Genomic DNA, 576,716 nt, shown 5'->3' on the forward strand with positions numbered 1-576,716 from the left:
AGCCAGCTGGAGTTAATTAGGGGCTTACTAAACCTCTGGCGTTCGTGAGGGAGCAGACGGAGGGCGCGAGGAGAATGCTGGCATGCTGAAGATAATACTCGGGCCGCAGCGGTGAGCAGCTTTGACCCAGGCGGGTTCTCTTCGTTTACAGCAAAGCTGTCTCAAGAGCCGGGCTACGGCAGTGAACAGAGTGGGCTCAAGCAATAGCACAGCATCATCCCCTGAAGTCCGGGTGAGCTCACAGCTCACGAGTCACCCGGACATAAAGATAAGTGCCTTCCCATTTTCTCATGGTGTTGGGGCAGTGTTTCCGGAGCTATGTTTGTTAACATTTGAGTATGGATGAATACTAATCCTGCTGTTTGTTGCTTTTGTTGCTGTTGCTAGCCACGGGTCCATGTGTCTTGTTTCTTCATGCCAGGGAAATCCCTTGTTTGTGCCATGCAGCTTGTTGCTAATCACATGTCTGGCATTGGAGCCCATGTATGCTTCTTCTTTGTATCCTGCTAATTCATGTTTTATGTTATGTGAAATCAATGTTCCTTCAAGGGTATGCAAGTAGAGGATGCAGTTACTAGGATGTCTATGTAAGGGCTTAGGCAGGAGTTCTGAATGATTAGCTAGTATCAAGTGTGGAGGTCAGGACCAGGATTATAGGCTTTTCTGTAGGAATTGAGTCTGCTATAGGTATAGATATGTATGTTTTTTCTTCCCCACCCTACCTTTGTCTGTCCACCCCATTTCCCTAACTCCGTCTTCCCCCCATTGTGTGCCACGTGGTTACCTGTGTTATTACTATCAGGCGCCCGCGCCAACCACGGTGGGAGGGTGGATCTATTCGGCTTCTGTGGTTCGGGAGAGGGGGGTCGATAACCTTTCATCCATTTACAAGACTTGACAACATATTTCGAACAGACTGCAGTCAAAAGTGTGAAACCTTCATAAAGAAAGTAATTTTCTCAAACCTAACTTGACGACTTTCCATTCCAATCACATAAGTATATGGTTGGAAGGGAAAGGCAATGTATGTAAGGGAAGGTATGGTATCAAAGTAAGATGGACACAAGCAATCACAGTTCCAGGGTGGTTATTAAACTGTAAAAATGGGTGAGATAAACACCTAATCTAAACCTATATCTAAGATAGGAACAAGCTATGACCATCAAATAATGATAATACAGTCCTAGTGGAGTCTAGTCAAATAAACAGGGCCTATACTAAAAAAAAAACTATTGCCAATCCTTACTGCTATGCTACAAAATAGTGTTTTTAGCACAGGACAAGGCTGGACTCTTGAGCACAGCGTACTCCTGGGCTTCTCCAGCACGCGAGGTTACAGTTCCTTTTCTCAATATCAGGACCTTCTGTGTCCAAGTCTCTTTCATGCAAAGTCTCTTGCTTCAGAAGACCTGATGTTTCACAAACGAAAAAACAAAAGTTCCTTCCATTTATCTTCACGTCGGGCGATTACTCTTTCCCCTTGTATCCCCCTGAGCGGTGCTCTGACCCTTCTCTCAATGTGAGCCTCCATCTGTCGGCTCAGACCAACCACTCACTGTGGACATCCCTCTGTCGGGTAAACGTTTGTCACCACAATGTAGTTCACTTATCTTTTTCACAATGTGGGATTCACTTCCCTTAGCTTTTCACGTGATGACCCTCAGTCGGGTTAACTAACGCCTTTCAATCACAATCTCTTCATTTGTAGTATTCAAAAGTCTCAATGTCTTTTTAAACAACCACCTAGTTTAGTTAGGCCCCTCTCATCCGGGCTCAGACCTTCCTTCACCGGCCTCCTAAAGCACTTGCTAGTTCAAACAAAGAATTCCAAGGGGCGATCACGTCTCGCTGGGTCACTCTGTTAGTCTCTGGCAAGTGCATACTTCAAAATATCACAGTTTACACAGCGTCCCCCTCATCCGGGCTGAAACGCCAGTTTCACACTTCCCTTAGTCGGGTTCACTCTTTCATATTCCTCAAAGACAGACTTCTGCAATGTGCCAAGGACTTTCGATTGTACAAGGGGTTTGGCTTGACCTTAGTATGACCACCTCGACACCTCACGCCAGCCTCCCCTAGGGCCTCTTGAAACTTGTAGTTTCAACAACAACCGAAGACTTTCGACTGTATAAAGGGTGTGGCTTGACCCCGTATGAGCACTTTGATTTCTCAGTTCAACACATTCTCCTTGTTCAGACGCAGGGCATCAGTGAGAGTCGTTCGATTGAGCTCCCACGTGGCACCGGACCACACTAACTGATACCTTTTTTGCTTACAAAAGACCTTTGTGCTTTAGTCTTCTTTCTTCACACAATGTTGCTCTTCACAACCTTGAGCCCAGCACAGTCCGATCTATTATCAGCCCTTTCCGACTAACCGGCTGTGCCGAACTTTGTTGGCGTCTTCTGCCTCTGGAGACAAGGATGGTACCACAATGGCAACCACTTCTCCCAGCCCTGGTGATCAGTTTGGGAGGGTCCCATGTACTGCTGACATACTTTGCACCATTCGTAAGCTGTGATTCCCGGTCTTACGTTTCCCTTCTCGGAGGCTCTGCAGGTCTGGGTTGAAAAGGGCAAGGGTAATTCCCTCCTCATCGTCCTTTCAGGTCTCGCCGCTTTTCTATTTCATTTCAACTGCCATACTGGAATAGCTGCTTCCTCATGCATTTGGGCTTGCTCCCAGTGTGTTTTCGTACTCTGCCTTTTATCCCTATGGGGAAAGGGAAGGAAAGTGAGGTGTGTGTAATTCTCTGCAATTGCCTGACCCTTGTGTTGGGACATGTCAGGTATACGGCTCTGGTGTTAATCCGTCATCTTTCACACTAATCGGTATGTGAGAAAGTATTTGTGTCAAGAAAGGGGGGGTTTCAGTTTCTGGATATCCTACGGGGTAGGGTGAGGAAAGGGTGTCATAAGGAAGGGGGCACCGTGTCTCACCCTTTGGTCTCCCACTTCCACTCCACGAAGACCCCTCATGGAGGTGATCCTCCCGCACTCGTCCACCCCCCGGAACTGGATCCAATAGCAATGGCTGTGTCCTGGCCACCTGGATGACAGATCCCCGGGGACTAGTAAGTGAGACACTTTCAGGTTTCTCACAGCAATTAGAGTTTAGGAAAATAGGGTGAAATTGAAAAAGTGGATGGGGAAGAATGCAGATGGTGCCAAAAAAGCCCCCTCGCCCCCATTGAAGAAAAATGTGAAGTTTGGCTCTTTTTCACCGAGTTCTGAAAAAAGCTAATCCTCAGTTATGGTGTACAGCTATTCCAAACACTGAATTTAATGAAAAATAAACACAGCATAAGTTTACTCAGCTGGTAACCATCACATTGTGAATAGAGATACTTAATTCCATTAAGGATAAAACCCGCAAAACTCGACTAGGCATTTACAATAAAAACATAATAGAAAAAAAGCACAGAATCCACATTTGGAACCAATTGACTATCTTAGTAAACCAGACATGTTCTCTGGTTTTTGGAGAGCTACCACCGAGGATTCAGACTCGTTATTGCTAATGTAGACCCAACATGATGCCTAGGTATTGCATAGCCCACCCATATTGCAATGGACCTCAGTGAAGATATATTACCTTCCATTACAGCATTTGAAAATGACTCTCTAGCTCACAGCTTTGTACCCCCAAATCTAAAACAAACCTGGAGTACGCTTCTACAAAACAAAAACTACATTGTGTCCTCACCTGCTCCGTAGTTCCAGAGCCATCCCCACACTCCATTTCTGATCAAAACCTTGGCGAGAGTAGTAACATGAGACCCATGGTTGCCTATGGGACACACAGTCCAGGTGCTGGCCTATGGGAGTAACAGGGGCGCACTAGATGTGCATGAGGAGCTTTGTGGAATTTGGATAAACACCACTACTCTCCTCATATTGTACTTAATGTATCGGCAGTGTTTGGCACCGTCTACAGAGACTATGCTTTGTGGTCGGGGTGACTGAGGATTCTCTGACATGCTCCTTTCCGCCAAATGATTATCACTGTGTACGTAGATCAGGATTGATTGTTGAACCAACTGTGTTGCAGTGTGAGGTGCAGGGTGCTGCATGGGTCGGCTCTCTCCTCTTGTTTTATTTATTATTTACACAATATTATTCTATGGCTCTTTGCTCAGTCAAAGCCTGGGATATCACTGCTATGCGGTTTGCTCTCAGTTATTTTTTAAACAAACTGGGGATTTGATATCAACAACAGTAATGTAAATGTGTTTTTTTTTTATTTCTATAAAATGCTGTAGCCAAGGAAACTGGTTTAGCCTTAGAATTAATAAGGTACAGTTGACGATAATTAAGACCTGCAGCAATGCCATAAACAGGTCTAAACCAGATCCCTATTCTCACAACATAGTGTCCGGCCACTCCGATCTTGGCGTGGGTTACAATGTTGGGCATTATCTTCGAGTCTTAACCTTGACATGACTGCACAGGTAAACTCCTTGGGGGGTCACACCAGTTACTATATCTGACTTTTCCAAGAGGTCCACCCATATCTGGGAGACTCCCATCCAGGCATATTTGTGAGGGCGATTGTACGAGCCCAGTTAAACGATTGTAAGGCTCTCTATAAGGGTTCCAAAAGGAAGCTGACAGACTTCAGAATCAACAGAATAATGCTCCAAGACCAGTTACAAAAGCACCTCATCCTTCTCTGGACCACCTGCTACCCCATTCACTACCAATGCCACTAGCTCCTATCCAGGCCAGGATAAAATCGAAGCTAGGCACTTTGGCTCTTAGATGTGTCTATGGAAAATCGCCTAACTATTTAGCTAGATGGTTTAAGCTCCGTAAACCTTGCAGATCATAATCAGACTTCAATAGCCACTCCTAGTTTAAACCTGCCACAGTTGCTGGACAAACTGGAAAAATAGCACAACCACACCTTAATTCGTTTTTATGTTGAGCTATGAATGTAGGTCTCTTAGTATCTTGTTTTTTTCTCCATGGCTCCCTCTTAATTCTCCTCAGCTCTCTAATACCTAAGGGTCCTTACTGCTTTATAAGAGACTAGTTGATGCACCTGGCATCGCCCGTGCTTTCATTCCCTCCTACAGGTACCTGTGCAAAATTTGGTGCACATTGGTGAAACGGTGTGGAATTGTATAAGGAACAATGCTTTGCCAAGCCACAAACCCACAAAGAGATTTTGACTTTTGCTGAAATCTGGGGAAAGGGGTGGGGTGTCCAACTTTCATGTCACCAATAATGTCCGGAGGGTCCTAACAGCTGACTTTGCAGAATTTAGCGCAGATTGGTGAAACAGCGTGGAATTGTATAGGGAACATACCCAAAGCCACAAACCCGCCCACACATTTTCACTTTTTGCTGAATTCTGGGCAAAGGGGTGGGGTGTACAAATATTATGTAATGTCTGGAGGGTCCTAACAGGTGACTGTGAAAAATGTGGTGCAGATTAGTGAAACGGTGTGGAATTGTATAGGGAATATACGCGAAGCCACACACCCACAACCAAATGTTCACTATTGCTAAAATCCAGGGAAAGGGGTGGGGTGTCCAGATGTCATGTAGCCAGTATTGTCCGGAGGGTGCTAATAGGTGACTGCAAAAATTGGCGCAGATTAGTGAAAAGGTGTGGAATTGTATAGGGAACATACGCAAAGCTACAAACCTACAAACCCACAACCAAATGTTCACTTTCGCTGAAATCCAGGGAAAGAGGTGGGGTGATCAGATGTCATGTAGCCAGTAATGTCTGGTGGGTCCTAACATGTGACTGTGCAAAATTTGTTGCAGATTGGTGAAACTGTGTGGAATTGTATAGGGAACATACAGAAATCTCAAAACCACACTGAAATTTGCACTTTTGCTGAGATCCAGGAGAAGGGGTGGTGTTTCCAGATGTTATCTTGCCGGTAATGCCCAGAGGGTCCTAACAGGTGACTGTGCAAAATTTGGTGCAGATTGGTGAACCGGTGTGAAATTGTATAGGGAACGTACGCGAAGCCACAAACCTACACATTTTCACTTTTATATATACAGATATATACTATACACATATAGCAGAACATAACAGTGAAAATAACAAACAAAACACATTAAACATTATGAATAAATGTGACAACCATAGTATTACATACATTTTATTTTTACTTTAAAATGAATGCTGCTACATGCTCCTTTGGCTGCCTTCAATTTCAGTAAGCAGATTTATGTGCCAGTAAACTCACTTCTGCAGCGCTATGTTGAAGCATTCCGCCAGCTAATGCTCTTGTTGCTTTGTGAGTATACCATCAACTGAGCCTACATGTATGCCTTTCCTAAAGATAGGACTTCCACTCTGAGCACAGGCTTACTTACTGCCAGCAACAACTTTAGAGGTTAGTTGACAGGAATCTGAAAAAAGTACAAGAGAAAGACATAGGGGTTCATTTTCCGCAAAGTGGATATTGCATGGAGAGGACCGGCTCTAGTTGCACTTTCATGCAAAAGGTCCACTCTATGCAATTTGAATCTGTTCATGCCACGTAGCGGAAATGTAAAAGGTGAAACACTGCTGAAATCACTTTTCCACTTTAATTTTCCACGGCGTGTTTGGAAATGGTGGATTCCTCCAACATTGAACAATTCGTGAGGGAGGGGTGATCATTTACAAGGGATACTGGGTGCATAAGCAGGCATATTACATAGGAATCTATTGGTTTTACTCCAGCATGAAAATACATACTGGCACTAAACCATGTGTGTCGTTTTGAGGTGAAGCATGACAAACACAATTTGTTAGTTCATTGTCCCTCACTCTGCCTAACAACAAAATTAAAATCCCACAGATTGTTAAAGGTGTTAAAGCAGATGTAACACACATACACCTTCATTACTGATTCTTGGTACTTTAAGCATGTATTTTCACATGGATTTTGACACATTTGCAAAAAGCATTTATATGGGTGTAGCGTGCTGGAGGAAGGAGTCGGACAAAGGGATATTGTGACATGGATGCTTCTTTATTAAACAATAAGAAAAAAGGGCCTAACTCTCTAAATTCTAAGGGATATTCCCTACCTAAGGAAAACTCGGGTGCTCGTTCGTTAGGCTGGTAATCCAAATGAAAAGTCCTGTCCTTTGTCCAAAACTACCTAACTCTAGCACTACCACTACATACACAAACAACATAAAGAACATCAGGAGAATGACTCCCTTCTCCTGGCTAACCTTGGGGATTGTGTTTAAAAGTCTTGACTACGAGACCTGTTCCACAAAGATACAAAATACCATGAGTATGACTCCCTCCTCTTGGTCCAATAGCAAAGTGTCTTTGACGATATCTTTGACAACCTTTGCCCTAGTATCTGAATCAACAAAACTGTTTTGGGAGCCAAGAATAATGGCTCCCTTCTCCTGGATCATTTGACCCTTGATGGCAATGTTTCATCACTTGGCTTTTGGGGACAATGTTTCTTAACGATTCTTATTAAGCTTTGCACTTCTCTCCATGTATCTTCCAAAGGTAATTTAAATGTCCCTCAATCTACTTTCCGTGGTTCAATCACTTTTGGGTCCACTCTGTAAAAACCTCTGAGATGAGAGATTATTCCCAAGGTTTACTTTACTTCGCTTACTGTTACAATTAATATTGCGATGAGGGAGACTACTCTGAAGCCTTTGGTTATCTTTGCCAGTATTACTGGGATGAGGATGATCACTCCTGAGTCTTTGGTAGGCTTTGCAACAATTACTGAGATGAGGGAGATCACTCCTGAGGCATTGGTCAGCTTTGCAACAATTACTGAGACGAGGAACATCACTCCTGATGCTTTGATAATTTTTGCAATAATTATTGAGACGAGGGAGACCCCTCTTGATGCTTTGATCAGTTTTACAACAATTAGTGAGATGAGGGAGATCCCTCCCGATGCATTCATTGTTCTTCCCCAAGTCCCTAATGGGTCTACTGTGGATACTGTTACCTCTTTCTTCCTGGGACCACATTGCTGGTTCTTCCAGAGATGTTGGGGCCTCTCTTCTGCTTTGGCCATTCGCCGCCAGTCTTTCCTCGCTTTTCTTGGCCCTGTTTCAGTTATGCAGGGCCTACGGTTCACCAGTATCGATCTTGTTAAGGGACCAACCAGTCCACCTTGCTGAGGTCAGGCCACCGTTAGCTGGATCCTCTCTTCTGCTTTGGTTGGGCCTCGATCTAGTTCCAGAGGCTTCCTCCAACCTTCCTGCCACGTCCTCTCAACCAAGGACTTGCTTCTCTGTCTCGCATTTTTTGTTGCCTGGTTTGAACTTCCTGGGCAGGTGCGTCTTCACACTGGCTTCTCTCTGGTTTCCCTTGTTCCCTCGATTGCCTTTTGGCCAGTCCTTTGTCTGTCTTTATGTCTGGTAGCTGAGTCCTCCCTGCTTAGTATTAATGTGCCTTGTCTGTATCCATAATGTACTGATAGGCCTCCTGCGTGTCACCTCTTCCCAGTACTTTTGATATCAAATGAAGGAGTAGTTTGTGTGACTGCTGTATACTTCTTCTTGATAGCATTTCCATAAGACAATGAATTAGGTTTTAAAAGGGAGAAGTGCCACTATAACCTACAGTGGTACTATCAGCAGCTCTTCTTCCAGATCTTAAGGATGTCGTAGACTCAAAGGTAAGAAAGAGGGTTAGGGAGTTCCACCATAGAACAGGAGTCACCATTCCCATGAGGGGAGTCTCGCCCTGTGAGCTCCTCCTACCTTTTACCACCCTTAGGGGGATCATCGGGTAGCGGCCGCACATGCCTAGCCTCACATGGAAGGGCTCCCCATGGGGAGAAGTGACGTGATCCCATGATTCATCACAAGGATACAAATAAAAAGAATATTTTTGATTGCTCACTGGTTCTGATTTAGATAAATAATTGATTGGTTCATTTATCTCAGATATGTTTTTATTTTGAGTGCATTGACCAAAAATCAATGCTGCGTTGCTGTATATTATGCAGCAAAAATAACAGCACTCCACTACCCATTACAACCCTCCCGTCCCGCCCTGTGGGACATGTCTTGATGAATGCTGCTTACAGCACCATCTTTGTTAAGGTTGTAGTGTGTTCAACAGATGAAAAAACTGTACGTCCATAGCGTCTTCCTATAAGGGTCCTTCGGCTGACACTATGTCAGCCATTTGCTAAACAAAGTGCATGATCTTTGGGGCAGAGCTATCCATTTGAAGGCTCTTCCCTCTGCTATATGTCTCCACTCTACTTGAAATCCTGCACAGCACTGAAGAATCTCCTTTGATATTCAGGCTATCGAAGCTAGGCTCCACAAGCCCCTACACCCTCCCGCTATTGACCACGTCAGCAGCTGCTCTCTCTTTCTTCCCCCTTTCACCTGAGCACTTTAAAACATCTTTTATTTAGATATATCTCGGAACAGATTTTACTAACTATACTTAGGCAAACACGCGTAACTTGGCTGTCTCTGTTCTGGGTATTCATGAGCGAAAGACAGGGCCCTCACACAGGGGGAAACAAGTGAGGAGGGGTGGGTGTTTGTTCGGACCCCTGGATCCCCCTTTCTGTTCATCAGCCCATCTTATCCAACCAGAGTTCCATAACAGGTTATTTCATCAAGAGGCCCTATCATTGTCCCAGACCAGGAATGTAATCCATAGCCTGTAAACAAAAATCAGAATTTTGCTTCTCCTTCTACGTCACTTTGACATATGTCCATACTGCCTTTTGACTCAGGTGCTTGGTCCTCTGAGAATCTACCTGATCAATCTGTGAAACCAATGTCTGTATCATGTTTAAGGTCAGATCCTCCATTGCTAAATTTGACTATCAACCCAGAACTTGATACATCTCTTAGCAACGTTCAGCGGGATATACAGGAGTCCACGTGGTCAGAAGAGCAGCCACTTTGGTGCAGGTGCTGGCTTACATTACTGCAGATCTCAGAGCACTGCTTGTGTTTTGAAATTTCTCTATGCTTCTGAGTTTTACAGTACTCAAAATAAGTTGATAGGGGCAATCGTAGCAATAAAAGCACCCATAAAATATGCCAACTTTGCCACTGTAAATCACTTGTTTGATAATGTGCCCACAATATTTGCCTGCATTCCCAAATTAAAACACTTTGATATGTGAACACTTTATATGCTGGTAATCCACTTTAATTAAGTTTAATGACAGCCTCCACCCCCTGCAAAGCAAACATATAGAAGAATTCCAATTGAACCCTACACACAACCTACACACACACATACAGACACAAACACACACACACACACACGCACCATTACATTCAAACATGCAAACATTTTTTATTTAAAAATTAAACTTATCTTTGCACAGCGTCCTCTTCTGAATCTTCTCTCTATGCAGGGAAGCAGAATGCAGTGGACTCTCCATCTAAAAGTATGGCTCCTGCCCTCCTTTCATTAAAAAGCGAAAGTTAAAGGAGGGCTAGCCCTGTGAGGGGCAGTAGGGGTTGCACACGGCATGGAGACGAGGCCCAAGATGGGCGACCACCATTGCTTTCCCCCGTGCTCTGCGCAGGATTTATTTTATATTTTTTAGAACATGGTAGCTAATTCCAAGCTTGGTGACACAGGACAGATTGGCAGTAAATCTCTTACCGCCACTTTTTTTGGTGGTTACGGAATTAGCTCAATTTTTCCAGCACAGCCAAATTACAAATTGGTGCAGAATTACCAATGCCGGAATTACTGAGTGGCAATTCTGCCGATTTTTGGGGAATTACTTCTCAGTAATTCTGCCATTGGTAATTCCACCAATAGTTCTCAAGGTAGTCCATACATGGGAGCTAACATCGCCCTACCACCATGGGACCAAGTGGCGGTATTCGATTTTGTCAGTAATTCAGCGGATTTACCACCGAATTATCGCTAAATACGGAATGAGCCCCATCTCCTTTCATGTTCGCTTTCATAGATCAGTGCACACAACCCTTCTCTATATAGCCTAGTCCAGTATTCCGCAGGAAGCCTACAGCTTCCGGGTTGCAGGTATAGCAGCGCGTTCTGCTTAGTCCTGATGCCCTCCCATTCTTCTGTGCCTATTCAGCATTACGAGCAAAGTTTGCAGGTTACTGGAATAGTAGCAGTCGCTGCTTAATCCTGTTGCGCCTTGCATTCTTCTATGTATATTCGGCAGGACACTCAGCTTGCAGGTTACAGGTATAGCAGCACACTTTGCTTAGTCCTGTTGCTCTCTCATTCTTCCATACTTATTCGGCAGAATGTGCACAGTTTGCGGGTTACAGGTATGGCGGCATAGGATGTTGAAGGAGTGACCTGGGTGGCACGTGCTATCCCTGGAATCTAATTGCTCATCCCAGGTGCCACCCAATTATCCTAAACTATGGAATGTAAGACACTGTAATATTAGTAATATAACTTCACACACAGGAATTAAGACAGTAATGTTAGTAATTAAAGTAGATATGGGTAGTGGAGACAAATAGTAAATGAATGCTATTGAGGTGTGTGTGTATGTGCGCGTGCGTACTCGTACTTCATGCCACCCCTACACAAGTCAGTGCCTCACTTGGCATACCCCAGTCAAAAGAGTCTGGACATGCCACTGCATGGAAGCCCTCTCTTCTTGGCCCTGTCGACCTCCCATTCTTCCATGCTTATTTGGCAGGATGTGCACAGCTAGCAGGTTACAGGCTTAGCAGTCCCTGCTGCTTCATCCGGTTGCCCTCCCATGCTTTCATGCTTATTTGGTGAGATGTGCACAGCTGGTGGGTTACAGGCCTAGCAGCCCTCTCTTCCTCGTCGGGTTGCCCTCCCAATCTTCCGTGCTTGTTTGTTTGTTTTTATTACTTATATTGCGCACCAGACCCAGGGGTAACCGGGTGCATTTTATAAGACAACTTAAAGCTTAGTTACAGGAGCACATGGCAAAATAGAGAAACAAAAACAAGAAATATATAATAATATACAACAGAAATGTACAAAAATATACAATAGGCGAAAATGAGGATGCATGTATTTACAGTCCTGATCAGAAACTACTGGGGATTAAATAAGTCCAGGCAATGGGTGAACTATTGTTTGTCTGCATTTTTGATCCACGTTATGAGGTTATGTCGGAAGGTGAGGCAGGGTTGGTCAGTCTTCAAAGTGGATGGTAGGGAGTTCCAAAGTTGAGCTGCTTTCGCCTGAAAGCTACAGCCACCGACTCTAGTCAATTTAACTCTAGGTATGGATATGTTGTTGGAGTTGGCAGATCTGGTGAGTTTTGTAGGTTTTATTCTCGTGAATCTCGTAGAGAGGTAATGTGGTGCGGCGTTATTAAGGCATTTGTGGACCAGCGAGGCAACTTTTAGTTGGATTTTCTCCTGAGTAGAAAGCCAGTTATTGGCTCGTCTAAATTCGGTGATGTGGGCTCTCCTGGGAAAACCTAGCGCTGCTCTAAGCGCATTGTTCTGCAAGATTTGAATTCTTTTGACAACTTCCTTATTAGCCCCGATATAGAGTGAATTGCAGTAGTCCAGCTTTGATAAAACGAGCGCTCTCGCAGGTGTGATGCAGCTGTTGTTCGATAGGAAGGGTTTGCCTGCTCTTATCAATTCACAGGTGTAGGCAGTTGCAGAAGCCATCGCGTTGACCTGCTTATTGAAAGAGAGGGTGGAGTCCAGGTAGAAACCCAGAGTTTTAACCTCGTGGGCGGTTGTGTCAATAATAAAGGAGGAGTAGTTAGGGCCAGTTTTTTGTGGGTAGAGGGTGTGCCTAGGATGATGATTTCAGTTTTGTCATCATTCAGGCATAGTCCGTGAGTGGCCATCCATGCCTGGATGAGGAGATGCACTCTGTTCACCAAGGCCAAATCCTTGTCGTAATCACCGGTAAGAGGTAGGAGAATCTGAGTATCATCTGCGTAATTAGTGTAGGTGATACCAAGATGGTCCAGATCATCGAAAAGGGGCTTAGTGACGATGTTGTAGAGTGTGGGAGAGACACAAGATCAGTGGGGCACACCACATGTGATGGGGATGGAGTCTGCTGCCGCAGTGGTGGAGAAGACTCTCATAGTCCTATTATTGAGGAAGGATTGGATCCAATTTGTGACTTCTTCTGAGAAGTGCGCAGCCATATCCAAGTGCCTACAAAGGACCTTGTGGTCAACAAGGTCGAATGCAGCTGATAGGTCCAGGAGGAGGAGTAAGGCTGGTTTGCCTTGATCCCTTAGCTCATCAATTTGCGCCTTTAGGTCTAAGAGGGCAGTTTCGGTCCCGTGCTGGGGACGGAAGCCAGACTGCCGTACTCCTAGTAAATTGTTGGTTTCAAGGTGTTTCTGTATTTGAGAGTACGCTACTTTATCTATAATTTTTAAGAGGAATGGCCCAGTGGTGATTGGGCGGTAGTTCGTGGGTATGGCTGGGTCTAGCGTCTGTTTTTTAAGCAATGGGAGTACCCAAGATTCTTTTAGGTTACTGGGTATGGACTATGTTGCGAATGAGGCGTTAATGAGTTTTAATGAGGCATAGCAGCCCTCTCTTCCTTGTCCGGTTGTCCTCCCATTCATCCATGCTTATTTGGCAGGACATGCACAGGTGGGGTTTACAGGCCTAGGAGCCCTCTCTGCTTCATCCGTTTGCCTGCCCATTCTTCCATGCTTATTTGGCAGGATGTGCACAGCTGGCGGGTTACAGGCCTAGCAGCCCTCGTTGCTTTGTTCGGTTGCCCTCTCATTCTTCCATGCTTATTTGGTGGGATGTGCACAGCTGGTGGGTTACAGGCATAGCAGCCCTCTCTTCCTCGTCCGGTTGTCCTCCCATTCTTCCATGCTTATTTGGCAGGACGTGCACAGCTGGTGGGTTACAGGCTTAGCAGCCCTCTCCGCCTCGTCTGGATGCCCTCCCATTCTTCCATGCTTATTTGGCGGGACGTGCACAGCTGGCGGGTTACAGGCCTAGCAGCCCTCGCCGCTTCATCCGGTTGCCCTCCCATTCTTCCATGCTTATTTGGAGGGACATGCACAGATGGCGGGTTACAGGCCTAGCGGCCCTCTGTCTCCTCCGGATGCCCTCCCATTCTTCCATGCTTATTTGGCGGGACGTGCACAGCTGGTGGGTTACAGGCCTAGCAGCCCTTGCTGCTTCGTCCGGTTGCCCTCCCATTCTTCCATGCTTATTTGGCGGGACGTGCACAGCTGGCGGGTTACAGGCCTAGCAGCCCTCTCCGCCTCGTTCCGGATGCCCTCCCAGTCTTCAATGCTTATTTGGCAGGACGTGCACAGCTGGCGGGTTACAGGCCTAGCGGCCCTCTCCGTCTCCTCTGGATGACCTCCCATTCTTCCATGCTTATTTGGCGGGACGTGCACAGCTGGTGGGTTACAGGCCCAGCAGCCCTTGCTACTTCGTCCGGTTGCCCTCCCATTCTTCCATGCTTTCAGCGTCTTGGTTTCCATTTCTCTTCTCATACAGATACATATTGCATTTCTTTCTATTCATATATGAGCCTGGCTGTCATGTCAGGACAAAAAATGTGTCTTTACTACTGACAACTTCAACAGTCTGTGTGCATTTTGAGTTGTCTCAACAGAAACCCAAACATCATTGCTGACACAAGCATAATCCGGTCAATAGAACATCATCATGTTATGTTCTTAAAAAAGACACTTGAAACACTTGTGTATACAAATGCCATATCATATCAATCCTTTTCAATTCAGCTACCGCAAATGGGATCACATTAAAGCCTCCACTCACTCCCCTTTCTTCTCCTGTTTTATTTGGTACAGTATTTGAGATTTTGTTGTCAAATAGCTCTTGAGTATAATGCTAAAACCACACATTTCTCTTAGAAAGTGCTTCTCAGGAACCAACCCCTCCTTTTTCGATGAGGATACTTTTATTATTTTTAAAGACATATCTGTCATCTAACCATCTGGGTGCCATGGAAATCTGTGCAGTGTTGATATTTTTCCTGTCAAATGTCTCAGTTTGTCAATCTTAATATATCTTAATTCAACTGTGAAATTATTAGGTCCATTTCTATTGCGATAGGCCCTCCTCACTTAGATCTGAAATTAATCTTTACAGCTAATATCTGGAATTGTGCCCATTGTAAGATCCAATTAAAAGAAAGATTCACCCACGTGTTTAATTCGACCAATCGTCTTGACACACTCTGCACCACATAGAGATATATTCGAAGCAGAAATGGCTGTGATCCACTCCTATACCCCTCCGCCATCTTGTGATAACGTAATCTCACACGCAGTTTAGCTAAAGTCAAATGCCCAGGCGTCAGTAAACTGGAGCACACGCCCAACCATGTGAAGTATAATGCTACGGCCCCTGCTCATGACCTTAGCGGACGTCAGAGCACAACATACTCTCTACGTATTTACACAATCACGTGTCACCAAGGAAATGAGAGACACTTTAGCATGCAGGTAACATCAAAAAGCCTTTCTCTGTTCACTTTAGTATTCTCGTGTGTGTGTGTATATATGTGTTCGTAATACTTTTTTCTGCCATATCAAAATCTAAAGTTGTGTTAAATACCTACTACTTGGTTGAACATATACTGTACTAAAATTATTTTTCTTTCTTTCTCAAACCCACAAACCAACTATATTTTATAGAAAAGCATGTTTGCATTCGTAGACCTGTTTGTACCATTTTTAACAATGTAAGTATTTAACATTACCTTTTACATTTTTATCCCAATATGTCTCTGAAGATGTCTTTTTTGGCCCAATAATCCATAGCATGTTAGCCATTTTTCTCACCTATGCATTCACCTTTAATGCCAATCTCTTCAAAGGAATCTTTCTGGATGTATCCCAGTTCACCGTATATCTGGCAACTATACCAGGGTTTACTATTATGGTTCAGAGACAAGTAACTAAGTGTGAATCCTATGATGCCGAGAGAGGTGCCATCGTAAGCAGTGTCTTATGAGCACAATAATGCAGCTTTGTCTCTGTGAATATGGGTACAGCTGGAGACCATTGCTTTGTATACAAGCCTTTTCAGCCTTTGCACTATTTTGGAACACCCCATTTGATCCTACAAGGTCGCAGATCTCATTGTTTTCTTATCCACCAAACACTTTATTACCTCTCATAAGAGATCTAAGCATTTGATTAGCACAAGGTAATATATCATATCTTTCTTTCTATAGCACCAATGTCTGTGCATGTTGCAAAGATCACCTGCAAAGTATTCTTGCTAAAAATGTTTTACAAATGTTGTGTCAAATCAAAAGGATGGGGCCTGTACTGCAGATTGCAGGCAACAAGTGAAAAGAGAAACCTTAAATGGTTAATTAGACATTGTACTAGGCTAACTATTAATTGAACTTTAAAACCTGTCAAGCAATGCCAGGGGATAACACTGAGCTCAAGCCTATCATTACCCTGTAGAATGGTCGGGGTGCAGTTGCCATTATTGGAACAAGGAGCCCTTGGTTGCTTCAGGCAGGGAGTGGCAAAGGTGATACTGTAGAAAACATAAACACAGCCAACTGATGTGGGTCATTCCAGAAACCTAAATTCCTACATCCCATTTCAGTAGAGAAAACAACCACATTAGTTACTAACAATTATGCTAATCTCTAATGATGGTTCAACCTCTTGCCCAAAAGAAAGGGTCTTTCCACAGAGCTAAGATTAAACAAAATACTTATTTACCAAAGGTTTTTTTTCCCCTATGTAGTGATGCAACCTGTCTGACTCACCTGTGATCTTTGCTGAGAGAAAGGTCCTTCAAGAATTGAATGTAACATTTTGCTAATCCATCTGTCAAAGAAATAGAATAATGTGTGGGTCAGTAATGTTCATTTTGATTTTCTACTTCCTTTCTACTATACCATGCTTCTATGGTCTTGCATCTGTGAATGGGAAGTGTTTTTCTAACACATCCTGTTCATGAATATTTTGACATCTTCAAATCTAGTGATAACAAATACAATATTCTTTTTACTTCAGACATAGCTCTTTTCTGAAGGATTGCAAGTATATCAAGTTGGTGTATATTTTTAAAGTAGTTATTAAGAACATTGTGCATCAACCCTGACAACACCTTGGGCCTTAATAACATCCTGTAGCAGTGAGAATGTGGTTGGTTGTGCAGGAAAATACAGAAATCGTGCTTTGAATTAATTCCTGATCTGGAAATGCATGAATATATCTAGTGGGGTGTTACCTCCCCTTCCTTTAAAGGCTTCTAGGGTTAGAAAGGTTCTCTCTGGAAAGTATTCCACAAATGTATCTAAGCCTAGTTTAGTTACGAGACTGATATATACTTGTTCATGAGTTATTTCCATCCCGGCCACAAATATAGTTGGAAGAAGGGGGGAGTATAGGATATCTACTCCTCCTTTTGGCGCTATCCTTTTCCAGGCACCACATTTCCATGTGACTGTATTTATCTGCTTGACCTTGTATGTAGCCCCACTCATTATCTTTGTACGTAGTAACGCTTGTGCAGCCACCTCCATTTCTATCTGTGCATATGGTCTCGATTTACTTGCAGGGTACCAGAAAGCTAAAAAATCCGGGAGTGTGAGGCCTCCGCTGGCAGGAGATTGTGACATTTTATCCCACTTAATTCTTGCCTGCTTGCCCACCCAAAGAAGTCCCAGTATGATCCCCCTAAGGAGTGCGTAGAACTGCAATGAGAGACAGAGGGTAATATTCAAAAAGAGATATAGGAATCTTGGTAGGATTACCATTTTGATCAAAGCAATCCATCCCAGCAATGAGAGAGGGAGGCCTTGCCAGCTCTGTACTTGACCTTTAAGTGTATCGACCGCTCTGCCATAGTGTTTTAAATAGGATTCCTGCATGGGTGAAACACATGTTGGCACGACACATGTAATACAAGGAATGTTGTTGAGTGAAATAAATGTGATATCTATCTAACCTAAAAGGGATCACTTATATGTTTACTTAAAAAAGTGAAATCATCACAAAATATAAATTGTGGTGTGGAGCACATGAGACTTGATATAACAAGTTCAGCATTCAGCATTCTATTTTGTATTTTCCACTTCCCACCTGAACCAAAAGTCATCTTTGAAAAACCAACGTGATCCCGGTCAGAGGAAAAATCACAGATTTTTCATGTTTGATCCGCAGACCAGAGTGTTCTTCCAACAAGTTCACCTGTTATTTTACTGGGATCAGATTCACACATGGTTATTTTTATAAAACAGCATTACATCATCTACATAAAGTGAAATGATCATTTTATAGAATACAGCTGAATACCTCTTTGTATCTGTTGTCCCCTCAGCAAGGCTGCCAGAGGCTTTATAGCCAGGCCAAACATCAGTGGAGAAAGGCGGTATCCTTCCCTTGTCCACCTTCCCATTACCAGAGATTCCGACAACATTCCATTCACTGCAATCCTGGACATCGGAGAGTTGTCCATTACTGGAGTGAGTTACTGCCTGTCACGTGGGCAAACAGCTGCTCACCTTCTGCTCCAGTAAAACTTCCCTGCCCGAGCCCCCCTGTCATGTTACCCTTCATTTCACCAAACTAGTTTTTATTTGACACTTTCTCCACTGATTTATGCACTGCAGTAGTGAAAGTCATCAATCATGCAATAGAATGCTAGAACCCCTGTGCCTAATACAAGCTTCAAACATTGATTTAAGGGAGCTATTAATATCTTGTGATGATGAACCGGAAGGTCAGGGCTTTAAGTGGGATGGGGTTTGCCAGGGCGCAGCCCTTTCAATGTCCACAAAGTGTTCTCAAACCAGGGGCCCATGTAGAGGGCTAACTTCCCTGACAATATGTCCCCTAAGGCTGCATGCTCCAAGTCAATGAAAATATGTTGAATGACAATCCTGCTTTTGCTCAGTGAATGTCACTATCACACCTTGCTTATAATCATTATTAGTTTGATCCATTTGAAGTCAGTTTATATTTTTGTAACACTCTGAACGCAAAATATAATAAAGAGAGCACATTGTTTGCTTTTTAAAACAGATTATTCTATTGTTGTTTTACCATACAAATTACTGAATTAAATTAATTACTAGACAACAATGTTATGTTAATGGGATTTATATTACACATCGACCTTGAATTTCTTTCAAAATAACTGAGGGATTGGAACCCTCGTTGACATATTTTGAATGATTACATTTTTATATTTTAGTATTATTAATTTAGTCAATGTTTGGCTAATGATTTATTACACTACTAGTAGAAAGACCCGTGTACATGGGCTAATGTGCGTAAAGGAAGACATTTTCAGAGTGTAAATATATCATGTGGTGTATTTTGATGTCATTTATGTTAATAGAAAAAAAACATTTGTAAAGGATCTTGGTCCTTTTACGTGGAGGAGTAGTCAACTCAAACAAAATCTCACAGAATCGTTGAAAGTTCAACATAGTAGATATGGCCAATTTTATCTGCTCCTCATTGTCTTGGATTTCACTTAAAGATTTTGGACTCAAATATATAATGTTGAGGGATGTCAGAGTAATACAATTCACGTGCAGCATGATTCGAAGTAGACATGAGATCCTAAAATAAAGTAAATTGAAGTCAAATAAAGTTTACGTGCATGACAAATATTATTGATATAATTATACATACCAAGAAATATTACAATGAATAATTACACAATACATAAGTACATTGAAAAAGGAAAAGTAATTTCTTTTGTTAGAGAAATTGTGCTTCATCAAATGAATTTCTGTTTATATGTCTTAATTTATAAATGTATATATTCTCTAAGTTTATGCAACTTGAAGTATGCTGTTACAGTGGCATCCATGTCTTGGGCCTTTTCTGCAGCTAATTGTATGTTATCATTTTTGAAATACACATTTTGTTTGCCTGTAAGATGAACTTGAAGTTGTATTGTTGTATGCCTAAGGCAGCAGCTCCCTCTAGTGGAGATGACAGGTGAACTGGGCAGGACGGCTTCAGACAAACATACATCTGGCCTGTTATTATATAGTATTATATTTAACACACCTTTTAATGCCAGGTACAAAAACTTGATGGTATTAGTTAGGCCCCTCCTTTATTTACATGCCCCCGCCTCTTATAAAGGTTTCTCAGCTACTTGGGATTCTGAGGCCCTGCCAGACGCTGCATATGCTCTGCCCCAAAATATTGATTTGTGACTTTTAAAGGCCTCTCCTCTATTTCTTGTCCCTCTTAATGCACTGCAGCGGGTTAAGGAGTAGATCTAGGAATGGAGGTTGAAGCAGGCAGCAGACTGGAGCTAGGAAAGGGCCCTTACGGCAGACAGTGATTGATAGTAAGAATGATGGGTGCTTAATGCAGGTTTTGGCAGGAGATAGGAATGAAGGTGGAAATGTAGGCTGGGGGTAGGCAGGAATGCAACAACCTATGCTGCTCCATGCAAGAGGTAAGTTGCTACTAATGAAACCTGAAATTCATGCATCTTAAATACCCATCAAATGGAAATCTTTACAGTTAAAAAAAGTGCATGCCTAATTTTTCCAGGAGCCATCCTGGCTAGGTGCCATCATTCCCTTTTGCACATATGCCAAAGTCTAAATGCTCCACGGTATCAGCAGGCTGAGCCCCAACACAACAGAACATTTTATTTAACCTGAGCAGCCTACTTGCGAGACTGAAAGAACCTTCATTCCACACCTCTTAAAATGTTTTGTCTTCATGTTGGGTGAAATCTGTTGCTTGTGGCAATGCACATACTTCTTGCTGGGTGTGGACATTTATGCTGGGTGGTTGACCTCATTGAAGACTATTGGAGAGGTGGAGTTGTTGTGAGAGTGAGACTGAGCTGGAGGCAGGTGACACTATTCACATGTGTGAGAGGTACTTCTGAATCTGATGATGATCTGGCATCAAAGACTTACAGAGTCACTAAACACCTGGCAATGCATGGGTTCGAGTATAACTTCTCTATAGTAACTTTACTCTTGAGAAAAAGAATTCACATTATTTTGGTGTCACTCAAATGGGGACAAAATGTAGTTGCGAAATTTGCAGGCACTTCCATGCACACATTCCCAAAACACGCTGGTTGTTTCTTTGCATTCTGGGACATACGTTTTTTCCCCCATTATGAATCCTATGCACAGAGAAACAAGCAAAGGCAACAGTTCAGCAATATACCCTTAATGACTTTCATATCCAGACTCCTCATGAAGCACCTTCTCAGAGGCATTGTACAGGGGAAGCCCACCCGTGACGAGACAGAAATTACTAAAGGAGATAAAAGACAAAGCTGTAAGCCCTCTACAATGCAATCCATTTAGCTACCAACCATCTATAAAACTACAATTGCAGGAAGTAGCGCTCAAAACACCATTCATAACATGACAATCCACAACGAACCCAACCAACACACAGAACCACCTGGGTGAGGATCATGGCCCCAGGAAGAAGCTACTCAGTCTTTTCAACTCTGAAAGCCTCAACCAAGTCTCCAGGAAGCAAATGAAAACATCAACAAGCCTACCATCACGATAACCATCCTAAGATGGTGTGCAGTAGATGCCACCTGATGAACACATGATCCATCCCCAAACACTGTCCAATATATTTGACCTATTGTCTGAGGACCAAATTGATCTATTTCTTTTCACGTAAATCTTGATCTCTGATGAGCAATCACCAGCAATCCATGAAAGCAATCCAACAGGACACAAGATCAAATGCGCAAACAAAAGAGGTGGAGGAATACCCTTAGTCTACATAGTGGGAGATAGCTAGGGTTATTCTCCAATTAAGACCCTGAGAGTCCTCTATTCAGGTGGCCAGGTAGGGCCATCACTCTTGGATCCGAACCCTGGGGGTGGATGGGCAGGGGAGGATTACCTGGTTAGGCGAATCCAGGGTTGCCTTTGTGGGATTACCCTAGGCGAGACGCGGGTTCTGACAGGGTGATGGAAGAGGAGGAGTAAGACCCGGACGCCTTCATGTGATACATAGATTCTCATCACGCTAATCCAGGTTTCATTTTCCCTAATTCCAATCACATCATCCACAACCAAAGAGGGAGGAAATAAAGAGTCACTTGCCCAAGGTGGGGAAGGAAGAAAAAACAACTAAAACAAAGACAGAAGTCTGATATTAATATCCATTCATCCTCTACCAATCTTGATCAGAGGGAATACCATTAAGACTCATGTTGTTATAATCAACCATCAAGAATATAGAAGGGGGCAACCATGTCCGTGAAGGAAAGCCAGGCTAGAGGATTTCCCAAAGTCCATTGTCAATTTCCTGATAGAGTAGCAGGAAATAGATGTATCCTCCGAAACCCTTCCATCACCCCCATCGCATTTTCAACCAATACTGGGATGAAAAAGAGGCAAACGAGAGCAGTAAAGATTACCCATAGAAGCAAATGGGGAAATTAAGGGAAACTTACTATAGAAAGAACTCAAGTTTTCCCACTAATAGAGTCAGGCAGGGTACGGCATTTAATAATGACCATTCATACCTGACTCCACTTGACTGTTTGTTCAACTATAAAAGGTGTGCTTTTTCACAAGAGAGTGAGCGAGCTGGGGGTGCGGTCTGGACCAGAGGAGCCAAGGAACAGAGACTAACAGGAGCTGAGTGCTGGAGGAGAACGGCATGCCGATACGCTGGCCTGGTGTCTGTGAGGGGCTGCAGCGTGGCGAGCGAGCCATGTCTCCAAAGAGCCAGAGTGAGGCTGCCTGCATCCTGCTAGGCGGCGACCATGCAAATGCTTGTTCCTTTTGGACTTGTGCCGGCCCTAAGGCTGTCTGATGGGCAGTTGGTGAGGCCCTGACGTCAACCCTGTGTATCCTGAAGGGACGGCCAATCAACATGATGCTTCCCGGTGAGTTTCGTGAAAGCAGCATGAAAGAAACTCGGGAGCGTGTGTGTGACTGTAGAGGAGCAGGAGAAAGGCACCGAATATAAAGCGGCACGAAGCAGAAAAGCAAGCGACAGAAGGTAAAAAGGTTTTGAAGCTGAAAGTGATTGGAAAAGAGTGTGAAAGGCATTGAAGTGAAAAGCAGAAAGTGTATAAAGAAGCGCTGAGAGAGCTGAAAGAAAAGGTAAGGTGCAAATGAGCCCCGGGAGGGCAGAAAGGTGTGGGAAAAAGGTGCAAGTAACCCACTTCGGAAAGGAGGGTGGAAGTGAGCACCGAAAGGACAAGAGAAGTGTGCAAGAGGCACGGGAAGGAAAAGGAAAGTGACAGGGGCACTGAAAAGGTGAAAGCAAGCGAGAGGCAGTGCAAGTGTGCATGAGAAAGCAAGGAGGGTACACGTGTGTATAAGAAAGTAAGGAAGGTGCAAGTGTGCACAAGAACAAACGCAAAAGACAGAAAGGAGAACAAGAAGGGGTGCAGTAAGCACCTTAAGGTGAAAGGCTGAAGAAGGAAGAGCAAGGAATAAAGAGTGGGGTCACAGATTGGAGTGGTCACGCCTAGGAGGAGTAAAGAACCAGGCGGTTTCAGAAAAGTCTGTGATTGTGTCCCACAAGTGAAGAGTGTATGAAAGAACTGTGTTCAAAAAGGAAAGGTACATCCTAACAAGTTGAACTTGTAATTGAAACCAAAAAGGGGCCTAAGCTTGGGGAAGGGATCCCTGAGAGGCCTAAGGAAGAAAGCAAAATGCCTCATGACTAAACTGAATTTGTGGTGGCAACTGAAAGGGGCCTGAGCTTGGGGAAGAGAACCCTGACAGGCCTAACCAAGTTGGAGATGTATTGTTTTGTAGCATTGAAAGGATTAAAGCTCGGGGAAGGGAGCCCTGAGGAGTTTCAAAAGGACCTGTGCTATATTTCTTTTGTGGTGTTTGGAACTTGAATGTGTTGACACTTGGGAAAGGGAACCTTAAGGAACCCAAAGACATTGAAGGTATTTGAGAGTATTGCAAGGGCTTTGTGGAGAAGGTTTTATGAACATCCCTGTTTTGATTGGACTTATTTTTGTGAAACTGACCAGCCTACACCTGGAAAGAAGACCACCTGAAACCAACCTTAGTTTCCTATTTTCTGTTGAATCGCTATCTTTAGCAAGCAAAGGTTTAGACACGGATTAATTTTTACTTTGGACTTTAAGACTTCGACAGCCTTAGTAACATCTGTTAAGGGAACCGTCCCTTTAGTGTTAGTGCCTGTTAGACATTACACCAACCCAGGAACTTTAATAAATAAAGGTTTTGAAACTAACATCTTTGAGTCTGTGTCTCTCTTGATACCATGCCTGTCTCACAATAGACTCTATCAAAGTCTAAACACTCTCCATTGACAACATTCCAGATTGAGCGTCAGCCCCAATCAGTCTCTCACAACTCTTCTCTAAACTTCCTCCTCATCTACAGATCACCCTACTAGAGCCCCACTTTTGCAGACAAACCTGTGGATGCAGCCGCCAACCTAGCAGTGGACCAATCAACACCTCACAATACTAGTGGGTTCAACAACTGGCTCGAGATGATGACAGCCTGAACACAAAATCTCTCACTGCTAATCTCTCTCCACTACATCTTAATAAACTAGTGAAGGGAGCTACCCAAATAGCCAGCCACACATTCAACAGGATTTTCTGCAGTGAGAATATTGTCACAGTGTGCTTCCCTGTGGACCTCCAATTAGGAGATCACATATCCATTCCATTTGCAATCTTCACAGAAGCGTTGCCGCATGCAGAACTTTCCCTGGCCCTCCTGACGCTGTCCAGATACTGGGAAGAAGCTAAATACAACATGTTATCCAGAATACTGGAATTAAACAAGTCACCCACCACATTGGACCCACCAACAAACACCCGATGAATCTAGCTTTGAACAGGATCACATTAAAAAAACTGTTTAAGAACTCACAGAAGAAGATGTTTGCAAACGGATACTAACCAATAATACAGTGCATGAAGAAGGAGAACCAAAAACTGCATAAAATCTGAAAGAGGCATAACTTACAACCAGATAGTTTTGTCTACCATTGACAGCTATGTATCTACGGTTCTATGTGATTTTACCAAATTACATAACAGAGGGCCTGAACACGAGTTGGGCGGTAGCCCTTAAATGCGGCAGTAATGTTGTTACCACTGCATTTAAGGGTCTACCCAATCTCGAGTCTGGCGTGTTTACCACCAGCTCAGAGCTGGGGTAAACACGCCAGACAAATGCCAATTTTCAGCACAATTACCACCAGCGGTATTACAACATGGTAATACCGCTTGTGGTATTACCATGTTGTAATTACCATGGTTACAACATGGTAATTGCACAGAAATTCCCCTTTGGGTCCGGTGGACCCAATGGGGAATGGAGAGTAACAGTTAGCGCCCAACCTGTGATCTGGTAGTAATACCGCTGGACGGGTCGGGTGCTAACGCAAATAAAGTTGGGTGGTATCCAACTCAGGATACCAACTTGTGATGAGGCCCCAAAAATGATTTTACAACGAAACTTGTATAACGAAAAAATATCGAATGTTTTTTATTTTATTTGAGGTGTCCCCCAAACCCTTATTTTTCTATGCTTTTAAGCTCACCCCAAACCCCCACCCCGAACCCCCACCTGTTTTAACCCCTTACCCACTCTGTATATATTTTAGAAAAATAATCATAATTTTTTCGTTATCATTGTTTCGGTATTAAAGTAATTCTGTTTTTTATTGGTTGAAATCATTGGATACTGTATCTACATGCCAGAAATCATTTTAGCCAAGAAAGAGAAGTACTCCAGATGCATCAATGCAGCGTATCACAGACAAAAGAACATTTTCAAGATAATTAACGAATTTAAAATCCCAAGAGCCTGCAACTTAACCCCGATCCCAACCCAAGAACTATGGAACCAAATTGCTGTGCACTTCACTAAAAAGATACTACTAATCCAACAATACCTAGACATTAAGGAATCTACACTTTCCTACCGCCGAAGAGATATCACCTCAGATATCACCTCTGGAACCAATCTTGCTGACCACCTTCCACCGCTTCTCCCCATAAAACCTGCCCAGTACCATCGCCTCATGCAACCGTGCAGGCTCCCTGGAAAATATCTGCCCCTCCAACCTATTAGAAATCATCATGAAACAACTGGAATTTAGGACGTCATTTGTATCATTCCTCAATCACTCTATTGCCACTGGGATCGTTCCTCTACTATTTAAATCAGCCTACTTCAAACCACTCTCCAAAAAGCAGACAGCAGACCCAAATGACCCTGCAAATTAATGACCAATCTGAAACACTCCTTTCATTGGGACAATACGCAAATAAATTATATACAGGTAACTCCAAGACTTCATTGAAAAACATGAGCTGCTTCAAGAGGCAACGCATGGTTTTAGATCTGTGAGTGGCACAGAATCCCTCCCTTGTGCTCAATATGGGATATACAAAAGAATGGTGCGGATGGCAACTCTGCGAGCACTTTGATCCTCCTGGACATCTCAGCAGCTTTTGTTACCTTTATTTACAAGCTTCTTCTAAAAGGATTGGAAGACATTGGAATAAAAGGAACGGCTGTATGCTGTATTACCACCATCCTCACCAACAGAACGAAAACCACATTGTCGGCCCCATATCGATAGGAGCCACATGGCTCGGACTGTGGAGTACCCCAAGGTGCCACTCTGTCACCTCTCCTGGTCAACATCTAAATGACTCTCCTACTGGAACTCAGTCTCTCTGGCCTCACCTGCTACAACTATACATACAACACTCAAATGATCTACAATCTCTTAAATATTCAATGAATTTGCTGGACGTAAAATGAATTTTCACACATGTGGATGGATGGATGACAACAAATATACTGACACTCAGTCCTTCCAAAACAAAGTCATACTTTTTACTGCAGCCCCATCAAATACCTCTGCAGTTCTTTGGCCTTATGAGTTGGGCATATGCCCAGAACAATCATCCACATCAAAAACCTCTGAACAACAATGGACAGTAGCCTAATGCTAGATTCACAAGTGAGAGTACATGTTAGAAGCTGTTTCTTCCAACTTTGCATGCTTGGATGTATGCTACCATACCTTTCGTTCACTCACAGGACCATGGTCGCAATCACACGTGTACTAATAAGACTGGATTTTTATCTAGGTTAAAAATACTCATGGAAAATTTACAAAGAGCACAATATGTGCAGGTCAGACTACTCCTTCGTTTGAAAAGGTTTGAACACATCGTAACTGTTCTCTGAATACGGCAATGAATACCCATGAAAAAATGTATACTTTAAAGGCTTCTGCAGTGCCCACCAGGCTTACCATCGAAAGGGCCCAGTTTGCTTCACAAGGATTTTTCAAAGTTACACCCCCTCCAGGATTCTTAGATAAAGTAGCACCTCCCAAGTCCTTATCCTCGACTTCTAGAGAAAAAGACCATATTCTATTTCTGTGCATTGGCTACCAAACTTTGGAACACCATACCCAAAGCTCCTTTGCATGGGAATGAACCAGCAGGCATTCCGGAAACTCAAAACATGACTTTACATGTAAGACCCAGACGGACCCAGACTAACCCAACTGGAGTTGCCTGCTGCCAGACGTCAAAATTCATAAATATGCTTCACCGGGTATCTCCATTGAACCCCTCGATAAAGGAGTCTGATCTTCTGAGACTAAGCATCCATGCCACCACGTAAATGAAAAAAATCAGTAAACACAGACCATATTCCTCCTTCCCATCCACATCTCCCTCACTATTTACTAGCTGCTTTCACTCCACATTTTACACACCATCAGAGGTCCCAAAAGATCCAGCACACTATACGCAGGTTCCTCACTAGCCTTTTCATATCAACACCTCGCTCCACTCGACCCACATCCATGCATATCCTCTCAACCCTTACAGTTAACATGCCCAGGTTGCATCTCCCCACCTGAACATGGCAGAACCCATATTTAGCACAGATGTAAAGGGCGATTTCGACCTACACTTATCAACACCACAGTCTTTCTACACTTTGCTCACGCCGCTATCCCTACTAACCCTACCCGACCCACTCATTTTCTTTACAGAACCAAGCACAGCGAGGCACAATTATTGGCAGAGGGGCACCACATAAGATCACTTTAGCTTATCTTGCCTTACCTTTTGCCTGTTATTAAACTGGTCTTGAGGCCCAGGCTTCTGCCATATTTGCTGGCCTTGCTGCAGGCGTCTGTGAGAAATGAGGGAGGGCGTTTTAGTCAGATAGCAGGAGAGACAGAAGAGAAACCAGTGGTGTTGATATGTGCAGGTCAGACATACCAGTGACATGAGTGCCGTTGTGATTCAATGGGTTTGGCGGAGACACTTGGGGGTATGTTATATTATGGGAGAGCTGTAGATCTGATAGGCTACATGGCTTTGGGCCTGGATGCCCACTTTTGTGGGGGAGCATGATGGCGTAGAGGAGTATAGTGTAATCATAGCCTGATTAGCGTTGATATGTTAATGGCTAGGCCTGTGGCAGACAACTGGGAGGGCCTGTGTGTGTAGTGTAAGATGGTAAACGATCTTAGAGGGAAGCTGGTTAGTCAGGGGGAAGTGAGGAGTATGCCTTACAAGGAAAACCACCTGGTGCCCCCCCTGCACTCCAACTTCTGCCATCTTGCAGACAGATTATATTTCACTTTCTCACTTCGCCTCTGTCAATCTCACCAGGAGTGGAGGCAGTTCCATAACTTCGGGTTCAGAATGATGCTGAAACCTTGCAGGGGGTTCTTCATGATTACATGAGGATCAGGAAAGACAAACGGCAGAGTGTGGGTTCCTTGAAGAACCCCACACATCTGGTGGTGCCATCTGTTGGCCTAAATAGGGGCAGCGGATGCAGGTAGCTGAAATGAAGCCTACTGACAGTTAAAAAATCAGTGTTTGGGTGGGGGGTTAGGACTGGCAGACCAATCACGAATTGAAGTTAGCTGAATCTTTTAGTGTAGCCACTGTATTACACTTCTAGTAGCCGTTGTAGTGCATTTAACTGAATCATTTCTGAGTGTAACCAATGGCCCTCATTACAACACCGGCGCTAAAACATGGCGCTATTAGCACCATGGTTGCTGCAGGTATTGTAACGAGTCTGCCATGGTGAAATGGGGAAGTACCACCCCATTCCAAGGTTGGCGGGGCGGTACTTCCCCATTTCACCATGGCCCTTCCCCATTCCCATTTTTGCCCCATAGGGCATAATGGGAATGGGGAAAGGCGGTAATTACGGTACCGCAAATTGCGGTACCGTAATTATCACCAGGGTCCCTTTGCGGGTCCCTGCAATAACGGCTGGTTTCAGCCGCTGTTATGGGAATTGGGCGCTAAGGGGTTACTGGTACCGGTACCCTTACCAGTACCGGTAATCCCTTAGCGCCAAGGTCGTAATGACCCCCAATGTATAGTATTAGGCTGCATTTGATGCAACTAGCCCGACTAATAATTCTCCAATATCCTGCATGCTCACCTCCAACACAGAACAAACACATTTCTACCGCAGCAAAACCTAAAAACACCACAGACTGCATACACTACACACCACCCAACCAATAACTAAAGCAATCACATATTCACATATAAGCTGGTCAAGTTGCACAGCGAGTAGCGCGCTCACTTTGACATCCGTGCAGAGCTTGCTAACACAGGTTTGAATCCCGGCAGGGCCAAACTCAGCCTTTCATCCTTCCGAGGTCAATAAATGAGCACCATACACCATGGGTAATAATAAGCAGCCCTCAGATACCTGAGGGTTCGTAGCACTATATAAATGCCAAATTATTATTATATAAATCTGGACATACGCCAAATACCATATAGCACGCACCAACTGGAAACAAACCAACACACAGTGACTGTTTTTTCCGAACTGAAGCTACCAACAGCACATCAAAGCTCTCTTGCACTTTTCTCTTTCAGGCCCACTAACTAGGCCCTCTCAGCCCTTCTTCCTTTTCAGATCCGCCAGAGCCCCTCGAGGCCATGAAAATTGCAGCAGTGCGCGGAACAAGTCCCAATAACATAACATAGCAAACAATCTGAAACGTTGCTGTATCTCTGGTCCCTTGCTAGGAAATAATCTCTGCACAAGCTCCTTGGAAAGCTTTGTGCAACAGCTGACTAATGAAACCAACCAGAGGAAAGGCAATCCCGCAGTATGCATCTCATTTTATGGGCTGGCCTTCCAAAGACAGGGAAGGGCTGTGAGGGATTACCATAAAGAGGAGTCTGCTGGAGCTATAAAGATAACACCTCACTCATCAACAGCTATTTGCAATGCAAAAGGGAGAGGAAATAGGAGACAGAAGGACTTCCTTTCTGCAGAACGGTGGGGTTGACTGAGGTGTGCCCTAATGTTTACACTTCAGAATTTGGTAAGGTTTCTGGGATGGTTGTCAGAAAGTTATCTTTGACTACTTTTGAAGATAATTGCAAAAGCTATGAAAAGGCATATGTTTTGGCCACGTGGGATTTCTTTGGTTGCCTGGTCCTTTTCGGCCTTCTTGTGACACGTCAAGGGAAAAACAATTATGAGAAGCAGTGCGGCTGGCCCGTGGAGCTGCATTTTTGGGGTAATGTAGGGTTAACAATTTTTTTCTTGAAATAATTTGCTCTTGTATACAATGTGATATGACTTTTTGCACCCTTGTAACACGCCAGCCTTTCATGTTGTGGAGGCCGTATTGATTTTATAAAACATGATTTACAGATTTCCCTCATTGATGGTCACAATCGCCAATTTACATGTTTGATTTAACACAGCCTTTGGTTCAGCTGACTTTGTTTCATAGATTCTGTTTGGTTTGTGGCTTTTGGCAATGCGTGTTTCCTCTCAGACTCACACCAGGACATGTGCAAAGTCCTAGCTGGAAAAACTGTCTTGCAATTTTCTGAGCCTTGGTATTTTTCAACAACGTGACTGACCGAACTGGTTTGGTCCAGCTCACACATAGGAAATGTTGGACAGACAAGGGTCCTTGTTTCGGTGTGAGGGGTGGAATAGCTCTTCAGGGAAGCACATGGAAGGAATTGGTCAGGTGATGTCACCTGGATGTTCGCATCAACAACGGGCTCATGCATATGGAGGGTTATAATGTTTGTGCACGGGGTGGGAGGTTCCTCTTCACATGTAGGCCTGAGGTGTGATTCTCGAATGTTCTGAAAGTTTGGTTTAAATTGAATGCCTGACTAGTACCCTAGAAAGGTGGGAGACCTGGAGGGCAGATCAAGATTCATAGATAATTACCACCTTGGAGTAATGCGGCACAAGCTTTGGAGTCCATAAAACATTGCCGCCAGATAATTTCGTGCTTCCAGAAAGATGAAATCTGGTAGACGAAGCTGCTGCGGTCATTTTCAAGTAGGATGTGGTCTTTCTGTATTTAATAAAGCTGTCTCTGAAATGGCACTAACCAAACATCAATGGGTGAGCCTGGTTTCCCTATCAGTGGTCTCCAGTTTTGCCTTGCCTGCCTATGGCTGATCCATTCTGTCCACATATTTCTTGCCTTTCAAGACACCCGCAAAGCACCATCAAGTCACCTCTATCCTGGCACTCATATCCCACTACCTGGACGCTCACAAAGGTGCAGTTATTTACCTCTATCCTGACCTGCAGTCAACACTTGAATCCTATTTAACATAGACCCACAGATGTACAGCGATTCACCTCATTCTCACCTGACGCATTATCCATTTCTATCCCATTACCAGCAAACCCAGAGAGCTGAGGTAATTCACCTGTATACGGGCCTGCAGCGTGTGCTCCTATACCACTGCCAAGACGCTCACAGACCTCCAGCAGTTCACTTTTGGCCTGCCTTGAAGCTTGCAGTTCGATCCTGCTACCAAGACACCCAGGGAGCTCCATTCATTTTCCACTCTTCTGATCTGCACACCATAAGGCACAACTAACCCATAAATAAGACACCCAAAGAGCTCTGGTGATTCACCTCTATCCTGGCCTACAATGTGAACACTCTGTTAGGGAGAATTTTCATTTTTAGTGCTAAATTCCTCCCACCTTAGTGACCCCCAGCTCTTTCGCTGGACTTAGAACTTTTTAATTTTAACCATGGAGTCAGTGAGACCTTTTTCTCACTCTCTCATGTGTTCTTACCTGATTTGGATTTTGTGTTTTCACTGTTTTTGGCGTCTGACAAACTCCATAGGCATCTGCTTTTTGTATGGTGGCACATAGCACCTTCAGTGCGGTGTGAATGACAGTTCCCAAGAATAGCAAAGTGAAATTGACTTTGCTCATCTTTTCTCTTTGTAGGTCCAGCACACAACATCTTATGTGGAGTGATGGGTTACCTAGTAGCCCCATATCCTACATTCTCATGTAACATGCTTATGTTACCCTCACTACTTTAAATGGCTGCTGGCAGTGGTTTAATATTTCCTACCATTGTGCTTGTCTACCACAGGCTGAATCCTCAGCTGCAGTACAGCACCTGTGTGTGACCATTTTGTCAAAATGGCCCCTGTCTTCTTTTTTCACCATTTTATGTTTGTGAGCTCTTTCTTTGGTTTAACTTTGTGCATTGAGACAGGTTTGAGCCCTTTGTCTTACATTTGGCAGGCTTCAGCCCCGAAGCCCCCCCCCCGGCTCCAGTGTGTCTGGAAGGACAGGATGTGAGGGAGGGTCCCGAAACTCCCCTTTCCATTGTCTCTAGGAATGCCTGCATGCAACTAGTCCTTATGTCGTTTCTGGACAGCCATCCTGCTGTGTGATTGACAGCCTAGGCTGTGCATGAATGGAAGAACCCTGCTTAAAAGGCAAGGGTTTTGGGACTACAGGTAGAGTCGACCGCTGGGAGAAACACCCGACAAAGAAACCATGAACGAAGCTTGCTGCAACCTCCTGGACCTTTGAATTGCCCAGTGAAGCCCTGCTGCTGTGCTGAACTCCATTTTCACCTTGACAGAGAAGTTCCAGACGAAAGACTTCTCCCCTTGAGTTAGTGGGACCAACTAACCCTGAGACAAACCCCACTGGACCAACATCCCTGACTCGCTGTGCCTATTCATTGCTTCGGAGGCCCCCTGCCAGAGGTCGAGTGTCCGTAGTCGAGTGCAACATCTGTCGTGGAATGAATCCAGATAGAAGCTCCAGAATACTCCTAAGGGCCCTCCAGAGGCAGGACCTCCAGATGCAGAGTCCCATCACCAGAGTGTAGGACCGAGGGAGCAAAGAGAGTCCAACTGGTGTCCAAGATCCGCAACGTTGCTGTTTGCTAAGTGCTGAAACCGTGAAGTGCATCTGAACCGAAAAGAGACCGTAGCTGCCAAAGACTTCCCATGAACCACGACAGGAGCCCTCCAGACATCCTCCCTCTTGTCCCCACCACTGAAGCTCAGGAACAAGGGTCTGCACCGTTGTAGCAAAACAGAATCCAGCTGCACCACTCTTCTTCAAACCAGAGGTAATGTTTAGGTTTGGGGTATTTACCTAATTGCCTTTTAGCCATGCTCTTCTCAGTTGGGAATTGCATTGGCTTTCCTTTTAGAGTTGATTTCAACTCTCCTCTCACAGGCTTAACAGCTCGTGACCCTACAAGTGATTTTTCTAAAGACTCTCTAACTGTGTGCAAGACATTGATATAAGAAGTGCATCACACCCATACACTGTGTCCCAAATGACTTTGGCTGTCCTGGCTCCCTGAAGATTCTTCTAGTCCATTGATTTCGATACTGTTTACCCCTCATAGGTGGTAGCTTGTTGTATACTGTTACTGATGGGAAAGGCTTATCCAGATGTCATTGGAAGATTTAGTTGTCCTCACACATACTGTGAAACTGTCAAACCTTTTTCCTTCCCTAACCTTTCCTTTCTGCAACCTCAGAATCTGCAAAATATGCTATTGAGCTATATAAATGCCATTACTTTCCTTGTGATTGAAGTCACCTCAGGGTGTAGGGATTGCATATGAAGCATATCCAAAGATTATCCACTAACTTGTTTTGATTCTGGAGAGTAATTTTAAAGTATATATACATTGTTACACCAAATTGCCTTTTTAAAGAACGCTTATTTAAAAATGTATGTTAATTAAATAAATAACTATTTATAACTCAAACCTTGAGTGTAAGTGTTACTTGGCTATTTGTATTTACTAATTTCATTTGTACAGCTCTACAGCTTACATTTACCCCTCTTGAGATAGGCCTGGCTGCTCAGTCACACTGCCAACTTGTGTAGTACGGACCTATACCAAAAGGTGAGTTACCTGATACCAAGCAGATAAGTGTTGTGCAGTCGCACACAGTGCGACTGCACCAATTCTTACCTAACACACTCATCCTACTACCAAGACAGCCAGAGAGCCCCAGCGTTTCAGTCATGCCCTGACCTGCATTGTGCAGTCCCACCCCGCTACAAAGTCACCTGCAGAGTTCCAGTGATTCACCTCTTCCTTGACCTGTATAATGCACTCCCAATCGACTAACAAGTCCCTCAGACATCTGGAGATTCACCTCTATCCTGAGCTGCATAAGGCACTCTCATCCTACTAGCTAGACACCCAAAGACCCCCAGCAATTCAGCTTTATCCTGAAGTCTCTGAGAGCACCCATGGTGTAATGGGTCAGTTCCATGGAAGTGCAGGAGGCCACCAAAGTAGGATTGGGTCAGTGTTCATGGAAGTGTATGAAATTGTGTGAATACTGTGACAAAGCTACAGCGACAAAGCATGTAGTCCCCAGTGCACCTGAGAGTAGGTCTGACTGGACCAGTCTTTAACTATTCCCCAAAGCCCTGAGAGAGCAACTACTTAGAAACAACCAAGTATCAAAGAAACAGGGCATTCAGGAAAGCATCTCCCATGATGCACCAGGTTTAGAAATACCAAACCCTGAGCGGTTTCTGGAGTGTCTTTTAGGGATTTATGGAAAGATACACTATGGGGAAACACTAGCACACCCAGAGAGAACCCTTAGTCAATAAGTACATATCCTCGAAATAAACCAAACTCACTCATGCCAACCCCCTTTCCCACAATAGCAGCAGCGCTTGTGAAAGAGAATGGTTTTCCCCCTCAGCTGCAGTATTTAAGACGAGAAATGCTTCCTTCTCCCTTTCCAAAACAAAAACGATTTTTCATAGTTGGGGACTTTACTGGAGGTTTTCCTATACCTTAAAATGGCTTTTCAAACACCAGCAACCTGCAAAAAGAAACTTCTGTGCAAGGGGACACCCACGAAGCAAGGTGAGAGCAGAGCAGCAAACCAACACCAGCTCCTGCACTGGAGACCAACTGAAAGAAATTCCAAATAGCGTCAAGCCTTTTAAAGACTTCCTTCCCCTGGCTTGGAACAGGAAGCCAAATAACCAATCAAATCAAAGGTTGGCCTTAACCAGTGGCAAAATGATAAGGGTTGTAGAACTAAGGCTAAGAAATGCGGACAATGTTTTGGGCTGGCAGCCGAAGAGAGGAGTTTGCTGAGGAAGCGGAAGAGCATCAGGGCAGGAGAGCCTCTTCAGCCCAGAAAAGGGGTGTACTCCCATGAGAAAGATAAGAGCTCCCTGAAGGTTCAGAGTTGGGGAGGCGTGCTCTAGTGAGGGGGAGATGATACCCCATGAACCCGAGAAGAGGAGTCTGCCCCATGAGGAGAGGAGCCCTATGAATGGTAGAAGAGGGTATGCTCTAATGATGGAGAGAGGAGACCCTTGATACCTAAAAGAGGGGTCCACTCCAGTTAGGAGAAGAGGAACACCCATAACCCCAGAAGAAGGGTGTGTTTTAGTGAGGGGGAGAAGAGCCCCCCCACCCAAACCCTAAAAGAGCTCTACTCAATGACGGGGAGAAAAGGGTTGTGATCCAGTGAGGGGGCGGCTCCAGTAAGGGAGGTAAGAGCCATTGAGACCAAAAGAAAGAGACCCCTGACCTAAGAGAAGGAAGTGGTAAGATGTAGTAAGAGAAAGAGTGGCTTGTGTCCCAGAAGGGAGGATGGGGTAGAGAAGAGGAGAGCCCCAGGAATCTAGATTGGCGGCGTGCTACAGTGAAGAAATAGAGACTGGGCAGGGCACTATATCCCTGGGAGAGTGAGCAAGCCACTATATCCCTGGGAGAGTGAGCAGGGCACTATATCCCTGGGAGAGTGAGCAGGCCACTACATCCCTGGGCAAGTGAGCAAGGCACTATATCCCTGGGAGAGTGAGCAAGCCACTATATCCCTGGGCGAGTGAGCAATGCACTATATCCCTGGGAGAGTGAGCGAGGCACTATCCCTGGGAGAGTGAGTAAGTCACTATATCCCTGGGAGAGTGAGCGAGGCACTATCCCTGGGAGAGTGAGTAAGTCACTATATCCCTGGGTGTGGAAGACTAAGTAGGTCACCATATTCCTGAGTAAAAGAACAGGGGGGCAGATTCCTTTGGACCTAAAAGAGGGAAATAAATAACAGAGCAGAAGAGTGCTCAGGAGAAGGAGAGGACTTTTGGGACACTTGGCAAAGGGAGAAAGCCCTAAATCTCGAGAGAAGCAGAGAGGTCTTGTGGTCCCTAGAAGGCGTGATACGATTGAATGCAAAAGTGACCGAAACAAGAAAACATCTTGTCTGGAACTTTCTCGATGCATTTTTGTTTGCTGTCCTTCGTTTATAATCCTGAATTCAAGGACTACGTTCCCAAGAATGTTTATGTTGTAGCCATGCTGAACCAATTTCAATGCAAAAGTCTTTTGTTTTACTTTTGTTTAATAAAACCCTTTAAAGGTATTAAGATGTCCGTAGTTGTGTGTTCCCTCAGCAATGTCGGAGTACCTGGCCATGTGATGTCAGTGCTTTGAAAATGCCTATATAGTACCTTTCGATAGAGAAGCCAGAACTGCTGGCTTTGCCAATCCTTGCTTTTAACAGGGCTTCAGTGCAAGGAACAAATGTGAGGAAACCCATATTGCTTGTAAACAGAGTTGCCCAGGTTACACTTAGCTGAGTGATACTGGTAGGGACTCGATGGAGCTAGCTCAAAGAAATCTCATGAGGATATATTTTAGGGGGAAGAGGTGGGTACAAGGTGGGAATAGACATAGGAATTAAAATGGCCTTGGGCAGTCAAGGGATGGAAAAAACCCACATAACACCCACACGATGTGTGTCCCTCCTCACATCACATCTCTCTCTAGCTGTACTTCAATTCAATAATTTCAGCTTGTGCTATAGCATCGCCTAATAGCCTAAAATAAAAAAAGTACTTGATGACCATTTTCCCAAATGCCTGGGACATGTTAGCACATATGCTCATGTACTTAAGTCCTTTAAAGAAAAGACGAGTCATGTATGTTCTATTATAATATTTTCGTTTTCACATCCAGCTTCCATTGTCGTTTCTGTGCTAATGCCCAAGGCATTTTATAACCTAGGTCCAAACAGCACAGCTATCAGAGCATAAGTTAATACAGTGTGGCCACAATAGTACAGCAATTTCAGCAATGTAATAACCTGCATTGCGCTGCCTCAGGGAAGTAAAGAGCGAGAACTCTCCATTAATCTCCGATTTACTGACATTCCCCCTCTCTCCCTATGGACACTGCTCAAGCTCATGGCCTCTGCAGTGTTACATTGCACCTCACTCGCTGAATCTAGGCCTGGGGGAAGAGTGACAATGCGGTGTGGGGCCGGAACTGAGCATAACAGTATCCCAAGTCGGGGTTGAATGTGATGGCACGCCTGGCTACTCTTTCCATAGTGTGTATGCCCTTTGGGCCCCTGTACCTTTCCTTCCTGCACCCTCCCCCCACCGTTATCCCACTCTGCCCCACTCTCTTTCCTGACTCTCTTCCTGTATCTTTTGTGCTCCCCTGAACCAATGGTCTATCCCCACATTGTGGCCGCACTCTAATTGCTGTATTTATTTCAACTCCTGCTTCAGATGAGTGTTGAGAAGCAGACATACAGACACGTGCGTCACTTTCATTGGGTTGATAAAAATTCACATATACTAGATATTCTCAAAACATCACCTGCCTTCTCTCTGTACAGACTGTACTATTTGCCCTAACACTGAACTAATATATAAACATCCTATACCACCCTCACACTGGCTGAGGCATCTTCTGGTGCTCGGGGCTGTCGCAGGTGAATGGCTGCTGAGGAGAACCAGGATTCTTAAAGATTCATTGTCAGTAAGGATGGGGAAGGTTTCAGTGGTGGTACCTAAAGTATATCCCCAAATTGGCAGGAGCAACCGAAAGTAGAGAGGGAACCACAAATAATGAATGGGGCTCTGAGGTTCACCCCAGAGAGAACCTTTAAAATAATTTGTTGAAATTGTGCAAATTCAGCACAATCTTTTAAATAAATGGGGTAAAAAGCCAAACAATTTACAATTGTTTTTTCCAGGGTGACATTATCAATAGTACATAGGAGCATTTGAAATTACTAGGATGAAGCTGCAGTCACAATCTATGCCAGTATTAGCCATTGTAAATCACTTAATGAACATCTATCAATGCCTGTAATGGTCATTGTAAAACACTTCCATGAAGCTACCCCCACAATCTCTCTATGCTGGTCATGAAAGTGGTTTACAGTGACCATTACTAGCATAGATAACTGTGGGCGCAGCGTCATGCAAGTGATGTGTGTAACTCGCTTTCATAAAGCTGTTGCCACAATCTAGCTTTGCCAGTAATTGTCACCATAAATCACTCACATGAGGGTGTGGCCACAATCTATCGACAGCAGTAATTCTCACTGTAAATCACTCTGATGTGACTGCAGCCACAATTTAGCTATGCAAGTAATATTCACTGTAAATCACTCTCATGAGACTGTAAACACAATTTATCTACACCAGTAATTGGCATGTAAATCGTTTGAACGAGGCTATAGTCAAAACCTATCTATGCCAGTAATGTAGCTTTATATCATACCCATATTGCTGCAGCCTAAATCCATACCCTATGACATTGTCTATGGCAGTAATGGTCACTGTAAATCACTTGCATGAGGCTGCAGCCACAATCTTTGCCAGTCATGAAAAAGTTTTACAATTACCATTAGTGGCATACATAGATTGTGGCCACAGCTTCTTGAAAGTGATTTACTGCCTGCAAATGACTGTCATGCAGCTGCAGCCACAATTCATCAATGCTAGAAATAGTCACTGTAAATGATTTGCATGAGCCAGTGACCATAATCTATGTATGCCGGTAATGGTCACTGTAAATCACTGTCATGAAGTTGCAGTTAAAAGCTACCTATGCCAGTAATTGTCACTTGAAATCACTTTCATGATGCTGTGGCCAGAGTTTATGTCGGGCTGGTCAGGAAGGATCCCCATCATTATGAGGGATTCATGTTGTACGCACCATATTAATGATGGGGGGATGGCAGCAAACTGGGCGCAAATTTGCAAATCCATATGTACTGAGTGTAGTTAATTATGGATGGGATATGCTACTTTTATTCTTACAGTTGTTTAGAATGTATCGATATTAGGTCTTTGTGCAGGTAGAAAGATGTAATATTAAAACTGCAAATGCAACATGAACACAATCTACACAACAGGGTGCTTTGTAAAGAAACACGGTAGTTGGGACTCTTGGAAAATGCATGTTGACTTTTAAACTGACTTTCACAGGTTTTCAGACTGCAGAAAATTAGTAAATCAGTAATTTTAATCTCAGTGGTTAAGTGCTGCACATGAATTCGAAGTAGCTGGGACATTCATTGAAGAAATGAAGAATGAGCCATCTAGTAAGAAGGTCAGTTTACAAACAGGACAAAGTTTATGATTCAACAGTCTTGCAAGGGAACAGATGTTATCACACTCACTGTATTGAAGAAGACGCTAGAGGAGGTTGGTCATTTGTTTTGGCTGGTAATAAAAATGAGTCCCGAGGCAAGGATATCCAGCGGTTAATTGCTTTTACAGGTCATCAAAGATTTGGTTCTGGAATTTGGTTGCATAAATTAGTAGATTTTCAGAAGCGACAAGAGTCTGTGGTAGTTGAGATCGCAATCAGTAGTTCAAAGAAAATCCTGTATATTCAGCCCTTCCTCTATTTGCTAAAATATGTAATCGGACCATGTGCAGTCACACTTAAAGTTAAAAGCCTTAGGACAGTTATTGCTAATAATAAATTATGTTTTCAATACCAATGTTTAACCATGTACTGACATGACGGCCTACTGCGGACGAATCCTTAGAAGAGTTGTGTTCTGACTATGATCTGAAGAGGACTATCAAGATAAGACTGGCCAATAAAAATTGAAGAATTGGGAAAAGATGGTATTTGTTTGAAGATGTTTTTGTCCAATCTAGTTTTGGGGTGGATAGTAATAGAGTATCTGGGAGTATTTTAATTGCTGCAAAATGGTATATGAGACATCACCTGATGTGGTTGGTTGAGACTCGGGTTAGTTTGGTCCTGCAACACCATCTAACTGCTCCCTGGAACTTTGTAGAATAAACGTTCTTTATGTTCAACCGTGTGGTCACTTCTTAAGTGGTGGGCCTTTTTGGGTTGAGGTGATTAAAGGCCCATCGGCACATTTTCACCCTTTGCCAGTAATGGTTCCTGCAAGTCACCTGCATGAGGCTACAGACTTAATATTATTATTATTATTATTATTATTATTATTATTATTATTATTATTATTATCTTTGCCAATAAAGGTCACTGTAGATCACATTAATGAAGCTCAGCTCACGACAAATATCAACATGTATTACTGGCCTGGCCCCATGCCATGTAAGCAAATGCATGCATTGCATTAATGCTCACACTCATATCCAAATACCCATACACTCAATCTCAGCCAGACAAACATCCATAAACATAAACACACACACAGCCTCTGACACTAACATGCACAGGAATGCACACACAGACTCACTCTCACACACAACTCTTGCCTGTGCACTCACACTATATGCATTACACTCAAACTCACATGCATGTACAAATACACTATAAAACTACAAGACAAAACAAATGCAACTTCTGTGTTTTACGTATTATTCTCTTCTGGGTACGGTGTTCCTGGTAAGGGAGTGGGTGAGAGCAAATTCAACCAGCCCCAGCATGCCCCAGAAGGACTTGAGCACGTGTGCCTAGGAGCTGCCTGGGGTGAGGGGATGGGAGTGCAGGGACCAGACCCCTTACCCCTCTCCTGGCACAGCCACTGCACCCAAAACTCTCTAAGAATGTTTACAACCAACTCTGAATGCCTCATCGGCTCCTGACCCAGACCTCGTGATCTTCTTCATCATTTTCCAACTTTTTCCTCTGGGCCAACTGTGCCCCCACCTGCCCCATTGGCCCAGTTGGCTTTGAGAACTCCATCCCTCCCATATTTCCACCCACGGAAAGGCTGACCCTTTCTGACCTAGCTATTTTAACATTGAAAATTAAAAAACGATCACCCAGAAAATCTCTCACCAAATGCTGTTCTTTCTGTTTTATTTCCACCAGGCATTTGCAACCTGTTCCTTACAAATGCATCAACTAGGTCAATCATCTTATGCACTTAAATCTCTGTTCCCACTGCAGACAAATGCACATGTCTGGCCTGTATTGCTTCACAAAGCTCACCTGTGACACCGCCAGCTTTAAGTAGAAGTGGGCGATATTGCTGCCTGGGAAGCAGATTTCTTTCCCAGATTTGCCTTTTTGGCCAAATATCACTTTCCTATCCAACATGTCTGATTTGGGGCGTCTTTTTCTGAATGTTCATCCAATGGGGGAGCTGAACCTTTCCACAATCACCTATATGGCTGAAATGTAGGGCACAACAGCCCAAAAAAAGGAGGTTTGTGTGGGAAAACACCTATATGGTCAATTTCACAAACTCATTTGAAATTAGTGAAGTGGTTGATTTAGCCGAGAATTTTCCAATTTCCCCACGAGCACATTTCAATTGTTTCAACAACCACTACTTCCTGGTAGAGAAATCACAATCTCACCCAATAAGGTCAGATCTTCTTGTTCATCTTCTGCCACATGTTTTTTTATAGCACTCAGCTTGCATGCCCCGCTTGCATATCTTCTGCACAACTAGATTTACCACAGGACCACCATCCCTGACCAGGTGTCTTTAAGCATCTTCAAGTCTCCTTTTTTATTTCTTTGATTGGTTCCAAGTCCATTCCTTATAGTACCAGGTAGCTTACCACAGTTAACTCACTGCTAGTCAATATTCCATTGCTACTGCAACATTGGCCCTCTTGCCCCTGCACGTGCTGATTGCTGCAACCACTCTTTTGCTTCTGGATCTTTCCCCTTCTCCCGCAAGCACTCCCTTGTGCGCCCCCTAATGAAAAAACCTTCAGCAGACCCCACTTGTCCAGCCAACTACTGCCCCATGTCTATCACTCCCTTCCTCAGTAAACTCCTTGAGAAGCTGGACTTTCCCCAACTTACCAGCACACTGAACTTGTCCACGGCCATCAATCTGGATTCTGACCATCCAGAGGCATGGAAACCGCTCATCTGAACACCTGTGAGGAACTGCTTGCATCTCTTGATTCCAACTCTCCATCTGTCCTCATTCTACTTGATCTCGCCTACACTTTTGTTACAGTCAGCCACTCCATCCTCATCAAGTGGCTCCATGATAACCTGGGTATCTCGGAGTGGACACTGGACTGGCTAACCTGCTTCCTCCGTGATCGTCCATCCCAGGCATCTTTCTCCTCTCCTAGCACTCTTTCCACCTGTAGTGTCCCCCAGCGCTCCAAGCTCTTCTTCAAACTTCCCTCTGACCCTGACATGACCCTCGCCCAAAGAACCCTCTGGCAAACCCATTGGCCAGGTGGAGTCAGGACTCGGGCCTCTAGGGCCTGGCATCCTCTTCAAAAGCCCTCATGGGGCCAATCCGGGTGCCTATGGCGCCAGGCTCATACACCATGAAAAACAATGTGCTTGGGAACTACTTTATTGTATTGTCAGCCAACATGGAGTCATCCACATAGCTTGGTTCCTAAGAACCAAGCTCTGCGGTCTAGTGTTTTGGGTGTGGTAGCCTGGGACTTCTTTACCTGGACTATTTTGTTGGGGCTATTTAAACCACACCCGAGCAAGACAACACGCTTCGCGTTACTTTGCAGCTTGCAACGTGATGCTCACCGTGTCCAGCTATTCCCTCGAACCTCGGAGAAGCAGAACCTGCAAGGAAACAAAAGGAACATCATTAGCAGCAGCATCTTACCTGAGGCTTCATCTTTAAACACTCGCAGCTACTGAGAACAGCTTCCTCGAATCTGCACGCCTCCCGGACAGAACGACCTGAAAGAGGATGATAGAGGCAACATTAAAGAAAGCAGTAGAGACATTTACAAATTACGAACTGCTCAAAAGTCTTACATGGCTGGGCGCCTCTTGGCTGGCACTACTCCGGACATTCCACTCACGCTGAAGAACACAGCGACCTACAAGGAAGGAAAACACAGGTTAGCAAAGGCAAGACTTTGCAGCGCTGGGCATAGCGCTTACTTACCGCATCATAGCGTTCTTAATGCGCCATCATTTACCAGCGGGGCTCAACCAAGCAAGTTCGCCGCGCTGAAGCTCTGCATACCTAAGGGAGAAAAAAGAGACATTTTAAACAAAGAAAGGCATGCAGGATAGCAACAAAACTAAAGAACAGCAATAAAACCTACCTGAACAATATCAAACGTGCCGGCATCAGTGAAGTAACTGGACCGCACTCGCCCATGAAAGACAACGCGCCCCTGCAAAGAAGGCAGGACGGAGAGCACGCCTAATTCTACCACTAGGCAGAACCTTCCCCGCAGACCACATCAGGGGAAAGCTGAGAAGCATACCAGCGATTAACGCGGCTGGGTGGCGTCCCTGTGGATACCAGGTGAGTGTAACAGAACGCGAAGCCTACCATAACAAATCCACCGGGGCGCCATGGAGACATCAGAAATGGACCAATTGGCCCAATTACTAGGAGAGCTTCGTGCTGAGGTTCATTCTGCCCGACAAGAGACTAATGCCCTCCGGAGAGACCTAACAGTGTCCAAAGAACGCACTGAAGAGATTATTAGGCAATACTTGCAATCACAGGCAGGACAGATGCCTCTACCTGGAAGCAATCCAACGATGTAAAACCCCACCATACCACCCACTCCGGTACAGATCACGTTACCTGGAACAGTGCCCCTGGCACCACCAGAAAGGTTCTCAGGCAACCCACGGAAGTATGCGGCATTCATCAATCAGTGTCGCCTTCATTTTCTTTGTAGGCCTGGAGCATTTCCAAACGACCAAGCTCGGTAGCTTTTGTCTTATCATACCTGAGTGGTAGTGCAGCAGATTGGTCAGTGCCGTTGGTAACCCATGATGATCCTCTATTACATGACTTTGGGGGGTTCCAGAGAGAAATGGAAAAACCTTTTGCTCGCCATACCAGGAACAAGCAGTAGACAATTAACTCTTGTCCCTCCGACTGGGGAATCAGGTCTTGTTAATGTACATTGTTACCTTCAACAGACTGGTTGCCAAAGCTAGGTGGCCAGAAAACAAAGAACCACGTTATTCCATCGAGGCTTACGAGGCGAGTTAAAGGACGTCTTAGCCCAGGTGGTTGATCCACCCAGAGAGTGTGCAGAATTCATAAATCTGGTTGTGCAGGTAGACCACCGGTTGCAGGACTGAAAGGCAGACCGGTCTAAGACGGACCCTCGGACCGTGTATGTTCGACCAAGGGAAAACACACCGCGTGTACCTGAAAATGCTGTAGAACCCATGCAGATTGGAGGGATACGGCCTCCATTAACAAAACAAGAGCGGGACAAAAGAAGACAACCAGAGCTTTGTTTGTATTTTGGGAAACCAGGACATTTCCTGAAGGACTGTCCAGTAAAACCCCCAAGAAGAACAGTCGGGGCCACAGAGAAGGATGAAACTAAGGAATCGGAAAACTACCAAGCTCGACACACGTAGAGGTCAGTTTGTCGAGTGAGAAGAAAGAGTTGCTGACCTCGCACTTTGCAATACTAGTGATCTTAATTAACCACCAACAGTCGTCAAGAATGCATGCTGTTAAAGCATACATCGATAGCGGAGCAATTGGAAATTATATTGATCAAGAACTGGCAGCAGAGATGGGGCTTCCCTTGTGTTCTAAGCCAACTATGGACAATGTAACCTCCGTGGATGGGACAGAAATCACTTCCGGACCAGTACCCCAGTGCACAGCCAGGGTAACCTTGCTGTGCCAGGACGGACATCGGGAGTCTATTTCATTCGATCTCATCAAGGCACCTCAGTTCAGGCTAATACTAGGGATGCCATGGTTGGTTGCTCACAACCCTTTGATAGTCTGGCGCTGGCGGGCACGAAAATTAACCTTCCCCGGTGACTCCTCCCGTGCCTGCTATTACCAAGAGGAGAAATCTGACGTCTGTATCCCCATGACTCCCGGAGCGACAGTTTCAACCCTGGGAACAACTGATACCTTGCCAAGTGAATACCATGATTTCCAGGATGTTGTCCGAAAGGACCGAGCCAATACATTGCCGCCGCACAGGCCCTATGACTGTAAGATCGACCTTGTTACTGGTGCACAAATCCCTTGCGGCAGGATCTACGCTTTCACAGAACCAGAAAACCTTCATTTGAAATCCTATTTAGACCAGTACCTTGCAAACGGATTTATCCGTCCTTCGAAGTCCCCCGCAGCCAGTCCTTTGTTCTTCGTACTGAAAAAGGAAGGAGACTTGAGAACTTGTATTGACTACCGCGCATTGAACCTGATCACAGTGAAGAACTGCTACCCCTTGCCACTTATCCCTGAGATGCTAGACCAAGTTAAGATGCCCAGATGTATACCAAATTGGACCTTCGAGGAGCGTACCACCTGGTCCGAGTCAGAAAAGGAGATGAATGGAAAACCGCCTTCCGTACTAAGTACGGCTTGTTTGAATATCAAGTCATGCCCTTCGGGTTATGCAACGCTCCTGCTGCATTCCAGTATTTCATGAATGACGTCTTAAGGGAGTTAATTGATGTGTGTGCCTTAGTGTACATAGACAACATCTTAGTATACTCAGCCTCGGAATGAGATCATGTCAGGCACGTTCGTTCAGTCCTCACCAAGCTCTGTCAACATCGCTTGTTTGCAAAGCTTGAAAAATGCTTTTTTACATCACCAAAGTAGAATTTCTTGGTTTTATCCTTACTCCAGGAGGCATCAGAATGGACGTGAACAAGGTAGATGCCATTCTGAAATGGCCTTCACCGACGTCTCTGAAAGGGGTACAAAGCATGCTGGGCTTTGCGAACTTGTACCACCGGTTCATCTCAGACTTCTCTCAGGTTGTGCCCCCAATCACAGTACTATTTCGAAAAAATAATAAAAAGTTTGCTTGGAATGTAGAAGCAGAAGAAGCCTTTCAGGAACTTAAACAAAGGTTTACCTCCGCTCCAATCCTGCGACATCCTCGTCCAGACCTCCCTTATGTCATTGAAACTGATGCGTCCAGTCTCGCAATGGGGGCTGACCTTTCACAGAGAGACCCGGAAACCAGCCAGCTACATCCTGTGGCCTTCTGGTCGAAAAAGTTCTCACCTCCAGAGATTAATTATGCCATCACGGACAAGGAACTCCTGGCTATCAAATCCGCCTTTAAAGCCTGGAGGCACTGCCTTCTGGGGGCCAGACACACCATTACAGTCATCACAGACCACCGAAACCTGCAATATCTCAAAACAGCCAAGGCCCAGTCCTCGCGTCAATTACGGTGGGCCCTTTTCTTCACCGAATATGATTATGTAATCACATTTCGACCAGGAGTCAGAAACGGAAAGGCGGATGCCTTATCTCGCATGGGCATAGATGAAATAGTATATACAACTCCAGACCCAGCACCTATTATACCTGAAGACAAACTCTTGGGTATCACGACAGCCTTAACACAAGCAGAACTACGAAAAGAAATCCAGCGGACAATGAATCCTGATGCCTACCTCGCATGGCAAACTCAAGGAGAGCAATATACCATCAAGGACCATCTACCCTTTTTTAGGGATCGCCTATTTGTACCCAAGAAGGAATTACAACAGCATATTATTTCAAACTATCACGATTCACTGATCAAAGGGCATCCTGGGATCGTCAAAACCCTAGCTAAGGTGAAAGAGAACTTTTGGTGGCCTACCTGGCGTAAGGACATTATTCAGTATATTCAGTCCTGCAGTGTCTGCGCACAAAATAAATCACAGAAACAAAAACCATCTGGTCTCCTACAACCATTGGACATTCCTCCAGTTCCATGGCACACTCTTTCCCTTGACTTCATCACTGATCTACCTCCAAGCCAAGGGTTCAACACCATCCTTGTAGTTGTGGACTTATTCTCGAAGATGGCCCATTTTATTCCGGTTAAAGGCCCCCCATTGCAGCCACTTTAGCAAAAGTGTTCCTGAAGGGCGTGGTTAAGCTACATGGCTTTCCTTCGGTTCTGGTCTCTGATCGAGGCAGCCAGTTTGTTTCAAACTTCTGGAAAAAATGTTGTGCATTGGCGCAGATCGACGTTCGGCTATCTACCAGTCACCATCCCCAAACGGACGGCCAAACCGAGAGAACCAATCAGACACTCGAGCAATATTTACGGTGCATGCTGCACCACGAACAAAGGAATTGGAAAGACCTACTATGGATAGCCGAATATGCATATAACAATTCTTTGCATTCAAGCACAGGACGAACGCCCTTCTATACCCTTTATGGCAGACATCCACGTACCTCTGAACTAGACCCTCCAGCCAGCTTGGAAATGCCAGCGGTAAAGACTCTACACACAACCATTACTCAGGCTTTCAAAAGGGCAAAGGAATACCTTATTCATGCCAAAGAAAAACAAAAGAGATTCGCCGACCAACACCGGGAAAAGGCCCTGATTATCAAGTAGGAGACAAAGTTTGGTTAGCTGCTAAATTCATACCCATCAAGGGAACCCGGACCTTTCATCCCAGATTCTTAGGACCCTATACCATTAAGGCAATTATCAACCCAGCAGCGTGAAACTGGATTTATCACCTAATCTACACATCCACCCGGTATTCGATGTGTCCCTCCTGAAACCAATGCAACCCGGCACACGGATTGGGACACCACCTAAGCCCATACTTGTTGACGGAGAACCAGAATTCGAAGTCAAAGATATCTTGGACTCTAAATACTCTAGGACCAAGCTATATTATCTCGTCGATTGGAAAAGATTTGGACCACAAGATAGATCCTGGGAACACAGTGAGAATTCCATCGGAACTTCCCAACCAAACCTGGGGCAGACAGAAGGAACACCATGGGAGGGGCGTTAGGGGGGAGTGCTGTCACGACCCTCGCCCAAAACCCCCTCAGGCAAACCCAATGGCCAGGTGGAGTCAGGACTCGGGCCTCTAGGGCCTGCCATCCTCTCATGGGGCCAGTCCTGATGCCTATGGCGCCAGGCTCATACACCATGAAAAACAATGTGCTTGGGAACTACTTTATTGTATTGTCAGCCAACATGGAGGCATCCGCATAGGTTGGTTCCTAAGAATCAAGCTATGCGGTCTAGTGTTTTGGTTGTGGTAGCCTGGGACTACTTTACATAGACTATTTTGTTGGGCTATTTAAACCACACCCGAGCAAGACAACACGCTTCGCGTTACTTTGCAGCTTGCAACGTGACGCTCACCGTGTCCAGCTATTCCCTCGAACCTCAGAGAAGCAGCACCTGCAAGCAAACAAAAGGAACATCATTAGCAGCAGCATCTTACCTGCAGTCTTCATCTTTAAACACTCGCAGCTACTGAGAACAGCTTCCTCGAATCTGCACGCCTCCCGGACAGAACGACCTGAAAGAGGAAGATAGAGGCAACATTAAAGAAAGCAGTAGAGACATTTACAAATTACGAACTGCTCAAAAGGCTTACCTATCTGGGCACCTCTCGGCTGGCACCACTCCGGACATTCCACTCGCGCTGAAGAACACTGCGACCTACAAAGAAGGAAAACACAGGTTAGCAAAGGCAAGACTTCGCATTGCTGCGCATAGCCCTTACTTACCACATCATAGCGCTCTTAATGCGCCATCATTTACCAGCAGGGCTCAACCAAGCCAGTTCGCCGTGCTCAAGCTCTGCATACCTAAGGGAGAAAAAAGATACATTTTAAACAAAGAAAGCCATGCAGGATAGCAACAAAACTAAAGAACAGCAATAAAACCTACTTGAACAATATCAAACGTGCCGGCGTCAGTGAAGTAACCGGACCGCACTCGCCCATGAAAGACAACATGCCCCTGCAAAGAAGGCAGGACAGAGAGCACGTCTAATTCTACCACAAGGCAGAACCTTCCCCGCAGACCACATCAGGGCAAAGCTGAGAAGCATGCCAGCGAGTAACCCGGCTGGGTGGCCTCCCTGTGGATACCAGGTGAGCGTAACAGACCCTCCCTTACTTCCTCCATCATTCCTGGTTGCCTATCCGTCATCCAGTCCTGGTGTACTTCCAATGATCTCTGACTCATGCTAGCAAGACTGAGATCCTTCCTATTGGGACACCTGCTCCTTCTTTCTTCCCCTCACTCTGGTTATCCTCTATGGGCTCTCCCCCTCACCTTAATCTGAAGCCAGAAACCTTAGAGTCATCTTCAACTCCTCTCTTTCCTTCCTCCCTCACATTGAGGACCTTGCCAAGAAGGCAGCATTTCAACTCCACATCCTCAAAGGAATTCTCCTTTTCCTCACTTTCCCCCAGAAGCTCAATGTCTCCAGAGCTCTGGTTTTCTCCAGGCTAGACTACTGCAATAGCCTTTTCCTCAATCTACCCTCTTCTTCTCTATGACCCCTACAGCTAATTCGGAATAGGGCTGGGAGATTTATCCTCGGCCTCAAGCCCAGGTACCACATCCCTACAGCCCAAAAAACTCCCTATTGGCTCCTGGTTGCTGCAAGGATCAAATCCAAATCCCTCTGCATCATCCATAAGGCTGTCTGGGGCCAGGGACCACGCTATCTACAACTTTCCTGTACTAAATACTCTCCCTCCAGATCTCTACGTTCCTCCGGCACCAACTCTCTGTGTGTCAAGCGCTTCGCTAAACAGAGAGCTGGTGGCTGATCTCTTTCCTCATCAGGCTCCCTCCTTTGGAACAGCCTCCCACTTCCTCTTCATCTTGAGGCAGATCTCCTCAAATTCTGGAAGCTCCTCACGACTTTCCTTTTCACCTCCCCCTTCCTTTCCTCCCTCCTCTGCTAATCCCACAGTTGCTGAGATTGGTGACCAGGGCCCTTATGTGTATTGACAACCTTGGGCCCTGGCCTCCCATGCCCAATCATCTTCAGCCTCTGCCCATTCACAGCTCTTGCCTCGGCTCCCACTGGCCTTTGCCACCGTGGGCCTGCACTTATTTATTGGCAGCTGACCACTCCCTAGCACTTCCTCCACTTGACTCTTACAGCTGCTCATTCCTGAGCACTTCACTCTGGGCACAACTAGCACTCCCCCTCTTCCCTCTTCCCCTCTCCTCTCTCTACGTTCCGAATGCTCACAAGGCCTAGTTGGTCCACCTCTATCCTTCAATGTTTAATTGATTTTCATTCTCATGCTCCCTCCATGTTGCCCTGTGGGTGCTTTGAAACACAATTTACTTGCTGTATAAGTGCCTTAAAAATGCACAATAAATAAATAAATACTATTAAGCACCATTCCCTTCACATGATGAACGGCTGTGGGGAGGGGTGCCAGAGAAGAGGGTGGCACAGAGAACACAGAAGTTTACCATCAAGTGGACATGAAAAAGGAGGGAGTTGTGAGGCTCCCTGGAAAACTAAAAGGCATCACGAAGGTCCCCAGTGTGATCATCTGGGATGCAGAAAGGCCTGCAGGACAGGAAGTGGAGGGCACGCACACAAGAATCTGCACACACCCTGCACCACATAATTTTCTCCCTCATGGATTATTAACATGTTTGGCTTGACCATAATTGGAAATATTCTTCCCATTGCATATCCCACCCCTTCTGGACCATCTCATATCCCATTTCAAGTTCTTCTCATAAGACCTGTCCCTAAATGCATACAAGCCAACTTCACAATGGGGTTGCCTTTGATCCAGACCTATCTTGGCTTCCTGCATGCCTGAAAACAAAGAAAAACTGTTCACACCAAACACTTGAAAGCTATTACTTCTTGACCAGCAAATCCACTTCTTTTTTCTCTAAGGCCTGAGATAGCTTTGGTATCAACCAGGCCTCCACCTCCCCAGTCTCATAATTTCATCTACGGGAAAACAAACCAAAACCCTCAATTTAAGCTCTCATACAGAAGGGGTGTGTGCCAAGATATTTGACCTGTAATCCAAAGTGCTCTACACACTTCTTAAGAGACTCTTCAATGATGCTACCATCCTCATGCAACAGGAAATGATGGCTCTCTGCTCTCCTCAATTTCAGATTTTGCCCAATTTCCATGATCACTAGTTTAACCCGTTACCCACTCCCTTTCAGGTCTGTCTTGTAGAGCTTTAGTGATATTGCTCGCCCTGTCCCCTTCTTCTACCTGAAATTGCCTCCTCTGCGAACCTGAAAGCCCCAAAAAACAGCAATGCCAATGTAGCCTTTAAGGCAGAAGCAAATCCAACCCAACCCTCTGACCATCCTCTTCAACAGTTCTAATGAAATTGCTTTCCTTCTGTTGCGCCTAGCCCCTTGCTTCTGTCCCAGGCTTCCTGCATTCTCTTGCCCATTTCTTCCCTAGTGGGTTAAAAGGCCATGTCCATCCACTTAGCACTAATCATGCCAGCATCTAGCTAGCCTTCTACCAAGTAAGCCCCTTCATGAAGCACACAAAATTATTCCTTTTCCTTCTTCCAACCCCACTGCTTGGGCTCTTCCCTAGCCCCACCCTTAAATGATTCTACCCAAGCCTGTAAATTTGCTCTTCTTGTGAAGGTGGCAAGGAGCATTCAACAACCCATAGGGCAGCCATGCACTTAGCTTCTGCTAGTCAACCAGCACCACAATGAACAACCCATGGAACCTCAACACCACGAAGGAGAGAGAATGTTGGCAAATCAATTGTCAAATGCAAGCACTGCAAAACAAATGCCTTCAGGAATCACAACCCCCTAACATCCTTGTAGTCTACTTCTTCACAATGACAACCACACATGCATCTTATACAATGAATGTTATTTTCATATTCCTGAACTCCTGTCCCCACAGCACCAACATGACGAAAAACAGGAAAGAGTCCAAAAATGCATTGATGTGGCCGTTCTCAATCCACTCACCGGGTCACTCGGCCACAAACCAATTAGTACCCCAATACATGCCAAAACCTGAAGCCTCAGACACGCCGGAAAAAAATCTATATACCGCAATTCCTGCTCCTTTGAAAACCACATGGACACGCGATCACCTTTCCTCAAAAACAGTTTATAGTCATTCCATCAACAGCCAAATCATCTAATGTCATACCATCTAAAAAAAGCATTTTATGCATTTTTTTTTATGTCAGGTTCCCACCAACCTCCCTTTTTTTAACCTTTAAAACCCATTTTTCTTAAACTAAACCCTTTACCATCTAAAAAAATGCATTAGATGTTTTTTTTAGATGGTTTGGCTGTCGATGCTTTGGTTGTCGATGCAATTGAAAGGGGCCCCTAGGGGTCCCTAACGTCTATGTAAACAAGGCGAGTCACCACACACAATAGATACGCCAGACACGAGGTTGTATTCCCAAAGCTAGGGTTTATTGCAAAGCAAAAGTCTCAGTTGGCCAACTCGGTCTCACGCCCCGCAACGTGTATCTCTAGACCTCGAGGGATGCAAGAGGGAGAATTACATACATCAGTTACATACATACAAAATGCATATCAAACAATCAGCTATGACATGTTTAAGACCCCCCTTTATTGGGTTTCTTTGAACTTGGTGTGATGATGGACATTTTCGACAACTATGACACCTTCAAACATCTATTCTAGTAACAATTTGCAATTTGTGAGTGCAGAGGCATCTTTCAGTTGTTGAACAGAACACAGCGCTTCTGTTCTTGGAAGCGAGCTACATACTGGGGGGAAGAGTTGCATTCCAGACCTTGCTATCTATGAGGTGCTATTCGTGTCCTGGGAGCCGACACGCTCTAACGGGGCTCAGCAAAGGGGGGCCGTAAGAAGAGCATAATTCAAGCCTTTAGCTGCATTATTCTAACTTATTCTACCATGTAACGAGACTGGCTGGCAGCTGCAAAATGATTAAATGCCCTGCAGCTCTGCTTCAAGGCTACATTCGGGAGGGACCTCTTCCCTAGCCCCACCCTTAAACAATTCTACCCAAGCCTGTCAATTTGCTCTTCTTGTGAAGGTGCCAAGGAGCGTTCAACGACCCATAGTGCAGCCATGCACTTAGCTTCTGCTAGTCAACCAGCACCACAATGAACAACCCATGGAACCTCAACACCACGAAGGAGAGAGAATGTCGGCAAATCAATTGTCAAATGCAAGCACTGCAAAAGAAATGCCTTCAGGAATCACAACCCCCTAACATCCTTGTAGTCTACTTCTTCACAATGACAACCACACATATGTATCTTATACAATTAATGTTATTTTCATATTCCTGAACTCCTGTCCCCATAGCACCAACATGACGAAAAACAGGAAAGAGTCCAGAAATGCATTGATGTGGCCGTTCTCAATCCACTCACCGGGTCACTCGGCCGCAAACCAATTAGTATCCCAATACATGCCAAAACCTGAAGCCTCAGACACGCCGGAAAAAAATCTATATACCGCAATTCCTGCTCCTTTGAAAACCACATGGACACGCGATCACCTTTGCTCACAAACGGTTTATAGTCGTTGCATCGACAGCCAAATCATCTAATGTTATACCATCAAAAAAAAAGCATTTTATGCATTTTTTTATTAATGGCGGGTTCCTCCCAACCTCCCTTTTTTTAACCTTTAAAACCCATTTTTCTTAAACTAGACCCTTTACCATCTAAGAAAAATGCATTAGATACTTTCTTTTTAGATGGTTTGGCTGTCGATGGTTTGGTTGTCGATGCAATGACTGGATACACTTAAAAACCTACCCTAAACTCTCAGGACCTCCAGGATTTTTGCTGTTATCATAATATGGTAATGTGCCCTCACCACACCCCACATTACAAAGGTTATGTTCCTTGAAAACATCCTCTGTGGTGTAATCACATTGTATGTAAACTGCATATGTAGAGGAGGAGCCAAGTGCCCTTGCCGGAAGCCCCGCCCCCATTTTGCCTATATGTCGGAAACCAGAAGTTGCGATATGCGGAAAACCAATAATAGTACCTCTACCACAAAGAGTCCTTGAAACAAGGTATCCATTGAGAAAACCGTATATGATGTTCCCGCAAAGAAATTACAGTCTTCTGAAGGAAATTCCAGAAGAATTGTGAAAATTAATGAAACATAAGACTGGTGACATCACATAAAGGAGAAATAACACACCCAGAAGAGATGCCAATAAAGAGAGTACATAGAACTGATAGAATCTGATGGCGAAGTAAAGAATTGAGCAACATGTCATGAGCAAAATGAAGATTGCACATACAGAGAGCACTGAAGAAAAATTCAAAGCCATTTTATAATTGTACAGACACAGTAACCCAAGTAGACTAAGTAATCATACAGCTGGCTATACGTAGCTAATAGACTGCAGGCGGTGCCGCCAATATATATATGTGTGTATAAAATGTGGATGTTCCATGACATATTTTACCAAACTTGGACCCCGTGAATACAAGGGCTGAAAAGTGTGGCGCAGTTGAAGAAAACAGCTGATGGCAAAGAACGATTCGAGTAGGCTTGTCTGGCTCAGTGTCAAGGGTTGGGGCAGCCAAGAAACTGGTTATCTAGTCAAGGAGATACAATGAACGTGAGAAGCAAGACAGGCTCCTCTTGAGGTGTAAACACTAGAAGCACCAGGTTGTATTCATTTAAAAGTGTTAAATGTGAAGAAGGAGCTCAAAGCGTGGTCTCCTGTCACATGGTTGAGATGAAAATATACTTTGGGCAAGCTACACCGAGACTAGAAGATAAGGCCATGCTCACACTCCCTTTTATTCCCAGGCACAGTGATCCTTTGCAAGGCCGAGTTCAAAGGACTAATTGAATGGCAGAAAGTAGGAGCGATGATGGATGTTGGGCTAATTGGGTGGGGTGGTACAGTCAAGTCCAACCCTCCAGCACCTGGGATAACAGCTTGCCTGCTGCTAGCAAATGGAATATTCCTGAGGGATACAAGCATGCCAATTAATTGTAGAGGGCCACATAGCAAAGAACCATATAGTTTGAAAGCTATTGAAACGTTGTGTATTTTTATGACACAGAAGATGACTTGCACTAGCAGTGGGCATAGAGACCCAATCACCACCCATCCCTATTTAGAAAATATACTTAGATGGTCCCCATAGACCAATCACAACCCTAAGTCTTACTTTGCCACGTAGTGCAACGTCAATGATGTTGTGTTTTTGCTATAAAACTGTGTTTTGTCATGTGAATCATTGAGACCTATGCTGTGGGTTGTCCATTGGCACCTGTTGTACTCCCTGTTTTAGACAATTGCAATTAAAAACAGTTGTGTTTTGCCAACTTTCTGAGTCGGTCTGATTATTGGTGTGAGAGTAAGATCTGCATCCCCATCCATCCATAGAGGGCTGCCTCGTTTAAGAGGGCCTACAGGTTCACATATGTCCCAGCAAGTGCTGCATGTCTTGCAATTGCACTTTTTAATCCCAATCACTGAGGCTAACATAGCCCTCATCAGCTGCACCAATTTCTCCTGCCGCCCCAACACACCCTTGCCACTAAAAGGAGCCCAACCCCTAGGAATTTCTAACAGTTTTATGGCCCTTATGTCATTTCTGGTGCCAATGGCCTCTCATGATCCTCTGTCTATCAGCTACCTGAGGCATTCTCCTGCACCCCGTGAAAGCCCACCGACAAATCTTCATCGACTTAATGCAACTCATGAAGCAAACCCAATGTTGGCAAAAACACCCACTCCAGGGATTTTCTGAAAGTTTCAAACAGAATGCAGCCCATTGGCATCGCCTTGTCCACAAATATGTGCCCTCTTAACTACATACACAAAAGTTAAAAATCATCACTAAGCGCTGGCATCAAATGAAAGGTCAATTTGATACCACGCTCAGCCTTCTGCGCCCCTTGTCCCTCCCCCTTCACCAGTACCCGTATTATCATTGTTCAAGTAAACCACATTCTACTTGTTTGTGTACATGAAATCATTCACTGACTGCCACTTGACCACTCCTGCTTTAGACCTATCAAAAATAGGGGAGCTGAACAATGAATACACTTATAATCAATATTTATTGCACTCCTGGTGAGCAACCCAACCAATCATATGAGTGTTATCAAACCTTTACATGATATGAAGACATTATTTTTATAAAAACCAGGGGACAGAATAGATGTGCATGTAAAGGGTGAGTGCGGTGCCTAGTCAAAGTCACTAAGTGCCCAGAAATCGCATCACTTTCTATAATCAATATTTCTGTTAAAACATATAGAGACATTGTATCACATGACATAAAAACCTGCTATATTCAAGGTAATCACCCTCTACATCTAACGTCTAAGTGCCCGTATCAACCCCATATTATTATTTGGTGCTCTTCATCTGGACAGGAGTCCCCCTTGTTTTATCACAAGTTGTTCATTGACTCTCAGTGCAAATTTAGCAATTAATTGTATGGTTGTTTTCCCTTGTTTGCCCACAGAACATTATTCAATGCGGACATATTTCAATATTTCATGACTTCTGTGTTGATTTTTATCTTCATTCATCGATCACAGTTTGTATCTCTAAGGAATAGATCATATTTCTTTACTATAACACATTCTGCTATAACAGCGCCTTAAAATGCCCTTTCACCAAATACATTGCTTATTTAAAAATACCCTGCACTTAATGTTAGACACTCATTTATCATGTAGTCATCCTTCACATTTTCTTCTTATGGCCATTCCTTCATTTGTAGTTGCTATCTAGTACAGTACAGTACACTGATACCAGTCACCCACTTGATTGGTTACTCATGTTGCCAAATCACTCACCTGGCACATATATGATCTACTTACTCATCACACCCTTGTGTTCATTTTCATTTTAAGTGTAGCCCCTCCTGAGCCAGATTCTGTTCAGAGATCCGTCTATAAACTTTAGAAATATAAAAGTTAATGAACCTGACCAACAGGAAATCCTGCTTCTCCATTATTTGGGAGTAAATGCATAATGTACAGTATGCTTAAAACATTCACATTACACACAAAACTCCTAATCAGACATTCCATCAAAAACTGTAATTTAGAACATTCAACGAGTGAATGCTCTAGTGCCTCAATATTCCCCCAGCATTACAAAATCCACGAAGTTGCCACTCTCTGGGAAGATTTATTCTAGCTCCTAAAATTTCATTTGTTAGAAAGAAATTAAAAGGAATTCACTTGAATGCATTTCTTCAAATCTTATTTGGGGTTTTACTAGAGATTCTGGGGCCATCGATATTCTTTTTACTTCTTTATTTAGCTGAGTCAACACATTTTATTGGGAGGTTGGGTCTCGAGTGGCACACTAATCTATTTCCCATTAGACCTTTTAACACTCAAGGTATTTGATATGAAAAAATATTATTATTAAGTTCATTCATTTTTTTGTATTGTTTATAAGGATCTTCTTCTCTCTATACATCGAAATTATAGGGGGGGATCTAAGATCTTAATGTGTAGTAACGATAATAATAATAAGTTATTTATATAGCGCCTTAATCCAAAGTGCTTTATAGAGCACATATTTACATACAATATCACCCAACCGAAATTGGTACTCATTTATCGACCTCGGAAGATGAAAGGCTGAGTTGGCCTTGCCGGGATTCGAACATGCGACCTGCAGATCACGCTCAGATTGCAGCAACAAGCGCTCAACCCGCTGAGCTATCTTACCGGTATTGATATCTTCCAATTGATCAAAGCATGAAACAAAAGAATCCCCAAATCCTATCTAATCACAGCAAAAGGTGTACAGTTTGGTAAAGATAACACTCTCCGCCACAATAAACCTTTCAGTTTCGTCCAGCAAACCAGATTCATTAAATGTAAAAATATGGATCCATATATAAAACAAGGATCGACTTTTGCCTTAAAATACTTTGGCCCTGGAAGGAAGGAGAAACACCTATATTTATTGTTTGGCCCTTTCATTTGGGCCGCAAATTATATTATTCTTTAATGCAATCTTTCTAAGTTGCTCTGATATTAAATCTAAGCCTTTTCAGCACTTCAGTGACATGGGCCCTTCACGTTCTCCATAGGCACGTCAGACCATGATCAACATGGCCGCGGTGTGCTATAAGGTCTATAGTTGCCCTTGGCCAAATGCAGTATGACTTTAATGCTGCCTCATTGATCCTGATCAATTATGGTCACAGGTGGACCTTACATGGGTGTGGTAGGCCTTCAACAATAAAGCTGCTGTGCAGTGTTTACCAAATATGGCTGCATTAGGACATGACCACTACGCCAACATTGTGCCTTCAACAATATGGTTACATTTGGCTCCTTGCGTGCATGTGTGTAGAGTGGCAGAATGACAGGGAGCAAGAGAGATATATGACAGGTGCACACATCTACCTGGCTTCCTTTTTGTAGCATGGGGACTTTAAAGGAGGTGCAGGGCTTAGGTGGCGGTGGTTGGTCGGTGGGTGCCAGGGGAGAGGAATGAAGTTGAACATAATGCTCGGGGGGGGATCCGGTTGCATGGGATGTCACCATATCTAGAAAACATTGTTTCTGAAGCAATGTTAGTTTGCTTCTTTCCTGACCCACCATTGCAGACTTTTCAGAAATATTCTACGACTGGTGTTAGATTAATAAATAATATGCGTTCCACCATATGGAGAGAGGGATATTTAAGATAATCCTGAAAAGAGTCAAGATGGCCCAGATATTAGGGATCTGCACAACCATGCCCCATTCCAGTTTAATGGCAAGAACTGCAGCTCTCTGCCCACTCACCATGTTCCAAGTGGTACTGATGGGCAAGTTTGATGTTAGAAATGCCTAGTAGACTCTGTTTTCCAGATGGACCATCTGGTTGGAAAGACTGGAAATGTACTTTGTGCGGGTCAGGGAGACAGATGAGGATGCAAGGAAGAAGCTAAACAGGCTAAGAAGGTAGAAGATGTCAAGGTGGTACAGGATCACCCATCGTCAAGGATCATCGGCAGAGATACTTCACAGCACAGATAGGTGAAACCTTTGACCTTGATACTCAAGCAGTGTGAATATTGTGGTGGTACCCTGCCGCCCTCTAGCAATTGCCTCGCATGGGGTAAAACATGCAGTGGGAATACAAGGGTAGGGACCCGATTACGACCAACGTCAGTTATCTCAGTGAATCCACCAGATTATGAGTGGTGGTTTTTCATGGTTGACCCTCGTTTATGGAGTCCCATAGGGCCGCTTTGGTGTTTTGGCAGATTTACTGTGGGCTGCAAGTTGACCTGCAGTAAATCCTCCAATTTCTGGAGGTAAAATGGAGCACTCAGCTCCTGCCAACATCTGGAAGTTGTCCCTCTGCAATGCTGCCACACTCTGCATATGGCTGTGTGCTAAAGTGGCAATAAATCTGTTACTGTCACTTTATCTCCACTTTTTACTGCACTGCCATACTCAGAAGGACTACAGAATCTCATGACAACGAGCAGGTAAAGCAAAGGTGGCCAATGTCAACCTCTCCACAGAAGACTGGCCCATCACGTCCATTGATCTTCACATTTCTCATGAAAGACAATCTGCTGGAAAGCCAGAATTACCCCAAACTAGGGTAGTTGCAGCGTGAATCGTTTTATTCTGGCTGGAGGCCTTAGGGCCGTGCTTCTCAGGATCAGCGACAGGGGTTTGGAGTCTGTTACTGCAAGCATCGGGTGAGTGTCGATGTAGATATGAAAATGTTGGCAACCAGAGAGGACGGACAGAGCCTCAAATTCAGTATGGGAGTAGCGCTGCTTGGTGGCTGCGAGCGATCCGCTTGCATAGGCAATTGGTAGGCTGTCGTCATCCTCATACACCTGCACACGGACTGCCCGAAGCCTTTAGGGTGAGCGTCAATGACTAAGCCAGTCGAGGAGACGGATTAAAGAATGCCATGCTAGTGCTGTAAATTAAAGAGCTTTTTGTGTCATTAAAAACATTTCCTGCTCTCTCCCCATTCCAAGAAACTGTGCGTCTTGGTGAGATACTGGAGAGCTTGCGCTATGGAAGCCAGGTCAGACATGAAGTGCCCACAGAAAATGACCATTCCCAGATAACTTCAAAACGTTCGAGGGATTGTGCCGGCCTGATGCAACTTTGATAGCTGCAACCTTCTGAGAGTCAGTTAACAAAATGTACATTGAGCAAATCAACCAAAGAATAAATGTTTGCCTGGAGGCAAGCTCATTTTTTTAAATTCAGAGTCAGCCCATGGTCCTGGAGTTGTTGGAACAAATTGGCCAGTCTGTCTAAATGTCCACCCAGTGAAGCACAGTAGATACGAATGTCATCCCTTGCACTAAGCACCTGTGGAGGCCGGCCAACACACTGCAAGCAGTCTGCTGACAACCCTCAGCAGCGGAGGATAAGGATAGGCCCAAGCTCAGCCTCTTACACCTACAGAGGCCCACACGGGAGGGGAATGCTGGGATTCATCTCGACCTAGGGTGCAAGGGCACCTGAGTGAGGACTAATGAGTAGCACACTCTGGCATAATGACCTAGGGCCGCATGACAAGCATCGCAGTGTCGTAAAAACGTGGAAGTGACCCTCGGGGTGTGTGGGAAGGGGTCCCAAGGGAACATCTGGAGACGTAGAGTGAGCACCACAGTGGCGTGCTATCTAGTTGAGAAATGCACTTAGTCATGTGGTGATGCAACCAAGAAATGAACCTTTTGTACTAGGAGTGACTGATATAGTGATAATGTCATCGGCAACCTTGTCAGGAGCTTGGAGGGACCCCTTATCAGTAAATCACATATTTGTTCAATCCAAATTAAACTCATTGCAACAAGTCCAATGCATTTCTGGCTTATGTCCATCTTCAGGGAAACATTCTGCCTGCTTCTACCTGTATTTATTTATTTTGAATTTATTTATTTATTTGTATTGCGCCGGGAACCCTAGGGCATCAGGGCGCACAGAGACACAAGGAGACAAAACACACCAAAGACGGGACTATGCAACCGAGTGACCTGTATGATGGGGCCAGGATCATCAAATCAGGAAGGCGGAGAGATGTTACCTAATAAGAAGGGTTCTCAAAGAGGGACAAAAGGTTTTCATGTTTGTGTCCAGGCGTAAGGTGGTTGGCAGAGAGTTCCAAAACCCTGAAGCTTACATAGGAAAAGCTTTCCCCAAACCCTTGGTCCTTCTGACCTTATGGGTATTAATAGGTCCGGTGTTTGATGAGCGTGGGATATGTGTAGTCCCATGTAGGACAATACGAGACTTCAAATAGGTCGGAGCCTTGCCATAAAGGCATTTATGCACTAGAGAGGTTGTCTTAAAGAGGTTCGGTCATGGATGGGGAGCCAGTCTAGTGATTGCCTGGTGGTTGAGATGTGGTCTCGCCGTGGTATACCCTTAATAATGCGAACTGCATCAGTTTGGAGGCTCTGGAGTTGGTGCAAACATTTCTTACTTGCCCCAATCAGCAATGCGTTACAATACTCGAGGCAACTAAGAATGAATGCTAGTGCGATAGCTGCACAGTTGGACTCTGATGATGTTCTTCAAGAGTCTCAGATGGTAGTGACAATTTCTATAGATGTAACTTGCTTGTGTCTCAGCGCTAAGTGCGGAATCAAGAAAGACGCTGAGAGTTTTAACTTTTCAGGCCACAGTAATGGTACAATCCCTGATTGTACCGCAGGTGTACTCCTTACCAAGTTGGGCTCTAGCCTGCGAGCTTCCGAACAACAATAGTTCAGTTTTGACTTGGTTTGGCTTGTGTGTTAGAAGATAAAATCTAAAGGGTGTGATTCACTCATGTGATGTCAACAAACTTGTCAAGATCTCATGGTGTGAAGAAATGCTCACACGGTCGAATGATATCCTAGATGGAGGAGGGTTGAGCGCTGCCTGACTCTCTCATGACTATTTCATATAATGTCATTTGGATTGAACAAATGTATGATTTATTCATAAGGGGTCCAGGACATTATCTCCAAGGGGACCAGAGGGCCCACATGCCACCACCAGCTCTATGATGTAGGACCCGAGGTTGCAGTGGTGAAGATTCCTTGGTCACTCAAAAACACCTGGGTCAGGGGCAAGGTGTTCACATGTATGGTATAATACGTTCTCGCCCTTAGACAAGGAGCATTGGTGAAATGTATTAAATGGGTGGTGCAATCCGGGCCCTGAAGGGAGGATTCATTCTGTATCGCCGCCCAATAACATATGAGTTTAGACAAAGTCAATAGAGAATCCAAGCCCACGAGGGAAGCCGCTGCCAAGGGACCATTAGATGGGCAAGACCAGTCTATAGCACATTCACTTCTCTGCAAGAACAAAAAAACAAAATGGCAGACCAGTTTAACTAGCAGCGCCAACTAATACAGATGGACTAGGTAATATGTATAATGAACCTTAAGAATACAGAGAAGATGGGATATATAGTTCTCTATGCTGTTGTAATACATGTAACATGATTCATCATTACAATAAGAGTGCGCAAAGAATTAATCTAATATGGATCTTGCAAAAACTTATAGGTATTTTAACACAAGTCATTAACAGCGACATATGCTTTTTTTCTCTCTCTCTTTATGTGTTTTCTGTTAATCATTTTTGTCCCCTGTGGGTACCCTGTCTTTCCAAATGATCTTGCAATACGTCTATTGTAACATGAATGTGCAATTTTTGATTTTTTTGATTATGGAAGAACAATTTGAGTAATCCTGTGTAGATTTACCCGGCTCTGAAAAAGGAAATTAATATTTCTGAAATGCATTAGCCATAGGGTTTTCGTTTGCCTAAAAAGCAGCATATCACAAATTGGTGCTTTTTAACCAATGACAAGCATTTATCAATTCACAATTTAGTGGATTAAAGAAAATTACTTCAACATTATTCGAACTGTGTTTGCACTTACTTTTTTGACAGAATATAATACAAAACATTTAACCATTCGTGGTAATTACAGGTGTGTGGCCCACACCGATGGCTAATCAGCATAGGTCCTTTTTCTTCAGTCCATTACGAGAGCCCAGCACGGAGGCACTATTTGGTGGGCTGCACCCTACTAAGCAACTATAAACTATTAAGAAGTTTATACAAAAGAAATTTACAAAATTACAGAGTACATAGCTGTGCACCCTCTCCGTTCTCATATCACAGTAATTTCACTTCTGTGCAATTAACTGAGGAGTAGCACGCTGTAATGTCGTACGAAGATATCGAGAAACTAACTGAACTAAGAGCTACCACATTAGGCTTTTCAGCTGAAGAGGCAAATGAAATCCTAGGTCTCATAAAGGAGACTAACATCACCACCTAGGATACTGATCCAAACAAAAAAATCAAGCAGTTGTAATACATCATCAGAAAGACCATCAATCGAAAATTACATGCTATCACTCTAGGCCGCTATTACAAGGTGCAAAGAATACTACGGGGGTTAAGAATTGGACTAAAACCCACCCTATGCAAGGAAAGCAAAGAATTTGTCCAAAAGTGGGAACAAATACTGAACAAGTGCTCTCTTGACCTAATTTTATTGACCATCAAGGAACTCTCATCGAATTTGCTTGGTCTGGAGCAAGAAATTAAAGATCTTAGCACAGAGATAACAGAACTAACAAGTGAGGAAACATTCAAAGATATACTTACAGATATTAACAAGCTTGAAGGGTACAAAACAGATCTAGAAGCGAGGAAAATAAGAAAGTTCAGACCAGATACACTGGACTACTTGAGAGACGAAGTTTATACGTGGGCTGATAAATATCAAAATCAGCCACAACGACCAAGGAATCCCAACCCTAATTCAGATAATAGCAGTTCAGACATCCAGCAGAGACGGACATCACGCACAGCAACCACAATCAACAACAGAACCAGAGAGTGGAGCAGGTGGTACTGAATGACCAAGTACAAGTTGCAGAGTGCCGCATCCGGCTTCTTCTTTTTTAGACAGACACCCAAACGTAAGCCAAGGAGGAGGGGGAAGAGGAAAATGACCAGGAGTACAGACGAGATTCCAAGCTCGCACAACTTAGTGGTTAACATCTCAAATCGTATTCTGAGCCAACAAGAACAACGAGTACTACAGAAGGGTTTGAAATTTGTACCCAAGTTTGGCACTAATCTGTTTAATACCAAAGTTGAACTTCACAAACTAACAAGAAAATTGAAATTAAAAGTATTTTTCGCAGAAATGGAACATGAGTCTCCCAACTAAGAGACAACAGAACTAGTTGAGTTCAAACCAAAAAGCACTTTTACACCGCCCATCAATGTACCTGCCATAGATATCATTGAAAGAATGGTTATCTCTGATCTAAAGAAAATCAAATATGGAGCTCCCAAAAACAAAAATCTTAACAGAAAGGAAATGTCCATAATACGCAACCTTTACTCTGATGACAATATCACTATTAGACCAGCAGATAAAGGCGGGGCTTTGGTGATTCAAAACACTCACGATTATGAACAGGAATGCAGAAGACAATTGGACGACCATACAGTTTATGCAAAGATGGAACAAGATCCCACCAACGATATTCGTGAAAATTTAGAGATCCTCTTAACCAAAGCAGAAGAAGAAGGTATGATTAGCATTCCTACTTACACAGAAACCAACCACTCCACGTTTTTATCTTTTACCAAAAATACATAAAGGATTAACAAACCCACCGGGAAGACCAATCGTAGCTGCCACAGGAGGTATACTACAGCCACTTAGAACCTACATTGATTACTTTTTGAACCCCACCATACAGAAAACAGAAACTTACGTGAAAGACAGTACACATTTCCTCAACATACTCGAAAACATACAACTAACTGGGAATGACATTCTTTTCGCAATAGACGTGATAAGTCTTTATACCAGCATCCCTCATGATTTGGGGCAAGAAGCGGTGGAGTGGCTCTTGTTGCGTGAAGACAACATAGGAGCAGTCAAAGAATTCATAATGTCCTTGTTGATGTTTATTTCAACTAACTCGTACTTTAAATATAAGAATGAATACTACATATAAACGTCAGGCGCTGCCATGGGTGCTACGATGGCACCGTTTTACGCAAATTCCTTTATGTACCAATTTGAAATGTCACACATCCTACAAAAAACACAGTGGAAAGACAAAATAAAATTGTGGATCAGATACATCGACGATATTTTCTGCATATGGCAAGACACGAGAGAATCGTTAGACGAATTTCTTCAGTACATCAATAGCATAGACCATCGAATACAATTTACCTTCGAGATAGGGAATCCTGGAATTCATTATCTGGACATTCAAGTCAATGCACATAATCAACAGATAACAACATCATTATTCACCAAACCAACAGATAGGAACAATTTACTACATCGGATGAGTTTTCATCCACAAAACACACTACGGAATTTGCCCTATGGGCAAATGCTACGTCTTAAAAGGATAATCAGTGATCAAAGTGAATTTGAACAAGAGTTAATCAGAGTGAGCAAGAAACTTGAAGATCGTGGATACCATGAAGAGGATATTCTAACAGCAACAAAGAAGGTAGCAACAAAAACAAGAGCCAGCACCCTCATGCCAAAAAGCAAACCAGCAGCAACATCACTGCTATATGTTTCAAGATTCTCTACTCAGAGCACGCAAATTAAGAGATGCATAATTAAACATTGGCAAATACTGACGAAAGATGAAAGAACCAAAGATCTTTTTTCTGCTCCCCCAACATTTGCGTATCAGAGATCAAACAACCTGAGAGACTTACTTGTTAACACACGAGAAGACAAACCCAGAAAAAGCATTATGACAAAAAGAACCGGTACTTACCCGTGCCTAAACTGCGGGAATTGCAATAGCATAATAAAAGGAGGAATAGTGGTACATCCCTACACAGTAGAACAGATTACATTAAAATGCCAAGCAACCTGCAACACAGAAAATTGCGTATATTGTATACGTTGCCCTTGTGGCATATACTATGTTGGTGAAACAGGACGACAACTACGTATACGTATTAATGAACACAAATCTTGTATACGCAATAAAAACGCCAACTCAGCAGTGGCAAAACATTTCAACGAGAAAAAGCATAAGATCTCACAACTCAGATTCCAAGTGCTAGAACTAATCGACAACACCTCCAGAGATACAAAAAAGAAGAGACAGCAGACAGAAGCATACTGGATTGATCGACTAGAAGCATTATCACCGAGAGGAATTAATGATGAATTTGACCTTAATTGATTTCTTTAATTACTTTGCAAATTGCCCAGCATCATTTAACTGCATTATATATTGTCACTCAAAATTAATTAATTAAGTTTTTGCAAGCATTGTACCATGTATCCACATAGACTGGTATTTCATTATGTCAATCACGGGCTGTATGAGCGCTCGGTACCTAAGCATTCAATAGTGTACTACATATTTACATCTTCAAAAGTGATAGAGATTGGATTATTCAGTTGCTTACTCCTTTTTTTCTTTCATTATACATAGCATTAGCCTGGTAGACACAACATCTATGGGCATCATTAACTCGCACAGGTACCGACCAGCCAACCATGCAATATCATAACTTTATTGTGCACACTAAAGGCTCACACGCATTACACACATACCACGAAACACAATTACCGATAGTAATGCAGAATATTCTGTGCACATACTTTTTACAATAAGAAATTGCCTTCAAGCTATCAAGCATCCATCGGTCAAGTGATTAGCAGATCGCAGAGACAGAGCACAGTAATTCACATTAGGTACCATTGACATGCCCACACCAACATGGCCGACTTGCTCGACTGCGAGTGGCCATTTTGGTTATATATGTTGCCTAGACAACGGCTCACTTTTCTGAGACAGCCGAGACAGGCAGTAGCTCGGAAGGAAAGACACGGAAGGATTACATTTACTGATAGCAAAGCTCTTAAGGGAAGCACAAAGAAATAACAAGCAGCTATTTAACCAAGAGCAGCAGTGCTCTTTATCATTACGAACACGCCACAACACGCGTTCAACTTATTTTATTTCACCTTTTACAGCGTTAATTGAACGCAACCGACAACGCTGACCAGCGCGGTTATCGCCTGGAACACAGAAGCACTTACAGGTTAGTGCTCGCACACGCTAAAAGAAAGTATAGATAAGCACAATATTCGGTGAGAGTTGATAATGTTTAGTTTAACCAGCAGCACCAACTAATACCGATGGACTAGGTTATATGTATAATGAACCTTAAGAATATGGAGAAGATGGGATATATAGTTCTCTATGCTGTTGGAATACGTGTTACATGTTTCATCATTACATTAAGAGTGCGCAAAGAATTAATCTTATATGGATCTTGCAAAATCGTTTAGGTATTTTAACACAAGTCACTAACAGCGACGTATGCTTTTTTTCTCTCTCTCTTTATGTGTTTTCTGTTAATCATTTTTGTCCCGTGTGGGTACCCTGTCTTTCCAAATGATCTTGCAATACGTCTATTGTAACATGAATGTGCAATTTTTGATTTTTTTGGATTATGGAAGAACAATTTGAGTATTCCTGTGTAGATTTACCCGGCTCTGAAGAAGGAAATTAATATTTCTGAAATGCATTAGCCATAGGGTTTTCGTTTGCCTAAAAAACAGCATATCACAAATTGGTGCTTTTTAACCAATGACAAGCATTTATCAATTCACAATTTAGTGGATTAAAGAAAATTACTTCAACATTATTCGAACTGTGTTTGCACTTACTTTTTTGACAGAATATAATACAAAACATTTAACCATTCGTGGTAATTATAGGTGTGTGGCCCACACCGATGGCTAATCAGCCTAGGTCCTTTTTCTTCAGTCCATTACGAGAGCCCAGCACGGAGGCACTATTTAGTGGGCTGTACCCTACTAAGCAACTATAAACTATTAAGAAGTTTATACAAAAGAAATTTACAAAATTACAGAGTACATAGCTGTGCACCCTCTCCCTTCTCAAATCACAGTAATTTCACTTCCGTGCAATTAACTGAGGAGTAGCACGCTGTAATGTCGTATGAAGTTATCGAGAAACTAACTGAACTAAAAGCTACCACACTAGGCTTTTCAGCTGAAGAGGCAAATGCAATCCTAGGTCTCATAAAGGAGACTAACATCACCACCCAGGATACTGATCCAAACAAAAAAAATCAAGCAGTTGGAATACATCATCAGAAAGACCATCAATCGCAAATTACATGCTATCACTCTAGGCCGCTATTACAAGGCGCAAAGAATACTACGGGGGTTAAGAATCTGACTAAAACCCACCCAATGCAAGGAAAGCAAAGAATTTTTCCAAAAGTGGGAACAAATACTGAACAAGTGCTCTCTTGACCTAATTTTATTGACCATCAAGGAACTCTCATCGAATTTCCTTGGTCTGGAGCAAGAAATTAAAGATCTTAGCACAGAGATAACAGAACTAACAAGTGAGGAAACATTCAAAGATATACTTACAGATATTAACAAGCTTGAAGGGTACAAAACAGATCTAGAAGCGAGGAAAATAAGAAAGTTCAGACGAGATACACTGGACTACTTGAGAGACGAAGTTTATACGTGGGCTGATAAATATCAAAATCAGCCACAACGACCAAGGAATCCCAACCCTAATTCAGATAATAGCAGTTCAGACATCCAGCAGAGACGGACATCACGCACAGCAACCACAATCAACAACAGAACCAGAGAGTGGAGCAGGTGGTACTGAATGACCAAGTACAAGCAGCAGAGTGCCGCATCCGGCTTCTTCTTTTTTAGACAGTCACCCAAACGTAAGCCAAGGAGGAGGGGGAAGAGGAAAAGGACCAGGAGTACAGACGAGATTCCAAGCTCGCACAACTTAGTGGTTAACATCTCAAATCGTATTCTGAGCCAACAAGAACAACGAGTACTACAGAAGGGTTTGAAATTTGTACCCAAGTTTGGCACTAATCTGTTTAATACCAAAGTTGAACTTCACAAACTAACAAGAAAATTGAAATTAAAAGTATTTTTCGCAGAAATGGAACATGAGTCTCCCAACAAAGAGACAACAGAACTAGTTGAGTTCAAACCAAAAAGCACTTTTACACCGCCCATCAATGTACCTGCCATAGATATCATTGAAAGAATGGTTATCTCTGATCTAAAGAAAATCAAATATGGAGCTCCCAAAAACAAACATCTTAACAGAAATGAAATGTCCATAATACGCAACCTTTACTCTGATGACAATATCACTATTAGACCAGCAGATAAAGGCGGGGCTTTGGTGATTCAAAACACTCACGATTATGAACAGGAATGCAGAAGACAATTGGACGACCATACAGTTTATGCAAAGATGGAACAAGATCCCACCAACGATATTCGTGAAAATTTAGAGATCCTCTTAACCAAAGCAGAAGAAGAAGGTATGATTACAAGAAAGACCAAAGCATTCCTACTTACACAGAAACCAACCACTCCACGTTTTTATCTTTTACCAAAAATACATAAAGGATTAACAAACCCACCGGGAAGACCAATCGTAGCTGCCACAGGAGGTATACTACAGCCACTTAGAACCTACATTGATTACTTTTTGAACCCCATCATACAGAAAACAGAAACTTACGTGAAAGACAGTACACATTTCCTCAACATACTCGAAAACATACAACTAACTGGGAATGACATTCTTTTCACAATAGACGTGATAAGTCTTTATACCAGCATCCCTCATGATTTGGGGCAAGAAGCGGTGGAGTGGCTCTTGTTGCGTGAAGACAACATAGGAGCAGTCAAAGAATTCATAATGTCCTTGTTGATGTTCATTTCAACTAACTCGTACTTTAAATATAAGAATGAATACTACATATAAACGTCAGGCGCTGCCATGGGTGCTACGATGGCATCGTTTTACGCAAATTCCTTTATGTACCAATTTGAAATGTCACACATCCTACAAAAAACACAGTGGAAAGACAAAATAAAATTGTGGATCAGATACATTGACGATATTTTCTGCATATGGCAAGACACGAGAGAATCGTTAGACGAATTTCTTCAGTACATCAATAGCATAGACCATCGAATACAATTTACCTTCGAGATAGGGAATCCTGGAATTCATTATCTGGACATTCAAGTCAATGCACATAATCAACAGATAACAACATCATTATTCACCAAACCAACAGATAGGAACAATTTACTACATCGGATGAGTTTTCATCCACAAAACACACTACGGAATTTGCCCTATGGGCAAATGCTACGTCTTAAAAGGATAATCAGTGATCAAAGTGAATTTGAACAAGAGTTAATCAGCATGAGCAAGAAGCTTGAAGATCGTGGATACCATGAAGAGGATATACTAACAGCAACAGAGAAGGTAGCAACAAAAACAAGAGCCAGCACCCTCATGCCAAAAAGCAAACCAGCATCACCATCACTGGTATATGTATCAAGATTCTCTACTCAGAGCCCGCAAATTAAAAGATGCATAATTAAACATTGGCAAATACTGACGAAAGATGAAAGAACCAAAGATCTTTTTTCTGCTCCCCCAACATTTGCGTATCAGAGATCAAACAACCTGAGAGACTTACTTGTTAACACACGAGAAGACAAACCCAGAAAAAGCATCGTGACAAAAAGAACCGGTACTTACCCGTGCCTAAACTGCGGGAATTGCAATAGCATAATAAAAGGAGGAATAGTGGTACATCCCTACACAGGAGAACAGATTACATTAAAATGCCAAGCAACCTGCAACACAGAAAATTGCGTATATTGTATAAGTTGCCCTTGTGGCCTATACTATGTTGGTGAAACAGGACGACAACTACGTATATGTATTAATGAACACAAATCTTGTATACACAATAAAAACGCCAACTCAGCAGTGGCAAAACATTTCAACGAGAAAAAGCATAATATCTCACAACTAAGATTCCAAGTGCTAGAACTAATCGACAACACCTCCAGAGATACAAAAAAGAAGAGACAGCAGAGAGAAGCATACTGGATTGATTGACTAGAAGCATTATCACCGAGAGGAATTAATGGTGAATTCGACCTTAATTGATTTCTTTAATTACTTTGCAAATTGCCCAGCGTCATTTAACTGCATTATATATTGTCACTCCTAATCAATTAATTACGTTTTTGCAAGCATTGTACCATGTATCCACATAGATTGACTGGTATTTCATTATGTCAATCACGGGCCGTATGAGCGCTCCGTACCTAAGCATTCAATAGTGTACTACATATTTACATCTTCAAAAGTGATAGAGATTGGATTATTCAGTTGCTTACTCCTTTTTTTCTTTCATTATACATAGCATTAACCTGGTAGACACAACATCTATGGGCATCATTAACTCGCACAGGTACCGACCAGCCAACCATGCAATATCATAACTTTATTGTGCACACTAAAGGCTCACACGCATTACACACATACCTCGAAACACAATTACCGATAGTAATGCAGAATATTCTGTGCACATACTTTTTACAATAACAAATTGCCTTCAAGCTATCAAGCATCCATCGGTCAAGTGATTAGCAGATCGCAGAGACAGAGCACAGTAATTCACATTAGGTACCATTGACATGCCCACACCAACATGGCCGACTTGCTCGACTGCGATTGGCCATTTTGGTTATATACGTTGCCTAGACAACGGCTCACTTTTCTGAGACAGCCGAGACAGGCAGTAGCTCGGAAGGAAAGAAACGGAAGGATTACATTTACTGATAGCAAAGCTCTTAAGGTAAGCACAAAGAAATAACAAGCAGCTATTTAACCAAGAGCAGCAGTGCTCTTTATCATTACGAACACGCCACAACACGCGTTCAACTTATTTTATTTCACCTTTTACTGCGCTAATTGAACGCAACCGACAACGCTGACCAGCGCGGATATCGCCTGGGACACAGATGCACTTTCAGGTTAGTGCTCGCACACGCTAAAAGAAAGTATAGATAAGCACAATATTCGGTGAGAGTTGATAATGTTTAGTTTAACCAGCAGCACCAACTAATACGGATGGACTAGGTAATATGTATAATGAACCTTAAGAATATAGAGAAGATGGGATATATAGCTCTCTATGCTGTTGTAATACGTGTAACATGTTTCATCATTACATTAAGAGTGCGCAAAGAATTAATCTAATATGGATCTTGCAAAAACTTATAGGTATTTTAACACAAGTCACTAACAGCGACATATGCTTTTTTCTCTCTCTCTTTATGTGTTTTCTGTTAATCGTTTTTTTCCCCTGTGGGTACCCTGTCTTTCCAAATAATCTTGCAATACGTCTATTGTAACATGAATGTGCAATATTTGATTTTTTTGATTATGGAAGAACAATTTGAGTAATCCTGTGTAGATTTACCCGGCTCTGAAGAAGGAAATTAATATTTCCGAAATGCATTAGCCATAGGGTTTTCGTTTGCCTAAAAAACAGCATATCACAAATTGGTGCTTTTTAACCAATAACAAGCATTTATCAATTCACAATTTAGTGGATTAAAGAAAATTACTTCAACATCAATCGAACTGTGTTTGCACTTACTTTTTTGACAGAATATAATACAAAACATTTAACCATTCGCGGTAATTACAGGTGTGTGGCCCACACTGATGGCTAATCAGCCTAGGTCCTTTTTCTTCAGTCCATTACGAGAGCCCAGCACGGAGGCACTATTTAGTGGGCTGCACCCTACTAAGCAACTATAAACTATTAAGAAGTGTATACAAAAGAAATTACAAAATTACAGAGTACATAGCTGTGCACCCTCTCCCTTCTCAAATCACAGCTTCATAAAGCCATGGTTCAGAGGATGCACGAGCCACCAGGGAGCGATGAGGTGGAAGGGCTGATGGTTGAGGCACAAGTAAATCAGATGACAAAGGCATGTGTCTATGACATTAGCATACTTGATACAGGCGTCCAATGATGACTGGTGCATGCAGCCGGTCAAATAGATCTTTTATTCAGGTAGATAGAGCTTCCATCCCAGCAAAGGCATAGAACTAATGAAGCCATGAGAATCCTGCAGGGTCTGTGTAAAGTGAAGGGGAAGTATCTGTATCAAGTTAGGGCCTTACTGTGCAGTTCTCCCATTCAGCCGTGCTTGACACACTCATTAGAAAGGTCATAAGCTTAGCTGACCCAGGCTAAAAGGAGTGGCAAAAACAAAAGCCCGCCTGTCAGAGAAGGTCTGGTCTCCTGGTCTGGATATGATAAAAGGGTGTGTGTGGTGCCAGGCAAAAGGCCCTCCAAATAGACCACAAACAACAGAAGCCCCTGAGAGAACCAAGACTGCATGGCAGGCCATTTTTATGGACTTTGGGACAATTCTAGGAACCCAACACTTTATGTTAGTAATGGACGAATTCCCTGGATATCCAGAGGTAGACTTCATACCATCCACAGTGGAAGAAGTGGTGATTGTGCCTCGGGAAGAGTTACTGGTAGCTCATGCAGTCCCTGAGCTACTGTGCTCAGACAGCAGCCCGCCACTTCAAAGTGCAGAGTTCAAAGTGTTTATGCTGTGCCAGCAAGTAATGCACAAACCCAGTACACCGAGATGGCCATGCACAAATGATTATGTGGGGTGGTTCACGAGGACATTTAACAACATATTCTGGATTGCATATCAAGGGAGAACTGAGAGACAGTTGGTGGGATTTTGAGCCACTCCTCACGCCAAGACAGACGTAAGGCATGCAGAGGTACTCACGAGCAGGCAGATGAGGAGATTTTACCAGCTTGCCTACTGTGGTCCACTCCTGGTATTGATAAGGAGGCAGTGCGCTGCAAGAAAAGGGTTGTAAACACATTGCGAAGCACAAGAAGGATGGCTGTCAAAAAAGGAGCGCGCGCTGGTGAGGAATAACCAGGCACAGCACCAGCAACATCTGCCTTCGGGTCCATATCCAGAGACCATTGTGGGGAGAAAAGGGTCAATGACCCCAGCAAGTCACAACCCAAGTCATGTCACTAGGAACCCTAGCTTCTTTAGAGAGCTCAGGAACAATGAACGGTGGCCTTTCAAGAGGGGCTTGAACCAGAAAATGTAGACATGCATAGCATGGAGAGTGACAGATAAACAGGAGAAAATGGAAGCCCCAGACCAGTTGACCCAGAGATATGGTACACTAGAAGAGTGACAAGAAAGATCGCAGGTACCTAAGAAAGATGGTGCAGGGTGAGGATGTAGTACTATATGATTGACCGTGAGAAAACTGCACAAGGCGATTTCCCAAAATTATTTTGGGAATGGATGTGATAACTTGGTCGGCAAGTTCATGTTGTGTGAAGTAAGCTGGTACCTGCGTAATGTGGGAGCAGTAACCATAATCCATGTCTGTGACTCCTCCCCGGTGAACCGGAATGGCTGCCAATGGCCAGTTGTGAGGGCTGGCCTCTACGGAATATTTGCAGGTGACGACGGAGAAAAAACAGAAAATGGAGGAGGCACCCCGATAACTCGGGCAGTGTTCTCCTCCTCCCTTCGCCCTGGATAAGGGGGAGGGCGCCAGTCAGAAACAGTGGCAAAGAGTCAAAAAGCCCACAAAGGGCAGACAAAAGAAAGGGGCGGGGGAAGCCCTTTTATAACCGGCGGGTGTCCTACGGCAGTAAGCATCCAGCTCCAGCAGAAGGACACCCGCCACGAAACAAGGAGGGCTTTTCGTTTTCCACCCACCCACCCTACAAGTTGGACAGAGGTTGGACGAGGCTTGGTCGTTGACGTCGCAGGACGGCGAGGCACTGTGGCAGTGTTTGGGTGACCAATCACAAGAGACAGACTCTGAATGAGCCATGAGAAAGCCGGAAGGGTCTTCGCTCTTCTCGGACCAACGTCTCTTGGGAGCCTAAGCGGCAGGGGCGTCTGGTGCTAACAATAAGGGCTCAGCTTCCCCCAAAGTAACGGCGCTCTCCCCGCCCACGAACACCTGCAAGGGCAGGCGGGGCTCAGATAGAAGGGTTGGGAGAGTTGTGCCTACTGTGGACTTTGTGCAAGAAAAGGGGGAAGCAGGTTGTTGGACACGGAGCAGGCGGCGCACCTTCAGAACTATTTTCACTAATGTGTGCAGTGGTTTTTTATGATGTGAAAATAAATCTGCGGACAATTTTTGCCAAAATGAAGACCAGTCTCATTCTGCACCTTACTAAGGGGAGATGAAAGGAACAGAAGAATTAGCAAGTGTAATGTTTATTGGTACAAATGGACAAATGCACAAGTTATGCAGGTGATGACGGGGAAAAACCAGAAAATGGAGGAGGCAGCCCGATAACTCGGGCAGGGTCCTCCTCCTCCCTCCCCCTGGGTAAGGGTGAGAGCGCCATTCAGAAAGAGCGGCAAAGCGTTGAAAAGCCTATGAAGGGCAGACAAAAGAAAGGGGCGGGGGAAGCCCTTTTATAACCGGCGGGTGTCCTACGGCAGGAAGCATCCAGCTCCAGCAGAAGCACGCCTGCCACGAAACAAGGAAGACTTTTCGTTTTCCACCCACCCACTTTACAAGTTGAACAGAGGTTGGACGAGGCCTGTTCGTTGACGTTGCAGGACGGCGAGGCAGTGTGGCGGTGTTTGGGCAACCAATCACAAGAGACAAACTCCGAATGAGCCATGAGAAAGCCGGAATGGTCTTCGCTCTTCTCGGACCAGCGCCTCTTTGGAGCCTAAGCGGCAGGGGCATCTGGTGGTAACAATAAGGGCTCAGCTTCCTCCAAAGTAACTGCGCTCTCCCCGCCCATGAACACCTGCAAGGGCAGGTGGGGCTCAGACACGAAGGGTTGGGAGAGTTGGGCCTACTGTGGACTTTGAGCAAGAAAAGGGGGAAGCAGGTTGTTGGACACGGAGCAGGTGCTGCACCTTCAGAACTATTGTCACTAATGTGTGCAGTGGTTTTTTATGATGTTGTGAAAATAAATCTGCGGGCAATTTTTGCCAAAATGAGGACCAGTCTCATTCTGCACCTTACTAAGGGAGATGAAAGGAAAGGAAGAATGAACAAGTATAATGTTTATTGGTACAAATGGACAAATGCACTAGTTATGGGCTCTGCAGCTTTTCGTCAGCACGCTTGGGTGTGGAGCCAGGCTTATTGGAGCCGTCATGCAGCAGAGAGCCAAGCTGGGTGGCGAGCTCGACTCAGTGACACGGGCTGGCTCATGGCTGCTTGGTCAAGTTTGGTTGAGAGCTGGGCTCAGACGAACAGCTGGTGACGCTGGGCTAGGTTGCGAGGTCTGCATGATTGAATGCAGTGACAGATTTAAGGCAAAGGCCCGGAATGACAAAGATCACAGAGGTGGAACCTAGAGTGGGTAGAGGTGCACAATGATTAATTTTATGGACTAATCCAAAAAAAAAATTGTGTTTTTTTTAAAAAATGTTTTCTGTGTTTAGGAGTCTGACTCTGGCTGGAGACGGCAAGGCCTCCTTACCAGGTTTCGCTGTCAATGGTGGTGATATTGAATGATCAAGTCTAAAGCTAATATTCAAATTTATAGGCTTCATGTCAATGGGCAATAGCATGGGAAATGGGAAGGGACATTACAGCAGGTTATATCACAGGATAATTCCTTCTACAGATACATTTGAACTGTCATTGAACATCACCGATTTAAAGGAGTGCACCTTTTAATCTCAAAACCTACCAGAGGTTACCTATTTTCTTTGTGGGTACTGCTTATGGCACTTGACAGACCACTTAACTCCAACCCACCACCTCCATATCACCCCCAGATCCACAGGGCCCTGCTGCAAGGTAGTCAATGGAAATGAAGAGGAAATAAGGGCAGGATAGTGTGAGAGAATGTAGAGATAGGGCAGGTGACATGGACACTGATGGGAAGGAGAGTTGGTGAGTGAAGGAGGGCAGAAGCATGAGGGAGAGATTGAGAGTTAGGGAAGACATGATTTAAGGTGAATGAAGCGGGGGTTTAGGAGTGTAAGGAGATTGGAGAATGAAGGAGGTCTAAAGAGTCAGGGAGAAATGAAGAGTGAGGGAAGGCAGGATTAAGGGTTCCATGTGTTAAAATCGCGGCAAAAATGGCAGTTTACCCACAGAATCATGGCAAAAAGGCAGTGGTTTTGCTGCCGCAATCCATGTAAAGGATGCTGGGGACACCCCCGCAAACCCCAGACCCATTATACCATTTAAGGGAGCGGGGGACACCCCTGCAACCACTGCTCCCCTTAAATGGGATAATGAGATACACCTTTACCGGGTCAAACCACAGCATTTTTGCCCTGTTTTTTGTAAAGGCAAAATTTTTCACGCAAATGTATTACTGCATACCGGATAAAGGGAGAGAAGGAAGATAAGTGGGAGTAATGGGGAGTGGAGGGGCAGCAATGCAAAGGCAAAAGATGGGTGACGAGGGAAAAATTGAGTGAAGGAAAAAAGGGAAGTTTGTGAATTGCAGCAAAATGAGAAAGAGAGCAGGATATTTATGAAAAAAAATGATTACGGGAATGAGGGAAACACAGGGGCTGACATAGTGGGCAAAAAGAGCATCAGTGGAGAGTAAAAGAAAAGGAAAGAGTGGGATAGTAGAGAGGAATTTGCTAGTAAGCAAAACAGGGGGGCGAAAAGAATGATGTATGGGAGAAAAGGGAAGCAAGAGGGGAAGGAGTGAAAGGTGAGCTTATTTGTGATGCAAGGTGGGCAGGTGCTTGCCCTCGCTCTCCACCTACACGCAGTCACAGGTGCAATAGATAAATGAAGAGGGAAACTATTAAAATGCATCCACTTAGTGAGATTGTATTGAAATGATCCAAAAAAGATCCCCATTGGTGACGAAAATGCACTTTGTGTGAGCTCTCCTTGTTCACCTTTATTTATTTTTTACATTTATAAAGCACACAAAGCAGCCCTCGGGCATCGTGGCACTTTTACAAGCAAGGCTTACTTAGGTACCGGAGACAGAAGGAAATGCAGCCTGGAAAGACAGCCTGTCTGTGGTTCGTGGTAACAATGAACCTAGTTTCTGACAGGTAGTTGTTAAACGTGCAATGTTACAATTGGTGGGGGGGGCCTACGGTTCAAAGGTTACAGGGGAACCAGATACAACTAATACCTTCATGGACACAGATATCTGGGTGTACCTAGGGGTGTAGTGTGGACTAGTTAAAGAGCCTTGTTTTGAGGGCTTTGCGGAAGGACATATGAGAGGTCTCATTCCTTAGGGTATTTGGGAGGGCATTCCATTGTTTTGGAGCTATGAATGGGAAGCTGGAGCCACCAGCTTTGGCCCTTTTGATGGTGGGGGTGTTCAGTTGGTTGGAGTAGTTTGATCGTTTAGGTCTGGAAGAACTGGCTCTGACTACTTTCTCTTAAAGATAAGAGGGGGCTGTGAGAGAGAGGCACTTGTGGGCTATGGCTAGGGTCTTGAATATGATGCGTTCTTTGATGGGGAGCCAGTGTTCAGAGCGCTTAGCATGCGAGATATGCTCTATTCTTGGGAATGTTGAGGGCACCTCTGAGCACATTATTTTGAATAATTTGAAGTCTGTTGAGATTGTTGGCTGAGGTGCCAGTTGCAGTAGACAGGTAGGGTATAACTGCATTGTTCAATTTCGTTGTGAATGAGGACGAGGAGGCAATGGTGCTTACTTGGCGTGTCATGGAGAGTGTGGAATCGAGGTACACCCCCAGAGTCTTTACTTAGGGAGAGACAGTGATTAGTGTGTTGCCAATGGTGAAGGCGCTGTATTGTTTATTAAGTTTAAAGGTTTCATTGGGGCCGAATAGGAGGATTTCAGTTTTGTCCCCATTGAGGCAGAGCCCTTTGGCTGCCATCCAGGCTTGGATGGTCGCATAAGTCTTGTGCAATGTCTTGGCATCTTTTTCATATGAGCCAGAGAGTGGGAGGAGGACCTGAATGTTGTCGAAGAGAGGTTTGGTAAATATGTTGTACAGGGTGTGCAAAGTGAAGGAACCCTGTGGGACTCCACAGTGAATGGTGGTGTGTGCCATGCACACCTGATCTGAGAAGACCTTCATGGCTCTCCCTTCAAGAAACAAGGTGATCCGGTTAGTGGCTTCATATGTGAATTGGGCTGAATTCGTGAGATGTATTTATTTATTTATTTAATAATATTTGTATAGCGCTCATCAGCCCTTAGGCATCGTGGCGCAGTTACAGTTAGCATGACTGGTTACAATGGGTATAATAGTTACAGAGATGTACAGATGCATACATGTGTAAATCCAGTCTGGTGTTATACATACTTAGTTACAATGTGGTACAGGGTAAGCATGGAGGCAGCAGGGAGTGGGATGGAGTGTCAGTTGAAGAGAGTGGTTTTGAGGTTTTTGCGGAAGGTGATGAGAGAGGTGTCTGTAGAGGGTCTTATGTTCTACAAGATCAAAAGCTGCAGATAAATCAAGAAGGAGGTGAAGATCTGGTTTGCCTTCGTCCATTTTTTTACCTAGTTGTTTTTTTAGGTCCAGTAAAGCTGATTCCGTTCCATGGTCCAGGCAGAAAACTGATTGCCTCTTTCCTACGATGCCATTGATTTCAAGGAATTGCTGGATTTGGGTATATACAGCTTTGTCGAGAATTTTTAGGCAGAAAATGATACTGTGGTGATTGCCCAGTAATTGTTTTGGGAGGAGGGGTCTAGAGATGTTTTTTTCGAGAGAGGACACAAGCAGCCCTCTTTAAGGCATGTTGGGACAATGCCAGAAGCGAAGGAGGAATCTATGAATGCTGTCAGGAATGGTGCTAGGGTGTCTACGCAGTCTTTGATTATATTGGCAGGACAGATATCACCTTTGCAGTTGGAGGATTTAATGTGTTTAAGGAGGGCCAGGACTTTGGTTTGTGAGATTTCTCTGAAGGAGAAGAATGTCTTATCCTAGGAGTGGGTATTTCTTGTGGGTGAGATGGGCGGGTCAGTGCTGGTCAAGGCATTATGGTGGGAGCGGATTTTGCTCTGAAGGAGGTCTATTTTATTGAGCATAGCTGCTCGAATGCTTGAGCACCAGGATTAATCTTTAACTATGCCTTGGGTTCTGGGGGCAGGGGTAGCTAGTTTCCTGAATATGGCAAAAAAAAATTGGATTCTGATTTGGCATTCGGTACTCTCGTTTTGTAGGAGGGGGATTTGGCTGGGATAATGGATTTTTTTTATTGGGTAGACAGTTTTTTGAATTTTTCTTTAGTGGAGTCTTGAGAATTGGTTTGCCATTTGGTGTGCGGGATACACTTAAGGGTGCGTAGTTCCTGAAGTTCCGTTGTGAACAAAGAGTTCTAGAGGAGCTATGGAGTCAACTGCTTTTTTGAGTGTGAGGTTGTACAATTCTGCTAGAATCAGAGGGTGATTGGAGAAAGGGGGCTTGAAGGCTGGATCCTCGAGAAGAGGCAGGAGGTTGTCTTTGGTTAATTTACGGGCTCTCCACGCTAGTGCTGGTGGTGAGGGAGTAGAATGTTTGGTGGCTTTGGAGGAGGTAGGGATGGAGAAATGAATGAGGTGGTGGTCGGTCCGAGGGCATGCAGTGTTGGAGCTGATGGTGGCGGAGCAGTTATGGTCCGCGACCCAGTCGAGGATGCGTCCTTTAGACTGAGTAGGGTTAGTTACTCGTTGCAGGAATCCCATGTCATGAAGTGCCTTGGCGAGTGATTTGGCTTGCTTGTCTTCGGGGTCATTAAGGTCATTAAGGCCAAGGTTTAGGTCACCCAGTAAGATGGTTTTGGTGATGGTTTTTAGGTTCTCACCTAGTAAATGGAGTAGGTTTTCCTGAAAGTCTGGGTACGGACCTGGGGATCTGTAGACAATGTGGATGGCAATTGTGCAATTGCGGGAGAGGGAGAGTTTAACTGCAATGGAATCTGAGTTGCTTTCCAGTGGGGAGTTTAATTGTCTGAGAGACAAAGATTCTTTGACTATGAGCACTACACCAACCCCTTTCATATGCAGTCTGTCCTGCTGATGCATGGAGTAGCCTGGTGGAAGTGCTAGGGAGATAGCAGGTCCTGCTGCTTTGTGAAGCCATGTTTCTGTATTGGTGAGGAGGTCCAGGTTGAGGTTAGTGAGTAAGTCACGGATCTCTGAAGCGTGGGCTGTGAGCGAGCGTGTGTTTATGAGGGCACATTGGAGTGGGATGGGGTGAATACTTGAATTGGTGTTGAGTGTGCCTAGGGGTGACTTGAGTCGAGTGATGTTGGTTGCTGGTAGAATAATGGGGACTGTGTGGTCGGTGGGGTGGTGTGAGGGTGACTTGGATATAGCGTGATTTTTATCAAAGGCTAGAGTGGGCACAGAGGGGTATATTTGTTTATTCCTCTTGGGGGGTGTAGGGAGACTGAGGTTAGATGTTGGAGCGTGTTTAGGGGAGAACCCATGAACATGTGGGCTGAGGAGCGTGAGGAGCGCCAGCCTAGTATTTGGTTTCTATGATCTGTTGGCCTCGGGCGCATTTGGTATTGGTGAGGTTCAGTGCGACACCTCAGCATAGTAAGCCTATGGGCTAAGTATTCAGGGGGGCTAGCCTTGGGATACAAATTCTGAGTGTGCAGATTTTTGGGGGGCTGGAGAAGGAAGGTAGAAAGGAAGTGGGGGTGATGTCATATAAGTTTGGAAGTTTCAGGGCCAGGTCACGATTGTTGGTGCGTGGAGCGCTAGTGCTGAGTGGCATTGAGCTGTGGATAGGCGCAGGCAAATGGGGCTGCCTTTTGTTGTGCACCCTGGCAGCTGGTGTGCTTTGACTGGGAGGATCACCAGTGGAATACCAGGAAGGTTGGCTTGTAAGGGGAGAGGAGAGATTAGTTTAGGATTGGGAGTAACGTTAAAGAGCTATGGTGAAGTGGGACAGTGCGTTACTGGCAAACTAATGCGCAGGGGTAGAACAGTGTTGGGTCAGTCTGTGTGTACGTATCACACTAGGGGACGTGTGGGTGCCTAGGCGGGTCAACTGCCTTAGATCGTGAGATGCCTTTGTTCAGCAACAGCTGCGGTAGAGCAGAGGGCAGGTGGGAAGAACGTAGTTCAACACTTGTGACTAGGCACTAGTCGCTGGTTTGCAATGGCATGGGTTTGCTCCTAGTGTTGATCAAGAATAATGGCAGTGTTCCAACGCTAGTTGGAAAGAGTTTGGCAGTGGTTGTTCCTTGCTAGTGGGGGGCTAGGTGGGGGTTACAAGCAAGTAAAAGTCGAACAGGCAGTGGCTAGGATGGTCACGTTCAGAGGCGTACTACCGAAGCAGGGTCATTCGTACTATGATATTGATGAAGAAAAGAGAGGCTTTTGTACCGAAGTGAATGGCAATAGCCTAGTTGTGTCATAAAACAAGAATAAAGCATAATAAATATACAACTTCAGAAGGCAGATAATGCATCACCACGCCCAGATGAGCAGAGAATGGTTGAACAGCTGCAAAAAACCTTGGGATTACTTTTACCAAATAACACAGAGTGTGTAAGCGATAGTTATGCATGGACACTCACTGTGGAGAACAATCTGGTAGTCGAAAGGAGGAATTGTTCTCGATGCTCCTCTACAACTTTTTGAAGCCGATGGCCTTACACTGTGCTTTAGGGCTGTTGCAGAGCCATAAGAGTCGTTGTGCACGAACTGCATGGACATTCATAGGCAGGGGGCCTTCAAGCATGAGCCTTACAGCAAAGGGTCCTTATACCGAGTTGGCAGCTGCACAAGCCCAGATGAAAGCCAATGTCGGGGAATGGGGCTGGGCATGTCTGTACGGTGGCCAACCATCCTGCAATTTGCGGCACTGTCCAGATTTTATGGGCTGTGTCCTGTGTCTCACACACAGCTAACTCAGGACAGGAATCAGCCCTGGCGTTGCCCTCTGAAGCAGGATCAGCTGTTCAACGTCTTCCCAGCTCACACTTTTCATGTAACATTTAAAGGTGCATGGAAGCACAGCATCTTTCCCACTACTCCCCCAGAACCCCTAGGTTCAGCTTTGTGTTAATCTAGCATTTCACTAAACAGATTAGAGATTGATGACTCAGACACAGGGGTGCCTGGGCAAGGACTGTCGTCTCTTGGTGGATGATAATAAATGCAAGGGGGTATAATGTTTCATGCTGTATGAAATATCAGCTCGAGGAAATTACCTTATATTGCATTCTCTTTCACTGGTAATAGGTTTTTAGGTCCACATACCTTTGCAGGCAAATGCTGCAATTTTGCATTCAGGGTGGCGATCATATAGCTATACATGTTTATTTTCTATTCATTTATTTATTTGTACACAGGAGGAACACTACTCTTTTGGTCCCAAAAGAACACACAATAGATAAGAAATCAGATTTGACAGGAAGCGGTGAGCTTCTTACAATGGGGTGCGTTTGAGGGACATTTACTCCCCTCCACTTTGTGGAGGGGAGTAAATGTAACAGTAACTGAGGACAATACATTACTGGACATACATAGATTAAGGACAACCAACATTGGACAGACATTTTTAAGTGCAGACCGGCGGTATGGATAGCTGTGCTCGTGATGTGACCATTATAGGTGAAGGGCTACAGTGTAGGCAGAGGAAGTGAGGGACCGAGGCAGGTTAGAGGCGATGGAAAATGTTATCTAGCAGGCAGATAAGAGGTAGGTTAGGAGAGAACTAGGACGCAAGGAGGTAGGCTTTTAGTTTGGTTTGAACAAATCTGTGTGGGCTGTATCTTAAATGTCTGGAGGAAGTGAATTCCATGCAAGTTGAGCAAGAAGAGAGAAAGGGAGGTGAAGCAAGAGGAAGCACGGGGAGATGAGGAGTCACAAGGGTAGACGAGGAGGCAGAGCAGAGATTACAAGAAGGCTTGTAGAGTTGGATAGAGAAGGAAAGATGCAGTGGTGCCTTACTGTGGATAGATTTGTGATCAAGGAGAAGAAATTTCAATCAGGCCCTGTTTTACATTGTCAACCATCCAGCCTTGTGATGGTACAGGGAAGTAGGTGTCAAGGGAAAGAGTTCAAAAAGAGTCCTAGTAGCAAAAGGAATGATCTTGTCAAGAGTACAGGACACATACTTGGGGAGACCAAAGAGGATGTTATTTGCCTAAACCTCCCATGGAACCTACTAACGTCCCCAGGCTCTGCCAATTGTGTACATAGACTATGAAACAGCTGTATGTAATGTGCTATGTAAAGATATGCTACACACTATGTAACCCTGTGCAGCATTATCACTCTCCATGAAACACATTTTGCATAACTAAGTACATCTATGTGCAAATGTAACTAAGCCGATTCCATGTAACCGCGCCATGATGCCTCTGGGCTGTTTTGTGTGCTTTATAAATGCAAATAAATAAATGTAGTCACCGTAGTCCAGTTTAGAGAAGACAAGAGTGGTTAAGAGATGCTTGGTGGTGTTGAAAGGAGGGAGGTGCCTGATTTTCCAAATATTTAGGACGTTTAGGCGAGCTGCTGCTTCCGTTTTGGAGACAAAAGTAGAGATGGTGCGAGAAGGGTCATAGATGACGCCAAGGTTTCTAGATGAAGAAGAGTAGGGGAGAGTGTCAGGTGGCAACTGGATAAGAAGAGGAAGAGATGAGAGAGAACATTTGGCAGGGAAGAATAGCACCTCTGTTTTGGTATAGTTTAACATCAGAGAGTGTAAAGCCATCCAATATTTAATGGCAGAGAGACTGTTAGAAATTTTGATAGAGAGATTAGAGAAGTTCAGGAAAAGAGAAGAAGATTTGTATGTGGTCCGCAGAGAGTTGGTCCAAGAGTCCAAAGGAGGAGATTAGTGCCCTAAGATCAGAGGTGTAGATTACAAAGAGAAGAGGACCCAGGACAGAGCTTTGTGGAAAACCATCAGTTAGAGGAGTGAGTTCAGAGGTAATGTGACTCCAGGAGACAGAGAATTGGCGAGGTGCAAATAGGATGTAATCTAGACAAGGGCTTGATCGCAAATCCGAAGAAGAAAGAGAGTATTGAGGAGATCAGAGTGATCAACAGTGTCAACGGTAGCAGACAGGTCAAGGAGAATTTGGATAGAGGATAGGTTGGAGTGCTTAGCAGAGGCTATTAAGTTGTACACATTCATAAAAGTAGTCTCTGTGGAGTGACAGGCTTGTAGGGGTCTCGAAGGTTGTGGGTGTCTAAGAAATTGGTAAGACAGTTTAACACAACCCTTAGAGCACTTTAGAGTGGTGCGGACGGAGAGGCACAGGGTGAAAGTTAGCCGGTAGATTCATGTCAGCCCCTACATTTTTTAGGAGTGGAATGACCGTGGCTGTTTTGAAAACAGAGAGAAAGCAAGCAGTTCTAAGGACAGCTTGAAGAGTTTTGAGATTAGAGGCCACTGAAGGGGCCTTAGGCTTGACTAGCTGAGAAACAAGAGGGTCTGATGTGGCACTGTGCCTTCATCAGTAGAGATAGCACTTCATCAATATTAGTGTGACTAAAGTGGGAGATAGGGGCAGTGCATGATGTGAGAGTAGGCAGAGTGTAAAATGCAGGATGAGGGAGTGTGGGTGATGTCAAGAGAGGGTCTCTAATTTTGGGAATTTCTGCAGCGCAGTATTCAGCTGGGTCATTAGCTGTGAGAGTGGAGTTCATAGTCATAGATTTACCAGGAGAGAGGAGTGAGGAGTGAGTTAAGAGGGCCCTCTAGCCATAGAGGAAAATTAGTGTGAGAGTCAATGATGGTTAGGTGAAATTCCCTGTTTTCTCTATCAAGAGTAGACGTGGGAGAGTTCAGGGCAGAGAGGTAGAGTTGCAGGTCCTCATGCGAGTTGTTACGCCTTCATTTGCGCAGCAGCCAACGCATGTCTGTACAGAGAGAGTGTATGAATGGGGTGACCCATGGTTGAGGATGTTGAGACTAAGGGGTGAAAGTAAGCAGTGTGTAAGGAATTCCACACCTGGGCTTTCTTTTGACATTTTTTATTAAATGGAATGATGGTAGGCCAACCTCAGGAAAATGTGTGGGGCAAATTCACACACATTTTCCAATGCTCACACCATGACAAACACATAGACCCGTGTACTCTTGGTGGACACAGCCTATAGGCACAGTCTTCCCAGCCATATTTAGTTGGAATGTGACAGCCAGGAGTACACTATGTCATCTCCAGGAAGGGGGGGGACCAAACTTCCACGTGCCATATCCAGTCTGATTAACTAACAAAGGCTCCGCTCCATGGATCTGCCCTGCTCTTTCGTTAGGCCCTGCAGTTAGTGGAAGCAATTTATAGACCAACAGAGGGTACCTCAAACATTCCCACATGGGGCCTGGTTGCAGAGGCTAACAACTGAGACAGGAACCCCAAAAACCTTTCATGTGTTATTGTGTCAACCTGAAGCCAGTTCAATATCTATGAGAGTGAGCTGTCATGTCTGGGACTGCATGTTTACAGTAAGCCACCCCACTGCAGGGACACCATTTATAAGGTATGAGAATGTGGTTTGCAGGAGCCAGAGAGTTTAGTCTTGCTTCAGTTTCAAGGGAGACCTACTGCTTTAACAGGGACCACATAGTGTGGACCATTAACCAGATAGACTCATTGATCAACAACAGACAGGAAGATGGCTAGGGCTTGGTAGGTATCACAATTGAGTGTGGCCAGGGATCTTTCAGCTAAGAGAAGGTTTCTGCCATTTTAATTCTGGGGCACACCTTGTTCCTGTTTTCACCCCTTTACCTTCCCTGTAGCAAAGCACTCTGGTTATGACTTCATGAGATTGTTGGTAGGGACCCCAAGATTGGTTAATTAAGGTAGGCTTAGCCTACACCAATCACTGTAGCACACTTGGCTTTAAAAGAGGGCCAAGCTCCTCTTTTGGCAGATCATCTGATGACTTCACCAGAAGTACCAAAGAAGAATTCAAACTTGGACCCTGGCTGAAGGTGCAGTCTGCCTTACATCTTCTGCCAGTGAGGGAAGGTCAGGATATCCAAGGAGGGAAGCAAGATCCCTCCTTAAACATCTACCACGGAACAGAGGGAGATGCAGAATCCAGAGGACCTTCCAGCCACTCCAGAACTGGTACCTAGCCAGAGGCAGCACACAGCCTGCCCTGCTAGGCTAAGCAGCAAACTTCCTGGCTTAGTAGTGCCAGACGGCCTCTGAACCTAAAACCAAGGACAAGGCATCTGCCTGCAACACACTCCTCAGCTTTACCCATCCATCTTAAAGGACGACATGAGCCCATTGAAGAACCTGGGAGGAGTGCCTCGACGAGCATCTGCTGATGTCCACCTTAAAGGACTTTTTTGAGCCAGTCAGAACCACCAATCAGCACTGAGACAACGATTCCTGACCCTGAGCTGCCGTATAGGCCAGCCTGCAGCCGCTGGTCCAGCTTAGCTCACCGAACGTCTTGCCGCCTGATACCCGCAGCTGTCTCCCATCCTGAACTCTGTCACAGAAGCCTGAAAAGCATCCTGAAACCGATTTGACCCTGCCAAGCACCAAAAACATCTACAGCACAAGGTACATTGTGGTTCTGTCCCTCTGGTCCTTCCAAGAAGGCCCCTAGAGACATATAAAGACCCATTGCTCACTTTGTGCTGAAGTCAAGAAACCTAAAACTGTTGTGGTTATTAACAATACCGACTACCTTCCTGTCAGTTTAAAGAGTGCATCCCTTTTGTTTCTTTGAAACTGTCTGTCTTCTGCAGTCATTTACAGGGTGGGTTGTATTTCGTAGTGTTGTTAGAATGTGTGTTGTTATTAAAGGAATAGTGTGCAAAACTATTATTGTCCCAAAAAATGGGCAATAATGAAAAACATGCATAATTTTAATGAAAGTTCCTATGTAAACTTTTGAGCAAACGAGGCTCAAAACGTTTACATGGGAGCATCCATTTTGCCATTTCAGGCAGCCTCCTCAGCTCATGTTAAGCTCTGCCCTGGCGGCACAAAACAAGCAGCAAAAGCCCCCTACTGGGAGCTTTTGCTTACTGCAGCCAGAGCAGAGCTTGGAAGGCTGCCTTCACTTTCATTTTACGTTTTTGGTGCTCCCCAAGCCCAGGGAAGCACAGAAAACATAAAATGAACGGCAAAAAGCTAAGGTGTGGCAATTATAAATACAATGTTGTTACATTTGTGATTGCTGTGGTTGGAAAACCATGGCAATCACAAATACAACAATGTTGAATTTCTTACTGCGGCGGCTTTCACTTTGAGTCTCCTGTGCTCCCCTGGGTCAGGAGAGTACAGAAGACTTCAAGCAAAAGCCGCTGCAATCAGAATTACAACGTTGTTGTATTTGTAAATGCTGCGGTTTTCTTTCTACGAATACCGCAGCATTTAGAAATACAACAACGTTGTATTTCTGACTGCGGCGGCTTTCGCTTTGAGTCTCCTGGGCTCCCCCGGGTTGTGGAAGTCCAGGAGACTCAAAGTGAAAGCCGCTGCAGTCAGAAATACAACGTCGTTTTATTTCTAAATGCTGCGGTTTTCTTTCTACGTTTCTCGGGCTCCAGGGAACGTAGAAAGAAAACTGCAGCATTTTTAAATACAACAAAATTGTATTTAGGTTTGCTGTGGCTTCAGCTTTGAGTCTCCTGGGCTCCCCCCACCCGGGGGAGTCCAGGAGACTTAAAGTGAAAGCCGCCGCAGTCAGAAATCCAACTTTGTTGTATTTCTAAATACTGCGGTTTTCTTTCTATGTTTCTCGGGCTCCGGGAAGCGTAGAAAGAAAACCCCAGCATTTTTAAATACAACAACGTTGTATTTAGGTTTGCTGTGGATTCAGCTTTGAGTCTCCTGGGCTCTCCGACCCCCAGACTCAACGCTAAAGCCACAGCAAACATAAATACAAAGTTATAAATTCTGTGGTTTTCTTACTAAGTTAGAAAGAAAACGGCAGAATTTATGTTGCAGTGCTTTTAAAAAAGAAGGAAATTTAAAGCACTTACAAGCAACAGTTTGTGTTAATCTCTGCTCTCCAGCAATAATGAAGCAAAAACCACCTGCTGGTAGCTTTTGTTTATTACAGCTGGCTAGCTTTTGCTTCATTAGTGCCGCAAGGGCAGAAATTAAAACAAGCACAGGAGGCTCATCCATTTCACAACATGGATGCTCCTAGTGCTTTAAATCTGTGACTTTGAGCCTCATTTGCTCAAAGGTTTACATGGGACCTTTCTTAATTAATATTTTTTATATATATTTTTGATGATGGCCCATCTTTTGAGCCAATAAAATGTTTGATGGCACTATTCCTTTAATGAAGTAGATATTTGTAATACACCCTTGACAGGACACTCCTTTTATCATTGGGTAATAATTGGATTTTCCCTATGTTGCAGCTAACCAATGATCCAGGTCCTTTGAGAGATAAACCTGCCATTCCATTCACGTTACCAAAATTGGACAAGGAGGTTTATAATGTGCTTGTCATTCTTATCTGTTTGGATCCGTTCTGGTGTATTAGAGGTGCAGGGTTTTGATTGATGGTTTAGAAACTGATATTCACCCCTGGATCACTGGTACGCGGAAGTTGATCTGTCACTCAGTGGGAGGTGAGTGTCTTTTGCTTCGGCTATTTCTATAACAATGTATATAATGTCAAGGCGGTTTCTTATGTGATTTGTGTAATTTTTAAGGCATTGCTAGAAAGGGAATTATTTAATTTTTGGAAACCCAAACCTTGAAAAAATACTTATGTGACCTATCAATGGGAATATATATAGTTAAGTGCTTAAATCACAACTTGGGCCCAAATACTAATTTCACCACTTTAACGAAATGTTTGATCCTGGGCAAATAATTTCATCTCACTGTGCCAGATCTGTTTACATTGGGTGTCCCTAGAAGGGATTCAGTTTGCAACGTTTGCTGTGAGGAAAAACCTTTGTGGTTTACTGTTCAGTTGTTGCATATTAATAATAGTGACTTTTCATATATCACACAACACGCTATTCTCTTGGCTTACATGTGAATTAATTAATTTTAAGTCTTTCCGAGTGGTTCCCTAGTGTATTGAAGACTGTTGTCACTGTCTGTAATGTTATTTTCTTTGATGTTGCTTCTGATCATGTCAGTCCATATTATGCAAATTAGGGCTCTCCATATCTTTTGCTGGACAGGCCGGGTAGGTCCAGTAGACATATCGAACATTTCAGTGCCTTGTATGCCTAACAGTACCACAGTGCTGTGTATGTGTTCAAGAGCCTCTGGGAGTGGGGGGACCCAAGCAGCTGCCCCTACTTTAGCAGTCTTCACAGCAACATATTTCTTTCTTTCACGGCATTAAATGTGCACTGGGCCTTCCATGCATGTTACAGGCTGTCCTTTCCTGGCAGCTGTCACCTTTACTGAAGACTTTAAATGTGTGTTGTGTTGCAGGTTACAGACTACCTTTGATAACATCGAGCCTTGTTCTCAACTCTTTACCTTTTACTCTGGTTTTATCTGCATTAGCACCTTTCTGCCAGAGCAATTACTAACTTTTCAGTGTCCTTTAGTGTTTCGAGCTGTAGCCCTCACCCGAATAGTTTGGGCTATGTTGACTCGACCAGGCGGACCTGCTGATCTACAGAACCGTGGCCAGACAGAACAGGACAAAGACATTAAACCGTGCCTGGGTTTCTCTGTAAACAAAGGCCCTGCAATTACTATTGCAAAGCATTTAATTGTTATCACCTGCATTAATATACATACTTTTTAGGCAATTGAAATCTGATGTGGGGTTCCTACTTGCAAGCCAGGGGAGTGATTGGAATAGGGGAGGGCAGAAGACAGCTAATTCTCACAGCAGTTCTTAAATATGTGGTTTCAGACGTGAAGGAGAGAGTTAAATGCTTGTAACATTGAAGCTGCACTAGAATAGGCTCATTAAGTTGGAGGCCCCCCACACAACTAAGTTTCAGCCTCCCTCACAGTCTCTGAAGTTAATGCCTCTTCCAACATTTGAAGGTTTAGCTCCCCACCCCCTGAAGTTTGAGCTTAGGTGCACTCCTGAGAGTGTGTGTTGTTGTGGCTGATTTAAATAGATTGGGAGGGTCGGGCTAGGACACCTGAGAGTCCAATCGCCCTTTGTCCATCATCCGAGTGCAAAGCACGCCTCTGATTGAATGTTGGCTGTGGCAGGGGTTTAGTGAGACACATTTTTGTGAGCTGCCTCAGCCATCAGGGGTCAGTAGTCTGTTCTATGAGGGTGCTCTCACTTTTGGCCATGATTGGTTAAGGGCTACATATGTGGGTTACGTGGCCTAGGTCCATGGTCGGCAGAACTGTTCTGCTTGAAAATGCACACTGATGGGGCCACCTAAGCTAAGACTTCTCTTTTATTGTAGTGGTGGGTCTGTGTTAATGCATACACACCAGAAAAGGGTAGCGTCTCCTTTAAATCTTTTCCCCTGTTCTAGCCACTCCCCACTCAGCATGCTTGCATGAGGTGTGGGAGGTGGAGTGAGCAGCACTAAGGGCACCAGGGATAGAGGCGCAAGAGGCCGCCTCTCTGAGCATACTCAATGGCTCTAAGAAACTTTCCTTTGGGTCCAGTCTACTTAATTAAAGTAATATTCACGCCACAGTGGCCACGAGCAGATGTGATTAGGTGAGAGCCCATGAGCCACATACAAGACCCAAAGTGAGCGTGCACCGCTAGAAAACTATATAAGAGCATTCAAAGGAAAATCAGCACGGCACAGTAAGTAGTGCTTTAAATGGGCCGGTCTTAACTGGTGCTCGGTACCTGCACTACTTATTTTTTAGCATTAAATACCTGCACTTCTCAACGCCTGAAAGAGAGTACTGGTACTCAACTGTGTTGCTGAGTGAAAATGAAAGCTTTTCATTTAACTCTATCAATTTAAAGGACTAAGGTTCTGCTGCCTTTGCTGGGGAAAGAAGTGCCCTCTCCTCCTCTCTCAAAATTCCCCCAGATGTGATGGAACGTTTTCGACTGAAAACTCGCCCACAGCTCCAATTATCTACCCAATTGCTTTTTGGGCAATGAAAGCGAGGGATAATAAACCCCCCCCCCCTTCTAAAGCTAACTTTTCAGCTATGCTATCTGCGAGTTTGATATGCAAAAAAGAAAGTCACATTTAATATATTCAAACTTTCTTAACAAAATACTATCCTATCCATAGGAAAATACCGGAAGTTTGTGTGAAAGATTCTCAGATGCGCTGCTTTACCAAAGTGTGTGCCCCTTAGCACATAATTTAATCTCACTGCGCGCAAACAACATGGTGTGTGTAAAAGGGACCAGTGCCCAAGGTGCGGTGCGGAAACGGCCGGCATCGAAAGTGCTTCACCAGAACGTCCGGCTTCGTACCGTGTACATGCACTTCTTTTGGCTCAGCCGGTGTTCCAAGCGACCCTGGGTGCATCAACCATAGCAGGAGTCCAGTAGAAGGGCAGCTTCACAGTGCACCTAGAAGCTCACTGCCGTCATGGCAAGGCACCCAGCAGACAACCAGCCCCTCTAATCAATGAGTATGATTGGGAAAGATCCTAAAAATGATAACACAGCGCATGCGAGAAGCAGCATTACAAAGGAAAATGGAGCACGGAGAACATGCCAGAAGCAGAATCGCCATTTTCCAAATACACACGAAGTAAGAAAAGAATCCGAGAGAGAGAAAGAGAAGTACACAGGCCCAGGCAGGAGAGACCACAGACACGAAAGTACAAAAAAGCCAGCTTTTGATGTAGAATTCGCATGCAAGTCGAGGCACGACAAGCGCAAACTGTCAGAAAATAGGACACTTTGTCAAAGTGTGCAGAAACCGCACTGTAAAAAAGAAGCAGGGAACAAACGCAGCCGCAATGAGCATGCTGATGACAGTGACACCTCGCCTCCACTTTCTACTTTTCCCAAATTTAGAATGCAAGCGAAAAATCTACATGTACCAGAAGTCAAGCAGGACTGGGTGAGCTTCTCGTGCATGTCTTGTGGACACATGCAGCTCTGTCCAATCCTACACAATCCACCTTACCTCTCACACACATAGGCTCCACCAGCAGGAAATCCAGGAATTAATCCCAAACATGCAGGCAGGGATAGGACATGTGCACACCACATACTTGCTCACACATGTAGGATCACAGCACATAGAGTCGTTGGGGGGTCATAATATGTTTGCCGGTATCCTGACAATTATTCCGGCGCGATACCGGAAAACTGAACTATTGTTACCGGTGCCTGATATCCCAGTATTACTAGGATATTCCAGGTGCCGGCAATGGCGGTCCTTCCCCTTTCCATGGAGTCCAATAGGACTCGATGGAGGGGAATGCCGGTATTACTGGCACTGGTATTACTGGTGCCGGTAATACCGACAGTATTTTCCCAGTGGGGGCCTGATTTTTCTCCAGTTTCTGATACTGGGTAAAAGTGCCGGTAACGGATTTATCACCACTTTTACCGCACCACAAAACATGCAATAACCGCCATTGTATGTAAATGACAACATGCCCCAGAGAAGTAATTTGGAGAATAAATACATCATCTCACCCATGCATATCCATGGAGGACAAGTACAGCGATGAAGAGGGGATGCTGGCTCCCAAAAAAATGCCGCATATCACACGCCAGCAAAGGTCCTACTGGCACGTTCATCGAAGCCAACACTGCACCACCCACAACAGCAGGCAACAAGAAAATCAAATAATCAGCTGTCACTACTGTAGTCGAAAGAAGGAAAGGGAAGGAGTAGCCGCCCACCCAGCCAGAGCAACCTGCCCAGCCAGAGCAACCTGCCCAGCCAGAGCAACCTGCCCAGCCAGAGCAACCTGCCCAGCCAGAACAACCTTCCCAGCCAGAGCAACCTTCCCAGCCAGAGCAACCTGCTCAGCCAGAGTAAGCGGCCCAGCCAGAGCAACCTGCTCAGCCAGAGCAACCTGCTCAGCCAGAAGAACCTGCCCAGCCAGAAGAACCTGCCCAGCTAGAGCAACCTGCCCAGCCAGAGCAACCTGTTCAGCCAGAACAACCTTCCCAGCCAGAGCAACCTACCCAGCCAAAGCAACCTTCCATTGCATCTTGAACCTGCCTGTACTGCCTTTAATTGCAGAGTTTTGTACCTAGCTGCCCCCCTCTCTGACTACCTACACTGCCATTGTTTGTTGCACCATATTACCTGTACTGCCTTTGATTGCTGTGTTTTGCACCTAGCTGCACCCCACTGCCATTGTGTGCTGCACTTTGCACCTGCCTGTACTGCCTTTGATTGCTGAGTTTTACACCTAGCTGAACCCCACTGCCATTGTGTGCTGCACTTTGCATCTGCCTGTACTGCCTCTGATGGCTGAGTTTTGCACCTAGCTGCACCCCATTGCCATTGTGTGCTGCACTTTGCACCTGCCTGTACTGCCTTTAATTGCTTAGTTTTGCACCTAGCTGCCCCCCTCTCTGACTACCTACACTGCCATTGTTTGTTGCACCATATTGCCTGCACTGCCTTTGATTGCTGAGTTTTGCACCTAGCTGCAGCTCATTGCCATTGTGTGCTGCATTTTTCACCTGCCTGTACTGCCTTTGATTGCTGAGTTTTGCACCTAGCTGCACCCCTCTTGACTGCTGCCCTAGCATCCAGCTACATTGCCCTCACCATGCGTCACCCTCAAGCAACCAGTCCACCAGCCGCACCCGCCCCTTCCCCTCCAACATTCCCCCCACCTACTTTCTACCCTCCTGCTTCACCAAAAGCAACATCACAGCCACCGATCCTCCACCCACCATAACATCATACACTAGACCCACTAACATCAGGAACCAACTCCTGGGACTCCGCTCCAGACACCCGAGCATTACCCACCAAGCACCACCCAACCCTCCCATTACCGCAGAAACGGCCACCCTCACGGCCAAACCATCCTTACCCACATCAGTCTTGACACAACCCAACCCTGCCTCACCGGCACCACACAACATCACCCCCTCATCATCCCAGACCCCTCACAACCTACAGTGTGCCCTTATTAACGCTAGATCCATCCCTGCTCATGCCACTGAAATTCATAAACTCCTCATCAACCTGGACCTCGACATCCTAGCCATCACGGAGACCTGGCTTCATAGCTCCGCAGGGCCAGCCCTCAACCTTGCCATCCTACAAGGCTACTCCATCATCAGGCAAGACCGCCTCTCCTCAGTAGGAGGTGGGGTAGCACTGATCCTGAAAGAACACCTAGAGGCCAGACAAACCACATCCAATCTGGGTGATAGCACAGATTCCCTTGCTATAAACATTGCCCTCTCCCCCAACTCCACCATCACCATCAACCTCGTCTACCGCCCACCTGGCCCACTATTGGAGTTCCATGAGAACCTCCTACATCACCTAACAGAAAACCTAAAACTCAACTCCAAAAGCATCCTTTTAGGCGACCTCAACCTAGGCTACAACGACAAAAAGGATAAGCCAGCCAAATCTCTCTCATTAGCCCTAAAAGAACTAGGCTTTGACCAAAAGATAACCTCACCCACCCATAACAAAGGTCGCATCCTTGATTGGGTAGCCGACCACAACTGCCACATAGACATAAGCTCCATCACCCCGACTCCTTGGTCAGACCACCACATCATTCACTTCCTCATCCCAACCGCATCTAAATCTAAAAAGCCTAACCCCATCCCCCCAGCACTGGCAAGATGCGCAAGAAATCACCACAGACAAGATCACACCACACCTCAGCACCCTCACAACTGACCTTAAGTCCTCCGACCAGTCATTGTTAGCAGATATCTATAAGAGCACCATAAGCACTGCCATAGACACCATTGCCCCACTACAGAACAAAAAAGCCAAAACAGTTAAACACTCAAACACCTGGTTCTCCCCTGAACTTAAACAACTCCGCTCTCAGAAAAGAAAAGCACTGAACAACTGGCAGAAATCACCCTCCCCAGCCACCCTATCCTCCTACAAATTAATCACCTCTCAATACCAAAAAGCCATAATCATAGCCAAGTCAGCTTCCTACAATGAAAGAATTGCTAATGCAAGCTCCGAATCCAAAGAACATTTTGCCATTTTCAAAGAACTTACCACACCAGCTACCAAATCACAAGATATTGTTAAAGACCAAACATGGTGTAACTCCAAACAATCCGCCCTATTGAACAAAATCCAACTACTACAAGCTAAAATCAAGGAGCACCACAAACACCTATCACAGCACCACCAAACAACCACCAGATCTGACCACCTGCACACCCCCAGCCCAGTGCCCCCGTCCGACAAAGCCCCCATAACCCTTTTCAATTTCAGGGAAGTAACAGAACAGGAAGTCATTGAGATAATGAACAAGATTAAACCATCCAACTGCAAAGGAGACCCCTGACCAGGCAGTCTCATTAAAGACTGCACCAAAACACTTGCCCCCTTTCTCAAATCCTTCATTAACGCTTCCTTCAATGCCAACACAGTTCCAGACAGTCTAAAAGAAGCTTGGGTATTGTCATGATGCCTACCCCCGGGGACCCAGACCAAGTCCAGCAACCCCGGAAGCAGGCATCAAGTTATCCCAAGCAAGCCCAACAACCCCTGCTAGGGGCTATTTGGGTCCAGTCCTGGCGCCTATGGCGCAAGGCTCATAGATTAAAACTTACCTGATGCAGACCATGCTGCAAGAGCTCCAAGCCAAAAGAGGCTTGGAAGGGACTACTTTATTTAGGGACTATTTTTTACTCGGGCGGGGCTGGGGAGGAATACTTACCTGGGACTACTTTGGAAGCTATTTAAACCACGCCCGAAGAGCAGCACACGCTTCGCGTTATTCTGCATCCAGCAGCGAACGCTCACCGTGCCTGCAAGTCTGCATCCAGCCTTCTGCCACACCCACCTCGAGTTTGGAGCTCCTAGAAAAAGAGAGAAAGAAGGAGAAAAGGTTAGAACAAGAGCAATACCTTTGATCCTTACCTGAATTCCCGATCCATCGCGCCTTCAAGCTGGAAGAAAGAAGCTATATCTGCGCGTCGCCTCGCCTGCTGCAGCGCCGCGCTGAACTCACCGGCCTTTGCAGCATCTTCACATTCCACTGCATCCTCCTGCATGTTCCAGCCGCACTCCGGCACCTAAGGAGAAGACAAGAACAGCAAGGTGAGCCAAGGGAATACACAGAGGAATATTAGTTACCCCCCCATAGACTTACCTGATTTTACCACCGGGGGTACTATTCCTCTTCATGGGTCGGCGCAGCTTCCACTGCATCTTCGCTGAACCCCGGCCCCTAAGGGGAAACAAAAGGACAGCAAGGTGAAACAAAGGGACTAATAAGGGGAACCCTCCTCACCACAATAGACTTACCTGATTTTACTGCCGGAGGTATTATTCCCCAAGACTACATACTTTCTCTCAGCGCCTGAATAAGGGAGAAAGCAACAGGCTACATATTGACATTATTTTATCGAACTGTGTTGGAAAATACAAATCCTTACCAGAATGCTACCGGTTGCCACGAGGAACTCTTCATTAGGGTCAAGCTGCAACCTGCAAGGAATCGGACAAGAGTGAAAGTCAGGCATTTGAACTCTTACGAACTTTATACTTACGGCATCTTGCTGGGAATCTCGGAGTCAATATTGTTCTGGAACTCACCAATTCCTTCGAGCCAGTGAAGCAACTGGTTATCAACGCGCCCCTGCGCTCAATGCAGGATGGAGAGCTCATATTTTCAAACCATCAGGTGAGACTATAAGAGGGGACATCAAAGGTGATCTGTTGGGAGAACAGCGGGGGTGGGGGGATTTATGCTCAACTCCACGGATGGTTAATTCCCTTTCTCCATTTTCAGAAGAATATTCCTACGGGCCAAGCAAACGAAGCTAGGTGGGCTAGTCCAGTCCGTCATCTCGGCCCTACGCGTCACGTTGGTGGAGACCGCAGCTGTCCAGTTCCGATCGACGCCTTTGTGGGAGAAAGGTGAGCGTAACAGGTATGCCCCCACCTAAAAAAACCTACTCTTGACCCAGAAGTTGCTAATAACTATAGGCTCATCACCACCGTGCCTTTCCTGCTCAAGATCCTGGATAAAGTTGCCTACACGCAAATCTACGAATATCTTGAAACCAACCATATCCTAGGTAAAAGACAGTCAGGATTCCGACCAGGTCACGGGACAGAGTCAGCTCTACTTGACTTAAAAATACAACTTGGGGACATCATGGAAAAAGGCAAAGTGGCACTCCTTCTCCTACTGGACCTGTCCGCCGCCTTTGACCTTTTCAACCATGATATTCTAGGCATGCACCTAAAAAATGAAGCACATTTCTCCCCAGAAGCTATCGCTTGGGTGGCCTCGTTTCTAAATGGGAGACTCATGAAGGTCTTATCAGACACTGCCTCTGCAACTCCCACCATCATCCATTGCGGCGTCTCTCAGGACTCCTGCACCGCCCCTACACTCTACAACATATTTACCCTTCCACTCTTCAATGACCTCGACTGTCGCAACATAGCGTACACCAACTACGCGGACGACACGCAGGTACTACTCCCACTAACCGGGACCTATGATGAAGATGTGATAGCCCTAACCAAAATCTACACAGTCATCCAAACCTGAATGGCTGCCAATGGCCTCTGCTTAAATGGGGATCCTCATAGTAGGGACCAGCGAAACTCTCAACAAACTCCCTCCACAATATAAATCCTTTAACATCGATAACTCCATCATCACAGTCTCCAAGACTGTCAAAACCGTAGGTGTTCACCTAGATGCCTCACTATCCATGTCCCGCCAGGTCAATGCCATTGCTTCCTCCTCAGCGCTCACCACCAAGGTGATCAACGCAGTCAAACCCTTCCTCCCCACCAAAAAATGCCTATCCATTGCCAGAGCCACAATAGGTACCAAATTGGACTACTGTAATGCCCTCTCCCTAGGCACCTCTGTCAAAAATATAAAAAAAACTCCATATCACGCAAAATAATGCCCTCAGGGCTGCGCTGATCATTCCTAAAAGGGAACACATCTCTCAAGCCAGGAAAGATGCCCATTGGCTACCGGTAAAAGAACGCATAATTTTTAAAGCCATGGCCATCACACATAGGTGCCTTACATCAGATGCCCCACCCTATCTCTCCGAAAGAATCACACTCAACACCCCCAACAGACCCACCAGAGCACACCTCGCCAACCAGATCTACGTCCCCACGTTCAAAAGAACCAGAGATGGAGGGTCTAGCTTCCAACACCTTGCACCCAAAAACTGGAATGCCCTGCCAACCTCACTAAGGAATGAAGAATCTTACACCACCTTTCGCAAAAACCTAAAAACCATTCTATTCCGCTAATATTTTCAAACCAACATGCACAGTTATGCTTGCACTGTAACCAAAGCAAAGTATAACCTTTCGGACCCTCTGTCTCTTAACACCTGTCATTGTACGACTGCTACCGAATGCTACATCCTACTTATGTTAAGCTCAAGCCTTCTGTAACAGCGCCACGATGCATCAGGGCAGCTCTGTGCGCTTTATAAATGAAAATAAAAAAAACCTTCTCAGCCAGAACAACCTTCCCAGCCAGTGCAACCTGCCCAGCCAGAGCAACCTGCTCAGCCAGAACAACCTGCCCAGCCAGAGCTCCCTGACCTGCCAGAACAACCTGCTCAGCCAATGAAGTCTGCCCAGCCAGATCAACCTGCCCAGCCACAACAACCTGCCCAGCAAATGCAGTCTGCCTGGACACCAATGACATGAAATGAGGCTGTGGAAGTGAACAAGTATGTGTCCTGGCTCGTTCATATCTCCTCATGTGTCTCACTGAATCCCATGTGTGTGGACAGAGTCAACCTACACACAACACCTATGCATGTAGGCAAGAAGACCAAAGCGGCCCAGGTGTGTGGTCCTCAGATGATCACAACCTATCCCATAACTATTAATTTATCACTTCTGCACATTGGTCCACAAATCCCACGTCAGTCCACATGCCATCGGTTATGGGCCAGGGGATCATCAACGCCTCGGGGAGATGGAGACACAGGTTCAGTCCCCGTGATGCAATGCCTGAATGTGCTGTGGGACATAAGGAAGGCATTATAGCTGCATGGGGAAAGGTTGGGTTACCAAGCGTCCTTTCTGAGAGGGAAAATGGATGGCCTTCTGACATAGCACTCCAAAGCCAGCAAATGAGGGAGAGCACAGAGGCAACTTAGTAGGGCTTCCACCTGCTCTCTAGCATTTAGAGCGGACAGAGCAGGGCCTGCAGCAACTCCATCCTGAGGTGTCAAAGAACACCACACCATCAACCTCTACGAACACCACAGATGAATCTGACCGTGTCAGCCCTCCACATCACTCTCCACAGTGTACACAATCACCAGCCCACAGCTCACACGAGAAGGGGAAAACATGCCAATAACTGCTTACAGGTGACAGTATTATCACATTCATACAGGTTTAGTGTGTGATGGGGTGGGGGGGATTTTGTGCTCGGGTTGACCTGTGGGGAAGAGGGAGGTGTATGTGTTTGGGTTGAATTGTGGGGGAGGGGGAAGTACGTGTGTTGGGGGTGACTGCTGGTGACCTAGGAGGCGTGTGTGTTGGGATTGACATGTGAGATGGGAGTGGTGGAAAACAAACCACATGTAAGTCTGCCATTTACAACTAAGGGTGCGATGTATGTGTCAGAATATACATGTGCCAGTGCACATTGAATCAATTTTATGAATAAAGATTATTATGCTGGTGATGCAGTCACAAGCAGTTCTTGTTTAGTGTACACGCATTAATGTACATCTTTCAAGATGATGTGAGGGGTATACAATGATAGTCTTCTTCGGTGCTTGCACTATCTTTGGTACACACTGGGACACTCACACACATACATTTACCAGTTGCTGCCTCGCCATGACTATGTGCCCAACCTTATGTGGTGCGTACATCAGGGCTCTGATGGTTCTCTGGAGGCAATGGAACCTTTGGTTTGAGGAGTTCAAAGGTCCGCTCGGTTATGATCCATACGAGAATGGGGTCTGCATTGTTCCGCCTCGCCTCTGGCCGATGAGACTTTCTTTAGGGTGTCAAGCGCCATGGCAGGAGGGGATATCTGGTATCACCTGCATGGTAGTAAGTTGTTAATGTGTTCAACAAACAACCTTATATTCCCTGAAGAAACATCTTGGGTGAATCTACCAGACCCGGAGGCCATCTTACTAACAATTTCAAAACTTAAATCATCCAGAGCATCCGGCCCAGATGGGCTAACCAACATAGACCTGAAACAGCACCCATTGGAATGGTCCCTTCTTATAACCAAAATCTCTGAGCAATGCCAAATTACAAAACAAATCACGAAAACATGGACTGAAGCGGTGATAGTCCCAATTTTCAAAAAAGGAAATAGAGACAACCCGGCCAATTATCGCCTAATAGCTTTGCTAGACATCATGGGCAAAATGTTCACAACTCTCCTCCTAGCTAGATTCCAAAAATGGGCAAGAACATCTGCATGTTCAGATACACTGCAAACAGGTTTTTTGAAAAACGCTAGTACCAGCGTAAACATCATGATTCTGAACATTATAAAAGACAACATCAAGAACGGCGCGCCAAGAGTATCTCTTGCATTTATAGACTTGTCACAAGCATTTGACAAAATTAGCCAACAAAAATAGTGGACCAAATTAACCAACTGGAAATGCCCTGTGGAAATTCTAGAGCCGGTGATCGCACTCCACACCGATACCAAAATTCGAGTCCGACTTAACCAGCAGGGTATTTTGTCTGACCAGATTAACTCAGAACGTGGAGTGAAACAAGGCTGTCCACTTGCTCTGGCCCTCTTCATTGCCTTTTTGGGAGATTTCCAATATACTCAACAATCAATTAGATCGTTTCCACCGAAAGTCAGCGACAAACTAATAGCAAGAATCCTCTATGCTGACGATCTGATCCTTATGGATCAAACGCAAATTGGCCTCCAGCGGCAACTATCAAATTTGGCCAAGTACACAAGTGACAACGATCTCGAGATCAATATAGCAAAAACCAAAATCTTGATCATGGAAAAAAACCGCTCCAAAACCAGGGTAAAAGGCCACTGGTCCCTTAACAACATAGAGATCGAGGTAGTGATGGATATAAAGTATTTGGGAATTATGATGTATTCAACAAGGACCGAGAAGGCGACACATTGGGCTTTGTGGAACAAAATGAAAACACTGACCACTCAAACGAGATTAGTAGACCAGAAATATGGGAAATTCTCCCTTTTACCAGCTATTCAATTCTACAAATCAAAAGTGGTGTCCGCACTGATCTACAGAATGGACGCTGCTTTAAATTTGCAGGAAACAATCTGGCCCAAAATCAAGGGCTACCTTTGGAAATCTATCTTGGGCCTTCCTAAATCAACGTCTATAGCAGCCATCAGACGAGATCTAGGCCTTTTATCACTAGCCGCTTCGGTAGAGCAAAGTCAAATGCAATTGCTCAGAAAAATTATAAGGCCTGAGAGCCTGCCGATATACAAGATAATCCAGGTGGAACTTCAGCAAGGCCGCTGCATAGCTTTGAACGCCTGGGAACAGAACCTCAAGATGAAGCTGAAAGATCTGGCCTGTACCCAAGAAGGTTTGCTTCAAAACCCTGAAAAGGTCAAATAAAAAATTGGCCGCAAAGACTGGATCAAAACTTGTGAAACGGCAACAGCAAACAGATTACTGGGGTATCTTCCTCCAACAACAAACAAGCTGAAATTACCTCTGAATTGCTGCATAAAATTTCCAAACAAGAAATCTCAAAAACTTGTTATGAGAATTCAGCTAAACCTAATCCTGACTCAAGAAATTCAGGCCAATCATTCCCAAACAATTTCGAGCACCTGCAGACTATGCGCCAACGACGTAATGGTGTAATCCATAAGACATTTATTGCTGAGCTGTCTTAAAACAGCATATCTACGTGAAGCCTTTTTGCTGCCTCTTTTTGGAGACTCCACACTCAGAGATGAGGAGACGTGGTGGTGCCGCTTGATCGCAGGTGAAAAAACAAGATGGTCAACTGCAACAGTCAAGAAGTTAGAAGCAGCACTGAAAATTACTATAGAGACTCAAAGAAAACTTATAAGTTTTAAATAAGTCTAGATCTGTTCTGTAGTAACTGAAAACTCCTGGACCACTATTTTCTTTACTTTTACTCTGATCTCAACAACTGCAACATCTACGGCCGAAATAATTGTATCCTCTATACTGTGAAGCTATCCTTGTAAAAATCATTTTTTTTGATTATGAACAAGTGAATAAAAAAATAAAAAATGTGTTAATTAGTCCTATGTTATAGACCTGACACATGTATGGTCGTGTGTGGGTGGAGTGTATAGTTGCTGGAGCTAGGGAGTGATCTTGTGTCTCTACTCTAGCACGTCTTTCCATCCTCCACAATAGGTGCTCCCTGTGCTTAAACCCCCCCACATACAAGCAATCCCTGTACTTCACCCACTCTCTGTCGTTATCCTACCACCCCCTCAACATGCACTCCCAGTGCTTAACACCCCTGTCCTAACAGGTACTCTCTGTGCTTACTCCCCACAAACAAGCATTCGCTTGTTCCGCCTACTTAACACGTCTGTTGACTCCTGTATTTGGCTACTTATGTTGGCAGGGTACTGTTGCGCAGCTGCCATGTAATCAAGAGTGGAACCAGTGAACCTTGCACAGCACTGAGTGATGGTCATATCTGTGCCCCAGGTCATCTGGACATTCCTGAGCTGATGTTGTTTACGATTTCTCTAGACCTACTCTGTCGCTTGGGGGACACAAATGGCACACATGTGCAGTCCAGGGCCCATATGATATAAGGGAATTGTGTAAGGTGTCCTTTCATTGCATGTATCGCTTCAGGGGCTGTGGGTTGTGCTATGTGTCCTGCTGCATGGCTTGATAGGGCGCTCAACACCTGGGTTTGGCTTTGCCTGTGTGTTAGGATGTGTCAGTTGCCAGGAGGTGGAGGACAACCACCTGCAACAATAGAGGGGGGTTGACTGTGTGTATCCTCAGTTCGTTTTCAAGCTCCACTTCAATGAGCTCTAGTACCTAAATGATGGGGGTCTGGCCCAACGATGTGCTCTCAGGATGTGTGAGTCTGTTAGGCTCCATGTGGACAATCTGACTCTGCGTATGGGTGGCCTGCACACATCTATTCTTCCCTGTGTGGCCCTCTGTCTCCTGATTGCTTTGTTCCTCCTGCCCTCAAAATAGCATGTATAGCCCCCAAAGGCATCTGATTCTCCAGCCTGCATGGTGGTGTGTGTTGTGTGAGATTTGTGGGGGCCTTTTGAGGTGAATGACATCCACCAGTGTTTGTTTTCTCACACCTGACAGCCATTACGACCTTCTTTTTTGCAGGTGGTAACATTTGAGGTGTTTCATGTGTTATTTTACCCGGGATCTGAAGTTAGAATCATTCTGTATTCACTATATCTGGTATTTCAGACTCTGCGCAGCCAGTATTTTCTACATGCACTGTGCCACCATTACTGCATGCATTACAGCTAAACACTTCCCATGTGGCGCTATCACATGCAGTATGCAACTCAGAAAATGCGTGGAGCAGTAATTCTAAAATACCAGATGTTTTACCATTCCCGCCAAACTCATAATCAGGCCATAAGACTTTTCATCTTTGAGCTAACAAAGATTCAAATGCGACAGTGCCATGGTTTGCGCAGTTCATGGCCAGAGTCGTATGTAACTTAACATCATCCAACTCGATAGTTAGCAAATGTTTGATCCAGTTTTTCTGCCCGAAAAGTTTGAAATGTATCCCTCTTAATTAAATTTGAATGCTCCTCATCTCTACAAGTTTGTTTGTCTTCATATCTGCCACATAGCCACTGCACAACAGTGGCATTAACTTCTCTATCCACCTACATTTTTCTGACTGTCCTTGTGGGTCTACCTCCTCCGATCTAGATTATCTTCAATGGCTTTCTTTTGATTCTTGTCTAATATTCTATATTCTTTGTATTCTTTTCATACGTCTTTTTAGTTTGACTCATTTCTTCTCTCATCTCCCCTTGCAGCCCTGTTTGCACCCTTAGATCCCTTTCTCAGTTATTTCTCACAATTCCAAGACCAGCTTGGGCCCAGTCTCTTTTGCAATCTTTTCCTCTTCTAAGTACTGGAGTCGGCTTGCAATATCTAATAGGTCTTTACTGTCTTTCTCTCTCTTCTTGTATATTGTACATTTATTGAATTTATACCATTTCACTGTGTTTGGCACTTTGGCGAAAGTTCAGCATAAACAAACATAAAAAATAATTCTATTTAAAATGCAGACATTGGGGGGCGTGGCTTAGCGCTGTTGAGGATGGCCGCCTGACCTGTGCGCTCCCGCAAGAGATTTTCACTTCGTTCTACATTTTCAAGTCTGCGTTGCCAAAATACATCATGCTTTCCTTACGTGCTTTCATCCAGGGGAGTTGCTAGGTCTGGAAAAGACCCGGGGCTAAGCTGATGTCAGAACTGTTGGGACTGGGGGCTAGCTAGTCTTTTGGCTGTAGCTCCTGAGATTCTATCCGGGGCTACAACCAAAAGATCAGGGGCTATAGCCCCCTTAGCCCCCCCCTAGCAACGCCCCTGCTTTCATCCCTGGTGGTCGACGGCATAACTTTTGAGACCGCTGTATTTGTGTCTGAGGCGTTTGATGATGAGGGTGGGCGGGGCCTGAAGTCGCGCTGCCCCCGATTGTTACGCCGACGTTCCTGTCAGCTTTACGGGCCAGTTTGTCTAAGGAGGCGCACCGAACACTTGGGAAACACTTTTTCACATAACACGGACCTAACATTCCAATAATGTTTGAAAGCCTCTATTTGTTCTAAAACCAACGTACTTTCAATTCTTTTTTCATGCAATTCATGAACTATTATTAGTAAGCCAAAAAGTTGAATTACTAACTTGTAAATTAATTTGAGTAGCCGCTCTTAAGCCTATTTTTACAGAGTTTCACCAGCTATTTTTTCCCACAGCTTTGACATGTAACTTGCCAGCTCTGAAATTCATAAACCATTTCTGGCCATAGTAAAGGCTGGTATAATTGTTCCCTTACTGCACATTTATTAAAGCAAGATACTTTATATAAGCTACATTTCTATTAAAGATATACCAATATACTAACTTATACATTAAGTTAAAAGTGGACTTTGTATTTGTATTTGTATTTTATTGATTTATAAAGCGCTTTACGACAAAGCGTTGTACAAAGAACAACATGATACATAAAAACATGAACGATAAACTGTGGAAGCATAACAATATGAATCAATCAAACAACAAAACAATGGAAAGAGCAATTAACTGAAAGGGGAGGGGGGAAAGGGAGAAGGGACAGGTTGGGGGTGGAGTGGAGGGGGAGGAGGGCAAGAGGGGGAAAGGGAGGGAGGAAAAGGGGGTAGAGGAGGGGAGGGAGAGAGTCAGGGAAAGAGAGAAGAAGGGGGAAGTAGAAGGGGGTAGGGGATTCAAGGAGGAGGATGGAGAAGAAGAGATTTCAGGGAAGTGCGGAATGAAGGGAAGGTGGGGGAAGAACGGATGGCAAGAGGAAGGGAGTTCCAGTGTAAAGGAGCTAAAAGCTGGAAGGAGCGAAAACGGGAGGAGGCACAGGGAGAAGGAGGTGAAGTGAGAAGGAAATGGTCAGCTGATCGGAGGGAACGGGAGGGAGAGTAGAAGGAGAGAAGGGAGGAGAGATGGGCGGGGGCAAGACCATGAAGAGATTTGAAGACAAGACAGAGAAATTGAAATTTAAGTTGTGAGTGAAAAGGAAGCCAGCCAAGGTAGGAGAGAGAGGAAGAGATGGAATCACAGGAGGTAAGGAGACAAAGGGTGCGTACAGCAGAGTGGTAGATAGATTTAAGAGGGGCAAGGTGAGAATTAGGGAGTCCAAAGAGTAAGGAAGAGCAGTAGAAGAGGCGGGAGAAGATAAGGGAGGAGATTAAGAGTTTAGTAGCGTGGAAAGTGAGAGAGGGGCGGATTTTGCAAATATTGAAGAGGTGGAAGCGACAGGAGCGAGAAGTGAGGGAGATGTGTTGGGAGAAGGAAAGAGAGGAGTCGAAGAGAACGCCTAGGTTGCGAGCCTGAGAAGAGATAGGGAGATTGGAGGGAGGGAAGTGAATGAAAGGGGGAGGAGAAGAAGGGGGAAGAGAGTTAAAGGGAAAGAATAAGACTTCTGTTTTGTCCGTGTTAGGAGAGAGAAATCGGGAAGATATCCAGTTCTTGATGGCAGTGAGGCAGGATGAGAGCTGTAGGTGGAGGTCAGTTGAGAAGGAGAGGAAGAGTTGAGTTTGTGTGTACAAGTATTCACATTTGTGGCTTTACACTAACGTCTTCAATATGGCATTGGAAAAAGGTCAAGCTAAATATACACCCATATCTCTTGCCAACAAGAGACAGAAAAGTGAATCGCGGATGCCTAAATACGATTCTCCTGAAACAATCATGCAGGCCCTCCTTATGGAAATAAAAGCTCTCAAACCATTTATGGAAGCAAATAATGCTAAATTAGAGCAAATTGATGATACATGGTCTGCTTTTGAAGCAAAAATAACAGAAGTCAAACAAAGATGCCGAAGATGTCACGAGCAGAGTACGGGTGCTTGAAAACACTGTTAAATCCCTATAGAAGCATACCAAAAATGTGGAGAATCACAATAGAAGGGACGATATACATATTGTGGGATTGCCAGAAGGTATTGAAGGGGACAACCCAATTCTGTTCCTAAACACCATGCTCACCAAGATCCTAGATCCACTGACATCAGTTCAACTGAATATTCAAAGAGCTCACTGAATAGGACCAACTAACCCAAAGAAGTCTTCTAACTACGTTTCGAATAATCCTTCTAGAGCCAACATATTTGCATTGCTTGACTATACGCATGTGCTTCTTATTTTGGGAAAAGCTAAATCAATAAAGCAACTTGCTTGGAATGGCAAAAAGATTTTCATCACCCAGGATGTATCTAATGCTACAGCAGTCAGAAGAAAAGAATTACGTGCCCTCAGGCCGGCCCTGAAACAGCTCAATGTGCGATATGGCATAATACACCCTGATATCCTTGAAGATACTCTCAATAGTCACACCTCTGCCTTTCAAGATCCAACTGAATTAAGGCACTTTATCTAAAGCCAGAGGAGAGAAGAGATGGATATGTCAAGACCACCTACTTCATCTTCATCACTTATGCTTTACTCAAATATGACAAATCATCACTTTAATGTTTCCTCAACGGAGTGGGGTGCGAGCGTAGTTGTCTCCTCGGAGGCCCCCCTATATCCGTTTTTCCTTTCTGTGCAACATGGTTTGGTGTGGCCATTTCCTCGTAGCCACAATCATTTTTGACGCTCTTCTTCTTAGATTTATATCATCCTTGTTGATTTTGTTTGTCTTCCCACTTCCCGTATGTTTCCTTTCCTCTGTGTCCTTGTTAATTGTGCTAATAACGTCAACCTCTTATTCTAGAAGGTTATCCAACTATCACTCACATATATGTAAATTGTGCAACCTGTATACTATCTTATTGTAATTTATCACATTCAATGTAACATCGTGGAATGTTAAAGGGTTACACAACCCTGTTAAGAGACAGAAAATATTGTTCCACTTAATAGAACCGGACCATCCATCGCTTACATCCAGGAATCTCATCTGTCTAATGCTGAGGTGCTTAAACTTAAACACCATTGGGTAGACCAAGTCTTCTCAAGTGCAGCTAGGTAAAAAGAATTGTGTTATCACTCTAATTAACACAAAATCTAAATGTCAAGTGTTGGCCAATTAATCTGATGACGTAGGCAGATGGGTAATGGTGAAACTATTAGTTGACTCCATTGAATATACCATTCTTAACATCTATGGACTTACATCACCAGACCCCTACTTTTGGGTGCAGCTCAAAAATCACATTTCCCTCCCTAATCCTAATAATCTAATTGTTTGTGGTAATTGCAATGATATTATGGACCCCTTTTTTAGATAGAAAATCTAGTGTATGCTTTAAACATACTAAGGGCCTCATTACGAGTTGGGCGGTAAGGGGCTAACGGTGCCGGTAAAGGTGCCAGTGCCATTAACCCCTTACCGCTGCATTACGAGGTCCTTTAGCGGGTCCCGCTAAGGGCGGCTGATTTTACCAGGCGCCCTTAGTGGGAGCCGCTAAAGGACCAGCATGCTAACAACGGGCCCGTTATTAACGGGCCCATTGTTAACATGTTCCCCATTCCCATTGAGCCCTATGGGGGCTCGAATGGGAATACGGATGGGTTCCCTGAATGGGGAAATACCGGGTCCTCCAAGGTTGGAATGGCCCGGTAATTCCCCATTCAAGGAACCCGGACCCGGTATACAGTAAGGGGGTAGCCATGGCGCTAATGGCACCATGGCTACCTCCAACCTCGTAATGACCCCCTAAGTCTCATATGCAATTCACCAAATGTATTTTAGAGGTAGGCCTTATAGACACCTGGCGTATTACTCATATTTCCGAATCTGAATTCACGTTCTTCTCCAGCCCTCACAAAACTCTGTCTATTTTAGACTATATTTTTTTATCTAAACCCCTAACAAGTTGCCTACTACATGCCAAAATTGACTGTATTGCGTTATCGGATCATGCACCTGTTCATATTCAATTTTCTTCTCCGCAAAACATTAGAAAATCTAACAGATGGAGATTTAATTCAGCCCTCCTCAAAGACGAATCGTTCACCCTCTTCATAACCCAACAACATGACTATTATTTTTCTGAAAACATGAACCAAGACACCTCTGTTACCAAAAACTGGGAAAAAAGTGGTACAGTGGTACTCAGGGAACACATTGAGCCTCATTACACGGATGGCGGTAAGGATTAACCGGTACCGGTAAAATACTGGTACCGGTAAATCCTTACTGCCTTACTACGAGGTCCCTTTGCGGGTTGGGGGATTTAATGCCTGCTTTTTGCAGGCGTTAAAAACCAACCCACAAAGGGACCCAGGGAGCTAATTACGGTACCGCTATTTGCGGTACCGTAATTAGCGCCTTCCCCATTCCCATTATGCCCTATGGGGGAAAAATGGGAATGGGGAAGGGCAATGGTGGAAGTGGGAATTACCGGCCCGCCAACCTTGGAATGGGGTGGTAATTCCCCTTTCCGCCAAGGCGGTGCGTATTTTACCGGCATGAACCATGGCGCTAATAGCGCCATGGTTCTCTGCCATCCGTGTAATGAGGCCCATTATCTCCTTTACTGTGAAAAAGATAAAAATACTTAAACAGGAGTCTGAAAATATTCTGAAAAAACTCAAAACCATAGAATCTCAATACTCACGTACAAACTCTGAAGTAATCTTAAAAAGCATTATTATTGTCAGGATACAATACAATTGTAACACAATATTCCTTTGATAACCTTCTAAAATCCAAAGCAAAAATCTTCCAACTCTCTAATAGGTCGAGTAAGTCCCTAGCTTCATACCTAAAACTTAAAAAAGGGAAAGCTTCAATTGCAGTCATTAAAGATTGCTCAGGCAATAGAACGATCTTGTATAAAGAAATAATTAAAGTCTTCTCTAACTTCTATCATAAATTATATACCTCCAAATCCTCTCCTAACAATGAACATATCCAGAGATTTCTTCAAGATACCCCTTACAGTACATATCCATTAGTTAACCTATAGCCAATCAATGCCCCCATCTCCCTAAGCAGAATTCACAAAGCCATCAAGGACCTTAAAAAAGGTAAAGCACCTGCACCTGATGGCTTGTCCTGTGATTTTTATGCACATTTTAAGGCTATTCTAATTCGCAAACATAATTACTCAATTCAGCCGAGACAGAGAGGCGCAGGGATCATTTGTAGAAGCCATGCTCATAGTCTTTCCCAAACTCGGCAAAGATCCTGAGCTACCTCAGAGCTATAGACCCATCTCCCTTATCAATACAGATTGTAACATTTTTGCAGAAATATTAGCCAATAGACTTCTCCTTGTGCTGCCTAACCTGGTAAAACAAGGACAAGTAGGTGATATTAAGGGTAGACTATATTCCTTCAACTTAAGACTGGTTCTGAATACCTTAGACTTTATACATGGGTCCAAAGATCCATACACAGCTGTTGCCCTCTATGCAGAGAAAGCGTTTGGTTGGGTCGAATGGAACTACATGTTCGAAGCCCTCAAATGTTTTGAGTCCCCATTTTTACAAATGCTTAATGTTCTCTACTCTAATCTGTTGACTTGCATTTTCATTAATGGACAAATATCCCCATACTTCCCCTTATTTAGAGGCACACACCAAAGGTGTCCTCTATCCCCACTTCTGTTTATCTTGCCTCTCAAACCCTTCATGGAAAGAATAAAACAAAACAATGATAAAAAAGGTATTCAGTGTGATGACATACAAATTAAATTAGCGCATATGCTGATGAATTTTCTCTCAGATTATGCACTGAATACTGACAAGTCAGAGATTCTACCTCTTAATGTACATTGTACCAAACCCCAAATACATAACAGTACGAAATGGTGCCCTAATGGCATTAAATATCTTGGTATACACATTTCTTCCTCTGCCAAAGATATAATCAAACTCAACACTACCTCCCTACTCTCTTGAATGAATGAACTCACTAATTCTTGGTCCCCGCTTTACCTGCCATGGTGGGGTGGATTAGAATCTATTAAAATGATGATCTCTCCAATAATTCTCTATCTCCTATACATGCTACCAATCCATCTTCCCTCCTTTCGCTTTAAATCCATTGACACTTGTTTGGCCAAATTTCATTGGAGGAAGAGGAAACACAGACTATCTCTCTGCAACTTTAAAAAACCACATCTGCTGGCTGGAGAGGTAGGGTTTCCTGACTTTAAAAGATATCATATGGCTTTTGTTTTAAAGCAAGTACAGTTATGGTTTACCCATGAACATTTTAACAATGTACCCCAGTGGTATTGTCTAGAGAGAGCAATGGTATCTCCCCTAACCCTTGCTGATTGCTATCTCATCAAAACAAAAAACAGATTTATTAAATGTACAAGTATTATGTTATCCACCCATTACCTAAGAACTTATCTGTTTCCTCTAAATCCAAAGCCCTTCAATTATATCTCACTGTATATTTGGTTTAACCCTTAGAAGAAGTCAATTTTTTGGAGACCATGGGCCTCATTACGACCCTGGCGGAACGGGTTAATGGGTGCCGCAAAAGGATGCGGACCCGTTAAACCCGTTTCGCCACATTATGAGGTCCCCTCGCAGGACCCGGTAAGCACGCCTGGTAAAACCAGGCGTGCTTACCGGGTCCGCGAGGGGAAGAGGGAGCAAACAACGGGCCAACTCGTAATCGGCCCGTTGTTTGCTCCCTCTTCCATTCCCATTCAGCCCTATGGGGGCTGAAATGGGAATGGGGAAGGTCCGGGTCCTTGGAGGGAGGAATTACCGGGCCTTCCGAACTGGGAATGGCCTGGTAATTCCTCATTCTGGGAACCCGGAGCCGAGGTCATAATGAGGCCCCATGACTCTCTAGGTATCATTTATATAGATTAACTGTTTGTTGAAGGTACCCCTGCTAATTTTAATGAACCTGTTGATAAATTCAATATTCCTTTCTCATTCCTACAACAATTCCTGAATATCATTGATGCTATTATGGAAAATGATGACTCCCTCATCTGAAAAACACTGCTCCTGATGTTGACAGGCTACAATCTCTCCACAAACAGAACATGTCCGCTTCTTTATACTATAAAACTCTTTGCATAGCTCCTCTATGCAAACTTTGTCTGATTGTTACTTACAATGGCAGCATGACTGTGTATTAATGAATAGTCAACTGGAATGGCCCAATTTAAGGAACATATATCCAAAGTCACCACATAGGCAAGTCTTCTACAAACCACATTCTTTTTCCATCATAGAATTTGTATTACTCCTTCATTTCTTTTCAAATGTGGTATATTGCAAAACGACAATTATTGGAGCTGCCTTAAACCCTCAGGCTCTTTCAAACATATGGTACTTGAGTGTATATTCGTCTGATCCTTTTGGTTCAACATATGGAAAACCCTCAAAAATATCTTCAACATACCAATTGACTTTGGTCCTCAAGTTCTATTTGCAGGCAGTGTCATTTTAAAAGATATAATTGATCAAAATTAGAGCTTCTTGTTTGACTTATTTATTATGATTGCTATTAAGACTATTTCATCCAAATGGAAAAATCTAGATGAACCTCATTACAAGATGTGGTGGAATGCTATATGTATTAGTCATAGACTAGAGAGGTGCAATGTTTCTACTCCATCTTTATTACTAAAACATGAACTAAAATTGAAACCTTTAGTTGAATTTCTAGCACGTTCATCTTTGGTTTCATTGTTATTTATTAAGTACAAATTGCGCACTCCTTCCCATTCCCCCCCCTTCTTAAACTCATTCTCCCTCACATGCATGTCCTGTCCTTGTCTTGTTACCGTTCTTAAGTGTTTGCGTACTTCCCTCTCCTTAACACCCAAAACTGAGATCTTCACGATTAATGAGTATGTATCCATGCTAGGCTTTCGTGTACCTTAATAGCTAAGGTCTTTGATTAATCCCTTATGTTATAATGTTTACAAGACTTTATTAAGATATTTGTATGCCTTGTACGAGTGGATATAAATAAAACCTTTGAACATAAAAAAAGAAATGCAGACATGAAATGATGTTACCAATTGCAAATTGCGCCAAAAGTGAGTTTTCAGAGACAAGCCTAATCCAGGGAAGTGTGTGATGCTGCACATTGCTGTGTAATATTTATCTAGTGATTCTTGTAAAGCTGCAAAAGGGACAGTGGAAAGGTGAGCACCAAGCATAGGTTGAATCCAATGGCATCATCTCACTGGGTCCACATGTGTGCACTCTGTGCAGTAACAGTTCATGCAGAGCAGTGGCATGCATTTTTAAATTATCTGAGCTACCAAATGTTTCAGATCCTAGAAAATATATTGCTGTTTATTAGAGTTCAAAGCTCCTCATTTCTAGTTTTTTTCATATCTGCCACACATGCACTGAGGAACACTATCATTTCTTACACCATGCCTGAATAGCAGTGGGATAGTGTACATATTTTCCTGCACATTCCAGGCAAGCGACAGTTTCTTCCCCAGACTCAAGGCACAATGAGGCAGAGGCATTGACAGGGAAGTGCCTGACCGGGCAGGGCCTAACCAAAATCTGTAAATGACCACACAGCATCTTACAATGCACCTGAGGAGCAGTGTGATCTCCCACACAGTCTCTGAAGGGAATTAGGTTCTCTCTCACTGCCCCTAAGAAGCTATGGGGTTTAGCACATATCCCTTGTGAAGTACTGGGGTTTCCCAGACCAGGGGCCTGATCACGAGTTTGGTGGTAACCCTAAAATGCAGTGGTAACGGTGTTATTGCTGCAATTAAGGGTACGCCCAATTTCGAGTCTGGCATGTTAACCCCCAGCTCAAAGCTGGGGAAAACATGCCAATTTTCAGTGCAATTACCGCAAGCAGTATTACCGCGCAGTAATTGCGCTACAAATTCCCCATTGGGTCCAATGGATCCAATGGGGAATGGGGAGTAAAAGTTAGCGGCCATCCCGTGATCCAGCGGTAATAACACTGAACGGGTGGGCGCTAACTCAAACAAAGTTGGCGGTATCCCAGCCAGGATACTGCCCAACTCGTGATCAGTCCCCAGGTCAGAAGAGTAACTGGATTTGTGAAGTATGTGTAGATTGTGGTGCTGCATAGGTATGATAATTTTTAGTTCAGAGTTTAAGAGGTGTATGCAGAAGGGTGAGTTTTTAGTACGGTTTGTTAGATTTTCTAACACCCTCTGTTCTCACTAAATGTGATTAATATCCCTTCTCCTGTCGCTCATTCTAGAGTGTGGCAATTACCACCCCCACAGGTTTCTCCAGGGGTAGTGTGTTCCCTGTGCCACATGGTCAGTTTGTGGGCTGCCTGGTTTCCCGGTCTAGCCCTATTCTTTTGTGTGTGATGTGTTCCACACCCTCAGTGATTCGATTAAGTGGGACACATCACACTCCCATGTTTCCATTGTTGGCCCTCTATCAGTGGCCCGATCAAGTAGGGACACCTCTCCCTCCCCTGTTTCCACCTTTGGCCCTCTATCAGGATGGATACACTTCAGCTCATAAACCACCCTTCCCATTCAGACACCTCTCTTCTCATCTACCTTCTACTCTGGTCCCGGCTACTCTCCACTCCTCTTCAGTTGTTTGTTTGTTTCATGGTGCGTGGGTGTTGTTCAGTCATTTCCACAATTTTAGATGGTCCTTCATAGTTCGTATTTCTCTGGGAAGAGAGTTCTATAGTTTTACGGCTAAGCAAGAGAATGCTGATCCACCAAGTTTTTTCCTTGTGGATGGTTTTGGTTCTAAGCGAATGCTGTCGCTGGATCCAAGTGTTTTAGTTGGCTTGTAGATGGTAATTTTCTTTTGGATGAATTGCGCTCCTTGGCCATGGATTGCTCTGTGTGTTATAAAAATTGTTTTGAAAGTGATTTGTTTTTTTGCCTGGGAGCCAATGTAGCATTCATGGCACTGGCGTGATATGGTCCCTGTGATGAATCGACTTCCGTGGCACCAGTGGTCCAGGGATGAATATCGGTTTCTAAACCATCAATCAGCCCCACACCTCTAGTACACCAGAAGGGATAAAAACAGATTGGAAACACAAGTAAATTATAAACCTCCTTGTCCAATTTTGGTAACCTGGATGGAACGGTAGGCTTATCTCTCCAAGGTCGTGGATCGTTGGTTAGTTGCAACACAGCGAAAATACAATTATTACCCAATGTGAAGACTGTCTACTCAAGTTTGTAAACAAATATACTTTATTGTTATTAGAACAGACAGTTCTAGCACAATGCAAAATAAAACCCACCCTGTAAAGGAGCACAGAGGACAGACAGTTTCAAGAAGAAAATGGGATGCACTCTGGATACTGACAGGAGGGTAGTTGGTAAAGTAATCAATAGTAATGTTCAAGGATACTTGGTCTCAGCAAAAAGGGATCAAAGGGTCATAAAATGTCACTAGGGGCCTTCGGAGAAGGACAAGGGGGACACAACCAGACTGTACATTGTGCTTGTAGAAGGTCTTGGTGCTCGACAGGGTCGAGTCAGTTTCAGGGAACTTTGCAGCACTTACGACAGAGTTCCAGACAGGAGACAGTTGTGGGTATCAGACGGAAGGCAGTTTGGTGTGTGAGGCTGAATGGATGGGTACAAACTGGCCTACACAGAAGCTAGGGGGTCAGGAATTGTTGTCTCAGTGCTGGTCGGTGGGACTGAAACACTGGTCGAGGCATCTCGGACGATGTTAGCGACTGCAGCATTACAACAGTCAGTGGTGCAGTCGGTTGCAGTTCGAGGGGCTCAACTGTCTCAAAAATGTCCTTTCAGTTGGACGCTGGTTGATGCTTGTTGATGCACTCCTCATAGCTTCTTTGCTGGGCTCGTGATGTCCATTAAGGGGGACGGTCCAAAGCTGAGGAGAGTGTTGAAGGCAACCGCCTTGTCCTTTGTTTGGTTCAGAGATTCTCTTGCACTTCCCACCTAGGAAGCTTGCTTGCAGAGCCTAGCAGGGCATGCTGTGTGCTGGCTGGGGGCCAGTTCTGGAGCTGCTAGAGGGTCCTCTGGATTCAGTATCTCCCTCTGTTCCCTAGGAGATGTTTAAGGGAGGGATCTTACTTCCCTCTTCGAAATCCTGGACTTCCTTCACTGGCGGAAGCTATGAGGCAACTATACCCTCTGCCAGGGTCCAAATGAGTCTTGTTACTCCCTGCAAAGTCTTCAGATGATCTGCTAAGAGAGGGGCTCAGCCCTCTTTTAAAGCCAAGTGGACCCCAGTGATTTGTGCAGGCTGAGTCTACCTTAATGAACCAATCCTGGGTCCCACCAAAAATCTTCTGTTATGTTTGAGGACTGCCCACAGTGCTTTGCAGCAGGAAAGGTAAAGGGGTGAAAACATGCTCTACTAGGTCCCACCCATCTTCCTGTCCATTGTGGATCAAAGGGTCTCTCTGGTTAATTGAGCTCTCTGTGGTTGCTGATCAAAGTGCAAGTGTCCCTTGAAGTTGTGGTGAGAACAGATGTTCTGTCTCCATCAAATCACATCCTTCTACCCTCTGAAAGGGAGTCTCCCTGCAGGGGTTGCCTACTGTAAACAGTTGTCTCAGACATGACAGTTCACTGGCCTTGATACTAAGGGGCGGAGCTGACTTCAGGTTGACACAGATGCATATCAAAATGGTGTTGGGTTTCCTGTCTCCTTTGTGTGCTCTGCGACCCAGCCTCAATGAACTCTCATCAGTATGGGCCACCACCAACAGGGTGAACAAAGGATAGGGCAGATCCATGGAGCCTTTGTCCGTTTATGAGGCTGGCCATGGCAGGAGGAAGGTTTTGCCTTCCCCCTTCTTGAAATGATTTGATGTACATGTGGCTGTCACATTCCAGCTGAACAAGACAGGAGGACTGTGCCTGTAGGCTGTGTCCACCCAGAGTACAAGTGACTATGTGTTTGTGGTGCGGCAAGCATAAGGAAATGTTTGTGGATTAGCCCTACTCATTTTGTGGAGGTTGATCTCCCAACACTCCATTTTATTACAACATTTCAAAAAAAGCCCAGGCGAGCGAACACTCGTCGTGCGGTTGGTCGAATTCCTCACAGTCCCTTCGGGAGAGTTTGAGGAGAAGTCTGGCATCTGCATTCTGTATTTGTTGTAGTTTCCTCAGTAAGTAGTCGGGCATTCTGAGGTATACGCTGTTGGTGTAGTCTATCCTGCACAACAACTTTATTAGGAAACTGGTTTCCCCTACCTTGGTATTTAACACTAAGCTGTATATATCTGTGTTTAAATGTTGTACGTGATAATCATACCAGCATTGGCTGTAGAATGGAACTTTTTTCATTGGGCGCGTGTCAGCACGATTATCTGACACAGGATTAGACCTGCAATAGTTTTAGGACCTAACAAGTTTGCAGGTTTCTATTTAATTATTTGAAAAGATACATGTTCTATGGCCTGAGTACATACTTTGTTTGACTTGTGTTACAGAAGATGTTAGAGGAGCCCCCCCTTTTTGACACTAAGAGTGGTGCATGCTTTGGGGTACTCACACCAACCTCTTGATGCAGGTCAGTGAGCTATGGTAATATTTTGTGAAATAATGAATATGGGACAACCAAAAAATGTATTGAATATAAAACAAATATATTGTATTTCTGTCACCCATTTTGAGTGAAGTAGTTGCCACTCCAATCAATCAATTAGTTATTTCTAGAACGCGCTTTCGCCAAAGGCATCATGGCGCTTACACGGAGAGAATGAAAAAACAGAGAAACCAGAAAAGAGAGGGAGCCCCCTAAATGAAAAGAAAGGTCTTGAGTTCCCTCCTGCAAGATACAAAATCATCATTATTTCTTAAATGTGCGGGCAGAGAATTCCATATCTTGGATCCAGCCACGGAGAAGGCTCTTCCACCCAGCGGCTCTCTTTTATACTTCAGCACACACAGAAGAGAGATATTCATGGATCTTAAAGTTTGACAAAGATTATAACTATGGAGTTTTTCTTGAATGGCTAGGCATCCTTTGCCATTTTGGGCACGATGAATCATGCACAATGACTTGAAATTGACCCTTGCCTCTATAGGCAACCAATGTAATGATTGCCACGCCCTGGTTACTCCTCTTCCAAAAGGAACATGTTTCGACAGGCGCACTGCTGTTTTTTTCAGCACTTGCATGCGGTGGAGGAGATAGGATCAACTAATGCTTTCCAGGAAATAGATGAATGGCTTGTCAATATGTTTTGTGCCTGGCATATCCTGCACCAGTAGTTCAGGTCAGCACACATCATACCAGTTATTATGTCAATGAAAATGGCCAATGTGGCCATATAGAGTGCATTTTTACCCTTTTTTGTTTGTATTTATTTTTATTGTTATAGAAAGTATGATCCATGGGGTGACAACTGATTCAGGTCTTTGATAAAGTGATTTGTTCATCCTGATGAAGGCCCAATAATCGATTAGGTGAGCGCGTGGGAGATGATGCATCACGGGAAAGGGGCCGAAACAATTATTGGCCAGTAGACGACTCTCTTGTTTGAGTTTTTGTGTTTCTCACTTGAATTTAGTTAAACTGACAATTTGAAAAAATTGACTGATCTGTATTGTAAATAAACATTTTGGTAGAGGCTGCATGTGTACCCGAATTACTGAGGTATTATCACGGATCAATAATGTCTGTTCATATCTGTGACAAATTCTGATCAAGTCACTTAGTACTAACCCCGAGTCACAATATGTGTCCTTTTATATGGTTTGTGTATGAATTCTAATGAATGAAATGAAATAATTGTTTATATATTCACTCATGTGTTTTTTGCTTACAATTGGGTAAACTATAGAACAGGTTTTTGTGTTTACAAATTAGTGTTAAATGCCGAGGTAGGGGTAACCAGTTTCCTAATATAGTGGTTGTATCCTATGTCTCTTCCCAGTTTGATGCTGGTCCCTTGTAAACAAAAGTATGGGAAGTACTCATGTTAATAAACCTGTAGTCTGTATTGAACGTGATGAGGGAGATGATGGCAAGTATTTTGTGCATGAAGGAGAGGAATGGTAGAATCTTTTTGCTCGTGTGTAGACGGAAGAAGCATTAGTTAATGCATTTTATTTGGGGTTCTAGAGTTAACTCGTTGTCCATTAGGATTCCAAGGTTTTGACAACTTTGGATGGTGCGGGTGGCGTTTACAGTTCAGTATGCCATGGGATGTACTGGTTGTTTCCTTGGTTGCCGAGTGTAATCATGATCTCCATCTTGTTCAGGTTGATTTTGAGGTTATTAGTGTTCATCCATTGGTAGAGTTCTTTGAGACAGTCTATTAGTGAATGTTCTCCTCTTCTTTATCGCTGATTTTGTAGATGATTTGGGTATCATCTGCATAGTTGTAGCATGTGAAGCCACGTCTTTTGATGAGGCTGATTAGTGGCGTCCTGTAGATTGTGAAGAGTAGCAGGGATAATGATGAGCCTTGTGGTACTCCACAGGTGGTGTACCACTGTGCAGATTTGAATAGTTTTATCCATACTGTCTCTGTTCTTTCAGACAAGTAAGATTTAATACAGAGAAGCGCTGTGTCAGTGATCCCTATTTCTTTCAGTCTCATGAGGAGGATGTTATGGTTCACTGTGTCGAATGTTCTAAAGAGGTCAAGTAGTATCAGTGCTGAGTTCACGTTGGAGTCTGCGTTGGTTTTTGGGTCGTCCCATATAGAGTAGTGCCGTCTCCATTCCTCTCATGGGTCTGAAGCCTACATGTCACATCACAGAAGAGCAACATGGTGAGTCACAAAGGCACTGAGGAGCAACAGGATCATGCACTCAGGCACTGAAGAATAGCAGGATCAAGCATGCAGGAACTGAGGAGCAGCAGGATCATGCGTGCAGGCACTGAGGAGCAGCAGACTCAAGCATACAGGTACTGAGGAGCAGCAGTGTCAAGTACACAGGCACTGAGAAGCAACATGATCATGCACACCGTAACTAAAGCATGCATATAGGTACTGAGGAGCAGTGGGATCAGGTACGCAGGCACTGAGGAGTGGCAGAATCATGAACATAGGCACTGAGGGTGGCAAGATCTTTCATATCACTTCAAAGGAGCAGCAGATTCTTTCCCCGGCATCTGAGGAGAATCACTATGTCCTGAACAGCACCAACGAAGCAGTATGATATCTCACACAGCCCTTGAAGAGCAGTAGGATCTCAAACACATTTCCTGAAGAGCATAAAATCTCTGACTATATCAAATTGATATTTGTGGGTCGCCTTACCTGCAGCTGAGTACAGCCACCTGCATACGTTAACAAAAATACATTGGTCTGATAAAGTTGAAAGTTTTATAAGGCAAACGGTAGTGGATAAATGGTAACATCTTTTTGCTGGGGCACAAGCAGGTGCAGGTTTGCATCCCATGAGTGCACATTTATCACACAATCAAAACATAATATGAAGAATTAATTTAGTGGTAAAAGGGTTTGGAGATGATGTGGGGCAGTGGCTGGGGAGAGGTCTGGATGAGGGGCAGAGATGCCGAAGCACCTCACAAAAAAATAGGTAAACGGGAAAGGGCTCAGATGGCTGGTGGGATGTGGGTGGGGCACTGTCAGTTCTCGCCCTTGTTTCAGCCACCTAATTGGCTGAGCGCCTTTCCCCGAATGCGAATGTGAAATTAATAAATATGTGGATTTCGTAAGGCTAAAGAGAGTGAGATGTTTAGGATTGCAGGGTTGGGCAAAGGATGAACTTTGTTTATATATTAGTTTGATGGTCCTCTGCTTAAATGCTGCAGAAATTCCTGCCTGTGTGGAGGCTCGCAAAGGGTCGGACAGGGACAAGTAATAGGCCCGGACACCCAAAACAAACCCCTCACCTCAAAAAAAGTGGGCCACCCCTTGCCTCAAAAAAAGTGGCCATCAAACCATCATTCATGAATCGCGTCAATTCACGACTTTACAGAAAATGCTACTTATGGAGGGTTCATGTGTCCGTTGCTTGTTATGTTTTGTGTAAACACTTGAGAAAGTGATAACATTCCTTTTGTTCTTTTTTTAAAAAACAACATTATCACATAGCTTAATACTTATTTTGCAGAACCAGACTTAAGGCATGTCTACTCGTTGCCACCAGTAATGAAAATAGAGTTGCATTTAATAAGCAGTACAGCCAAATGAAAGTACCTTGCCTGTTGTATTTATGCTCAAATATTGCATTACAACACAACTCATAAAATTACATAAATTTGCATACAGCTCTGTGACAGGGTCCACAGCTCCGAAGCGCAGGAGTGGCAATAACCAACCACCCCCACTGTGCTTTTGGGACCTGCAAGTCGATGCTTATACAGGGCTCTGCATCCCCAGCATGCAAGGAGGGTTAGCGTGATGACAGTTGGATAGGATAAGGGGGGAAGTAAGGAATCCGGAATGAGGTTTAGGGAGAGGTTATGGATAGGTTGGGGATGTTAGGGTAAGGTTTTGACCACTGCGCACACTTCCAGCGAGCTGTTACACAGCACTCATACAAACATATGTCCCTGATTCTCACTCTACACACACATATAATATCACTCTTGCACTATACAAAGGCACAGCAGCATAATAAACACACATGAGGTAGTGCAGCACTTAGCTCATGTTAGTTGTTGCCCAGAATGTCTCTTGCTGTTGTCTCCTGAGATTTCGTTGTGCCAGGATGTGTCATAGTAGCTATTCAAATGCTGCAAGAGAGAGAGTGCTACAATTAGTGCACATATCAAACACTGCCGTATGTGAGCTGCTGTTCACGTTCATGTACACATGCAGGAGATTTAGCAAGGCCGCACAAATCTACTAAAGATGCACAGTAGGGGCTGCATGTGGCTCTGGTAAGGTGGTAACGTGTTAGTTAGGGCAGCATCTGTGAGAGAACACCCATTTTGGCTTTGCCCAAGAAACACAAAGTCAGTATTATAATTGTACATACACACCCAATCTGGTTTGTCCAATGAGACCAAGGACAGTCATGCCAGCTTGGCAGTACCAGCTGTGGGAGCACACTTGTGCTGACCTTGCACAGTAATGCCAGTCATCTGTAAGAATGCACACATTATGACTTTGCAGAATAAACACAAGGCAAGTAATCCCTGTCTTTCAGTGTTACCCATTGGAAGCACATACTTGAATTAGCTTTGCCCTAATAAATGCTTTATTCCCTGTGAAACACGTTTCCATGACCATGTCCGAAGACAAGGTTCCCTCCCCTGCAATGCACATGGCAAAAAGGGGGCTCTTTTGCCCCATGGAAAACTTCACACTCGCGACACACACCTCTGCTCATTTACAGAGACACAGTCACTCACACAATTTCACCCTGTTAAAATAAACTCTCTCACACACACATTCATACAAACATGCACGCACAAATCCATGTAGTCCTATTTTCCATTCGAATATTTGTAAAATAGAATGGAAAGAGTTCAGGTTTAGCAAAATTCTCATATTCAGAAGATGAGTAACACGTGCATCACAGAGGAAATAAATTGTTTTCAAACAAGGTCAAATCCGAGCTACGAAACCAAAGGGAATGTTTCAACCAATCATTGCTCGTGCCCATTACCCGCCTTCCCTTCCCACTCTTAGATACTTTCATGTAAGAATTGGAATAGTTATTTAACCTCCACCTGCACCGTTTTTGATTGACGTTTTCTTCTTCCTTTCACAAAGCCCCCGGGGCTTCAGCAGTGAGACAGCATTACTTTAAAACAGTGGGCCTCATTACGAGTCCGGCGGTAACCGCGGCGGTAAAACCACCTGGTTACCGCCGGACTTGTATTACCATTCTGCCTCCATGACTCCCGGAATTACCAGGGCATTACAGCCCCAGTGTCCCGGGAGTCACGGAGGAGGAATGGTGTAAATCCCCATTCCCATTGAGTCCCGTAGGACTCAATGGGAATGGGGAAGTGGAAACACCAGCACCATCTCGTGACGGACCGTCTTCATTTCCAACGCGCATGCGTGGCCAGAACGAGGCTCGCGCATGCGCACATCCGTCGAAGACATAACATCCCTTTTTTTCTTTAAACAAAATAGTGCAATAACTTACATTTAAACTATACTCAGAAAATAGCATTAACATTTTTAACAGTGGATCATTGGCCTGGAACAGTCACCTGTTCATTCTCCAGAGTCTAGGACGTAGTCCTTGAGTCGAACAGGTATAGTGCGGCCTTGACACGCAGGGTACCTCCTTTCCACATGCGGGATGGGTGGTGGGGTCCCGACTGCCGGCGTCTGATCCAAGGGTGGGTCATCTTCAGGTACTTCATCATCATCCTCTGGTCGTGCAGGTGCTGCTGGGTCGACATTACGGGGACGGTTGTCAATTTTTTTGAAAAAAGATTGTTTGAGGGTGATAGTTCCTCTTGCATTCGCCGCGGTAATCATGGAACCCTTAACATGGGTGACGGCCCACGGTTGTGGTTCGTAGGGCAATGACAGTTTTCCTTCTGGCCTGCGGTTGGATACCAGCACCGAGTCTCCTACCACTATCTCCTTGTCTTGCATTCTTCTCCTTTCAGTCTCCTTAGCGTTGTGTGCTTCTCGATCTTCCCTCACTCTGTCATTGGGCCTCAGTACACGGTAGGAGGTAAGGGTTTACCGGTACCGGTAAGGGCACCGGTACCGGTAAACCCTTAATGCCTTACTACGAGTTCCCTTTGCGGCACCCGACCTTAACGGCTGGTTTTACCAGCCGTTAAAGTAGGGTGCCGCAAAGGGACCTTAGTGCTAATTACGGTACCGCAATTTGCAGTACCGTAATTAGCGCCTTCCCCATTCCCATTGAGCCCTATGGGGGCAAAAATGGGAATGGGGAAGTGCCTTGGTGAATGGGGAATTACTGCCCCCGCTCACCTTGGAATAGGGCGGTAATTCCACCATCCACCAAGGCGGACACGGTAAAATACCAGCGGCAACCATGGCGCTAATAGCGCCATCGTTACCGCCTACCGAGTAATGAGGCCCATTGTCTATAACGTCCGGCTCACGCCCTTCCACTTCAGGGAGGAGCGCTCTCAGTCAGCGCCCAAACAGAGCCTCTGCTGGAGCCACTCCGGTGGACTGGTGGGGTGTAGTTCGGTACTCTCTAAGAAACTCGAAAAGAGTCCTCTTTAGTTCCCCTCCACTGTTCGCCGCTATGCGGAATACCTTGTTGAGCGTCCTCAGGAGCCTTTCGGCCTCTCCATTTGCCCGGGGCCAGAGTGGCGACACTTTCCGGTGCCGTATTCCCTTTTCTCTCAGATATTGAGCAAATAGGTTCCCAGTGAAGGATGGCCCGTTGTCCGAGCAGAAGATTTCACGGAGGCCATGCGTGACGAACATTTTTTCTAAGGCCAGGATGGTCGTTGGCTGTTGAGTCCACAAGTTCTACCTCTGGGTACCTCGACCACTGGTCCACTACCACTACAAAGTACATACCCCTTCCGGTGGATCCAAAATCTGCGTGGACTGTACCCCATGGCTTCTCACTCCGTTCCATTGATTTAATCGGCGGTGCCCTTTCTAGGGGGCTCGCTGCTTGGCACGACAAACATCCTTTCACATGTAACTCAACAAGGCCCTCCAGATCAGGGAACCATACTTTTGGTCGCAGCCTTGCCTTTGTCTTTGCCACGCCCTGATGTGCGGTATGTGCCAGCTCCAGGACTTGAGGCCTCAGCGACTGAGGTACTACAATTTGCCGCCCTCTTAACAGCAAACCATCCTCCGAGATGGAGAGTTCATCACGAACCTTCCATAACGCCTGAAGGTCCCTCTGGACTCTGTTTTCTCTCCTTGTATTGTTTTGCAGGATGCCTCTCCACTCCCCGCTCCGAATTGCAGTTCGGATAATCTTGAACACCTCGTCGTTCGCCGACTCTTGTGCCACTACAATTCTGTCCAACGCCACCGGCATGGCACACTCCACAATATTGTGGATAAAATCTTGGCATTCTACTACTTCTCCCTGGCCATGTTCCCTTTTCTCGTTGGGGTGGTGGGACAAATAGTCTGCAGGATTGTTTGTTCCTGGCCGGTACACTAACTTGACCCCATATTCAATGAGGGCGAGCATCCACCGCTCAATTCTGGGAGGTGGTTTAGACGACACGCCCGCAAGGATTGGAAGAAGTGACTTGTGATCCGTTATGACAGTTACGGGTTTCCCAAGAATATACAACCCAAAATGCCTGCAGCCCACAGGATGGCCAGGGCTTCCCTCTCAATCTGTGAGTAGCGTCTTTCAGTTTCTGTGAGAGCTTTGCTTGCATATGCGATGGGTAACATTTCGCCTCTCGCATCTTCTTGCATTAGGACAGCTCCTAGGCCCACGGGACTTGTATCCACGTTGATCTCAGATTGGGATGAGGGGTCAAAGTACGCCACTATGTCCTGATCGGACAGCGCCTTCTTGATGGAATTGAACGCTTCTTGTTCTCTTGTGCCCCAGACCCAGGCAGCGTCATTTTTCGTGAGGGCCCGCAATAATTAACCATTCCCAGAAAGCTGCGGACTTCTGTCGGCGACTGGGGGCTTGCGGCCTCGCGGATGTCTCTGACTTTCTCCGGATCCGGGGATACACCGTTCTCGTGAAACACAAACCCAAAGAACCCAATGCGATCCTTAAAGAATTCGCATTTTTCACGATGCAAGGTGAGTCCAAGGTCTTTGAGTCTCTGCAAGGTTGCCTCTAGACGCTTCATGTGCTCGGCATGTGATGTGGCGAAAACCAGAATATCGTCACAGAATATTGATTACTCCCCTTAGACCCGCCAGAGCGCCCCTGATGGCATTCTGAAAGACCTCTGCGGCGGAGGATATCCCAAAGCTGAGGCGTTTGAATTAGTACAGACCCTCGTGCGTGGTAAAGGTGGTAATGTACCTCGAGTCTGCATGCAGTTCTAGTTGGTGATACCCTGCCCTTACATCCAGTTTGGAGAATATCCTGGCCCCCTGCAGTTCGCTGATGATGTCATCTATAGTGGGGTTCAGGTGGCGTTCACGCTTAATGGCTGCATTGGGCAGCGCATGTCCACACAGATGCGTACCTTGCCCGGTTGTTTAGGTTTGGGCGCCACCACGATTGGCGAGACCCAAGGAGTCGGCCCCTCCACCCTTTCAACAATGTCCATACTGATTAGTGCTTTGAGCTCGTCTTCAACCTGGGACCTAAGGTGAAACGGGATTCGTCGGTGCTTCAGCGCCGTAGGGCGGATCGTCTCATCTATGTGTAGTCGCACTGGCTGCGCTTTCAGTCGGCCAGTCCCCAGAAAGGTACTCTCAAACCTCTCCAGAAGTGACTCAACGTCCCTTTGGTGGACCGCAAGTGCAAAGTGAATCAGATCCAATGCTTCCGAGGCCGCACAACTCAACAGTGACCGTGGGCTGACATCAGTGACGAAAAACCTTGCTTTTATCACCTTGTCTCCTCGGGCTATAGGAGCTACAAACACCCCTTTGATGGGTAGGGGATCATCACCACCAAATGTGTACATTTTTGTTCTTGATTTGTCCAACGGAGGGGGACCTGGTATGGCCTCATAATGTTCAGTGGCCAGCACGCACACCAAGGCCCCTGTGTCTATTAGTACCTGTGTAGGGACCCCTTGAATGTCTACAACGCACGTTGGTTGTCTGCGTTTCTTGGTCCCGGTGGCCAAGTTTGAGATGAAAAAGACTTCTTTGTCTTCCTCCTCCTCTTCTGCGATATTAAGTCTTTGGACATCCTGTTTGACGGCAGCGACACTGCGTTGTCTCCTAAACCCGCCGCTCAGCCTAGCAGGCCCTCTCTGCGTGGCAACCAGGGCAGCAGCTCTGCACATCCTGGCATAGTGTCCTGGCGTGTTGCATCTTCCGCAGACTCTCGTCTTAGCTGGACAGTCTTCCGAATGCGGCAAGTCATACCCACAATACTGGCAAATGGCGGGGCTACCTTGCGGTGTTGTTGATTCCTGCCTCTTCTGGCTCCACCTCGGCTTCGTCTGGGGTTGTTTCCCGACAGCAAAAGCGTCCTCATGCTTGCCTGGGCGTGTGGCCGAATCCATCTTAGCTCCTCTACTTTCGGCGAGTTTGTACACCCTTCCACTGTCCAGAATCTGCACCAGCGACATGCCAGGCTCCCTCAGGACCTGCCTCTTCAGCTTGCCTGAACTGCAACCCTGAATCAGTTGATGGCGGATCATTAACTCCGCATCCGTCCATCTGCACGTGGTGGCTAGCTGTCTCAAACGTGCACAAAACTGATCTAATGACTCATCCTCATGCTGCTTCTCCCCGCACATGACAAACCTGTCAAAGTCAACGTTGGATAAGGGGATGAAATGATCCTTCAGCGCGGTTTTGACAGCATCATAGTTCACTACGGGTAAGGAGAGAGATTCGTAAATGCGCAGTACCTCTATGCCCGCTGAGTATAGCAGTGTGGCCACTTTGGCATCATCGTCCGTCTCCCCAGTGGCAGTGAAAAACATATCAAGTTTCTTGATCCATAGAAGCCATCCCGGACCCAGTTTTGACGGTGGACCTGAGGTGTCAAATTCTTGCATTGGATGTAGGGATCCATGCTGCCTTCTCACCACTCTCGCCGCCGCCGGAGTGTCTCCATCGCTGTCCGTCATGTTCACAGGTCGCACAGGCACCTCAGTCCGTGTTAGAGGCTGCAAACCTGGCTGCACTCAGATTTGATGTACCTGACCTCTTGGGCAAAGTTGCAGGTTTACTCCTCTCCCACAACCTGTTAGCTCAGGTAAAAGTGCAATCCTCCCTCGTGAGGAAAATTGCAGGGTGTCCAAAAATTAATGGGTTGTTTACCTCAGTGTTTAGGCAGCGCACGAGCACCCTCGCGGGCCACAACCGCCCTCAACATCAAAAACAAAATGGCCACCATCACTTGTGTGAGATTCGTAATGCACGTGAAGAAGAAATACCCATAAGGACACATTTACACGTGCTGAGCGTTTCTCTCCCTGTGTCCTGCCTCGTCGCCAATGTGATGGGGCTTCCCGTGCCTCGGGCCGCCATGTACTGGCATCCGCGCGCATGCATGCAATAAGACTCATACACACACGTTCATACATTCCAGGGTCCCGGCGGCATCTGCCACATGGACCGTCTTTATTTCCAACGCGCATGCGTGGCCAGAACGAGGCTCGCGCATGAGGCTCACGCATGCGCACATCCATCGAAGACATAACAGTAGTGAGGCCCAGTGATTGATTTCTTAAATACGCTGTGCCCACCACTACACTGTGTGACTTCATTTGTCAGCTTTGCAGCGAGAAAACGTATGAAAGTATGCGACGCACGTTTTCATGCAAACTGATCGATGCAGTCACTGAGCTGCTACTTTGAGATCTTGAAACCGCGTTCACAGGTACTATATTATTTCACACAGTGAAATGTACGCGCGTACGGACACAACCGCTTATCCTTGTAGAATGCACACACGAGCGCACTGATGCCAGGTTAACACACAAACACATGCACACTGGCCATGTGCTGAGATGCATACAAGCACACACGTGCCACAGTCATATGCTGTCTGCTATCCAAGTGCAAGCACAGACTTCAACATTCACCACAGGCTGACAAATCCACAATCACACCCCGGCACACACAAGCACCAAACACATTATTCCTATTTCAACAAGCTCACACAAAACCGCGGTCAGGTGTCAACATGTGAAACTGAAAATCACACGTATGTCTATATGTAATAAGTATGTATATGCGCCCCCATCGAAAGGTAACATGCTAACACAGGCGCACATGCACATCATCTAGTTGCAACTCAAGAAGTAAATAGACATGCAGGTACTATTCAACAGTTAAGACCTTAGCACGTGCACAAATGCACGCCAAGCATGCATTAGCATGCACACCAATCACACATTTACATGTAAATACTGCACACGTGTGCCTCAAACAGATAGCCATAATTAAATAAGTGCATATATGAGCCCAAACAAAATATTAAACTGTTAACACCTCCTTACCCCAACTCAAAACCTGACGAGTAAACACGGGTACTCATGTACATCGTTCAATGGCTCAGGTGTAAAGAAGCACACATATGCACCTCGTGGACAGACAACCCTTTGCCACAATCAGTGTGTACTACTGCTTACACTGTCTACCAGTTTAGCACAGCCAAATCAAAATGTGCAAAGTTTATCTGTCTGCATCTCAGTTAAATACATTGTAGTGGGACAATAGTTTTATATCTAGTGTTTGATGTTTCATTTTAGTTTCTTCTGTTATCCCATTCTCATAGCCTGCTCATGGGCTCCTTTTGCCGACACAGACCGAGCAGCATTAAAATATCGAATGGTATCCCGTTGGATGCAAAAGCGTGTGTAATAAAAAATCTCACTCTTTACCTGGGTTGAATTGCCCGGCATTAGTGACTAAGCGTGCCCATACAGTAACATCGCCCTTTGGGAAGGGCTCACAATAACACAAGTGGCATGAGCGAACACTGATGACCCCCAATGAAGCTGCGTGGGTGCCCTGCATCTTGCAAGAGCTATACACGTGTGAATTGAAATATGTCTGTGCCGGGGTGCTTCTTATAACTACAAACATTAGGCCCATAGATGTTCATAGACAGGAGCTCTTTACTTCCACCCACTCTCATGCATATTAAAAACAAATAGTCGCAGACGTGTCTTTAAGAAAGCAAAAAAAAATGATTTGAAGTAAACTTCAAGTGCATAGAAGAAAAACAGCAGGTATTTAAATATATTAGACTTACTTTCTCAACTTCGTCGTTCTTGAGGCTGCTCCTCTCGTCTGTACTCCTGCTGCACGTGCGGATGGCTCAGCGTGGCTCGGCTCCTCCCGTCCATGAGCCACTCACTGGCTGACCCCCATCACCTGGCTCCGGTCCGGCTGCATGCATCCAGGCAATGTTCACAGGCCCGTGCCCCACCCACTGCCTAATGCACACATTACATTTCTATGGCTTTTCACAGCCAATGACATTGTATGGTGTCTCTGACTGACAGACAGACACAGTGAAAAAAGAAAAGCAACTGCACTGTTTGCGGAAAGATTCTTCTGGCTGCGCCATCCCTCAAAACAAACGCCTAAGATATCCGCGCAAAGGCCACGGCTCTGTGCAGAGAGTAACAAAGACATTTTTGCTGCCCCTGCACCTGCGAATTGCACGCCATAACGAAAACACTCCAACACGTGTTGTGGAAATAAAAAAATATACATTTTGGTGCTGAGTCTTTCGTTAATTGCCTGTATGGCTGAATGCCTCAGCCAGGCTGTCTGCATGCCAGACGGGGCAAGCAGCCGCGACTGTCAAACAGGCCCAGGTGTGGTACCAGCCCAGCCCCCAGGGCCTCGCCCTCCCTCCAAGCCGATGGGCCAGTCCGACCCTGGATAGTTAGTGGGTGGTGGTAGGATGTGGATGTTTTCATCCTATGCAATTAAGATGTTAGGGACATTATTAATTTGCAACCTAAAGGGCCAATAGTGCAACCAATCTACCCCTTTCCTCTTACCTCAGGATGTCCCAACCCTCTCCTCTTCTCAGTCCTCCTGCACTCATCCGGAATACAGACTCATAAAAGGAACAGCATAGAGCAAGCGAGAAACCACACTTGAGGCTGCGGAAGGGCCTGAACACACAGAAACAAAGGCAGTATGATCCAACAAGACAGGTCTACCACGACAATGCCTTCCCTGTTTATGAGGTGGGCAGAATTTGTTGGAGAGTGTGAAGAGGCTATGAGGCTCTCACGGTGACGGTGAAGAGGTTCGGACTGGGCCTAAATGTGATAGGGCAATGCTTGAAGGCCTGGACTTAGTTCATTCGGTCATTGGTAGTTTTAGTCAATTCAACTCGGCCATTGTGATTAAAAATTCACTGTTTCATCATGCATTACCCTAAAAAGTACAAACCTATGTTCCGTTAAAACAGCTTGACGTTAAAAGCCACGACTAGCCTGATATAAATGATAACTCCGGTTCCTCAAACCATCCTACTTGCGTAGACACTTACTGGTACTGTGATGATTTTAGTACTCAAACACCAAAGTCTACCTCTTCTTGATGTGGCAGCATAGGTTACATCTGGCCCCAACCTGTAAGAGCACTTCATGAGACTATACCACATCACAATATACCTGAAACGCTCACCTGATTCCCGTAGAGGCGCCGGTCTTGACTGGGCGTATACCGTATCTGCAAAGGTGATGTGTAACACACGGCTGGCTCTTTGGGCTGGACCTCTGTGCACTGTATGTCTGACTTGAAGGGTAAGATGTCTGCAGATAGAAAATATGGGATTAAGGAACTGGGTTATTGAATGTCTCTCTCTTCTTCCCTTTCTCTTCTCCCAAAGGTTAACGCTCTCACCTTAGGTAAGTGAACGCCGTGCTCTCCATCTGCCTCGGGGCAGGGTGCTGTAACCAGTTTCTTCACTGGATAAGGGGAGCAGGCCTCTTGACTTCAGAGGACTGCTGTCCGTCGTTTACTGCACGAACGGTAAGTTTCGAGTAATTCTAATGTCTTTAAAGTCTTTAGTAATGATGTTTCTTGTTTTGCAGGGTTCCGGCGATGGCGGATGACGGGCTGAAATGAGTTGAAGATGGAGCCCGTGTGATGAATAGAAGCACCTGGAAGCACGTAAGTAAGCGCTTGTTGCCTGCTTCACGATGCGCTCTAACTGTCTTTTTATTTTGCAGGTACAAGTTCGGAGCGGCTGCAGGGTGCCGGAATACCCACTGGGTTAGATGTGGAAAGGAGTAATGGCACGTGAGTATTAAAGTTCCCCAATGTCTTTAAACGCACCTTGTTTTGTCTTTCAGATGCGGGATGCAGCGCCGAAGGCCTCCGGAGCGTGCGAAGAGTTGGTAAGCCTTTGTCTTTCAGATGCCGGAATGCAGTGTGAAGACCTCCGGAGCGCACGAAGAGTAGGTAAGCCTTTGTCTTTCAGATGCCGGAATGCAGCGCGAGGCGTTGGTGACAGCCGATGGACCAGGTAAGTGAAGAGCTGTCACTGAAGACCGTAATGCTAACCTGTTCTTTCTTGTCTTTATAGGTGTTGCTGAAGACTGGATTCAGGATGGTAAGCCTTTTTCCTTAGGCCCAGGATCAGATGCAGAAGACACGATGAGCGTTCTGCTGCAGAGGATGCAGAATAACGCAAAGCAAGATTCATCCATCGGGTGTGGTTTAAATAGCCTCCTGTAGTGCTTAGGTGTCTCCTTCCACAGCCATGCCTAGGTAAGAAAAGAGTTCCTGCTTTCCAGAAGAGTTCCAGTGTTCTGAACCTAGGGAGTGGCTCCTGCCCCACCCAACAGGAAAAGTAGTTCCAAACAGAAGAGGATCAGAGGCTCAACTGGCAGGCAAGTAAGCAGCATGGTCTGCTGCAGGTAAGTCCACCCAAGCATAATGAGCCCGGCGCTTCCAGCGCTGGGACTGGGCATATTTATGAGCCTGGTGCCACTGACGCCAGGACTGGGTCCAAAAGGTCCCAATTGGGACTGGTTGGCACTCGGAACCTGGGTTATGGATCTGCTTCCAAGGGAGTTGGGAAAACCCTGACCTTTTGGAAGCAGAGATCATGACAATACCCTGGGTGCGCCTCAACTTAAGTAACACACCGGGACACCAAATCGTTAATATAGTCAAATAATGAATTATCCGAAATTAACAATTTGTGAACCAATTATGTTCATATCTCTTAATCCTTCTTAGATACATTTTGTGCAAAATTGATACATCCACACAATACCCAAGATAAATGCCAACACGTGTTTCACTTCGAGGTCACAATTAGTCTTCTGTGGCCTTTAGTGAGCTATTTCCAGGCTATATCAAACCTTTTGACTAATACATTTGTTAATCCTAATCTTGATGCAAAAAACTAGGTTCACTTGTTCCATAAGAATAAACATTCTCTCCTTAGTTTCCCGTCTCAAATACGATAGTGTTCTTTGCTTCTGTATTCCATCTCACAGTTTCCTCCATGCCACGATAAGCACATGGAATCAGAGTTGTGAACTCAGAATGGCCACCACTTCTAAACCGCACAAGGAAACTCCCAATGAGTCCCAATGTGTTTCAATGGTCAATGACTCAGCAGAGCTGGAACTTTCCGCTGCTCACTCCTCTGAAACAAATCGGAACAATCAAGTCTCCAGGTCCCCATCTTTGCCTTGTGTCTTGCTTGTTTGACAGCTCATGTGGAACTCTTGTGTTGGGAGCCATTATTCCTGATACCTACTTGGAGAGGAAGTGTCAAGTATCGTCCCCACTCCAGTTGCCCCCCTCCCATTACCTAATGAGTTCATACCAAAGTATGTGACGTATGAAGAACAGTTCAATTAGCAAAGAGCAGCATATGGGCTCTGCCCAGTACCTGTCAGCATAACAGCACTTGCTAATATATCGACACCTAAGAAAACGTGGACAGCAAGGTATCCATTAAAAAAGCCATATCTACATTCTAAACAGTATGACGGTTGTTTGAATAAAATACCTGAAGAAGCAAAGAAGATAATGAAGGAAGATGAATGGTGACGTCATAAGAAAATGGATTGACGGACATATAGAAGATATAATGACCTGAGAATACTAATAAAAGACGAAATATAGAGAAGATACCATGGATAAGTGACATCTTGATCCTAAGGTGAAGAAATTGATGTCAAGATGAAGAAACTTTTGCCACATACATGATGAAAATAATTAGTTAGTTTAAACGTGTACAAATGCAAGAAACTACAAGAGGCAAAGAAATCGTGAAGCTTGCTTATGCTTTATAGTTGATAGATTGCGGCAAGCACCAACGTTTACAGATATATACCTCAAAGAGCACTTTATGTATAGATGAAAGTCCACTACGCATATTAGCAGAATGAACAAAGGTTACAAAGGCCACAGTTGGAGTGTGTCGCAGCAAGAAAATCGAGAAACAAGACAGAATAAAACTCAGCAAAAGGATGACCATGCCAAGAAGCCAAGGTTTTATCTGACTGGAATAGGGCAACATTGGATACAATTAAGGAGAGAAGAGAACAGAGGATCCTGTTCAGAAAGGTCAAGATGAGCCACAGACGTCAGAAGATTGGTAGAATTAAATCAAATATATGAAAAGACACGGAGAAAAGCTGATTTCACGGTGTCTAGTCACGTGACAAAGGCAGGCTGGGAGGGTGAAAGTATCACACCTACGCATGGATTCCCACCATGCCCATACTCCTTGAAAGTTCTCAGAGTATAGAACAGACACAAGACCAAACTACAAAGCAGTAATTGACACATGACCACTGAGGTGATGATTGATTGTAGCATAATTCGTGGGAAGCTGGAGTGCAGACAAGCTTCTCTGCACCTGGATGTTCTGTCTGCGTGTTGCTTGACGTAGGTGGAAATGTATGAGTGGGGTTGATGCCACCCCAATATTAGTGGACCATGTAATCTAGGGTCCTATAGTGAGTAGAGCCAATGGGATGTCATACTTTTAGTGATGTTCATAGTGGCCATTTTGAAGGGTGGGCTTAGTTGCCACACCTGACATTTATTATCCAATCCCCTCTACCCGTAACCATATACAGATATAGTACCTATGTTCAGTTACCTTCCTATAACCAATCATGTTGCATGTTAGGTTTTTAAGATTGCCACGTAGAATGACGTTCGTATGTGCGCAGGTTGTACGTCATCAATGACGTGTTTTTGATATAAATATTGTGTGTTGTCTAAAAGTAAAGTGAGAGCGAGAGTGAGAAGATCGAGCGGTTGCTGATGTTCGCTGCCCTCCCCGTTTTATGAACTTGTCATTAAACGGACTCCCTTTGCCAAACTACTGAGTTGTCTTAATTATTTGATCCATGAGTATGAATCTGCATCCCATCTATCTCGAGGGTACTGATACTCCTCTTAAAGGGCTGTTTGGAGATCATCCAGTTCACTTGGTAGCAGAGGATGGTTAGATTAGATAAAGATACCCATCGACCGTCGACATAAGTAACTTCGGGTCCTCAGCAATATCGCATGTCTTTTGCCATCCGGCTGATTGAACGAGAAGCTGCCCATAGATAGTGGATAGATTTATTAAAAAACCCTGCAGGTTAGGTGTGACGGGTCCCTTGCTTTCTCCCAAAATCCCCTCCCACTTCTACGAGTAGTAGATCGGAAAAGCGGCACGGAGAGGTGGTAACAAAGGCGGTGATCCCGAGTGTCCATAGATGAAAGACATGCGAACGGTGAGTAAAAAAGACTGAATGTTTTGGCAAAGCATGTATGGATAGAAAACAGGTAAAGGGAAGGTAATGGAGGGAGGCGGGATAAAATATGACATCAGAATAAGAGTGTAAAAAATAATATATATAAGGGGAAATACCATTGACTCGAGTGTGGCCGAGCAATATAAAGAGTTATTGTTAGTTTGGCCACGATAAGAGTATACGCCCAGTGCCTAGATTACAAATAATGCTAGCAGAAGCCCTTATCTAAAGTCCTGTTAATAGGATGATGTAGGAGACCGGTTTGTTTAAAGGCAAATCCGAAAGAGATAGGCTTAAATTCCATGTCAGAATAAACTTAGGGGTAAGATGCGCCTGAGAGAGCAGACGGCATAAGATGTATGTGGCTGGCCAGAGTTTGTCTGTTTGTATTATGTGTTTAAGAAAACTTGTGACGTCATAGACGAAAACTGTTTTTGTAAACAAAGAGCATGAAAATTGCACAATTGTAGACGGATTTTATTGCATGACATGGATTGATGGTTGTTTTTTAGCCAGATTAAAGTAAAACATATTATTGAAATAACAGGATTGGAGCTTGCAACGACTGGTGCATGCTCGTATTGATGATTGTGGACACGCAATTGTAACAAAGTATAAAGTAATAAAATAAGCAAGTGTTATATGAACAAGGGGTAAACGAGTTAAGCATGGAAGGTATCACTCAGTTAGTACACATGTGTAAACAGTTGCCTAAACACGCACCTAAGCTTAAAAAGTACAGTGCAGAATGGGTTAAAGGGACCGCAGACAAAATGTTTATGCCGTGGCCCCAAGGTGGATCGCTATCTAAAATGGTCCTACAGCCCATGACGACATATTTGCGTGCTATATACACTGGTAAAAAGTTAGACAAGCGCCTGGCTAGTTTAGAACTTTGGAAGATGTACCAGGAAGAAAGAGAGGAGGAGCCGCTGTTAGATTGGATACTGAATATATGCAAAGAGGGGAGTAAAGAGCCTTCTGTGCCACCCACCCCATCTGAAATAAAAAACAAAGCTAGTAAAGACGAAGGATTGTACCCACTAAGAGAACTTAAAGCAGCAACTGGATATAGCAACCCATCATATGAGTCACCTATGCAAAGTAGTGACGAAAGCCCACAGCAAGACAAGGAAAGAACTATTACCTCCAAAGTCCCAAGGGACAAGGAGATACACGAAAAGGAAAAAGGTGATCAAACATAAGCAAGTACATCTCTAGGTAAAGGAAGAGAAGTAAAGTGATGGAAAGGAGATAAGGATAGAACTGATAAGATGGCATTCACACAGAACAAATAGATGGGAGGTCAGATTTTATTAAAACTCAATGGTAAAGGCATTGAGGACATAAGACAAAAGGGAGAACGAGACGAACAAGAAAGAAGGGATAAGGAAAAAGCAGGACGATTGAGGGATGAAGGAGCGAGAAAAAAGGATAGGCAGAAACGAGAGCAGGTATATCATGTTGAACAAGCTAGAAAATAGGAAAAGGCGGAAGAACAAAGAAAACGTGATAATAAGCAAAGAACAGCTGATGATCAGGAAAGAATAGAACAAAGGAGAATATAAGAAGAGCAAAAGATACAGGAGAAGAGAATAAAGAGACGGAAAGATGAGGAAATCCGAAGGGCAAATGAACGAAGAGATACTTGGAAAAAAGAGGAAGACAGGGTCAGAGACGAAGCGAGAAAACGTAGAGAATTTGATGACAATATGGAACGCAAGTGAAGACAGAGAACACGTGATCTCGAATATCTGGAAAGGGAGGTTAGAAAACCTGATCCAGTGGTAGAATAGGAAGACATAGAAGAATTATTTCCCGGGTACGATTCAGTACCAGGCACGTAAAGAGTAAATCTAGAAGATGACTTCGACACCAGAAGTGTCGGAGAGACAATCAATAGAATATATGATGAGATGGGACTAGAAAAGGTATCCCAAGGAAAACAAAAGGATGAGTGCCTTGAAAGCACTCAGTTGTATGGCACTGAGGACGCTTCAGACAGCAGCAGACATAGAGAGCTGTCGCTAGATCGGTTAACACTAAATAAAAATGAGGAAGATGAGAGAAGCTGCAAGAGTTGGGCACAGGCAATATCAGATGAAGACAGGGAAGCCTGTGAAAGAGAAGAAAGAGACACAGAGTGAGGTCACCAGAGATGCCTCTCTTTGATCGCCATACTTGGTGATAGAGCTGATGATTTCTGGACCCGTGCAGGTTACCCTGGTGTGACTACAGTTAATACTACACATGACGGAGTGCCATTTAATAATTGCAGAACCGCAGTATGAAAAGCGCTTCGAGTGCTTTACCTGTACACTTCTGACATGGGGGCTATAATGACGCGTAAGATGAAAGAGGGAGATGATCCGTTGCTTTACATTCAGACATTTCAAGACACTTGGGTGCTTGAAACGCAGGAATCTTGGGGGAAATCTATACCCGTGTTTTATCATATCGTATGCCAAGGGCTGCCAGAACAGGTGCAGAAGCAGCTCAAGAAATTGATAGGAATTGAGGCTAAGCCATGGTCTGAAATACAACTGACCATTGTGCATTATTGCAGGCTGCTGCAAGAGAAAAATCCCAAGAAGAATGATGCCAGAAAAGGTGAAGAAACTAAATTAGTGCAGAAACAATTGTTGAAATATGCCATTGAAGGAGCAATGTTAACTAGCACAGATGGATACAATGCGCATCAGGTTAATAACCAAAGACAGTTCGATCAAAGTAATAATGGGTTCAGCCCAAGAGGAAGAGGCAACCGAGGAAGGGGATAGCAAAATAATCAGGGGGGCTTTCAGTATATGCAAGGCAGAAATCAGAATATGCAAAATGGGCAAATGATCAGACCACCGCCCAAGTGTTGAATGTGTGGGATGACAGGGCATCTAGTGCGTATCTGCAGAAGTCAAGGGATGGTGCAAAATGACCAATTTACAAGAGGGGGATGATGAATCCACCTGCGTTCTCGCAGCAGGGTGGAGACAGATTTGCGCAGAATCAAATTTTACAGCAGTAAGTGCCAAGAGTGCAACAAAGCTTGCAGCCACGACAGACTGTGACCAATTTCCCACAAGGGCAGTCTCAACAGTCTCCGATGCAACTTTTACAGACCACTGGCACAGGATATGTATTGAACTCTAGAGCAGGAAATGCCACGGGTGATGGAGGAAATCCATTTACAAACTGTGGGACGAAATTGTACATGGACTAGGACAGCTCACTGGGAGACCTGATGTGTTCCATCCTATCAGTGACACCAAACCCTCACAAGGAACCAAGGGTAGATGTCACTATAGGGGATAAAGAATATACGTTCCTACTGGACACGGGTGCAACACGCTCAACGCCATGAATACCCAAGGTTTTACAAGATCCACAAACCGCGTTCCTTTCACAAAAGAACTTCCAGTTTCTATAGGAGAATGTGACATGAAAGTGCCACTATTATATTCGAGACAAACGCCTGTCAATATATTGGGACGAGATTTGATGACAAAGCTGAATATCACAATCTTGTTCACTGAGGAAGGCATAGTGTGTTCAACTCCAGGATGCATTATCTAAACTTGTGCGAAATGATCAGAGCATACGCAGGACGAGTGGCTATGAGAGCTACTCCATTAGAACCTGAGATATTCGCAAATGGAGTGTGCATATTAATGTCATGGCTACCAGGCCTTGCAGACAGAACAATAAGAACACCAGATGAGTTTCTGTTCAGACCAAGAATATCTATGCATGAGGAAAAGGGACAAGTGTTTCCCTTGACAATACATGCAGCCATAGTGCGAGGGGAGATGGCTTTGCTTGATGGTTGTGATGATGAAGACAGACAATGGTGCGCAATAATCGCCATTGGAGAAGGTTACAGATTCACTGACGTCACTGATGACGATCTGTTTGAAGAACAAATAGGTGAGGATGAGATGACATTTGAGGTTAATCTCATTTATTGGGTAAAAATAATTAAAAGAGAGGTGCCCCAAAGAATGATGCTGGCACAAAAACGTCCTGAATATTTTGATGATGACATGGCAAAGGTGCCTGTCTCAGTAGGGACTACAGGCCCTTATGACGTAGGCCTATTAAAGGCAGTTGGAGAAGTGAAGATTAAATTGAAACCAGGAGCAATTTTACCAAAAGAATGACAGTATCCCATACCCACGGAATCAGATGAAGGGATTTTCAAGACAATTTCAGCCAAGATGGAGCAGGGCATCTTAGTGACATCAGAGTCACTATGTAATACATCAGTGTACCCTATAAGAAATCTAAGGGGGGGTCTTGGTGTTTAATACAAGGTTGATAAACTAGATAGTGGAGGCCGAGTTCCCTTTAGTCCCTAACCCGTCTACGATTCTAAGTAACATACCTGTTGAGGCACGTTATTTCACGGTGATTGACTTAAAAAATGCATTTTTCTCAATCCATTTTCATAAAGCCTCACAAGATTTGACATCTTTTATGTTCAGACAAGTTCGTCTGAAAAGCACAAGGCTGCCTCAAGGTTATTGTGAGTCTCCGATTTTCAATAGAATCTGGCAGATGGATTTAAGCAACATTGCATTAGAGAGTATTGTTTTGCAATACGTGGATGACATCCTAGTTTGAGGAAGGAACAGAGGAAGAGTGCAGACGCAATTCCATTCAGTATTGACTATACTTGCTGAAAAAGGATATAAAGTTGACAAGGAGAAGTTACAGTATTGTCAACAAGAGGTGTTGTACATAGGCCAATTGATTTCACATAAGGGAAAAAAGATTACTCCTGCAAGAGCTGAAGCTATTTTGAGAACAGCTAAGCCACACACGGTAAAACAAATGCAAAGTTTCTAGGATTATGTAATTATGTCAGGACATGTGTCTTTAACTACAGCTCTTATACCAGGCCCCTATTACAAGCTTTAAAGAAAGCACAGGCAACAAAAGAAAAAATCATGTGAACTAAGGCCAGGCAGGAAGGGTTTGAGGAACTAAAAAAGGCCATTTGCATGGCATCAGTTTTAGGGATTCCTAATTATGCAGAGGAATTCTATCTGTTTTCACACATGGATGGTAATGTTATGACAGCAGTCCTTACACAGAAAAATATGTTGGGGTACAAGCCCCTGGCATACTACAGTGGAATATTAGACCCAGTAATGAGAGTTAATTTTCCGTGCAAACAAAGTTTGGCTGCCACCGCGTTTGCCATAGAGAAAGCTACAACCATTGTAATGGGATGCCCAATGATATTATTCGTTGAACACACATTGTTTGCCATTTTAGAGAAACCAAAAAGTACATTGACATCACAAGAGCTTCTGCTTATGAAGTGGTCATATCAAATGCAGCGATTAAAATAGTCTGATGCAGAATAGTGAACCCAGCTATGTTTATAGCAGAGCTAGTTACTGAAGGAGAGCCAATACATGATTGCGCGAACTATGAAGAATTCTATGATGGGATCCCAGAGTAAAAGAAAATGCATTGGCAGATGGAGAAATTGTCTTCATTGACGGTTCTTCAAGGATTGCTGAAAATGATGGACAAAGATGTACTGGTGCCACTGTGGTAAAGCACACAGCAAATGGGGAATTTCGAGTACTTATTAGTGCCTCTCATTATTCAGCACAGGCTGCAGAATTATTGCTGTTCATACTCACGCTTGAGAATCATGCACTCTGCCTATGTGACGTCCACAGTGCACGCAGGCTTAGCGTGCTGGAAAAGGAGGGGCTACCTCCGAGCGGACAGCACGCAAGTGCAGCACACAGCTTTATTGAACAGGCTCATTAAGGCACTACAACTCCCAGTGGGCATAGCAGTCGTGAAAATTCGCAGCCCACATGAAAGGGTCAGATTTCATCTTGCGTGGAAATCAAGCAGCAGATACTGAAGCCAAGCGTGTGGGAACTGAAGATGAAATAATGATGGATGTGGGAATGCCTGAAGTGCATGAGAACATGATTGTTCTAAGGAGTGAGCTGGAAGGCTACAGTAACATGTCAAATACTCAGTTAATGGAGCTCCAAGGGGAGGCACCACATGAAGAAAAGAATCTTTGGAAGCGAAGAGGGTGTTCTTTAAACCCCCCTGAAGCTTTATGGTGACAGGACAGCACTTGTAAACCAGTAATGCATATAGCCCTATTGAAAATAGCACTGGAACAGTTAAACTATCCAGCACATATAACAAGAGAGAATCTAGCATCAGCCAAATGCCGAAGACTGGTTTGTAACAAGCCTAGCAGAGCATGTTGGATTTTTTTGATAAATTGAATAATCTGTCTGACTTTTGCTGCTGTGCATGCACTACGTGTGATCAGAGGATTCATCCCAAGGCCTAATGGTCCTTTTCAGAACTTGCACATCAACTATGTGGATATGATTCAAGTATGTAATGGGTACAGCTATCTAATTGTTGTGGTGTGTCCATTCTCTAGATGGATAGAAGCAGGTTCATGTACACACCCAGACTCTACCTGTGCAGCCAAATTCTTGGCAAGGAGGTGTTTCCCAGATGGGGAGTTTGTGAAGTAATAAGGTCAGATAACGGTCCTCATTTTGTTAACGCAGTATTTGAACAGATCAGCTTGTTGCTTGGTATAAAGCACAAGTTTTCATCGGCGTATCATCCGCAAGGGAATGGAATATGCGAGAAGCTCAACGGCTTGTTAAAGGAAAGGATAGCCAAGATGAAGCTTACTCTGAAAAAAGGATTGCTGCACTGCCTTCCACTGGCATTGTATGCACTCAGATACCAGCCTGATTCTGACAACCATCTTACGCCACATCAAATTGAGACGGGTAGAAGAATGTGGACGCTGTTAATGACTCGAACTAAAGCTAGATGTGATGCTCAGCCAACAGGAGAAGTGCTAGGATTAGAAATGCAAAACTACCTTAACTGTATGACTTCCAGTTTTTCTGTAATTTCAGGACAGCTGCAGCGATGACAAGGAGGGTGTAGGGCAGTACAGAACACAGAAAGAGATACTACAGCTTACAAGGTTCCGGAGTTACAGATATCTCAACTATACCCTGGAGCTACCATCTTAGTTCGGAATCACACAAGGAAAAGGTGGGACGAGCCAAGGTTCCACTGACCCTTCATTGTAGAGGATATTACGCCATCTGCCGTCAAGTTACAGGGAAGAAGAGCTTGGATCTTCATTGGTGATGTCAAGCCATATATCAAAGAAACCCCTCTGCCCACACTCCAACCTAGAGAACCTACAGACAATGGGGAATAACCACAGCACATGCAGACATGATCCATGACGAGGAAGAAGGACGCATGACCAGTCAAGTGAAAAAGCGAGGAAACCTTTGTCACAAGGTTGTGGCCCAGTTATAAGACATTTCCTTTGAGCAAAACATCAAAAAGGATATAAATATGAACACTCTGTGCATCCTAGTTGCAGAGTAGAAGAAGAATTGCATTTATTGAGCCACAAATAGTTTGTTGACTTTGGACTGAGGCATACTGAAGCCTTGATAAGAAAAGCTATGCCAAATTTTGATTGAGGATATATAAATTGATAAAGAATAAAATATCCTGAGTCCTTCCACACAGAGTCTTTGTTTGGACTAATTTATGGTGTCACACAATAGTGACCTCACTAGGCACATACTGACTTATTTCGAAATGGTATTGAGGTCCTAGCCATCAGTGGTGGGGAGACTTACAAGCATAACATAATTTCTTCAAGATCCTGATAACGAGAAAATAATAAGAAGACTGTTCACAGCGAGGACAAGACACATGTTCCTATCACCAGAGAATCATAGATAGGCAAATGCAGTATTTTTTTGTTTAATTGAAGACTTTCCAGACCTTGTTGGGAGACATGCCAATGTTGATGTGCTTACATTCATCCAAGATCCAGCTAACTCAAACTTGCTTCTGCATAGCATAATAATTCAGGTTGCACCTGCTTCTCATCAAAATCACAGAACTGTGTAGAGACTTGCATTCGAGGGACAGATCGTGGAAGTATTGATATAAAATACACTTTTGCTGACAGGGAAGCAACATGTCATCTGGAGTGAAGCAGATTCGAGGTATAGACTGGGAACTAGTCTCTATGGAGCACGTATTATAGAATTGCTGAGGTCATCGTTCATTGTTAGAACATTACATTATAAACTGAACTGTTTCCAGCGACAAGAGACAGTCCATTATCCAGAATTAGAAGACAACTGGTCCAGAACTATTGATCCGTAAAAGCAGAGACAACAGAATACAAGAAAAAGTGATGATAATGAAAATGTATTAAAGAACCAGTTTTTGCTTCCTTAGATGATCGAGATGGGGAGCCAGAGCGGCAGCATTGTTCTCCCTCAGGAGGTGAGACATTCATATTGCCCAAGAAACAAATGCTGTAAAATGACCTACCGATGCATTATTTATGCATGCATTATATTCATGATCGTATTACTGTCATTAACGATCAGAACTATGTTTTTCATAGGTGCACAAAGTGTTGTTCCTGTGCACCCACTTGAGAATGCACGCTTGATACCCACAAGAGCGCCCAGACCTTATTTAGTCATTCCTGTTCCAAGAAATAATGACAGAGTGACTGAGCTTGAAATGGATGTGGTAAGCAATGACACACATCCAACACTTGGTTTAGCAAATGAGTTGAAACACTGGAGACAGGGTCGGCAAAGTAAACTAGACGAAGGATTGATGAAAGTTACACCGGCACAAATAATCCATGCAGATACAAGTCCCACAAGACAATCACGCGGAGAGATTATAGCAGAATCAATATGGCCATTTATAAACAGAGTCAGAAAGAGGCAGAGGGATGAAGAAAGACTTACTGAACATTCTTCTACTCAGAGAACCCAGACGGAAGTGCCTGAGAATCCGCCAGACAGAAGAAGTTATACCGATGTGTTCAGAGATGTGGTTATAGCAAACTAGAAAAAGACCTTGAGAATTAAAAGAAGCACACACGATGACAATAACAAACTAAATGATTACCTGGATAGCACAGCACATTTGGGAAACAACATATGGTACCAACATATGAAGCAAGTTGGAATACAAACTTCGGATGAGGAATGCTTCGTATGTGCACTTTTGCCCTACAGCATGGGAAAGTCATAAATCTTTGTAGCTATCGAAATAGATGTTCAGACAGCACACTGTCTGTCACATATAGCAATGTGCAAAACCAGAGGTCAGTTCATGGGAAGCGATGCTTCTCTTAAATGGGCAACTGAAAAGACAGATCCAGATGAAGATGATTATGTCCAAGACATAAAGACAAGAAACAATGCCAAAACAAAAAATATTGTGATCAGATATGAAAAACCTGCAATAAAAGGAGCAGAGACCAGAAGAGAAGTGAACAAAAAATGGATGAAGAATGGATGGATGTAAGCCATTATGACCTAAGCTTGCTAAATTACTAACATGGGTCGATGACAGAGGAGGGCCCTTGCAGATAATACCATTGGAGAGCCCAAAATTCTGTTTTAGAAATAAAGGTACAAGAGAAATGGAAGAAAATCGCAATTGTAGTTGAGTCTTTGACGTCCCAGGAATGGTGCATGGTACTGCAGTAATCCTGGATCACTATTGGGTGTGTGGATCCCAGGCATACATGAGATTCCCAAAAAGTTGGGGAGGTATATGTATATTGGTGAATGTCCGTGTTCCAGCGTTGGTGATTCCAAAAAGTGATGTGAACACTGACTGTTTCCTGAAAGCAGATGCTCACCTAAGAAAGAAGAGATCTCTGGGGCTTATGAGGAGAACATAAAGAGAAAATTATTTATCTGCAAAATCCATAGAGGCTTTCGATGCTATTCCATACGAACATAGACTGTTCAGTCAGACTTCTTCAGTATTCACCTTGATGCCAAGAATTCAGGTTGGAGCAAATAGTAAATGGTTGTAGATAACCAGATGGAAGTTACTATAGACCATCAACACAACCATAAAAGGATTCAATGCAATTAGAGAAGAGTTAAGAGAAATCAGACTGACACTCCAGAACAGATATGTCTTAGACATGATCACACCTATGGATGGATGAGTTTGTGCAAAAATCAGAGAATCATGCTGCACATTAATACCTTCACACGATGACGAGAATGGAACCTTAAAAGAGGCCATAGACATGCTGAAGAAACTACAGAATCAGATGATAGATGAAGCTGAGGAAGTTGATGATGACAGTTGGTTTGGAGCACTATTTTCATGGATTCCACAATGGATGGCAGATGCATTCAAGTTCTTAGGAGTCCTGTTGGTGATGATATTACTTGGATTCTGTGTGATCAAATTAATAATCTCTCAATCCCAGAAGACTGCAAAGAAAGCCATAGGGATGAAGATCATGATTGATATTGAGTCGGGATGGAAGACCAAAGACCTAACTGACGAAGAAATAAGAGACTTTGTGAAGACCAGCATTTATGCACCAGAAGGAACCAAGTTCCCGTATCCAAGAAATCATAGAAAATATGTGGGAAGATGGATCTATTGCAGTCCAAGTGGAGAATGCCAACTAATGACACGGAATAAGGATGAGCATGTGAGAATAGCAAGATGCTTGAAAGGAGTCATAAAGATATGAACCCCAAGGAAGCATCTCTTCAGATCAAAATGTCTGGATCCAGAAGATGAAATAAAAGTGAAGGATGAAGACAAAGTGGATGCAAAGAAAGAAGTGAGAGTAGTCGATGAGTGGCCCAGAGGGGAGAGTGAAGAGGAAGTGTCAAGTATCATCCCCACTTCAGTGGCCCCCTCCCATTACCTATTGAGTTCACACCAAAGTATGTGATGTATGAAGAACAGTTGAATCAGCAAAGAGCAGCATATGGGCTCTGCCCAGTACCTGTCAGCATAACAGCACATGCTAATATATTGACACCTAAGAAAACCTGGACAGTAAGGTACCCATTAAAATAACCATATCTACATTCTAAACAGTATGATGGTTGTTTGAATAAAATACCTGAAGAAGCAAAGAAGATAGTGAAGGAAGATGAATTGTGACATCATAAGAAATCAGACTGACACACATATAGAAGATATAATAACCTGAGAATACTGATAAAACACTAAATATAGAGAAGATACCAAGTGACATCTTGAGCCTAAGGTGAAGAAATTGATGTCTAGATGAAGAAACGTATGCCACATACATGATGAAAATATTAATTAGTTTAAACGTGTACAGATGCAAGTAACTACAAGAGGCAAAGAAATTGTGAAGCTTGCTATGCTTTATAGTTGATAGATAGCGGCAAGCGCCAACGTTTATAAATATATACCTCAAAGTGCACTTTATGTATAGATGAAAGTCCACTACGCATATAAGCAGAATGAACAAAGGTTACAAAAGGCCACAGTTGGAGTGTGTCGCAGCAAGAAAATCGAGAATCAGGACAGAATAAAACTCAGCAAAAGGATGACCATGCCAAGAAGCTAAGGTCTTATCTGACTTGAATAGGCCGACATTGGATACATTTGAGGAGAGAAGAGAACAGAGGATCCTATTCAGAAAGGTCAAGATGAGCCACAGTCGTCAGAAGACTGGTAGAATTAAATCAAATATACGAAAAGACACAGAGAAAAGCAGATTTCACAGTGTCTAGTCACGTGACAAAGGCAGGCTGGGAGGGTGAAACTATCACACCTACGCATGGATTTCCACCATGCCCAGACTCCTTGAAAGTTCTTAGAGTACAGAACAGACACAAGGCCAAACTACAAAGCAGTAATTGACACATGACCACTGAGGTGATGATTGATTGTAGCATAATTGGTGGGAAGCTGGAGTGCAGACGAGCTTCTCTGCACCTGTATGTTCTTTCTGCGTGCTGCTAGACATAGGTGGAAAAATATGAGTGGGGTTGATGCCAACCCAATCATAGTGGACCATGTAATCTAGGGTCCTATAGTGAGTAAAGTCAATGGGACGCCGTCCTTTTAGTGAAGTTCATAGTGGCCATTTTGAAGAGAGGGCTTAGTTGCCCCACCTGACATTTATTATCCAATCCCCTCTCCCCATTACCATATACAGATATAGTACCTATGTTAAGTTACCTTCCTATAACCAATCACGTTGCATGTCAAGTTTTTAAGATTGCCACGTAGAATGAAGTTAGTACGTGCGCAGGTTGTACGTCAGCAATGATGAGTTTTTGATATAAATATTGTGTTTTTTCGAAAAGTAAAGTGAGATCGAGAGTGAGAAGATCGAGCGGTTGCTGATGTTCGTTGTACTCCCCGTTTTATGAACTTGTCATTAAACAGACTCCCTTTGCCAAACTATTGAGTTGTCTTAATTATTTGATCCATGAGTATGAATCTGCATCCCCATCTATCTCGAGGGTACTGATACTCCTCTTAAAGGGCTGTTTGGAGATCATCCAGTTCATGCTGCTCTCATACACTTAACAGTGAGTTGTTTTGCAGATTTCCTGACACCCAGAAGAGGAGGAGGATGCCCCCCACACCCACCAATTTGGCCAGATTCTGCTCTTGAGGTGCATCTTGCATGTGTGGATGTTTCACATTTTTGACTTTACGTTATAATAAAATATTATGACTCTGTTACCTTTGTTTGAATATACATCCTTGTAGTTCGAGTCTCAGTGTTTTTTAGCTATCTTTCCAGTCATATATTTTGTTTGTATCAAAAATGTATTTTTATTGCATCCAGGGCTTGGGACTTGATACATCGTTCCTGAAACCCCCTGTACCTGTCCATGGTATGTTCCCACAGCCCTCAAAATCTTACCCATGCTCTGGTTTGGTCTGCCTATCCTGTCCCTTCGGCAGGAGCCTGTTGCAGCGTCGCCCTGTGGTTTCCAGACACTGTTGGGGCATCCTGGTTATGCATCAGTTGTGCTCTGAGCAGGACCTTGCGCCGGTGCTTTGCTGCTAGGTTCTTTGGCTCCGCGTCCTGTCCTAACATGGGCCCAGACATAATTGCTGTTGTGGGGGAATTCGAAGAGGCAAATGCGTACCCTGCTACACCTGAGCCCACCTCGTGCTGTGAAAAAGCAGCTATAGCTCCAAAATCTGAAAACAAGAGAGGAGTGAGGGAGAATAGCTCTGACACCACTGTGACGGCTGAACGGGAGACCTCCAGCCCTGGTAACTGTAAGAAGAAGAAAGTGTGCTATGGCTGCCCTTCTGCTGCAGTGCCCAGCAGAGAAAGAAAGGTTCTCGGTATCGCTTCGGGCCCGGTAACTTCCTTCCCTGCACTGGGTGAAGGATGTTGGGTAGAGCTCAGCGCCTGCCTGCCCTACGACTCCAAAGTTAACTCCTGGCCAAACTAACTTCTGACCGGCATTCCTGGTGTCAGTAATCATTGTTTGGGTCTGCAGTCATTTTTGTGAGCACATTTAATCTCGAATAACCTAGTTTGATTGTGAACATGTTTCATTTGCTGCGGTTCGTCATTGCCCATTGTATCACCGCTTGTACCAACGTCCTTTGCTCCCAGTCCAGCTCTGCCCTCCCCTCCAGGCGCCCACTATGGCCACCTGCGCACAGTAGCAAGCCCATCCGCACTATTCATTTGAACGGAAGAGCATTTATCAGGGTACCCCTTTTCATTCAGTGCTAATTTCATGGAAACACTTGCTAGCAAGACCCCAGGCTAGTCCAGACCCTCGCCAATTAGGGCTCTTCATGCTATATACGCCCTTTGTATGAACGTATGTTACACTTGCACCGTCTTCCCCAAAGCTATTGAAGAGCAGTTGGGTCTCGCCCACACTAGTCCAGGAGGAACCGCAGAGTGACGCACCTCACTGGGTAGGCCACCCCCCAAAGAAACGCATCTTACAACATTGAATTACACCCTCTGGGTGCAAGCAGCGTTTTGCGGGAAAAGCCATGGGCTGGAAGGAGGGACTTTTTTAAATGCATTCTACGGCTGCATCCGCCAGGCGATAGCTCAAACTTTAAACGCTGTCTTCAGATGAAAGACCAGCCGGCACTTTGCAATCTAAACACGGCCCTTCATCCTTCCGAGATTGATATATTTCATGACAGTGACATTTATTTTTACAGCGCTTCGAAGCAGGAATCCGGCGCGAAGTTCTATGTAAGAAGTGAACCCTTTTAATCTTAGCAGCCAGTTGTGCTGCACCGCGCACTGCATTCGGGGAAATCCGGGGCAGGGTCTGTGTGCCGCATTTGGCGCTTGTGAAGGCCGTCTTTAGTCCCACTTTTAAAGCACCTTGGCCTGGATGCGTCACACGTTGATAGCTTTTCGGCGCTTGTCGCTTATTCCTCAAGGGTTTCGGCTGGGGATTAGGTTGTCGGAGACTGAAGGGAGAAGACAATTTCCCGCCCCCGCCAGACACATTGCTCCACGCTACCCCCACCACCTCCATGCAAATTGGAGAAAATTAATCTTTGCCTGCGCCGATCGTTGCACTGAGTCGCAAGCTGGAGGGAGAGATAAAAACCGAAGAGAGGAGGGCGGGAGGATTCTGGGATAGGCCCCAAAAGCGTCGGGCCCCCAAGTGCATTCCCTCTTTCCGATAAAAGGCCGACCGACTTCATGAATAATTCAGAAATCATCTCCTGTCCGCTCTGCTCAACCGCACGGCATGTTTTCAAGGATACAGGGCCTGCTTATCTGGCGCCCGAGCTAAGGGTCCTAATATGTGTCTGCTGGAGGCAGGAGATCTGCCCACGACTTGCCTGCGTGAGCTGCCCCTCTATGCATGTGCGCGCGGTGGGGAGATGATAGATTCCCCACCAGACATTCACGCATGATCTGCATCACTTTCAGATTAAGGTGTGTCACCCTAATATCTTTGCTGATAGGGGACAGGTGTGTCATCAGGAATGCCGACCACCCTGCCAGGTGCCGCAAGTGCGAAATACTCCTACTCTGAGGGATACAGGGCTCGTGCTCTTTCCGGGGTTACGTGATGTGCTGTTTACTGCAGGGTTGCCGAGAGACCGGGATACCCCTCCCGTATGAAATGCCATCTGCATAGGAGTCTCTATACTCTAAATGGGACTTTTTTTTGTTTTGTTGGGTGCTGTCTGTGAGGAATTCGACCATTCTCACGGTGGGTTGGCACTCGCCTGGGCTCTTTTTGAAATTTGAAATTAAATCGAATGATGGTAGATCAACCGCCAGAAAATGTGTGGGGCTAATCCGCACACATTTTCTTATGCCCACAGCATGACATATAGATAGACCTGTGTACTGTCTGTGGACACAGCTTCTAGGCGCCACCCCCCCTGTCATATTTAGTAGGAATATGACAGCAAAGAGTACATCACGGCATCTCAGAAGGGGAGGGGAAAAACCTTCCTTCTGCCATGGAAAGCTTTATTAACTAGCAAATGCTCCATGGATCCACCTTTTCCCTTTGTTAGCTGCATACTAATCAGAGTTAATTCAAACAGGCCCACAAACAAAAGACAGGAAATTCCCAACAACCTTTGATATGTGCTGTGTCAACCTGAAGCCAACTCCCGCCTCTCAGTAGCAGTCAAGGCTACGTCTCAGGAGTAGTGGGGGTGATCTGAGGTCTTGGATGAGCGCACACAGCAGGACAATAAGAATTACTCTTAGACAGTAGTATATCAAAAATATACAAAGTATTAGGCCCAAAACAAACACAAGTGAATAATGAAGAAAACAGTAATACTACTACTTAAACACACACTAGGTAAAATATATGTAGTCACTTTTCGGTCAATGCATTAAACTGCGGATTCCCACCAAAACCTGTGAGGCGGGAAAGCAAACAAACTTTATCACAATGCCAACTCCAGAAAAGCCCTATGAAGATTGAAGCCTTGTGCTCAATGTTATGTTTGTGCATAAAAACACTTGTCGATGTGTAAAGCTCACACAAGACAAACTTCATTGGGAAGGAAAAGTTAGAAGAGGACACTGGGGTGTGAAGAATTCGGTCGGAGGCGGATCTGCTACATAGAACAAAGTTGTTCCCAACTTTTGGATGATTATAGGAAGCGATAGCCACCCAAGCCAAGGCAACGACCACAAGGGATCCTTTGTGTGTAAAAACGGTATAGATGAACTAGGGGCCACCGATAAGTGGTATGATTACTCACCACCCTTAGCTCACGCCTAGTTCAAACTTGGCAGGTTTGAAGAAGGTTACCTGGACTATGAAATCCCCTCCTTGGTTTTGCTCCGAAGTGCACAGGTGGTGCGGGTGTGCGTCCAATTTAGATCTGGAGCTGGATCTCTCATCACAAATGCAGGACAAAGAAAGCACTAATACAGCTGGTCTCAGAACACTTGAAGAAAGGTGGAAAGTTGCCAGCAGCGACCGCCACTGTCGCACAGTGACGCCGAAGCACCCAAGTCTCACAGACTGACACACGCTTCTCTCTCATGGCCCAAAGCAGTAGGGTCGCTGAGATTTGTCAAACAGAGGCTTTGCCATGAGAACTAGGGTTGTACCAAAGCTCGAGCAGAAACTCGATGTAGCAACGCTCCAGCATGGGCACCATGGTACAAGCAGCTGGTCAGTCCACTGGAGGGCCCAGGGACATTTCTGAGAAGGCTTTTTTTGCAGGGTACCAAGGAGGCGTTGAGAGTGATTGGTCTCACCACTCCAAAAGGTTGAAGCACCTTTGCAGGTCTTTGGATATTGAGCGTGACAGCGGGCTCTTGGTGTCAAACCTTCTCTTCGCAGTTCCGGGCAGTCCTTGGATCTGCTTCGCTTCTCAGGATGCTTGACTCCGTGTATACTCAGACCCCCTCATCTTATCCTAAAAGTCCAGGGCAGGCTCGCACACCAGGCTGGCCAATGAGGAGATCTGCCCACTCTTGCCCACCAACAGTAGTCCAAACAGGGACGACTTTGACTCTCACGTACACAGGAACATCAGACATTCTGACACCAGTAGTCTGGATTGGGACCAGATAGACCCAGCTCAGTTCCTGGGCACCCACGCATGTGATATGTATTAGCCCCTGAAAACCTCTGTCTTCCGAGGGAGAATGCATGCCCAAATAAGGACTCCCCAGGTCACAAAGAGCAAGGGGAAGGCCAACTGACAAAACGGCCAAAGGAGAAGACAAAAGACCTCGTGGCATGGCCATAACGGACACTAGCCACAGTCATGAGCCACACGCGGTAAGCATAGTATGGCTCGGTAAAAGTTAATAAAAAGAAATTAAAACATTTCTGCTGCCACCATTCTACTCCTAGGCACATTGTCCAGAAAATCCTTAAGGGATGTCTAGGGCCCGAAAACGCAAGGACCCCAGTGTGCGGTATTGTAATGTTACAGTTGCCAAAAGTGATACAAAGTCATAAGACTAAGGGAAACAATGTTTACTAATACTGACTGTCGGAAGGACAAGTCAGTTTCCCCAGAACGATGAGTGAAAGCCCAGTGGCGTGCAGCTGAAGTCAGGACAGGAGGCTGAAACAAAAGCAAAAAGTTGAGGGGGTCCACAAATATAGGGGTAAACCAGCAGTAAGTGAAATTTTAAATAAAACTTGTCCCGCCCACACTAAGGACAGGGGGACTTAATCCACCCCTGGATGAGTCTCATGTTCAGGTCGGTTAAACATTCTGGACAACCCATCAGCATTGCTATTTTGGACACCTGGCCTATGCTCAATAGTGAAGTCAAAGCCTTGGAGGCTAATGGACCACCTGAGCAACTTAGAATTCTCTCCCTTCATTTTCATCAGCCACTTTAAGGGTGTATTGTCAGTCTGTACAGTGAAATGGGTCCCATATAGGTAGGGCCTCAGCTTCCTTAGGGCCCACACAATAGAAAAATATTATTCTTCTACAGTAGACCACCTGAGCTCTTAGTCCTTAATCTGGTAACTGATTAATCCAATAGGGTGTTCCCCACCTTTCTCATCTAGATGTGATGGAACTGCACCTATCCCAGGGTCAGCGGCATCTGTCTGCACAATAAAAGATTTCAGATAGTCAGGAGCCTGGAGAACAGGGGCCCAAGGAGTCCTTTAAGCCTTGAAATACCTTCTCACGCTCCTCAGACCATTAGACCATTAGACCATTAGTGGATTAGTGAGGGCAGTCAGGGGGGCATCTATGGTACCATAGTCTGCCATAGAGTTCCTGTAATACCCAGTGAAGCCCAGGAAATCTCTCACTTGGGTTTGGATTGTGGGGGTAGACCAGTCTTGTACTGCTTGTACTTTACTGGGAGACTGTTTTTTTACCTCTACCAACCTCATGCCCAAGGTGGACCACTGAACCCTGACCAATCTGACACAATCTGACACTTTCAGGCCTTAATGGTCAGGTAGGCCTTCTGAAGAGCCTGCAACACAATCCCAAGGTGCTTTACATGTTCCTCCCAAGTAGGGCTGAAGACAGCCATATCATCCAGATTTGCAATGCAGAATTCATCTAGCCCATTCAGAACATGGTTATGTGACAGGTGCATTGTTCAAACCAAATGGCATTACCCTGAACCGGTAAAGCCCTTCTGGAGTTGAAAATGCTGTTTTCTACTTGGCACTTTCTGACAGGGATATTTGCCAATACCCTGCAGTGAGATCATAGGTGCTCATGTACTTTGCAGCACCTAGCTTGTCTACCAATTTGTGTGTTCTTAGTAGGGGGTGAGCATCTGTATTGGTGACAGTATTCAGAGCCCTGTAATCCACACATAACCTCAACCCAGAGGTGCCTGCCTTTGGCACCAGAACCACAGGACTGGACCATGGACCACTGGAGGGTTCAATAACCGCAAGATCCATCATCTTGTTGAGCTCAGACTTGACGTGGAACTAACTTTGTCTGACATCCTATAGCTCCTTCTTTTGGTAGGCACACTATCTCCAGTATTAATGTCATGTTTGCACAAAGGTGTCAAACCCGGAGTGAGTGAACACAAGGTGGGGAATTATTGCCCCAGCAAAGTTCTCACCTCACCTTGCTGCTTAGGAGACAGCTGAGACGCCAATTTGACACCCTCAATGGAGCCACCTGAAGGACTGCCCCTTCCTCTCTGTCTGATGCCAAGAGCAGAGCAGCCATTTACACCTTGGGGATGAATGCCTTGAGTCTATGTACATGGAACACTTTTGGGTCTTCACCAAGCCTTCCAAGGTCCACTAAATAGTTCACATCACCAAGTTGCTCCACAACTTTTTAAGGGCCTGACCACTTATCTTGTAGTGCCCTAGGCCTTATGGGTTTCATGATCATGACTTACTGACCAGGGGGAAAGTGTACATGTGAAGACTTATGGTCATGCCAATGTTTGACCAAGGACCAGCCTTCATTTTGTCACTGGCCTGAGCGATCAGTAAGGCCACTGACTTTCTCAAACCCAGCACATAGTCCACCACATTTGTAGTGATTGCAGGAGTGGGCAGTTCCCATCCTTTCTTTATTATATCTAGGGGTCCCCTGACCGGGTGTCCAAAGAGAAGTTCAAAGGCACTAAAACCAACCCCTCGCTGAGGGACCTCTGCGTAGGCAAAGAGGAAGCATTGTAAAAGGAGATCCCACTTTCTCCTCTCTGGCTCCTCAAGAGCACACATCATGCGTTTGAGAGTTTGTTTGTTTGTTTGTTTATTTATAATGCGCACCGGACCCATGGGTAAGAGGGCGCATCAATAAGAAGGTGCAAAGCTTACAAGGTTACAGAATGGTTGCAATCAAGTACAATATACAATATATTTACAGCACAAAGGTAAGTTACAACATGTTACAAATGGATAAGACAAAAGTTAGGTTGTCACAATAAAGCAGCAAATGTACAAGTTTGAGCCAGATTGGTTTCTTTGGACGCTGGTCAAAGAGGGAATCAGCGGGGGCCCTTGGTGCATACTATAATGGATGTTAGTAGTCAGTTGAATTGAGCCACTTAATGTTATTCTTTCTGAGGTGTGTATAGGGTTAGTCTGCTCTAAACTCGTGGGGTAGTGAGTTCCAAATTGTGGCCGCTTGTACAGGAAAACTGTTGCCGCCAATTTTGGAGAGCTTAAATCTGGGTACCAGAAGGCAGTTGGTATTGTTAAGTCTTGTCGGTCTATTGGCGGTTCTTCTGGTTAGTCTGTCTGTAAGGTAGGTTGAGGCCGCATCATTTAGTCCTTCATAGGTAAGGGAGACCATTTTTAGTAATATTTTGTTATGTGTCAGCAGCCAGTTATACTGACGTCTGATTGATGAAATGTGTACTCTTTTATTTAGGCCTAATGCAGCTCTTAAGGCATTATTTTGAAGGATTTGAAGTCTTTGGATGATGGCTTTGTTGGCACCACTGTAGAGGCTGTTGCAGTAGTCTAACTTGGAGAGTATTAGTGCTCTCGCCAGGATCATGCAGCTATCGTGGGAAAGGAATGGCTTACCAGCTCTGATAAGCTTCCAAGTATAAGCTGTGGAAGAGGCCACGGATTTTACTTGTTTGTCGAAGGACACCGTTGAGTCAAGGTAGAAGCCCAAGGTTTTTACCTCTTTTATGACTCTGATGGTGTTGTTATCGGTGATGAATGAGGAATATTCTTGACTTAGTTTATTGATATTAGTATGAATACCCAAGATTATCAATTCAGTCTTATCATCGTGCAAGCATAGACCGTGGGTGGCCATCCATGCCTGGATGATTAAACCTCTCAGCTAAGCCATTTGTTTGTGGATGATAAACCGATGAAAATGTATCGGAGACCCCCCACTCCTTCCACATGGCTTGCTGGCTTGCATGCACTTGGACATGCATTTGCTGCCTCTGTCAGACACAACTTTTTTAGGGAAGCCAACCCTAGTGGATATGTTAATGTTATAGGATATTTGTTCCGTGCACTATCACGACCGGAGTGGTACCCTGGCGCTCTGGCGGCTCTGAAAAGAGAAGGGGGTGGTGAGTTAGTGGGAATAAGCTAGAAAAGTGCACGAGAGCAGTGATGTGCTGCTGGCAGCCTCAGCCTGGTGGTTCCGTTGGCTATGCCAACTAATGCCTTAGCAACTGACCAGACAGTTACTGTCTTCAGTGGGATTGCCTCTGGATAACTCGTGGCATGGTCAACTAACACCAGAGTAAACTTGCTGCCATAGGATGTTGGAGAGTCAACAGGACCAACAATGTCAATCCCTTCCCTCTCAAATTGTATACCCACTACAGGGAGTGGTACCAATGGAGCCTGAATTCTTGTCCCACTTTTACCAGAGAGTTGGCAAGTCACACAATTCCTACAGTGACCGTCTACCTGGACCCCCATCTTGGGCCATTAGAAGTACATGGACAACTTCTCCTTAGTCTTCTTGATACTAAGCTGACGTGCAAGGGGGACCTCATGTGCCAACTACAGGAGAAATGGGCTCACTTGAAGGGGGACCACCAACCTGCTATGGTCTCCTTCAGTGGACTCTGTGGGCTTACTATACAGTAGCATACCTTCCCAATAAATGTTATGTTTCAAAGGAGGCTCACCCTCAAGCTGGGAACAGACTTGTCTCCTACGACCTTCCAAAGATGGGCACTCACGTTGGTCCCTACTGAATTCTTCCCTTCCAGGACCACCTTCTGCAAGTAAACTATGCAACTCAGGATGGTCATGGGGTCAAATACTTCAGGTAGCTCCTCTTCCTCATCAGGTTCAGGAGCTTGGCCAACTGCTTCAACCTCAGTGGTAGGTGAGCCAAGGGGAATATTCTCTCTCCCTCTCTTTTGCTTTTTGACGCCTTTTGCCTTGGGTTTCCCCTTTGGCTGAGCTTTGGACTTGGCCAGGGCAGCCTTTGTTTGAGACCTAGTACTGGGTTTCTCTGCTGTATTGTCAAGGGCTTGATAACTTGGGTGTTGCTTAACAGGTCTCTGCGGTGACAAGCCTTTCCTTTCTTCTTGGAGGCACTGGGCTGTGAGTTGTCCAGGGTGAACCAGGGTCAATGCAGGCAGGGGACTCAGCCCCCTTCCGTCCCAAGCTGATATATAGACTTGGGCAGGGTCGGGGACCGGTCACCCCACACCACGGGCTATACTCACTTCCCTGAGTTAATATGGTGTAAGGCCAGTGGGACCATGAGAGCTCCACTGGACCAGGAGTGAAAGTAGATGTTCAGTAGTCTGTCAAAGGAGCCACCCTCTGACAGTAATCTCATAAGGATCAACCTTCCCAGTTGATCAGATAGTACAGATGCCTCCTACGGAAACGTGAGTCACAGATGCAACGAGCCACATACTCAGAAGAACCATCGACGTCCACTGGGGCAGGCCAGACAGGTAGGCATCCTTAGGGATCAGGCACAAATGGTTTCATCAATGACACATGAAACACAGGATGTATGCGCCATGCAGCAGGTAAAAATGCTTGTATGCCACTTAGAAGACAACCAGACCTGCTATCCTTTCTGGAACGGAGGTTCCAGGTGACAGTGGGGGTCATTACGAGTGAGGCGGTAAGCCGTCAAGCCCTTACCGCCTTATTACGAGTCTGCTCGCGGGAAACCGCTAAGGCTGCCTGGTTTTACCAGGCGCCCTTAGCCGGTCTCGCGAGCAGACCAGGGTGCTAACAACGGGCCTGTCATTAATGGGCACGTTCTTAGCACCCTCCCCATTCCCATTAAGCCCTATGGGGGCTCGAATGGGGATGTGTTCCTTGAATGAGGAATTACCGGGTCCTCCAAGGTCGGAATGGCCCGGTAATTCCTCATTCAAGGAACCCAGACCCGGTAACCGGTAAGGGGGTAGCCATGCCTCTAATAGCGGCATGGTTACCTCCTAATTTGTAATGACCCCCAGTGTCTATCCGCTTGTTGTTTGACACGGTTCCTGGTGTCCTATAGAATAGAGTCCGTAAGTAGGTGCATCTGCTGAACATGTCACACCATGACATTCGTCGAGGCTACAGGGCTATCCATGATATATTCAATTGTGGACAGTCAGGGATGTTGGCCGTAGGTGATAAGAAAAGGCTGTTTTTGGATAGAGGAATGCCAAGAATTGTTATAGCCAAATTCTGCCATATCCAAACAGGAAGACTAGTTATCCTGTGTGGTGATAGCGTAGCAACAAAGGCATTGTTCAAGTGTCTGGTTAGTTCTCTCGGACTGGCCGTTGGTTTGGGGATGATAACCAAAACTTAGTCCCCTTTGTATTTTCAGATGTTTACAGAGCTGTGACCAGAAACGAGCAATGAACTGTGATCCACGGTCTGATATGATCTTGGATGGTAGACTGTATATGCGATAAAACCTGTGTGGCTCTAGGCAACCCTGTCATAGGTACAAAGTGGGCCAGTTTAGAGAAGCAATCAACAACCACCATTAACCAGGTGTGTTTATCAGACTCCACGAGATCCACAATGAAGTCTACAGCAATGGTATGCCAGGGTCTGGGTGGTTTCTCAATGGGTTGAAGCAGACCGACCACTCTCTGGTGAGAGGTTTCCGACTGGGCACACACAGGACAGAGTTTCACATAGGATGCAATCTGTTTGTTCAATCCGGGCCACCAAAACGTATGGAAGACCAAATCCAAAGTGGTCTTTAAACCTCTGTGTGCAGCCTGGGGTGCATTGTGACACCCAAAAAGGATCTGTTTCTGTAGTTCAGGAGTAGGTATATACAACCGCTTAGAGTATAATACTAAGTCCTTAGTGAGCACGTCTTGCTGGTCCAAAAGACCAGGTACTGCAGGATTCTAGCAGAATGGACGTGATCGAATAAGGTTAGAATGATGCCCACTAAATGTTTCTGATGCTGAATGGTTGCAGGGTATTCTTCCAGAACGGCTTTCAGGTCAAAAGATCTGCCTAACGCATCAGCACGTATGTAGCTGGATATCTGCGTAAGGACTAAGTCATATTGCGATAAAAAGAAGACCCACCAGGCCTGTCAGCTATTACAGCATGGCAGGGATTGCAGATGTTGGAGATTACAATGGTCTGCCCATTCGCTAACAGTGTGCCGTGCTCTCTGAATGTGATGCCTCCTTTGTGCAAAGGCTCCTTTCATGACCAAGAGTTTCTTTTCGATCACTGAATAGTTAACTTCACTAGGAGATAACTTGCGAGAGAGTTATGCAATGGGGTGCTCCACCAAGGTTTGGAGATCAGTCTGTAACAGCACTGCCACAGTGGCACTATCCGAAGCATCAGCTTCGATGAAAAACAGAATCATCAAAATGGCAGAGAAAAGATGCAGGCATGAAGGCCCTCTTTTGCTCTGAAAGGTCAACTCAGCTGGTGGACCTGTGAGCAACTAAAGGGAGTCTCACCCGTTAGTTCTCGGGATTTGTCATCCAGGTGGCCAGGACATGACCATTGCATTTGCATCCAATTCCTGGGGGTGGACCAGTGTGGGTGGATCACCTGGGTGAGGGGTCTTCAGGGAGTGGGGGTGAGGCTGTGGAAACAGAAAATTTATATGAGGCCGGGAAGCCCAAAAGGAAACACACCAACACAGGTTACAAAGAACATACAAAGCGCTTTATTCAAAGGTACAACAATTACCAAAAGTCAATTGACATACGGATAGCTATTCGGCCCTCAGAGTAACAGAACGAACTATCAACGGTAGTTCGCCGTGTTAGTGTGAGAGACCGTACATTGGGATACTCTGTTTTTTATACTTTTTATCCAGCTCTGGCCAACCCCCTCGCGGGTTAACCATTCTCAGAACCAGGCCTAGGGTTCGTTGCCAGGTCAGTCCCATAATGTATGCATTTGATCAGTTCCGCTGATACAGTTGTTCATTTACACATAGGTCAGGGATAGGACAAGGTCTCAGTTCGCGACCCTAACAATTGGCCTGCGGGCATATTACTTATTCATGTGTGCGGAGGTCACAACGGCCAGAATCCCACTCGAAATGTCATTCGGCCTCCATTTTGTTGTTCAGGGTGACTTCCACACTACGAGAGAACCTAAAATGGCGGCTAACTCCAAGATGGCGATTTACACAATACATTAAGGTCAAGACCTTGCCGCGGAATCTATTTACACAATGTTTTTAGACAACTTGGCGTAGGCCAACATACATTCAAACAATGCGATAGGAGGTACAATATTATTTCGATTTCCACAGACCCTCCTTTTGGCCTATGCCAAGTGCTAAACATCATCCCTAATACTTTCGAAAATAACTCCATGTATTATCATCCATAGATTCCGCATCATTGTCTGTAATGTCTATAGCTTTAAGGTCGTTCATAAGAACCTCTTGTAACATGAATTCTTTAGATGCTGTATCTGGGGTATATATTGTATGCCCTATTGCGCTCACTGCTTGAGCACAACACCCCCCTATCATTCCACACATACTTGGGAGGCATTGAAAACAGCAACAAAGGAATAACAGAATCCCTAAAATAACCAGAATAACGGAAAGCACCCTCCAACCCCAAGATCGCAAAGAATCCCAAAACCAAGTTCTAAGGTTCCAGTCTCCTACAGGGATATGGACTTCAGAACTGAGAGTATGCAAGTTCTGAATTGCTTTAAAAATTGTTGGTGAGGAGTCTGGTACGAAAACACAACAAGCGGACCCCACTAATTTGCATACTCCACCTCGTTCTGCCAAAATGACATCTAATGCCATCCGATTTTGAAGTGCTACCAATCTTATTGCCTTTTGCTCTAAGGTCATATTGTAGAGTATGTCCGTGGTCCGGTTGATCGTTCTCTCCAGTACCCTTGCTAATCCCCTAATGTTTTCTGAATTTGCTATCTGTCCCCAAAAGGGCACAACCGATTTACCTATGTCTCCCAATACTTGCCCAGGGGTATCTCCGTTGTTGTCTCGCCGTGGGCGAGCCTTAGAAACCTCCAATGTACTAGCTACAAATACCCCGGGTAACAATATTCCTAAATAACAAGTTCCCTGCCAATCCTTGGGTAACCAGGGAAATGCTAAACTACCACAAACAAAATAAACAGGCCCCCCTACATACAGAGGCCTGTTTTCCCCAGTCAAATTTATAATGTTTTTACAAGCCTCAAAATCTCCCATTGGCCTAGTGCCATTTCTCTGTACACAGAAGGGAACTGAGTCAGGACTATGATTTACAGAATAAGAAGGAGGTACAGCGTCCTTATTGCCTATCAGAGCCATTTTAAAGGAGATCAGAGTTTGAAAAGGAAGAGATAGTTTGTCAGACGGCCTAATAGAAGCGACGTTAGGTTTACTTCTATTTGCGAAAAGCGAGCATCCCAGGGGAGTTAATTCACGTTTCTCGAAATCATTTAAATTAGTTCCATCAAAGTTCCCTGAGATGCTATCATTCCATCGGCCAAAGAATAGTGCTCTAAGAGAGGCATAGCAAGCAGTCGTTAAAGGTAGAGGATGTATATACCATCCCAGTCCCTTGTTCCCGTGTTGCGGTAAGTGCGTACAAATCCAACAATTACTCTTATTAAAAATGGCATGAGTAGCATTCATTACTATCATCAGAGTGTTATTATGATACTTCTGTCTATGTTGGGAGTCTCTAGGGGACAGAGTGTGAAGGTGTACAGAGGGAGTCAAAACAGTTGGTACGATCTTGGTCGGTAAAGGTTTCAAAGGATAAATTTCTTCGAAATACCAAAGTCCTACAGCAGCAGTTGCAAAAGTAACAATAATCGTTATCAAAACACAACAGTACGTTTTCGGGGCCCAGGCACATTGTTCATTGTTCGGTTTGGTCACCCCCTTATTTACAAGTTCAGTACGGGGAGCAGCGGTGAAGGTGGCAGGCATCGTAGTTTCTCGATCGACGGCCCCAATGTTCGTTGCTGGCGACACTACGGTCGCGTGATTTCTTAGTCCTTCCCAACCCTAGCCAGCAGAATCCCTTTTTTTTGTTCAACAAAACTTTCTCATAACAAGACAATTTTCCCAATCACTTCCTTTTTCTTCCAGATGCACGAAACTCGTGCCGTAGTTCTATTTCCTTGGTCGAAGGTTGTACCTGATGGTACCCAAAATTGTCTGGTCCGGAAATAAGGTATCGTCACTTCCTGAGGGAAGCGATGTGTCGGTGGCGACGGAAGTCGCAGAGCTCGAAACAGTGTTTTCCGGAAGTGATTTTTCAAGAGAGTGCGGAGACGAAATGGACTGTTCCCCAAGCTCCTCAGGCTCAGAGAACTTCTCCGATGCACTCACAGCGCTGTTTGCTACTCCAAGATCAGAGACTGTAGCATCAGCGAGGGGTTCTGCTTCTTCTGTAGCGTGTGGCGTCGGGTGAGGAAGTTTCTTGACGTGCGTCGCGTGAATCCAGTTCTTCTTTCCAGCCACCTGCACTGCTGTCCTGGTGACCAATAATACCTGATGGGGTCCCCGCCAGCGAGGCGCGAGACAGGAAGACCTCTCGTAGGCCTTCACGAGGACCCAACTTCCAGGCTGTATATCGTGTCCTGGGCCCGTGAACCGTACAGGTAAAGCATCATGCACCTGGTGGTAGATGAAATACAGGTTTTTAGTTAACTGGTTACAGTAGTCTACAAGCAATACATTTTCCACCTCCCTCAGGGCTTTAGGTTTTGGGAGACCCCAAATGTTAGCAGGTCTCCCCATTACTACTTCAAATGGAGAAAGCCCAGTTCTAGTCTGAGGTGTGGTACGCATAGCTAATAACACAATGGGCAAAGCATCTGGCCATTTTAGTTTGGTATCAGCACATGTTTTTGCAAGCTTATTCTTTAAAATACCGTTGTGTCTTTCTACCAACCCAGCACTTTGAGGATGCCTAGCTGAATGAAATCGTTTCTCAATACATAGGGCTGCACATATTTGCAAAATTACTGCTGCGATAAAGTGCGGACCATTATCCGACCAGATTATCCTCGGGAGCCCAAATCGAGGAAAGAATTCCTTTACCATAATCTTTGCAGTGGTCATGGCGGTAGCATCTTTGACGGGGAAAGCCTCAACCCATTTACTGAAGGCACAAATAATTACAAGAACATATTTTAGATTATTACATCGCTCCATTTCAATAAAATCAAAGTGTATAATCTCAAAGGGGACAGAAGGGGGCCCAAAACTTCCCCTTGGAGTCACTGTCTCCTTACCCACATTGTGCTGCAGGCAGATCATACAGTTCTGGACATGCCTCTTTGCAGTGTCCAGAATCTTGTCATTCACCCAAACCTGTTCTAACATTCTCGTGATCTGCTGGGCACACACATGCGTAGGACCGTGTGCCATCGTAACCATTGCCAATATATAAGAATCTGGAAGCAACCATTTCCCTTCGGATGTATCCACCCAACACCCTTCATCATCCAGTTTCCCCATTCCTTCAGCCCACTTTTTAGATTCTTCCATTGTGGCATCAGTCTGAATATCTCGCACAGACCCAATACCTTCATCCATTATGCAAACATCTCTCATTTCCCTCGAAGCATACATGTCCGTGCTAAGGTCTGTGGCCGTTTGTCTGGCTATCAAATCCGCAAAAGCGTTCCCTTTGCCCACATCATCTATGACCTTGCGATGTGCTGCACATTTCATGATCGCTAACTGTTTAGGGAGTGAGAGTGCCGAAAGTAGTTGCACTATCAAGGGGCCATGCTGGATCTTGGTCCCATGTGAGGTCAGGAACCCTTTTTCCGACCAAAGCTTTCCGAAGTTGTGAGCCACCCCAAATGTGTACTGGCTATCAGTATATATATTGACTCTTCGCCCTTAGGAAAGTTCACAAGCTCGGGTCAACGCTATAATCTCTGCGGCCTGCGCGGAGTTATGCGAAATTCTCTTAGTTTCGACAACTTTGCTCAATGTAGTAACTGCATAAGCACCTGTAGATGTACCATTCGAAAGTTTGAAGCAGGAGCCATCGCAAAACAACTCCCCTTCTGCATTCTCCAAAGGAGTATCTGTGAGATCTATCCTGCCCTTTGTTTCTTGTTCAGTGGTATACAGGCAGTCATGAAATTCTTCGTCACCGCAAACAGTGTTTTGCGGGAAAGGTAAGAGTTCAGCCGGATTAAGAACACAACACCTCTTAATTTGAATATGAGGGGCAAACAGAATTAGTTCATACCTTGTTAAACGTGCTGAGGTGAGGTGTTGCGTTTGAGTTTTGTTCAATAGAATATCAACAGAGTGAGGTACCATCAAAATCAAATCATGGCCTAGGACCATTCCCTCACTCTGTTTTACAGACGCGGCAGCAGCAGCGACAGCGCGCAAACATCTTGTCAAAGCGCATGCGACAGGATCAAGGGCGGAGGAGTAGTAGCCGCACGGCCTATTCTTCCCTCCGTGTTCCTGTGTTAACACAGCCAAAGCACATCCATCACATTCATGCACAAACAACACAAAGGCCTTGTCATAATTTGGAGTACACAGAACCGGTGCCGAACATAGCGCGGTTTTGAGAAGTTCAAATGATCGTTGATGTTCCGATTCCCATGGCAGTGGCAGAGAAATGCCCTTCTTCGTCAAAGCCAACATCGGTTTTACCACTAGTGCGAAATTCGGGATCCACAACCTACAGTAGGAAGCCATACCTATCAGGGCTCTGACTTCCTTCTGTGTATTTGGAACAGACATGCCAGAAATGTGTTTTATTCTTTCAGGTGTCAATCTTCTCCCCTCCTTTGACAGGAGGTAGCCTAGATAGGCAACCTCCTGACAACAATATTGAAATTTTCTAAGCAAAGCTTTGTGACCATTTTTAGCTAGATGAACGAGCAGCAGTACAGTGCCTTCTTTACAGGCACTCTCAGAGTCTGCAGCCAAAAGCAAATCATCAACATATTGAAGCAGCGTGCAAGTAGGTGGCATTTCAAGGGTGTCGAGCTGCTCTTTCAAGGCTCTACTATAAATACTGGGACTTTCAGTATACCCTTGAGGTGCCCTTGTAAATGTAAATGAGCGTCCCCCCAAGGTGAACGCAAACAGATATCTGCTTTCTTTATGTATAGGGATACTAAAGAAGGCGTTTTTCAGATCCACAACGCTGAAGTGCGTAGCCGTAGCAGGGATCATTGTTAATATCGTCGTCACATCAGGCACAATTGAAAATTGTGGGGCGACCACTCGGTTAATAGCACGAAGATCAATTATAAACCGATACAGAATTGCATTGTCGCCTTTCTTATATACAGGTAAGATCGGACTGTTACACAAACTACCTGTAATCTCCTCGATCATCCCACGATTTACAAAATCGGAGACAATGCATTTCAAAGCACGTTCGCCTTCGACTGATATTTTATACTGCGGGATGCGTGGCAGTTTCACCCCATGTTTCAGAACTATTTTAACGGGCTCAATCTGTAACACTCCAACATCGTTGTCGTCCACCGCCCACAAACATTCCGGGACAATGCTGAACTCGGGAGGTAAAGGTCGAAAAGAACTGAGAGTTAGGAAGTTGCTGAGGTGAAACCGTTAGCCGTACTCCATCCGAAGAACAATGAATCACTGCGTTCAATTTCTTTAACAAATTCAACCCCAGCAAATTCTCTCCACAGTTCGAAGTGAGAAGAAAAGGACAATGGTCCGTAAAGGGACCCAAAGAAACGGATACCGGCGTAGAAACCGGACAAACAGTTGGTATACCAGAAAACCCTACGGAAACATTTGTTTGCCCTGACAGTGGGATGTTTGGGACCCGAGAATGATCAATGGAGCACTTCTGTGCTCCAGTGTCAATCAAAAACTGGTGTTTCCTATTCCCTACTAATAATTCAACGTAGGGGCCTTTTTGATTAACGGGAATAGGCGAAGGTTCCAAACCCTGCTTCGGGCAATCCTAATAAAACAGAGCCTCATCAGAAGGAAGCTCTTCAGAAAGGTAGGCAGCAGAAGGGTGATCAAATATGTTTCTCGAGTCCATACTCGAGGTCTGATTTTCCCGTGAAAAAGGTTGCTGAGAATCTTGTAAAAGCTGACCTCTATCAGGGCCCCCTGCTCCAGGGCGGCCCCTAGGTCATCTACCCATACCCCCAAACGCACTGCTTGACCTCTGGCAAAGGACAGGGCACTGTGCTCGCCAATGACCTTCCTGGCGGCAATAAGCACAATGATTAATATTCACAGGACTCAGAGGAGCATTTCCTTTTGGAACGTACTGACTGTCTGTGTCGTACCTCCTCTGGGGTTTCTAACAATTTGCTGCAATAATACTTTGGTTTTCAAATCTCCCTTTCTCTTTTCAATTTTCTCCTTCTCATTATTAACACGGTTCTCATAATACTGAGCCATGTGCAAAACCTCAGATTGAGATTTTGCCTGCCAAGCGCTCTCAGAGGACATAATTTGTGACTGGATGTCGGGTAACAATCCACGTACAAATTTGTCCACAAACAATCTTTTTCCCGACTCTGTACCTAAATCATGTCCACTGAAGTCAGAAAATACCTGCTCGAATCTATTAAAAAATTTGGTGGTGCCTTCAGTTTTCCCTTGGACACAGGCCGTAAGCTTGTCCCAAATAATCCTTTTTTCTGGAATTATAGTTTTTAGTTTAGCGACAATCCTATCAGGTAAAGTAAGTATTACCTGTGGTGGTTTCTCACCAGCTGGTCTTTCTCCATCAATTCTAATCATATTTGCCCACGTATCTCCCAACCCCGGCACATCATCTATTGTCCGAACCTGTTTCCATACATCTACAGGTAGGAGTACAGGGAATAACAAGTCAATGTCACTCAAGGTGAACACAGAGGACTGTAAAACGGACTCTATTTCTTTATAAAACCCCGTCGGGTTTTTCCTGATATCGGGAACTGATTGTCTAATTGTGTTCACTTCCTGTCGTGAAAACGGGATGTGAACAAATTGTGATACATAATGTGCAGGGATATCCACAGCGGGGGCACCAGTCCCAGCGTTGGCGGGGATCTCAACTTTTGGGACAAAGGTCGGAGGAACCTCTCTCATAGGCAACTGAGATATAGGTACCTCCGGCCGCTTACTAAGCAATAGAGCCAGGTCGAGCGCTAAGGCAGCTGTAGAAGTGTCGGGCGAAAAAGCCCTTTTACAAATCCCCAATAATTCTATGGGGCAACTAACCCTCTTTCTTACACATTCCTCTTGCAGGTGCTGTACCATCACCTGAATTACCTTTCTTTGCATTTCTACTGTATACTGACTATACGTGTCATACACTTCGTCTGGCGGTATCGATGAATCCGAGATCCATCGAACCGCATCTTTGGTACAAATTCGTACTTCCTCAGGTGCCGCTCTACGGCACGGAAGGAACCGTTTCTGTACATATATTCTATCGTCCTCATCATCCTCATCTCGTGATTTTTCAAAGTCTTTCCTGAACTCAAACAATCTTTCAACATGTCCATATACTTTCTGCTCTGTGTCCCTCGAAAGTGTCAAAGCATTCAGATCTCTCACCCCTTGTGGAAGATCCGAATTTTGTAATCTACCCCACATCACACACAAATGAGTCCCCAAACCTTCGATAAAAACATTTTTCTCGGAAAACTATTCAAATTAGATAATGTAGAAAAAACATTAGCTTGATCACCTTTCTCCATGCAAAGTTTAGCCCATGCAAACAATTCCTGTTTCCTATCTGCAGAAACAGTACTACGAGTCACAATCTTTGATCCTGCACCTGGATCGACTTCAATCAATACGGGGCCACTCGGGAGCAGAGGTATAGGTAAATTTAACAAAGGTGCAACTATCGGTGCAGAGGGAAGGGGCGGTGCGATAGGCGGGGGAACAACAACCAAGGGACTAGGAACAATAGGTTGCATAGGGGGAACAGGAGTAACAACAGGAGCGACAACAGGAACGGGCAGAGCGCCCAAAACAGGGGCATACGGAGGTGGCGCTGAGGCATCGGGCCTGCGTTCATTTAATAACTTCTCAATAAATTCCTCAGAATCATGGAAATCTTTAGAGGGGTACATTTTCTGGATCCCGAGTGAAAAGGCTCTATCCATATTTTTAACTGATTCTGACCGCTTTTCTTTATCATATAATAATGCTTTTTCAGCGTTTGTTTTATGACGACGTGCATGTTTGTCCCTACTTTTAAGCTGCTGTAATGCTTCTTCCTTCCAATTCTGTAATACATCAAAGGCTGCTGGTCTAGCCTTTTTCTTTAACAAGATCGATTCTAAGTATTCAATACGGGGGATCTCAAAACTACCGTTGATTGGCCACTGAAATTCGGAGGCATGTCTGGTCTGTCTGTGCCAAATATCATTAAATACTATACTTCCAATGCCATACTTACAGAACATGGTACACGCCGGCGACCCCTCCTGTGGTGCCGGGCGGCTAAATTCCAAGGATTGTCGATCGCTGCGGAACAGAGCCCTAAAACAGCTAGACAATTTCCCAGGCATTTCACAAAAAATTGGTGTTACCTGGTTCAATAATTGTGTCTGCAGATACAATATGCCAAATTCAAATTGTCAGGGTTAAATTAAGAGCCCGGTCACGACTGCACCTGACCAAACCTAAGGAGGACCGTACGGTTTACCAAAGAACTTACCTAAAGAATTTTACCTTGTGTTTGGTGGTTTCGGCAAATCTGCCCGCCTCAAAATTGGACTCTCGTCAAGATGCCGTGTCAGACCACACGACTATCGTCCAAGGATCGGATCGTGCAGCGCTGCCGAGGTATCGCGTCTCGATCGGTCGGGCCCGCAGAATCACACCGTCCGATCCCGGTTCGATAGTCTGCGTCAACCTTCAATGATCCGGCATCAATCTTGAGGGTCCCTATTCGGGCGCCAACTGTGGAAACAGAAAAATTGATATGAGGCCGGGAAGCCCAAAAGGAAACACACCAACACAGGTTACAAAGAACATACAAAGCGCTTTATTCAAAGGTACAACAATTACCAAAAGTCAATTGACATACGGATAGCTATTCGGCCCTCAGAGTAACAGAACGAACTATCAACGGTAGTTCGCCGTGTTAGTGTGAGAGACCGTAAATTGGGATACTCGGGTTTTTATACTTTTTATCCAGCTCTGGCCAACCCCCTCGCGGGTTAACCATTCTCAGAACCAGGTCGTTGCCAGGTCAGTCCCATAATGTATGCATTTGATCAGTTCCGCTGATACAGTTGTTCCTTTACACATAGGTCAGGGATAGGACAAGGTCTCAGTTCGCGACCTTAACAAGTGGTCTGCGGGCATATTACTTATTCATGTGTGCGGAGGTCACAACGGCCAGAATCCCACTCGAAATGTCATTCGGCCTCTATTTTGTTGTTCAGCGTGACTTCCACACTACGAGAGAACCTAAAATGGCGGCTAAATCCAAGATGGCGATTTACACAATACATTAAGGTCAAGACCTTGCCGCGGAATCTATTTACACAATGTTTTTAGACAACTTGGCGTAGGCCAACATACATTCAAACAATGCGATAGGAGGTACAATATTATTTCGATTTCCACAAGGCAGCTGCTGGTGAAACGCAGTATTCCTCCCTATTTGGTTTATCTGACCCATCCAAAATTTAGGATTCTCTGAGGACCCAAATCCCCCGCCCCCTTTTTGCACAACACTGGGCCGAGGAAGTGGGTGACTGAGAGTAACAACGTTAACTTCCACACATCATACTGGTTATGTTCCGCTAATCGGGTCAGGCGAAGTCAGGCACTTGAGTTTAAATGTATACACCTGATGTCAATTAGCTCTCCTCACACAAATAAAAGGCAGAACCTAGAGACACACTCTTAGCAAGGCTGAACACTAGTACGAGCAGGGCTTCTGGGACAAAAGCAAACCTACTGGAGCAGAGCGATGGACCCAGAGACGAGAACAGCGAGTCGAGAACCCTTAGAGTTCCCTACTGGAGGTCATTGTCTCCGACAGGCCACGAAAGACAAGTGGAAAAGGCCAGATCCTACAAGCAAAGTGTTGTGTTTCAAGGACGCAAGCGACCCTCCCAGGTGAACGGCAGCTTTGGGGAGGTGAGGCCAAGCCTGTGGCACTAACCTTCATTCCTGAATGGGAAAGCTCAAAACCACGAAAGAGGCACACAGTCAGTGAATTGGCAAGCGACCTGAGAGACTGCTGTGTGTTAAAATTTGAAATAGCAACAGTACATCTCAAGTGAAGGCTGCACGTGTGTGGATGAGCCATGAGGAAAGGCAGACCTGTGAATGAACTTTGAAGTAAGAACAGCTGTGAGATCAGCAATACTAAGTAAGTGGTCCGGCGAAAAGAAGTAGCTCACTCGAAAATCTCAGTGAAAGGTACATTGTTTAAAGCGATAAAGTGAATGAACAGCAAGAATGAAGTAAACAAGATTAATTCCTAGAGAAGGATAAAGTGAAAGTTAAATAATGAACCTTAAGTCGAAGTGGTCCTGTGGTGGTCTGCCAAGAAAACCAGACACATTAGAAAGTCTTTGACATCCGAAAGTGGACCGAGCCCAACAGAGGGAGACTCAAAGTATAATAAGCTTGGAGAAGGGAGCCCTGTGCAAGTTTGTGTTGAACTTTATCGTGAGAGGTCTGAGCCCAACAGAAGGGGACCTACATGAACTATGTGGTGAAAGGTCTGAGCCCGGCAGAGGGGGACCTTTGTGAACTTTTTGTTTAAACATTATTTTGGAAGTCATGAAAAGGGACTTTAACGTGGAAGTCCATGCGGGCTGTGATCCATATTTTGGAACTGATTATTGTGTTGAAGTCAGAGGGCCTCATTAAGATCCAGGCAGCCACGTAATGAATGGTAGCAGTCCAGGATGCTAACAATGGGCCTGTCATTAACATCTTAGTTATAGGGCAAAGTAGACGTTTCTCGAGCCCCAATAACTTCAATAAAAGTTTTACAAACTGTACCCATTGTGGCAGTGTCATACTTGTGATGCCATGCCTTCCCTGCACACCCCACTAGAAGGGTTGGTTGATACGTAATACCAGGGTTATGTCCAAGGATAACTGAGCAAAGTCAGCGATGTACTCCCAATAGTAGTTTGCAAACCCCAGGAAGCCTTGTGCCGCCTTTCGGGTGTTGGGGCTTCGCCATTCCTTTATGGCCTGGACCTTGTTTTCATCCATCTGAATACCCAGGTTGCTAATGGTATGACCCAAGAAGTCAATTTTCTGTTGGCGGAACATCCATTTGGTGGGTTTGGCGTGCAGATGATTAGACTCCAGGTGCTGTTAAACCTGTGACACATGTTCCTGATGTGATTCGAGAGTGAGGGACAAGATTAAGGGTTCGCCAAGGTATGCCCACATGGTTAATCCGATAAGATCTGAGAAGACGGTATCCATGAATCTTTGGAAGACCGACGGCGCATTGCAGAGGCCGGAGGGCATCACTCTGTATTCAAAATGGCCGTCAGAAATCCTGAACACAGTCTTCCATTCGCCCCCTCTCTTTATTTGGACCAGGTGGAAGGCACCACACAAATCTAATTTTGTGAAGTAGCAGACACTGTTTAGGGATTCCAGAATGTCACATATAAGAGGCAGGGGATATCGGTCCTTCACTGTGATGCTGTTCAGCTCCCGATAATCTACACAAGGCCTCTTTTTTTAGGCACAAAGAATAATGGTGCACCTGCAGGAGACAGCTGGCACGATATACCCTTTTGTAGACACTCCTTCGGGTATTGCTGGAGTTCCTGCTGTTCACATGGTGACAAAGAGTATATTTTACCATGAGAAATTGCCTTATTCGGTAGAAGGGTTATGGCGCAGTCGGAAGGATGATGTGGTGGGAGAGGTATGTTTTCTGGTTCAGCAAACACTTTCTTGTACCCCGAGTACACAGAAGGGACTCTCTGAGTAGTACAGCTGTTGGGCGTGGCATTGGTGGAAGCTGTCAACGTTGAAGCCATGTGTGTTCCTTCCATCCTCTTCAAACAACATCAGTTTGTGCACATTTCAGAACTGAATATTAGGGTATGAGTGGCCCAGTTGATGAACAGATTGTGGTATGTTAACCACGGAAGACCAAGTACCAGCGGGTATGATGCTATCTTTAGGGTGTCAAAAGCGATCCATTCTTGGTGTTTATTGGTCCTTAGGCCAACAAACACTGGGGGTCATTACGTTCATAAGGGCCACTGCTGCAAGACATCATTTCTCCACTAAAGGAATGTCATATAAGGTTGCGAATGCCTGGCTGATGTAATTTCAGATGCCCCAGAATCCAACAATGCCATGGTAGTAATTATTTGTTGTGTCTTTGTATTAAACAGCTGAAGTTCCAGGACTAAAGCACAAAAAGTTGGCATTAGCCCTTGGTTGGTTGGGGGAAAGAGATGAGGAGTAGGACAAGCTTGCTGTAGCCTTCCCTTCAGACAGAAAGACTACTAGTTTCCGCCACATTGGGCAGTCAGACCAGACAGGATCCCAATAAATGGACGGAACCACAACAGTACAAACATAGGTGATTTATTCTTCTTCTTTTCTTTTCTTCCTCAGTCATAGAAACCCGTACCGCCCCCAACTGCACTGGTTCGACTTGTGGTTCATCTGAAACCATTGGAGGCTGAGGCGGAACATGTAGTGTTGCTGCATTCATCTTCTTTCTCCTCTCCTTTCAGTAAGGCGATGATCGATGTGGGGGACCAGTACAAACAAGGCATTAAGATCCTGAGGTTCCCCATAATGCACAAGTTCATCTTTTAATTCCTCCCGTAATCCACGTTTAAACAGAGTTTGTTGTCTTACAATGGGCCATTGCGCATCTGCGGCCAGTTGACAAACGCGTCCAATGTACATTAGCAAGTCCTGCTAACCCTGTTTGATCTCCATGAGCTGATTCTGGGTTTTGGTAATGTGGTTGGGGGATTGGAACATCTCCAGGAATACCTTTTGATAATCTTGAAAGTTGTTTAACATGGGGCTGTTTGTAGTCACATAAGGAGCTGTCAAGCCAATGCGTTACTCACCAAGTTGCTCAGGATGTATCCTATCCTAGCTTTATCATGCACAAAAGGAGCCGGGTGAAACAGGAACTGTATCTTGCAGTGATTTACGAATGTGGTCAATTTCCTTGGGTCCCCATTGAAATGTATGGTTGTAGAATGGGCCACTGTGTTTTCAGAGGTGGTTGCTGCAACATCGTGTACAATTGCTGTTCGGAGGGTGCTGTTTTCTTGTTTCAAAGAAGCAACTTCCAAGTGCAGGGCCTGCAGTTCTTCCCGCAAGTCTTGCAACGCCTCCATGTCCTATTTGGATTTATGGTGTCTTAATCTGTCTAGGGTGTGATCACGTGGGCGCTGCTTACCGGGTCTCTGCAGTGACAAGCCTTTTCCTTTCTTCTTGGAGGCACCGGAATGCTAGTCATCCGGGGTGAACCAGGGTCAATGCGGCAGGAGACTCAGCCCCCTTCTGTCTGAAACTGATGTATGGACTTGGGCAGGTTGGGGGACCGGTTCCCTAACACCACGGGCTATACTGACTTCCCAGAATTAAGGTAGTGTAAAGGCAGTGGAACCACAAGGGCTCCACTGGACCGGGAGTGATAGTAGATGTTCAGTAGTCTGTCAAAGGAGCGACCCTCTGACAGTAATCTCATACCGATTGTTGAGAAAACAAGATACAGGAGCAAAGAAATCAGAGGCAAAATTTCAACTTAGAAGTAACAGGCAAGCTAAGACTGGAAATGAAGCTTATAGGCAAGCAAAAGAACTGAGAAGAAGAGCCAGCAGGCAGGCAAAAGGGCAGAGAAGAAAGAGCCAATTGGCAGATATTGGGGGTTGAACGAGTAGCCAGATAGACCATGGAGAGCAGGGCAATGAGCCAGAACCACAGGATTATTAAGACACACTGAGGAGGAGACACGCCCGTCTTTTATACTGCGTGCAGTGATCTTCTGGCATCAGTCGTCTCCTAGGATAGGGTCACATGATCCTAGTTTAGAAGGCTGCATCAGGATGTAAGATTAACACACCCCGACCCCGGAAGCATCCTGTGGATCACAGCATCCTCACAGAACTTGCCACTGGCGCCTCCCTGCACATGCAGGCATCTCAGGACTCTCAAATGCTGACACACCCGCCCGCACCACCGGGGAAACAATTTCCAGGAGCTAGCAGGTATGTGGTGTGGGCGGCACAAAAGGTGAGAAGCATTGCGCGTAACATACATCTTCCAAAAGACCAAAGTCTCTGAGATCATTTCCCAGCAGTACTCTCCCAGGTACTTGCCTCTGAACACTTACAGGTATCCTGACTACTGAACCATTCACAGCAAGAGTTACATGCATAACTGGAAACTTGGGCTGGGGACCATCAGCCAGTTTAGTGGGCATCAGAGGGGCTCTGGCCAGCTCCTCTGAATTTACCAAAGTGGAATCCACTACAGTTCTGCTGGCCCTAGTGTCCCTGATGGCAGGGGTTTCTATACAGTCTACCAGGACACTATCCTTGAAATAATGCTTGGTATTGTCATGGATGGAGGCATATGCCTCATATACCCTAGGTTCCCAGGATCCCAGGGAAACTAAGACTACTGCTGATCGTATCCCACGGGGGAAGGAGTCCAAAGAGAAGGATGACTCTGTGATTATTTCTTCCTCCTCATGGTGGAAGGCCAGATTCACAGGGTGAACCCCCAAGGTTTTGACCATACATCTGGGGTCCCCCTTCAACTGGTAATTTGCTCCACAAGCCACACAATATTCACTGAGTCTTGGCGCATAGGGAAGCTTAGTATAACCAGAGTTGTGATTGGGATGTTTAGTCCCACTACCCTGTACATGGTCATGTGACTTACCCTTTTTAAACATGTTATGGCTCTGTTGGGATGACAATTTTCCGGGATCCACCATCTTTCTCTTTCTGCTTCTTCCCATCTTCCTTTCCAGAAGCAGGGTTGTCCTTATGAGACATCCTGTTGGATACCCATAAATCTGCTACAGTGGCTAACTTCATAGGATCTATCTCCTTAGAGTCAGCCAGATGCTGCTTAAGCTCAGGGGAACATTAGGCAAAAGTATGTTGCAGCATGACTAAATGGATCATGCTTTCAAAAGAGGTAACTTTATAACCTTCCATCCAACCAGTCAAGTTCTTTAAAGATTCAGTTACATATGTGACCCAAGTACTACCTTCTCTTTTCTTGTACTCCCTGAATCTTTTCTTCCTGTACTCCCTGAATCTTTTCAAGTATTGGGCAGGCGTCTTCCTAAACTTTAAGATCATGGTTTACTTCAGTTTTGCAAAGTCCTTTCTCTCAGTCTTTGACACTTCCACAGTGGTACTACAGCCAGAGTGGGGCAGTCTACTGAGCAACCATGCAATGTTACCAGCATCTACTACTTCTTGCACTTCACAGGCATACCAAAAAGCAGTCAGCCATTTCATCTCATCATACAAACTCAGCAGATCTTTAGGAAACCTAGGACGTGAGGAGGAGCCAGAACCATTTCCAGATACCCGCGAAGAGCTGTTGACATATTGAAGCTTGGCAAGCTACAACTGATGTTCCCCATCTTTTTGTTTTTCTAATTTCTCCATCTCAAGCTTAGTTATGTTAGATTCAAGTTATTTATCTCTTAGCCTAAGCTTCTGTTTCTTGAGATTTTACAGAGCCTCAGAGGAAATACAGGACACTTGGGATTGGGCATCATCACCCTCCTCCTCTCTATGATTGGCAGGCACATCATGACTGTTACTGGGAGAAGCCCCCGCACTTTCTGTACTATCATAGGAGGCAAGAGGTACAGTCATACTTTCTTGCCAATCAATAATATTTTGGATTAGCCCAGCTGTTGTGCTAGAGGCAGTGATGCCTCTTTCTGCACATAGCTTTCTTAATGTTTCTGATTTAGAAGCACTCAAAGTAATAGCACTGACTGATTCAATTTTATATATTAAGTGGGTTACAACTAGTGGTTAACAAAAAGTTACTGTGTTACTATGTAAATGTAATCCAGTGCCACACCACTGTGCAACACGCAAGTACTTCAGTGGCTACCCAATCAAGGGCCAAAGAGATTGCCAGATTGAACACTCTAAGAGCCTCAGGGCCTAGAGTGCTTCCAGAGGGCTTGTTGGAAAGACCAGCGTGGTCGGTAGCCCCCAGTCCAGGTCCACAAACTGTTGAGTCTCCTACGCCTGTGGGAGAGGGGTCAGTAGCCACTGGGGACCCTACTTTGGTAGCAGGGGACTCAGCAACTTCAGAGTTGCCTGGCGCACAGCAGGAATCTGAAGTGGAGGACCAGGAGGCCGCAGATCTGAAGGGCTTGCCCAAGCTGGATGAGTTTGCATCAGCTGGGGTCCCAGATCAGACTGACTTCTTCACAGCCCAGAAATAGTCTCCCACTCTGGCTGGTCTGCGGAAGCAGGTGGCGGAGCAGGCTAAGGGCAAGGCCCCTGCACTGTTCAACGTGTATTTGGAGGATGGACTATGTACGGTAAGCCAAAGACTCTGAGGGCCAGTGCAACAGATGTTTGGTGATTCCCCAGTGCCCAGTGCCACAGAAAGATCCTTTTGGATTTGGCTCACCAGATTACTTAGCGGGTCACTCGGGAGTGAATGAGACATTGGACCGGTAGTCTGCACGCTTTTACTAGGCGCAGTTCGGCGTAAAGATTAAGTAATTTATCCCGTTTTGCCTGATTTATCAAGCTTCTGGAAAGTCAGGTGGGGCCACAAAGGCCCCCGTTATTCCCCTAAACATGGTTGGGCGGCCTTTCGAGAGAATAGGCATGGAAATTGTGGGTTCTTTGGATCCTCATACCAGCTCCGTGAACAGATACATCTTGTCAGTGGTAGACCACATCACAAGGTACCCTGAGGCTGTCCCTCTGAGGAGCATCAAAGCACCTGTGGTTACTATGTCTCTGATTGGGATATTCTCCCATGTTGGATTCCCTACGGAAGTCATTTCTGACAGGGGATCAGATTTCATATCAGCATATATGAAGGCTAAGTGCGAAGAGTGTATAGTCACCTACTGGTTCTCTACATACTTCCACCCACAAACAAATGGGCTTGTTGAGCTATTGAACAAGACCCTGAAAGGCATGATAGGTGGCTTGGAAGAGCACCTGAGGAGAAAATGAGATATTCTCCTGCCATGCCTTTTGTTCGCCACAGGGAGGTGCTACAGAACGGAATAGGGTTTAGCCCCTTTGAGCTTCTGTTTGCACACCCTGTACAAGGTCTCCCCAGTCTAGTGAAAGAGTGATGGGAGAGAAAACCCTCATCCCCTACACAAGATTTGGTGGACTATGTACTTGGCCTTTGGTCTAGGATGGCAAAGTACATGGAACATTCAACAAGAAACCTAAAGGCCAGTAAGGAGATAATGAAGCACTGGCATGCCCAGAAGGCCACAGTGACAGTCTATTCTCCAGGCCAGTGGGTGTGGATTATGGAGCCTGCCAAACCCAGTGCCCTTCAAGACAAGTGCACTGGGTCTTACTGTGTGCTGGAAAATGTCAGTGTGGTGAAATATCTCATTGACATGACAGGACCTAAACAGACTTGCAGGGTCTTTCACATCAACTGGCAAAAACTCCATTATAGCTGGGATGACTCGGTCATGACATTAATGACTGACGGAGAGACTGAGGAGGAGACTGATCCCTTCCCAGACCTCCTGCACAATGAAGCCACAGATGGGTCAGTTGAAGGTGTGAACCATGCAACTGACCTGCCAGAACAGCAACTGACAGATAGTTGCCGTTTGCTGGGACAGTTTGCCAGTCTGTTTTCACTGACTCCAGGTCGCACAGATAGGTGCACCCATGATGTGGACACTGGAGACAGTAAGCTGGTGAAGAGTAAGAATTACCTGAGGTCCGATAAGGTCAGGGACACCATCAAGGAGGAAGTTTCCAAGAAGATGTTCCTAGGAGTGATAGAGCCAAACCACTGCCCCTGGGCTAGCCCAGTGTTATTGGTCCCTAAAAAGACCAGTGGTGGGAAGACTGAAGTTTGCTTTTGTGTGGACTACAGGGGTTCAATTCTGTCACAAAGACAGATGCTCACCCCAATCCTCAGGCAGATGAGCTCATTGACATGCTTGGTGCTGCCAAGTACATGAGTACCTTTGACCCCATGGCATGGTATTGGTATGTTGGCTTGACAGATGGAGCGAGAGAGAGGTCAGCATTCTCAACCCCAGAAGGACATTATCAGTTCACCGTGAGCCCATTGGATTGAAGAATGCCTCTGCCACTTTTGAGCAGATTGTTAACCAGGATTTGTCTGGTCTGGAAAACCTCAGAGTCGCCTATATAGACAATATTGCTGTCTTCAGCCGCACCTGGGAGGACCACTTATCCCACCTGAAACAAGTGCTTCAGGCATTGCAGAATGCAGGTTTATCAAGGCCAAGAAGTGCCAGATAGCACAGGGCACTGGACAGTGGAGGTAAGAAACAAACGCAGGTGAGAGCCTTTCTAGGTCTCGTTGCCATGCCCCTGAATGATGTAACTTCTAAGAAGATGCCGAAGAAGGTATCTTGGACGCAAGCCTGTCAAACCTCTTTTCAAGATTTAAAGCATGGATTGTGCAGGGCTTCAGTTCTGAAAGTGCCAGACTATCGTCAGGAGTTCATTATCCAAACAGGCGCCTTTGATTTTGAGATTGGAGCAGTGTTATCACAGCTGAACTCAAGGAGTAGAGCAACTTGTTGTCTACATTAGCAGGCAATTGAGAAAAAGGGAAAGGAACAGGACCGTTAGTCAAAAAGAGGCTTATGCAGTCACATAGGCCATAAAGAAGCCAAAACCCCACATCTTGGGTCACACTTTATGATCTGGACAGACCACTGGCCTCTTGGATGGTTAGTGGCCATGCAAGGGGAGAACCCTAAGCTTCTGCATTGGGCCATAGCCCTACAGGGATTAGATATGGAGATCAAGCACATGCAAGTATCCCTGCATGGAACTGCAGATGGCCTCAGTCGGTACTTTAGCCTTGATGACGTACCAGACCCTCAGTAGGATGGTGGTTCACAGGTTGAGGCTAGGGGGCATATGAGAATTTCGACCAACCTCACAGTGGGTGTGCGCTTGCATGGGCTTTTTAAAACATTTTTATGAACTGGAATGATGATAGATCCACTGCCGGAATATGTGTGGGGCTAATCTGCACCCATTTTCCTTTGCTCATCACACGACATACACATAGACCCTTATACTCTGGATAGACACAGCCTGCAGGCGCCGTACCCCCTGTCATATTTAGTTGGAATATGACAGCCAAGAATACATCAAGGCATCTCAAAAGGGGGAGGGCAAAACCTTCCTTCTGCCATGGCCAGCCTAATTAACTAACCAAGGCTTAATGGATCTGCCCTTTCCCTTTTTAGCTGCTGGTGGTAGACTCGCATACTAATCAGAGTTAATTCAAACAGGCCCACGGGAGGTCTGGTCACAGGACTAAAAAAGAACAGGAAATCCTCAACAACCTTTGATATGCACTGTGTCAACCTGAAGCCAGCTCCCGCCTCTTAGTATCAAGGGCAGTGACCCTTCATGTCTGGGACTATGTATTTAGAGTAGTCATCCCCGCTGGGGGACCCCATTCAGAAGGTACGAGTATGTGGTTTGGTGGCAACCAAAAGTCTGGTGTCGCCACAGCTTCACGGGAGACCTGCCGCTTTAATCAGGAACCACCCACAGAGATCTCAATTAACCAGAGAGACTCTTTGATCCACAACAGATAGGAAGGCGGTGGGACTTAACATTACATGTTTTCACCACTTTACCTTTCCTGTTGCAAAACACTCTGGTTATGACCTCACGCATAGAGGAGATTTTTGGTGGGGACCCATGATTGGGTTATTAAGGGAGGCTTAAACACCAATCACTGGGCCCAGTTGGCTTTAAAATAGGGTCCAGTCTCTCTTTTGGTAGATCATCTGAAGGCAACACCAGAAGCAGGAAAGAAGAACTCAGTATTGGACCCTGGCTGAAAGTAGAGTGTCCCTTATATCTGCCGCCAGTGAAGGAAGGCCAGGACATCCAAGAAGGAAGCAAGATCCCCCCTAAAAATCTCCCAGGCAATAGAGGGAGATACTGAATCCAGAGGACTGTCCAGCAGCTCCAGAACCGGTACCCAGCCAGCACACAGCGTGCCCTGCTGGGCTCTGCAGCAAACTTCCTAGGTGGGAAGTGCCAGAGAGTCTCTGAACCAAACCAAGGACAAGGCTGTTGCCTGCAACTCTCTCCTTAGCTTTGGGCTGTCTTCCTTAAAGGATGACACATGCTCAGTGAAGAAGCTAGGAGGAGTACATCGACAAGCATCAACCAGCATCCGCCTTAAAGGACATTTTCGATGCCAGTCAAGCCCTTCGAGCTGCAAGCAAATGTTCTGTTGACTGTTGGCACGCTGCAGTCACTAACGTCATCCGAGATGCGTCACCCAGTGCTTTAGACTACCAACCAGCACTGAGGCAATGATTCCTGACCCGAGCTGCCATCTAGGGCAGCCTGCAGCCATCCATCCAGCCATTCACTGAACTTCCTGCCGCCTGATACCCGTAGCTGTCTCCCATCTTGAACTCTGTCACAGAAGCTGCAAAGCACCCTGAAACCGACCCTACACTGACAAGCACCAAGAACTTGTACAAGCACAAGGTATATTGTGGTTCTGTCCCTCTGGTCCTTCTCGGAAGACCCCTAGTGACATTTTACGACCTATTGCTCCCTTTGTGCTGAAACCAAGTATCCTTGAACAATTGCGATTAATTACTTTGCAGACTACCCTCCTTGTCAGTCTCCAGAGTGCATCCCTTTTCCTTCTTGAAACTGTCTGTCCTCTGCATTCATTTACAGGGTGGGTTGTATTTTGTAGTGTGCTAGAATTGTCTGTTGAATAATAATAAAGTGGATATTTTTGTACAACCTTGAGTGGACAGTCCCTTTTATCATCGGGTAATAATTGTATTTTCGCTGTGTTGCAACTAACCAACGATCCACAAAGTTGTGGAGATAAGCCTGGCATTCTGTCTGTTACCAAAATTGGACAAGGAGGTTTAGAATTTGCTTGGGCTTCCAATTTGTTTGGATCCCTTCTGGTGTACTAGAGGTGTGTGGCTGATTGATGATTTAGAAACCAATATTCATTCCTGGACCACTGGTGCCCCAGAATTTGATTTGTCACACTGTCACCCCCCACTCCCCTCCAGACAACCAGAAGTTGGTGCCACTGGTTTACTGCCTTCCAAGGTTTTAAAATCCTAAAGTGGGAGATTTCCCTAAGCAGTCCCCGCACTGGGGGGTGCAGTGTGCAATGTAAAGTAATATGGCATTTCTATAGCGCTTATTCCATTGGTATGGCCCCAAAGCATTGTGGGTGTATGCCCTTGGGGGACCGAAGTCCGTGGTATAGGAGATTCATCAGAGGAGTTTAGAATGTGTGTGTGCATTTTAGATAATGCGAAGGTGGTAGGGGTGGGCAGGTACCTGCAAGCGACTGATGTCTAGCTGGCCTGTGTATGGGTGCTGTGAGGTTGTTGGGAGGGTATGTAAGTCCATGAGACAAATAATGTGTCCAGCTAGACCACATTTTTACTGTGGGACTTAGCTGCATTCCAATGGCAGAGGTGTTGTGCAATGTGTCTTCCAGTACCGTATGAATGCAGATGAGTGCGGATAGGTGGCCAGGCTTACGGCTATCTTCCATTGACATGGAGTGTGATACGGACCTGTGAGTCCTGGATGTTTTTTTGCTTCGTGGCCGTGGCACAGATCCTCTCCTGTGGTCTGCCGGAGTCCTTTCTCTGTGTCGCTCAGTACATTCTTTTGAGGGACTCATTGATGTCAGCCTATCTGACAGAGGTGCTGGTGTTGTTTCCTTCTGGTTTTATTCTGTGTGTTTTCCCCTCTTTTCTCTGGGCATTCTGTAATCCTGCTAATGTGTTTGAGATTTTTTGGGTTAGGAGCTGTTCAAGTGGGTGTTTGGTTGAGGTGGGGCATTAGGCAGAGAGATTTTGGTCTTGTTTTGGTGGACAGACCTTTTTCCGTGGAACATATAGGTGTGTTAACGCTTGGTTTGTGTCTGTTCTCAGATGTTGTGCTTGGATATTGTTCTACTTCATTTGCTCTCTTTTGGTTGATCCTTATGCATCAGTCTTTCCTGGTGTGTGGTATTTTGTAATGGAACATGTGCTGGAGCGGCTGTATCCCAGGGGAAGGACTATCACAGGGCCAGGCTTTTCCTGGAGAGGGGGGGTATGTTGGGGGTCCGGGAGTTCTAGGGGCTAGCCATGGCTGTCACTGAATAAGTCTTGGCCATTGAGGACCAGCCCTCGCTGCATCAGACTAACCTTGACTTTCGGGGGCTAGCCCTGGTGGTAGGTGTCTCATTGATATGGTTGGGGACTAGGTGTGGGTGGTTAGTTGTATCGGGCTCACAGTAGTGTGGACCGCCCTGCGGCGGTCTCTGTTTTGGTCTTTCCTTGGGGGTTCCCAATGACAAAGCCCTTCCTTCTTTCCTTCCTTCCTTCCTTTTGGTGACATGTGGTGTCCTTTGTTAGTTCTTTCCCTGTGGTCTCCTGTATGTTTATCTCCCTTGGTGGGTTCTTATAGGTTTGCACTTGCATCCGGTTCAAATGTGGTTGAACCCTCCCTGCAGTGACCAGTGGCGTACGTGGTTATTTCTTCCCTTGTTGGTCCTGTCTGCCTGTCTCTCCTTATAGGGTCCTGCAGTTTTTTTGTTTGTTTTGTGTCCGGTTGACGGAGGTGGTGGCCTTCCTATGGTTGCTGGATTCTTGATAGCTACTAGGTGTTAACAATCTTACCCTCGAGTTGTTCTGTGGAAGGAAACGCTTTGGGAGGGAATGCACTTCAATGCAGTGAAGCACCCCATTGCTAGAGTCAGTGGTACTTTACTGTAGTCAGATTTAAGGGGTTGGTGTGAAGTTCACATGGGTTCAGCAGTGGCTATACTCTAATGATATGGTATGACACGCTATTTATAAAGCGCTTAACACCCAGAGGTTTCTAAGCGCGGACCCAGGGCTCGAACCTGTGGTGCTCCTGTCGTCTTGCTTCCAAGTCGAGCACGTTGCCCCTGAGCTATCCTCCCGAGAGCCAATGTTTCTCTTGGCTTTGGCCTAGGCTGTATTGTAATAGCTAGTCTAGATGCTGTGGCAGCTGTGCTGTGAATTCACATGGATACAGCAGTAGCTATACTCTGATAGTTCTCTTAACTTCAGCAGTGGCTATATGGTAGAATTCAGATGAATTCTACAGTGGTTCAACTGTAACGGTTCTCCCAGGTTCAACCGTGGCTATGCTCTGGTAATTCCCCTAGATTCAACAGTGGCTACACTCTAATAATTCGTCCAGGTTCAACAGTGGCTATTTTGTGGACTCACATGGGTTCACTAGCGGCTATATTCTGAGAATTCACCCGGATTCAATGCTGGCTGCACTCCAATATTTCCCCTAGATTCGCCCAGTCTATGTTGTAAAAGTACACCTAGATTCAGCAGTTGATCTAAATGTTGGGAAATACCCAGTGTGCTGCGCTGCTAGCAGGTATTAGATAGGGTGGACACGAGCCACACTAGAGACTGGTGGGCGTGTTTCCCTTACACAGCTCTTGAATACAACAAATGCACGAACACAAAGTCTCTCTGGGCACCTCATTCAAGAAATCAAAGATTCAAGTACTTATAGTTTTCAATGTATTGTGACTATATTAAAGATAATGATAATCCTGCAGTGGAAAAACAAAGAGCAATTTACAACATTCAGTATATTCTGAGTACATTCCACACAGTGTTAGTGAAACGAAAAGACATCCAAGGAGCACATAGATTCAGCCAACATTTGGCAAATACTCAGTGCATTACATAAAGCGTTAATTAAACTAGTTCAAAGCAAACTGAAAATCCAAGGAGCACATGTATTCAGCCATTTAGCATATTTGTAGTGAATTACACAAGGTATTAGTGAAACTGGTTTAAGGCAAACAAAAATTCAAGGAGCACATATATTCAGACAACACGTGTTTCGAACTAAGTTCTTCCTCAGGGCTGTTACTGTCATGGACATTTTCTAAACCACAAATAAATCATCGTACAAATACATAATATGCATGTACAGATATTGTCATTAGTATGTATACAATTGTCTTAGACTGCCATTTCCTAGTCTCTGTTAGCATGCAGATTGATTTCCTCATTTCTTGTTAATGAATAATCATGTTAAACAAAGTTGGTGGAGTTGTGCAGTGCAGAAAGGCAGGTATTGATATATTTCTGCATCACCATCATATTTTAGGTTTTTCGGTTATGACTAGAGTGTGTGCAGAGGGATACGTTCTTAGCACTTGAAATTAGTATGTTATACATAATCCGAACACCCATAGTGTAAGTTAAATATCATGTGTTATTAAAGGTGGCCCACTTCATAATATGAGCACCCGTAGTGAGAGTTAAGTATGAATTTTGTCAAGTATTGTCTGTGAAGGCTTTTTCATACCTCTAACAACAGTGGTCTCTTGTATCCTGTGGTCATGAAATACACGATATAGGTATTAATGCCAGCGCTTGAAATAGGCCAAGGGCAAATAGAGCATTTTGTATTGATGAAAGATATAATTGTTAGTCACTTACTCAATTTCAATTGGCAGTAATGAAGTCTAGTCGGTATGTGCAGGCTGCCAACGCGAAAAGGTAACAGACCAGCTTGATAACTGGACTGGACCTATGAACAACATGGTGTGTCCATTAGTGCAGTGCATAAGGATGCTAGTTTTTGGCATCAAGGATTACAAAATAGTATCATAATATTTACTCTCCCAACTCATGGAGAGAGGGCTGCTAAATTCTCCTGTATTGACACATTCGCCTGTATTCACATATGGGTGCCACACATGAGTTCAAACCGTGGCTATATTGTAAACAGTCACCTAGATTTGACACTAGCTATGCTCTGATATTTCACCTGGTTTCAACAGTGATTATATTGTAAGATTTACACAAGTTCACCAGTGTATGTGTTGTGCAAATTCATCTAGATTTGACAATGACCTTGCTCAAATAATTCCCCTAGATTCAACAATGGTAGCCATTTCAGATTATAGTGGAATTCAACAAATTGGCCAACTGTGGGGGGGAGAAGGTGCAGCAAGGTTCCACACATTGGCTAACTAAAGAGCACAGTCAAATACAAGGCAGTGTTAGGAGCAGGTGGTAGTAATGTAGAAGTGGCAGGGTTTTAGCAGAGCACAGTAGTGGCTGTGCTCCCCAACCGTTCTAAATATACTTTTTATAAGATAAGATATAGCTGGTAAAAGAGCCCAGCAACGCCAACTCAGCCTTTCATCCTGCTGAGGTTGATGAATGAGTACCAACTTGAGTTGGGTGATATTGTAGGTAAATATGTTCTATGTAAAGTGTAATGGTGGCGTGGAAAGGCCCAGTCCTGAGCAGACCAGGTAGGCCGGGAAATCCCACACCCAAAAACAGAATAGTGAAAGTAAATGACAAAGGCCTGTTTTATTGACAATCCATATAAAACGGGGACAGCAATGAACATAAGAAAATTCCCCAAGTTCAAAGCAGTTCCACAAAACTCTCGGGGTTCCCTGCCCCAAGTTCAAGACAGTTCAGCAAGTCTCGGGGTTCCCTTCCCCAAGGTTAAGATAGGTGGTTCAAAGTTCAAAACACAACAGTTCACAAAGGATTGGGATCTTCCCCAACCTTCTTACCATGGGTAATCTTCCCTGGTTCACCAACTCACGTCTGTTACAACACAAGTCTTTCCATGTATACTTTCATGGGCCTCATTACGAGGTTGGCGGTAAGGGGTTAACGGTGCCGGTAAGGATGCTGGTGCCGTTAACCCCTTACCGCTGCATTGCGAGGTCCCTTAGCGGGAGCCGCTAAAGGACCAGGGAGCTAACAATGGGCCAGTTATTAAGGGGCCCATTGTTAGCTCCCTCCCCATTCCCATTGGGCCCTATGGGGGCTCGAATGGGAATGGGGATGGGTTCCCTGAATGGGGAAATACCTGGTCCTCCAAGGTTGGAATGACCCGGTAAGTCCCCATTCAGGAACCCGGACCCGGTATGCGGTATGGAGGTAGCCATGGTGCTAGTAGCACCATGGCTACCTCCATACCCGTAATGAGGCCATTGACTTGGTCCTTTTAATGGTAACACTCTTGACTCCTTTCTTTTGCTTTTTCATGTAGGGCACTCGGTCTAGGCGTAGTTGTCAGACCACACGGTCACGCACCAATAACCCTTTTGCATCTGTTTTACCAACAATTGTCCACTGCTTTCCTTTGACAATGACAAGTATTTCTTGAATCAGGATTATTTTCTTCCGACAATGTATCAAGGCTAGCTTGGCCACCATTCACTTGGTTCACTTGATCACACTTTTGACCATCATACATAACTTTATTCAGCCGTCGTGCTATCAAAGTACATCCTACCACAGCACTACACTTAAAACTCATAATACAATACAGCACATTACAGCTGGAGAAGTGACAGAGGAGAAACAATGGGATACATCCATCCCGATTGAAGGTACCAAGTACTCCATACTCCCAGCCACTGTTGCCCCGGTTAGAGTTGACCCGGGGTATGTGATTCGCACCAGTTAGGGGAATGCTGATTGCAATGCTTCAAAACAGGTTGTCGAGACCTGGGCGTGGGTACAGGCTGATTGAGATCCCAGATTTAGCTGCCCAGCCGATCCACCCACTTCTTCGCAGGAGCCCCTTGGCCACTCTCCAGTCCCGGAAGTCCAATTTAACAGTGTCACGGGGATCTCTGGATTTGCTTGGGATTCTGCCACATCCCACGATGACTTATTCACTGCCAATTTGGGTACCCCATGCAGGAATACTGTAGCACATTTGGGCTCCCCTCTACTACAATGGCCAGACATGCTCTCTCTGGGCCGTAGACTGCGTACGCCGAGAACCCCCTTGTTTGGACATTGTATGGTGTTAGGGACCCGGGCCATCCTTGAGGAAAACGTTGTCTTAGCTTTGGGTGCCTTACTAGGCTCACAGTTCTTGATATTCTTTTCGTGAAGGGCATTGGCTGCATATGTTCTTCCAGCTACCAGGTTATTATGCACTGCATTCCCATCCGGGTTTGCAGGGCCCATATGATCCAGTACGATAGGGCACTTCAAGAGAGGCTTAATAGGCAGGTAGCTACACCCCCTGTCGACACCACGGGTGCTGCAGGACTCCCCCTCCCCCTGCTGCCTCCCCCCTCTCTCCCCTGAGACTCCAGCAGGGCTAGGAGCAGTATTTTAATGCCTGCTAACTCTGCAAGCACTTGATTTCACTTGCACCCCTGGTTACATAGGCATCCTTGGTGAGTAAATTAGTGTGCCTGTCGTTGTCATGTCTGATTGCACCGATGCCAAAAGCTCACTCCAGACTTTACTGGATATGATATGATATGATCGTTTATTTATATAGCGCCTATACACAATGTGTTTCAAAGCGCTTCAAGGCAAGGGAGGGAATAAGGGACAATACAATGACATTCTTACAGGCCATGAACAGTAAGGATGTGAAATTAACTAACGTACTTGGCCTGATGACATTTCAGATACTGCAAGAGCTAAGACATAGCTAAGGAAGGGAGGGGGAGTGGGAATGAAATCGAGACAGACAGGCGACTATCGTACTAGGCCTGAAGACATTTCTGGTAGAGCCGGAGAAAAACAAAAGGCGAGGCAAAGGGGTGCAGAAAGGGAGGGGAGGAACAAAACAAGCGACTATCGTACTAGGCCTGACAACATTTCAGATAGTGCTGGACGGAGGGGTGGAGGGGCAGTAAGGGGAGCTAGGAGGAGACAGACGAGGTTGCTATCATACTGGGTCCAGTGACAGTTCTGATAGATAGAGTAAGTGCATAGAAGAAAGTGAGGGGAGGAGATAGGAAACGGGAGAAGGGAGAGGAGGAGAGAACAGAGAGTAAGCAGTCAAAAAGAGTTGAGAATTAAGAGGGAGAGCGAATACAATTGCAGAAATCAGTAGTAACACATACTGTTGCAAGCCAGGATACAAGCTGAATATAGGAACAGCATGATTCAGGGCCACCATGAGTAAAAGATGCAAAGGAAGTCCAGCATGAGAGTTGAGAAAGGGTGCCACACTGAATCAATGAAGTCCAAAAAAGTCAAATCCAGCATTGGCCACAACACGGTGATGGTGAAACCAGAATGCATCAGGACAAACTCCTGCAGAAGTAGGCTGAAGGAGCCAGGGGAGCCAAGAGTGGGTTTCGCTGCAAGAACCGCGTTACACAACATGTACGTTGTGACTGAAGAAAACGAAAGAAGCAGGAAATGGCATATCAGATCATTGTGGGAGAATATATCTTGTGAAAAGATGGGAACTAGACTGGGACACCCAAGGGTGGGGCTATGTGGTGAAGCACATTTAGCGGTGGCTGCCGGAAGAGCAACCTCTTGTCCCGTAGATGTTAGTAGCTTCCCCAGACCGGACAGTGGAAGGTCAAGTGACAAATGTTGATAGGCATAATGGGGGCCAAGATTAGATCGGGGCAATCAAAGCATCTGGGGTAACAACGAGGCTTGGGGCGAAAAAGTGACTCAGATCAGCCATTCCATTGCCTTGTCCCTTGCCTTTGTCGTAGGCAGAGACCGTGTTTGTGAAACTCGTTCCGATGGCAGACGCACTTCCATTGATGGCAGGGTCTTTTTTGGTCCTAGCCTTACAATGTGCTCCAAGGCGGGTATCAGATGGGCCCCCCATTGTGCTGAGCATAACTCTTTGGTGGGATCCTTCTAGTATAGGTGGTGTTAGTGGTGCTCCTCCCTGGGGGGTGTGGCTATCCTCCACGAAGTTGAGGGACCCCCCACGTTGTGAGACAAAATTGCTCTGGTGGACCCCCAAACTTAGAGTCAGTGGTAATGGCCTTTAGTGTCCCCCCTGGCTGTTGCTTTCTCCTCACAACCAAAAGTTTACGCTGTGACTTTAGTGTTAACTGATCCTGTTTGTCGTGGATGGCAGGGCAGAAAAGGAGCAGAGGGAAGAGGGATGCCGGTGGGAGCTGCATGGGCAAAGTCAAGATGCAAAGATGGGTCTTCAGGCCTCTTGCACCCCCTTTGCGCAGAACACCAGTGGCGCAGAATACCGCACCCTTAGCCCGCCACGGGCTTCACCACTGCAGGGATACTTCTGCCATCTATAACTCCTGGGGGCGTGGCCAAACCATGGTGTGGACTGCGGAACCTGGGAAATGGCGCTGAACACCACACTTTTACCCCGCCACGGGTTTCACTGCGCCAGAGATGCTGCTTTCCTTTGCTTTTTCATGTAGGGCACTCGGGCTAGGCGTAGTTGTCAGACCACACGGTCACGCAACTGATAACCCCTTTCCATCTGTTTTACCAACAATTGTCCACTGCTTTCCTTTGACAATGATGAGTATTTCTTGTATCAGGATTATTTTCTTCCAACAATGTATCAACGCTAGGTTGGCCACAATTTACTTGATCACACTTTTGCTACTTCTTTGGCTCTTGCCTATACAGGTTTCCTCTTAACTTGTAGTTCCTTGACCACTTGGCTTGTGTCAAGACGTATTTCTCTTCTCAAACCCTTCTTGGGATTGTACTTGCTTTGCCAACACTTGTATTTCATTCAATAAATTCTGTGGCATTTGCCACCTACACAACATTGCTTTTATTCCATTCAAAACATGTTCATTATTTGCTTTGTCTCTGTGCAGCATTCAGAAATGCTTATTCAATCATGCTCCTTATTTACTTTAATTCTGTATGGTATTCATTAATGTTTTCAGTACAATCGGTATTCAAAACTCATCCGTTTCACCCTTGAAATCACTTTCAGTTCATTTCAAGATTATAAGCACTTGCTTCAATATTCAAAAGTGCTTATGGCAGTTTCGACAACGTGCGATGTTCGGGAAAGGTTTATTGCCAGTGTTTTCAGAGCGCCCAGGTATGAATGTTCCTATCTGCACTCATTGGCTTCAGGCGGCAGCTCCTGTCGGTTTCGTTTCTTTCCTCACTTTGCCTTTCCAGCTTCCACGGTCTCAGCTCTTCTTGTGTGGAGGTCAGGGAGAGTGTCACTCGATCTGCCGGAGGTCCGCGATGACCGCAGTACTTTGGCGCACCACAGCTCCTTCTTGCACCCGACACTGAGGGTGCATAGGACTTCCCAAACTTCTCTGGGCCTGCCTCCTCTGGTCCTTTCCTGACACGGCTTTCCGCGCTTTCGTCTCCTGCTCCTGTATCTCTGGACTGCCAGCTTCCAGCCGGCTTCACGCTACAGCCAGCTGTGCGACTGTCTTCGTTGTGAACAGAACACCTTTTGTATATCTAAGTGACCATAGTGCAATTGCCTGACCAAAATTAAAGGGACATGCCTCGATTTCCCATCTGAACTCCTCCATAGCCCTCTTCTTCGTCTCAGTACCAAAGTGTTGTTTGGGGAGAGTTACATAAAAGTAATTATTCACAACTCTGTGTTGTCTTCTCCTCACTTTGGTATTTGGCTGAGATTTATCTGAGTTAACAGTGTGAGGCTGACAATAAACTATAAAGGTTGTGGGAAACAAGGGTTCATTTTGATAAGGGAATGGGGAATACCAGTTCTCACCTATGGTTACCCTCTCCCCAATCCTCAAGGACCCTTCACCCAAGTGATCCTCCCTTTCTTATCCACCCCCAGGGATACGATTCAAAAGCAATGGCCTTTCCCTGGCCACCTGAGAAGAAGATCCAGGGTGAGAGAGTGTGAGGATCCACTCAGTCTCTTCACAATCCCCAGAGGGTCTCCGGGACTGCATGTGGATCCTCAGAGGGACTCTGGGACTGCCACTCAGAAATAAATGTTCAAACCTTTGAGCGCTATTGATCAAAGCTATGGATATGGGTCAGTTGGACCCGAATGCATTGCTCATGGCAAACTCAAAAAGGCATAATAGTATTATTTGGATGAGCTTACAGATGCCGAAGTGAACTCAACTCTTTTTGCCACTAGTTGCCATTACAAACCGGTTATTAAAAATATCCCGAAAGGAGAATACATCAGGGCCAGGTGTAACTGTGCGAACACATCGTCTTTTGAATCTGAATGTGAATTACTCTCAAACAGATTTCTTGCAACAGGGTACCCACAAAAGGCAATCAAGAACACGAGACTAAAAGCAAGAAAAATGAACAGACAAGCAACTCTGACCATCAAAATTAAACCAATTAAACAGGAAGACACAGTTCAATTTATCAACACTTTTTGTGAAAATACTAAAATGATCAGAAAAATACTCACAAGGAACTGGTATGTCCTTAAGTTGGATCCTCACATCGACAAAAACATTGGAGACACACCAACTTTGATTTTCAAAAAAACTAAAACTCTAAAAATGAGTATCAGTCCATCACAACTACCAGAGTTTGATGAAAAAATAAGAACACATTGGCTCCAACACCAAGCAACAGGCTTCAGACAATGCAGCTTTTGTACTATGTGTAAGCATGCTCTACCAGAGACTACCACATTTACAGACAAAAATGGGATTAAGGCAGCAATTAAACAACAAATTAACTGTCGCTCAAAATATGCTGTCTACGCTATACAATGTACATGCCAACTTATTTATATTGGGAGCTCAATACGGGAACTAAGAACACGTATAAGAGAACACCTTGCATCAATAAGCAGTCAAGACAGCAACCTGCCCCTCTCACAACACTGGCAAACGATGCATCAAATGGACAATAAAAAAAAAACATTAAATTCATTGGTCTACAAAAAATCCAGAGGAATAAAAGAGGGGGCAATCAGGAATTATACCTCAGAAGAGATGAAGCAAGACTAATTTGGCAATATAGATCTGTAGAATTTGGCTTGAATTCTGATAATGAAATGGTACATTTTCTGTAAATGTACTTGTTGACTTGTTGACTCTCATTTTATCTGGTACTGTTTGCATTGGTACTCTCATGCATACATGTTTTGATATAAACTCTCTCCCCTCTTTATCTATATTTAGGAGTACATTAGTACATATCTAAGAGGCTGCTTAATATGCTGACGTTTTTCGTTGAGCTAGAAAACAAACTTTAATTTATTAATACTTGTGACACACACCTAACTCGAATTTTCCTGGCCAACTCTCTCTCCTCTTCGTTTTCTTTTTCATTTTCCTTTCTTTTCTTTTTTTTGTTCTAATGCTCCAAATTCAAACTACATTAACCACAATGCAATACATGTAGTATCATCTTCTGCTATCCAAAAGACCTGGAGATGTAAACTTAATTGTAAGTACATGTGCTCACTTAATTAGCAATACGTACTACTGCAAGATATTCTCTTAATATGATAATATCAAATTTATAATTCTGCTCAAGTAAATGTTATGCCTTGCTCGTCCTGCTGTAAGTTTCCATCTTTAAATGGTCTTCTTTCTTACTCAAACAAACGGCCGCATACTTTTTATTGCCCAAAACATGGCCGCCATGAAAAACACGGACGAAGGACTATTTGTGCATCTCACTTACGGGCTCGCACATTGAACACGGACTACTTGGCACATGGAGGATGTATTATAGGACCCTTTCCTTCACCTACCCGTACACGGGGGGGTTCTGCTTGTCCTGACCCCACTGTTAAGAAAATACGTGCTGCGCAACATGCACGCATGCTTTTTCCATTGCATTTTCTGTTTAGAACATTTGACTGTGTTCGGATGACACGATCTGCAAGATTCAGCCAAATATGAGCAAACGTACACACGTGTCTGCATCTGTTTATATTTTAAAGGTTCAATCCGGTAGAGAAATTTTTTTTCCGTACGATTTGGCACATATTTAAACTTAAGCTTCACCATTGAATACCTTTGAATTTTTCTGTAAGGTAGACAATACTACCTCTCTGATGTTTTTTGAGGTTAATCATATTAAATGATACCTTGCTGATAAAATTATCAATATGTATCTAATTCGCTCAAGCAAGGCATTATTACACCCTCATGTCTATTATGGCTACCCATCTGCTTTCCCAGTACGAAATGGGTGTCCAATTTTTGACCACTTAATTAAAGGGAACCACATCTAGTCCCTCGTAATGATACTTATGTGCCTTTGATCCTCCTAGCCAAACAAGTAACACTAATTGGGTTTGTTTTTTAATTTCCACGCAGGTGGGATTAAACCATGACTTGCCTCCTTCTATTGCATTATGCTGTTATTTACGCAAGTGAGCAAAGGTAAGACCCCGCATCATGCTTATGCCACTACCAATTTACCTATCCATTCTGTTTTACCTATACCTAATTTCTTTTACACTAATCTCATCTCACACTAATTCATTACCCGCAGTCCTCCCTCCAACTTTTCCACCAAAATATATACTGTCATCTCCACTTGGAACTAACCACCCACTGGGCTCCATGTCAACTCACTTTTTTCAAAATGTTTATGGCACAATAATTGCACATAATACTAAGATGATAGTTATACATAGAAATTGTCTATCAAGAATGACCAAGTATGTGTTTTAAACATATATTTTTTCTGTTCTCTTTTGTTTTATGTTTGCTTCTCACCTATGTGACATGCATCTCTAGCCTGGATTTGAAAAAGGCAATATAAATTTGCCGAAACACGTGTTATCCTAAAGGCTACAATGTTTAAAATCAGCAATCCATGAAGGCTAAAATGTTTACATTTCTCAAATAAAAAGAAAAACAATTAAAATCTTATTCTAAGAGGATGTCATTTCTTTGTCCTGTGGTGCATCGACATCTGTAAACTCATCCAAATAATACTATTATTAACAAACGGAGTAGAGGGTCTCTATGTCTCCGTAGCAGCTTACATCGACGCAACGACTCCACAAAATTCAAATATCTAATAACTCTTAATATCAACTCAAAATTGGTCATGAGGTGTTGCTTGGTGTCAACAAAAAAGTCCCTCACCAGTAACCTACTTGATTCATTGACATCATATACTACGCAGACCCGCTAAAAAACTTGAACACATATGGCAGAGTATTTGGAAAACCGCGAACAAGAAGCCAATAATTTATTTTCCCCACGGGGCAGCAATACACATGCATTCGCCTCATCTACACCCAAACGGGAAGATTTGAGGTACAAATTTATTAAACTGGAAAGAGCATCTTGCCGGGAAATTGACAAGCATTGGGAGATAATCTCAATCAAGAATTACCTGTCCAAGGATCAGATACCCACAGGATTACGCATCTTGATCTTTCCAGTTTTTAATAAAGATGAAGATATGGATTTAGCAGACAATTGGGAAAGTAATCTAAATCATTGTTCCAAACAAATGATACAAATCCTCACTGAACACGCTGAAAGGGAACATAAAAGAGCAACAGACCAAATTGAACTTTTCAAAAAAGAAATCAAGGAAGCAAAAGCACTTGAAGTCACCAAGGAGAAACATTTTCTTAAAATGTATGAAGTCCTAAAGGAATATCAGGATGATATTAAACTTAGAAAACTGCGCAAATACTATAGGGACCATCAGGACTACAATGAGGACCGAGTATATACTTTCCAGGAAAAATACAGTAAATTTACAAAACCAGTATCCAAAGAGACAACTCCCAATACATCGCCAGCTAGTACTGAAGCCAAAGAAGAACACGAGGCTAATACAGAAACTACACAAGGAACTACTAAGAAAACGGGACATGGGTTGTTGAACCAAATTAGACGCTATAAGAAAGGCAACAGGAACATACCCCAGAAACAGGTATGTTTTCAGCTACCCAAAGCACCAGACACTTCACAACTCCCTGTCGGAAAAGAGGGAGAAGAGGAACTGGAGGACTCAGAAAATCCAGACAATCTAGACGCTTATCGACGCCTAACCAGAGCTGCAGTGAGAGAGGCGGCCAAGAAATCGGAATAGACAATTTGGTCATGAACCTATCCGACCACAATCTTACTCCAGACGAAAGAAGCCTTCTCAAGAGAGGTTTGTCCTTCGCCCCGACCTCCTTCTGTGAACCATTCAAGCTACACATTGATTTATTCAAATGTGTTCACAAGTTGAAGTTAAAAAAATTCTTTGCCACTCAAGTACAAAAAAGAAAAACACCAACTGAAAGACCAGACAACAGTGATGTAACTATAGAAGAATTGGGCAACATCCATCTTTTGAGATCCATTGGAGAACCAGCCGATTACCCGATACATGAAACTATGTATGAGCTACGGATCCAGTCTGCAAACCTAACTTCCAAAGAACTTAAATCTAAATCAAAATGTTCACCTCAATTGGCACTGGACAATATGATTGATGCTTTCCACAAAGCAGTTTCCCATGATCTATGCCAATCCTTTCAGAAATCTGGTCAACAAAAATGGAAATAGCGCATAAATATCTCACAAACCAGGAAAGAACCGCTCTATTGAACCTTCAGACAAACAGAAAACTTTTGATTAAGGAAGCAGAAAAGGGGGGAAATATTATCATCATGAATCGATCTGACTATATACAAATGGCCGAGAACCACCTTGCAACCCCAAATTGCTACGAGAAACTTACATGTAGCCCCACACCAAGAATCATACAAGAAATCAAGAACCTAATAGATATATGGCACTGTCAAGGTTTAATCAATGATGATAAAAAACAGCACTTATCCATACCTAAACCCACCATACCGACCATCTACTTTCTTCCAAAGGTACATAAACCCTTTCTTAAGATTCTCAAGGGTAGACCAATTGTAAGCGGTATTGGATGGGCCACTGAACCTATTGCTGAGTATATTGATCACATACTTAAACCAAAGGTCTATCAGGTGAAAGCATACCTAAAAGATACAACCTCAATTATAAAGATTCTGGCGGAAATACAGTGGAATGAAAACTATTTGTTGGCCACCTGGGATGTCAAAGCCCTTTATAAATCAATCGGACACAACCTAGCACTGCAAAAAATGGACTACATTTTCAAGGACAAATCTGCATCACATTTCAGCTACATTTGCATGTTAAAGGAAATGCTATTAACTACGCTGGAAAATAATATCTTCATCATTGACAATAACTTTTTCAAACAAACATGTGGTGTTGCAATGGGCATCAAATTTGCACCGGCCCTTGCTAATCTCGTAATGGGAATGTTCGAAGATCTGTTTATTTATCAACTAACAGCCTTCACAAATCATGTAATTAAATGGACTCGTTATATAGACGCCATATTTCTAATATGGTATGGAACCAAAACTGACCTTGATACCTTTTTGGAACAAGTCAACAATAACACCTTTGGTTTACAATTCTCTAGAATGTCATGTGACTCAGAAATAAACTTCCTAGACCTCATCATTCTTGTCTCAGGAGATAAATTAATAACCAAAACCTACAGAAAACAAACTGAAGTGAACTCAACTCTTTTTGCCACTAGTTGCCTTTACAAACCGGTTATTGCATCTGAATGTGAATTACTCTTCAACAGATTTCTTGCCAGAGGGTACCCACAAAAGGCTATCAAGAATGCGAAACTAAAAGCAAGAAAAATGAACAGACAAGCAACCCTGACCCCCAAAATTAAACCAATTAAACAGGAAGACACAGTTCAATTTATCCCCACTTTTTGTGAAAATGCTAAAATTATCAGAAAAATACTCAAAAGGAACTGGTATCTCCTTAATTCAGATCCTCACATCCCCAAAAACATTAGAGACACACCAACTTTGATTTTCAAAAAAGCTAAAACTCCAAAAATGAGTATCAGTCCATCACTACTACCAGAGTTTGATGAAAAAATAACAACAAATTGGCTCCAACAACAAGCAACAGGCTTCAGAAAATGCGGCTTTTGGACTATGTGTAAGCATGCTCTACCAGAGACTACCACATTTACAGACAAAAATGGGATTAAGACAGCAATTAAACAACAAATTAACTGCCGCTCAAAATATGGTGTCTACTCTATACAATGTACATGTCAACTTATTTATATTGGCACCACAATATGGGAACTAAGAACACGTAAAAGAGAACACCTTTCATCAATAAGCAGTCAAGACAGCAACCTGCCCCTCTCATAACACTGGCAAACGATGCATGAAATGGACAATAAAAAAGAAATTAAATGTATTGGTCTACAAAGAATCCAGAGGAACAAAAGAGGTGGCAATCAGGAATTATACCTCAGAAGAGATGAAGCAAGACTAATTTGGCAATATAGATCTGTAGAATTTGGCTTGAATTCTGATAATGAAATGGTTCCTTTTCTCTAAATGTACTTGTTGACTTTTATTTTATCTGGTACTGTTTGCACTGGTACTCTCATGCATGCATGTTTTTGATGTAAACTCTCTCCCCTTTTTATCTATATTTAGGAGTACATTAGTACATATCTAAGAGGCTGCTTAATATGCTGACATTTTTCGTTGAGATAGAAAACAAACTTTAATTTATTAATACTTGTGACACACACCTAACTCACATTTTCCTGGCCAACTCTTTCTCCTCTTCGTTTTCTTTTTCATTTTCCTTTCTTTTCTTTTTTCTTGTGCTAATGCTCCAAATTCAAACTATATTAACCACAATGCAATACATGTAGTATCATCTTCTGCTATCCAAAAGACCTGGAGATGTAAACTTAATTATAAGTACATGTGCTCACTTAATTAAGCAATACGTACTACTGCAAGATATTCCTTTAATATGATAATATCACATTTATAATTCTGCTCAAGTAAAGGTTATGCCTTGCTCGTACTGAATGTAAGTTTTCATCTTTGAATGGTCTTCTTTCTTACTCAAACGAACGGCTGCATACTTTTTATTGCCCAAAACATGGCCGCCATGAAAAACACAAAGGAAGGACTTATTTGTGTATCTCACTTACAGGCCGACACATTGAACACGGACTACTTGGCACATGGAGGACGTATTCACATGAGGTAGACCTTTCCTTCACCTACCCGTACACGGGGGGTCCTTCTTGTCCTGACCCCACCGTTATGAAAACACGTGCTGCGCAACGTGCGTGCAAGCTTTTTCCATTGCATTTTCTGTTTAGAACCTTTTACTGTGTTCAGGCGACACGATCCGCAAGATTCAGCCAAATACGTGTCTGCATCTGTTTATATTTTAAAGGTTCAATCCGGTAGAGACGATATTTTTTCATACGATTTGGCACATATTTGAACTTAAGCTTCACCATTGAATACCTTTGAATTTTTCTGTAAGGAAGACAATACTACCTCTCTGATGTTTTTTGCGGTTAATCATATTAAATGATACCTTGCTGATAAAATTATCAATACGTATCTAATTTTCTCAAGCAAGGCATTATTACACTGTCATGTCTATTATGGCTACCCATCTGCTTTCCCAATACGAAACGGGTGTTCAATTTTTGAGCACTTAATTAAAGGGAACCACATCTAGTACCTCGTAATGATACTTATGTGCCTTTGATCCTCCTAGCCAAACAAGTAACACAAATTGGGTTTGTTTTTTAATTTCCACACAGGTGGGATTAAACCCATGACTTGCCTCCTTCTATTGCATTATGCTGTTATTCACGCAAGTGACCAAAGGTAAGACCCCACATCATGCTTATGCCACTACTATATTTACCTATCCATTCAACCTGTTTTACCTATACCTAATATCTTTAACACTAATCTCATCTCACACTAATTCATTACCCGCAGTCCTCCCTCCAACTTTTCCACCAAAATATATGCTGTCATCTCCACTTGGAACTAACCACCCACTGGGCTCCATGTCAACTCACTTTTTTCACCATGTTTATGGCACAATAATTGCACATAATACTAAGATGATAGCTATACATAGACATTGTCTATCAAGAATGACCAAGTATGTGTTTTAGACATATATTTTTTCTTTTCTCTTTTGTTTTATGTTTGCTTCTCACCTATGTGACATGCATCTCTAGCCTGGATTTGAAAAAGGAAATATAAATTTGCCGAAACACGTGTCATCCTAAAGGCTACAATGTTTGAAATCTGCAATCCATGAAGGCTAAAATGTTTAAATTTCACAAATAAAAAGAAAAGCAATTAAAATCTTATTCTAAGAGGATGTCATTTCTTTGTCCTGCGGCGCATCGACATCTGTAAGCTCATCCAAATAATCTTATTATTAACAAACGGAGTAGAGGGTCTCTATGTCTCTGTAGCAGATTACATCGACGCAACGACTCCTCAAAATTCAAATATCTAATAACTCTTAATATCAACTCAAATTGGTCATGAGGTATTGCTTGGTGTCAACAAAAAAAGTCCCTCACCAGTAACCTTCAAAAAGGCATAACATTGGGACACTATCAACTGAATTCTGGAGAGGGTGAAGTGCAGCAGGAAAATATGGCTCATGTCTCCAGACTGGGCTGTGAGGACGACATAAAACAACATTTTGACCTGCGTTTACTGGACCGCGGACCACATGCATAGGAGAGGTCTGGCCAACAATGCTGAGTGTTGAGGATGTAACCATGCATTAGGCGCTCTCCCTCGCATGCTGCGGGCTGTTATAAGATACACGAACTCTGGGAGAAGGTCTTGCACACGATGAATCAGGTACTAGGTCGTGGAATACCTGCCATTTTCCTTATTCTTATATATACAAGGTGCAGTGGTAAAAGTGGAGGAAATAAAACGAGTGATAGTCTGGCTGCCTCTGTAAAGGAGGCAATGGGATGGTGGGTGTTGTTGGGGGAGGTGCAGAAGAGACAGAGGGTGGGGCGTGGCCTCTGGTTGGCAATCTTCACTGGCTTTTAGTGAATTGGGTGGACTGGACAATGCCTGGAATAATACAAAAGTGGCATTACATTCATCTCCAACAGGAATATCTGCACATTATATATTAATACAAATAAATATTTGTTCCAACTCTTCATGTAAATTAAACAAGATATTATTTGACATAAGAATCACCTTAGGATATGTTTATTAGTGTTACATTTGAGTCATCCTGTGTGTACACAAAAAACACACACTTACAAACATAGTTGAAACATATGATCAGGTGTAGACCCTACAGCCTTGTGAGGACTCCAACAATTCCCTCAACTCTCCCTGTATGTATAATGCGCTCTCGGTGTCATGGCAACATTCCTACAGGACACGCATGATGAAAATGTATGTCTCAATTTGTTTGTTCTACCCCCACCTGGGGGGGTTCCCATCTGCTCCTATTCATCCTTTAACCATAAAGAGGCACAGCTCCTCTTAAGCCATATTTTAAGATATCTGTGTTTTTTCTCTGGTCGCTCTGCTTTCAGCAACAGCTGGCAGGGCTTGAGGAAACGTGCACCTGGCAACCTTGCTCACGCCAACACAAAGTGAGGGAGAGGGGGAGATGCAAAGAGAAAGAGAGCTACAGGGAGACAGAGCTACAGGGAGAAAGAGAGTTACAGGGAGAAAGAGAGAGAGCACACCGGCCGTGTACTGCTAGTTATGGTGATAAAATATAGGAAGACTGAACACGTGACTCATAGTACAGCTGGTAATGAGAGAGCAATCAAACAATCATTCCGATCTGGGAGGAAGCCGTCTTTCTTGTGTGTCCCCTGATACTGGTCGGTATCACTGCATTTATGCATTGCCAACATTGCAGTTCCGGTCACGTGCTAATAACTGAACGAGTATCTTGTCTCCTGCAACACTGCATCCTACAGTCTTACTGTACATTCAGAAAAGCGAAGACACTACGGGGGCAACCTGAGGTGCTTCCTGCCCCTGCTGGTAAGGAGCAGAGCAGAGGCAGTGCCCCTTCTGCCCTGGTCAGAGGGATTTGGCACCTGTGTACCTGCTGCATATGTTTGATCGTGACTCTCAACCTGCAGGTGGACTTGCGGGTGGGCTCTCCACAAAAACTCTCTGACTCTCAGTTCGTTCGATGATTAAGGCAGGTCTGTTTACAAATATATGAAGCCCTTTTTTTACCATCTAGCTTTTCAATTTGCACATCTTATTTCAATGCAAGATTTGTCCTTCTCTCTTTTCCTAGTCGCCCCTTCGTCAGTGGATTAACCTTCTCGTCTGCCCGGCTGGCTTCTCCCAGCCATGTCTTCTGTTTCCCATTTGGACTTTCTTATAACTTCCATTATTCCCTTACTTTCCTTCCCAGTCGCACCTGCTCACTTTTCTTTTCTCTTTTCCCGTCAACGTAACAACCCATCTGCCATCGTTTAACCCTTTAAACTCTACCTTTCTTTTTTTGTCTTTTTTTTTTAACATAATTTGTTTGTATGTTTTAACATGTGTACAACGCTATTAATGGAACACTGCTGAATCTCTGCAGTAAAAGAAAGGTAGGAAAGCAAAGAGCTTGGCCGCATTGACAAACATTATCCAAGGTTTGAAGAGAATATAGGAAGAGTAGACGTGTTACATTACACTGTGGCAATTGCAACGCATTCATTATTCCATCCCTTCCTATATTAATTAAAAACATCAACAGTCATGGATTTAGCCATCGTTAAAACTGATAAGTGATTAAAGTATAATCTAAAGTAGAATATAACTTTAAATATAACATCCACCAACAGTAGTCAAGTCTAGTACGTTGTGGCAATGTTATACTGGCTAAAGCATTCCAGTACACATCCTGCTTAAATGCATTTCTAGACGAAGATTCTCAAATACATGAATCCCAAGAGACATGTGAGACAGAAAATTAAAGTAATTTATCCAGACTTTACCTCTGCAAATATTTGTACATCCTCCAAGAGGTCCTCTCAGACATGAGTGTAAGTTTAGGGGGGACAAGGGTGTTTGTCCCCCCAACTTTTGTGGCTCACCATTTTGTCCCACGCATTGGGCAGGGGCCTCTTTCATTTAGATATCATGTCCCCCAGGCCTCAAACTTTTCAGCAAAGTTACTCCACTGGCCCCAGACACCATTAAGTGTGGATATATTATATCAGAGGCTGCAGGTACAAATTCTCAAGAGGCTATATTTGCAATATTGTCCAACCGTTGTTGATATGTGAGGCAATTACTGAGTCTACAGAGTCTCAAAATACATAGTTTGGCAGTGGACAACGATATTGCAACCCTCCTTTTCCAGTGTGAGTGCATACTAGGTTTGTTTGACTCATTATGGAGAATAACCACCCATGGTTCTCTTCTTTACCTCCCGTGACCATATCGGTTGTAGATCAAAGGATCGACAGTAAAAGGGTCGAGAGGTCAAAAGATCGACCCCAAAGGGTCGACAGGTCAAAGGATCGAATTTTATATTTTTATTTTTTCACATTTTTTTTTTTTTGAGTGGGTTCACCCCCAACCACACTTTTTTTTGCTAAAAACCACTTTTTTTCCCTAAATGAAAACCCAAAAAAATATATATAATAAAAAAAAAAAATCAATCCTTTGACCTGTCGACACTTTGGTGTCGATCCTTCGACCTGTCGACCCTTTGGATTCGATCCTTTGACTAGACACCACCATATCAATACGGTCTAGAATTTTGGACGCAAAAGTTGGCAAGAGTGAGCATGACCGCAAGATATGTATGGTGTCTGTTTTCCGGTTATTACGTCCCCAGCATCTGTCCGTAGGTCTAGGACCTGCTTTGTGTAACATCATTGGTGACCAAAATCAACCCTGCAATATTTTGAATTATGCACATTTTGCTAATACATTACCAGTGCACTTGTAGAATGGAGGAGTACTTTATTCCACTTAAAATCAGATCGAACATAGTCAAAGTCCTTCTCCCACATGTTGTGAAAATGATGGCATGCCCCTGCACACTCACACCAGAAAGAATACAACCCGCTAGGGAAGAAGGCCCAAGTTGTACTTGCAAAGGTAACAAGTGATAATTTCCACAAACAGAAAAAATATCAACAAAGGACGCTGCGCGAGTACGCTCTGAGATCTGGGGGCACGTGTAGTACCTTATAACTACAGACAGTGGCCTCATCACAACTGACCCGGTATGGAAACAACGGTGGCGGTAAACCCGCCGTCACCGTTGTTTCCATGCCGGGTGATCACAACTCCTGCAGGCGGAGGTGTCAAACCCGCCAGGTGTGACCTGGCGGGTTTAACACCGCCCGCCTGCAGGCTGTGATGCCCCGGTAATTCCGGGAATCATGGAGGCGGAATGGCACTACAAGTCTGGTGGTAACCAGGCGGTTTTACAGCCTGGTTACCGCCGGACTCGTAATGAGGCCCTGTGTCACTCATTACGTCATTCTATACAGTACAATTCTACCATCCCATGTGGATGGGGATAGGGTATGCTCCATATGGGAAGCCAGGCCATTGGTCCATCTTCATCTGTCCATCTCCCTCCACCTGGGTGCTGCTGGGCTCGTCATCCGTGGTGAGGTTGGTCTAACAATTAATTGGTTACTCTGTTATGCAATGTTGCCATATCATTCTTGCAAACACCCGGAAGATAGTGGGTATTGTTTCACTTCTGGTAGTACCCCACATGGTTTTAGTGTAATGCGCACTGGGGCCACTCCCTGCAGGAGCCCTATGTCATGGGGGTTAGTCGTCCACAGTCTCTGGGGCACCTGCTCTAAGTCTGTGTCAAGAAACGGGGGTGGGGCTGTAAGGGTCATTATGGAACACTGGACCTTCCTATACTGCACAAGTATAAACACTTGTGTACATGCGCGATACAAATAAAATATCATATCAATATCATATCATATCCCACAAAGGATATATATTTCCAGCACAATTTCTCCATCCCCTGGTTTGTCCTCAAACAATTCTGCAACTGTGAACTCCTTCAGAGATATCTTAGGGTCAATGCATAGTACTGTGTGCCACACGCACCCATGTTGGTCAGTCCGTAGCACTACAATCATTTTTGCTGAGACCACCAATCCTTGTAAATCTAGGGACAATATTGTACCTGCTGCCAATGCAGGCTACCCAACAGGGCAAACAATGAAATCTGAGGGCACTCGCCAACAACCTATTCCAATTTGAGGCACCGCATCCACAAACACAGTTGTTCCATACACAAAGATGTCTGTGTGAATGGGAATTCCCCGGACCACCACCTCATCCCTGTTGTAGCACACACTATGCCAATGTCAGTGAAAGAAATCGTCATGTTAAGCTTGCTTAATAGGTCTCTGCCCAACAAGTTAACTGGCAAACGTTTGGACTATAGTAGGGGGGCCTGCACCACCTTCCCCCCTATTTTGATGTCAATCTCTTTAATGTATGGAACCATGGAGACAGTCCCAGAGAAGCCCTGTGTGTCAAGAGTTTTGCCCGAGAGCGGGAAATCCCCCTCACTGATGTATGATTTTGTGGCACCTGAGTCAACCATAAAAATGAAGTGTTTGTTTTCTATCTCTGCGCCCACCAAGGGTTCCTAATCAGAGTGAACTGTCATAGATAGGACTGGTCATGCATGCGCTCCCTTTGGGCTGTCCTACTCTGGATAGGTGTTGACCCCCGGGAAGGTGAATGGGTTGGTACCCATCACCCTTACCCCCCATATGGTACAATGGTGCCATTCGAGACCTTGTTTGGTGTGTGCATATTGCTGCTTCCTTGCTGGGGCATAGGCTGTTGAGGATGCTGTTGCTGTTGGTGCTGTATCTGCGGTGCTTGCGTATATGCTTGTGTATAGCCTAGGGGATAGAGGTCATCCTCTGTGTTGGCATTTGTGGAGCGCTCTGGGGTGGTGGATGGTAAGTGTTGTACATGTTATATCAGCCCTTTGTCTGCTTCCGCATTACCGTGAGAGGTGTTGCTACTTCCGGCAATTCCAACACTGGGACGGACCGGTGCACACTACCCTTGGCCCCATTCCTCCAAAGCCCCCTCAACTTCTCCTAAACCCACCGCTTCCTTGCTGCTGACCTCCTTGTTACCACTTCCGGGTGGGGTACTGCTGTCTCCCTCCCTACTGCCCATGTCCTTCTTCTGACCACTTTGCGGCCAGCAAGGGCTGCCCGCCCACTCTCTTTCTTTCGATAAGCACATCCTTTATTGCCGTACTGTCCACTCTGAACAAAAAGTCTCCTGCTCTCCATTCCTCTAATCCCTTCTACTTTGTTTCACTCTGCACTGCCCTCAATCGCTCTTGCTCTGCTGATTCAGCACCTCTTCTAGTTCCTTTTGTCCTGCACAGTCCTGCGGCGGGCGGTTGCTGCAACAGGTGTGTATGAGAGTGGAGGGACAGTTGCATGCCTGGATACATAGGTCGGGTTGCTATATCCTGTCACCAGGAGTGCTGCTATTGCGTATAACCCCTTGTGTTCAGTTCCGGTCCACTTTCGCCTGCGTGCCATGCCCCTCCCTTATTGGTCTCTTCTACGTCATCAATTATCTTCCATAAGTCTGGAATTTCTCTTCTACAGCTGTTTACCCATATATTTTGCTGATAGGAATATTGTCATATGCTCCAGAATTTCCTTATTATGGGTGCCCTATTCTTGCCAAGAGTTAGACATCCCCCCTCGTATTTCGGACAGCCATTGTTTGTGATACTTCTCAATCTTTTCCGGTACAAGGACAGGGCCTTGTACATATAGTCTAAAGGTGTTTCCCCTCCCATTTCAGCGGGACATGCACTCTAAAGCTTCTATGCACATCTAATTGTGCGCTGCGCATGCTGTAAAAAGTCACAGGCAAAAGAACAAACTGTCGTTTCCTCCTCCCCGTCAGCCCATGTTACTTTCTCTTCCCTCCCCTCCCCTTCAAATACACCCGCTCTTACACCTCACTCACTCGACACACACCACTATTTACAAAATGCCCCTCCTTAGGCCTCCACCCTACACAATAAAAACATAAACACAATAAACTAAAATAATAAGCTAAAACAACAACCACTACTGTTCTCGAGCCCACTAATTATGCAGGGCTCCTATGTAATCCCTTTTTCCTCCATTACACAATATAAGTTGTATCACCTTCTACCCTCACTCGGGGAGGCTCCTTAACACTCCTTGCCATAATATTCTCCTTAAAAATTCAATGAAAATAAAAACCCACACACAATAATAAGAAGAAAACCCACACAGAGCACGACCACACTTCACCAATACTTAGTACTCCACTTGCTCACAACTTTCCATACTTTCCCATTTACCCTTCCCCACTTGTTACTATTTGCATGAGTATACTCACATGCGCATGTTCTCCCAAACACCTCCATCATGGGGTTCCAACACTGGCTCGCACTCGCACCGGAGCCGCGTCCCGCTTCAAGGAGCAGACAGGAATTCTGCAAAAACGGCTCCTGTAAACCACTCGATATTAAATGTTTTGGGGAGTAGTCACTGTAGGTGGGTGCGCCCACTCCAGAGAAGCTGCCTGGAAGTCTCTGCAGCCACAGGGGGCACTGAGATCATGTTGAGTCCACCAGATGAAGGCACACCCCTATACGCTCACACCAGAAAAAATACAACCTGCTAGGGAAGAAGGCCAAAGATGCGCTTGCATCGGTAACAAGTGTTTATTTCCACAAACAGAAAAAATATCAGCAAAGGACTCTGCGGCACGAGAACGCTCTGAGATATGGGAGCACGTGTGGTACCTTATAACTACAGATGGTGTCACTCATTATGTCATTCTATACAGTACAATTCTACCATCCCAATTGGATGGGCACTATACATATAGGGTCTACTCCATATGGGATACCAGGCCATTGGTCCATCTTCATCTGTCCATCTCTGTCCACATGCTGCTGGGCTGGTCATCCGTGGTGAGGATGGTCTAACAATTAATTGGCTACTCTGTTATGCAATGTTGCCTTATCATTCTTGCAAACACCTGGAAGATATATCCATGGGCTGTAAAATAACTCACATGCTTCACTCATTCCTACGCAGCTCAGCAACTGCCAAGGTCCTCCACCTTAGTTTTGGGCTATACTTTAGTTGCTACCCTGCACCTCGCTGCACAAATCAGTGGACCATTTCCGAAAACTCAATAGCCTTGCCTTCTGATCTTAGTGATCGATTGAGGGATGTAAATGTTTTATGGTTGGTGGTCTGGGTTTGATTGGTGCTGTAGCATGCAGGGGTCTCAGGATGAAAGCATTGCAAAGCTGTGTTGCTCATGTTGGGATTGTTGGGGGCAGGAGGCCTGGCTATATGTCTCACCGGATGGTACTGCCAAGAGACGGGCTGCTCCCTTCTCGTGACCTTGCGGGGCACATTCTTTCCTGTGTACGCGTGTCACGCCTTGGGGGAGATGGCGGGTTTGGAATCGCTGGCGCGGCGGTCCGCCATTGAATGTTCCTTCACGTCTCCCCGTACGACCTGTGCGGGTCTAGTTCTTTTGCTTCGCGCACGTAAACGGTAGCACTTATTCTGCTGCTTATAGTTCACGCACGCGTTGCAACATTTCCTTGGTTTCGCCTGTGTTGCCAGCGCTTGTGTGCTTTCTTCCGTGCGGTTCTCCGCTTCCTCCTGGTCCTTTTCCTCTGTATTTCTCCACTTTGGGTTCTGCTTATTCCTGCTGCCCGTCCGCTCCTTTCTTTCCTTCCCTGCCCCTCCTCGCTCTGTTTTTTCCTTTTGTTCCATTTCGGACTTCTCATCCGTTTCCTTGCTGCCCTTTTGCTCTTCGAGTTTCCTCCTCCTGGCTCTTTCCTTTCCCTCCTCTTACTTTCTCTTTTGGCCCGCCTGTGTACCGGACCCCTGCCTGCATTTGGACTGCCTCTGCTATTCGTATTGCATCTTCTGCTCACCTGTGTATCGAACCCCTGTTTTTCCTTTGGACTGCCTCTGCCATGTGAACTGCATCTTTTTGCTTACCTGTGTACCGGACCCTTGTTTGCCTCTGGACTACCTCTGTCGTTCGAACTGCATCATTTTGCTCACCTGTGTACTGAATCCTTGCTAGCCTCTGGATTGCCTTCTATCACGTCTTGCATCTTCCTGCCTTTCCGTGGACCTAAGAACGCTCTGCTCCAGCCTGTGGAATTCTCATAGGGGTTTTTTATGCCATTGGCTTTTTCACCTCTTTGACGGTCACGGAGGATCGTCCACCGCCCCACCTATACGGTGGCACTGTGGGAGTTGAGACGGAGTCCTCCTTTGAGGAAGAGGACATAGCAGACCCTTGTGACAGCGCGGGCCTGTAATTCTTTGGAATAATTGAGGATTTCATGGGCTGTGTGGGACGGGCCGGGCGAGGATGTTGTTTGCGCTCATGCGAGGGACCCAATATTGAAGCACCTAACACTAGTTGCCGTGCTTGGGCCTACATTCTAGGATGGCTGCCATTTGTCTAAGATGGGGTTTGCATTTGTGTATAGCTCCTAATACATGCATCACAGTGATCGTTCACCCCCCTTTGTGTGCCCCCTCCTTCCCCCTGCTCCCCGAATGTGTCTTCTGTCATTTGTGCCTTATTTGGTATCGCCTAAGGGTGTGGGAAGACTTTGCGTCCTCCCCAACAACTGCAAATTGTTTACCTCCTTTCCACAAAGCTAAATATCTTGGTATCAGTAAGGACACGCCACCCAATTTAGGGCCTGTTTCACAGAAGCATTTTATAATGGGGCAATCCCATAGGAAAACGCTCTGTGAATCAGGCCCTTAGTCAAGTTCATCGTTTTCTCTATACATTCTTGAAATTGTAAGTCTTACCAATGTTGTGAATCAGCTATTAGCACCTGACAGGGGGAGTCAAGGGGCCTCCCAGCCAATCACAAAGCTTGGAATGATATTATATGATATAATAGTTTATTTCTATAGCGCCTATACACAATGTGTTTCAAAGCGCTTCAAGGCAAGGGAAGGAACAAGGGAGAATACAATGACATACTTACAGGCCATGAACAGTAAGTATGTGAAATTAACTATCGTACTCGGCCTGACGACATTTCAGATAGGGCAAGTGCTAATACATAGATAAGGAAGGGAGCGGGAGTGTGGGAAGGAAATGGAAACAGACAGGCGACTACCGTACGAGGCCTGACAACATTTCTGGTAGAGTCGGAGGAAAACAAAAGGTGAGGGAGAGGAGTGCAGAAAGGGAGGGGAGGAACACAACAAGTGACTATCGTACTAGGCCTGACAAAGTTTCAGATAGTGCTGGAGGGAGGGGGGGACAGCAAGGGGGTGGGGAGCGACAGACGAGGTTGCTATCATACTAAGTCCAGGGACAATTCTGATAGAGTAAGTGCATAGAAGAAAGTAAGGGAGGAGGGGAGGAGATAGGAAATCAGAGAGGGGAGGGGAGGAGAGAACAGAGAGTAAGCAGTCAAAAAAGAGAGGAGAAGCAAGAGGGGAGCACAAATACAATTGCCGAAGTCAGTAGTAACACATAATGTTGCAAGCCAGGATACAAGATGAAGATGAAAACAGTATGATTCAGGGCCACCATGAGTACAAGATGCAAAGGAAGTCCAGCATGAGAGTTGAGAAAGGGTGACGCACCGTGAATTTCAATGAAGTCCATAAAAGTAAAATACAGCATTGGCCACAAGATGGTCATGGTGAAACCAGAATGTATCAGGACAGACTCCTGTGTGCAGGAAGGGGGTGGGGGCACAAGGGAACAACACGGGGGACCAGAGAGGGTGGGGAAGGCCTGTGGGGACAGAGGTTGTAAACACATGTTGGTGCATGCTTACCTGCTGTCTTAGCAGGGGGTCGGACCCTGGATCCTCCTGGTCCGAACAAGTCCAAACAGGAATTGCCCTTTTCTTTGATTGCCCTTCACTTTGGACACCCAAGCGAGAGACGCCCTTGATCCAAGAGTTAAGAGCAGGAAGGAAGAGGTAGGGCTAAGAATGTGGGTGGTGCTTAGGCCAGGTGACCTAGATCCACTTACACCTGCTCCCCAGCTGCAAAGGAAAAGAGGCTGGAGGGCTCCTTAAGTAGGGAAAAGAGCGGCAAGCAGGAAGGCACCAGGTGGGCGGGGCTTGCTAAGTGGTGAAAAGGAGCTGCAACCAGGAAGGCACCAGGTGGGCGGGGCTTAGGCCAGGTGGCCTAGATCCACTTACACCTGCACCGCAGCTGCAAAGGAATGCAGGCTATATCTCGTGGTACTGCTGGCGCTCTGAGCCTCCTCAGCAGCAGGAGGCCTCCGTCTTCCCAGTGGGCAAAAGATAAGCCTTCCCAAACCCCCATCCACACACACCCAATCTCTATTTGCTTGGGCCTGTAACTCTGGCTAGGGCCATTACCTGATTGGCAATGCCCTCCCACGTCAACGTATATTGCTTAAGTTTGAACCTTTGCTCCAAAGTTTCAAATAGAATCATCTCATTGTTCTGCCAAACATCTTGTGTCTTATTTATATCACTGTTGGCCCATATCTGCCATCTAAATATATTCCCAGCTATTTTCAGATTCCTGTTATCACATATAGGGTTTTTTGATGGAATGAAGGGTCCTTACATTACAGTTTGTGCAGTCTGATCCACCTCTTAAGTGAGGAGGTTAGCATTGGATGTATTTGCAACAATATTTCCATAGGAAAGCTACTCAACTGTGGATGGATTAAGCATATATTTTTCAAGTAACAGCAAGTCTGGACCCTGGTCAAAATTCAAGAATATGTTCATCATAGAAGTAATTCAGATATCAGGGACCACAAAATGGAGCTTCAAACACCATGCGAGGGAACTTGAGTATACTCTATGAATGTTTTCTCTTGCATTAGAATTACCCCATATAAATTCTATGAATAACTTTGTATGTTTTTGAGGAATGCCAGACTTGGCCAGAGAGATGTTAAAAATAAATATGATTGAATTTATGGAAGACCAACATTCTAAAAATTCTGCCTCACCCCACAAAAAGAAGTTCATTTTTTCCATCTATGCAGGTCCATGAATATCAACTCCCACAGTGGATTTATATTGTTGGAGAACATATCAGTAAGAATTGTTAGTAAAATTCACAGATAGCCGTATATATCATCTGGTGTTGTGAATGTAGATATAGGAAGGGCCATGTGCTTAAGCCAATTGTTTTAATATCCAGAACATCGAGAAAAGTATTCTATTGTTCCCACTACTGCTTTTTGAGATTGTAGAGATGGTTTGCATTTAGACAAAGTTAGCCTTTAATCATCTGCATACAGTATGATCTATTGTATGCCAATTGGCATTTGTATGCCCACAATTTCTATATTATTACAGGTTGCAATAGATAGTGGTGCAAATGGCAATAAACATAATAACATGGATAGAGGACAACCCTATCTTGCCCGTCATCGTATATGAAAGAGGTTAGACATGTACCCATGCAAATCACTCTGGAAGATGGGGTAAGATAAAAAAGGCATATCTTATTTATGAAAGGATCACATTTAGACACCATTTTAAATAAATATATACATTCAATCTTGTCAAATGATTTATCAGCATCTAGGGTTAAGGCAATTTTAGGAGTGGTCGATGATTTCTCCTTCAAACGTATATGCAGTAGTTTCTGTATATTATCCCTTGGTGAGCTCTCCCCCAAGTATCTCTCAGATTATACACTTGCTTCTCTCAAAGGCACCACTTACATGGACAATGTTGCCATGTCCCCTTATCAAACAGTTCATCCGCCCAGCGTTCAAAGTGCTTCTCGTCATCATGAATGCATCTCTAAATGAGGGTTCATTCTAAGTCCCCAGTCAGCCTGGAGGACCTGGATAACTACAGGCCCATTACAGGCCTCTTTTACGCAGAGAAAGAGTAGCCAGAAAACTTTAGACTCAATAACAAAAACAGTCAAAGTGAAAGGTAAAACCCAGGTTCATTAATGCACAAAATAAAGCGGGGACAGCATACAATCCACAGGGTCGCAGCTATCAGGGCTTTCATACAAAACAACATGTTTTACATAAAAAGCACATCAGAGTGGCAACATCTTAACACAAAACCTATTGTATGAGTAAGGGCACTGGTTAGTGGAATTGACTAGTGCACTTTCTATATGGGTTACACTTCTAATTGGAGAATGCTTAACTGATGGCTCCTCCTAGGACCACCTCCAAATTGATAACAGCAAAAATACATCATTATTACAATAGTTTATTGGTTGAAGCAATATGTAATGGGCGGGTTGTCATCAAGAGTTTCAATTATTTGGCTTTAACCTGACCAACCTTGGACAACTGACAGTTCATCAAGATATGAGCCAAATGGAAGTGAGGGGAGAGAGGTCCACAGTCTGACTGTATTCAATTCAAGAAAACACTGTCCCTCATCTTCTATGCAATGAGCCAAGGTGATCGCCTTTGTAGTTAACCTTGTGCGATGTATTGTGTCTGGGAATATGTGTAAAGAGTGTGGCAGGTACCCTATCTGTGTTTCTTGCTAGTGAATAGACAGTGTTCTTCGATTATAGGTCACGTGTGAGAGGACCGCAATTGGATTTTAATTCACCCTGCACTTATGAAGGTTTTAGCTATTAGTACCGGGCGAGGGCGCAATCAGAATGAAAGAGCCATTCTAATTGGCCCTCTCCGAGTCATTACCAGGCCGGGAATCCCTCTGTCGGGATTCCACTGCCTTTGTCCCCGGGCCATCCCCCGCTCCGAGCCTCCCCACGGCTGAGAGGCTGCCTTCGCCCCGGGGCCCTCCCTCCTCCCACCTCCCTGCAGTCCCTGCCCTCCCTACCCCACTTACCTTCTATCCTTTGGTCCCCGGCGGGGGATGATAGAAGCCTCCAGCTGTGTGGAGGCTTCTATCATCCCCCCATCCCCTGCCGGGGACCCAGGTAGGTTTTTTTTTTCTTCCCTTGCCCTCCCTTCCGCCCTCCCAACCGCACTTACCTTCTTTTTTTTTCGGCAGCAGACGCGCTGGAAACGCTTCTATTTCCAGTGCGTCTGCTCCCGATGCCTGCCATGGAAAGGGGAAACGGACCCCGTTTTCCCTTTCCATGGCGGCCATTTTCTTTGATGCAGTTTTTGCGGGCCGGGGTACTAATAGCTATATGCCCCTCGCGGCGGGGGCATTACCGACTCTGATAATGCCCCGGGGCCTTCGTTAAAGCCCTCGCTTTGCTCGGGCCTATAACTACGGGCCTGAGTCGGTAATGCCCCCGCCGCTCGGGGCATATTGCTTAGATATTAAATCAAATATGATGGTCTCCTCTGCCTCTAGGGACTTTCTTGAGCTTATTCTTCATCGGGTCTTCTGACTTATAATTACCCTGCACCTGGCTCACAATGGTCGGTTGCACTTCTCCAGCTCCTACTGCTGCACAATCATTCTGGTGTTGGGGTGGGGGTGGGGGCTGTGGATCCGGATGCAGTGATTGCAGTGACTAGTGTCTGGGAGAAAAGTCTGTCGTCAGAGGATGCAATCTGGTAACCTCTTACAAAATCTGGGATGGTTGGACGGCCAGTATACTATAGAGTATACTGAACAAGGGACTACCCAGACCATCCCTCAGGTAGGCTACTTAGATGAACTCAGGAAAGCGCACTCTACTTCGAGGCTTTCCTATGTGGCCACATTTTGTGAGCCTGGGAAAGTTCTTTTATTTCCCGGTAGCTTAATTCTTTGTTCTTCTGTGTCGTTACAAAATTGGAAATGCTTAGACGCATACATGAACACAAGCTATAAGTACTATATAAAATTAATTAAAACTGAACCTTTGTGACATCCTGGGACTACCCAATGACAATTTAATATGCGTGTTCTTTTCTACACAAAACGGTTGTCACTCTGTGTACGTGGGGCGCCCAATTACCACAGCATCTTTTACATGATAGACATCCTCGCTGCTGGCATTCGGATTGTAGTGGAATGCACAGTTATAAACTGCTAACAACGGAAGAAAAATGATTTAGAAAGCAGAGTTGCAAGGAAATGGAAAAGGTAGGCCATGTTGCGTCTCCTGCGGCACAGGGATTATACACAGAAAGCAGGACACAGAGACAATGTGCATTCTCTACCCAACTTACATCTCCCCCTTGAGTGTGGGAGTCTGTCCCGGGTGCCTGTCTAGTGGGCAGTTACATAACCTGCCAGTCCCTGTGCACGCATGCTAGCATCCCTGCACTCAAAAGGGCCTGGGAGAGAACACATTTCTGTGGCAGACCTCCAAAGTACACCCCTTCCAACGGTTAACTCATTGTTATGTTTTAGTCTATGGGACAGAGGAACCACAGTGTCGGTCTTTTCGCAGTCTGAGGCATGCTCTGGAATTCCTTGTTTCACCTTAAAAGGGGTCGGGGAGACTGGAACTGGTTTAATGAGTTCTTTCAGCATGTTTCTGCTTCCCAAAGCAAGTGCCCTGCCACTGAAATGTTTTTTGGTTTCCACCCATGACTCCGCTTATGGCAAATCAACTTCCAGGGTACCAGTGGTCCAGGGATCTGAACATATTAGAATAAAAACACATTTTAAACCACCTTGTCCAATTTAGGTAACGTGGACGGAACGACAGGCTTATCTCCGGAAGATTGTGGATCAGTGGTTAGTTGCAACACAGCAAAAATACAATTATTACCCAATGATAAAAGGGACTGTCCAGGCAAGGTCGTATAAAAAAGTAGGACGACAGACAGTTCTAGCAACACTACGAAATATAACCCACCCTGTAAAGGAATACAGAGGACAAACAGTTTCAAAGAAGGAAAAAGGATGCACTCTGGATACTGACAAGGAGGGTAGTCAGTATGGTTAATAGCCACAATAGTTTAAGGTTACTTGGCTTCAGCACAAAGGGAGTAATGGTTCTAAAAATGTCTCTCAGAGCCTTCTGGGAAGGGCCAGGGTGGCAGAAACACAATGTACTTTGTGCTGCAGGTGTTCTTGCTGCTCGCCTGGGTCGAGTCAGCTTCAGAGCATTTTGCAGGTTTCTGTGACATAGTTTGAGATGGGAGTCAGTTGCGGGTATAAGGCGGCAAAACGGTTCAGCAAGCGAAGCTGGACGAACGGCTGCTGGCTGGCCTACATGGAATCGTCTTAGTGCTGGTCGGTGGTTCTGAAGCACTGGTCGTAACGTCTCAGATGTCTTTAAGTGACTGCGGCTTTGATAACAGTCAGTGTTGCAGTCGGTTGCAGCTCAAGGAACTCGACTGGCTTGAAAGTGTCCTTTAAGGCGGATGTCAGTAGATACGTGTTGATGCACTTCTTCACTGGGCTTGTGTCGCCTTTTAAGGTGGACGGCCCAAAGCTGGGGAGTGTGTTGCAGGCAGCTGCCTTGTCCTTGGTTTCGGGTTCAGAGACTCTCTGGCACTTCCCACCTTAGAAGCTTGCTGCAGAGACTAGCAGGGCACGTTGTGTGCTGGCTGGGTACTGGTTCTGGAGCTGCTGGAGGGGCCTCTGGATTTGGTATCTCCCTATGTTGCCTGAGAGATGGTCAAGGGAGGGATTGTGCTTCCCTCTTGGAGGTCTTGGCCTTCCTTCACTGGCGAAAGATATAAGGCAGACTGTACCTTTAGCCAGGGTCCAATGATGAGTTCTTCCTTCTGTTTCTGATGAAGCCTTCAGATTATCAACCCTCTTTTAAAGCCAAATGGACCACAGGGATTGGTGTAGGCTACGCCTACCTTAATCAACCAATCATGGGACCCCACCAACAATCTCCTGTATGTGTGAGGTCATAACCAGAGTGCTTTGCAACAGAAAAGATAAAGGGGTGAAAATATGTAATAACAAGCCCCACCCATCTTCCTGTCTGTTGTGGATGAAAGAGTCCCTCTCGTTAATGGAGCTCTCTGTGGTTCCTGATTAAAGTGGCAAGTCTCCCTTGAAGCTACGGAGAGACCAGAATTTCTGGCTTCATCAAACCTTAATCAAACGTTCTGCAGGGATGACTACTGTAAACACGCAGTCCCAGACTTGACATTTCACTGTCAATCGATACTGAGGGCGGGAGCCGGCATTAGGTTGACACAGTTGCATATGAAAGGTTGTTGAGGTTTCCTATCTCCTTTGTTAGCATCTGAAGCCAGGTCCCATGTGGGCATGTTTGAATTACTTTTGATTAGTATGCAAATTGCTGCCACCACCTACAGGGCCGAACAAAAGGGCAGGGTGGATCCATGGAGCCTTTGTTAGTCAATTAGGTTGGCCATGGCAGGGGGAAGGTTTGGTCCTTCCCATTCTGGAGATGCATTGTGTACTCCTATGTGCCCACCCAGAGTACACAGGTCTATGCATATGTTGTGCAGTCAGCATAGCAAAAGTTGTACAAAATGTGTGCATGTTAGCCCCACACATTTTTCGGAGGTTGATCTATCATCATTCAATTTCATTTAAATGTTCAAAAAAGCCCTGGGAAAACATACCCACCGTGATGGTAGTTGAATTCCTCACACCCCTCTGATTTTTTTTGAAGAAGGAGCTGTTTCATGTCTCAGACCATTGAGTGTTTTCAGCTGTAAACATGGCACCTTTGGCGCAAGTGCCTGTCATTGGCCCGCTTCCAAAAAACATGTTGGATTTCCAATGGGGATGATGGTTCTGGACTAATACCTGGTCTTTGAGGTGGAAGCCTTTTCTCTTTGCTCGTCTCTGTGTGCTTACCAGAACATTGTTGCATCTCCTTCTGTGTTGCACCTGGTCGTCATCATTGGCTTGTGGCGATCATTGTGTGATTTGGAAAACTAGATGCTGAGCTTCTCAAATGTTCTCTGAATTCACTGCTTTGGAATGACGACGCATTGTCAGCCTTACGTGCTGTTCCAAAGTTACCATTTGCTATTGTTTTATTGAGCTTAGGGCGGAATCCTTGGGCATTCTGGGTGTTGATGGTCTTCATTTCCAGGTAACTGTAATGCTCTTCGACTGCCATGAGGAGATGGTTGTCTGGGAGTTACCAGTTGGGTTATGACACTCAGACCACATAAATTGGCTATGTTTAGGAAACGCTGCACTTCAGACAGCATCTGAGGAATGGCTTCAGTCTTGATAGCTGTGACTTTTTTGGGTCTGCCATGACACTGCCTTATATGATCACATACCTAACGCTTTCCAACCTGACTTCGTACCTTCTAAAGTTGCTGTGCGTGGAGAAGATTCTAAACTTCTAAATCTAAATGTTTAGCCGCTTGGCAGCTCAAGGGCACCTTTCTGCCTGACAACACCCCAAATACTCTCTGGCATGTGGATTAGCGTCGATATTGCAGCATCAGCCTGAAAACCACTCATAAAGGAATGGGTGTAGGACAGCCAAAAGGAAAGGTTTTGACATTAGTAGGTGACCGGAGCATTAGTGGAGATAACATTGAGAACTTGTGATCTGGAAAAATGGTAACGAATGCTCCGGTATCGATGCTCGATCGATGCTCGCTACCACCCACATACTATCGGTGGTGATGCAACACCTCGGGCGGTTCATCTGCATTCAGGGGAGGGAACTTCAATGGCGTGGGCCGATATTTGCATATGCAAATTGTCCATGGACTCATAGGCCTCTTTGGTGTGTCTCTGAAGATCCAATCAGTCATATCTGGGGATTCTTGCAGGTGGAGGTGAGCTGCTTAGTCATTGTCACCTGTGATGGGCCACACCAGTGAATCCTCCTCACACGTGGCTCAGAAATACTTCCCTTGTGCCTCCAAACACATAGACCATCTCTCCCCCAACCGAGGGCACTCACGGAGAAATATGTGGGCGATGTTTGACTTTCTGTTGAGGTGGGCTGGGAGCAGCAGGGGCTAAGTCAGATATTGCACACGGGGCCCACCCTCCTGTCACCAGCTGTTGTGTCCCCAATTGCAATGGCAAGCTGACACAGAAAGGAGGGCCCATCGCCAGTTATAGTGTCCCCTTTAACTCCCAGTACTCCCACAATCCACGCCCTGTGCAACATCCATCACGCACGAGGAACATACTGAAAGCGTGCACAGAGGGTGGCGTGACACCAAGGGTGACGGAACTGCCTCTGGCAGCTCCACTCCTGTGTTTAATAGATCATCGTGTGCTTGCTTCCTTTGTAATTAAATTACCTGCTGTTTAAAGCTATCTCGAGTGGCAATTCATTTATAAGTAACCATCCTCTTCACAGTGGCGACGAGTAGGCCGGGGCTGATGACGCGGTGTGCCTGATCAGACTTGGATCAAGCGCACAAACGAACGGCAAGCGCGCACGGTTACTCCATCCTGACCAACATGCCACAGCAGGTGACAGCTCCACCTACATTCCTGCCACGTCGCACTATACCAACGATCCTCTGGCAGCAATGGACAAGCCAGATCCTAAGCGAACGTGGAAGTCCAAGGGTTTCGGCAAGAAAACAGCCCTACTGATCAACACGCTGGGTGTGGAGGACCAAAGAATATCCAGGACGTCACAGACAAGAGACTGCCCAGTTAGAGCAAAGACGTGCGCGAATTACCAGAAGATAGGCCACTTCACACGAGAATGGAAGCATGCAACAAGCAAAAGCCTAGAAAGCGACAGCAGCAGCAGCAGCAACAGCTCGCCAACAAATCTCCACCAAACAGGCGGGAAAACGTAACGCATCAGTCCCAGGACAAGCTGTTCCATGGAGTGTTAGGCAGAAACCTGTGCTGTTCCCTTCGGGACCACTGCAAACAGTTTAAGACTACAGTTGTTAGCAGTAAACCCAGTTGGTAGCAGTCTGTACCCCCCAGATTTACCTGGTAGCTGTGGCTGAGCAGCCAGACTTCTCTCAAGAAGAGTTAGGTAGTATGTAGAGTATACACATTAGGTACCAAAATACAGTAGCACAAGCAAACACTGACCAGAGCTTTGGCATAAAAGTATATAATTATTTATTTAAAAAACACACTTGTAAAAATACACTGGCACTAAGATGTCAAGCAAGTTCAAACACAGTCACTAGAAATATATACACCTCCCTGATTAATTATTCGACAAGTCTTAGGAAAAGAACACCACTTATTATCAACAAAAAAGGGGGAGAAAAGGCAGAAATAGGAAAACACACAATACCAACACTTTTAAAGAACCACAGCAAGTCAAGAAAGGCAGGGTCTACTGTAGAGCAAAAAGTTCATAGGCCAGGCCCACTCTTGGAGAGAGCAAGGCGGAATGTGCCCAAGATCACACAGTTGAAGTACACTTTAAAAGTCTTTGCAGATAGTTCAAAAAGGAGTTAGATCAGTTCAGAAAAGTTAGTTAACAGGTCCGAGGTCACCCGAGGATAGAGAGTCAAGGATTTACGGGACACCTTGGACCGTCTGTTGCAAGGGGGACCAGGTGGGACACAGTACCTGAAATGGTGAGAAAGCTCCAGCGGGGGCAGTTGTTCCTGGCAGCGGGTGCAAGTCGGTGCTTCGTCCACGGGAAGAGAAGATCTCGACATGGAGGAAAGCTGGAGGTCGTTGCAATGCCAGGGAAGAAACCAGCCACGGAGTTTCCCGGTTAAAAGGTACTACCCTTTTATTTGCGGTAGTGGTGAAGCGTGGCTATCCAGCCGCCGGGGTGCTGGGCACAGGCGATTCGACCATGGAACGATCCAGGAAGGTGAAAAAAGGGCAAACTGGTTAACCCCACCAGCTCAAAGGAAGAAGACTCTCCTGGAAGAAGATCTTCTCTGTCGTTGGGAAGTGGTGAGTTCGGTTCAGCAGGGCTCCACCGGTGGTGTCGTTGTTGCAGGTCGGCTCAGCTTCTCCCTCTTCGGATTCTTTAGATCCTGTGGCGACTTCTGAAGTTCCAGTCCCCAAAGCCCTGCTTTTATGCAGAAAACCCCCATTCATCAGTCCTAGCTGTCACTCAAACATGCTAAGTGGTGAGCCGGGCGGCTCACCACTGGGCCAATCACACAAGAGTGTGACTTGAGTTGCCGAGGTAACTCATCCAGGGTGCCTATTCCCCCCTCCCACACATCCTGTAGACCCAGACAGAGTGGCGCCACTTTTGGAGGCTTCTGTGCAGAAGCCTGCCAAAAGTGGAGCAAAGGGCTCGACTTGGGTTGGAGTTACAGAGGTGAACACAAACGTCATTTTAAAACCGAGTCCTGGCAAAAAGACCCAACCGGGGAATAAATATTAAATAAATAACCCGGCGGTATCTTTAACATTGCACCAAAAAAGTGGTGCGTTTAAAATGAATGGGAAAATCACATAGGAAATATTCTGGTGGAATATTTTGCATGGTAACCACTGCCACCAGCCAGAAACTCGACAAGGGGGGACTGGACAGTGCCCCCTTGGAAAACAGACCCAGGGGCAATCTAATTACCCCTACCAGTACTTCCACAATATGATGGTTTGTACTGGTTCTGTTCACAATTTGAGACTAGTAAAGCCAATGATGACTTTACATGCCCTGGGAGACAGAGTCTATGTTTGGGGGTCACTATGACACCCCTGTGTTACTGCACTGAGGGTGCTGTGTAACACACTTACCAAAAACACATGTAGCCCTACGGAGTAAAAGACCCCATAGCCCATAAAACACATTACAAAGTCAAAGGACATTCTCAAATCATGCCTAAGAGTGGGAGAAAAAGAGTCACTCTTAGCAGGAGAAAAAAATGAAACCCCAAAAATCCAGCAAAGCTGCTGGGGGACGCACTAGGTTTGGGAAATTAGCCTTAACAGAGAATTCTCCCTAACATGAATGCAGAGGGAAAGGCAATGGCAGTGACGGCTGACGCAGGCTCTGACCATCCCGAAGACGCACATCAACCCCAGAGTATACGGAGACAGGACAGGATGGCTACTGGTGTATATAAGGTGTACACTCCCATTCAAAAGCAGGCCAACAGCGTACTAAGCGTAGGTGACAGTCAACAAGTTCTGTGCCACATTAAGCCAAACTCGACATCAAATTAGAACCAATGCACCCAAATAAGTAATGTCAATTTAGGGATCTATGTGAAAAAAAAGCTTTACACCACATATATATGCGGGGGAGACCCCCGCAATCCCCCCATATTAATATTATATCCTATACCCCCCATATATGTATGTGGTGTAAGGGGGTGTCCAAAAAAAAAAAGTCAGCATTTTCGGTCTTCGTAATTGTGAGGGCGACATTTTGGTACAATTCCCAATTGAGTAGTGCAGCCTAGAGGACATCCTGAAACAGCTTCCTAAGGATTGCAAGACAATAATAAGCATGGGGAGGGGGTAGTTGCACAAGATAAGACTGAGGGCGGAATTCATCCAGGCAAAACAGAAGGTGAGACCAGTTCCAGAAACAGCCAAAGAGGTGCAGGAACGATTGCCTGCTGGGCTCACGAAAGACAACGTCATCAGAGAGGCTCTGGGGCTAGTTGCAAAGCTCTGGCTTAGGAGCACTTTTTCATGTCTCAAATTAGCCTGTAAGCAGGAAATAAGCCAAGGGTACTTGCGAGCCGATTGAATTCCCTCCCTATTTTTAGACAAGCTACTCAGTGTCAGGGTCGGACTGGGGGCATAACAGTGTCTCGGGCACCAATGATAAAGTGGCCCACAGTTCCAAATGGCAAGTCATTCCTTTTGTTACAGACTGAGTAGTACCCAAGGGGAAGGTTTTTGATTAAATGTGATGAAAATTATCCATTTTAAAGACTATTTATTCAGTCACACTGGTCAAATCTACTAGCCGCACGGTGAAGTAACTTAGCAAATTGGCCCACAGGAGTCATAAAAGTGGCCCACTTTGACCAACAAAAACCTGCCCACACTAGTATTTTGTGCTTTTGGTTCGGTATTGCCCTGTTGCCCTACAGGCTAGTCCGAGCCTGCTCAGTGGCCCCTTAGGCCACCAAAGAGAGGAGGGGACATTGTTCCTTTTAAGTGTGAGTTTGTGTAATCGGGCACCATGAGTAGGGTCTCGGCCGTGCTGTAACTCTCAACATTCTGTTTACCTCCCAGTTGGCTGCATTAAAGGAAGCAAAACCTGAATGGAAATAATATACATTTCAAAGCTGCTTATACCATTTACACGATGCCTAGAAATGTATTTATTCTAATGGCCTGCAGAGTTAATCTCTTTCATGCGTAATAGCAGGCTGAATGCTGGTGTCTAACAATGACTACAAGCAATGGGCGTTGTCGCTGAGGGCCCCTTTGGTGTGTATGGTATGGTATTGTTTATTTATATACCGCCTATACATAGGCAAGTGTTTCAAAGCGCTCAAGGAGGGTGGGAACATGGGGAAAATACAACAGTCGCTCAGAGCCCTTGAAATTCTGAGATGAAAATAATCTGCCCAGGCAGAGTAAGTGCGTAAAATACATTTAACAGCTTGAGATACAGCAAATAGCTGCAGCTTTTACCAGTACAATTAAGGGGTGTGGACAGGGAGAACAGACACACGATCTTCATGCACGGTGCGTGTGGATCGTGCAAGTGCACAGAAGGTACCAGCGAGGGGGAGGATAAGTGCACCCGGCCGGCTGAGACTGGGGTATGTGCAGACAGAGCCACTCTCTAGGTTATTTCTCAAGTGCAGTGAGTGTGGGTAGGGTGTAAGGGCCCTGAGGCAAGTGCGAAAGAGGACTGGCAGGGTGCCGGGGACCAGTGAGACTCTTTAAGGAGGAATGCAAAATCACATGAGCTAACATCTGGAATGTGCAGATCATCAGCTGTGGGTGCTACATATTTTTTTAAAGTAAGAATGAATGATCAGGGAGTGATTTTAGGTGAGAAAAGTCCAGCTCAGCAGTTCCCGTCAAAGCAGATTACTATTTTGTGGCAGAGAAGAAAACATATTATACAGTCCATTGCTGGCGTTTTTGCTAGGGGCAGAATGCCCCGAATCCTCTGAAGGGATCTGAAATTGCTTTGCTGTGACGTGACGTCGTCTGATGCCATTTCCTGTGGAGATGCACGTTCTGTATGAACACTAATACCACCGTTATGTGTGTCCTGTCTTCAACTAATGGTTACTGCCAGCCATGGGATTGACTCTGTCCCAACCCCACTGGATATTCAGAAGCCTGCCGAGAAATCTCCGGGTCGCCCCGCCAGCTGTTCCGCCTCAGAGATACCAGCTAAGAATCCAGCATCACATTACAAGAAAAATATCCCGCGTTAGAGAAATTAGATATGGGAGTCAAACAGCCCATGTGTGCTTCACATCTCGGTGCCCCTTGTTTCTTTTAACAAACGGATTATGAACGTTCCACTTTCTCGCTTCAAACGATGTCTTTCCACCTATAAAAGACAACGAGAGGTTAATAAATCTTTGACTTGAACCGGAAATATCTTCCACTGAGCTGCTGTCAAAGGTGAGAGGTGGGGGATCAGTTTACATCAATCGATAAATGGCTTCGTCTTCCAAATGCATGTATTGATCAATACATGTCGAGATTCCCTCATCCGGCATAAAACTGAAAACCAAGAACAGTGCCTTCATGGGGCCACATCTGGAGTATTGCGGCCTGTTCTGCGGGCCACATCTGCAAGGTAATGTCAAATTGTCGAGTATTATGGCCTTTAAAGGGAATATCAGATAGACTACCGTGTCCAGATCTGGAGAAATACTCTGCCTTTTTCTGGAGTATTATGACTTCCATTCAGGGTGACATCTGGACCAGCGTGCCCAGTTATGAGGAACCCATCTGGAGTATTCTGTCCAGTTCTGTGGGCAGCTTCCAGCATGTCAGATCTGTAGATCGCATCTGGGGTATTAATATACATTCTGGAGCCGTAGGTCTTCCAATGAGGGCCACATGTGGATTATTGCAACAAGTTCCAGAGTCCACATCTGGAGCTTTGTGTCCAGGTGTCGAATATTATGTCCTTTCATGGGAACATTACCTGGAATAATGTGCCTTATACCGGAGGCTAAGTGTGGACTTTTGTGCCCAGTTCAGAATAGCCCACTTAAAATACTGTTTACTAGTCTAGAGCATTATGAACTCTATACAGGGACATGGCTGGACTATTGTGCCCTGTCTGGAAGACCACAAATGGAATAGTATTCCCAATTCTCTGGGTCACTTCCGGAATATTGCGTCCAGCTCTGGAGGCCACATCTAGGGTATTGGTCGCATTTCGGTAAGTCACATCTAGAGTAGTATTATTAATTCTGGAGCATTTTGTCCTCCCCTGAGGGCCATATGAGGACTATTGCAACACATTCCAGGGGCCACATCAGCAGTATTTAGCCTATTTCTGGGGGCAATATCTGTTCTACTGGGTCTACATTTGGAAGCCAGTTTCCTGACGTGTAATGCCACATTGCCATCAGAGGAGAGACTCGAGTTGGGGATGCTGACTGGACACGCCGATTCCTGTAGGGTCTAAACTCTGCATCTTGCAAAGGAGGCTCATTGGCCAAACACTACAACATAACACTGGGAGCCAAGGAGGGCCATTGGGTCACACTTCATCACGGAAAGGACAGCGAGGGCCTAGAACATGGTCCTGGTAGTAAGGCCTGAATGCATATCAGCACCCGCCTCTGCTCCAGGTAAGGGGTAAAGAATGTTTCCCTCCAAGAGTGCCCCTCCCTCGGGGACTCACCTCACCGAATTGCTGCTGCAATTAGCTCCATGCCGGGCACGGCGTCAGGGAAGGAGCCCGAGCCGAGGCGCCTGGCAATACCACCCGTTTGTCCCATTTGTCCATTATGGTAGAAATCTTGTTTTCAGCCCTCGAAACATTCACTGATTGGTTCATCGCTGCTGCAGCGGGCGCCTCGGGCACTATAGACCTAAGGACTTCCCAGCGCGAGATGTAACTATTTGCCAGGCCTCTGGTTAGCCGCTTCAATCAGCAGCTGAAGGGACGCAGCAACGTGCACTTTCAAATACTAACGATGCCGGTCCGCCCAGGAGACACAAGTGTCATGTGAAGCCTGCAGTCTGTAAACCAGCCTCTGGCGCCCTGGACTCCTGACAGCTAAGGGAAGGTGGGCGAGCAAAGGCGGTCTCCGTGATGGCACCACTGCTGCCCTTCTCAGGCTAAAGGTCCCCAACACTTGCAGCGCCACATTAAGAGGGAACTTTCTTCTTTATTAATCAGTGAATGTTTGGTTGACTAAAGAGGTTACGGAGAGGGAAAGTTTATAACCGTACTTTTGTCTTTGTTATAACCGACAAAGTTTTTGTGCATCGATGATTGAATGTACCGAATGACAAATGAGATAATAATGAAAATGTGTACTATAGTGTATCTTTTTTTTAAAGTTTGTAATAAACTAATACAATAATAATAATAATAACCAGCTTACCTTTCATTTGTGTAAATATTCCATTTGCCTCAATCAAACTGACTCCTCTTTCTGTGTATAGTAAAGGGGCTTTTATATATTGTTGGGTTCTAAGTTTGAACTACTTGACTAGTGCATTGAACCAAGGCACGTGAGTAGGGCTTTAAGTGGGCCGGAGCTAGCTGGGCGCAGAGCCCTGGCAGACTCTGAAAATTGTGTTTGAGCTGGTGGCCTTCTGGGGCCTCTGAAGTCCCCTGCTAACCCCAGCCCACCAGGCTGGTAGTAGGCAAGTTTCTTTTGGTAGAGTCTGAAGCTCTCGCGTGTATGCTAGAGCCTCAGGCTTAAGAAAAAAAGCCTTTCCGTGTCCTTGCATCACCAACGTCCCTGCATCTCCAATGAAAGGGGTGTCTGGTGAGGGGGTAGGTGACCCCATCAAAAGGCAAGTCTTTTTTTGTAACAAAGCGAGAACTTCAGACTTTACAACAAAAAAAATCCTGGCTTTTCTTTGCGTCAGCCCCCTGCAAGGCAACTCTTTCATTAGAGATGCAGAGGAACATCACCCCAGGTGAGAGGTTGATGATCCCTGTATCTCCAGTGAAAGGGGTGCTTGGCAGGGGGTCATCGCCGCAATTAAGAACACTTACCTGACCTGAATGGTGCCTGTTAGGCTACGGCCCTTGCCCTTTTGTGGGTACCTGGAAACAAACACAGGGCATGTACTTGTTCATGACTATGGCTTCAAGCAGACCAATAAGAAGATAGATTTACAGCCACTTAGAGGTTAACAGGCTGCATTTTATTTCACCAAAGTTTTATGGCAACTAATTCTGGGGACCCCACTTGAGTACTACATCTTCAAGCAAGTTTACTTGAGCATGAACCCATAAGCTCCTTCCGACCCACCAGTAGCCTGTTGGCCTACCAGATGTCTGAGTTGAATTGGGTGAATTGCTAAATCAATTGTCAGAACGGAAAGTCAAAGGGCCAAGCCTAGGATCTGCCTTCAATCGGATGAGCAATCAAAGAGACCAGCAAACTGTAAACACTTTCTGGCTGGCCTACTGGATGAGAGAGGACCCCTCACCCACCCTGCAGGATGGACAACGTAGTTCATACAGCAAGTTCATAAATGGCTCATGGTCATCGCCATTTAACATTGTGAAGATCCCCATCAACCATGCTAGCAAAGTCCAAAATGTGACAATTAGATCACAAAATTAGCACAGCAGATGAACCGATACTGAGAACAATGGATGCTCAAAACTATCCCAAATGCCAATGTCCCAACACCAAAAATCCAGGAAACATGGGGTGGGAGAGTGTGCGATCATCAGACGGTGCAGCGAGAAAAGGGGGAAAAGTGCTAGGGAACCCCCTTTTTAAATGTTAGGCACTGGAACTAAGGTAAGTTCCCATTTCAATATCCTCCTCCCCTGAGATTGCACTCTCGAACTCCCATTGCTGTCACCAACCCCACAGAAATGTCCTTTGCTGGTCCCAGAAAATTCCATATTCACCCAGCTGCCAGCTTGGACTGTCAAATGAGAAAGTATATTGTGCCTCCCATTGCAACGAATATTGGCCTACGCCAAGCTGCTTGTAAGTCACTTGCGAAAAGTCCCTGTTGCAAGGTCCTGACCTTAAAATCAATGTAAGCCACCATTTTTGGTCAATCCGCCATTTTAGGTTCACTTTGTAAAGTCACCCTGTGAGTTAAAATGGTGGACGATGTCATTCCAAAATACAACATGGCTGTCTTGACCTCTGCATGTAGCTAATATGTAACTTGCCTGCAGGCCACTTGTTGAGGTCGTGAAACTGAGACCTTGTCCTTTGTTGACCTGTGTGTAAAGGATTACTTGTACAATGAAACTAATCCACGAGCATATGTTGAGAACAATGTATTCAAATACTGAACGTAGAACACTTGTTTAACTACATTGTATAATGTTTGAGAAGACCTGCATGGGAAATCCCAGAATACACAGTTGCCGTGTAGGCTTGTTGATATATGTATTAAAAGCAAACCAGTTACATGTGGATATGCGAACTCGGCATGAACCCTAGATCAGTAATGTATTAGAAGAATATTAACCCGAAGTAGGGTTGGACATCATGTTCGCAAATAGTATAAAAGAGCAATGAATTCTAATATACAGCATCTCTCACTGAACACACTGAACCACGCTAGAGTTTGTTGTGTTGCACTGAGGGCCGATAGCTATCTGATTTTGTTCTGTTCTTTGTAACTGAATTCAGTATAAATGAAAGTACTTTGTATGTTCCTTTGTAACCCGTGTCCGGTGTATTTCCCTTTAGGCTACTCAGCCTCGATATTGCGCCCGAATAGGGACCCTCTAGATTGATGTCGGATTATCGAAGGTTGACCCTTGCTATCGACCGGGATCAGACGGTGTGACAATAAGAGGCACCACTGAACGAGACGCGACACCTCAGCAGCTGAGCAAGACCCGATCCCTGGACGATTAGCTTGTGGTCCGAGAACAGCATCTTGACGAGGGTCCACTTATCGAGGCGGGCAGATATGCTGAAATCACCATACACAAGGTAAGATTAGTTAGGTAAAATTCTTTGAAATCCGATCGGACCTCCTTAGGCTTGATCAGGTGAGTCGTGACCCGACTCTTAATATAATCCTGATAATTTGATTTTGGCGTATTGTATCTGCAGACACAATTATTGACCAGGTAACACCAATAATTTGATATGCCTGGGAAATTGTCTACCTGCTTCAGGGCGTTGTTCCGCAGCGATAGACAATCTTTGGAATTTAGCCGTCCCGCACCACAGGAGGGGTCGCTGGCGTGCACTATGTATTGTAAGCATGGCATTGGAAGTATAGTATTTAATGATATTTGGCACAGACAAACCAGACATGCCTCCGAACTTCAGTGGCCAATCAATGGTAGTATTGAAATCCCTCGCATTGAGTATTTAGAGTCAATTCTATTAAAGAAAAATGCTAGACCTGCAGCATTCAATGTTTTGCAGAATTGGAAAAAAGAAGCGTTACAGCAACTTAAAAGTAGAGAAAAACATGCGCGCCGTCATAAGACGAACACCGAAAAAGCATTATTGTATGACCAAGATAAACATTCTGAATCGACTAGGAATATGGATAGGGCTTTCTCACTTGGAATTCAGAAAATCTATCCTTCTAAAGACCTCCATGCTTCCGACGAATTCATAGACAAATTGTTAAATGAACGAATGCCTGGTGCCTCTGCGCCACCTCTGTATGTTCCTCTTCCTGCTGCTTTGCCTCTTCCTCCTGCTATTCCTGCTCTACCTTCTGTTGTTCCCGTTGTTCCTGCTCCTCCTAATGTTCTTCTTCCTCCAGCTCCTCCACCTCTTCTTATCGCACCTGTAACAGTACCTCCATTGAATTTGCCTGCTCCCTCTCTTCCAAGTGGTCCTGAGCCGCTTGTAGTTGATCGAGGTGCAGAGTCGAAGGTTGTCACTCGCAATACTGTACCACCAGAGAAGAAACGTGAGTTGATTGCATGGGCTAAGCATTGTACAGAGAGGGATGATCAAGCTAATGTTTTTGCCACACTTTATAATATGGATAATATTCCTGAGAAAAATGTTTTTATTGAAGGTTTAGGGATTCAGTTATGTGTAATGTGGGGAAAATTAAATAATACAGATCTCCCGCAAGGGTTAAGGGATTTAAATACTTTAGCGTTTTTCTAGAGACACTGTGGAGAAAGTAAATGAGCATGTCAAGAGGTTATTTGGGTATAGAAAGGAGTTGGAAAGGTTACAGAATGAGGAGGACGAGGGGGAAAGTATGTATGTACAGAAACGGTTCCTTCCTTGTTGAGAATCGATATCTGAGGAAACACGTATTTGTATGAAGGACGCGCTTAGATGGATTTCAGATATGTCGATAACTCCATTTGAAGTATATGACACATATACTCAGTATACGACAGAAATGCAGAGGAAAGTGATACAGGTAATGATAGAGTACCTACAGGATGATTGTATAAAAAGAAAGATTAGTTGTCCCACCGAGTTATTGAGTATTTATAAGAGAGCTTTTTCACTTGACACTTCTTCGACTGCTTTAGCGCTCGACTTAGCTCTGTTGCTTAGTAAGCGTTCGGAGTCACCTACTTCTCAGTTGCCTATGAGAGAGTTTCCTCCGACATTTGTCCCGAAGGTTGAGGTGGCGGCCGATGTTGCACAGGGTATAGTTGCTGTGAACATTCCTGCACATTATGTATCGCAGTTTGTTCACGTCCCGTTCTCGAGACAGGAAGTGAATACTATTAGACAATCTATTCCCGATATTAAGACAAATCCGACAGGATTCTATAAAGAAATAGAGTCCGTCTTGCAGTCCTCAGTATTCACCTTAGGCAATATTGATTTATTATTTCCTGTACTCCTGCCCATAAATTTGTGGAAAGAAGTTAGAACTATAGACGACGTGCCAGGGTTGGGAGATACATGGGCGAATATAACTAGACTCGATGGAGAAAGGCCAGCTAGTGAAAGACCGCCTCAGGTGATACTAACCTTGCCTGATAGAATCATTGCAAAATTGAAAACCATAATTAATGAGAAAATAATTATTTGGGACAAACTTACGGCCTGTGTCCAAGGGAAGTCTGAGGGTGCTACCGAGTTCTTTAATCGGTTCGAACAGGTATTCTGAGATTTCAGCGGACAAGACTTAGGCATATAGTCTGGGAAAAGGTTATTTGTGGACAAATTTGTGCGTGGATTGCTGCCTGGCATCCATTCACAAATTATGTCTTCTGAGAGCGCTTGGCAGGCGAAGTCCCAATCAGAAGTACTGCATATGGCTCAGTACTACGAGAATCGTGTCAATAATGAAAAAGATAGAGTTGAAAAAACGAAAAGGTGATTTAAAGACTAAAGTGCTATTACAGCAAATTGTAAGAGGCCCAAGAGGGGGTAGTTCGCAGGTTAGAAGTCAGTATGTCCCGCAAGGGAATGTGCCCTTGAGTCCTGTGAACATTAACCAGTGTGCCTATTGTCGACAAGAGGGTCATTGGCGTGCACAATGCCCCGTCGTTCGACAGAGGTCGAACAACACATTTGGGAATATGGGTAGACGATCCAGAGGTCGCCAGGGTGTAGGGGGCCCTTGTAGAGGTCAGTTTGCACAGGATCCTCAGCAACCTTTTTTGCAGGATAATCAGACTTCGAGTGTGGATACTAGGAACATATTTGATCATCCTTCTGCTGCATATTTATCTGAAGATTTTCCTTTTGATGACATTCTGTTTCGATAGGATTGCCCGAATCAGGGTTTGGAACCTACACCTATTCCCGTCAATCAGAAAGGTCCCTACGTTGAAATGGTGGTGGGAAATAGGAAACATCAGTTTTTGATAGATACTGGAGCACAGAAGTGTTCCATTGATCATTCACAGGTTCCAAACATTCCACTGTCAGGGCAAACCAATGTTTCTGTAGGGTTTTCTGGCACACTAGTTGTTTGTCCAGTTTCTTCACCGGTACCTATTTCTTTGGGTCCCTTTACGGACCACTGCCCATTTCTGTTGACTTCCAATTGTGGAGAGAATTTGCTGGGGTTGAACCTGTTAAAAGAATTAAATGCAGTAATTTATTGTTCTTCTGATGGAGTGCGCTTGACGATTTCACCACAGCAATTTTTTGTCTCGCAAATCTTGACTAGTCATTTGCCGCCAGAATTCATTAATGTACCAGAGAGCTTATGGGCTGTTGACGACAATGATGTCAGTGTTTTACAGATTGAGCCTGTTAAGATAGTTTTGAAACATGGAATTGAGCTGCCACGCATTCCCCAGTATAGGATTTCAGTTGAGGGTGAGCGAGCTTTGAAATGCATTGTTTCTGATTTTGTGCATCGCGGGGTGATTGAGGAAATTTCAGGAAGTTTGTGCAATAGTCCGATTTTACCCATGTACAAGAAAGGCAATAATGCAATTTCATTCCGTTTCATAATTGAGTTGCGTGCCATTAATAAAGTCATCGCTCTGCAATTTCCAATTGTACCTGATGTGACGACAATATTAACCATGATTCCAGCTACAGCTACTTACTTTAGTGTTGTGGATCTAAAGAATGCTTTCTTTAGTGTTCCTATACACAAGGATAGTAGATACCTGTTCGCGTTCACCTTAGGGGGACGCTCGTTCACATTTACTCGTGCACCTCAAGGGTACACAGAGAGTCCTAGAATCTATAGTAGGGCTTTGAAAGAACAGCTTGATACCCTTCAATTGCCCTCTACTTGTACATTGCTTCAATATGTTGATGACTTGCTTTAAGCTGCTGACTCTGAGAGCGCCTGTAAGGAGGGCACTGTGTTGTTGCTTATTCATCTAGCTAAGCATGGTTACAAAGCTTCGCTTAAAAAGTTTCAATATTGTTGCCAGGAGGTCGCCTATTTAGGCTATCTCCTGTCAAAGGAGGGAAGAAGATTGACACCTGAACGTATAAAACACATTTCTGGCATGTCTGTCCCAAATACACAGAAGGAAGTTAGAGCCTTGATAGGTATGTATACGTACGTACGACAGTATGTATGTTCCGTGTCGTAGATCGGCATCTGAGGAAGTACGAATTTGTACCAAAGATGCGATTCGATGGATCTCGGATTCATCAACACCGCCGGATGAAGTATATGACACGTATAGTCAGTATACAGTAGAAATGCAGAGGAAGGTGATTCAGGTTATGGTACAGTACCTGCAGGATGAATGTGTAAGGAAGAAGGTTAGTTGTCCTATAGAGTTATTGGGTATTTGTAAGAGGGCTTTTTCGCCCGACACTTCTTCAGCTGCCTTAGCGCTCGACCTGGCTCTGTTGCTTAGTAAGCGGTCAGAGTTACCTATATCTCAGTTGCCTATGAGAGAGGTTCCTCCGACATTTGTCCCAAAGGTTGAGATTCCTGCTAACACTGGGACTGGTGCACCCGCTGTGGACATCCCTGCACATTATGTATCACAATTTGTTCACGTCCCGTTTTCACGACAGGAAGTGAACACTATTAGACAATCAATTCCCGATATTAGGAAAAATCCGACAGGATTCTACAAAGAGATAGAGTCCGTTTTGCAGTCCTCTGTGTTCACCTCAAGCGATATTGACTTGCTATTCCCTGTACTCCTGCCCATAGATTTATGGAAGCAGGTTCGAACAATAGACGATGTGCCAGGGTTGGGAGATACGTGGGCTACCATGACTAGGTTTGATGGGGAAAGACCTGCTGGTGAGAAACCACCTCAGGTAATACTTACTTTGCCTGATAGAATTGTCGCAAAATTGAAAACCATAATTCCTGAGAAAAGAATTATTTGGGACAAGCTTACGGCCTGTGTTCAAGGAAAAACTGAAGGTGCCACCGAGTTCTTTAATAGATTCAAACAGGTATTCTCTGACTTCAGTGGATAGGACTTGGGCAAAGAGTCTGGGAAAAGGTTGTTTGTGGACAAATTTGTACGTGGATTGTTGCCCGACATCCAGTCACAGATTATGTCCTCTGAGAGCGCTTGGCAGGCAAAATCCCAATGTGAAGTTTTGCACATAGCTCAGTATTATGAGAACCGTGTTAATAATGAAAAAGAGAAAATAGAGAAGAGGAAAGGAGATTTGAAGACTAAAGTATTGTTACAACAAATTGTTAGAAATCCCAGAGTTGGTACTTCACAGTCCAGAGGTCAGTATGTCCCAAAAGGAAACACTCCTTTGGGTCCTGTGAATGTTAATCAATGTGCCTATTGCCGCCAGGAAGGTCATTGGCGAGCACAGTGCCCCGTCCTTCGACAAAGGTCAAACAATGCATTTGGGAGTATGGGTAGACGACCTAGAGGTCGCCCCGGAGCCGGGGGCCCTGATAGAGGTCAGTTCTCGCAAGATCCTCAGCAACCTTTTTCACGGGAAAATCAGACTTCTAGTGTGGACACGAGAAACATATTTGATCACCCTTCTGCTGCCTACCTTTCTGAAGAGCTTCCTTCCGACGACATTTTATTTCGTTTGGACTGCCCGAAGCAGGGTTTGGAACCTTCACCTATTCCCGTTACTCAGAAAGGTCCCTACGTTGAATTGTTAGTGGGGAATAGGAAACATCAGATTTTGATAGACACTGGAGCACAGAAGTGCTCCATTGATCATTCCCGGGTTCCAAACATTCCACTGTCAGGGCAAACAAATGTTTCTGTAGGGTTTTCTGGCATACCAATTGCTTGCCCGGTTTCTTCGCCGGTGTCTGTTTCTTTGGGTCCCTTCACAGACCATTGTCCCTTCCTCTTGACTTCGAACTGGAGAGAATTTGCTGGGGTTAAATTTGTTGAAGAAACTGAATGCAGTAATTCATTGTTCCTCTGACGGAGTGCGACTGACGGTTTCACCACAGCAACGTCCCAATTCTCAGTTTTTGACTCGACCATTGCCTGCTGAGTTTTGCGTTGTTCCAGAATGTTTGTGGGCGGTTGATGACAATGATGTCGGGGTGCTACAGATCGAACCCGTTAAAATAGTTTTCAAACAGGGAGTTAAACTACCACGCATTCCGCAATATAAAATATCAGTTGAGGGCGAGCGTGCTTTGAAGTGCATTGTCTCCGATTTTGTGCATCGAGGAGTGATTGAAGAGATTGCAGGTAGTTTGTGTAACAGCCCGATTTTGCCTGTATACAAGAAAGGCGACAATGCAATCCTGTACCGTTTCATAATTTATCTACTTGCTATTAACAAAGTTGTCGCCCCAAAATTTCCAATTGTGCCTGATGTAACAACGATACTAACAATGATCCCTGCTACAGCTACGCACTTTAGTGTTGTAGATCTAAAAAATGCTTTCTTTAGTATTCCTATACACAAGGAGAGTAGATATTTGTTCGCGTTCACCTTGGGGGGACGTTCGTTCACATTTACTCGTGCACCTAAAGGGTATACTGAAAGTCCAAGCATTTACAGTAGGGCTTTGAAAGAGCAGCTTGATACCCTTGAATTGCCACCTACTTGTACACTGCTTCAGTATGTCGATGACTTACTTTTAGCTGCAGATTCTGAAAGTGCTTGTAAACAAGGCACTGTATTGTTGCTTATTCATCTGGCTGAAAACGGTCATAAAGCTTTGCTCAAAAAATTTCAATATTGTTGTCAGGAGGTCACCTATTTAGGCTACCTCCTGTCAATGGAGGGGAGAAGATTGACACCTGAAAGAATAAAACACATTTCTGGCATGTCTGTTCCAAATACACAGAAGGAAGTCAGAGCCTTAATAGGTATGGCTTCTTACTGTAGGTTGTGGATCCCGAACTTCTCACTAGTGATAAAACCGATGTTGGCTTTGACAAAGAAGGGCATTTCTTTGCCGCTGCCATGGAAATCGGAACATCAACGATCATTTGAGCTTCTCAAAACTGCGTTATGCTCTGCACCGGTTCTGGGTACTCCAAATTATGACAAGGCCTTTGTGTTGTTTGTGCATGAATGTGATGGATGTGCTTTGGCTGTGTTAACACAGGAACACGGAGGGAAGAATAGGCCATGCGGCTACTACTCTTCCGCCCTTGATCCTGTCGCATGCGCTTTGCCAAGATGTTTGCGAGCTGACGCTGCTGCTGCTGCGTCTGTAAAACAGAGTGAGGGAATGGTCCTAGTCCATGATTTAATTTTGATGGTACCTCACTCTGTAGATGTCCTATTGAATAAAACCCAAACGCAACACCTCACCTCTGCACGGCTGACATGGTATGAATTAATTCTGTTTGCCCCTCACATTCAAATTAAGAGGTGTTGTGTTCTTAATCCGGCTGAACTCCTAACTTTCCCGCAAAATACTGTTTGCGGGGACGAAGAATTACATGACTGCCTGCATATTACTGAACAGGAAACAAAGGGCAGGATAGACCTTATAGATACTCCTTTGGGCAATGCGGAAGGGGAGCTGTTTTGTGATGGCTCCTACTTCAAACTCCCCGATGGTACATCTACAGCTGCCTACGCAGTTACTACATTGAGTACGGTTGTTGAAACTAAGAGAATTCCGCATAACTCCGCGCAGGCCGCAGAGATTATAGCGTTGACCCGAGCTTGTGAACTCTCTGAAGGGCATACAGTAAACATATATACTGATAGCCAGTACGCCTTTGGGGTGGCTCACAACTTTGGGATTCAGCATGGTCCCCTGATAGTGCAATTGCTCTCGGCACTCTCGCTCCCTAGTCAGTTAGCGATCATGAAATGTGCAGCACATCGTAAGGTCATAGACGATGTGGGAAAGGGGAACGCTTTTGCTGACCAGATAACCAGATAGCCAGGCAAACGGCCACAGACCTTAGCGCAGACATGTATTCTCTAAGGGAAACAAAAAATGCCTACGTAATGGATGAGGGTATCGGGTCTTCTTGTGATTATTTGTGCCTTTAGTAAATGGATTGAGGCTTTCCCTGTTAAGGATGCTACTGCCATGACCACTGCAAAGAATATGGTACAGGAATTCTTTCCACGATTTGGGCTACCTAGGGTAATTTGGTCGGACAACGGTCCCCATTTCGTTGCAGCAGTAATTTTGCAGATATGCACAGCGTTACACATTGAAAAACTGTTTCACTCGGCTAGACATCCTCAAAGTGCTGGGTTGGTAGAGAGACATAAAGGTATCCTAAAGAATAAGCTTACAAAAACATGTGCCGGCACCAAACTGAATGGCCAGATGCCTTAACTATTGTATTGTTAGCCATGCGTACCACACCTCAAACCGAGACTGGGCTCTCTCCATTTGAGGTAGTGATGGGGAGACCTGCTAACATTTGGGGCCTTCCGAAGCCCAAAACCCTGAGGGAGGTCGAAAATGTATTGCTTGTAGACTATTGTAACCAGTTGACTAAAAATCAGGTCCAATCAGCTTTACCTGTACGGTTTACGGGCCCAGGACACAACATTCAGCCTGGAAGTTGGGTCTTAGTGAAGGCCTACGAAAGGTCTTCCTGTTTCGCGCCTCGCTGGCGGGGACCCTATCAGGTGTTGTTGGTCACCCAGACAGCGGTGCGGGTGGCTGGAAAGAAGCATTGGATCCACGCGACGCATGTCAAGAAACTTCCTCACCCGACGCCACACGTTACAGAAGAAGCAGAACCCCTCGCTGATGCTACAATCTCTGATCCTGGAGTAGCAAACAGCGCTGTGAGTGTGTCGGAGAGTTTCTCTGAGCCCGTGGAGCTCGGGGAACAGTCCATTTTGTCTCCGCACTCTTTGAAAAGGTCACCTCCGGAAAACACTGTTTCAAGTTCTGCGACTTCCGTCGCCTCCGATACGTTGCTTCCCTGAGGAAGTGATGTTACTTAATTTCCGGATCAAACAGTACCGGGTACCACCAGGTACGACCTTCGACGAAGAAAATAGAACTACGGTACAGGTTTTGCCTGTGCATCTGGGAAGAAAAACTTATTGAGAGTTTTTCTCTTGCAAAAGGAAGTTTTTAAAAAAAAAAGGAAAAAAGGGATTCTGCTGGCTAGGTTTGGGGAAGGATTAAGAAGTCGCGCGACTGTAGTGTCGCCAGCAACAAACATTGGGGTCGTCGATTGAGAAACTACGATGCCTGCCACCTCCATCGCTGCTGCTCGCATTGGACTTGTATATAAGGGGGTGACCAATTCGGACAACGAACAATGTGCCTGGGCCCCGAGAACGTATTGCTGTGTTGTGTTGATAATAATTGGAATTTGTATAGTTACTGCTGTGGGACTTTGGTACTTCGAAGAAATTTACCCTCTAAAACCTCTACTGTCAATTGAGATTGTACCTACTGCTTTGACTCCCTCTGTACACCTTCATGCTTTGTCACCTAGAGACTCCCAGCATAGACGAAAGTACCATAATAACACTTTAATGATAATAATGAATTCAACGCATGCCATTTTTAATAAGAGTAATTGCTGGATTTGCACCCATTTACCGCAACATGGGAACAAGGGGCTAGGATGGTATATTCACCCTTTACTTTTAACGACTGCTTGCTATGCCTCTCTTAGAGCACTATTCTTTGGCCGTTGGAATGATAGCATCTCAGGGAACTTTGATGGAACTAATTTAAATGATTTTGAGAAACGTGAATTGACCCCCCTGGGATGCTCGCTTTTTGCAAATAGAAGTAAACCTAATGTTGCATCTATTAGGCCATCTGATAAACTATCTCTTCCTTTTCAAACTCTAATTTCCTTTAAAATGGCTCCGATAGGCAATAAGGACACTGTGCCTCCTTCCTACTCTATTAATCATAGCCCCGATTCAGTCCCCTTTTGTGTACAAAGAAATGGCACTCGGTCAATGGGAAACTTTGAAGGTTGCGTGAACATTGTAAATTTGACCAGGGAGAACGGGCCTCTGTATGTAGGGGGCCCTGTCTATTTCGTTTGTGATAGTACAGCATTTCCCTGGTTGCCCAAGGATTGGCAGGGAACCTGTTATTTAGGAATCCTGTTACCTGGGGTATTGATAGCTAGTACATTGGAAGTTTCTAAGGCTCGCCCACGGCGGGACGAGAACGGATATACCCCTGGGCAAGTATTGGGAGATATTGCAAAATCAGTTGTGCCATTTTGGGGACAGATAGCAAATTCTGAAAATATTAGGGGGCTAGCAAGGGTACTGGAGAGAACCATCAACCAGACCACGGATATACTGTATAATATGACACTGGAACAGAAAGCAATAAGATTGGTAGCACTCCAAAATCGGATGGCATTAGATGTCATCCTGGCAGAACGTGGTGGAGTATGTAAATTAGTGGGGTCCGCTTGCTTTGTTTTCGTACCAGATTCCTCACCGACAATTTTCAAAGCAATACAAAACTTGCACATCCTTAGTTCAGAAGTGCATGTTCCTGTGGGAGATTGGAGTATTAGTGCTTGGTTCTGGGATTCTCTACGATCCTGGGGTTGGAAGGTGCTTTCTGTTATACTGGTTATTTTGGGAATCCTGCTATTCCTTTGTTGCTGTTTCCAATGTCTACCTAGTATATGTGCAATGCTAGGGGGATGTTGTGCTCAGGCAGTGAGCACAATAGGGCACAAAATGTATGCCCCAGATACAGCATCTAAAGAATTTGTGTTACAAGAGGTTCTAATGAACGACCTAATGGCTATAGATATTACAGATAATGATTCAGGATGTATGGACGACAATGCATGGAGTTATTTACAAAGATATTAGAAATGATATTAGCACTTGGCATAGGCCAAAAGGAGTGTTTGTCGGAATTGAAACAATATTATGCCTCATATCGTAATAATTGTATGTGTATTGGCCTACGCCAAGTTGTCTAAACATCATATGCGAACAAACTCCACGGCAAGGTCTTGACCTTAGAGAAAGCAATGTAAGTCACCATCTTGGATTAAGCCGCCATTTTAGGTTCTCTTGTTATATGGAAGTCACCCTGAATATCAAAATGGAGGCCGAATGACATTCTGAGTAAGATTCTGGCCGTTGTGACCTCCGTACACATGAATAATTAATATGCCTGCAGGCCACTTGTCGGGGTCGCGAACTGAGACCTTGTCCTACCGTTGACCTATATGTAAATATACAACTATATCAGTGAAACTAATCGAAATGTATATATTACAGGATTGACCTGGCAAGGAACCCATAGGCCCGGCTCATAGAATGGTTAACCCGCGAGAGGGTTGGGCAAGGGCTGGACAAACCGTATAAAAGGCCCAGGTATTCCAATGTGCGCTCTCTCACTAACACATCGAACCCTCGTTGAAGTTCTTTATGTTACTCTGAGAGCCGAATAGCTATCCGTTTGTCAATTGACTTGGTAACTGTTGTAGCTTTTAAATAAAGCACTTGTATGTTCTTTGTAACCTGTGTTGGTGTGTTTCTTTCTGGGCTTCCTGGCCTCATATTATTTTTCTGTTTCCACAGTGCGGTTACTTTTCTTCCGCCGTTGATCCTGTAGCATGCGCTTTGCCAAGATGTTTGCGAGCTGTCGCTGCTGCTGCTGCGTCTGTAAAACACAGTGAGGGAATGATCCTAGGCCATGATCTAACCCTGATGGTGCCTCACTCTGTAGATGTTCTACTGAACCAAACCCAAACGCAACACCTCACTTCCGCACGGTTGACGAGATATTAATTGATCTTATTTGCTCCTCAAATTCAAATTAAGAGGTGTTGTGTTCTTAATCCGGCTGAACTCCTACCTTTCCCGCAAGATGCTACTGATGCGGTGAAGAGTCACATGACTGTTTGTATACTACCAAATAAGAAAAAAAGGGTAGAATTGATTTGAAAGACACTCCTTTGGATAACCCGCAAGGAGAGCTGTTTTGTGATGGCTCCTGCTTCAAACTTTCGGATGGTATATCCACAGCTGCTTATGCAATCACCACATTAAGCACGGTCGTGGAGACCAAGAGAATTACACATAACTCTGCGCAGGCCGCAAAGATTATAGCATTGACCCGAGCTTGTGAACTTTCCGAAGGGCTTGCAGTAAACATATATACTGATAGTCAGTATGCCTTTGGGGTGGTTCACAACTCTTAGCTTCACATGGCACTAAAATCCAACATGGCTCCCTAATAGTACAACTACTCTCAGCGCTTGCGCTCCCTACTCAGTTAGCCATTATGAAATGTGCAGCACATCGAAAGATATACAGATGATATAGGAAAAGGGAATGCTTTCGCTGATCAGATAACTAGACAAACTGCTACCGATCTCCGTACGGAGATGTATGTTTCAAGGGAGACTGTAAATGCCTATACAATGGACGAGGGTGTTGGGTCTGTACAGGATATCCAATCTGATGCCACGTTAGAAGAATCCAAGAAGTGGGCTGAAGGCTTGGGGAAACTTCATGATGACGGGTTTTGGGTGGACATAGTTGAAGGGAAATGGCTACTCCCTGACGCGTATGTAATGATGATGGTCATCATGACCCATGGTCCTACGCATGTATGTGCCCAGAAAGTGACAAAAATGTTAGAGAAAGTTTGAGCAAATGACAAAATTTCGAAAATTTCGCAGCGCTATGTCCAGGATTGCATGATTTGCCTACAACACAATGTGGGAAAGGGGACAGCAACTCCAAGGGGAAGTTTTGGGCCACCCTCTGTCTCCTTTGAAGTTATCCACTTTGATTTTATTGAAATTGAGCGGTGCAACAATATGAAGTACGTGCTGGTGCTCATCTATGCTTTTAGCAAATGGGTTGAGGCCTTCCCTGTCAAAGATGCTACAGCCATGACTACTGCAAAAACCATGTTAAAGGAATCTTCCCATGGTTCGGGCTGCCAAGAGTTATCTGGTCAGACAATGGTCCACATTTTGTCGCTGCTGTAATTCTGCAAATATGTGCGGCATTGCAGATCGACAAATGGTTCCATTCGGCCAGACATGCTCAGAGCGCCGGACTAGTAGAAAGACACAACAGTATCATCAAGAACAAGCTCGCTAAGACGTGTGCCAGCACTAAATTGAAAATGCCGGACGCCTTACCGATCGTGTTATTATCCATGCGTACAACCCCTCAAACTAAGACTGGGCTCTCTCCATTTGAGGTGATAATGGGGAGACCTGCCAATATCTGGAACCTTCCTAAATGTAGCTCATTAAGAAATGTTGAAAATGTATTACTTTCAGATTATTGCAGCCAGTTGACTAAAAACCTGTATTTGATTTATCACCAGGTGCGAGAGGCTTTACCTGTGCGATACGAGGGCCCGGGCCACAGCATACGGCCTGGAAGCTGGGTGCTCATCAAGGCGTTTGAGCGCTCTTCTTGCCTTGCACCTCGCTGGCGGGGCCCGTTCCAAGTCCTGTTGGTCACCCAAACAGCGGTGCGGGTTTCTGGAAGAAAGAATTAGATCCACGCGTCCCACGTCAAGAAACTTCCACACCCTGTGCCACACGATACAGAAGAAACAGAACCCCTCGCTAACGCTGCAACCAACGATCCCAAAGCAGTAAATAGCGCCAAGAGTGTGTCGGAGAATCTTTCTGAGCCTGTGAGGCTTGGGGAAGTAGCCATTTTGTCTCCACACTCTCCAAAAGTTTTGCATCCGGAAACTGCTGTTTCAAATTCGGCATCTTCACTTGTCTGTGATACGTTGCTTCCAACGGGAAGTGACGATACATTGTTTCCGGATCAATCAGTACCTGGAAAAGCAAGGTACAATCTACATCCAAGAAAATCGACCTATGGCACTTTTCTGCTGTGCATCTGATAGACTTACGGCACGGTTCGGCTGTGCATTCGGAGAAGGAAAGGATAATCGAGGGCTTGTTTTTGCCCAAATTTGAGAAAGGGGAAAGTGGCTTTGGTTGGGGAAGGACTAAGAAGTCGCCCGGCCGGAAGGTCGCCAGGAACGAGCATTGAGGTTTCCGTTTGAAGACTACAATGCCTGCCACCGCTACCGCTCGTATGGGACTTGTAAATGATGGGGTGACCAACCGGGAGAATGGACAATGCACCTGGGCCCCGAAAACGTATTGCTGTGTTTTTATAATGATATTTGGTTTTATAATAGTCACTGTTTTAGGATTGTGGTACCTTGAGGAAACTCATCCTTTAGAATCCTTGTTACCGATTGCAAATGTACCTACTGTTCCTACTCCCTTTGTACATTTGCATACTCTGTCTCCTAGGGACTCTCAGCATATACAAAGATACCACAATAATACTCTGCTACTTATCATGAATGCTACGTATGCCATTTTTAATAAGTCTAACTGTTGGGTCTGCTCACATTTACCGCAACACGGGGATAAGGGGCTAGGTTGGTATATTCATCCTTTACCTTTGACAACTGCTTGTTATGCTTCTCTTAGAGCACTGTTCTTTGGCCGTTGGAAGGATAGCCTCTCAGGGAACTTTGACGGCACTAATTGGAATGGTTTTGAGAAATGTGTTTTGGCTCCCCTGGGATGCTCGCTTTTCGCAAACAGGAGTAAACCTAACGTTGCTTCTATTAGGCCTTCTGATAGACTGTCTCGTCCTTTTCAATCTTTGATTTCCTTTAAGATGGCTCTGATAGGCAATAAGGATGCCATGCCTCCTTCTTATACTGTCAACCATAGCCCTGATACAGTTTCTTTTTGCATACAGAGGAATGACACTCAGTCAATGGGAGATTTTCTAGGTTGTGCCAACGTTGCAAATTTGACTGGGGAAAACAGACCTTTGTATGTAGGCGAACCTGTCTACTTTGTCTGCGGTAATGTAGCATTTCCATGGTTGCAGAGGGGTTGGCAGGGAACCTGTTATTTAGGAATCCTGTTACCTGGGGTGTTTATAGCTATTACAATAGAAGTTTCAAAGGCCCGTCCACGGCGGGACGAGAATGGTGACACCCCAGCACAAATCTTGGGAGATATAGCAAAATCAGTTGTGCCATTTTAGGGGCAGATAACGAATTCCGAAGATATCAGAACACTCGCGAGAGTACTGGAGAGAACCATCAACCGGGCTTCGGACATACTCTATAATATGACATTAGAACAGAAGGCGATAAGACTAGTAGCACTTCAGAACCGGATGGCATTAGATGTAATTCTGGCTGAACGTGGTGGAGTGTGTAAATTAGTGGGGTCCGCTTGCTGTGTTTTCGAACCAGATTCCTCCCCAACCATCTTCAAGGCAATACAGAATGTGCACGTCCTTAGTTCAGAAGTGCATGTTCCCGAGGGAAACTGGGATCTTAGCGCTTGGTTCTGGGACTCCTTGCGATCTTGGGGTTAGAAGGTACTTTCGGTCTTTCTGATTATTTTGGGAATTCTGTTGCTCTTTGTTGTTGTATTCAGTGTCTACCTAGTATACGTTCGATGCTAGGGGGATGTTGCGCACAAGCGATAGGTGCGATAGGACATAAAGTGTATGCCCCAGATAAAACTTCCAAACAATATGTGTTAAAAGAAATTCTAGCGAATGACCTAATGGCGATAGATATTTCAGACAGCGATTCAGGGTGCATGGAAGATGATGCATGGAGTTATTTGCAAGGAGATTAGAAGTAGTTTAGCACTTGGCATAGGCCAAAAGGAGGGTTTGTCAAATGAGAAAGTATATCGTGCCTCGTATTGCAACGAATATATGTATCTTGGCCTACGCCAAGCTGCTTGTAAGTCACTTGCGAAAAGTCTGTGTTGCAAGGTCCTGACCTTAAAATCAATGTAAGCCGCCATTTTAGGTCAATCTGCCATTTTAGGTTCGCTTTGTAAAGTCACCCTGTGAGTTAAAATGGTGGACGATGTCATTCCGAAATACAACATGGCCGTTTTGACCTCTGCATGTTGCTAATATGTAATTTGACTGCAGGCCACTTGTTGAGGTCATGAACTGAGACCTTTTCCTTCGTTGACCTGTGTGTAAAGGATTACTTGTACAATGAAACTAATCCGCAAGCATATGTTGAGAACAATGTATTCAAATACTGAACGTAGAACACTTGTTTAACTACATTGTATAATGTTTGAGAAGACCTGCATGGGAAATCCCAGAATACACAGTTGCCGTGTAGGCTTGTTGATATATGTATTAAAAGCAAACCAGTTACATGTGGATATGCAAACTCGGCATGAACCCTAGATCAGTAATGTATTAGAAGAATATTAACCTGAAGTAGGGTTGGACATCATGTTCGCAAATAGTATAAAAGAGCAATGGATTCTAATGTACAGCGTCTCTCACTGAACACACTGAACCACGCTGGAGTTCGTTGTGTTGCACTGAGGGCCGATAGCTATCTGATTTTGTTCTGTTCTTTGTAACTGAATTCAGTATAAATGAAAGTACTTTGTATGTTCCTTTGTAACCCGTGTCCGGTGTATTCCCTTTTGGGGTACTCAGCCTCGATATTTTGATTTTGTTTTCACAGGACCACGAGGTAGCCCCTAATGGCTGAAGCACATGTGGGTCCATGGCAGTGCTACAATAGGGGATGCACTCGTATATGAGCAGCACTACAAGCAAACCAATAGACAATTTGGCCCTAAACAAGCAGCATTTTTTGTGCAACATTTTAAATCACATGATTGATGGTGACCCCCCCTGATTGCTACATCTACAAGCAAGTTAAGTTGACTATGTTCTCATAAGTTTCCTTAAGGAACCACCAGTAGTGGATCCGGGTATTCCCTCTACCCTTCTTCCCTGGAGGTGTGGAAGTGGGAGGCAGGGCAAAATGGGGGAGGCCATCTGGGAGACCCCAGGCAATTCCACAGTTTTGGACCAGGGAGTCAACAGCACCGGTGAGGGTGTGTTATGTACATAGACAGACTGGGTCCCTGCTCTAGCAACAACAAGCAGGCTACACTGAAAAGTGGGAACACAATGAATGCACTAAAGTCTTTGTAGAAACCAGGAACAGATTTATTACAGAAAAAGGCGTGAACTCATTGCCAGTAGGATACGTTAGGCACAGTGGACATAAATGGTTGTCTGCACCGGGCTGCGGCACAATGTAGGGCATTGATGGCAGGCATACTAGCTAGGGATACCCACTGGCATGGTGCCTGGGGAGGATCTTTGGTATTAGACGGTGGTCGAGATGGTAAGGGCTGAGAAAGGGGGGAGAAAGAGAAAGGAAGAGTGAGAGAAAGGGAGAGAGAAAGGGGGAGAGAGTGAGCGAGCGGTACACAGTGAGGGAGGCACCCAGGGAGAGGCTAGAGACACAGTGAGAGGCAAGAGGCACGCAGGGAGAGGCAAGAGGTACAAAGTGAGTGAGAGGCACAAAGTGAGAGTACACTGTGAGAGGCGCACAGTGAGGGAGAGGTGCAAAGTGAGTGAGGCACACAGTGAGTGAGAGGCACTCAGCAAGGTAGAAACACACAGAGAGTGAAGCACACAGTGAGTGAGAGGCGCATAGTGAGGGGCGGACAGTGAGGGGCGCAGAGTTAGAGATCAGTACCCAGTGAGGGAGCGGAGCACAGTGAGGGAGTGGCGCTCAGTGAGGGAGAGGTGCACAGTATGAGAGAGGTGCACCCAGTGAGGGAGTAGCACCCGGTGAGAGAAGGAGAGAGAGAGAGAGGGCATGCACATGGGCACAAGAGAGAGAGATCACAGGGACACAAGACAGAGAGAGCACAGGGCACAAAAGAAAGAGCCTGCACAGTGGCAAAAGGGAAAGAGAGAGAACATGCACAGTGCCACAAAAGAGAGAGAGACTGCAGGGGCACAAGAGAGAGCACACAAGGGCGTGAGAGAGAGAGACAGAGTGCACAGGGGCAGAAGAGAGGGAGGTAATGGGGCTGGGCAGAGAGGCCAGGGAAAAAGCACGGGGAGCAGGGCAGAGAGGAGAACTAGTACAGTCTGGGGGAAGAGGGAGAAAGTGAAGAATAGACAGGAAACAAGGTTACCTGCTATAAGGGGCCTCTCTACCCTCAACAGCCCGGTCAGCACACAGCACCATCAGCAGCCAAAAAGAGAGCCCTGTTCTCTCTCCAAAGGCTTATATAAGACTGTAGCTCCCTCCCACTCCAGAGCCAACCACCCACCCAGGAACACAACATGTGGAACTGTTTTATGGCTGGTGCAAAGGACGTGTGTTTGTGTGGTTCTTTGGGAGGGGAGATGGGATTGCAGGGCACGTGGGCACACATTCTCAGGTAATTAGGTAATTACAAGTGTCCTTCTAGAACCCACCCCCACCCATTCCCACAATAGGGGAAACTAGATTATGCCTGATTCCCTGGTGAGGGGAAATGAACATTAAAGAGTACAGGACAGTTTGGCCCAAGGGGGAGGTTAATTATAGGGTGTGGGACAAGTGGCTTTCCAGAACCCACCTCCCAACCCATGATGCACACACAAGTGGAACTCGTTTTGCAGGGCTCACAAAGTGTTGGTGGATATTACAGGGTAAAACACGTGGGTCAAAAGGTCTGGCCAGATTGTTATCTCTGGAATTCTTTTAGCTGGGCTGGGAACAGGTTTAGCGACAGGGGTAAATGGTTTTTGGAGGTAGTGGAGTCCTTTCCAGGGCTGGAAAAATTCCACAAACTACCCACACATACCATAGGTGCAAGGGGCAGAGTTGACTAAACCCAATGGCAGGAACTCAACACAGATCCACATAGCAAGGCGGGTATTACAAACACACACACACACTAAAAACACAATGTCAATGATGGGCAATGTCCAGTGTGCCAGAAAACATGCAAATATAGGGATTATAAGTAAAAATACAAACCCCAGTGATCAGGAAATGTTGGAATCAAGTACATTCAAGAATTAAATGCAATAGGTAAATACAGGACAGAATACCCACATAGGGGAACACACAAACACTTGGCAGAATTTAATAACGAGCATACATAGTGCCGAAACTGGTGCCAGGGAAGAATATGAAGTCATATCCAGTGCAAGATGGAAAATACATTTGGGAAACATGAAAGTCACACACAGTCATTTCCACAGTGGTCTAGGGAACATTTGAATGTTGGTGCGAAGTTGCTGCTGGACTCTGAAGTGCTCATAAAGCAATTTTCTGCACTGCACTTGTGCGTAGCTGTAGCGGATGTGTCTTACTATCTGGTAGGTTCACTGCTGCACTTTGATCTCAGTGGGGCTTTGGCTGTTCTTTTCGGCTCCTCTTTCCCATTCGGAGCATGGGGCACTGATGTTGGTTCTCTCGCTTGGCCTTCTTTTCTGTCTCTAGGTATTTCTCTGGGGCTTCCTGAATACTAAAACAAACACAGGCCAGTATCCAAACCATGAGACAAAGCTGGAGATAACGGCCTGAAAACACACATGCCGAACCAACGAGGTGGGGGGACTTGGGTCCCCATTGGCTGCCACCATCCACCGTAGGCGTAGAACTGGCAATGGATTCCTCGTGGGTGGGGCTTCCACCGATGACTAAGAGGGGTTCCCACTCCCCCTTGTCATATGACAGAAACTTAGACAAATAATTTTTTAGCAAACTTGCCGGCACACAAAGGTCTTATGGGAAAGGCAGAAGCACTGTTCTCTTGCCTATATTGAATTAAGAAGCCAAAAGATGATAAAAAGTGGTTTAGCAAGGCATGCATAAATAGGAAAGGTCCCGGTCACCACTAAGGTTATCAGTCTTTTTTTCAGTCACTAAAAAAATAAAAACAATACAAGCAAAGCCTGCATCTCTGTGGCATCAAACAACATGGGAAAACCTTTCTAAGTCTGTAAGGAACTGGCCAATCCTGCAGCAGCCTCCTCTTCTGTCACACCCACCCAGGACCTTTGCTCGGCCCTGGATGCACACTTCACTGCACAAACCCAAGATAACCTTTCCTCTCTCACTTCCACACCACATCATACACCAACAACTCTGGAGCCTCCCTTTGCCCCTCCACCACTTCTCCTCTCTTCTCTCACACCTGTCACACCAGATGAGGTCACCAGACAAGTCCGGTCTAAGAAGGCTTCATACAAACATAGTGGACCCCTACCCCTCCAAAACCATTAAGGACAACATTGATTCTTTCGCTCCAGCCTTGGCTGATCTCTGCAATCTCTCTTTTGCGACACAAGTTTTCCCCAACTTCTCTTAAGTATTCCCTTGTGCACCCTCTGCTTGAGAAACTCTCTGCTGTCCCCTCCATTCCGGCAAACGACCACCCTATCTCTATCACCCCTTTCCTGGGCAAACTCCTAGAGATGCTGGCTATCTCTCAGGTCACCCTCCACACTGAATCTGCTGGTTGCCTCCATGACCATCAGTCTGGCTTTAGAGCATCCGGAGGCATGGAAACTGCTCTTCTGAACACATGTGAAGACCAGCTCTCAAATCTCAACACTAACACCCCCTCTGTTCCCATTCTTCTTGACCTCTCCTCTGCCTTTGACATGGTAAACCACAAAATCCTGTTTGCATGTCTCAGTGACACCCTGGGAATCACAGGTCAGGCTCTGGCGTGGCTAACAACCTTCCTTTCCGACCGGCCATCCCAGGTGGAACTTGGGTCCTTTCTCTCTACTATCACCCTTTCAACCTGTACCGTTCCCCAGGGTTCTAACCTATCCCCTTGGTTCTTCAACTTCTACATGGCTGCTCTGGCACGTGTGATTGCCGCTTTCATCTCTAACTTCCAGTGCTATGCGGATGACACGCAACTCTCCTTCAGGATACCCTCAGGCACCTCCTCTACCTCACTCATATCTAACTGTCCGCAATTCAGTCATGGTGTGCTGCAAACAACCTCTGCCTCAACTCCAGTAAGACTGAGATCGTTCGCATTGGGACTCCTGCTCCCTCTTTCCCACTTGCACTCTGGCCGTCCTCCCTTGGCCCTGTGCCCGCACCCACCTGCGAAGCGAAAAACCTTGGGATCATCTTTGACTCCACTCTCCCCTTCTCCACTCACATTTCGGACATCTCTAAAAAGTCCAACTATCAGCTGCACCTCCTCAGACGTACTCTTCCTTTTCTCACCTTCCCCCAGTGGCTCACTGTCTCTAGAGCCCTGGTTCTCTCAAACTGGACTACTGCAACAGCCACTTTCTCAACCTCCCTGCTTCTGCTTTGGACCCTCTGTAACTCATCCAGAACAGAACTGCAAGACTTATCCTTGGCCTCAAGCACAGGGACCGCATCTCTCTGGCGTTGAAATCCCTCCACTGGCTACGATCAAGTTCAAGACCCTCTGCATTGTCCACAAGGCTTTTTGGGGCCCAGGACCTACCTATCTCCCATGATCCTTACCTAAATGTTGTCCTTTGTGAGCCCTCCACTCATCTATCTGCAACCTTCTGCGAGTGAGCCGGTTCTCCAAGCAGAGATTTGGAGGCAAATCTTTATCCTCAGCGGGGGCCTCCCTATGCAATAGCCTCCCTACCACCTTCGGTCTATAGCCTGATCCCCTTAAATATTGGAATCTCCTTAAGGCCTTCCTCTCCGCCTCTTCCTTCTCTCTCCCTCTACCCTGCTAACCTCCCTATCCCTCCTTTTCCGCACAGCTTGCTGACTGGCTGCTGGGTGTACCTCAGAGTTTCACAGGTCCCTGGCACCCTCGCCAGTCCTCTCGCACTTGCCTCCGGGCCTTGCACTTGCCTCATCGTTATTGCACTTGGTCAATGACCCATGAGAGTGGCATTTCTCAGCACTTACCCCAGCTTCTGACTGACTGGGTGCACTTGGACCCCCCTCCACTTGTCCTCCTCCACCTCCCCTTTCCTGTACCATCTGTGCACTTGCACGATCTGAACGTACCATGCCTTGAAGATCGTCTGTCTTCCCTGTCCCCCCTCCTTGCATGGTTGCGCCTCAGTGCACTTGGAAAAATTGTAGAATCCTACTCAGAGCTATTTGCTGTTATATACACTGTTAATTGTATGTTATGCACTTACTCTGCCTGTGCGGGTTTGTATTGTTTTTCCCCCGTGCTCCCTCCCTCGTTGAGCGCTTTGAAACACTTGCTTTGTGTATAGGCGCTTTACAAATAAACATTACCATCCCATTACCATTACCAAAGTAGTTCCTGTAAATTATTAAATAAATACCTTTTAAAAACAATCTGAAAGCTGTGACAGGTCTTCTACAATAACCACTTGAGACAAATTGATCTGAAGAATAAATGGTTGATTGTAGTCCGTCATTAGAAGGATGGGGGAACCGCAGAAGACCATTTTGAAATCGCTTGTACAGCCAGTTTTTTCCAATTTTTGCTTTTCTTTCAGGTGATTGTTGGGAAGCAGACCAGAAGGTGAGCTTGGAAGGAAAACTGTGGATAAACCTTGGTATGGGTCATGTTTCTGCATCTTATTTTCTGTGTTCAAAGTTGACATGGTCATTTCACTCTGTGGATCTGAAGGAGAGGCTGGTTGATGCTAGGGGGCGATGGAAGAGTCTCAGTCCTGGGCGTGGTGGAAAATCCCCAAAATACTGAATGTGACAACATCAACAACAGAGGATGTCCTCTGAACTGAAACACATGATAAACGCCCAAAAAAAAGTACATATATTGGGTTTACCTGGACATCCATGAGCAGTGTGGACACATGAGGTGGAAAGTAATATAAATGGTTTATTTCAGAGGTCAAAGTAGACTGGGATGGAAACTGGGGGAGGGCGGTGTAGCTGCGGAACCATGATCCTGCAGGTTTGGCACCACAGGCGGCAGATGCAAGGTTGCAGTGCTGAAACACTGACACAGAGAGGGGAAATGCAGTGAAAAAATGGTTGTATACGAATTGTTCGAGTCACAATTGCTCGAATGACAATTGACCTTTTCACAATTGACCGAATTGTGAAGATCAATTGTTACATATGTGCGGGGGGAAACCCCCTGCAACCTCCCATCCAACGCAAAACCCCCCACCAAAACTGATTGATATATATATATATATATATATATATATATATATATATATATATATATATATATATCATGAAAACATAGAGGAAAAAAAAACGCACTCCACGTGTGAGGTCAAGAAGTCCCAAAAAAAGGAATAACCACAAACTCGAGTGAAGTAAACAACACGAGTTTAATATATGGTAAAAACATTTTTTTACAAAATGGACAAAACACACAGCAAAACAAAACAAAATGCCAAAACAGTGTCCTGAACGACGCGTTTCGCGCTACACACAGCGCTTGATCACGTTAGGGAGACGTGGAAACACTGACAATAGATATTGTAGGTTAGTCCTTTTTCCATGTCGCCTCACATCACAAGTTAACAGCTTAGTCAAGAAATCATGGTGGCCATTTTGAAACGTAGCAAGAACCTGCAGTATATATAGGAAGAGCAAGTTAAAAAAGACAAATGTATACATGGCACAATGGAATCATGCTGAGAATATAAAAAATGTAACATATATATATATATTCGGTCAATTGTGAAAAGGTCAATTCGGACCCTTTAAATTAGATCAATTGTTCATTCGAACAATTGTGTTTGAACAATTTGGGCAATACCGAAAAAACACTTCTTGTGCGATGACTTCGCTCCTAAACCTTCTATAACATCCAGTGAACCCATGGAAGGCACTAAGATCTATTTAATTTGGGGCCCATTATTCTGAATCAGCGGAACCTTGGTTATTTGTGGCTTAATCACTCCATTGCAGACATGATTGATAGCCAAGATATTTGAAGAAGTGCTTCATGCTGTCCCTGGGGCAGCACTGCAAACTGAAACAGACCCTCTGGAAGAAGAAGGAGTCCTCTTGACTGGCCGGATGGAGTGGCACTTGCCAATAGCTCTTTGCAAGATCTAGTATGCTAATGTAGTTTGACTCTTGCAGACTCCTGATTAGCTCACCATTACTGGGGATCAAGCATCCATTGAATTCCGAGATGGAGTTCACTTCAAGCAGCCATTGAATTCCGAGATGGAGTTCACTTCAAATGTCTAAGCAGAAGCTCCATGATCCATTAGGTTTGGGAACCTAGAAAATGGTAGAGGAAAAGCACAAAAGGACTATTTTGATCATCTTGTGTGCCTCTTCGTGAATGATGTAGCAACAAGGTTAGAGGAGGCAATAAGGTCTTTATTGTATCAATGAGTTTGAAACCAGTGATGTAGATACTTACTCTCCCGTGCTTGCCAGAATAAAAAGTGAGACATTCTGACAGAAATCTTCTCGTTATTTCCACTTGGTGTTACTTAAATCATGATAGAAGTTGGGTTCACTTTTGCTTTTGTGGAGCCCCTATACATGTTATGCTTTCTTTCTGATTATTGGCAAACAGTTGGGGTTGTTCTTCTTTTCATGTCTGCCACAATTTAAGCCAAATGGCATGGCAGACCCAGCCTTTTTTTCTGTTAATCAGTTTGTTGAACCTTTGACTTCCTATGACTTCTGTCTCTTGGTATGACCTATGCCACTGTGCCAGTAATCTGTTGGGCACCAGGACCAATACCTGATCTGTTGTTTAGAATTTACGAAGACAGCATTTTTATTGTACAGGAGTTTTAGTTTCTCCTGAGCTTTCTCCAAATTCTACCTTACCTGATGACAGGCTAGTTTTGTACAAACTCAGCTTAGTCAAAAACAGTATCTTCTGTGTACTGCCACGCCACTCTGACCATGTCTAGGGCATTGTGTGGACCAGCTCAAATTGTGGGAAGCCAATCAAGGCCTGCAGACTTTGTACTGCAAACAGAATCCAGGTTAGTAGAATTTAGCCATCCTTGTCGACCATCTTCTTCATTAGGGGTTTTAATGTATTTTTGAGCCTTTTAGCCATCTTTTGGGTGTGGAAAACAGAGGCATTTAAGGTCGTAATCTTCAAAAAACGTTTGTCTCCTCTATCACTTAAGCAATAAAAGCAGTAAGCTATCTGGGAATCTGCACCAGGGTACGGAATGGGGTCAGCACTTGAGATATTGCTGCAGAAAGGGAAAGCTTTGGGATAGCAAATGTCATAGATGGCTCAAGAAACACTCTGAGTCTCAGAGAAATGTCAAGGACCTAGGGCTACTCCTTTCCCTCTCTCGTTTAGAAAGCACCAATTCCCACCACCCCAGGCATCCCAACTCACCAGGTTACGATGTACTGAATATTGACCCCTACTGTCTAGATTCCAACTTAGACTACAGGTGACGACTTAAAGGTAGAACACCTTATCTGTCTCCCCCCCCCCCGGGACTTCCTAGACTGACCCTACAGTATCTAGTGGTTCGTTTTCCAAGCAGAGATATTGAATTGTGCCTTTCAGACACTGTCCGATTTGGTCTCCTTTCTATGAAGCCTACAGAATCCTCTCCCCGTCAGGTCCTGATGTTCCGTCTTGCTACTCTTCTCGCTTCGACTCTGTCTTCTCTATTCCTTGCGTCTTCCTCTTCTGTCCCTCAGATGTCTCTCACTCATGCTACTCATTGCACCTCATTGCACCTCCCTTTCATGTTACTACTCTCTCCACTACTCTCCACTACTCTACTGCTCCCACCTCCACACTTCTACTCCATCTTCCACATTATTACTACTACTCCATCCCACCTTCTACTCAAACACCCTCGCTTCACTCACACACACACACACTTCACATTCACTCCATCTCCTAAACACACTCGTCATCTGTTCATGCACACTCACGAAGCAGTACCTCTTGCACTCACTAACCAATGCCTCACCTGCTCCAAAAATCATCTCCACACTCCACTCTTACATCCATCTTCCTCCTGGTCTCTTGGTCTGCCGTCACCTCTGATCTCACCCGAACAACCCTCAACTTCCTATTTCCTGGGGTATCCCTATCCTCTGATTGGTCTACTGTCCCCTGCCAATCTGGCCCTGGCTTCCCCAGCAGGGAGTTGTTATAAATAAGAACATCTTAATTCAGCCCCTTAAACCGAACCCCCTTTTTCTGCACGGGGCCAATGCAGAAACAATAATGGCAGTTCGTCTTGGACAATGTGGGGAAAGTTAGCGAGCCGTAGGCCTGACCCTGGCCAACCCGGTTCTTCCATCCATAGTGATTCCCAAAGTCCAGAACCTTTACATGCCTTATTGGGTACTCACTTTGCTTCCAGCACTACAGGGCGGATGTCTTTACGGGGTAGTCCTGGGGAGAAAGATAACTTTTCAGAATGTTTCCATTTCTGATAGCATCGATTCGACCAATGGGGGCTAATTTCTGAGCATTGCAACCAATGTGCTTTAAAAAGCCTCTTCCGATGGTGGTAGCCAGGCCGTCTCCCTGGCCATCGGCCCCAGAGCCAGTCAGATGCAGTCTGTCCAGCTATGCTCTCAAAGGGTTGGACGGGCAGAGTCCAGAGACACCTAAACCTTTCAGAGGTACTGGTGTGTTGGTATCTCCAAGTTTCCCTATAGGCCAGTACTACTTCTACCGTACATTTTACAACACTTTAGTTGTCTTTCAAGCGAAAGCTGCCTTTGGGGGTTGGACAAGAAAGATGGAAGCACCCTATTCTATTGGCACACCCAAGTCCTAAAAGACATGCGATGGTTCACCGAGCCCCATGACAGCGGAATCCATCGCCGCGTCCCCTCGGGAGCCTTGAATCCCGCGTGCGCAGCTTGCTAATTAACTCCTTAATTGTCTTCGCACTGCTGAGATGGCGCCTTTAAGATTACCGAATTAATAGAAATCGGCGTTGCAGCGCGCCGTGAGATGAGAAGCCAGCCAGGCTCTGATGCGGTATTTATTCCCATTAATTACACGTGCAGGTCCTGGGATTGGGTCCCTTATTGGAGAAGACACTTGGCTGATTCAATGTGTGACGCTCTCAGGAGCACACGGTCGGCTGTGGCGGGGGCGCTGGGGAGCTAATGACCCCAGAGCACCCCTTTATCGCCCCATTATCTAAGGCGGGCATCACTGTTGCTTTATTCATCCTATCTCCTCTCTGCACTTGGGCATCCCTCTCCCTGCCTAGGAGACACCCACCTCTGCGTCTAATGGGCTCACCAAGGCTCCAGATAAGCACAATCCCTACCATTTAACTCCCTAAACCAGGACAAACCACACAAGTAGTAACATCCGTAGTAACAGGTGTGCCTGTGTCTGGCACTTTATGCCACCTGCACTGCTCGGGTGATGATGTGTTTAGACTAGAGGCAATCACAGCATCTTCCACAAAGAGCACCTCTGCTGCGATGCTGACTGATGGGAAGAGGCACCTGTTTGAATAACACTACTTTCCGTCAAATGGCAAAAGGCTGCATACAAATAAGGTTTTCTGTCTTATGATAATACTATTATCCATTGGTGATGAGGCGGCTGACCCCATACCAGTACCCCTAGGGGTTCCCCAAGGCTCCTACCTTTCTCCCACCTTATAAAACGCTTATAGCAAACTCCTGATTTCTGCTCTTGACTCCATGGGTGTCATGTACACCAACTTCGTAGACAATATTCAGATCCTCATCCCCATAATTGGAGACCATGATCTAGACACCACAAACATCACCATCTATGCAATCATACAAAATTGGATGGCCTCGAACAGCCTGTGTCTCAATGACGAAAAAACAGAGATTCTCATTGTAGGCCGCCCCTCCAGACTAAAAACTCTTCACGCTGACTACTCAGCTATTATCATTGACGGAACTTCCATCCCACTACTCAAACAGGTTAAAACAGTGGGTGTTTATCTAGATACCAACCTTACTATGACTAAACATATCAGTGCGCTCTCTGCTGCTACGGCTTACATAGCCAAACTCATCACACTCAGCTGCCAATTTCTCACCCCACAAAACTGCCTGACCTTAGCTTGAGCCCTTATTGTCTCCACACTTGATTATTGTAATGTACTGCTACTAGGAACTACTAGTACCAACTTGGCCAAACTGCAAATGTTACAAAGGCCTACGGGCAGCCATTGGATTAATAAGAAACAACCATATCTCACACATTAGGAGAGGAGTACATTGGCTACCCATCCAAGCTAGAAGCCCATGTAAGTCTCTGATCAGCACACACAAATGCATCACCAACGATGCCCCCTCCCACCTCAATAACTGTGTCACCCCAAAAAAGCTCAACTAGAACCCACAGATCATGCGCCAGCACACACCTGTGTGTCCCGAGGTTCAAGAGCTCCAGGGCACTGGGAGCCAGCTTCCCAGTAACTGCACCTAAGACCTAACGTTGCAACCAGACAAGCAATCCATGTAACCTATGCCGTGATACCCCCGGGTTTGGGTGTGTAGTTTGGGTGTGTAACAAATGCTACGAATAAATTAATACAAATAAATACATACTGTAAGGGACGCCACCGGGGGAGGTAATCTGCACAAAAGCCCCTATCCTTAAAATGGAACGTCCCGCCCAGAATTTGTGCCCTCCACCCAACCTGCACCCTGGGAAAACCAAAAGTCTACTCCCCTGCATATTGTACTTTACAGTGCACCTGGCCTGACAGGGACCTTGGTTGGTATCAGAGGGCCTTTTTCGGGCACATGGAGGAGGAGGGTGCATAACTCACTGACACTGGTGTGAATTGGCTGTGCGCCTATGGACCTGGGTCATACGCAGTGGAAGAAACGTTGCTCTGCAATGCCTGTACCTTCCCACACATACATTCACATGCCAACATGACGTGGCTAGGGCCCCAACCTGCTGCATGTATAATCTTGGCACTAGAACACCAGCCTCCCATGGACCTATACGTCCTTCGTCAGTAGCTAGAGAGGAGCATGAGAAAAGGAGCTGGCCTTCATGGTTCAGCGATTAGAGAAGTGGAGGAGAGCCGGGCCGGCCGGCATGTTTAACTGCGGTGATGCATGGCATTGCTATGAAGGAGCGGATGGAGGGATAGGCTGGACATGGAGACAGTGCAGCCAGAGGCGTAGACAGGCTAGGGCTTGAGCGGGCAAGTCCCACCCACAATCAGGGGTGGACTGGGAACCAAAAGAGGCCCTGGAACTTTTTTCAAAGTGGCCCCATATTACACATTTTCAGCAAGCCCAACCCTTTTCCTATGAGAACATTTGGAAATAAAATAGGTTACCACACAAAAGAGGCCCTGGGTACAGAGGCCTACTGGGAAATCTCCAGAGTTCCCTATAGTCCAGCCCAACCCTGCCCACAATCGGTACATGCCCACTCGGCAGCTTTGTGTGGACATTTACAGATGGTCATGTCACTGCGGTGGGCCCAACTACATTAGCCTCAGGCCCCACTTGTAAGGCAATCCAGGCTATGCCTCTGAGTGAAGCCCCACAGTAAATTTGAGAAGGCCAGAAGAGAGGCAATGTGGGGCAGTATATACGTGGAAAGAGCGGTTGCCATGGGTATGCTACGTTGGGTTTGCTCTTGCAGACTTTTCGTTATGTAACTTTCCATGATGCCCTCAAGACTAAAAGGTTGATATTACTTCCTGTGATGTCACTTCCAGTGATTCTGTGGCCAGCCCTGGTGAGTTGATGTTTTCTAAGAGGGTTCCAACTCTTCCGAAAGATGCACCTGTACTCATAGTCAAACTACATTAAAACACACACCAGTGGGCGACGAGGAGTGCTCAGGCGCACAGTGGATGGGGTGCCCTTCACAAACTGGCTGTAGCCCAACAAGTTTCCGACACATTCGCCTCCTGCGAAATTCCCATGATCTTAGAATCCCAGGTTATCCTCCGCCGCCCTATGTTTACTCAGCAGCCAGTGCTGGAAATGGGAGCAATGTATTGGGGTAACCTTCTCATCCTTGGAGTGGTGGGGCTGAGGCACGTGGTCCCAGGCCAGGTAACTTAATGCAGTATCACTTCACAGAACCCAATGCTGGCGATTTGCATACAAGTAAGAGCATTAGGGTATCTCTAGAATTTTAAATTTGAAGCATGTCTTATTGTGATTGAGTAAGAAACCCCTTTGAGGGAATAATGGAAGTTGTAGTCTGCAGTTTTAATTGGTCATACTACTCACCCTAAGAAAAATATGTCTCTACATTGCAGGACATATATACCAGTCTAGACAGTATGTGAGGCTTTGGCTGTTTCTGTATTCCTTTTTCCCAGGCCTTACTGAAAGTGTCTGTTGAAAGGTGTGTTGCTTGCACATGTGATAACTCAGCTTCAGGACATATCTTGCTGAGACTATCCCGTTCTGAAGCAGAGCTGTCGCACACACGCCCAAACAACCTATGCTTCATCAAGCAGATTGCTTACGGGGTGCGCCAGTCTTCTGAAGCCTGCTCGTTAAAGCGTGAGTGTCCCCAACTCTGGGGTCAGGGCTGCTCTGACAAGACGTGTTTTGCCTTAGCCCCACTCCTTCGTGTTCCGGCCCAGCTGCTCAGCACTATATCTACCCATCACTCTTTGTGTCTTGTGTGTCTGTGCCTCACTTGCCTTCCCTCACCCATCTCTACCTACGCTTCTTTCACACCCCCTCTTCCAATCCCCCCTTTTCCCAATCCAGCGCCCCTCTCACGCGTCTAAATTCCTCCCCCACTCCTGTTTGAAAGGAGGATCAAGATTTAAATGCAAAGGTAAAACATAAAGAACGAGCTAATTGCCTGAAATCCGAGAACGTTGGAGCCTGGAATGCTAATTCAGCCACCCACGCATAAGTGAGGAATCTCAATCGAGTGGATCCTCAATTTACTGCAGAACCTGAAATATTAACTGCGCCAGAGCTCCCTCCTGCGCTGTCAATCGCTCTCTCCTCCCCCAATGCCTCCATGGCTCTGTTTCTCGCCCTCTCAGTATCCTGGATCACTATCGTGGATTTAGTTGGCAGGCGGCAGGGTAAAGGACTGACACCAGACACCGGAGTCTTCTGGAAGGCATTCAACCGCATTTATTTACAAAATGCTCCAGACAATACTTGAGTGACAGCGTACGATACATGTTTGGCCATATTGTTACTCCATATTGTTTGCAACGTGTGAGTGTGGGGGAGTGGCCGCCTCCCCATAAGGCTTGGAAACGGTCACAAGGGGAATTAAGGTGACCCCAGACTCCCCAGTCGCGTTTCCTTTGGACCCATGCCGGGCTTGATTGTCCTCCCACAACTAGAAAGGACATTTTGGCCAGTGCCGCAGCGCAGGGCTGTCAGAAGATGTGGTGAGGCCCGGGACAAAACATTTGGTGAGGCCCCCTTACAATTTTGTGCACTCAGCCAGCGGCGGCACCTGTGCAAACATGAGTCTCGAGAAATCTCCCTTTGAGTTTGTGTGCAGGATCCCAAATATGGTTTATTAATACACCTCCAAATCAACTACTGCAAAGTTAGATTTCTCTACTGAAGAAAGGTTTATGCCGGACTAACTTTGTATCATATGCATAAATATATATAGGATGGCATGAGCTCTCCACTCCGCCACCTCCAACTCTCTGAGGATCAGTCACTTTTCCAAGCAAAGAGTTGGGGGCAGATCTCTTTCTGTGGCTGGGGTCTCTCTCTGGAACAGCCTCCCTGCCTCTCTCAAACTTGAGCAGAACCATCTCTGGTTCCGGAAGCAACTCAAGACCTGTCTCTTTGCTTCTGCCTTCTCTCTTCCTCTCCCTTGCTGATCACCTGCCTGATCCATGCACTGGTCACCTGGTCAAGCTCTGAATTCGGGCCCAGGTCCCTGCTTCTCCTGCACTGCCTCTTGGCTCTCCTGCACTTGTGGTCTATATCTGTAACCCTACAGTCAGTGATCGAAGTGTATGAAAAGAAGTAGTGGAACTATCTTCCCTACTGGCCTGCACCGCTTCCCACAAACCCCATTGCCGCGCCCACTCCCATGCACAATACAAACCCAAAAACACACGCACCTGCTGTTTAAGGGAACGTCCAGTGCAGTGCACTGAAAGTGCAAGTTTCAGCTTCTTCCCACACTTTTATTTTAAAACGAAACCGTTCCGTTTTAAAAATAAAAGTATAGGAACGGTAAGACTTATTTAAAAGAAGTAGAGGAGCACCGCTCCTGCCCACTGCCTACAGTCCCTCTCTTCCACTTATTCTCCACCAGTTGGCTGCACTTACGAGTACCCACACTTGCCACCCATTGGCTGCACTCTTGTTTCTCCTTTGTTCCTGCACTTCTGCATCCTACCCCACCCTCGGCACTTCTCCGCTCCCCCCTTCCCTGCTCTTGCGCGATCTGAATGACACAAGGCCTTGTAAGATCTGTGTTTTGTCCTACTCTTTTGTTTCCTCCTCCTTGTCTTGTCGCGCCTAAAAACACTTGGGTACAGGCACGTTATAAATGCCATATCATATCATCAAGGAGCACACTGCCCCTGTGTGCGCATTAAAACACACATCATACACAGTCACAAATGTTGTACAGTGGAGGCTGGTACATTTATGAGCTTAAGAGGCTTAAAAGGTTGTGGCAATTAGGCAGGATCAACAGAGCACACGGAGGGAGCCCAAACCAAACAAGGGTTGCTTGCGCGGGGGTTCTCACTCCCAAGAAAATGTTTGAAACATTGGGTTAAAATTATGCAATTTACAGCACTTTCTTTGCAAAATTGGGTAGAAATCCATACAGTTTGTAATTGGTTTTGTATGGAAGCACATGGAAAATCCCAATAGTTGAAAATCACAAACCGTGCACATGAACATTTTTCAATACATTTCATGCCGCATTTCCACGCAAGATATGCTAGTATACAAATATATTCATGCTGGTTGTTCCCATGTATGTCCATGCAGGCTGCATCAATATATGCCATTGTTACCATGTATGGACTCCCAGCCAGTAAAAATGCCATGCCACAGAAAGTATATCCAGGCTGATAAGACATGATATGATATGGCATTTATAACACGCCTATACAGAAGTGTTTCAAGGCGCGACGAGGCAAGGGAGGGGGAACAGAGGGAAGACAGACAACAATCCTACTAGGCCAGGTGTTCAGATCAAGCAAGTGCATGGGAAGGGGAGGGAGGAGACGTGCGGGGAAGGGGGAGAGGACTGTGCAGTACATTGGATAAGAATAAATAACAATAGGTAAAGGTACGGCCAGCAGGTGGCAAGTGCAGGGGTAAGTGCAGACAACAGGTGTCAAGTGCTGGTAGTGGGACTGTAGGGATACAGAAACAGTCCCCAAGTGCAGGGGTTGCCAGGAAGGCAGTGCAGGAGTGCGACTTGCAGGGGAGGGGGAGGAGACCTGGGCCTGAGATCAGAGGGTGTACAGGTAACCAGTGCAGCATCAGTGTCAGCCAGGAAGTCAGCAAGGGAGAGGAGGAGAAAAAGCAGAAGCAAAGAGAAAGGTTTTGAGGTGCTTCTGGAACCGAAGATGATTCTCCTCAAGTTTCAGGGAGGCAGGGAGTTCCAGAGGGAGGCACCGGCTGAAGAAAGAGATCTACCCCGAACTCGTTGCTTGGAGAAGCAACTGACCCTGAGGTAGTTGGAGGCAGATGAGCGAAGAGCTCGCGAAGGAAGGTATTTAGGAAGAGAGAGTTGACGGTATGGAGGCCCCAGGCCCCAGAAGGCCTTGTGAACGATGCAGAGGGTTTTGAACTTAATCCTCACAGTCACTGGGAGCCAGTGCAGAGATTTCAGTCCTGGAGCGATACCATCCCTGGGCTTGAGGCCAAGGACAAGTCTCACAGTCCTGTTCTGGATAAGTTGCAGAGGGCGGAGAGTAGAATCAGGCAGATTTAGAAAAAGGCTGTTGCAATAGTCCAGCCTAGAGAGAATCAGAGCTCTGGAGACAGTGAGCTTCTGGGGGAAGGAGAGGAAAGGACAAATACCTCTGAGGAGGTGCTGCTGGTAGTGAGACTTCTTAGAGATGTCGGAGATGTGAGGCGAGAAGGAGAGTGTGGAGTCAAAGATGACCCCAAGGTTTTAAGCCTTGCAGGTGGGAGCAGAAAGAGAGCCAAGAGAGGCCGGCCAGAGACCTACAGGAAAGGAAGGAGCGGGGGTTCCGATGAGGAGAATCTCAGTCTTACTGGCATTAAGGCAGAGGTCATTGGCGGCACACCACTCCTGGATAGCAGACAGGCAGTCAGAGATGAGGGAACTAGAGGAGGAGGCTGAGGGCAGCCTGAAGATGAGCTGGGTGTCATCCACATAGCACTGAAAGTTGGGGCATAGAGCGGCAATGCAGTGGGCAAGGAGTGCCAGGTATTGGTTGAACAGCCAGGGAGAGAGGTTAAACCCCTGGGGGACACCACAGGTAGAGAAAAAGATTGCGGACAGGAAGGACCCAAGTTGAACCTGGGAAGGTCGGTCGGAGAGGAAAGAAGTCAGCCAAGACAGAGCCTGACCAGTGATACCCATTTTATCACGGAGACGGTTGAGCAGGATGGCATGGTTTACAGTGTCAAAGGCGGAAGAGAGATCAAGCAGGATGAGGACGCAAGGGGAGTTAGAGCCAAAGTTGGAGAGCAGGTCTTCACAGATTTTCAGCAGAGCAGTTTCCATGCTTCTGGCCGCTCTGAAGCCTGACTGATGCTCATGAAGACAACCAACAGATTCAGTGTGCAGATTAAGCTGGGAGATGGCCAGTTTCTCCAGGAGCTTGCCCAGGAAGGGAGTGATGGAGATTGGGCGATAGTTAGCCAGGCAGGAGGGGTCAGCAGAGGGTTTCTTAAGAAGGGGGTGCACAAGGGAGTGCTTCAGGGGGGATAGGAAGACTCCAGTGGCGAAGGAATGATTGCAGATATCAGCCAGGGCAGGAGCCAGGGAGTCGATGTTGTCCTTGATAGTTTTGGAGGAACAGGGGTGAACCTGTTTGGACGAGACTTTAAAGAGATGAAGTGAGAAGCCAGTGCCGCACATAGGGCCTGGCAAGGGATAGGAGAGGTAGAGACTGTGGAAGGATTTGCCAGTTCCTTGCAGATTTTAAAGAGTTCAGCCGAGTTGTTAGATGCCGCAGAGACGCGGGCTTGGATATGAGCTACCTTCTTGGTTAGGACAGAGAGCCGGTATTGCCTTTGCAGCAGGCCAGTTTGTCAGAGGATGTACATGAAGCATGCCATTTCCTCTCGGCCATCCTGCATTTGCGTTTTAGGGCGACAAGGTCAGAGTCGTACCAGGAGTTGCACTTGGCTTTGGGCTTCCGGCGGATTCTCATGACAGGGGGAAGGATATCAAGAGTATCAGATATAGCAGAGTGGAGCGTGGAGAGGGCTGTGTCAGGATGAGAGTCAGGGGGAGGGGGTAAGAAGGTGGCGGAAAAAGCCTCAGCTGACACGCACTTCATGGGTCGGATGACCGAGAAGGTGGGTGGCAGTGCTGGAAGTGGCTTGGCCTGAGGGGTAGGGAGGGTGAGGTGGGAGGAGAGGAGAAAGTGATCATTCCAGGAGAGAGGAGTGGTAAGAGGGACCGAGAGGGGAAGGTCTGTGGAGATCAGAACATCAAGAGTGTGCCCTTTAGAATGAGTTGGGCCAGAGTGGAGAATAGTGAGTGAGAGTGAGATGCAGAGGTTGCAAAAGAGTCCAGAGGGAGGACAGGAGGCATCCAGATGGATGTTGAAGTCTCCAAGAAGGAGGTGTTGAGTAGTAGAGGGCAGGAGTGAGGAGGAGAGGTTCACCCACTCAGAGGGGAAGAATGAAATCTGACCAGGTGGCCGATAGATAGTAGCCACATGTAGAGAATGGCTAGGGGAGAGAGAGAGAGCCTGCAGTCGAGGCATTCAAAAGAGGATTAGGCCTGCATAGGAGTGACAGAGGCAGGAATCCACTTGGGGAAGATCAGGGCTGCGCCCCCACTAGAGCTGTTGGCCCTGGGAGTGGAGAGGATTTTGTAGCCATCAGGTAGGAGCGTATCAAAGCTCGTGACAGAGCTGGCCATGAACCATGTCTCGGTAAGACCAAGGACATCAAGGTGAAGTTCTTCAAGAAGGTGGCAGATATCAGAGGACTGCTTGACAGCAGAGCAAGAGTTAAGAGTGGAGAAGGTTGTCATCCTTGAAAGACTTCTGGTGAGGGGTACAGATCAGAGGTACACCCTGCAGAGGTGTAGAAGGAGCCGAGAGGGGGCAGAGAGGGAAGGGGAAGGCAAGGTAGCCAAGTAGGAGGCAGAAGGGGGAGGCAAGGTAGTCACAGAAAGGGGAGAGGGGACAGCAGGAGAAGAAAGGAAGTTGATGAGGCGCGGGAAGCGTCTATCAAAGAGGTGAAGGTTGGCCTGAGGGTCTTGGACCAGGACGGTCCCATTAGAGGAAACATTAATGATGACCTTAGAGGAATGGAAGGATGCCAGGAGGGCATCCCAGCGGGTGACACCATTAATGGGAGAAGAGGAGAAAGGGGAGAGCACAGAGACCATATGAAGGGTCCATAGGTCTGGTGAAGGCACGACAAAGAGGATGTCGGTGAGAGCTTCCTTGGAGGAGGCACTTGTGTAGGTGTCGGCGATAAGGAGGCCTGGACTGGAGACCAGGACATCCTTTTTAAACTTGTTCCTACCAGATTTAGTGAGGAGAGCACGGTAGTCACTGGAGAAGCAGTTAGAAAAGATAGGAGAGACAGAGAGCACCATAGAAAAGGTGGGAGAGGAGTGGGGTGGAAGGGAGAGGGGAGGACACTAGCGAAGGACACTAGAGTAGACGGACAACACAGCGAGAGGCAAGCAAGTTGAGCAATAGGACAGACGACAACACTCAGGAAAAGAGTTTAAAAAATGTGCCGGTTTGAGACAGGTGAGAAGACACACCTAGGTTTGAGAGGCATGGTTTTTCAAAATGCAATATATTTTTTTTAAATACAGATACAGTGCATATTACTACAACATGGGGAATACAGCACAACTGAGAATAGGGTCTGATGGTGGCAAGGGTGCTCGGGGGACTAGCCTGGAAGACTGGCAACTGGCGTCCCCTGCAGACACCTGCAGATACAACAGGAGCCGCAACTTTGGGAACCGCCCTTTGCCTTAGGGGACCTTAGCTGTGGGGCTGCCGGGCAGGGGCTGCCGTAGTGGCTCCTGTAATGAGGAGGGGGAGGGCGTGCAAATCAGTATTCAGTGGGAGGGTTGGGAGGCGGGAGGGAGGAAGCCAGCACACAGAGAATCACGGAAGGGGAGAGGGGGCGGGGGGAGCACAACCGAGGGGTAAACAAAGGAAGGACCAGGCGCAAACAAAGTCTGGAGCAGCAAATTTACAAAAACAAGGCCCACGGAGGGTCTAGTTACCTGATCAGCAGCCTGCAGTCACTGGCTCAGCCCAAGATGGGAAATGGCGAGCGCGGTGACTGCAAGGCAGCCTAGCAGGGCCCGGAAGAGAAGCAGCCAATCAGGATGCAGTGGGAGGGCTGGGAGGCGGGAGGGCTGGGAGCCAGCACACAGAGATTCACGGCAGGGGAGAGGGGGCAGGGGGAGCACAATCGAGGGGCAAACAAAGGCAGGAGCAGCACATTTACAAAAACAAGGCCCATGGAGGGTCGAGTTACCTGGTCAGCAGCCTGCAGTCACCGGTTCAGCCATGTGTACCATAAGTGTTATTACTGACTAGATTGGCCTACATTCAATGTGGGCCAATTTAGCCAAGTAGTATGTTTGCTTTAACCTTGATGCATAGTCCTGTGCATCAAGGGGAAAGCAAAAAGAGCATTGGCAATGCTAACAGTTTGAGCATTCGTGTAGGCATGGGAATGACACTTCTGTATTGGTATTAGCTTGCCATTTATTGTGCCGGTGCAAAATGGTTTGAGTACCTGAGCAGCTAATAGCAGTGCCTGGCAAATGTCTAATATTTATAAACAAGCCAAAACTGTTGGCTTTGCCGATGCTTGTTTTTAACAGGACTTCAGCGAAAGACACGCAGGGTGCTTTTAAATCGAGTGGACAAAGGCAGTCCTGATTAAGACATTTTTATTACACCAGTTCTGTGTTTACAACTCCAATGAAGTCATAAAATCTCAGAAGACTCCTTTGAGAAAACACTTGCAGGCACATTGAGGGCAACGTTTGATGGCAAGGCGTGTTTAAAGCTAGCTCAAAGAGTTCCAGTGAGGAGGTGTTTTGGGTGAGGAGGGCAGGAACTGGGAGAGAATTGCCATAGGGATTATCATGGACATGAGAAGTCAATGGGTGGGCAAATAACTAAACAACATCTACAAGTCCCTCCTCATATTGCATTTCTTCCTATCTGTACTCAATGCTATCATTGGGACTGATCTTCCCAGACCCAGGATCTGGCAAATAATTACTCACCAGATTGGAAATACAGCTCCACAATCTGGGAAATCTGTGCACTATATGTTTATTTTAGAATACTCTGGTGTGTTCGTGCTTTAAACTATATTGAGTAGGGATTTGAACTGTGGTCGCTAGGTTTCGAAGTGAGACACTTCCCCACAAGACCACTTGAGGGTCTGAGTGGGAGCCCTGTGAAATCCCTTGTCAATGTTGCACTGTACTGGAAATATTGATGTGCATTTTTTAGGTTTAAAAGGGGTGCAGATTTTGAACTTGGCTGACGATAAATCCTCTTGTTCATGGGGTGAATAAAATACCTGCCCTACACCTTCCTAATCCTCCCGTCGCTGGAACCCGGCCTCTTTCACTGTGGTAGGAGGGATGCCCCAGAAAAAAAGTCTTTTTCCACCACTGTCTGTTCACTAAAGCAATAGTTTTGGCTTATTGGTGGCACACCTAATAACCCAAACAAAAAGAATGCCATGCAGTGGCACAACACCATAGAGCAGATCGGCTCTAGCCCCTTTCTGAAATGTTGGGCTTTGTTGACTCGACCTGGCTCCATGGGCGGCGCCAGCCCCTGGCCACTTTGAGGCAGAAGGCCTCTTTCGTTGTGTCGCCAGCCCGTAGCACTCGTTAAGGAGCAGCATCAGCATCAAACATGCAGAGCACAAAAGCCTATCCATGCAATATCAACAGACTCACTTTGATAAAGCCAAAATCTTAACTTCTGGTCTCAGCTTTTAAATGGCCCACCTCTCTGGAGATTAGCATAGCACTATGAATTAGCACAGCCTCTGAATTGGGGTGAAAGGTATGACTAGTGGCCAATGGGAAGATGAAATAGCTTTTCAGCTTCCTAGCTGGGCTCAGAGAATTCAGAGGGAAATGGGAGCAGGGTTGGCTAAAGATGTGTCAGGGATGGTGGGTCCCATTTCCTTTTTATGTTTGGGGCACCCCTTACTGATTGGAACAATGGTCCAAGGCACCTGTAGAGTGCTTAAATCAATAATGAAGTCAAAATAATGCAGCCAGGAGGGTCAAAGCTGCAGATTATCAGTAGGTTTCTGTATCATAACACTGCAACATGGGGGCAGCTACTTGGGGGCCCATTTCAACAGTAAAAGGTGAAAGGCCCAGATGCCATCCCTCAGGGGGGAGACCGAAAGTTCAATGGTTTTATTGGCCCTACTCACTATCCACTTTCAAAACGGTCATCCAGCCCCTGCCGGGTTGACCGACAGAGCTGTGGTCAGACCGAACAGGACACACATGTTAAATGGTGCCTTGGCTTCTCTGTAAACAAAGGTCCTGTAATTACTAACATAAAACATTTTACTGTTAGCACCTGCATTCATCTGCATACATTTTTAGGTAATTGAAATTGTGATGTGGGGTTAGCACTTGCATGCTAGGGGAGTGATTAGAAGGGAAGTGGTGTGCTCACAGCAGTCCTTAAGTGTGAGTTTCAGAAATGAAGGCGAGAGGTAGCTACTTGTAACATTGAAGCTTCACCAGAATAGTCTCATTTGAATGTGAAAAGATGTTAGATGCCTCTACACAGGAAGTTTGCCCCTCCCTCACACACAAGATTTGAAGTGTTAGTTTCCAACTCCCCCCACGCCCCTTACATTTTAGCCTAGGTGCACCTCTGATGCCATGAACCCACCCCTTAATGAAGTGGCCCTCACGGCGGCTAAATTTAGGGGTGGGGCTAAGCACACATTCACATGAAACACTTTCACCCATGCATTCATCCACCAGTTACACAACCAAACACATCATTGACACAAACACCAACATGCACGCATACATTCATACATACACACGAATTTAATTTAAATACACAAATATACACATTTAATTTAAAATAAAAAACACTTACCTTACATCCATGCACCCTTCAAAAGCATCCACGTAGCCGACACATAGACATGCTGCCTGACAAGAGAGAACTCCTCTCCCATCAGTCAGCGCGGTCACGCTGACAACGTGAACCCACTGACTAACAGGAGAGGAGTCCTCTCTTGTCATGCAGCATGTCCACATTGTCAGCTGAATAACAGGAGACAGCAGAGTTCAATTCTGAGCCCTGCTGTCTCCCATTATTTTGTTGTTTGTTGCGGAGCCAAACGGCTTCGCAACAAACAGCAAAGTCATTGCAGGGGCAGAAAGGAGACAGCACAAACCCCCGTGTGAATAAAGGATATTGGAGACTGTGCCCATGCAAGCGCGAGGCCCGGGGCAGTTTGCCCCCCCCCTGCACCTCCCTCGTGACGGCCCTGGTGCCGTGCAATGAGGAACTCATGGAGCTCAAGGGCACAGGAGAGTAAGTGGGGGGGGGCAAAGGGCAGCAATGCTCAGCACTCTATGTCATAGTTTCCAGCCCTCACAGAGGGCCCAATGTCACCAGCCCCAGACAAGAAGGGAGACACATCAGAGGGCTGATAACACTGAGGTGACATAGATCCAAGAGCAGGATGAGGCAGGGAGGAAGGGACACTGGCAACAAAGGAAGAAAGGCTTTTTCACACCAATGTGTGATGGGCCATGGGCACCAGCTGGCCAGTAGTGCATTCAAGCACAAAAACAAAAGGCAAAGGACATCGCTTCAGGCTATTTAGTATGAATACAAGGAGAGGAAACTGGAGGGAAACTCCAGTCCTTCTTGGTACTCGGAACGAAGCACCATAAGTCATCCTGCGCACGCAGAAGACTACATTTCTTTTGACCATCGACCTGCTCTTTAAACCCACTGTTGTGAGCTTCGCCCTGCTCCGATGTTATTGCTGTGAGCTTTGACCTGCTCCAGTGGTAATGGCGTGGGCTTCAGCCTTTGCCATGAGCTTCACGCTGCTGAGGTGATACTGCCGTGTATGAGCTTCACTCTGCACCGGTGTGGTATTCGACCAGGGCAGGCCAACCAGTCATTGCACTGCGAAAAATTGCTTAGAACTGCTGTGATTAAGAGGCTGACCGGCCCCCGCAGGGGGCGCTAGAGGGACAGCCTACATAGCGGGCTGTCCCCTCTGGCCGCCCCCTTCTGGTTGCTGGTCATGCCTCTCCTCTTCCTCCCCCCTCAGCGAGGCGGAAGAGGCGTCCCCGGGGACCTGGCTTCCGGCCTGGTCTCCCGGGGACACTTATAAGGGCGGGAGCTGCTGGCCATCATTATTTTGACCAGCAGCTCAAGAATCGTCATGAGAGATTGGTAGGTATTGGGGGCAGGGGGGAAGGGGCCCACTCGCTGGCCGCCACGTCAGCTTGAGAGGGCCTCAACGCATTCGGACGGGTGGAACACTGAATACATCTCTGGCCGCCTTGCCAAATGTTACTTTTTCTATTATGCACGCGGAGGTTGAGTTGTGGCCGCCGTGCCCATGTCTATAAAAGTGTGCATTGTTCTAAATCAAGTTGGGGCCGCCGTGCCCATGTGTATATAAGTGTGCGTTGTTCTAAATCGAGTTGGGGCCGCCGTGCCCATGTGTATATAAGTGTGCGTTGTGCTAAATCAAGTTGGGGCCGCCGTGCCTATGTGTATATAAGTTGCATTGTTCGAAATAAGTTGGGGCCGACGTGCCATATAATGGTTTGAATTACGTTACGGCCCTTGTTTGTATTTGCACGTGTTGGGCAAAATCATCCTGGGTTTAAAAGGATGCATGGCCGCCGCACCAGGGTTTTGCATCGAATGTAAGTCGATGGTGCCGCATTGGGCGTTCGTTGGGAATGGAGCGCTTGCTTGGCATACATGCAGAGCCTGCTAACACAGGTTAGAATCACAGCGGCGACAAACGCAGCCTTTTGTCCTCCCGAGCTCGATAAATGAGCACCACACACCGTGGGTAATATTAAGCGGCCCTCAGACACCTAGTTCATAACAATATTATGTCTGACATAAGGCTGGATTGCGGGTGTTTAAATTGATATTGTCTATGAGGCCGCTAGAGCCGCAAGTGGGGGGGAACTATGACCGGCGTTTTTCCCATCGAGTGGAGTCGCTGGGCATTCTCGATGCGGCCTCGCTATACAGCCACCCGTGGCTCAAGTGGTAAGTGCTTGGTCTTAGGATGCTGGAGACCTGAGTTCTAATCCAATGTCTGGAATCTGCTGGGCATGTTAAATTAAGGGCCTAAGCTTCGCGCGCGCCCGCTGGTACGGGTTCGGGCCGCATCGGAGGCTAGGGAGGAGAGTATCCTTAGACTTTTTGGGACGCGAATGCGTGCCAAACAACGCGGATGGTGCAGGGCGGCCCACGAAAGACTGAGAGTCTAGGTGCTAGCTCCCACGACACCGCATAAGGCCCGAATTATTAATTAAGTTGGGGGGGGACCTTTAACCAAGCCCGTAACATGTGAGGCCCGGGCAAAGCACCAGCTCCCACCTCTCTCCCCCCCACTCACACTTTTAACCAGGTTTGTTGATTCACCTTCCGAGGGAACAAAAGAGCACCGCACACACCATGGGTGATAAAAAGCAGCGCTCAGATACCCGAGGATCGTAGCACTAAATATAGATGCTACATTATAATATTAGCCATGTGATTATTATGTAATCATGTGGCGTTGTGACTGGGGTGGGTAAAGCGCCTGTTTTGTAAACGGGGGACCCTGGTTCGGACTTCAGCAGTGAAATTGGCGTAGTGAAAGCAATTAAGGAGAAGTGCATGTGAAATATGCCGGGTGGTAGGCGATTGTTAAAGGGCTGCATGCAAAGTGGTTGAGCTCGAATGTCATTGGGGGGGAGGCCTCCGCATCACGGGCTGAAGATGTGCTTAGCCAAGCTACGGCCAGTTACTCCTATTACTTATGTTGTCTCCCAGTGTTGTGTGGACAAATTTTGCAATTCATGTGCTTTCTTGGGGCCAATACATTCCTTTATGACCCTCAGGCGCCTTTTGTGATGTCGAATGAATGATTTGCTTAACGGCGTGGTTCATTTTTGAATACAGGTCGGGCAAAGGAGCAGCGGCTAAGAGGAATTTAAGGATATTCACCACAAAGAAAAAGAAGTGGGGTAAGGTATAGGTCAAGGAGTCTGCAACTGTGTGAAAATTAGTCTTGGCAGGTGCATTCAGTCAGCACCCGCAACGTGGGATGCAGTAAGGTCGGGTAGTAACGTGAATTTTCCATCCCAGTTAGGATGTCGTCGGTGGAGGACTCACAAGATCTATTCCACTCGATTGAGGAAGTGCCCAACACCCGGGGTCAAGTGAGGAAGAGGACGAAGGGGCCATCTGGGCGTTATTCCAAGAGAGGATGCGCAGTGAGGGGAAGGGTTGGACTAAGACAGTGTTAGCCAAAAAAACAACCAGAGCTACCCAAACAAGTTGTGGTGGACGCCCAGATCTGTCCACCCCCCGTGGTAGATACTCCCCCACCGAGCGCAACCGCTCTAAAACCTTTACCTGCCAAGAGAAAACGCCAGCAAAAGGGTAAGAAAGCGGCTGAAATGTTGCAGGTGGCGCCCACGGTACAAATTGTCAGCGAGCTGGCGCAAGTTGGGCCAGGCGCTACAGCCTTGCCACCTGTAGCAACTGCAGGTGTAGCGAGTGTGAGCGAAACGCAATTGTGTCCCATTGCACCTCCCATGTTACAGGTTTCAGTTGAAAAAGCAGGTGTGTCGCCACCAGTCGGGGGTGCAGTAGGTAATGAAAGGTTTGGGTTGATTTTAGAAGAGTTATTATTGTTGGTCAGGGGCAATGGGGCTCCTGCGGCTACAGTGGCTACCCTACCAGTGGCTAGGAGTGTGTGGGAGGGGACCAGTGCGAGCACCACTGATATCAATTTGCCCAGTATACCCGTCCCCCCTGCCCCTAAAACGGGCACGGCCCCCACCGTCAGCGCCCCATCACTTCACTCGCATCACCTTCAGCGCCTTTAGGAGCGGAACAGCCGGTGACGGTTGCCCCCCTGTTATCAGGCAGGTCATCCTTAGCCTGGCATATACCCCAGGACATTAGAGAGCAAATATGGGCCAGGAAGAATATTGACATATTCAGCCTTTTGGCAATAGAAGATGCTGGTCCCAATGTCACGCTAAGCACTGAAGAGAACAATACGAGGCATCGTAAGTATCATCCGGAAGAGAACATAGCCAACTGGGAGAAGGCATTTGATATAATGTCAGTTTTGGTGATGGAAAAGAACACCGAGCATGGGCCGGGTTTGATCAAGTACAGAGAATCAATTGTAGAAGAAGCTAGGCTGTACGGTTTTACTGGATGGATTGATTATGACAGAAAGTTTAGACACATGATGGAACACTGCCCCACAATGACATGGGACCAGAAAATGTTGGACGTCTGGGTCACTTTTATGGGGGGTAAGCAGAGGAAGAGTATTGGCTGGAACTATATTTACAAAAGCGGGAAGAAGAGCGGGTACGGTAAGCAAAACAATGGTGGTAAAGGGCAACCCTTTAACAATACCCCCCAGGGATGGGGGGGCCAAGAGTCGGGAGCCACAGGATCTGGTACCTCGAATGGAGCGAATAGGGCATGCCGGTTTTTTAGTAAGGGCAGCTGTAACTGGGGTCCTAAGTGTAAGTTCAGCCACGAGTGCGGGAAATGCGGGGGGAACCATCCCTTGGTCAGATGTTTCAAGCAGGAGGGTGGCTCCGGGGGTAGGGGCCAGAGAAAAGGACAGTAAGGCTCACATATTCACTCCCCCCCGGCAACAGGCACGGCTACACGGACTTTGGATTTGTCTAGGAAGGGTCCCTCTCCAGTGAATTTGCAGGTGTTAGTGGATCATCTAAGCCATTACCCCAGACAGCGGGAGAGGGATTTGTTATTTCAAGGTTTCACAGAAGGATTTGTTATTCCTTCCGAGGGTCCCCTCATCTGCCGTTTTGCTAGGAACTTACCTTCAGCGAGGGATCTGCCTGAGGAGGTTGATAAGAAATTAAACAAAGAACTAGAACTAGGCAGGATTGCTGGACCATTTGATGCCCCCCCTCTCCCCAACTTCATTGTGTCACCTCTGGGCATAGTTCCCAAAAAGGAGAAGGGCAAGTACAGGCTCATCCACCACCTTTCTTACCCGAAAGGCGAGTCAGTGAACGACTGGTTGAGCCCTGAAGTATGCTCTGTTCACTACGCATCTTTTGATCAGGCTATGTCGGTGGTGGCCAATATGGGAAGAGGGGCTTTGATGGCCAAAGTGGATATTGAGTCTGCATTCCGCTTATTACCTGTGAATCCAGACAGCTTCCATTTGCTGGGTTTCCAGTGGAATGAGGGTTTCTTTGTAGACAAATGTATGCCTATGGGGTGCTCAGTGTCCTGTTCCTTTTTCGAAACATTCAGCACGTTCCTTGAATGGGCGGCACGCAGAAGGGAGCAGCGGGGGGCAATGGTTCACTATCTAGACGACTTTCTATTCTCTGGCAAGGAAGGGTCCGAGGACTGTGCAATAGCAATGTCTGTTTTTCAACAATTGATGGGAGAGTTGGGCGTTCCCTTAGCTCCTGAAAAAATAGAGGGCCCTTGCAGGGTTCTGACATTTCTTGGCATTGAGATAGACACGGTTAGGGGCACTTGTAGGTTGCCCGAGGATAAAGTGAAAGGTTTGAAGGAGGAAATAGTGAATAATTTGTCAAAAGACAGGACCACCCTTGAGAAAATGCAGCAACTTCTTGGGAAACTGAATTCTGCGGCCAAGATAATCCCGGCACGCAGGGTTTTTGCTCGTAGGCTGGCCAGGGCAACAGCAGGTGTGGTTCAGAAGCAACACCATATTAGATTAAGCACTGGCCTCAAGGAAGACTTAAGGATGTGGTTCAGATTCTTAGACAGCTTTAATGGGGTGCAAATCTGGCGAACTCCGTGGGAAACCAACATCGAACTACAGTTGTTTTCAGACGCTGCGGGAAGTGAAGGTTTCGGCGTAATCCTGGGGCCAGAGTGGTGTGCTCAGAAGTGGTCACAGCAGTGGCACAAGAAAGGGAGAACAAAGAACATAATGGTCTTGGAAATGTTCCCCATTGTGTTGCACTGTTGTTATGGCCTACGGTTTTGGCCAATAAGAGGGTTAGTTTTTGGTCCGACAACAATGCGGTAGTGCCTTTTTTGGGGCATTTAGGATTAGTGAGCTAGTTTCTGCATCTAAAAAGGACACATCTGGGAGGGCCATTGCTTTGGGTGATGTATCTCTGTTTCACAAGGAAACAGGAGAAGGGGTCAGTATATTATTGAAGAAAAGCAAAACGGACCAGCAAGGAAAAGGTTATAACATAGTCTTACACGCGGCACCCCTTTCGGAATGTTGCCTGGTACTCCTTTTTAAGCTCTTTGTACAGTTACGTGCCACGAGTGCCGCCCCCCTGCTGATTCACGCGACACTTCCCCCCTTTATGTAGTCCAATTCCGCAAAGTGTTGGCAATGGCATTGAAGGCTTTGGGCATCCAGGAGGAAGGTTGGTCCATGCATAGTTTTAGGATAGGCGCAGCCACCACAGCGTTTCAACAAGGCATGTCCCCTCGGGCGATCATGAAAGTGGGGAGGTGGGAGTCTGGCCGTTATCGACTTTATGTCCGCCCCCAGCACAGTGCATGCCCAGAAGAATACTAGATATCAAGGACACTGAGGGGTCGGGGCAGGGAATGGGGTCGGTGTGGTTACAGTTGAATCAGGTAACTGATGGTATGATATGTTTTTTCCCTATAGATGATGCGGTGTGGCTGATCGGCCACTCATTTGTGACACGGGCAGAAAAAAGGGCTAGGCAATGGACGATCGGACAAAACTTGGGATTCAAGAGTACCGAATGTGTGTGGTTGGGCACTCCTGGAATGAGGTGGCATTCCTTGCTGCAGGCCATTCACTGGCGATTACAGTGGAGGCGTGCACCAAGGTGGTTAGTGATTCATTTGGGGGGCAACGATCTGGCTAAATTGGGCCGCGGTCGCCTGCTCGCCCAAATACAGGTGACTTTGCGCATTACAGCACATGAGTTACCAGGCACAGAAATACTCTGGTCAGAGATGGTGCAAAGGCAGGTGTGGAGAGACGCCATCTCTCTGCCTGGCATGGAAAAATCCAGGAAGCGCCTCAACAGAAGTGTTGCAAAATTCACAAAGGCAGAGGGCCTGGGGTTTATAGGGCATTGCTGACTGAGCTCCTTGCCTTCCCATTTTGATGCAGGTGGTGTACACTTATCTGACAAGGGCAACAATGTTTTCCTGGCGGCTATATTGGGCGAGCTACCGAGGGCTGGCTGCAGATGAACTAATGGTGAGTATGGAACAATTGGGATGCTAAGAGAGAAGTAAGGGCCTAAGGTTTGGGGGCATTGATGGCAGCGCGAGCCACCATCAAAGCGTGGCGGAGTATCGGGGCGGTCCTAGCCAATGAGGGACTTCAAGCTGCAGCTGCAGCGGCTCGGGATTGGCCATGCTCGAGCCGATCCCTCGACAGGCACTGACTCCCTTCCTTAGGGCGATAGGCCAACAATCTCCTGGTCAGTGCCCGAGTGTCCCACTGGTGTACCAGTGTAGCTGGAAGTAACCAGCGGTTTTGTCAGTTTGGCCAGTGGCTAAAGAGGTGACAGGGTTCACCCGTATCTGACTGTTTTGTAATGTGGCTGGGACCGTCCCAAGTTCTCTTGCTCCTAATAAACCTGTGACCCTGTGTTTTCCAAACTTTAAAAGTTGTCTTTGTATTCATTTCATTGTGTAATGGTACGGACCAAAGGAGGTGGGGGTGTCCAATGGGGATCTCCCCGCTATGTTTAAGTGGGAGCAAATTTAAGAGCATGAAGGTCACGGACGATTTCACTGAAATAGAGGGAGGTTGCAGCAGAAAATGAAACAAGTGGCGGCCAAAGGAAAACTTAGTATCAGTCACACAGCACAAAGAAAGGAGCGTAGAGACCTCCAGGACTCGTTTGGTTGCAGCCCAGTCCAGGCAGCACAACAACAGGAGAGGACATGGCGTGAGCGCAGTCAAGCAAGGTAAGAGTGACGAAGGAAAGCAGTCATGGGGTACGCAGTGAAACCCATTTATAAACACACACGGAAAATTCTAATGTTTGCTGCTAACCGAACGAAGATCATTAGCTTTAACATTTTAAAAGATATAATTCCCTGAGGAACGAAGGAGAGAACGCACATGTAGGTAGACAAGAAGGCCTTCCAGCAACACAACTATGCAGAAATACTGCAATTCACTGTATACATGGAGCAAATGGAGGAGGCGGTCAAAGGGAGATCGAGGGCAGCATCGTTAAGAGCACAGGATGAAAACAGAAAGGGAATAGGACGGCCTACATTCTATTTTGGCAGAATGAAGGAGGCTGACATCGGGGCTGCTAGTTAAGCCATGGCAAGAGCGAAAGCAGGAGAACCGCTTTTAAAGGGGGCTGATTACGACCAACAGACACAAGGAAAGCATGAAGCAGTGCGCGGCAAGGAGAAAAGGAGAAAAGGATTTAGCAGAGAGAAAAGAGAGCAATAAGCCCTAGAAACGTTCAACCGTCGAGGAGCATAGCACCAGGAAACAAAGACAGGATCCACTCAAGCACAGCCGTGGCCCGACAAGGATGCATCCAACAAGCGCTGCACCAGCGTGATGGCCACGAAGACAGCAATAGTGGAGGGCCACAGGGTCAGATCCCAGCCACTCAGGAGAGGTCCCCGCAGTTAAGGGTTAGATAGAAAGTGTGTGGCAAAGTTACATTTCCCTTATTTATTTTATTAATGTAAAGCGCCTATGCATCAAGTAAATTGGGTGTCAAAGCGCCCAACAATTTTGAGGCATGCTGAAGGTTAGCAGGAAGAAAATAGCGACATTTCGTTTCAGGCTAATAAATGAGTTCAGTTGAGGTTGAGTGCCTGCTGGGAAGATGGATACGGTACAAAAAGATGGCTATAGTACTTCCGGATCAAAAGTTTTTACCAAAATCTCTAGCAGAAGGCAGCTACACCACCCGCAACAGGGGAACAGACACGTGTAAGATATTTCCAGGACAAATAAGGGAACAAAAAGGGCAGAGAAAGGCAGGCCACACAGGAAGAAAAGGATGACTACAGCAGCAGTAGGGACAACAGCAAGACAAACCAGCCAATAAGAAAGCATAAGAAGGGCAATCAAGTGAGGAAGAATAAAAATGAGAGGTAAGAACCAGATGGGGTATGGCGAATAAAAGGAAAACCCAAATGAAGGGGCCTCCAGTTCACACAGCACTCTGAACGGAGCGCAGCAAAATTATCCTTTGTACGCAGTACACTGCAAATACGACAACAAGAGCACCGCACGGTGTGGACAACAAGAGCACCCCACGGTCTGGTTGCAATCAAAGAGAATCCAAAAGAAGGGGTCTCCAATTCACACAACACTTTGAACGGAGCGCAGCAAGATTATTCTGCAGACACTGTATAGTGCCAATACAAACAACAAGAGCACCTCACGGTGTGGTTGCAATCAAAGAGAATCCAAAAGAAGGGGTCTCCAATTCACACAACACTTTGAACGGAGCGCAGCAAGATTATTCTGCAGACACTGTATAGTGCCAATACAACAACAAGCGCACCGCACGGTGCTGTTGCAATCCGGCAAGGACACACGAAATCCAGAAAGCAGGCAGTCACAAGGCGGTAGCAAGCTAAGCGGGTAAGTATCCAAAGTATAAGTAGGGGTCAAAGTGGGGGTGCAAGCACATCCACCACAAAATGTAACAGACTGGGTTAGGGCCAATAAAGAAAGGTTATTAGATAACGAAATAATCACAGCACCTGGCCAAGATCGATAAAGAGGATAGATAAGTTTGCCAATCGAAGTTGCTCAGGCAGCGATTGCAAGGGGGGTAGTAAGGGAAGATTGGGGGCAATCCATACCTTAGATACCAAAAGTTAAGATAAGATTATCGTTCACGGCAGGGGGCAAGTATATAGTGGCTTAGTCCAGCTATTTAAATGAAACAGCCAGTAGCAATGAGGACACTCGAATTGCCAGGCGCGACATAACTGTGATAATAAATGCGGAGCTGCGCAAAGGCCTACAAAACTCAAGAGGTACATCCGTGCTGCCACTCTAAATACAGTTAAGTGACTCTAAGTCTATAATCAAATGTTCAACATCAGGAATAACAGTGAGCTGAAAAGGGAAAGCGTAAAATAGGGTTATCTAGTATACAGATTGCACAAACGCTGACGTCCAGTACTTAAAGGACGGTACCTTGTAAAGGCGCTGGGACCCATAAGTCACAGGAGGGAGGTCAAATTAAAACCACAGTGAAAGGTGCCTGTACAATGTAGGGCGAGAAGTTAATGCATGTGTGCATCAGGCAATTGCTATAAGGCACCAGTAACATAACCAGTCATAACGAAGTTGCTGCAAAATGCCATGTAGTGGGAAACATACGCCAGGTTAAGTTAGAATGGGGCGCACGTCACGGCTACTGGTGAAACACAGTGGATTACAATGAGGCCACGGGGTGGCAGAGGCTATAAGGCAAGATATGTGATTGGGGGCTAAAAACTACCGTTTTTTAAAAAAAGCAGGAGGAAGAGTAATACCTACACACTTACAAGTACAAACCCGCTCCGCCATAGCACAACTTATTTGATAAGCAAGGCCCACAGATCGTACAAAGAAAGCAACAGGGAGGGCAAATGCCAAGCTAGAGAAGAGGAAGAGGGACCGCAAGGATGCCTTAAAATTAGGGATCACACAATGGGGAAAGTTGCGGTTTTGGCCGTTGGCAAAGGAGCGGCGCAGTGACGTGTAGACCAGAAGCAGCAAGCTTCGGGAAACCACCCCGCCCATACGTTTTCCATAGAAAAATTGGTCCGCACAATAAAAACTTGCGGCGGTGCCAAAGGAAGGGCAGAATAGAGCTATACACAGAAGTGTGTTAAGTCCAGGCCAGCATGAGCAGCAGCCGCCTTGGTGAAATCACAGAGGGAAGTAGACGCAACACGCAGCACAGGTGCAGGTCAGTAGCAGCAACAGCAGCAGGGAAAAGGAACACAGCAGCCCAGAAAGTCAAAACAGAGCGGTTGTTGGTTTAGGCTGCTAGTAGAAACAAAAACTGTTTTAATACAAGCAAAATAAAGTGACAAACCAAGAAAACCTGTCTCAGGTCGGCAAACTAAGGGAACAATGGCCGGTCAGAAAACTCCACTGCGGCTTGTGAGGGCACCAGGTGCAGGAGTGGGTAGTAATCCATGAAAGAAGGGCAGAAGATGGGGTTATTAACAAGTTGCGGGACGACATCCCATTAGAGCAGTGAGATTAGCCATTTAGAGACCGAACAGAGGGGTGGAAAGAAAGGGCTCCAAGAAGGGCCTCAATTGGCGAGAGGCTAAAAGTCACCATTTACACAAAGCCGAACGCCCGGGGTAGAAATAAAAAGAGCAAGTCACCCACCGCCAAACCGCGGGGGAGGTTTAAAATAAGAACTGATATTTACTCAATGCCAAATATTCAACAGGAAATCCAGTTTTCACACACGTAGGAGCTGGGAGGGAGCTCGACCATAAAGACATGCAAACATAAGCAGCTAAATGATATGCTGGGTAGTGGGGCCCCCACAACATTAAGTTTGCTACCACTATTAGATTTTGAGTGTTTTTTCCAGGAATCCAATTTCAGAAAGGAGTAGTACATGGTGCTAGGGGTCACGGATCAAGCCTCCTAAGGGTTGACCTAGCGGCCTGGGGAAGAAACAACATGCTCCCAGGGTAATCCGACTAATGGGGTAAGGGATCTGAAATCGCTATGCTTGCCTAGACAGCAATAGCAGAGGACCCAGCTACCGAGAATGAAACCAGCAAGTGAGGTTGAAATTCTGCCGCCGATAAAGGGGGCAGCCTCCAATGAAACTATAGACATGATAGAGCGAGAAAAGTAACAAAAAATTGAGAATTTGCGTAGCATCCTGGGATTCCAAACATAGCAGGCGCAGGCCGACAGTGGGCAGGCCCAGAACCCCGTCACAAGACCAAGGGTGGGCTAGTTGACAGAGGATAGATAAGAAAGGACTTTTGGGGGCGGGAACCTGGAGGGTGTCCAGTCATTTGGTCGACTGAAAACTGGTCGAATGACATTTGGTCGACGCAATTTGGTCGAAAACCAAATGGTCGAATTTTTTTTTTTATTTATATATTTATTTTTCGGGTTTTCGTTTTTTAAAAAAAGAGATTTTTAGAGAAAAAAAGGGGCTTGGGGGGACCCGGGACCCCCCCAAAAAAATAAAAAAAGGGGTGAAAATAAAAAAAAATAAAAATTCGACCATTTGGTTTTCGACCAAATTGGTTCGACCATTTGTCTGGTCGACCAATTTTTTTCGACCAAATGTCTGGCAACCACCTGGATGGCCGGTGACCCATCCAGGTGTGGCGGCACGGTCCACCGGGGGACACCCTCGGGCCCATGTGCCCAAAAGTGCAACCAGAGATGAGACTTTTTATTATGAGCGTAATTGTCTTATGATTTATGTATGTGCAATAACATCTACAGCCTTCTTATAGCCTACACTAAATCCATTGTCTCAGTCATCTGTGGGGCAAACCCAAAGAGGGGGGTTTGGGTTTGTGCAGGAAGTACAAACGGTTGCCATCTCTGCTCCCCAGCTAATGGCCAGTGCCACGCAATGAGGAACTCATGGAGCTCAAGGGCACGGGAGGGTAAGTGGTGGGCAAAGGGGCAAGGCCATAGGACATAGGAAATATAGTCAGTGCCATAAGCAGCAGCAATGCTCGGCACTCCATGCCGTAGTTTCCAGCCCTCACAGAGGGCCCAATGTCACCAGCCCCAGACAGGAAGGGAGACACATCAAGGGACTGATCACACTGAGGTGACATAGATCCAAGAGCAGGATGAGGCAGGGAGGAAGGGACACTGGCAACAAAGGTAGAACGCCTTTTTCACACCAATGTGTGATGGCCCCTCAGCGCCAGCCCGGCAGGAGTACATCCAAGCACCCAAACAAAAGGCAAAGGACATCACTTCAGGCTATTTAGTAGGAATATAAGGAGAGGAAACTGGAGGGAAACTCCAGTCCTTCTTGGTACTCGGAACGGAGCACCATAAGTCATCCTGCACATGCAGGAGACTACATTTCTTTTCCCAGAACCCACCCGCCCAGAAAGAAGGAGAAGAATGAGAAAGGAAGAAGCATAGAAAGAAAGGACAATGAACGTTGTTCGCAAAGTTAAGGGAAGAAGAGGGCAGCACGGGCCACCGGGGGACACCCTCTGGCCCATGTGCCCCAAAGGGCTACGAGAGATGAGACTTTTTATTATGAGTGTAATTCATAAATAAATTACAAATATGTCTTATGATTTATGTATGTGCAATAAAATCCACTGCCCTTTTTATTGCCAACACTGAATCCAATGTCTCAGTCATCTGTGGGGCAAACCCAAAGCAGGGGGGGAGTTGGGTTTGCGGGGGAAAACAATGTCGGCACTGCCGCTCCCAAACCCAATCCCCTCCCCCCTGCATGAGCTCTCGGGCAACCTGGAAAAACAAACAGTTAGAGCACACACCTGCTTCCCCTCTTATACGACCTAGGTCCTCCATGCCCAAGACCTCTCTTCCGGTGGCGATCGGCAGCATCCTCATGCCACTCAGCGCCAGAAAACTCTCGACACTACCCTACACCTTCCCTAGCCCGACACCGCGCCTCCCAAAACACCACCCGGGCTTGCTCCACCGGGATGCGCAGGCAGCAGGGCCCAGCAGTGCAAGGTTCTTCTGGAAGGCATTTGGCTGCATTTATTTACAAAATGCAACAGACAATACTTGAATGACATCGTAAGATACATGTTAAACCATATTGTTAGCCTGTACTGCTCACAATCTTTAGGCATGGGGTAGTGGTTGTAGCCCCCTCTCCCATAGCCCCGGGAACAGTCCTGGGGGATAATAAGGTGACCCCTGTCAGCCGACCAGACCCCCAGTCCCGATCCCCTTGGTCCTGTGTGCCTACCGGCCAGCACTGCCCGATCAGTGAATGCAGGTGTGGCACTTCACTGTTCTGGGCCTCGGCCCACAACCAGAAGGCCGTTTCTATAACATTGACCCCAACATTATTCTTTTCAATGCAATGTGTCCCAACATACCGCCACAGGGCCACTGACCTACTGGTCAGGGGCACTCCAACACCCCCAAACCCGCCCACCCCAGCACAGGACACCTGGCAATGAAATGTAACTGTCCAATGCCTACCTGCAACATGCAGATCTCACACACACACACACACACACACACACACACACACACACACACACACACACACACACACACACACACACACACACACACACACACACACACACACACACACACACACACACACACACACACACACACACACACACACACACACACACACACACACACACACACACACACACACACACACACACACACACACACACACACACACACACACACACACACACACACACACACACACACACACACACACACACACACCCCCCCCCCCCCCCCCCCCCCCCCCCGGAGATAGGAAAGATAGCCACATTACAACAAAGCATTCATTGTGGCAGAATTAAATCAAGAGCCACTTAATGTGATATGGTCACACATTTTTACACTGTACTCAAGCTTTTAGACACAAGGATTTTATCAAATGACAGAGGACACCGAGATGGAATGTCTTGTGATGATTGTAACAGAGACAACAGCAGAAAAAAAACATGCTATAACTGCAACTTGCAAAAAGCAAAATACATATAGTTTTTGTCTGCATTGTGAATTAGAGGTATTTAAGAACAAACTAAAATCAGTGACTCACCCCCTGAAGTGTGCCAAAAATAAACCTTTAATGAGTCTAGCAATTATTGTATAGAATTCCAGAAAGACAATTTGTTATTCCTATTCTTTCTTATTTAGGGTCACTGCACTTGTGGAACCCCCTGTTTTTGAAGAGGCCTGAACAAGAAAGCCAGCCACTCCAGAAACAAAGCCACGTGGTGCAGGCCACAGCCCAGGAGCTTCCATTTAAAAAAGAAAAAAATGTCAACATTTTTTTTAGGGGTAACCAGGGAGACCACAGGGATAGCAAGGGGACCTCGGGCCGCAACTCTCCTTCACGTCTGAAACCATACACTTAAGAACTGCTATGAGAATGAGTTGTCTACTGTCACCCACTACCTTTCCAATCACTCCCCTGACATGCAAATACCAACCCCCTTCACGATAACGCCCAATGGTCATTGCACCATTGGAATAGCCTCATTAGGATGTGTAAAGAAGTTAGATGCACTCACACAAGTGTGCCCCTTCCCCACAGTCTTTGAAGGTAGCCCGTCTCCCAACATTTGAAAGGTTTGCCCCCTCCGAAATGTTAGTCTAGTTACACCACTGTGTCTCAGTTACCAGCAACATTACAAGAGGAAGGAAGTACAGACATGAAGTGCCATGAATTATCTGATGAGGGGTCGATGGGAAACTGTCCGCCAATTAAGGGATGGTCGTATTCATCAGTGACGTTTTTGGGGCTTTCTTAAATTTGAGGTAGCCTTTGTTGTGGACTTCTGTGCGATATGCTAATGAAGAAGGGAACGCTGGAAACCTAATGCTTATCCCGTCCCCATACGTACCCATCTGCATTACTTTACGAACCCTTGGGCAAGGCAAATATTTCTGCCATGATGAACGTAAATGCAGTAATAGTGCTCACCTTGGAAAATGGCATTCCTTACATGCACTTGAGAGATTCTCCGTCACACACCTAGTTGTAAAGAGTTGAGCTCTCGTTTCAAACGTGCCCTTCCCCATTTACAATTGAAGCAACTCTTTTGTTATTAACCTTTTAAATGGCGTTTACCTTTCCAGACAGAAGCTTTGACGAGAATGTTGAGCGAAGCAAAAACACTGGCGTATTAGTGACTGAATATTAACAAAAGAGGTCGGGATACAGAGTGGGGGGCATAAAATCACACAAGTCGTCACTGGGGAGCTGAAAGTGGAACGTACACGCTCAGTTTAGGCTGCTGTCGCACTTCGGCCAGCGAAACCCATATGTTTCGGAAGGGGAGTGATGTACAAGCCATCATCTGCGATTGTGTAAGGAAAGGTGTTTATCTCCACTTACCCAACCCTGTGCGCACCCCACCTCATGGGACAAGGATCTTTCGAGGGTCTAGCCATAGAAGCTGAGCCTCCTTCGCTTACATGTCCAGGCCGACAGGATAACAAAAAACAACTCATGCTATAAAAAAAAACACTGCAGGTGCGGATGGCTTTCTCCAGTCCCTTCACGTGCCTGATGTCAGCTGATGTCAGCCGGTGCCACGGCCCTTCCAGGCCGCAGCCGTAGCGGCCCGTAACCAGCAAACACAATGAGGAGGACCTACCTGCAACCCCCCGCAGAACTGGACACGCTCACCCCCGACCTGCTCACTCACTTTACCGTGTTGTAAGCCACGAGGACAGGAGAACCAGTGAACCACACATGCTGCTGTGAGGGGGAGAGTGGACAAAACATAAAATGGAGCAACCCAGGCACACGCTGCACCGTGCATGATAGCTGTGGCCACGCCCCCTGCATTCTCTGACTGGCGGAAATGCAGAGGTCGCAAGAGACTGACAGAGGTCGCCAGCCAATCAGCAGAGGTCACTCTTGCGACCTCTGGCGACCCCCGAATGACGTCCCTGATACTACGTTTACGTTTTCATGCCCAATTCATCATGCTTTTTAGTGCTGCAATACTAGGGGCTATTATTGCCCAGTTCAATAGCTCACAGCTTATCAACCTGAGAAGTATGATGTGCTGACTAGGTCCAGTAGGAATGCAGAGGTAGGTCTAGAAATCTGAGCACAGATATCTGAAGCCAGGACATAACTCATTGAGATATTTTACCAGCATTAAAGTGTCCACCTGGTGAACAAAGAAAAATATTAATGATAATGATGTGTTATTTATATAGCGCCTCAATCCAAAGCGCTTTACAGAGCACACATTTACATACAATATCACCCAACCGAAATTGGTACTCATTTATCGACCTCGAAGGATGAAAGGCTGAGTTGGCCTTGCCGGGATTCGAACCTGCGACCGGCAGATGAGGCTCAGATCGCAGCAGCGAGCGCTCAACCCGCTGAGCTATTTTACCGTCTCTCTATAATAAATATTGCATATGGTCATCCTTATTGCTCCAATTCTCCTTCCTTTTCACCCTACTCAATAATTAGTTGTCCTTCACCACACAACATAAACGGTCTCAAGAACAGACTGCTTCAGAGTGCGTGTGCATCTCTAGCCCTTGCCTATTCTCAGTCACTGCCCATTACACCCACCACAGGACCCTTACCGTACCCTGTTACTGTCTGTCTTCAGATCTACTGACCTGTCATGAGAATATAGGTGGGAGGTCAGGGTGTAAGGTGATGAGCGAGGAAAGTTGAAGTGCTGGTGATTACCATTTGTAATCTAAGCATTGCCGTAAACTCACCTCCCTCGTCACCTTCCTCGGTAATGAGAACATACCAGAGACCACCATGGTGGCGGGTCCAATAGTCACGAAACAGCACATTTTTAATGGGAGAGCTTTTATTTTGTGAATCTCTGATGCACCTGGCCTTTCCACACAACTGAGGAGCCCACATCTTGTCCTTCTGTGACTTGAATCCGCACCATAATACCTTAAAAAGGTGGATGAAGTGGCCCATGTCACCACCCTACTAATGTAGTTTATCGGAACACCTAATGCTTCTGTCCAAGAAGCCACCACTCTCCTGGTTGATCCACCCAGAATTAGGAGAGCAAGAGTGCGTCCAGAAAACTCATACCCTTTTATGATGACAATTCTGATCCACCTGCGGTCAAGATCATTGGCTTGTATACTTTCCTAGCCTTTCCGAGCACCACAAATGGTTTGTCATGATTTCTAAATACTTCTGTTTGCTCCATGTACAGCAAAAACATTCTCCTCGCCATCCTTGTCTAATCTGATAGTGACCCAGCGAGCACCACAGCCTGGTCTATATGAAAAGGGGAGCACATCTTTGAAAAGAAAACCTCGGCCAGAAGCAAGCTCGAAGCTCCAGGAAGGATTTCAGGATTTGAAAGTAAAGTGGTCCGCTAGGCATCTTATTGAGGAAATTACAACCAATAACCATCTACTTCTTATAAAGACTCAAAAGGGTACTTTGACAGTAATTTCAACACCAGTGGTAAATTCCATGGTGGATCCAGTTTATATTTGAGAGGATTCATAGACCCTATCCTTTAAAAAACAGTCTAGGTATCAAATCACCCAATACTTTTAGATCTCCCCACTCTGCCTCAACAAGAGATGGGACCTGGTGGAAGAGGGCTCTAGAAGATGAATCAAAATTTGGGTCACCGAAAACTCCAGTAGAAGCGGGAACTGGGTTCCTGAAGTAACACCAATTTCACTTCTGCTTCTCTTTCACCATCACTCTCTGGAGAACCTTGTCAACTAGAGGGATTGGTCGAGGGGAGCATAGAGCAGGGGCTTGGTCATCCAATGCTCAAGTCGTCTTAATTCCTGGGATCCAGGATGCTGCAATTGAGAGGCCATAGCATTCTCTCAGGTGACAAACAGGTCTAACTTGAGGACACCAAATGTTTACAAGTGAGCTGAAATGCATGTTTGTCAGACACAGCTCCGAAGGGGATGGCAATATCCAGCTGAGTTTGTTAGCCATCACATTCAGAATCTCTTAGAGAGTGATTTAGCTCTTCCCAAGCACATTTCTGCTCTGCCAGAGATGATAGTGATTTCACTTTTTTTCCTCCTTGCTGGTTTGCATATGCATTTGCTGCCACATTGCCAGTGCATATCAGCACAGCTATATATAAAGAAAAGGTCTTGACCTCCTGAAGCATGGCAGCTAACTTCTATCAGTTAAAAGACTGGGAGTTCTCTCCCTTGGCAACCTGCCATTTGCTGAGCATCCCTTCAATGTGCATCTCCCAGCCAGTCCTTCCCAGCCCTTCTCCTTCGTCCCAGTCCTTCCCCTTTGTCCCAGTACTTCTCCTTCACCCTCAGTCCTCCTTCCCCTCCATCAATCTTTCTCCTTCATCCAGGTCCTACCCCATAATCACAGCCTTTCTTCTCGGTACCAGTCCTCCTGCTTCACTCTAGTATTTCTTCTTCTTCAACCCAGTTCATCTCCATGGTCCCAGTCCTTCTCCTCCCTCTTTATCCTAGTCCCTCTTCTCCCTCATCTCAGTTTCTCTCCTTAACCCCAGTCCTTCTCCTTCACCCTAGCCCTTGTCCTTCTCCTTCACCCTGGTCTTCCACCTTCTTCTTTATCCAGTCCTTATACTTTTTCAAAGTCCTTCTCCTTCATCCTAGTTCTTATCCTTTATCCCAGTCCCTCTCCTTTGGGCCAGTCTTTCTCCTTTGTTCCAGACCTTGGTTTCCTTTCTCCCAGTCCTTCTTTACCTTTGACCCAGTGTAACGAATCAACTTCCGGGGCACCAGTGGTCCAGGGATGAATATTGGTTTCTAAACCATCAATCAGTCCCACACCTCTAAAACACAGAAGGGATCCGAACAGATTGGAAACACAAGCAAATTATAAACCTCCTTGTCCAATTTTGGTAATGTGGACAGAATGGCAGGCTTATCTCTGCAAGGTTGTGGATGTTAAGGGCTAGTCCTGCTCCCCAAGATACCTGTGCCCTCAATTTATATGACAGATCTGCCCTGCCTCTTGCCTGGTCAGTGGACCGGCATCTGCCATATTGTAACTGAAACTCTAATCTGTATCTTATTTGTAATTTATATATAACTGGTATCTGCCCTACTGCAGGTTGACTCAGGCTTCTGACCTCACACTCCTTCCCTGTGCTCTTTAAAGCATCGACCCTACACCATCTCTCTAAGACTGGCGCTCTCACTGTATCACAGATGCCTAAGAATGCTCTGACATGATTACACTCCTGTAATTGCCCTTGCAACCCTGTACTGTATCACTGCAGCACTCTGAGGCACTGTCTCTGTATTATTCCTAGAGTCCCTGAATACTCCAGTCCCCTAGTCAAACATCCAACATGTACATTGAAAAACACTTTTGTCACTTACCCGTTGTATTGTTGTACACCCCAGTCATGCACATCAGGAAAGGGGAACTCCTATGAATCAGCACCATCTGTTACAGGCTCGTCCTGCGCCCCATGATACCAGTGCTCCCCCAGCTCCCTCACACCACCTCAGACCCACCAGGCACTCGGCACCTGGACACAAATAATACACAGGAGACCAGAAGTAGAGAGAAATGGGCCGTAATGCAAACACACACTAGTGCATAGGAGGGCTGCATTCCGATCTGCCCCTCCCAGGCCTGGCTCATCCTTATGTACAATGGAGTAGCTAAATCTATTCTCCACCCATAAACCAGCATGTATAATGCACGTATAATAACAAACAGGTCATTTCGCCGAACTGGAGGAAGAAAGTAAATTTCGAAAATGTCAGCTGTTTTCTGCAAGGCAGGCTCTGGCAGCCTTGTTATTTGAGCCAGCATCTTCATCGCTGTGTACGTTCTCAGGAGGGGCTCTTCATGCCCGGCAGTCTGAGGGATCACAGAATTCCACAATTCAGCTGTGCTCTGCTCTGCAACATCACTTGGCATGGGTGTTCAGCTGTTAGGCCCTTCTCTTAGGCAAGTCTGTGGGCAGTCCCTTTGCATCAGATTAACCCCCAATAAATTAAAAGAAAGTGCAGTATCAGAGAAGTTAACAGTGGACTATTGGTTAGTTGCAACACAGCAAAAATACAATTATTACCCAACGATAAAATGGAATGTACAGTCAAGGATGTATACAAATATCTACTTTATTATTATCACAACAGACAGTTCTAGCACACTACAAAATACAACCCACCCTAAAAAGGAATGTGGAGAACAGACCGTTTCAAGAGGGAAAGGGGATGCACTCTGGACACTGACAGGAGGGTAGTCGGTAAAGTAATTAATCGCAATAGTTCAAGGATACTTGGTCTCAGCACAAAGGGAGCACAAAGGGTCATAAAATGTCACTAGGGGCCTTCGGAGAAGGACCAAGGGGACAGAACCACAAGGTAGTTTAGTTTATTATTTGTAATGCGCGCCAGACCCGAGGGTATTCAGGTGCAAGGCATGAGGATATTCAAAGCTTGGTTACAGCATGTAAAATACATTTGTGTGCAGGTGCCGATTGGTTACATGTGGGCACAATAGGTTACGATCAATACAGGTAGGTACTTTGAGGCATGCATAGTTTTACAAAGTAGTTGATGCGGTTGGTGCGTGCAGTGTAGAGGAAGGTGCCTGGCAAAGTCAGCAGGGTATATGCCTAGATGTCGGCATCTTTGAGCCATCTAGTGATGCTCTGACGGAACTTGTGATAGGTTTGATCGATTCTTAGAGGGGATGGTAGCGAGTTCCATAGGGGTGCTGCCTTGACCTGGAAGCTGCTGCCTTCGATTTTGGCACGTTTGTATCTGGGGACCCAGAGGTAGTTGGTGTTGGCAAGTCTGGTGATTCTTGTGGTAGGCTTCAAGTTGAATCTGTCGGATAAGTAACAGGGTGCTGCATTGTTCAAGCATTTGTGGGTGAGGGAGGCAGTTTTAAGTTTTATTTTATCATGAGTGGAGAGCCAGTTGTTGGCTCTTCTGGTATTGGAGATATGTTCTCTCTTGGGGATTCCTAGGGCTGCTCTCAGCGCATTATTTTGTAGGAGGTGGATTTTTTTGATGGTTTGTTTATTGGCTCCAATGTATAGAGCGTTGCAGTAGTCCAGCCTAGATAAGATGAGGGCCCTGGCTAGGGTGATGCAACTGTCCTGTGACAGGAAGGCTTTGCCCGCTCTAATCAACTTGCATGTATATGCCGTGGCCGAGGCCAGGGCATTGACCTGCTTGCTGAAGGAGAGAGTGGAGTCCAGGTAGAAGCCCAGAGTTTTAACCTCCTTGGCGACAGTAATGATATTATTGTTTATGTTGACTGCTGATTATTCAGGGCTGAGTTTTTTGAGGGTCGAGGGAGTGCCCAGGATGATGATCTCTGTTTTGCCATTATTCAGGCATAGAGCGTGGGTGGCCATCCATGCCTGGATGATGAGATATATCCTGTTTGCCAAGGCCAAATCCTTGTCGTAATCACCTGTAAGTGGTAGGAGAATCTGTGTGTCATCTGCATAGTTAGTGTAGGTGACACCCAGAAGGTCCAGATTTTCGAAAAGGGGCTTGGTAAAGATATTGTAGAGGGTGGGTGAGACGCAAGATCCCTGGGGCACTCCACAAGTTATGGGGATGGGGTTGGCTGCTGCCATAGGAGAGAAGATTCTCATGGTCCTGTTGGTTAGAAATGATTGTATCCATGCTATGGCTTCTTTGGAGAAGTGAGCTGCAGAGTCCAGGTGGCTGCATAGGACCCTGTGGTCGACCAGGTCGAAGGCAGCTGATAAATCCAGGAGTAGAAGGAGGGCTGATTTCCCTTCATTCCAGAATTCATCTATCTGTGACTTGAGGTCTAAGAGGGCTGTTTCTGTCCCATGTTGGGGTCGGAAGCCTGATTGCCTAGTTCCTAGTAGAGAGTTGGTTTCCAAGTATTTTTGTATCTGGGAGTGTGCCATTTTATCTAAGATCTTTAAGATAAAAGGCACTGTAGTTATCGGACGGTAATTGGTGGGTATTAGTGGGTCCAGGGACTGCTTTTTCAGTAGAGGAAGCACCCATGATTCTTTGAGGTTGGTTGGGATGGTATTGGTGGAGAAGGACGAGTTAATAGGTTTCGTGATAAAGGGGGCCAGATCTCTGGCTGCATCCTTTAGAAGTTGAACGGGGCATAGGTCGCCTTGACAGTTGGTTGGTTTGAGAGATAGTATGGTATTTTCTGTTTCTTTTATGGTGACTTTGGAAAACTTAAATCTGTGGTGATTGGTAGAGTTACTTGGTTGCTTTAGGTTGACGCTAATGGGTTTGTTGATGGGGAGTGTGGCTTTTTTCTTGGCAATTTTTGTTTGGAGGGTAGTGACTTTGTTAGCTAGAGCTTGTTGTATGTTTGGGCACCAGAGTTGGTCTTTGATGCAGTTGTCTGGCACAGGGATGGGTGCTTCTAGCTCTTTGAGGATGACAAAGAGTTCTTTCGTGCTAGAGTTGGCTTTGGCAATTCTAGCATTGTAAGTTTCGCGTTTAGCGAGGATGATTTCTTTTTTGTATAGAGCTGTGATGGAGCTGAGGTTGGCTTTGTTTTCGTCAGAAGGTTGTGCTCGCCAGGTTGTCTCACAATGCCTTTTCTGTTTGCGCAATGATTTTAGGTACAGGGTATACCATGAATTGAGATGGGCTTTGGGTTTGCTTTGTCTAAGTTTGAGTGGTGCAATAGAGTCCAGAGATGTGGTCATGATGTGGTTAAATTCCTTAACCATGGTTTCGGGGTCCAGGTTTTCCGGGATATCGTTGAGTGTAGGGAGGATGAGGGGTAGCAGTTTGTCGCAGGTGATGTGCTTGTACCTTGTGCTTGTAGAAATTCTTTGTGCTCAACATGGTAGAGTCGGTTTCAGGGCGCTTAGAGTTCAAGACCAGAGACAGCTGCGGGTACCAGGCAGCAGGCAGTTGGGCAAGCGAGGCTGGACGGAAGGCTGCAGTCTGGTTTACAAAGCGGCTCAGGGTCAGCAATCATTGTCTCAGTGATGGTTGGCGGGTGAGAAGTACTGGCCGAGGCGTCATGGACAACGTCAGTGACTGCAGCGTGGAAAAAGTCAGCGGTGCAGTTGGTTGCAGCTCGAGGGGCTCGACTGGCTCGGAAATGTCTTTTAAGGTGGACGCTGATTGATGCTTGTCGATGCACTCCCCCTAGCTTCTTCACTGGGCTTGTGTCATCCTTTAAGGCGGATGGCCCAAAGCTGAGGAGAGTGTTTCAGGCAACGGCCTTGTCCTGGGTTTGGTTTAGAGACTTTCTGGCACTACCCACCTCTGGAGCTGCTGCTGGGTCCTCTGGATTCAGTATCTCCCTCTGTTCCCTGGGAGATGTTTAGGGGAAGGCTCTTGCTTTCCTCTTTGGAACGCCTGGCGTTCCTTCACTGGCGGAAGCTGTAAGGCAGACTGCACCTTCAGCCAGTGTCCAAATTAGTTCTTGTTGTTACTCCTTGAAAAGTCTTCAGATGATATGCCCAAAAGAGGTGATCAGCCTTCTTTTAAAGCCAAATGGGCCACAGTGATTGGTGTAGGCTATGCCTACCTGAAGGAACCAATCCTGTGTCCCCACCATCAATCTCCTCTATGCATGAGGTCATAACCAGAGAGCTTTGCAACAGAAAAAGTAAAGGGCTGAAAACATGTAATACCAAGTCCCACCCATCTTCCTGTCTGTTGTGGCTCAAATGGTCTTGCTGGTTAATTGAGCTGTCTGTGGTTCCATATTAAATTAGCAGGTCTCCATTCAAGCTGTGGTGAGACCAGACTTTTGGTCGCTGCCAAACCACATACTTGTACCTTTTCCATTTGGTCCCCCCACAGGGATGACTACTGTAAATACATAGTCCCAGACATGACAGGTCACTGCCCTTGATATTGAGAGGTGGTAGCTGACTTCAGGTTGACACAGTTCATATCAAAGGTTGTTGGGTACTTCCTGTCTTTTGTTAATCCTGCATACAGGCCTCCTGTGGGCTTGCTTGAATTAACTCTGATTGGTATGCAAGGCTGCCACCAGCAGCTAACAAAGGAAAGGGTAGATCCATGGAGCCTTTGTTAGTTAATTAGCTAGCCATGGCAGGAGGAAGGTTTGGCCCTCCCCCTTCTAAGATGCCTTGATGTATTATTGGCTGTCATACTCCAACTAAATATGACGAGGGGATGGAATCTGTAGCCTGTGTCGACCCAGAGCACACAGGTCTATGTGTATGTCGTGCAGTAAGCATAGGAAAATGTGTGCGGATTAGCCCCGCACATTTTCCAGAGGTTGATCTACCATCATTCAATTTCATTTAAAATGTCAAAAAAGCCTGTGCGGATTATCAAATTCCTGACATGACCCCTCAGCCCCAACATGTGAACCACCACTCTACTGCGGGTCTGGTTTGCCATCAAGGTGAAAGTACCGGTTTAGTCCATTTGCATTTCCATGCTGGGAGCCTAGCTTTTGCTGGATGTCCATATCTAATCCCTGTAGGGTTATAGCCCAACGGAAAAGCTTAGGGTTCTCTCCCTGCATGGCTATTGACTATAGTAGAGGCCGGTGGTCTGTCTGGATCATAAAGTGTGGCCCAAAGATGTGGGGTTTCAGCTTCTTTAGGGCCCACATGACCGCACAAGCTTCTTTTTCAATGACAGCCCAGTTCCTTTCCCTTTTTGTCAATCGCTTGCTAATGTAGATGACAGGTTGCTCTACCCCTTGAGAGTTCAGCTGTGGTAACACTGCCCAAATCCAAAAATTACAGGCGCCTGTCTGGATAATGAACTCCTCACCATAGTCTTGCACTTTCAGAAATGGGGCCCTGCACAATCCATCATTTAAATCCTGAAAGGAGGTTGGACAGGCGAGGGTCCAAGTTCCCTTCTTCAGCATCTTCTTGGAAGATACATCATTCAGGGGCATGGCAATGCTCCCACACCACTTGATGAACGACCAGTAGTACCTGGTGGGACTTTGAAAGGCTCTCACCTGCGTCTGTGTGATGGGGGGGTCCTAATCCTTCACAGCCTGTGCCTTCACTTCGAGAGGTTGTTTCTTACCTCCACTGACCATATGGCCTAGGTAAGTCACTGTGCCCTGCGCTATCTGGCACTTCGTGGCCTCGATGGTCAGCCCTGTATTCTGCAGTGTCTGAAGAACTTGTTTCAGGTGGGATAAGTGGTCCTCCAAGGTGTGGATGAAGACAGCAATGTTGTCTAAACAGGCTACTCTGAAGTTTTCCAGACCAGACAAATCCTGGTTGACCATCCGCTGAAAAGTTGAAGGGGCATCCTTCAACTGATAATGTCCTTCTGGAGTTGATACTGCTGACCTCTCTCTTGCTTCATCTGCCGACCTGCCAATACTCTGCCGTGAGGTGAAAGGCACTCATGTACTTGGCAGCGCCGAGCTTGACAATGTGCTCATCTGCCAGAGGAATGGGGTGAACATCTGTCTTTGTGACAGAATTGAGCCCCCTTTAGTCCATCATGGGTGCACCAATCTGTGCAACCTGGAGTCAGTGAAACCAGAGCATCAAACGGTCCCAGTAAACGGCAACAGTCTGTCAGTTGCTGTTCTGACAGGTCAGTTGCAAGGTTGCCATGTTCCACTGACCCATCTGTGGCTTCAGTGTGCGGGATGTCTGGGAGGGGATCCGTCTCCTCCTCAGTCTCTGCATCAGTCACTAATGCCATGACCAGGTCATCCCGGCTATAATGGGGTTTTAGCCATTGTCGTGAAAGACCCTTTACATCTGTTTAGGTCCTTTCACGTCAATGAGGTAATTAACCTCACTGACTTTTTCCAGCACATAGTAAGGCCTTCCCCACTTGTCCTGAAGGGCACTGGGTTTGACAGGCTCCATAATCCACACCCACTGGCCTAGATAATAGACTGTCACTGTGGCCTTCTAGTCATGCCAATGCTTCATCAGCTCATGACTAGACTTTAGGTTTTTAGTTGACTGTTCCATGTACTTTGCCATTCTAGACAGAAGGCCAAGTACATAGTCCACCACATCTCGTATAGGGGATGAAGGGTTGCTCTCCCATCCCTCTTTCACAATGACACAGGGGATGGTGTCTGTAGGCCGTGTCCACCCAGAGTACACAGGTCTATGTGTATGTTTGTGCAGTGAGCAGAGGACAATGTTTGTGGATTGGCCCCACACATATCCGGAGGTTGATCTACCATCACTCAATTTCATTTAAAATTTCAGAAAAGCCCAGGCGAGTGCACACCCACTGTGCGGATGATCGAATTCCTAATACCCAGCCCTTCTCATTTGTCCCAGTCCTCCTCTGTCCCAGTCCTTCTCCTTAACCTTTGTCCCAGTCCATCCCCTCCTTCCCACTACTTCTTATTCTCCTTCAACCCACTCTGTCTTCTCTACAGTCCTTATCCTTCATCCAAGTCTATTTTCCTTTTGTCCCACGTCTTTTCATTCTCACCAGTTCTCCTTTTTCATCTTAGCCCTTCTCTTTCATCCCAGTACTTTGCATTTACCCTCATCCCTGCCTGCCTGCTTCATCCCAGTACTTCTGCTCTGTCTGAGCCCATCTCTCTCTATCTCCTTTTCTCTTGCTCTCTCTGATTCTCTCTCTCCTTTCATCCACGTTCTACTCCTTCTCCTTAATCATGGTCCTTTTCCTCAGCCTTAGTCCTAGACCTTTGTCCTATTCCTAGTCCTTTATCCGAGTACTTCTACTTCGCCCTAGAAATTCTCATTTGTCCTAGTCAGTACCTCAGGCACAGTCTTACTGTCAATCTGCATCAGTTCCACCATCTCTATCGCTTCATCTTTTCATCCTTAACCTCTTGATATGTCCCTCTTTCTCACTCTCTCTATTTCTCTTGCTTGCCTGCTCTTTAAAATAAATAATGATATGGAGCATTGAGAGTTTGTAAGGTAGCTGGATGCTAAAAGAATAAAATGTGATGAAGTCTACAAGATGTTTGCTCTGTTATTATACAGCAACCACACACTAAGATGGCATATGGGTCTGCGTGTGATCAGCTGCTTCAGTGGTCCTGGAGGTAAAAGGTAAGGCATGAAAGCTGCTCAAATGTTTTTCAGACTGAAAAGGTCATGTGGGCTTAATGCTATCAGATATTCCTGGCATCATTTATAGCCAGCATGTTGACATGAATGTTGATTACCTCTTTTCCTGTAAATGGCTGGCCAACTGGTGCTGGGTGTTGGTATGCCACAATTTCCTCCTCTTGATGCAAACAGTAGGTTTCATATTTTGTTTGTGGCTGCATTCTGTTTTGGATCGGTACAGTCCTACCCTTTGGCTCTGTAGTGAGTTTATTGGTAGGGGTCGCACTGTTTTGTTGGACATTGTTTACTGACCTGCACAATTGGTTTTTGAAGGTGTGCTTTTTTATGTTTATGGAGATAGCAGGCCATATAATAGAGAGATAAAACACATTGGCCCTCATTACGAGTTCGGTCGGTAGCCATGCCGCTATTGGCGGCATGGCTGCCACCGAAATCGCATCCGTGTCCTCGGAATGAGGACTTACCGGGCCATTCCGAGTTCGGATGGCCCGGTAATTCCTCCCTCAAGGACCCGGAGACGGTCCTTCCCCATTCCCATTCAGCCCCCATAGGGCTGAATGGGAATGGGAGAGGGAGCAAACAACAGGCCATTACGAGATGGCCCGTTGTTTGCTCCCTCTTCCCCTCGCGGGACCCGGTAAGCACACCTGGTTTTCCCAGGCGTGCTTAACGTGTCCCGCGAGGGGACCTCGTAATGTGGCGGAACGAGTTGAACGGCACCGTCACCTTTTACGGTGCCGTTTAACCCTTGCCGCCTGGGTCGTAATGAGGCCCATTGTATGTGTCTCAATAGTAGGTTGTGTAAGCTGCAGTCTTTAGTGTACTAGCTGCTGATGTAAAATTGTGGAAGTATTTCATCAGCCAGCAGAGGCTAACAGTTCACCCCATAACAGAGGAAGACCTGGCCTTTCAGCTTGCATGTTCTATGAGCCTGGCCCCTTCTTTTTAGAGTGGATGCAAATTCATGCTTATGAGTTTAACCTGCATTAAACAAGTGCAAAAGCTAAAACTATTGGCCTTGCCAGTGCTTTCTGGGTCAAGCCACAACTATAGTTTGTACCGGATTCTCTGTCACTATGATCCTCTTTTCTCGCAAATATTGCTCTCTGGGTTCCAATTTCCCAGGGAATATTTGACTGGCTGTCATATATGCTTGTACCAGGAGCCCGTTCCTGACGCTTGCTGGTGCAGAGAAGATTTAATAATGTTTTGCTTAGCTCTTTTTGCTTAGGGAAAGGCAATCCCCACAGCTGCCGCCAGTGTTGCTCCAGTGAAATCCGACCTCTGAACAGGATGTATTTGTGACTTCCGATGGTTGATGAGGAAGTCCAGCTGTGAAGGTATTTGACACACTTCCTCTGTATCAGTATTCGTGGTCTCTAGAGTTGGAACTCAAGTTCCAAAAGCACCTTCTTCTTGATGGTGTAGATTGAAGCAATTGTGTCTGATAACTGTGTTAGGGTCTGACCAAGTAGCAGCTCTACAAATATTCTGGATCGAAACTCCTTGTTCCTACACCCATGAGGCTAACATCGCCCTCGTTGACCTTCTCTGTATCCCAGGAAGGGGGTCCCAACCAGAGGATTCATATGCCAAGGAGATGGTTTCTCTCAGCCAACAGCTATCCATGGGACCCGTAGCTTTTCTACCCAAATAGGACCCACCAAAAGTGACCAAGAGGTTATCAAAGAATCAGAAATCCCTTCGCCTCTGTAGATAGACCAGGACAGCCCTGAGAATAACCATCTTATTGCACCACCATTCCTCTGGGTAGGAAAGGATTAGAGAAAAACAATTGGAGGACATTTCCTGTGATCTATGGTATTTTGAAACCACCTTTGGAAGGAAGGAGGCCTAACATCCAAGGAACAAGGCATCCGATTGGACCAACCAGATACAGAGCTTTAGAAGATAAAGCACAGATTTCCTCATATCTTCTCTCAGAAGTAATGGCCACAAGAAAAACAGTCTTGAGTGTCAGAAATGTCATAGAAATATCTTCCAGAGATTCCAAGGGGCTGACTGTGAGGCTCTATTGACCAGAGGACCATCCCAGGGGGCAAACCCGAATTAAGCATAGGTCTAGCAAGGGAAACCTTTTCTAGATAACCTCTGCTACAGAATCTCTGATCTTAAGCAAAATCTTTGGGATCAACGGGAGGGGAGGGAACTCATATACAAGACATTTTGGCCAAACTATTGCCATTGCATCCACCCTCCGGGTACCTGGGCATCGATACCTGGAGCAGAACCGGGGAACTTTCACATTCTGCAGGGACTTAGAAATATCCAAACTTGGGAACCCATATTTCCTGCCAATGCTGTAAAGCGCTTCTTGCCTCAGCTCCCAATCTACAAAAGAAAAAGCCCTGCTCAGCTGGTCTGCTACTGAGTTGTCCAGAACTCTGATGGGCACCGATTCTAATGGCGTGAGGTTTGAATCTGCTGCATTCCCCAACTATTGTGCCAGAAGACCTAGAGTTTTGGAGCGTACACCCCCTACTTGTTGACATAAGACACCATTGTAGCATTGACTGTCTGTAGTAGAACAGACTTCCCTCTGAGGATTGTGGTTAATACCCACAAGTCCATTGATCCTGCTGCAAATTCCCTCCAATTGGAGGAGCGGGATGCCTTGTGCTCTGTCCACAGCTTTTAGTAAGACTAATCATGTACGACAGATCTCCAAACAATCATGCTTGCATCCGTGGTAACAATCGTCTGAAGGCATTATTTCAGTGGAAACCCTCTGAAGAGGTTGGGTAAATGTAGCTACCACTGTAACACCCGTCTCTGCCAATGGCAGGACTGGAATTAATGTGCTGACATCTTGAGACTCCTCTTTCCAAATCTGGTGAAGGCGAACCAATAACATTCTTATGGGGATATGAGACCAGGGAACCAAGAAAATACAGGAAGCCATATGCCACTGTACTTGCAGGAAGTCTCTTGCAAGGCCCTGATGTTCCATTGGTAGATCCAGCAGAATCCCCTGTAGCATATCCGCCCAGTCAACCCGGAGCATCACCCTTCCCTTGGCAGTTCAGAACCTTGCCCCAGTGAATTGGAAGTCCTGAGAAGGAAGGAGCTTAGACTTGGTCAGTTGATCAGTAACCCTACAGCCTCAAATGTACTGTGAGTTAGTTTCACATGCTGAACCAGGAGATCCAAGGAAGGAGTCTTGGAGAGCCAATCATCTAAATATGGAAGCATGTTTGTGAAAAACGGAGGTGCCGACTTTAACCCAAACAGCAGGACTCGGAACTGATAGTGTTCCCTGCCTGCTGCAAACCTCAGGAATTGTTGGTGCATCTTCCAGTTTGAAAGTGGGATTTGTGCAGGTCCAGTGATGCCAAAAAGTACTTCTACACCATGGGAATAATATGCTAGGAACACTCCATCTTGAAGTGTTGAGCCACTACCTCGTGATTTTGCCTCTTCTGATCAAAAATTCCTTTATTAAAAAAACATTATTTATAAACAGGTTCACATTGCATACTAAGAAGGGAGAGCCCATAGAATCAGGAGAAAGAACAAATCAGGACCATGAATGACAATAATCTCTTATCATATCAATTGTAAGGGGGAAATCCCACCAGTCCTCTGTGTTTCAAACCAGCCATACGCTGTGAATTCTTTTGCCACTACAGCCCTTCGGGATAGGTGTGCCTAGCCTATCCACTCATCACCACAAAACATAAGCATTTTACAATTATGCCCTATTGTTGAACCCATGATTCGCGTTCCAGTTAAGCTTTACATAGATGAAGTACAATCTGGCCATCTTAATCCTCAGTTGCTCTCTCCTCTGCTATCATGGCATCGTCCTATGATTCTCTTGTCTGTATTAAAGGCTTGTACCAGGTTCCATACATCACTAGGCCTGGAACATCTCCGGGCAACATCCTACAGAACTCTAATTCTATATCACAGCACCAGGCTAAATCCCGTAGCAGCGATTGAAGCAACAGAACTAGACCAGAGCATCAATATGCATCACTTTGCTAGTACCATGCTTGTGGAGAGCAGTTTCTTACCTTCTTTAAAAGTCTACTGGAGCCGCCCAAATATGCAGCAGAGAATATCTTGGGGCATATCTCGATAAATCATACGCCCCGTCATTTCAGTTACCTGCCACCAAAACGATGACAGGGAAGGGCACTCCCAGAGAACATGTATAAATCCAGCATTGTCAGTTTTGCATCTGGGACACCTTCCGTCTTTGGTGTTGTCTAATTCTTTCTGGACCATAGGGAATAAACAGGCTTGCTAGAGAATTTTAAATTCAATGGGCTTGAACCTGGAATACAATGCCACTTTCCTGGTGTACACGCACATATACTGCCACAACTTGTCCCCCAGGTCTTTTCCTATATCCGCTGCTCACTGCGATCTACATGTTAGCACTGCCCTAGGAGCAGAACCTAACACCATCTGGTAAATTACTCTTATGGCAGAGTTAACAAGGTACTTCAAAAGGGCAAATACCTGTGGTTCAGAAGGGAAACACAGTGACCAGGCCGAAAAGCCTCCCAGATCCTGAAATATTGAAACCTCAAACTCATCCCTCGGTGTGGCCTCAACCTGTACCCAGGAGACAAAGTTCCTGTCCATGTAAATTCAAACATATAATTGACCCCTAGTCTAGACCACACTCTCTTAATCATTCCATCACATGGCGGGGCGAGACACTGAATAGCCCAGACAGTCAATTCTGGGGTATACGGACCCTGCACACCCACTCTCTGATACAACCTCTTTCATGCATGGACTGTACACAATGCTGGTTCAAAGGGGCACCTCTCATTAATATACATAGTTATAAAGGTACTTTGTAGAGAATGGGGATGGGCCGACCTCCTCTTAATGTGCACGTGTGAGAAAGACTTGGAACCCGGCATCCAAAAGGAAAAAAACAAAGCCTGGGCCGCCAAGTAATATAGTTCTATAGCAGGCACATTCAATTGCCCTGTTCCCACGATCCTGTTAGTGTCTAGTGGGATGTTGAGAAACAAATACAGTAGTTTAGGGAGGATCGCCATTTTTATAATTGCTTCTCTGCCCATAAGCGAAATTGGAAGAGAGGCTCACCGCTCGACTTTACCCTGAAGTGACTCTAAATAAGTCCCAGGATTGCCTTTCAGTAATTGTGTTCGGCCTCTACCAACTACTATTCCCAAATACTTTGTACAAATCTGTTTCCAGCGGAACCTTTCTGATCCAAGGGGCTTCCAGGTGGCATAATATAATGGAAATAAGATTGACTTTGACCAATTTACTTGCAGCCTTGATATTCTACCAAATGCTTCAATCACCTGTAAGAGTGGTTGCAAATTATTTTCAGGGTCTTTAACATAGAGGATGACATCATCTGAGATATCAATTCCAAATAAAAGAGGGGACAAAGGGCACCCCTGACACGGCCCAACCCCAATTTAAAGGATGTCGAGTCCCTGCCAAAGAGACCAATCCTCGCAATCAGCCCAGAGTACAGGACTTTAACACATTGTAAATAGAATATTGGGTGTGCCAGGGTCCTCAGAACCGGGCAACAAAGTCGAACGCCTTCTCTGTATCTAAAAGTGCTCCAATTTCTTGCACAGAAGGATCCATCTGAGCCAAAACTGCAAACAGTCTCTGTAAATTGAGCACCGTAGAGCAACCTGGGATGAAGCCAGATGGATCCAAATGCACAATGGATGGGAGGAAGGGGAGCAACCTATCTGCTAACATTTTTGAAAATACCTTTGTGTCCATAATAATGAGGGATGTCGGCCTATAAGAGGCACACCCGATTTGATCCTTGCCAGGCTTTAAAATCAGGGAGGTAATGCCCTCTCGCATCGTAGGATGGAGAGAACGTGACTGCAACTCTTTCTGCCACACTTGGGTTAAATAGTCAGGAACTTTACGGCCAAATTCTTTATAAAACTCAAAGGTAACCCCATCATATCCCAGGGCCTTAGATGTTGGGAGATCTTTAATCGCTTTTAAGATGCCATTAACAGTGATGGAGGCACCCAATATTTCTTTGGCTGCCTCGTCAAGTTCCCCCAACAAGGCCTCACCAACAAAGTGTTGCATAGTATCACGATCTGCTCTCCCACTAGTTGCATACAAACCACAATAAAACAACCAAAAGTCCTGAAGGATTAAGTCAGGTTCCGAGACCAATGTACCATCAGAGCTCCTAATCACCAGGATAACAGTTTGGTCCCTTCCACCCCTCACCAACCGAGCCAAATGCCTACCCAGCCTCCTTTCTTCACCAAACCTCTGTGCCCAATGTGGAGTTGCAACAAATCACACCTCTCTGTCCACCTTGCCCCTAAATTGATCAAGAGCTACCCTGATCCCAGAAAGCTTTTCGCCGGAAGGCTGACCTGCACCTCCAGACTGTAATTCTTTTAGCTCACACTATAAACCTGCCAGTCTTCTCCAAATTGACTTCAGCACCCCATTCTCCATAGAGATAGGGTGCCCCCTCAAGAAGACCTAAAAGTTTACCCAGAGGATCCTGACAGACGCCACTGACCTCATAATGGTAGCAAAGAATGACGCTATGATTTCAAGTGCCTCATTAAGCTATACCACATATAATGGAGCATGACCCTTAAAGCACCAGTGGGGTCTTGTTATAACAAGATTATCTATCTGGAACTGTCACACAATTGGGGAGTGATCAGACTATGTCCTCTGCAGCATAGAACAACTATTTGTGTTGTGAACCATTTCCGGTCCCACTATTATGTAGTCTATACAGGATCTCATGTTGTGAACTGGAGAATAGAAGGAGAAGTCCCTATCCTCCTGTCCGAAGGGATTGAAGGGTCTGCTTCTGGAAACTCCATGTAGTGAGCTACCTGGATCAAGTGAGCTACCTGGATCAAGTGAGCTACCTGGATCAAGTGAGCTGCCTGGATCAAGTGAGCTGCCTGGATCAAGCCTTTAGCAACAGCCTCCATATCCACGTATTTGCCCTCCTTTCCCTCATTAAAGGAGGACAAGGAGTCATCCAAAGAACTAGAAGTGAATGAAAAGGAGGACACATGCCCATGCTTGTGTGTGCTTTCAATCCCTTCTTCTTTAAAAGATCATTTAAGTATTTCCAGAAGCCTTTCCTCTGAAATCATGTAATTTCTCTTCTTGTTCTGGGTCTCTCGGGTGACCGTTGGGAAGAGGACTCCTCTGGCTCCATGTGGCCCCTTTTCACAGGGTGTTTGCCCATTCTCATAAAGCTCTGAGCAACCGCAATTGGGGCGAAACACGACTACTGCCCTTACTATCACAACTTAAAATAGTAAATGCACCAGAGTTCCATTAGTGCCATCCTATGGCAACTGATGCCGTATGCGTGCCCACCCTGCCCCTTATCACCGCCCTCGGATGACTCCTGCTCGGGGGACTATATTTTAAAGGGACATATTCAAACTTTATTCAATTGGCCTTTCTTTAATGAAGATTGTGCATTTCAGAAAAATAAAGATCAATGCCCCAAAAAAATAACCTGTATTGAAATGTTCCGGGCCCAGAAAAATCACCAAAAGGTATTGCACAGTGATCCCAACCTTATTTTAATGTTGCCTTAATGGTGTATTTCTGAGTTGACTCTGAGAACTTGAAGACCTGAGTTTTGGGGAAAAAAAAGCAGCAGTCCAGATGAAACAGCTGCATCACACTCCTCCACGATGCCACAATCAACATATTTCGACCTCAATGGGCATCATCAGTGAGGTTTATCTTGAAACTTTGGCGGGGCAAGCTCGAGACGGGTCTGGGGACACCCATCTCAATTATGGTGACTTTTGCAAAACTGGAGAATGTTGGCTGAAAAGTTTAAATACATCATGACCTCTGCATTGACTGTGGGTGACCCTCCAAAAGATCATTTTCAGCCTGCTTTCTGCGCAGAATGTGCCGAAGCTCACAAGCAGAAAGACGCCGACTCTCTAAACTGAGGGGAAGGTGGCTGACAGCAGCTTCAACAGTGTGCAAAGTACATATCCCATCATGCCTGAGTCAAGCCTAGATTAGGCCCCGGCAGGGGACCCCTAAAGTGCCCTGCTTTTTTTTTTAACATCCCAGACATGAAGACAACCTTTACATTTCCATATGCATCATACACAGCAGGGCACTGAATGAAACGCTTACACTGTGGTTTACAGCCGGGCCACTTACCAGATGAGGGTGGTCTATCCGAGTACCGGCGGCGCAGTAACCCACCCAGGCAGGCCCCCCATGGGAGTCGCTTCCTTTGACTGCTTTCACCGCGCCCCTCCACCACTGGCCCAATGGCCCTTGGGTAGGAATCTTACTGTAGGATGGCCGTGGCTGAGCCTAGCGGTGCAAAGGCTGATGCTGCAGGCACCGCATGGGCATGAGGCCCTCTGATGACTTCACTAGTAGTCCTCCTGCTGGTGGCGATGCTCCTGCCTGCCTGCCATTGCGCACCAGCCAGGGTGAGTCTGCGCTTGGGCCCTTTCTGGAACACACGGACATACAAGTAAAAAAAAACTGAAAAAAACTGAAAATGCAAGTCGGACTCTGCAGGAGGGCCCACACGCGGATGTGGGTGGGAGACAGACCGATATGATTTTTTAAAAACAATATCCTAACGCGACACAGGCTGCCGCCAGAGTCCAGCCCCGGGGCACAAACACAAAATCCAAATTAAGCACCACTGGCAGGCGCGCTATCCCTATAAGGAGTGGGGCCCATAGGCCACTGCCCTTAGGGCAGGGCGGGCCGGGTGACCACGGGGGTGCCATTAGCCCCCCAGGGCTCCATCTAAGGGGAGCCTTTCAAGGGCTACCCCGAGCTGGCATGGTGGGAGAAGTGTCCTTTTGAAATTAAATGCGCTCACATGAGCAGGCGCATTTAATAATAGGGTGCTGGCACTCTATTGAGATAACTACCTCCCTGCTGCAACGCGGGAACGGGGCGGTTTTCATTAGAAGAGGGCGCCTAGTCCAGTGATTAGCTCCTTGCTCCTCTGGGAGTGGCTAGATAATCATCTTAATAGGGTGCTGCAGCACTATATTGTTGTTAAATGTACCCGGGCCCGCAAGTGCATTTTATTTCAAAAGGACGCCGTCTCCCACCACCGAAAATAAACATTTGGCGCCTCCAACCTCCTCACCTCCTCCCAATTGACCATGGGTGTGGCCGGGGGGTGCCAAATTGTTCTTTTTCTGCCGGGGCACAGATGCCACTAAGCCCAGCACTGCCTATTGGGTAATCCGGCAGTGCTTAATTGGGAGTCCCCTGGTTTGCAGGGACAGTCAGAGCCTTGCCCAGTGACAGGGACCTCACTACTTAGCAGGAGGATCCTGATTACAGACGTCGGCATGTTGCCTCCTCTAACTGCACCAGAAAAGGAGTAGATCACATGGCATGCTGCCGTCGGTCCGTGATTGAGGCGGAATCATTTTTTAACTGTGATTGGCCAGGAGAGGTCATCTGATATGCTGCTGAGGGAGGAGGCAGGACCCACAGAAACAAGCAAGGTAATAGAAGAAGGGTTTTTGGAGAAGAGGTAAGGTTACCTCACAAGTAAGTACTGGGACGAGGAAGAGGAACTTGGAGGTAATGGTGCATCACTCAACCTAGGTGCTATGTAAATTAATTCAGATTCCTCCGATAGTAGGATTGTTTAATTGTTTCTTGTTTAGAAGAAACTTTGTAGCAATTTGTGTTTTTTCATCTACCAATCTCTCTATGACACGTGCAACGCGAAACTCTTTTAGTGACTGTGAGGTTTTGCGCGGTCCCTCAAACCGGCAGGAATCAAGGATCACGTGGGAACCGGGGTGCGTATGAACCTTCTTTATTAACCAACACGACAGTAACTGCCGAAACCCTGTAGTACCCCCTCCCTCAGCCAACGTCACTTCCCCTCACCAGGGAAGAAGGACCGCAACGGCGGTCTGCCCACTAACGACGTGGACAGGCGGTATGCCAGTGGAAACAACCTGACATCTCCCTCCCTTTTAACATGTAAGGTCCTTGCCTCTTCTCACTACATCTCCTCTATGAGTCTGTGAGGCTTTATACGGCTTCTCTGCGGCCTTCCTGAGTGTTGTGGCGTCCATCCAGCCTCTTCATGTTGCATTGAGTTGTCCTCGCTTTCCGAAGCCTCACTGTCTCCTAGATAAGGAGCGTCCCGACTCTGTCATCGTCACTGTTTTCGGCTCTGTCCTGCGTGTTCTCCTGGGGAGTCATTCGGGGCTTGAAATGCGATATGTTCCAAGTCACTGAGAACTGATCGATCCTTTGCGCCATGATCATTGTCCCTTTTCTCTGTGTGACGATCAGCGGTTCTTTTGCGAACGTAGCATCCTCCTTCCTTTGTTTCGGTTGTCGCATCCACACTTGGTCCCCTGGTTCAATGTTTGACTCTTGTGCTCTCCTTTTGTGATCCGCCGTCTCTTTCATCTTGGCCTTGGCTGTGTCGTCTTTGGCTCTGGCCTCCTGTTCTAATGGTGTTGCCTCGGCTAAGTGGGTGTCTTCTGGTAGCCGCGTGTGGATTGGTCTTCTGAACATCAGGTCAGCCGGGCATATGACAGTTGTGCTATGAGGTGTGTGCCGATAGTCCCTGAGGAACTGATAAAGTGCTTGTTCAAAAGGCTTGTTGAGTATGGCCGCTATTTGTAGAGTTCTTTTGATGTTGGCCATGAATCTCTCGACCATGCCATTTGCCTGAGGCCATCTGGGTGATATTCTTCTGTATTGGAACCCCATGCATTTTGAGAAGTTCTAAAAGTCCTGACTCATGAATGGTGCTCCTTTGTCGGACTTTATGACTCGGGGTATTCCATATGTGGACAATATGCGGTCTAGTGCTGGGATGACACTGGAGGCGGCGGTGCTGTCGACAATTTGTGCCTCCGGAAATCTTGAGTGTTCATCTATTACCACCAATACATATGTGCCGTCTCTCAGGGGTCCAAAGAAATCCACCGCCAGTTCCTCCCACACGTGTCCCGGTAAGGGTGACATGTGCAGCGGGTTTGGGTGTGTCGGTGGTGCTACTTGTGCGCATGTCAGGTAGTTGCCCACTATCTCTTCCACCATTGCATCCAATCTGGGGAACCACACCATCTGTCTTAGTAGTCGCTTGGTGGCGACCAATCCCTGGTGACTTTCGTGTGCTACCTGTATCGTCCTGGTTCGTAGTGATTTCAGGAGGAGTACCTTGCATCCTTTTAGGACTACGTGTTCGTCAACTATGGAGAGTTCATCGCACACTTGGTCTATGTATTTGATGTCTTCTTGGACATCCTCTGACTCCTGTCTCGCTTGCTGTCGCATGTGCGCTCTTCTTTCTTCTTGTATGCAGTGGCATATGATTCGTAGCGCGGGGTCCTGTTCTGATTGCGTGATTATGTCTGCCCACCACACTGGCAGGGGTTGCAGGTGATGGACGACATAGTTGAGGTATTCATCTGCAATGGATGGTTGAGGGCTGGCGGGCCCAGTTGGGTGGCGAGACAGATAGTCTGTCGAGTTGTCTTCTTTTCCCGGGCGGTGCTTCATGGTGAACTTGTAGTCTTGCAGACGCAGACCCCATCTGTCTATCCTCGGTGGCATTCTTGAGTTTGGGTCCCCGTAGATTGTGAGCAGGGCTTGATGATCTGTTATTATAGTGAATTCCTTTCCGTATAGGAACAAGTGGAAATACTTGCATGCCGACACCACCGCCAGACTTTCCTTTTCCGCCTGGGAGTATGCTTGTTCTGTGGGGGTTAGGCTTCTGCTGGCATATGCCACTATGTATACGTTTGTGGATGCCTGAGGGTCTATTTGCGTTAGTATGGCACCCAGGCCAACCGGACTGGCGTCGACGATGACCTCCGTGTGTCGTTTGGCATCAAAGTAGGCCATGTCCTCCGCCTTTGTGATGGCATCCCGTATTTCCTCAAATGCTCTCTGGCAGTCCATGGACCAGGTCTATGGTTGGTCCTTGCGCGTTAGTAAGCGCAGGGGGTTGCTAATCGTGGTATAGTCCTTTAAGTATCTGGAGCAGTAGCTGGCCAACCCTAAGAACGATCTGAGCTCTGTCACGGTCGTTGGGGGTGAGGCTGAGTTGAGGGCTGCCACCTTGTCCGGGTCCGGCCGCATTCCTTTGCTGGAGAAGATATGACCAAAGAAGCGTAACAAGCCTTTCCCGAATTCGCACTTGGCTTTATTCAGTATTAAACCAGCCGCTTGCAGCGCTTCGCACACCCTGTGGAGAGCTGTGTCGTGCTCTTCCTTCGTCTTCCCAAAGACCAGAACATCATCTGAGTAGTTTAGACAGTTCGGCACATGCCTGATGACTCTGTGTCTTTCTTCTTGAAAGATTTCAGCTGCGGAAGATATCCCAAAGCTGGGCCTCTTATATTGGAATAGGCCCAGGTGTGTGACGAATGTCGTTATGTACCTGGACTCGGGAGCGATCTCGATCTGGTGGTAACCTTTTGTGAGGTCTAGTTTGGAAAAAATTTGAGCTCCATGGATGAGGTGGATCATGTCAGTGATCCGGGGCGCCTGATGTCTTTCCCTTTTGATTGCTGCATTGGCCCTCCTCATGTCCACACACAGACGTATCGATCCATCGGGTGACTTTTTGGGGACGGGGACAATGGGGGATACCCATGGTGTGGGACCCGAGACTGGCTCGATGACGTTGAGTTTGATGTTCTTGTCTAGTTCTTCCTCGACTTGATGTTGTATGTTCACGGGTATTCCACAGTAATGTTGGGCGACTGGTGGTATGTCCGGGTTTATATGTAACTGTACCTTCCTGTGTTTCAGTTTGCCAAGTCCTTTGAATAGGTTTGGAAACGTTTGTTCTATCGCATCAGGTCTGGTGAAGTATTTGTGGGCCATGAGTTGATATAATATGTGCACTAGCCCCATGTCGACAGCCGTCTTAAAACTGAGGATACACCCGCTGTTGGCTTCCGTCTTTAGAATGTGTAGGGGAATCTTTGCTGCATGTGATTTGTGCACGCACCATGCTGAGATAGTCCCTTTGTAGGGTAGTGGGGTGGTGGTGCCGTATGGGTAGATGTCCACTGTTGCTTTTCGTATTTTTGGTGGGCTGATGAGCGAGTTATATGCTTGTTCACTTATGATGTTAACCGTCGCCCCTCTATCAATGAGGAATTCAAGCGGGGTGTTGTTCACTTGCAGTGTGAGCGTGGGACTGTGTTGGGTGGCCGTGGCATTGTTGAGTGCCCACACATATCCCTTTTTCCGTTGATCATCCTCTGATGACTGGGAATCACTGCCGGAGGGAGATCACATTTCGATGTAGCGGACGAACCTCCTCCTCTGGGACCGTCTGGAGCCGTCTGATGATTTTCTGTCCTCTCTTACGTATGAGCTCCTCTGGGTTCTGTCCTCTCTCCTCTGCCCCATCTGGTCTTCTTCCCCTCTCCCCATGGGTGGGCTGAGTCACGAACCTCTCCATCTTTCTTGTTGTCTCGGTCTACTGGGCGCTGGCCCCGGTGCATTTTTGCACACCGCCCTGTAGTGGTCCATACCGCCGCAGGCGGCGCATCTCTGTCCAACTGCGGGGCAGTCACCGACGTGTGGATATTTGTATCCACATCGGTAGCAGGTGGCGTCTGCGCGTTTACCACCTTGTGAGGGGGCAGCGTAAAGTTTGTTGATAGTGTCCGATTTGGATGTCGGGTGTTGGATGGTGACCTTGCCTAGACTGTCCAGCTGTGACTCCACTGCCGCTTCCATTCTAGCCAGGGCAAGGATTTCCTCAAGGGACCTTTGCTTTTGGAGCAACTGTTTCCTGAATGGTTGTGATATGCATCCGGCTATGACTTGAGACCTCAATGCCTCTTTGTTGGAATATTTGTGAAATTCGCAATATTTCAGCTTGATGCACAGGCGCATCAGAAAATTGTCCAATGAATCTCCTTTTTCCTGTCTAGTGGTATGGAACACGTGGCGCTCATAGTCAATATTGGTGTGAGGAGTAAAATATTCCGACAGTTTCCCATGGAGTTCTCCATATGTGACAGTGTCTACATTCATGAGCTCGCCTGCTATGTCCCTGACAGCTGGGCCTACAGTCATGAATAGAGTGTTTTCTAGCCTTGCGTCATCAATTAGACTGATCGCCCCGGCATAAAACTTGAAGTCTCTTAGCCATATGACCCACCTGGGTCTCAGGTTAGAGGTGTCTCTGACATCAAATGGACCGGGTATGGGCATGTTTTGAGAGGTGTTACCTGGTCCTTGTGCCAGTTGTGGATCATCCGCCGCGGCTCCTGCTCCTCCTGATGACGATGCTGCTGGGCTTGCAGGAGCTTACATGGTTCTGTTGGCTTGTCTGAGTCAGCGTGGTGAGCGTGCTCTGTTCAGGGCCCGTAGTTACTCTGCTGCACCTTGTGATGCCATTATTCTGCTGAACTTCGTGGGGCTGCACTGCTGTGGCCTTGATTAGCGTGTTATCCCCCTGTGGAGTGCGCCTCTCGGAGCATTGGGCCGCCGTGTGTCCGGCTATGACGGGCCTTCGCGCCTTCACGGGACTTCCCGCTTTCCCTGTTGCCTGTAGCGGTGCGTGGTGGGGGAGGGGCAGGGTTGCCGCCCGCGATGTGTACCGAGCCTGCTGGGGCCGCCTCGTGAGCTCTTGGGCACGCCTGCTGTGGTGCGGCGTGGGAAGCTTGCTCTTGCTTTGTTTGCGTGAAGCCGCCAGTATCAGGGCCACTCACGTGAGAGGAGCGCCGACGCGCCGCTCTACCGCGGTCCTCTGCGTGCCGTCCCGGGTCCTCCAGAGCGGAGGTGCGCTGACACGCTACGACCGCTCGACTGCGGGCCTCCCTCTGGCACGGACGGGTGTCGAACACCCCTCGTCGCCAATTGTGAGGTTTTGCGCTGCCTCTCAAACCGGCAGGAATGAAGGATCACGCGGGAGCTGGGGTGTGTATGAACCTTCTTTATTAACCAACACGGCAGTAGCTGCTGAAACCCCATAGTCCCTCCTCCTTCAGCCAACGTCACTTCCCCTCACAATGGTGGTCCGCCCACTAACGACGTGGACGTGCGGTATGCCAGTGGAAACAACCTGACAGTGACTTGTGCAAATCTTCCAGTTCCACAAAGAGCTTGTTATTTACTCCAACATTCCTTATTCTAATTGGTTAGTAGGTTCCCAGTTTAAATATATTCTCGAACCTGTAGGTCCCGTTTGGAGCCTGTGTTCAGAAACGCGGCAAACGCCAAAATGTTTAGACTTTCCCACGTTTACGAGCAACACATATGATACATTACAGAGAACTGCCTCTCCTCATGCCTGTGGCAGTCGGACTGATGAATCTGCTGGACTCCACCCATCTCTTCGGGAACGCTGGGAGCCACCGCTTTGGAAAAACGCGTTCTCTCAAGCTGTAGTAACTTGGAAACGCTGTTCATATTAAGCAACATGGATTCAGGGCTAGAGTCAGAAAGTTCAGCACATCCGCTCCTGTTTATCCTCTAGCCTGCAGGTAGGCCGATCAGATTTGAAAAATAAAAATCCGGGACAGAGCATGTATAAAAAACATAGGACTATGAAGCAATGGCGGAGGCGGGTAGTGAGAGGTAAGTCCTTTATTAGTTTGGACAGACCCCATGGCCACACCGCCACTCAGCCCCCTTCCAACTGTAAAATAGCACCTGGAATGCTGACCGCATAACAACGCGAGCCGGCATATCAGAGTGCATTATATGACACTTCTCCCCCCCCTTAGCACATACCAAAGTAACCAAAAACCGAAAAATACCTAACAACTGAAACAATTGAATATTACACCTTTGTGATAATGGTAGAAATTGGAAAATATTAGATAAAAACACACATCAGAACGACGCTGTAAAACATACTTCCTGGTGGCAGAAGCACCTCTGAGAACGAAAACAAAAATGTAAGTAGAAAAACTCATACGCATGCTGTGGCAATGAACTCACACACGCGGCACACACACACACGTACTACTCACTCCCACCCTCCTAAACATAATCCTTCATTCTGACAGAAGGTACCCGCACCCTCAATGGACACACCCCATCACTGCTCGATACCTGAGCAACACATTCCTCGGACGCCACACTCACTCCATCCTAATGACTGTCACCAGAAGGCACATCGTTACATCCCACTTCCAACTCCCCTGTGTAATCCCCAATTTACTGTTCCACAAAGAAATCACTTAACTGATTTTCTAAAAAAAAGACACCCTGAACTGATAGTGCCATGGTGGTACCCCTTAACACAACACCCTTCTCCTGCTCCACCTTGTCCCATCATCTAGAACCACATATCCTGTCCCCACCCTCTCCACCACACACAGGGAAATAAATGCACTCCTCTCTTTTGGGACAAATCTAGGGTTCTTCACACAAACACGATCACCCACCTCGACCTTAATGGGTCTTTGCCCGCTCTGCTGTGCTCTCAAGCGATCCTGGTGTGCACGCACCCTTTGCAACACATCTGACATGTTCACTTCCATGATCACACCACCACCAAGAGCAGCCGTCCTCAATCATGACCCAGTCTTCCTACCCCTCATGAGTTCAAACCGTGATTTTGCCGTAATATGCCCGTGATTTGCCTGTATAGCATGTGTAACACACTTCCTGTAAATTGTATAAACCTTGTGTATGATTATGTAACTGTAAATAATATATCTACATATGTAACCAAGAAATGTGCCCAGTTGCCTCATGGCTCGGTGCGCTATATAAATAAATACAATACAATACAATAAACAATGAAGGTGTCCGCCTATACGCTGTCAAAGCCTCTGAAACCACCTCCTGCCAACACAAACCTTTGGCGATGGCCAGCTGTATAGCCCCCTTCACAAAACCATTCATTCTTCCCACCAACTGTCATGCGTCCGGGTGCCTGGGGACTCTGGAGTGGGTATAGATGGGGCGGTCATTAACAGTTCCATCACGTTTTGTTTTACGGTGTGGCGACGGTCTAGTCTTTTTCTCTCACAACTCTGGCTGGGAAGTTCTTATACTACTTCCATCCAGCATTGTTTGCATTGCAACCTCTCTAATTTCGTGCTTTGCCTTTCTAGTTTGCTAACGCTCAGTGTTGCATTCCTCGTTGTGGCTTTTCTTTTCTAATTTGTTATTTTTTACAGATTCCCTCTTCCTCCGTTTGACTCTCTCTCTTTCACTCGGCCCTTCTTTCCGCCGGCTTCTCGCTTCCCGCGGGGTGGGTTACTTTCAGCCGTGCTTCACCTGCTTGGCGGCTGCAGCTGCGGGCCGCGCCTCTTCTGTTTGGCGGCTTCTTGCGTGGGCCGGACAGTGCCTCGGCAAGCCTCCATCTTTCCAATACTTCCTCTTTTCGGAAGCTGCAATCAACTCGCCCCGGATAACTGCTGCTTTTCTAGGTCCACGCCGCTCTTGGCTCGAACCGGAGGACTGTTAGCAGCTTCGCTGTCATCCAGGATTCTTCTTGCCATTCACCGTTCTTCACCACTTTTACAAGCAGCAAGTCATCTACCTACACCTACATCTTAAGTTGTTTTTTTTTAGCCTCAGGCTTTTTCCCCATTGCGGTCTGCTTCGGTGGAGGAGCCACAGGGCTACAGCACACCAGTGGCCACTGTGGCTTCCCACCGAGACAGGTCACCACAACGGAAAGACGAAGAGAAGCACAGGTACAGACAGAGCTGGGATTCTTACAGATCTGACTCCAGCAGTTCAGGTGAGGAGACAGAGGAGGGGAGTGGGTCTGAAGATATCGAACAGGTGTGTGACAGTTTGCAACGCCAACAAAACATGGCCACGCTCGAACAAGTGCAGGAGCTTCTGGGGGCAGGTCAAGGACTCTCCCAGGAGGTCCATACACTTAAGAATGAAAACGTGGTATAAAGACAGATGGTCACCAATCGGGAGCACTACCCAAACCCGGAACTACCCCCGATGCCGCTGTCTTCGGGTAAATTCGATGGTACATCTAAAAAAGTGAAAGAATTCTTGGACGCCTGCACAGTCCACTTCACTTTCATGCCCGCAATGTTTGCATCTAACCAGGCTAAAGTGGGTTTTCTCATTTCTAACATGGCTGGGAATGCCCTGGCCTGGGCTACTGCTCTTGTGACTGGAGCAAACCCCATACTGCAAGATTACGATGGTTTCAAAACACTTCTAAGGCAGACCTTTGAACAACCAGAAATCACCTATACTGCCTGTGAAGACCTATTAGACGCCCATTAGGGACCAATGGATGTATTATCTTATATCTCCAATTTCAAAACACTGGCCACACAGGCTGGTTGGCCAGAACAAGCCCAATATGCGATATTCAGACGTGGGCTAAAAGAGGAGATTAAGGATGAGCTAGCAAGGTCACCTTCGCCTCCTACCTTTGCAGACCATCTTTCATCGGTGCTCCAAATAGAGTATCGGATCCTGGAAAGAAAGAATGAACACAGAAGACACACAGGCCAAACCTCCTTCAGTGGACCATCATCTTTCACACCTGCACTACCCCTGCCCATTCCTCGGGAAGAACCGATGCAGATCGGAACTGCTCGGGGTCCCCTTACCGCTGAAGAAAGAAGGCATCACCGAGAGAACGAACTGTGTGCCTATTGTGGATCTGAAAACCACTCAATACGGAACTGTTCAGAGTTACCTTCCTGCAAACAGGGAAACGATCGCCCTCTGACCTAACAGGGACAAGTATCCAAGGGTTTATGTCTGCTTCGAGTCCTTATGCCTCTTTGTCTGTTTCATCCGTAAATCACACAGATTATTCATGCCCCATGGTGGTCACAGTGCAAGTAAGATCTGGCCTTGATTGGATAGAAGCCTTGGCCCTCCTTGATTGTGGGGCAGCCGGTAATTTTATGGACACAATATGGGCGGCTAACATGGGAATCATTAGACTTGAAAGAACCGAAGATCAGAAGGTCGAAGGGGTAGATGCCACCACACTGTCATAAGAACCTATCCCGCACACCACAGATGAACTCCAAGTCTGAATCTTCCAACATACTAAGTTGATGAAGTTCGACATAATCCGTGCTGCCCATTTCCCAGTCATTCTGGGCATTCCGTGGTTCAGGAAACACAACCCACATATCAACTGGACCAAGAACCAGTTGAGCTTTGAGTCCGATTACTGCAAGCAACACTGTCTCTCCCAACCTCCTTACGGTAAGGTGCAAGCCTTGGCCACAGACCAAGTAGAAGCCATTGGAGTACATGCTTTACCTCCAGAATACATCCAGTACTAGCAGGTTTTTGTGGAGCAAATAGGAATGGAGCTCCGTCCGCATAGGCCTGAGGATTGTGCGATCGAACTGACATCCAATGCGTTAGGACCCTTCAGCCACATGTTTTCACTGTCTCATACAGGAAAGAAAGCAATTAGGGACTATCTTGACAACAATTTGCACAACAATTTTATTCAGTCCTCTAGGTCACCTGCAGGGGCCCTGCTGTTTTTTTATCCCTAAACGGGATTCCTGCGAACTAAGACCATATTGACTTTAGAGGCCTTAACCGTGTCACCATACAAGATCGTTACCCATTGCCCCTAATTTCCGACATCCTGGCGGCAGTACAGGGTGCTAAGATCTTTACCAAATTGGATCCCTGCAGCGCATATCACTTACTCAGAATCCGAAGAGGAGACGAATGGAAGACCGCTTTCCGTACACCTTTTGGTTTGTACGAATACAAGGTAATGCCTTTCGGCCTTGTTAATGCTCCGGCGGTCTTCAAACGTTTTATGGACAGAATGTTTTCAGATCTCATGTTTTTTTCTGTGATCGTCTATCTAGATGACATTTTGTTTTTTTCTTCTGATCCCACAAAACAATGCCAACATGTCCCAGAAGTCCTCAGAAGCCTCCACGAAAATCATCTTTTGGCAAAACTTGAGAAATGTGTGTTTGGAGTTACCTCAATCCCGTACTTGGGTTTCATCCTATCTGAACAGGGTATCGCCATGGACAAAAGAAAAGTCTCTGCCATATGGATTGGCCAGCTCCTACTTCCATAAAGGAGATACAGATTTTTTTTGGCTTAGCGAACTTTTATCCCCGGTTCATACCTAACTTTTGGGAAGAAGTATTGTCCATCACCACGCTTCTCAAGAAAAGCACCAGTCCATTCCAGTGGACTTTAGCCACCGAGAAAAGCTTCCAACATCTCAAAGAGCTGTTTTGTTCAGCTCTGATTCTCAAACAACCAGATCAGTCTAAACCCTTCGTGGTTGAAACTGATGCTTCCGCAGCCACTATTGGAGCAGCACTTTGCCAGGAAGAAACGGTACTGAATACTCCATCGCCTACCTCTCACGGACCCTCAATCCTAGCCAACGGAATTACTCCGTCCTCGAGAAGGAACTCCTAGCAATGAAACAAGCCTGCGAGGAGTGGAGGCACCTTCTGCAGGGCAGTGTACAACCCTTTACCATCTGCACGGATCACTGCAACCTGAAAGTCCTGGAATCCATGGAGTGTATTAACTCTCGCCAAGCGAGATGGACTCACTTCTTCGCTCAATACGATTTCCGCATAACATACCTACCAGGCAATTTAAACATGCTAGCAGACGTGCTTTCACATAAAAAACACCTCGAGAACCAACCTGTTCTCCAACCAGAAAGAATGTTTCCCAGGAACCGACTAGTACCTCTGGTGAACTCATTCCTACGGCAAGTCAAACAGGCTACAGTCATGGAACATCGGACCAGATCCACATTGCCAAAAGGTGTAAGGGAAGAAGACGGTCTATGGTTCAAAGACAACAGTTTGTATATACCCACAAAAACTCTCAGAAGAAAGGTACTTCACTGGTGTCATGACAAGTAAACTGCAGGACACCTAGGGCAATACGGAACACTTGATCTGATAAGACATTCTAACTACTGGCCTAACATCAAACAAGAAGTAGCAGAGTACATCAAGGGATGTCCAGTCTGCACCAAGAACAAATATCAGCCTGGTAAACCTACTGGACTCCTGGAACAAACCCCACTACCTACACGTCCATGGGGAATAATATCAACATACTATATTGTGAATCTTCCAGAATCCAATTCATACACGTGTATCATGGTGATGATTGACTCCTATACCAAAATGGCACATTTTTCTCGCTTACCCAAGGTTCTGTCTGCAGAGGAGATGGCAAGGGTGTTCATTAGAGACATTTTTCACTTCCACGGCTTACCGGACAATATCATTTCTGATAGAGGGACACAATACACGTCACGCTTCTGGAAGGCTGTGTGTCAGCTTCTGGGGATGGAAAGAGCACTTTCTTCAGGATACCACCCACAATCCAACGGACAAACGGAAAGAGTCAATGCCACTTTGGAACAGTATCTTTGCTGTTATTGTAATCAACAACAAGACGACTAGATGCCATTATTATCCACATCAGAATTCTCTTACAATAACGCCAAACACACTGCGACAAACATGTCACCTTTTTTCTGCAACTATGATTTCCATCCATGAAGCATCAATTCCATAGAAAAAAGACAGATGAACTTACTAGCAGTGGAGACATCACTAGACAGAATAGCAGAAGCATAAGCATCAGCAAGATCCAGTCTCGAAGCCACTTCTCAAACATACAAACGTCAAGCAGATCTTCACTGTCAGAAAGGCCCTAATGTGGACGTGGGTTCCAAATTCTCGCTCTCTACAAAATTCCTACCCCGCTGGGCTCACCCATCTAAACTGTCTCTTCGTTTCTTGGGACCTTTTTCCATTCTAGCCAAGATTAACCCAGTTGCATACAAACTCAAGCTACCACCTAAACTCAAACCTATACATCCTGTCTTTCATTCATCACTACTTAAACTTTTCATTCAGGATTCCTCAGGCCAGTCTCCCTCTAACTACAAACATCTACAGGGTGAGTCTGACGCAGAATATGAGGTGTCCCACATATTTGACTCTAGATATCACAGAGGGCGCTTGGAATACCTACTAGGCTGGAAGGGATACCCGTGGTCTGAAGACTCTTGGGAACCCGCTTCCAATGTTCATGCTCCCTCACTGTTGGCCAAATACCATCGGCAAGTCATCTACCTGCAACTACATCTTACGTTGTTTTTCTTTTAGCCTGAGGCTTTTTCCCCATAGTGGTCTGCTTCGGCGGAGGAGCCACAGGGCTACAGGCCACTGTGTCTTCCCACCGAGACAGGTCACCACAACGGAAAGACGAAGAGAAGCACAGGTACAGACAGAGCCGGGATTCTTACAGATCTGACTCCAGCAGTTCAGGTGAGGAGACGGAGGAGGGCAGTGGGTCTGAAGATATAGAAAAGTTGTGTGACACCAACCCATTGGCTCACGGATTATACAGGGCTGTCCTACGGTGCCTGATACCATTGTTTCTCAGGAAATCCTGCATTTGAAGTGACACAAATTGCACCCCTTTGTCTGTGATCATAATTGTGTGTACACCTTCCCTGTCAAATATCCTTTTGAGAAAAGCAATCACCTTATCCATGATTACTGTCTCAAAAGCAGCAGCCTCAACCCACTGCGAAGTATAGTCAACCAGCACCACCACAAACTTCAATCCACCCTCTAAACACTCCATGGGACCCATAATGACCAACGCCATCTTGAACCACACCTCATTGGGAATATCCACCTCTCATGACACCCCATGGTCCCTCCGCCAATTCACTCAAAACCTACATGTACCCCCTTACCTTCCTCTCTACCCTTGACCGCTTCCCAGCCATGATGCAGACCACCTCTGATCCATGCTAATTCCGTATCCTTGGCCGATTCTTCCTCCCACTCATCCTTATCCAAAGTGCAAAGCACACACGCCATCTGGGTGTTTACATCACACTCCCCCTGCACTTCCGATGCCTCCACCGGCAATCGTGATAAACAATCTGCTACCACATTCCTTTTGCCTGGTAAGTACTCCACCCTGAAATTAAATTCTTGCAGATCCACCATCCACCTCGCTATCATAGGGGACACAGACCCCACACCCTTGGTGGTGAGTACATATACAAGTGGTTTGTGGTCCGTCCTGATGACATTGAAAATACCCCAGAGGAATGTCCTAAAATGCTTTGAGTCCCAAGTAGGGGCAAATGCCTCCCTCTCAATGACTGCATACCGTTCCTCAGCATCCCTAAGTGCCCTGGACATAAATGCAGTCGGCTTGCACACACCATCCTACCACTACTCCAAAACTGCCCCTAAGCCGACATCACTGGCATCCACAATGAGCATTGACTCGTTCTTTGAGTCAAATGACTTCAAAGATGGCGCCCTGTCTACATCCTTTTTCAATTGAACAAATTCAGCCTGACACTCCTGAGACCCTTCAAAACTGGCATTCTTCCTTAACAAAGCATGCATGCCCACAGTCTTCTCTGCATACAACGGTATGAACTTGAATTATTACTGCTTCATTCCCAAGAACAACCTGAGTTGGTCCTTATTCACTGGGGAAGGGGCCTCCCTCATAACCCTAACCAACCCTTCCCTAGGCTTTGTGCCAGTGGCATCGAGTGTGTGCCCCAAATACGTCACACTGGGCACCCCCACCTGACACTTCAATAACTTCACTGTCAAACCACTCTGCTGCAGAATTTTGCATAACCCGATGCATGTTCTCGTCATGTTTCCTTTTGTTTTACCCCACACGAAAATGTCAACCTGAAAGTAGTTCACACCCAGAACACTTCCAAATAGTTCCTGCATCAACGCTGAAATGCTGCAGAAGCAGATACCAAACCGAATGGCATACGACGAAGCCTGTATGCCCCAAAAGGTGTCACAAATGAAGTCAACAGCCGCAATTCCTCATGCAGATTAATCTGATGATAAGCCAATGACAGATCAAAAGTGGAAAACCACTCTGCGTGTCCGATTGTCAACAGCAATTCATTGATGTTGGGGAGCGGATGACAATCCACCCAAATATTGGAATTAAGCTTCCAAAGGTCCACATACATCCTTAATCCACCATCCTGTTTCCCTGCTAACACCACAGGGGATGACCACTCTCAATCTCCTCTATGATCCCCACCTCCTTCAACTTTTCCAATTCCAACTTCAAATATTGCCTGGCCAAAACGCAAACACCTCTGACCTTGTGTACCTTCGGCACTGCCCCCCTTTTTAAAACAATTTTGTGTGAAAATCTATGTAACATACCCAGTCGCTCTGCAAACACTGTGGGATACTTGTTGCACAAATACTGCGCTGACATAACTTTACCCGACACTTCCTCAAACTAAGCACAGGCACACTCTTCCCAGGACATATTTCTATGTCAAGGGCCACTTGCTCATCCCACCCCAAAATGCTTGCATCATTATGTGCCATATACAATTTTCCTTCTGTGCTGCGCCCCTTGAATTCAATTTGCACACACTCATACCCCAGTACCTTTATGGGTACTTGACCATACGCATTGGGATTAATGTCCAGAGGTATGAGGGTAGATACCTCTTTCCCAAAGTTCTCTCTGTACACTTCTGGGGAGATCATGGTTTAGGAGGAACCTAAGTCCATCAACAATTCCAAAAGCACACCATTCGGTATCAGGTAATAATATCTCCACATATATGGTCGCCGTAAATAATATCGGCGGGAAAATGTCGTGGCGATATTATTTGGGTGACCATATATATGGCGACAGGGGCAAAAAAAAAAAATAAAAAAAAAAAAAATAAAACAAATAAAAACATTTGGGGGTTGCGGGGGTGTCCCCCGCATGTTCCATGCAATAATGTCACCACAAAAAACGACCATTTTTTGGCGATATTTCTGCATGGCAATAATTTTGTGGTGACATTATTACATGGAACCCACCATTCACCGTCAATGTGTCCCATGGCCCCTTCTTGGCCCGCCTCAACATGCAATATCACCCCTTCCCTCAACACACTGCTGTCCAGAATTCCAGTGCTTCCTTGACCACTGTCAGCTTCCATCATCCTGACAGTCAGTCTTCCTTGGACATTGCTCTCCTCCGCGTTCATTCTGCACATCCTGGCATAGTGTCCTTTAGTCTTACAAAGCCTGCACTCAACTGCCCATTTAGAACACTCCTTTTCCCTGCTGGGATGTCTCGACCAACCACATTTTTTACATGCTTCCCTAACCCCACCCCATATTTCACTCTACTCGGTCTGTTGGACTGCCCCTCAAACTTCTCTGATTTTTCCTGACATCACTGCTACCCTTCTTGAATGGTGCTAAAACTGCTTGAATTGACTCTCCTGTCCGTCTTCTCAGTGACAACTTGAACGCTGGCACGTGACTCCTCTACGGCTCTCAAAATCTCTATTACCTTGTCCACAGGTGGGTCTCTTTCTATCCATAACCTTTCCCTGACTTTGGAATTACTTGTTTCCATCATGATCTGGTCCCTGATGTACTCCTCCTGCACACCAGTAAATTTGCATGTAGCCATAAGGGTCCACATTGCCGTAACATAGGCATCAATGCGTTCCCCGACTCCTTGTGCCATAGAGAAGAAATGGTATTATTGCTCGAGTACCACATTTGGTCTCTTCCCAAACCGTCCTTCTAATTTATTGAGAGCTGTTTCATATGCGCTCAATACTCTCTCCCCTTCTCAGCCGCCTGGAACATACACCTCCTCACCAGGAAGATGCACGAAGACTCTAAGTTCCTCTGTGCCAAGACAATTCAATAACGCTGCCTCATTTTCATCATCACTGTACTTTAGTCCACCAGCTGCTCTCATGTAAACTTTGAATGTGTCCACCCATAAATCCCACGAAACTAGGGGTTCACCTGAGGACATTAAAAATGCTGGAGCAGGCCTGGCGTTGATGTGTTGCATGATGGCTTGGGGCCCCTCCAGTGACTAAGCATTTGTAATGTGCCCACAGGTGCACTGTATGTCAGTGCAGCTCACCGGCCCCTTACAGTACACTTATGCATCTCAAAATAGGTTTCCGTTGTCACAATGCCTTCAGTTGCCACTCACAGATTCCAAATATCATCACAGGCTATAGTTCCCGTTTCTCTTCTTGTGCCACCTTGTAATGCAGCTATGGAAAAAAAATGCTTCTACTGTAGCATTACCTACACTTTCCACTGAATATGACAGACTCCCAAAGCTGGTAATTAACATGTTCCAAAACTGTTCCTCCACATCTTGCAGCTATGGATTAAAAGGAAAATTATTTTCTTCTAACAGTACCTGCACTTGTCAGTGGATATGACACATCCCAAAGGCTGCTTTTCACAGGGCAAATAACAAGGGGGGTCCTGGGAGAGTCTCTGCCAGACATGAGTCCTGGTTACAAGAGCCTTACCCAGAGTCTTTAACTCTCTATCTTTTACAGAGGAGAAATATCCTAAACACATCAGTCTTTGTCCTGCCCTGGGGCAGTCCAGCACCGAAATGCTAGGCAATTCTCCTCTGAACAAGAGTTACAACAGCAACCCCAGACACGTGTTTCGGTCTGGCTGAACCTCATCAGTAGGGTGTAGCTGAGCGCTTTGGCGTAAGGCGCTTTATAAATCAATAAATACAAATACAAATACAAATAGTGAGCAAGGGGTCCACGTCTGGATTCCCCTAGTAACTTACGGTGAGACCCAAAGTTACTTGAAATATGCAAATGACAAGGGGGGTACTGGGAGACTCTCTGCCAGACATGAGTCCTGGTTACAAGAGCCTTACCCAGAGTTTTAGCTCACTATCTTTCACAGAGGAGAAATATCCTAAACATATCAGTCTTTGTCCTGCCCTGGGGCAGTCCAGCACCGAAATGCTAGGCAATTCTCCTCTGAACAAGAGTACCAACAGCAACCCCAGACACGTGTTTCGGTCTGGTTTAACCTCATCAGTAGGGTGTAGATGTACCTCTCTAACTATAGTGAGCAAGGGGTCCACGTCTGGATTCCCCTAGTAACTTAGGGTGAGACTCAAAGTTACTTGAAATATGCAAATAACAAGGGGATCCTGGGAGACTCTGCCAGACATGAGTCCTGGTTAGAAGAGCCTTACCCAGAGTCTTTAGCTCATTATCTTTCACAGAGGAGAAATATCCTGAACATATCAGTCTTTGTCCTGCCCTGGGGCAGTCCAGCACCGAAATGCTAGGCAATTCTCCTCTAAACAAGAGTACGAACAGCAACCCCAGACACTTGTTTCGGTCTGGTTGAACCTCATCAGTAGGGTGTAGCTGTGACTCTCTAAGAATACACGGACGGACGTCATTTCACCAAAATGTCTGGGGTAACGGAAGTAACATCACACAGCCCTTGACCTCTGATGACATTACAGGAAGTGATGTCATTTGACCCCACCCTGAACTGACATAATGGGAAGCGATGGAACACAAACTTTCACTCACCGCTTGACAAAACAGGAAGTGGCATCACATAGCGTTGTTCCTAAGTACACTACAAAAAATATGGTTATGATATCACTGTAATGTGATATACATTTCATACATGAATGTATTACCATATGTATCGTTAATATCAGTTTGCAAAAGCCCATATTATCAAATTACTGTGAATGCAAGCTGACATCCAATGCCAAATGATAATGATATTTTGCACTGAGATTTCAGCACAATGTTCTTTGCATTTGCTTAACTTTGCACCACAGAATGACAATATGGAAGAATGGTGGAGGTATTCGATGTCAGGTGTAAACACTCGACTGACCTGCGCAATAATTAACTTTATGGATGGATTGCAGTTAGAAAAATCATAAGGTCGGAAGTGTAAATAGAGAAGAGAAGAGGAAAAGGATTCATTGTAATGTAAAGTTTGTATTTTATGTATGAAACTATAAGTTACAAATAAAAAAATATATATATGTCATTCTATAGCACTTAAGCACTTCATTTAGGACAAATAAACGTATATTATCACCCAACCTGTCTTGATACTCATTTATCGACCTGAGAAGGATGAAAAGCAGAGTTGGCCTTGCCGGGATTGAAACCTGCAACCTTTAGATCATAAACATATTGCAGCAGTGAGCGCTCAACCCACTGAGCTATCTCACCGGCTAGAGCTATCTCATCGGCTAGAGCTATCTTACCTAGTAAAATGAGTAATCGCATGCCTGAATGGTCTCAAAGTCAGAAAGCAAATTACACTCTGTAGTTGATACCATTAAACTGGTAACTGAGATTTAACAGCAGGCCATTTCATCTGCAGGTCTGGTGCAAAGTTGGCCACATGTCAAGCATGAATCTACTTTTCAGGCTTCAGAGATTGGCGAAAAATATACCTTTGGGAGGATTCATAACTGTGTATTAAAGAATTTAGAGTAGCACAGGGAAAGCAGCGCACTCACAAGGTATCCCATACTCTGGGCACTCGTACTTGCAAACAAACATCCTGAACAGCATACCATGGAGATAGGAAAGATAGAAACATTACAACAAAGCATTAATTGTGGCACAGGACATCAAGGGCCACTTTATATGCTATGGTCAAATATTTCTACACTGTACACAAGCTTTTAGGCACATGGAGTTTGTCAGGTAACCAAGATCTTAACAGCGACAACAGCAGAAAAAACAAACATGCTATAACTGCAACTTGCGAAACGCAAAATACTTAGACCGAAATAGATGCTTATTCTACTCTAAATGCTTTTTGGAAGTTTTGGTCTACTTTGTGAATTTTAGGTGTTTAAGAACAGACTAAATCAGTGACTCACCCCCTGAAGTGTGCCTGAAATAAACCTTGAATGAGTCCAGCAATTAGTGTATAAAATGCCAGAAAGACAAATTATGTGTTATTCCTATTCTTTCTTATTTAGGGTCACTGCTGAAAGTGTTACACTTGTGGAACCCCCTGTTTTTTTTAAGAGGCCTGAACAAGAAAGACAACCACTCCAGAAACAAAGAGCCACATGGCGCTCGCCACAGCCCAGGAGCTTCCATGTAAATAAAATCAAACAAGAAAAAACTAATTGCTTTTACATTTTGTTTTGTGGTTGCAAGGGAGCTGCGACCCATGGGAACCCCAAATGACTTCCATTTCTGATTGCTCCAGGACTCTTTGAAGCCCTTTTCCATGAGTCTCTGTGGTGCAATCAGTCAGGGCTGCAACCAGACTCACATTTTTTGGGGGATGGCTGATCCTTCAAATGTTGGGAGAGTTTGGAGGCAAACTTGTGGGGGGAGTTCACCAATGCATGTTTGTGGGAACTAGTGTCAATTTAGCAAAACGTTGTGCATTTTAAAACACATCAGGCCACTGACACTGCCACTAAACATGAGAAGATTGAAGGACACAATGCACATTTTTCTTGGAACTAGCCCGCATGGTAATGCTGTGGTTGGTATCTGGTGTGTGTGGTTGGCTTGCTCAGCTGCTAGTTCATTTTGCATGTCCAGCTGCATTGTAGTATAATCCCATTGAAGTCAGACTGGCTCCGGAGGGAGTTTTATTTTCATCTTAAGCTGGTAGACCTCATGGATATATACTCAGCTTTATGTTGTGAGTCACTTTCTTTCCATGGCCATTCTTGACCAAATGTGGTGTTTAGGGCACCTAACCTCTTTACACATTCTAGTGAACCCGGGGGATCCTTAAATCAGCAACACCTCATGCATGGAGGGGATGCAGAATAACTCTTAATGCAAATAAAACCGACTCAGGAAGTTGGCAAAAAGTCTCCTCCGACTCTTTTATTATCAATTGTCTAAAATAGGGAGTTACAACAGACATCAACAGACATTCGCTTAAGTTCTCTCAAAGCTTTTAATAAAAAACAACATTTATATAGCAAAAGTGTGTCATACATGATGTCATACTACGTGGCAAATAAGCGAAACCTTGGGGGGGGGGTGTTATACACTCAAAGGGAACATCTAAGAATACTTTCTATACAGTGACGGGTTGTGATTGGGTCTCTAGAGTCAGATGGACAGCTCATACCCACCCCTAGTGCAAGTCATCTTCATTAGTTATTAGGTACATGGTATATTATTGGCTCTCAAAGTATACGGCCATTCATTTTATGGTGCTCTATAATTGGTTGGCATGCTTGTACCCTTCTGGAACATTCGGCTCATTAGCAGCACATAAGCTGGTACACCAGGTGCCAGTGGGCGGACTTTGACCATCTCCCCATCCAATTAGCCCCTCATCGCTCATACCTTCTGCCATTCAGATTGTCTTTGAACATGGCCTTGCCAAGTATCCTTGCTCCTGGGAATAAAAGGGAGCATAGGCACACGCTATCTCAAGTTCAGAGCAGCATGCCTCCCTTCTATTTCCATCCTTAGCTCAAGTCACAGGAAACCCAATTTCGACCTGTTTTGCAGCATTTAATAGTCTTTAATTAACAAACTTGGCACTCATGGTGTTCTTTCCTTGTACCATAACACGAGACGATTCAGTGTCTCACGGTTACTGTTCTTCAGACAGATAACCACTACTTCATCATTTGACCCCAGGACAGACAGCTCTTCCAGGCCTTTACATGCTTTTGGCTTCATGTTGCTGCGACACAGCTTTTCCGATCCTTCCTTCTTCGGGTCCAAGCTTACTAAACATGTGACACTGATGCCCAGTTTCTATATAATGGCGGCAGCGCCTGCAGTCTATTCACTACGTATAGCCAGCCATTAAGATTAGTCTACTTGCATTGCTGCATCTGTACAGTTATTGAACAACTTGCATTTTCTGTGGTTCTCTTCACACATGCAATCTTCATTCTGCATATGAACTTTTACTCGATTCTTTTTTCATCATCAGATTCCATAACGTCTATACATCTTCTTCTTTAACCACTCTTCTCAGTGCGTCACACTTGCTTCTTGTGACGTCGCCAACTTCTCTTTCTTTCAACTTCATATTCCTTTGGGGATTTCCTCCAAGAGACAGTCATCTATATGGGGATACATCATATAGGGTTTTCTCAATGGATACCTTTTCTCGAAGGCTCTCCGTAGAATAGGCATGATCACTGGTGTCGTGCATGTCGCAACTTCTGGCTCCCAATATATAGGAAGGATGGGGGCGAGTCTTCCGGCAGAGTCATTCAGCTGCTCCTCTACACTGCCCCCTTTGGTTGAATCATCGACCAATCTTTCATCAATCTTCACATCTTGGTATCCCCTCTTGAAGAAGTGCTTCTTTGGAGTCCAGATCTTCATCACTCCCTTCAAGGACCCTGCAGTTTTTACATGTTCATCAACACTCCAGGTCATGTAGCTGCACTGTCCATTCAGGCTACAATAGATCCATCATCCCACATACTTCCTATGGTCAGGTGCTACAATGCTGGCTTTTATGCATTCTCTGATTTCTTCATCAGTCATCTCCTTGGGCCCATATCCTGACTCAACATCGATCATTATATTCATTCCTACTGCTTTCTTGTCTGTCTTCTAGCACTGTGCGATGATTATCCTGATCACACAGAATCCAAACATTATCATCACCAATACTGCTCCAAGAAGGTTAAAGATGTTTACCATCCACTGTGGAACCCATGAAAATATGGAATATGGATGCAAACCAACTGGCATCTGTAATGTCCTATGTCTCATCTTCTATCTTTTTGTGCAGGTTTGTCAGCAACGTTATAGAATATGTGAAGGTCCCATTCTCGTCATCGTGAGAAGGTATGAATGTGCAACATGATGGCCCAATTTTCGCGCAAACTCCTTCATCCGTGGGTGTGATTATATCCAGGACATATCTGTTCTGGAGGGACATCCATTGTATGGCCCTCAATTCTTCCCTGATAACATTGAATCCCTTTATGGTAGTGTTGATCATTTGCAGGAGCTCCCAGTGAGTGATTTGCAACCACTTCGTATTGGCCATCGTCTGGATAGTCATAAATGCTGATGCAGTTTTGCTGAAAACCTTGTGCTCATATAGAATGGAGTCATATGCTCCTATTGATTTAGCTGAAAAGTAATACCCTCTTCTGGTTCGATTGAGAAGTTCACGCGATCTTCTTTTTCTCAAATGAGCATACATTTTTGGAAATTTTCCAATGTTTAAGTCACTCTTAAGAATCATTAATGCTGGAACATAGATAAGCACTAGGGATCACATTCCTCCCCAATCCTTGGACAGATTCATGTAGGCTCTGGACCCACAAGCCCAATAATGATACATTAGGACAACTGTCCCTTCCTTCATGCCTCCAAATTCTGCCACATTGGTGATTCTCTCCAACCTTCCTTGTACCATTATTTCTGAAACACCAGGATGCACACGTTAGAGGTAGTATCTGTAATGATCCTCCTGTGTCATTGACCCATGTCAACAATTTTGTAAACTTCGACTAATGATTCTTGCATTAGTTTTCTGCAGTGTCTATAACTGGTTCATAATATCCAGTTAATGCTGCTGCTTTACACACAATCATGCCATCAGCCCATCCTTCTGGAGTCAGCACTGTTGCTTTAATTTGCAATTTACCTCTTTCCTAGCATCTCTGTATTTCTTCCTTATTCTTGCCTTGACAAATTAGCATCTTGTTTTTTTCCATCCTCATTCCTGCTCCTTTTGTTCCAGGTTGTTCATATCGGATTATTCAATGCCTTTTTTCTGGCTTCTCTCTTTATTTTAAATCTTGTACATAATTGTCTATTCTTTGAGATGTCTCTTTAGTTATTCATAACAGGGATGCTGTTCTGTCTTGGAACTGTCCTCTTGTCGGGCAGAGTGCAAGATGCGTCAGGCAATGAGCTCTTTGCAGTGGTACTTCTGTAGCTATGAATAACTTGGAGGTTCCCATTGCATATGGTATCAGGGCACATACATAGCAGCTCTCCTTAGATGTTCTCTCTCCTACCCTTCTGATGTGCTGATACCACATATTGCCCACGTGTACTGAACTGTCAAAATCTGTATTCATCTCATCATTGTCTTCTTCTGCACTTCTCCTGTATCTCGCTCTCAAAATGTTAGCAGCTCATGGAAACAATTCTAATGCAGCCTTATTATTGGGCGAGAACACAAAAGATTTTGGCTCATTTGTAATGGGCAAATCAACAAGAGTTCCTGTAGTGGGTAGGATCAAAGGGACTTCTGCCTTGTTTGGATCAATGAGACAGAAAAGGGGAATCAAAAGAAACAGAAGAACACAAAGCATAATGGTGCATATGTATATCACAAACCAACATATTAATCCCCAGCACTTATGCCACTCTGGAACCTCTTGAGCTTGCTCCTTCTCCGAAATCGTGTTAACTTCAACTTTTCCCATTTTTACTGCAATTTAAGGAAGCAAAAACACTTTACTCTGGCAACTGTAATGAATGTGGTAGCTGCAGTAATTCCTCTACTAGTGCAATAAGCAACCTTTTGATTACAGGGCCATTCTTAGGATCATGTATAAAAGTGTGGCTGTCCATGGCCCTCATTACGAGTTTGGAGGTAAAAAGTTCTTATTAATGGCATGCCGTAGCTACCGATACCGGCATGCACTGCCAGAGGAATCAACGGCTGATTCCAAGCATGCTTAGCTGCACCAAAAGGCATGCCAGTAACGGTAGCACGGGCATACCGGTAAAGGAACAAAAAACCCACATAACGGCACGAACAATGCTGTCCACACCGACTCTGGCACCTACAGACCGTAAATAACGGTACCGGCAATACCGGAACCGGTAATAACATCATTGCGGCGGAACGGGAAATGCACTGGTTGCCATCTTTAAAAACACAATCCATTGCAATCCTCCAAACACAGGAGCCGAACACAGGAGCTGGAAGTGAAGGATCACAAAGGGACATGTCTGCTACATGGGGGAACGTCCAACGCCACAAACCAAGGCTCAGTGAGCCAGAACTCACCATGCTTGCTGACACCCTTGTTGAGAATGCGGACGAGGTATTTGGAGCTGACCTGCACATGGCCACACAGCTGTGGAAGAAGGAGATTTGGAATGAAGTAGCCAACAAAGTGTCAGCGGTGGGCACTACACAGAGGACAGTAAGGGACTGTCGCAAAAGATGGGATGACCTGCGTCTCAGAGTCTGCAATCTACTCGCAGCCAAGAGCAGCCAGGGGCAGGCCACTGGTGGAGGTCCACATTCACCCCTGAAACCCCACCCATGGGAGGAAATATGTGCCTCCATCCTGTACATAGCCCGCATCGAGGGAGTCGGTGATGCCGAGCATGGTGCAACAACGTCTGGAGATGCAGGTGAGTGATTACGACCAAAATCCCATACCCACTATTGACCCCTTATTGCCAATAGTGCCTTGTGCATGACTGACACCAGATACCCACCGCCCTGCAAGACCCCAACCAGACCCTCATACCAAAACATCAGCACACCACAGAGAATATCAACATGCACCACAGGCACATGCCACATGTACATTGTCATACAGACAGACCCACGGTCAGCATGCGTCAACACACACCACTGAGCACAACATGGTCCCTGTGACATGTGTCAGCATGGCACCAACTACCCACGTCCACAATGCATGCACCATTGCCACCATTCATATGTGCCCACCCACTGCCCCATTCAAGCTGATGACATACCAATGACCCTACCCACACAAGCATACCTCTACCCCCCACAGCCAGGTCACACATGCGCTCAATACAGGGCTACATATACACAACACCAATCGTGGAACCCAACAGCAACCCATACAACATGCACATTTCAAACCATGCACACATATCATGATGTACAAACACCCCTCCACCCCAACACATGTGTGCTGCTTCATACTGGCCCCACCATGTACCAAAGGAAGCACATGTCAATGAATTGAACGAAGTGTGATGGTCGTCACATAACCACTGAACAGGTTATCATGTCTGTTCTTGCGAGAGAGGGGCGCCCGCTACCTTTGTAAAACTATTTGTTAAGGAACCTGGGATTGGTAACCCTAGGTCTCCCGGGGGCAACCAGACGTGGTCTCCCTCTCACTGTGCTTAGAGAGGCATCAGCTTCACCTCACTGATGATCCCCAACAAGGGTGAAACACGTGTATGGGGTTGCTGGTGGTACTCTCGTTCAGATTGGAATTGCCATTGTATTTCGGTGCTGGACTGCCCCTGGGCAGGACAAAGACTGATATGCAAATGGATATTTCCCATCTGTGAAAGGCACAGTGAGTAAAAGCAGTGGCTGCGAACTCTCAAGTGGTTAATAACCACTGAACAGGTTATCATGTCTGTTCTTGCGAGAGAGGGGCGCCCGCTACCTTTGTAAAACTATTTGTTAAGGAACCTGGGATTGGTAACCCTAGGTCTCCTGGGGGCAACCAGACGTGGTCTCCCTCTCACTGTGCTTAGAGAGGCATCAGCTTCACCTCACTGATGATCCCCAACAAGGGTGAAACACGTGTATGGGGTTGCTGGTAGTACTCTCGTTCAGATTGGAATTGCCATTGTATTTCGGTGCTGGACTGCCCCTGGGCAGGACAAAGACTGATATGCAAATGGATATTTCCCATCTGTGAAAGGCACAGTGAGTAAAAGCAGTGGCTGCGAACTCTCAAGTGGTTAATAACCACTGAACAGGTTATCATGTCTGTTCTTGCGAGAGAGGGGCGCCCGCTACCTTTGTAAAACTATTTGTTAAGGAACCTGGGATTGGTAACCCTAGGTCTCCTGGGGGCAACCAGACGTGGTCTCCCTCTCACTGTGCTTAGAGAGGCATCAGCTTCACCTCACTGATGATCCCCAACAAGGGTGAAACACGTGTATGGGGTTGCTGGTGGTACTCTCGTTCAGATTGGAATTGCCATTGTATTTCGGTGCTGGACTGCCCCTGGGCAGGACAAAGACTGATATGCAAATGGTTATTTCCCATCTGTGAAAGGCACAGTGAGTAAAAGCAGTGGCTGCGAACTCTCAAGTGGTTAATAACCACTGAACAGGTTATCATGTCTGTTCTTGCGAGAGAGGGGCGCCCGCTACCTTTGTAAAACTATTTGTTAAGGAACCTGGGATTGGTAACCCTAGGTCTCCTGGGGGCAACCAGACGTGGTCTCCCTCTCACTGTGCTTAGAGAGGCATCAGCTTCACCTCACTGATGATCCCCAACAAGGGTGAAACACGTGTATGGGGTTGCTGGTGGTACTCTTGTTCAGATTGGAATTGCCATTGTATTTCGGTGCTGGAATGCCCCTGGGCAGGACAAAGACTGATATGCAAATGGATATTTCCCATCTGTGAAAGGCACAGTGAGTAAAAGCAGTGGCTGCGAACTCTCAAGTGGTTAATAACCACTGAACAGGTTATCATGTCTGTTCTTGCGAGAGAGGGGCGCCCGCTACCTTTGTAAAACTGCTTCATACTGGCCCCACCATGTACCAAAGGAAGCACATGTCAATGAATTGAACGAAGTGTGGTGGTCGTCACATGGATGATGACACAACAATAAGGTACCCCTGCATTGTCGCCCACAGGCACCTCTTCCGGCAGCGAGGGCCAGCTCGCTACTACACCCACCAACGCTGCACATCGCCGCAGCCAGAGAAAAACCACCAGCAGCCAGGAAAAAGCATGCAGCAACAGCAGACAAGGGACTACATCCTCCACTGTGCATCCCCCCAGCCACCCTTGCACACCTGCCAGCCTCAATAAGCATGCTAAGACACCTGCAGGCCTGCGGCAGCAGAGCCCAGAATCAGTGACCGACCCGCCATGACACACCAATATGCAAGGCATGGATGAAGCTACAGAGGAGGCAGAAGCAGCATTTCCACAAATGGAAATGGAAGGTCCACCACTGTGACCAACAATGAGCATGCCTGCCGGTCCCCTATCACAATAGAAAGCATGCCCAACCTGGAGGATTCTGGCACACCAATATATACCCCAGACATGCAGAGTGCACGTCGTCTCACAGCTGCATGCAGCTGCACGCAGGACACTGGTCCTGGAGAGGACGCAAATGTCCACCATGATGCAGAACCTGGGTTCAGCCCACCAGGCCCATGCAGCCCACCACTCATGCCCTTTCCCGGAATGTGCAGATACGAAACATTGAGACCCACCTCACCCGTACCGAGGAGCACCAGGAGGCGATGCATGTCCTTCTCAACAGGTACATCACCGAGGCCGAACTCATGAGGCAGTCCATGCAAGACAACACCAGAAACACTGCACGGATGCTCGGCCGGGCAACTGAGGAGGTGTACCAACTGGCCAGAAGGGTGCATGAGGGCAACAAGGTAATGTCCACCATGGCCAAATCCATTAACCTCCTTGTCACGCCCATTTCCAAACAGCGGCATATCATTACGCCACCAGTTGAGTCAGCAAGTGCTACACCTGGCCCATCTGCACATGGCAACCCTGTGCGGCGCTCAGAGAGACTAACACGGCTGATGGGCCCTCAAACACCAGCACCGAAGAGGGGGTGGAAGAAGGCCTTGCACGACAGTGCATGGTAGGACAGTGCATGGGAATGGAAAGATATTGGTGAAGGGATGTCGTTGGTAGTTTCCTGTTCAAATTGGATTTTGTGTTGGACTTTGTGGGGCAGGTGGGCGGGTGCAAATGTGAGTTACTGGGGTAGGGTGTGTAGGGCCATTGTTTGGGGTGAAGATTGTTTTGGGAGTTGTACCAATCATGATTGGACAGAGGTGCATGTTCAATCCCTCACATTTTGTAAATATTTCACCATACAACAATACACTTATGTTTGCAAAAATACAGTTGACCGTCCATTTTTCAATGAGTTGGTAAGTATTTATTGTAACACTGTGCACGTCACCCAGTGTGTTCCGCAACCATATCCATGTGTGATGTATTCATCAAAAATAACCTGCAACCAATGCCTGTCGTGTAGCCTGTCCGTCATGGCCATGGTGATGCTGAGGGATGCCAGCATACTCATCATGATCATTGTCATCATCGTCCTGTGGCAACATGTCCATGTCCGGGGACAGTGGCACATTACGACGGATGCACATGTTGTGCAGTATTGCATAGGCAATCACGATACGCCCCAACCTCTCGGGACCATAGATGAGGGCCCCCCAGACCTGCTCATGCAGCAAAACTGACTCTTCAGTAGCCCAAATGTCTGTTTGATTGTGACGCAAGTCCTGCATGTGAGCGATTGTACGCCTCTTCATGTCGGTTACGTGGATGTCTGATTGGGGTCAGCAGCCAGCCCATCAGTGGACACCCAGCATCACCTGCATGTAGGCAAGAGAAAGGGTACCTGTGATGAGTTGCATCATTTGACAAACATGGCTGTGTCTACTGTGTTCAGCCAGGACAGGGATTCAATTTTTCTGGTCTGCACCAGTGCTGCGGGATGGTGGTATGCTGTGGTCTGTACACACGCCCCACATGGCCCACCCAGCATGCAGCTTCCCAGTGCTGGCAAATGTCCCCCCACCCTATTTTTACCCCACATGGCTCACCCAGCAGGCAGCTTCCCAGTGCTGACAAATGCCCCCCCCATTTTTACCCCATATGGCCCACCCAACAGGCAGCTTCCCAGTGCCGGCAAGTGACCCTCCCATCATCAATGCGTCTGCCATGTGGTCACACTCACCCAGCAGCCATGTGTGGGGTCCGGCATGTCTCTCCATGTAGTGGGGCAGCGTTGAGTTCCGCAGGACCAGTGCCTCGTGTGTCGGCCCTGGGTATCGGGTACAGCAGTGTGTGATGATTTTTCAGGCATCACACACCATTTGGATGTTTATCGAATGAAACTGCTTCCTGTTGTGGCATACCACCTCAATGTCATGCCGCACCACCAGCTCTACATGTGTGCAGTCTATCGCACCTAAGACATTTGGCATGCCTGCTATGGTATGGAATGCGACTTTAGTTGCATAGATCTCAGCTGCGGTCCGTGGCATGCTGATGTGCTCACGTACATGTTTGAGGAGTGCCTTAAGTACCTGCGTCAGCACGCGGGAGAAGCAGGGTTGTGAGATCCCGTGCAGTTGCCCCACTGTGTGCTGATAGGTTCCAGTTGCCAGGAAGTGTAGAACACACCCAACCTTAAGCAGGAGGGGGATGGCTGTCCGTATGTTGATGACACTCACAAGGTCATCGTGTATGAGATCCACTAGTGTGATGATAGTGTCCCTGTCCTGCCAGTACATGGTGTGGATTTGTGATGGGGTTAGGGAGAATGGTCTGACACATTGACGGGGGATTGTTGGGCGCCTGCGGGGCACAATGGCCTGCACATTGGGCATGTGCTGTCCCCTTCCTGCCCTCCTTCTCCTCCTGTGCATTTGCTGCATGGCCTGGCCCACTGCCTCCTCATAGAGTAGCTGTTCCTGCATTTACTCCACCTCCAGCAGAGCTAGTGCTAATGGTAGCATGTTTGCATTGGGTGGGGTGTGATGTGTGGGTGTGCTGCCTTTGTACTGTGGCTGGGTTCAATGGTGTGCACCTGTGCTGATTTGGTACACCTGTGGCAGGTTTCTGCTCACCTGTTCCATGTTAACGCCAGTCCCGCAATGCCAGTATTTACGGCATCTTTCTTGCCATTATCTGCGATATCTCCATGCCGGTATTTTCATGTCCATGCACCTTGTAATGTGCACTGGTCTGCGGCATGCCGGTGTTGAAGGCACGGCAGGCGCAAACCGGCATCGGCGATGCCACTCACGAGGGGCCTGTGCCGGTGATTTCACCCTCACGGGTCGTAATTATCTGGTCCGGGAATCGATGCCGGTATTTCCGTACCGGGCATTGATTTTACCGGACTGGCAAGCTTGTAATGAGGCCCTGACAAGAGCAGGACAAGCTCGAAGGATAAACACAAAAACAGCAAGTTGATGCACATCTCCATCTGACAAGACCATAGATTCAGCCAAACAAATGCTCAGTAAGAAACGAGTCAGGGTACTGCTCAAGTTTCCAGTTATCGAACTTGAAATCCAGATCAGGCATATTCATGATACATCAATGTTTTTCTAAAGTTAATTTTTTAGAATTCCTATGACTCCTGGCAAAGATCTACACACCTGCTATAATATCTATAAGGAGTGTCCACGGGGAGTCACAGTCCAAATGCAAATCTACATTTATTAGTCAGGAACTTTGTCATCCTTCTTATTTGTCATCTATCGAGTCTGTACACGCTGAAATTCTTCTTCTTGTCTTGCTTCTGGACTGATGACTGGGGTGCTGCAGTCTCCCGGTGTGTAGCTTTACATCATTTAGATGTATCCACACTCATCTGCCTGGGACCTTTACTGTTGAAGGAGTAAAATTCTCTGCAACAAAAGGCCCATTAAACCTCCGCTCGTGCCACTTCCTAGCGAAGTTTCTCATTAGCACATCATCACCACAAATAGTCTTGGTACTGATAAAAGTTCACTTGTTCTAGTTGCTGGATGGTTTTCCTCTGTGTTCTGAGACCGACCCCCCTGGCGCTTGAGTTGATATGAAATGAGAGAGGTACTAGCGGTCATACACGTCAAATATGCACGTAACTTATTTCCTAACATTTCTTCTGTACTCTGGGCATCACTTCTACTCCTCGATGAGGAGTTAAAGGTGTTCTCATTTGCCGTCCTGTTACTAGTACATGGGGTGTGAGGTGATGGTCCAAACCAGGCGGATTCCTTAGGGCATATAAAGCTAAGGGCAGGCAATGTAGCCATCCCTTTTTCAACATAAGCTTGAGCTTTGCAATCCTTTCTTTAAGGAGGCCATTGAGCTTCTCAGATATTCCGCTTGCTTGTGGGTGATAATCAGAAGAAAATGTGTGCTTAACATTCAATAATAATGTTATTTGTTCAAATACCTCATTAACAAAATGTGTCCCATTATCGGATCTCAGCACTTCACACACTTCCCATCTTGGAAAAATGTCACCTACTAGAAACTTCGCTGTGCAAGTGGCATCAGGGTGTGTACACGGACCTGCTTCGATCCACCCGGAGAAGGGTCACACTACCACTATCAGATACCTGTATCCACGACATACCTGCAGCATATCAACATAGTCAATATGTAAATGCTAAAACGGACCATTCGGTCGAGGAGTAACTCCTCTAATAGGTCACAGTGCATGCCGAGTGGTAAACATTTGACATATGATGCAGTTTATTACATAACATGCACCATGTTCTAATAGGTTTGGAACAAACCAGTCTTCCGCAATCATTGCAGCAAGGCTCTGCCTAGTTCCATGTGCATGGTAGTGCAGCTGGTCAAGAGCTACCTGTAACAATGCTACTGGCATCACTGGGTTTCCAGTGCTATCCTGTCACTATCCTGTCGCCATAATGCTTCAGTGGGGATAAAGAACACCCCCTTCGCTTCCATGAGTCACGCTCTTCCTGTGGTGTGCTTCCTTGAATCTCCATTAATTGGGTTTTTGGCAAATGTTTAAATCCTTCATTCACTACCATAATCATGACTATTTTTTCAGTAACATCTGGAGTATCAAAATTTGAAATATCTCGAGAATATGCAACCATCTAGCCTTCTGCATCTGCAGCTTCATTCCCGTATTAATAAAGTCTGTATGCTTAGTAGGGGCGGCACATTTAATGACCACTATGACTACTGGGAGTTGTAGTGCCTTAATAAGCCTGTCAAATAAGGATGCATGCTGCACTGGAGTGCTGTCCGCTCGGAGGTTACCCTTCCTTTTCCAACGTGCTAGCCCTGCATGCATGGTTGACGTCACATAGGCGGAGTCACTGTATACTGTCGCTTCCTGCCCTTTGGGTTTCTCAAGCATGACAATAAGCACTACCATTTCTGCCACTTTCGCCAAAAAGTGAGATGGTAGCCTTGCACTTGCTACAACTTCAAACTCGCCATTTGCTCAATGGCTCACTTCAGTGGCACCAGATTTCCTTTTTTCATTGATTTGATCAATTTTTAAAGAGCCATCATTAAAGAGGATTTCCCCTCCTGACAATGCGTTTTCTTTCACACGCGGTATATCACCATATAATTCTATATAATTTGCACAATCATGCACCCACCTGGTAGCTTTCTGTCACTCAGCTATAAACGTGGCAGGATTCACAATGTAACATTTGCAAATTTTTATCGCTGGGTTTGAAATTATCACTCCTTAAGCAGAAGCTCTCTGGGATGTCAATGTACCCTTGGATTTCTCTAAAATGGCAAACAGAGCATGTTCCACAAAAAGTATCATAGAGCAGCCCATTACAATGCTTGTAGACTTGTCAATTGCGAACAGAGCGGCTGCCAATGACTGTTCGCAAGGAAAGTGTCCCTTCATAACTGGTTCTAGAATCCCACTGTAATATGCTAGGGGTTTGTACCCCAATGTGGTCCTCTGTGTAAGCACTACTGTCATAACTGTCCCATATTTGTGCGAAAATCAGAAAAACTCCTCAGTCCATTGTAGTGTGACTTTGTCTACCTGTGCCTTTTTCAAAGCCTGCATAAGGGGTCTTGTGTACAAACTATAGTCAAACACCCAGGTTCTTACATAATTACATAGTCCCAAATATGGTTGCATCTGTTTCATCTTGTGTGGTTTTGCAGTTTTCATAATCACCTCAGCCCTTTCAGGTGTCACCTTCTTTCTCTAATGTGAGATCAGGTGTCCTATGTATAACATCTCGTCTTGAGAATACTGTCATTTTGTTTTGTCTACCTTGTTTCCCTTGTCTGCTAGGATAGTCATTAATTGAATCGAGTCTTGCATGTATTCATCTTCTGTAGTGCTACAGATTAAAATGTCATCTACATACTGTATCACAGCACTTTTCAAATCAATATTACCCAAGTCCATCTGGAGGACTCTGTTCAAGATTGATGGAGACTCACAGTAGACTTGGGGCAGACTAGTGTGTTTCTGACGAGTCTGTTGGAAACGGAAATTGAAGTCAAGGCTTGTGATTCCTTATACAAAGGGATTGAGAAAAACACATTTCAAATCAATTTCCGTGAAATATCGTGCTTCTACTGGGATGCTGCATAGTATCGTCGCTTGATTAGGAACTAAAGGAAATTCTGCATTCTTTTACAGGATACACTGTGGTATTACACAATGATTCTGACGGTTCCAGAATACCTTGTTCCATCAGTGCTGAAATAGTCTTAAAAATACCCTCATCAGCTTCTCAAGACATGGGGTACTGTCTTGCTCGAGGTAAAATCGCTCCAGATTTCAACTTTCTTTTGACTTCCTCTACCCCATTTAAGTGCCAAGGATGAGTATGCTTGTGCTTTCTGCATAGATTTGCATAATAGCCTGGCACTTAAGGGGTAACAGGCCTACACCATAAGGGCCCATAGTCCATAGGATGCTTGGCATCTTCTCCAAGTCTTTGTAAAAAAAAAGCTGGATGCTGTCGTATTATCACCATTCGCTGTGGGATCTCTCTTTTCTCTATTCTAATCAAGTAGGTGATGCTCATGTGTAACACTATTTAATCCCCTGTGGGGTCATCCCTAAACATGTCATTGTCAGTAATGTCAGTCAGCCTATAACCCTCTTTAATATCTATTACTGTTCTTCATGGTCTACCCTCATCATCTGTTCCTTCGAGCATTGCCATTTCCCTTCGTACTATAGCTGCTTCTAACATGATAGGGATAGTCTGTCCCCCCTCTTCGTCCATGGGTATCTTTGGTCTGAACAAGAACGTGTCAGGTATTCTCAAAGTCTTCCCCACTAAGCCAGGTAACCATGTTAATAGAATGCACACCCCATAAAAGAAAACCTCTGGATATACTGGAACGCCTCGCAGAACCACTTGCACTGTGAATGCCAATATAAATCCACCCACATTCACGTAGTGTATTCCAGGAGTGGAACACACCATACCTTTGCCAGTAATAGAAATCATCATGTTAAGTTTTGTCATCAAATCTCTTCCCAAAATGTTAACTGGTGTCTGTCGAGAATACAACAATGAAACAGACATGCCACACTCTCCTATAGAGACTGGTAATTCGTCAGTAAAAAGAACTCGACTTTTAGCTCCGGAGAACCATTGAGCATTCATGGCATTTCCCGACATTGGATATTTTCCCTCTCGTATACATGAGCGTGTAGCCCCAGTGTCTAGTAAAAAAGAAAACGATTTGCCTCCTATCGCCACATCGACCCTTGGTTCCTCTTGGGGGTCTGGTGTCACAGATAGTACTGAACACATCAAATCGCCCTGAGAGCTGTCCTATTGTGGGTACATGCATACCTCCATACCCGTGAAAGGATTCCCTTCCACTACAGTGACACCCCCTATGTCAACCATTGTCCCGTGTTTGCAGACTGCTGTGTTTGCATAGGGGCGTACAGTGACTGCCCTTGCGGTGGATTCATTTGCGCTTGCTGTGGTTGCTGTGCCTGTTGCATTTGTGGCGGCTGTATTTGATACACTGTCTGATCTTGGACAAACCCTTCCCTAGCTTGTGAGCTATATGCTGGAGGATAAGCTGTCCCCCCTCTTGAGAATTGGCCATTCTGTATATTCCCTTGGCTCCCGAATATGCGTGCAATGTGCCCTGTCCTCCCACAAGTCCAACACACAGGAGGAGCCCTTCTGATTAGTCCCCCTTGGTTAAATCCTCCTTGCGCGTTCTGATTCTCATTCTGCGCATTCTGAAACTCACCTTGATTGTTTTGTAATCCGCCCCTTCCTCTATAGCCCATGCCTCTACCTCATGGCATAAACCCATTCCCTCTTTGTTCTATCGGATGCTGATTATTTGCCTGAGATGTACCCACTGTTTGCTGTACTCCCAGTTCTTCTCCACTTGTCAGTACTGCCCCTTCTCTGGCATACTTTGACATTTTTTTCTGAACTAATTTGGCTTCCTCAATTTTCCTAGTCTCATCCTTCTTATTTTTTTCTTGCAAGAGCTGACAGTGATACACTATCGTCAGCTGTATCTCAGAGCAAGACTTGGCTTCTATCCCCACTAATTTCTTCATGTGCCTCTGTACTTGCTCTGACAACCCTTGACATAAAATGTGGTAAAATAGTGCCACTGTTTTTTCCCTGGGCTCTTTAGTTTCAAGAATCCAACGTTCTTGAATATACTTAATCTATGCAATAGGATCTTCATCTTCTTTCATCTAATGTGTCATAATTGCACCTATGTCTGATGTGTCAGGTCTTGCTCCCCCTTTTCCAAAAAGGGAAACTGTGTAAACCCTAACCCAAAGTCTGCTCCCATCGTCTGCCTATCAATAGTCCTTGACCTTCTTCTTCATGTCAATGATCTTAATCTGCTCACATATTGCAGTGACTCTCCCTTTTCACTATGAGATCGTCCTTGGGGACGCTCTGGCTATGAAATCTGGCGTCCTATCCTTAGGTTGCTCTACATCAGACCATCTTACTTGCTTGTCTGCCTGCAGGCTTCCCTTGGGAGTGCATGCACCTCCTCCTCCTTGCCCACAGAAGGATTCCCTCTCCTCGTCAGACATATCTAGTGCCCAATTAGTATGACTCTCATCCCTGTCACCCTTATCGAAGATCAGTCTGCTTAAGGATAAGGCTCTATGCTCAAGACTGAATGGATTCTCCTCTTCACCTTGTAATTGAAATACAGGAGATTGCTCTCCCTTCCCTCGGCTTCCTGATTTGTTACCTTCCCTTAATTCCTGATAACCCTTTATCAATCCTATCCCTGATGCTTCCTATATCAAAGTCCTCATCTAGAGCCACTCCAGATGGCCCTGGCGTCACTCCTTTTTCCCGGGAATAACTCCTCTGTTCTGTCCCATTGTATTGTAGGACTTGGTTCCATCGGCTCTTTTTGAATATGATTAATATCAAGCTCCCGTTGTCTCCTCTTAAATTCTAATTATTCATCTAATTCTCTTCACTTTCTCGCTTCCCATCTAACTCTCTCCTCTTCTTGTCTTATCTCTTCTCTCCTTACTCCTGCTCTTCTATCTTCCTCATCTCTTCATCTTTGTATTCTTTTATCCCTTAATTTCTGCGCTTCTTCCTCTTCTCTTTTCCTTTCTTGTCTATCCTGTTCTTCTATTCCTCTCTGCCTATTGTCAGGCTTTCTTTGCTCCATTGCCCTTTCTTCGTCCTTTTGTTGCTCCTGATACATCTGTTCTAATCGTTGTCTCGTCTTTCTTTTATGCTCTTCTTCGTTAAAACTTTTTTTTTGTTCCCTGTCTTCCCTATCCTGTTCGTCCTGATCTTCCTTTTGCCTTACTTCCTTGATGTTTTTCCCATCCAGCTTGAGCAGCATCTGTCCTCCTATCCATTTGTTCTGTACGAGCGTTACCTCATCAGCTTTCTCCTTTTCTCCTTTCCATCTCTTAATCTCCCGTTCTATCTCTGTCGATATATTCCATCGCTCACTTTTCTCTTACCTGATTTTTATGATCTTAAAGATCTCCTCTTTTCTTTTACTCTCCTCTGGACTGTCGTCACTGCTATAAGCGGGCAGTTTTTATATCGGGTTACTATACCCACTCTCCGCTTTCAGTTCCTTACTTCCATGCTATCGCCTTTTACTTCTGGCGAGGTAAGGGGAGCAGAGGGCTTAGCACCTTCCTCCTTACACTGGTTAAGCATCCACTTCTCAGGTGGCGGATCCTCTCTCTCTTTCTGGTACATTTTCCAGAGTGCTAGAATAGCTAACCTCTTCCCTAATTTATTTCCCTTCTACGCAGCATGCAGGTATGTGGTCATGTGTTGCAATACCGCTTTTGATAGCGGTCCCCCTTATGGCCATGGCATGATCATCTTATCTGCTGTGCCTTTCACCCATTCCGCACTATACTGTTTGAGCATGGGCATGTGTTTTGGCAATGTCTTACATAAATGCATCAGAGCGGTAATATCTCCCATTATGACGAGTCTCAATTGACTGTCAATACTTACCAGAATTTATAAAAATGCCTTTAGTGCTTTTCAATTCTTAAAAACAATACATTTTAGAGCGATCCAACAATCGCTGCACAAAGCCTCTATTTCTCCAATTTTCTCTGTTTACCCCTGGATTGGTACCAACCACTTCCCTAGAAAGATAGTATAACTTCTTAACTTTTTCTCAATTCTTTTTACACCTCATTGTCGCTCTTTGACACCTTAATTCAACACAAACACATGAACAGACAAACTAGTTCACTTTTCACATTTAAACAATGGGGATCACCCTTGCTGCTTCTTTTAGCCCCAATTAATACCCTAATCACAGAGTTTAGATTGTGACTTTATGCAGCCCTGTCCTGCACATAGTCTATTTTACTCCAATTAGAGTTTGAGACAACCTCTTCTACAACCCCTTTGGTCTAGGACTCTCGGGCATTATATCTCTCTCTCTTTATGCAATATTTTCCGTTACTACTGTTACTTTCGTTACTTTTTTAATGATCACAACCCTGTCCCCTTAGTTTGCCATTCTCCTCAATCTACTCACTATTCGATAGCTTTGGCTCGAGGCCTTCGGTATCGTCTTGTAGAGGAACAGCCAAATATCACTACCAGAAGCTCCGTCCCCATGTTGCCTATATGTTGGCAACCGGAAATTGGGACACGTGCAGTACCAGTGAGGATGACTGCATGGCAAAGAATTCTTGAAACAAGGTATCCATTCAGAAAACCCTATATTCATTCACAAAGAAATGATGGTCTTATGGACAGAGTCCTGGAAGAAGTGTGAAAATGAGAGAGAAAGAAGACTGGTGACATCATGCAAAGCAGAACGATTCACCCTAAAAGATACAGAAGACAAAGGAACATAGACATTCTATAAGATCTGAAGAGGAGGTGTCAAAGATGAGCAACATTTCGGGCTCGAAATAAATATGCTCATGCATACAATTGTACAGATGCTGTAATGCAAGCAGACAAAGTGGACTTGAGGCTGGCTAAGTAGTGAATAAATTGCAGCCATGCACCAACGCATATACATAGGAATGTACAGAACCTGGATGTTCACCGATGTACTTCAGCATAACTTGAACCCTGTGAATGGAAAGGGTTTCAGTGTGGTGCAGTTGGAAAATAGCTAATGGCGAAGAAGAATCCAAGAAAGGGTGGCTGGCCCAGCACCAAGAGTCGAGGCCACTGTGAGCCTGTTTGTCTGTCAAGTAGTTACATGAATGTGAGAAAGAAACAAGCTTCTGTTTGAGGTGGAATGAAAAAACACAGAAGGCGTAAAGAGTTCATTATTTAATAGTATTTTATGCAGCGTAGAGATCGAAAACGTTGTCTCCAGTCACATGATCCGATCGTAATAAACTTTGAGTCGAGCTGCACCGAAACCAGAAGATAAAGGGGGTAATTCATAGAATTTAGCGCACAAGTGGCGCACGCGGCTGGCGCACAGTGTGCCCGTGCGATTTTCTGCGCCAGCCGTGTGCGCTAAAATCCATTTCCGCGTACAGCGTATTCATGGATTTCAGCTACCAAAACCAGCCGTGGCGCAGAGTGGCGTAGCGACCCTGCAGCAGCGCCAGTTACGCCCCCAAGAACACCTCTCGCGCAAGGAAAAGCCATCAAAATCCCCAATCCAGCGCAAAGGGCTGCGATAACCCTGGACCAGTATACCGGGCCGCCACACAGCACACGGCAAGCAGGGAACGTGTATTACTGGGGTGCGCGGGAAGTATCACACGCTAATGGCCCTGTGCGAGTGGGGTATGTGTATTCCTGGGGTGCGTGGGAAGTTTCACACGCGATTGGCCCTGTGCGAGTGGGGTACATGTATAACTGGGGTGCGCGGGAAGTCTCACGCGATTGGATCCGGGTACGTGTATTCCTGTGGTGCACGGGAAGTATCACATGCTATTGGCCCTGTGCGAGTGGGGTACGTGTATACCTGGGGTGCGCGGGAAGTTTCACACGCGATTGGCCCTTTGCGAGTGGGGTACGTGTATAACTGGGGTGCACGGGAAGTCTCACACGTGATTGTATCCGGGTACGTGTATTTCGGGGGTGCGCGGGAAGTTACACACGCGATTGGCCCTGTGCGAGTGGGGTATGTGTATTCCTGGGGTGCGCGTTAAGTTTCAAACGTGATTGGCCCTGTGCGAGTGGGGTACGTGTATTCCTGGGGTGCGCGGGAAGTATCACACGCGATTGTCACTGTGCGAGTGGGGTACGTGTATAACTGGGGTTCGCGGGAAGTGTCACACACGATTGGATCCGGGTACGTGTATTTCGGGCGTGCGCGGGAAGTTTCACACGCGAAGGGCCCTGTGCGAGTGGGGTATGTGTATTACTGGGGTTCTCGGGAAGTTTCACACGCTATTGGATCCAGGTACGTGTATTACTGGGGTGCGTGGGAAGTTTCACACGCGAAGGGCCCTGTGCGAGTGGGGTACATGTATAGCTGGGGTTCTATCACACGCGATAGGCCCTGTGCGAGTGGGGTACGTGTATTCTTAGTGTGCACAGGAAGTTTCACACGCGATTGGAGCGGGCTACGTGTATTTCGGGGGTTTGCTGGAAGTTTCACACACGAAAGGGCCTGTGCTAGTGGGGTACGTGTATTACTGGGGTTCGCGGGAAGTTTCACATGCGAAAGGCCCTGTGCGAGTGGGGTACGTGTATTACTGGGGTTCGCGGGAAGTTTCACACGCGATTTTGCTGTCAGAGCGGGGTACGTGTATCCAGTGTGTTGTGCGGGGAGTCCTACACGTGAATTGGCAGTGTGGGTCCTCCCAGGTGTCCCCTCTACCCCCTCCATGGCCCCTGCAGGCAGCCCACACCACAGGGGACTACCCTGCACCCCTGGTCATGTCCCGCAGGCAGCCCATCCACCATGATATGATATGATATGATATGATATATGATATGATATGATTGTTTATTTATATAGCGCCTATACGCAATGTGTTTCAAAGCGCTTCAAGGCAAGGGAAGGAACAAGGGAAAATACAACCACATTCTGGGCATGCCCCCCAGCCAAGCCACATGTCACCTTGCAATATGATCACCAACTCATGTCCCCCTGCACTCCCACCCCCCAGCAGTGAGGGGCACCTTCCACCAGGCCCCCACACATGTCTCCCTGCACCCCCACCCCCCAGCAGTGAGGGGCACCTGCCAGCAGGCCCCCACTCATGTCCCACTCATGACCCCCTGCACCCCCATCCCCCAGCAGTGAGGGGCACCTGCCAGCTGGCCCCCACTCTTGTCCCTCTGCACCCCCACCCCCCAGCAGTGAGGGGCACCTGCCAGCAGGCCCCCACTCATGTCCCCCTATACCCCCACCCCCCAGCAGTCAGGGGCACCTGCCAGCAGGCCCCCACTCATGTCCCACTGCACCCCATCCCCCAGCAGTGAGGGGCACCTGCCAGCAGGCCCCCACTCATGTCCCACTCATGTCCCCCCACCCACTCACCCATCCAGCAGTGGCATGCCCATCTCATGACACAAACCAAAAGTCAACTATGTACATCAACACATGTCCGTCTCACACACACACACACACACATACACACACACACACACACACACACACACACACAGGTTGCCATTGATTGAGTAAACCCACATGTCAACATGCATGAACCCAATGAGTGAATCCCACACATTGAAGTAAAAGATCAAAATGTATTACCATGAAAACAAATTGAAAGTACTTAAAGCATAAAATAATGGCAAACATGAAATGAAATGCATGTCCAAATAAAAAAAATAAAAAATCCTCAAAGAAATCCAAGTAATCCAAAAGAAAAATGGCCAAAACTCTCTGTCCACCAAACCAAATCCAAATGAAATGCAAAAAGGTAAATCCATTGATCCATGGTGAAATTAAATTAAAATGTCCAAATAAATCCAGCATCCAACTATGTACAATACAATTTTCAAGGGTCCATGAGCCCAACAAAACAAATGAAACCTATCTAATAACCTACCTAACAAAAAAACTATTTACAAAAGTGTCGGGCATAGTCCAAAAGCCCCAAAATAAAAAAAAAGGAAACCTAACACTATAAACTATTTGCAATGGCGACAGGCAAGTCCTGCGGCTCACTCATTGATGTTTTCGGCCAGGGCATCATCGAACTCCATGTCTATTTGCTGGAGGCGGGCCTCTGTCCTGGCCCCGAGGTCTCGCAAGGAGGCACTCATGGCCTGTTCCAACTCCCTGCAAGTCGCCTCGAGGCACTCTGCCCGCCTCAACGCCCGACGCATGGAGAACTCCGCCCTGACCATGTTGAGCCGCGCCTCTTCCGCCCGCCGCCGCTCCGAACCTATACGCTGGCCCAACTGCAGCCACACGGAAGACACATCCATTCCAGGGTCCTCCTGCCCTCTGGCCGATGCCTGCCCCCCTGATGTCGATGGCCCCGAGCCATCATTGCTCCCACCTAGAGCCTGCTCCTGCTGCCGCTGTCCATGTGCCCTGTCCGATGATGCCTGGACATCCTCCATCAGCTGGTCTCCAGTTGTGGTGTCCACCCCTGCTGGACCGCCGACTCCTGACTGTGGCAGGGATGGGATCTCCACCAAGCTGGCTGTGTTGGTCAGGCCAGGTCCACAGGGGGCCCTGGTGGAATCTGGGCCGGAAGACGGCAGGGAGAATGACTGGCACATAGTCTCCACAGAGGAGGAGAGGTCCGCCAGAGTGCGAGTCACATGTAGGAACCCACCAACCTGGTTCCCTCCCAACAGTGCCACGTCGCGACGCAGCTCTTCGTGATGGCATGCGTTCTCTGCCCAGGAAGAACGCATATCATCACGAATGTCATGCGTGCGCAACGCGCCACCAATCAGGACGCAGCACATACATTCATGGGACCCCGCGTCCGCAGGTAGTGGAGAGGCAGATGACATGGCACTCTCCCCTACCTGCGGACGGGCCTGGGACGGGGCATCCCTGCTGGTGCATGGTGGTGCAGATACAGGGTCAAGGACAGGGACATGCACAGGCCCCTCCGCGGTGACCTGTGCTGCCACCTGACCCTGGTCTGCACCACTTGCACCAGTGGTACTACCCCCACCAGGCCCCATGTGCGGCTCAGTAGCAGGCTCCTCCTCCTCTGTGGAGACCACCAACCTGGATGTCTCCGTGCCAACTTCCGCCATTGCAAGCCCCTGTGGGGGGTCACCCGGCCATTCCGCCACAGCCGAAGTGGCAGACGCGGCACCAGTCCCCTCACTCCCGGATGATGGCAAGTCCTGGGAGGGTGGCTGGGCCTTGCGTCACCGCCCAGTGGAGGCATCCCTGCCGCTTGGCTCCACAGCGCCGTCTCCGCCCTCTTCTTCACTTGACGCTGCGTAGAGGGAGACATAGAACACAAGCATCAGGGTACAGTACAATATTCCTCTAGACAGGAAGCAATAACACATGAGTGGCAGTGTCTATCGTCACTTACATCCTGTCCCTCCACAACACATGGGTGAATGCACGCAACACACATGCATAAACAGGCATGGCGCCTGCAATCAACATCAGCATCCATGTACAAGGGCCTCTATTAATCAAAATGTTGCCTTCAAACTCACATGCATCATGGCTCACACTGATCCCATGCATACACATCACTGGAGGGTCATGCATCATGCCTTGTACACCACAGACACAGTTGATAGACACAGTGCATACAACGGTGACCACACTGCATGAGTGAATCCACACATCATCACGGACATGTGTCATGAATCCATGGCGTATCGAATTCACAGACACACTTCTCAGACACACACACATGTGCACCATACATGTACATGACAGCAGCACCCATCCCTCACACCCCCACCATGTGCAAGAACAGACACTGGCATGCTTTCATGTGTGCATTTGACATACAGCTCCCCATGTAGCATTGGAACTCATGCACCAACCATGTGGTTCGCACATTACTGGTCTCACATGCATGAACATGATGTCCCTGCACACACACATCCATACATGGCCCATGTCACACATACAGGCAAGTATCAGACTACCAGCACACTGCAACATGCCCTGTCTCACACACCAATGCTTGGCCACTTACCGCTCGACTCCAGGTGGGTCTTCCTCCAAAGGATTTGGGCGTGGAGCGCTGGGCATACGTGTTCCAGGACCCTCATCTGGATGTCACTCATGCTGACCCGGCCCCCCTCCGCCGGGCCTTGTGGAGGGTCCTGGACCTGAAGTCCCCCCAGCGCTTCTTGACATGCTTGATGTCGCGGGTTGCCACCCCCTCCGCGTTGATGGCAACCACTACGTCGTCCCAGATCCTCTCCCGTCCTTCCTTGTTGGTGCGTGATGTTCCGAAGAGGGCATCATAATGCCCCAGGACATGCTCCACCAGGACACCAACTTCCTTCACACTGAAGCTGGTGGCCCTCTGCCTCTCTGGCTGGGGGTCGCCAGTGGTCTCAGATGGTGTTTGCCCCGACATGGCGACCCCAAAGGCAGGCATGGGTGGGCAACTGGGTCCTGGGGCTGGGCTGTGGAGCAATGGTATCCCAGTCGGGAGTCTTCTGTTCCAGCAGGGGTGTACACAGCAACTGGAACCCTGGCTGATGTGCAGGCACCAAATAGCAGGGCACGTGGGCAGCAGGCAGTCAGGCAGCAGCAGATTGCAGGTGGGAGCGTGCTCGGGGCTCTGGGGGGCAGTAATTCGGCCTTCTGGGCAGGAGCGTGGTCTTCCGTGTGTTTTCGCGTGGCCAGCTTGATACGGAGTGATTTGGCACGTGAAAAAATTGCACGTCAGCGTGTAATTGGAGGAAAGGCCCTTAGCGCGTAAGCGCGTCAGCACCTGTATGCGTTATTTTCACGTTCTTTTTCCAGGCAGACGGTGAGTCGCGCACGTATTTAATAACTGTGCTTGCCCCGTGTGTCGCGTAACCCTTCAGAGGTCATTGTAGGCTGCGTGTTTTACGCATACGCTTATTTTTGTGTTTCTGGGTGCCACCGCGTAGTGCGGGTTCATTATTTCATTATTTCACGCACGTGCTCTATGAGGGGTTGCGTGCACGTTATTTTTTTAATTTGGGCTGCCTGTGCGTTGCGTGACCCGTCATATTCCCCCAGGGGTCACAGACAGCCTTGTTAGAGCACTAGGGTACGAATTCCATCTAGTACCCTACCCCTTTGACCCCCAATTGCCCAGGACAATTGTTTACTGCAACTCCCATACGCACAACAACATCAGTGCCATGGTTGGGAGGTGACCAAGCGGTAAGGGAGGCAAAGGTGGCCGACCTTCAAAAGGTGGCCGTGGTGGGCCCGGTAGGGGATGTGGCCGGAATTTGCAGGGTGTCCCTATACCCCATGTGTGGAGGACCAATCAGGGACACCCATGCCCCCCCCCCCATGGTTGAGGGAAACGTGGCTGACACCATCCCAGCTCAGCCCTTGTTGGACCAGCCCATTGTGGCACCTGACCTGGCACAGGATGACTCCCAGGCTGACTTCCAGGTCAGCAAGTCTAGGCCACGTGTGGCGGTGCAAGTTGTTGTCACCAAGCCACGTGGATCTAGGGCAGCTATGTCATCTGCTACCCCAAGTAGGCAGGGTGGGGAGGCTGCAGGGGCAGCTGCAGCTGCAGCTCCATCCGCTGCAGCTCTGACTCTCCCAGCCAGGACAGTGCCGGTCCAGGTCCATCAAACTGACGTTCCCCCCGCCAACATCACCCTGCAACTAATGCCTGCACCAAGACCTATGGTCATTGTGCATTCGCACACTCCCAGTACCCAGGCCACCTGCGCTTCTGCCCCTACTGACCAGAGCGGCGTAAGCCACTCAGGCTCCGCTCCACCTTTGAAGAAGAGGAAGAAGGGTGCTCTGGCACAACAGGCTGAGAACCCAGACACGGCTACACACTCGGGCACGTCAAGGAAGCCTAGCTTTAATGACCCGGAACTTGATGCACTTGTGACCTATGTGTCGGCACATAGCCGCAAAATGTTGGTGACTGCAGGGTGCAAGACTACACCTGGTCAACGTAGGGCACACTGGCAGACCATCACGGACCGCATAAGTGCCCTTGGATTTGTGAGACGCACAGCTGATGATTGCTACAAGCGGTGGAATGACCTGAAACACAGAGCAAAGAACAAGCTGGCCTCAAATCATGCCGCTACTCTGGTGACTGGCGGTGGGTCTCCACAAGAGGACAACAAACTCACTGAACATGAGTCTGTTGCTGGGACCTTCGTTACAGAGGAACATATCCAAGGTGTGGGAGATCTACCTGATTACGAAGCATTGCCCGGTGAGTAGCCATGCGTGTGTGTGTAATCCATGTGTATGTTGTTTGGGTGACGGGTTCTGATTGAGTGCCAGGTGAGGGTGTGTACTCCTGAGTGTTATGGGTCACCCATTTGCTTCCTCCCATACATTCACGTGCCTTGGATCTGGGTATGACTGTATCCCTTCTGCCCACAGTTGCCAATTAGGCACACATTAGTGCACTTTACCTTGAACTGTCATCTTGCAACTACATAGTTCACATTTTGTAAGTGTTCATTCAGGCTGATTGTTTCCACTCTCCCCTTTTTGCTAGACATTTTTCTGCACTATTGCGACATATGTGCTATGTTTCGGTCATTGTTCACAGCCTACACTGGGGCACTGTTTTCACATGGTTATGTTAATGATTAGACCATTCAGGCTGATGGAGTCTTGGCCTGCAGAACATTTTCATAAGGGCCTGTTTGCATGTGGAAGATGAAAAGGTGTTTCCTGTGATGTCAAAGGGACCAACCATTAATCAGCCCACAATGACTGCGTTATTGGACACTGGATGTGTTTCAGTGTGTGGCACATGCATATTTTGCAACACTATTCAGCATCAATCTTCGCATCATGTCGATGTGACATGGATGTGTGACATTACTCATTCACTGATATATTGCTGTAGTTTTGAAATTTACCGTGGCTATGCTACATGACATATGTGTGGTGGCATGTGTCATGTATGTGTATTGGATATGCCACTCACAGCCTGATGTGTGATGCCAGTGCTACCCAACATGCTGCAAATGTGTTGCATATCCATATTGCTCTCTCCAGTGTCCACCTTTTTGACTCCACTTCCAACTCTTTGACAGTGCATGCATGGCAGGGTTATAGTCATGTGGGACATGTGTAATTCATGTACTGGATCTCTGGCTTGTCACGGCCTATGTGTGTGCTATGGTGCTCATGCCTGTTTCCATTTGTTGTCTTTCATGTTTTTGCAGATGATGACGCACTTGGTGCTGTTGAGGTTGAGGAGATGGTGCAGACCCAGGAGGAATCTCAGGCACGACCGGGCACCAGTGGGGGACGTGGTGTGGTGGTGGGTGAAAACCCAATGTTACTGCAGACCATACTGTCCAGGGGTGCCTCTGGATGCACCTCCCCAGACCTCTATTCAGGTGCTGAGTCGGATGATGAAACTTATGTGCAGTCGCAGGTAAGTGTTTCTGGCAGGGATTCTGTTCTGTCCAACCCACCTGGACCAGGGGTAGAACCCTCTATGGGGATGTCAGTGTTGGTGGGTCCGCCTTTGGCGGTTACGGATGCAGGGTCACACTCCACAGCATCTGATCCTGTTCCTGGGCCAGCAGATCAGAGGGGGAATGCAGTCCTGCAGCCTCAGGCAGTGCCAGCACAGCAAGGTGCAGATCGCCTTGCCCCAAACAGGTGTGGTGCCCGTCGACACGGTGGCCGTGCGCCACCAGGCAATACTGTATGGGAAAACTCCATGTACAGTATGGCAACCCAATAGGCAGCATCAGTAGAAATGATGGCTCAGGCAATGGAGAGGGTGGCTACTTCCATTATCCCCCCTGAAAGGCAGATGGAGCAACAACAGCAGACAACAGACTCCATTTGCCAATCACACAGGGAAGACATGTTGGTGTCCAACAGTGGCAGACGGGCGGCACACTCTGCGCAAATCCATATCAATTGAGTCCCAGGGCCACAGGGAAGCCCTGAGGGAAGAACTACATAACCTCAGGCAGACTCTGGTTGCACTTGAGGCTTCCAGTAATTTAAGGGCAGAACAGCAGCTGGAGCAGCTCACACATTCGCTCTCAGCCGAGCTGCATGCAACACGTGAGGAGATCCGGGCATCACGCGAGGCCATGGGTGCAGAAATGCAGGCAACCCGTGATGTGCTGCATGGGGATCTCCGCACTTAAATCCTCCAGAATCAGACCTTCCAGACCCACATGCTTACTGCCATGGAAGACCATACCAGGGCTTTGCGTGGGCTGCCTCCCATAGTGCCACCGCCCCCTGATGCAGCAGCAGAGGATGAGCAGAGTGACAGCAGTTCTCCCACAATGGCATAGCCGTGCAGGCCATGAGCCCAAGGATTTTTTTTTTCTCGCAACATCCACGCAGGTGGGTGTGGTGTGCACCCTGTCCTCGAACCTCCTGGGTGGCCTCCTCCACCCCCCCACTGGCCCCCACATGGCCATTTTTGATTTTTGATTTTTTTTTACAGTGTGTTGCCTGTGTGGCTCCCGTGGGCATCCACTGTATTCCGACGGGCACATGCAGGCTTGTCCTGAGTTTGGGTTATATGTTTGGGTTCGTGAGACACACACCCCTCGTGCTTCCCGTTTCCAAAGGCTTGCAAAGGGTGTGACCAAGTGACATTGAATTACACAGTGATGTTGGGCTCCCATGAGCTGTGTGGGCAGTCTGTAGTCAATACTGTGTAGACATCCCTAGTGGATATTGTTGTTGTATTGTACACTGCATGGTGTATTGATATGTGCTTGTGCATCCATGTCTTCCTCCTAATCTGCAGGTTCCTTCCTCATGTCTTCACAAGGCCGTCTACTTTGCAGATGCAGCTCATGTTGTATGCAGTACACAGAGACATTTGCGTGGCAGCAACACTGTACAGTTGGAAGGGGTCGATGTGGTGGCATATTCAGGTAGTAAGACTACGACTACTTTAACTTAGTACTGTCATGTTTTTGCTATTTTTGATGTTGAGTTGCTGCATTGTATTGTTGGTAAGTATTTGGTCATGTGTGTTGTTAGGTATACATTACTGGGAGCATATTGTGTGTGGGCATTTTCCATTGGGGACAGTGTACTTTGTGACACTTGTGTCAGGTTTTGTGCATTTCTTTGTTTGCTTTCACATTGCATGACATGCCATGGTGTGTTGGGTGGTGGAGCTGGGGAGGGGTTGGGTGACATGGCGCTGTTTTCATGTTGTATTTTGCAAGGGGGTAATGATTTTAACAGCATAGATGTATGTCTTTTGATGACACAGCATTGGTGGTGTTTGTGTAGGTAGGGATGCACACAATGTAACACTTCCAGATGACCAATCTCAGGCTGGTATGGTTGTGACAGTTGACTGTCCCTTATGTCATCATCATTGATTGTCAGCTGGTATGTACCAGGGCTGTGTGCACTCCACAGAGGTGTGATTTTATGTGAAGTAATTAGCCACCAGCTGCGTAACGGGCTGCCTCACCACGTGCTCTTTCCCCTCCCATGCGCAGCGGGCGTGCATGTGGTTGGGGATGTGGGGGCACCACCATGTCCACCGGCAGGCCCCAGCGTGTTGCAATGTTGTGCAGGACACATGCTGCCACTATGATCCTGCACACTACTGGGGGAGCGTATAGCAGCTGCCCACCAGAGTGGTCAAGGGAGCGAAAGCGTGACTTGAGCACTCCGAATGTGCGCTCCACTATGCCCCTGGTTGCAATATGGGCTGTGTTGTATCTTACCTCAGGTGGCGTGGTGGGGTTCTGAATTGGCGTCGTCATGTGGGTGCTCAGAGCGTAGGCACTGTCCCCTGGGGAGGTGGTGATGGGTATCATTAGTGGGGTTGTGACATTACTCAGTATGTGACATGCATGCATGTGCAGTGGCATTTATACTCACCAAGCAGCCATGTAACGCCATGCCGCCCAGCTTCTAGGTCCCGGTTTAGGGTTGACATTCTGTAAATGAAACTGTCGTGGGTGGACCCTGGATAGTTGGCATATACTGAGGTGATGATTCCCTTGGCATCACATACTACCTGCACGTTGATGGAATGCCAGTGCTTGCGGTTTCTATAGATGTGCTCAGATGCCCTGGGGGGACGTAGAGCCACATGGGTGCATCAATGGCACCTAGCACTTTGGGGAATTGTGCCACCCCATAGAAATCCTGGACGGCAGCCTGCCTTTCTGCAGGTGTTCTGGGCAGGTATATGTGCCTGCGGACTGATGGGCATGCAGTCATGGTGGCCAACACCTGGTATAGGCAGCGTGACTGCGTGGCCTGTGACACCCCCCCCCGCTATAGCGCTTGTCTGCTGAAATGATCCAGTGGCCAAGAAGTGCAGTACATTGAGGACCTTCTCCAGGGGGCTGAGTGCTTGGGAGCACAGGGTGGGTGATGTGAGGTCATCCTCCCACTCACTCACCAAGTCGAGTATTATGTGAGGTGGAAACTTGTACCTCCCATACACCTGGTCATCCAGCATCCCAAAAAGGCTGGTTCTGGGTGTAAAAATTCTGGGCCTGACTATCCTCCTCCTCCTCCTGCGGTATCCCACGACCACTGCTGCTAGGAATGGTATATTCATCCTGGCGTCTGAGCTTGTTTGTTGTTTGCGCGCACTTTTCTGCTGTGCGGGTCCACGTACGCCTGCTTCCTGCTGGCGTACAGGTTTCCGGATTAGCACATTTTTTTTGGCGCACGCATTAGCCCCGTTCGATTCCATGAATACGTGTTTTGAACATGCGTGTGGGCGTGCCACGCATTTGCCTCCTGTACTTCCCCCGTGCCGCCCACATTTGCACCCGTTGTTCCCCATTCCGCGTGTTACGCCCCCTGTTCCGCCTACTTTTGTTGTGTGTGCCGCGCTATGTGCGCTTTCGCTGTGCGCATAGCGCACGCTGTTTGGAGACGTGTGCGCCAGCGTGCGCCACGCAGATTTCTAGCGCACATCCAGGGATTTACACGCGCACGGACTTCCATGAATCGCTGTGCGCGGGTTTCGCTGCGATTCATACACTTTCGCTGCGATTCGTACACTTTCGCACGCTTTCGCACGCATGCGCCGAAAATTTCAGCGCACATTAATTCCATGAATCGGCCTGAAAACCATGCCACACTCCCTTTAATTCTCAGGCACAGAGAGCTTCTGCAAGGCCAAGTTCAAAGCCTTAATTGAATGGCAGACTGCAAGAGTGATGATAGATGTTGGGTTAATTGGGTAGGGAGGCATGACCAGGCCGACCCCCCAAGCACCTGGGGTACCAGCCTGCGTGCTGCTAGCGTATGGAATATTCCAGAAGGGTACAAGCGTGTCAACCAATTATAGAGGGCCACGTAAGAGAGAGCCCTATAGTTTGTGTAACCAATGAATCGTTGTGTATTTTGTGACGATGAAGAAGACTTGCATTAGAGGAGGGCTTAGTTGTGCACCTGATGTTAGAAACCCAATCACAACCCCTGTTGGTATGGAACATATACTTAGATGTTTCCTGTAAGCCCATCACACCCCCAAGTAGGTTTTTGTAGTTTGCCACGTAGTGTGACGTCAATGATGATGCATTTTGACTATAAAAGTTGGGTTTTTTATGAAATTCATTGAGATCGTACTATGACATGTCCGTTGATGTCCACTGTAACTCCCTGTTGTAGACAATTGCAAATAAAACAGTACTAAATTTTGTCAACTTCCTGAGTCAGTTTAATTATTGATGTATGAGTAAGTTCTGCATCCCCATCCATCTCTAAGTATTGCTGCCTCGTCTTAAAGAACCCATGTCTATGGGTTCACATGGTAGCAGAGAATGGTTGGTTAAAGATCCGTCGACCCAGTAGGCTTTTAAGGGTCTCGAAAATCAGACGTCTTCCGCCATTTAGCTGGAGGACCACGAGGCTTCCTGTGGATAGCAGGCAAAAATAATTTCTTGCAAGACACAACGGGACAGGTGGGACGGGTCTGTCTTTCACAGAATTCACCCTCCCCCGATTTCTACAGACAGCTGAGCGTACCGAAGGCTACGGTGGCTTGTTGAGGAGGAGACGATCCCAAGGGTCAGGATTTCAAAAGCGAATGGTGAGTAGATTGAGAAAGGTGGCAAAAAACGATGTATGCCTGTTACGTGGGGAAAGTGATAATGGGAAGAAAGTAACAGAGGGTTCGTGGGGTATTTAGTAAATGATGAAGAGCATCAGGTAGAGGTATATATATACGACGAGGAGCACCATAGATTAAGCCCATAAATTCTACGTCCAAGGGACGTCTAGAAGAAGTTATTTCAAAATCCAAGTGGATATACTTAGGCCACGAGCGAATAATGTTTGCTAAGGGAGAAAACGTATACTCCGATCGGAGTAAACTTCAAGGGTAAGAATAAGCAGCAAGGAGCTCTGAGAAGAGATATATGTTGGGGCCGGCCAGTTTGTCTATTTGTATATTGTATGTATTGTATGTATTAAGGAAATGATGAAATGTCAAAGAGTTCAAATAATAGATTGTTTTAAAAGGCTGAGAGTAGATTATTTATTTATTTAGTTGTTAATGGTGTCGATTGAATAGGTAGATTGAAGTAAAATGAGACATAGAGGTTTGGAGCGGCGACGATTGGTGCACTCTCATATTATATTGTTTTTCTGAAAAGTATTTTCTGTGTAAAATAACGGTAAGCATTGGCAGTCGATTGTGACTTGTTATAATGGAGGATGTTACTCCGCTCCTGCACCTGTGCAAACAGCTGCCAAAACACGCAACCAAGCTTAAGCAATATAGTGCAGAATGGGTTAAGGGCATGGCAGATAAAATGTTCATGCCATGGCCACAAGGGGGATCACTGTCAAATGCAGTTTTGCAACACATGACCACATACCTGCAATTGGAAAAAGGTTAGCTAGCCTAGAGCTTTGGAAAATGTATCAGGCGAAATGGGAAGACCCACCTCCTGAAGACTGGATGCTTAACCAGTGTAAAGAGGGGGGTGTTGAGCCTTCTGCTTCCCCTACCACGCCTGAAGTAAATGGCGACATTGTGAAAGATGAAGGATTGTATCCATTAAGAGAGCTTAAGGCAGCAACAGGATACAGTAATCCCATAAATGTTCTGCCTGCGTATAGCAGTGACGAGAAATTAAGAGATGGAAGGGAGAAAAAGACAAAGCTGACGAGTTAGCGCTCATAGAAAACAAATGGATGGGTGGTCAGATATTGCTCAAACTCGATGGGAAGAGCATCGAGGGAGTACGGCAAGGGGAAGATCAAGATGAGCAAGATAAAAAACACAGGGAATGAGAGAAATGCTGGAAAGAAGATGAGTATAAAAGAAAGAGTAGACAAAGATGAGAACAAATGTATTAGGAAGAACAGTTATGTAAGGAGGAGAGAGTGGAAGAGCAAATAAAATATGACAATAGGCGGAGAGCAATTGAAGAACGAGATAGACTAGACAGGAAAAGAGAAGAAGAGGAAGAACAGAAATTAAGAGATAAAAGAATGCAAAGAAGCAGAGATTAAGAGGTGCATAGGGCAAATGAGAAAAGGGAACCAAAAAGCAGGAAGAAGAAAGGGTTAGGGAGGAAGCAAAGAAATGAAGAGAAGTTGATGAGGAATTAGAACAAAAAAGAAGACAGAGGGTACGCGACATTGATCGCATCGAGAGCTAATGGAACCGAGTCCAGTAGTACTATGGGAGGACATAGAGGCGTTCCTCCCATAGCAAGAACCGATGCCAGGACACTCTAGACTAAACATAGAGGAGAATTTCGAGATAGGAAGTATTGGAGACAGAATCGAGAAGGCTTATCAGTAGATGAGGACAAAAAGTGAAACGAGAAATAAAGAGAAAGACGATCGATCTGAAATTGCCCAGGCACGTGGTAAGGAGGGAGGCCTGTTTAGTCTCGAGCATAGAGCCCTGTCTTCAGACAGGCTGACTCTAAACAGAGACGAGAAGGATGACAGCCATACTAGTTGGGGACAAGATATGTCAGACGAAGACAGGGAAACCTTCAGTGGGGAGGAGGCTGTTGGTGCGTGCGGGATGTTTTCAGACTGATAAAGTGAGGTGTTTGGATTTGGACCTGCCTAAAGAAAGGACACCAGAGCCTATGGCGCGGCCAGAGCGACCTAAAAGGTGACCTCTTAGTGAGAGGGGAATTAGCCACCCTATGTTAGGAGACGGAGGTCATTACCAGGAAGAAGGTGTTCAGGAACCATTGTCCCTACTATGGATAGGCAGACAATGGGAAGCGATTGCAATTTTGGGATTTCACAATTTCCCTTGTTAGATAAAGGCGGGGCCAGACCGCAGTATATCCCATGGCCCCAGATGGATAAGGACAATTTAAGATGTAAACTGCAAGATGTAAACTGCCCAGTTCAACGTCAGGGGGGGTGGGAGGAAATGGATCTATGAATTGGAAAAAATGACTGGAGGAAACACGTTAGCTATATGAGACATTAAGGGTCTTCTAGAGGCTATCCTTGGGGAAAGGGCTGACAACATTTGGATGAGAGCAGGATACTCAGGTGTCACAGAACAGAACATAGCGCATGATGGAGCGCCGTTTAATAATTGCAGAGCGGCAGTCTGGCAAGCGCTTAAAGTACAATATCGTCATACATCAAATATAGGTGCAATTATGACACGCAAGATGCAGGAAGGGGAGGATCCACTTGCTTACATTCAGAATTTTCAGGAACAGTGGGCTTTGGAAACCCGCGAGCCTTGGGGGAAATCAATACCTGTATTCTATCATATTTTGTGTCAGGGTTTGACAGATCAGTAATAAGCTGGTGGGTTTGGCGGCAAAGCCATGGCCAGAAATACAGCTGACAATTGTGCACCATTGTTGATTGTTGCAAGAGAAAAACCAAAAGAAAGAAGATGCTAGGAAGCTTGAGGAAGCCAAACTAGTGCAGAAAAAGCTGTCGAAATATGCTTTAGAAGGGGCGATGCTGACTAGCAGAGAAGGGCTAGGATCACAACAGACAGCAGGTATGACGCAAGTGAATAATCAATGGCAGTTGGATCAAGGAGGGAACAGTTTATGCCAAGAGGCAGGGGAGTCTTCTGTGGAAGAGGAGGCTTTCAGAATAATCAGGGAAACTTTCAGAATAACCAAGGTGGTTTTCAGAATGTGCAGAATGATAATGAAGGCATGCAGGGAGGGCAAATTAGAAAGATCCCTCCTGTGTGTTGGACATGTGGAATGACAGGACACATTGCACAATCACATGGGAGCCAAGGGTATGTACAGAATGGGCAATTCTCAAAAGGGGGACAGATTATCCTCCAGCATATATCCCACAAAGCAGGTACGGGTTCACCCAAGATCAGACAGTGTATCAAGTACAAGCAGCACAAACACAACAGGCTTTGCAACCACAGCAAGCACCATTGAATCCGCCGCAAGGGCAGTCGCAGCACGCACCCATGCAGATACAGCAAAGCGCAAGGCAGGACAATTATTGACTCCTAGAGTAGGGGGTGTCACTATTGAGGGTGGGAATCCTTTTACAGGCACAGAAATAGGTATGTACCCACAATAGGACAGCTCACAGGGTGACCTGATGTGATGTGTTCAGTACTATCGGTGATTCCAAATCCTCAAGAGGACCAAGGGTTGATGTTACCATAGGAGGAACATCCTTTCCTTTTCTAGTAGACATTGGAGTAACTTGCTCATGACAGTCTCTATAGGAGAATGTGATATGTCTGTCCCATTGTTGTATTCAAGGCAGACACCAGTTAAAATACTGGGCCGAGTTTTTATGACAAAGCTAAATATGATAGTTTCCTTCACTGATGAAGGCATAGTGTGCCCAACACCAGGAAAATATTATTTTAATGTGGGTAAATTTATCATGGCATTTACAGGGCAAATAGCTCTGCGAGGAACGCCGTTAGAGTCAGAAGTTTTTCACTATGGGGTACGTATTTTGTTAATGTGGTTACTCAGTTTAGTGGGCAAGATTATGAGAATACCTGATGAATTTCTGTTCAGGCCACATATACCGTATGGACGAAGATATGGCACAGTTTTTTCCTTTGGAATTACAGGCAGCCATAGTGCGAGTGGAGTTGGCCATGCTCGAAGGATTTGATGATGTAGGCAGGCCATGGAGAACAGTGATTACTATTGGGGAAGGATATAGACTGACTGATGTCACGACCCGTGAGATGATGAAGTAGTGTTCAAAATGAGCCTTACGTATTGGATCAGGACAGAAAGATGAGAAATTCCACAGAAGATGATGATAGTGCGGCAGCGTCCCACATTTTTTGATGAGGATATGGAGAAAGTACCAATTTCTTTATGGACTGCGTGCCCTTATGACGGGGAAGGAGAACTTAAAATTACGTTGAAACAAGGAGCAATTTTACCTCGAGCAAGGCAGTATCTCATGTTTCGAGAGGCTGTGAAAAGAGAAAGATAATATGAGGCCGGGAAACCCAAAGGAAACACACAAAACACTGGTTACAAAGGAACATACAAAGTACTTTATTTTAAGGTCAAGCAATGACAAAGTCAATGACAGGTCAGATAGCTATCGGCCCTCAGTACAACACAACGAACTTCAACGGGGTTCGATGTATTCAGTGAGAGACTGTACATTGGGACATTCAGGCTTTTATACATTTCTCCAGCCTGTTGTCCAACCCCTTCGGGGTTAACCATTCCATGAATGTATTACTGGTCTAGGGTCTCTGCCAGGTCAATCTTCTAATACATACATCAGTATGCACATAGATCAGTTCCGTTGATACAGGTAATCCATTTACATGCAGGTCAACACAAGGACAAGGTCTCGGTTCACAACCGTAACAAGTGTTTGCAGGCAAGTTATACATTAGCTGTACGGAGGTCATGTCGACCAGGTTCTGTTCGGAATGGCATCGTCCACCATTTTGATGTACAGGGTGACTTTTACACAACAAGAGAACCTAAAATGGCGGTTTGATTCAAGATGGCGTCTTACATCAATTTCTAAGGTCAAGACCTTGCCGCAGAGAGTTATTCGCGTACAGTTTTATGCAACTTGGCATAGGCCAATATACATACAATCGTTTACAATAGGAGGCATAATTTAATATCCAGTTTGACAAGGCAGATGAGCATATTTTCAAGACTATGGGCCTCATCACGACCTCGGCGGTAACCCTTAAATCCGGCGGTAGCAATATTACCGCCGGATTTAAGGGTCCGCCGAATCAGGGCTTCGGCGGATTTCAAACCAGCTCTGAGGTGGTGTGAAATCCGCCGAGAATTCGCGCTAATACCGCCGGCGGGAAATCCGCCGGCGGTATGAGCGTGAAATTTCCCCATTGAGCCCAATGGGGAATGGGGCATTCCCGAATGGGCTCAATGGGGAATGGGGACTAACAAGTCCGCCCAACTCGTGATCCCGCGCTATTAGCGCCGGGGGCTATGGCGGTCGCGCTAATAGCCCCCACGCTAATAGCGCCACTGCTACCGCCGAGGTCGTGATGAGGCCCTATATCAGCTATGATGGAACAAGGTATATTAGTGACATCAGAGTCACCATGTAATACCACAGTGTATCCAATTAAAAAATCAAAGGGTGGGTCATGGTGTTTAATTCAGGACATGAGACCAATACACCAGACTGTAGAGGCAGAGTGTCCTCTAGTTCCAAATCCTGCAACAATTTTATGCAGAATTCCCCCAGAAGCGTGATATTTTACTGTGATTGACTTGAAAAATTTGTTTTTCTCAATCCCGTTGCATAAAGATTCCTAAGATCTTAGATCATTCATGTTCCGTCACACTAAGCTGAAAAGTACACATCTGCCCCAGGCGTACTGTGAGTCTCCATCGATCTTCCATAGGGTCTTGCAGATGGACCTAAGCAATATTGATTTACCAACTGTTATGCTACAATACGTAGATGATATTTTGGTCTGTAGCACAACAGAAGAAGAGTGCAGACGAGACTCGATTAAGCTAATAATTATTTTAGCAGATAAAGGATATATAGTGGATAAAGAGAAGTTGCAGTACTGCCAGGAAGAGGTGTTGTACATAGGACAGTTAATCTCGCATGAAGGAAATAAAATTACACCAGAAAGAGCTGAGGCGATCTTGAAAACATCAAAACCACACACGATAAAGCAAATGTAACAGTTTCTAGCACTATGTAATTATATTAGAGCATGGTAATTTGAGTATAGTTCATACACAAAAACCTTGTTGCAGGCCCTGAAGAAGGCACAGGTGAATGAGGAAAAAATTGAATGGAATGAGGAAATGGTAGAAGGGTTTGATTAACTAAAAAAGGTAATTTGTACAGTTTCGGTTTTAGGAATTCCCAATTATTCTGTGGAGTTATTTTTATTCTCGCACACAAATGGGACAGTCATGACAGCAGTACTAAGAGAACTAAATTGGGGTGCAAACCCTTAGCATATTACACTGGGATTTTGGACCCAGATATGAGGGATCACTTCCCTTGCGAACAATCGCTGGCAGCAGCCACATTCGCTATCGAGAAATCTGCATGCATAGTGATGGGCTGTTCCATGATGTTATTTGTTGAGACTACTTTGTTTGCTGTTTTGGAGAAACCTAATGGTACACGAATGTCTCAAAGAGCTATTGCCTATGAGGTGATTATATCAAACCCAGCACGAAAATATTCAGGTGTAAAATGGTGAATCCTGCCACGTTTGTAGCCGAACCACTAGCAGTGGATGAGCAAGTGCATGATTGCTCAAATTATGAGAAATTCTATAGGAAATCCAGAGAGTAAAGTAAAATGCTCTAGCAGCTGGGGGGGTTCTCTTTATTGGTGGTTCTTCTTAGATTGATCAAACTGATGGAGAAAGGCATTCAAGCTCAGCTGTGGTAAAACACAGAGCCAATGGGGAATTTGAAGTGGTAGCAAGTGCGAGACTACCGTCTCCTTTTTCAGCAAAGGCTGCAGAATTGGTCATGCTCAAGAATCACACAGGGCAGGAAGTAACAGTGTACAGTGACTCCGCCTATGTGACGTCAACCATACACGCAGGGTTAGCACGATGGAAAAGGAGGGGCTACCTCCGAGCAGACGGCACTCCAATGCAACGTGTCACATTATTGGACAGGCTTATTAAGGCACTACAACTCCCGGTAGCCATTGCAACAGTTAAGTGTGCAGCACATACTAAGAGAACTGACTTTATTTCACGCAGAAACTAAGCCATTCTTCCGATCCTGCCTACAGCGATGACGGAAGAGCTGGAGCCCTGTCTCCCCACCACCTGAGACACACCCTGCACTCGATGGAGGACTCCAACAGCATTCTCCATGTAATTTCACGGTGAGAAATGCTAAAAGCGCATTCCCATACACCCAACATGATCTGGTCCAATAATTGCAATTGAGCAACATATTCAGCTTTGCTCTCACTGAAAAGCGGCATTCAAGTTGCTTTTGAAGTATATTCTGCTATTATCGCCGCATTGTGGAACCCGAAACAACATTCTTAAATGGCCTCCGAGTTTTAACACCTATGCTAGGTGCAACTCGCCCATCTGCCGGTGCCTTGCATTGGACAGCTTCTCCTACATCAGTCAACTGCAGTGGAGCTATTAGCTCAATGGCTGCCGCCAAACCGGGCTCCTTTACCGAGTTCCCTGAATGGGGAATTACTGGGCCATTCCGAGTTCGGAGGGCCCGGTAATTCCTCCCTCTGGGAACCCGGACCCGGACCTTCCCCATTCCCATTTGAGCCCCCATAGGGCTCAATGGGAATGGGAGAGGGAGCTAACAACGGGCCGATTATGACCGGCCCGTTGTTAGCTTCCTCGTCCCCTCGCAGGATCCCTTAACGACGCCAGGTTTTACCAGGCATCTTTACCGGGTCCCGCGAGGGGACCTCGTAATCAGGCGGAATGGTGTTAACGGGCCCGCCACCATTAGCGGAGCCCGTTAACCCATTCCGCCTGACTTGTAATGAGACCCATTGTCTGCAAGTCCCTAGGTTCAAGCTCCAAAGAGCAGGTGGCACCAGTTTCCCTGTGCTTGCCGCTAAACTTTGGAACACTCTACTATTGGCCTTCAGAACAGAACCGTCCTTCCAACGTTTCAGACAAAACTCCAAAACCTGTATACTCTCCAAAGAAGTTTAAGCCACCATTAACCTACTACCCCATATTCATATGTAAATAACCTCAACTGTGTAACTATTTACTATATATTATTGTATATTATTGTACATAATGTTGTCTCTGCAACCAACACTGTATGTATTTGTAACATCATGTCATTGTCACCAAGCGATGCGCCCTGATGCCTTAGGGCCAGGCTGCACTATATAAATAAATAAACAAACAAACAAACAAACCTACACGTCAAGATGGAAGATGAAGTGGAAGACATTGCTGATGACAGCTGGTTCGCGTCTTGGGTTCCACAATGGATGGTGAACATTTTCAAGTTCCTTGGAGCCCTGTTGGTGATGGTCATGTTTGGGTTCTGTGTGATCAGGATAATAATCACACAATGCAAGAAGACTGCGAAGAAGGCAGTAGGAAAGAAGATTGTGATTGATGTCGAATCGGGATTCGAAACTAAAGAGCTAACAGATGAAGAAATCAGAGACTACGTAAAAGCCAGTATTCATGCACCTGAGGGAACGAAGTTCCTGTATCTAAAGAACCACAAGATGTATGTGAGAAGATGAATTTACTGCAGTCCCAATGGACAATGCAGTCTTATGACCTGGAGTGTTGATGAGCATGTGAAATCCATGCGGTGCCTGAAAGGAGTCATAAAGATATGGACTCCAAAGAAGCATTTCTTCAGACGAGGATGTCTTGATGTGAAGATTGATGAGAGAGTGGTCGATGAATCGCCCAGAGGGCAGGGGAGTGTAGAGGAAGAGCCAAACACCCCTACCAGAAGCTCCGCACCCATGTTGCCTATATGTTGGGACCCGGAAATTGCGACACATGCCGTACCAGTGAGGATGCCTGTACCACATAGAATTCTTGAAACAAGATATCCATTGAGAAAACCCTATATGCATTCACAAAGAAATGATGGTCTTCTGGACAGAGTCCTGGAATAAGTGTGAAAATGAGCGAGAAAGAAGACTGGTGAGGTCATGCGAAGCAAAACTGATGCTCCCTGAAAAGTTACACAAGACAAAAGAACATGGACATTCTATAGGATCTGAAGAGAAGGTGTCAAAGATGAGCAGCATTTCGGGCTCGAAATGAAGATGCCCATGCAAAGAAACGCTGAAGAAAATGCAATGTCAATTTACAATTGTACAGATGCTGTAATGCAAGCAGACAAAGTTATCTTGAGGCTGGTTACGTAGTGAATAGATTGCGGCGATGTGCCAACGTATATACATAAGAATGTATAGAACTTGGATGTTCCACGATGTACTTCAGCAAGGCTTGAACCCTGTTAATGGAAAGGGTTTCAGTGTGGTGCAGTTTGAAAATAGCTATTGGTGAAGGAGAATCCAAGAAAAGCTGGCTGGCCCAGCACCAAGAGTCGAGGCCAGAGTGAGCCTGGTTGTCTGTCAAGTAGTTACATGTACGTGAGAAAGAAAGAAGCTTCTGTTTGAGGTGCAATGAAAAAACACTGAAGGCGTCAAGAGTTCATCATTTAATAGTATTATATGCAGTGAAGAGCTCAAAAACGTGGTCTCCACTCACATGGTCAGATCGAAATAGACTTTGGGTCGAGCTACACCGAAACCAGAAGATAAAACCATGCCACACTCCCTTTCATTTTCAGGCACAGAGAGCTTCTCCAATGTCAAGTTCAAAACCTTAATTGAATGGCACACCGCAAGAGTGATGACAGATGTTGGGCTAATTGGGTAGGGAGGCATGACCAGGCCGATCCCCCCAAGCACCTATGCGATGTCCGTTGATGACTGTTATAACTCCTTGCTTTAGACAATTGCAAATAAAACAGTATTAAGTTTTGCCAACCTCCTGAGTCAGTTTGATTATTGATGTATGAGTAAGTTCTGCATCCCCATCCATCGCTACATATTGCTGCCTCGTCTTAAAGAACCCATGTCTATGGGTTCAGTCTCATCATCCAATCAACCACTTTGGACATTCCGCCCGCAAAGCACCTATGGAAACCAGGTAGGGATTTTGTCAAAGAGGGACACTGCCTACTGTCTCGATTTTACTTGCAAGTTTTCTAATAGGCCGATCTCCACAGGAAAACCTGCGATCTTCCGGCTAGATGGCGGAAGATGTCCGATCATCCGAAACACTGGAGTTCAGACAGGTCGATGGGTCTTCTATAAAACCATCCTCTGCTACCACATGAACCCGGGGGGTCCTTAAATCAGTAATACGTCATGCATGGATGGGATGCAGAATAACTCTTACTCCAAATAAGACTGACCCAGGAAGTTAGCAAAAAGTCTCCTCCGACTGTTTTATTATCAATTGTCTAAAACAGGGAGTTACAACGGACATCAACGGACGTTTGCGTAAGTTCTCTCAAAGCATTTAATCAAAAACAACATTTATATAGCAAAAATGTGTCATACATGATGTCATAGCAAAAAAGAGAAACCTATGGGGGGTTGTGATACACTCAAAGGGAACATCTAAGTATACTTTCTATATAGGGACGGGTTGTGATTAGGTCTCTAAAGTCAGGTTGACAACCCATGCCCATCCCTAGTGCAAGTCATCCTCATTAGTTATTAGGTACACAGTATACTATTGGCTCTCAACATATACGGCCTTTCGTTATATGGTCCTCTATAATTGGTTGGCATGCTTGTACCCTTCTGGAACATTTGGCTCACTAGCAGCACGTAAGCTGGTACCCCAGGTGCCAGTGAGTGGACTTTAACCATGTCTCACCACCCAATTAGCCCAACATCTCTCATTGCTCATGCCTTCTGCAATTCAGATTGTCTTTGAACTTGGCCTTGCAAAGTATCTTGCTCCTGGGAATTAAAGGGAGTATAGGCACACGCTATGTCAAGTTTAGAGCTGCATGTCGACCTTCTATTTCCATCCTCACATGACAGGAGGCCATATTTCGGCATGTTTTGCAGCATTTAATTGTTTTTAATTAACAAACTTGACACTCATGGTGTTCTTTCCTTGTACCGTAAAATGATGCGATTCAGTGTCTCACGGTTACTGTTCTTCAGATAGATAACCAGTTCTTAGCTACTTCATCCTTTGACACCAGGCCAGACAGCTCTTCCAGGCCTTTCCATGCTTTTAGCTTCATGTTGCTCCGACACAGCTTTTTCGATCCTTCCTTCTTCGGGTCCAAGCTTACTAAACATGTGACACTGATGTCCAGTTTCTATACAATGGCGGCCCCACCTGCAGTCCATTCACTACATATAGCCAGCCTTTAAGATTACTTAGTCTACTTGCGTTGCTGCATATGTACAATTGTTGAACGACTTGCATTTTCTGCAGTGCTCTTCACACGTGCAATCTTCATTCCGCATATGAACGTTTACTCAATGCTTTGTTTCGTCATCAGATTCCATAAAGTCTATACATCTTCTTCTTTAGCCACTCTTCTCAGTGCGTCATGCTTGCTTCTTGTGACGTCACCATTTCATATTCCTTCTGGATTTCCTCCAAGAGATTGTCATCTCTACGGGGATACATCATATAGGGTCCTCTCAATGGATACCTTTTCTCGAAAGGCTCTTCATGGAATAGGCACGATCACTGGTGTCATGCATGTCGCAACGTCTGGCTCCCAGCATATAGGAAGGATGGGGGCAGGACTTCCGGCAGAGGCATTCAGCTGCTCCTCTACACTAGTGAGACACTTCCAGTGAAGCTTCAGTGTTAAAAGCAGCCATAGCTCCCCCTTCACATCTGAAACCAGGAACTTGAAGATGGGGTGCCTTCTGCACTCCAATGGCCTACAAGTGCTGAACCTATCATGATTTCAGTTATCTAAAAGTGTATGCAAACAATTGCACAGTTGCTAACCATGAAATGCTTTATAGAAGCAATTGTGGGACCTTCCTTAGCAGTGCAGCCCAGGCACCGTGTATCATCTGTGTCCTGTCTGCTGGCAGCCCTAGGCGAGATCAAGTCAACATAACCCAGAATATTGGGGTGTTGGGGAGGGCGAGTACCGCCCCATTTGGCCAATGGTCTTTGTGCGCTTGCAAGCAGTTCATGCATATGCTTGTTAAATGAAAAGCTGAGAGTTCGACCCTGCCCCTGGTGGCTTACAACTTTATTTATGATTACCAAGCTATAGGCTATTTGGTTCATAATTGTTTGTGAGTCAGATGTTGTGGTATACCGTTGTTTCATCGACAGTCTTTTTCACGACTGCCATTTTTACGAGTACACTATTACTAAAAAAGTCATCGAACTTTTTGGGGGGTGAAAGGGCAGATAAGGGGTTGGGGGTGTCAGGAATAGTTATCAATAGGTGAGGGAGGGGAGCTTGGGGCAGAAACACCCCAAAAATGAACAAAAAAAAATATTGATACTTTCTTCGGCAGAATGTATTCGTAAAAGCAACAGTCGTAAAAATGACTTGTGATGAAATGAGGTAGAACCAATGCCACGACTTATACAGCCAGAGCTTTCCAAATTAAAAAAACTCTCGCAACAGGTGGACAGTGTGCCCAATTTCGGGACAATCCTGGCAAAACCGGGATGTCTCATCACCCTACATTATTGCATACTGCAACAGGCCTTGTTCAGCAGGTGCACCAGCCCACAGACGGGGCGCTAGATGGTTAGCTGGCATAGCGGGCTGCCCCTCCGGCCACCCCCTCTATCGACTAGCTGATTCTCTGAGGGGGCATAGCGCCTGTTCCGGCGGGGGTCAGGCAGGAAATGGCTGGTCCCTCGGGGGCGCATAAATAGTCTCGGCTGAGAGAGCCGAGTCTCTATTCCAGCCCAGCCCAGGCTTCAGCAACCACCCTCCCACCCAAGCTGTAGGAATAAATTGAGAGGAATTGGGTCTCTAGGAGGGTATGGTCTAATGTGGTTTGTAGCCAATGTACTTTAAATGCCTGATGCATGTTAACCAATTTTTTTGTAAAGGTGATTATAGCAATTTTTCAAATTATTTTTTCTGTCGCAGGCGGAGTTACAAGGGTGGTCCCAGAGAAGGAGGCACGCTGTGCGGGTTTTCCGCAAGCTAAAACCACTGGCTGCTTAGGCCAGGATGGGGTGACACGGGCACTGATACCACTAGGGACGGTTGCGACTCCTCAACAACTGATACAGTGGCCTTGGGTTTGATCCATTGTTCAAATGGGAGTGACTGAACTGGCAGTGGGATACCAGGGCAAGAGCGGAAGTGAGATGGCTCACAGGTTTTTGGACATGGTACTTTGTAAGGTGGGGTTGGCCAGAGCCACGCGCAAAAGGACTGTTTTGGGCCAGGCATTCGTAAGACCTGAGCAGTGCTGGCAGGCATTCGTAAGACCTGAGCATGGCTGGGCCGCCCGATTGGATGACTCTAACAATGCGAACATATGTTTCCAATAAAGTGTAATATGTTTCCAACTTTCAGAAGGTCTCTGTCTCATTTCACTGGGTCAATAGACTATGAGATATTATGCATTACTGTTGCTATGTAGGGGGCCATTGTAGGGGTTAGCCCCGCTATGCTTACTGTGTTTGGTGCTGCCACGCCTCAAGTGACCCCTGTGATGTTCTCAGCATCAGCCGGATTGCCTATGATTTACTAACCAAATGGATTGGGGAGTGTCCCTTTGTTTGATGGTGTCTGGTTAGGTTTTGAGACCCACTGTGGCATCATTTGCCGATGAGCCGATGAGCCCTTCATGGCATGTCTTTTTCTCCCTCTAATTGCTTTTCTTTCTGTTCGTCATAACAAAAAATTAGAGTTGGGGTGCCCTTTTTAGGACTAGCAGCTGGGCCCCTGTAATATATGAACACCAAGGAATAATATGCTGCAGGAAAAGCGGTACTCCCACCCTGTGAATTATGCTAAATGGGTGGAGTCTCTTATCGCGGATCTTGACTGAATCAGATCTCGGTTACTTTATTAAATGTATGATTTGGGCAAAAAACAAAAAACAACAACACACATGTCGTGACGTCTAAGAGGTGTTATTATTATAATTGTTATTCAATTGTGGAAAATAAGCAATATATTTACATTCCAATTAGACCAAGTAAAGTGGTGCGAAAACTTTTTGGATTGAGGTAGCGTCAGATTGCATCACCGTTTTCCTCAAATCGCATTTAATAAGAAAAGTAGAGAGAGGAAATAGCAATGTAGAGTGAGCAGAAACCCAGTGTTGAGGGAATAGGAAAAGAAAGTCTCTCAGATGAGAAGAGATCAAAATTGCTGATGTGTAACAAAGAATGTATTTAAATAACGTTTAAACAATTCAGAAAGAAAAAGGGGAAAGGAAATATTTGTCTTCTTCTTGGGAATGGTATACATCAACTGTTGCATGTACAAAGAAACAAATCTATCAAATACAAGGAAAGTTATTTTCTTTTAGGAAAAAGCAAACATAAATTATTGCATGTACAAAAGCAAACTCAAATAAATGTAGTCACACTGCCCTTGTCTTAAATTATGACTGGGCTTTCTCTGAATCATGTCATTCAAAACAAAAACAAACAGGTTTTCAATCTACCTGACATCTATTATGACAGATTGTATTCAAAGTCTTGTTAGAAAACCTTTGATCATTTTCAATGCTGAGTCTTGTTTGTGAGATCTAAGTGGTCTAATTAGTGGATTGGAAGAAAACCCTCATAGGGTCTGTCGAGTCTGCCTACGCATGCAGGGGGTAAAATTTCAGCTATGTTGAATGTCCAACCCGGGATCCTGGCTAGTCCCCTTGCTGTGATCCGCGTTTCGGTGGTATGGGGAAAAGGGACCTTATTGTAAGACCCCCTTCATCAGGGCAGAGTCAGAAAACCCTGCCTGGAAAGATAAGAGAGAAAAAGGGCTTAGAGTCCTGCGCCACCACAGGGTTTCGCAAATGGATGCATGGAGCCTTGAGGTTAGGCATGCATCCTAATGCGTATAGGGCAAGTTTTGCATTAGAACTGAAAAAAGGGGGAACCCTTCAACAGGCAGAGAGTTTCTTACCTTGGGGGGCTTGCCAATCTGTAACGACTCCCGATGGGCGCTGCATATCAGGGCCGGCGGGGCTGACCGCGGCCACCGCTGCGTGTGGCCCGAACACAATGCATACATGGGTCACGATCCCTGACTAAATGCAAAGTCTTTCATCAGTAATCACATGTCTGTGTAGAAAATTTAAAAAAGGGGGCTGTTGGTAAAATGTAGATCCCATGTAAAAACTAAATGGTGGCCGGGCAGTTCACCTAAGGATAAGACGGCCTTTGCTCGAGAAATGCCCCATTCACCCATGCAAGACAGTGCCTGGTCACACACGTCCTCAGTTTCGAGGGGTTGTAGGGCAAAGCCATTCCCAGCATATGATTCTGCCAGAAACGCGGAATGTGAGCGCACGTGACAATCACTTGCCTATTATTGTGTTTGCTGCGTCAGTCTTGCAGCTGCGCCAACAGGGGCCAGATTACAGAAACTTTGTACTGGTGCAAGTAGAGCTGGAGGAGCAATGGAATTCATGGGTAGGGCCGAGGCAAGGCCGAGCCTGGGGGTCAGGCCTGGCTCTAGGAGCCCATGAAATCCCTGGCTCCCCCAGAAAAAAGGAAAACAAATCAACGTGGCCCTGACGAGCCACCATCAGGGCCGCGTTTATTTTTGTCGCGTTTTAGCGCGGTAAGAAAGGCAGGAAAAGGGAAAACAAATGTACACGGTCCTGGTGACCTGAGTCGCCATCAGGGCCGCATTTCTTTTCTACGTTTTGTGCATTTCTTTCCATAATGCCCACTCTGCCGGCAAAATGGAGAGAAATGCAGATAAGTAGCAAAAAATAAACGCGGCCCTGGTGCCCTCTAGGCACTCGAGCAACCATCAGGGCAGATTTTATTTCTTCATATTTGGGTATTTCTTTCCATTTTACCAGCAAAATGGAAATAAATGCCCATACAAACAAAGATATGGAGGGGACTGGGGCAACAGGCCTACCTCGGTCGTAGGTCGGAGCTGCTGCAGGGTGACTCCCTGTTCTGCCCCAGTCTATCGTGTAAACGGGGTCGTGGGACAGAAAGTCATGGCTCGGGCGGTGGTGTGTGCCTCCACGCAGCTACCCTGCTTTTTTTTTATTCGGCTTTCCTGCTGGACACTGGGAAGCCATGGTGGGCCCCGTGGCATCGGAGGGTATCGCCCGAAACGTAGGTCGGACTGGAGCCACCCTTTGAGCCCAGGTCTCAGTCTCACCCACCTCTAGGTGCAAGAGCAAAGTTGCACAGTATTAGCACTAGGGCAAAGTTTGACCTATTTTAAGAACCCTGGGACATATTAGAAAGCTATTGCACCGTGACAAGTGCAGTTTGGCATAAGCACCAGGGCAAACATTGCTCTATGGCAAAACAGGTACATTTTCGATGCATTTTTTCCCTGTTCCAGTAAAGCATCGTCATAGGGCAATTTTTGCCCTGGTGCTTATGCCAAACTGCACTTGTCATGGTGCAATAGTTTTCTAATATGTCCCAGTGTTTTTAAAATAGTGCAAACTTTTCCCTAGTGCTAATACCGTGCAATTTTGCACTTGCACTGGTGCAATGTTTCTGTGTTGTTGAATAAACACTGCTCAGGAAGACGTGCTTGCCTTGGAAGCAAGAGAACATGGAGCAACACCGGTTCGATCCCGGGTCCGCGCGATTAGAAACCTCTGGGTATTAAGCGCGATATATAAATAACCTATCATATCAAATCTACCTGCTGAAGGGTGAAAGGAGGAGTCAGCCCCTGATGGGATTCGAGGATCTGACCTTAACGAGGGTTAACCACGATTATCTCCAGGCTATTTCACTAGCTGGCAGATTCTTGGTCTACATTATGGAGTGGCCCTGGGCGACCCCTCCAGTCTCCGAGTGACTGGCGCATCAGACCCTGGGCCCTGTGATAATATGTGAGTGGTTATCACTTGCATCCGGTGGCTCAGGATCTCTTCTCCCAGACCACAGCCTCCCCCCACCCTTTCCCACCACCCCACATATTCCCGGCCTCGCACCCCCCCTACCCCTCCCCCCCTCCCTCTATTGCAGGCGCGCGGCGTGCTTCTCTCTCAGTGGCGTGGTCCCTCGCCGCCGCTTCCCTTTTAAGTCCTATTAGTGCATTAATTCATTTCCCTTTCTCGGGGGGATGCAGGTCGATATTGCAGGCATCGATAACACTGACATCAGCATCTCTAGCACCTGCCCGCCTTCTCCCGCCTCCCCCTGTGTCTCTTCACGGCCCACGGAGGGGCCCTGATCAGCTCAAAGCGCCTCCTTGTTTATTCCGTCTGATCTCTCGCTCCTTGTTGTGGCGGATCGTCAGCCGCCTGAACAAAGGCCTCCCCCGACAGCCTTTTCATCTCGCCGCGCTGCCTCGTGCTTTTCCCTCTCCCGCTCGCTAATAAGCTGCTTCCTATTTTTACATAGTGTACGTCCAGTGTTCTTGCGCTTCAGAACTTTGACTGTCATGCCTTGAAGCATGGCTTCCGGAAATGTCTTCGCAAATCCCAAACCAATATCACACATCAAACGGCCGCGCCTGCTGAACTGTATTGGTTTTAGCCCCAAGACCACTGAACCCGAGTCCTCTTCTGCACCCCAACTCAGGGAGAGATGCTTTGAAGGATGTGACACAAACCCTTTGATTTCCTTCTGAACTTCTCTAAAATAACAAAGGATAATAAAAACGTGTGTGCCTTCTGAACTGCAGAAGTGATGGGTTGGAGGAGAATGTATACATGCCATGGTCCTGAATGGTGGTTGAAAACCTCTGGGCAGATAAGACACCCAACCCCTGCTTTCCTTCTGTGCTTCCCTGGAAGGAAAACAGATAACACGTGTGTGCCTTCTGAACTTCAGCTGTTCAGCAGCAAAGACTTTCAGGACAAGACACAAAGTACCATGGTCCTTCTGAACTCTTGTTGAAAGGCCTTAGGCTTAGAGGATACAACACGTCCAAGCCCTTGCCTTCTTGATGGACGTCCGTGTGAATACCTGGAAGAAAAACAGAGAAAGTGTGTTCCTTCTGAACTACAGTAGTGATGACTTTAAGGACAAGGCATAAAGTACTGTGGTCCTTCTGAACTCTGGTTGAAAGACCTTGGAGGATAAGACACAAAGCCCTTGCTTTCCTGTGGACTTCCATACGCATACCTGAAAGAAAAACAGAGATAGTGTGTTCCTTATGAACTGCAGTAGTAATGACTTTAAGGACAAGGCATAAAGTACTGTGGTCCTTCTGAACTCTGGTTGAAAGACCTTGGAGGATAAGACACAAAGCCCTTGCTTTCCTGTGGACTTCCATACGCATACCTGAAAGAAAAACTGAGATAGTGTGTTCCTTATGAACTGCAGTAGTAATGACTTGAAGGACAAGGCATAGAGTACCATGGTCCTTCTGAACCCTGGTTGGACGCCTTGGAGGATAAAACACAAATCCCTTGCTTTCCTTCTGGACGTATGTACACATACCTCAAAGAAAAACAGAGAAAAGAGAAAGTGTGTTCCTTCTGAACTGCAGTAGTGAGGACTTCAAGGACAAGGCATACATTACTGTGGTCCTTCTGAACTCTGGTTGAAAGGCCTTGGAGGATGAAACACAAAGCCCTTGTTTTCTTGCTCGACTAGCGCACACATACCTGTAAGACAAACTGAGAAAGGGTGTTCCTTCTGAACTTCAGTAGCGATGACTTGAAGGACAAGGCATGAAGTACCGTGGTCCTTCTGAACTCTGTTTGAAAGGCCTTGGAGGATAAATCACAGAGCCCTTGCTTTCCTGATGGACGTCCATAAACATACCTCAAATAAAAACAGAGAAAGTGTGTTCCTTGTTGTTAGACAATATTGTATGTAGTAACCCTGTGGGAGACTACACCAGCCTTGCCCTCTTGGCAATAGGCAACCCAACCTTTGGTATAGGTCTGTACTACACAAGTTGGTAGAGTGACTGAACTGCCAGACTTATCTCAAGAGGGGTCAATGTGAGCTGTAGAGGTGTAACATAGAGATTCATAGTGACAGGTATTCGAATAACACTTATACTCAAGGTTTCTTATTAATATAATTATTGATTAATGTAACTGTCAGTTTTAAAATAAGCCTTCTTTAGAAAGGGCAATATGCAACAATAAAATACACTTAAAATGCACTCCTTCAGTTTCAGTAAGTAAGTAGATACCCTTTTGGGAGGTCACACACACACTTCCTACACCCTGAGATGACTTCAATTGCTAGGACACTGTGGACATTGATATATCACGTTTACACTTAATGCAATACTGAGGTTGTGGAAAAAGGAATAGGTTAGGGAAGGCAACAAAGGTTAACAGGTTTCCCCAAACAGGTAAGCACTTCACAATCCCCCAATGAAATATAGGTTAACCCTTACCTAGCTATACAAGTAATTTATGTATGACTTTTTCAGGGGCTAATAAACACAAAGTCAGAGGGTAAGAAGAGCCTTCAGGGAGTCCAGACAGCCAATGTCAATTGAGCAAAGTCTAGGGGAGCTGCGGCACTTCTTGAAAATAGCACAAAAGAATTGCACAATGTTAATGAGAGTTTTGTTGTAAAAAGAATCACTGTTGGGCCAAAAGCTGGGAAGCTTGTGAAAAGCAAAGCTGCAAGCAACTCTGCAGTCAATGCAAGTCTCCAGTGAGAGCAAGCAAGCTACACACAACAAGAGGTACTCACAGTACCTTGAGTCTGTAGAAAAGGTTCCAGCTGGCTTCTGTTCCTGTTGTAGTCCTGCAGATCATGTTGTTCCTGGGCCTCAGCCATGGGGACAAGAGGGAGGACGTCTGGGGACTCCTGCACTACGGGTTGGAGGTCAGCGGTAGCAATGGACTTACTCCAGATCAGCAGCACTTTGCCGTTTCAGCTACTCACAAATAGCACCACCACAGTTCTTGGACACCTTGTGGGCTCTCCTTGCTTCTGGGGTCCAGCACTTTGTTGAGGTGGCTCTGGCTTGGAAAGTCCTGCTTCTAGGGAGTTCGGAGGATCTCCATGGAGCTTGGGTCGGGCTTAAAAATGATGCACTGGATTCTGGTGTTCCTGTCCCATGGCACTCGGTTCCAGCAGCAGCAAAGAAGTCGAACCAGCAGGGAGAGGGGTTCCAGTCAAGTTCGTCTTGGGGTCAGTTTGTCGCACCAACCCAAGGGAAAAAGTCGTCCATTCCGGGCTTTTTTAGTCGATGTCAAATTTGGAGCTTCAGCACACCAGCAGGGCTTCACCGGGGAAACCAACGGTCCAAGAGGGTGCAGCAAGCTTCTCTTCCAGTTTCATATTCGCTTCCTTCATCCAGTGGTCAACTCTGCCTTCCTTGCAAAAGACCTCGCCTTTTATGCAAGTTTCTCCCATTCACTTACAGCCTAGCCAGGGGCGTAGGAGACCCATAACATCTGGGGGGAACAGGGACCATCCTTCTTCTCACATGTTTCAACATCCATGTGCCAAGTTAACATGTGAAATTGTCCGTAACTAATAAAAGTGTAACATTTCCATCGGGGCCTATCATATAGATAGTCTTTACATTTGATTGATCCCATGGGACATTGCCGATGTGGCAACAAAGGGGATGTGGTTTCTTTTCATTATGTCACACAACAAAATCTGTCAATCGATTTGTTCTAGACAGATTCCTTTCACTTCTTTATGGTTACAGGAATTAAAGCCTGGGCATACAGAATTCTGGGGGATTGTGACATGAAGTATCATTGAATCTATTACTCAATCATAATTTAGATGATGAAGTTGCTTCTATTTCTGTGTGCTTGACGAGGTTAACAACAAAGGAGAGGTCGAGTTAGCTGGTTCTTTAAAGGTATTTGGGCAACTTCCCTCCGACCTTTACCTCACCTTCCATTGCCGGTTTATCTTAGGTAACTGGCATAAGAAAAGGGGGCCAGGTGCTCACTATGATTAAGGAAGTAATGTGTACTACCTTGTTTTCCTTTGTATTCAGCTGCCACTGCACTGCAACTATGCACGCGAGCCTGGTGCACACAGCCATGGTAGTCAAATGCAGATAGAGGCACAGGAAGTCTCACATATGACTTCAGACCTGGGGGAATTCTGGGAGAGAAGCTGGCAGTAACTATAAATGTGGATGTATTTTGCCTGGTTTTTACAAGTGTAAAAAAGAGATTGAACCCAAAGGGATTCCAGCATCTCCACCCAGTTCAACGCGGACCGAGGTGCAGGCTGATTGTGTGCAGCGAGCTGTGTTAAGACGCATAACAGGCTTTCTACCATATGCTCAAGCTCTGAGCATTAGATCCAGAGCAAATCGCCAGAGCATACTAGACTGGAGCAGGGCTTCTATTTGCCAGTTACACTAGGACAGTTTATGCGATCAGTAAAAGGAGAATACCGTAAAGCCAAGTGAGTGGATTCAAAAGAGGAAGCAACTCATTAACTTAGTTCAGAAACATTTTAATAGGGCTTTGCATTGTCTTGGGCGATTCAAAAAGGTATGAAAGGCATGAAAAGGCTTCTGACAGTGAAATGTTTCTTCATGCAAAATCTTTCTGGGTCTCTCTGCGGAGTCACTCACAGTCTCGGGTATATATGCTTTGAAGACAGTTGCTCTGGTTGCTGGCTGTTTCTTTTCTTGGTGGACTATGGCTGGAGTAGGGTTGCCAAGCCTTGCCTCTTGCCCTTGTGCTGGCTGTTGATTAACCTCTTCAATGTTCTGCCACATGCTTTTCTCCTTCTCCCACTCCTCCCAGACAATGCACAGACTGGTGTTGTCTTACTTTCTAGATGTCACAGTCCTTGCACCTTCAAGGGACTTGCCACCATCATCCCAGCTTGCATCCTGCTCCTTATCTACTACTACAACTGCTGGCCTTTTCTCTGTGTTATTAGGCGTCTCTTCCCTCCCCTCCTTAGATTCTTTTACTTTTTCTCTATCTCCACTTCTTTTCCTCCTCTAACCACTCTTGCCTACTCCCCACCACCTCGTTCTTCCCTTCTTTTGACTACTTTTGCACTCTCCCCAATTCTCAGCTCTTTCACCTGCCTGCTGTTTTCTCCCCTCATCCTTCTCATTCAACTCCTACACCTGTACCTCATATTGCCCCTTCAACTGCTTCAACACCTGTACCTCATATTGCCCCTTCAACTGCTTCAACACCTGTACCTCCTACTGCCCCTTCAACTGCCTCTACACCCGTACCTCCTTCTGCTCCTTCAACTACTTCTACACCTGTACCTCATATTGCCCCTTCAACTGCTTCAACACCTGTACCTCATATTGCCCCTTCAACTGCTTCAACACCTGTACCTCCTACTGCCCCTTCAACTGCCTCTACACCCGTACCTCCTTCTGCTCCTTCAACTACTTCTACACCTGTACCTCATATTGCCCCTTCAACTGCTTCAACACCTGTACCTCATATTGCCCCTTCAACTGCTTCAACACCTGTACCTCCTACTGCCCCTTCAACTGCCTCTACACCCGTACCTCCTTCTGCTCCTTCAACTACTTCTACACCTGTACCTCATATTGCCCCTTCTACTGCTTCTACACCTGTACCTCCTAGTGCCCCTTCAACTGATTCTGCACCTGTACCTCATATTGCCCCTTGAAAAGCTTCTACACCTGTACCTCCTAGTGCCCCATCAACTGCTTCTGCACCTCCATCTCCTCTTGCACTTTCAGCCTCTTCTTCACCTCCTTTTCTTCCTACACCTTGAGCTCCTTCTGAACTGACACGTCCTCTTCCACCCATTTCTTTTGCGCCACCACCTGTTCCTGCAACTTAACCTCTTCTAATCTCTCTCTCTGAACCTACACATTCTCCTATCCACCACTCTCTGCTGCCCACCCTACCTGCAACTCTACCTAGGCTTCCATAGGGCTTTCGTTCCCCAAGGACCCAAATTCTTCCAACGAGATTCACATGTACCTGATGGTTCCTAGTGACTTTTTCGAATGCAATATTTTCGAAATGCCATTTTGTCGGATCCCCCCTCCACCCCCTTTTTTTTTATATAAACACTTTTTTTACCCGCGAAACAAAAAAAACATATAAAAGAAAAATAAAACATTCTTTTTTTCGGCAATTTTTTTACGACAAAATGTCATGTGGAAAATATTTTTTCGATAATTTAACTGGATACCATACCTGATAATACGTTGGTTTTTGATAGTGATAAGGCTGTAAGGATCTGAAGAAATCATTTGTGTGTACAGTCCTCCAATTTTGAATTCTCATTCTCACACATGCACGTGGGAGAGCATAAGAAGAGTTCATAAAATGGGTTGCCGCAGCCGTGGAAGAGATGTCTTGCTGGAGACTGTTTGGTAAATTCCGACTTCCCATTGTCACTATGAGAATTCCATGGGTCCACACAGACACATTATTGTAAGTGGATTCAAGCAAGTATTTCCCTACTGCAGGCCGCAGTGTTGTGAAGTTTCAGAGAAGTCTCCTCAGACTGCCACTGGGCCCCACATTACATAGCGAGTGCTGAGGCCTGAGACCACGAGTCACCAATGCAGACACCCTAACAGCTAGGAAGGAGACATCATCACAAGCCCCCTTAATGTCTCCAGCTCTGGTCTCATCACCATTTTCTTAATTATATTAACTTATATTAACTTACTCACATGACTGTGTGCAATACCCAACAATGGGACTAACCCAGCTATCTATACACCATTTGAACAGTTTCTTGCTTTCATTTTCAATAAATAGAAACACGGAATGTAATGCACAGGGCACAGTTTACAGTTCCTCACTCGGGTAAGCTTCTAGGGCCTGGAAAAGGGGGAGAAGAAAAGTTTTTTCCCTCTACTCGTGTGGCCAAACTTGCGTTAGCCGCGTGGAGAAGGAGTAGGAGCAACACTTACTTTGCTGAGGGTCTTCGCCTCGTCGGGAGCAGAGCCGGAATCAAGAGCAGTGAGGGTGGCCAGCTGGAGGATTGCCGTGAAGGACCGCCAGCCTAGCAGGAGAAGCGCAAGGTGGATCCGGACGAGCAGCAAGCCACGTCGGTAATCCAGCTGGAGGACTGCCGTGTAGGACCGCCAGCTGAGCAGGTGAAATTCCGTGTGGATCCAGACGAAGAGCCGAGACGCGTCCCGGAACAAAGAGAGGAAGCAGCGGGCTGGCAGCATTGTACGGCCGGGACCAGGACGGACACTCGAGGGCTTGCGGTGAGAGGGGCCAGCCCAGAGGCACCAAGTTGGGCTGCGCTGCAATGATTAACTGAAGGAAGGAGTGGTGAAAGGGGGCAGGGCCTAGGCAAGCACGGGTCTCGTAAAGGAGCGGCAACAAGCGGAACAACAGGCCCGGCTAAGAAGGGTCTGCTAAATCTTAAAGAGACAGAGGGTCTGCTAAATCTTAAAGAGACAGCACTGCGACACTGCAGGCCCAGCTGGGCAACACAATCTTAAAAAGACAGCACCATTTTTTAACACGCCGGTGCCCGGGAGGCACAGGAACAGCATATAACTAAAAACACACGTGACACACAAACACACGTGACTGCTGAAAAGGACCAGGATCAAAAGGCAGATACAGAGAACTGGGAAAGCGAAGAAGAGGCCACACGAAGAAGAGGCAACATACAGCAAGAAAGAATCATACAGACAAGAAGCATGGCAGATGAAAGAGCAAAAAGGGCAAAAGAATTCAGTGAATGGGCCAGAAAAACAGAGAAGGAGTATGGGGCCAAATGGGTCCTGGACATCATGCAAAAGGAGGAGAGGGCAAAGGAAATGTCGCCTTTGTTAATCGACAAATCCAGCGACAGCGAAGTAGAGGATGCAGTACCACAAGGACAGAAGAGGGGAAGAGAAGAGCCAAGAAGGACCCAAGATCAGACGGAGGCACCCAGGAAGAAGAAAAGGAAAGAAAAAAATAAAGGTACTGTAAAAAGTGATTGGAAAATTGTTAATATGTTGAAAACCTGCATCACTCGTATGGGTAAGTCGCCCAGGACCAGTGACAGGGGGGAAGGAAAGCAAAAAAGGTACAGAGAGGAACAGGGGGATTCAACGACAGAAATAGAAAGCAGCGATGATGAGGAGAGGGACCACCTGAAGGCATGGGTGATATGGAAAGGGGTAGTAAGCAGGGAGAAGTGGAGGGCTCCGGGCTAGAGAGAGCAGGAAAAGGCACAGGGGGGACGGGGCCAGTACCGGTAGATACCTGGTCCCCACCCCTCAAAGGGCACCAATGGTGCCGGTCCACAAGGGGTCCCGCCGGGACCCAGTCCTCAGGGAGTTCCACCAACACACCAGTGGCACCCACAGTACCCACACCAATATCACTGGCAGGAAGCACCCCTCAGGGGGTGGACTCACCAAGGGTAGGTACCACAGCCACAGCAGGCAAGGAAAGAGGGCCAGCCATGACAAAATATGGCAGGCCAACAATGGGAAAGGATGCACAGGGTCGGTCTATGAAAGCAATGGCATGGTACATAAATGACAAGGTTAAAGAGAAAATCTGGAGAAAGGAGTTCATTGACATCTTTTCTCTGCTAGAATGCCAAAAGAGGGTGCTGAAAGTGTCAGTAGAAGACATGAAAGAGAATGAGAAAGGGTTATTAAGGAGAGTGACGGTGGTGAGGAGTTTTGAAAACTGGGTAGCAGCTTTCCAAATAAGGTCTACTATTATATTACAGAAATATCCAGAGGACGGGGTAGCATTAGTCACATATCCGCAGAGGGTTTTGAAGGTGTACAAAGCATTCGGGGGGGATGCATGGAAAGAATACGACCACGAGTTTAGAAAGGAAATGGACTGCTTCCCGGACATAGGTTGGGATGAAGAAAACTTTAACCTGTACATATTTAACGTATTAAAAGAGAAATGGGACGCCAGGGAGCAGAGTTCAGGAGGGCAACAGAAAAAGCAATATTGGCAGAACGAGTATAAAAATGATTACAGGTATAATAACAGGAGGTACGAAAACAGCTATGACAGATCAAGGGATCAGAATTTTCGGAATAGACGATATAGCTCACAGAGAAGTTGGCAGAGCAGCATCCCACCACTGGCCCAGGGGGGCGGCAGGGGTAATACTTGGTCAACACGGGCAGAGTCAGCGCAATGCCGGAATTTCGAAAATGCGGTAGCATGCAGCTGGGGTAGGAAGTGCAAATTTAGCCATAAATGCGAGAAATGTAGGGGAGACCATAGCAGCACCAAGTGCACCAGGGCAACGACAAACAGCAATAGAAGCAATGAGAAGCGGGAATAGGGGCTGGGGTGAGAAGGGGGCCACACCAGTCAAGATTGAAAAAATGAAAAGGTGGCTCCACACATTTCCAGACCAAGAAGCTGCCAATGTGATTAGAAGGGGTTTTCAGGAAGGTTTCAACATTCCGTTTACAGGACAAGGGTCACAGAACATCCCAAAAAACTTGAAGTCAGCTATGGAAAACAGGGATAGTAAGTGAGAAAATCAAGAAAGAAGTGGAGCTGGGTAGGATTGGGGGCCCTTACACATCCCTGCCATTTAAATACTACATATGCTCACCTTTGGGGCTAGTCCCGAAAAAGGAAAAAGGGGAATTCAGACTTATTCACTATCTTTCATACCCCCCCCGGGGAATCGGTAAATGATGGCATCCCACAAATGGAGGCAACCGTAACTTACTCTGATTTTCAAGCGGCAGTGGAAGTAGTCAGGAAGGCAGGCAGAGGGGCATGGATGGCAAAGGCTGATATAAAATCAGCTTTTAGACTTTTACCTGTCAACAAGGAGTCACAGAAATGGCTGTGCATGCAATGTGATGGAGAATATTTTATTGACAAATGCCTCCCCATGGGATGTGCCATCTTGTGTGCTTATTTTGAAAGAGTGAGCTCATTCATGCAGTGGGCACTCACCAAGGAGATGGAGGAGGCCAGGGTGGTCCATTACCTGGACGATTTTTTATTTGTAGGACCTCAAGGGACAAGTCTGTGCAAGGCCGCTTTAAACAAATTTGTAGAGCTGACAAACAAATGGGGTTTCCCGCTGGCAGGGGGAAAAACAATGGGCCCAACCCAGACAATACAGTTTTTGGGGATAGAAATTGACTCAAGGGAGGGAGTATGCCGGATCCCAGAGGATAAAGTGGCAGACCTGTTGAAAACAAACAATGACCTAAAAGGGAGGAACAAGGCCACTGTGAAGGAATTACAAGCATTAGCGGGAAAACTAAACTTTTAAACTTTGCAGGAAGGATCATACCACAAGGAAACATTTTTCAAAGGAGCATTGAGATGAGGACAAGAGGGGCTTAGATGGGACACCACAGAGTCAGGATAGGAGGGGGGAATCAAAAAGGACATGGAAGTATGGGGAGAATTCCTGAGGTCATTTAATGGGTCAGTGATCTGGCGTTCGCCGATCAACAAGGAGGAAAAAAAGAGTGTTGTTCACAGATGCAGCCGGAGGTTTTGGCTTTGGGGCAATACTAGGAAAAGAGTGGTGCGCAGAGAAATGGCCAAGGTCATGGCAGGAGGCAGCGTGGACAAGAAATATCACGCTGCTGGAGTTTTTTCTAATTTGGGTAGCATTGTGCGCATGGGAAAAAGAGCTAATTAACAAGGAGATGGCAGTTTGGTTTGATAACATGGCAGTGGTGCATGTGTTAAACAAAGGGAGCGCATCATGCCCATTGGTACTGGAATTGATGAGAGCCATCACCCTAGAATGCCTGAAAAACAATGTATGCATAAAGGCAAGGCACATAGCTGGAGAAACAAATGTGGTGGCTGACGCATTGTCTCGTTTTCAGTGGGACAAGTTCAGGGAGCTGAGGCCGGACGCGAGAAAGGAAAAAACGCCCACACCAAAAAGGCATGGGTTCCACTGAAAGCTCTGGAGGAGAAGGAACAGTTAACCACAAGGTTAACTCAAAAGAAAAGGAAAAGCCACAGGAACCAGTACGAGTCATAGAAAAACTGGCCAGGAACGCCCTAACTTACAAAACGGGTAAGCAATACGGAAAGCATGTGAATAATGTATCGCTGGGAACGGGAGTACAAGATGTGGGTAAAGTTACAACGGCCAAAATGTGTGAATTCTTGGAAGGGGCATTTGCCAAAGGGAAAAGGAAAAGCTGGGCGGCAGCACACTTAGCCACAGTTGCATACACCTCAAAAGTAGCCGGCGTAACAGATCCAACAAACAGCCCGCTAAAAAGTATGCGATGAAGGGTTGGGCAAAGTTGGAAGGAAAGAAGCTCGATAGCAGGAGACCGCTGAATATTGGGAAACTGGTGGTTCTGCTGAAAGTATTGCAAGGCATATGTAGCAGCGAATATGAGACAGCTCTATTTAGGGCAGCATTTGTCCTAGCATATTACGGGGCTTTCAGGTTAGGGGAGCTAGTAGCCCGGAATACGATAGCAGGGGATGGCCTGGCAAAAAGCGATGTTAGCATAGGGTCCAAAGGTATGTCTATACTGTTGAGGAAATCCAAAACTGACCAGGGGAGAGCAATAGACCTCAACTGCATCAGAGAGAAGGACCACTGTCCCAAATGCATCACCCAAGCATTTCTAGAGATCCGACCGGAGGTCGGCGGGCAATTGCTAATACACAGGGATGGAAACGCACTCAGCAGGTATCAGTTCCAGGCAGTATTAAAGAAAACAGTAGCCAAGGCAGGGTGGGATCCAGCAAAATTTTGGACCCACTCATTTAGGATAGGAGCAGCCACGTCAGCATGGGCAGGGGGCCTGGGAGCAAAGGGTGTGAAAAGAATTGGAGAGTGAGGTCACAATGTTTCAAAAAATATCTAAGGGAGGAACTAATATGAACCTCTCTCCCCCCACTCCAACAGATACGGGCCCCTACAAGTCGTCATGGATCGTGGGGCACTTGTTCGGACCCGGGCAGGCAGGTGGAATGAGGAGGTGAAGCAGGGACTCCATTTCAAGAAGACAATCACGTCCTGGTGGGGCCTGCTGGGGATGCACTGGGAGGACATTCACGACAGGTTGTCTGATTTGATCGGCTTCAGAGACCCGCCCGAGTACCTAGTAATACACCTCGGGGGCAACAATCTGGTCAGCACGAATAGGGGAAGATTACAGAGAAACATTTGTGAGTCACTGCATGGCATAGCACACTGCTGGTGGAAAACTGAAATTTTCCTGTCAGAAATGATACCACGTAGAATCTGGTATGGGGCACATCGGAGACAGGCCATCGAAACAGCAAGGAGAAAGCTAAACAAAGCAGTGGAGAAATACTGCAGGAGCACAGGCCTTCATTTTATAAAGCACAGGCTTTCACAAAACAACCCTGAGATGTTTCATCAAGACAGGGTGCACCTGTCTAGCAAAGGGATGGTTTTTTTTTCAGACAATATCTTCAGGGCCCTAGAGGAGCGTGGATGTAGGTAGAGGCGCTTTTGGGGGGGACCTGAGCGGCCGGGGCAACACCCACTCAGGTGTGGCGGCGCGTGTCCAGGAACAGATGCCCAAGGGTAACAAAGACTTGCCGAGGAGAAGGTTGACATCTCCAACACTGGACACGAAGTGCCCAAAAGCACATTGTTGTTATATAATTTTTGGTTGTGTATTTTCTGTAGAAAATAAATGCCTACGGCCTATACTTTTTCCACAACAAAACTGTCTGTAATTCATTCCATAGTTTAGGAGATAGGAAACAAGAGCAAAGGGAAGCCCACACTACACAGCCTATGCCCCAGGCCCTGGAGGGCTTGGGGGGTAAGGCGCGGGGTGGGCGCGAAATGGCGCGAAAGGGCAAGGGGAGGGGCGGCCAAGTGGAGGGGCAGGGCAGCCGCCGACAAACACCAGGAAAGGTGTGAGGGGAAACCACGGGGGGGCGGTGGAAGTCCGGCCCCCCAAGGGAAGAACAAAAGGGCCGAGAAGTATAAGTAGTGGCCAAGGATAAGGGGAAAGCACAATCCAGGTAAGAAGCTCACCTCACTCGGGTAAGCTTCTAGGGCCTGGAAAAGGGGGAGAAGAAACGTTTTTTCCACCCAACCCACCCTGCAAATACAAAAGGAGACGAACCAAGGAGGAGCCGGAACGCTGAGTACTTTCTTCAGTACATGGTAGAAGAAAGTCGTAGGCACCACGTGTCCAGGAACACATGCCCAAGGGTAACAAAGACTTGCTGAGGAGAAGGTTGGCATCTCCAACCCTGGACACGAAGTGCCCAAAAGCACACTGTTGTTATATAATTTTTGGTTGTGTATTTTCTGTAGAAAATAAATGCCTACGGCCTATAATTTTTCCACAGCAAAACTGTCTGTAATTCATTCCATAGTTTAGGAGATAGGAAACAAGAGCAAAGGGAAGCCCACACTACACAGTCTATTACATCCACTGCACTTAAAGGAAAGTTTGCCAAGAGCTGTAAAGTAGATACATACCGCCTTTTTGGTAAACGTAATAGAAGCAAGCATGTGCTTGCAGGCCTCTCAACTAATTGTTTGTAACTGTAAATTGTGCTGCTGAATGGAATACCACCACACCGGTCTCGCCCATGATCAAATAATGCTGCAGACCATCTGGCACTGAGCCAAAAGAATGCTTAATTGCCTTAACATAAAAAGCCTAGAATGCCTGTTTTCTGTCCCCTGCTTTACCTGACGTAAACGACTAGTCCAGAGCACAACTCATTACATTTGTCAACCTTGAACTGAGCACACAACAGTGTTCCAAGACCCGTTCCCTTGCAAGGACAAAACAAAATGAAAAACAAGTGACTTAACACAGTAGCGCTAATTCTGATAAGAGCTAATGTGAGAAAACCACGCTCCCGCTGAACATTAATTGTCTCTGCTTCCTTCACTGCTTATTGTCAGCTGGGTGGGATATGGCGCCCCGAAATGGCTGGAATGCCGAAGTAGGAGACCAACCCTTGCTCCTGAATATCCAGCTTTAATAGAACAGAATACCCATTGCTTCACCAGCCACAGGTATAATTACAGAAATGCACTATACCCCATTTATTTCCCTATCTAAACTAAATATGCCCCCTCAATACCTTAGGCACGCAGCAGCAAGAGCATCGAGCAGGAAAAGAGACAGAGCTCCGAAACAGGGAGAGGGATCAGGACCATGGACGGAGGGCAGCAGCGTGGACACCCGTCAGAGCTAAAGAAAGGGAACAGAACTGCGGAAAGAGAGCAAACCCAGAGCTAGAGCCAGAGCCACAGTAAGCAGAGGACAGAGGGCAGAGCCACAGTGAGCGGAGGGCAGAAGCGCAGGGGCACAGTTTGCCAGGAGTTTGGGGGGACGGCAGTGAGCAGGGTAACAGAGGGGAGAAGCAGAGTTAGCGGGGGAAAGAGAGCAGATTGAGGCACAGTGGGTGGAGGATCGATAGCAGAGGCACAGTGAGCGCAAGACAGAGCGGAGAAGCAGTGAGGAGGACTAAGAGTGGAGGCACAGTGAGCGGAGGATAGAGAGGGGAAGCACAGTGTGCGGGGACAGAGAGGGGAGGCACAGTGATCGGAGGACAGAGAGGGGAGGCACAGTGAGGAGGACTAAGAGTGGAGGCACAGTGAGTCGAGGACAGAGAGGGGAGGCATAGTGAGCGGAGGACAGAGATCAAAGGCACAGTTAGCAGAGGACAGACAGTGGAGACAGTGAGGAGGACTAACAGTGGAGGCACAGTGAGTGGGGGACAGAGAGGGGAGGCACAAAGTGGGCGGAGTACAGAGAGCAGAGGCACAGTGAGCTGCGCTAGACTAAGAGACATAGATCATAATCAGAGACAGGTGTCATAACCAGCAACAGCAATGGTAGAGATGTGCAGAACCCGGGCCAGAGCTCATTGCCATGCACGTAGATCTGTAACAGAGAAATCGCAGGTGCCAGGGTGTTTGCCACCTAAGGAAATTGACAATTCGATGCCCAGGTGCACAGATAATTGCATGCTCAGACCATGTAAGCTTTGTCTGATCACAGGCACATGCTGCCGCTCACATTGGATGGATGTGAATGGCCCCTGAGACAGGCGCATCAGTGCACACTTTATTCTCACACAGAGGGAAGAGCACGTGCTGTAACTTTGTAAGCGTCCCTGCCTGAGAACTGGAAGAGCATTGGTAGGGTGGGCCGCAGCATTCTCAATTATTTCCTCACTTGGGATGGGGCCATGCCTGAATGCTGTTGGAGGAACGTGATGTCTCTTCAAACACTCGCAGCAGCCAGGGTACTTGAAACTATTGCTTTTCTCTCCAAAAGAGCAAAGTGGGAATCCCTACCTCTGGGTGAACCAGCAGAGGGGGCCACTTGACCTACCCTATTACAGTAGCTGCTGTGGTCTCAGGAGGTCGAGAGTTGAAGTCAGAGTCTCACTCTGTCTACCTAAAAGAAAAGCTGCAGCCAGTCAGTCACTGGAGCACTCGTCGGTGCCTGGCTTCTCCTTCGTTCTAGAAACACCGAAGGCTGAGGCTGCGCAGCAGTGCACTGCGCAGCCAGGGCACGTACATTTTGTTCCCTGGCCTGGGCACGTTGAAAATGCACAAGCACAGGGCACGTAACGCATGAGCAAGCAGCAGAAGTTTGTGTTTTAGCTCACTGCTGCAGAGTATGAAGAGTTAACTTTGTATTTTAATTTTTGCACGCTGACAATGACTGCAGCCTGCAGTGCAGGCTGCAGACGCAACGCTGCAGAGACACAATTCCAAACCAAATTCTGGGGGGGATAAATGCCATTATATCCCCCCACTTAATATTGTGGGGGGATTTGTCCCCCCATCCACCCATGTCCTACGCCCATGAGCCTAGCTGTCACTCACACAGCAGGGTGGCTATCCTCCAAGGACAGCCAGCCAATCACCTTTGGGTGCATTCCTGTAACCAATGAGACTAAGCACAGGGAGTTTCGGGAACCTCCCTCGCTTCCTGCCCTGTCAGACACTCTAGAGCCATAGGCAGGCTTCACCCGTAAATCCTGTCAAAGACAAAACAAACAAAGGGACCAAAGCTGGCGCGCAGAGTAAATCCCAAAAATGCCCTTGCAAACGAGAAATGGTGAAAAAAGAAGACCTGGACCATTTTGACAAAATGGGCACCCATGAGTGCAATACGGCTGCTGTAAAATGCACAATGGTAGGAAAATTAAACCACTGCCACCAGCCATTAATTGCAGTAAGGGTAACATAAAAAAATGTTACATGAGAAGGTAGACAAAGGGGATACTAAGTAACCCCCCCAGCTCTCCACATAGATGGTGTGTGCTGGGTCTACAAAGAGAAAAAGGTAAGTAAAGTCAATTTCACTTTACTACTCTTAGAAACAGTAGTTTATCCAAGAAAAGGGATTTAAACCTTGACAGAAATCCAAAGGACTTCTCTCTGACATTGCACTGAAGGTGCTGTGTGTCAAAATAGAAAATGATGATGGCTATGAAGTTTGTCGGACTCCAAAACCAAAAGAAACACAGGTCCAAATCAAAGACAAATACATGAGAGACTGGGAAAAAGGTCTCACTCACTCCAGGATTAAAAATTAAATGTCCTAGAGTCCAGCAAAAGAGCTGGGGGTCTCTAAAGTAGAAGAGAATTAGCACAGAAATGAGAATTCTCCCTAACATTTCTGAACTGCAGTACCGATGACTTGAAGGACAAGGCATAAAGTACTGTGGTCCTTCTGAACTCTGGTTGAAAGACCTTGGAGGATAAGACACAAAGCCCTTGTTTTCTTGCTGGACGTCCGTACACATACCTCAAAGAAAAACAGAGAAAGTGTGTTCCTTCTGAACTGCAGTAGTGACGTCTTGAAGGACAAGGCATAAAGTACTGTTGTCCTTCTGAACTCTGGTTTAAAGGCCTTGGAAGTTAAGACACAAAGTCCTTGCTTTCCTGCTGGACGTCTGTACACATAGCTCGAAGAAAAACAGCAAGTGTGTTCCAACTGAGCAGCAGTATTGATGACTTCAAGGACAAGCCATAACATACCGTGGTCCTTCTGAACTCTGGTTGAAAGATCTTGGAGGATGAAAAACAAAGCCCTTGCTTTCCTGCTGTACCTACATACACATACCTCAAAGAAAAACAGAGAAAGTGTGTTCCTTTCGGAACTGCAGTAGTGATGACTCAAAGAACAAGACATAAATTGCTGTGGTCCTTCTGAACTCTGGTTGAGAGGTCTTGGAGGATAAAACACAAATCCCTTGCTTTCCTCATGGACTTGCGTACACATACCTGGAAGAAGAACAGAGAAAGTGTATTCCTTAAAAACTGCTGAAGGACAAGGCATAAAGTACAAGCTGCTCCTACACCCACCAGCCTGCCATGTGGATAATGGTGCTGACCGGCTCCTCCTAGGCGGTCAGGACAAGGGGTACCACTGTACCTCCTCCTGTGGCAGCTATCTCCCTGTGGTGTTGGGTGGGCATGGAGATTGTTCTCCCTGGCCTCATGTCATTCCATCTTTTTGTATGTCCTCCACATCCCTGAGTACAGTCCCCACTGCCACCACCTTGTCACAGACCTCTGACCAGATGGATGGCTTACAGTGCAATGTGATCTTCCTGCTGCTGGTCCCCATACGATACATCTGCGTTAGTCACCACCTCATTGGCCTGGACTGTTAGCTCCGCCTCCATAAATTACGCAGCCTCATTTCCAGGACACAGGATTTAGAATTGTCCCCTGACATGGCATGGCATTGAATGACTGCTGCAATTAGAGATATTTAATAGATTGTGTTTTCAAAATGCCTGTCGATCAGCTTCCCCTTTTCAATGGGACACTATTTTCGCTTGGCAGTAATTCAGACAATTTCTGGCGGGATTACCGTTTGGTAATTGCTCCATTTGTGATGGCGGTAACATTAATTCTGCTGAAAATTGGGCGATTTACCGCTCTGTGTTTGATTTTGAAGGTAATTCCACTAGGTGAAATTACCGCTCCCACAGGGTGGATTTCTAGATGTCCATCACCTCATAATATGGCAGTAAATCTGCCAACTGCATTGGCGGCAGCAGTAATTCCGTATTGCAGAATTACCACCATGCTTACCCCCAAACTCGTAATGAGGGCCTACGTGCACAAATAAATACACAAGTGGAATTTTCTATATGAGTAAAGCAGGACAGACAACCGCCGGAGAACTAGTAGACATCGGTACAGCATCAACCACAGCGGAACAGGCCAGCTGCTTGGCGAACATTTTGCTGCTTTGGGACATAGCTTAGGCTTTACTCCTTTCACCCAAATCCACACTCTGAATGGCTTGTGCATGAAGTGGGCAGAGGGAATGTTGAGCAAGTTGAACACAAATGTGGCCAGTGCCCAGAGATGTCATTTCACCAAAATGCCAGGGGGAGCGGAAGTGACATCACATGACCCTTGACCTATGCTGACATCACAGGAAATTATGTCATTTGACTCCACCCCAAAGTGACATCACGGGAAGCGATGGAACATAACCGTTTACCCCTTGACAAAAAAGGAAGTGGCATCACATAGCATTGTTTCCAAGTACACTATAAAAATATGGTTACAATATTACTGTAACGTGATATACATTTCATAAAAGTATGGATCACCATATGTATCAGCAGAAAAAAAACATGCTATAACTGCAACTTGTGACAAGCAAAATACATAGTCCGAAATGGGTGCTTATTCTACTCTAAATGCTTTTTGGAGGATTTTGTCTGCATTGTGAATTTGAGGTGTTTCAGAACAGACTAAATCGGTGACTCACCCCCTGAAGTGTGCCTGAAATAAACCTTTAATGAGTCTAGCAATTATTGTATGGAATTCCAGAAAGACAAATAGCTCAAATCGCCACATGGCTTTGGCCACAGCCCAGGAGGGTCAATTTGTAAAAAAAAACAAAAATGAAATCTTTTCTTTTTTTTTTTTTTTTTTAGTGGTAGCCAGGGAGACTGTATACAGGATCCCTGGCGACCCATAAATGACGTCCCTGCCAGTGCCCAGGTGTTCAACAGTCACACATAACAGGGCCCAGAAGCGGCCACGGTCCCAGAGCAGCAATGGAGTTAGATGTGTGGTGCATGCTGAACTTGATGGCTGGTGGCGTCACACTGGCAGGTGCGCAGGAGAAGACCTGTGCGCGGATGGTCTGAGAGGATGTGGTAGAGCCTGCAGGCACTTGTAGCCACTTCCCTTTGTGTTGGTGCTGCTTTCCTTGCGCTGTGTAAAAGATACCAGTGGGATATGGAGGCATGTGGGACAGGGGTAGGGAGATGGGGGGAGGTGTGGGAGGGGTGCAGATGGGAAACATTCCTTTGCAAATGGAGTAAAGGATGAGGCTGGCAGGGGTAAAGGACAAGGGAGAATCGAAAAGAACACAGAACCCTTTCAAAACCTCCTACGGGTGACAACTCTTCCTCTGGGTTTTAAAATGCTGAGAGAAAGCAGCACTTGTGAGTTCACCATTTGGAATTATTTTTTTTAGTTTTTAATCAGGTCATAAAGGCGACTTAGGTTTTATGCCTTACTCCCCTGATTGGAACGTGTCCTTGCATCCTCCCCGAGCTATCAGGCAGGTGGCCAAACCTGGACACATGCAAGATACTCTAGTCTCCTGACCTGTCATCCCATTGATCACAACGTGCTTGGCAAACTGAAAGGATGTTTCTTTTCCCCATCCTGCTGGATTCAGAGGTGAACTCCAACATGTTATTGGAAATGCAAAGTCTGTGCACAATATATGGGATTGCAGGTGGTACTATATAATAGCAGTGCCATGTTCCAGCAAGGGGTTCAGAGCGAAGCCCCATTTATCGGCGATGCCCCTCGGGACCCGAGGTGAAATCTTTTACTGGTGTTGATAGTTATCATCTTAGAGGTTATGCTGTGCCTGTCCTCCGTGTATCCCTCTCCCGCCCTCTGTGCTCTTCTAGTGGGCCAGCAGCGACGTGGGTGAAGCGGGGAGGCATGAGAACTACATTTTCCTGACCTCCCTCAACCTCCCGGAAAGCCGCCCCAGGAACACGACAAAATATCCGCCCTCCTGTCACGCCCATTTGCTCCTTCTCCAAACAGAAAAAAAGTACCTGCCGCCTAGTGGCAAACCCACATCGATCTAATCGTGTGCTTTCTCCACCCCGCAGAAAACAAGACAACACCTGGTGTACTGCCAAAGTCCCCACCTCTCTCATGTCCCTCTTCCTCCCAGGAAATGCCACCTGCGTACTGGGAAAGGCAATCTGCATAAGAGTCCCCATACTTTCAATGAGGCTTTTGTTTTGGTGCTGGCACCCCTCGGGAGAACCAGAAGTCAGTGTCCCTGCCAACTGCCCCACTGTTTTAACCTCCTATCTGAGCAAGTCAGAAGGCAATGGCAGCTGGCACATTTATTTTTACTTGCGGGCCGTAAATATTTGTCCCAGATATGCCAGAGTAACTGAGCGTAGCGAGGGAGCCCATACCACTCAATTGGAGTTCTGGGGTGTTCTCACTCGAGAAGTTTTTTTAAATATTGCGTGAAAATGGGGCATGTTAGAGCACACATTTTAGAAAAATTGGATAAAAAGCCAAACAGTTTGCTGGCCATCTCACAGCTTAGCCTTTACTCTGACTCTGTTGGTTGTCTCCATGACCATCAGTTTGGCTTTAGAGTAGCCAGAAGCACAGAAACTGCTCTCCTGAACATCCATGAAGACCTGCTCTCCAACTTTGGCTCTAACATCCCCTCTGTCCTCATCCTACTCGATCTCTCCTCTGCCTTCGACACGGTCAACCATACCATCCTGCTCAACCGTCTCCGTGACAACTTGGGTATCAAGGGGTCTAAACTCTCACCCTGGCTTTTCAACCAATACCTGGCAACTCTTGCCCATCGCACTGCCATTTTCTGCTCCACTTTCCAGTACTATGCGGATGACACTCAACTCATTTTCAGGCTTGCCTCGGCCACCTCTTCTCCTTCTCTCATCTCTGACTGCCTATCTGCCATTCAGGATTGGCTGTGCCACCAATGATCTCTGCCTGAATGCCAGCAAGATGGAGATTCTCCTCATCGGCACACCTCCACCCTCCCTTCCTGTCACTTTTTGGCCGGCTCCTTTGGCCCTCCTCCTACCCCCACCTCTGAGGCTAAGAACCTAGGGGTCACCTTGACTCCACGTTTTCCTTCTCTGCCCACATCTCCGATGTCTCAAAAAATTCTAACTTCCTAAGAGGTATTCTACTTTTCCTCTCCTTCCCGCAGAAGCTCACTGTCTCTCGAGCCCTTGTTCTCTCTAGGTTGGACTATTGCAACAGCCTCTTTCTAAATCTACCTGCTCCTACTCTCTGCCCTTTGCAACTAATCCAGAACAGGACTGCGAGACTTGTCCTTGGCCTCAAACCCTGGGATCGTATCTCTCCAGCCCTGATATCTCTCCATTGGCTCCCAGTGGCTGCAAGGATTAACTTCAAGACCCTTTGCATTGTCCACAAGGCTTTCTGGGGCCTGGGCTCAAAATACCTCCAGCTTTCCCTCCATAAATACCCTCCCTCCCGAGCTCTTCGCTCCTCCATCTCTAAGTCCCTCAGGTCAGTCGCTTTTCTAAGAAACGAGTTTGGGGTAGATCTTTGTCTTCGACTGGGGCCTCCCTCTGGAACAGCTTCCCTGCCACTCTTAAACTTGAGGAGGACCATATCTGGTTCCAGAACCACATCAAGACCTTCCTCTTTAATACTTTTGCATTTATATAGCGCTATGAAACCTCAGGCATCTGAGCGCGGCTTATTGTTACCCACGGTGTGTGGTGCTCATTTATTGACCTTGGAAGGATGAAAGGCTGAGTTTGGCCTTTCCAGGATTCGAACCTGCATCGGCAGGCTCTGCACGGATGTCAAAGCAAGCGCTCACTTGTTGTGCTATCTGACCTGACTCTTTGCTTCTGTCTTCTCTCCTCCTCTCCCCTGCTGATCTGCTCTGTCTCGGCATCGTGCACCTGGTCAACCTCTGACTTTCAGTGCCCAGGTACCCGTTCACCCTGCCACCTAAACGCACTGCCTCCTGCCAATCCCTTGTACCGGGGTCTGTATCTGTAACCCTACAGTCCACCCCACCTTTTTTCTGCACTTATCTGGCACACCCTATATGCTGACTTATACCTAGCACTTGCCACTTGTTGGCTGCACTACCACTGTTTGTTGCTCTTATATATTTATTTATATTTTATTTATTTTATCCTTGCTCACCACTCCCCCCATGCACTTTCCCCTACTTCCTCTCCCATGCAAGTGCACGTTCTCAATGTCACTAGGCCTAGTAAGATCGTTGTTTTTGTTCTCCCTTGTTCCCCTCCCTTGCCTTGTCACACTCCGAAACACCCGTGTACAAGAGCGATACAAATACAATATCATTCATTCATTCAATTAGGTTTTGTATGGTAGCTCATAAAAATACAATAGATGCAAGTTACCAACAGTGCACAGGTACATTTCGCCAACACATTTTCATGATGCCTTTTCCCACAATATGTGCCAGTATAAACATTTTCACACTGGCTGCACCATTATACCATATTATTCCCGTATAAGAACGTATTCATGTTTGCTTTGTGCATAATGCCAGTAATGATACTATTAGAAAACATGTCCATGTTTGTTCTGTCAAAATATATGGCAGTATTCCCACATAGGAACATACTCCAGTTGGCTTTACCATTAAAAATGCATGCCAAAGTATGAAAACTGCCCAAACTGGCTGTACTAAAATTCCAGTCGAGCTACATAATAACACTTATCATGCTTGCTTTATCAAAGATGCCTAATACAAAATGTTTCTACAACAAGAAATGGCTAGACTAAGTCCATAAAAGTGACGGCCTTGCTTCATAATAACACTTATCATGCTTGCTTTAGCAACGATGCCCAATACAAAATGCCATACCACAATACAAAATGACTGAACTGGCTGTATTGAAATGCGAGTCTAGCTACATTATAACACTTTTGCTTGCTTTACCAAAGATGTCCAATACAAAATGTCATACTACAATAAGAAACAATTACGCTTGTTTTACTAAAGATGCCTAATACAAAATATCATCCCACAGAAACGATAATACCACTGATCCTGCTTGCTTTATCAAAGAAGCCCAATACCAAATGCCATGCCTCAGTAAGAAATGGCTAGACTGGTTGCATAAAGAATGCCAGTCTTGCTTCATATTAACACTTATCATGGTTGCTTTACCAAATATGCCCAATACAAAATGTCAAACCACAATAAGAAATGGCTAGACTAGCTGCATCAAAATGAAAGTCTGGCTGCATAATGACACTTATCATGCTTGCTTTATCAACTAGGTGCAGTAAACAATGCCATACCTGCTGCATGGTATGCCAGCGCCTTGCAGTCAGACATAATCACAATAATGATGAATGTGATTATGTGTGATTGCAAGACTATGGGGGGCACTGGGATAAGGCATGTTTTTTTTTACTGGTCATCTAACATATATGCCCAGTAAAAAAATGACCTGTCTCCTAGGTCCCGAGCTCCTCACACATGCACACAATCAATGTGGTTATGTGTGTATGCCAGGCACTGGGGATCAGGGGGCAGGAATGGTATTTTGTACTGAACATCTACCATAGATGTCCAGTAAAAAAAAATACCATCCTGTCCCCTGGGCCCCACAGCACCTCAGACGGAGAGCTGATTTTGGCCAGTGGGGAGGGGGTTTGTGCACCACAGGAATTTTTAAAATGCTTTTTTGGCAAAAACCTCCTACTCCCACTCGCCAAAATCATCTCGGACCAGCACACACACACACACACACACACACGCAGACACACATACACACAGCAAGCACTCACTGTCTCATTCACACAAGCACCCATCATGCACTCGCTCATAACACAAGCATACATGCATCCTAACACATATTTAAATAAATAAACTTGCAAACACACACATTTACACAACATATACACACAACATACACACAGCAATCACTCATTCATTCACATAAGCACTCGTCATGCACTCACTCATAACACAAGAATACACGCATCCATACACATATTTAAATAATAAACATACAAATGCACACATATACACAACATACACACAGCAAGCACTCACTGTTTCATTCACACGAACATCCATCATGCACTCATTCTGAACTCAAACATACATGGATCCATACACATATTTAAATAATAAACATTCAAGCACACACATATACACAACATACACACCGCAAGCACTCTGTCTCATTCACACGAGCACCCATCATGCACTCTTATAACACAAGCATACATGCATCCATACACATACTTAAATAATAAATAAATGAACATACAAACACACATTACACAACACACACCCAGCGAACACGTTGTTTCATTCACATGAGCAGCCATCATGCACTCACTCATAACAAGCATTTATACACATATTTAAATACTAAATAAACAAACATACAAACACACACATTTACACAACATACACACAGAAAGCAATCCCTATTCACACCAGCATCCATTATCATGCATTCACCTAACAACACAAGCATGCACGCATCCATACACATAATTGAAATGAAAAAAAAATGAACTTAAACAAACGTACCTTCTACCACGAGTCTGGAGGTTCCAGTGCTCCAGTCCCCTGCAAGCATGAACAGGAATCAGGACATTTCCTGATTCCTGCACATGTGTGCAAAGGATCTGAGCGCGGGTCCTGAGATGCCCCACTCCAGCCTGCTCTGTCTGTATGTGCGAGGAGGCACAGGAGCGTCCCCTTGCACATACAGACATGCAGTTCCCCAGCCAGCGGTCCTAACTCACAGGCTTCCACCACTGTCAGAAAGGAAGGCCATGCAAGGCAGCAGGCCTCTCCCACAGATCTGAAGTTCAGAACATAGTGCTGATAGCACGGGAGCCACGGTTCTGCACAGAGGCGTACTGTGCTTAGCATCGCAGTGACAGACCACACTTGAACTTCGGCAACACATAATACATGCATGAAGGACACGCTTGCCCCACCCGTGACATAACACACATGTAAAATATTACAGTGAGAAAGTCGTAGGCCGCAGCTGCTTTACTAGCCAGGAGTTATATTACTGGTGATACGTAACTTAAGGTCCCAGCTTCAGCGTTTCTACGCTGAGCTGGCATACTAACTGCACCAGGAGCAAAGAATAAGCTCACGCGCACAGACACCAGTTTCTTCTGGTTCTGCACAAATCAAAAGCTATCTCTCTCTCTCCCTCACTAACCAACCCTACTCACTTTTCTAACAGAGCCATGTGAGTGCCTGGAGACCATGCAAATGGCAGCGGTGTGTGGTATAAATCAACATAACATATGTTCTACCAAAGGATTAAGAATGACAACTGTCAGACAATGGGAGCTCTATCAAGAAGGGGCATAGGTTATTCTGTAAGCTTGCGAGAAAAAGTATGTTTTAGCTTAATAAAGGCATTCTCCTTTCCAGGTTGTTTATTGCCTCCGTTTTGACTGGGAAGTCAAAGACATTGATTGCATTTCTGATTAACCTTTTCACTGGCAAAGGTCAAAGGGGAACTCGGTTACAGTGGTGTCATTTTGAAATTGTCCTGAGGTCGAAGGGATTTCAGAAAGCACACAGCAGGTGGCTGTGGCCCACTGCTCCAAAAGAAACCAGTGGGCACCAAGCTGGTTTTCAGTGATTCTTCAACGAGTTTTTATTTTATAAGCTTTATCGAAAGGTCTGTTTTAAGCATCCTTTATCAGCATAGTGCTATTGCCGAAAGTCATACACTGGTATCTGGTCAAGTGCTTTATGTGCCTTGGCTGGACCACTACCGTGGCTTTCTGGACAAGGCATCCAATGTGCCACTCTGTGAGTGTGTCCTCACTCATTCGCTCTGATTCTCACCGGTTCAAAAGTTAATTGTATTTTTTATTTGTATTAGTTGAAGAACCGGGTGCCCTTTAAAAAATAATGCCTTACAAACAGTAGAGATGGGAGGCAGTCCTTGGGTAAGGTGGATTTGCATAAGAGCATTGTTTGATTGAGTGACGTTTACTGGGTTGTGGACTGGAGGACAAGGGTTTTATTACATGTTTTGGTGATATTTCGGTGGTAAATCTGATGAAATACTGTCAAATGGATTTACTGTTACCGCCACTTGGTCCTGCAGATTTACCACGGGATTACAAATGGTGGTAGGTGGTGTAAATCCCCATTTTCTGGAGTTTATAGCACCCCAAGGGGATTTCGGCAGAGTTACTGCCGGCCGTAATCCTGCTGCTTTTGCTGTTTTGGTGGTAAGGTGGAGGATTTACCTCCAGCATTTTGCTGGAGGAAAATCCTCCACCTTACCACCAAGGTTGTAGTACAGTGTTGTAGTAATGCAGTGGTAATGCAGTGGTAATGCAGTGGTGAAAGAGTTACCACTGCATTACTACTTTTTAAATATTGGCAACCTTAAGACAGTTTTCAAAAGTTACATAGAATGGTCTTGTGGGCAAAATGCATGAAAGGTGGGTCTAGTGCTTAGTTGGCATAGGGTGAGTGGAAGGGTTTGGGGGGCTCATTTGAATGAGTTCCACTGACGAGATGTCTTTGATGGCCAGAGGGACAGGATTCCACAGAATTTGAGCAAGTAAGGAAAAGGAGAACAGGAGTAGAAGAGATGAGGAGGGGAGAAGAAGCAGAGTACAGTGAGATGCAGAGAGATGCTGCCAGCATGATAGAGTGGACGCAAGACCATGGATGGATTTATAAAAGAGTGGCAGGAATTTAAAGAGAGAGCGATCCAGAGTAGTAACTGTAGGTAGAATGGAAGGAAGAGCTGGGAAGGTTGAAAAATGATCTGTGTATTGCAAAGGTGAGGACTTTGTTGAGGGGAGAATAACATTAGAGGAGTAGATAATGTAGTAGGCTTGTTCAGTAGACTAGTTTGCTGAGCACAAGAGTAGAGATAAGTGTTATAGTTGAGTGGAGCATCATGTGTGAGTGGCTTTTTCTAATGCTTAGAAGGCTCAGTCAGCCTGTGGTGGCAGTGGCTGTAACAAATTAGAAAGGTTTAAGGTCAGTGTACAAGGAACCCCCCAAGGTTATGAGACGTGGGTGAGGGAGGTAATCGGGGGTAAGATATGGAAGAGGGAAGAGTGGGGTTGGCATTGCAGTCAGCGGGAAAGATGACCATAGTCTTTCAGGACTTGCATGAGGCAGTGTAGAGCCATCCAGTGGTGGATGGCATTTAGGCAATTGGTTATAAATTCAGGGATTGCAGCGGTGAATGAGGGGAGAGGGGAGAAGACCTGAGCACCGTCAGCAAAGAAGTGATAGTTAATACCAAAAGACAAAATGAGATTTATATGGTGACGTGAAATGGACATAGAACGGATCATTCAAGAATACCCATTGGGAGGGGTGTTGAGAAGGGGGGTCTGGAGTCCCATACGATGGAGCAGTCAGAGAGATAGGAAATAACCCAGTCATAATCAGGGTCCTTGATGCCAAGGAGGCAAAGATTTTTAAGGAGGAAGGTGTGATCTGCAGTGAAAGGTCAAAAAGGATAAGGATTGAGGAGTAGTGAGAGTGATGTGCAGTAGAAGGGAATTTGTAATGTGGATGAGAGCAGTCTCAGTGGAGTGTCTAGATAGGAATGCAGATTGGTGGAGTCTGCAAGTGAGTGCACCACAAAATAGTTGCCTTTGTGGTTGAACACAACCCTCTCAACATTTGTACAGTAAGGGGGAAGGAGAGAGATAAGTCTGTAGAATGAAAGGTGTTGGAGTCAGCAGTTGGTTTCTTCAGGAGCGGTATAATTGTGGCTGTTTGTAACATGCTGGGACAAAACGAGTTGTGAGAGAGAAATGTTGATATCAAGCATTTTCCTGTAATTTCCAAGTGGTTTCTCCTCCTGACCGAGTAGTGGCCTAAGGAAAGCCACGCTTAAGTTCACTAGTAGATTTTAACCTAAAAATCATTGTTAACGTAGGAGTAGAGACATATTTGGTTTTTTGCACATACAATGGGACTTTGCCACTACCTTGTGGTCATAGGAGTGCTACATAGAAGGAAGAGGAAAGAATAGTTGTTGAAAAGCAGAATTACTTATTGGCATGGCAATGACACTGGAATATACTGGCTGCATCACAGTTGGATAAAGTTGTGTCCTGCCACTTACCATGCTTTCTTTTGTCAGCATGTCTGAACGGTATCATGTAATAATGTCCCCATAAATAATGTCACTGGGAAAAGCCATTGGCGACATTATATATGCTGACATTTTGAATGGGGGTGGGTTGTGGGGATGTCCCTGCTCCCCTTGCAAAAAAAGAAAATATGTGGTGGTTGCGGGGGTGTCCCCCGCATGTTCAATGTAATAATGGCTCAGCAAAAAACAGCAACTTTATTGTCTGGAGGCATTTTTGTGGGGACATTATTACATGCAACTGTCTCAATACAGTAAAAAAGTAAAGAAAAGAAAACTGCGGATCCCTGTTTCTCACAGAGTCTTCTTCATTCTTGAACCTCTTCCTCTTCCTCTTTCTCATCATAGTCTATTTTATATTTTCCTCATCCCTCTTCTTTTCTCCATGCCACTCTTTCTTTTCCTCGTCTCTTTTCCGTGCTGCTTTTCCTCAGCCTATCCCTCTTTGTCTTCCTCTTCCTTGTCTTTTTTCATCTTCATTATCACTCATCCCGCTTTACTCTTAGCCTGTTTTCCTCCTCCTTGTCCCAAAGCTGCCACCTCTTTCTTGTCATCGTCCTTCATCCTCTTCCTCATCATAAACTTACTTCTTCTACTTCATCCGAGTCTTTCTTCCTTATCAACACCCTAGTCCCTCCTATTCATCGTAGTCCCTATTCCTCATTCCAGTTCCTCTTGTTCTTTCTCATCCTAGTTGCTCATCCTCCAATTTGTCCTAATCCCTCTTCTGCTTCGTAGTGACACAGTCTCTCTTCCACTTTCTTCTCCTAGTCCCTATTCCATTTCTTTGTCCTAGCCCATCTTTCTCTTCCTCATTCTTGTCCTGTTCCCCATTCTTATCCCCCTATTTCCCATTCTTCCTTTTTCCAGTATCTTGTCCTAGTCCTTCTCTCTCTTCCTTGTTCTAGTTCCTCTCTCACTTCCTCATCCTCGTCCCTCTTCCTTGTCCTTCTACCTATTTTATGTCCTAGTCCCATTCCCTAACCCTCACATTAGAGCTTCTTCCTCATCCTCTTCCTCGTGCCTTTTCCTTTTCTTAGTCCTTCTTCCTCATCCCAGTCCCTTATCCCAGTGCCCTGACCCAGTCCCTCATTCCAAAGTCCTAGGCCCCCATCCCAGTCCCATGTCTCAGTCTCTGGTCCTAGGCATTCTTTGCATTTTCTCATCCTAGTATCTAGTCCTACTCTCTCATCAATTAGCCTCCTTTCCTACTTCTAGCCCCACTCTCCTTCCTATCCCCTGTATTTTCATAGACACAGTATTTCAGGCACAGACTTTCAGCCAGTCATTGGGCCTCATTATGAGTTTGCCGGTCCAGGAACTACGGTACCAGTAAGCTTGCCGGTACTGTAGTTCCCAGACCGGCAAACTACGAGTTGTGCTCGTGAGTGTTTTTCTGCCCGTGAGCACATCATGTCGGATGCACCAGCACAGTTATAAACGGTGCCGGTGCATCCAACCTCCCCTTTCCCATTCAGCCCAATGTGGCTGAATGGAAATGGGGAGCATCATTTTTCCGGCGCCCGCGAATTGGCAATTACCAGGTCTGGCAGGGCTGGGATGCCCCAGTATTTGCCCATTCGTGGGTGCCGGAAAATGTTGCAAGTTTGGCGGCAGCTTGCCGGTTTTACCGGCAAGGCTAACACTAAACTTGTAATGAGGCCCATAATCTGTCTCGCCCACCCTGCCCCCGGACGTTGAAAGCTTAAAATGTGAGGTAATCCATTTGCTTGTTATGGTGAAACAACCATACATCTGGATGGATGTTTACAAGACTTTTGATGTCCACTTTGCATGGGCATAGTTCGTAAACTAATGCTGGCTCTTGGTACAGTACAACTTTCTTATCTTGCTGCAAACTGTATCGATCAGTACATGCCCCTCTACCATGGTCTCATATATTATGTATGTTTATTTTCTGTATCAGAATGGTGGGCCCTACGATTTAGCCCTGTAGTATTGGATTGTGTGATGAATCCTGAGGAGTCCTCACAAAAACCCTACCTAAAGTCTCCTCCCAGGTGGCCAGGCAGACGCTTCCCAATCCTAACCCTGGGGGTGGTATTAGCCAGGAGTATCACCTGGGTGGATAAGGGCCCCAGGAAAATGGAAAGATTGTGGGTTGATACACAGTATTTATCTTCCTCAAAGAAGGGAATATCATTAATATTGGAATATGTAATGGCTTGCTGTAAGAGGGAGATTTTCATTTCTCAAACTGATTGTCAGAATATAGGTGGAGATAATTACAAGCAGTTATGTTCTGAGAGTAAGATAAAACTTTTTAAAGTCATTGACATTCAGAGACATGAAAGCCTCTATGAGTCCCTGAGGAGTAAGGAAGAAGGGTCTTTAAATGTTAGCAATTTAAATTCCGAGACACCTCTTCCTTCTGCAAAACCAAATACTTCATGGAATCCTTACAGTACTCCTTTGGGGAATATGTATAAGGAGAGTTATGAAGTTGCCGATGATAATTTCATTTAGAACGATGAGATGTATATTATGGACTTCAAGTCCCACAATTCCAAAAGTACAAGGACAAAGAAGAGGACTACAGAGGCACAATACTGCAGATTGCAGTCAATAAGGAATAATGACTCACATCTGAGAAGGACTGGGAGGCATAAAAAGCCCCCTCAGGTGCAGGTCAAGAGAGAGAGAGAGGGAGCAGTAGCAGAAGGTGGAGGAGTTTCCTAACCTCTACGTGGCAGCAGAAGCAGGGCTCATATGTGAGCAGAGACGACGGGACCACAGTGGTGTGCAAATCGGATGCCGGTTTTGAGAAGGTCTTTTATGCTCAAGGCCGTAACTGCAGAGTTGGTGCAGTGGGAAGCATTGAGAGTGACAACTCTCCCTTTGAGGATAACAGCTGCAGAGGTTGCGCAGCGGAAAGCGCACCATTTACTAGTGTCCCCCATAGTAATTAAAGCTCCGGTGGCAGGCGAGCACCGGAGAGTTGTGGGAGCCAGGAGAGCCCTGCTGGTGACAGACGCAGGTCGCGGGAAGCCGTGAGAGATAGGTGGCCGGACGTCATGGGGGAACAGAAGCAGAGGACCTGGAGGCAATGAGGCGAACGGACAGGGACGGCAGACCCGGTGAGTTTACTGGTAGATTGTGACCCTGGAGGGCTCCGTAACTGTCCGCTGACCAAGTTCAGAGGCCCTGATCACAAAAACGAGATAACAATGTGAAACTGAAAAAGCAAAAACTTTTTGAATACCAAACCAATGTAAAGCAATTTCATTCTTCTGTTGTGAACCAAGCTGACTTAAAAGAGCACAAAAAGCAGAGCAAACAATGAATTATCATACCAGAGGAGTGTGATTGTGACATTGTGGTGTATAATAAGAGCAAGCAACGAAAAGGGGCAATATCCATAGGAGAAAAGATAAACTATCACTGCCAAAGCCAAAAGAGAAACATACCCAGGCAATTAAGAAAGGACTGGAAGTGTCCAAACCAAAAGAAGGCAGTAAAGACATTCGATGTTGGTAAAAACTATTGCCCATATGAAAAGAAGGTCCTAAAAGAAAATTGTTCAAACCCACATTGACAAAGCAAAAGAAGTGTGAAAGTGAAACAGAATCCTTATCAGCAGTTGGTTAATGAAAATGGGGTGAAATAAGAGTGGCAAAATGAGGAGTGGAACATAACCTGCAGAGAGTTTGGTGATCACACAGGTGTAGCATACAGCACCAGTGTGGTTCTGTTCCCCTTGAAACGTTTCTTATACCTGATGTTGTGGAGCAAAGGACATTGCGGACCGGTTTGAGTATGACCTTTACCACAGAGGCACTTGTAAGTAGTAGTTTATTCTGGCATGGAAGGAGAGTACACCAGGTCAGAGAACGTTGTCATAGTAGGTCTGGCAAGTGAGTTGACCAGTTGTAAGCCATTAAAGTACTCTGGTGTGGTTAAAAATATTGAAGAAGTTGAAGATCCACGAAAGTGTTTTTTTAGTTATTAAAGAAGAAGGTGAAGAAGCACTAAAATGTTTCATTGTGAACTAACGCAAAATCATCCAGACACATTAACATCATTGGAGCAAGTGTTGTATGAACTGCTTTAGAAATATTTAATATTGTCAATCAAGTGGTTTGTAACTGGTGCAGAAATATCCTGACAAAGACCTCATTGTTGAAACCAATGAAGTAAGGAAATATTCTGAGTTGATGACAAGAAGTTGTTTCAAGAACTTTCTGTTATTAAGTTGGAACAACAAGAGAACTGATGTGGAACCTTTGTTGTGACAGGATTTGCTTAATCTTCTTTGAACTGTTGAACAAAATACTGCTTGAATCTGGAGACAGGGAATTCACCCAGATTAGAAGGAGAAACAGTCGTTATGATGTGAATATAACTGTTACATTTGTTGATTTTGAACTGTCATATATTACCTTATTAAGCTGGTTTATGTTTAAGTGTTAGGGAAGAAACCTTTTGTTAGAATGTGTCTTTAAGTTTATTTTAGGCAGGGACATCCTCATCAGGGTAAGGATAGTGAGGTGTTTATCCAAACTTTTAAGTTAAAAAAAAGGCAGGCCACGGCAAGCACGTAGTTCCCGAGCAGTGTACATTACGGAGGGGCAGATGGACCCTGTGAGTACCTGGCTCACAGTAGGGCACCCGGCTGTGCACGGATCAGTGTTTCCCCCCACTCCGGCATCCCGCTGCTTGGCAAAGCCTTTCTGGCTTTGCCCCGGGCAAGCAGACTTTCGTGGAGGGATTATGCTGTGCGCGCATGCCCACAGGGTCATTCATGCGAAGGAGCAGAAGAGGTGCATTTTTCGGAAGCAGCATCACTTCAATGACTCGAGCCACAAATTAAAAGTGTCCCGGTGCTAGGACACCGAGTTAAATAGCACAAGCAGGCATCAGCGACCCTACACGTGCAACACTGTGACATTGAAATGTGTTGTACACGGGAAGGTACACGGGAAGCGAGAGGCTCGCGGAGCGAGTCCATCTAGAGCAGCCCTGCACAGGACTGGGCCCTGGATACACAGGCAGATGATCTCAAGCTCCAAGTGACTGTACAGTACAACATACAGCTCACAAACCGCAGTCCTACAGCAAGCACATCTTATTCCTGCAAATATAAAGCTCCAATGCCAGGAGCAGCACACTGCCAATAAACTGTGGACATTGAAGAGCTGTATATCCCGATAGGGCACCAAACCCCACCCCTCATCTACCAGAGGACGTGCCATTCAGCCTGCTGTGTCCAGGCATCTAGGCACCAGTTACAAAAATAGCACATATGATGGAATCAGATGACAGAAGAGTGGGGAGCGAAGGCCAGGAATATTCAGAAGACGACTCAGAACTAATGGTTAGTTTTAAAAGAGTCTTAGGTAATTCCCTGGTCAACGCAGTTTCCCAAGGGGTGCGCCCGCTCCAAGATAGTTGGGAGGCCCTGGAGTCCTTAATTGGGGATGTCATTAAGAAAAAGCATCTCAGTGTTTTGATGAGCACACCCTCTGAACTGCCTGGTGCTAAGGCAATTGATAAAGGGAGAGAGCACATCCGTAATCGGAAAAGCCCTTCGACTCCCCCGGGTCATGACAAGGAGGGGAAATAAAGAAATCCTCTTGAGACTGTTGACGCATTCAGGAAGCTGGAAGACGCCTTCCTGATGCGATCAACTGTGCCAAGCCTCCTACCTCCTTCCCCAGCGGCGCACAATATAGGGGATGATGACGACTCCTCACTACAGTCAGTGGTGTCTGGCTCTATAGTCTCCCAGTAGTCAAAGAGTGGGCAGAGAAAATGCAAAGAGGAGCCTTTAGAGGAGCCTAGAGAAAAATTTGCTGACATATTTGACCCCGAGTCCATTGTACATCCAAGGTCGAAAGACTGGCTGCCGTCACTGAGAGTGGCTGCATATATGACCCAAAGGCAACGCAAGCAGATTGAAAAAGAAGTGAGATTGCAGACATGATCGGAGAACCCCAGGCCAGAATTGCCTGGAAAAGAGGTGGAAACGCTGGAGTTCAAAGACCTCGAGAGACCTTAGAAACGGCACAGACCTGGCCTGGAAGGATTTCTAGGAGAAAGTCTTAGACATGGCGGGTCCCATAGCTAAGATTATGGATTTAGCAGGAAGGGGAAGAATACTGGGGAACCGATGGATCCAGACAGCCTAGCCAATTGGGTACAGAGGGCTGTGTGCCTCCTAGGAAACACCAAATTGTGCCCTTTCGTCTGAACGAAGAAAAGGACTACTATTAAAAATAGATTTAAAACTAGGAGACCTGGTGTCCTATGATGCTGGCGAAGCCGTCCAAGGGCTTCTGTTTGGTGAAGCTTTCTCAAAAGAGTTGGGAAGATTTGTGGGCATGTATATCACGTATACACCACGTATACTGCCCTCAAGAAAGCACAATCATCCATCAAAAAGATTATCCCCTTGACATTGAAAGTTTTTGCCGGGACCGGTCACAGCAGAGGTCGTGCATCCAGTCGTTTCCATTCACAGAGAAGACCTCAGAATCCAAGATCCCGCTATTGGGAGTCCTAGCAGCAAGATTCTTTCTTCCCAGCAAGTGGACGGGGAACCCGGGACACAGAGAGCACAGTTATTAACCTCACCTAGGAATGCAAACAGGTGAGAAGTACATTTACCTACCTCCCGACCCCCCAGAAGGGGACAGGACGCTGTTATGCTTCGAAAATTGGCAACTGCTTTAAAGCGATGCATGGCTGCTTCAAATAGTGACAGGTTGTCAGCTAGAGTTTTTAGCGCCGCCAGGGCAGTGAATCCGACGAAGCCTCCTAGAAAGAGAGCTGGCGAGCAAAGGCGCTATAGAACGCAGTGACGAGGCACACATGAAAGAGAAAGTGAGACCAGTTATCAACTTGAAGGAACTCAACGGGTGGCTGGTTTACAGGTACTTCAAGATGGAGGGAGTACACCACCTCCGAGGCATTCTCCGGAAAGGAGACTGGCTAGTAAGGTTTGATGTTAAGGATGCCTAACTGACGATCCCTATCACCAGAGAACACTGCATATACCTTGGTTTCCTATGTGACAACCAGATATGGCAGTTCAAGTGCCTTCCGTTTGGGCTAGAGTCAGCACCTTGGTCCTTCATGAAAGCTATGAGATCGGTAGCAGCAGCCATGCGAGAAAGAGGTATCCGCATGATCGTTTAATTACACAATATTCTCATACTAGTGGATGACATGCGAGTGCTTGTCGATAAGATGCAGTGGGCGTCCCAGTTTCTTTCCTCCCTTGGTTTCCTGATACACCGGGAGAAATCAGAGCTGGTCCCCAGACAACGTCTGGGATTTATAGGGTTTATAGTAGGCACAACGAGGCCAACCCTGGAGCTGCCTGCTCCCAAGATCAGAGCAATAAAGAAAGAATTAAGGGCAGCACTAGCAAAGTCCGTAATATCTCTCCATGCTCTGGCAAGAATTGTCATGCTTCTGGCAGCATCCATCCAGGTTATCTTTCCAGGCCCCCTACATTACAGGGCTCTTCAGAGACAGAAAATCCATCACCTGCGACATGGCCTAGGGTATACTCTGCTGTCACCCTTGGATCAGGAGGGGAGGTTAGAACTGGAATGCTGGCTTCAGAACATGGAAGCCTGTAACAACGGGCCATCTTCGGAGACGTCCCGGAGATCGTCATAGAGACTTTCTATATCAATTGTTTGGAACTGCCTGCAGGCTCTTTTGCGATAAAAGCCTTTACCAAGGGCAAAGCGGAGTGTTGCATTCTGCTCAGGATAGAAAGCATCTCAGCGGTCCCATACATCAACCACCTATCGGGCACTCGGTCACGGATGCTAGTAGAGCTGACCAAGGACTTCTGGCATTGCTGCCTCGATCAGAAGATTTACGTTGCAGCAGAGTACCTCCCAGGTGTGCAGAACGTGGTGCTGGATTGGAACTCCCGCTACTGGCATGATACCAGCGACTGGATACTTCACAGAGAGGTGTTAATTTGGATATCAGCAATATGGGGTCCCCTAGACACCAACCTATTTCATCCAGGTTGAACAGTTACCAAAGTTTTTCAGCTGGGGACTAGACCAGGAGGCGCAAGGGCCGGATGCTGTTCTGCAGGCATGGTCGGGCGAAGTGCACAACACCTTTCCCCCCTTCATGATGCTAGCAAGGATTTTAGTGAAGATCAGGAGAGAAAGAGCAAACGCGGTCATAGTAGCCCCGAATTGGAAGTTGCAAGTGTGGTTTCCAGTTCTGATGGAATATTCTTCGGAGTGCTCACAAGCCCTTCATCCCAGGGAGGATCTCCTGGCGGACCCGTCAGGGAATTATCATCGGCTGGCAAAGACGGGGCAACTACCTCTGCTAGCGTGCAGGGTATCGGGAGCAGATGGTCCTTGCCAGGCATTTCTGGACCAGCTTCAGAATGTACCAAACAATCCTGGGCCCCCTCTATGCTTAAGAGTTACGAGATGGCATAGGGGAGATGGTGCTTATGGTGCAGTCAGCGCAACTTTGATCCTGTTTCAGCCCCTTTAGTGCAAGTGCTCAATTTTCTAGCTTCCCTAGCCAAAGATGGGAAAGCATTTCGAACATTAGGTGGCTATAGATCGGCGATCTAAGCGGGGCACAAACCATTCGACGGAGGCCCCATGGGGGAGCACCCGGCAGTCATGAGGTCGATGCAGGGTGTTAAAGTAAGTGCGCCCCCCATCCCTAAGTATGCACAACTATGGGATGTCAAAGCAGTTTTTCAGCTGTTTATAAGCTGACTGTTTAACAGGGATTTATCAGACCATCAGCTTTCAGGGAAGTTGGGGATGCTGTTGTGTTTGGTGACCTGCAGGTGAGTGTCAGATGGGAAGGCCCTCGAAGTGGATAGGAAATCCTTTGGTTCCGACGGAGTAACCTTTTAGTTTGTAAAAGAACAAAATGTCACTTGTCAATTATCTCATACCCCTATTTCCCAGAAGAGCCTAAATTGTGCGTAGCCGACTGTATTAAGGTATATGAGGATAGAACAGACAAGGTGAGGCCTGCAGGAGTTTCGCAATTGTTAATCATAGCCCGATGGGTGCGGGAAGTCATGGCCCTGGCAGGCATAGATGTCTCACGATTCGGAGCACACTCCGTTAGGGGCGCTATAGCGCCCGAGGCTTTTGGGGCCTGAGCTAGTCTTCAAGACATCTTGAGGGCAACTGATGGGTCCAGCTACAGCACTTTTAGGACTTTTTATCTGAAGCTGATAGCGAGTGTGGTAGCAGCAGTGATGAATAGGTTTGAACAAGCATAATGCTCGCCTCTGGTCTTGACATACAATGAAAATTACCCCTGCTGTTATGCAGGGAGTCTTGATTCTATTAAAGACACAGAGGCAAGCATTATCCTGCACAGTGACGCAAGGCATGATTGTCTGTTTTCTGATATAATGCATGTCATTTATGTATGCTACGTTGGGTCTCATTACCCTCCCTAATGCATTTTGTCTCTGACAGCTGATGACCAGAAGGCTGGCTGAGATGTTGAAGGCAGAGATGGCGCATTGTCACAGTCCGGATGGTCAGTGTGACAATGAGAGGACACCTGGTCGGGGGGTTTGCAGTTCAGGAGCAGCCATGGGTGGCGTGTTCATTTTCTTCGATTCGGAGTGTATTGCCATTGGTTCCAGATGTCAGTTGAAAGGCATCAAAGAAGAGGAAAGGACCTGGGCAGGAAGAAGATCATGGGACCCAGGGACAGGATATGGATATGGGACTACCAGAGATACTGGGGTTCATGGGATGTGACATTTTGGAGTGTCTTTTTCTGATTTCAAGTTTAAATTAAAAAAAAAATGTTTTTATTGAAGAAATATGAAGATTTAAATCGGCTCGATGAGTGGAAATAAAAGAAGTTGAAGCATAATGCTCGAGTCCATGTCGTTCATAGAATCAAGACTCCCTGCGCAACAGCAGGGGTGATCTTCATTGGTGTAAGTAATACCTAATCTTCCTACACCAATGATACTGGGTAGTGAGGTTCCCCATTTTGATTGATGGGTTTTTTGAGTAGCACAGATTCAATTGAAATCTATTAAATTATTTGTCAACCAAATAGGGAAAATATCTTCTTGGTATTCCCCTCAAAATTCTTGGGTTAAAGGGGAAACATTCTCAGAGGATCCCCGTCTGGGACTGGAAGACATGTGATCCTGCTAAAATTGCAGCAGAGGGTGATGGCTTAGAAGGGGCAAAAGAACATGGCCCGGTATGAGCTTATGGCCTTTGGAACATCCATCTGTATTAGATGGGATTACACCAGAAATACTCAGACAGACTCAAGAAGATGGCAAGTTACTGTTTTATTAACAATTATCTAAAACAGGGAGGTTACAACGAACATCAACAGACATACGCTCAGTTTCTCAATGATTTCCACAAAAAATACACTTCATATGCTTCATTATGTGTCAGAGTGACGTCCTACTACATGGCAATAATAAAAAAACCTATTAAGGGTCGGGATTGGTTATAGGAAACATCTAGATATACAATCATATGGGAGCTAAGATTGTTATTGGCTGTCCTTTAGCAGGTGGACAACCTACGCCTACCTTTTCAAACATGTCATTTAAGAATAAATAGTTACACTGTGTTTCATTGGTCTTCTAAGCTATAACGTCCTTTGTTATACAGACTAATACAATTGGTTGGCACGCTTGTGCCATGCCTGGAACATTCAGTTAATTTTTAGCAGCACGTAATCCAAGACCCAGGTGCAGGGAGATAGGACATGAAGCTACCTTACCACCCAATTAGCCCCACATCTCTCATCACCCATGTCTTCTGGCATTAACATTGTCTTTGTACTTGTCCTTGCAGAGTATTCTCATCCTGGGAATGCATGGGAGTGAGGGCATCCTTGGCCCATGTGACAAGAGACCACAATTTGGTCCATTATGCAGCTTTTAAATGTTTCAATGAATCAAAATTTGCCATCCTGTGTGTTCTTTCTTGCACCTTTACATGAGAGTTTTCAGCCTCTGCACACTCATTCTTCTTCAGTGTGGATGGCTGACCTGGATTTCTACGATCTTGACTTCAGGCCAGACAGCCTTGCTACGTATCTTCAGCAGCCTGTTATTCCACTGCAACACAGATTTACATTCCTCCTTCATGGTTTCTGGCCTATTTATTTTATACCAATGTCCAGTTTCTATACAATTGCGGCCTGGCCTGTATTCTATTCACTACTCATAGCTAGCTTATACAAAGACTTGATCTACCTTGCGTTTCTGCATCTGTACATTCATTAAACTTATGTTTTCTGCGGCACTTTCTTAATGTGCAATCTTCTTCTTTTCCACTTTGATAGTTCGCTCGATTCTTTACTTCGTCATTTGTCTGCTAGGTTCGATACATCGTCTTCCTTCAGTGTCTTGAGACGTCGTGCACACTTTCTTATGATGTCATCAGTTAATTTGCTTAGCTCTTTCTCATATTCCTTCAGGGAGATCCTCCTGTAGGTTGTCACCGACTTGAGAGTACATTCGATAGGGTTGTCTCAATGGATATCTCTTCCAAATACTTGCTGCGGTATTGGTATGATAGCTTGTGTTAGGCAAGGCACAGTCTCATGTCTTCAATACAGGGGAGGTAGGGGGGCAGGATCTCCTGCAGATGTATACATCTGCTCCTCTACAGGTAGGCCAGGTCTTTAGGTGAAGGGTAAGTGATGAATCCTCACAAAACCCCTGCCTAAAGTCACCTTTCAAGTGGCAAGGGAAAGGCAGACGTTTCCTGATCCTAGCCCTGGGGTGCTATTAGTCGGGAGGATCACCTGGGAGGAGAAGGGCCCCAGGGTAATTGGAAGACTTTGTGGGATGAGACGCTGTATTTATCTTCCTCAAAGAAAGGAATATCCTTAATACTGGAATATATAATGGCTTGCTGTAAGAGGGAGTTTTCAATTTCTCAAACTGATTGTCAGAATATAGGTGAAGATAATTACAAGCAGTTATGTTCTGGGAGTAAGATGAACCTTTTTATAGTCATTTACATTCAGAGACATGAAAGCTTCCATGAGTCCCAGAGAAGTAACAGAAGAAAGAAGAGTCTTTAAATGTTACCAATTTAAATTCCGAGAAATCTCCTCCTTCTGTAAAAGCAAATACTTCATGGATTCCTTACAGTACTCCTTTGTAGTGTATAAGGAGAGTAGTGAACTTGGTGATGATAATTTCATTAGGGAAGCTGAGTTTTATATTATGGACTTCAAGTTCCACACTTCCAAAAGTATTGGGATGAAGAAAAGGATTGCAGAGGCAAAAGACTGCAGGTTGCTGTCAATTAGGATTAATGGCCCATACTCGAGGAGGACTGGGAGGCATAGAAATCCCTCTCATGTGCAGGTCAAGAGAGAGCAGTACCAGAAGGTGGAGATGTTTTCCTACCTCTTCTTGGCAGACGTCGGATGTGAGTAGAGTCGCCGGGACCACATTGGCGTGTAAATTGGATGCTGATCCTGAGAGGGTCTTTTATGCTCAAGACCGTGAGTGCAGAGTTGGCACAGTGGGAAGCATTGGGGGGGACAGCTGAGGATCACAGCTGCAGAGGTCACGCAGCGGAAAGTGCACCATTTACTAGTTTCCCCAATAGTCAGAAAAGCACCAGCGGCAGGCGAGCACCAGAGAGCTGTGGGAGCCAGGAGAGCCCTGCTGGTGACAGACCAGGTTGCGGGAAACGGTGAGAGAGAGGTTTCCGGACAGCATGGGGAAACAGAAGCACTGGGCCTAAAGGCAGCAAGGCGAACTGACGAAGATGCCAGACCTGGTAAGTTTACTGGCAAATTGTGACCCGGAGTGCTCCGTAACCACCCGCTAGCCAAGCCCAGGGGCCATGATCACAGAAACGTGATAAACGTGGTAAAACTGAAGAAGCAGAAACTTTTTGAATACCAAACCAATGTAAAGCAAGTTAATTCTTCTGTTGTGAACCAAGCTGATTTAAAAGAGAGCAAAAGGCAGAACAAAAACCTAATTATCATACCAGAAGAGTTTGATTGTGGGGTATAATAAGAGCAATCAATGAAAAGGGGCAATATCTATGGGAGAAAAGATAAACCATCACTGCCAAAGCCTAAAGAGAAACATACCCAGGCAATTAAGAAAGGACCGGAAGTGTCCAAACCAAAAGAAGGCAGTTAAGACATTCGATGTTGGTAAAAACTATTGCCCATATGAAAAGAAGGTCCTAAAAGAAAATGGTTCAAACCCACATTGACAAAGCAAAAGAAGTGTGAAAGTGAAACAGAATCCTTATCAGCAGTTGGTTAATGAAAATGGGGAGAAATAAGAGTGGCAAAATGAGGAGTGGAACATAACCTGCAGAGAGTGTGGTGATCACACAGGTGTAGCAAACAGCACCAGTGTGGTTCTGTTCCCCTTGAAACGTTTCTTATACGTGATGTTGTGGAGCAAAGGACATTGCTGACCGGTTTGAGTATGACCTTTACCACAGAGGCACTTGCAAGTAGTTAGTTTATTCAGGCCTGGAAGGAGAGTACACCAGGTCAGAGAACGTTGTCGTAGTAGGTCTGGCAAGTGAGTTGACCAGTTGTAAGCCATTAAAGTACTCTGGTGTGGTTAAAAATATTGAAGAAGTTGAAGATCCACGAAAGTGTTTTTTTAGTTATTAAAGAAGAAGGTGAAGAAGCACTAAAATGTTTCATTGTGAACTAACGCAAAATCATCCAGACACATTAATATCATTGGAGCAAGTGTTGTATGAACTGCTTCAGAAATATTTAATATTGTCAATCAAGTGGTTTGTAACTGGTGCAGAAATTTCCTGACAAAGACCTCATTGTTGAAACCAATGAAGTAAGGAAATATTCTGAGTTGATGACAAGAAGTTGTTTCAAGAACTTTCTGTTATTAAGTTGGAACAACAAGAGAACTGATGTGGAACCTTTGTTATGAGACAGGATTTGCTTAATCTTTTTTGAACTGTTGAACAAAATACTGCTTGAATCTGGAGACAGGGAATTCACCCAGATTAGAAGGAGAAACAGTCGTTATGATGTGAATATAACTGTTACATTTGTTGATTTTGAACTGTCATATATTACCTTATTAAGCTGGTTTATGTTTAAGTGTTAGGGAAGAAACCTTTTGTTAGAATGTTTCTTTAAGTTTATTTTAGGCAGGGACATCCTCATCAGGGTAAGGATAGTGAGGTGTTTATCCAAACTTTTAAGTTAAAAAAAGGCAGGCCACGGCAAGCACGTAGTTCCCGAGCAGTGTATATTACGGAGGGGCAGATGGACCCTGTGAGTAGCTGGCTCACAGTAGGGCACCCGGCTGTGCACGGATCAGTGTTTCCCCCCGCTCCGGCATCCCGCTGCTCGGCAAAGCCTTTTCTGGCTTTGCCCCAGGCAAGCAGACTTTCGTGGAGGGATTATGCTGTGCGCGCATGCCCACAGGGTCATTCATGCGTAGGAGCAGAAGAGGTGCCTTTTTCTGAAGCAGCATCACTTCAATGACTCGAGCCACAAATTAAAAGTGTCCCGGTGCTAGGACACCGAGTTAAATAGCACAAGCAGGCATCAGCGACCCTACACGTGCAACACTGTGACATTTAAATGTGTTGTACATGGGAAGGTACACGGGAAGCGAGAGGCTCGCGGAGCGAGTCCATCTAGAGCAGCCCTGCACAGGACTGGGCCCTGGATACACAGGCAGATGATCTCAAGCTCCAAGTGACTGTACAGTACAACATACAGCTCACAAACCGCAGTCCTACAGCAAGCACATCTTATTCCTGCAAATATAAAGCTCCAATGCCAGGAGCAGCACACTGCCAATAAACTGTGGACATTGAAGAGCTGTATATCCCGATAGGGCACCAAACCCCACCCCTCATCTACCAGAGGACGTGCCATTCAGCCTGCTGTGTCCAGGCATCTAGGCACCAGTTACAAAAATAGCACACATGATGGAATCAGATGACAGAAGAGTGGGGAGCGAAGGCCAGGAATATTCAGAAGACGACTCAGAACTAATGGTTAGTTTTAAAAGAGTCTTAGGTAATTCCCTGGTCAACGCAGTTTCCCAAGGGGTGCGCCCGCTCCAAGATAGTTGGGAGGCCCTGGAGTCCTTAATTGGGGATGTCATTAAGAAAAAGCATCTCAGTGTTTTGATGAGCACACCCTCTGAACTGCCTGGTGCTAAGGCAATTGATAAAGGGAGAGAGCACATCCGTAATCGGAAAAGCCCTTCGACTCCCCCGGGTCATGACAAGGAGGGGAAATAAAGAAATTCTCTTGAGACTGTTGACGCATTCAGGAAGCTGGAAGACGCCTTCCTGATGCGATCAACTATGCCAAGCCTCCTACCTCCTTCCCCAGCGGCGCACAATATAGGGGATGATGACGACTCCTCACTACAGTCAGTGGTGTCTGGCTCTATAGTCTCCCAGTAGTCAAAGAGTGGGCAGAGAAAATGCAAAGAGGAGCCTTTAGAGGAGCCTAGAGACAAAAGCATATATGACCCAAAGGCAACGCAAGCAGATTGAAAAAGAAGTGAGATTGCAGACATGATCGGAGAACCCCAGGCCAGAATTGCCTGGAAAAGAGGTGGAAACGCTGGAGTTCAAAGACCTCGAGAGACCTTAGAAACGGCACAGACCTGGCCTGGAAGGATTTCTAGGAGAAAGTCTTAGACATGGCGGGTCCCATAGCTAAGATTATGGATTTAGCAGGAAGGGGAAGAATACTGGGGAACCGATGGATCCAGACACCCTAGCCAATTGGGTACAGAGGGCTGTGTGCCTCCTAGGAAACACCAAATTGTGCCCTTTCGTCTGAACGAAGAAAAGGACTACTATTAAAAGTAGATTTAAAACTAGGAGACCTGGTGTCCTATGATGCTGGCGAAGCCGTCCAAGGGCTTCTGTTTGGTGAAGCTTTCTCAAAAGAGTTGGGAAGATTTGTGGGCATGTATATCACGTATACACCACGTATACTGCCCTCAAGAAAGCACAATCATCCATCAAAAAGATTTTCCCCTTGACATTGAAAGTTTTTGCCGGGACCGGTCACAGCAGAGGTCGTGCATCCAGTCGTTTCCATTCACAGAGAAGACCTCAGAATCCAAGATCCCGCTATTGGGAGTCCTAGCAGCAAGATTCTTTCTTCCCAGCAAGTGGACGGGGAACCCGGGACACAGAGAGCACAGTTATTAACCTCACCTAGGAATGCAAACAGGTGAGAAGTACATTTACCTACCTCCCGACCCCCCAGAAGGGGACAGGACGCTGTTATGCTTCGAAAATTGGCAACTGCTTTAAAGCGATGCATGGCTGCTTCAAATAGTGACAGGTTGTCAGCTAGAGTTTTTAGCGCCGCCAGGGCAGTGAATCCGACGAAGCCTCCTAGAAAGAGAGCTGGCGAGCAAAGGCGCTATAGAACGCAGTGACGAGGCACACTGGAAAGAGAAAGTGAGACCAGTTATCAACTTGAAGGAACTCAACGGGTGGCTGGTTTACAGGTACTTCAAGATGGAGGGAGTACACCACCTCCGAGGCATTCTCCGGAAAGGAGACTGGCTAGTAAGGTTCGATGTTAAGGATGCCTAACTGACGATCCCTATCACCAGAGAACACTGCATATACCTTGGTTTCCTATGTGACAACCAGATATGGCAGTTCAAGTGCCTTCCGTTTGGGCTAGAGTCAGCACCTTGGTCCTTCATGAAAGCTATGAGATCGGTAGCAGCAGCCATGCGATAAAGAGGTATCCGCATGATCATTTAATTACACAATATTCTCATACTAGTGGATGACATGCCAGTGCTTGTCGATAAGATGCAGTGGGCGTCCCAGTTTCTTTCCTCCCTTGGTTTCCTGATACACCGGGAGAAATCAGAGCTGGTCCCCAGACAACGTCTGGGATTTATAGGGTTTATAGTAGGCACAACGAGGCCAACCCTGGAGCTGCCTGCTCCCAAGATCAGAGCAATAAAGAAAGAATTAAGTGCAGCACTAGCAAAGTCTGTAATATCTCTCCATGCTCTGGCAAGAATTGTCAGGCTTCTGGCAGCATCCATCCAGGTTATCTTTCCAGGCCCCCTACATTACAGGGCTCTTCAGAGACAGAAAATCCATCACCTGCGACATGGCCTAGGGTATACTCTGCTGTCACCCTTGGATCAGGAGGGGAGGTTAGAACTGGAATGCTGGCTTTAGAACATGGAAGCCTGTAACAACGGGCCATCTTCGGAGACGTCCCGGAGATCATCATAGAGACTTTCTATATCAATTGTTTGGAACTGCCTGCAGGCTCTTTTGCAATAAAAGCCTTTACCAAGGGCAAAGCGGAGTGTTGCATTCTGCTCAGGATAGAAAGCATCTCAGCGGTCCCATACATCAACCACCTATCGGGCACTCGGTCACGGATGCTAGTAGAGCTGACCAAGGACTTCTGGCATTGCTGCCTCGATCGGAAGATCTACGTTGCAGCAGAGTACCTCCCAGGTGTGCAGAACGTGGTGCTGGATTGGAACTCCCGCTACTGGCATGATACCAGCGACTGGATACGTCACAGAGAGGTGTTAATTTGGATATCAGCAATATGGGGTCCCCTAGACACCAACCTATTTCATCCAGGTTGAACAGTTACCAAAGTTTTTCAGCTGGGGACTAGACCAGGAGGTGCAAGGGCCGGATGCTGTTCTGCAGGCATGGTCGGGCGAAGTGCACAACACCTTTCCCCCCTTCATGATGCTAGCAAGGATTTTAGTGAAGATCAGGAGAGAAAGAGCAAACGCGGTCATAGTTGCCCCGAATTGGAAGTTGCAAGTGTGGTTTCCAGTTCTGATGGAATGTTCTTCGGAGTGCTCACAAGCCCTTCATCCCAGGGAGGATCTCCTGGCGGACCCGTCAGGGAATTATCATCGGCTGGCAAAGACGGGGCAACTACCTCTGCTAGCGTGCAGGGTATCGGGAGCAGATGGTCCTTGCCAGGCATTTCGGGACCAGCTTCAGAATGTAACAAACAATCCTGGGCCCCCTCTATGCTTAAGAGTTACGAGATGGCATAGGGGAGATGGTGCTTATGGTGCAGTCAGCGCAACTTTGATCCTGTTTCAGCCCCTTTAGTGCAAGTGCTCAATTTTCTAGCTTCCCTAGCCAAAGATGGGAAAGCATTTCAAACATTAGGTGGATATAAATCGGCAATCTAAGCGGGGCACAAACCATTCGACGGGGGCCCCATGGGGGAGCACCCGGCAGTCATGAGGTCGATACAGGGTGTTAAAGTAAGTGCCCCCCCCCCCATCCCTAAGTATGCACAACTATGGGATGTCAAAGCAGTTTTTCAGCTGTTTATAAGCTGACTGTTTAACAGGGATTTATCAGACCATCAGCTTTCAGGGAAGTTGGGGATGCTGTTGTGTTTGGTGACCTGCAGGTGAGTGTCAGATGTGAAGGCCCTCGAAGTGGATAGGAAATCCTTTGGTTCCGACGGAGTGACCTTTTAGTTTGTAAAAGACCAAAATGTCACTTGTCAATTATCTCATTCCCCTATTTCCCAGAAGAGCCTAAATTGTGCGTAGCCGACTGTATTAAGGTATATGAGGATAGAACAGACAAGGTGAGGCCTGCAGGAGTTTCGCAATTGTTAATCATAGCCCGATGGGTGCGGGAAGTCATGGCCCTGGCAGGCATAGATGTCTCACGATTCGGAGCACACTCCGTTAGGGGCGCTATAGCGCCGGAGGCTTTTGGGGCCTGAGCTAGTCTTCAAGACATCTTGAGGGCAACTGATGGGTCCAGCTACAGCACTTTTAGGACTTTTTATCTGAAGCTGATAGCGAGTGTGGTAGCAGCAGTGATGAATAGGTTTGAACAAGCATAATGCTCGCCTCTGGTCTTGACATACAATGAAAATTACCCCTGGTGTTATGCAGGGAGTCTTGATTCTATTAAAGACACAGAGGCAAGCATTATCCTGCACAGTGACGCAAGGCATGATTGTCTGTTTTCTGATATAATGCATGTCATTTATGTATGCTACGTTGGGTCTCATTACCCTCCCTAATGCATTTTGTCTCTGGCAGCTGATGACCAGAAGGCTGGCTGAGATGTTGAAGGCAGAGATGGCGCATTGTCACAGTCCGGATGGTCAGTGTGACAATGAGAGGACACCTGGTCGGGGGGGTTTGCAGTTCAGGAGCAGCCATGGGTGGCGTGTTCATTTTCTTCGATTCAGAGTGTATTGCCATTGGTTCCAGATGTCAGTTGAAAGGCATCAAAGAAGAGGAAAGGACCTGGGCAGGAAGAAGATCATGGGACCCAGGGACAGGATATGGATATGGGACTACCAGAGATACTGGGGTTCATGGGATGTGACATTTTGGAGTGTCTTTTTCTGATTTCAAGTTTAAATTAAAAAAAAAAGTTTTTATTGAAGAAATATGAAGATTTAAATCGGCTCGATGAGTGGAAATAAAAGAAGTTGAAGCATAATGCTCGAGTCCATGTCGTTCATAGAATCAAGACTCCCTGCGCAACAGCAGGGGTGATCTTCATTGGTGTAAGTAATACCTAATCTTCCTACACCAATGATACTGGGTAGTGAGGTTCCCCATTTTGATTGATGGGTTTTTTGAGTAGCACAGATTCAATTGAAATCTATTAAATTATTTGTCAACCAAATAGGGAAAATATCTTCTTGGTATTCCCCTCAAAATTCTTGGGTTAAAGGGGAAACATTCTCAGAGGATCCCCGTCTGGGACTGGAAGACATGTGATCCTGCTAAAATTGCAGCAGAGGGTGATGGCTTAGAAGGGGCAAAAGAACATGGCCCGGTATGAGCTTATGGCCTTTGGAACATCCATCTGTATTAGATGGGATTACACCAGAAATACTCAGACAGACTCAAGAAGATGGCAAGTTACTGTTTTATTAACAATTATCTAAAACAGGGAGGTTACAACGAACATCAACAGACATACGCTCAGTTTCTCAATGATTTCCACAAAAAATACACTTCATATGCTTCATTATGTGTCAGAGTGACGTCCTACTACATGGCAATAATAAAAAAACCTATTAAGGGTCGGGATTGGTTATAGGAAACATCTAGATATACAATCATATGGGAGCTAAGATTGTTATTGGCTGTCCTTTAGCAGGTGGACAACCTACGCCTACCTTTTCAAACATGTCATTTAAGAATAAATAGTTACACTGTGTTTCATTGGTCTTCTAAGCTATAACGTCCTTTGTTATACAGACTAATACAATTGGTTGGCACGCTTGTGCCATGCCTGGAACATTCAGTTAATTTTTAGCAGCACGTAATCCAAGACCCAGGTGCAGGGAGATAGGACATGAAGCTACCTTACCACCCAATTAGCCCCACATCTCTCATCACCCATGTCTTCTGGCATTAACATTGTCTTTGTACTTGTCCTTGCAGAGTATTCTCATCCTGGGAATGCATGGGAGTGAGGGCATCCTTGGCCCATGTGACAAGAGACCACAATTTGGTCCATTATGCAGCTTTTAAATGTTTCAATGAATCAAAATTTGCCATCCTGTGTGTTCTTTCTTGCACCTTTACATGAGAGTTTTCAGCCTCTGCACACTCATTCTTCTTCAGTGTGGATGGCTGACCTGGATTTCTACGATCTTGACTTCAGGCCAGACAGCCTTGCTACGTATCTTCAGCAGCCTGTTATTCCACTGCAACACAGATTTACATTCCTCCTTCATGGTTTCTGGCCTATTTATTTTATACCAATGTCCAGTTTCTATACAATTGCGGCCTGGCCTGTATTCTATTCACTACTCATAGCTAGCTTATACAAAGACTTGATCTACCTTGCGTTTCTGCATCTGTACATTCATTAAACTTATGTTTTCTGCGGCACTTTCTTAATGTGCAATCTTCTTCTTTTCCACTTTGATAGTTCGCTCGATTCTTTACTTCGTCATTTGTCTGCTAGGTTCGATACATCGTCTTCCTTCAGTGTCTTGAGACGTCGTGCACACTTTCTTATGATGTCATCAGTTAATTTGCTTAGCTCTTTCTCATATTCCTTCAGGGAGATCCTCCTGTAGGTTGTCACCGACTTGAGAGTACATTCGATAGGGTTGTCTCAATGGATATCTCTTCCAAATACTTGCTGCGGTATTGGTATGATAGCTTGTGTTAGGCAAGGCACAGTCTCATGTCTTCAATACAGGGGAGGTAGGGGGGCAGGATCTCCTGCAGATGTATACATCTGCTCCTCTACAGGTAGGCCAGGTCTTTAGGTGAAGGGTAAGTGATGAATCCTCACAAAACCCCTGCCTAAAGTCACCTTTCAAGTGGCCAGGGAAAGGCAGACGTTTCCTGATCCTAGCCCTGGGGTGCTATTAGTCGGGAGGATCACCTGGGAGGAGAAGGGCCCCAGGGTAATTGGAAGACTTTGTGGGATGAGACGCTGTATTTATCTTCCTCAAAGAAAGGAATATCCTTAATACTGGAATATGTAATGGCTTGCTGTAAGAGGGAGTTTTTAATTTCTCAAACTGATTGTCAGAATATAGGTGAAGATAATTACAAGCAGTTATGTTCTGGGAGTAAGATAAACCTTTTTATAGTCATTTATATTCAGAGACATGAAAGCCTCTATGAGTCCCAGAGAAGTAACAGAAGAAAGAAGAGTCTTTAAATGTTACCAATTTAAATTCCGAGAAATCTCCTCCTTCTGTAAAACCAAATACTTCATGGATTCCTTACAGTACTCCTTTGTACTGTATAAGGAGAGTAGTGAACTTGGTGATGATAATTTCATTAGGGAAGCTGAGTTTTATATTATGGACTTCAAGTTCCACAATTCCAAAAGTATTGGGATGAAGAAAAGGATTGCAGAGGCAAAAGACTGCAGGTTGCTGTCAATTAGGAATAATGGCCCATACTCGAGGAGGACTGGGAGGCATAGAAATCCCTCTCATGTGCAGGTCAAGAGAGAGCAGTAGCAGAAGGTGGAGATGTTTTCCTACCTCTACTTGGCAGACGTCGGATGTGAGTAGAGTCGCCGGGACCACATTGGTGTGTAAATTGGATGCTGGTCCTGAGAGGGTCTTTTATGCTCAAGACCGTGAGTGCAGAGTTGGCACAGTGGGAAGCGTTGGGGGGGACAGCTGAGGATCACAGCTGCAGAGGTCACGCAGCGGAAAGTGCACCATTTACTAGTTTCCCCAATAGTCAGAAAAGCACCAGCGGCAGGCGAGCACCAGAGAGCTGTGGGAGCCAGGAGAGCCCTGCTGGTGACAGACCAGGTTGCGGGAAACGGTGAGAGAGAGGTTTCCCGACAGCATGGGGAAACAGAAGCACTGGGCCTAAAGGCAGCAAGGCGAACTGACGAAGATGCCAGACCTGGTAAGTTTACTGGCAAATTGTGACCCGGAGTGCTCCGTAACCACCCGCTAGCCAAGCCCAGGGGCCATGATCACAGAAACGTGATAAACGTGGTAAAACTGAAGAAGCAGAAACTTTTTGAATACCAAACCAATGTAAAGCAAGTTAATTCTTCTGTTGTGAACCAAGCTGATTTAAAAGAGAGCAAAAGGCAGAACAAAAACCTAATTATCATACCAGAAGAGTTTGATTGTGGGGTATAATAAGAGCAATCAATGAAAAGGGGCAATATCTATGGGAGAAAAGATAAACCATCACTGCCAAAGCCTAAAGAGAAACATACCCAGCCAATTAAGAAAGAGCCAGAATTGGCCAAACCAAAAGAAGGCAGTTAAGACTTTCAGTGTTGGTAAAAACTATTGCCCATATGAAAATAAGGTCCTAAGAGAAAATGGTTCAAATGCACATTGCCAAAGCAAAAGAAGCGTGAAAGTGAAACAGAATCCTTATCAGCGGTTGGTCACAGAAAATGGGGAGAAACAAGATTGACATGAATGATACCTTTCTGAAAGAGAACATTCAAAAGGAGTGGAGCATAACCGACAGAGAGTGTTGTGATAACACAGGTTTAGCAAACAGCACAACAGGAACTTACTTCCCTTGAAAAGTTTCTTATAGTTCATATTGTGGAACAAAAGACAGTGCTAAGCGGTTTGAGTATAACCTTTAGCACATAGGCACTTGCAAGTAGTAGTTTATTTTGGCCTTTCAGGAGGGTACACCAAGTCAGAGAACATTGTAGTATTTTGATCTGTCCTGGCAGGAGAGTACACTAGAGCAGAGAACGTTGTCATAGTAGGCCTGGCAGGCGAGTGGACCAGGTGGAAGCCATTGAAGTATTGTGGTGTGGTTAAAAATATTAAAGAAGAAGTTGAAGATCCACTAAAGTGGTTTTGTGAGTTTTTGAAGAAGAAGGTGAAGAAGCACAAAAAGTGTTTTGTTGTGAACTAACGCAGAATCATCCTGACAAATTATTATAATTGAAGCAAGTGTTGTGTGAGCTGCTGTAGAAATATTTAATATTTTCAAACAAGTGGTTTTGTGAACTGGTGCAGAAATATCCTGTCCAAGACCTCATTGTTGAAACCAATGAAGTAAGGAAATATTCTGAGTTGATGGCAAGAAGTTGTTTCAAGAACTTTGTCACAAGTGAGAAGAGGAAAACCTTATTGAACAATTGTGAACTGTTGGTTAAATACAAGTTGGAACTTTGTGTTTTCAGGTTGGAACAAAAAGGAAACTCTAGTGGGATTTTTCTTACGAAACAGGATTTCCTTAACCCTTTTGGAACTGTTGAGCAAAATCCTGCTTGAATCTGGGGAAGGGGAATTCACCCAGATTAGAAGAAGAAACAGTCGTTATGATGTGAATTTAACTGCTACATTTGTTGCTGTTGAACTGCCGTACATCAGATTATTAAGTTTGTGTATGTTTAAGTGTGAGGGAAAGAAACTTTTTGTTAGAGTGTTTCCTTTAGTATATTTTTATAGGCAGGGAAATCATCTTCAGGGTGGGGATAGTGAGGCGTTTATCAAACCCTTCGAGTTAATAAAATGGCATCTTTTGAAAAACCTTCATAAGGTTGTCTGCCTCACATTTCTGACTGCTCACAATTGTTAGGGTTGACAGAGGTTGCACTGTTCAGTTGAACAATGTTTATGACCCTGGGTAACTGGGGCTTGAAGGTATGTTTTAATATTATTGATGATGCCATGCCAGATGGTACAGAGTTCAAACGTTTTTTTTATGGGACTCTGTGGCAGGCTGTTTACGCTGCAGGCTTCATGACTCGGCTGCTGATGAAACACATTAGTAATATTTATTAAGCCACCAGAGGATAACAGATAGAATAATAACCACATAATGATTTGCCCTTTAGCTTGCATGTTATTTGAGCTGGGGCTATTCTTTATCGGGTCGGTGCAACTTGATGTCTATAAATGTAGAATGCAATGAACAACTGCAAAAGCAAAAAGTATTGCCTTTGCCAATGTGTGTTGTCACTGATGGCATCAATAATACATCTTCTCTTAGATGAGGGTCAGAAGTTTTCATTTTTACATCAGCAAAGGGACTAATGGCCATCCCTCTCTCTCTAACTTAGGGATGAGTGGTGCCACCCTAACTCAGGCATCCCTCGTAGTAGTGATCAGTAACGTCTACTGTCTAAAGGCTATCTGTTTTGTTATGATTGCCTAAAGGAAAACGCCATATCCAGCTGAACTTCCTCTGGGAACAATCTAGGTGACACCTATCAGGAATCCTGGTTAGGTAGTGCCTTCCAATCACTCTGGGCACTCACCTGGTCTTCCAAGCCCCTCTACTCTTTTCCCTGATGTTCTACTCTCTCCTACTTCAGTACTCACCTCCCTTCCCTTCCTCCTTCTCTTCTACCATGCTCCCTCTCTCTTTATCTATCTGTCCCTCCAATGGTATATCTCTCTCTCTCCCACCTACCCACTGCTGCCCACTCTTAAATGGCCACTGCTGTCCAGTCCCTACAACACTACTACTATTATCTCAACATCACTACAACTCCCACCTCTATACTATCACTCCTCCCACCTCTGTGCCATTAATACTCTGCCTCCACAATACTACTACTTCCACCTCTAGTCTACCATCTCCGACCTCCAATCTACTACTAATCTGCCTACCACTAGTATTCCCCCTCTACTCTAGTACTCTCCCCACTTCAGCACTACTTCTACTCCTTCTCCATACTCCCACTGCTACTCTACCACTGATCCTCCTTTATGCTACTAATATTCCACCTCCACACCACCACTACTCCCTCCTCTACTCTACAACTGCTCCCACCTCCACACTACTAATGCTCCACCTCCACACCTTTACTACGCCAGCCCACCTTTTCCTCAATCACCCTCCTTCCGCTACCTCAATCACACTTCATTTCCTTCCTACGCTCCTACTATCCCTTCTACTTAAACACCTTACACTCACACTTACAACACAGTACTGCTTTCTCTCACCAGCCAATACCTCACTATTTTCTATAAAATGTCTCCAACCTCCTTTACACAGTACTTCCATCTTCTGGTCTCTTGATCTGCTGCCTCCTCTGCCTCTGACCTCATCTGAACAACCCACATCTTACTGTTTCCTGTTGTCCCTTACATCCCGCCTCCTGCCACCATATGTTCTCTCATTATGGCTCTGCAGGCCGATCGTTCCCTATCTTCCCCACCCAGGAGGTGTTACAGACATCAAAGACACCAGAGCTCATCAATGGTGGACCGCTGTTCTAAAAGGTCAAGTTCCTGTGAGGTTTTAAGTCCTTGTCATGGTATCTTTGTTAAGGGGCGGCTCTGTTAAAGGTAAGTGGTTCTTCTGTCTGAAGTGGTCTGCAGTTTGTGTAAAAGCACTGCTCCATGGCGCAGGGCCAGGTGAGTGCTGCTGCTGGAAGGAGCAGATGGCAGTTGTGGTGGGCCCTAAGAAGGACAGAGACTTCTATTTCCCATTTTTATAATTTTATTGATTAAATGAAACCACACAAATTCATGACTGTCCCTAAACTAAGTATTTTCCCTAACCTAACACAAAGTAACTCGGTGCTCTTCGGTCGTCGGTGAATCGAAAAAGAAGATCTGCTCTGTCCAAACTAACGTGTTCTGTCCCTCCCACTCTCAGCACAAAATAAGGCACTGGATAATGACTCCCTTCTCCTGCACAGTCACTTTCATAACGTATTCATAGGTAGTTCTTTGCAACTTCATTGACCAGTTTGTACAGTTCAGAAATAGGGCTGTTTAGCTTATTTTTCATGTCTTTGACACCTTGCTTTCCACTTCTGATATTCTTCTTCTCTCTCTCTTTGTTTATCACCGTTCTTATGTTTTCTCTAAACAATGTCCACTCGTCCCTGTCTGGGCCAGTTACAAACACTCTCAAAAGAATTCTCACTGTTCTCCTTCATTTGACAGTTACTGGGACGAGTGTGAATGTTCCATTAATGATTCTCACTTGTCTCCTCCTCTTTAGCCATACTGGGACAAGTATTCATGTTTCTGTAATGATTCTCAGTTGTCTCCACCTCTTTAGACTTACTGAGTAGAGTATGAATGTTCCAGTAATGATTCTCACTTTTCACCACCTCTTTGTTCCTACTGGGATGAGAATAAAAGTACCAGTATTCTCTTGGTTCATTACTGTCCTTTCCTAATTGGTACATGTATGAGAGTTAAAATATTAATTCTTAGTGTTCTCCAATATTTCGTCTTTACTGAAACGAATATGAGTGTTTTCATATGACTTCACGCTCTCCTTAGGGAACACTAACTTTAGGTCCTCACTGGGACGAGTATGATTCTTACACACGTTATTCTGTATACCCTCCTCGGTCTCCCGCCTTCCCCGGTACCTACCTATTTCTCTTGAGGTTAGCATCACCTGGCCTGCGTTCAGGATGGGATTGTTCCCTTGGTTCGTCAGGTTGGCTTCTGGCTTCTTTGTTTCTCTCTATCTTGCTTGGTACCTGCTCTGTGCTGCTAACAGGTCTGTAGTCTCGGTGTCATTGTTGGACTCAGCAGTCCACCGACTCTCGGTCATGCCACTACCTAGGCTTCAGTAACACGTCTGAAGTTTCCTTTCCCAAGCTTCTCTTGCTTCAGGCTTCACCCATGTCTCATTTACATGCCAGCTGTCGTCCACGCTCAGAAGCTGTCCGTCCCGGTCTCTCTCAACTCTCCTCGCACAGTTCACTCGAAATTCCCGGGCTTCTGTCTCCAACGGAACTCCTCCTCCTTTATTTATGATGCGCTACTCAGTGTTTTATCTATTGCCAGAGTACTCTGCATTACTCGCACATTCTTCTTCTTACTATTGCATAAATACTGCTTCTCAGGTTGAGTCAATGTTTCTACACCACAATAAAAAACATTGCCTTGTTCTTCTTATCTTCTGAGTAGGAGCTGTTAGTGGTGGGTTAATGGTGAGTAACTTAGGGAGTTCCTATTTTAAATGGGAGTCATTGTCCTCAAGGGGGGTGTCTCTCCCGCTGCGGTCCTGCTTGCCTCAACCCCTAAACAGGGTATTGCATAGCGGGGCTCACCTCCCTAGCATCACAGGGAAAGGCTCCCGCTTGGGGAGAAGTGACTATGGTACTTGGTTTCACTCTAGAGACTCTTGCAGGACAGTTTCTCTTGGGTCCACCACTGAGGCTACTGGAACTTGTGGTTCGCTAGAATATACAGAAACAAACTGCCCAGCCATTTGCAACCGAGATATGGGGAGATTAAGAGTGGTACTACTGCCAATCACACAGGTGCATTAAGAAGGGACACAGACTTGGGCCCTCCCAACTGCCACCTTTCCCCTCAGGAGTAGGACTGCCTCTGGCTTACATAATGGCAGGTTTCGACCCCGGCTGAGAGGGGTCTCCTTCCCTGCCTGATAGGGTCATGTTACACTTGCACCCTTTCTCCTAAGTCCTTCTTGTCCCCAGGACAGCTAGTTGTCTGTACAAAGCATTCTGGGTATTCTGACTACCACTCCGCTTGTAGTGCCCTAAGACAATGATCGAACAGAGGGAAGTCTGTGCCCAAAAGAACTTCGTCAGGGAGTCACGGCATGGCTTTCTTTCGCATCTTTACCAGTTGACCCAGGACCTGGAGATTTATGGTGGCCTGAAGATATAAATTGGTATCACCACAGACACAAGTAATCTCGGAGAGAGAGCCAGGGTGAAGCTCCTCAGTACTTACCGAGTCCACTCTAATGGATGCCTGTCAACTTCTGGAATCCAGCAGAGCTCCTGCTGGGACCCCCTTGTCCACTCACTGGCAGATGGAATTTTGTGTCAGCCTCCCCTGTAGTATATGCTGTCCAGGGGGTTGAGTCTGGTTCCTCTGATTCATCACGAAACAGATTGCTGAGGGATTGGGACTCAACTTGTACTTCCTCCCAGTTAGGCGTGATCTCTCCCAAAAGGATTGGCACTCCTGGTGTCAGAAGTCAGATCACCATCAGTATTTCTTTTGTTGTTTCCGGGCAGAATTGGGAGATACGTCCGGGTTTCCCATAACCATAGCATCCTATTTGTTCTGGACAAGAACCTGCCTTGGTTTTCCCCACATGGGTCGGGGGTAAGACCTAGTCTTGAGCTGGGTTTCCTTTGGTTCTTTTTGGGGTGCCAGTTTTTAGTTTACTGACCTTTTGTGGCTCCAGGATCGCTTCTCGGGAATTCATAGCTTTACTTAGTATTGTTTCTTCCAAACTGGGTTCATGCAGTTGCCAGTAGATTTGTTGTAGATATGGGGGCAGTGACTCTATGTTCCGCTCTATGACCAGGATATCGTTGACGTCATTGTAGGTTCTGTTGGCCAATAATTGGTTTGGCAGGTCCTACATCTGGTGGGGAATGTCTCCCTTTGCTCGGGTGTAAGTGTTAGTCAGATTTGATAGTGTTCTGGATCTTCGGCCATCCTCTCTAGGATGCCATGTTTTAATTTTCCATCAGGGTTGAGGACTTGAAAGGACTATTGTGCTTCCCCTGTTAGTAGTGGGGTGAGGTACCGGGTACAGAGATCTTGATGCCAACCTGCAGTTTCAGCTACCCTTTCAAAGTTCATGTAAAAGGCATCTGGGTCCTCACACACGGCCTAGCTTTTGTAACATGGGCGGTGGAGAGGGTCAGGCTACAGTTTTAAAACGGACCGCTGCATAAGTATTTTTTAGGACGCAATTTAAATTGATCAGGTTTATGTCCCATTAACATAAAGGCCTTTCGCTTGGCTTTTCTAATGACTCATTGGTGTCTAGTTGCACTCATTCAGTTTTACCCAATGCTGCAGTTAACTTGGCTGATAACTGAGACTATTGCGAGAGAGGCTGATGTGCTGTCTAAGCGCTGCATCTGGGTGTTACTGTTAAAACTCCCAATTGTCATATTCAGAATTCAACCATATAATTGCCCCATCCAGTGTGAGCAAGTCATCAAGCAAAACTGGCAAACCCAGGGTGACTGTGCAACACTGAAAAAGGATGTATGCAAACGCTTGTGCTTTTATGCAGAAGGGAAGTGACCTGGCAATTTGGGCTGGACTGCGGCTTTAGGGGTAAGTTCAAGCCTGATTTGCATATGCTTTTCCCCTGCTGTATTGCTATTGCAGGCTGAACAGCGATGCAGAGTAAAATTGCCAGTGGTTCTAATGGATTCAAAGCATTTCCACCCATCGCTCTTCAATGTTGCTGAGATAGAATCCCTGAAGGTGATGTCAACAGAGCCGCCCCACAGCACCAGACTGACACTGCGGTGTGAGGCACAGTGTAGCACACCATCGCCAGCACATGCGCAAGGAAGCTGAAGGAAGCTTTAGGAAGCTATGTGGTGGGGAATAACACAATTATGAACCCTATACAATGTAATAATCTAGGTGTTATGCAGTTGTTGACAAGGAATGTTTGCCCTGCTGGTGCAGATCCTTGTCTAACAGGCCAGGGAGGGACCTCCTCATGCAATGCTTCACCCCAGAACAGCTGTGGAAGAAAGTGCTTGTTGGGTAACCTGCGTTAATAGGTATAACAGGAGATGGGCTTTCACCTGAGTCCTCACCACAATTCTATCTTTTGCGATGCAAGAAAGCTCGACACACAAACAGACGTTTCCTCCCTGAGGGAAATTATATGGTAACACTTTAGATAACCAATAACAACGGTGCTCTCAAATCTGCCCTCTCCCATAGCTCTCAACTCACACGCTTTTGGCGGGTGTCACCCGCCTTGTAAAGGGCTGGGTCACCCGCCAAGCCTACTGCACGCCCATTCATTCCAATGGGCGTCTCACCCGCCAAAAACAAAATCGGGTGATTTCACCCGCCTTTGCAGCACAAATGGTTGAGAGCTATGCCTCTCCCATTAAATATCTTCTACCCTTACTTCCCCTAATACCAAAGCCAAGTGATAGCTCCCAAGGCAAATGATTTACCTGATTGGCCTATAACAGGCCTTGTTCTACCTCAAAGAGGCTATAATACCACCAACTGCTTCCAGGCCCCTCCATTCCTGATGTAAATTTGAGCTATTACTATATTTATGAATGACTCTACCTGTTCACCCTCAGAACATGGACGATTACTTCACGTCTCTTGCCCGCTGTGTAAGGCCCTGGCAACATCACCAACCCCAACCCATGACCCATTATAGTGTAAATTAAGGTAGGTTTGAAATGTGCCCAATTGCGCTGGGACAAGCGTTTAATTTGTATGGGTCAGCAGCATGCAAATAACCTATGGAGAACCTAAACCATAGATCGGAAATAGTGTATCGACACAATTCTTTGTTAAAGAATTGGATGATGACACCAAATCAAGTCTCGATACATAAATGATTGTAATACTGAGGGCAAAAGCATGGTGAGCTAATAGCAACTATACACTATGACCCATTATAGGCGCTTGGCGAGATGTTGAATACATGCAACAAATACTGAATTTTTAGAAATACTGTTGTCACCGTTATTAAATGTCAACCATGGACTAGACCAATGCAATCTTTCTGTTACAGTCAAGAACGTTCATGGTATTCACCATTGTGTTAGACATTACAAAATGGCGCCCACTAATACAGAATGAAATGTGAAGGAGGTTTTGGGAACAGTCCATCACCCGTGTTCTCGACGCTAACAAAGATTTATAACAAACACTCCATCAAGGCAGCGAGAAGCGAGAAACATGAACTTATACACATGGTGCCAGACGGCTGTGAATGCTTTCCATGATTCAATCGTCAAAGACACAGGTACTGAACATAAGGTATAAGTATAGCATTACATGAAACGTCTACAGTCGCTGGACATTTTCAATAGTGGTTATGTGATTTGGACTCTGCAAATGTCCAGCTTTATTAAGAGGAGAACGAGTAGGCTAAACAGCAAATGTGAGTAGTCCTTGAATGTTTTCCACCTTGGGTGAAGGTCATTGGCAATAGTTATCATCACTAAAGTGTTTGTACCATTTATGTCTGTTACAGGTGCTTTCAACTTAGAAGCCCACTTAAGGGAGTAGAAAGCTATATGTTGTAAAATGTATTTTGATTCAATTCGATAACATGCAACATTACAATGAAATTAAATATACTTTTGTAGACACTAATCCCTGAAGAAGACGTGGCATTATTCAGCCAGCATACGTCGAAACTGGTTGGAAGAGGAACACTTCACCTGGAGAGATGCATATTCACATATGCAATCAGGGCTGTTGGCCTGGATAGCCTTTCTTTTCAAGCACAAGAAAAATACATACACCATTATTAAACACTTTTCAATTGCATGCAACGCTGCTAAAGAAAACAAGTCTTCACTGCAAGTGGCAGTTTATGTGCTGACTTAAAGCAGAAAAAGCCATGTACTTTTAAAATACAAGTGTTTTCTATATAAACTGCACAGGGCATGTACAACTATCAAAGGTTCCATTTCTATCTTCTATCACTTTGTAACATGGGTAGTTTAAACTATTCTCAATTTTATTTATCCATCTGACAGAAAATCTGAGAAATCCACTATATTGGAAATGAGACATCATGCAATGTCATTCATAAGAAGTAGGTGCTAACTGGCTGCAACTATAATTATTGGATGTACTCGTCCTAATATGAAGTTGCTTCTGTTTTCCTCTGGTGGAATCCATGCAGTTAATGAGAATTGGGGGTAAACGACACAAATGTTTTTTTGAGATGAGCTGAAAGCAGCCGGAAATGGGACAGTACTGGTCTTATGAGACATTTCCAAGATGACGACTGATTTGAAATGCGACATTTTGAAAAACGAATGTTATCTCGCTGGGAAACAAATTTCTTATGTCAAACTTTTTTAAAAATTATAATGAGGGGTAAACCCTCCACCATCCCCCACGTTCCCCTACCTTCACCTATACCCTTACCTCACTCCACATCTATATATTATTAAAAATGTACAAAAATACCTAACAAATTCGAACAAATAAATGCGGTCATTTCTCATTAGGTACTTTTGGATTTGATTGTTTCTGTGGGTTCTTGTGTATAAGCAAGCAGTGCAACAAAGCAAGCACACAGATTCCTGAAGCCCCAGGAGGCCAGATCGCTCAAGAAGCCGTGGGGAGGGATCAGAGTTGGGAGGACCCAGCTTATCCCACAGGACTTGACTGCCTGGTTAAGAAAAAGAAATATGCTGATTTAATGATCTGATGATCAAAGGTTTGAAGTTGCGAGCAGACAGACCCTACTGATGAAATCAGCAATGAGAAAAGGAATGAACATTGACTCCGCCCTGAACATCATAGATCTTTAGCATGTTGAGAGCAGGCTGTGCGCCTCTTTGTTATGTTAATTTAACAGTTCATCGTCTCCAAAAATATGTGGAAATAGGATTAATTTAAAGAAGTTTATTAACTTCACAAAAACGCTATTGCTAGGATATGCGAGGACCTCACTGATTTTAGCATATGTTTTCCTTGCTTCCCTGCGTCCTTATATATGTGCTTTAGAGAAAGACGCAGATACATTTTTAATTCGCACATTGCGTCTAATCATTTTGCACTGAATATTCCTTGTGAGAATGACTCATGGAATATGCAGCAGACTCCTGTATTAAAATTAAATAAAAACACATTTTCAGGATTGGCCATTGGCCTATGAGTATAGTCTTCAAGGGCTGTTTTTTAGTTGCTGCAATTCTTTCTTCAGCATGAAATATTTAATTGCTTTCTCGGTTTGTTCTGGGATTCAGGATTCAGTATTCCATCAACCTGAGTTTTAATTAGGATGGATAGTGTCAGTTCTTTTTGGCGCATTTGTGACTCACAGTTCCAGAATAGAGTGTTTCCAGGGAAAGTGGTTTTCTCACTGTCCCCACAATAGATTGTTTCCACACAGAGTGATTCTCTCACTGCCCCAGAATAGAATGTCTCTGCAGCAAGTGATTCTCTCACTGCCCCACCATAGAACCTTTCCATAGCAAGTGATTCTCTCACTTCCCCAGAACAGAAAGTTTCTGTGGCAAGTGATTCTCTCACTGGTCCAGAATAGTGTTCATAGTGTTTCTGCAGCAAGTGATTCTCTCACTTCCCCCTAAATAGGATTTTTCCACAGCAAGTGATTCTCTCACTACCCCAGAATAGAGTGTGTCCACAGCAAATGATTCTCTCTCACTGCCACAGAATAGAGAGTTTCCACAGCAAGTGATTCTTAGTACCCCCAGAATACAGTGTTTCCACAGCAAGTGATTCTCTCACTACCCCAGAATAGAGTGTTCCCACAGCAAGTGATTTGCTAAGTAGTTCTCGCTTAGATTGTGGACCATCATCCTCGATATAGAACATTTTCACAATCAGTCATTTGCTCTAGGAGTCTTGGCTCACTTTCTCAGCAGGCATCTATTTTCCAATCAGTTGTTAACCCTGAGCATGTGGACTTTCTCACAGTGTGCAATAGTCTCACAGTTGATAGTTAGTTTTGGGTGTTTGGACTCACTTTCCCAGTGTGCTGCGGCTTTAGGCCTAATGTTCCTCTCTGTTTGCTCTGTGAGGACCCAGTATCCGGCATGCATTGTTGCTCTTGCTTGTCATGTCCTGCTCTTCCTATGAGATGGGCTTTCTCCTTGCAGGACCTGCCCTGATGATGCCTCTTGCTGTAGAGTCATCAGGAATGACGTTGTCACATTGCTCGGCACATCAGTGACAGGGTCAGCAGCCCGACCCTGCCAAAAAGGGATGGGACCCCTCTCAGCCTGGGGTGGAAGGCCTACCAGGGTGGAAGCCAGAGTCAGTCCTACCCCATAGGTCAAAGGTGACAGTTGGGAGTGCCCCAGTACTTGTCATTTCTTTATGTGCCCATGTGATTCAAAATGGTGGCACTCTTCATCATCACATACCTCTTGTAAAAAATGCGGGCCTTTTTCTTGCTATTTGTTCTAGAGAACTACAGAAACCAGCACCCCCAACGGTGGACCGGAGAGAAAATATTCCACAAGTGCCTCCAGTGGGGTACCAAGTACCAGTGCACCCCAGCCAACAGCAGAACACCAGGAAACTGCTGCACGATATTGAAGATCCTACCAAATCAAGTGCCAGTGCGCGTACAGAATACTGCCATCCGCTCCTTACAGCAACTACGCTCACCTGAAATGGAGCTGAGTAGTGGCGCTTCAAGCCTATAATCTGCTTCAGACAGAACATATGCATACCTGTAACAGAGCCAAAAAATGTCTCAATAACAAAGACTACAGAGTGGCTCCTTAACAAAGACTGCCATGCCAAGGCCTTAAACGCGCACACAAACTGGAACTTTTATGGGACGCCATTGACCAGCCACGGTGGATGCGCACAAACGAAATGGGCAGGGTTGTTCGGGTGAGGTCGGAGGAGGGGGAGGCTGCAGCCCTCGAGATCAGAAGGAGGAAGGATGGTATAAAGAACCATGGCGGTGGTTTATAGAGAAGGTGGGGTACTAGCTGGTGAAAAAAAGGTTCTATGAAGCTTTGACACATTTTCTTTTTGCTGAATGGCATTTTAATCAAATTTATTTTCACCAAATTTGCCTTTTTTAGCACAAACAACGGGGAGATTCCCTTGCACTCACCACCCCACTATATACCTTGCCCCAACTTACCATCTACTCCCTTCAGATGCCGCCCCATCCTAAATGAATGAGTTCCAAACTCCTCTGCACTTTCCCCCACAGCCCCCAAAGCCTTTCTCAACACACCCAACACCTGAGCTGCTGACACTACCGCCCCATCCTCATGCTTGAAAACCAACCTCGAACTCCCCCCACATAACTCCTTCCGAGCCAAACCTAACTTAACAGGGCACAGCTCCTTGCTACCCCACCCCAGCAACACCCAGCATCCCCTCCCCTTTTGATCCGTCTTTGACCTCCTAATCATAATATCCACCCCTTCTACTGGGAAATAAATGTCCTCTCAATGAAGTCACCTTTTCCTCCTTTCCCCCCTACCAGCTCAGACACCCTGAATACCCCAAAAAACAACCAAGTAAAACATGCGAAAACATGACCCCCTCCCAAGCCGACCAGCAAACCCTGTCCAGAACCTGGCATACTAGCCAATAGAGCCGCCGATATAGGCCTCCTGCTGTCCTTCTCCCTCCTATTCTCCCTTGCCCAGCCCTCTAACATCCTGCTTGCCATTTCCCTGCCGTTGGGCTGAAAACCCCAAAACCACTTCCCAAAAAGATGCCCGCCATCTTCCCTGCTATTGTTGTCGCTTTCGACCATCCTTTGTCCATGCACCCTAATAGAAAATTGACCACATCATCCCTTCTACGCTCGGCATCCTCCCTACCCTTCCAGCTACGTGCTCCCCCTTTTATGAATTCCGCCCATGCCCTCCTGTATGCTGCCTTGGACGCCGGGGCCAGCGAACCCTCCACTAAAGACAACGCTCTCAACTTCCTACTTCCACAGCTCTTCTGGGATCCGTTGTCCCCTCTGCTCCACTCCTGGTGCCACTCCACGGAACCTCTGCCATTGAAAACGAGATAATACATCAGCAATGCCATTATCCTTCCCCGGCACTTGTGTTGCCTTAAACACCACATTCAATTCCATACAGCGCAACACAAATTCCCTAATTAACCTCGCCACCCTCTGGTCCCTTGCCGACTGCCTGTTCACTACATGACCCACGCACTAATTGTCAATATTGAAGTTCACTTTCCTGTTCTGCAATTCCTTTCCCCACAATTCCATCGCAACCACCAAAGGAAAACATTCCAGAAATGCTGAGCTTCTCCCTTCCTTCAGCCAACGCGATGGCCACTTCTCCGCGCTCCATTTGCCCCCCCCAAAAGACTCCAAACCCCCCTGCAACTGCCGCTTCTGAAAATATCTACAGGATCCCCCTGGAGCCACATGGACACCCCATTAAAACTCTCCAAAAAATGCAACCAAATCCTACAGTCTTCCCGAACCGACCCTGACACCCTTACCCGATGATGTGGACACTTTGCTCCTGCCATAGACCGTGCCATGTTCCTACAAAAAGTATGCCCTGGGGCCACCACCTTGCATGCAAAATTCACATGCCCTAAAAGCCTCTGCATCCCCACTAATGTCATCTTCCGAGCACCTACCGCTTTTTCCAGCAAACCTACCAGCCTGCTCACCTTGTCGTGCAGCAAGCGTGAGGTCATGGCCACTGAGTCCAATTCGATCCAAAAAAATCAACAACACTGCCGGTCCCTCTGTTTTGTCCTCTGCCAATGGCAAACCCACCTCCCGCATCAGCACCTGAAACATCCCTAGCATCTCCCCGCACTCCTTTTTTTTGCCAGCTCCACTAATGAACAGAAAATCATCTAAGTAATGCAATACACTTTCCGAACCCGAACTATATGAAAAAACCCACTGCAAAAATGAACTGAAACACTCGAACAAGGCGCAAGAAATTGCGCAACCCATTGGCAAGGCCTTGTCTATGTAAATGCGGTCCTCGAATTGCATTCCCATCAGCCAAAAATCCTCCAGGTGCACCGGCAGCAACCTGAAAGCCGCCTTAATGTCACACTTGGCCATGAGGCCCAGCGTCCAGCCTTCCTCACCAATCTCACTGCCTGATCCACACTCACGTATGCAACCCCACACTCCTCCGGGGCAATAAAATCATTTACCGACATGCCCTCTGGCCATGACAAATGGTGTATTAAACTGAATTCTCCTGGAACCTTCTTGGGCACGACCCCCAGTGGGGATACCACTAAATCCCCTGGCAGATCAGCAAATGGCCCTACTACCCTACCCACTTCTATCTCCTTGCCCAATTTCTCTCTTACCACTTCCACATTTTCCCTGGCTGATTTCAAGTCGCCCAATGACGCACCCTTTTACCCTGATAACCCAACCTAAAACCATAACGAAAACCGTCTCCCAAGATCTCCGACCCCTCTCTGTCCAGGTAAAATTCAAGCCACTTCTCCAGCACCTCCACCTTAATTGGAGTAAAAGCCTTTTCCCACAACCCCACAGCCTGCTCCTCACCCTCTCCCTCTGTCCCCCTGCTGGAAACACTGAGTGATTGGATGCCCCCCTGCACACCTTCTGCATTTGTGTCTAAACCTATATACCGCCCTTGTGCAGCCGTCGTTGTTAAAGGCCCAGCATGGCACTGAGGGCTAACCTCTGCCTCCTCCACCTGCCCCCTCATGGGTGGGGCGACCAAGAAAGGGCCGGAAAGGCACAGGCAAACCACTTGCTGTTTGCAACGTTGGAGCTGGGCTCGTCGGCGCTATCCACTGCAGCCAGAGATCCATATCTATCTCACCCCAAACAGCCTAGCTGTCCTCTGCCATCCCTGCCCTGAATTCCTCATCATGACGCACCCACGCGGAACCCCCGAAACTCGTGAATACCTTTCTTATCACATCCATGTACTTCAACAGTGCCACACATCTCCCTGGGAATTTCTCACAATAGACACTTGCATAGATAATAAAAGCCGACGTCCAATTCTCGATCATCGCCGGCACCTTCGGACGCGAGGCCAGCTCCCTCTCCTCCTCCTTAGAACCCTCCTTGGCTCTCATCTCCCTATGTAGAAGCTTGAAAACGTCCACAAATTCCCCAGCCCATATCTTATCCTTTGTTGTTGTCATCAAATGTGCTCCCAAAGGTTTCATAATGCCCATGTATGGCAGCTTTTTCTCCTTCCCCTTCCCCTATGCAGCCTTCTCTTTTGGAACCTGTACCTCGGGTGCCAAGGGCTCAATCGCCCTGTCTGTCTGCACCTCCACAGAAGAAATCTTCTTCTCCACAACCAAGGCCCCCATAGCCTGCAAGCCAATCTCTCTCCTCACCCCTTGCGCCCCTGCCCCTTCCCTTCTTGCCCCCAACCTCATGTCCTCCCTCTGCCATGCCGCTGACCATTCCCCTTCCTGCTCACCTCTTTCTGCCCTGCCATCGCCGTCTGCAGCCTGGCCTCCACTCCAACGCTCGTCATCTCCTCCCTTACTGGGCTCCTGCTGCGGGGACAAAACATGTCAACAGTCTCACCCAGCCAGTTTCCCACCGACCCCTTGGCCCCCCAGCCCCCTTGCTCCTGGCTTTCCCCTTCCCAACCTAAACCTCTTCTCGCCCTATCACTCCTCCTTCCAACACTGTACCCTTCATCCTCCCACAGCCACACATATTCCTCCTCCCCTTCATCATCCCCAATGTAATACCATGGCTGTTGCAAGCACATGCTCGGGCTGGGCAGCTCCTCCCCGTGTGAGCCTGGGGCGTCCGCCCTGCCACTCCGTCGGCGTCTTCTCGGCGGGGCAGAAGAAACCCCTTCCTGGTCCTCTTCTCTCGGGCGAGGGGTCCTCTCCTCCACCATATGGTCCTCCGTGCCACGGGCCGTGCCACACCCTCTAGACTGTCCTTGTGAATTTTGCAGGGGGGCCACTGTTAAACCATCTCCCGACTCCACCTCTGCAATAGCAGGGGCCGTCCTGTGCCCTCCACCCGAAATCCTCCTAGCCGGGGTGGCCGTTGCGCGCCCCTCTCTATCCTCACTAATCGAAGGGGACCACTCTCTGCACTCTTCTGCAGGTATTTTCCTCCCTTACCCATCCGCCCTGTCGCCCCTCTCTGCACTCCATTACTCCCCTCCTCCCCACCTACCTGTCCTGCACCTTTCTGTAACCTTCTATCTTCCACTTCTTCTACTGGGTCTTTATCCCCCAAACCCCTACCGGACCCCTCGGCTACCTCACCAACCCCTTTTGACGCTCTCCTGGGCATCTCCCTCCTTCTCCTCCTGGCCCCGCTATCCTAATATTCCCTACTGCCAGCCACAGGACTGCAGGCCACCACTGCCGCAAGGGCCCCATTTGCTGCAGCTCTCCGTTGCGGCCTCCCCCAGCACCCTCCTTTTCACCCGTAACCTCCACCACCGCCCCTTCAAGCTGTGCCTTTGTTGCCCTGCTAATTATTGCTAGGGCCTCCCTCAATGCCTTGGCATCAGTTAACCCCTTCTTATTTGCCCCCTGTCCCACCATCCTGCTGCAGAGAGCTCTGCTCCAACTAGTGCACCGCGCTTCCTAACCAAAAATTGACAGCAAAGCCCCCAAGCCACAAAACACCATCTCTGTCTAACCAATCCTCCTATTTTTCATATCACTCTCTCTACGACTCTTGCCTCAAATCAGTCAAATGCTCCTACTACTCTAACCTTCTCCACTCACAAGCCTCTCACCCCCGTCAAATTTTCCAAACCCTCTCTCGCCTCCTCTCCCCTCCTACACCTGATCCCTCTACCAACTCCCCTCTCTCTCCCTCTGACTTTGCTAACTTTTTCTCATCCAAAGTTCTATCCCTACGCCAAAATATTCTCCTAGCCCCCTCCCATAACTCTCCTCCCTCTTCCTTCTCCCCTCCCGCTGCCTGCATGTCCAACTTCGCTCCTATCACCCCATCCTGTGTCTCTCTTCTTCTGTCCAAAACTCACCCTACTGCTGCCCCCTCTAACCCCCTTCCCACCTCCCTAATTACTAAAAACTACCCCCTCCTCATTCCCTACTTGACTACGTTCTTCAAAACCTGCCTCTCCACCACCTCCTTTCCGGCTGCATTCAAACATGCCACTAGCATTCCCATCCTAAAGAAACCTTCTGCCAACCCTCTTCTTACTTCTAACTTTCGTCCAATCTTGCTTCTCCCCTTCCTCTCTAAACTTCTCGAGCACCTAGCCTACTCTCAACTCTCAGCATTTGTATCTACTCACTCTCTCCTTCCTCCCTCTCAATCTGGATTCCGCCCTAGATACTCCACGGAGACTGCTCTTACTTACGTGCTCAATTCCCTCCTTACTGCTCGCTACGCTAAGCAATCTTCTATCCTCATCCTCCTTGACCTGTCTGCTGCCTTTGACACCGTTGATCACCCCTTACTCCTTAGTACTCTCTCCTCCTTTGGTTTCAAAGGCAGTGTCCTCTCCTGGCTCTCTTCTTACCTCCCCAAACATTCCTACACTGTCTCCTGGGGCGGCCGCACCTCCTCCAACATCCCCTTGGACTATGGTGTTCCCCAAGGCTCTGTACTTGGCCCTTTCCTTTTCTCCCTTTATACCTCCCTTCTCGCCCCTGTTATCTCCTCTTTCGGCTTTTCCCACCACTTCTACGCTGATGACACCCAACTCTTCCTCTCCTACTCCTCTTTCACTCCTGATCTCCACCACTCCTTATCTTCCTGCCTTACGGCCATTAAAAACTGGATGTCATCTCACTTTCTCTCCCTTAATACTGACAAGATGGAAGTCCTTTTCTTTCCTTCTAATGCACTTCCCCTACTCCTCATTCAATCAACTGTCCCCCTTCTACTCTTCCCATCTCTACCCATGCTCGCAATCTCGGTCTCCACTTCGACTCCTCTCTTTCCTTCTCCAACCACATTTCTCTTACCTCTCGCGCCTGCCTTCACCACCTTTACAACATTGGTAAAATCCGATCCTCCCTCACATTCCACGCTTTTAAACTCTTTATCTCCTCCCTCATCTTCTCCCGTCTCTTCTATTGCTCTTCTCTCCTCTTTGGTCTCCCTGTCTCTCATCTGACCCCCCTCAAATCCATCTACCACTCCTCTATCCGTACTTTCTGTCTCCTCGGTCCTCGTGACTCTATTTCCTCCTTGCTCTCCCTTCTTGGCTGGCTTCCCTTCCTCTCCCAACTTAAGTTTCAATTCCTCGTTCTGGCTTTCAAATCTCTCCATGACCTTGCCCCCCCCCCCCCTACATCTCCTCTCTCCTTTCATTCTACACTCCTTCCCGCTCTCTCCACTCCACTGATCTCTTCCTACTGGCCCTACCCTCTTCACCATGTGCCTCTTCATGCTTCCCTTCCTTTCAGCTCTTGGCCCCCTACACTGGAACTCCTTACCTTTCTCCATCCGCTCCATCCCCACCTACTCCTCCTTCCGCTCTGCCTTGAAAGCCCTCCTTCTTCACACCCCTCCTTGACTTCCTTCCTTCCTCTCTCCTCCCTTCCCCTCTGTTCCTCTATCCCCTTCATACCTCCCTCTTCCCCCCCTTCTTTCTCACACCCGCGGGAATTTAAATCAGACAACTAAATTTGATCCCCCTCCCTGACTACCCCCACTCTCTCCCTCCTCACCCTTCCATCCCCTCCTCCATCTATGAAAACTGTTCTACGTATTGTTACACTGGCTTGTATCATGATTGTTTATATGCTTCTCCCTCTATTGTACCTGTTGTTATATTGTAAAGCGCTTTGGGTTAAAGCACTACATAAACCTAATAAACGTAAACATGAACATAATTAACCCTGATAAACTGTAGCCCACTACCTGATGCAGAAATAACAGCAACTGGCTGTCACTCAAATGCCACACCTATTCAATTATATATATGATTCTATTTTAATTTCATCTCCTTATTTATAGCCTTTATTATATTATTTTATATATATATATATATATATATATATATATATATATATATATATATATATATATATATATATATATATATATATATATATATGCCCTACCTACCAGTAAAATTCCCAAATACCCCTTGTAATCCCACCCGCACTTCTAACTCTATTCAGGCTCGGAGCCCACCCAGCCGAAAATGAGTCCCCCCCAAACCGCGTGGCTGCCCTTGCTCCCAACACAAGGAAGCGGCAGAACACTACCGCCACCTAGAGGTGTACTGACGGCACCGCAAAGGCAAGCCCATTCAATGAAAGGCTGCCGCGCCTCAATACACTTGCCAAACAATAATCGTGCGGCCCCTTTAAGGGCTTAGCACTGCCACCTCTGGCCACACCCCGCTACTGCGCCAAACTGACAGGGTGCCAGCCACCGGGGCTCGAGCTCCTTATCGAGATGATGCGCTCTACCAAACCCGGGGGTTAAAACTGCCCGACCCTCACATTACCCCTGCAGGAAAACCACGGGACCTATCACCAGACCGATACGGCCGGAAACCCGACGCGGACATCACCTATGGGACAACCCTGCAACCCAGCTACTATGTGGATGAAAATCTATTCTGCTCAACACGCCATAAAACGCGGAGCCATAGCTCTCAACTCACCCGCTTTTGGCGGGTGTCACCCACCTTGCAAAGGGCTGACTCACCCGCCAAGCAACAAAATCGGGTGATTTCACCCACCTTTGCGAGACACATGGTTGAGAGCTATGCGCAGAGCCCCTGTCACATGGTACAGTTGGGGGTACCTTATCTACGGCACCCCCGGCTATGTTTTTTTTTAACAAATGTGGAACAATAACTATGCCTACCCACCCACCAAATACTGCCTGCACACGATTGACCTACCGTACCTCGTAAACTGCCCGGCTACGCGGCCCACGCAGGGAAGGCTAGGGAGCAGGCGACCTGGACAAACGCTCATACTCAACCGTCGCCTGCTCTCGAACCTCCCATGCCCCCCTAAATACCCCTTCGGCGCACTGTACGCCAGGCCAGCTCGCTGGCCTGTGCAGTGCCCAAAACCACCCCGGGGGGAAACACTTCACGTTCCCCCCGGTGCCGCCCTTCTGGCTACTCTCTCCCTTTTCCACTCTGCAGTTTTACTCCTTGGCATCCTCTCTTTCTCACTCTTGACCTCGCACACACATCTAAGTCTTTTTTTTGTTTTGTTGCACCTCTGGGGGCTGTACCTACTGCCACTACCCGGAGAGCTGACTTCACTTTCTTCTATTTGGCCCTGTTGAGCCTCTCTCTCCTCAGTTTAGGACTCATCACCTGGTAGGGCTGGGCAAGGCGATGGTGACTCGTGTTTGCTCTTTGTTGCCAAGCTTTTGCTAGCCATAAACCTTTCTCATTCTGCAGGGGTTTGACTTGGTTCCTCCTCAGGGGCTTGATGATGCTGGTGGCCTCGTACCCCACGGTTTCCCTGAGTGCACAGCAATTAGAACACAATGCAGCTGATTAATGGAATTATTTGCGCCAAAAAACGGGGATTTGTGCGCCATTCTGCTCGCAAATCCATGTTCAACAAATGGGGATTTGCGGGCAGAATGGCGCACAAATATCCGTTTTTCGGCGCAAATAATTCCATGAATAGGCAGTCTCATGTTCTCTCCTCTCTGAGTGCTGGTACATCTCGCGGTTTCACTGACGCACTGCGCATGGCGTGCTCGCGGCAGGATGACGGTGACCACACAACGTGCTCCTTCCATACGCTTTTCTTTCTGTTTCAGGTGTTGTAGCCCAGTTCACATGGTCCCTAAAAGGGAAGAGAGACTCGCACTTCTAAGCAGTGCTACTGACCCCATTCAGAGTGAATTGTGAACTGTGGACGCAGAAAGCAGGGCGTCCTCAGATGACCATCGGATGTTATGCTCTGCAAATAACTGAATCTAATTGGGCCTTCATTTCTTTAGCTGGCAAATTGGGACTCACCTTCCAGTGCATTAGTTCAGTGTGTGTTTGAGAAAAGAGCTGACAGATATATGACTTAATAAGCTGCAGTGCTGCTCCATATACAGCATCAGCAAGCAGCACTTCACAAATGAGCCCCATGGACCATAATATTAATAATATTGATCGATTATATAGTGCATACTTCAGGCTGGATTGTCTTTTCGCTCGCTCATGGCATGCTACATGAAATAAATTATATATGATGTTTAATGGCACGTTTTTCTAAATGTATGTATACTTACAGATTTAAAAATCACTTTCAGGTAATTCACTTCGAAGTAATTACTTCGAAATTATACTTCGTTTTGTAAAAGTTTTTTTTGTTTTTTTTGAGGGTTCCCCTTCCGTTCACTACTGCCCCTACCCCCAGTCCCTCCCTGCCCCTTTTTACCTCTTAACCTACAATCCTATATATATCTCGAAATAATTTCGAAGTACTCACTTCGAAGTAGATTACTTGGAAGTGATTTCCGTCGGTAAAACCACGGGATACCTTAGGTTGATGTACAATAGTTATGTGTGTGCCTCCTTCAGGATTTACAGCGATAACCCTGATTGTAGGGCCTTCCAAGAATGCATTGCTCTTACAGTGCACACCTTCACTGCCAGCTGCTTTGACAGTCTACTGGTGTGTTTAATTTTTAAACTGTTAAATCCCATCTCGACGTGTACAAACAAAGTCACGATTACAGTGTGTATGAAAAACAAAGGTAATCATTTTGGGAATAATACGACCAATCTAGGGTGTTTGTGTCCCGACCCAGTCAGAAAAGGTTTACTGTGGTTATTGTGAGGCTGTGAAATTCCAATTCCATTCTGCATAGAGGGGTCGCTTTCCAACTCCCAGCTCAAAAGCGATCGATGCAAAAGATAGAAAGAAAAAAAGTTGATTTTTTCACCACAGGCCGAGCCAACATGTTTGAAATCGCCAGTTTATGCTGCATGGAGGTAGTTAGTTACTTGTAGTTTTTTTCTAGTCCTTGGCTAGCGGAACATGGTTTTTTTCCAGGTCATAACTGAGGAACCTATTTGTATGCTTCATGATGTCGAGACTGCGGCAGCCATACATGATATTATTTTCTGCAACACTTGCTAAGGAGTCAAAAGTGGCTCAAAACCACCAAGGGGGAAGCCATCAAATATTCATTTCTAACAGTAATTTAAAAGAGAAATTTAAAAATGAACAGATTAAAAAATGTAACCCTAAAATAGTTTACTGCCACACCCAAGATCATTCTAATGTCTGCCGACACAAAGCCCTGCCCCCAACACCTGACCCACACCCCAAGACCTGAGTCTCACATGGACTCGATTTGCCATTCTTTCCTATGGGGCCCTTGTGTCTGGAATCTGCCACTGGCCTCCAGAATTGTGAGCTATGGAAACCTGAAGCTGGGTACACCTGAATGTGGCTGGTAATTGGCTCCATGGGGTCTAATAGCAAAAGGCCCAAAACTCAACACTGATTGTAGAAGCTCAGCCTTCTGCCTTGCACTTTGTCCAGGTGCAGGGAGGGACCAAGAAGACCCTTGGGTGCAGTCCCATTGAGGAATTCGACCATCTGCACGGTGGGTGTGCACTCATCTGGGCTTTTTTGAAATTTTAAATGAAAATTAATGAAGGTAGATCAACCTCTGGAAAATCTGTGGGGCTAATCCGCACACATTTTCTTATGCCCACTGTACAACATACACATATACCCGTGTACTCTGGATGGACACAGCCTACAAGCGCAGTTCCCCCTGACATATTTAGTTGGGATATGCCCGCCAGGATTACACCATGTCATCTCAGAAGGGGAAGGGCCAAACCTTCCCCCTGTCATGGCCAGCCTAATTAACTATCAAAGGCTCCATGGATCCTTTCCTTTTATTTGGCTCTGTTGCTGGTGGAAGCTTTGCATACTAAACAGAGTTTAATTCAAACAGGCCCACATGGGGCCTGGCTGCAGAGGCTAACAAAGGAGAGAGGAAACCCCCAACACCCTTTCATATGCACTATGTCAACCTGGTGCCAGCTCCCGTCTTCAGTATCGATTGACAGGGAAATGTCATGCCTGGCACTGCGTGTTACAGTAGTCATCCCCAAAGGGATACCCTATTCAGAAGGTACGCATATGTGGATTCACCGAGACAGAAAGTCTAGTCTCGCCACAGCTTCACAGAAGACGTGCAGCTTTATTCATGAATCAAAGAGAACTCCATTGAACAGAGGGACCCTTTGACCCACAACAGACAGGAAGATGGGTGGGGCATAGTTTTACATGCATTCACCCCTTTACCTTTTCTGTTGCAAAATACTGTGGTTATGACTTCATGCATACAGGATATTGTTGGTGGGGACCCAGGATTGGTTCATTAAGGTAGGCACAGCCTACACCAATAACTGTGGCCCGTTTGTCTTTGTCTTTCAAAGAGGGATGAGCCCCTCTTGTGGGCAGATCATCTGACGACTTTGCAAGGAGTAACAAGACAAACTCAGCATTATACTATGCTGTAGGTACAGTCTGCCTTACATCATCCACCAGTGAAGGAAGGCCAGGACATCCAAGAGGGAAGTAAGGTCCCTCCCCTAAACATCTCCCAGGCAACAAAGGGAGATACTGAATCCAGAAGACCCTCCAGCAGCTCCAGAACTGGTACTCAGCCAGCACACAGCATGCCCTGCTAGGCTCTTCAGCAAGCTTCCTAGGTGGGGAGTGCCAGAGAGTCTCTAAACCAAACCAAGGACAAGGCAGCTAACTGCAACACTCTCATCAGCATTGGGCCGTCCGCCTTAAAGGATTACATGAGCCCGGTGAAGAAGCTAGGAGTGTATCGACAAGCATCTACTGATGTCCGCCTTAATGGACATTTTTGAGCCAATCAAACCACTCCAGCTGCAACCGACTGCACTGCTGACTTTTGTTTGGGGAGAAGACCCTGGGGGACGGGTCAGACCCTGTTCACCCAAATGAAGAAGACCTTCCAAAAGGGGAAGGGGAAGTTGACAAGGAAGACAGCATGAGCAGTGTTTCTCGCCAACCATCGCGCTGGGGACCCTCTCTCGTCAAACTGCCTGCCGCCTGATACCTACACCTGTCTCCCATCGTGAACTCTGTCGCAGAAGCTGCAAAGCACCCTGAAACTGACTCGACCCTATCAAGCACCAAGAACATCTACAAGACAAGGTACATTGTGGTTCTGTCCCCCTGGTCCTTCCCCAAAGGCCCCTTGTGACATGTTACAACCCATTTCTCCCTTTGTGTTGAAACCCAGTATCCTTGAACTGCTGCGATTAATTACTATACCGACTACCCTCCTGTCAGTATCCAGAGTGCACCCCCTTTTCTTCTTTGATACTTTCTATCCTCTTCCTTTACAGGGTGGGTTGTATTTTGTAGTGTGCTAGAACTCTCTGTTGTGACAATAATAAAATAGATATGTTTATACAACCTTGACTGGACAGTCCCCTTTATTATTGGGTAACAATTGTATTTTCTCTGTGTTGCAACTAACCAACGATCCATGACCTTTCGGAGATAAGACTGCCGTTCTGTTCATGTTACCAAAATTGGACAAGGAAGTTTATAATTGACTTGTGTTTGCAATCTGTTCAGATCCCTTCTGGTGTACTAGAGGTGTGGGGCTAATTGATGGTTTCGAAACCAATATTCATCCCTGGACCACTGGTGCCCCTGTCACAGTCCCTTCGAACGTCTGTTTGACTGCCCTTGTCAGAGGTTCCACAAGTCTGATGTAAGAAGGTTGTGAGGGTAACTCCTGTAAGCGTCTCAGGATGTGGTGGACTGTGCACTGCTATGAGGTCCCAGATGGCCAAGTATAAGGAGATATCCTTCAAATATCACGGACACAACCAGGAGCTGACAAAAGATGATGCAAATGTGGCATGGTCAGAAAGTCAACTCGACTGAGAACGCACAAAGCCAGGAAACTTGGATTGTGTGGGCTCCAGTCTCAGTGCTGTACACAACAACTCGTGCATCCTTTCAAAATGTTGGGAAAGACCAGTCTGCTGAAATTCGAAGTAATTAGTTTATGGTAAAGTATCACAAAGTTATTACTGTCGGCGAAAGAACGTGAAACCATGATACCATGGTGAATTGCTTCATGGATCTGGAGGCATTAAGGCAACCCCACGCGGTCGCTCATGTCAGCCAACATCAGCCTGACTGCAGTGAGGCTGACGTGGTGGTTCACCTCGAAGCAGCAGAATTGGAGTAAGGTGAGCCTCTACCTCACCTCGGGGAGAAATAGGATGGCTCAGTGGAAGGCGTGCATTTCCCCAAACAGATGACATTGCTGTTTTTTAAATGCTGCAGTAAAAACATCATTCATGGCATTAGCCCCTCTCCCAACGAGCCCCCCCTGCCCCTCAGGTTACAGCATGGGTATACATGGTAAGTGGGAGTGAAGATCTACAGGAGGGGATACACCTAATTAAAAAAAACTCACCCCAAAAAAAGCGTGACTACTGCAACCTGTGTTTTTGACACTGGCAAATAAAAATTGCACAATAACCCTGATAGCGCAGCAGAAGAGAGGCTTCCGCCACTTGTTTCAACAACTGTTTGCCTTGCTGTGATTTAACCTGGGGTCATAGATTGGTGGCCTGCAGCATCCGTTCAAGGGACATTGTACCTTTCAGTAATAAAGACTACAGCGTGAGATAAGGGATAGTATCCAAGTAGCCAGGTCGCTGGACCATGGGGCAAGTGTGCCTCCAGTGGCCGCCCCGGGCACATCCCCCAGACTCTGCTTCCCACGTCTGTTCCCATGGGGCTCTGGTTTTGATATTATGCCTCTTCAATCTTTTGGAGGCTGGTTAGCAAGGTCTTGGCTGGCATGAAGAAAGTTATGTCCTAAACTGTGGCAGAGTGTTCTCAATCAAATGCAAATAAACGCCCAGAATATAATACTTTAATTTTCAGCATATCTTTTTAACCTGTCATGATTCTCAGTCTCCATATTGTCCACCTCCCCAGTTTCAGGTCGCTTTTTTTACGGTAGGTCTTTCAAGGAGGTTGAACGTATCCCTGGTTTATTGTCTAATACCCCTTTTTCCCTGTCACTGGAAGCTTTACATTGTGGAGCCTCTTGGTCTACTTTTGTCTTGTCCCAGAGTTGCCAGCACAGGGTTTCTGAGTTTTCCTTCTTCTCACCACTCCCATAACCATCGATGCTTTCTAGCTTCAGTCCTTTCCCTCTGGAGTCTACCGGATAACACCATTTTTTTATTGGGAGGATAGCTCAGGGGCAACGTGCTCGCCTTGGAAGCAAGACGACACGGAGCACCACAGGTTCGATCCCCGGGCCCGCGCTTAGAAACCGCTAGTTGTTAAGCGCTTTATAAATAACTTATCATATCATATTGCTACCGGGTCACTTGTATCACAACATGGGTTATATCTCTGCGTCAAGTTTTCCATGCATTTTACTTACTCTTTAGTAAGATCTCATGATTCAAGTTGTTTCGACTTCTAGGCACATCAAACGATTCAAGTGTTTTCAGATTTTTACCAGTTCTCAGGGTTCGCCTGATTTTCAGATGCGTCACACCTCCGGGATTCTAGTGATTACTAAGTCTTAGCACATCTCAGACTAAAGTGCACTCGCCTCACAGCGCCTCTCCTTAGCGTATCTGCACCTCTTGGGGTCAGGTGTTCTCAGGTGCAAAGAGCCTCCTATGTTCAAGTGCTTTAGGGTTCCTAGCACCTTTCTAAGGTTGTCATCACCTCCCATGGTCAAGCCATCTCGTGTTCTCGCAGGGTTTCCTCACCTCTCAGCTGTAAGGGCTTTTATGTTCCTAACATCGTTCAGGTTGACGTGCTCTTAGGTTACCTTCACCGGCTTCAGGTAGTTCTAGGTTCTATGTTCTCATCGACTCTCAGGTTTGAATATTTTCAGCTTTTTAGGACATCTCAGGATCAGGTGTCCTAAGGGTCTTAACACCTCTCACCTTTAAGGATCTCCAGGCTGTTAGTACCTTCCAGGCCTCTGCAAACCTTGTTACATTGAATTATGCCACCAACTCTCTCTGTAAATCTGCGAGGATTGCTTTATATACAGTCTCCTCCCATTATCCACTCAGCTCTGTGGGATAGAATTACCTTCTCTCCTTCTTTCAATCTTAGCAGGGCTTGACCTTTTAAATTGGCCCACACTCCTCCATTCTGGGCCAGTGCAGTGCCATAAGAATTTGCATAACCAACCGCTGCTATCTTTTTTAGTTTGGGCTATTAGGTGGTGCTTGCACCAGCTATAAGCCAAAACGATTGCAGTAGAGTACAGATAGGGAGAAATGGCATGTGAGGAGGGACACAAACCTTGTAGGTGTTGTTTGGCCATTTGCCCACCCATCGACTGCCCATGGCCATGCTAATCCCTATGGCCATTCCCACCCAGTTCCCATCCCTACCCGCCTAAAACACTTCCTCATGGGAAGGCTTTCAGCTCGCTTTATTCAAGCCTTACCATCACACTTTGCAGTCAAAGTGTCTGCCAGTGGTTTTTCAAAGCAGTCCTCTGAGAGGTAATGGCCTATTGCTGGTGCAATAAAAATGTCTTAACCAGCCCTCCAGCCACTCCATTTATTAGCACAATGTGCATCCTTCACTGAAGTCCTTTTAAAAACAAGCATTGGCTTGTGTATAAGTATTAGGCATATGTCAGGTACTGCCATTAGATGCCTGGGTACTCACACCATTTTGTACCTGCTACCATCAATGACCAGTTAATACCACTACAGCAGTGCCTGGTAAGTGCCTTTCTCATGCCTACACAAAGGCCCAAACTGATGGCATTGCCAATGCGTGTTTCTCCTAACGGGTTCTCTTCTCACAGCCCAGGGTTCTCCATACTTCATCCGTTACATGCTGGGTAAGGAAGATCTACCACATGTCAATATACAAACCCCTTTCCTCCATGGACCTCCATTGTTCTGCTGCGCATCCTGTGGCCAGTGCATTGTCGTGGGTCTGAGCTTCTGCAAGTCTTTGGGTCCTGAATTAATTTGTCACAATAAGGTGGGTTTTTCAATGAGTGCCACTCAGGTTGTTAGGACAGTTTTTCTAAAGCCCTACCAGACTTCATAAAAACCATACATCTGAGGCAGTACAGAAGCTCCACTCTTATTATAAGGCTGTACCACCTGAGGATGGGGTAGCATGGACAGAGCAGCCAGGCTTTCCATAGGAGGGAGAGGGTTTGAGTTTGGTACAAAGAAATTGTAGCATACATATGGACCAAGGAAACACTGAAACACTATGCATTGTTTGTACAAATAAATGGTTTATTTAAATACATGTAGGCCCAGATAGATCTTGGGGTTAGTATGTACTATCATATCATATAAACACAATCATAAAAGACAATTCAATACCTGTTAGGAAAGATTTCCCTTAGGTGCAATTTTCACTCGATTTGTGGACCCCCAAAATGTTGCTTTTGTTTGGCTTACCTAACCTGACTTTTCCAGTGGAGCACAGCCTTCAGCTGCACTCCTCTGGGCTATTGCTCATTTCTTATGGGGAAACTGACATGCCCTTCGGGCTGTTAGTACTGTGAAACTATGTTTCCCTTAGTCTTCGACTATGTTGCAATTTTTTGGTAACTTTTTTATCGATGTGCCAAGTACCTTACAGTGCCGTACATAGGGGTTATTTTGTTTTATGGCCCTAGCCACCCCCTAAGGATGTTTTGGTGTTTGTAGAAGTGTACCTAGGATGAACTGGTGGCAGCAGTTTAATTTGTACGTATTTTGACTTTGTTTTTATGGACCATACTGCGTTTACCGTATTTGGGCCAAGACTGTGGCCAGTGCCGAAAATGGCCATGCCACAAAGTATTTAGTTCTGCCCTTTGTCCATTTGCCTTCCCCAGGTTGAGAGACCCAGGTATTCCTTATTTGGGCATACAGCCTCCTGCGAAAACCTCATCTTTTGTGGGCTCCTGCATGTCAAGTATGCTAGTGCCCAGGAAGAGGGTAGGGACTGTCTGGTCCCAATCCACACTTCTGGTGCCAGTATGTCTGGTAGCCATGAATGACTGGAACCACCATGGGCCACGATTGGCCAACGTCTGGCGTGCGTGCAAGAGAGCAGATCTTCCATTGGCTATCTGAGATTTGAGCGCAAACCGAATCTTGGATAAGAGAACGGGCTCTGTATCCATTCCATTCCAGGTCTATCTACTGAGGTTCACACTGAACCTCATAAGGAGCCAAGTATCATTAACAAGAAAGCAGACTCAAGGAACCGCTGGTGACGTGCTAGGAAGGTTTGGCACTCTGACCCCGCTGTTGTTCCGTCGGACCCTTGTTTCTTCATCAAACTAAGAAGGCCTGCAAGGGGGCTTCGACCCTTTGTAGTAGTGGGAACAACTACTCTTGGCCTCTCCTACTTACCCTCACTAAGAGCCTTTTCGGAGGTGTTCCTGGGCCATCAAGTGAACGCTCCAGCTCGAACCCAGGGTATTGTACAGGAAAGCAGAGTTGAGACTCGAAATCTTGGGAATCGCTAGCGTGTGGTCCTGGGCCTTCTCCTATCAAAACCGTTGTCCTAGATCCTCTGGGTCACCATTTAGGAGAGTGCTCCTCACCATGAGCATTTGCGGTCCCTGTGTTGTCATGCTGTGGTGACCATCACTGAAAGTGCCTGCCGTTCTTACTTGCTGTGTTCTGAGATGTGCTGCACCGGAACTATCCTTCTACTTTCTTTGAGAGCTGAGTAAAGGCTACTATCCCGCCACAGACAATCATCCTGTCCTGCAGCCGCTGAGAGCCGCAGCATCCTGAAACAGCTGGGTCTACACCTACGAGCGAAGTGGGCTAGACTGCCCAAGTTTGGTCCAGACTTTGTCGAGGGTTGGTGAGTACTTGCACCACTTACAGGTGGCCCCTGGCACAGCCATCCGTTTTTACACACAAAAATCCCTTAAAAGATCCTCACCCTAGCTGGGATAGCCTGTGCTCCCCAGCTATTCCCAAACTCTGAAAGTTGCTCTATCCACAAGGGTAGACCGTCCTCTAGGAATAGGAACATATTCTTCATCGCCTCAAGCCCCATCCTTAGCAGCTACAGCCCCTTGAATAGAACCTGCTCTTCATTTTACGCACAACCGCATGTTGTGAACGCACACCTGTACTTTGAGCGCTTTGCTCCTCACTTCGTAGGGCTGGACTACATAAGTTAGGGATTGATGATGAAGGACTGCCTACATTGATATAGGTGTAAACTAACCCCTTTCCGTTACAGGTTGTGGTTATTTCCTCACCATCATCAGCCTTAGGCTAATTGCATTATTGATATATGTTTGTAGTGAATAAGCGTGTATGGTAATTGGTTTCTTGACAACTGTGGTTTAATGGTGTTTTGTTATAAAAGCCAATAATAAATCTATTTTTGATACACATCGTTCTAAGGGTAATATGTGGAGTTTTACTGTATGTACTAATTGTGGGCATCCGATATCACTCTCACCCCTCCTGAGACTTAGTCTTGACCGCCTGCCAAGTTACCATAAATTGGTCTGATTTGTCCAGAAGGTTCCCCTTTTACACTAAACTAGGGTGGCCTCCTAAACTTCTGCCCGCCAGGTCAGAGTTTCGAAATCCATCATAACAATACCTATGGTATGCAAAGTAAGGTACAACCTTATTTAGAGGAGCAAGAAGCAAATGAAGGCATGTCCCTGAATACAACCCGCTAGAGAAGAAAGGCCCAAGTCGATCTCTTAAGGATAACAAGTTTTAATCTCACACAAAGATGAGAGCAACAGCAAAGAACTCTGCTGTCAAGAATGTTCTGCCGAAAAAGGGTACAACCAAAAGCTTAAGAAGAGATATATCATCATCATGACGCAATACTATAAAGTAAAAACCTGCGCGGCTTGTTGGTGTGTGCCTATACAGGATCTGCCTGCTCCATAAGGCATGCCAGGTCATTAGTTCCAGCCTAGTCCGCCTGTCTTCCATCACATGGGTGCTGCAGAGATCATCTTCTTGTCATCAATGAGTGTCAAACAAATTAACTGCACTCCTAACACAATGCTACTTCATCATTATACTGTGCACCTGGCAGGCTTTAAGACGGGCCCAAAGGAGGTTCTGGGGCACTCTGACCTCCACACACACATTTCACTCACTCCCCTTCACGCCATCTGGCTCCAAGGTCTCCACCCTCGTTTTGAATTATAATTCATCTGTCCCAGCATCTCGCAATACAAATCACATGATTGTAGCTCACAGACATGCAATATCCATTCTTTTTGAACATTCAATACTTTTTACTTTAGGGGTAATGGTCGAAGGTCACCTCGTGCCATGGAATTCAGGGATCTTGGGGCTTAGTCAGTTATATGGGATATAACTCATGGTTGTCTGGGGGTAGGCCAGGTCACAATTTGGCCAGTGTGAGATAAAATGCACCCGGCCTTGTGGGCACATTCCTTTCAAATAGAAACACACCTTTGCAACACTGCTGGAACAATGAATGAGCTTTATGGCAGTTGAGGGTGTCCTCATGGGAGCTCGGGCATGGCTGAAAGTTTCCCTTGTCTCACAATTAGGGCCTAGTGCATGAAATACCGTAATCGCTGTGCAGGCCTTGTCTCCTAACTATGAGTACTCACATCTATGCAGAAATGCACTAACATCTACATAAAATGGCAGTCTTGTTCGTGTTCTGGGCAATACTATGTGGGTTGATTATATTGGGGTGGGGTCCTACCACTAACCCCCCACCCCGGCCCATCATAGTGCTTCCAATGTAGCTCACCTTAATCTAAAGAGTTTAGGGCTGTGTGTCGGGGTCACCTCCTTCCCAACACAAGTCAAGGTGAGTCAAACCTAAGGTTATACGTTCAGGATAGTAATATACGACTCTTGGGGAATAAGGCCAGGTTAGATATACTTTTTGAATACAATCAAGGGTAGTAGACCCTGTCAGTCATGCAGTGACACTCAGTTATGAAATCACATAATAAACCCAGTTACAAGTATACTCCTTGCAACATTACTTTTTAGAACTCAGTTTAGAGCGAGAAAAACAACGCATATACTTTCTGGAGGAGCCTTCGACTACTCAATGAAAAATATGAACATACAGTTACTATTTTAGAATGCACTAAGCAAACCAGGGAAAGCAAAACCCTATTACACTTTAAGAAGAACACAATGTTATTCAAGTAAAGCAATTAACCCTATGACTATTTTGGAAATGCTCTAAGCAGTTTCGAGGGAGGCACGACCCACTGTTACAAGTTTAGATGAGCAGTTGCTGTTCAAGTTAAGTAAGGAACCATATACTTTTAAGAGGGGCTTCAAGCAACTCAAAGGTAAGTATTAACTCAAGGACTGTTTTAGGTCTGTATAAAGCAGATCAGGGAGTGTAACACCATATTGTACACTTTAAGAAGAACACACTGTAATTCAACGTAGGTAAACCCTATTGGTAAGATTTTACACTCATTCAGTTAAGCAATGATAAAACAGTACCAACTCTTATTACTTTTTAGAAGGGAGAACACCATTCAAAATAAGTAAAGCAACATATATACTTTTTAGAGGGCACACTGCAACTCAAAGGTAAGCATAAACTTAATGACACTTTGTAACTTCTTCTTTCACAGAGATACAGTTACCAGACTAATTCTTTCAGCAAGTACATTTTCATTTGTTATACTTTTCAAGACATAATCCTTTTCTTATCCAGTCCTTCCATAGTCTATTGCATGAGTTCTCTCAGGCAGAAGAGGGACCCTAGTGATCTAGGTGCCAGCTGTAGGCAGGTTGAGATAGGGTTCAGTTGCAGGAAAGACAAAGTTCCATAGGAGATCTTCGTTAAACAAGTAAGTATTCACTTTCAAAGTTAGTTAAAGTGTTCAGGGACTTAAGAGAAGGCTCCCTATAGATGTTTCAGCAATAGGCCTGGGCAAGTGGTATGGGCAAACTCCCAACCACACAAATCATCCACTCAGCCTCACAGGACTCACACAGGACTTAACGGTAAGCACTTACCCAAGTCCACACAGTACCTTAGGAGAAAAGAAGAGCTTTGGAGTGGATGCCTTCAGGATGCAACAGCACAGTACCTGGTCCCGGGATTCTTGGTCTGGAGACAAAAGAACTGGACACTGGATGGGAACTTGCATCAGCAGTCATCAGAGGAGGCTTCCAGCAATGGATACTAGTTGGATTCTCTTCACTCTCTCTGTCCTGCACTCGGACTTTAGGGATTTGAATCATATCTCTGGAGAGCCAGGAGGAGGCTAACAAAGTTTTGGAAGGAATCGGACTTCAGAAGACCATGCACTGCACAATGGCTTGAGGTCCTAGGGTATTTGGGTATTGCAGCCCAGCAAGGTCACAGCACATCATGGGATGGCTCATAATGCAGGCCTTATTAAGACTCATGGATTTCACTAGCCTCTGAGTAAGAGTCATCACGTTCGGGACCCCCAGATTGATTGGAAGGAAGGGTTAAAGCAGGCTCCAGTTACACAGCAGGCTCTCCGGTCGCTGGAAATTGCTACAGCCATCCTTTCTATATCTTCCTCTTTGGTTCCAGTTCCAGTGGTTGACATATAAGCAGCTTCCAGGTTTGGAGTATTTACCAGGGACTACAGCACAACTTATGCAATCTGTCCCTGCAGTTTACAGAAAGTTGCGGCCTGGCTGTCCAATCAGGACATCTTGTCCTCCATTGAGACTGGGATCCTTTCAGGCAAGGTGGAAGACAAAGGGCTACAGAGTCTTGGACTCCTCTCTCGCTTCCTGCCTTCTCGGACACTCTGGAGCCTGGGAGGGGTATACAAAGGATTCCTGCTGAAGACAAAACTTCCACAGAGGTCATCGTTCCCATCTAGAATGGCAGGGGGAAGACCTCAAAAACTACAAGCAAACAAGAAATTGCAGAAAAAGAAGGAGCCCACCATTTAAGAAAAATGGTGGCCCTTCTCTGCATTACCGGGGCTGATTTAACAGTCTGCGAGTAATAAGACTAAAAAGTCACTATGGTCAAACCACTGCCACCAGCCATTCAAGCAAACTTGCAATTGTAACAAAAATGCTACAGGTAAGTAAGCAAGGGGATACATGGTATCCCCCCGCACTCCACATAAGGTGGGATGTGCAGGCTCACTATATTAAATGTAAAGGGGGATGAAAATTCCTCTTTACTGATTGGGAACAGTAGTTCACCCAAGTACATGAAAGAGAAATTAACAGAGGAGCCCAAAGGGATAATCCAGCCTAAACCCAAAAGTTATAGGAAATGATAATTCCAACCAAACACTATGGAGACGTAAAAAGGTCACCCATAAAAAGAGTAAAGGACTACGTGAGAGGGGAAAACGATTTCCACTCACAGAGGGACAAGCTAAAATAGTTACCAAGTCCAGGCAAAATGTTCTGGGATTGACACAGGTCAGGAAGAGTTATCATAAATATGATTGGATTCTGACCCAAAATAAATGTCTCAATTACAAGGATTTTGATCGAGCGCCATTTGGGCACAAGCAATGTAGAACAATGTCTGATTATTTGGCCAAATTTCCTTGTTCAAAGACTCGTCAGAAGTTTCTCCGTTTTCGGTTGAACCTTTGGCCGACATTAGATGTTCAGGCTCGTAGAAATCATATTATGCAATCAGAAAATGTATGTCGCTTTTGTAAGAATGTTGACAAAAAAGAAACGTTGGAGCATTGTTTAGTGTTTTGTACAAATGTAACCACTATTCGACAAAAAATCTTTGGAAATTTTTTTGAAGACCAAAATGCACATATTAATAAGAACTTATGGCATTGTATCTTTTCATCAACTGCCTTAAGGACCAAAATAGCAATTGTACGATTTTTGGATGAAATATTTAGTGTATACTCACTCATAATTAGCGTAATTGAGTTAAACTCATTTTGAATTCTTAACTGTGGTGAATGAACAAACTGCAAATTTGCTTTTATGAATTGTAGTGTTTTGATATTGTGATATCTCTTGATATTTGAAAGGTTGATTTTATTAACCATTAAAAAAAAAAAAAAAAAAGAAAAAAAAAAGAAAGTTATCATAAATATGAAAATCTTACCTAAAGCAGGTCGAGATGGGCAACTGGAAGAGGGGCTTAGAACACACCTTTACATTTTATATTGACTTAACTGCCTTTTGGAAGCTAGAACGTACTGGTGCCGGTAACATCATTGAGCCCTCCCCATTCGAGCTGTTACCAGCCCTATCCGCCCCACATAGTGGGGTTCATCACTATATAGTAGATGACCTTGCTGCTACCACTGGCAATCCTCTTGTTACCCCTGGCACTGCCTCTGGTACCCCTAATCACAGAGGTAGTGTCAGACACACATTCAGGGCAGGGTGAAGCTACATGAGGCAGTCTGCAGTACCGTTATTTTCTCAATGGAAGAATGTGTGCAGGGCCTTGTCGTGTCTCCTGGCCTGGGGAGCAGGGTTCCTCGGCTAGCTTGTGATGTCAGTTTCGATCAGCAATGACTTACAACAACACATTTACAGATGGCGGAGACATCCCCCCGAATGGTGCTTGTACAAAAGCACAAAGATCCAAACAAGTGGTGAGGCAGTTTATGAAGTGAGCATAGACCACCTTGCCTAGACCTGATGTACACAGGATGTTCTCCATAATGCTGCCCCCTTTCTGCTCATGCATGATGCGTGTCCCCTACTTTCTGTTTCCCCCCCAAACAGCCCAGAGATCTGGATAATGATATTAGTGCAGCCTTTGTTTTTGCTTTATATTGCTAAAGAAATGCTCTTATAAAATGTTTAGAGAAAGCAGACAGCATTCTTGCTAAAGGAGGAGTATTGCTTATTTTCTATTTGCCATCACTTGGCCTCCCTTTTATGCAAACATGCTTTCACATGCTCCCTGGGCCGGGGAGAAAGATCTCGTGATATCATGGAAGTCTGTCGCTGACTGAGTAGGGCTGCTTTTGGGATATGATGGCAGGTTTCAGGCAAATTAAGACCTGCTCGACGTGAAATGGCAATACCAAAGTCCAGGGCATAGGAAGATTCACTGGGCATAGGCAGGGGTGGACTGTCCGACAGGGAACTCTGGCCATTTCCCAGGAAGCCTCTGCACCCAGGGCTCCTTTTATGTAGGTATTTACACATGTTCTCATTTGAAAAGGGGTGGACTTGCTCAAAATGTGTATTAATGGGCTACTTTGACAATTGTTTCTAGGGCCTCTTTTGGTTCCCAGTCCCCCTCTGGGCATAGGATGCCAACACCGGGGCAAATGAGGTGACATGTGGCATATAATGACAATACCAGAACACGTGGTGTCTTAAACAGCATATGATGGCAGTGCCAGCGCATGTGAGGCTCTGCATAGCATATGAAAGCAGTACTGGGACACATAAGGCTGCACTTGGCTACCTGGGCATGTGCGGCTCTAACATGTGATGGCTATGGCATATGACGGCAGTGCCCTTCAATATGAGACTCTACTGTACATATCATATGATGACCATAGCTGTCATATGAGAGCAGTTTCTGAGTGCACGAGGTCGTAGCTGGGCACGCGCTTCTACACTGGCTTGTGGTGGCTGTGCTGCGCATGCCCCTGAAAAATCATGGCAGAACCCTAGATAATCGAGTTAATATTTGTCTGGAAACAAAAATAGCCTTCTGCCTGCTATAGTAGGTAGTATCCTATTTATTTTATTACACGTTTTATTCAGTGATATTGCATGCGCTTCTTCGGATGTAATAAAGGTAAACAGCCATGCAAAGTCATTTCCTGTGATGTCATCGGGGTCAAAGGGTGTGTTATGTCACTTCCACCACCCCAAGCATTTTGATGAAATGACGTCAATGGCCTGTCGTTCGCCTGGGCAGAGCTAAAGTATATCACTTTCGTGGAAAGCATTTGTGATAATGTTAAAAGAAGCAGACACAGCTGCCCTGTCATGTGACACTGAACGATGTACAAAGCACAATGAGGGCTACGACGGTGTACATTGTCCTAACCTACCACATGCCTGCTGCAGTGCCCTTGCAATTAAGGCGGGTGGAAGTAATACATCCCTGACCCTCTCTTCATTGGTCAATGAATCTTGGGAGCGATGATGGCAGAAACGGAAACTTGTGCCTTAATGGGCATCGCATACAACAATGATTCATTCCAGCCGAATCTTTTTGGAAATTATCTTAGGCCAAGTTAAGCACATTTTAGACATCTCACTTTATTCCAATCCAAGGGGATTTTCTATTGGGCTCTATGGAAGATTCTGCTAGAAATCATTACTCTGGGAGCCCCCAGAGCAACGCCTTCTTTTTGGTTATGCACCTGGGAATGCATTTCCATTCATTCATTCATCCATCCATTCATTCTTTCATTTCAACAGGAGAATGGAAAGGAAGGTGACGGAGTCCCTTTTCTCCATTTCTCTCTCCTCTCTCCTTCTCTTCTGCTCATCTTCTCCCCGGTTTTATGACATCGGCATCCAGAATGCGGTCTTTGGACATGGCAGTAACAGCTGTTCTGGCTGAGGCCCCTGATCACTTTATTTAAGTCGGTAGTCGCTAATCTGGACCCCACCTACACCTCACAGTGTGAACTCCTTGGAAAAACTTTGGATGCCCCATGTATCTCTTGTACCTGGGCTCTGATTCCAGATCTGGCTATTTTCCGGGTTCAACCTGCCACCAAACCTCATCTTTACTTCTGATCTTGCGCAGATGATCCAGTGGGGTGCCCAGAGGCTGCTATTTGTCTGGCCTCCCAAAGACCTGGTAAGGGTTAATGTTGGCCGCCCTTAGTTCATCTCACATTCACTTTTCACATTACTCGCTTGAGAGTAGTAATACATACCAGATGGGTAACAGGTGCAAGTGGATCTAAAAGAAGGGACATATACAAACTTATTGACACAACATGTTCCCCACAGAAATCTGAACACTGACCCATACAGCCACTCAGCAAATGTGGGCTGTGTGAAATCTAATCAATAACGTGTACCAATAATTTAAAATATCATATTTTAATTCATTTGCTAAATAGCACAAGTATAAAAAAACATTATTTAAAAAAAAAATACATTTACACCACATAAAAATTATACAATATTTAAAAAGTGGTGATTCTACCACACACAGTCAAGTTATACAATTACTTGAAAAACACTGTACAGTAGCAACTCAATTCCTCTTGCTTCCTACTGTATACAAAAAAATTAGCCCGACTTATATAAGTTTCTGTCCTTGATGTTACTATTAACTGGACATTCTTCAGGGGCAGAAAATTGTCGTGTGCTTCCTGTAGACTTTTCTCTATGGTCCCGGTTCCTATAACTGTGGGTACATACAAACATAAACACATTACTACATGGGCATAATTGCTTAATTTACTTAACCTAGCCAACCCTAATCACCATTAGGATGCATCAAGTATATATTTCATAATATACTAGTGCTTCAAACTTAAAACAATAAATGTTGATCAAGTTCATTTGACAATTACATTTTTTGTCCTTCACTTTAACAGTGGTTTGGAGAACAAGCCAGTACCTTACCCCGTTCTCTAATGTATTTATAAAATTTGTCATGCTATCTTGTGCATAGTCTAACCAACAATCTCACTCATCATTTCTAATGACCCGGGGAGGACAACAAAGAATCCTTCAGAATAGTGCCTCACCTCGGTACCCGTAGTATTTTCTCTCTTTCCTGGGAAAGGTTTAATGAATCTTTTAAAGCCCGTCACGAGGCAATGCATTCACAATGCGGATTTAGTATGGAATCTCATTAAACCTAAGCAGGTGCAGGTGCAAGTGGATCTAGGTCACCTGGCCTAAGCACCGCCCACCTGGTGCCTTCCTGCCTGCTGCTCTTTTTCACCACTTAGCAAGCCCCGCCCAGCTGGTGCCTTCCTGTTTGCCGCTCTTTTTCACCACTTAGCAAGCCCCGCCCACCTGGTGCCTTCCTGTTTGCCACTCTTTTCCACCACTTAGCAAGCCCCGCCCACCTGGTGCCTTCCTGCTTGCTGCTCTTTTTCACCACTTATCAAGCCGCGCATACCTGGTGCCTTCCTGCTTGCCGCTCTGTTTCCTTACTTAAGGAGCCCTACAGCCTCTTTTCCTTTGCAGATGGGGAGCAGGTGCAAGTGGATCTAGGTCACCTGGTCTAAGCACCACCCACCTTCTTAGCCCTGCCTCTTCCTTCCTGCTCTTAACTATTAGATCAAGGGCGTCTCTCGCCCGGGCGTCTGCAGCGAAGGGCAGACGAAGAAAATGGCAATTCCAATTTGGACCTGTTCGGACCAGGAGGACCCAGGGCCCGACCCCCTGCTCAGACAGCAGGTAAGCAAACACCAACATGTGTTACCCCTCTGTCCCCACAGGCCATCCCAACCCCTCTGCTCCCCCTGTCATGTTTCCTTGTGCCCCCCCCTTCTCGCACACAGGTGTTGCCTGTTTTGCTTGTTTCTTCTACCCTGCTCACCCTCAACCTCCTCCAGAATACTTCTGCAGGCATCTGTCCTGATAGATTCTGGTTTCACCATCACCGTCTTGTGGCCAATGCTGGTTTTGACATTTATGGGCTTCATTCATTCATGGTGCGTCACTCTTTCTCAACTTTCATGCTGGACTTCTTGTACTCATGGTGGCCCTGAATCATGCTGTTCCCATCTTCATCTTGTATCCTGGCTTGCAACATTATGTGTTACTACTGACTTCTGCAATTGTATTCGCTCTCCCCTCTTGCTTCTCCGCTCTTTTTGACTGCTTACTCTCTGTTCTCTCCTCCTTTCCCTTTTCCTATCTCCTCGCCTTACTTTCTTCTATGCACTTACTCTATCAGTATTGTCCCTGGACCTAATATGATAGCAACCTCGTCTGTTTCCTCCACCCTCCCATTACTGTTTTTTTCCTCCCCATATCCCCTCCAGCACTATCTGAAATGTCATCAGGCCTAGTATCATAGTCGCTTGTTTTGTTCCTCCCCTCCCTTTCTGCACCCCTCTCCCTCACCTTTTGCTTTTCTCCGGCTCTACCAGAAATGTTGTCAGGCCTAGTACGGTAGTCGCCTGTCTGTTTCCATTTCCTTGCCACTCTCTCCCTCCCTTCCTTATCTATGTCTTAGCTCTTGCACTATCTGAAATGTCATCAGGCCGAGTACGATAGTTAATTTCACATCCTTACTGTTCATGGCCTGTAAGAATGTCATTGTATTTTCCCTTGTTGCCTCCCATGCCTTGAAGCGCTTTGAAACACATTGTGTATAGGCGCTATATAAATAAACTATCATATCATATCATACATTAGATTTCTCCCATTTGTATCACAACCTTTTAACGTGGCTGTGAGTTAACGCATTCTATTCTACTTATACTTAAGCAATAAGCCCGAGCTGCGGGGGGGGGGGGGTGTGGGCATTACCACTTCGAGTAATGCCCTGAAGTTCAAAATTACAGGCCAGAGTGCAGTGAGGGCCTTAACGCAGGCCCTGAGGCCTTACCTTAAGTGGTAATGCCCCCCAGTGAGGGGCTTGTTGCTCTTTGTACCCAGGCCTGCGAGATCGGAGTACTAATGGTATCTTTTTTCAGTTGCGCGACGCTCTGGCGCTTCGCCACGAAACAGCACTGGGCACCGTGGTATATGTGTTATCACACACAGGCCAACCACGAGTTATAGCCCCTACAACTGCCCTAGTCCCAAGACCCCCGAATTGAGAGATACCAGTTGACCCTAGACCACTGACCAAGAACTAATCCACTGTAAAAGATCTGAGAGCATGGTCGTCCCACCGTTATTTCATAATGACATGATTTGTAATGCGAGGTACAGGGAGGGATAAATTAGAGTTCAAACGTGAGGGTGGAAGCCTTGGAAGCCAAGAGATGCGATCAGGAGGAGTGAAGGATGTTTGGGTTAGAGTGACTTCGAGACTCCTCCTGTGCCAGTCTTTGAGCATGCCAGGTGCACTGTATAACGATAGAGTAGTACTGTAAGCATATGTAGCTAATTGCTTCTTTGGCCTTGGTTCCCTGGAGACGATGAGCCCAGCAGGTCCAGACGGGCAGACTGTGCTGGGACCAATGACCTGGCATCCCCTATGGAATGGGCCGACCATGTATATGATCACACCAACCAGCCACGTGTGTTTCCACTTTATACAAATGATGTAATCTATGATGCTGTGTCCCATTTTAAGCTTCTTTAACCTTTTTTGCCCAGAGCCTTCCATGGCAGCAGAGTTCTTTGCGGAAGCACCTATTTTTGTACGAATAAACACTTCTTATCCTTGCAAGAGTTTCTTGGGCCTTTTTCCCTAGAGGGTTGTATTTTTTCTGGTGTGAGCGTTTAGGGGCTTGCATTCACAGTTTACGAGTAAAAGTGTACAACTGTACAGAGAACACCCAAATGTCAGTCATGCTGCCACCTGACAACCCCAAATGTGTTTACTAATTCTCTAGTTAGCCTGTAAAAAATAGATACATGGATGCGTTCAAACATCCTCAGCTAGAACCAACCATAAAAGAGATCAGAGCCATAGACCCCAGCAGACTCCTTGCAGTGGAATCTACAGTGCCAACTGGTGACTGGAAACATCCAGGAATGGTTGTGAAAAAACATGGCGCCTTTGAGGACGATAACTCCGCAGATCAAAGCTGTGGTGAAATAAGACCTTCCTGAACTCAGGACACTAGATTGTATACCTTCCTGTTTCTCTCACTGCCTCATCGAGATGAAACTACATTTGTACTTGTCGTAACTTACTTGGACTAGGGAATTGGTGCCTATCTTTTCTATCAACTCTACTCCCTACATAGAGTACAGAATGAGTAGCAACTTGCAGTCAAAAGCACATTTCTCCCACTCCGGTCTATTTTCCCTCGCTGCCATTGGCAAACCGTGTGTTGTGTTATTTTATGTTAAAGGTTTTTATGTCAAGCAATGTTGCCACCTGCATGGTTTCTTGGGGGTCTGGCGAATCTGTAAATTAACATGGGATGGGGGTAAGTTAGTTGGACTGAGCAGGAGAAAATAGCAAGAGAGCTGTGATGTGCTGTTGACAGCTTCAGATCGGTTGACACACATAGGTGGTTTTTCTGGTTGGTAGCCACCATGTGCTGTTGGGCAAGGCTATGTGTGGTTTGTTTCATTGTTATGGTGTAGTGAAGTGCATGCAGTTTGTTGTGCTGTAGAGTTATGGCTGTGTTTAGTTCAGAGTTTGAGAGGTGTATGCAGAAGCCGACCCATTTAGGCCACCCGGCTCTTTGCCTCGTATGGTTCCAAAAATAAACAGGGAAAGAATTATGGGGTGGGTGATAGTCCACCTGAGAAAGAACAGACATCACCTGCAATTCAAGGAACTCCTGAGATCCTCCTCACTCCCATCTAATGGCTGAGATCTGAATGGTGTTATCCGTGCCACTGTTCCTTTGTGCCAAGATGGCGTTCGTGGTGTGAGCACCTGGGTCACTAAAACTATCAGCAATACCTTAACATAACACACAAGTTCATTTGCAAACCCCTTCATTTCCACACACACACACTTCATCTTCCCAAAACTCACCAATTCAAATTCCGCTTCTGAATGTTGGTGGCATACAGACAGTGCAACAAGCTTATCTATTTTTATTTATTTATTTATTACATTTATTACTCGCCCAGCCCCGAAGGTATCACGGCGAAATTACAGGCGTATTATCACATTTTGTATACCGTGTTACAGTTACAGTCATATAATCACATATTTATACAGTCTTACAGTTACAGTCATATAATCACATTTCTTATACTATGTTACAATCAGTCAGGTAGTGAAGTCGCAGTTCATTTAAGAAATTAGTTACGGGTCTAAAGGTGACCACTGGACTTACATGTGGGCCATAGGAACAGCATTTGGTGTTTCAGTTCAATGAACACGAGGTAAACCAGGCCGTTCTGATGCTGAGGTGGAATGGGACTAGCAGAGGTTAATATTTGTTGAATAACCAGGTTTTCAGCGCTTTTTTGAATCCTAGTAAGGTGTCCCCATTTTTGATACTGAGAAGTAATGCATTCCAATGCAACGGGGCTAGCACTTTGAAACTACTTCCTCCTGCTCTACTGTATTTGTATTGTGGTACTTCCAAGAGAGCCAGTTAATTGGATCTAAGTGTCCTACAGGAGATTTTTTTCTAATGGTATTGTTGAGGTAGCTAGTCGCTTTGTTTGAGATGCATTTATGGACTACACTAAGTGTTTTGAAAATGATTCTGGCTTCAATTGAAAGTCAGTGGTTTTCTCTCCTGATGTTGGATATGTGTTCTGATTTCTTTATACCTGGAGCCACTCTAAGAGCTTTGTTCTGTAGTAATTGAATCTTATTTATGTTAGTTTTGGATGTTCCTAAAAAGAGGATGTTACAACAGTCCAGTTTCGTTAAACACAGCGCTCTGGCCAAAGAAATCCAGTTTGTGGGAGTAAGAAATTGGCGGCTGAGTGCAATACGTTTAGCTGTGCAAGCTGTAGAAGAGGAGAGGGCTGACATTTGTTTGTGCATAGTGAGGTTGGCATCTATATATAACCCAAGAGTTTTGACTTGTTTGAGTACTGGGATCTGTGTGCCGTCAATGTTGATATATAGTAGTCGGGATGGAGGGTGCTTAATCTTTTTTGAGAGCCCACGGTGAGAACCTCAGTTTCTCGTCGTTAAGACAAAGGCTGTTTAGAGCCATCCAATTTTTAATTATGGTGTATACTCTATTGATGGTTTAGGTGTCTTGGGTGTAGTCACCTGTAATGGGGATGAGGATCTGGGTGTCATCTGCGAAGTCTGTGTAAATGACACCCATGCCGTCAAGGGCTGAGAATAAGAGTTTAGTATATGTTTTGTAGAGGGCAGGGGAGAGGCAGGATCCCTGGGGAACTCCTATGGGAACTGCTATAGGGTCAGCTGCATAATTTTCGATGGCAACTCTGGATGTACGGTCCGTTAGAAAGGATTTGATCCAGAGTGTGGCGTTATTTGAAAAGTTAAAGTCTTTTTTTAGTGCGTCGCATAGTTTGTTGTGGTCTACCAGGTCGAATGCTGCTGATAGGTCCAGCAACAGTAGGGTAGCTAGTTTGCCTGAGTCTCTGATAGTGTCTAATTGGATTTTCAGGTCCAAGAGGGCCGTCTCAGTACCGTGATTGGGCCTGAAGCCAGATTGTCTAGCTCCTAGTAGGTTGTTTTGTTCAAGGTGGGTTTATATTTGGTTGTAAGCTATTTTGTCAATGATTTTAAGTAAGAAGGGGACCGTCGTTATAGGCCGGTAATTCGTAGGGGCTAGTGGATCTAATATGGGCTTTTTTAGTAGTGGGGTGACCCACGCCGCTTTAATGCTGACTGGGACCAGATTGGAATTGAAAGAGGCATTCACAAAATTAGTAATTATAGGTGTGAGGGTGGGGGCGCATAGTTTAACTAGGTGTGCTGGGAAGTTACCTCCTTTACAGTTTGATGCTTTGAGTTTGGTTATGGTACTATGTACTACATCATGGGAGACTGGGGTGAAGTTGAAGGGAGGAGTAGTGTCTTGGTGCACATAGTAACATTCCAGGTTTGTATGTAGCAGGCCATACTGACTTCCCCCCACTTTTTAGCACTGTGACTTGCTGCTACTATTACCCTATTTAATGGTATTCAATTTGTCAAAATGAAAAGAAGGGCTGAGTCGGCCTTGCTGGGATTTGGACTTACAAAGTGCAGACTGACCCCACGTCAAAGGCAGGAGCCTGATGGATCATTAACAATCCAGACATGGACCGACAGGCTGAACTGTTCGGGCCCAGAGGGTTAGAAAGTGCCAAGGCTATGGGGAGCACATGGACTGGTGGTGCGAGGAGAGCATGACACATGGTAGGACAGTGTGAGGAGTTCACTGCATGGGGCAGACAGCGTGAGGAGCTCAGTGCATGGGGCAGACTGCACGAGGAGCTCAGTGCACGGGGCAGACAGCTTGAGGAGCAGAGGAGTAGAAAGGGTAAGGCCTGAGCGGGCAGGGTCCACCCAAACTCTGTAAATGCCCACTCATCAGCACTGTGTGGGCATTTACAGATGCTAATGTCAATCTGCTGGGCCCAACTACATTAGCTTCAGTTCCCGCTTGTTAGAAAATCCCGTAGAGGAGCAGCTGTGTGCCTCTGCAGGAGTTCCTGCCCCCCTACCTCCCAAGTATTGTAGACATGAGATTGTGCAGTGCCTAACACCTGCAATAATACCAATACCGCAGCACGTGTTTGAAAGAAGATATCCATTGAGACAATCCTATCGAATGTACCCTTGACGTGATGTTAACCTGCAGGAGGAAAAACCTGAAGGAGTGTGAAAAGAAGATAACCAATGAAATCATAAAGAAGTGTGCACAGCGTCCCAAATACTATCTGAATCTAATGACGAAGTAAAGAATCGAAGGAAGCTTTCCAATATAAAAGGAAGATTACACGTGCACGAAGTACTGCAGAAAAACAACCGTTCAATAAATGTACAGCTGCTCAAATACAAAGTAGATTAAGTCATCATAAAAGCTGGCTATGAGTAGTGTATAGAATGCAGGCAAAGCGCCATTGTACAGAAACTGGACATTGCTATCATGGATTTAGTAGGCCAGAACCCATGGAGATGGAATGGAAAACTGGGTTGCAGCAAGAATAATAGGCTAATGGAGATGGATAGCGAGGCTATCTTGCAGGAGTTAAAACCGATGCAACCAAGGTCAGCTATCTATTCTGAAAAGGAGCGAGCATGCAGTGGAGGAATCCTCCCTTGTGAAAGTCCAAGAAAGAACACCAAGGATGCCAACCTTTAATTCATTTACCTACAAAATGGACCAAATTGTGGTCTGCCGTCACGTGAGCGAAGGATGGAAATAGAGCTTGAATTTGAAGTCCCAGACACGATAGCGAGTGCCCTCACTCCTGTGCATTCTCAAAGATAAGAATACTCTGCAAGGCCAAGTACAAAGACGATTTCATGGCAGAAGGCATGGGTGATGGGCTATTTGGGTGGTGGGGTAGTTTCATGCCCTCCTTGCACCTGGTCTGGGCTTATGTGCTGCTAAATGAACCGAATGTTGCAGACATGGCACAAGCATGCCAAACAATTATATCAGCCCATATAACGAAGGACCTTATAGTTTGAAGACCAATGAGAAACTGTGTATCTAATGTTCTGAAATTACATGTTTTTTAGAGGTAGGCATACGTTGTGCACCTGATAACGGACAGCCACTAACAATCCTAGCTCCTATCGAAAAGTATCCAATAACTTTTTCATTATTTCCACGTAGTATGATGTCATTCTGATATATTTTTTGTATAAAAAACATATTTTGTTTGAAGATCATTAAGCGACTGACCATCCGTCCGTGGATGTTGGTTGTAACTCCCTGTTTTAGATAAGTGTTAATAAAACAGTACTTTGCCATCGTCCTGAGTTTGTCCGGTTATTTGGACTCAGAATTATTCTGGTGTCGTCCCATCCATTCCATATGCATGTTCCCAAGGGCCATAAGCTCAATCCTCGCTACGCCTCTGGCGAGGAGCTCAGTGCACAGGGTCAGACAGCATGAGGAGGTCAGTGTACAGGGGCAAACAGCGTGAGGACCTTGGAATTGCAGGAACATGGTTAGGGAAGTGGCTGTTTCACTGTAAGCTCGAGGGCAAAGTCAAGTGGGTCCAGTGGATCCTTTGAGTTTAGTGACTTGGGGCTGAACTGCGTGGGAGGTCAGAGGGAGGGTAAAGGGCAGGGAGAACCTCATGAAATGCAAGTTCATAGACTGCAATACTGGGGTCTGGCTGCCATGATAAAAGTGCACAAGGAAGACGTGCAGGAGAAAAGGGGTGTGAAATGAAGTGGATCCGTTAATGTTTCATAGTTAGGTATTGAATCTTTATTGTAGGATAAAAACACTGGGTCCCATCACACAGGCTGGAGGTCCCAACGGACACAAATGGAACCTTTGATGGAACTTACATACACAAATATTCCAGCAATGACGCACACATTCCAACAACTCATCCATCCACAGAAACACGATACAACACATCTCCCTCCTTTACAATTACCCACACAAATATTCCTGCAATGACGCACACACATTCGAACAACTAACCATCCACAGAAGCACGATACAACACATCTCCCTCCTTTACAATTACCCACACAAACAAATTCACATAACAAACAGGACACATTCATACCGCTTGCACCACACCTCAGGCACATCACTTTTAGTGTGGCAACTATGAAGACATGACAACCAGACCCATATCCTACATACTTCTGAAAATCCCTCACAGTAAGCAAAACCTCCATCAGCCCGTTCCTGCCACAAACAAACTTCTAGACTCTCACTATAGAATCACACCTGCCCCATGCTCAGGCAATATAAAAACTACATCCGGACACCACCAAGTTAAACAATCCACCTTCCGCCCGCCTCTACCACAGACAGGCCTCCAGGCTGCCACCACAAAGCACTACCCAAACCCCAAAGAGGACAAATGCGTCGCCATTCCAACAACAATCACCGCAACAAAAACAAAAAACACCTGTGTCACACACAAGATACACGGCACACAAATCCATCCACACCACAATCGTACACCACAATTGTTGCCAACTGGCTAGACAGGTGCACTCTCCAACCATCAATATCCCATATCAACCAATGCAGATATGCTGGCCAGGCATATCCGAAAGCTTTGCATAAACAAATATAACCACCCCATTGCACTCATAAGCGGTTGTAAGAAGTCACAACCATAGATCACCACACCCATCGTAAGAAAATGTAGATCTCTTACTTGAGCTCAATAACAAAACACAACCAACACACGATAGACTCCAACGACCCTATTCATTAACCTGTAGTAGTCATCTCAGACATACCAACCACGCCAAATTCATAAAAAATCTCACAGGTGGAATGCATTAGTCACAAATTTCATGCTAACCTACACGCATGAATATTCAACAGCCTCATAGACAATTTCACCAGAAATTGTCACTCCACAGCCCAACCGTCAATCTTTACCGTCTAATTCCCAAACACATAAGATTAACAAACCAACCTCTGTCAAAACTCTGTACACCCTAAAGTACAGTTACAACAGACTCACAACTAGTTAACGAGTATACTGACCCACAGCATAAACATGGGCTATACTCGTCGCCAACGAAATGAAGTGGATCCAATACCGTTTGATTGTTAGGTATTGAGGCTTTATTGTAGGATAAACACACTGGGTCCCATCACCCAGGCTGGAGGTACCAACTGACACAAATGGAACCTTTGATGGAACTTACATACACAAATATTCCAGCAATGACGCACACACATTCCAACAACTCATCTATCCACAGAAGCCCGATACAACACAGTGATATGTGCCTTTATATCCTCCGGGAGTCAGGGGGGAGGGAGGGCTATAAACAAACAATTTCACTGAAGAAGAACAAGAGGATGAAGGGGGCAGGAAGTCTTTTACAATAACTCCCCACCTGCCTTCCACATCACCTGGGTGGACATCGAGGTCAAATTGCTGAAAAGAGACTTTGTGTTTGAGCCCTTGTTGCCCTGGGTGAAGTCCTGAGTTACACACTGGAATAGGCAGGTTTTGAGGTATTTTTCTGAAAAAGATGTGGTTTTCTGTAAGCCTCACAGATGGCGGAATCGTGTTCCACAGTCGGGTGTCGAGCACTCCAAATCCGATAACAACCCTATGTTTCCGAGCATATTTGGGTATAAGATGGATAAGAGGGGTCTGTGACTTGCGACTTCACAAACATCTGGAGAGTCAGAGAGTATGAAGAGGAGGCCGAAGTTGACTGATCTCTGGTTCCTCGGTGAGCTGTACGAGTCCAGGTTCTTTGTAATTTATTTAGACCCTTTGTGCTAGATTGCTGAGGAATTTTATTTTGATTCTCTGTTCCAGTCCACGTCAGCGGAGACTCTTCAAGCCCTGCGAGATTTGAACATTTTTCCTAAGGCCTAGATTCACTTGGGCTGCGCTGTATCGGGATAAGCTGGAGGTGCATTATTGTGCATTTGTGGACACCTACATAGATACAGTTGCTGTAAAACAATCCAGAAGGTCAAATTTTACTCACATGCTCTGTCTTTCCCACTCGACTCTTCTCTCCACCAGGGTAAAGGGTACACAGTTCTCCTACATGCTTTGCTGGCACTTAGGGATCGGATGCCGAGTCCCAGAATGCAGCATGTTCCCCTTGTGCTAAGTTTTCTCCACTGGCCCTTTCTCTCCACTAGGTCACATGGGCATGAACCTGTCCTTCATGCTTTGCTGATTTTTCTGTATCTGACACTTTATCCCAGAATCCAGCGTATTATTTGTGTACTTTCTCTCACTTTACTCTTTCTCTCCATCAGAGTATAGCGGGTCAAACTATTGCTTCTTGTTTCTATGCTGCTTAAAATAATTGTTTTAATATCCCAGAATGCAGGGGGGCATGGCCAGCAGCGCAATGGAGCAGACGTGAGCTCGATCAGCTCTGTGGCCGCTGCAAATATCCTGCCTTTTATAGCCTGATTCCTGAGAGTTCTACACACTTCTAATACCTGCATAAATAGCTGACGCACTGGGGCACCATCAGATGCAAAATTCAGGAAAAACCGGAGCCCCAAGAGCGAACCCGAGACGAGTGAAGAGCGAAGCAGAGAGGGCTCCCGTGCTCCCAAGATGGCCGCTGCCGGCGCGTAGTGCAGTTCGGGGCCTGTCGGGCTGCGGGGAGCGACGGTACTGCAAGCAGACTTGACGGAAAATGCCAGACCATCTCTGCCTCCGTAGTAACAGCAGGGACGGGGTAGAGTGCTGGCCCACGAGGAGTCAACCCTGTGCGGGATCTTGGCCCCGCCACTCGGAGGCCCTGCGGCTCGACTGCCGGGCTGGGAAGACTCCCTTACCGTGACATCCAGCGAGCCAGGTGAGTGCCCCCAGGCACCAGCCCGAACCCACACACCGGTAAACCCAAGGTGGAAGCCCCTCTCCGAGCCACACCTGCGGCAGACTTCGGATGAAGAACTCGTCTGACCAGGACTGCCACGACACACGCTGAACCATCCGATCCACAGCGCCCCTCGGGTCTACCCGGGTGCACACAATCCCACGAAACCCGCGGCCACTGGGACTAAATACCACCACGAAACCGGCGAACCTACCTCTCTCAAAGAAACGGCAAAGACAAATTGAAAAAGGCCTCTACGCAAAGCAAGATGGACCAATTTGCGCTGGCACAGGCCCAGGCCTCGCAGACCCACACAGCACAGACGCCCCCCCCCCCTGAGGACGAGACCGCACTCTCCCTGAGAGACGTGATGGCCGCCATTGTCAACTCCCGCTCCTCGATGGAGATGAAAATTGACAGTATAGCGGCGGATGTCTCCTTTCTGCGCCATGACTTGCAGAAACTCTCCGTTCGTACGGGGGAGGCGGAACAACGCATCTCGGGGACTGAAGATAACATTAGAGGCATCAATCAACAACTCTCACAGACACTAAATCGTCTGAAAATGTTAGAGGACCGTGTGGATGAGGGGGAAGGAAGATCGCACCGCAACAATATACGCATCATCGGCCTCCCGGAGGGGGAGGAGGAGCCCAGCATGGAGTTCTTATTGGAACAAAGGTTGTGGACATCTATGCGCCTCACCCCTTCTCTAAGTTCTTCTCGGTGGAGAGTGCTCACAGAATGCCATCGAGCAGGCCTGTACCAGACGCACCGCCCAGAACGATCATAGCCAGATTCCTTAATTATCGGGACAGAGATGCACTCCTTCAAATGGCTCGCTCCAAGGGTACAATCACCCATAACGGCTCCCGAATCGCCTTTTTCCCTGATTACACCCAGGAGGTGCAGAGGGCGAGACAGTCGTTTGAACCGCTGAAGCAGCAACTATTCCACATGAAAGTAAGATACGGACTGCTGTTTCTGGCCCAACTCAAGATCCACCACAAGGGAACCACAGTTCATTTCACGGATCCGAAGGAGGCCTGGAGATGGGCGGAAGTGCACATTGAAGGGGACTGGACGGCTAGACCGACGGATCGGGGAAGGAGACCCCGGCCCAGGGTGGGTCGTCCCCCTCCCAGGGGGCACCTGGATGCCCAGGAACTGGCGATCCTGGAACAGGCTGCAAACCCAGCCTAAGGCAAGGGAAACCAACTAGCACTAAGATGTGATGGAATACCGAACCGAGGAGAGGCCAACGTCACACGTGAACCCTAAGAACCACGGAATGTTCAAAGGCGGTAGGAGCTGCAGACCCAAGGGGACCCCCTCTGCTCGCCTGCCAGCCAGGACCCCAAGTTTAAGCTGACACTCTAGTTCCGAGTGTCAACGATGTTCGGGCGACAGGTACTTTGTGTTGAGGTGGAGTATAGGGAGGGGGGGATGGGCGAGTTTATGTTGTTCATGTTTTAGTATTAATACACGTTTATTACACATTCACGAAATTAACAAATCACACCACCCAACACACCCGACACATAACAATTCCATGAAACAACCCATAATGTCTGCAAACCTGGTACTGTACACAATAAATGGCGACCACACTGACCCACGCACCTACCCCTGAGCGCCCCAGATCTCTCAAAATAATTACATGGAACGTGAACGGGTTGGGGTCCGGAATTAAGCGACGCCTTGTTCTGCAATTCTTGAACAGACATTCCCCCGACGTCGCCCTGATAAATGAGACACACTTAGCCGGGAACAGCTGCACTTTCTTTCGCAGAACCAACTACCGATTGGCCCTACATGCAGGATACACAATGGGATCCAGAGGGACTCTTATCCTGATACATAAACGCGTCCCATTCACATTGCTAACAGTTGAACAAGACCCCCGGGGTCGCTATGTGGTGGTCATAGGAGCACTGGGACAAGAAACACTGGCCATTGCGTCAGTGTACTCCCCGCCAGGACTGGGGGAGGAACTCCTAGATGAGTTGGTCATCCTTATGGCAAAACACCAACCTGATACGTGTATTTTGGGGGGGATTTTAATGATGTCATGTGCAATATTAAGGATCGCACTCACATCAGGGACCGCAACCCGAACACTCCGACCAAACTAGCAAAATTTGCGTCGGCCCTGGGCCTTCGGGATGTGTAGCGGCATCTCCACCCTGTGGACGAGGCCTACTCGTGCCACTCGGGAGCACACGGGTCCATGTCCAGACTGGACTACCTCTTCCTCCCAGGCACTGATATACATAGGGCTACCGCTGCAGACCTACTCTCCCGAGGTATCTCAGACAACTCACCCCTCATGGCGGTACTGCGCATACAAAGTGAAACCCCACCCAGATCATGGAGACTGAATAGCTACTATCTTGGCTCCCCTGATCTTGTCGACCACCTCACGGAAGTAACTAATGAATATTTTGAAATCAATACCTCTACGGTCGATGACCCAGTCACGGTATGGGAAGCATACAAAACGGTACTGATGGGGGAGGCGATGTCCTGGGTAGCAAATAAGAAGAGGGAGCGACTTTGGAAGTTGCTGGAGGCAGAAACTGATGTGGGCGATTGGGAAGCCAAATATGTTCGTGACCCAAGCCCGGAGACTCTCAGATCCCTTAAGGGTGCTAGAGAACGTCTTCAACATATCGAACTAGACAACGCCAGGCAAGCCCACCAAGACTCCAGGGCAAGGGTCTATGAACACAGGGACAAAACTGGGAAAATGATGGCCTGGCTCGAGAGAAGAGATGAGGGTCAACGCCACGTTAGAGAGATTATAACCCCGCAGAATGGGAAATGCCACTCAGATAGGGATATAGCACAGGCTTTCGCTGACTTCTATGCTACTCTGTACACCGCCCCAGTGTCCCCTCTCGATCCCTCCCTACTAGACAACATCACCCTACCATTCCTATCAGAACAACAGAGGGCACAGCTGGACTTGGCTCTCACCGAAGCGGAGATTGCTGAGGCTGTAGCCCAATTGCAGTCGGGGAAAATGCCGGGCCCCAACGAGTTCCCGGTCGAGACCTGGAAGAAACTGGTTGGGTAGAAACTGGCACCATACCTTCACAAAATGTTCCTCTGGGCCCGCGACCAGGGCGCTCTCCCGCCAGATCTGCGCAAAGACACGATCGTTGTTATTCCCAAACCAGGTAAACCACCCGAGCAATAGGCCTATCTCATTACTCAATAGCGAAACTAAAATCCTCGCCAAGATCCTGGCCAACCGGTTGCAAGCGGTAATTACCTCCCTGGTCCACCCGGACCAATGCGGGTTTATGCCACATAAATCAACACATATGAATTTGCGGCGCCTCCACCTACTGCTGGAAAGGGCCCCTATCATAGACAAACCGCTTGCACTACTTGCCATAGATTTTGAGAAGGCGTTCGACTCGGAACGTTGGGACAGCCTCTGGGAAACTATGCGAAGAATGGGATTCGGGGACAACTTCCTGGGATGGGTACAACTTCTCTACACAGATCCACAAGCAGAGGTGAAGGTAAATGGGTGGCCCTCTGAGCTTTTCCCCCTGGGCAAGGGCACACGGCAGGGATGCCCCTTGTCCCCCCTTCTCTTCGCCCTCGCGATAGAGACACTCACCCTATGGCTCTGCCAGAGTAAGGCCTGGTTGGGATTCAGGTGCCCGGAGGGGCACGAAGACAGGGCGTCTTTGTACACGGATGATCTCTTGGTATACTTGGGTGATCCGATACAAACCTGCCCCATAGTAACGCAAATGCTCATCCGATACGGTGAATTCAGTGGGCTGAGAATCAACTGGGACAAATCTATCTTTTCCCGGTAAAGGGCGGTACACAGGCCATCCCCCAGGAATGCCCATACAAGGTGGAACCAAGCGGCATCCGGTATCTTGGGATTTGGATATTGGAGGACCTGACGCGCTACGCAGCCCATAACCTCCAGCCGATCATGGACCGTTTTAAAGACGATGTCCGCCACTGGTGGCTTCTCCCCCTGACACTAATGGGTAGAGCCGCCCTCTTTAAGATGATTACCCTGCCCGGATTCCTCTGTGTACTACAAAACGCACCACTGGAGATTCACTCATCCTCTGGGAAGACGCTAGGCACTTCCAAACTCCGGCTCCTAGCACAGAAATACATCTCACATTAACAAATCTGGAAAAAGAAGCCCCCATTCAATTTGAGGAGGATAATATGACTCCTTCATCGCCACAAAACCTACAACCAACAAAAAATGTTACACAATTTTTTCAGGAACAAAGTGAAACAGATCTCAAAGATGATGAGAAGACAAAAACAAAGTTAAATACAGACACATTGAAAGCTTTCAACTTCGTCCTTAACTCTTTGGTTTCAGTCTTCGAGATGTTAAAAGGAGAGGTTCAATCGCAAAACGGGACATTGTTAGAAATGACAAAATAAATCGCACTATGTGATTCCACTTTAGTGGGCTTGGCAAATGCTATTAACACAAAACTGAGCACTCCAAATCAGGCTTTAAACCTTGAGATTGTAAAACAAGGACTTGACATTTCCTCCATCCAGCAATCTTTGAAGGAAAAAAATGAAATCGGAAACCTTAATAACAGATTGTTGCAAGAGGTTCTCTCAACTTTGAAAGGACACCCGTCCCTAGCCCAAGCAGAGAAAACCCCAGAAAAAAATCGAGAGTATTCACTTGATGACACACCGCTTTCAGACTCGATAATGGAAGAATTTCTAAGATTTGCTACCGTAATGGAGGAAGATGCAGATATTGGAAAAAACATACAAAAAACAGAATGTGATAAACGAAAAAACATACAAACGGGTGAATCCCAAGAATGGCAAGAACAAGGGGAACAAACATCAAGAGGTAGAAGAAAAAGAAGGAACCGTCTTGCAAAGAGAGAGAGATCCAAATCTATACACCTTAAGGGGAAAAAAAAACAAGATAAAGGGCTGAAATGTAACAAAACCGATAAAGAGAATGGAAAAATACATCACAAAATACAGCCAAATGGGTACAGTGAGGAACAAGAGAGTATTATGGGCGACTTTAAAGTACCGCAAAATCACACAAAAAGAAATAAATCTGTTGCAGGAAAGGGAAACCAGGAGCATAAGACTGCTATCCCTAAGAAGATCAAAATAATGGAAGGGAACAAATTGGATGATATAGCTTTGGTAACAAAAGCAAGCATCGGTTTGCAAACAGAGGAGGAGACAGAGCAAAAGGATAATCCAAAAAAGAAAAATAAAGAGGAAGATAAGGATCTGAAAGGGCAGCCAAATTCAGAGAAACTATCAGCAAAAAACAATTTAAATGCTCAATTCCAAAAGGAGCCCATAGCAAAAACAGAAAAATGGGCCCCTATCTTTTTAAAAAAAAACCTCCAGCTCGAAAAAAATAAATCCAATGGGAAAGCCATCGCTCTGAGCCAACATGAGAGCAGGAAAATCGCCCCTATCTTCCTATTAAAGAAACAGGTGGCTGCCAAAGACCCAAGCCTAACTCTCTCCAATCCAAATGTCTTAGCAAATATGGTGGGGAAAAAACATATCCAAAACAAGTGATAACAAAATTCAAAATGGAGAAGGGAAATTTGCGAGACTTGACATCCCTACAAACCGTGAGGAGAACATTGCAGGCATTCAAACCCCTTCTATATTATGTGATCAGTCAATCCAAAGCATACTAATGGAAAACACCATCCAAAGGGTTTGGTTGAAGTTGCGCTCAAACTATGGGCACCATAAATCTTTGAATCGGGGAGTGATTTTAGGCATGATACATAAAATTAAAAATCTTCATTCCTTCAAATCCGATGACATTGAGAACGTGAAATTTCCAATGTCAAATGACCCATTTTTGGTAGAACTCATATTGACGTCTGAAAATGCAAAAAATGCTATCCTACAAAACTCAATTGAATTGGAATCCTATGGATTAGAGGTCTCATGCAATGATAGAAAAAAAAACATCATGAGCGAACACCATAACCCTGTATGCCCAAACAAAGGAAGAACATCCCAAAATGAGGCGATCCTCACAGGGAAGAGAAACTCAGAAAGAGATCCCAAGACAAAAGATAATACTCTCACGCTCCTTCCAGAAATACTGACAGAAGTATTACAGAAGCTGGGATTGGGCACGCAGCGACTTTAGAAGGAAAAATATAAATATCTTTAGTTGGAACACAAGAGGCTCTAGTGTCATCAGAGGTAAAGAAACACTGACATATCTATTCAATCAGGGAGATGCAGTTCTATTGCAAGAAACCTGGCTGGTAAATCCACTAAACATTGAAGGATATACAGTCATCTGTTTATCAGCTGCACAAAAACCATTAGGTCGTCCTTCAGGAGGCTTATTGATAGCATTGAAAAGCCAAGTTTTTAAAAACGTTACAGAAATATGGAAAAGTCCCCATGGTATCCAGGCATGTAGAGCTGAAGTAAACTTACAAGAAACCACTAAAATCTGGATCTTTGTAAATATTTATTGGAACCCAGTGACATCGAAACTAAGTTGTTTTTTGGAAGACCTAGCATTACTATTTGAACTATTAAAAACAACCTTAGCATCCAGTAAAATTGTGGTAGCAGGAGACTTCAACTCGAACTGTTTACATCCACAGAAAGGAGACTCAGATCGAAGAACCCACGGAAAAGTGAGCAGGGGAAAAAAGTGGCAGGAATTCATGGAACAATGGGATCTTCACATGGTAGTTGGCACACAGGAGGGTGAACCGTATATATCCTGGCGAAGAGGGAACTCATCCTCTGCGTTAGACTTCATTTTCGTTTCAAAAACCCTGCAGGCTTTGCCTTCCACTCTAATAATAAAACAGGAAATTGGCAGTGACCACAGCAGATTGGAGCTGTTATTTGAAAACATCTTAACAACAGAGGCTGAAAGAGAACTACAGTTGTTAGAAGAAAAAAAAGGAAAACTCAGAGTTGTCAAATACAAAGATGGGGGAGACAAATTGAATGGGAAACTTAAAGGGATTCCTGAACATATCTGGAAAATACAATGTAACCCAGACCGATTCACTAATTTTTTATGGGCAACCTTAGCGCCCAAATATTTAGCGGGAGAAACAAAACAGAAACATCTACATGCCTTTGATGAACCTACACAAAGGAGAAAAAGAGAGCATAGAAAAGCTCTGAGAGACATTCAAAAAGCAGGATATTCGTTTGAAAAAATGCAAATCGAGATAAAAAATCAAAAAGCAAATTATAAATCATGGTCAATCTCACATAAAGCTCTTCGGATGCAAACAGACGGTGAGCATATACTAAGAACCCTTAGAGAAAGCAACAGCAAGAACTTCTGGGAAATAATGAACCAATTTGAAGGGGATTACACTCAATCACTATGTAACTTAGTGTCAGAAGATGGCTGGGTGAGATATTTGACAGAGACATATACCAGCGACAATAACCATGAATTTAGAGGCAAGCCAGAACTCTGTTGGCAACTTAACTTCAATGAAGAGGACATACACGAAATCATAATCAATTCCTCAACATCCAAAGCCTCAGGACTAAACGGCTTGACCTATCAGGAATTGAAAAGCGAACCTGTGTTGTGGTCAAAGCTCTTATCTGTTCTCTTTGATGAAATACTAAAAAAACGGACTTTCCCAGCATCTTGGAAAACGGCCCTCATAATACCCTTCTTTAAACATGGGGATCGCCATGTAGCAATGAATTACAGACCAATAGCATTGCTGGACATTGAAAGCAAAATTTTTATGAAACTTCTACTAAATCACATCTTAAAATGGGTGGAAGACTTCAATATTCTATCACGCTTTCAAACAGGATTCCGTAAAGGCCATTCAACATCTCTTAATGGCCTGATTTTAAACATCTTAAATGAACAAAAAAGAGGGGAGAAAAAACAAGTATTGTACGGAGCATGGATAGACTTGTCCAAAGCCTTCGACCAAATAGAACGAGTTCTACTTTGGGAGAAACTCCGGAAATGGGGAATGCCAGAACCACTATTGTCCATCTTAGTGGAATTACATAGAGAAACCAATTTGAGAGTACGGCTCGATGCAATGGGACACCTTTCAAGACTGGTTGAAGATAACAGGGGGGTAAGACAGGGGTGCTTGGGAGCGCCTCTGTTCTTCAACCTGTTCTTAGCAGATATGGACCTTTTCTTGCAACTGTCTGCTTGGTAAGTCCAATATTAAATGGGAGAAAAATATGTTGGCTCGCGTACGCGGATGATAGAGTTCTCCTCGACAGAACATCAATTGGTTTACAACATTTACTTGATAAACTGAATGAGTATGTGGGATTAAACAAATTGACAGTCAACCCGGCTAAATCAAACATCTTGATTTTCAAACATCCGCTATCAAAAACAAAATGCATAAACTGGAATATGGGAGGAGAACGGATAAGAACAGTAGAAACCATAAAATACCTGGGATATAACATCTATGCCCATCTATGCCCATCCAGCAAATTACAAAGCAGAAAGTGAAATCATGGCTAAAGTAACACAATTCACATCACAAATGATCAAATTAAACTATAAATTTTGTAAGTTTTCTATTCTCCCATTGGTAAAGTTCTACCTCGCCAAAGTGGTCCCAGTCATTCTGTATGGTCTAGAAGCCAAACCCGATCTTTGGTTCATAAACTGGGACAATTTTGAGGGCCGCCTATGGAAAAAAGCTCTGGGCCTCCCAAACTGTGCCTCCTCAATAAGCTTGAGATTTGAGCTAGGTCTAAAATCATTGAACTGTATGGCAGACTGGAAGCTCATCTCACTGTCTCGATAAATAACAACAAGCAAAGACTCGACACTGTATGGAGACCTCAGACATGAAACACTGCTAAAGAAATCAACTATCCTCACCTTGTTAGAGGCGAAAACATTGGGAAAGACTGAAGACTTTAGATATAAACAAAGAGTCTTTAGTCCTAAACCCACTCAAAGTGAAAAGAAGATTAGAACAACGGGATTGGATTGAAACGGTAGAGAGAGTAAGAGAAGAACCAATTCAAAATCTATTTCTGAAGGGAGAAAAGAAACTTGGGTGTCTCTCTTGCTACCTACTAAAATCCCCAAACAGGAAACTGCGCTCAGACTTTCTTAGAATGAGACTGAATCTTATCCAGTGTGGGGCTGTTCTGGAAAAGCACAAACAAGGGGAGGTTGCAAAGAAAATATGTTCAATCTGTGTCAACCCTGCCAAACAAACAATAAGACATGTTCTAATGGAATGTGAAGGCACATGGCCTCAACGACTAAGACTTTTCAGAGACTTTGTGTGGAGAGAGGAAGATATAATCTCAGACTTCCTTTGGGACAGAATTACCTCAGGAAGCAATGCAGCTTTGACGTTTGCAGCCATTCAGGTGATAATAGAAAGTGGACTGATCATTTAACATAATAAAATAAAGGACAAATGTACTTAAAACATTGATTTAACAGAAAATAGAAAATTGACAGGGTTGGTGGAAAACTATGAAATGTAATGTAATTTCTATGTGCTTTTTGCTAACTATTTTGTATTATTTTTGTAAAGGCTTTAGCCAAAACAAATAAAAAAAAAAAAAGATGGGTTTCTGATATAATTCACAGAGTTGTTTTTCTGTCATGCAGACCATCTAATGCGAAAACCTAAGAAAACAAAATGAAAAAATAGAGTGGAGGGAATGGACAGGATAGGAGGACACAGAAATATAGTGTTGAAGCCCAAAGTGCCTATATTTTCATCAATTATTAAAGACCCTAAAGCTATATGCAACTTATTTCAAAGTACCTGGAGAATCTGTGCATGGCTACTCCTCTTATCTGCAAGTTATGAAACAAACTTATTTTATGAGATCATAAAAATCTCACAATCTAATCTATCTAACAATATAATAAAAGGCCAGATGTATGTTTGTCCAATGCAGTAGCTTCACATGTTGTCACAGCTAGAGGGAGCTGTTGCCTTAGGATACATAGAGACAATACCAATGTGCATAGCTGTCACAGGTTCCCCCCCTTCTCACCTGTCTGTGTCATTTCTTCGATGGAGTCTTCCTGCGTACAGTGCGGGCCTTGTACAACCCTGTGCGAGAGTCCTCGGGGTCCAGTGTACGTTCAGTGTCCGAGTCCTGGATCGTTCAGAAAGCCCGGGAAGTCCTGGATACAGCGAAGCGCAGGTCTGGGATGAAGTGAAGGCAAGGAAAGGAAAGGATGTAGGTGGTAACAAATGGGGACCAGGCACCAGGAAACAAGAAATAACGAGAGCGAACTACGACAGCACATGTCTAGCCACAGTAAGCGGTAGCGTTGAGACGTGCAGAGCCGCGGGGGGTGTCTGCTTTATAGAACATGAGACGCGGAAACTGGTACGTTCCGCATTTGGTGGCCATGTTGTGAGTACTGCTGAGTGCAAGCCTCTGTGGGTCAGGGACCAGGAAGTCCAGAAGGGGCGAGTCCGATGGTACATGACAGCATGCCTCCTCCGAAGGCCTGTCCCTCCGGGTTTGCCGGGGTGTATAAGGTGGTACCTTTTGAGTAATCTGGGGGCATTGAGGTTTGAGAATGGTTCCCAGGTGTGTTCACTGGGAGGGTACCCTTTCTATTCGACCAGATATTGTAGCTGACCACGTCTGTACCTGGAGTTACATATTCTGGATACTTCATATTCGAGCTTGTCATTGACAATCACTGGGGTAGACCTTGGAGCAGTCCAGGAGGACTGGACATATGGTTTCAGTAGAAACGTGTGAAACACTGGGTGGACCCTCTTCCAGGAGTCTGGTAGTTTGAGTTGGAAGGCCACTTGGTTAATAATTTCCTTTATGGAAAAGGGACCATAATACCGGGGGGCCCACTTATTTGGTCGTAAATGCTGAGGCAGTAGTTTCGAGGATAGCCAGACCTTATCCCCTACTGCATAGGAAAGCCTTGGTCTTCTTTTGGAGTCTGCATAGAGCTTGGTAGAAGCTGGGGCCCTTTCGAGGTGTTCTTTGGCTTGCTTGTGTACGTTGATGAGGTTTTCAATCCAGGAGTCGATTGTAGGTACTGGTGTAAGATGTGGGAGCAAGGATGTGGGAGCAAGGATGGTAGAACAGAAGCAATGGCTACAGAAAAAGGGACTGGGCTTGACAGCCGAGTAATCTGAATTGTTGTAGGCGAATTCAGCCACAGGTATCAAGAGTGACCAATCGTCCTGGACCTTGGTTGTGAAACAAGGAAGATACTGCTCCAGGGTTTGGTTCACACGTTCTGTAGCTCCGTTGGTCTGTGGATACCCTGAGGAGAGGGCACGTTGGATTCCTAGTATACGGCATAAGTGTTTCCAGAATTGAGATATGTATTGAGGTCCTCTGATATGATCTTGGAAGGGAGATCGTGAAGTCGGAATATGTGTTCCAAGAAAATTCCAGCGAGTTCTGAGGAAGATGGTAGTTTATACAAGGGTGTAAAATGAGCCATGTGAGTGAATAAATCTATGGTTACCATGATAGTTGTGTATCTCCTGGAAGGTGGCAATTCCACAATAAAGTCCGTAGCAATGAATTCCCAGGGCCTTGTTGGTTGTGTTAGTTGGAGTAGGAGACCCGCCAGTCTCTTGTTGTCATGCTTGTTTTGATTGCAGATTGCACAGACTTGGATGTATCGTTGGACATCAACTTTCATTTGTGGCCACCAAAATTGCCTTCGTATCAAACGGAGAGTTTTGATGATGCCACGATGTCCTGAATGAAGGGTATCGTGGCAGAGGTTCATGATACTTTGTCGCAGTCTTTGTGTCGGGATAACCAGGCCATTATCCTTGAATAAATATCCATCCTTTGTTTTAAGATTCCACCGGTTCTTTCCAGTAAATTCCTTCCAGATCTCGGAGGAATGGGCTTGGATTCGAATGTCTTCCAGGAGGCTGATTGCTTGGGCTACGAAAATTGTGTGGGGAAACATCTTTGGAAAGGATCGATCTTCAAGAGTTTCGTAGTCGGGCCGTCCGGATAAGGCATCAGCAATTATGTTGTGAGTTCCAGGGACATGTTGTATTTGGAACTGATATTGTGCGAAGAAGAAGGCTCAGCGGGCTTGACGACTATTCCTACATTCCAGGGATTGCAGAACTTGAAGATTCCGATGGTCAGCACGGACCTGAACAGGTTGTTTTGCCCCCAAGAGTAGATGACGCCATTCGGTAAAGCCTTGACGGATGACTAACAGTTCCTTTTCCAGGACAGAGTAATGAGTCTCGCTAGGAGTTAGAGTTTGCGAGAGATGAGCAATGGGGTGTTCTAACTTGTCCTCGAGTTCCTGCTTGAGAAGTGCTCCGATGGCATAGTTGGAGGCATCCGTCTCCAATATGAAAGGTCGATTAATGTCAGGTTGAGCCAACATGGGGGCTTGTGTAAACTCCGATTTCTTTATCTTGGGCTGCTGACCAAAGAAAGGGAGTATCCTTCTTCAACAGTGTAATGATCGGTTGAACTATCTCTGAGAAGGAAGCTATGAATTTCCGGTAAAAGTTTGCAAGCCCCAGGAAGGATTGAATCTGTTTCACGGCGGTTGGGACAGGCCAGGATAGTATGGCTTTTACCTTTGAGTGATCCACTCAGATTCCTTCTGGACTGAGGACAAATCCTAGATAGTGAACATTAGAGAAATGGAAACAGCATTTCTCTAGTTTATGTTTACGTAACCGCTGTAGGATTGCCTTCACATGTTCTTCATGCTTGAGATGGTCCTTGGAGTATATCAGAATATCATTGGGGGTAAACTATGACAAAGAGGAACAGCATATCAGAGCATATTGGAGAACACCCGGTCCATGAAATGTTGAATACCTGGTTATGCCCTTCGGACTCGCCAATGCCACAGCGGATGTTGCTGCGCAGGGTCCATTAGAGGGCACCCAGCTGCCATCGATAGCTTCTACAGGCTGCATTATGCCTCTTGATCTATAAATATCCCCATGGCCCCACAATCCACCAATGCCAAAATGGGGTAAGTTTCTTTCTTGGATGGCGATAGGAAGGTCTGCAAGATCACAAGATTGCTTTGTCCAGGAGAGTTCAAGGATGGAATAGATGGGGAGCAAACATCTCTCTCCCGAAGCTGTGCTCCATCTAGGATCGGGAGCCACCACTAGAGGGAGCTGTAAGCTTGGTATTGATAGTGGTCCTACTGTGTCAATGAAAACCTGCAAATTGTCGTGCACATGTACACAGGCCTGTACATTAGTTCTATATCTAGATCTACTTAAATGGCTAGTGGTGTGCATAACCACAAATGTTACCTTAACGTCATAGCTATAAAGAATCCTGTTTCCATATTCTCTTTGGAGTGGATGCATCTTTAGACTCTGGATTCACTTTACAGCGTGTGGGCATTCCACCGCTTATACCTAAAAAAGGGAAAGAGAGGTAGATATAAAACATTAGTGGCCCTCCCTTCACAAACATAGTCACAGGTGAGGGGATTCTAGTATCAGATACATAGGGATTCTGGATCTTACCTCTAGAGTTTTGTCAGCAGACCACAAAAATTGTGTAGCATGGTTTTGAGTTGTACAGAGATGACATCATTGCGTGCTTTTTCCCAAGCATGAATTATTCTACTAGCTCCCAGGTACTTTTTCTCATTCTACTCTGACAAAATCTTCACAGGGTTCAGACCCTCATTCACTCACTGCTGGATAGCGTCTTTCAGGGCTGCTCAACCTACCAAAGGCTGAATGCACTACCTTGTTACGTCAGGAGTTAACCAGTCATCCACCTCTCTCTCAGGCATCTACCAAGTAGGTTTCCTGTCTGCCTGACTTTTTCAGGAAAACAAAAGATACAAATGAATAGGTCCAAGGATGCTAGGCTCAGAACAACACCTCCACATGTATTATCAAACTCTGCATTGCTAAGGAAGGAATCACTCTTCAATAGTATGTTGTAGAGATAAATCTAATTTTTTTATATTAAAGTTGTGTGCAAAAAGACATAAATCCAACATTTGGAGAAATAAAGACATCAAAATGGTTTGCTAAAACAGAACAATCAGACAAAAAATATATTTACAACACACAGTGCCAAAAAAACATTTTTTGGGACAATCTCCAAATTGTGTGTGTGTAACAAACCCGACTCCTATTAGGATTTGCCAAGAAATTCACATATTGCAGTGTACATATTCAAGTCAACATTTGTGGAAAACACATAGAACAATGGTAGGTACACAAAATTATTTTTCTTGCGTAAACAGCATTAATGTGCTGTAGTTTTGGGGGGAGTAGTGCGTCTACACCAGGTGTTTCAGCCGTTTCTAGGTGGGCTAGGTGTGCCTCATCTTTAACACAGCCTTCATCAAGACGGAGATCTGTGTAGATTGACGTCTGTGCTACAGGGGAAGGAGACTACAGTCAGGGGGGTGTCTGAGCCAAAATTATTTAGTTTGAGTGAATCACGTGTGGTTGATGTAAAATCAAAAAGCACATAGCTTACCTATGGGTTAATGGATTTCACAGGCGCTAAATTTGAGATCTGCAAGCCGCATGGGCTGGTCTCTGTATGGTCCTGTTGCAAATAACTCTGGCATTAGTCTATTGAGCACCCACTGTATAAACGAGCTTAGTTTCTCAAAATATGAACAAGAGATGACTCACCCTATGGGCAGGCATTTGTCGTAGTAGTAACCATCCTCAAACTGGAAGCATAGCCATGAGGTCCTGTGTACCGAGAGGAGTCAGACGGCTGATTTAATGTCTGCTTTCGCCAGCCATGCCCCTATGACCATCTCTCCCCTGGAAGTCGGTGTATGTTCCTGCTGCCTCCAGTGAAGATGTGCCGTCGTTCACCGAACTGCCCAATGGGCAATGTTCCCTCTAATTATTTTTCTATAAGTGCGGAACTGGTTGCCTTTCGTGTGCACTTTATTTTCCATGTGTGCAACTGACTAACGAGGTAAGCCACTTTGTGAGCATGCGTAGTTAGTGAATTACCATCTCCGAAGAGAGTTTGGAAAGGAATTTCCCCTTTCCAACGATTGCAATACTTTACAAATATGTGTATAAGGTGCATCTTACAGCTCTTTTTCCAAACACATAGGATAAAAAACAAATATTGTATATGTGATTATAAAGACAACTTAACAACCAGTTCAAGAGCTCAAGATATGCCACAGTAGCTAGCAAAAGTACTCTTGTGCAGAGAAAAATGTGTGCTGTATGCCACTGGAAAAACACTCATGTGTATTACAAAAAACAAATATCGCTTTTCATAACTGATGTGGGTGTCAGAAAATCAGACAGGATACAATACTTGCAGATGGAATAATAGGAAACAAAAGGAATGTGACAAAACAAGCCAATGGGAGTTCATGTGCCACTTTAATGAAGTAATTCAAGGGCCAGGAGAACATGCCTCTCATAATTTGTGTAAGGATGTTAATTGCATCAGAATAACTGCATCACTTAATATGATGATCAAAATTCCCTGGCTTCTGATTACTATCCACATTACGTTGTCATGTGAGTTGTGACAATACTTACTTAAACATTGAGGGATTGCAGCAGTAAAACACTCACTGGGATATTTGCAGACCCATAATACTTTGCAATTAAAACATATTTAGTTCCTCACCATATGATATGCATTTTAAGAAAGTGTCATGAATCTGCATTTACACTATTATTTTGCAGTGCATACAAGATTGTTTGCAATTTATCCCACCCTTATATAGTTGGGTAGGATTATACAACTGATAAGTGAACCCGTTTTCGTATAGCAGCGTGTTACAGTACAATTTGTTGAGGTTTATGCCCAATGCAACTCCGAACACTTGAAAAGGATGCAGATTGTGTGAAAAGCTATCTACTGTCTGAATATCTGTTGCCCTACTACTATAGATTAGTAATACCGGGGTTAGTCCATACCCATTATCCCTTGCAAGCCAAGTAAATATTGCAATGTTACTCTCCACCTATAGGGTAATGTTGGCAATGCTAAAGTAGGAGACGTTGAGCATGACATTTGTCTACACAAAATCCATAGAGAAAATTAATATTTGAGTTTTATAATGCATTAACTTGCAAGCGGCCCCCTTCAAAGCGCTTGCATCACATATGTTCCAAGAATAGAAAGCACGGGATGAGGTTCAGCATCCAAGTAGCCTGCTTCCTTACAGTCAGTATCCGATATTTAAGATGATAGTTGGGTTAAATAGTGTGGGTGACACTTTTATTATCATTATTATTAGGGTATTCATTGAGCGCGGGCCTAGATTTGGGAAGCAACGGAGCACCTTACAATCACAGTAAGGGAAGCAGAGAAAAAGGTAATGGGAGCGAACGGCTGGGCAATTTGCAGCACGGGATCTACAAGCAACCAGGGTAGAAGACAGTGAAGAGCAGATCACAGAGTCTCAGTATGATGGGGAGTGCAGGGTGTGTGGACCTATGTGTTACAGAGGAGCCTTTCCATGAAAAGGAAGGTCTTGAGCTCTTTCCTGAATGGTAGCAGCAATGGGGTGAGTCTGATGACTGGCTCGTTCTTTTCTTCCTGGGCCATCGGAGTGCAAGTCTGCACATTTCCTGACTTCTGGTGCTGCACATTTCCTGACTTCTGGTGGATCGCAGGCCTCTGGAGATGCAGAGTTTCTCAGTGAAGTAGCTTGGGGACCTCACGGTTACAGCCTTGTAGAGACTTGCCACAGTGCTGTTAGAGGAGGGTTGAATTTCCAGAGTCCTTTGATGAGCCATTCTGAAGCATGCAGAACACATCTCAGGGGGGCCAGTGTAGTCAAACGGGCACTTTTGATAAGGCACCATGAATAATAGAAGATCTGTTGCTTGAACGTTATTTAAATTACAACAAACATACGACAAGTGGATGTAGGTACAAGTCTGGTAAACTTTTGCAGAGCCAAGAGAGGAAGCGTCCTGCTGTCCAGTATATCTAAATAGGTTCTGGGGTAGAGTTTAGAGATCTGAGTAAATGTGTGGTAGAGTAAAGTATAGGAGTCTTCGGTGGGGAGGGGACAGTATTTAGTTAATGTGTGCAGGCATAGCATAACTAGATTTTTCTGTTCATGGAACCACTTTTTGATATTAGTTTTTACCTCTTGTGGCTGTATTCGGTTTTTAAGGTCACACTTGCATAGTAGGGTAATGTAAATGAGCTAGACCAGACTATCATGACTAGTTAATTATTTTAAGTGAAAGCAAATGTCATGTAAATGCTGTGGCTTGTGCCTTATTAAATCTTATTGCATAGGTGTGAAATGTCTGTGTGCGCTGCCAAAAATCTTCTGAGCGGCACTCAGAAGCTGCTATTTGTTTAATTACCCATGCAACTGTATCAGCTGCATGCAACATCATTAATGTGACCTTATACTCGGCAAAACCTTTACATGCTCACTGTAACCTGGAGTGATGTATGTATCTCCCATGCAATCAAGACACTTTCGTATGTGTCTTCCATTTAACTAAGACACATTCATGTAACAGCGCCTCGATGCCTCTGGTCTGCTAGTGCACTTTATAAATAAAATAAAAATTAAAAAAAAATTAAATAAATAATTCTCATTTTTGCCTCTTCGGCACTAGGTCCAGGGGGAAATAGATGAACACGCAGAAGGGTATTTCCTTGAATGGGCCCACCATTCTGCACAAGTCTATATCTTTTTGTATTTTCCCATGCGCCAGTTCTGGGTTTTCTCTTGCTGATTTTAAGTTCTGAAGTTCTGTGGCGTGTCCCTGTGCTGTGTCCCATAAACCCTGTCCATTGATTGGGATGGTAAACCCTTTAGAAAGAAAGGGTTTATCAGTTCAGCTGTCTCTCTTTCTAGGAAGCCCTGTGACCACTTCTCCATCATTTCCACCTTTTATAGGTGACCTTCCCATTGAGCCCAGGCCCTCATGACGTTTGCCCTCGGTTTGTCTTGTGCTGGGTCTGGTGCACTTTTTACTGTTGTGCATAACTTTTTCTAAAAGAAAGCGACTGCAGCATTAATCCAACGCCGACATTGCGAGCCATTGGAGGGCTCTTGTCGGGAGTTACACGCTTCCTGGAGGAGGCGGAGCTGGGCTGGTCACGTGACCCTGCACGTGACTTCCTTGGGACAACAAAACACCGAGGCCACCAGCAGAGCGGTGCATAACTTTTTCTAAAAGAAAGCGACTGCAGCATTAATCCAACGCCGACATTGCGAGCCATTGGAGGGCTCTTGTCGGGAGTTACACGGTTCCTGGAGGAGGCGGAGCTGGGCTGGTCACGTGACCCCGCACGTGACTTCCTTGGGGCAACAAAACACTGAGGCCACCAGCAGAGCGGTGCATAACTTTTTCTAAAAGAAAGCGACTGCAGCATTAATCCAACGCCGACATTGCGAGCCATTGGAGGGCTCTTGTCGGGAGTTACACGCTTCCTGGAAGAGGCGGAGCTGGGCTGGTCACGTGACCCTGCACGTGACTTCCTTGGGGCAACAAAACACTGAGGCCACCAGCAGAGCGGTGCATAACTTTTTCTAAAAGAAAGCGACTGCAGCATTAATCCAACGCCGACATTGCGAGCCGTTGGAGCATCTTGTCGGGAGTTACACGCTCACTGGAGGAGGCGGAGCTGGGCTGGTCACGTGACCCTGCACGTGACTTCCTTGGGACAACAAAACACCGAGGCCACTACCCTTGCGGCTCTAAGCCCGATAGGTGCACAGGGCGCCGACTGTTTTGCGGCTGTTTGGCGCAGGTGGTGCTACATTCAGTTGGGAGACTGTGAGGCTTATCCTCTTTGATCCCTCTCAAGAATTTACTCACCACTTGTGCCTTGGTGTAAAGGTGAACCCCTGTCAGTTCACATGAGGAGCTGCAGCAACAACAGTCCACGGCAGCGAGGTACGAAGGCTGGAAGGCAAACCTCACTACTAATTCACACTGTTTACAGCTTACACTTAACCAGCAAATCTTGTGGTGGGTTGCTTCAGGCACTTTAAACTGTTTACTGATCATCAGGATACAGGCCAAATAGATCTAGAGAGGGAGAACATTATTCCTTTAGGCACTCTAGGCACTCCACCCCCCAATCACCAGCAAAAGGACATCTTAACACTCATAATGGAAGACAGTTCTGTCCCACAGGAAAAAAAGGACAGGCTTGTCCGGGAACTTTATCCTGAAGTGGAAATCACTGGTACAACTAAGTCGCATGTTAACACCTTGCAATCTGAAACAGAAACAACGGAGGAGGGCGTCGAAGAGACTAGCCCGATAAAACAAGCCGACACTCACCACCTAGAACCGAAGTCATCTTCAAAACCCTCAAATAATACATTCCACTCTGGAGTGGTGGGTGGCGATACTACGAGCTCCGACAAGGACACAATGGTAAAAGAGCGGCCAATTAAGGTACCTAACCAGGCGCCTCAAAAAACTTGTGACAGTCCTCAAAAGGAACAATCTGTGGGAAATGACAATTTCAGTGTTCTACAAAAGCCCAGCAATGCCCATGATGGCGCCCCTTTTGTCTTTGGAACAGACAATAGGACAAATCTTACCCAGCACCAAAACCAAAGGTTAAATCGAGGCTGGAAACCTTCAGGAATCTCATTTCAAACTGATCCAGCCATTCTAGATATCCCACGATTCGTGGATCACTGGAGGTACGCGCCCCTAGCACAGTGCTCAAATGGGGACCAAACACCCCCAGATGGGGGAGTTACCTTACACCAAGATAAAAACTGACTCAGAGGTTACCCCTTGAGGACTTACAAAGGACTTCCTCCGCAGCAGGCCCCATTTCCAAGTAAACGATTTAGAAGACAACCTTCACCGACTGATGAAGATCTCTTAACGATCTTGGCCACCACTCAGGCGGAGGAACCTGCCAAAAACGATCCAAAGATAGACACAGAAATGATCACAGCATTTGCGCTTGTTATGGCCCCATATATGAAACTAATTGAGTCACAAAACGAACAGTTACGGGATCATACGACTACCATCGCCATGTTATACTCTAAAATGATCTTCGTAGAAGGATTTGTTACCGCAATCCAGTCAAACCTGGACAAAAGTGCTGATCAGACCGCAGAAATCCTAAAGAGTATCATTGAGCCAATAATCAAGGACAGAGAAACTAGGAGATCAGAGAGGTTGAGTTTTCTTCTAGAAGGAGAGGGTGGCGCCCAGGTGGGCGTGGTGAGTCCAGCAAAGACTTTAAACCAGACTACACCGTCATTTGGGAAAGGATCTGAGGAAACTTTAAACTCGCCATTACATCAGGACAAATCCACTGGCACTGAACCCACTACAGCGACGAGGGGCGGCACTTCTTACAAAGACTCAAGTTCAACTACCCCAATGGTGGTGGACCCTCTACCTCCAGCGACCATCGTGCCAACTGGACCGACCCAACCTAAGGACAGAGTTAAATTATACGATCTGTTCACAAAACCAAACAGAGGAGTAAATCTGATGGCCAGTGAAAAACTAGAACTTAACAAAAAAGGTGACAGAAATTATGGAAAAGCGACCTCTGGGTCGACAAAACAGTCAAGCTCTGCGCCATCCATCTTACGAAAAGCACCAGTTCGGCCAAAAGCTACAACCAGGCTAACTCTACCCAGAAATTTGGTCTTACCTGACCAACCTTTAATTTATGGCAGAACTTCAAGGAAATCCGCTGGGGCCTTCACTAAACAATCAAAGGTCCCTATCGAAGAGATTGACTACCTCTCAGACAACGAGAGGCAGAACGATAGCGTGAACAGCTCTCTCATGGATTTATCAGTTTACTCAGACCCGAATGATTCCTGGATCGAAGAGGTGGGCCCAGCATCTACGGCACCCGAATCTAGTCCAGAGAAAGAGGAACTGTTGGCAATATCAGAACCCAATGACGCAGCTCAAAAGGTGGAAGGTGCCAACAAAAGGTCCGAAGAAGTTGGAAACGTCCAAGCTGAATCTCCCATCCTCCAGGCAATAAAACTAGATGTAAAGGGAGTTGACTCAGCTAGGAACGTCTTGTGGAAATCCAGAGTCCACATTCCAAGGGTCAGCCAGGCTCGTGCCCCAGTGCAGGAGGGGGAGATCAAGGACACTTCTGGATACATGGCTTTCAAGACCCTTGAGAGCAAGAGGATTATACTGGAAACGAAGAACGTAAGAAAAGAAACAAACTACAAACCCCAAAATGAGTGCGTAAAGAACACACGAAGAACAGTGTCTTGGGGCGAAAATACTGATACGGGCTCAAGATCGGGGACCGAAAACAAAAATGAAGACAAAGGACCGGATGTAAAGGGTGGTAAGGGCCCTTATAGAGTACTTCTAGAGAGAACTCTTGGTTACGAAGATAACCTCACTATGAATCGAAACAATGTCATGCGCCTTGTACATTCAATTGACTCACCCGACAACTTGAAATCAAAGGACATTGATCTGATCGAATTCCACAATGAGCAGCGCCACTTTAGTATGATCCTTCATATGGGGAAATGGAATACAAGATATGCACTCCTCAAACTAGGCTCCAAACTCAATCTTTGTGGGTTTTCGCTTAAGGAGTTGGAGGATGGCAAGCGTACCTCTTCTGAAGGCATTAAGGACAGGGACCACGTCAACGAAGGCTCTCAAAAGTACAAACCAGTACTGGAACATGGTCGCCCATCGCATTTGGTGAAAAGGGTCCAGGACGAAATACAGGCTGATGTCCGAGGGGTTCCAACGCGCAGCTCCCCAAACACACTCGAGGAGAACTCTGTAAGCAGCCCGGACGACTGGAGGTGGTTGGCGGGGTTCCTAGCAGCAAAATCATAATGCCAGCCGGCTCCCTCCTGTGCTCCACGAAACACCTTGGTTAAAGGAAAAACAATCATGAGTTGGAACACAAGGGGGTTCACCCATCTGATTGGCAAACAAGCCTGGGACCTAACAAAATACAACCTCTTTTGCTTACAAGAAATGTGGCTGTGCGACCTACCCCTCCTAGACGGATATGAAATGTTCCTGAACCCGGCCATAAAGGGCCTTAAAGGTAGACCTAGCTCGGGCCTCCTGCTGGGCATCAAACGCACATCTGGTCTAAGGGTGATTTCGTCCACAAATCATAACCCTTGGATACAACTAACCACAGTCCAAATAAACTCCAAGGCAGGGTCTGACCTGGTGAAATGGAACCTGCTCGTTTGTAACATCTACTGGAGACCCACGGAAAGACAACAGGACAACTTCAAGGAAGCCTTGCTTAAAGCGATCGATGACGCCAGGATCTCGCGTCCAAACCTGGAGGTCCTCCTCTGTGGAGACTTCAACATGGAATGTTTTGACAAAAAGGGGAGAAAAATCGAGTTCCTGTCCTTGCACTCCACAAACAATACATCAAGAGGAGTTGACCTCGACAAAGAATTAGCAGGTAGAAACATTTTAATGGTAAACGGAAGCCTAATGGGCGACCTACCTGCTGCTACTACATGGACACGGGCAAACCAAGGCAGTACATTGGACTATATATTTGTAACAGAGCCATTGATGGGGAAACTAAAAACGTTGAGAGTGATCCAAACAGACTTGAGCGATCACAATATCCTGGAACTTGAAACTGAGGAATGGAATACAGATCACTCCCAGACTGTCCAACACCTACCGGAATATCAACTTGACCTGACCCCCGGTGGAAACAGAATCAGGATCCAGAGAAAAGACATGGGTGCAATACTGGACAAGCTACTGGGGCTACAACCGGTCGAGCGAGACCAAAACGCAAATCCCATAGAATACATCGAGGTATTGAAGGTCTTCCACAAAAAAGTTGTGCATAGGAGTGGTACCACTACATATAGGCATGCCTATGACCACCAAATCATAGCTAAAAAAAAAGCCGTTCAGAGGGCCAGGAGGCAATTCAAAAAATCCAACACGCCTGGTGACCTAGTTCTGTACAAAGATACCAGGAACAGCTACAGAAACTGGCTCACCCAACATAAACACTTCCTACTGCAAAAAGATAGTGAGAAGATGTTAAATCTAGTCACCAGTAAAAACATCTCTGGTATATGGAAATTAATCAACGAGATATGCATCCCTGTCGATTCAAAAACTGTAAACCCAATTCCACCTAAGGCCTGGGAGGAGCACTATCAGAACCTCTACTCCGCAGGAAACACCAGCGGCCCCCACAAATTCTTACCATCGGACAAACCATGGGATTTGAAATTCGACAAACAAGATATCGTGGATCTCATCAACAAGTCAAATTCATCCCGTGCTGCTGGGCGGGATGGTCTCACAAACGACATCCTTAAGAGAGACCCGGAGAAATGGGCTGAATTTATGACAACTCTGTTCAAAAACATAATCAGACTCAAAAGGATCCCTGACTCCTGGACCAGGTCTATAATTGTACCGATCTTTAAGAAGGGTGACAGGTCTGTACCTGGGAACTACAGACCTATCGCCCTACTGGATGTAGTGGGCAAAATATTCACTGCAGTGCTCCTCAAACATCTGAACGCTTGGAGTTGGCGGTCACATCACCAGGATCCCTGGCAGTCGGGGTGCCGCAAGGGAATTGGAACTTCCCTGAACATACTAATCATTAACATAGTAAAATGTATGGTCAAGGGAAAAACCTATAAAACCATCTATATCGTGTCAATAGACCTTGAACAGGCTTTTGACTCTGTTGATCGTGGCCTCTTGTGGAACAAACTAAGGAAATGGGGCTGCCCAAACAATCTGAGGGAACCACTGGAGGCTCTCCACACAGGAACAACCATTCAGATTAGACTGGACAGAAAAGGAACCCTATCCAACAAAGTTGCGTCTGAAAATGGGCTGAAGCAGGGGTGTTGTTTGGCACCAGCTGTCTTCTGCCTATTCATATCAGATATGTTTGAAGCATTTGGGGCAGTAAGAAGCTTCCCTCCAAAAATTGGGGGGACCCCTGTGGGTAGGCTGTTGTTTGCGGATGACCTTCTTCTGTTAGATCAGACTGCGATAGGTCTACAGAGACAGCTGAAAGCTTTAGAACTGTACGTTCAGGAAAACGGACTGAGAATCAACCCAAAAAAATCGGAAATCATGGGGTTAGGAACAATGAAGTCGACTAAGACCTTTAGGTGGCATCTAACAGGGGAAGTCGTTCCAGTGGTCTCGTCCATGATCTACCTCGGCATCACACTCAACGACAGCATCCAAGATGGTCCGGGTGTTCTTAGGCTAAGAAGCAAAGTTAAAAACTTGGCATCTCCAGCACTTCTAATTAAGTGTTGTTACTGTTCCTTCTCACTTCGTCCCCTCATTGACTTTTACAAACTCAAAGTTTCTCCAGTATTGACTTACGCAGCTGTGGCCAACTTCTTCCTTGTACCAGAGGTTTGGCGTGTGCTTGAAAGCCAGTTCTGGAAAAGGGTACTGAGCCTACCTTCATCTCTCCCAATCGAATGCGCGAGGAAAGAACCGGGGCTTACCTCTTTGTATATCGCTATGGTCTGGAAAACACTAACCCTTAACAGCAAATGTTTGGTTCCTCCGGAAAGAAGTGGTTTCATGGCTATAAAAGAAGCACTGTCTGGTAACCAGATACCAGCTTTAAATACATGGCAGAATACATGTACAGGCATCTTGGAAGTTATTGCCGAAAATGCAGACAAGCTACTGGAAAATCCGTCCAGGGTAAAGAACAAACTGTTGGACTGGGAATGGATTGTTACCCAGGACAGGCTCAGTCTACTGCCATCCATAACCTCGGGACTTGATGAACACTATAGCAGAGGTACATTGCTCCCATACCTCGAAAAATTCCTGTCTTACTCAGAAAGGCAGCTCTTTCTGAGATTTCGCTTGAACCTTCTCCCAACTAGGGAGGTGCTGGGGAGAAGGTCCAAAAAAAGGGAAGATGAGCTAACTCTGTGCCGATGCTGTGGTTTGGAGGTAGAAACTTTACAGCATTTGGTAATGAGTTGTGTTCCACTCTCGGCCTCCAGAGAAAAATGGTTGGGAAATGATTTCAAGAACTTGGAGACACATTCTCTGCACGAGAGGTGGACTATTTTAAGATGGGGAGGAAAAGTATCTTTGACCTTGGCACTGTTGAACTTTGTGAGAGACATTCTCTCAAATCTAGACACGCAATCTCTCTGGTCTCAAACTTTCCTCCCTACATAGATGTGTAATTTTTAGTTTGTCCTTTCTCCTTTTTTGCTTCAATTAATGAATTATTCGCATTTAAAGTTTTCTTGAAAACTAATTTATGCTAATAAAAAAATTAAAAAAAATAAAAAGTTGTGCTCCCTGTTGCACCTACTACATTGATGCCTAAATCTGCAGTCCTCCCCCCTGCTGCATGACCCCTTATCGAATTTCTAGCAAAATGCAGGGGGCCCCTGGACGGACCATATCCCCCCAGCCCCGACCGACCCTGTGCTGTTGGAAGCATGCTGCGGTGTCGGCTCTGCTGGCTTCCAATATGCTTCCTCCGGAATTGCTGCATCTTTGCCAACTGGTACCTGTTATCATTACCCCTGCAGTTGCTCTGACAATACAGTTTCTATTGGTAGCTGCTCAAGCTCTGATTTGACTGTTCCCATTTCTCTTGCAGTATGTTGAAAATGTAAATGTTAGTGTCATCCTCATTCCACCCCAAGTCTGGGTAGCAATCCATCTGCATGCAAAATACGCAATCATATTCCAACCATGCATCCCCCCAACGGATGTGTGAACCTTAACAACCCTTTGCTCTTAGGCTACCAATGCTATCTCTTCCTCTGGGTATTCCTTCATTATAATGGTGGATAGGATGTGGAAAGCCGATAGCCAATTCTCAAAGTTCTGCTCTAGTGCAACTTTTTTGTTAGCCCCATTCTCTTCCTCCTTGTCATCCCTGCAAACGTCATAAACCCTCTTCTGTTATTCCAACAAGAACATTTCTATGAATTCTTTGTGCCACATTTTACTTTTTATATTCTCTTCTATGGGCCAGGCCATTGTTTTCTTCGTTCTCCTGTGCACATCTTTACCCATTGTTGCTCTCCCAAACTTCGTCATAAATGCGGCCCGGTCCTAGCTGTCTAAAACAGGACTGGATTCTTAAACTGTGCTGCTTAGAGCAGTTTTGCTTACCAGACCAGAGTCTTGCCCCTGAGCTATCGTTCCTATATTAACCTTGTTTACCCTCTGTGCCTTTTCCAAAACTACACCCCCATTCTGGTTATCCTTACCTTCGTTTCCCCCCTGTTTTTCTGCCATAGCTCCACCCCTATCCTGGCTAACTCTAACCTCATTCTCTCCTTTACTTTTTCCCTTGCTCACTACTTTCTTCTTCCTCACCCATGCCTTCAGATGTTCCCTCTCATCATCCTCACTAGTGTCTGCCTTATCCCACCCATTCTCCTCTGATTTGGATGAGCTAGGGCTGACATTGTTCGTGCATTTCTTCTTTTCCCCTTATTTTTGCATTTTGCTGAAGCCGGCTCTGCTTTATAAGTTTCTGAAAAGCACTTTTTTCAGGACCTGTATTTTTTTCTTTTCTGCTTTTCTTCTTTGGTCCTTCGTTTGCAGCCTTTTCTTCTGAAGTGCCCTCCTCAACACCTCCTTTTCTGTTCTGCCCTCTGTGAAGGGTCTCTTCCTCTGCTGCTCCTGACTCACTGCTTCTGATTTCTTCAATTAATAGTGGTGGCATTTCCTTGTTCTGCTCCATACCACGCAGAGTGTCAGTCACCCGCTATGCTCCAAACTCCTTCTCTGCAGCTTTTGGCCAGGAGCACAGTTCATTTTACCTCTAACGTTGCTCCCCTGCCATTCTCCGCAAGATGTTGGCTAGAAGAAATGCCCCTGAAAACCGTAGCCACTAATAGCTTGTGACTGGTATTATTGCCAACGGGCTGTTTGCTGCTCTCTTCAGCCTGATCGAGAATCCATAGCCCATGTTATATCTGGCCAGTATTATGAGTGCTGAACAGGACCGGTGCAAGGAATTTTGCCACCCTAGGCAAACTGTCAGATTGGTGCCCCCCCACTCTAGATCCTAACCGTTCTCAACCAACTTTCCTCATCCTCATTTTGTTACCGATTGCCGCAAACCCATTACCTCCACCTAACACATTGCTCACGTCTTCCGCTGTGGATGGATCCCATTGCACTTTCCTCATCCTCACATCTACTCGGAGTGTTAGGTTTCAGAAGTCAAATTGTGTTTCATAAATACATGTTTATTAAACAAGCCAATGATACTAAAGCAACAAAAAATGTAATGCTGCGCATGTGGATCTAATCCTTTCTGTCAATTATATATAGGCAATATAAGCAGTAGAAAAACGATTTTGGTAATACATTCTAGACACCTGTGCACAGTTATGTCAGCGGGAGATTAAATTAGTTGTCCAGGATCACACACTTGGGTAAACAGTGAAGCAGTGATTTAAACCACTCTGCTTTTTAAGCACTTGGCCACACACCTACAAAGATTTATTTGGTACAAATATTTTAAGTTTTCAATTTGTAGGTTCATATATATTCCCAGAATGCAATATAATATAAGCCTGAAACAATTCCTTTTAACACCACTGTACTTCCCCCACTTTCAAACACACACTGAAAGAAGTTGTGTAATAAACAAAGTTAGGTATGGAGCTTGTCTCACAAACTTCCAGCTCCTTGTTATGCACTTTTGTTGCATATGTTAAGAACTATCTTCATAAAGATAACCTTTTCATTGTGTGTACCTCCACAGATTGAAAGTCCCAAAATATCTTCCTCCATGGATCCCATATCCTATATCTCCCCTCCCTATGACAACAGTTTCTGCTTAAAGGTGGCCGTTTCAGTTCCACTTAATAACCAAAACTAACAATGAGATGGTGTAGGGCTAACCAGGATGAACCTGGAGCCCACCCCCCTCAAGCACTCATTGTAAAGAATGGCCTTGTGTTAACCTACTCTGCCCTCACACTGGAATCTGTGCATGCACCCTCATTCTGTGTCCTAGAACTTCAAGGGTCCTTCTGTCAGAATACATGTCTCAATATTTGCAGGACACTGGAATACCATGAAACTGTCAGACTCCTTTACAGGCAAAGTTTACAGAGGTGGCCTGTAAAGGTGACACCAGCACGAAGCACAAGATCACACATCACTCTGTTGTCATGGAGTCTGTCCTCCAAGGTAAATGAGGAATAATGTGTTGATGTCTGTGTTCAGTAGAACCACGTCCGCTCCATAACTCTCTGATGTCAGATACAGTGAAATTGAGACCCACCACCTCATTTGTGTAGCATGCAGTGCCTCTGGTATAAGTCAGAACTATCAAGAAACTGGCATAATACCCACACTGTGAATTACAGCTGTTGCTACAGCATCGAAGGGGTCAGCCACCCTCAAGTCAAAATCACCCAAAGCAATTCTGTTGGAAACATTCCCATATGAGAGGCATGACCGCATTGAACAGCCCTGTCATAATACCCATGATTCCCAAGTGCTTCAGTGAGGTCCAGAGCCTTGTGCTTGGCTAGGGGACGGCCAATGAGTTCATAGTGGCCTAGTAAACAGGTAAGGCAATGGGTGCCAAAATCCGACCAACAAATCATGACCCTCTAGAGTGACATGTGAGCATTGAGGTCTTTCCCACCACAGAGTACCACATTACCACTCTTTCCAATACATGCAAGGGTCAATACCCTCTATTGCATCCCTCGGATACACCCGAGAAGATAAAAGCGACAGGCCCAAGCGGGCACAATGTTTCATAAAAGATGCAGGAAAGATTAAAATATAACACACTTAAACACTCTGGCAACCAGCACCTCATCACAACAGTGGAACAGTGGGAGCTGGCACCACGTTGATTACAGAGGGAGGAACCCTTGGCCAGCCTTTTCCCAGGAATTGGTGCCCCCACTCTGAGGCACCAGCCTGCTAGTCTTTAATGGGCCACCATATTTTTCCTTGCGGTATGATAAATGTATTAAAGGTATGTGTGATCACGAGTCATCCTTGTTCCTGCCACGCACCACCTTTACGCTGAAACTATTGCATTGGAGTACAGCTAGGAGGGTAATGGGATGTGTTGAGGGACACAAAACGTGTAGGTGTTGTTTGGTTATTTGTCCACCATTTAACTGCCCATGACCATGCTAATACCCATGGCCATTTCACCCACTTTCTGCCTCTACCCGCTATAAGCACATTCTCTTGGGATCTCTTTGAGCTGGTTTTATCAAGAAGTAGCATTAACCTTTGGTTGAAATGCCTGTCAGTTATTTCAATGCAGTCCTATGCAAATGAATGGCTTTATTTGATCTTCACAGGCACTGCTAGTGTAATAAAAATGTCTTAACCAAGTGTACAATCAGCCACTTGATTTATATGCAGTGTGCATGTCCTTCACTGACATTCTGTTAAAAGCAAGAATTGCCAACAGGTTTGGCCTGCTTATAGATATTAAATAATCATTTGCCAGGCACTACTGTTATATGCCCAGGTACTCGCATCATTTTACAGCAGCTGCCAATAATTGCCAGTTAGTACCATTACAGCAGTACCTGGCAAATACGTATCCCTATCCTACACAAAAGTCAAAACCTTTGGCATTGACAATGCTTTTTCAGCGGTTGTAGTGTTTTTTTTGGGAAAAGTGGACACTTTCCATTTAGCAAATGCACTACTCACAAACCCATTTAGGAATTGCTACCAAACAAATCACCAGGTGATCGAGGACTTGTGATCACTGCCCACTCTGTAAATTACCACCAAATCACTGAGCCCTGCAGTTCCCAACACTGCATTTCTGGAAGGCTCAGCGCCCGGAAGTTATTTATGTCTTTTTCAGTTTATTTCGAATTGTGATACTCCATAGGCAAGTGCACACCACTTCAAGGCCGCAAATGCAAACAATCTCAAAAGAGGTGCTGCTGGGCAGCTGTGGCTGTCCACTAATAAAGAATGAGGGGAGTGGAAATGTGTGAGCTCTATTAGCCAGACTTGCAGTGATTTCTTCACCTGTGGGTGATCTTGTCAGTTTCTGTGTATATTCACTCACTGTGGGCAATGCAAGGCAGGTACTTCTTAATGGCCCGGGGACAAGAATCCCTAACAGCCCCTCAACAAACCTGGTGAATAGGCATTCATCCTTCAAAGTCAAAAAGACATACTCATCTGCATTTTCAGCCAGACTCTTACCTACTCATGTATGTAAAATGTGTGATGTTTGATGGCTGGACTAGCAACGCTGCCCTTGGTGCTTCGCCTATGGCCACAGATATGATGGACTGGGATCCCTGCTCTGCAGAGGATATGGAATTTATCTGGTTTAGGATCAGCGCTGGTGTTTCTAAACACAGTTTTAAGGCGCTTTATTAGCACATGGGTCCCATATTCCATGGGGCGCTTGTCCGCTGCACACAAAAGGCCTAAAATGCGATCATATCAGAGGAGCCAGCCCAAGTACAGGAGTCAAGTCAACCTTCTTAACCGACCGCACCTCCAGAGTGTCCATAGGCAAAGAAGCAGCCAACCCCATCCCAGTCCCCATAGGAGTGCCCCAAGGCTCTTGCCTCTCATCCTACGCTGTACAACGCATATAACAAACTCTTGTTCTCTGCACTTGACGATATGGGTGTCATATACACAAATTTTGCAGATGACACCCAGATCCTTATACCTCTTACAGGCAACTATGACCAGGACACCGTAACAATCAATAAAATGTACGTCACCACACAAAACTGGATGGCGCTAAACAGCCTATGTCTTAACGATGAGAAGACAGAAGTCCTCATCGTAGGATCTCCAGCCAAAATAGCAACCCTTCACCCAGAATACTCAATCATCAATATCGATGGTACCAATATTCCAGTGTTGAAGCAAGTCAAACACTGGGTGTGTACATTGACGCCAGCCTGACCATGACTAAACAGATCAACGTGCTCGCCTCTTCCACGGCTTACACCTCCAAACTAATTGCTCTCAGCCGACAATTTCTGACCCCAGCAAACTGCCTCACCGTAGTCAGAGCACTGGTCCTATCGAAATTGGACTATTGTAATGTATTACTACTAGGCACCTCCAACACTAATCTAGCCAAAATGCAACTCTTGTAAAATAAAGTTCTGAGGGCAGCTCTAGGCATAAAAAAATCAGACCATATCCCAAAGACTAGGAAAGACGCCCACTGGCTTCCCATCAAAGCCAGAATTATCTTCAAAACATTATGCATCACATACAAATGCCTGACCAAAAAAGGACCTATCTATCTCAACAATACTCTACACCCCAAAGTTGACAGGAGATCACTAAGATCTAATGACAAACTCCTCCTGGACCCCCCTCGATTCAAAACCACCAGAGCGGGGGGTAGCAGTTTCACCACTCTAGCCCCCAAACACTGGAACACCCTACCCATTAATATCAAAAAAGAATCCTCCTTCACGCTTTATAAGAAACTGTTAAAAACCTGGTTATTCAACCAATATTAGGACCTGAAGATAGGATCCCGTTCCACTGTATATTGTTGTGAATATTTGTAAATTGTATCTTTGCACCAACTGTCCACTAATGATGTAATGTAACTAATGTAATGTTGATTTTTACTAATTGCTAAGCTGTTTTATAACCACGCCGTGACACCCGAGGGTCTGGGCGTGTAACAAATAAAATAAATAAATAAATAACCACCATGTGGGGACTGGGGCACCATCCAGAGGGGGGGTAAATATTTACACACTGATGGGAGGGGTTGATGGGGCAGTGAGATTCGTTTTGATGGTCAGATAGAGGCATTTGTAACAGGTATGGACAGAAACTGCGGAGGCACCGTAGAGAGGGGTATCAACAGAAACAGGGACAAGGGTTTAACACTGAGCTGGGGGGAAAGGGGCAGGTTGTCTCACCTGATTAATCTGCTCCTTCTGCCAAGGCGCTAGCAGGAAACGCTTCTCGTTCAGCAGCTGCCTGCACCGCTTTCTCCACGACGTTCCTTTGAATATCGTGGAATGCCTGGTACCTACTTCTAACGAGGCACAGAAGACAGAGCAGAGGGGCACATGTGGTGCTCCGTTCGTAATGCTCAGGTGACAGCCAGCGCTGTCACACCCATGATGCCACTCATCACCCAGGCCTAACCCAACCCCAACCTTCACAGCGCCGCCTGGTCTCTGACTCTGCTGCTGCCGCCAGCGCCAGCCTGCAGACAGTGTAGAGGGTTGGTGCTATCACAGGCAAGGCAGCATAAACGTAGTGTGAGTTAAAGCAGCATTTTGCCGCTCTAACATTTTGCACATATAGGCAAGCGCCTAACCTTGCCTAGTGATAGCACCGGCCCTGAAGTTTCCACTCAGTTATAAAGGCACTGCTGTTAAGCCCACATGAGCTCCTTTACTGCCTCTACTCAAGGCTCTTTGAGCCGGGCCTTCTCCACAGCTGCGGTGGAGCTCTTTATGAGCCTGCATTCTGTGTGGTAGGCCCCACCCCCTTCTCCCAGCGTCTCAATTTGGCTTGCAACAATTGTTGCTACTGGGCGCGGGCACACCTTGCGCTACCTTCTATGGTGAAATTCTCTTCCCTGGCTCTCTGCCGTATTCTGCTGTTCGCACGCCCTCTCCTGGACCTTCTTCACTCATCCTCGGCAACTGGAGTAATTCATTCACCATCCTCAGTGAGCGGCCTCTTTGGTTTGCCTCTCCGCCATTGTCACCCAATTCCATTGCTTTATGGATCCTGCAGCAGCACACACTAGGCCCGTGGAGCATTGTGCTCACTGACCAGGTAGGACTGCAGCCCAACAAGCTTTTCCATTCAGGATGTACTTTTAAGCAAACGAGAATCATTCTGTCAAGGAGCGTTAGGGGGCCATATAGCAGTCACCCCAATTACCAGCAGAGAGATACTCAGGCCCAACAAAAACTCTCCACCGCAAGAACAAAGACTCAGCCATGGGGCAAAGTTTACTGTCTTTATTATCTAACAAAATTACAGGTATCACACTAGAAAAACATGAATTCTCCAGGGTTCTCATTTTCTGAGCACGTTTCACTCGGTTTTATCCAGGTGTGACGTCACAAAACCAAGTTCCATCCCCAAAACCTATTGGGTGTTCACATTGGTATGTTTAGGCGAACTATGCATGTATCCTATAGGGGTTAATTCTACTATTAGGTAACCATATATGGTGGCTCCTTCTGGGACTCCCTCTCCATGCATCAATCTACAATGTTGAAGGGTCGCAGGAGACCATTGGCTTCTGCAACATATCATATCTTCACATGAAAGGTGCCTCTGGATTTGGCAGAATGTGTCCTCCTAGCCTTGGGAGCTTGGATGGTTACCAGGCTGAGTGTACCTTTTCAAGGCAATGAGAATGAACATGGAGGTGCTTTGTGTTCCCTTATGTTGCCATCTCTGATCACCTAAGCATGGGAGAGTGCATTCAGTTGGCAGTTCATGAGCAACAATTGTATCTTTCCAGCTCTGATTTGGTGTGAAATGCTTCCCCCTGTCTACCTTGATTGAATGGGCATTGTCTTGCTCTGCTGGATCACATGTGTTGAGACCACGAGATGGAGCTCTCTTGCCTATAGTTATGAGGATTCTAGCCTGAATTTCTTGCAGGTGGCTTATCGTCTTGGTAACCAGAAACTTTCCCGTCTCCACTTGTACTTGGTTGGGTGCATCGTTCTGCTTGCCTCTGGTTGCACCGATCATGCCAGCCCTTCAATGTACCCGAAGCCTGTCTCCCCTTCCTCATTCACTTCGGTAGGCCTATTTCTTCCATATTTGTCCTTATGGCTTTTTCACGTTAGTGGCAGTCGAGCATGTGCAAGCTTGGTATACGTATACTTTGGTGTCTTGCAGTTCAGCTTTGTTGAAGAATGTGGGCATATATAGAGATATGTATCTATGTCTGTCATCCACCAACGTGAGTCATGAGCATGTTTTTCCTGTCTTTATGCAACAAACTAATGCATGTTCGTTGATTGGGTATGGCCTGGATGGCTGTCTGAGAGAGTAATGTTTCTCACATCTCCAATACATCGATGATGGCGGTGAAGGGCCTAAGAGTGAGCTGCATCTGTTGTGTCTTTGTCTTTGGACTGAGAGCCATGTGGGGGTCATGAGGGCCATACCTGGATCTCCATCTTTAATAGCCCCTCTGGTCAATGAGCCGACCACATTACCTACACAAGTCTCTCTGTTCACGTGTAACTTCGGGAGCAAAATCTTTGTTATGCCTCTGAGATGTCCATGGTACTTCCATGGTGCTTCGCATGGTCGTCCATGTCAGGTAACTGCAGTATTCAGCAGGGTTGCACCAAACCCATTTCCCCCAACAGTCACGGGTGTCGAATCGGAACTTGAACACCATTCCTCCCAGGAAAAGAGGACACTGCGTCAGTTGTAATTTCAATGTATTCCATACCTTTGTCTCTTAATCGTCTTCAGTCCCCAAGTCTACCAATACTTTCATCCCTATGGTCTTTTCAGTGGTCTTTTTGCATTGTGTGATGGCTATTCTGATGCCACAAAAGGCAAACAACACTAGTATATTTTTATTTATTTATTTCTTTTATTTTATTTTTTTGTATTTTTTATTTTATTTATTATTGATATCGTTGAAATAAATCAACTTTTCAATACAAAACTTTACATATAGTTATTCGTAAAATATGCATGAGAAATTAGAAAAGAACTCATTATGAGAATGAAAATGATTAGGTTAATACATATACATAATATACAATTCTCATTAAAACGACAAAAAGAAAAAGTTATTCAATTCACATAAAGCACGTACGACCAAGGAACAGTGAGAACAAGAAAATTCAACGTGCCACTTATACATGGTAGTAAAATCAACCGGAGAAGAAGCAACAATTACTTAACAGGTTAAATTCACTCCATAAAGGAAATTAACAATTGCAATTTGGAGAGAAACCTTAGTCGTATACAGTAATGTGGACCATCTTTCCGATGATTCTAAATTCCCCAAATAGCTACAATGCCCTGAAAACAATTTCAGGCGCTCTTGGAGTAGCGCAGGTCATAGCGAGAGTATATGCTCTAAAGTTTCTGTGGCCTCGATGTCGCAACAAAATCTACAGAAGGTTGCCACCCCCTCGCTGCACTTCCGTTGGGCCAAGAGTTTGCGAGTGTGCCATAGGTTCAGGCGCATTCCAATAATGCCTGAGCGTATTCTCTTGCAGGGAAATTTTAAGAGATACGGTTCTATACATCCCAACCTTTTGTGTCTAAATTTTTCAGGGATTGCAGACTTATATTGGAGACATTTGTTTCGAGTATTGATCCAATCATTGTGGTAAATTAGTTGCTTCACTTTATTTGGGTTAGACAAGAGCATGTTAAGCGACGCATCTGCTCCTACCAAAGTGCGGTAGATTGCCCACAACCACTGTTTAACACTAGTATCAGGGCTGCCACCAATACTTTCTGTCCATTGGCCATCCATGTTGGTATCCATGAGAAGATATATACAACAGCCAGCCATCGTCCTTTCCTACAGTATTCGTCTCTGCCTTCATCTTGTCATGTAGTTCTGATAGCCAGGCAATGGCCTCTTTCAGGGGCCCAATGTCTTCATCGTGGACAGGAATGAATGTACAGCAAGAAGACACAATCTTGGCGTAAATGCCTCACTCCATGGCTGTGAGAAGGTCTAGACTATATCTGTTCTGGAGAGCCATTAACCTCACTGCTCACAGCTCTTCCTTGATGGCATTGAACCCTTTGACGGTTGAAATTATCATCTGCATCATCTCCCAATACATTATTTGAAGCCATTTGGCATTTGTGCTAGTTTGGACTGCTTGAACCATGGACGCGAAAGAACATCTCTGTTCTGCTGAACAGTCTGTGCTCTGGTGGTATCGCGACCAGGGCTTCTTCCATTTTTGATGATGCATAGTTCCCTCTTTTTTATGTGGTCAACCCTACAGATCTCTTCTTTCTTTGGTGAGTATCCATTTTAGGGAATCCATCTGCTTTTTTGTCCTTCTGGCACACTACCAAGGCTGAGTTTTTCAACTGTACGAGTGAGCATATTCTTCCCCAGTTGGGTGGCAGTTGCTGGTATGCCCTCTCGACCCACAGACCCACTAGTGGTCCATAAACACAGCGGTTTTGACCTTCATGCCTGGTAAAGGTGAGATCTGCTTACAACCCAATCTTCTCTCCAACCTTTACTGGGCCATCATACTGGAAACATAATAATGGGTATAGGCCCTGCTTTGTTTTCCACTCATGTGAGCAGTTTCACACTTGCTTCCCATTCCTTGAGGCAATTTTCATTTTCCTTTTGCACTACTTCCACTGGAACTGTTAAGAGTGCATTTGATTTGCTCCCAACCACTCCTTCCTTCCACTCATCTGCTGTGTACACTTGTCCATACAGCAGTATCTGCAGTGGTTCCCAGCATCCTGGCATTCCTCCTATCTCCCTTGGTCCTGTCTTGGGGCATTGTAACTTCTTTTGTGCCACTACCTTTCTTTTTCCTTTTTGCAGACCTTCAGTGATATATTCTATGGTCTTGTCTGTACTCCAATTCTTTTACCTCAAAAGACCCAGACACCGGGCTAGAGTTAAGCCCTAAAGAAAACTTTTTGGAATTCTCACCTACTCCTGTCACTACTACTAATTTAGAAGTAATTACCAGGAGAAGATATAGGGAGTTCTTTCAAAAACACCCATAAACAGGGTGTGCGAATAAGGGAACTGCATTCAAGTTTCCCCTTTGCAGAATTCATTTCAAAGTTTACATGTTGAAACCTTAATTTTGATTATCAGGTTGTTCAATGTTTTGTCTTTCTATTAAGTACAATGAAGATTATTGTTTTTTCTTTTGATTACGACATATTTATTATGGAATGGAACACAGATGCTAATGTTTCTATTAAGCACTGTGAGGATTATTGTTTTTTTCTTTTGATTATGACATATTTATTATGGAGGAACACAGATGTTAATGTGGATTTCTAACTGTCTTTATATAAATCACTTTTCTATTATATAAGAATTAAAGAATACATGTCATTACAAGATTGTTTTTCTCTCTCTAACTAGCTCAATTCTGCTAATTCGTCCACAAATAATTGTATTAGAGGATTGATGCAACTTAGTGATCACTCCTGAATATACTTCTTTCTTCTTAGACTGTTAACATATAGGGTGAGATGCATCTATATTTACGTACTTGTCTGTACTCCAGTAACCATCCATCATTTAGTGAGTCTCTATGTAACTATTTTCATACAGGAATGTCTTTTGGACATCCACCTTGGTGTGGCTTGTCTCCCTTGAAATTGTCCTCTTGTGGTGCCTTTGAAATTTCAGTTGCTACAAATGTTCTGGATACACTCATGGCATAGGGGGTGAGAGAACAGTCATAACAGATCTCCCCTGTGGTTTAATTCCCTGCCTTAGCCATGTGTTTATACCACATGTTGTTTGAAATATGGGCCAAATCAGTTAGATAGGAATTTACCTGGTTGAAGTCTATGTCAGCACTGCCTCTAATTCTCTTTACTTCCTTAGCAGTGCTTATCGCCGGCCCAGATATTGCTTCTGTAACAGCAGAGAAAGGGGTTACATTATTAGGGGTCAAGGCTTGTGTATGTGAAAATAACAGTTTTTGTAAAACAAGGAGGGTAAAGAGGTAGAGACAGCAGAAAGCACAGAATGTTGTCACGACATTTCGAATTACATTTCCCCTTTTATTACTGAGTGTTTTCTTGCGTTACTAAAAGTGTCTGTAGAACTCACCTGAAAATCCTCAAGAATGCATAATTATGAAGTTAGTGTGTATTAGATTAAGTTCTACGTCTATAGTATTGGGCGAGTGCTGCATAGAACAATCACTCCCAAACTATGCAAATTCTCGAATAACTGAGGAGTGTAATTATACTGGGATCAACGTGGGTGAACTGTGGGTAGCTCTGGGCTGCAGAAAGCAAAAAGGCATGGAAAAACAATCATGGAGGAATCATCCGCTCTGTTTCGGATGGTATCAAAAATCTAATAAAGTACTCTTGAAAGGACGTATGCCGATTGGGAACCATGTACCTATGTTTTGTTTCTTTGTTTGTTTTATTTTATTTATTTATATAGCGCTCCGGACCCAGGAGAAAAAGGGCGCTTTGCAAGGACAAGTTACAGAATTACAATATATGACAGTTTTCCAATTAACAATTTTGGGGGTAATATACAGTATATACAACAATGATCGTAGGAGCAGGGGGTTCAACATTTGTGAGGTATGTACAATATATGCAGTTAGTACTGTGTTTAGTCTATCATGGGGTTGGTTTTACCCAGTAGCCAGCTAATGACTAATTTCCTGAATAGTTGGAAGTATTTGGTCGATTTGATGTTCAACGGCAGGGTGTTCCAAAGTTGAGGGGCAAGGACTGTGAAACTCGAGCCGCCGGCTCTTTTGGAGGTAGATCTGGGCACAGTGAGGCAAAGAGTGTTGGAGGATCTAGTAATTCTGGTGCTCGGCTTTAAAGTGAGTTTGTTAGTGAGATAGCGGGGGGCTAAGTGGTTTAGGGCTTTGTAGGTGAGGCAGAGGGTTTTTAAATAAATTTTTTGTTGAATGGATAACCATTTGCAGGAGGTTCTTATGTGGGAGATGTGCTCTCGCCTAGGGATGTTTAATGCTGCTCGCAGTGCATTATTTTGGAGGACCTGAAGTTTATTGATTATAGCTTGGTTAGCGCCTAGGTAGAGACTATTGCAGTAGTCAAGCTTCGATTGTATGAGAGCCCTGGCTAGTGTGAGGCAGCTGTTCATGGATAGGAAAGGTCTGCAGGCCCTGATTAGTTTCCCCGTATAGGCGGTGGCTGAGGCGGTCATGTTGACTTGTTTGGAGAGGTTGGTATTGGCGTCAAGGTAAAAACCTAGAGTTTTCACATTTTTAACAACTGGGATGATGTTACCATCGATGATGAAATTGGAGTAGTCAGGGCTGAGTTTTAGAAGGTTGTTGGGAGATCCAACTAGGAGGAGCTAAGTCTTCTCATCATTCAGGCAGAGGCCATATGTGGCCATCCATGCCTGAATGATAGAGAAGATTTTGTTGATCCTAGTGGCGTCGACATTGTAGTTTCCAGTGATGGTGAGGAGTATCTGGGTGTCATCTGTGTAGTTGGTGTAGGTGACACCCAGGTGGTCCAGTTTATCAAAGAGAGGCTTTGTAAAGATGTTATAGAGGGTAGGGGAGACACAAGATCCTTGTGGGACACCACAGGTAATGGGGATGCGGTCTGCTCGGCCGTGGATGAGAAGACCCTCATGGTTCTATTGGCTAGGAAGGATTGTATCCACATGACAGCGGCGGGGGAAAAGTGGGCAGCAGATGAGAGGTGGTTGCAGAGTATTTTGTGGTCAACCAGGTCGAAGGCTGCTGAGAGGTCTAGAAGGAGTAGGATGGCTGCTTTGCCTTTGTCCTTGATATCATCGATCTGACTTTTGAGGTCAACAAGGGCAGTTTCTGTTCCATTTTGAGGTCGAAAGCCAGATTGACGCAGGCCTAGCAATTGATTGGACTCTAAGTACTCTTGAATTTGCAGGTAGGCCACTTTGTCGAGGATTTTTAAGAGGAAAGGGACCGTGGTGATAAGCCTGTAGTTGGTGGGGATGGCGGGGTCAAGGGATTGTTTTTTTAAAAGTGGGAGAACCCATGATTGTTTCAAGTTATTAGGTACCGAATTGGATGAGAAGGATAGGTTTATAAGTTTGGCGATGAAGGGGGATAGGTCCCTCGCAGCATCTTTGATGATCTGGGCGGGGCAGCTGTCCCCTTTGCAATTAGAGGGTTTGAGGGATGCTATAATTTTCTGGACTTCGGGTATAGTGACCATTTTGAACGTGAAGCCGGATGTAGTAATGGTGGGGGTGGAAGTGCTAGCAGTGGCGTAACTGTTGGATAGTTGTAATCGTTTGGCCTCGATTTTGATTGAAGCCCAGTAATTTTGTTGGCCAAGGCATTTTGGATGCTGGTGCACCATGGCTTGTCTTTCACGCAAGTGTCGGTCGGTGGGTTGGGATTTTCTAACTCCTTCAGAATGGTGAAAAGTTCTTTGGCAGAGGATTGTGCATTGTTTATTCTAACATCATAGGCTTCCTTTTTGGTGCAGATTATCTCTTTCTTGTAGTTAGAGGAGGTGGTCATGAGATTGGTTTTGTTTTCCGGTGAGGGGGCTGTTTTCCATTTTAGCTTTCTCTTTTCTGAGTAATTTGAGTTCAGGTGTGTACCAAGAGTTCAGATGGGCTCTTGGTTTACCTTTGCGTAGTTTTAGTGGGGCAACGGCGTCGATGGCATTAGTCATGGCGTCGTTGTAGGTATTAACTAGTGGCTGGGAGCATGTTTAGGTGGGGGAGAGCCAGTGGTGTCAGGGTCTCTGCCGTAATATTACGCTTGTTTCTGGTTGGGCAGGCTGGTGCGTGGGGGCACTGCTTGGGGTTATGGTTATTAATGTTAATGTCGAATGGTATGAGGGAGTGGTCAGTCCATACCAGAGGTTGTGGGGCTTTGCAGGTGATATTGCAGCTATGAAAGTTTGAACTTTCTCAATGAGAACCTAATGTAAGGAAAAGATAGTGGGCCTAATCTAGGTGTGTGTATTGTCCATCCCTAACTCTTTGGTCCTGGACCGGGTTAGCCGCAGTTGTGGTGCTTCTTCCTTGTCTTGTTCTTCTTCTTACATCAAAACGTCTTCATTTGGGCAGGAGGAGTTCTCACATCTGCAGGGATTAACGTCTCAAATGGATTTCCAGACTTTCTTGCCACTTAGTTTCACTGCACAACCGGTGGCTTGCTCCACGACGTGTTGGCCTCTCAAACCTGGGTTTATACCATGGCCTTACACAGCAGAACTGTGTCCCCAGGGTAAATTAGTGGCTGCTTTAGGAGTCCTTCATTAGTTTCTGGGGGGGTTATCTTCCTTGCTGTTCTTCGACCTCTCCCGCCGTGCCTGCAGTTGGCGAGAAATAAAAGAGGCACTAGCCATCAAAGAAGCAATATATTTCTGCATTTAATTTCGAAAAACGTCAGAGATGGCATGGGCATCTGTCAATGCCCTAGTGGGAGGAGCCAGGGGGAGTTGCATGCATGCCGTCAAGTTGCCACCTCTTGACGGCACGTAAGGCGGTAAGTGGTGGTAGAATCCGGGCTGATTGCAAAGTGCGAACAGGGATAAGGGAAAACATTGGAGCCATACCTTTTTTAGAGTGGCTTTTATTTTTTCAATCTTCTCTTTGAGCAGGTTGTGGAGGCGCTCACAGATCCAATTCGCTTTCAGGGGGATAGGCACAAGGGAATTTGTGCTGTATCCCCAATAGAGTTGTGATGTGCTCAAAAGTATCATTTACAAAATGAGGTCCATTGTCAGACCCCAGGACTGACACCCACCCCCATCGTGGGAAAACCTCTCTAACGAGGAATTTCACTGCTCTGAGAGCGTCAGAGTGTGAGCAGAGACCAGCTTCAATCCATTGGGAAAATGGGCACACAACCACTATCATGTAGCGGTAGTCCTGGCACACCTGGATCATGTCGAAGTAGTCAATGCGGAGGTGTTGGAAAGGCATGATTGGGCGGGGTATGGCTCCTCTCACTACACGTAAAGTATGCCCAGCATTGAATTTCTTACAGGTGACACTGTTTTCCATCAATGCAGCTATATGCTCCGCCATATTAAGACAGAACCACTCTTCTCCAAAGTGTCCAGCAAGTACGTCCTCACCCAGATGAGAAGGATAGTGCAATTGTGTGAGCACAATCTGCAATAGTGCTGTTGGAATTACTAGCTTGCCTGTGCTCTCCTGTCGCCACAAAGCATCTGTGGCGGAAATTGAACATCCTCTTTTCACTCATAATTCTTTCTCCTCTACTGGTGCCCCTTCATGAAATTCCATTATCTGCGTGGCTGGCAAGGTATCATAGCTTTCCTTTAGAATCATATTGCACACACGGAAACGTGTGTTCGATGGAGTATCAAAGTCAGTTACTTCAGGGAAGTATGCTACGCACATTGCTTCTGTGTCTGTGGCTTCATTGCCCCAGGAGACTAGGGCCTCCCCCTCATGTCGGCCTGCTACTTTACTACTGCTGCTGCTGCTGCTGGGAGTTGGAGCGCATCTATAAGCCTGCCCAATAGGGGTGCATGCACTATCTGTGTGCCATCAGCATGTTGGAAGCCCCTCCTCTGCCATGGTGACAGCCCAGAGTGTACTGTAGCTGTCACGTAGGCAGAATTGGGATACACTGTTACTTCTTGGTCCCTGTGTGCTTCTAATGCCATTACGAGAGCCACTAATTCTGCCACGTGCGCTGGAAAATGTGAAGGCAATCTCCCGCTTGCTATTACTTCAGCCGTCCCGTCCGATATTATTCTTATGACTGCTATCCACATATGTCTTTCCCCCATTGTCTGGTCTATCGTCGAAGACCCATCAATATAGAGAACTTCTCCCCCTCAAGTGGCTTCTCCCCACTTTTTGATGGTCATCATACTGTTCCATGTACGTAGTACAGTCATGCACATAGTATCTCTCCTCCACTGATTAATCTAGAAATGTTGCCGGGTTTACGCTCCTCCACCTCACCAACACTGGTGCTGGGTTTCAGATAATTACCTCATATCCAGAACCTCTATGTATGGTCAGCGTACTCTTGGGTCTTTCGAGGATTGTCAAGAGGGCATGCTCCACGTAAAGCGTAGTGCTGCATCCATTGTAATACTTGCAGACTTTTATACTGTGAATGCAGCAGCAGTCAGGGCTTGTTTGCATGGATAATGTCCTCTCATTACTGGGTCTGAATGTCCATTAGAATAGACCAGTGGCTTGTGCTCTAGGATAATCTTCTGTGTGAGTAGCACAGCCATCACTACCCCATTGGTGTGTGAAAATAAAAGGAATTCACTATACTGGTCTGGGATCCCTAACACTGGAGCTGTGCATATTGATTTCTTCAACTCCTCAAATGCTTCAGTCATTTCGTGTGTCCATAGCAACTTGCTGCCCCCTCTCTGTGCCTCCCTGAGTCCACTTAACAAGGGTCTTGCTGCATTTCTCTCACTGTCTTTGGCATCAGCATTCTGCAGATTGCCTCTGCCCTTTCTGGAGCCACTTTTCACCCTTACTGCGATATCACTTGTCCGATATATAGCACTTCCTTCTGGCGATATCATAATTTTACCTTGTCTACCTTGTAAACCTTCTCTGCCAATACTGACAACAAGTATACTGAGTCATTTCTACACTTTTCCTCTGGCTTGCTACAAATCAAAATGTCATTCATATACTGTATGACCATGTTCCCCATCTGTATCTTGCCAAGACCCATCTGGAGAACTCCATTGAAGATAGAAGGTGACTCACAGTACCACAAAGTCAGGTCTTGTGATTCTTCATGGAGAAGTATAGAGAAGAAGGCCTTCTTCAAGTCTATGACCGTGAAGCGGGTAGGTTATGTCGGGATGCTACACAGAACTGTTACTGTATTAGAATCTAACAGGAATTCTGCTTCAACGATTTGGTTCAAGGGGGGCACATCCTGAATAAAATGCCATGACCCAAGTCACCTTTTTTACAGGGTACACTGCAGTGTTAGACTGCGATTTCAAGGGTACCAGAATGCCTTGCTTCAATAGGGGAATCTCTGGTGTAAATAAGAATTCATTGGGTATGCACAACAGTCTACCATGTATCCCTGGCAGCCACGCTATCAATACTTCTGATCCATATTGGAACAGCTCAATGTCTGCGGGCACCCCTCTCTGTACCGTTTGCCTGCAAAATGCCTAGTTGAGCTCCCTCATGCTCGTGTAATGATTTCCTGGTGCCGTGTACACTTTTCTCTGGTCCGTGAATGAAATGGTCATGTTAAGTCGACTCATCATGTCTCTACCCTTTATGTTCACTGGTGTATGTCAGGAATATACAGTGGTGTTGTCAGGTCGTATTCTCCTACCAAAAGTGGAAGTTCGTTGGTGAAAGGAACCAAGTCTGTTGCCCTAGAGAATCCATGCGCATTCATGGCAATGCCTGACATTGGGTATCTTCCTTCCCTAATACAGGATTGAGTCACCCCGGTATCCACAAGAAAAGAAAAAGTCTTGTCACCTATTGTCACCCCATACGTGGTCCATCAGCCGGATTGGGTGTAACAGATCGGATTGAACATATCAGGTCTGCCTGTTGGCTGTCCTATTGTGGGTATAATGACATTCCCGTCCCTGTGAATGGATTGACCCATAAAACAGTTGCTCCCCCATCTTTCACACAGGATGCGGCATTGTGGAGTCTGCATGTGTCGTGGTTATGATGTTCTGTTGTGCTCATGCCTGCTGTGTTGGTTGTGATGGCTGCATCTGTCCCTGCATCTGAGATGCATTTGTCATGGGCTGATATGGCTGCATTTGCATGTCCTGTGTGTCCGTCTTTCGCGGAGCATATGTCTGTGCTTGCATGTGATCCTGGGCATAATAGTCAGTCTGCTTTGTCTGATATGTGGGATGGTTCTGCATTCCCCAATTCTGGTGCATCCCACCTCTGCCCCTAAACACTCGAGGTATGTGACCCATTCACCCTCACACCCAACATTGTATGGGACCTCCTCTCAGTCTTTGCTGTCCCCCACAAAATCCCTCTGCGCTCTGCTGCATTTGATACCCAATCCCTCTTCCGCGAGGTTCCCCTCCTCATCCCTCTGGCCACTGATTCATATCCCCTCACCATGCAAAGCCTCACTCTGCTATTTCTGGTCTGTTCTGCATATGCTGAGTAATTACTCCCTCCCCACTCATTAGCATTGCCCCTTCCATTATGTACTTGGATAATGTCTTCTGCACCAAGTTTGCTTCTTCCTGTTTTATCTCATGCTTCTTTCTTGCATTCTCTTGCATTACCCTACAATAGTGCGCTATGGTTAGCAGTATTTCTGACCGCGGCTTAGCCTCCATCCCCACGAGTTTCTTAAGCTGTTTTTGCACCTGCTTGGGCAACCCTTGAAATAATATGGGGTAAAATAACCCCACTGTTCTCACACATTTTGCGTGCCATAATAACGGTTATATCTGAGGTGTCTGGGTATTGCACTCTTAGAGCTTGCCATAAGGCCACTCGGCAGTTATTGAACGGTGCACCGTTGTGTGCCGTGTTCTGTGCAGTCACTCCGGGATACCCTGCTCCTCTCCATATATCGTCTGCTACCTCCAAAGAATGGCTGAGAGTAAACTCTTGATGTCACCCACTGCTAATGTCATCCCTGATGTCAGGCTTTCAGGCTCATCAATCAATTTTCCAGCCTCAGAAGTCAACAAAGGTAGCTTGCATCTTAAATTGTCCTTGTCCACTTGCTGCCATGGAATATACTGAGGACGCCCACCACCCTTCTCCAATAATGGGAACTGTGTCAGTCTCGTCCCACCGCCCGGTCTCCCCATGTCTTTAGTGGCTGTGAATGCCCTTGCGATCTCTGTCTTTTTCTACCCTGGCAGAGCCCTGAGCCTCTGTGCATACAAAGTAATATCATCTGCACTGCACAATCCACCCTTAGGATGCAGCAGTCGTCCTTCGATGTCCTCCTATCCTCGTTCCATGTCTTCTTTGCCTTCTGATACTGTGCCTCTAGCAGGGCTTGCTTCCCTGGAGCGGTGAGATGGTCTTCCCTCTATGTCATCATCACTCCCCTGTTGATCCTCGTCTGACCCCATGGTCCCGATACCACTTTCGCTGTCCCCTTATCTCTCGTCCTCGAAGCTAATCCTCCTCAACAATGGGTCTTCCCACTGCTTTCCCTTGGCTCGATGTGTAATCCTGCATTCCCCCTCATGAGGGCCCAGTAGCACTCCTACTTGCCCGTGGGGCAGCCCTGCTGTTTTTCCTACACCTATAGAGTTACCCTAACCTTCTTCATTTCCCTTCCTCCATCTTCATCATCTAAACATGCTGAGTGCATCTTAATCTCCACTGCATTCAAAGAGCATCTCTCTCTGCTCTTGTCTCTCTGCTCCTCTTCTTCCCTGCGTCAGCGTTCTTTAACGAGCCGCTCAACTACTAACCTCCTTTTCTCTTTCTTCATTTGCAAATGCTTTTCCTGCACTTCTTCTGCTTTCTGCCATGCTGTGTCTTCTAGCTCTCTGTTTTCTCTTCTCCTTTTCTTCTCTTTCTCGTGCTTCTTCTTGCGCTCTCTCTTTTTACAACCTTTTGCTTTCCTTTTTCTCTTCCCTTTTTCTTCTATTTACTTTCTCCATTATCTCCGCCCATTATTCAGCTTCCTTCTCTGTGTCTTTACTACTCGGTAGTTCCTTCCCCACGTGCCCTGTCTCACTCGTGACTTTCACATCCAATTTGAGCAATATCCGTCCACCTACCCATTCATTTTGAACTATCACTTCTTGGCCCTCGCTAAGCCCTGTCTTCCCCGAGTTATTATCCTTTAGCTTCTCTTGCAGCTCACTGTGCTCCTTACATTTGCTTCTGAAATCTTGCATTACTTTACACGCTTGCTTTTTTTAAAAAAAAAACGCAGCTAGTGCTTATTTTTTGTAAAAAAAATAAATAGCACTTACCGAGATTCAGCTGCAGCTTTCCTGCTCTGGTCTCCGGTCCGCGTCCTCCGAGTCCCGGCACTAATGAAGGGAAAGCCAAACTTAGAAAAAAACTTTCCGGGCCCGGAAAACCTAGAAAAAAAAACGCAGCTTGTGCTTATTTTTTGTAAAAAAAATAAATAGCACTTACCGAGATTCAGCTGCAGCTTTCCTGCTCTGGTCTCCGGTCCGCGTCCTCCGAGTCCCGGCACTAATGAAGGGAAAGCCACCCAGCGGTAGACTTTGTTTACTGCAGCTGGCTGGCTTTTCCTTCATTAGTGCCGCAAAAGCAAAATCCAGCACAGGAGGGCCTCCATTTCACAAAATGGCTGCGCCCCTGTGCTTGCTTTTTCTAATTTTGAGCTTGAATAGCTCAAGATTTTACATAGGAAGTTTTAAAACGGAGGATGCTAGTATTTTTTTTTTATGTGGCCTATCTATTTTTGAAATAAAATTTTTTACTAGACCATCCCTTTAAGTGCATCTTTGCCACTATATGCTATAGGTGCAAGAGTGTGATTGGTGTATTCCACCACTGCTTTTAACTCCTTTACATTGTGAAATCCCTTACTTTCTGTTGTTGCATCTACATCTGCGGTCTGAGGAGGAGGAGGGGGAGCCGAGGGCCGTTCGCCTTCCATATCCCGTTGATTCAGCAGCCAATGCTGCTGGATCGAGTCCCCTTCCTCGGTCTGAAACATTTTCATTAACTCTAATATGGCCAGTCGCTTGCTTAATTTGTTCCCCTTGTAGGCTGCATGTAAATAAGTGGTCAATTGTTGCTACACACATTTGGAAAAGCTCCCGTCTTTGGGCCATGGCTTTGCCAATTTTCCCCCAGTATTGTGAGTCCATTCTTTGCTATACTTGCATATTTTGTCTTGATACTGCGGGAGGGACATGTATAAGTGTTGAAGAGGTGTATGCCTCCTTCCGTCACCTTATTTAGCACTTGTCACTACTTACTTGACCTCAAATCGGGATTCTGAGACCTCCACTTTACTTCAGCTTACAATTTTGCAGTCAGCAATATTAGTACTGTCTTTCAAATACCATGTCTCTAAATCATAACAGTGCAATTAATTATTTTCCTTGGCCTATGCGGCTTAACACCATCAATGCGGATGTGCTCTGTGCACCTCCCCACTGTGGCCCTTTGCCCTGAAGGCTCAAATCACAACTCCACTCGTGCGTTTCTCTTCCCCAATGGCACAAAGCTAGTTCTTAAACTCAATTAGCAATCTAACCACTGAAGTCCACCACTTCCAGTACACCTCAAATCCTATTAAACAGCCTCATAGGTGATGTCACCAATACCTTAGAGGAACAGCCTCAATGCCCAACCCTTCAACATACATATGCCTGCTATTACTTACACAAACACAATGACAAACATGAAATAACACACACACACAGCCGTCTTCCTACCTCACTAACAGGGTAAACCATTAAGTCACGTGGTACCTCTTCTATAGCGTCACCATGTAGGAATGCATCTCAGATAGATAATATAAGCTAGCTTCTCACATTAACCCTACATACAGGTAAACCATACATAATCATCCATGAACCAAGCTAAATTGCCTAACTTGCAGGGAAACCATTATTCTCTTTTTTTTCTATTTCAATGTTAGCTAAAGTGACCATCTAAGCTGACCACCCAAACTGACCGCCTAATGAGTGGGTAATCCTTACACTGAATAAAAACTGCAACATAAAACATCAAGCGAAACATTAACTTCCACCCACATTTGCCATATAGCTGAGTGTATACTTACACTCGTGGTTCGGTGAAGCCCCTCGGACACTGACTCTCCACGACCTGCCACTCTGCCATCCGGTCTGCTAGATGTCCAATGGGAAATGGGCAGGAATTTCTTCCAAAAGCGGCTCCTGTCGACCTCTTCTCTTTTTGCCCACACAAGGATTTAGGTGCCGATTTCCACGTGTTGCTGCGTAGCCCTCTGGCATGCGGCGGGATGAGACGGCTTATTCCCAAAAGGTCTTAACAACCATCCTCTACTACCACTTGTCGAGGAGTGGCAGGGACCCTAGAGTATTCACCCCAATTACCAGCAGAGAGACACTCAGGCCCATGAAAAACTCCCCACCATAAGAACGGAAGACTCAGCTGTGGGGCAAAGTTTACTGTCTTTATTATCTAACAAAATGACAGTGATCACAGTAGAAAAATGTGAATTCTCCAGGCTTCTCGTCTTCTGAGCATGTGTCACCTGGTTTTATCCAGGTGTGACATCACAAAACCAAGTCCCATCGGCGAAACCTATTGGGCGCTGACATTGGTCAGTTTAGGCGGACTATGTGTGTATCCTATCAGGGTAAATTCTACTATTCGGTAGCCATATCTGGTGGCTTCTCCTGGGACCACCTCTTCATGTATCAATCTACAATGTTGGAGGGTCGCAGGGAGACCATTGGCTCCTGCAACATAATATATCTTCAAGTGAAAGGTGACTCTGGATTGGGCAGAATGTGTTTTCCCAGCCCTGGGACCCTGGATGGCTATCAGGCTGAGTGTACCTTTTCAAGGCAAAGAGAATGAACATGGAGGTGCTGTGTGTTCCCTAACGTTACCATCTATGATACCCTAAGCCTGGAAGAGTGCATTCAGTTAGCATTTTGTGAGCAACACTTGTATCTTCCCACCTCTGATTTGGTGGGAACAGCTTATCTCTGTCTACATTGATTGAATGGGCTTTGTCTTGCCCTGTTGGGTTGCAATGTTGAGATCACAAAATGGAGCTCTCTTGCCTGTAATTATGAGGATTCTAGCATGAATTTCGTGCAGGTGGCTTATCATCTTGGTAACCAGGAACTTTCCCATCTCCACTCGTACTTGGCTGGGTGCATCGTTCTGCTTGCTTCTGGCTGCAGCGATCATGCCAGCCCTTGCATGTACTCAAAGCCTGTTTCCCCTTCCTCATACAGTTCGGTGGGCCTATAGCTTCCATATTTGTCCTTATGGCCTTTCCATGTTAGTGGCAGTCGAGTATGGGAATGCTTGGTATAGATATACATTGGCGTCTTGCGGTTCAGCTATGGCGAAGAATGTGGGTATATATAGAGATATGATTGTGTGTCTGTCATCTACCTACGTGAAGCATAAGCATGTTTTTCATGTCTCTATGCATGTTTGTGTAACTTCATGAAAGGATGGCTATTTACTTCATGTCTAAGTACGACTACATCGTGATTTCAGTGATGACGTCTTTAATTTCTTGATTTGCAGTCAGTCGACTGGTTCGATTGATGGCATCTCTATCTCCTCCAGATCATCGTTTGGGAATGGCTGTCTAGGAGATTAACGTTTCTGACATCTGTGATAAATCGATGATGGCAGTGAAGGGCCTAAGAGGTGCACCTGTTGTGTCTCTGTCTTCAGGGTGAGAGTTGTGTGGGGGTCATGAGGGCCACACCTGGACCTTGCGTCTTCAGTTCTCTGGCTGCCTTTCGACAAGTTTATCATTTATGGATTTGCTTGTCTCTTGCAGTACTCTCTCTGTGCTACGGCCGCCCTTTTTATGTGGGCTTCTTCCTTTGTTTGTACCTGGGGGGCTGGGTCTCTGCCCACCCCTCTCCTGATCATTTTACACCTTCTGCTTTCCTGGGCTTAGCCTCCCCCCTTGTTCCTGGGCTTTCTTTTGTTTGTTGCCATGGAGGCCTGGGAGACGGTGCCAACCTGCCACCTTCCGAAACCCTGGGGATGCAACCTGGCCTGCCCCCTATGCCTAACCCCCTCCTGCCCTCAATCTTTCCACCCTTTGGCCTGTCAGGGGACTGTGGCCAACTCCGCCCCATACATTTCCACATTCTATTCTCGTTCTCCTCCAGTGGCCCACTCGCTCAACCACTGCACTGCTCCTACAGCAAACAAGGAAGAAAGCTTCCGTTTTATGATATTGGGTTTCTTCCATGGCAGTTCTTGTTTTATCTGTGGCACTTCAGTACATATGTTTTGGCGTAAGTTGTGGCAGGCACATGGGACGCCAGTGTGTGGGTCAAGGACACATGATCACCGTGCATATGGACCCTACTGTACAATAGAGGAATTTACACTCCAACACTCTCAGTCTAACAACTTTCACATGCACTAACACCCCAACATCTTGTTCACTTTTAATGTATTTTTTTTGTTTTTTGGATGACGTAGGATGTCGCAAACCATCCATCTAATGAATATGGAGACCCTGAGAGTGCTGTGGTGGCAGCAAGAAACATGTGCAGAGCCCTTGCGGGGTACAAGGTCACAACACACTGACAACCAAGCAGATGTGCTTGGGTTAAGGATAAGGTGATTTCAAAATGGATCCACCCCTTTTCACTGACCCTATTGTAGACTGTATGATTTTACAATGCTCTGGTCATAGCTGCAACTGTTGGCTTCTTCACTGGAAAGTACATGCCATCTCTCAGGCTTTGCAGAATTTCACTTCATTTCAAGCACTTCGTTTTCTTCAGTTTTCAACTATGGAAAGACATTTCTAACAGTATAAAAGCAGGTGTCACAAGCATACTGCATAATGCTGACATCAACACTGCATAGTCTTTTTCTGATGAGGCTGTTATGTTTGGTCCAGATACTGCATTTGGATTTGTTTGCAGCGCATCAGTTGTGTTTGACTCAAGCTGAAATACCGTCTGATTATGAAGCAGTAGTTGCATCACTCTTTGCATATGTGTGTGCTTGTTCCGGTGCTTGTGCTACTACATTTGAGGCTTGGTATTGGTGCTGTAGTTATGTGTGGTTGTGAAGCTGTCCTTTTATCAGCTCCTACAGTTGTGTTTGAACCTGATGTCGCAGTTGTGTTGTGTTTGCTTGTGACGCTGCAATAGCATCTGTTTGCAAAGCTTTCTCTGGTGGCCTTTTTGCAAGATGTTTGTCTCTGTTGCTGCAGATGGTGTTAGTCCCGATGATGCAGTTCTACCTCTTTCTCGTGATGCAATTGTGTTTGTCCATGTTACATCTCTTGTTGTAGATGTGTCTGGACCTGGTGATGTAGTTGGTGCCTGGTCTTGAAGATGCAATTGTGACTGATTCTGGTGGTACAGCGGTGTCTGGTGCTGATGCTCTAATTGGTGTCTGGTCTTGATGATACAGTTGTGTCTGGTTTGATGGTACAACTATGTCTGGTCATGGGGATGACTGTCTGCACCTGCTGGTACAGTGGTGTCTGGTTCTCATGATGTATTGGTGGTTAGTCCTGAAGATGCAGTTGTGTCTGGTCCTGGGCAGAACTCTTTGTCTGGTCCTGTTCATGCTGTAGTGTCTGGTACTGATTATGTCGTTGGTGCCTGGTTTTGATTATGCAGCTGTGTCTGGTTCTGATGGTACAGCTATGTCTGCTGCTGGGGTTGACCTTTTGTGTGGTCCAGCTGATGCAGTAATATCTGGTGCTGATGATGTAGTTGTGTCTGTAACTTATGTTCTAGTTGTGTCTGATGATGTAATTGGTGCCTGGTGTTGATGATGGTGTTGTCCTGGTACTGATAGTACAGCTTTGTCTGGTCCTAGTGATGACTGTTTGTGTGGCCCTGCTGATACAGCAGTGCCTGGTGCCGATGATGTAGTTGCCATCTAGTCTTGATTATGCAGTGTGTCGGGTTCCTATGGTACAGCTATTTCTGGTCCTGGGGATTACCTTTTGTATGGTGCTGCTGATGCAATATTGTCTGGTGATGATGATAACATGGTTGTGTCTGTCCCTGATGTTGTAGTTGTGTCTGGTCCTGATGATGTAGTTGGTGTCTGGTCTTGATGATGCAGTTGTGACTGGTTCTGATGGTAGAGCTATGTCTGGTCCTGCTGATGACCTTTTGTGTAGTCCTTCTGATGCAGTGGTGTCTGGTGCTGATGATGCATTAGTGGTTAGTCCTGACGATGTAGTTGTGTCTAGTCTTGGGAATGACCCTTTGTCTGGTCCAGCTGATGCTGTAGTGTCTGGTATGGATGATGTAGTTGGTGCCTCGTCCTGATGATACAGTTGAGTATGGTTCTGGTGGTACAGCGATGTCTGGTCCTGGTGATGACCTTTTCTGTGGTCCTGCTGATACAGCAGTGCCTGGTGCTGATGTAGTTGCTGTCCGGTCTTGATTATGCAAAGCATCTGGTACTTAGGGTACAGCTATGTCTGGTCCTGGCGATTGACTTTTGTGTACTCCTGCTGATGCAGTAGTGTCTGGTGCTGATGATGTAGTTGTGCCTGTCCCATATGTTGTAGTTTTGTCGTGTCCTGATCATGTAGTTTGTGTCTGGGCTCAAGGTTACAATATGACTGGTTCTGATGGTACAGCCAGGTGTGGTTGTGGTGATGCTGCAGTGTCTGATACTGATTATGTAGTTGGTGCCTGGTTTTGATGATGCAGCTGTGTCTGGTTCTGATGGTACAGCTATGTTTGCTGCTGGGGTTGACCTTTTGTGTGGTCCTACTGATGCTGTAGTGTCTGGTGCTGATGATGTAGTTGGATCTGTTACTTATGTGGTAGTTGTGTCTGATCCTGATGATGTAGTTGGCGTCTAGTCCTGAGGATGCAAAACGCCTGGTTCTGATGGCAGAACTATGTCTGCCCCAGGGGATGACTTTTGTCTGGTCTTGCTACTACATCCGTGTCTGGTGTTGATGATGTATTAGTGATTAGTCCTGAAGATGTAGTTGTCTGTCCCTGATGTGGTTGTGTCTGTCCCGTATGTCGTAGTTGTGTCTGATCCTAATGATGTAGTTGGCATCCGGTCTCATGGATGCAGTGCGTCTGGTTCTGATGGCACAGCTATATCTCGTCCTGGGGATGATCTTTTGTCTGGTCTTGCTGATACAGCCGTGTCTGGTGCTGATGATTTATTAGTGATTAGTCCTGAAGAAGTAGTTGTGGCTGGTCCTGATGATGTAGTTGGCATCTGGTCTTGAGGATGCAGGTGCATCTGGTTCTGATGGTACAGCCATATCAGTTCCAGCTATGCCTGGTCCTGCTGATGCAGTAGAGACTGGTGCTGGCAATGTAGTTGTGTCTGTTCCTTATGTTGTAGTTGTGTCTGGGCCGAATTATGTAGTTGGCGTCTGGTCTTGAGGTGCAGTGCATCTGGATATGATGGTACAGCTATGTCTGGTCCTGGGGATTACCTTTTGTATGGTGCTGCTGATGCAATATTGTCTGGTGATGATGATAACATGGTTGTGTCTGTCCCTGATGTTGTAGTTTTGTCTGGTCCTGATGATGTAGTTGGTGTCTGGTCTTGATGATGCAGTTGTGACTGGTTCTGATGGTACAGCTATGTCTGGTCCTGCTGATGACCTTTTGTGTAGTCCTTCTGATGCAGTGGTGTCTGGTGCTGATGATGCATTAGTGGTTAGTCCTGACGATGTAGTTGTGTCTAGTCTTGGGAATGACCCTTTGTCTGGTCCAGCTGATGCTGTAGTGTCTGGTATGGATGATGTAGTTGGTGCCTCGTCCTGATGATACAGTTGAGTCTGGTTCTGGTGGTACAGCAATGTCTGGTCCTGGTGATGACCTTTTCTGTGGTCCTGCTGATACAGCAGTGCCTGTTGCTGATGTAGTTGCTGTCCGGTCTTGATTATGCAAAGCATCTGGTACTTAGGGTACAGCTATGTCTGGTCCTGGCGATTGACTTTTGTGTACTCCTGCTGATGCAGTAGTGTCTGGTGCTGATGATGTAGTTGTGCCTGTCCCATATGTTGTAGTTTTGTCGTGTCCTGATCGTGTAGTTTGTGTCTGGGCTCAAGGTTACAATATGACTGGTTCTGATGGTACAGCCAGGTGTGGTTGTGGTGATGCTGCAGTGTCTGATACTGATTATGTAGTTGGTGCCTGGTTTTGATGATGCAGCTGTGTCTGGTTCTGATGGTACAGCTATGTTTGCTGCTGGGGTTGACCTTTTGTGTGGTCCTACTGATGCTGTAGTGTCTGGTGCTGATGATGTAGTTGGATCTGTTACTTATGTGGTAGTTGTGTCTGATCCTGATGATGTCGTTGGCGTCTAGTCCTGAAGATGCAAAACGCCTGGTTCTGATGGCAGAACTATGTCTGCCCCAGGGGATGACTTTTGTCTGGTCTTGCTACTACATCCGTGTCTGGTGTTGATGATGTATTAGTGATTAGTCCTGAAGATGTAGTTGTCTGTCCCTGATGTGGTTGTGTCTGTCCCGTATGTCGTAGTTGTGTCTGATCCTAATGATGTAGTTGGCATCCGGTCTCATGGAAGCAGTGCGTCTGGTTCTGATGGCACAGCTATATCTCGTCCTGGGGATGATCTTTTGTCTGGTCTTGCTGATACAGCCGTGTCTGGTGCTGATGATTTATTAGTGATTAGTCCTGAAGAAGTTGTTGTGGCTGGTCCTGATGATGTAGTTGGCATCTGGTCTTGAGGATGCAGGTGAATCCGGTTCTGATGGTACAGCCATATCAGTTCCAGCTATGCCTGGTCCTGCTGATGCAGTAGAGACTGGTGCTGGCAATGTAGTTGTGTCTGTTCCTTATGTTGTAGTTGTGTCTGGGCCGAATTATGTAGTTGGCGTCTGGTCTTGAGGTGCAGTGCATCTGGATATGATGGTACAGCTATGTCTGGTCCTGGGGATGAACCTTTGTCTGGTCCTGCTGATGCAGCAGTGTCTGGTGCTGACAATGTGGTTGGGTCTGTTTGTTATGCTCTAGTGGTGTCTGTGCCTGATGATGTAGTTGGCGTCTTGTCTCGTGGATGTAGTGCGTCCGGTTCTGATGGTACCGCTATATCTCGTCCTGCTGATGATCTTTTGTCTGGTCTTGCTGATACAGCAGTGTCTGGTGCTGATGATGTATTAGTGATAAGTCCTGAAGATGTAGTTGTGGCTGGTCCTGATGATGTAGTTGCCATCTGGTCTTGAGGATGCGGGTGCATCTGGTTCTGATGGTACAGCTAAATCAGTTCACGCTGTGCCTGGTCCTGCTGATGCAGTAGTGACTGGTGCTGAGGATGTAGTTGTGTCTGCTCCTTATGTTGTAGTTGTGTCTCTGCCTGATTATGTAGTTGGTGCCTGGTCTTGAGGCTGTAGTGCTTCTGGTTCTGATAGTGCAGCTATATATCGTCCTAGGGATTATCTTTTGTCTTGTCTTGCTGATACAGCAGTGGCTGGTGCTGATGACGTATTAGTGATTACTCCTGAAGATGCAGTTGTGACTGGTCCATGGGACGCTATTTTTTCCGATCCTGTCTGGATATTGTTGCGTTTGGACTCGATTGTGCATTTGTGTTTGTTCCTGAGGATAACACTTTGTCCTGTCTTGGTGACGCACATGTATGTTGCCTTGGCAGGGATCAAGTACGGAGGCCGTTTGGCGTCATCACTGGTAAAGAAGTTCATGTTGGCATTGGTACCCTCGATATATGCCTGCATCTGCTTTGCTGTTAGCCGTAGCTTCTAGAATGCGCGATCGACCTAGTCCTTGTGGCCCTTGTGCTAAAGAAAGTACGAGAATAAACGCGAGGCACAGGGAGAGGGCCGGGTGTGTGGGCAGATGGCATAGTGTTGAGCAGCGCTAGATAAACAAAGTGCTTTCCCTCGAAGTGGAGTCATTAAAAGGAGATTTAATTAAATGTGTAGGACATTATTCAGCTTAGTGCACCAGAAAAGTGATACTCTCCCTTTTTACACATTTTTCGTAGGATTAATTTTCCGACCCATTAAATCTGCTTCTTGTAAGTAAATACAAGGGTACCAGAATGCCTTGCTTCAATAGGGGAATCTCTGGTGTAAATAAGAATTAATTGGGTATGCACAACAGTCTACCATGTATCCCTGCAAGCCACGCTATCAATACTTCTGATCCATATTGGAACAGCTCAATGTCTGCGGGCACCCCTCTCTGTACCGTTTGCCTGCAAAATGCCTAGTTGAGCTCCCTCATGCTCGTGTAATGATTTCCTGGTGCCGTGTACACTTTTCTCTGGTCCGTGAATGAAATGGTCATGTTAAGTCGGCTCATCATGTCTCTACCCATTATGTTCACTGGTGTATGTCAGGAATATACAGTGGTGTTGTCAGGTCGTATTCTCCTACCAAAAGTGGAAGTTCGTTGGTGAAAGGAACCAAGTCTGTTGCCCTAGAGAATCCATGCGCATTCATGGCAATGCCTGACATTGGGTATCTTCCTTCCCTAATACAGGATTGAGTCACCCCCGTATCCACAAGAAAAGAAAAAGTCTTGTCACCTATTGTCACCCCATACGTGGTCCATCAGCCGGATTGGGTGTAACAGATAGGATTGAACATATCAGGTCTGCCTCTGGGCTGTCCTATTGCGGGTATAATGACATTCCCGTCCCTGTGAATGGATTGACCCCTAAAACAGTTGCTCCCCCATCTTTCACACAGGATGCGGCATTGTGGAGTCTGCATGTGTCGTGGTTATGATGTTCTGTTGTGCTCGTGCCTGCTGTGTTGGTTGTGATGGCTGCATCTGTCCCTGCATCTGAGATGCATTTGTCATGGGCTGATATGGCTGCATTTGCATGTCCTGTGTGTCCGTGTTTCGCGGAGCATATGTCTGTGCTTGCATGTGATCCTGGGCATAATAGTCAGTCTGCTTTGTCTGATATGTGGGTTGGTTCTGTATTCCCCAATTCTGGTGCATCCCACCTCTGCCCCTAAACACTCGAGGTATGTGACCCATTCACCCTCACACCCAACATTGTATGGGACCTCCTGTCAGTCTTTGCTGTCCCCCATAAAATCCCTCTGCGCTCTGCTGCATTTGATACCCAATCCCTCTTCCGCGAGGTGCCCCTCCCCATCCCTGTGGCCACTGACTCATATCCCCTCGCCATGCAAAGCCTCCCTCTGCTATTTTTGGTCTGTTCTGCATATGCTGAGTAATTACTCCCTCCCCACTCATTAGCATTGCCCCTTCCATTATGTACTTGGATAATGTCTTCTGCACCAAGTTTGCTTCTTCCTGTTTTATCTCATGCTTCTTTCTTGCATTCTCTTGCATTAGCCTACAATAGTGTGCTATGGTTAGCAGTATTTCTGACCACGGCTTAGCCTCCATCCCCACGAGTTTCTTAAGCTGTGTTTGCACCTGCTTGGGCAACCCTTGAAATAATATGGGGTAAAATAACCCCACTGTTCTCACACATTTTGCGTGCCATAATAACGGTTATATCTGAGGTGTCTGGGTATTGCACTCTTAGAGCTTGCCATAAATCCACTCGGCAGTTATTGAACGGTGCACCGTTGTGTGCCGTGTTCTGTGCAGTCACTCCGGGATACCCTGCTCCTCTCCATATATTGTCTGCTACCTCCAAAGAATGGCTGAGAGTAAACTCTTGATGTCACCCACTGCTAATGTCATCCCTGCTGTCAGGCTTTCAAGATCATCAATCAATTTTCCAGCCTCAGCAGTCAACAAAGGTAGCTTGCATCTTAAATTGTCCTTGTCCACTTGCTGCCATGGAATATACTGAGGACGCCCACCACCCTTCTCCAATAATGGGAACTGTGTCAGTCTCGTCCCACAGCCCGGTCTCCCCATGTCTTTAGTGGCTGTGAATGCCCTTGCAATCTCTGTCTTTTTCTACCCTGGCAGAGCCCTGAGCCTCTGTGCATACGAAGTAATATCATCTGCACTGCACAATCCACCCTTAGGATGCAGCAGTCATCCTTCGATGTCCTCCTATCCTCGTTCTATGTCTTCTTTGCCTTCTGATACTGTGCCTCTAGCAGGGCTTGCTTCCCTGGAGCGGTGAGATGGGCTTCCCTCTATGTCATCATCACTCCCCTGTTGATCCTCGTCTGACCCCATGGTCCCGAAACCACTTTCGCTGTCCCCTTAACTCTCGTCCTCGAAGCTAATCCTCCTCAACAATGGGTCTTCCCATTGCATTCCCCCTCACTGAGGGCCCAGTAGCACTCCTACTTGCCCGTGGGGCAGCCCTGCTGTTTTTCCTACACCTATATAGTTACCCTAACCTTCTTCATTTCCCTTCCTCCATCTTCATCATCTAAACATGCTGAGTCCATCTTAACCTCCACTGCATTCAAAGAGCATCTCTCTCTGCTCTTGTCTCTGTCCCACTCGCATCTCTGCTCCTCTTCTTCCCTGCGTCAGCGTTCTTTAACGAGCCGCTCAACTACTAACCTCCTTTTCTCTTTCTTCATTTGCAAATGCTTTTCCTGCACTTCTTCTGCTTTCTGCCATGCTGTGTCTTCTAGCTCTCTGTTTTCTCTTCTCCTTTTCTTCTCTTTCTCGTGCTTCTTCTTGCGCTCTCTCTTTTTACAACCTTTTGCTTTCCTTTATCTCTTCCCTTTTTCTTCTATTTACTTTCTCCATTATCTCCGCTCATTATTCAGCTTCCTTCTCTGTGTCTTTACTACTCGGTAGTTTTTTCCCCACGTGCCCTGTCTCACTCGTGACTTTCACATCCAATTTGAGCAATATCCGTCCACCTACCCATTCATTTTGAACTATCACTTCTTGGCCCTCGCTAAGCCCTGTCTTCCCCAAGTTATTATCCTTTAGCTTCTCTTGCAGCTCACTGTGCTCCTTACATTTGCTTCTGAAATCTTGCATTACTTTACACGCTTGCTTTGCGCCATTAAGTGCATCTCTGCCACTATATGCTATAGGTGCAAGAGTGTGATTGGTGTATTCCACCACTGCTTTTAACTCCTTTACATTGTGAAATCCCTTACTTTCTGTTGTTGCATCTACATCTGCGGTTTGAGGAGGAGGAGGGGGAGCCGAGGGCCGTTCGCCTTCCATATCCCGTTGATTCAGCAGCCAATGCTGCTGGATCGAGTCCCCTTCCTCGGTCTGAAACATTTTCATTAACTCTAATATGGCCAGGCGCTTGCTTAATTTGTTCCCCTTATAGGCTGCATGTAAATAAGTGGTCAATTGTTGCTACACACATTTGGAAAAGCTCCCGTCTTTGGGCCATGGCTTTGCCAATTTTCCCCCAGTATTGTGAGTCCATTCTTTGCTATACTTGCATATTTTGTCTTGATACTGCGGGAGGGACATGTATAAGTGTTGAAGAGGTGTATGCCTCCTTCCGTCACCTTATGTAGCACTTGTCACTACTTACTTGACCTCAAATCGTGATTCTGAGACCTCCACTTTACTTCACCTTACAATTTTGCAGTCCACAATATTAGTACTGTCTTTCAAATACCATGTCTCCAAATCATAACAGTGCAATTAATTATTTTCCTTGGCCTATGCGGCTTAACACCATCAATGCGGATGTGCTCTGTGCACCTCCCCACTGTGGCCCTTTGCCCTGAAGGCTCAAATCACAACTCCACTCGTGCGTTTCTCTTCCCCAATGGCACAAAGCTAGTTCTTAAACTCAATTAGCAATCTAACCACTGAAGTCCACCACTTCCAGTACACCTCAAATCCTATTAAAAAGCCTCATAGGTGATGTCACCAATACCTTAGAGGAACAGCCTCAATGCCCAACCCTTCAACATACATATGCCTGCTATTACTTACACAAACACAATGACAAACATGAAATAACACACGCACACAGCCGTCTTCCTACCTCACTAACAGGGTAAACCATTAAGTCACGTGGTACCTCTTCTATAGCGTCACCATGTAGGAATGCATCTCAGATAGATAATATAAGCTAGCTTCTCCCATTAACACCTACATACAGGTAAACCATAAATAATCATCCATGAACCAAGCTAAATTGCCTAACTTGCAGGGAAACCATTATTCTCTTTTTTTTCTATTTCAATGTTAGCTAAAGTGACCATCTAAGCTGACCACCCAAACTGACCGCCTAATGAATGGGTAATCCTTACACTGAATAAAAACTGCAACATAAAACATCAAGCGAAACATTAACTTCCACCCACATTTGCCATATAGCTGAGTGTATACTTACACTCGTGGTTCGGTGAAGCCCGTCGGACACTGACTCTCCACAACCTGCCACTCTGCCATCCGGTCTGCTAGATGTCCAATGGGAAATGGGCAGGAATTTCTTCCAAAAGCGGCTCCTGTCGACCTCTTCTCTTTTTGCCCACACAAGGAATTAGGTGCCGATTTCCACGTGTTGCTGCGTAGCCCTCTGGCATGCGGCGGGATGAGACGGCTTATTCCCGAAAGGTCTTAGCAACCATCCTCTACTACCACTTGTCGAGGAGTGGCAGGGACCCTAGAGTATTCACCTCAATTACCAGCAGAGAGACTCTCGGGCCCATGAAAAACTCCCCACCATAAGAACGGAAGACTCAGCTGTGGGGCAATGTTTACTGTCTTTATTATCTAACAAAATGACAGTGATCACAGTAGAAAAATGTGAATTCTCCAGGCTTCTCGTCTTCTGAGCATGTGTCACCTGGTTTTATCCAGGTGTGACATCACAAAACCAAGTTCCATCGGCGAAACCTATTGGGCGCTGACATTGGTCTGTTTAGGCGGACTATGTGTGTATCCTATCAGGGTAAATTCTACTATTCGGTAGCCATATCTGGTGGCTTCTCCTGGGACCACCTCTACATGTATCAATCTACAATGTTGCAGGGTCCCAACCATTGGCTCCTGCAACATAATATATCTTCAAGTGAAAGGTGACTCTTGATTGGGCAGAATGTGTTTTCCCAGCCCTGGGAGCCTGGATGGCTATCAGGCTGAGTGTACCTTTTCAAGGCAAAGAGAATGAACATGGAGGTGCTGTGTGTTCCCTAACGTTACCATCTATGATACCCTAAGCCTGGAAGAGTGCATTCAGTTAGCATTTTGTGAGCAACACTTGTATCTTCCCACCTCTGATTTGGTGGGAACAGCTTATCTCTGTCTACATTGATTGAATGGGCTTTGTCTTGCCCTGTTGGGTTGCGTGTGTTGAGATCACAAAATGGAGCTCTCTTGCCTGTAATTATGAGGATTCTAGCATGAATTTCTTGCAGGTGACTTATCATCTTGGTAACCAGGAACTTTCCCATCTCCACTCGTACTTGGCGGGGTGCATCGTTCTGCTTGCTTCTGGCTGCAGCGATCATGCCAGCCCTTGCATGTACTCAAAGCCTGTTTCCCCTTCCTCATACAGTTCGGTGGGCCTATAGCTTCCATATTTGTCCTTATGGCCTTTCCATGTTAGTGGCAGTCGAGCATGGGAATGCTTGGTATAGATATACATTGGCGTCTTGCGGTTCAGCTATGGCGAAGAATGTGGGTATATATAGAGATATGTATGTGTGTCTGTCATCTACCTGCGTGAGGCATAAGCATGTTTTTCATGTCTCTATGCATGTTTGTGTAACTTCATGAAAGGATGACTATTTACTTCATGTCTAAGTACGACTACATCGTGATTTCAGTGATGACGTCTTTAATTTCTTGATTTGCAGTCAGTCGACTGGTTTGATAGATGGCATCTCCATCTCCTCCAGATCATCGTTTGGGAATGGCTGTCTAGGAGATTAACGTGTCTGACATCTGTGATAAATCGATAATGGCAGTGAAGGGCCTAAGAGGTGCACCTGTTGTGTCTCTGTCTTCAGGCTGAGAGTTGTGTGGGGGTCATGACGGCCACACCTGGACCTTGCGTCTTCAGTTCTCTGGCTGCCTTTCGACAAGTTTATCGTTGATGGATTTGCTTGTCTCTTGCAGTACTCTCTCTGTGCTACGGCCGCCCTTTTTATGTGGGCTTCTTCCTTTGTTTGTACCTGGGGGGCTGGGTCTCTTCCCACCCCTCTCCTGATCATTTTACACCTTCTGCTTTCCTGGGCTTAGCCTCCCCCCTTGTTCCTGGGCTTTCTTTTGTTTGTTGCCATGGAGGCCTGGGAGACGGTGCCAACCTGCCACCTTCCGAAACCCTGGGGATGCAACCTGGCCTGCCCCCTATGCCTAACCCCCTCCTGCCCTCAATCTTTCCACCCTTTGGCTTGTCAGGGGACTGTGGCCAACTCCGCCCCATACATTTCCACATTCTATTCTCGTTCTCTTCCAGTGGCCCACTCGCTCAACCACTGCACTGCTCCTACAGCAAACAAGGAAGAAAGCTTCCGTTTTATGATATTGGGTTTCTTCCATGGCAGTTCTTGTTTTATCTGTGGCACTTCAGTACATATGTTTTGGCGTAAGTTGTGGCAGGCACATGGGACGCTAGTGTGTGGGTCAAGGACACATGATCACCGTGCATATGGACCCTACTTGTACAATAGAGGAATTTACACTCCAACACTCTCAGTCTATCAACTTTCACATGCACTAACACCCCAACACCTTGTTTACTTTTAATGTATTTTTTTTGTTTTTTGGATGACGTAGGATGTCGCAAACCATCCATCTAATGAATATCGAGACCCTGAGAGTGCTGTGGTGGCAGCAAGAAACATGTGCAGAGCCCTTGTGGGGTACACGGTCACAACACACTGACAACCAAGCAGATGTGCTTGGGTTAAGGATAAGGTGATTGTAACGCTCACCTGATTCCCGCAGAGGCGCCGGTCTTGACTGGGCGAATGCCGTTTCTTCAAAGGTGATGTGTAACACACGGTTGGCTCTTTGGGCTGGACCTCTGTGCACTGTATGTCTGACTCGAAGAGTAAGATGTCTGCAGATAGAAAATATGGGATTAATGAACTGGGGCTATTGGGTGCCTCTCTCCTCTTCCCTTTCTCTTCTCCTGTAGAACCCCGAAGGTTAACGCCCTCACCTTAGGTAAGTGAACGCCGAGCTCTCCATCTGCCTTGGGGCAGGGTGCCGTAACCAGTTTCTTCACTGGATAAGGGTGCAGGACTCTTGACCTCAGAGGACTGCTGTCTGTCGTTAACTGCACGAACGGTAAGTTCTGGGCACTTCAAATGTCTTAAAAGTCTTTTGTAATGCTATCTCTTGTTTTGCAGGGTTCCGGCGATGGCGGATGGCGGGCTGATGAGAGTTGAGGATCGAACCCGCGTGAGGAATAGAAGCGCCTGGAATCACGTAAATAAGCGCTTGTAGCCTGCTTCACGATGCGTACTAACTGTCCCTTTTATCTTGCAGGTACAAGTTCGGAGCTTTAGAGAAGCTGAAGGGTGCTGGAATACCCACTGGATTCGGCGTGGGAAGGAGTAATGGCACGTGAGTAATAAAGTTGCCCAATGTCTTTAAACGCACCTTCTTTTGTCTTTCAGATGTGGGATGCAGCGCCGAAGGCCTCCGGAGCGTGCGAAGAGCTGGTAAGCTTTTGTCTTTCAGATGCCGGAATGCAGTGTGAAGACCTCCGGAGCATGCGAAGAGTAGGTAAGCCTTTGTCTTTCAGATGCCGGAATGCAGCGCGAGGCGTTGGTGACAGCCGATGGACCAGGTAAGAGATGCGCTGCCACTGAAGACCGTAGTGCTAGCCTGTTCTTTCTTTGTCTTTACAGGTGCTGCTGAAGACTGGATTCCAGGATGGTAAGCCTTTGTTCCCTTAGGCCCAGGATCAGAAGCAGAAGACACGATGAGCGTTCTGCTGCAGAGAATGCAGAATAACGCAAAGCAAGATTCATCCATCGGGTGTGGTTTAAATAGCCTCCTGTAGTGCTTAGATGTCTCCTTCCGGAATCAACGCCTAGGTAAGAAAAGAGTTCCTGCTTTCCAGAAGAGTTCCAGTGTTCTGAACCTAGGGAGTGGCTTCTGCCCCACCCAACAGGAAAAGTAGTCCCAAACAGAAGAGGATCAGGGGTTCAACTGGCAGGTAAGTAAGCAGCATGGTCTGCTGCAGGTAAGTCCACCCAAGCATTATGAGCCCGGCGCTTCCAGCGCTGGGACTCGGCATCTTTATGAGCCTGGTGCCACTGGTGCCAGGACAGGGTCCAAAAGGTCCCAATTGGGACTGGCTGGCACTCAGAACCGGGGTTATGGGTCTGCTTCCAAGGGAGTCGGGCAAGTCCTGATCTTTTGGAAGCAGAGATCATGACAGCACCCCCCCCCCTCAAGGCCCCTCCCAAACCGGGCTTCTCCGGGGGTTTGGGCTTGTTAGGAAATGTTCGATGAAATCTTTTAATTAGATGAGGCGCGTGGACATATTCTGCAGGTTCCCAGGATCTTTCTTGGGGACCGTAGCCTTTCCAGTCAATCAGGTAAAATAGTTTAGATTTGGAGATCTTGGAATCCAGGATGCTTTTGACTTCAAACTCGAGTTCTCCATCAACTAGAATAGGTTTTGGAGATGTAGTTAGTCGGCTTTGAGGTTGCACGGGTTTTAATAGAGAGACGTGGAAGACCGGATGTATCTTCATGTGAGGGGGCAAGTCCAACTTGACCGCTACTGGATTTACTATGGTAGTGATGGAATAGGGACCAAGGTATCTTGGGTTGAATGTGCGTGGTCCTTTTAGAGGTAGATATTTGGTGGATAACCAGACTTGATCTCCTACTTAATATTGGGGGGCTTCCTTCCGATGTTGGTCTGCTTCTTTCTTGTATTGTTCTTTAGCCCTTTGAAGGTGAGAAACGGCTTCCTTAAAGGCTTGGGTGATTGTAGAATGCAGGTGGTCTACTGCTGGTGTTCCAAGATCTTGGAGTGGATCCAACTCCGAGGTTCGAGGGTGACTACCGTATAAAAGAAAAAACGGGGTCTTCCCAGTTTCCGAGTGGACAGAGTTATTGTAGGCATATTCGGCTATCCAAAGGATATCTTTCCAAGTTTTTTCAGTTTGTTGTAGCATGCAGCGCAAATACTGTTCCAGAGTTTGATTGGTCCTCTCGGTTTGTCCGTCGGTTTGAGGGTGGTGGCTGGTCGAAAGTCTCACATCAATTTGAGCCGACCGTCAGCAACTTCGCCAAAAATGAGAAATAAATTGACTACCTCGATCCGAAATTAGAACTGAAGGAAAACCGTGCAGTCGGACGATGTTTTCGAGAAATTCTCGGGCCAGAGTTGCTGCTGTTGGTAAGCCTTTGAGTAGAATGAAATGCGCCATCTTGGAGAATAAGTCCACGATTACTAGGATCGTATTGTATCCGGAGCATGGAGGTAGATCGGTGATGAAGTCCATAGAAAGTGTATGCCAAGGGCGAGGCGGGATGTCAATAGGGCGTAAGAGGCCGGCTGGTTTTTCCTTTTGACTCTTGTTTTGGGCGCATACTCCACAGGACATTATAAAGTCTCTGATATCTTTTTTCCAAGACGGCCACCAGAAGTAGCGCTTGATCTTTTCCGAGGTCTTGGTCATACCGGATGTCCTTCCATTAAAGAATCGTGATAACAAGAGATTACCTTTTTCTGTAAATCTGTGCTGGGCAGGTATAACCGTTCTTGGAAATATAATAGGTTGTCCTTCACCGTAAAGTCCTTTCCCTGCAGATGCCAATTCTGTATGTCTGCTGGAGTTACCAGTAGCCTGGCTTTATCCTTAACTTCCTCTATGGATTGGGTGGCGATTACACCTAGAATTCTTTGTTCGGGAATGATAGGTACAGGTTTAGGATTGATCAAATGTTCTTCCACTCCCATCCGAGAAAGGGCATCAGCTTTACCGTTTTTTGTACCAGGTCGATAGGTAATTATGAAGTCAAACTCGGCAAAGAATAGTGCCCAACGGAGTTGCCTAGAGGATTGAGCTTTTGCGGTTTTCAAATATTGCAGGTTTCGGTGATCTGTAATCACAGTAACAGTGTGTCGGGCCCCCAGAAGATAATGCCTCCAAGCCTTACAGGCGGACTTGATAGCTAGAAGTTCCTTATCAGTAATAGTGTAATTGATTTCAGGAGGCGAGAATTTGCAGGACCAAAATGCCACAGGATGCAACTGATTGTTTACTGGGTCCTTTTGTGATAGAACTGCCCCCATGGCAAGGCTCGAAGCATCAGTTTCAACGATGTAGGGGAGTTCTGGGCGAGGATGTTTTAAGATCGGTGCAGAGATAAATCTAGTCTTCAAATTCTGGAAAGCTTGTTCCGCCTCGGTAGACCATTCAAAACGTTTGTTTTTCTTTAACAAGGCGGTGATGGGCTGGACTATTCGAGAGAATTCGGGGATAAACCTGCGGTAAAAGTTAGCGAAGCCTAACATGCTTTGAACACCTTTTACGGAGGATGGCGATGGCCATTTGAGAATTGCATCGACCTTCTTTGAATCCATACGCACTCCGCTAGGTGATAATATGAATCCCAAGAATTCAACTTCAGTCACGTTGAAAACACATTTTTCCAACTTAGCGAAAAGTTTGTGTTGACGCAATCTCTCGAGGACCATTTTCACGTGTTTCCGATGTTCAATTTCCGATGAAGAATAAACGAGGATGTCGTCAATGTAAACAACAACACACACATCTATGAGCTCTCTGAGGACATCGTTCATAAAATATTGAAAGGCGGCCGGGGCATTGCAAAGTCCGAAGGGCATGACCTGATATTCAAATAGCCCATACTTGGTGCGGAAGGCCGTCTTCCATTCATCGCCCTCTTTTACTCATACCAAGTGGTAGGCTCCTCTAAGATCCAGCTTTGTATATATGCATGCTTTTCTGACTTGGTCCAGGAGTTCAGGGATCAAAGGTAACGGATATCTATTCTTAACGGTGATCTGGTTCAGGGCGCGATAATCTATACAAGTTCTAAGGTCCCCTTCTTTTTTGGAACGAAGAACAAAGCTGAGGAAGCAGGGGACTTGGAAGGACGAATAAACCCATTCGCTAGGTATTGATCCAGGTATTGTCGGAGGTGAAGATTCTCAGGCTCGGTGAGGGCATAAATTCTACTACAAGGAGGAGTAGATCCAGGTATCAGGTCTATCTGGCAGTCATAAGACCTATGAGGACATAGAGAGTTAGCCTGATCCTTCCGGAAAACATCTTGGAATTCTAGGTATTCAGGAGGTAACTGGGGAGCCTCCGAGGAAATTGCTGCCAGTGCAACACCAGGTCGAGGGTGACAAGTAGAGACACATTCTGGAAACTGAACCGTTCTTGCTCGCCAATCGATCTGAGGATTGTGCTTCTCTAACCAAGGAATTCCTAGAATAATCTGGAACTGAGGGGCCTTGATCACATCGAACACGATCTTCTCATGGTGTCCATCCTGACTTACTAGCGTCACTTCTTGGGTGGTATGCGTTACTGGTCCAGAGGCTATCTCCGTACCATCCACCGTAGTAATGACGTCCTTTACAGCCTTTGGACAAAGAGTCAGATTCATCCTCAAAACCATTTCATGATCCACATAATTGCCGATGGCACCGCTGTCGACGTAAGCTTCAATCGCATGTAATCGATCCGGATGTTCAGGGCTAATGAGGACCATAGGTATCACGAAATGCGAGGTCACGGAACTGGTTTTAACGCTCGGCAAGAGGACCTCTATTCTTGTCGGGTGAGGTTGTTTCCCTGCTCAGAGTTTGTGACCCTGGTAACTGCAGCTCCTACTGCCTTCTTGGCTGGTTTCACCGGACAATCTCGAAGAAAGTGCCCCGAGTTTCCGCAATAGAGGCATAATTGCAGCTGTTTTCTCCTTTCCCGCTCCTTTTGTGTTAGTGGTCCTTTCAGGCCCCCTATTTGCATGGGTTCCCCGGAGTCTACTCCTTTGGTAGGAGTTGGTGGTTTGGAAAATACTCGAGCATCAAACTTGGAACGATCGGCCTTCCTGTTCTGCAGTCTGTGGTCAATTCGAACAACTAAGTCACTATAGTCCGAACAGTCTTGCGGGGGATTCACTACTTGGGCTAACACATCTTTGAGCTCCCCACGTAGACCTCTATAAAACAGCGTAATCCTTTTGTCCTCAGGCCATCGAGTTTCCACTATCAGTCTGTTGAAAGACGCAATATAAGCCAAAAGGTATTGATTACCCTGTCGCAATGAAAGGAGCTCATTGTCCAAGGCCTGCCCCTGTGAATGTCTTGCAAACAGTTTTTCCATATTGAGCTGAAAATCTTGAAAATCATGGAGAACCGGATCATCTTGATTAACTAGAGGGATCGACCAGTCTGCCGCATTGCCACTAAGGTACGAAAGCACAAAAGCTACCTTAGCTTGATCAGTTGGAAAGGCTGCTGGCCGGCATAAGAAGTGCAACCGGCACTGATTAATAAATACTGCAAACCTCTTTGGGTCACCAGAAAATCGTTCGGGCGGAGCCAGAGGTACATTCCCAGGTAGGTTGATCTGCACTGGGTTCGTAGAGGATGTTGAAGGAAGATTTGCCCCTGATGCGGGTAACGGAGTTTGTCCGGCTTATGACTGTAGCAATTGTCTAGCGAGATCGTCTGTTCGCTCCTTGGAAATAATCAGTTCCCTTCTTAGAGCATTCCTTTCCTGACGGGCTGCATGCACTTCTGCTCTTAGTTCCCCAAGTAACTGGGCTAGCTGGTCGGTATCCGAGGTTTCCATAGCGCCTGGGTGGGAGTTTTGCGGTAGGCTTTGCGTTCTGTAACGCTCACCTGATTCCCGCAGAGGCGCCGGTCTTGACTGGGTGAATGCCGTATCTTCAAAGGTGATGTGTAACACACGGTTGGCTCTTTGGGCTGGACTTCTGTGCACTGTATGTCTGACTCGAAGAGTAAGATGTCTGCAGATAGAAAATATGGGATTAATGAACTGGGGCTATTGGGTGCCTCTCTCCTCTTCCCTTTCTCTTCTCCTGTAGAACCCCAAAGGTCAACGCCCTCACCTTAGGTAAGTGAACGCCGAGCTCTCCATCTGCCTCGGGGCAGGGTGCCGTAACCAGTTTCTTCACTGGATAAGGGTGCAGGCCTCTTGACCTCAGAGGACTGCTGTCCGTCGTTAACTGCACGAACGGTAAGTTCTGGGCACTTCAAATGTCTTAAAAGTCTTTTGTAATGCTATCTCTTGTTTTGCAGGGTTCCGGCGATGGCGGATGGCGGGCTGATGAGAGTTGAGGATCGAACCCGCGTGAGGAATAGAAGCGCCTGGAAGCACGTAAGTAAGCGCTTGTAGCCTGCTTCACGATGCGCACTAACTGTCCCTTTTATCTTGCAGGTACAAGTTCGGAGCTTTAGAGAAGCTGAAGGGTGCTGGAATACCCACTGGATTCGGCGTGGGAAGGAGTAATGGCACGTGAGTAATAAAGTTGCCCAATGTCTTTAAACGCACCTTCTTTTGTCTTTCAGATGCGGGATGCAGCGCCGAAGGCCTCCGGAGCGTGCGAAGAGCTGGTAAGCTTTTGTCTTTCAGATGCCGGTATGCAGTGTGAAGACCTCCGGAGCATGCCAAGAGTAGGTAAGCCTTTGTCTTTCAGATGCCGGAATGCAGCGCGAGGCGTTGGTGACAGCCGATGGACCAGGTAAGAGATGCGCTACCACTGAAGACCGTAGTGCTAACCTGTTCTTTCTTTGTCTTTGCAGGTGCTGCTGAAGACTGGATTCCAGGATGGTAAGCCTTTGTTCCCTTAGGCCCAGGATCAGAAGCAGAAGACACGATGAGCGTTCTGCTGCAGAGAATGCAGAATAACGCAAAGCAAGATTCATCCATCGGGTGTGGTTTAAATAGCCTCCTGTAGTGCTTAGGTGTCTCCTTCCACAGCCACGCCTAGGTAAGAAAAGAGTTCCTGCTTTCCAGAAGAGTTCCAGTGTTCTGAACCTAGGGAGTGGCTCCTGCCCCACCCAACAGGAAAAGTAGTCCCAAACAGAAGAAGATCAGGGGTTCAACTGGCAGGTAAGTAAGCAGCATGGTCTGCTGCAGGTAAGTCCACCCAAGCATTATGAGCCCGGCGCTTCCAGCGCTGGGACTGGGCATCTTTATGAGCCTGGTGCCACTGGCGCCAGGACAGGGTCCAAAAGGTCCCAATTGGGACTGGCTGGCACTCGGAACCGGGTTATGGGTCTGCTTCCAAGGGAGTCGGGCAAGTCCTGATCTTTTGGAAGCAGAGATCATGACAGTGATTTCAAAATGGACCCACCCCTTTTCACTGACCCTATTGTAGACTGTATGATTTTATAATGCTCTGGTCATAGCTGCAACTGTTGGCTTCTTCACTGGAAAGTACATGCCATCTCTCAGGCTTTGCAGAGCTTCACTTCATTTCAAGCACTTCGTTTTCTTCAGTTTTCAACTATGGAAAGACATTCCAAACAGTATAAAAGCAGGTGTCACAAGCATACTGCGTAATGCTGACATCAACACCGCATAGTCTTTTTCTGATGAGGCTGTTGTGTTTGGTCCAGATACTGCACTTGGATTTCTTTGCAGCGCATCAGTTGTGTTTGACTCAAGCTGAAATACCGTCTGATTATGAAGCAGTAGTTGCATCACTCTTTGCATATGTGTGTGCTTGTTCCGGTGCTTGTGCTACTACATTTGAGGCTTGGTATTGGTGCTGTAGTTGTGTGTGGTTGTGAAGCTGTCCTTGTATCAGCTCCTGCAGTTGTGTTTGAACCTGATGTCGCAGTTGTGTTGTGTTTGCTTGTGACGCTGCAATAGCATCTGTCTGCAAAGCTTTCTCTGGTGGCCTTTTTGCAAGATGTTTGTCTCTGTTGCTGCAGATGGTGTTAGTCCCGATGATGCAGTTCTACCTCTTTCTCGTGATGCAATTGTGTTTGTCCATGTTACATCTCTTGTTGTAGATGTGTCTGGCCTGGTGATGTAGTTGATGCCTGGTCTTGAAGATGCAATTGTGACTGATTCTGGTTGTACAGCGGTGTCTGGTGCTGATGCTCTAATTGGCGTCTGGTCTTGATGATACAGTTGTGTCTGGTTTGATGGTACAACTATGTCTGGTCATGGGGATGACTGTCTGCACCTGCTGGTACAGTGGTGTCTGGTGCTCATGATGTATTGGTGGTTAGTCCTGAAGATGCAGTTGTGTCTGGTCCTGGGCAGAACTCTTTGTCTGGTCCTGTCCATGCTGTAGTGTCTGGTACTGATTATGTCGTTGGTGTCTGGTTTTGATTATGCAGCTGTGTCTGGTTCTGATGGTACAGCTATGTCTGCTGCTGGGGTTGACCTTTTGTGTGGTCCAGCTGATGCAGTAATATCTGGTGCTGATGATGTAGTTGTGTCTGTACCTTATGTTCTAGTTGTGTCTGATGATGTAATTGGTGCCTGGTGTTGATGATGGTGTTGTCCTGGTACTGATAGTACAGCTTTGTCTGGTCCTAGTGATGACTGTTTGTTTGGCCCTGCTGATACAGCAGTGCCTGGTGCCGATGATGAAGTTGCCATCTAGTCTTGATTATGCGGTGTGTCGGGTTCTTATGGTACAGCTATTTCTGGTCCTGGGGATTACCTTTTGTATGGTGCTGCTGATGCAATATTGTCTGGTGATGATGATAACATGGTTGTGTCTGTCCCTGATGTTGTAGTTGTGTCTGGTCCTGATGATGTAGTTGGCGTCTGGTCTTGATGATGCAGTTGTGACTGGTTCTGATGGTACAGCTATGTCTGGTCCTGCTGATGACCTTTTGTGTAGTCCTTCTGATGCAGTGGTGTCTGGTGCTGATGATGCATTAGTGGTTAGTCCTGACGATGCAGTTGTGTCTAGTCTTGGGAATGACCCTTTGTCTGGTCCAGCTGATGCTGTAGTGTCTGGTATGGATGATGTAGTTGGTGCCTCGTCTTGATGATACAGTTGAGTCTGGTTCTGGTGGTACAGCGATGTCTGGTCCTGGTGATGACCTTTTCTGTGGTCCTGCTGATACAGCAGTGCCTGGTGCTGATGTGGTTGCTGTCCGGTCTTGATTATGCAAAGCATCTGGTACTTAGGGTACAGCTATGTCTGGTCCTGGCGATTGACTTTTGTGTACTCCTGCTGATGCAGTAGTGTCTGGTGCTGATGATGTGGTTGTGCCTGTCCCATATGTTGTAGTTTTGTCTTGTCCTGATCATGTAGTTTGTGTCTGGGCTCAAGATTACAATATGACTGGTTCTGATGGTACAGCCAGGTGTGGTTGTGGTGATGCTGCAGTGTCTGATACTGATTATGTAGTTGGTGCCTGGTTTTGATGATGCAGCTGTGTCTGGTTCTGATGGTACAGCTATGTTTGCTGCTGGGGTTGACCTTTTGTGTGGTCCTACTGATGCTGTAGTGTCTGGTGCTGATGATGTAGTTTGATCTGTTACTTATGTGGTAGTTGTGTCTGATCCTGATGATGTAGTTGGCGACTAGTCCTGAGGATGCAAAACGCCTGGTTCTGATGGCAGAACTATGTCTGCCCCAGGGGATGACTTTTGTCTGGTCTTGCTACTACATCCGTGTCTGGTGTTGATGATGTATTAGTGATTAGTCCTGAAGATGTAGTTGTCTGTCCCTGATGTGGTTGTGTCTGTCCCGTATGTCGTAGTTGTGTCTGATCCTAATGATGTAGTTGGCATCCGGTCTCATGGATGCAGTGTGTCTGGTTCTGATGGCACAGCTATATCTCGTCCTGGGGATGATCTTTTGTCTGGTCTTGCTGATACAGCCGTGTTTGGTGCTGATGATTTATTAGTGATTAGTCCTGAAGAAGTTGTTGTGGCTGGTCCTGATGATGTAGTTGGCATCTGGTCTTGAGGATGCAGGTGCATCTGGTTCTGATGGTACAGCCATATCAGTTCCAGCTATGCCTGGTCCTGCTGATGCAGTAGAGACTGGTGCTGGCAATGTAGTTGTGTCTGTTCCTTATGTTGTAGTTGTGTCTGGGCCGAATTATGTAGTTGGTGTCTGGTCTTGAGGTGCAGTGCATCTGGATATGATGGTACAGCTATGTCTGGTCCTGGGGATGAACCTTTGTCTGTTCCTGCTGATGCAGCAGTTTCTGGTGCTGACAATGTGGTTGGGTCTGTTCGTTATGCTCTAGTGGTCTGTGCCTGATGATGTAGTTGGCGTCTTGTCTCATGGATGCAGTGCGTCCGGTTCTGATGGTACCGCTATATCTCGTCCTGCTGATGATCTTTTGTCTGGTCTTGCTGATACAGCCGTGTCTGGTGCTGATGATGTATTAGTGATAAGTCCTGAAGATGTAGTTGTGGCTGGTCCTGATGATGTAGTTGCCATCTGGTCTTGAGGATGCGGGAGCATCTGGTTCTGATGGTACAGCTAAATCAGTTCACGCTGTGCCTGGTCCTGCTGATGCAGTAGTGACTGGTGCTGAGGATGTAGTTGTGTCTGCTCCTTATGTTGTAGTTGTGTCTCTGCCTGATTATGTAGTTGGTGCCTGGTCTTGAAGCTGTAGTGCTTCTGGTTCTGATAGTGCAGCTATATATCGTCCTAGGGATGATCTTTTGTCTTGTCTTGCTGATACAGCAGTGGCTGGTGCTGATGACGTATTAGTGATTACTCCTGAAGATGCAGTTGTGACTGGTCCATGGGACGCTATTTTTTCCGACCCTCTCTGGATATTGTTGCGTTTGGACTCGATTGTGCATTTGTGTTTGTTCCTGAGGATGACACTTTGTCCTGTCTTGGTGACGCACATGTATGTTGCCTTGGCAGGGATCAAGTACGGAGGCCGTTTGGCGTCATCACTGGTAAAGAAGTTCATGTTGGCATTGGTACCCTCGATCTATGCCTGCATCTGCTTTGCTGTTAGCAGTAGCTTCTAGAATGCGCGATCGACCTAGTCCTTGTGGCCCTTGAGCTAAAGAAAGTACGAGAATAAACGCGAGGCACAGGGAGAGGGCCGGGTGTGTGGGCAGATGGCATAGTGTTGAGCAGCGCTAGATAAACAAAGTGCTTTCCCTCGAAGTGGAGTCATTAAAAGGAGATTTAATTAAATGTGTAGGACATTATTCAGCTTAGTGCACCAGAAAAGTGATACTCTCCCTTTTTACACATTTTTCGTAGGATTAGTTTTCCGAGCCATTAAATCTGCTTCTTGTAAGTAAATACATCCTCTCTCCGCCCCTGTGGGGCCTGTGTACATGTCAACACGCCACCCCCCCGCCCAGACCCCCACCACCCCACCCCACCACGGCAACACTCTGTTTAGGCCCTGAATCATCGACAGGAAGGCGCGCAGCATGCTACAATATTACAATATTCCTCTACCAATTTGCACGTTCTGGATTGATTGGATGTGGTGTTAGCCCACACATTTACCCCCGACGGAGCCTCTTGGCGGCGCTGCAAGAAAAGTCAAGCTGAAAGATAGCAATGCAACACAAGCAACACGCAGAGACTGGAAGAACGCCCCTAGGGGGGAACTCGAGAGTACAACGCTTCCAAGCCCCCCTCCAGGACAGGAGCATGGATAGGGTGACCAGAAGTTCCGGTTTTGCCGCGACTGTCCCAGTATTTGGTGCTCTGTCCCCCTTTCTCATGATTATGTTCCCATTGGAAACTGCAGTGGTCCATTGTTTTTGTAGTAGGTCTTCATAGCTGGCAGGCAGGAATGCACAATCTTACACAGAAGAAATGCCGCATTTTACAAGCGTTAGTTTGTGATAAATTAATTATAACATGTGTTTCTTTGAACAGTAACACTTAAACCCCCCTGTCCTCCAAACGCTACTGAAGTGCAGTGCCTTTACAGCCACTTTCAAGAGTTAGTCCTACGTTTATGTTAGTTGCCCTGTCCCGGTTTTTAACTTTTTAAATCCTGTCCCGGTTTTTAACTTTTTAAATCTGGTCCACCCTAAGCATAAAGGGTGAAGCCGACATCATACATGTTAGTCACTCTCGATTGGATTTACACAGTGTAGCTCAGCAGTAGACTCCCTCACATCCTTATCAATGTTTTTAATTACTTGTCCCTGCCACCATGTCTGTTAAAGGAATGGTTTGGCCAACATTTTTTATTGTCTCTACGGGTCGGCCATGTGTTTTTAAGCCTAAATCGCTCGATTTTAGAAAAATTTCCTATGGATCTTACCCGAGTTTTCGTCCATTAAACGCACGCGAAAACAGGCACCAGGGAGCTGCCATTTTGTGATAATCCTATCATTTCCCCCATCGCCCTGGCTGACCTGCTTTTACGGCACTAAATCATATCCCCCGCCCCTGAGCCTGACATTATCAAAACATTCATATTCCCCGCCTCTCTCCGTGACGTTACTGTGCTGCGTAGGCAAACGCGCCCAGTCGTCTTCTATGCTACTTCACACAGAACCCGGAAACCAACACAGATCAGCTCACAACACAGCACACCACAATTCGAAATATGAAACTGTACTTTAAAATCAAACAGCAACACGGTAAATTTGGTAAAGTACATTTATTTGACATTAAATGTTTATAGAATATTCCGCAATTGCCATATGAACTCCGAAAGTCATTTATTTTCTTTTATCTCTATCCGCAAATCCGTAAAATGTTATCGTGAGTCACGCGCTGTTCCTTTATGGTACACAGGGTGTTGGTTTTCGTTCAAAGAAGCACTTTTGTCGCACGTTGAACCGCAAGGCTGTTCCATCAAGTAGGCACTAAGCCAGCGTAAAGGTTGATATGTTGCTTCTAGCCGCTAGTACCGCGTAAGGGCATATGGGCCTTTGGCGATCGTCCCATAAGATCATCAGAATGGTGCAGTTGTTTACATTAAGCTGCAGCTGGCGGCTGAAGAAACCGTCTGCCGGTGTCTGAAACTGGTGGCAGTGGCAAAAGGGGAGTATATATCTGTTTTGAAAACATAAAATGTATAATTAGTCTCGCCAGCCGATCTTTATTAATATTATTCATTTTATTTATTACGCCCGAGCTGAAACTATTTGCTTTCAAGGATAGTGCAATGGAGTATGTTCGGCTCTAAAATCAATGCGAAAACTAACAAAATAAATCGAGGTTAGTACACAATGAGAAACGACTTTTTGTCTACATGCGTGTGGAATGTGGACCTGCATGCCAATGTGCCCGCCACAAGGACGATCCCACAAACGTTTTCAAAGCTCTTCATTCATTCATTTATTCATGCATCCATTCATTAATTCTTCATTCCAGTATAAAAGCGTCTAAAGAGTTACTTACATTATATTTACAATTTCCATTGTGTCTCTGCGTAAAGCAGTCCGTAAATCCCACTGTGCTCTTGATAACGATTTTTCGTATACTGAACTAACATGAAACTCGGTCTAGTTTAAAAATGTTCTGCCTTATCGTCTCTTATGTTATTGCACCCCCCAAACTCTCCTTCAAATGAATTTCTTTCTGCATGGTCCCTGTCTCTCAAGGTCAAAAAACAATAGAACCTTATACTGCCAGTGCGAGTTGTGGGCCTCTTCAGGGTGCGAGCTGAAAATCAAAGCCGCTGACCTTCACTAGAAATGAGCAAACATTCTTTCTTTGCAACATCCTGTAGTAAAGCCATCTGTGAGAACTTGAAGTTTCGAATCCATCTATGTAGTGCGCCTCAATGTGCAAATGCAAACTGGCTTCTCTCCCATCTGCAACGGCTCGCTTGGCGCCTTCTAAGGCCCCCAAATTTGTCCTCGTTGTCTGCAAGCTTTGAAGCCCCAAAGAACCATAACTATTGAGACTTAAAAATTTTTGGGGAAGGTCAGGGAAAGTATAAAGTACCCAAGGAGTTGAGTTGAAAGTGAGATTTATTATTTGTTTGTTTTATTATTTGCAATACGCAAGCCTCCCCTCGGTTAACAGTGCCCAGCATTTATAAGAGATTGTGAAAATTTGTTACATCAACAAAAATATATACATACACATATAGACAAGGTCAGCAATATGAGGGGAATAGAGAGAGAATTCAAAGATGACACCCAGGATGGTGAAGGAAGGGGTTAGGGTTAGCGTACTTTGTATGCACACTGTACAATAAAATTTATTTACAAAAAGACAATCGTATTACAATTATTTAAACCGGGATTTGCACTTCACAACCAGCTCTCCTTTGGATGGACATGGCACAGTGGCAATGTTGGCTGGCAATGGATCAGTGCTCTGCACAGAAACGTTCGAAATTCCATATCTGTGCTTCTCTAATACAGCAACAATAAGGCTTTTGACAAAGTCAAACTCCATTTCCTCATAGACTGGTTTGATCACCCATTGCTTACTTCTTTTTGAAAAGGCCTTAGTGTAGCGAGGCATCCTTACATTACCCTTAGTCCTAGATTGTTCATGGCCGAGATTCTCGTTATGGGCCAAGACGGCAAGTAGAGTCCTATGTCTCATGCCCTGTATGCTGAAATGCAAGCGCTTTGGCCTGTACTTTAGGCACATATTGTGGAACACCTCCAAACCTCCTGTGTGACAGAATTGTGTCAGTCCCCTCAAATCTCTTGATAGAGTTTTATCGAAAACAATCTTCTCAATGGCTTTGTGTGTCGTTGAAGATGGATTCAACCACTTCTTCTTCCGTGCCTCCAGTGGGGATAAAGGGCCATGTTCACATTGGTGGAAATGTAGGTTTTCTGACCAGCGGTGCACGTTGGTACAGTGGTGCATCAGTGACCGCCATTTTTCAAGTAGTATTTCCACTGACCCTTCACAAGTTTTGGAGCTCCACCAAAGGTGGTTGCTGATAGACTGGGACCCCTCTGAAATACTTTCCAAACCTTTTTTTTTCCCTGCAGCCGAGATTTTCTTATTGATTGATTTAGCAAGATGCCATACGTCAAATTGATGTTTAATATGTGGGAACTGCTCTCTCATTGTCTTGGCAATTGAAACGTGTCTGTCCGTGGCTATGAGGTCGATGTGCAATCCCCTCGATTGTAGATATTCCACTGATTTTATAAATCCTAGTTTCTCCATGGCCGCTGAGGATGTACATTGCGTTACCTGCTCGACCACCAAACTCACAATTTTCTTACTATCCATGTCCTGAAAGTGGTAGGTGCAGTACTTGGCAGAAAATCCAGGGCTGTCGCACTGTCCATCGCCAGCTAGCCTGAATCGTTTGCCTTCGAATGTACTTGCTAGAGACAATTGTTCAATTTTCCAAGCATCACTAATGGCCGGAAACAGATAATCATGTTGGTATTTGTAGTACTGCGTTTTTGAAATGAAATGGAGTCCCACAAACTGAAAGAAAGACTCTAACTTTCTAAAACTGGAGCCACTAAAAAGTGATGCAGCTGCACACAGTAGATTGCCTGCTGGCAGTTTCCCCAGCATCGGTTGTGCAGACCATGAGAACGTATGATGTAATCTACAGGCGGCATGTATTGTGACGTTACTGCCTTGTTTTTGACGAGTCACATGAATCAATGGCTTTTCACATACTTTCCCTCTGACGGAATGCCCACATTTCAGCATACTTATAATATCCATTAAACACACTATGTATTTGCCCTCTTTCATTAGACTGTCATCCTGCGTCAAAGTTGTTTCGGCCTGTGACGTTTAGGACATATCACCACATTTGAAAGAAATATCGCTGCTATCAAGTTCTGATGCGTCGGTGAATGCTGCTGCTGGTTCATTCTCTGCATTTCAACATCTGCTACCTCAGCATTGATGGGAGAACACAACAATGTCGACAGCTTTTTTGGTGGCAATTTTTTGGCGGGTGTAGATTGTGTGAATTGATCTGCGACTACTTCAGAGCTATCTTCAATACATCCAGTATCATGTTGTTGCGGCGGTGCGGTCGTACTGTAGCAATGGTCCAATACAACTTTACTGGATTCTCCGGACACATTCATTTCATGTTCTGGCCATTGGACATGAGCATCCCGCGTCACAATATGCCGCGTCTGAATCAATAGTTCCTCAATAGTGTAAATGGTCTGGCAAGCAACATCTCTCATTCGTTTCACTGTCTGTGTATGTATAGTTCGTAGACCCACGGGTAACTAGAGGACAGATTGGAAAAGGGATGTTCAGTTTAAACACAAGATAAAGTATAGTACAATAGACTGGAAGAAAACATAAAATAGTCCCCAGCACAAAAAAATTTCTAAAGTTATGAACTGTTTGTAACTAACCTTATTTTTGTTTCTTTTCTTTGCAACTTTTTTGACTCGACCTTCAACATCTGCACGCTGTTGCTCCGATACGTATCTGCATGTCTCCCCTTCCTCTTGCGCTGCAACGACTATATTTTCTGTATCTGCATAGACAACACGGAATGAGGCTCCATCGACTCCCTGAAACATAGTATTTTCATTACTGTGTATCAAAATATTGTTAGCATAAAACGCACGTGAGGACGAACACACATGTACATCTCAATAGCCAAACACGATTTAAACATTGTGTGGAACAATCAAACGACAAGTATTCGAGCTCTGATGACCTAGTTCGATGGAGCCATCAGTATCCATACGTCTGGCTCTACATGGACTGCCACGAATGATTGTATTGAAGAGGAGGCATCAGCAACTCCCTGAAACACAGTACTTGCGTTAGTATGGTTTTCAATATCGTAAACATAACACACACTTGGGGTCGATGGCACAGGTACATATAAAGAGATAACCACAAATGTTGCATTGTCTAAAAGAATCAAGGAATATTTACAAATGATCAGATTTAATCGACTTATTTCTACGATTTCTTTACATCTGCATCATCTAAATGGGATCTTGTGATTGTAGTGGAAGCTCCATCATCTCCCTGAAACAAAGTACTTGCGTTAATAGGGAAGAAAGTATAGCAAATGGAATCACGTTATATGATCACGCTCGATGGAGCTGTCAGTATCCATACCTCATGCTGCTGAAGAATATCTAGGGCTGTTGTCAATGTGGTGCGCACTTCCGAAAGCTGTTGCGCAGATTCGTATCCGCATGGTCCCGCTTCCACCGGAATTACTTGAATGTCAGGCTCTGCATCAAGTGCGTGGGTTGACGATTCAACAACTGCCTGAAACATAGTATTTGCATTAGTAAGGATTACAATATTGAAAACACAACACACGCTTGGGGTCGACCGCACAGGTACATATCAACGGCTAACCACAAATGAAACATGGTGTAGAACAATCAAACAACAAGTGTTCCAGTCCTGATGATCACGGTCAGTTGAGCTGTCAGTATCCATACCTCGGGCTGCTGAAGAACATCTAGGGCTGTTGTCAATGTGGTGGACGCTTCAGCATCTCCCTGAAAGACAGTACTTGCATTAGTATGGATAACACTAATTATAACTGAAAACAAACACCAGGGGACGACAACTAAGGTGTATATCAATTGGAAAGCACTAACCAAACAATTGGTAAAATAATCACACGATACATACAAACTATTACTTGACATGCATAAAACAAGTCTGTAGCAGAATAGCCAAGTATGATTACCTGATACGCGCTAGAAGTGGTTGATAACTGCGAGCACGTGACGTAAGTAGAATGTTCTTGCTTCAGATTCAAGGGATTGTCAAGAAGTTGTAAAGGTAAATTATTGTTTGATAAAGAAATGCCAATATTTAAAATTGCCATATAAGGAGACAGAATACTTGAGTAATGCGCAATATAGCACAGTTCCCTGTGCCCATATATAGATTTCGTTTGTGGGTTATGAAATCTAAAAATAATATATTGATAAATGTCATTATTCAAAAAGCTATACACTTATATCAATGTCGAAAGTATTACAAATTGGAAACAACACCTAAAATATCAATGAATCCATTCGGCTACCTACACACTACCGCAAGGCCTAAAGCTAAAAACGGACACTTGACTCACCAGTGGCGGATTTTGGACGAATAGAGTGGGAATAGCGTTTGTGAGCAATTTTCGTGTCGATCGCCGTTTATTCTTCTTTGTTACCCAAGATGTGGTGTACATGTTCGAGGGAAAGTGCCGGCTGCAGATGCAGAATCGATCACCCCTCTTGTCCTCAAAGACTTGTTGGACTCTACTTTCCTGCTCATCCAGTGGATATCCGCAATGTCTGACCCATTCTCTTATTCGATCAACAGTTTTCGGGAATACATGCATTGTAGTGCCTTCAGATTTAGCATGGGTCTTCGAAGGGCAGCCACTAATCGAACAGGCAGGCATTGTTGAAAATTCTGAAAAGTAAATATCAAGATTATTATAAAACCTTGATGAATAAAAATGTCATAAAAAAGTAAATGAACCATACCATGCTCAATGCAAGGTTTGTTTTGGTTGCCGGAACTATACCAGTTCATCATGTGCGACTTAGTATTTGCATAAGTTACAGAAATGTTTTAAATTATGTGACTAAACTCTGAACATGTGACTCGTCCCTTGGATGTTCTGTCTTGCACGAAAAGGAACCATGCTTACATTATAGACTGGACCCCCTAAGGATGCAATTCGATGACAATTGACACAGATGAAAATAAATAGATCTATTGATAGCATAACAATTGAAACTCAAGTCAATAGCAATGAGACCAATGACCATAGCTCTATTGGGTACTGTAGTAGCAAATAGATTGAAATGTAAAAATGACCGAAATATGACTAGGATACATGGCCTTACCTTGACCAACAAACAGTTGGATTCAGCAGGCCGAGCAGTATGTTGCAGGAGAACAGGTAGATGGCCACAGGTAGCACACTGACGAGTTTGCTCGAAGCGGTCACAGATAGCACAGCAACGAGCAGATTAGCATAGATCTCAGTGCTTCTCAAGTAGAAGGTTCAGGAGTTGACTTGCAAAGCACAAAGATGTTCTCATGAGACATATCAAGTGGTTTATAAAGTATTAGAAACAGGGGTGTGTTTGTGAATGAATGACGTGTGTATGTCGTGGTATTATGTTTATTGCAGGGGGGCGGCCTGCCTCAGGGGAGGCCTGCCTGGAGACACGGGGTCTGAGGAGGCCATGTGAGCGATGGCCCCTGGGCGTGGGATACCTTTTGAAGTGTACATGCTATTTGGCACCTTGGCCGTTTGCGCCCGTCACAGCCCCCCATGCCAGCGCTCAACCCCGTGTGCGAACCGCCTTTGATAGAGGGGGTGGGATGGATGGGCCTGGGGCGTGCAGATAAGGCACAGGAAGACTGCTGAATGGAGGCACACTTATGTGGATTGCAGGGGGCGGCCTGTCTCAGGGGAGGCCTGCCTGGAGACACGGGGTCTGAGGAGGCCATGTGAGCGATGGCCCCTGGGTGTGGGATACCTTTTGAAGTGTACATGCTGTTTGGCACCTTGGCCGTTTGCGCCCGTCACAGCCCCCCATGCCAGCGCTCATCCCCGGGTGCGAACTGCATTTGATAGAGGGGGTGGGATGGATGGGCCTGGGGCGTGCAGATCAGGCACAGGAAGACTGCTGAATGGAGACACACTTAAGTGGATTGCAGGGGGGCGGCCTGCCTCAGGGGAGGCCTGCCTGGAGACACGGGGTCTGAGGAGACCATGTGAGCGATGGCCCCGGGCATGGGATACCTTTTGAAGTGTACATGCTGTTTGGCACCTTGGCAGTTTGCGCCCCCGTCACAGCCCCCCATGCCAGCTCTCATCCCCGGGTGCGAACCGCCTTTTGGCGTGCAGGCAAGTGTGTGGGAGCGAGGGGCCATCAGGCCCCTCTCATCCTTTACTTCTCAGTAGAAACTCTTACCAAGTGCCTCCAGTAGTGGGTTCACCCCTTGCCCTTATGTGATGTTAACTTTGCCTGACATTCGCGTAGATGGGAACACTGAGCAGGACACGGGGCATCCATTTTTGTACCCCCTTTCCACTCCATTTTGGTGACCAGGCCTCACTGCGATAGTACAGCGCGCAGAGCACATGGCCCACAGCCTCGTTCCCACTCTGACTGGAAAACTCCAGAGGTATTTGAATAGCTAATAAATGTAACACATCACTCTCTGAGATCACGGTCCTGCGTGTGAACCGCCTGAACCAAGCACATGGCTGGTTTATCTCCACAAACATGTCCTTGCCCACGCACCCTCGCCAGTGGAAAGTTACTGCCATTCTGACCCTGTGTCCCTGCAAGGTATTCTCTTCATGTGCCAGACCACTGACCACGCCATGATGCCCACCTAGCAGATCCCCAACTAACATTAGACCCCTACTGCAGTATATCGTTGCCTATCAATAACAAATGCCACATATCGGAGATTCTTGTGAGCACAGACCAACAATTCAAACAGTGTATTTTAGTGGTCAAGACCCTTGACCTAAGGCCTGTATAATCCAATGTTAATTGATAGTATTGATATATGTGTGACTTTTATAGAGACATAACCGACTGAAAGACTTTGAACAAGTGTTATTTAGTGCATGCATTATTGATAATATATTATGTTAGCTTGGATAGTGATCACCCCGCTTAACAGTGACCTGAACTTCACCCATTCCGAGCACAGGTGTCTGATGTCCATCCTTGAATGGAGACACACTTGATTGATTTAAAAAATCGAAACAACCGTTGTTAAAATATATGTGGTGTTTTATTTTGCAGCTTATTTTGATGACACAAAAATACAAAACTTTACACATTGTACAGTTCAGGTTGCAGCACAGCGAGAGAAAATCCCCTGTACTGACCGCTGTCACTCGGGAACGTTTCTCTTATGGCACGAACGGCACAGGCGGGTATCACTCTTCGAACGCGGTGTCCAAGCCTCCCGTGAAGCCACCATGTAAAGGAACGATAGGCCAACAGCCGGTACCACCTGTGAAAAAGAATGATACAAACTGTTTTTAAATAACCAAGATAAGTTTTATAAACGTTTGTTGTCAATGACAATTAGTGTAACTAATGGAATTCTGCTCGGACAAATGCTATCTAGACACTGCACACTATTGAACGACTTTCATGCGTTACAATGATATGTATATGTAATTTTGGATATAGTAGAAGACCATGAAATGGGAGTGGCATGACAAGCAGAGTATACTTACTCGTTACTCGGATTACGAGGACGAACAGTTGTGCGAAGTTCCGTGTGAGCCAGGCTGCGCTGAAGTCTGGCAGCTCGGTGATGCATTGCGGCCGTGGATGGCCTTCCGAAATGTAGGCCACGCATCCCGAGTTTTCACAGCAGCAACAGTTCTCCTCCTCGGTTGGCATTAGCTCGCACCGATTGCATGTGCACCAGGTGGAAACACCGTCCATGCGACTAGGTCCAGGCTCATCAGCTGTTGAATCGTCCTCCCAACTGCCGTCCGAAGACCCATCGTTTTCGCGTGTTTCCCTTTCCAGTAGTTCCTCCTCGGTAAACTCGGGCTCGTACATGTAGGGCATTATTGTATCCATTGTGTGTTACACAAACTAAAATAATTGATAGCGGTGGTACTGGTATCTGTTCACACGGGCTACAAGCAACGAAGGTAGCTGACCAAAGCACAGAAACGAGTCACAGAATACTCAAAGTAGCACAGAGAGAGAAATGGAATTGGAAATCTGCTGCTGTGTGTTGTGAAACGGTCTGTTTATACTTATTGAGGAAAGAGGCGTCCTGCCATTTCCATTGCGACACATCATTAGCTGAAGCGCAGCGAATGTTGACACGAGACGTGCTTTGGCGTTGTGAAATGGGCGGTACGCGTCTGCTGATGACAGGCTCAGGGGCGGGGGATATGATTTAGTGCCGCAAAAGCAGGTCAGCCAGGGCGATGGGGGAAATGATAGGATTATCACAAAATGGCATCTCCCTGATGCCTGCTTTCGCGTGCGTTTAATGGACGAAAACTCGGCTAAGGTCAATAGGAAATTTTTCTAAAATCGAGCGACTTAGGCTTAAAAACACATGGCCGACCCGTAGGGGCAATAAAAAATTTTGATCGAACCATTCCTTTAATCACTTCTGTATCACACTTCTTGTATATACGGTCTCTCCCACCATTAGCTCTCTGCTGTGCTCCCTCCTCCTTCTTTTTACTGCACCACCTCTGTCTCCATTCTTCCTCTCTGGGCTTGACTGCCATTCTCTTGTTCTGTCACCTTACCACTTGCAATATTGTTTTTATACTCATCCCCTCAAATTCAGTCTCTTATTTCTCCTCTTTACACACTTTCCACTCTCCATCTGTCCTTCCCTTCGTCCCTCCCATTCTATCTTTCTTGGTCAGTCTCTTATTTCTCTAGCCCTGGTGCCCATTGGGTCTGTTGGCTTTCTAAACATATTGGGCCTCATTACGACCCTGGCGGAAATCGCGGTGCAAAATGCACCATGGAGCACGGCGGAAAGCTGCCGATAGCGCCATGGGGGTTGGCGGATTTACCGCCCCATTCCGACCTTGGCGGGGCGGTAAATCCCCATTCCCCATTTTACCCTTCCCCATTCCCATTTTTGCCCCATCTGTAGTCAGGGTCGGATTGGCCCCTCGGCCTTTCGGCCCGTGGCCGGGCCGAAATCGTCCCTGGGAAGTGGGGGCCGGTTTCTGGCCATGCCTGGGCCGGTTTGGAAGAAAATAAAATAGAGAAAAAAGACATTTTTTTTTTCTATTTTCTTTTTCTTTTTCTTTTTTTTTTCAAAAAACCTTTCATCCTTCTTAGGTCGTAAATGAGTACCAACACAGGTTGGGTGGTATTGTATGCATATTTGTTCCATAAAAAAGACCTTAATCCTAAGTGCTATACAGTAACATATCATTTGGCCTTGGACGTCTGCTTGGATTCACAATAATTTAGTATACTTAGGAACAATGCTATTTGATGCCACTTCCTGTTTTGTCAAGGGGTGAAAGGTCATTATTCATCGCTTCCTGGGATGTCACTTTGGGGTGGGGGTCAAATGACATCACTTCCGATGATGTCATCAGAGGGGTCGTGAGGTGAGGCATGGGCCACTTTTTTCAGGCAAGGAGAAGGCCACTTTTGTTTGGGTGACCAGGCCTTTTTCTTGTCCTATTCCGACCCTGTCTGTAGTTCACCTTGCAGCCTGCTCTCTGTTCTGGGACATTCAAGCACATCACTATCTTCATCTGAGGCTCAACGAATAACCCTTGTTTTTGACTTCTGGGCCATATATGAAGAGGCCACAAATTTGTCCATTTTGACCTCTTATTAACTGCTATTTGATTTAATTATACTGAGTGTATTTGCTGTTCATGTCCTTTAGAGACTTGCTCATTCTACCCTGTATAGACTTTATACACTCTTTATTGTCAAATACTTGGCTCTTGCGGATGTTTTATTCTTCTTTATTCTAAGAGAAATATGTCTCATCTATGGCTTATCTGTCTGTCTCCCTTTGTGCTTTGCAGCTATTTCTATAGCATAACAGCATCCTTGATCCCAAGCCAACATAGACTCCTCTCTGTTTTGCACACAAAGCTGTTCTTCCAGAATCTCCTGACTCTTCAACCCTGATCTGTTTTGTAGGTAGCTGTATTGAATCTTGACGCAAGCGGGTGTAAATTTTCCAATTATGGCCATCCTAGCCACATTATATATTCCTCTATAGCAAGCTTCTATGGGCCTGATCACGACTTTGGCGGTAACGCCGGCGGTATTACCTCCGGCGGTATTAGCCCTACCGCTGAACTCCCCGGCGCTAATAGCGCCGGATCATGAGTTTGACGATAATGTAATTCCCCATTCCCCATTTAGCCCATTCGGGAATGTCCCATTCCCCATTGGGCTCAATGGGGAAAATTTGCGCTCTTACCAAATCCACCGGCGGTAATAGCATGAATTTTTGGCGGATTTCCCGCCAGCCAAGAGCTGGGGCGAAATCAGCCGAAGTCCTGATTTGGCGGACCCTTAAATCCGGCAGTAATAGCGAGCACGACCGCCGGATTTAAGGGTTACCGCCAAAGTCGTGATGAGGCCCTATGTCTTTTATATCTTGCGTTACTACGTATTTACACTTATTGGTCAGCAAGTTATTTTGTCTTCTTTTGCATTCATGATTACTTTATCATTTGGTACATGTCTCTCTTGTTACTCCAATTACATTGTCTCTTTTAAGCATTTTCATATAGTTTCAGTAAGGCTTTGTATATTTGCTTTATGACATCACTCTGACCTCATCAGATTTCACTCAGCGCTCCATGATGTCCAATGGTGTGTGCTGACATCCTTCCACACAGCATCCTTCCACACTTTACATGCGAGGGAGTGTGCCTGTGGTATTAGGAAATCCTTTCACAAGTACAGGGATGCCTTTATATCCACAATAGGACATCTCACAGAGCGACCTGATGTGTTTAGTACTCTCAGTGACACCAGACCCCAAGAGGAACCAAGGCTCTAGGTGACGATAGTAGGCAAGACATTTTCCTTTCTTGTGGACACTGGAGCAACTTGTTCCGTGCAACGGTACATTTGGTACGGCTGTCTCAGTGCACATCGTCTCTCGTACACGCTAAGTACCACATTGTTTTCTACGTTCTCCTTTAACATCTCTTCATACTGTCTTTTCTTTGGGACCCATATCATTGTCACCCTCCTTAGGTGACCTACATTCTTTATATGTTCATCCACACTCCAGGTCATATGGCAGCAATCTCCTGATGGTTGACAGAATATTCATCTTCCTACATATTTTTTATGATCCATTGGCTAGTAGAACTTTAATCCTGGAGGTGCAAGGGTACTTTTCTTTATATTCTCATAGGTACTTTCCTCATTTTGCATCTGCTCCCCAGTTCCAATGTCTATATCAATAATGATCTCCATCCCAATAGCTTTCTTGGCTGGCTTCTGGCATTGTCCCAAGATGATCCTTGTGAGACAAAATCAAGCAATACCAACACTAGTTCTGCTCCAAGTAATTTGAAGACATTTGCTAATCAAGTTGTAATCCATGAAAACAGAGATGAAAACCAGCTGTCCTCCTCAGTCTTGGCTACTTCATCCACCATTTCTGTGTGCAAAGTTGTCAACATTGTTACTGCTTCTGTCAAAGTCCCATTTTCTTCATCATGTGCCGGTGTAAATGTAAAGCAAGAAGGCCCGATCTTGGCGCAGATACCTCCTTCCATTGCTGTAACTAAGTCCAGGACATACCTGCTCTGGAGGCCCATGAGCCTGATTGCCCTCAACTCTTCTCTGATGGCATTACATCCTTTTATTGTTGAATTGATAGTTTGCAACAGCTCCCATCTGGTTATCTGTAACCACTTAGCATTTACTGCAGTCTGAATTTCTGGCAGGAATGTAGCTGTGACTATAACTGCTGTTCTGCTGAACAACTTATGCTCATCTGGAATGTCATAATAGGCTTTGTATTATATTGATTTTGGTGAGAAGTAATTTTCTCTCCTCTGTCTGCTTCGATGAAACAATCTTTTCTTCCTCAGGTGCGTGTCCATTTTTGGGAAGTCTGTAATATACAGGTCACATTGTGGTCCTACAAAGGATGGTATGCTTATCAGTACCAATGAATACACTCCTCCACATTTTGGTGCAACTTTATATATGCCCTTGATCCAGAGGCCCAGTAATGGTCCATCGGGACTGCTGTTCCTTCCTTCATGCCTGAAATATCAAAAACTCAGCCCCACTTGCAATTTTCTCCAACTTTCACTGTGCCATTATTTCTGAAGCATAAAGACGAACTCTTCAGGGGTAGTATCTGCAATGGTTCTCCCTCATTGTCAAACAATGTCGACAATCTTTCAACCTTAGGTCATTGGTTTTTGCATTCCTTTTCTGCATTTGCCACAACTACTTGCTGTTGCTTTGCACACAACCAATCCATCAGCCCATCCTTCAGGAGTAAGCACTGCTCCTTTAATTTGTAGTTGATGTCTTCCACATCATTCTCGTATTTCCTTCCTATTTTTATCCTTTCATTGTAACATCTTATTTTCTTCAATCTTAATTCCTGATCCATTTATTCCAGGATGTTCATATTTTATTATTTGATGCATTGTTTTCTGGCTTTTCTCTTGACTTTATGTTGTGTACACAATTATCTTCTCTTTGATATGTCACTTTATTCTCCCACACTATGGATGCTGTTCTGCCTCGGAACTGTTCTCTGGCTAGGCAAAGTGCAGGGTGTGTCAGGCAATGTGCCCTTTTCACTGATACATCTGTTGCTATGACTATGTTAGAGGTTCCAAAAGCATAAGGTATAAGGGAACACACATATCAGCTTTCATCAATCGTTCTTCTTTACACCTTCCTCATGTGCTGATACCATAGTTATTATCATGATACGTATTTATATCTTTATGAACTCACCCAACATCCCTTTTAAATCAAAATAAATGACAAGTAAGATTATAAAAAATGCTGTTCGTAATATGTCTAAATGTCATAATAATCAGGAGGAAAACACAAGTCATAATGCAGAATTACACCACAATTATTATTCTATGGAAACTCATTAATTTTATTAATGGCAATAAGCCTCTTATATTCTGAAACTTCCTCATTTTTGCTAAGACTTTTAATGTGAAACTATGTGTGTATCTATGAATCATACCTTTACATTACGAACTGCAAGATGATTGTTATAATTATTCTAAAAATAATATGATTGTTCTTAGGATTTCCAAGAAACGTTATGACGTTGGCGTAACTTTTTATTAAAGCTGGATATGGAGGTAAAACAGCAAGAATGTGTGTAATGTTATTGCAATAGGTAACATAATAAGTAACATAAAGATGAAGTGTGCTTGGGGGGCGTGGCTAGGCGGCCATGCGGTGAGGAGCACGAAAGGGAAGCTCCCGAACGATCCTGATTTAATCCGCTTTAAAACTAACTTACTCGGCTGGAAAATTTACCGACGGGTGTAGGAAGATCCACCGACCACCGATCCAAGCCCTGGGGAGATCGGGACTGGGGAACGAGGCGAAAAACGGCAGCAAACACGCGGAGCATCGAAAGCAAGATGGCGGCCCGCTAACACACAGCCAACGGCCCAGAGACCCAGAGCGGGAGACTACGAAAGGCTGTAGTTCGGAGCTGCGAACCCGGGAAGGAAGGAAGAGGGGCCGCGGAAGGGCGGCTGAGGAGAGCAGGATACGCCCCCCCAGGCAGCGGAACGGCAACAGCGAGCGCCTGGTGAGAGGAGAGCAGCGGCGACAGGACGCGGTCGCGGTCACGGGAAGGCGGCGCTGAGGGAACGCAACAAGCTCCGCAAGCCGAGGAAGATCCGTGCCGAGGACAGTGTCACCTCCAGCCCCTGCCGGCCTCGCTAGCACGAGAACTGGGGACCCAGGAGAGAGCAGAGGGGTGAGACGGCTCTCCGCTGGACCACCTCAGGGCACCGGAGAGATCCAACAGCTAGCAGGTGAGGAGAGCGCCTGCGGGCCCGCACGGCACCCGGGGAGGCGTGTGGAAACACCCGACAACACAGGGAACCCCTGGCGGGAGGAGAATAGCACAACGGGCAGCCCCCATCCAACTAGAACCGGACCCCACACAGACTCGGTGTACAAGCCACAGATAGCGGACAAGAAGCAGTGCAGTGCAGTACCCAAGGCCCGCACGGCGAGTATGCCCAACAAGAAGGTGGAGGGGAAAACAAAACAAGTCAGCATGGATCACTTTGCCAAAGCACCAGACAATAGGCAGCCGAATTCATCGGAGACAGCATTGGTGGAGGCCAACACCCCACACCCACCAGGGAAAGATGGGCAAATCCTAGAGGCAATCGCCACCCTACAGGCGACGCTTGAGAAGAAAATGGATACGGCCATAGGGGCCCTGAAGGCATCTCTGGAACAAAAATTGGACACAGTCATGGTGGACGTAGGCCTCCTTCGCCAGGACGCGAGAAACCTGGCGGACAGAGTGACAACAGCGGAGCAGCAGGTACAGCAGAACACAGTGGACTCCGCCACCACGAGGACCCAGTTGACGGAGGTGCTCCAGAGAGTCAAGATCTTGGAAAGGAGAGCAGAAGACGCAGAAGGGAGGGCAAGGAGAAATAATATCCGCATAATCGGGGTTCCGGAAGGGGAGGAAGGGAACGACCCCACGGAATATATCGAGAATATGCTCCTACAGGAGGTCGGAGCTGGAACCCTGTCCCAAGGCTTTGTGGTGGAGCGAGCACACAGAGCACTGATGCGAAGACCCCAGCCGGGGGCCCCTCCCAGAGCCATGATCGCTAAAATTATGAACTGTAAGGATAGAGAAAAGATACTGGCGTTCTCGAGGGGGGGAGGAGAGATTATCAGAAATTCATCCAAGATTACCATATATCCGGACTACACAATGACAGTCCAAAAACAAAGGGCACAGTTCGGCCCCACAAAGGAACGCCTCAGAAAAGCAGAGATACGATACATGCTCCTGTTTCCGGCTAAATTGAAGGCGATACACAAGGGGAAGACACACTTCTTCGAGTCCACGGAAGAGGCAAATATGAGGATGGATGCCCATGGAATCCCCCAACTGGAGCAGTGAAACGTTAACAGAGGCAGAGCCCAGCCCGGGCGAGAAATCCGCAGATAATTAGAATCAAGGGTGCAAAGTATCAAACAAATGAGAAGTTAGGAACAGGACAATAAATATGAAGGGAGCAACCAACCCTAACAAACCGCACTAGCCTAGTACGACGCACCCCCAAGAAGTGCGAACGAGAGTTCAGATGCCAGTTTTAAGGCATTACGCTGCAGCAAGCCGGCCTCATCCAGAGGAGCAAGGCAGGAGAAGCGGCGAGGCCCGAGCAGGGGGAGGGTGGCTGGGCGTTTGTTGTTGTTTTTTAGTTACAGTTCAGGTTATCGATAGACAGGAAGAATCGGAAGACGGCATTGGCGTTGAAGGAATGGTTAAAGACTATGATGGGGAGACACCAGCACACAGTGACTGGAGCGAACCACAACAAGGACCCAGGAGACGGGGCCTACAAGAGGAGAAGAGAGCGAGCCCCACGCGGGTGATCCCGGTCAGCAGCAGTGAACATGGAAGCAGGGAAATGGGCAAACAAACAGGGCCATGGGACGACGAGGCCAGGACTGCAAACACCCATGAGCCGGGATGAGTTAATGATAGCAACATGGAACGTGAGAGGCCTTAACGCGTACATCAAGAGACTGCGAGTTTACGCCTGGCTGAACAAAATGAAGGTCAAGATAGCAATGCTCCAAGAAACGCACCTGACAAGAGAAAAGCAGTCTAAGATCGATCAAAAATGGGGAGGGCAAGTGTATAGTGCCACATATTCCAACTATGCAAGAGGGGTACTGATTTGGATCGCCCCGGGAGTGCCATTCCAACTCATTAAAAAGGAGATCGACCAAGAAGGAAGAACGGTGATAGTGCATGGCATGCTGGAGAATAGGGAAGTGTGCCTAGTGAACACCTATGCTCCAAATCATGACACGAGAGAGTACTTCAGAAAACTTACACCTAAACTAGCCCAGTACAGAGACACAATGTTCATCTGGGCCGGGGATTTCAACTGCGCCCTGAACCCGCTCCTGGATCGATCGGATGACAAGCTCAGGAGGCCAGCACCACCAGCCAAGGAACTACAGAGGGCACTAGATCACCTGAAGCTGGCGGACGTCTGGAGACAGGTACACGGGGCGAGAAGAGGGTACACACACTACAGTGCACCCCACGGAACATTTACACGGATAGATTACATACTCACGGGCACTGAATCACTACACGAATTCACAGGAATTAGCATTAAAGCCCGAACGCTCTCATACCACGCTCCAATACTGACATCATGGGCACACACACAGGGGAGAGCCCCGATACCTACGTGGCGACTCCGGGCAGAAGCTCTGGACGAGGGAGAATTCCAAGAACACCTACAGGGGGCAATAGATGATTACTTTGAACGCAACACAGGGAGTGTGGAGAGTAATGCCACGCTCTGGGATGCGTTCAAGGTGGTATTAAGGGGGGCAGCGATTGGTAAAATGGGCGGTTTAAAGGGAGCGGCCATAGCAGAACTCAACGACCTAGAAAAGCAGATAGGAATAGAGGAACTGAGGGCGCAGGCAGCGGGGGAGGAGCCAGAGGAACTGATGGAGTTGAGAATGGGGTGCATAGAACTCTGGGAGAAGCTGGGACGGTTGAATTATGGGAGGTATTTACAAAGGTTACATGCAGAGGGGGACAAACCCAGTAGGCTCCTGGCCTGGCTCACTAGGCAAGAAAATAAGAGGGAACCCATTACGGTGATAGAAGACGAGACAGGGGAGGAGGTGAGGGGCCAAGAGCACATCAATCATTTATTTGCGGAGTTCTACGAGGAACTATATGCCCCCAACCCGGAGGTAGACCCTGAGGACATAACCGATGCATTAGCAGAAATAAGGTTGCCAAAGTTAACAGAAGAGCAGGCCCAAATGCTTGATGCCCCACTCACAGAGGAAGAGATAGCGGGTATAATAGCAAAGCTTCCCACAGGCAAGTCCCCGGGCCCGGACGGACTCCCAGGAGAGTTCTATAAAAAGTTCAAAGACACTATCACCCCAAGGTTACTGGAGACATACCTAGATGCATATGAAAGTGCACGATTACCGGCTAGCATGTCGGAGTCAACCATCGTCCCGATCCTTAAGCCAGGGAAGCTGCCCACAAGGTGCACGGCATACAGGCCAATTTCCCTTATAAACCAGGACGTTAAGATACTAACGGCGGCTCTAGCCAACCGTCTGAAGCGGGTGATCCCCACATTGATACACCCTGATCAAACAGGTTACGTTCCTGGGCGGAACACATCATGGAACCTCCATAGACTACACCACGTGATAGATAGAACGAACCAGGGACGGGGAGAACGTGCGATAGTGTCTCTTGACGCTGTCAAAGCATTCGATTCGGTGAATTGGGGGTGGATGGTGAGGGTCCTCGCCCACTTCGGCATTGGCGAAGGGTTCCTCAGGTGGATCAGACTACTGTATAGTGAGCCCAGGGCCAGGGTTAAGACAGGGAGATATATTTCAAAGGAATGGAGGATCTATAGAGGAACGAAACAAGGGTGCCCACTATCGCCAATGTTATATATCCTGGCCCTGGAGCCACTGGCGGTCTTCCTTAGAGCAGAATATGGAGACACGGGGATTGAGGTGGACGGGGTGCTCCATCAAATCTCGCTGTACGCGGACGATATGTTATTGTTCGTAGAAAACCCCCGCACTAACCTGCCCTGCCTCTTGGAAGCAATAGGAGCATACACCAGACTCTCAGATCTGAGACGGGCCCCCCCGGAGAGACTCCCAGAAGTGGGCCTAACATGGGCGCCACAATCCTTCAAATATTTGGGGATAGAGGTCCACCATGACATTGCAGACACTCACCGACACAACACGCAAGCAGCCCTGGACACAACACGAAAATGCATGGCCTTCTGGAGAACACTCCCACTGGGGATGATAGGCAGGGCCGCCCTCTTGAAAATGGTAGTACTTCCACGCCTGTTGTACTTTTTCACCAACATCCCATATAACATTCCCAGGGCGTTCTTCTCGAACCTAAACACAATAGCAAGAAACTACCTATGGGCAGGGGGGAGAAACAGGGTTGCAATGAGCACTCTACAGAGAGACTACGAGGGAGGAGGCATTCGTTTGCCGGACTTTGAAAAGTATTATCTGGCTGGGCAGTTACAATTTGTGGTCAAATGGTTAGGGGAGGAGGAAACAATGGACAAAACCAACTTCCAGCCCGCGCTGGAAACACATTACCTGAGGGAAATACTGTGGCTGGACAAACCCCTGCTCAGGACTTTACCGTACATGCTAAATCTAGCAGTGAGATTGTGGTGGAGAGCATGGAAGCTGCAGGGGACGAAGGACCCCTACTCAGCGCAAATACCCCTGGCGGGCCTGGTGGGCACAGACATGAGCTTGTTGGCTGCGTTCCGAACACAATGGGAAGCCAAGGGGGTAGCGCAAATCGGAGACATGAGAAGAGAGGGGAGATGGGCAGACTTCCAAGAGATGAGGGAAGAATACGAAATACACGAGGGCCAATTCATCCTGTATAATAGACTAATCCTCAGAATTAAAGATAGATGGCCAGAATGGGAAGACCTAGAAGAACCGGCAGGTGCGTTGGACATGTGGTATGACATTTCTGAGGGGACACACACGACCTCCAGACTATACGAGCAGATGCTGAGACCTCACACAGAACAAGAACTACACATAAAACAAAGTTGGGAAGAAGAACTCCATAGGCCACTCAGCGACCATGAATGGAACAGGGTGCTGAGATACCCCAAAACAGTGTCCCCAAAACAGTGTCCAGGAACGCAAGGTTCATTCTCTGCAGTATTTATATATTCTCTACTTTTATCCTATAAGTGAGACGTATGAAAAATACTAATTCATCATCTGAGTACTCATCCTTAAACAACTCCTCGTCTGTCTAATCTGTCAACCTATATCCTTCACTGAGGGCTATCACTGTTCTCACTTTTCTTCCTTCATTATCTGTCCAATGAAGAACCATGCATCACGGCTGCTTCTAAATTCAAGTGGATAATCTGCCCTTCTTCATCATCCATAGGGATTTCTGGGCTGAACAAAAACTCCTCAGGTATTCTTAATAGTTTACCTATCTATCTGGGTAACCACGACAATAAAAAAGTCACTCCATACAAAAATACTTCTGGGTCCAAAGGGACCCATCGTAATGCTTTCTGGCGTGTAAAGGCTAATATAAACTCTCTTACATTCATCTAATGTAGTAGCCCTGGAGTGAAACTCACTATTCCTTCATCAGTAAAAGATATCATCATGTTAAGTTTCACCATTAAGTCACACCCTAATATATTAACTGGCATTTTCCTAGAATATAATAATGGCATAGACATGTCATGCTCACCTATAGAGATTGGTAATTAGTCTGTAAAAGGAACTAAACTCACCACCCCAGAGAATCCCTGTGCTTTGATAAGGGACATTGGATATTTCCCTCATGGACACAGGAACAAGTTGCTCCAGTGTACACAAGAAATTAAAATGTCTTGCCTGTCCACAAGAAATTAAAATGTCTTGCCTCCTATCGTCACCTAGAGCATTGGTTCCTCTTGGGGTCTGGTGTCACTGAGAGTACTAAACACATCAGGTCGCTCTGTGAGCTGTCCTATTGAGGATATAAATGCATCCCTGTACCTGTGAAAGGATTTCCTAATACCACAGTCACACTCCCTAATTTAGGTGCATGTGCTTGCTGGACTCCTGTATTAATATTCCATTGTGGCTCCATAGACTGCTGTGTCTGTGCTTGCTGAGTTTGTACCTATTCTGCCGGCATGGGCACTTGCTTTGATTTCCCTTGTGACAAATGCATTTGTAATGTTGCTTGCTGCACTTGTTGTGGTTGCAGTGTATATGCCTGAACCTGTGTGTGATCTTGGGCACAATATTCCTGTGATTTTGTATTATATTGCGGAGCATAGCTCACCCCCCCTCTTGGAGCTTGCAAATTTCTGCTGCATGCTTCTTCTGCTTCTGCATGTTTTGATTATGTGTCCCATTCTTCTGCAATTCTAGCATTGTTGTGCCTGTACGGCATTCCATCCTCCTTTTCCCTGAGGGTTTTGAAAGCCACCTCGCCCTCCACCACTAGACCCAGTTCCTCTTCCCCTTGGCCATAGATTGTTCCCACTCTGATCCGTGGGACACACTGCATTGTTTTGCTGCTCTGATTACATCTCTTGTATCACCCCACCTTCATTGCTTGTCAATATCACTCTCTCTATGGCGAATTATTTATAGCCTTTTCTGGACTACTTTTGCCTCTTCTTTCTTCTTGCTCTCAGCTTTCTTCTCATTCTTCTTCTGCATCAATCGGCAGTGATGCACGATCGTCAATTGTATTTCTGGCCGTGGCTTTACTTCCATTCCCACCTTTTTCTTAATTTGCCATTGCACTGGCTCAGGCAGTCCCTGACACAAAATGTGGTAAAATAATGTAGTGTTTTTTGCCACGGTTCACGCATCTCAAGGCGCCATCTCTTTTGAATATCTTAAATATAAGCAACATGGTCATCAACAATCCCCATTTTCCTATTCATAATCGCACCCATATCTGATCTATCGGGGTATTGTACTCTGAGCACCCACTATACTGCTCTGCAAATATTAAATGTTGCTCCACCATGTGGCATGCATATCCTGCACGCTTCCAAATGTCATCAGCTCTCTCCTCTATAATGGCTGCTAATAAGCCTGTTATGTCACCTATAGGTAACATCAATAATGATGTCATTCTCCCTAACTCATAGTTCACTTTTCCCACACTGAAAGTTAAACTTGGTCATTTACATCTTAAATTGTCTTTATACATTTGTGGCCACAGTATATCGTGTGGTTGTCCTCATGCCTTTCTCTAATAATGGGAATTGTGAAAATCTTGGTCCATAATCAAACCTGCCTACACTTCTCATCTTCTAGGAAGGGCTAGTCTTGCCCGTTTGTGTCTGTCCTGGTAATGCCCTTAATCTGCTTACATAAGGCAGGGATACATCCCCTGCACTGTGCGATCATGCTTTTTGTCGATCAGTATATAGTATTGATTCTGGTGTTCTTTCTTTGGGGTCCTCTAAATCTCACCATTTTACCCCTTTTTCTACATTCAATTCTTTTGAAAATCTGCATGTGCCCCACGTTTGCGCTCTTTTGTTTTCCTCCCTTTCTTCATCTGACATTATTATGCTTCATCTTGTATGACTGTTATCTTTTTCCACATCATCGGGATCTAGTCTACTTAAAGACAGTCTTCTATGCTTGTCTGTTATGACATCATCTGACCTGCCTCAAGTTTCCCTCAAACAAGATTCCTCTACGTTCTCTTGGGTTTTATGCCCTTGTTTATCCCTCATTTGCCCATATAAATCCCTAATTATTTCCCTATGTCTTCTGTATCTCGTTCATCAAGCCATGCTGGTATTTTTGGTATTCCTTGCAGCTCCTTGCTGGGCTGTTGTGAGCCTGTCTCTTCCTCAAGTTTTCTTCTGCTTCGATCGGCACCATGCTTCTATGACACAGTTACTCTATCTCGTCATCTTTTAGTCCCCTACTTCTGTTAATTTCTTATTCCCTTCTTATCTCTCTTAATTCATATTTCTCTTGTCTTCTTTGTAACCTATGTTCTTTCATTCTTTGTGCTTCTCCCCTCTCTCATCTCTTATCTCTTAGTCTCTCATTTTCTTTCCTTGCCTCATGACTTCTTTGTTCTTCCCATTCTCCTTCTTTCTCTTCCTTAAATGATCTGTCTTCTTCCTTTTCTTTCTTTTATGGCTTTTCTCTCTCTCCTCTTTCTCAAACCTTATCAATGCCCTTATCATCTATCTTGAGTAATATCTGTCCTCCCATCCATTCGTTCTGTACTATTGTTATTCCCTTATCTTTGTCCTTTATTTCTTTCTGCCTCCTTTCTTCTTCCTCTACTGCCATCTGTCAATCTTGCCTGTCCTTTCTCTCATCACACTGGTTACTTTCATGGCGTGTCGAGATATGTTTACATTCTCGGTTTTTACTATCTTCCACATTGTCCTCACTGTTACAAGCAGGGGGCTTGTATGTCGGATGAACACATCCCTCTGCTGCTTTCAATTACATTAAAGAATAAAATCCATCCCTTCTCCTCTGTGTCTATGCTTATGTCTTCAGGAGGGAAAAGAGGAGCCACAGGCATTTTATCCTCCCCCTTATGCTGATTAAGCATCCACTCATTCTCTTTGGATCTTCTTTCTCACCCTTGTTCATCTTACATAGCTCTAAAACAGCCAACCTTTTCTGAAACTTCTTTCCCTTATATTTAGCATGCAAATACAATCTCATATGCTGCAATACTGCTTTTGACAATGAACCCTCCTGAAGCCACAGCAGGAGTGTCATACTAGTCATGCCTCGGAGCCATTCGAATGACATTTCCTTATTTTAGCTCTGTATCTCGGCAATGTCCCGCATAAGTGTAGGAGACGAGTGTCCCCCATGGTGACAAGTTGATTTTGACTGTCTATACTTACCCGATTTTTTTATTCTTCTCTTTATTTTCTCAAATATACCACACTAATCAATTTGCGCAGGCACTATCAATTGCTGCTTAATTATCCAAAAATCAAAATATGTTATCCGCTTTTTAAAACTCTACACAATGATGTTCCTTTTGTGCCTTCATTTACACTTTCTATCAATTTGTAATATCTTGTTGTTTTATCGTTGATATTTGAAGAATCTCTTATTTATTTATTATTTTCCTTTGATTTTAAACTCCTGATTGACGAGAATCTCTTGATTAAAAATTCTTAATAATCACCTTGATTTTTTACTATCGTTTTATATACTAGTTTAAACACAACAAAAGCATTATACTGACATATTTATAACCCCACACATGCACTCTTATACTTTTTCTACGTACGCCTTCCTATACTATCTTTAGTAAATGTATCACCTCTCATTTTTACTCCATCTTGGAGCTTGATACGCACTCTTCTTGTGGCCTTGCATCAGGCATCCTTAACACCCCTGTTTGTAGTCTTTTTAGTATGTCCCCTTCTCTCCCCTCAGAACCGGGAATCGAGGTATCTACTTCTCTACTTCATAGTCCCTAAAAATCCCCCTATTTTTGCCACTTTCAATGTTCTACTTACGCCCGTGGCTTAGCTCAAGTCCCTCGGCATCGACTCTCCCTCAACCTACCAGTTTGCCTTCCGTCCAGAGGGCACCTTCGGGGACCAGACAGGAATTTCATCAAAGGGGGACCTGCCAACCGTATCTTTTTACACGTATTTTGTTGTGTGTCGTTCTCCACAGGAAACTCTGCAGTCTTCTGGCTAAAGAAGACCTGGCCTGGGACACATCTCATGTGGCCAGGGAAAGGCAGATACTTTCTGATCTTGACCCTGGGGGTTGTGTTCTGCGGGAGGATCATATGGAGGGGGAAGCAAGTCAGGAGGAGTGGACAATGCCTTTGCATAACTTCTCCAATACCTCAACTTTTAACAGCCTATTGTAAAGTAGAAACTGTAAAAAGGGCTGAATTCTACATTGGGGACTTCAAGTCCCATAATTCGCAGAGTACTGGGACGAGGAAGAGGACTGCAGATGCACAGGACTGCAAGTTGCAGTCAATTAAGGAAAATGACCCACACCTGAGGAGGACTAGGAGATATAAAAAGCCCCCTCAGGTGCAGGCATTGGGAGAGAGCAGTAGTAGAAGTTGGAGTAGCTTTTCCAACTCTATGTTGCAGCAGAAGCAGAAGGCAAACATAAGCAGATATTCAGGTACCACAGCGCTGTGTAATTGGAATGCCAGTCCTGGGAAGGTCTCACAGGCTTGCACTTGCAGCTGTAGAGGCCATGCAGCAGGGTAGCACCTTTTTGCAGTTTTTCCCACTGTCAGACGAGCATTGGTGGCAGACGAGCTGCAAGTAGCTGAAGAAGTCAGGAGAGCTCTGAAGTTGACAGAAGCGGACATGGGACAGCGGGGCCTAATAAAAGCCAACAACAAGAGGGGGCAATATCCATAGAAGCAAAGACAAACCATCATTGCCCAAACCAAAAGAAAAACATACCTAGGCAATTACGGAAGAACCAGAATGCCCAAGCCAGAAGAAGGCAGTTACGAATGTTAGCAATGGTAAAAACTGTTGCCCATATGAAAAGGAGGTTCTAAAAGAAAATGGTTTAAACATGCATTGCCAAAGAATAGTGAAAGTGAAACATAATTCTTTTCAGCAGTTGGTTGAAGCTAGAGGGGAGAAACAAGGGTAGCAGGCCGACTGCCCTCCTGAGAGAAGACATTCAGAGGAAGAGGAGCATAACCAGTGGAGAATACACAGGTGTAACTAATAGCACTAGCATGGTTCTTGTTTGCCTTGAAGAGTTTACTATACCTGACGTTGTGGAGCAAAAGACATTGCTTACCTGTTTAAACTTAACCTTTACCACAGAAGTACTTACAAGTAGTAGTTTATTCTAGCCAGGCAGGGGAGTACACCGGGTCAGAGAATGTTGCAGTATTTTGATCTGTGCTGGCAGAAGAGTACACCATAACAGATAACTGTTCTGATAGTCCTGGCAGGTGAGTGGAGCAGGTAGAAGTAATTTGAAGTACTTTGGTGTGGATAGCTATCTTAAAAAAGATGTTGAAGAAGTTGAAGAATCACTTAAGTGTTTTGAGGATTAATACAGAATCAAATTTAAACAAAATGTGCCATGGTTCGTTGTGCTCGTTCCAAACTATTAAATACAATGGTCGTGTATTTTTAACATATTTTATTAAACACATTCTTGGTTACTACAGTTTGCCTTAAACATTCTTGGTTACTATAGTTTGCCAACACGTTTTTCGACCAGCATGGTCTTTTTCACGGCAGAAATATTAAAGTAACCTAATCACTTTGTGAATCAGATCCTTGTGCAAAAATAAATGTTTACAATGTAAAGTACAACAAACATCCAATAATGATCAATTTGTATGCAGTACAAAGAAGGGGACTCAAAGGTCTGGGGAGAGAAAGAGAGGGGAATGAGTGGAAAATGAGATACATGTTTAAAAAAATTCCCATAGTTAATGCTCATTGAGTTGCCAATTCACAACATGTTTGCATGACAGAATACTTCTTTCTATACATATCACAATTACTTTAATTGGTCAGAGCTAATTCACAAATCAAATGCTTGACAAACACCTTTCATTTTTATTTCACAAAGTATTCTATTGCCGATTTAGAGTTATCAGTGAATAAACCCTATTAACCCTAATGTGAGGTTTCATTCAAAAATAATTAATCAGCTCTTGCTCAATTAGCTTGTCAGTATGAGAACGCCAGATAATATTATTGTGCTAGTCCTAGCGCCTTGAAAAGCCATAAAACTCGAAAACAGGATGTCAGATTAATCTTGAGAAATACAGGCTACTGTAAGCGAGGAACTTATTGCTACTCACCCTAAATCTCAGTTGGGAGTCCTCTACGCAAAGATTGGGTATAGATCACTGTCAACCTATTACGTGAATTCCAATTAGGACTATGTACAAAAAATACAGTGCTACTCACCCTTAATTTGGGTTGAAAGTCCTCTGCAGAAAATGTATATGAAAATCCATAGAGTTATGAGTATGTTGACTCTGAAAAGAACTGTATGGATAGTTATGTCAAAGGAACCCCAATATCACTTAATTTGTAATTAT

The sequence above is a fragment of the Ambystoma mexicanum genome, chromosome 3q (assembly GCF_040938575.1).
Source record: "Ambystoma mexicanum isolate Mex_15411 chromosome 3q, UKY_AmexF1_1, whole genome shotgun sequence".
NCBI lineage: Eukaryota > Metazoa > Chordata > Amphibia > Caudata > Ambystomatidae > Ambystoma > Ambystoma mexicanum.